General features: G+C 44.4%; 4 protein-coding genes and 1 non-coding gene across 17 annotated transcripts; 2 read left to right on the top strand and 3 right to left on the bottom strand.

Annotated features, from left to right (window-relative positions):
- The first annotated feature begins 12,328 nt into the window (after nt 1–12,328).
- On the top strand, nt 12,329–17,082 carry bbip1 (BBSome interacting protein 1). Its single transcript, XM_078223218.1, has 3 exons — nt 12,329–12,375; nt 13,514–13,601; nt 16,786–17,082. Exons 2-3 carry the CDS (start codon nt 13,544–13,546, stop codon nt 16,938–16,940), a joined length of 213 nt encoding a protein of 70 aa, XP_078079344.1. The 5' UTR covers nt 12,329–12,375; nt 13,514–13,543; the 3' UTR covers nt 16,941–17,082.
- Nucleotides 13,416–70,100, bottom strand: pdcd4b (programmed cell death 4b). 9 transcript variants are annotated; one of them, XR_013498972.1, is made up of 13 exons: nt 69,593–70,099; nt 62,911–63,207; nt 51,599–51,693; nt 49,303–49,416; nt 45,076–45,297; nt 34,180–34,277; nt 33,825–33,939; nt 30,919–31,026; nt 24,967–25,077; nt 23,790–23,929; nt 22,561–22,623; nt 16,997–17,109; nt 13,482–13,788 (listed from the first exon to the last, which is right to left on the bottom strand). XR_013498972.1 is itself a non-coding variant. In XM_078223211.1 (12 exons), the coding sequence occupies exons 1-11, from the start codon at nt 69,633–69,635 to the stop codon at nt 22,575–22,577; spliced, it is 1,392 nt and encodes a 463-aa protein (XP_078079337.1). In that variant the 5' UTR covers nt 69,636–70,099; the 3' UTR covers nt 13,416–13,788; nt 22,561–22,574. The 9 variants fall into 9 exon arrangements, 7 of the variants coding, with proteins under 7 accessions (XP_078079337.1, XP_078079341.1, XP_078079342.1 ...); XR_013498973.1 differs by having other exon boundaries at nt 13,483–13,788; nt 16,988–17,109; XM_078223211.1 differs by lacking the exon at nt 16,997–17,109 and having other exon boundaries at nt 13,416–13,788.
- Nucleotides 70,101–104,522: 34,422 nt separating this feature from the next.
- On the bottom strand, nt 104,523–363,668 carry rbm20 (RNA binding motif protein 20). Of its 5 annotated transcripts, none has more exons than XM_078223201.1 (14): nt 363,079–363,668; nt 183,983–185,243; nt 179,635–179,696; nt 175,686–175,771; nt 173,098–173,183; nt 166,692–166,838; nt 164,945–165,076; nt 159,900–159,982; nt 156,361–157,039; nt 151,091–151,192; nt 147,469–148,114; nt 138,982–139,101; nt 134,643–134,764; nt 104,523–105,110 (listed from the first exon to the last, which is right to left on the bottom strand). In XM_078223201.1, the coding sequence occupies exons 1-14, from the start codon at nt 363,210–363,212 to the stop codon at nt 104,988–104,990; spliced, it is 3,783 nt and encodes a 1,260-aa protein (XP_078079327.1). In that variant the 5' UTR covers nt 363,213–363,668; the 3' UTR covers nt 104,523–104,987. The 5 variants fall into 5 exon arrangements, with proteins under 5 accessions (XP_078079327.1, XP_078079330.1, XP_078079328.1 ...); XM_078223202.1 differs by having other exon boundaries at nt 104,529–105,110; nt 147,475–148,114; XM_078223203.1 differs by lacking the exon at nt 104,523–105,110 and adding an exon at nt 120,581–120,895.
- A 60,855-nt stretch (nt 363,669–424,523) lies between these two features.
- On the top strand, nt 424,524–424,596 carry trnak-cuu (transfer RNA lysine (anticodon CUU)). The gene has a single exon. It is a non-coding gene; the product is annotated as a tRNA-Lys (tRNA).
- Nucleotides 424,597–440,137: 15,541 nt separating this feature from the next.
- smc3 (structural maintenance of chromosomes 3) lies at nt 440,138–534,583 on the bottom strand. The gene is made up of 29 exons (XM_078223190.1): nt 534,366–534,583; nt 518,943–519,018; nt 517,997–518,035; nt 516,946–517,013; nt 512,137–512,208; nt 507,603–507,682; nt 506,464–506,542; nt 501,228–501,345; nt 497,099–497,274; nt 493,971–494,051; nt 493,270–493,434; nt 491,398–491,519; nt 485,241–485,454; nt 480,258–480,361; nt 477,213–477,312; nt 475,562–475,722; nt 474,596–474,737; nt 472,832–472,982; nt 463,108–463,260; nt 460,112–460,263; nt 458,493–458,651; nt 457,750–457,857; nt 455,415–455,523; nt 453,268–453,515; nt 448,505–448,717; nt 446,794–446,964; nt 445,900–446,077; nt 443,049–443,155; nt 440,138–440,689 (listed from the first exon to the last, which is right to left on the bottom strand). The coding sequence occupies exons 1-29, from the start codon at nt 534,378–534,380 to the stop codon at nt 440,618–440,620; spliced, it is 3,633 nt and encodes a 1,210-aa protein (XP_078079316.1). The 5' UTR covers nt 534,381–534,583; the 3' UTR covers nt 440,138–440,617.
- Between the last annotated feature and the right edge of the window lie 42,133 nt (nt 534,584–576,716).

Genomic DNA, 576,716 nt, shown 5'->3' with positions numbered 1-576,716 from the left:
GCAGGCCATTTGACCCATCTTAATTCAGCCATTAAGTTGCACATTAAGTAAAACAGAAATAATCATAAAAACGTAAGTTTAATGGTGTAACTATTTTCTGCACAGAAAAAAAATACTTGTGATGCTCTGAGGGGCTCTGTTTATTTTTTGTAATGTCACAGACTGCCTCGGAAGAAAAGAAACGTTGAGAAACTCTAGACTACAGGACAGAGTGTGAGATAAAATTGAGTGGCAGGAGGGAATGGCAACAGTCGAGAGTCATTCAGTTCACCTCTCTATGGCATAGGAGCCCCAGTCTTAGCACAGCAACTGGGATAAAAGCAAAATACTGCCGATGCTGGAATCTGAAACAAAAACAGAAAATGTTGGAAAATCTCAGCAGGTCTGACAGCATCTGTGGAGAGAGAATAAAGCCAATGTTTCAAGTCTGACAAAGCATCAGCTCTATTCTCTCTCCACAGACAGTAACTGGGATGATAGTGTTCGAATTTTATATACTAAAATATTTGCTGAAATATTTCTGAACTGCTCTAAATTACAATCCCAGCTCTTAACGACCAATTATAGACAATCCCATTGGCAATACTCAGCAGGTCTTGTAGCGTCTATAGCAAGAGAAGCAGCACTAATGTTTCAAATTGGTGACCTTTTGTTGGATAAGTAGAATTGGAGATAAGTTTATTTATTAGTGTCACAAGTAGGCTTACATTAACACTGCAATGAAGTTACGTGAAAATCCCCTAGTTGCCACACTCAGGCACCAGTTCAGGTACGTGAGGGAGAATTTAGCATGGCTAATGCACCTAACCAACATGTCTTTCGGGCTGTGGGAGGAAACCAGAGTACCCGGAGGAAATCCACACAGGGAGAACATGCAGACGCCACGCAGACAGTGACTCAAGCCAGGAATCGAACCTGGGTCCCTGGTGCTGTGAGGCAGCAGTGCTGACCACTGCGCCACCAATTTACCTGATTTTAAGCAAGTAGAGAGGCTGGAAAAGGGGAAGGGGAGGACCGAACAAAAGAAAGGTCTCGGATAAAATGGAAGGCGGAAGGGATTAAATGACAAAAGGTGCAAGGAGAAAGGGATTGGGATGAGCAGAGGTAGAAAAGTTCAGTGTTGAGGAACAGCAGAAGGATTATCAGCAAGGAAAATGAGAGCAGGAGTTATGGTCCTTTAAGGTCCATTCTTCAAAATTATCAAATACTGCAATCGAAGATTGTGAGTTTCTTTTATGATTTCTATTTATTTCCTCAAAGAAAGAAATTCCCAGCAAATAGCATCAGTGCGTGGGCCTCAGAGAGTTTTGTGAGAGCAATTAATTGGGAAATTTTCAGATTGAACAGAGCTCAGGAACTCCCCCTGTAGGATTGATACTTTCTTCACAATGTTTCTTTGTAGCATTGTGCTGCAAGAGGAAAGACTTTAATCACAGAATTGTTACAGCACAGAAAGAGGCCATTCAGTTCCTCGTGTCTGTGCCGGCTCTCCGAATGAGCAATTCACTGAGTGCCATTCTCTCATCTTCACCCCGTAACTCCCCACGTTCTTCCTTTTCAGATAACAGTCTAATTCTGTTTTGAACCTGCCTCCACCACATTCCTCTCAGACAGTGCATTCCAGATATGGCAAAAGCTGAGTTTCAATTCAGGTACTGTATTTTCCCTTCTCCAAAAAATGTCAACACATGGTGTCACAGTGGTTAGCATTACTGCCTCACAGCACCAGGGACCCGGGTTCAGTTCCGGCCTTGGGTCACTGTCTGAGTGGAGTTTGCACTTTATCCCCGTGTCTGCGTGGGTTTCCTCCAGGTGCTCCGGTTTCCCCCCACAGTCCCAAGATATGCAGGTTAGGTGGAGTGACCATGCTAAATTGCCCCTTGGTGTCCAAAGATGTATAGGTTAGATGGACGAGCTGTGGTGATTGTGTGGGCTTACGGGGATAGGACAGGGGAGAGGGCCTGGGTAAGAGTCTGTGTCAGACAGTTGATGCAGACTCGATGGGCCGAATGGCCTCCTTGCGCACTGTAGACATTCTATGATTCTATGAAGTTTCGTTCAATATTTTATAAATGAATTACCACTGTTACAATCCGAGTTGATGATATAACTGGTGGAGGATCCCAAAATGGAACCCTGGCTCAAATGAACTGTTACATTTAAAAAAATAAAATATGGAGTAACAGAGTCACAGGACTGGTAACAGCAAGAAAAAAAAATGAACATGAAAAAAATGGATTGTTATTATTATACAGTACTCATTTACTCCTCCCCAAGTTTAACAAATACACAATGATTTTAAGATTAACACGGATTACAAAATACATCTTAAGCTACAGTGGTCTCATTAACACAAAGTCCCTTTTAAGCACACAGATAGGTGGTGGTCTGCGGATTTCTCTTCAGAATCCCCCCAGATGATCTTTACATGAGAGTTCCCAAACTCCCCACTCCCAGAAACACACTTTAAGATGCACTGCAGCAATTCACCAAAGATCCTTAGACAGCACTTTCCAAACCCACGACCACTTCCATCTAGAAGGACAAGGGCAGCAGATACATGGGAACACCACCACCTACAAGTTCCCCTCCAAGTCACTCACCATCCTGACTTGGAAATATGTCGCCGTTCCTTCGCAGTCGCTGGGTCAAAATCCTGGAATTCCCTCCCTAACGGCATTGTGGGTCAACCCACAGCACATGGACTGCAGCGATTCAAGAAGGCAGCTCACCACCACCTTCTCAAGGGCAACTAGGGATGGGCAATAAATGCTGGCCAGCCAGCCACGCCCATGTCCCACAAATGAATAAAAAAATTCTTCTCTCACAATAGTGCTCTCACAATAGCGTTTGTATTCCAAATTCCAGTCCAGAATTCAAATGACACTTTTAAATAAAGCTTCCTCTCCACTTTTAACAGTAAACCAAGTCCAGGATTTTGAACTCCCCTTTAGGATTTCCTTGTCTTGACTGCTATACAAACTGTTCACAGTTCTTTAACTCTCGATTCCAACTCTCTTATGAAAATAGCACCAAACGTTTAATTTACTTCTGAAGTCTGCTTTCCCACTTCAAATCTGGTTATTGCAATTGTCTCTTTAACTCAGATCACTTTGTTTACTCTTCCTTGAATTCTTCTGAACAATACGTTGGTCTCGGTTCACTTAACTTCAGTCATAGAACCAAAAAACCATAGCACTAAAGATTCCCTACAAGGTAGATGAACTTGGGGCGTGGATTGGTACTTGGGACTACGATGTTGTGGCCATTACGGAGACGTGGGTAGAACAAGGACAGGAATGGTTGTTGGACGTTCCGGGGTACAGATGTTTCAGTAAGTGTAGGGAAGCTGGTAAAAGAGGTGGAGGAGTGGCATTGTTAATCAAGGATAGTTTAACGGCTGCGGAAAGGCACTTCGAGGGGGATCTGCACACTGAAGTAATATGGGCTGAGGTTAGAAATAGGAAAGGAGTGGTCATGTTGTTAGGAGTTTACTATAGGCCCCCAAATAGTAATAGAGATGTGGAGGAAGAAATTGCTAAGCAGATTATGGATATGTGTGGGGGTCACAGGGTAGTTGTCATGGGGGACTTTAACTTTCCAAATATTGATTGGAGCCTTTGTAGGTCAAATAGTTCGGATGGGGCAGTTTTTGTGCAGTGTGTGCAGGAGGGTTTCCTGACACAATATGTGGATAGGCCGACAAGAGGTGAGGCCACATTGGATTTGGTACTGGGAAATGAACCGGGCCAAGTGTTAGATTTGGTTGTGGGAGAGCACTTTGAAGATAGTGACTACAATTCGGTATCTTTTGTTATTGCAATGGAGAGGGATAGGGCCGTACGGCAGGGCAAGGTTTACAATTGGGGGAGAGGTAATTATGATGCGATTAGGCAAGAATTAGGGGGCATAAGTTGGGAGCAGAAACTGTCAGGGAAAGGAACTAATGAAAAGTGGAACTTTTTCAAGGAACAAATACTGGGTGTCCTTGATAGGTATGTCCCTGTCAGGCAGGGAGGAAATGGCCGAGTGAGGGAACCATGGTTCACGAAAGAGGTGAAATGTCTTGTGAAAAGGAAGAGGGAAGCTTATGTAGGGATGAGGAAACAAGGTTCAGATGGCTCGATTGAAGGTTACAAGTTAGCAAGGAATGAGCTGAAAAAGGGGCTTAGGAGAGCTAGGAGGGGACATGAGAAGTCCTTGGCGGGTCGGATCAAGGAAAACCCCAAGGCTTTTTATTCTTATGTGAGGAATAAAAGAATGACCAGGGTGAGGTTAGGGCCGGTCAAGGACAGTAGTGGGAACTTGTGTATGGAGTCAGTAGAGATAGGCGAGGTGATGAATGAATACTTTTCTTCAGTGTTCACCAAGGAGAGGGGCCATGTTTTTGAGGAAGAGAAAGTGTTACAGGCTAATAGGCTGGAGGAAATAGATGTTCGGAGGGAGGATGTCCTGGCAGTTTTGAATAAACTGAAGGTCGATAAGTCCCCTGGGCCTGATGAAATGTATCCTAGGATTCTTTGGGAGGCAAGCGATGAGATTGCAGAGCCTTTGGCTTTGATCTTTGGGTCCTCGCTGTCCACGGGGATAGTGCCAGAGGACTGGAGAATGGCGAATGTCGTTCCTCTGTTTAAGAAAGGGAATAGAAATGACCCTGGTAATTATAGACCGGTTAGTCTTACTTCGGTGGTTGGTAAATTGATGGAAAAGGTCCTTAGGGATGGGATTTACGACCATTTAGAAAGATGCGGATTAATCCGCGATAGTCAGCACGGATTCGTGAAGGGAAAGTCGTGCCTCACAAATTTGATTGAATTTTTTGAGGAGGTAACTAAGTGTATTGATGAAGGTAGGGCAGTTGATGTCATATACATGGATTTTAGTAAGGCGTTTGATAAGGTCCCCCATGGTCATCTTATGTTGAAAGTGAGGAGGTGTGGGATAGAGGGAAAGTTGGCTGATTGGATAGGTAACTGGCTGTCTGATCGAAGACAGAGGGTGGTGGTCGATGGAAAATTTTCGGATTGGAGGCAGGTTGCTAGCGGAGTGCCACAGGGATCAGTGCTTGGTCCTCTGCTCTTTGTGATTTTTATTAATGACTTAGAGGAGGGGGCTGAAGGGTGGATCAGTAAATTTGCTGATGACACCAAGATTGGTGGAGTAGTGGATGAGGTGGAGGGCTGTTGTAGGCTGCAAAGAGACATAGATAGGATGCAAAGCTGGGCTGAAAAATGGCAAATGGAGTTTAACCCTGATAAATGTGAGGTGATTCATTTTGGTAGGACTAATTTAAATGTGGATTACAGGGTCAAAGGTAGGGTTCTGAAGACTGTGGAGGAACAGAGAGATCTTGGGGTCCATATCCACAGATCTCTAAAGGTTGCCACTCAAGTGGATAGAGCTGTGAAGAAGGCCTATAGTGTGTTAGCTTTTATTAACAGGGGGTTGGAGTTTAAGAGCCGTGGGGTTATGCTGCAACTGTACAGGACCTTGGTGAGACCACATTTGGAATATTGTGTGCAGTTCTGGTCACCTCACTATAAGAAGGATGTGGAAGCGCTGGAAAGAGTGCAGAGGAGATTTACCAGGATGCTGCCTGGTTTGGAGGGTAGGTCTTATGAGGAAAGGTTGAGGGAGCTAGGGCTGTTCTCTCTGGAGCGGAGGAGGCTGAGGGGAGACTTAATAGAGGTTTATAAAATGATGAAGGGGATAGATAGAGTGAATGTTCAAAGACTATTTCCTCGGGTGGATGGAGATATTACAAGGGGGCATAACTATAGGGTTCGTGGTGGGAGATATAGGAAGGATATCAGTGGTAGGTTCTTTACGCAGAGAGTGGTTGGGGTGTGGAATGGACTGCCTGCAGTGATAGTGGAGTCAGACACTTTAGGAACATTTAAGCGGTTATTGGATAGGCACATGGAGCACACCAGGATGATAGGGAGTGGGATAGCTTGATCTTGGTTTCAGATAAAGCTCGGCACAACATCGTGGGCTGAAGGGCCTGTTCTGTGCTGTACTGTTCTATGTTCTATGTACAGGGCAGAAGGAGGCAATTTGGCCCATCGTGTCTGCACTGACTCTCTGAAAGAGCATCTTACTCAGGCGCACAACCCACCCCCCCCCCCCCCCCCCCGCCCCCACCGGTCCTATCCGTGTTACTCCGTACGATGATCATGGCTAATTCACCTAACCTATATATCTTTGGATACTAAAGGGCAAATTATTATGGCCAACCCACCTAACCTGCACATCTTTGGACTGTGGAAGGAAACTGGAGCACCTGCAGGAAACTCACACAAACATGAATGAATGTGCAAACTTTACAGACAGTCACGCAAGGCCAGAATCAAATCCTGGTTCCTGGCGCTGTGAGGCAGCAGTGCTAACCACTGTGCTGCCATACTGTCCTGAATGCCCATCTTAAAAATTCTTTCTGTCCCAATTCCCTGGTTATCTGGATTGTATCTTCTTTCTTAGGAAGCTTGCATCTTTGCAACCCCCTTGTCCTGTCAAGCTTCTCCTGCCTGAGTTGAGAAAGCTTCACTCCCCAGAGTCCTGTCTCCAACTGCAATATATCCAGCTAAATTTAAAACTTAAAAAGCTTTTTGCTCTTACAAGGGCCTTCAGTTGCTAAGCAACATCCACATACCTCTACTGGCCTAGTTATTCTTCCATAGCCTCTCTAAGCACTAGAGAAAACACAGTTGGAACTTAATCAACCCTCACACATACAAGCACCTTTATCTAGCATGAATCTGACTGTAGGTTTTACCCTTCCAGGCATAAAAACATTAAATTAAACCCACTTAAAACTGTACCTTATTTCTAATGTTTACCAATACAAATATAAATCTCTAAAAGCTATCTTTATTTTTCTAACATCACAGAGAAAAATTTGACATCTGGATAAAGTCAAACAGCATTTGATAATCTATCTGTATGCCATTTTAAAACTAAGTATCTTCACTGCAGCCAAGTGCTAATTAGTTTGTAGGTTAAGATAAGCAATGAAAAAGCCATGAGTCAGCAGCAGCCTTCATGTTTATAATATCTATAACATGATAAAACGTCTCAAGAAGGAACTTGCAATTATATGTCCTTGAGACACTTCAAAACACTTCACGGCCTATAAAACGCTGCTGGAGTACAATCACTGTTGTGTTGGCAAACAAGTTGTATACCGCAAGGTCCCGCAGATAGCAATGAAATAGCAGTCCAGATAAACTGTCCTTTTGTTGGCGTACGCTGAGGAATCAATATTGAGCAGGGCACTGGGAAAATTCTTCTGCTCCTACTCGCATATTGCCATGGGATGTTGTTACAACGACCCCAGCAAGCAGATGGGAATTTCTTTTTAATAATTTAGCTGAGCAAGGGCACTTTTGACAATGTAAAACTCCCCCAATACCGCATTGAAACATTCGCTTAAAGTAAGCACTCAAGGTCTAAATGTGTAGGTCTTGGGTGTCTAAAAGCTCTGGTATCAGATGGACGGGGAGACATGAGGAATTAAATTGACATGGTAGTAATCAGAGACGGTCTTATTGATTCTGGAGGTGATGAGGCACGATGTGATAGCAAAGTCCAATGGGTCACCAATTTATCTTCAACACCAATTGAAAAACTATACAAAAGCAAAGGTCTCTGAAAGGGGAAAGTAAGGATTAATAAAAACAGAAGTGAAATTGTATTATAAGGACTCAAGATGTTGCTGCAAGACCATGTAGGAACTGAGCAGGGTGAGAGTTTTACAAAGAACAAAGAACAGTATAGCCCACATGAACAGGCCCTTTGGCCCACCAAGCCTGCGCTGACAGATGCAGCCTTTCTAAACTCAAGACCTTTTGCCTCTACGCAGTCCATATCCCTCTACCCCCTGCCTATTCATGTATCTGTCAACCTCCTTATGAATTTCAAGAATTTATTCAATTTCTTCATTAATTACAAATTAAACATGCCACGGAAAGTTAGGGCTCGTACTTAAGAGTATAAGGACACTTTAATGACAAGATGGATAATCCTTTAATGCCATTCAATATCATCTTCAGGCCAGAATGGGAACAATAAAACTGTGAAATCTCATTTAGGTAATGAGTAAATTGTTCTTCAAGAGTTCAAAAAGTTAAATTATAGTTTTTGTTAAATTTTACTTACTTTTCATTCCTGTCTCTTTTCTCTCTTATTATCCAATCTTTCTTTTTCTCTCTTCATTACTCTTTTTGTACCCGATTTGACTCCTTGGGATTTATCCCTTTCTTCCTTTTCGAATCTTTAAATTTCACAGGTCGCGGACTGTTCATTCTTTTACTCACCAAGATCCTAGATACCCTGACTGGCCTTGTTGCTTCGTTATTTAACTTGTGCTTTCAGCCATTTGCAGGGTACATTTTTTCCAGTTGGAAGAATGAGGGAAAAAGGGGCTTGCTAGGAAATTCCCATCCAGCAACAGCTAGTTCCTCTGTTTCAATATTTCTCCAGTTAGAGTGAAGGCTATGTTCTTATTCATCTGATATATTTGCATCTTCCTGTCGTGTACATTGTAACAATCATTAAACTAAATTAATTATATTTCTTGTTCGCTTACACCTGCATTGCAGTTTATCTCTTTGTGTTACAGACTGAGTTCATATAATGCAACCTTTATTACGCTTCACTGTGGGACACACATAATTTTTAGACTTTTAACAGTTAATTTATATTAAGCCATTGAGGGTTTAATAGAATTAATGCACAAAATTTTTCCATTTTAAGTTAGAAAGTTCATTATTTTTAAAGGAAGTGCAAATTAGACACTTGAAGATCCAGAATTGTACAATTTTACCACCTTGCTATTTGATACTTCATTTACAAATCCACACATTCTTGTGTACCCTACTCTGAGATGTAACATCAATGCTTATTTGTAATGTGAGTGTTCTATCTACAGAAAGTCCAAGCCAAGCATATTAAGCTAAATGTGTATGAAAATTGATTGTAGTTTTTTCTTGCAAATTCTGCCTTTTGGTTGATTGACAGATGAAGCTTTATTACTTTCCTCTCTTCAAGTGATTTAGACATTTCTTGAAATTGCTTCCAGGATATGTTAGGTACCTTCCACTCATGTAACTGTATTTTAGAGTTTGTAATCAGCAAGGTAAGCAGCCATCTGCTGCAGCTGAATAAAGGATTTATATGCTGAACCTTAATGTAAATGTAATGGCTCAGGAAATCCGACTGGAAAGGAACATAGTTTATTGTAGAAAGCAAAGTAAAACCACTACCCTGATGTGCACACATTAGTCCCTGCTTGGAGCTACAGTTCAGCAGGCCCAGGCCTGGGCCTGCCTCATAAAAAGCTCAGGTCCTGTGTCCCAACTGGGCAGGCCATTGCCTGTTACCAGGGGAACTCACACTCAACGAGCCCCAGAGGGCGATCCATCAGTGATTCCGCATGGACCTTGTGGAGGTTATCATAGTAAGAAAAGTTGAAAGTTGCCTCTACCATGTTTTAAGGCCTCAAATCACCACAGATCTGTTTGGTTATGTTGGAAATAAATTATTAGCATGTTATCAGGAACTTATTTATTCCTTCCGAGTTCCTGGATTGTGGCATCATTCAAAGGAAGGGCAAAGATTCAAAATTAATAGATGATACAACTTTTTGGGAAAATGTGACAGAATGAGGACATATTCCTAACATTACACATGTAACAAAATATGAAACCTGAAAACAAAAGCAAAATTCCAATGGATGATCATCTTGATCTGGAAGTTTAGCTTTGTTTCTCTCCACAGACGCTGCCTGACTGGCTGAGAATTCCCAATATTTTTGTTTTTATTTCATGAAATTTGAAAAGGCTTCTTGGCTCATATTTCACGTACCAGGTGCAAATAGTTTGCCACACTACGCCTGCTTAATCTCTTGGAGAAAATGTTGTCTTCCCAAAAACTTGAATGGAAACCTCCAGTTATGAGAACTGAATAAAGCTTACAGTCAACAGGATAAATCCCAAAGGCTAACTGAGGCCACCACAAAACCTTCCTCTCACCCAAAGTAGCTGATGGTATTAATGCAAAAGTGAAACAGGAATGCAGTTGATATGTATAACAAAAATAGATTACATTTATTTTATAAAATAGCGCTATTCCAAGTTCTTTATTGTTTTCCCTCAGTAAGGGCTTGATTGGTTGTAATGTTGCCAATCTGCATCAGAACAAGACTAAAATAAAACAAGACTAACAAGGAGGAAAAAAAAGCTCTAGTTCTGACATATTCATCACATGACCTTCTGCCTCTAATCACCCCATGCCAACACTCCTGCCAGATTTAATCATTTTAAACCAGAGATTGGTAGATTTTTGCTAGACAAGGGCACCAAGGCAGTAAATGGTTGAGGTGTGGATCAGCCATGATCTTACTGAATGGTGGGAATATGTTCAAGGAACTGAATGGCCCACTAATGTTTCTATGTTCATTAATTGACCATACTTGTAGCACCCTGCCTTCCCACACCAATTGGAAAATGAATAGATTGTTCATTACCAGACTGAATGGTTCTTGACTGTTACAAGCAGCCTCATTCCCCATTGCAATTAGTAATCAATTTGATTTTGATTTGATTCATTATTGTCACATGTATTAACATAAAGTGAAAAGTATTGTTCCTTGCGCGCTGTACAGGCAAAATATACCATTCATAGAGAAGGAAACGAGAGAGTGCCGAATGTAGTGTTACAGTCATAGATAGGGTGTAGAGAAAGATCAACTTAATGCAGGATAAATCCATTCAAAAGTCTGTAGAGCAGGGAAGAAGCTGTTCTTGAGTCGGTTGGTGCGTGACCTCAGACTTTTGTATCTTTTTCCCGAAGGAAGAAGGTGGAAGAGAGAATGTCTGGGGTGTGTGGGGTCCTTAATTATGCTGGCTGCTTTGTTGAGGCAGTGGGAAGTGTAGACAGAGTCAATGGATGGGAGGCTGGATTGCATGATGGTTTGGGCTACATTCACGACCTTTTCTTGTGGTCTTGGGCAGAGCAGGAGCCATACCAAGCTGTGATACAACCAGAAAGAATGCTTTCTATGGTCCATCTGTAAAAGTTGGTGAGAGTCGTAGCTGACGTGCCAAATTTCCTTAGTCTTCTGAGAAAGTAGAGGCATTGGTGGGCTTTCTTAACTATAGTGTCGGCATGGGTGGATCAGGACAGGTTGTTGGTGATCTGGAGACCTAAAAACCTGAAGCTCTCGACTTTTTGCATTTCGTCCCCATCTATGTAAACAGGAGCATGTTCTCCTTTACGCTTCCTGAAGTCGATGACAATCTCCTTCATTTTGTTGACATTGAAGGAGAGATTATTCTTGCCACACCAGTTCACCAGATTCTCTATCTCATTCCTGTACTCTGTCTCAGCAAGTGTTTAGAATATTAAAAAAAAGACACAACACTTGACATCCTGATGATTTCCCCCCCTGGATAGCTTGCAACAAGGGTCCTTGAGATTTAATCTTAAATTCCTGGAGGTTCACTCCTGGAGAGTTGGCAACCCTGGATAAAGAAGTGAAGATGGTCCATCAAATCAATTTAATTTAATGATTTAAGGATGGCACAGTGGTTAGCACTGCTGCCTCACAGAGCCAGGGATGTGGGTTTGATTCCTGGCTTGAGTCACTGTTTGTGCGGAGTCTGCACATTCTCGCCGTGCCTGCGTGGGTTTCCTTCAGGTGCTCCGGTTTCCTCCCACAGTCCAAAAGACTTGTTGGTTAGGTTCGATGGCCATGCTAAATTCTCTCTCAGTGTACCCAAACAGGTAATGTTAACGTAAGCCTACTTGCGACACTAATAAAAGAAAACTTCCCACACCAATTGGAAAATGAATACATTGGTCATTGGCGAACTGAATGGTGCTGACTGCTACATGCAGCTTTATTCCCCATTGCAACGAGTAATCAAGTGTTTAGAACATTAAAAAAGACTCAATTCTTCATAATCCTGATGATTATTCTCCCCTTGGTAGCTGGCAGCAGGGTCCTGGAGATTTAATCTTAAATTCTTGGAGATTCACTCATAGAGAGTTGGCAACCCAGGATAAAGTGAAGGCAGGATAACAATAAAGCTTGGGAATGCACAGCACATTGAGTTTTTGAAAGGGAAAGGTAGACTGGGGTCAGCACGAGCAAACCTTTCATTTGCAATGCTGATCAGGGCCCTGGCTGCATCCTCCTAGGACGCAGTTGCAGCCACAGAGTAATGGATTACCAACAGCTCCCCCAGGGGCGGGGCTTGTGCTCAGCGGATGACGTTAGCGGACGCATGACGACAGCAGCGCGATGAGGTCACTGTTTACGCAGGTGCGTGCGTCTGCTGCGAATGAGGCCGCGGACTGACGGCAGACTGTCCGGTTAGTCTGTGCCGCTGAGTGTTACCCTGCGGGGCGGACGGAAGGAGGGAGGGAGGTACCGGGGTTGCGAACACCCAGCGCTGCTTTCGGCTCAGGGGCGGCTGGAGTTTGCGTTGCTGTTATGGGAACGGATTGCTGTCAATCACAGCACCAGACCCCGCCTACTTCCGAGGGACCAATCAGCTCCAACCAGCGTGACCCCGCCCCCTTTCTAGGGACCAATCAGCGTCTCTTAGGGTGGCCCCGCCCCCTTCTCAGGGACTAGTGTCCTGCTGTAACACACAGATAGAGGTACATCACCCCCTCCATCCCCAGGGACTAGTGTCCTGCTGTAACACACAGATAGAGGTACATCACCCCCTCCATCCCCAGGGACTAGTGTCCTGCTGTAACACACAGATAGAGGTACATCACCCCCTCCATCCCCAGGGACTAGTCTCACCTCCTGCAACATAGAGCTAGTGTTAGCATTCATTACATGTATTTGACTCATAATAGGTTTGTTTTGGAAAAGTAAAGATAAAAGCCTAAAACTTTCACTGTTAGTTTGTTTTCTAGTGCACCACTGAGAGTCCTGCAATGTTGAAGGTGCCATCTTCTGGATTGGAAGATTAAACCCGGCTGCCTCAATGTGCTAATAACTGGATAGCTCCTCTGTAGAAACTGGATATTTTGTGATGTTGATTGAGGGATAAATATTGCCCAAGACACTGCAGAGGATTCTGCTGGTCTTTAAAATGATACCAGGGGATTTTTACACCCACTTGAGGGGGCATATGAGGCCTTTTATTTACAGTCTCATTCAAAATACAATGGAACAGCCCCCTTGGTACTCTGTTCACCTCCTCTGGGCCTCATGAATGCACTCTGCCTCCCTCCCCACCTTAGCAAATATCTTTTGAAGAAGTGTCCTTTAAATCTACTTCTTTGGCCAGTACCTCTATACTTTTGCGTAACTGTTTTTGATCTCTTTACGAACCTGAGTGATTTCATTGCAATATGAGTGACTGCACTGGTTACAACATTTTAACATTTGTAATGAAATTGTAAAGCATTACCAAATTTATTTGTTCAGGTTAAGTCAATAAATGACTTAACAAAAATCCACAATAATAACAATTACTTGTTTTATTTGCAGGATACTCAATACATTGCAGGTACAATTTGAATGAGATTAAAAATGCCGGAGGTAAAGTCCATGTTTCGTGAGGTCCTTCCTAAACAAGGTGTGTTTTTGTTTAATTCAGTGTTTAGCTGTTCCGATTTGATGCCATTTGCCACAATCTGAATATATTCTGCTTTGTTGACGCCTTGTGTCATCTTCCCAAGATCAAGAACTCTGAAAGGCATTTTTTAAGCAAGTCAGATGAGCCTATCTTAATAGAGAAGTAAGATATTCTGGAGGATGGAAATCTGAAATAAAAACAGATAATGTTGAAAACACATCTCCACAAATGCTGCATGAACTGAGTTAATATTTCAGATCAATGATCTTGCATCAGAATCGACCTGAAATATTAAGTATTGATTCTCTGTCCATAGATGTCGAGTGTTTCCAGGATGTTTTGTCTGAATACAAACTGTACTTGAGAAAACTTTTTAGTTTCTACAGAGGAGCTATTTACTCATATACATAATATACATAATAGCATTGCCTGGTCAGATATGGGATCATGGAATATGTTGAATCCACTCCTAGGAAACCAAATCATATTTACCGAGGGCTGGGTGGTTACCTGGCACCAGTGTCAGAAATAACAACATTTCTGGCAGTTTACACCAACTGTACTGAAAACATGAGACAGCAACTGCCCAAAGGATTTTCAGAAACTCTTGGATGGTGTCCAGAAACATTCAAAAAGTCAGGACCTTTTAACAAATGTGTTTTTGTCATTTGTGTTGCTGTGACATCTGTTTTATATAATTTGAAACGATTATATGATATTCCATTCCTGATATTTACATGTATTTAGAATTTAGATGATGCACTGGGTGGCCCAATCAATTGGCACAGTTCTTTCAGTGGTAGTATAAAAATCTTTTGCTTATCTGTTGGTTCCAAAGGTCTTGTGTAAAATAAGCTGGTGCACTGTTGACCCAGCTTTTACCCATAAAAGTGCAGACAAATGAATGTTGAATTACAGAGAGTTTATCAGTGTCAGTCAGAGGACATCATAATTGTGCAGGTGGTGGAGGAATTCGCAAAGGTAGACAATGTTCTGATGTAGGTCTCAAGAGAGCTGGAGTAAAGGAAGCTAATAGCTAACTTAGGTTAACACAGTGGAAATACAAACGTTATCTGGCCCTGGTGAATAAGTGAAGCACTGTACATATATTACTTATTCAGTGTGTATCTCTGCATAAATAGCTCTGCCTCTTACCAGTGTTGTTTCTGGTAATCGCTGAAAACTCCACAATGTTCTCAAAAGGGATGAAAGAGACACGCAGATGGTGAAAACGAGATGGAGAACAGTTTGATTTGGCTGTTGACCCCAATATTTGATGGGAACTGTCCAATCCCCCCTGTGCAGGTCTAAGTTTAATTTCTGACATATACTAAGATAATATGTTTAGTACCACATATATGTAAAACACAACTACCAGGGAATTGCTGATACAACATAAACAGTTGTAGAAAGGAACAGCTGAAATTTAATTAACTTGTTTTTTTAAATACAGTATGTTAGAACCAAGTAAAGGAGTAAATTAATGATTTTATAGGTTTGTTCTGAAAGCTTTTTATTTTTTGCACCTGAACAAAGCGATAGGTGTAACATAAATTGAAATTTAAAGACAAAAAGAAACTCGAGACAATAAGCACTGGCACAAGGAGTTCAGCAACAAATATTGTGGTTTATAGTTTTAAGGTGTGGCACAGTGGTTAGCACTACTGCCTCACAGTGCCAGGGACCCGGGTACAATTCCTGCCTCAGGTTACTGTGTGTGTGTGTGTGTGTGTGTGTGGGGGGGGGGGGGGGGGGGGGGGGAGTTAGCATGTTCTCCCCATGTCTGTGTGGGTTTTCTCCCACAGTCCAAAGATATGCGGGTTAGATTGATTGGCTCTGCTAAATTGCCCCTTGGTGTCCAGGTAAATACGTGGACTTACTGGGATAGGCCCAGAGTGGGATTGTTGTTGGTGCACGCTCGGTGGACTGAATGGCCTCCTCCGACAATGTAGGGGATTCTAAGTACAGCTATTCAGAGATCTGCACATTCTACAACTAGGACTGAGCATTTGTGATCTGGATTTAGAATACTACTGTGGCTTCTGCAAGGACTTGTACTGGCAGGTATCACAGAGATCAATAAAATGTGTGCATTTATAATCATTGGTCTTTTTAAACTCACAGGCCAGTAAATCAGACACTTCAGTAAAGTGGATGTCAAATTAATCAAGCATAAAATTTAAACATTACTTTTGGAACAATAGTCTGTTTTCCTTAATGTGCACAAGAGGCTGCATGTACTACTAGAATTAATGGATCTTTGAAAAACAATAAATATAAAGAACATGATCAGAACATTTCCTGGATCTAAGTAATGCAAATGAGCTCAAGTCCTGGAGGAGGAACCTCCCCCTTCTCCAATCAGCTTGGCTCATGTAGATCAGGCCCAGGACAGGGTGATTTTAGTCACTCGCCCTGTCTTGTCAGCCTGGATCTGAAATGTCTCAACTTGTTGAGACTCTGAATTGGATTTGATTTGATTGAATTGGAAAAGTATAAAATAAAATTTAAAAATTTCCTGGATCTAAGTAGCCTTTATTATTAATAGCAGTGTTTCGACCTGGTACTTCAGGAAGCAAGTGCAATACCTGGCGTGCATACAGACTAGGGAAGTTCCTAATTTGTGGTGTTAGTTGAATCCCAGCCAAATCAGAAGTAGGTATGCTACACTCCTGGGCCTGGGAAGACAAAACAACCAGGAGTCATGCAATCGATCAAGATCCAACAATGAGCATTAATGCTCTGAAATAATCATTTTCAAAAGAGAAAAAGGGGAGGGGAGAGAGAAACAAAGATCATAGAATCATAGAGACTCTAGGAGGCCATTTGGCCCATCGAGTCTGAACCGACAACCATCCCACCCAGACCCCATCCCCGTAACCCCACATATTTGCCCCGCTAATCCCTATAATGTATACATCCCAGGACACTAAGAGGCAATTTAGCATGGCCAATCCACGTAACCTGCACATCTGTGGACTGTGGGAGGAAACTGGAGCACCCGGAGGAAACCCACGCAGACACAGGGAGAATGTGCAAACTCCACACAGTGACAGGAATCGAACCTGGATCCCTGGAGCTGTGAGGCAACAGTGCCGGCCACCATGTCATAGAGAAGCAAATTCCTGATTATTATGCAGTTAATATTGCGAGTTTATTTTAATCCAGTATTCATATACACTAGGTCAACTTTCCTTCGAGGATGTTCCTGCTATGGTGCTTTGCAAACCAAAACTCCTGCCGCTTAAATCAGTAACACTGGAGAAGATGGAGAAAATGCAGAGGGAAGCACAAGAGACTGTTCGGCAACAGGAATTAGCACAGAAAGAACAAAACTAAGATAATTTCCCTAATCGCGCTGGATTGGTTGTATCCACAAAACTTGCCACAATTACATTCCAAGTTGTAATGGGACTGTTCCATCAACAATATCAGTTTTGCGAACTTCAAGCTGACGTTTTGTAACGCTCGTTTTAACTTCCATTTTGGGTTCAGTTGTATTCTTAATCTAAAATAGAAATGTATTGTCTAGTTTGTCATTCACACCAATTTTGAAGAAAGCAGTCCTGCAAGCTCACATACCACTTATACCATGTACATAAGTCAGCAAATTAATTTTAAGGGGACTTTTATATCACACATGGCATTAGTTAAATGGTCAACATTATGTTTTTTTTGGGTGGGGCATGGAAATACACACAAATTCAAACCTCACTGTCACAATGCAGTTGGTCATATCTGTTCCTCTCAGACCTCACTAGGAAGACATTAATATTGGCATAGTGGAAGCAGCACCTGCCGTGTAACGTCATTCAAGCAACATCAGAATTGAGGGAAGTGTTATGAAGTTTGCTTTCAAATTAAAGTTGAATTATTCATTGTACTGTTGTTTGCTATCATCTGTTAAAGAATGACGCAATAGAATTCAAGTTCCACAGCTTTCACAGATTCCAAATGGTATAGCTCTGTTGCTTCAGTGGGTCAGTAGGTTATGGGATTCACACTTCTTTAGGACTGCAGCATACAAGCCAAACTGATTGGAGTGTTGCAATGGCAGATATGCTGCCATATGCACAAGATACCACTGCCTGTTGTGATGGTTTAGATGAACATTGTATTGTCAAAGAAAACCAAGGAGTTCTCCAAGTAATATAACCAACAACACAACAGATTAACAACACATTTATCCAAATGATAGCGGTGGGATCTTGTTATGCACCAATTGCCGACACAACCCTGTGGTGATATAAACAGGGCCTAGTTTTAAGGCTGATAAAATTGGATATCCTAAATTAAAGAATTGGGCACATTGAAATCAAACACAGTCACACCTCAGGCAGGCCAATTGTACAATACACAAACGTGTCTGGGCCTGACCCATCAACCACCCATCAAAGGTCGTTACACTCTACTTGAGACTCAGCAGGAGATCATGGCACCTCACTGAAATGCTTCGGCCTATTGTTAGAAGCGCAGATCGAGCCAGACTTTCTGTCACTGAGAGTTCCTGTAGATACCTTATCTGATAACAAGTTCAACAACATGGAGATGGACACCTGGGGGGCGGACCCTGGTGTCCTGTCAGGCAGACATCAAGAAACCCACTGGGTATTGGAACCCCCTTCCTGGGACCTCATTGGCCAGAAGCCAGAGAAGTTTCTGGAAAGGCAAGCAGGCTGGGGGATAAAGGGACACACTTCGAGTCACACAGGAGCAAAGACTCGACGGGAGACAGCCGTGACCATTCAGAAGACTGACCAGAGAAGGAAGGAAGGAAGAAGCGGCCATCGAGACTCACCTTCGTGACGACGGACCAGAGGGACTCAGAGAATCGGACCTGCAGTTCAACCAAGCCATCTTTACGGGTAGTATACTTGAATCTGCTGGGGTATTCTCTTGTTTATGTGGGTAATTTAAGGGTTAATAGTGTTATTAATAAACTTGTTGAACGTTTACTTGTGTTTGTCCTTTGTCCATCTTGCAAATAAGGGCACCGGGGTAAAACCTTGGAGTAAGTAAACTGGTTGAAAGTATGAGAATTAACAGGTACAACAACCCCATAACGTAATGTGTTGAACGTGAAGCAGAGATGCAATGATTATATACACAAGTTCTTGGCTTTAAATTTAATTTGAAGTTAGAGTCAAGAGAATTTTGTTGGAGACCTGGGAACTTGGGTGGGTTGTTTCAAAAAAAAGTTCTACATTTGGGAAGAAATATCTCCAAAACCACCTTTTCTCCTCTTAAAATCAAGTTGGAAATAGAAGTGTTTTAACTCTGAATATTGTTTCTCTTATCAACACCTTCCCCACCATTTTCATGCATGCTTGGAAGCCTGTATCATACCCCTATGTGCTTGTAGAAGAGATCAAACTATGCATCACATCACAGAAGTGTAGGGTGGCACAGTGGTTAGCACTGCTGCTCGATTCTCAGCTTGGTTCGCTGTGTGGAGTCTGCACTTTCTCCGTGTCTGCGCGGGTTTCCTCTGGGTGCTCTGTTTCCTCCCACAGTATGAAAGACGTGCTGGTTAAGTGCATTGGCTATGCTAAATTCTCCTTCAGTGTACCTGAAGTGGAGTGTGGCAACTAAGGGATTTTCACAGTGACTTCATTGCAGTGTTAATGTTAGCCTACTTGTGACACTAATAAAACTTAAACCTTAAACTTAATCCAGAGACTCAGCAGAAGGCCATCCACACAACACAGCAGGACCGGAAGAAACTGGCTTAGGGATTTCACTTTCACTAAATAAATAAAAATCATAAGCCAATCCACTCCTTTATGCTTTAGAAACTTAATATCAGGCAAAATAAGTAGCTTCCTTGTGGGAATATTTAGTCCTTTTGGTATAACATGCCAATTGCTTTAGTTTCTTTAAACAGTAAAATCTCCAATATCCAAGGAACTCAGAGCCCAATAGATGGAAATCTAAATAATTTCTGGGAGACTTTATGGGGTGTTGGAACTGTTTATCTTGCATCTTAAAATTTGTTGAACCTATTGCGGTACTCCAAGGATGCCTTGCATGTATGCTAGTTTTCTTGCACTGTAACACTAATTACGACTAGTCATAAATAATCTTTCTAGGTCAACAGTTATAGCCTTCAACTTCATCTTATCAAAAGTCTAACCAAGTTCAGTATCCTGTCATTTTCATTATTTAAATGTCCACTCTTTTTATAAAGCTGTATTTTTTAATGTACTGTTCCATTTTAGGAGTTGAACAGTATATGAATCAATGTGCCCCAATGATCTTAAAAATTATGCTTAAAGGTGGACTTCAGAATATTAAGACGCCCTGTTTTCAGCTTCTGGCATGCATATGCGCTAATCAGTCCATCAAATATTCAGGGGATACAATTTTTCTTCATGGAGTTTTTAAAGATACAATTTAATAAAATGTATTGAGCCATGTTTTATATACCAATCATTCATCAAGTTTTAAAGCTAGTAAAGTAACAATGCTTACCAAAGGCAGTCAAAAGTCACAAACCCAATGGTCTGTTCAAATGACTCCAAGCATGTCCCCATTTCAGTTTTTGGTTAAATGTTTGCTTAGAAATGTAGAAACTAAAAGTGGGAGTAGGCCATTTGGCCCTTCAAGCCTGCCCCGCCATTCATTTTGATTTGATTCAATATCCTGATTCCTCCTTCCCCCATATCCTTTGGTCCTTTTAGCCCCAAGAGCTATATCTATTTTTTTCTTGAAATCAGACGTTTTGGCCTCAACTATTTTCTGTGGTAGTGAATCCCACACATTCACCACCCTCTAGGTGAAGAAATTGCTCCTCACCTCAGTTTTAAAAGGTTTACCTCATCCTCAAAACTATGATCCCTAGTTCTGGATACCCCCACCATTGGGAACATTTTTTCTGATTCTACCCTAATTCTGTTAGAATGTTACAAGTTTCTGTGGGATCCCCTCTCACTCTTCTAAACTCCAGTGAATATAATCCCAATCGACTTAGTCTCTCCTCATGACAGACCTGCCATCCCAGGAATCAGCTTGGTAAACCTTCACTGTACTTCCTCTATAGCAAGGACATCCTTCCTCAGATAAAGACACCAAAACTGCACACAATATTCCAGGTGTGGCCTCACCAACACCCTATACAATTGCAGCAAAACATCCCTATTCCTATACTCAAATCCTCTCGCTATGAAGGCCAACATACCATTTGCCTTCTTTACTGCCTGCTGTACCTGCACACTTACTTTCAGTGACTGATGCACGAGGACACCAAGGTGTCATCGAGTATCCACCTCTCTCTTTACATCCATTCAAATAACAGTCAGTCTTCCTATTATTGCTACCAAAGTGGATAACCTCACATTTAACTGCATCTGGCATGCATATGCGCACATACACAGCCTGTCCAAATCACGCTGAAACATCTCTGCATCCTCCTCACAGCTCACCCAACTTTGTATCATCTGCAGATTTGGAGATAATACATTTAGTTCCCTCTTCCAAATCATTAATATATATATATGTTTAATAGTTGGGGTCCTTGCATAGATCCCTGTGGAACTTCACTAGTCACTGACTGCCAATCAGAAAAAGACCCAGTATGCCAACTCTATGCTCCCTATTGGCTAACCAGCTTTCTATCCATCCCAAGACATTACTTGCAATCCCATTTGCTTTAATTTTACATAGTAGTTTATGTGAGACCTTGTTGAAGCCTTCTGAAAGCCTTCTAATTGATCCACATCTGCTGGTTCTCCTCGGTCAACTCTACTAGTTACATCCTCAAAGTTTTCCAATAGATTCATCAAGCATGATTCCTCCTTTGTAAATCCCTGCTGACTTTGTCTGATTATACCACTGCCTTTCAAATGCTGATGAAATCCTTGGTAATGGACTCTAGCAACTTCCCAGTACCGATGTTAGGCTCACTGGTCTTGTTTGTTTTAAAACAGACAGAAAGGATTGGGGATAATGCAAGCTGCCATCCAACAGCAAAGATATGCTTATTTTTCCCCCACATTCTAACTATCATTTCTATAAACCAATTACAACTAAACTTACCCTCAAACCTTCCCCTTTTCTATTCAGAAATCTCAAAAAGAGGATTTTATTTTCTTCCATTAATAAATCATGAATGTTTTCCTTGATTAAACAATTCTGGTCTCATTAACATGTTTTCCTGGCTTAAGCAAGGTAGCTAGTGCATTGTTAACTAAGATATTGGTTTTGGACCAAGGGAGATGGAGTGCATACCGTGTTCTGGTATTTTCCCATGTCTGTAACTGAATAATTTGCAAAATAGTGGTGGGTGGGGGGGGAAAAACACAAAAAAAACTGTCACTTTAAAAACCAACTTTATTTTGATTTTCATACTCTGTAAGGAAAGAAAGTACATCCACTGTCATATTCCATCTTCAAAATCAATGTTTAATGCCTGAAGTTATTTGTACCATAAATCAATTGGACAGTTTATACATTCTGCTGGAAACTGTACAGAAATAAAAAGGTAGAGTCCAGCTTTTTTTTTTAAACTGCTTGAAGCATTGCATTTTTAGCATTAGCAGCCAAGAGGAGATCCATTACACACAGCATGTGTAACCCATTCAGAGATTTCAGTATTTAAGCCAGTCCTTTTTGAAGACCATAGTATTCAGAAAGGCTTGGCAGTAAAGCTTGTACAAGACTATGGAATGATCAGATTACCTACATATATCCTTAAGTAGCTTACTTTCATTGACCACAAGCGCGTGGCACTGCTGTTAATTCTTCACCCTTGGAAAAAGAGAAAATCTATACCCCACATATCAAGTGCTTTTTGGTTCTATTTTCGTAGCAAATGCACTCGAAAATATTTCATGAGGTTTAACCCATGCCCAGTGCTCACATGTAATGAGAGCTATGTGGACTGAAAAGCTATAATCAAAAAGTTGACTGCACAAAAACAAAAAAAAAACAAAAATAATTGCAGGAACTTGTGCTTTATCACCTCTGACAACTTTCTCATTTGAAGCGTCCGCCATCTCCTTCACTCACAAAGCGTTTGCGTCCCCTTAAAGACGAAGGCAAACAAAATAAATTAGCACTGCTATTAATACAGGTACAGATAATTCTTAAATCAATAGCAATTGTGGTAGGTACTTCCCCACAAGGCACCAACTTCTGGTTGTTAAAAATTCTTCTGATTGTGCACAAGCTTGAACTGAACTGGTTAATGCTGTGTTTTGTTCCCCGTGTACAAACAGGGGAAAATTAAGTTTATCTAAATAAATTCACTTCACACGTTTAGCTCCTAAAAATACATGGTTTAAGCAGAGATAACCTATATGGACTATCTATATTTATCGCTATTTATTTTATTGCTATTTATTTTAAACTGTTCTCAGGGCACAAGTGCTGGCCAGCATTTATTGTGTGGAGATGCCGGCGTTGGACTGGGGTAAACACAGTAAGAAGTTTAACAACACCAGGTTAAAGTCCAACAGGTTTATTTGGTAGCAAAAGCCACACTTTGCTACCAAATAAACCTGTTGGACTTTAACCTGGTGTTGTTAAACTTCTTACAGTATTTATTGCCCAATCCTTTGTGTCCTTGAGAACACAGTGACGGACCTTCTTCCTGAACTGTAGCAATCTAAGTGGTGAAGATACTCCCACAATGGCTGCCTTTGTCCTTCAAGGCACAGGCCCCAGGTTTGGAAAGTGCTGCTCAGCAAGTTGCAATACTGCACCCTGTAGATAGGAAAGTACTGTGGCTGCAGTGTGCCCTGACAATTGAGTGAGAACACCGTCAGAACATGATGGATGAATGGGAAGCGAGACAAAATAAATACTATGTTTTGAAAAAATATAAACAAGTTCTTTAAACAAATACACTTACAATTTCACAATAAATAGAAAAGAGCTGAAACCTTCCTGGCCCCAACCATGAACCTCTGAATACTGAAAGAAACATTGCAATATATATTACTCTGGTGGTTAGATGTTTGACTGTAAAAGGGCTGTAAAAATGCAGATCAAAATTTTTTAAACAGGGAAGAATAGTATAAGAGTGCAACCAAATACCCTTTTGAACTAACTCCTATTTAGTTACCCGAGTCTATCCTTGAACTCATTAAACCAGTTTCATTCACAACAGGGAATATATGAAACATAAGTTTTGATTGAGTTTAAAATAGCAAACCAATTGGTTGAGTGATCAAGCACAATGTTACTCACCTGGAGGGACAAAGATCCCTCAGCTGTTTCACTATGATCCCCATTTGGTGGCACTGTTCCACAAATTGTTCCATCACCGTGTAAGCCTGTGGCACATCTAAATGAATATCAGGAATTTCCTTGTACACCCTCTCAAAACCCTGCAATATAAAAGTTGGAATCTTTAGAGTAAGAACTTGAAATCACAAACAGCCCATTTTGATTTTTGGAAGCAGCAGTGTGTGTTTTTGCTGTACTATTTCCTCGGGTGGATGGAGCTATTACAAGGGGGCATAACTATAGGGTTCGTGGTGGGAGATATAGGAAGGATATCAGAGGTAGGTTCTTTACGCAGAGAGTGGTTGGGGTGTGGAATGGACAGCCTGCAGTGATAGTGGAGTCAGACACTTTAGGAACATTTAAGCGGTTATTGGATAGGCACATGGAGCACACCAGGATGATAGGGAGTGGGATAGCTTGATCTTGGTTTCAGATAAAGCTCGGCACAACATCGTGGGCCGAAGGGCCTGTTCTGTGCTGTACTGTTCTATGTTCTATTTAAAAAATAAATTTTATCAGACAAGTTTGGCCATCTCAGTATGGAAACTAGGGGGACATTTGACATACGGCAGAAAACAATTTGAAAAGATAATCCAAAGATCATCTGCCAATAAACTCTGAATAACTGAGTGTGATCAGTCACTTTATCTCTACCCATTCTGTCCACTCCGTCCCCCATTCTCCCAAGCATATTCTTCCTACTTGGCTCACCATACGTTTATAACAAAGTTTCATAACAAAGAAACAGCAGGCAGCTTGTGTAACTAGACAGTTCAATCCTACTTTTACAGAAAGGGATAGTGTTTCACTCCAGCAGAGGGTGAAAGTCAGCTGCTTTGATACGTCAGCTAAGTACCAGCATTTTTCAATACCAAGTGTTAGTGTGCACAGACATAGTTGCCTTCACACACATTCATTTTTGCGAACAAAAAAGGCACCAATGTTAGAGACTTAAATATCATTAGTAAATATTGCAAAGTGGGGTATAGAGCTTTTAAAGAGATTCCCACAACCAGATCAATCCTCTGAGGCCCAAAGCACAAATAGTTAACCCTATTAAGGCTGGAGTGGTGGGTCACAAGTATTTTAAATTCTTTAAATGCATGCGACACTGTTGCTCAGCAGATGGCATACTTACTCTGTTCATTTGGTCCACAGTAATGATTGAGGATTCCCACAAGGATTTAAGTAGCTTCAGTATCATTTTGAAGGTAGCTTCCCCAGTTGCTTCCAGAACCATCACGATAGCCTAAACATAAAAATTTTGAAAACCACTATCAAAAATAACACCCTACTACATTTTAACTTCAAAAACTGTACTTGCTGTTGTTAGACATTCCTAAACAAGCTCTAAAACTATGCTATTGTAATTAAATATTGTAATGTATTACCTCATAGTTAGTTTCAAATTCAAAAGGCCTCCCCAAACCAAAGAAAAAGCAGTTGTGCATCTCTGAAAACACCCAAAAATGTTCTGAGAATACTGCGAACATGCATATGCCCTTGTAAAGCAAAGAGGTCTAATTTTCCATGATAAATGCCTGGATTCTGCAGTCAGAGAGGGGATAGGGCCTGCAGCAGACTTCAAGGAAAGCGACCCATAACATTCAGAGATCGCTGGAGCATGGATTTCACCTTTTATTGAGATAAATGATAATTCCATGCTGGCCTCAGCTATTGGAGATCTCCAGCAACTAGCAGCATCATCATCAAGCAGGCCAACCTTACACAGCAAAGCAGAAATTAAAAGCACTGACTATCCTTCACACAGAAGAGCAAAAATAAAGAATGTGACATACGCATGGGAATCAAGGTAGATGCCACAATATAAAAGACTTTAATAAAAAAGTTACAAATTTATCTTCTGTCATAATGCGGAAATTTGACATTATACAAAATGATTTTTCAGGGCCAGAGGCTGTCTAGCAGTAACCATGCCTTAAGTAGGGCATTAAAAAACCAGTTTACTTTATTCAACAAGATCTTTGAAATAATGGGATCTTTTACGTCCACCAAGAGGGTGGATGGTACCTCGCCATAACCCTTTCATGGTTTTTACAGCAAAGCTAACAATACAAGTGGAAGTTCCTGCCAAATCAAGTGGTTTAAGATTTCCAAGGGTTTGAACAGTATACCTGTGGAAAATCAGGGAATCTGTGCCTGCAGTTTTTGGATTTCTCCATTCACCCGGTGCATGTGTGGACACCAGAAGTTGCTGTCAGTTCCACAGAATGATGACACGAATGCAGAGTTTCACTCTTACTAAAAATCACAAAACCCAGGGCGGCACAGTGGTTAGCACTGCTGCCTCATAGTTCTAGAGACCCAGGTTTGATTCCAGCCTTGGGGCAACTGTGTGGAGTTTGCACGTTCTCCCCGAGTCTGCGCAAGTTTTCTCCGGGTGCTCCAGTTTTCCCTCCCACAATCCAAAGCAGTGCAGGTTAGGTGGATTGACCATAGTAAATTGTCCCGTAGGTTCGGGGGATTAGCAGGGTAAATATTTGGGGTTATGGGGATAGGGCATGATGGGCACTCATTCTTGATCTTTTCAGCAGCCTTTTGGAGATGGTGATAGTTACGTTTGGCATTCGTCAAAAGGTCACTCCAAGATAAGTGGGAATTGGATCATGCTGCACTTTTTCTCTACATAAAGATTCTGGCATTGGTCTCATCATCAATGTGAACACAGCATGAGTGTGCGCTGCCTAGGTAGGTGAACTTGTCCACAGCGGTCAGCTTCTGGTCCTTTACTCTTACAGTCGGCTCTTAATAGAGCTTTCCTGGAACAGGTTGAAACTTGACTTCTGCTTTTTGGAGCGATGGTGAGACCAAAGTTATAATAGGATGTGAAGAACAAATCCATAATGTGCTGCATGTCTATCTCACTTGCAGAATTTAGTGCCCAATCATCAGAAAATTCAAAGTCTCACAGTCTAACAATGAGGACCTTGATATTGGCCTGGAGGCATGACAAGTTGAACAGCTTGCCGTCTATTTGGCAATTGCTGTCTATGCCTGAGTCTTCATCCTGGAAGGCAGTCAGTCAGCATGGCTAAGAACATGATGCTGAAGAGGGCTGGTGCCAGTACACAGTCCTGTTTCACTCCATTGGTAACAGTTTTAACAACACCAGGTTAAAGTCCAACAGGTTTATTTGGTAGCATCTCCACATCATCACTCCATTGGTGACAGGGAAGGGGGCCAAAGTCTTGTCAACAAGCAAACGGGCTTAAATGCCACCATTGAATTGTCCAACTAGTTGAATGAGTGTGTCTGGACACCCAAACCTGCTCAATCTTCAAGAGTCATTCACGACTGACAGTGCCGAAGGCTTTGGTTAAGTTGACAAAGGTGGTGTATCGGTCAGCATTTTGTTTTTGGCACTTCGAGCATTGACTTTGAGTAATGCTTTCAGAAGAAGCTGTGCAAACATCACGTTGATGGTTCCCCTACGTTTTATGAAATCACACTAGCTCTCCGGAAGTAGACCTTGCTCAAGATCCAAATGAACCAACTGAGTTGGATTCTGGCAAGGATCTTTCCAGCAATAGACAGGAGATATATTCCTCTGTGATTGTCACAGGACTGGAAGTTGTCTTTGCAGAAGTGAACAATGAAGGTGTCTTTAAAGTCTTATGGGAGGACCCCTTTATTCACATGGACTGGAAGAGCTGGGTGAGCTTTCGAAGCCACCATATTTATAGATCACCATTTGAATTTGATCGGCTCCAGGGGCTTTGCCATTTAATAATTACTCTACAGCTTTCTCTCGTTTGCAACTGTGTGGGCAGAGTCTCTAGAGCGAAATTGGTGTTGACTTGGGGCTTATTTATAGCTTCATCACTGATCTGGGATGGTCCGTTGAGGATGTTATTGAAATGCTCAGCCCATCTTTCCAGGATCTGAGATTTCCATCAGGTCCCATCAGCACTCAGTAGCTGAGAGGAGCTGGCTGGTTGAGGACCATAGACCATCCTGACAGATTCGTAGAAATGGTTCATGTCAGTTTTTTCAGCATAGGCTTGTATTTCATCTGTCTTTTGACTCGACCACTTGTCCACTCACCTGGTCTGCCTTGGACTGTGCTGCGGATGTTATTTTAAGCCGTTTTTTTGGTTAATTTATTTTGGTATTCTCTGTGCAACTAGTATTTTTCATCAAGGTGGTACATTCTGTGCTCCTCCCCTCTCGATTTCGCTGTCATACTCATCAAACCAGTCCTGTTGCTTGTGCTTGGTGGGACCAAGTATCTCGTAAGTTGTGTTGTATACATTATCCTGCAAGGATGTTGTCTGACGGGGCTGAAGGGCATTTAACCGCTTCTCTACATCAGTGAGCTGCTGTTGGATGTCGTCGCTCTTCAGTCTGGAGACGTTCGGGCACTTGGGGATCTTCTTCCCTTGAGGCATCGCTTTGGCTAAATGTTCAGACACATTTTGAAGATGACAAAGTCTATGGTCAATCTGGCAGTCAGTGTCTCTTACGGTCTTAGTCACCCTTACATCCTGTCCACCATTCTTCCTGACAATGACATAGTCAATGAGATGCCAGTGCCCGGAGCGAGGGTGCTTCCAGGACGTCTTATTTCAGTTTGGAAGCTGCAAGACTGCTTGGAGAGAAGCAGCTCATGCTCAGCACAGAATTGAAGGCCACTGCTGTTTCCCTTCCCAATGCCATTTTTGCCGATAACAGGTTTGGTGATCAGTGCTGACCCTGACATTAAAGTCATCAAATATGATCGGCTTGTCTGACTTTGTCACTGTAGTCAGGGAAGGAATGGAGGTCTCCTTAGAATTTCTCCTCAGTGATTTCAGGATTGGTTATTGTGGTGCATATGTGCTGCTGATGATGGGAGCTTGCTTCTTGCCTGCCTATGGGATCTTGAGTGACATGAGGCGATCATTTAGACCCTTTGGAAGATTGGTCAACTTATTCCCCATTTATTTTATTATACTGAATACATAGCAGCACATAGAAAATGGAGCTTCCAAACATTACACTGGACCTGAAAGATGACAAGCTTGCAGTTGGCGTGTTAATCTGTAGCAGGTTGAGTGCAATTACTCACCTGCTAAACAATAGGGACTTCGAATGGTCATTGCTTGTAATGGACATAAATAGATTGTTGTAGCACTCAAACTAAAATTGCCAAAACCATTTTTATAAATTCACTTTTCTTTATCAACTGCACTGAGCAATTTGGTGTTCAAGTCCCTATTGTTTAGCAGGTGAGTAATAGTTTTCTGTGCTGACAGGTACTTTAAACGCAAGAGCTGTAAATTGCACAGCTTCTTCTGAAAGCATTACTCAAAGTCAATGCTCTTATCAGTTTTCTTTTCTTTCCATCAAATCAGTGTCAGATCAGTATTTCGATTGAAATACTGCTGGGCACAGATCACCAAAACTGAATGATTTTCATTTAAATGTAGTAGAAATGGCTCAAAGCCATGCTGCAAAGCAGGCAGTAAGAGGTGGGGAAAAGGAAAGGGTACCTCAAACATGCGCTGGGGTACCCCCTCTCGGACATTCACAGGTACAGTTTGCATGGCAATTACCCAACTGCAAGCTTTCCTAGGGCAAATGTCCTGCTCTGGGAACCATCTGAAAATGCAATTTAAACTGCAAACTTTGGAGGGTTCCAATTGGGTTGCACCAATAGTTAACAAGGAAATGTTAGAAGAATTAAAACCACATCTAACTTCTGGGTAATTATTGTACAAACCCAGACCAAATCTTCAGGGGACTCCCCAACATTCCCAAATACCTGACTACCCCCTCCCCATCGCCGCACCAACCTCATCATCGGGGCCCCCACTCCCCAGGGGATTCCGCTGCCCCATGGACACTCCCATCCCCACAACTGCTTCAGCAATGCGACTCCATCACATCCCAATACCTCATGAGACTCCGCCCCCCCCCGATTACACCAACGGGACCTCCAAGGACTTTTCCCCACCTCGCTACACCACGCATAGGTCTAACCCCACACTCCCGACATCTCCAATTACCCCCATATGGGTTTCTTCCCTCTCACGATCCAGAGACTCGACCATCATCCCCCACTTCTCTCCCCCCACCACTCCTCATCCTGACCTAAGGCTCACAAGATATCACCCAGACCCCTTTGGAAATCCATGTCAATTATTCATTATATTTTTGTTTTCTAGATGTTTCTCCTTTAGTGGGGATTTCAAATCTTAATACTGGTCCATAGGACATGTTCGATCTGCTTTCTTACAGGCACAGCGTTTGCTATCTGCCAGTCTTCTGGCACTGCACCTACTTCTAATAAGTAGATGTAACAGTGCCTCCGCTATCTCATCCCGAGATTCTTTTAAATCGCATGGATACATTTCACTAGAACCCGGTGCTTTATCCTGAGTTTTACCAGCTTGCTTTTTTTTTTTTAAACTGTGGTTATTCCATTTGTAATCTTATATTCTAATGTCATGTACAACTGATCAGTCTACCTGGGGAATACTGAATCAAAATAATTTTAATATTTCTGCAATTTCACTATTCTCGCCTGTAATTTTATCTTGACTACCCCTCAATGGATCTATTCACATCAGACTTGCCTTTTCTTTTTATAATGTGCCTGTAGAACATTTTTACTCTTTTGTTTGGTGATCCTTGATATATCATTTCATGGTTCATCTTTGCCGTCCCAATTTCTCTGAAGTTTCTCTTAGTCTTTGTATTCTCTTTGATCATGTCCTGCCCTGCTCTCCATGAACTTGGCATCTCTTTAACCCTCAATTTTCCCATGTCTTTATTAATCCATGAAGTTTCACAAACATTGTGTCTGAATATATTTTTCCTGGACTCTGCTGAACACTGCTCTCTATAAATATTGTCCTTTTTATTTGACTATATTCTCTGCCGGTCAAAATCAGCTTTTCTTCAAACTATACATCATTTCCATCCTTCTCATTATCCTAAACTGTATAATATAATGATCACTGCTGCTTAGATACTCATCTACTTTTACTTCCATTACCTTGGATATTGTGATTATTTCAATATTGAGCACAACCTATTGTTTTAAACATATATATGCTGTACTTGGAGGTCTTCATCTTTTTTTTACCTTATACACAAGTTCATGGTGAAAGTGTGGCACTTCAAGTTCCCGCAGGCAATGCTCAGCTTCTGCCACATCTCCAGACACTTGGTATTCCTTCAGCAACATGTCAATCTACCAGGGTAATTATTGGGGTGGTGAGGGGAAAGAAAATACAGTCAATGCTCTGCATCAAATACATTTAGCCATTCACTATGCGACTAGCTCTTAAAACCTGCCCATTGGTTACCACTTAAGGTTACACAGATTGCTTGTTGCAGATTTCCAGTCAAGGTGGCTAAAGGTTGGGAGATGGCAGCATAGTGGTAATATCACTGCACTGGACTAATGCTCTGGGGACGTGGGTTCAAATCCCACCAAGGCAGCTGGGAGAATTTAAATTCAATTAATAAATCTGAAAGACAAAGCTAATCTCAATAACGGTTACCATGACAACTAATGACATCAACTGTAGTAAAAACCCATGTTGTTATCTAATGTTCTTTAGGGAAGGAAATCTGCCATCCTCATCTGATCTGGATCAAAAGACTCCCAAGTCCACAGTTGTTGAGTCTTTCCTCTGAAATGGCCTAGCAAGCGACGCAGTTCAAGGACAATTAGGGATGGGCAATAAATGCTTGGCAGCAACACCCATACCCCATGAAAAAATGCATTTTTTAAAAAGGTTGCAAAAAGTTAACACGAATTTCTAGACACTCAAATTATTTTGATGAGACCACTGCAATATATAATCAGTAAGAAGTTTAACAACACCAGGTTAAAGTCCAACAGGTTTATTTGGTAGCAAAAGCCACACAAGCTTTCGGAGCTCTAAGCCCCTTCTTCAGGTGAGTGGGAATTCTGTTCACAAACAGAGCTTATAAAGACACAGACTCAATTTACATGAATAATGGTTGGAATGCGAATACTTACAACTAATCAAGTCTTTAAGAAACAAAACAATGTGAGTGGAGAGAGCATCAAGACAGGCTAAAAAGATGTGTATTGTCTCCAGACAAGACAGCCAGTGAAACTCTGCAGGCCCACGCAACTGTGGGAGTTACAAATAGTGTGACATGAACCCAATATCCCGGTTGAGGCCGTCCTCGTGTGTGCGGAACTTGGCTATCAGTTTCTGCTCAGCGACTCTGCGCTGTCGTGTGTCGCGAAGGCCGCCTTGGAGAACGCTTACCCGAATATCAGAGGCCGAATGCCCGTGACCACTGAAGTGCTCCCCAACAGGAAGAGAACAGTCTTGCCTGGTGATTGTCGAGCGGTGTTCATTCATCCGTTGTCGCAGCGTCTGCATAGTTTCCCCAATGTACCACGCTGCAAGAAAGGATGTCCCGAGGCATGGTACATTGGGGAAACTATGCAGACGCTGCGACAACGGATGAATGAACACCGCTCGACAATCACCAGGCAAGACTGTTCTCTTCCTGTTGGGGAGCACTTCAGTGGTCACGGGCATTCGGCCTCTGATATTCGGGTAAGCGTTCTCCAAGGCGGCCTTGGCGACACACGACAGCGCAGAGTCGCTGAGCAGAAACTGATAGCCAAGTTCCGCACACACGAGGACGGCCTCAACCGGGATATTGGGTTCATGTCACACTATTTGTAACCCCCACAGAGTTTCACTGGCTGTCTTGTCTGGAGACAATACACATCTTTTTAGCCTGTCTCGATGCTCTCTCCACTCACATTGTTTTGTTTCTTAAAGACTTGATTAGTTGTAAGTATTCGCATTCCAACCATTATTCATGTAAATTGAGTCTGTGTCTTTATAAGCTCTGTTTGTGAACAGAATTCCCACTCACCTGAAGAAGGGGCTTAGAGCTCCGAAAGCTTGTGTGGCTTTTGCTACCAAATAAACCTGTTGGACTTTAACCTGGTGTTGTTAAACTTCTTACTGTGTTTACCCCAGTCCAACGCCGGCATCTCCACATCATATATAATCAGAGCAGTACAGCACAGGCGGCCTGCTTTTTTTGAAGGGAAAAAAGTTACTCACACTTCCTGTTCTTCTCCATATCTGCAATTGTCCCCTTCCAACATTTATCAAATTCCCTTTTGAAAACTACTATCAATCCACCATCCACCACCCCATCAAGCCAAATCCTACCACTCACTGCATTAAAAACAGCTTTCAGTGTCACCTCTAATTGGTTTGCCAATCATCTTAAATCAATGCCCTCTGGTTATTGACTCCTCAACCATTTAAACATTTTCTCCAATTTACTCTATCCAAACCCCTTCTTGATTTTATATACCTCTATCCAATCTCCTCTTGGCCTTCACTGCTCTTGAGAGCAACCCCAGTCTAAACTGTAACTCCTCATCCCTGGAAACATTCAAGCAAACCTCTCTATCCTCTCCAAGGTTGAGATATTTTTGCTGAGTGTGATGCCCAGAATTGGACACAATACTCCAGTTAGCTTAGAACAACTTACTGGCTTTTGTACTTTATGTCTCTATTTACCATGCTCAGGATCCGATCAACATTGACTATGACCACTTGATCCAGAATCAAATCTGTAGCTGATGGAATAACTTGTCTGCAAGAATCATGACTTGTGGATCTTTTTATGTTGGTGAACAATTCTCAAGGGACCTCCTATATTTATTATACAAACTACATTAGCCCTTCTTAAATATCCAGCTTCAAGACATTGTGTAGATAATGGTCCAAACTGCATACAATTTCCACTCCATAAAATACCATCTCTTCTCAATTCCCAGGGTAGTTATATTGAAAGAAATTGAGAATTAGAGATCCTTCTTTTAAAGAGTTTATTTTATTATTTGAAATTACAAAAAATATTATAGGCTACAAAATCCAACTCTACTTTTAGGAATATGAAGATAAAGACTATTACATTTTCAACCAAGCTACACATAGTGTACAAAATGTGTACACTACAAAAATAACATACCTCTTGGACAAGTTGTTCAACTGGCCTTTGTCCACCTCCTGTTCCCCACACATTGTCCAGGCGCAAACCTCCCCTCTTCATACTTAGCAACACAGTTGCTCTACCCAAGGCAGCTCTAGATAGATGGTGGTGGGAAGAAAAAGTAACAAACTCAACCACGTTTTTTCAAGTGATCAGTTCAAGCTACTTTCACATTTCTAGAGACTGAATAAGTCTTACTAAATTTAATGGTTTTTGATAATGAGTATTAAAATGCAAATGTGCAGTTTCTCAATTGCAAGAACTTAGTAAAAGTATCCTGTGAATGGACTTCTCCAGTTTCCTAAAGCACAAGGCAAAACTTTAAAACATATACCTGGCATTCTCACAATCCACCTTCCCTTTGTAACTTTCAATGTAACTTTTTGACAGGATTTCATCTGCTACAGCTCTTGCAATAAACTGGCCTACAAGCTGGAAAGAAACAAACAAACAATTGTATTAAGCATTAGCTTCCAAGTCAACTGTTACTCAATCACAAAAAAAGCATGCAAATCAATGAATTAAAGAACTTTGTCGCATCTCACTAGGAAGGAACACTTAAACGGCAATGACACAAATTCCTGCAGTCTATTTTGGTTTAAAATCTAGGAATGGCCTGAAGAAAATACAAATGTTTTAATAAAGCTTGCCTTTTTGAAGTTTAGACATGAGTTGGAATAAAATTGAAGCGCAAAACCACTTCTAAACTGACAAACTATCCTTCACCCATCATAAAGGATAATTTGAGGTCAACCAATTGAACCCTGTTGAAACCAAGCATTTGACCCATTAAACCGGAGAAACAATTCAGTACTGTCAACATATCACAGAATTCTTGTGTTTGTTTTCCATTTAACTCCTACCATTGAAAAGTGACGACAGGTGAGAATTGCAGTCTGCAAGGCACCACCATCTATCCACAATAGCATTTAGTTATTCACTTTATAAAATGCACCTAGATTGTCTCTGGAGCACTCAATGATAGACAGCGGAGATGGGAAGAGATAGGTAGTGATAGACAGCAGGGATGAGAAGAGGCAAGAGAAAAGTCATTTCACAAAATGAATTGTTGCAGCAGGGAATACTTTGGCAATCAGATAGGATACAAAAGTTTCAAAGAAAGCCAGTGTGCAAAATGGTTTCAGCACATACAGGTATCTACCAACTCATGTTAGAAGATTCAATACAATAAAGAGGTGAAGAGAGATAATTTATGGTACTGTTATTCCCTCCCTCCCCAAAAGCTACCATCACAAACAATATTTTCATAAAGCATTGGAGACAAATCCACATCAAGTTTCTCAGTCTTCCTTTTCAATTCAGTCACCAAATTCAAGTGAAGTACTTACCTGCAGAAAATAAAAACACTGAAAAATATTGGCTTCGGGTTTATTTTAACTGGGCCCTTTAAACTTGTTATATGAAAACCTGGTTAGCCCTGGGTCCTAATGAGTCTGCTGAATGTCACAAAGAGCCATCTAAAACATTGAATATCACCTAATCAAATAAGCATGCCTTTTGATACGATTTCTCTCACTTCAAATATGGAAGTAAACTATACTGGCTGTAGACCGAGTGGTCAAATGAGGGCGTGATGACAGATAAAAGAAGTCACGTGGCGGGAGTGCGGGTAGAGCACAAGTGTTGTACACAGCTGTTGAACTCAGGAATAAGCCACCTTTGTTGGAAGTCCTTCTTGTCGGTGATTTCGGGAACCCACAACATTGTACATGGTGTCAGGAGTTGGCAGCATGGCACAAGGACTTTGCCACATCAACCCACTCGTCTTTGATGAATATATTGCAGATAGTTGGGAAATGTTCCAGAAGGAGTGGCCTATTTACTGCAGTGCTGCACTCTACAAGTCGTAAAAGGTACAGACTTTGTATCCTATTACACCTTGCAGGCCCCAAGGCTGTCCAGCAATTTGAGCTGAGGCATTCGTCTTCCAGACAGAAGAAAAAGTAGACCTGAAGATAACCCTGAAGCAACGCAAGAACATCTGCCTCCTGATAAAAAACATAATCGTTGATAGACATGCATTCAATTCAATGAACCAAAGAGCAGATGAGTCAATACAATCTTACACAATTATCCTAAATTATTGGCAAAGAAATATGCATTTGGAACTCTCACTAAAGATCTAATCAGGATTGAATAGTCTGTGGAATATTTCGGGATTAAGTCCGCAAGGAGTTGCTACGAGAGAAAAACTTAGCATTCCGAGCAGCCATCAACATCTGTATGATGAACAAACACTCAGAAACAAAGCAGAGATTTTAGGTGGGAAACCAAGGTATTCGCATTACTTGGGCCTTCACATTGACAGGCACCCATCAAATAGAGCAGCTTGATTTACATAGATTAAAAGATGCAAGTGCAGGAAATGGAACCACTTTGCCAAGAGCTGCAGATCCAAACCACAGCAACTCCTCTGCCATCAGCAACATAGCAGCAGTTTGACTCCAGGTGTAGCAGAGTTAATAAGGTGAATGAATTCCAGTTCAACCGAAGCAGCCAAGTTACAGACCCTCCAACAACACTCTACTGCGATAATGTTGACAACGCCACAGGAAAGAATGAGATCTCCACCACCCTCAACATAATTGGTAGTAACGCAAGACTTAAAGTCAAGACTGACACTAGAGCGAAGGATAATGTACTATCCAGCCAAAGGTTACTGGAAATAGACCCGTACGCAGCATCAGATCTCAGTGTCCAGATGCACCTTGTGGCAAACAGATAATCCACACTGAAAGTGTGCCAACCCTCCACTGCACACAGGGACATTTCAAGTCACATATAGTTGACCAGAACGGTAAGCCACTAGGGCTTTGGGACAGCATTGCACTGGGGCTCATTCAACGTGGAACAGAAATGCACGTTCAATAACTCCAAGCCTCAGAAATAACAGCATACTTAGAGACTTCTTCATTGTGACATCATTGATAAGCTACTAGTTGCACACCACGCGACTAGATTATTCGGTACCATCAACAGTCTGTGCTCCAAGAAGAGTACCAGTAACCTTGAAGCAGAAAGTTGAGCTCCATCGGGACCTTCCCCATGTGCTCCGCATATTCTTCGCTATCAGTGATGAACTGACAGCACAGAGTGAGCTAATACAGCGTGGCCAGCGATACATCATCCCTACTACCCTCTAGACAATACACACACCACCAAGAACACCCCAGATTGTAAAGTAGTAGATAAAGGGCCAAAGAATCACCGTACTGGCCCTCCATGTATGCAGACATGGAAAGTGAAATTTCCAGATGCACACCACGCAATGCACCCGAGCCAAGGAGCCACTGCACCTACACAAGGTCCCAGTCCTCCCGTGGTCATTCGCAGCAGCTGACATCTTTGAATGGAATGGTAATCAGAGACTCACGACAGACAATGCTCGCCAATTCGTCTTTGCTGAATTTTGCAACTTTACACGCACATGGGACTTTGAGCACATCACATGCAACCTCCTACATCCATAGTCAGATGGTTTGGCAGAACAAGCTGTTCACTCAGGTCAAGTATCTTCTAGGGAAATGTGCAAGGGTTCGCACAGACTACTATGCTGCACTCAAGCCAGCCCTCATCGGTACAATTGCTTTTTTTCAGACGCACCAGAACCATGATTCCTACTGAAGCTCTGCTGCAACCTAAACTTGGAACCAACGTGAATGAGGCTCTCCTGCAATGCAGATTGAGAAACACAGTGCTCTACGATTGAGATGCCCACAGACTTGGCTCTCTAACATCAGGTCAAATGGTGGTGGTCAAGATTCAGGTCACACGTGGCCATGACCAGTTTGCAGTGGTACACAGTCATGCCCACAACCAGTTTGCAGTGGTACACAGTAATGCCCACAACTGAACAGTTGTGTAGTAGCCTCAGATGATGCCCACTATATATGTAAGCATTGTCACTTTCTGCAAGTAGAAGAATCAATACCAACAGATAACACAGCACTTCAATCATCTGGCATATGGCACTGAACGTACAGACTCCTGGAGGCTAACACAGCAAGTCCTGCACTTGACAAACAAATGGAACAGCTCATGTTGCTAACTGCGAGGACATTGGCCACAGAAAGACTACAACACCATCGACCGATTTAATCACACACTCAGATCACCTGAGCAGGCCAGGGACAAGACTCCATGACTTTATTATGTCTGACTTCTGAATTTCAGTATTTCTTTCTGGGGGTGCAGTAGAAGGTGACATGGTGGGCTATGTACTGGTTATGACAGCTTAATCCATGCCTCTTGCGTATATATCTGTAAATATATATGCAGTCATTTTGTTTAACTGTATGTCACACAATGGTTTGTATATAGTTTCTATTGGGCACAGTTACAGCTCTTGCCACCAGGTGTGTCAACTAAACAGGGAAGAGATAGACTGAATGGATTGTGATGACGTGGCTTCAAAATAGGCCACGTGATGGGAACAAGGGAGTTATCCCTGGGAGCGTGGACTAAGCACAAAGTACAAGTGTTGCATATAGATGTTGAGCCCAAAAATAAACTACCTTGGATGGAAGTCTTTGGTGTCAGTGATTTAGGAACCCACAACATTCTATACAAGCACTGGAGTCATAATACTACATTCTTTTGTAACCTTATTTCTAGGTTAGATTAGATTTTATTTTTAAAAGGGAATAGAGCGCTTTGTAGCAATCTCCATGTTGTTTCACAATTTAATCTTCACTGATTTTAATATAATGAAGTTTTAAACAGAAAACAAGCCTCAGGAGAGTAATAAAGGAAAATAATCCTTTAACTGAATCAGGCAAATCTGTCAATGGCGATTAAATGTTTGTAATATCTAAGATTTAAGATAAAAGTCAGGGTCTACTCTTAATCATTCTTTGCACTAAAAAAAATTTGAATAATCCATAATTCACATAAGATAAAAAGTGGGAATTTAATGCTAAAAATTAAATCAGGTAAGCCAAATTGAATTAAGATGATTTTCTTCCCTATCCTTTACCTAATTACTGTACCAGCATACTGGAAAGCAAAAAAAATGGAGCCAGACTAAACATTTGCTAGCAAGAGCCTCATTGTTAATCACTGTCCTTAAAGCTGCCTCGGCTTCAGTATGTAACAGCACAATTACAGATATAGTGCTCAACCTGCTATGCTGCTCTGGCACTTCCATTTTTTGTTTCAGATTTCCAGCACCTGCACTCTTTGTTTAGTGAAATAAGCGGCTAAAGACACAGCCATTCTTCCTCTTGTAATGATTAAGCATTTACTGTCTTTATCCAAAGTGCAGAGAAGGAAACTTGCATGACGATGAGATGCAATTTATGCATGCAATGCAGAATAGAGATTTGGTTCATATGAAGGATATACATACAACAAGTTGTTTCCAGCTACTCGACAACTAATAGAGAAGTGTCAGCCGTATGATTTGTTTCATCTTAGTAAAATTGGATGAATAATGGCAAGAAGTGTAAACACACAAAACGTCCAAAGTTGGACAAACTGTGTCAATCTCCAGAATAGATGAATGGAATGGATTTAGGAAATACAGAACAAAATCTACCAAAAGATCAATCCATGACTGGATTCACTGATGTTCCAACTGACTACATGGTAAATTGAGTCCACTTTGAGAAACCACCCTCATCATCCCCATCCCAGTTAACCATAGTGTGTTAAAGATTTTTGATTAATTAAGATCTACTTTTCAAACACAGTTTTTGAAGATTCACATTTATTAAACTACAGCTACCCACAGGAAAGGTGCATTAAATGATGATGCATATGCAGAGTGAGTGAAAGCATTCACCTGTAAGCAATGGAAGCTTTAAATGATATAAATCATCCAAGTCAACTGTGACCTACATAAAATAAGTTACAAACAGAATCCCACACCAATGTTCTCCTTGGTGAAAGAAGGAGATAAGGTGATGAGCACTGGACCCACTCAATGCAACAGCTTTCTGCAGCACAAGCTATTATAAACTTACAAAACCAACTGCTGGCAAAAACACAGTTGGTCCGTCAAGTCTGTGCCTGTCCCTTATTAGTAAAATTGCTTCCCCCATTTAGGGAAAAGAATTTGGAATACCACAAGGATCAGTGCTGGGGCCTCTGCAACATTAAATGATGGGACAAAGTGTGACGTATCCAAGTCATTACAGGTTTAGCTGGAAAAGTAACAGGCGGGGGTAGATTTTATGGAAACCACAAAAGCAGGAAATGTGGCATGCATGACGAGAAATTTCAATTTCCAGATGGTGGGGTGAAATGGGTTCATACATGTTTATACATGCCACGCCATGAATGTTCATTAACATAAACTTTGTAAAATGACAAAGATAAACAAAGAACAATACAGCACAGGAACAGGCCCTTCGGCCCTCCAAGCCCGCGCCGCTCCCTGGTCCAAACTAGACCATTCTTTTGTATCCCTCCATTCCCACTCCGTTCATATGGCTGTCTAGATAAGTCTTAAACGTTCCCAGTGTGTCCGCCTCCACCACCTTGCCCGACAGCGCATTCCAGGCCCCCACCACCCTCTGTGTAAAATACATCCTTCTGATATCTGTGTTAAACCTCCCCCCCTCACCTTGAACCTATGACCCCTCGTGAACATCACCACCGACCTGGAAAAAAGCTTCCCACCGTTCACCCTATCTATGCTTTTCATAATTTTATACACCTCTATTAGGTCACCCCTCATCCTCCGTATTTCCAGGGAGAACAACCCCAGTTTACCCAATCTCTCCTCATAACCAAGCCCCTCCATACCAGGCAACATCCTGGTAAACCTCCTCTGCACTCTCTCTAAAGCCTCCATGTCCTTCTGGTAGTGTGGCGGCCAGAACTGGGTGCAGTATTCCAAATGCAGCCGAACCAACGTTCTATACAACTGCAACATCAGACCCCAACTTTTATACTCTATGCCCCGTCCTATAAAGGCAAGCATGCCATATGCCTTATTCACTACCTTCTCCACCTGTGACGTCAGTGATGCACAAGAATCTTGTGGCACACAGTTCACATTTGTTTAAAAATGGTGTACACCAGTTGGCTTTGGGCAGTTGTGTGCAAGGCCAGCTGATTTCCTTGGTTAACACTATGACTCAAGAACTGCTTCTTCCCTGCTCCCATCAGAGTTTTGAATGGACCTACCTCGTATTAAGTTGATCTTTCTCTACATCCTAGCTACGACTCTCTCCTTCTCTATGAATGGTATGTTTTGTCTGTATAGCGCACAAGAAACAATACCTATCACTGTATACTAATACATGTGACAATAATAAATCAAATCAAATGGCACAAAGGAGGGGAGCAGGAGAATGGCAACTTGCATGGAGGTTCGGGACTGGCAAGAGAGTTAGCGCTGGTGAGTTGGAGGCAAAAGTCAGTGAAAGTCAGAAAACGAGGGCTTAAAAGGCAGTGTTAATATTGTCTAAATGTGGGTCCATCTCAGGGTGTTAGCTGACAAAGTTCTTACAGGGATCAGAGTTCACCTACATTTCAATTACCCCTGCTGAAAGTGATCTCAGACGATGTCCTTTACAATGCATAGAAGCCTAGCTGAGCCTGCAAGTTCAGTCATGTCCCACAAGGTGGCGAGTACAACACTGGACACCAACATGAATATTTAATTGAGCGAATGAAAAAGCACAACACTGTTTCTTCCTCAAAGGAAATATACCTCGCTCCCCTGTAACCATCAATGCTTGCCAACCCTTAAGGCATACCACTACATTTGCCTGAGCTAGTCTCAACAAGTAACAATGATGCACATGTGAATAAAGTAAAAACCAACGTAATGTGAAACATTTACATGTGAACGTTAATTTTGAAAAATGCCTCGCCACCTTTATGCCCTCAGTAAGTTTTATGTTCATGGCAATGCAATTGGGCAGGGATGTTTTGGCCATGATACTGGTCTCCCTGTTTGACCAGGAGGTTCATTTATAGCCCACCCATAGCTGCAGCATTATCAGCTGACGGGAAGTATCAGCCCTGTAGAGCATCCCCACACCATGTGATCACAGAACAAAATGAAATTGGAGATGTCCCACTAGCTATTACAGCAATGGACTAGATCAACTTAAAGTACATTAAACTTAATATATCCCAATAGTGCCCCAAGGCCAGGTTTACCCAGTATGAGCACAAATTTGCTGGTATCCAGATCAGTTTCTCTTACTCTGTCAAGTTGTAAATTCCAGCCACCTGCTTGTACAAGGAAACAAAACTGATTAATCTGCTAACACGATAGTAACCAGGTTTCATATCAATAGCAAAAGGTTCAAGAAAAGGAAGTAAAAATGGTTTGGTCCAAAATTGGCTGGGGGGGGGGGGTGAAAGAAGTAGAATTTCACCACATCCAGACCTTTCAGAATGTTACGATCTTCATAGCGACTTGCAACTATTTAAAAAAGATTCAAACTTCCAACTTCTGGCAGAATAACGTGGCTAGATTTCACATTTTAAAAACTTTGACTGACTTCAAACTGACTAAAAATACCATTGACAAAACACTACTTTCTTTTTTCCACTCTCAACACTGATATTTATCACATATCGCACTCTTCACAGAATTACAATCCTTATAGGTCTATAGTTGCTTCCAAAGGGTTCCCGTATTCCCATCGCTGCCGCCAGGCACGTCCCTCAGTTTTAGGAGTTTGGTAAGTTTACCATCAGCAGTAATGCCTAATATGATTCTTCTCCTGCCTGGCCTGACCAGAACAAATCTCCCAGAATCCTTAGATGGCTGCAATACACTGCTCTTCCACTAGAGACCATCTCCCTCCTGCATCATGGTGTGGTAGCTGACAAAGCGAAGCAGCCTCTTCACTGACCACACAAAACTGCTGGCTATCGGAGATATTCCTTAATTTCTATGAAAGTCTGTAACTTGATCTCAAAATGGCTTCCTCTGTCTTCTTTCCTGTGGCAACATGAATTACATTAACCTTGCATTAAGATAGAAAGGCTGATTAGTTATTTTTGATTACAACACCCTTTCATTTTAGAAATAAACGGACAGTTATCGAACAACTGTTTATAACCCAACACATATTTATGGAACTTTGGGACACTCAGGATCTACTCATTGTAAACTCAGACTGCTGCCATTGTCTCCAAGAGTGTCTTGTGTCGTCTTCTCAGTAAAACAATAAGCCTTCCTTTGATCTCTAACAATCAAACACTCAGGCTTAGTGTCAGCAGACTGCAGAACAGAGTTCCAAAGAGTCATATTGAACTCGAAACTTTAACTATTCATCTCTCCACAGATGCTGCCAGAACTACTGAGGTTTTTCAGCACTTTCCATTATTCAGATCTCCAGCATCCACAGTATTTGATTTTTAACATGACTTGCTTTGTCTCCCTCCTTGCAGTTTTCCAATCCGCCAGGGAATTTCCAAAATCTAGGGAATTATTAACCAATGCATCCACCAATACTAGTCATTTCTTTTATGACCCGAAGATGCAGACCATCAGGTCCAGGGTACTTGTCAGCCTCTAGTTCCATTAGTTTGCCTGGAACTTTTTGTTCCTTCCTTTTGCTCTTAATTTTCTACTATTATTGGTATTCTGTTAGTGACTCCTACCATGAAGGTAGATGCAAGTGCAAAACACTTGATCAAAATCTCTGCAAATTTCTTGTTTTCCATTAATTTCCCCAGTCTCATTCCTTTTTAGCTCCTCTCTTCTTTGTGCATACTACTGCCTAATTTCATATTTCTTGCTAGCTCACTCTCATTCAAATGTACCCTCATTATCTTTTCAGTCATCCTTTATTGGTTGCTAAATTTTTCCCAACATGATGGACCAGAAATGATACGCACACATGCACACAATTCACCAATTCTGAAGCATTTAATCCACCCGGAAATGGCAGTGCTTGGTAGGAATACACCTGAATGTGTCAAAGACTGCAGTAAAATCAAACACTTGTGAAGACTTCAGAAACATTCCCCAAATTTAAAAAATTGCAAACATAACAAAACGTTCAAATATACCACATAGAAGGACCATTCCAGTGGAATATAAAATACAATCTTTTAAATTAAAATAGACGCAGTCTGAGGAACATAGGGGTCAATTTTACAGCCCTACTACTAGTGCACTTGAAGGTTGCAAAGGGATGGGTGGGTGTGTGAGAGAGAGAGCATGCGGAACCAGCCTAGCACCTTCCCGGCCATCCCCAAGCTGCTCCCGATATGAGAGAGCAGATAAAGCAACAGAATACCTGCCTACCAACCCTGCAGCCTATTAAGTCCCTTAAGTTGCCACTTAAGGATGTCATTCCACCCGTCGTAATAATTTGTCAGGTAAGGAAGATCACCAGTCTACAACTTTCACAGTTCAGGCAAGAAGGAAAGGGTGGACTTATCTTCTTGTGTGTTTGGGGGGGGGGGGGGGGGGGGGGGTCACCTGTGCCCATCAATGGCACACCCCCTACCAAGATGGTGCCCTCGCTTGATGCCACCCCCAGCCTCTAAAGCTGACATTTTCACCCTCTCCCCAGCACCCCTGATCCCCCCTGAACAAAATCCCCGTACTTACTTTTAAGTCTGCGGAAACATCTTAGGCTTGCCTGTAGTGGTCACTACTTGCTTCTGGTGCTGCAGGAACTACAAGAGCTACTAGATTTGCCAGCAGTTCTCAAGGGCTTGTGCTTGAAGGACAGACATTCCACTCTTACCTCATGAAGGCTGCCCCCAGAATATTATCCCTGCAGGGCAGCCAGATTTAAAGTTGGCAAGTTGCTGACAGTCTTTGCCACCAGAGTGCAAGGAATATGTCTTCCTCGTAAAATGTAAAATTCACCCTATAGTTGCTTACAGGATCAGATACTGATCTTTCATCACCAGGATTTGGATTTAAATGTATGGCAAGGGTTTTCTGTGAAACTGCTCGAGGGGCTCTCAAACCTGATGGGGGCAATTTTGTGTACGTCAACAACTAATGTGAAATTGGATTGTAAGTGACAAACAGGCTCAAGGATTACTGCTAAAGGAAGTAGAAAAATGCTATCCTGGTGCAGTAGGGTGTGCCCTCAGGGTTAGAGCGGAGGCTTTTTTTTTAAACAGAAAAGGCAGCTTTAGTCTTTATCCAGCTGGGAGTGTTTGATGCTGATATGAAGTGGCTGGAATTGAAAGCATTCCATTCCTCGGGGCAAACATTCCTTATCCTGTCGAAACCAAAATAAAACAGGTCTCACCCAATATTTCACGCACTCACCTGTGGTGCTCCTGGAGTGTCCAAGGCTAGTTCTGGCAAATCCTTCAGCAGCATATCAAATGATTTTTCCACATCATTTGTAGTGAGCACTTTCCCACATAGATCAGACAGAAGTCTGGAGGTGAGCTCACGGTGGCTGGCTTTTCCCTCTAAAGCCAGCGATACTGCTAACACTGGCACAGTACATTTCATTTCTCCAAGATTCAAGTTATTCAGCAGCTCCTGTATAACAGTAAGCACAATATAAAGTATTAACAAAACAACCTGTAACAGTTATGATTGAGAAATGGGAAAATTGAGTATTTCAAAAATAAGAGAACTGTTCAGATAAATAATCTGAGATGATGGGCGAAATGAACTGATAGTGGCGATATCTCGCATATACATGACAGGTTTCACAGAAAAGGCACTAAACAGCCCATTTTGCAAAGCTCTGTAACCAAATGGATCTATAAAAATCTACTGTTGGCACTGTGATCAGAAGCTATAAGCTGATGTGCATTCCTGACTGTGCCTCCAGAACCTGCAAGCATTTTGGATAAAGACCATGGAAACAGCGGGGCAGGTGGGAAGAGAAAATCATGAACAACATTATAGTTCCAAAAGTGTTTAGTCCCTTTTACTACTGCTAACAATTTTGAGTTTTGGTAATGATAGCAATGGGTATATTGTATAACAAGTAGCATACTGGGCACAAGGCCACAGCATTTAATTCAAGTTAGCTTGCTCAGCTATATAAAGGGCAGTATCTGCTGAAACAGGTCCAACAACTTACATTAAAGCATGACTGCAAATAAATGTGGAATTGCTGTGCTGAATTCGTTTTTGTCCCAAAAACGTGTCTTTGGTTTTAACCAACTCTGATCTTGGATTATATTCAAATTTTGTCATATTATTGTTTTGTACTTCTCTCTGGTCCCCCCAAGAATCAGGAAGAGGCCAGCGAATTTACACCATATAGGGATAATCTCACTTAATTGCCGCTTGAAGAAAAGTATTATGAAAGTGGGTGGCACAGTGATTAGCACTGCTGCCTCAGGGCACCAGGGACCAGAGTTCAATTCTGGCTTGGGTGACTATCTGTGTGGAGTTTGCACATTCTCCCTGTGCCTGCGTGGGTTTCCTCCGGGTGCTCCCACAGTCCAAAGGTGTGTAGGTTAGGATGATTAGTTATGGTCAATGTGTGGATAGGCCTGTGCAAGATGCTCCACGGAGAGTCGGTACAGACTCGATGGGCCAAATGGCTCTCTTCTGCACGGCAGGGATTATTCTATGATTCTAATGCCATAACCTGGAATATATGGAAGGGAGCACATACACAAGAACATTTGAATGCTAAGTTCCAAATTAATCCTACTGAATGTAGTCCAAAGGCTGGAATGACATAATTCTGCATTTCAGGGATCACAACTATCTCAACAGCCAACAATAAAACAGGCATATATAACTTTCTTCACAACTCAGTCCTACTCCCAGAAAAGCAAGGAGTTGTGTGTCTGGACATCATTTAACTTTCAATCAATCATCACCACCAAAAGAGATTAACTGGTCATTTATCTCACTGTTACCAATGGAGTATTGCTTAGTGCAAATTGGCTGGTATGTATTTAGAGATTATATGAGATGTGAAAAATGCCACTGCAAGTACAGATACATTCTTTACTCCCAATAAACAACAGCAACTTGCATTTGCAAACCACCTTCAATGTAATCAAGTGTCCCATGGAGCTTCACAGCAGTGTTAATAAAATCTGACACTGAGCCAAGTGAGGTATAAGGAGGACAAGTGGCCAAAAGCTTAGTCGAAAAGATAAGACTTTAAGAAGCATCTAAAAAAGAGATAGATAAGCAGAGAGGGTTAGGGAGGTAAATCCAGACTTAGAGTCTTGGCATGGTCACCAATGATGAGGTGATGAAAATCCGGAAAGCACAGAAGAGCAGAGCTAGAGAAGTACAGAGATGTGGGGGTGTGGGGTTGCTGGGAAAGAGATGCAAAACCCACGACTGGAGGAGAAAGGGTTAAGACCATGAGTGAATGCTCGGATTAAATATTTTAAATTTGAGGTGTTGCTGGACTGGGTGTTGAGATGAGTCAGTGAATACAGAAATGGATAAACAAGATTTGATGCGAATTTTGATTCAGCGCTACAGGAATGGCAACATAGTTCTAAAAGATGGTGTGAGACTCGGAGGGTAGCTGACAGGTGTTCCCAAGCATCCCTTGTTCTTTGTGGTGGTAAAGGTTGTGGGTTTGGAAGTTGCTGTCAAAGAAGCCTTGGCGAATTCCTGCATTGTACCTAGTAGATGGTACACGCTGCTGCCACTGCATGTGCCGAAGGAAGTGAACATTTAAGGTGGTGGATGGGGTGCCAATAAAGTGGGTGGCTTTATCTGGATTGCGTCAAGCTTCTGGAGTAGCCACACTCACCCAGGCAAGCGAAGAGTGCTCCAACACACTCCTGACTTGTGTCTTGCAGATGATGGACAGACTTTGGGAAGTCAGAAGTGGGTTACATGCTGCAAACTTCCCAGCCTCTGATTTGCTATTGTAATCAGAGTATTCGCATATAGTATTATATGTCTTGTTCAGTTAAATTTCCAGTCAATGATAACCACCAGGATGCTGGTGGGGGAATTCAGCAATGGTAACGCTGTTGAACATCAAGGGAGAGGGTCATATTCACATCCCTGGCACTTGTGTGGTGCAAGTGTGACTTGTCACTTCTTAAGTCCAAGTCTTATGTTGTCCAGATCTTGCTACATGCAGGCACAGATTTTTCTAGTATCTGAGGATTTGCAAATACTGAATATTACACAATTGTCAACACATCAGATGTTGGAGGGAGGATTACTGATGAAGCAGCTGAAAGTGGTTGGGCCCAGGGTATTGCTCTGGGGAACTGGCAACAATGTCCCGAGGCGGAGATGATTGGCCAGCACCAATCACAATCATCTTCCTTTTACCCAGATAGATAAGAGACTGGAACACGCTGCTACAAAATCTACTATTTATTAAGAAGTAAAGAGAATCAAAATAGCTTTGAGCATCAATATATAAATTAATGTTGTGTGTGTAAATATGGAGCTCAGACCTTAAGAATTCTAAGATGGCCACTCAGCTCCACTGTGTATAGCTACCAGAAAATGTGATTTTTTTTTTACTTCCACACAGTAAACAGTGCCAAGCAGCCAGAAAGACTTTGTTTTGACCAATGACCACCCATGGATAATTTAATTTGGAAATGGGACATTGAGTAACCATCAAGCATTAATATGCATTCCAGACATTTCAAAGACTAAATGGTACATTAAACTGTAACAAGAGCTCGAGAGGGAACAAGTAGCAAAAGCATAAATGCGTGGGAACCAGAGTAGTCCCAAGAAAAATAGAACCAAATCAAGTGATGGACCGTTGGTAAAGAGACTACACTCACTACCATCTTGCCATTGTATACTGTAACAATAACATAAATCTTGCTTATAAAACCATATTTTTGTTGCTAGCACTTGCCACACTTGGGGATGCCAGTCTAGTTGTGTGATCCATGTGTGCGGGGATGAATGTTCTGGCTTGTGCTCTCGAATGACCTCAGTCATGATGCTGCATATCAGTGACTTGCATTTTAGAGCAGCCCACAGATCATATGTTGGACCACATTTTGAGAGCCACTGGACCAGACAAGCAAACATGTAGGCAGTGGAATGAGTCAACACATTCTCTTTCGGGGATTAAATCCAGTACTTACCTCAGAGGCCCATGCCTTAAACCTGCAGTTATTACCTCCTGTGGCTCAGTGGTGATACAATCATTATTTGCAAAATTTTGAAACTCATCTATGAATGAAGAATTTAATGAATAACGCATGTGCTAATATAACCTATTAAAAATACTGAATTAAGTGTTATCTACCTATCAACAAGCTTCACAAAATATAGACATTTTTAGTGTTCAAAGGCAAATATGAGCAGAGATAACGCGATTCAAAGTAGCAAATATAGTGAAAAATATCTTGCCCTAAGCAAATTAAATAAGCACAATGTTAAATCTCTCATGCTTCCACCCAATAATTCTTTAACATTACTTCCTTTCCGTAAGGATCAAACATCTATAAAATTATAGACTACTCTGCTTTGAAAATCACTCTGTAGGGAAAAGCTACAAAGAACCTGAACCATTCCAAACAGCTCCACTCATTTTCACATTAAGTTAAATATCTGAATACATACCAGAACCTCATTGGTGTCCCCATGTTCAAAGTATTCTTGTACAATTGGAGTCACGGTTTTCTGAAAAACCCCTTCATCTAAGGGTAGCACCACTGTTTCATATACGCAATTCTCCTGTTGAGATGTACAATAAAACTAAAATCTTGTCATCCAGTGGTAGTGTAAACTGAAAAAAATGTCCTAATTGAGAATATTTGGCACCCTGCTGATGCTAGATAGAGACGCATGGTGGTCTGCTCATTAAAGAGGAGACACTGCATGAACTGACATCAGCCACAGAACAGAAAACAGATTGCTTTAAACTTATGATGGTTCTGTGGATCCTTGTTTTTTTCTCACCTCCTCAAGGCTTGAACAGCATTTCCATGAATGTCTTCAACTTTCAAACTTTTTACTTGTCTAGTGTCATTAATTTTGTGGAAGGGAAGACAATAGTGCCCATCCTTAGGACCAGATAGTAAACCTGGACCAGATAGTAAACCCAGCCCTGACTGGTCTTTCGAGGTGGATATCAAGATTTCACTGCACTGTTCAAAAAGTAGAAGTTCTCCCCATTTCCTGGTCAAAATTTGCCTCAACGAACACTTCCAAAAACAGGTTAACTGGATGTGCATCTCACAGCACTTTGTGGCACCCAGCGTCTATAAAACAATTAATACACAGAAATTGTGACTACAATATAAAGCGATTCACTGGAAACATCTTGGGATACCGAGAAAGACACATCTTGGGACATTGTGAAAGGCATAATAAGAAGAATTTTTTCTGCAAAATTCAGTATTCCAGCCAATGTTCAGTTTGGGGGGCACTGAGCAGACCAGAAAACTGCACATCTCAGTAACAATTGCAGTGCAATTATCCACAGTGTGTTTCTGGGAAATTGAGATATGTACAGGTAGAAAGCTAGATTAATCAGAGTGATCACATTCAGTATGCTAAATGAATAACTAGGTTCAATTCTAAGCTCCACCTGTTTTTGGAGAGTCACCACTGCATTGCTATGGGGAAACAAATTAACAAACTTCGAGTGAACATCGAGTTAATGGTAGGGCGTTGGGGAGAGTTACAGAACAAAGAGATCTAGGGATACATGTTCATAGCTCCTTGAAAGTGGAGTCACAGGTGGACAGAGTGGTGAAGAAGGCTTTTGGCATGCTTGGTTTCATCGGTCAGATCATTGAATACAGGAGTTGGAATGTCTTGTTGAAGACATTGGTAAGGCCACACTTGGAATACTGTGTGCAATTCTGGTCACTCTATTATAGAAAGGATCTTATTAAATAAGAAAGAATGCAGAAAAGATTTACTAGGATGCTACCAGGACTTGATGGATTGAGTTATAAGGAGGGGCTGGATAGACTGTGACTTTTTTCTCTGGAGTGTAGGAAGCTGAGGGGTGATCTTATAGAAGTCTATAAAATAATAAGGGACACAGATCAGCTAGATAGTCAATATCATTTCCCAAAGGTAGGGGAGTCTAAAACTAGAGGGCATAGGATTAAGGTGAGAGGGGAGAGATACAGAAGTGTCCAGAGGGGCAATTCTTTCACACAAAGGGTGGTGAGTGTCTGGAACAAGCTGCCAGAGGTAGTCGTAGAGGCGGTACAATTTTGTCTTTTAAAAAGCATTTAGATAGTTACGTGGGTAAGATGGGTATAGAGGGATATGGGCCAAATGCGGACAATTGGGATTAGCTTAGGGGTTTTTAAAAAAGGGCGGCATGGACAAGTTGGGCCGAAGAGCCTGTTTCCATGCTGTAAACCTCTGACTATGACTCTATGACCTTCACCCAGAACAAAGGAGGAAGGTGTACTTAGGGAGATGGGAGATGTTTCAACCTGACCAACTAAGCAAAGTATTTATTTTTTCCGGCAAAATAAAGTTAAAGTTTATTTATTAGTCACAAGTAAGCCTTACATTAACACTGCAATGAAGTTACTGTGAAGTTCCCCTAGTCACCACAGTCCAACACCTATTCGGGTCAATGCATCTAACCAGCACGTCTTTCAGAATGTGGGAGGAAACCGGATCACCCGGAAGAAACCCACGCAGACATGGGGAGAACGTGCAAACTCCACAGACAGTGACCCAATCCAGGAATCGAACCCGGGTCCCTGGCGCTGTGAGGCAGCAGTGCTAATCATTGTGCCAGAATTAATACTTAATTCCTTTCTTGGCCATTAAAGTACGTTTGAAAAATAAGAGGAACCCATACGTATACAACTAACCATAGATTATTTGATGAACCTTGACCAAGAAAGCTCCAAAAAGAATCTGTTGCTTAATATTCACTTACCTGATCTTCATCATAATTGGGATCTCGAACATCCACTTCCTCCAAATCATACACCTCACCAGGTGTTCCCCAGACACCTTTACCTCCTGCTCCACCTACCAAAAGGACATGAATGTTGAATAAGTTAAAATAAGAGAACAAATATGTGTTTACCATTTTTAAAGCCCAAATTGATACTTTTACAGATCTGAAATCTGGAATATTGTTAAAAAATATATTAGAAATTGTTCTATTCCAGACACTATGGAGAATACAGATTGAAGTGACATCTGATGTCAAACAAATTGCAGCAACTGCTAACCAATATGAACATTCGCTCCTATCCAAGTTGCATTTTGTTAGGTATAACTGCTAACTAATATGAACATTCACACTCCTGTTCTAGTTGCATTTGGTTAGGTACAACCAGCTCTATAATTTTACATCATCACTGGAAAATAATGTGCAATTTTTGTCCAAGAAACAAGCAAGCTCTGGATTTTTATTTTCATGCCATACATTTACATTCAGGTTAACTGTAATCCAAAAAAATTAACTAGATTTCCAATGATCTCCACTTCCCTACAATCATGATTACTTGATTCGTATTATGTCTTGTGCGGGGTCAGTACATGAGCCATTTTAATATGGTTCCTGCAAAAATAATTACTATAGTAAATGTACTTGTGTGTGGTTTTGACATCATAGGAATCTTTTACATGGTTTACACCAGATATTTTGTTTAAAAAATCATGGTGCTTACAAGCATCTGTTGGTAATCCTTTTACATAAGAACATAAGAAGTAGGAGCAGGAGTAGGCCATCTAGCCCCTCGAGCCTGCCCCACCATTCAATAAGATCATGGCTGATCTGACGTGGATCAGTACCACTTACCCGCCTGATCCCCATAACCCTTAATTCCCTCACCGATCAGGAATCCATCCATCCGCGCTTTAAACATATTCAGCGAGGTAGCCTCCACCACCTCAGTGGGCAGAGAATTCCAGAGATTCACCACCCTCTGGGAGAAGTTGTTCCTCCTCAACTCTGTCTTAAACCGACCCCCCTTTATTTTGAGGCTGTGTCCTCTAGTTTTAACTTCCTTACTAAGTGGAAAGAATCTCTCCGCCTCCTTTTGAACCGTGGGTACATCGCAGGTGGTGTTATCTTTCCTCACTGGCTGGTGCAGTTGATAAATCACTTTTCAAATTTGAGAGACTCTCTTGGTTACATTTATATACTGCCATAAACGCTGCATTTTCAACTAACAAAGGACATGTAGAAATGTATTGTATGAACAATTCTCCACCCAACTATCCATTTTTTAGATGCTGCTCCTAATTATTAAAGCCACAGTCCACAAACTGTGAGACTATAAATTTTAGAATGTACCTATCACTAACTCCCCAGTCAACAGGAGAACAAACTGGACTAATGCATCTATTTCACTCCCAAGCATCTGGCAAATTATCAATTCGCTACTTAAGAAATTACAGATGCAACACTACATCGAATCATTTACGTAGAGCAACTTAAAAATCTCCACATACTTTTCCCTCCCCTGCTAACCTCCTCCACAGTCATTGCACTCAGATAATTAATAGTTACAATCTCAACAATATATATAGCCATTTCAACAAAATTCCACGCAAGTCCACAACCAATCAATCTATAATCATGTGAAGTGCATGGATGACCGATGGGGTAGAAATGTCTCAGATGGCATTCTAGGGTTGCAACCAAGACTCCAGTTCAAGGTTCAGTTAAAAATAGATAGTAATAAGCTTGCACTTAACTCGTGCTGCAATTGATGTGGATAATAGGGGCAAAAATGTTCCATTCCCCCTGATTAAGTGTGAAGTCGAGTCAGAGATTCAGTTTGAAAATAAATATTAACTGTGAGCACCTTGGCAACCAAACATACATTGTGACTGCAGATAGTAGACATACTCCTCATGGGACAATCATTCCTTTCAGATAGGTGACCAAAATGGAAAATAGATATCTTTAATATAAACTTTATCAACATCTGTGAGTATAAAATTACACTGTAGCTAACAATCTATTTAGATTATAGCCCTGAGGCAAATACTTTCAGACGCAAGGAACAGCACATGTAACAAAGTGCTTCCTGGACCAAAATAAATTCTGTTGCGCCGACAGGGATTACATCCATTAGTTGAAGAGCTGGGGTTGGGGGGGGGGGGGGGGGGGGGGGGGGGGAGGAGAGAGGAGAAGACCGAAGGGAATCAAGTGCCTTGGCCTTGCCTGCAATTGAGGACCCCTGCACTGTATATCTCACCTGTGGAGAGCTGCAGACAATGAAAGGCCAATGCCAGCAGGAGTAGTGACAGCTGGTGGTAATGCATCCACAAGAGACCCAGGGTCATTTTGAAATCCCGACTAGGGAGAAGGTTATTTTGGATTTACTGTTGTGTAATGAGATGGCATAAATTAATGATCTTGTAGTAAAGGATCCTCTAGGATCATTGCATGCTTGAATTTCAAATTCTGTTCCAGAGTAATAAACTTCACTTCCACACAAGTGTGTGTGTTAAATCAAAGTATCTACGACATAAGGACAGATTTGGTCCTAGTGGACTGAGCAGAAAGACTAAAAAGGTAGGACAATTGATGAGCAGGGCAGATATTTAAGGAGATATTCAATTCCTCCCAATTAAAATATATTTCAGAAAGGAAGATTGTAAAAGGAGGAAAATGCATATGCATCCATGGTTAAGCAAGTGGGTTAAAGATAACAAAGGCAAAAGCTAAGGCATACCATAATGCAAAGATCAGTGGCAGGCTGGAGGCCTGGGAAAATATTAAAGAGCAACAAATGGGTTACTAAGAAAAGTAATAAAAAGATAATGCTAAATTATGAAAGAAGTTGAGATAGCAAAAGATTCTATAAGTACATAAAAAAGGGGAGCTGAAGTCAATGTTGATACCTCAAGAGGATGAGACTGGGGAGTTAATAATGGGAGCGCAGAAATGACTGAGATACTAAATCAATATTTTGCCTCAGTTTTCACAGTGGAGGACATGAGAAGCATCCATATAGTAACAGGTAAGGTAGAGGTTGTTGAAAAGGAGCAGCGTAAAACACTAGAGAAAAAGTACTGAGCAAACGATTGGAATTAAAGGCAGACAGATCCCCAGGGCCTGATGGTCTACATCCTAGGATCCGAAAGGAAGTGGCAGCAGAGATAGTGGAAGCATTGGTTTTAATATTCCAAAATTCCCTGGATTCTGGAAAGGTTCCAGTGGACTGGGAAAAGGCTAATATAACACCCTGTTCAAAATGGGAGGCAGGCAGAAAGTCATTGGGAAATTGTTGGAATCCATTATTAAGGAAGCAATAACACAGTGGTTCCCAAACTTTTTTCACTGGGCTGCATTTTCGCAATAAAAATTTGCTCGTGCCACACCAAATTTTTTATTGATAAGAAATACATTCAAAAACAAAAAAAAACTCCTAGCAGTGCTTGATTCACAACATAGAACACAACTACTTTATAATATGATCATGGGACATCCAGAAAGTATAAAACAATGCTTGTTTAAACCATATTTAAATGTTTCTTTGATTGGCCTTGAATCTTCCTGCCACACTTGCCATCCTCTCTCGCACCAGTGTGGTGCGCCGCACCCTTTGGGAACCACTGCAATAACAGGACATTTGGAAAGTCAAAATGAAAGTCAGCATTGTTTTTTTAAAATTCATTAATGGGATGTGGACTTGCTGGCTAGGCCAGCATTTATTGCCCATTTCTAGTTTGCCTCGAGAAAGTGGTGATGAGCTGCCTCTTTGAACCGGTGCAGTCCCTAAGGTGTAGATACACGCACAGTGTTAAGGAGGGAATTCCAGAATTTTGACCCAACCAGTGAAGGAATGGTGATACATTCCCAACTCAGGATGGTGAATGACTTAGAATAGATAGAACAGTACAGCACAGAACAGGCCCTTCGGCCCACGATGTTGTGCCGAGCTTTATCTGAAACCAAGATCAAGCTATCCCACTCCCTATCATCCTGGTGTGCTCCATGTGCCTATCCAATAACCGCTTAAATGTTTCTAAAGTGTCTGACTCCACTATCACTGCAGGCAGTCCATTCCACACCCCAACCACTCTCTGCGTAAAGAACCTACCTCTGATATCCGTCCTGTATCTCCCACCACGAACCCTATAGTTATGCCCCCTTGTAATAGCTCCATCCACCCGAGGAAATAGTCTTTGAACGTTCACTCTATCTATCCCCTTCATCATTTTATACACCTCTATTAAGTCTCCCCTCAGCCTCCTCCGCTCCAGAGAGAACAGCCCTAGCTCCCTCAACCTTTCCTCATATGACCTACCCTCCAAACCAGGCAGCATCCTGGTAAATCTCCTCTACACTCTTTCCAGCGCTTCCACATCCTTCTTATAGTGAGGTGACCAGAACTGCACACAATATTCCAAATGTGGTCTCACCAAGGTCCTGTACAGTTGCAGCATAACCCCACGGCTCTTAAACTCCAACCCCCTGTTAATAAAAGCTAACACACTATAGGCCTTCTTCACAGCTCTATCCACTTGACTGGCAACCTTTAGAGATCTGTGGATATGGACCCCAAGATCTCTCTGTTCCTCCACAGTCTTCAGAACCCTACCTTTGACCCTGTAATCCACATTTAAATTTGTCCTACCAAAATGAATCACCTCACATTTATCAGGGTTAAACTCCATTTGCCATTTTTCAGCCCAGCTTTGCATCCTATCTATGTCTCTTTGCAGCCTACAACAGCCCTCCACCTCATCCACTACTCCACCAATCTTGGTGTCATCAGCAAATTTACTGATCCACCCTTCAGCCCCCTCCTCTAAGTCATTAATAAAAATCACAAAGAGCAGAGGACCAAGCACTGATCCCTGCGGCACACCGCTAGCAACCTGCCTCCAATCCGAAAATTTTCCATCCACCACCACCCTCTGTCTTCGGTCAGACAGCCAGTTACCTATCCAATCGGCCAACTTTCCCTCTATCCCACACCTCCTCACTTTCATCATAAGCCGACCATGGGGGACCTTATCAAACGCCTTACTAAAATCCATGTATATGACATCAACTGCCCTACCTTCATCAACACACTTAGTTACCTCCTCAAAAAATTCTATCAAATTTGTGAGGCACGACTTGCCCTTCACGAATCCGTGCTGACTATCTCGGATTAATCCGCATCTTTCTAAATGGTCGTAAATCCCATCCCTAAGGACCCTTTCCATCAATTTACCAACCACCGAAGTAAGACTAATCGGTCTATAATTACCAGGGTCATTTCTATTCCCTTTCTTAAACAGAGGAACAACATTCGCCATTCTCCAGTCCTCTGGCACCATCCCCGTGGACAGCGAGGACCCAAAGATCAACGCCAAAGGCTCTGCAATCTCATCCCTTGCCTCCCACAGAATCCTAGGATACATTTCATCAGGCCCAGGGGACTTATCGACCTTCAGTTTATTCAAAACTGCCAAGACATCCTCCCTCCGAACATCTATTTCCTCCAGCCTATTAGCCTGTAACACCTTCTCTTCCTCAAAAACATGGCCCCTCTCCTTGGTGAACACTGAAGAAAAGTATTCATTCATCACCTCGCCTATCTCTACTGACTCCATACACAAGTTCCCACTACTGTCCTTGACCGACCCTAACCTCACCCTGGTCATTCTTTTATTCCTCACATAAGAGTAAAAAGCCTTGGGGTTTTCCTTGATCCGACCCGCCAAGGACTTCTCATGTCCCCTCCTAGCTCTCCTAAGCCCCTTTTTCAGCTCATTCCTTGCTAACTTGTAACCCTCAATCGAGCCATCTGAACCTTGTTTCCTCATCCCTACATAAGCTTCCCTCTTCCTTTTCACAAGACATTCCACCTCTTTTGTGAACCATGGTTCCCTCACTCGGCCATTTCCTCCCTGCCTGACAGGAACATACCTATCAAGGACATCCAGTATTTGTTCCTTGAAAAAGTTCCACTTTTCATTAGTTCCTTTCTCTGACAGTTTCTGTTCCCAACTTATGCCCCCTAATTCTTGCCTAATCGCATCATAATTACCCCTCCCCCAATTGTAAACCTTGCCCTGCCGTATGGCCCTATCCCTCTCCATTGCAATAACAAAAGACACCGAATTGTGGTCACTATCTCCAAATTGCTCTCCCACAACCAAATCTAACACTTGGCCCGGTTCATTTCCCAGTACCAAATCCAATGTGGCCTCACCTCTAGTCGGCCCATCCACATATTGTGTCAGGAAACCCTCCCGCACACACTGCACAAAAACTGCCCCATCCAAACTATTTGACCTACAAAGGTTCCAATCAATATTTGGAAAGTTAAAGTCCCCCATGACAACTACCCTGTGACCCCCACACATATCCATAATCTGCTTAGCAATTTCTTCCTCCACATCTCTATTACTATTTGGGGGCCTATAGTAAACTCCTAGCAACGTGACCGCTCCTTTCCTATTTCTAACTTCAGCCCATATTACCTCAGTGTGCAGATCCCCCACGAAGTGCCTTTCCGCAGCCGTTAAACTATCCTTGATTAACAATGCCACTCCTCCACCTCTTTTACCAGCTTCCCTACACTTAGTGAAACATCTATACCCCGGAACGTCCAACAACCATTCCTGTCCTTGTTCTACCCACGTCTCCGTAATGGCCACAACATCGTAGTCCCAAGTACAAATCCACGCCCCAAGTTCATCTACCTTGTTCCGGATGCTCCTTGCATTGAAGTAGACACACTTCAACCCACCTTCCTGTCTACCAGTACCCACCCTTGACCCTGATACCTTCCCCAATACCTCACCACCCTCTCTGACTTCTGGACTACAACTCCTTTTCCCACTCCCCTGACAAATTAGTTTAAACCCCCCTGAAGAGCCGTAACAAATTTCCCTCCGAGGATATTGGTGCCCCTCTGGTTCAGGTGCACCCCGTCCTGTTTGTACAGGTCCCACCTTCCCCAGAACGTGTTCCAATTATCCACGTATCTGAAACCCTCCCTCCTACACCATCCCTGCAACCACATATTTAACTGCACTCTCTCCCTGTTCCTCAACTCGCTATCACGTGGTACCGGCAACGTACCAGAGATGACCACATGTTTTGTCTTGGCTCTCAGCTTCCAGCCCAGCTCCAGAAATTCCTGCTTTAAATCCCCGTCCCTTCTCTTACCTATGTCATTGGTACCAATGTGCACCACGACTTGTGACTGTTTCCCCTCCCCCTTCAGAATCTGGAAAACACGGTCTGAGACATCACGGACCTTGGCATCCGGTAGGCAACATACCATCCGTGAGTCTCTTTTGCTGCCACAGAACCTCCTATCTATCCCTCTAACTAACGAGTCCCCAATAACTATCGCCCTCCCGCTCTCCCCCTTTCCCTCCCAAGCCACAGAGACGGACACAGTGCTGGAGATCCTCTCACTGCGGCTCCCCACTGGTATGTCATCCCCCTCAACCGTATCCAAAGCGGAATACTTGTTGCTAAGGGGAACGACCACCGGGGAACCTCCGGTGGTGGTGTTTCCAGGTATTTGCTGCTCTTGTCCTTCCAGATGGTAGCAGTTGTGGTTTGAAAGGTGCTGCCTAAGGCACCTTGGTGAGTTCCTGCAGTACATCTTGTACATGGTACAAACTGCTGCTACTGTTCATTGGTGGTGGAGAGGTTGAATGTTTGTGAAAGGAGTAGCAAACAAGCAGACGCCTTTGTTCTGGATGGTGTCAAGCTTCTAGAGTGCAGTTGAAACTGGACTCATCTAGACAAGAGAAGTGTGTTCCATTACACTCCTGACTTGTGCCTTGTAGATGATGTCCAGACTTTGGGGAGTCAGGTGATTATTTATTTGCCACAGGATTCCTAGCCTTTGATCTGCTCCAGTAGCCATAGTATTTATATGGCTAGTCCAGCTCAGTTTCTGCTCGATGATAACCCCCAGGATGTTGATAGTGGGGGATTCAGCAATGGTAATGCCACTGAATGTCAAGGGGTGAAGTGTAAATCGTGTTTGACTAATTTGCTCGAGTTCTTTGAAGATGTTACAGGCTAAGTGGACAATGGGGATCCTGCAGATGTAGTGAGTACATTCTGTACTTCCAGAGGCATTTGATAAGGTGCCGCACACAAGGTAAGGGGTTGGGGTAATATATTAGCTTGGGTGGAAGATTGGCTAACCAACTGAAAACAGAGTGGGGATAAATAGGTCTTTATCTGGTTGGTAAGCTTTAACTAGTGGTGTGCAACAGGGTTTGGTCAAGATGCAGGGATAGAACGTACTACAGCCAAATTTGCAGACGGTTCTTAAATATGTGGAAAAGCAAGTTGCAATGAGGAAATAAGAAATTTACCAATTGGTAGGTTAAAATTTAGCAGATGGAATTTAATGTGGATAAGTGTGAGGTTATCCAATTTGGTCAGAGGAATAGGGCAACTAATTAATTAAATGGAGAGAAACTTCAAAATGCTTTGGTACAGAGAGATCCGAGTGCCCTTGTGTGTGAATCGCAGAAAGTTAGTACGCAAGTGCAGCAGGCAATAAGGAAGGCAAATGGAATTTTGGCATTCATGGCTAAGGATTAGAGTATAAAAGTAGGGAAGTGCTGTTGCAACTGTATAGGGTATTGGCAAGACCACATCTGGAGTACTGTGCACAGCTTTGGGGAAGGATGTGAATGCATTAGAAGTGGTTCAGAGAAGGTTCACTAATTTGATTCCAGCAACGAAGGACTTGTTCTATGAAGAGCAATTGAGCAGTTTAGGTCAAAAATCGGTGGAGTTTAGAAGAATGAGAGGAGATCTAATTGAAGTATAAAAGATGCTAAAGTGGATTGACAGGGTAGATGTAGAGAGGATGTTTCCCCTTGTTGGACATTCTAGAACAAGAGGCAATAGTTTTAGGCTAAGGGGTGACAGATTTAAAAAAGGAGGAATTACTTCACTCGAAGGGTCGTGAATCTGTGAAATTCTCTACCCCAGAATGCAGAGCATGCCGGAACACTAAACAAATGAGGATATTGATAGGTTTTTTATATTAGGAATGAGATGAGGGGTTATGAGAAGCAGGCAAGACGGTGGAAATGAGACCAAGATTAGATCAGCCATAATTTGTACTGAATGACAAAGCCATGCTGCCTCCATTTAACCCCTGAGCCAACATTAAATTGCGGCAACCTCAGAGATAATGGGTGTCAATTGGCTCATGAGTCTGACATTCTGCGAGCAGCAGCCGCCAGGACTTAATCGGGGAGGTTTTGCTGCTGCCGAGGAAATGATGCATGGTCTCTCCCAAGTGAAGTGGGTTTGGTCACCATGTTCCCCACTGTGACGGGCTGCTTTACATCCAGCCCCTGGGTATCACTTGACATTGGCTTAAATCACTATATTTTGGCCACAAGCAGGTTGCCTATACTAATCAGCAATAAATCTCCAACACTGGGAAGATCGACAACCAGGATAAAAACAGCAAATCTGCCAAATATACTATAAATGGGGCAGCGCAATTGGCCAAATTTCATTTCAGTTACAGAAGAAAATCAGGCTGAATGCATAGGCCCAACTTCAGGCATTTGCTCCCTAAAACCTTGAATCTAATTAAACTGGGGTACAATTTTAGAATCAGAATCCTTTGTCTAACTCCTACAATGCACTTGAATTTTATTGGGAATTAAAAACGACAGCATGAAATGATGCTAACCGAGGCTATTTACAAAGCAAACTGCAGTTTCCTATGGTCGACAAACGAATCACAAAATACCACAATTTCCTGTAAATACAATTTCTGCCAAGACCTAGCAATTACATCAGTTCTCACCAGCCATTTTATGGCTGACATCACAGCAGGCATTCATTATACAATCACCCAGCAGTTCATCCAAAGTGCTGAATAAAGAACCCAAGGTATTTAATTCATCTTTCAGACATTGTCCATAGATTACACCGCTCAAGTCATTGACCCATGAGTATCACATCCTCTAATGCTCTCTTTACCAGGCTCCCAAGATCTGTCACTGCAGTCCACATCTTAAACCATCTCCCTCATCATTCAAAGTACCTCCAAATTCCACTACCTCTCTACTCCCTAAAGCATTGATTTAAAGTACCTCTGCTCATCTAAATATCCTCTGATGGCTGTGCCTGTTCCTATATAGACACAAGCACAATTAAGTAGTGGGAAGTCATGGAATAGGAGTAAAGGTAATACACCACATAGCTATTTAAAAGCAGGAGCCATAAATTGGAAAGTCTGTCGAAAAAGAAAAGTGTTACAGAAAATGTGCCATATACATAAATGACGAGAACCTTACACCTGCATCTGTACCAAACCCTACTTCTACACTTAATTGTTCTTTTTATACTCACAAATTAAGGTATCTTTAAGTCCCTGACAGAATTCAATTTTTTATAAGATTCACAATGCTTTAAAATAACCATTTAAATGTTTGTTTTTTAAAAACTAGCAGAAACATGTTATTTTAATCAAGTAGTCTGGCTCCTTCCCCTCTCAACAAACTGAGTAGGGGCCAAACAAGTAATTGCTGCAACATTGTACGTCAAGCTGGGGCATCATTTCTGTGAATGAAGCTGAATTTTAACTCGTCGCATATCAAGGCAGGATTAAAAGAAGCCATCCTCCATGCTTTCAAGAAAATCACTGTCGTCATAACTATCATTCCATTACTGGGCTAAAGTACAATAGTAAATAGCAGACGGATAAACAACAAATCTAGAATTTGCATTGCCAATATAGATGATGCTGAATCAGATCCCATCTAATATGTTAAACATGGGAAATATACCGTTGCTCTCAAGAGGCTTTTAAAAGAAGGTGATTCCAGGCATCAGTCATTCCTCAGGTACAAGGAGAAATCAATGGAGTTAGGGTCTCTTTGGAAATGCTGAAGACCATGACATTATCAAACTACTGAAAGGAACCAATAAAGGTGATCCACACAGGTTATTCACCATAAAGAGGATCTCAAATACCAAAGGAACACAAATTAAAAGAGTAAAGGAAGGCATGCAAAACTAGGATAACTGAATTCTGAAACATGTTACCAAGAAAGGCACTGAAGCAAATAATAATAGTAGCATGCAGACTGCAAGAGACATCAGTATCAAAGGATACCACCGAGTTTAATGGCCTGTTGCTTTCCTGAACACTTATGTCTAAAAAATGTTGCAAGACTTTACCTCAACGCAGCCCGCATCTTCCTCCTCAAAGTGTTCTGTATAGAAAGTGCATCCTTGAATGTTAGTCAGTTCCAAAATAAACCTCAAGTACTTGCCTTTCTTGGGCAGTCCTCTTCCTTTCCCCATCCGTGATTTCCTGTCCAACATTTTCCCCTTCGGACTAGTGGGGACATTATTCCGACTACTCTCCCCATTATCACTGAGAGAATCTCCTCGTCCAGAATCCCGAGAAGAGTTCTTCCTCAAACGTCTCTTGGCTTTGGCCTTCAGCCGAGCTTCATGAATGGACGTCTCTCGTGATGTCCAGTTCCCATTGATTTCATTTGGCAGTATAATGGCTTCAGTTTGATCTTCATCTCCAGACAACATGTTACTAGTACTGTTGTCAAGTTCTGAAACAGCAAGTTGAGCCATTAAGTCAACAATGGTGTTCAACATTTAGTAAAAGTACAATATAAAGTGTACTTTTTAAGGCGGAGACTAGCACAGAAAAACAATTTATACCAGTAGCAGTTGACACTTGCACCCGCAAGATCTGTGACAATGGCAAATCTCAACACAGCAAATGAAACACCCTACTTCGACTGGCCTGTAGCATGCACACCTCCTGTGAGTTACATCAAACACAGATACTAACTGCAAACTAGCGTGCCAACTATTCACCTGGTCTTCTGTCTAAAAGAGAAATCAAAATACCTACAAAAAAAAAACCAAAATGCGCATAGACTGGAAGGGTGATTTGTTCTTACTAAAAATATCAAACTCTTAGGATTTGGGTTAGATGTAAATGGTACTTAGGACAACTCAAGTTTGAGTACATGTTTGCCCTCTGCGATGTCCCACATCTCTCATCCTACTAAGGAATGAAAGTGCACCACAAACTTTGCGAGCCTTTCAAACGCTCTTCATTTCAGACACTTACCTATTTCACCAATCATTTAGTCACTCGTCCTCGGATCACAATATTGTGGAGCACCATGGGATATTTCCTATGTTGAAGGAACTATACAAGTCAAGTTGTTGTTAATACATACCTTCCCTAAGAGTATGATTATTTGATAGTTTAATACTGCAGCAAAGTACACAAATCTTGTCAGAAGCCCTCTTGGTATCATATTGTTTTTACACAAGGCAGCTCAACTGGCAATGAATTACATATAAAGATGCACATTTAATAAAGTCTAGACAAGCAAACAGGTGACCAAAAACAGCACGTCATTTGATAGGCAGCCCTCTTTCACTTGCAGCCTCTTCATCAGAGTTTATATCCACTTTCTTCATCATAATGGCACTTTGCTTGTGATCTTTTTCTCTCATTCTTCCTAAGCTCAATTACGTCATCCTTTTTCCGCCACCATTCACAATCATAGCACTGAAATCAAAACTCAATCCTCTACTCATTCCTCAACAAACTTCAAAAGTGAAATTTATCAGTCCTCTTCCTCCCAAGATTTTAAAATCCAAGCATCATCAAATGGGCAGCTCTTGCTCGATTCAATCTACAGAGCATTCTGAACCAATAAGCTTTTGCCTTTCACATTCCTTTCTCAGGTAATTAACACGCATTCAATAGACAATGCAGGATGCAAATATGACAATTACAATACTGCAAACTCAACGCAGATTTATCTGCTCAAGTTATATATCAATTAAACCATAGGATGAACATATTTAATAGTGGTGTATTCAGAGCTTCATTTTTACTGCTTACTTTCATCATTCAAAGCAATGATTAAATTATTCAGACTCGTGGGAATTGGCCTTAATAACTGTGTGTGCTATGGATCCATGGTGGTGGTGAGGTAGGTGAAGAATGCTGGTGAAGATAAAATGCAATGTCCAATAGGATCTGTTGGCAGGTCTTTTGAGAGAGTAGGAAAATAGGTTTGTCTGTCATGCCCACATTATTGAACAGTTTGTTGATGCGTCCTGCCTAGATACCTGTGAAGAATAATGGATGTAGAACAGTACCGCTAATTCAGCAGTTTCAGAGATGAAGTCAGAAAGGGAGTGCTGGAAGATGCGGGAGGGAGGTGATAAAGCATTCTGGGGAAAGAGCGGAGGATATGGCAGACTTTCTTCCAAGTGTGTAACCTAAAAATTATTTTTCAGTGATGTTGAGGCCCATATCCCAAAAAAAGCAAATCTCTTTATAAACTCAAGGAATAGGAATAGCGTTTATTTAAACAGTTCATTAAAAAGCCGAGGTTTTAAAAAAACCATGAGTTTTCCTGGCCAACTTTACAGTAGAATCAGAATATTAGCCAGTTGAGAGTCAAGTCGAGTTCTTATTTGGACAGTTCAGAATAGTGATTTGAAGTAAAACAGTTTGAGCAACGGCCAATCAGGATACATAAACGTGGCCTCTGACCGACAAAAATGGGATAATTCTGCATGCTAACACCACCACATAAATTCTGAGTTAATAAAAGGCTGCTAAAGATTTGAAACCAAATGAAGATAGCAAATCATCCCCATTTGGGAATCTTCCAACACAACTTTCTAACCACAAGAATGGCTTAAGTAGAAGCACATTTCATTTGCTGCAGTAGCAGCCTGAACATGCCTCCAATTGCAATGCCAGCCACAGATACATTTTGTAAGTTACTTGACAGTTCTTCCAGCGCAGGCATATAAACTTAAATGAAATCCCTAGTCATTATAGAGACCAGTCCACTAACAATCCTTTGAAGAGCTGTCAAAACAGCCATTTCCCTGGCTAAAGAATACAAGAAAGCAGTTAACTTAAAGTGCTGCAACATGTCGAGATACTTGCGCAACTTAAATGGCATGAATCATGCACTCTGCTGAGAAAAGGCAGTGCTTCATTGACAGAAGTTGGAAAGTTGAAGGGAAGGGGAGAGAGATACTAAACAAGTAAGAGACAATGGACTGCACGATAATATGCTTGGTTGACTTTTGGAGGCGCCAATAGAAATCCACATCCTCAGGCGGATTTCAGGATCCACAAGGAGACAAGAAAATGTTCAAGGCAAAAATAAAACTGAGCACTGAAAAGTGAATGACCGCATCACTGCAGCCCATAAAAATTCTAATATTTATTTTAATCTTTTCTGATGTTATGGTGTTTGAACAGTATATATTGCTGGGGTCAACTAGCATGGAAATCACTAAGGCCAACAATATCTGACTGTATCTCTGCTGAAGCTAATGAGAAATTGATCAAAGTTGTGATAGTTGTTAACCTGGTGATATTGATCAATTAATTTTAGGGGACAACTTTAGCAGTCAGAAGCGAAATAAATCAGGAACATAACTCTTTAACAGAGCCATGGATCTATCTTTACTGCATAGGTAGAGACCAAACCTTTGGTAAAAAGAGAAATTTATGGAGAAATTTCAAATTGCCCTCAAATGAGGCAGCCTGCATTTATATAGAAACATAGAAAAGTAGGAAGGAGCAGGCGGAGGAGGCTATGTCTAACTGCTTCTTGAAAACATACAATGTTTTGGCCTCAACTACTTTGTGATAGCGAATTCCATAGACTGACCACTGTGAAGAAATTTCTCCTCATCCCTGTCCCAAATGGTCTACCTTGTATCCTCAGACTGGGACCCCTGGTTTTGGATAGCCCCACCATTGGGAACATCCTTCTTCCAGCTACCGTGTCTAGTCCTGTGAGCATTTTATAGGTTTCTGTAAGACCCCACCCCCCTCCATTCTTCTGAACTCCTGCCCTCTTTTTAGGTCAAACCAAATAAACAAACTCAGATTAAGTCAGGAGAATACATTCCTAACTGACTCAATCTCTCCTCATACATCAGTCCTGCCATTCCAGGAATCAGCCTGGTAAACCTTCTTTGCACTTCCTCTGCAACAAGAACATTCTTTCTCAGATAAGGAGACCAAAACTGCACACAATATTCCAGGTGTCGCCTCACCAAGGCCCTGTATAATTGCAGCAAGACGTCCCTGCTCCTGCACTCAAATTCCTCTCGCTATGAAGGCCGTGCCATTTGCCTTCTTTACTCCCTGCTGTAACTGCATGCTTACCTTAGTGACTGGTGTATGAGGACACCCATTGCACGCTCCCCTCTCCTAATTTATGGCCAGATAGTTATCTGCCTTCCCGTTTTTGCTACCAAAGTGGATAGCCTCGTTTATCCAAATTTTACTGTATCTGTCATTAATTTGTCCACTCACAACTTTTCCAAAGCACACTGAAGGATCTCTACATCCTTCTCACAGCTCACCCTCTCACCCAACTTTGCGTCATCTGCAAATTTGGAGATATACGCTTGGTTCCTTCATCCAAATGTTAATATATTGTAAACAACTATAACATTTAAAAAAGTCCCAAGGTGTTGCACAGAACCCTAAACAGACACAAATGGATAGACAAATGAGTCAACATTAGGAGCATAAAGAAAAAGTTTGTTTAAAGAACAGATGAGCTTTAAAGGATGGGATGAAGGCAGAGGGAGAAACATTTAGAAAGGAGAACCTAGGACTTGGGGGTGAACAGCCAAAACCTCAGTTATCAAGGATATATTCTTGAATATATCGGGCGGCATGGTAGCACAGTGGTTAGCACTGCTGCTTCACAGCGCCAGGGACCTGGGTTCAATTCCCGGCTTGGGTCACTGTCTGTGTGGAGTTTGCACTTTCTCCTTGCGTCTGCGTGGGTTTCCTCCGGGTGCTCCGGTTTCCTCCCACAGTCCAAAGATGTGCGGGTTAGGTTGATTGGCCATGCTAAAATTGCCCCTTAGTGTCCTGAGATGCATAGGTTAGAGGGATTAGTAGGTAAATATGTAAGGATATGGGGTTAGGGCCTGGGTGGGATTGTGGTCGGTGCAGAACCCATGGGCCAAATGGCCTCTTTCTGCACTGTAGGGTTTCTATGATTTCTATGATTCAAGAAGACTGCAGTGAAGGGTTGTAAAGCTAGATTAGGTTAGAGAGATATGGAAGGACAAAACGACAAAGGAATTTAAATAAGGGCGAGAATGTTAACCCCATTCTCTCACGACCATGGGACAGTGTCATCAGTGAACATGGTTTTGGAAGGGGGAAAGAGAAAAAAAATGGGTGAATGGAACTTGGCGCAAAGCATTGGGATATTTGAGTCGGGAGGTGCCAAAATATGGCTTTTTTGGGGGTCGGGAACAGAAGATTACAGTTTATGTTTCCAATGTTTAACTAGAGAAAACTGGCTTAGATGTCAGAGAAATAGCTAGCAATGCATAGAAAAGGTAAAGAGAATTACCACAAAACATTACGCTGTCACAGAATAAGAACAAAATTAACTTTAAAAGACCCACCACTGTCCCACATTTTAACAATGTTTACACGATCCATCACTCACCCCACTAGTGATAGACTTCAACACTGTTAATGTCACACACACACACCTGCTGGGAAATAAGAACTGCAGGTTCACAACACCACCGACGTGGTCTGGTACACCCAATCCAAAAATGGTACAACAACATGTATTTTAAACATTTTTCCCAGTAAGATTTATCTAATGGTAGAATCTCAATCGTGTCACTTATAAAAGTGGCAGCCTGGTTAGGATAATCGTAGACTCACCCCTAACGTCAGGAACTGGAATTGAGGTAGAGCTGCATGAATGGAGGTGAGTCCAGTTTACCTATTCCAGTGGTTCAGGTCGAGACCAAAGGCTACACACAGCATTATTCAATGAGAGAGCAACATTCTGGAGAACTCCTTCAGTCAATGACACACAATAAAGTCCTTTATTACCATCTGTAAAACAACGATTGCATTCACCCACCCATCAGGAACTACACTTCAAAATAACAAGGGGTAAAGGTCTTCGATACGCAGAGATGCGTGCAAAAAACACAAGACTGCTGTCACGCCCACAGGTGCCAAATAAACAAACTTCCGAGTTTCATGTAAAGACGCTGGATCGCCTGGGGAGCGGAGCAAAGATCATTTTAAATATTGAAAGAAAAGGCAACTTAAAATAAATGAAAGCCAACTTAGTGTGGAAGGAAGTGTGTCATAGTTTAAAACCCATTATGGATCAAAACAGAATTATATAGCATGTGCAATAGCGCAACCGACTGGAGTGCAAAAACAAACCAGTTTCCTCCGAAACAAAGTGATGAGTACGTTTGCAAGTTGGCAAAACTCCTCAAGTTGTACTTTACACAGGGAGGGAGGGAGGGGAGGGGAGGGGGGGGGGGGGGAGAGAGAGAGAGAAAAGAGAGAGAGAGAAAGGAGGGGGGGAAATAAACCAAGAGAATACCAATGGCTCCACCACAGCACGTGCTCATGCAAAGTCTTTCCCTGAAACTTTACACCAGTCATTGGAAGTCTCTTACCATTGGAAAAAATATAGCAAGGCACACAAAATAATAAATGCATGCAGCCAAGAAGATTTCACCTTACAGCATGGATGCAATTAGGGTTTGGTAACAAGAGAAAATAATAACTTAAATATCCAAATCCAGGCTTGCACACCCTGAATATCTCGCTACATACAGTAAGAAGTCTCATAACACCAGGTTAAAGTCCAATAGGTTTATATTTGGTTGGCGTTTGCTACCAAATAAACCTGTTCGACTTAAACCTGGTGTTGTGAGACTTCTTACTGTGTCTACCCCAGTCCAACGCCGGCATCTCCACATCATATCTCTCTATATACATACATATATATACATAAAATAGTCTATATTTGTATGAATATATATATGTATAGAGAGAGAGAGAGAGAGAGAATTGCTGCATGCAAAGCTCTGAAGTCCGGCCCCAGTGACCCACAAGCTCACACACACTCACAGTACCTGCCGGAGGGTTGCTGAATTTCGTCTCTGCCTCTGTGGCCATGTTGGGGTAAGGCGGCGAGCCGGAGGAGGGTCGGCCTTTGGGAGCTGTGCGGCTGAGAGGGATGTCTCACCGGGGCGGCTGAGAGGGATGTCTCTCCTGGGTGACTGGCTGCCCCCGCACACCCACCCCCTCGGCCTGCTCGGCTCTCTCTCTCTCTCCCCCCCACCCGCCCCGGCAGCGGCTCGAACTTGAAACGAAAACAAATCCGTTGTTTGTTTTGAACCGAAGCTCCTTTGTGGGGGGATGGGGAGGAGAAAATATAAAAATAAAATCAGAGCGCCGGGGCCTTCTTTTTTCCCCCCCCCCCCGTCCCCTTTCTGATGTATGGATTATATAGAGATTTGTTTCTTGTTAGTATATGATTTAACAGTAGGGGTGGCCCGGCTGTCAGGGGGGTTTTGATTTGACCACACGGCGCTCCACCTTCCAGCCGCTTCTGTTTGTTTTTTTTTCCTCGCCGCCGCCGCGCGTCACGTGGGTAGCAACGTGACGTCACCTTCGCCGCGCCACCCGGCCAATCGCAGCAAGGCCCAGCGGCCAATCAGCGCCCGCCAGTGTCCCAGAGAGCGGAGACATCTTTTAGTTTGCCCCCGCGCTCGCCCCCGCGCCGGATACCGCTCCATTGCCTCAGTGCTGCCACACCAGGCTGGATGACTTACACTGCAAGTGTATTCCACGTTGGACTGGGGGGGGTATGTGGGCACACAGTTAACAAGTCTCACAACACCAGGTTATTCCCACGCCAAGGTGGCTGGCTGGCTGGACACCATGTTTTTCTTTTCAAAAATGTACTTTATTCATAAATACTCTGAAATAAAGCATTACAGAAACGGTGTTTCCAATCATTACAAAACAGTGCAAAAAAACAGTCATATTTCCTTAACTTCAATAATTTACAGTGCTCAGTTCCAAGACATTACATACATTACAGTTCAGTTCTTCAACAAACGCCGCACATTTGGACGGCAGGGTAGCACAGTGGTTAACACTGCTGCTTCACAGCTCCAGGATCCCGGGTTCGATTCCCGGCTCGGGTCACTGTCTGTGTGGAGTTTGCACATTCTCCTCGTGTCTGCGTGGGTTTCCTCCGGGTGCTCCGGTTTCCTCCCACAGTCCAAAGATGTGCTGGTTAGGTTGATTGGCCAGGTTAAAAAGTTGCCCCTTAGAGTCCTGGGATGTGTAGGTTGGAGGGATTAGTGGGTAAAATGTGTGGGGGTAGGGCTTGGGTGGGATTGTGATCGGTGCAGACTCGATGGGCCGAATGGCCTCCTTCTGCACTGTAGGGTTTCTATGATTTCTATGATTCTATGATTCATCACATTTCACTGTGTGCTGCTGCACAGTTACACAGTCCGAGGTTTTTTTTTACAGTTGGTCTGCCTTGGTTGAAAGGCTTTAAACGATGGCCTTTCCCCATTGTGGCTGGCTGGACATCTTGAGAAAGCTATAATTGCCGAACACGATTAACACTTCTTTGGTCCATGACATCTTTGTCAATCTTGTATTAGCCCCGACCTATCCCTGGCCTTCTATTCTGTAAGAAGTTTAACAACACCAGGTGAAAGTCCAACAGGTTTATTTGGTAGCAAAAGCCACACAAGCTTTCGGAGCTCCAAACCCCTTCTTCAGGTGAGTGGGAATTCTGTTCACAAACAGGGCATATAAAGACAGAGACTTAATTTACATGAATAATGGTTGGAATGCAAATACTTACAGCTAATCAAGTCTTTAAGAAACAAAACAACGTGAGTGGAGAGAGCATCAAGACAGGCTAAAAAGATGTGTATTGTCTCCAGACAAGACAGCCAATGAAACTCTGCGGGTCCAGGCAACTTCTATTCTGCTGAACCTCCTCCAACTATATAATCCATTACATTTCCCCTCCTCTTTTGTTCCGAAGAAGCCATACGGACTGGAAATGTTCATTCTGTTTCTCTCTCTGCAGATGCTGCCGGATCTGCTGAGCTTATCCAGCATTTTCTGTTGTCACTGAGCTCCAAGAAAAATAGGGTGGTAATAGTCAGAGATTTTAATTTTCCCAACATTGACTGGGACAGCCATAGTATTAGAGGGTTGGGTGGAGAGAAATTTGTTGAGCGTATCCAGGAGGAATTTCTCATTCAGTATGTGGATGGCCCGACGAGAGAGGGGGCAAAACTTGACCTCCTCTTGGGAAATAAGGAAGGGCAGGTGACAGAAGTGTTAGTGAGGGATCACTTTGGGATCATAATTCTATTAGTTTTAATATATCTATGGAGAATGATAGGTCTGTCCCAAAAGTTAAAATTCTAAATTGGGACAATGCCAATTTTGATGGTATCAGGCAGGAACTTTCAAAAGTTAATTGGGGGAGTCTGTGGGAAGGCAAAGGGACGTCTGGTAAGTGGCATGCTTTCAAAAGTGTGTTAACCAGTGTTCTGGGTAAACACATCCCTCTTAGAGTGAAGGGCAAGGCTGGCAGAAGTCGGGAACGCTGGATGACTCGTGATATTGAGGCCCTGGTCAAGAAGAAGAAAGAGGCACATGACATGCATAGGCAGCTGGGATCAAGTGAATCTCTTGAAGAACATAGGGGGTGTAGGAGTAGAGTTAAGAGAGAAATCAGGAGGGCAATAAGGGGACACGAAATTGTTTTGGCAGATAAGGCAAAGGAGAATCCAAAGAGCTTCTACAAATACATAAAGGGCAAAAGAGTAACAAGGGAGAGAGTAGGGCCTCTTAAAGATTAACAAGGTCATCTATGTGTGGATCCACAAGAGATGGGTGAGATCTTAAATGAATATTTCTCATCAGTATTTACTGTTGAGAAAAGCATGGATGTTAGGGAACTTGGGGAAATAAGTAGTGATGTCTCGAGGAGTGTACATATTACAGAGAAGGAAGTGCTGGAAGTCTTAAAGCGCATCAAGGTAGATAAATCCCCGGGACCTGATGAAATATATCCCAGGACGTTGTGGGAGGCTAGGGAGGAAATTGCGTGTCCCCGAGCCGAGATATTTGAATCATCGATAGCCACGGGTGAGGTGCCTGAAGATTGGAGAGTGGCAAATGTTGTGCCTTTGTTTAAAAAGGGCTGCAGGAAAAAGCCTGGGAACTACAGGCCAGTGAGCCTCACATCTGTGGTGGGTAAATTGTTGGAAGGTATTTTGAGAGACAGGATCCACAGGCATTTTGAAATGCAAGGACTGATTAGGGACAGTCAGCATGGCTTTGTGAGTAGAAAATCATGTCTCACAAATTTAATTGAGTTTTTTGAAGGGGTAACCAAGAAGGTAGATGAGGGCAATGCAGTTGATGTTGTCTACATGGACTTTAGCAAGGCCTTTGACAAGGTACCACATGGTAGGTTGTTGCATAAAGTTAAATCTCACGGGATCCAGGGTGAGGTATCTAAATTGATACAAAATTGGCTTCTTGACAGAAGCCAGAGGGTAGTTGTCGAGAGTTGTTTTTCAAACTGGAGGCCTGTGACCAGCAGTGTGCCTCAGGGATCAATGCTGGGTCCACTGTTATTTGTCATTTATATTAATGATTTGGATGAGAATATAGGGGGCATGGTTAGTAAGTTTGCAGATGACACCAAGATTGGTGGCATAGTGGACAGTGAAGAAAGTTATCTCCAATTGCAACGGGATCTTGATCAATTGGGCCAGTGGGCTGACGAATGGCAGATGGAGTTTAATTTAGACAAATGCGAGGTGATGCATTTTGGTAGATTGAACCAGGGCAGGACTTACTCAGTTAATGGTAGGGCGTTGGGGAGAGTTACAGAAGAAAGAGATCTAGGGGTACATGTTCATAGCTCCTTGAAAGTGGAGTCACAGATGGACAGAGTGGTGAAGAAGGCATTCGGCATGCTTGGTTTCATCGGTCAGAATATTGAATACAGGAGTTGGGATGTCTTGTTGAAGTTGTACAAGACATTGGTAAGACCACACCTGGAATACTGTGTGCAATTCTGGTCACCCTATTATAGAAAGGATATAATTAAACTAGAAAGAGTGCAGAAAAGATTTACTAGGATGCTACCAGAACTTGATAGATTGAGTTATAAGGAGAGGCTGAAGAGACTGGGACTTTTTTCTCTGGAGCGTAGGAGGCTGACCTTATAAAGGTCTATGAAATAATGAGGGGCATAGACAAGGTAGATAGTCAATATATTTTCCCAAAGGGGATTCTAAAACTAGAGGGCATAGGTTTAAGGTGAGAGGGGTGAGATACAAAAGTGTCCAGAGGGGCAATTTTTTCCCACAGAGGGTGGTGAGTGTCTGGAACAAACTGCCAGAGGTAGTAGTAGAGGCGGGTACAATTTTTGGCTTTTAAAAAGCATTTAGATAGTTACATGGGTACGATCGGTATAGAGGGATATGGGCCAAATGCGGGCAATTGGGAGTAGCTTAGGGTTTTTTTAAAAAAAAGGCGGCATGGACAAGTTGGGCCGAAGGGCCTGTTTCCATGCTGTAAACCTCTATGACTCCATGACTCTAATCATCGCAGTTGAGAAGTAATAGTTGGAGGATCTCAGGTTTTGTACAATAGAGGAGGGAAGAAAGGGAGCTACTTTATAAAACACTGGTTTGGCCTCAGCTGCAGTATTGATTTCAATTCTGGGCACTACAATTCGGGAAGATTGTCACAGCATTGGAGAGGACGCAGAGAAGATTTGTTAGAATGGTAGCTGGGATGAGTGACTTCAGTTTTGTGGCAAGACGAGAGATAAGACCATAAGACCATAAGACATAGGAGCGGAAGTAAGGCCATTCGGCCCATCGAGTCCACTCCACCATTCAATCATGGTTGATTTCAACTCCATTTACCCGCTCTCTCCCCATAGCCCTTAATTCCTCGAGAAATCAAGAATTTATCAATTTCTGTCTTGAAGACGCTCAACGTCTCGGCCTCCACAGCCCTCTGTGGCAATGAATTCCACAGACCCACCACTCTCTGGCTGAAGAAATTTCTCCTCATCTCTGTTCTAAAGTGACTCCCTTTTATTCTAAGGCTGTGCCCCCGCGTCCTAGTCTCCCCTGTTAATGGAAACAACTTCCCTACGTCCATCCTATCTAAGCCGTTCATTATCTTGTAAGTTTCTATCAGATCTCCCCTCAACCTCCTAAACTCCAATGAATATAATCCCACGATCCTCAGACGTTCATCGTATGTCAGGCCTACCATTCCTGGGATCATCCGTGTGAATCTCCGCTGGACCCGCTCCAGTGCCAGTATGTCCTTCCTGAGGTGTGGGGCCCAAAATTGCTCACAGTACTCCAAATGGGGCCTAACCAGTGCTTTATAAAGCCTCAGAAGTACATCCCTGCTTTTGTATTCCAAGCCTCTTGAGATAAATGACAACATTACATTTGCTTTCTTAATTACGGACTCAACCTGCAAGTTTACCTTTAGAGAATCCTGGACTAGGACTCCCAAGTCCCTTTGCACTTTAGCATTATGAATTTTGTCACCGTTTAGAAAATAGTCCATGCCTCTATTCTTTTTTCCAAAGTGTACGACCTCGCACTTGCCCACGTTGAATTTCATCAGCCACTTCTTGGACCACTCTCCTAAACTGTCTAAATCTTTCTGCAGCCTCCCCACCTCCTCAATACTACCTGCCCCTCCACCTATCTTTGTATCATCGGCAAACTTGGCCAGAATGCTCCCAGTCCCGTCATCTAGATCGTTAATATATAAAGAGAACAGCTGTGGCCCCAACACTGAACCCTGCGGGACACCACTTGTCACCGGTTGCCATTCTGAGAAAGAACCTTTTATCCCAACTCTCTGCCTTCTGTCTGACAGCCAATCGTCAATCCATGTTAGTACCTTGCCTCGAATACCATGGGCCCTTATTTTACTCAGCAGTCTCCCGTGAGGCACCTTGTCAAAGGCCTTTTGGAAGTCAAGATAGATAACATCCATTGGCTCTCCTTGGTCTAACCTATTTGTTATCTCTTCAAAGAACTCTAACAGGTTTGTCAGGCACGACCTCCCCTTACTAAATCCATGCTGACTTGTCTTAATCCGACCCTGCACTTCCAAGAATTTAGAAATCTCATCCTTAACGATGGATTCTAGAATTTTGCCAACAACTGAGGTTAGGCTAATTGGCCTATAATTTTCCATCTTTTTTCTTGTTCCCTTCTTGAACAGTGGGGTTACAACAGCGATTTTCCAATCCTCTGGGACTTTCCCTGACTCCAGTGACTTTTGAAAGATCATAACTAACGCCTCCACTATTTCTTCAGCTATCTCCTTTAGAACTCTAGGATGTAGCCCATCTGGGCCCGGAGATTTATCAATTTTCAGACCTTTTAGTTTCTCTAGCACTTTCTCCTTTGTGATGGCAACCATATTCAACTCTGCCCCCTGACTTTCCTGAATTGTTGGGATATTACTCATGTCTTCTACTGTGAAGACTGACGCAAAGTACTTATTAAGTTCCTCAGCTATTTCCTTGTCTCCCATCACTAGATTACCAGCGTCATTTTGGAGCGGCCCAATGTCTACTTTTGCCTCCCGTTTGTTTTTAATGTATTTAAAGAAACTTTTACTATCATTCCTAATGTTACTGGCTAGCCTACCTTCATATTTGATCCTCTCCTTCCTTATTTCTCTCTTTGTTATCCTCTGTTTGTTTTTATAGCCTTCCCAATCTTCTGACTTCCCACTACTCTTTGCCACATTATAGGCTCTCTCTTTTGCCTTGATGCATTCCCTGACTTCCTTTGTCAGCCATGGCTGCCTAATCCCCCCTCTGATAACCTTTCTTTTGTTTGGGATGAACCTCTGCACTGTGTCCTCAATTACTCCCAGAAACTCCTGCCATTGCTGTTCTACTGTCTTTCCCACTAGGCTCTGCTTCCAGTCGATTTTTGTCAGTTCCTCCCTCATGCGCCTGTAATTACCTTTATTTAACTGTAGAACCTTCACATCTGATTCTGCCTTCCTTCTTTCAAATTGCAGACTGAATTCTACCATATTATGATCACTGCTTCCTAAGTGTTCCCTTACTTTAAGATCTTTAAGATGCTGGAAATATTCAGCAGGTCAGGCAGTTTCTGTGGAGAAAACGCTTCGCACAATTTCTGATTTTCTTTAAAATTTCTGTAACCTGCAATATTTTGTCATTGATTTAATGCAGAATTAGATCCCTGGCGAGGTTGTAAATCTTTGGTGGCTACTATTGGTTCTTTCTCACAGGAGAATGCACTTCAATGTCAAGTTGTTTTGAATTTAGGTCAGTTTTATATTGCAAACTCATACCCACCAGGAATTTCTCTGTACTTATACCTGTACGATTCCTACAGCTAACAAAAAAAAAAAAACCTTTCGCCCTATCAGTTTAATCTCAATTTGAATTTAAGGTCCAATGAGAAAAGACCCTGCTAACTGAGAACACTTTCCAGATCATTAAAAAGTAGTTTTGATATAAAATCAAATTATTGCTATGGACCAAGTACTGGAAAATGGGATTAGAATACAAAGAACAAAGAACAATACAGCACAGGAACAGGCCCTTCGGCCCTACATGCCCGCGCCGCTCCCTGGTCCAAACTAGACCATTCTTTTGTATCCCTCCATTCCCACTCTGTTCATATGGCTGTCTAGATAAGTCTTAAACGTTCCCAGTGTGTCCGCCTCCACCACCTTGCCTGGCAGCGCATTCCAGGCCCCCACGACCCTCTGTGTAAAATATGTCCTTCTGATATCTGTGTTAAACCTCCCCCCCTTCACCATGAACCTATGACCCTGCATGAACGTCACCACCGACCTGGGGAAAAGCTTCCCACCGTTCACCCTATCTATGCCTTTCATAATTTTATACATCTCTATTAAGTCTCCCCTCATCCTCCGTCTTTCCAGGGAGAACAACCCCAGTTTACCCAATCTCTCCTCGTAACTAAGCCCCTCCATACCAGGCAACATCCTGGTAAACCTCCTCTGTACTCTCTCCAAAGCCTCCACGTCCTTCTGGTAGTGTGGCGACCAGAACTGGAGGCAGTATTCCAAATGCGGCCAAACCAACGTTCTATACATCTGCAACATCAAACCCCAACTTTTATACTCTATGCCCCGTCCTATAAAGGCAAGCATGCCATATGCCTTCTTCACCACCTTCTCCACCTGTGACGTCACCTTCAAGGATCTGTGGACTTGCACACCTAGGTCCCTCTGCGTCTCTACACCCTTTATGGTTCTGCCATTTATCGTATAGCTCCTCCCTACATTATTTCTACCAAAATCACTTCGTATTTATCAGGATTGAACTCCATCTGCCATTTCCTTGCCCAAATTTCCAGCCTATCTATATCCTTCTGTAGCTTCTGACAATGCTCCTCACTATCTGCAAGTCCTGCCAATTTTGTGTCGTCCGCAAACTTACTGATCACCCCAGTTACACCTTCTTCCAGATCATTTATATAAATCACAAACAGCAGAGGTCCCAATACAGGGCCCTGCGGAACACCACTAGTCACAGGCCTCCAGCCGGAAAAAGACCCTTCCACTACCACCCTCTGTCTTCTGTGACCAAGCCAGTTCTCCACCCATCTAGCCACCTCCCCCTTTATCCCATGAGATCCAACCTTTTTCACCAGCCTACCATGAGGGACTTTGTCAAACGCTTTACTAAAGTCCATATAGACGACATCCACGGCCCTTCCCTCGTCAACCATTCTGGTCACTTCTTCAAAAAACTCCGCCAGGTTAGTGAGGCATGACCTCCCTCTCACAAAACCATGCTGACTATCGTTAATGAGTTTATTCCTTTCTAAATGCGTATACATCCTATCTCCAAGAATCTTCTCCAACAACTTCCCCACCATGGACGTCAAGCTCACCGACCTATAATTACCCGGGTTATCCTTCCTACCCTTCTTAAATAACGGGACCACATTAACTATCCTCCAATCCTCTGGGACCTCACCTGCGTCCAGTGACGAGACAAAGATTTGCGTCAGAGGCCCAGCGATTTCATCTCTCGTCTCCTGAGCAGCCTTGGATAGATTCCATCAGGCCCTGGGGATTTGTCAGTCTTTATATTCTCTAACAAACCTAACACTTCCTCCTTTGTAATGGAGATTTTCTCCAACGGTTCAACACTCCCCTCCGAGACACTCCCAGTCAACACATCCCTCTCCTTTGTGAATACCGACGCAAAGTATTCATTTAGGATCTCCCCTACTTCTTTGGGCTCCAAGCATAATTCCCCACTTTTGTCCCTGAGAGGTCCGATTTTTTCCCTGACAACCCTTTTGTTCCTAACGTATGAATAAAATGCCTTGGGATTCTCCTTAATCCTGTCTGCCAAGAACATTTCGTGACCCCTTTTTGCTCTTCTAATTCCCCGTTTGAGTTCTTTCCTACTTTCTTTGTACTCCTCCAGAGCTCCCTCCGTTTTTAGCTGCCTGGACCTAACATACACCTCTCTTTTCTTTTTGACCAGTCCCTCAATTTCCCTGGTTATCCACGGTTCTCGAATCCTACCCTTCCTATCCTTCTTTTTTACAGGCACATGCCTGTCCTGTAGCCCTAACAACTGTTCCTTAAAAGACTCCCACATGCCAGATGTGGATTTACCCTCAAACAGCCTATCCCAATCAAGAGCTGTCAATTTCTGCCTAATCCCACTAAAGTTAGCCTTCCCCCAATCCAACACCTTACCCTTGGGACACCACTCATCCTTTTCCATCACTATCCTAAAGCTAACAGAATTGTGGTCACTATTTGCCACATGTTCCCCTACCGAAACTTTGAAGACCTGACCGGGCTCATTCCCCAGTACGAGGTCCAGTATAGCCCCCTCTCTAGTCGAGCTCTCTACATATTGTTCCAAAGAACCCTCCTGTACACATTTTACAAATTCCTCCCCATTCAGAGTCCCAGCTCTCAGCGATTTCCAGTCTATACCAGGGAAATTGAAGTCTCCCACTACAACAACCCTATTTTTCCTGCACCTATCCAGTATCTCCTGACATATCCGTTCTTCCACTTCCCTTGGGCTGTTGGGGGGCCTGTAGTACACCCCCAACATAGTGACTGCGCACTTCCTGTTTCTAAGCTCCACCCAGAGTGACTCCTTACACGACCCCTCTGAATTGTCCTCCCTCTGCACTGCTGTAATATGCTCCCCAACTAATACTGCTACTGCTACTCCCCTCCTCTGTCTCGCCTAAAACACTTGTACCCCGGAATATTCAGCTGCCAGTCCTGTCCCTCTTTCAACCAAGTCTCTGTCACCGCAACCACATCCAAATTCCTTGTGAGCATTAAGGCCCTAAGTTCGTCTGTCTTACCTGCTACGCTCCTTGCATTGAAGTATAAGCACTCCAGACCTCCAGGCCCAGTGAGGTCATCCTCCCCCAGAGTGCTCTTCTTCTTTGCCAGCCTTGTCCCAGCCCCAAGCTCGTCCCCAGCCTCTACACTTGTAGACCTAATATTTTGATCCCCACCCCCCTGCCATACTAGTTTAAACCCCCCCGAACTGCACTAGCAAAACTCCCAGCCAGGATATTCGTGCCCTTCCAACTTAGTTGTGACCCGTCCTTCTTGTACACAACCTGTACAACCTGACCTGTACATCTTTGGAACATCAAGGGGCAATTTAGCTTGGCCAATCAACCTAACCCACACATCTTTGAACTGTGGGAGGAAACCAGAGCACCCGGAGGAAACCCACATGCATGGACTCTGCACACTCAGTGAACCAAGCCGGGAACTGAACCCCTGGAGCTGTGAGGCAATAGTGCTGACCACTGTGCCACCATGTCACCCAATAGATAGATGCTTGATGGCTGGTGCAGATACAATGGACTGAAGTGCCTTTTTCTGTGCTGTAAAGCTCTATGACGATGAATCCTGCCACAGCAGGTGGTGGAATTTGAATTCAAAAAATAAAATCTGGAATTAAGAATCTAATGATGACCATGAAACCGTTGTTGATTGTTGAAAAAACCCATCTGGTTCACTAATGTCCTTTAGGGAAGGAAATCTGCGGTCCTTACCCGGTCTGGCTTACATGTGATTCTAGATCCACAGCAATATGATTGACTCTCAACTGCCCTCTGAAATGGCCTAGCAAGCTATTCAGTTCAAGGGCAAATAGGGATGGGCAATGAATGTTTGCCCAGCTACCGACGCCCAAGTCCCACAGATGAATAAAAAAACTCAAAAGAAGGACTGCCCAGATTCCAAGTGCCAACAAGTAGTGCTTGAAAACTCTAAGAATAGGCCCCACCCAAAATAATATCCTTAACAGGATTGCTGGAGACACTCAAAAAAGGTGCAAACACTCACAATATTTCAATGAAAGAAAAATAGTGTTGATGCTGGAAAATGAAACAAGAACAGAAAGTGCTGGAAAAGCTCAGCAGGTCTGGCAGCGTTGGAGGAGAGAGAAAAATAAAGTTATCATAGAATCCCTACAGTGCAGAAACAGGCCATTTGGCCCATCGAGTCTGCACCGACCACAATCCCACCCAGGCCCTACCCCCATATCGCTACACATTTACCCGCTAATCACTCTAACCTACACATCTCAGGACACTAAGGGGCAATTTTAGCATGGCCAATCAACCTAATCCGCACTTCTTTGGACTGTGGGAGGAAACCGGAGCACCCAGAGGAAACCCACGCAGACACGAGGAGAATGTGCAAACTCCACACAGACAGTGACCCAAGCCGGGAATCGAACCCAGATGCCTGGAGCTGTGAAGCAGCAGTGCTAACCACTGTGCTACCGTGTCGCCCATTGTTAACTCACAATATTACGTGGAATCCAAAAGGAGGCATGCTTCGCCTGGCTCCACTGCAGGTCACTGCTGACCCACCCCTGCGCCTCAATCACCCCACCCCTTGTCTTAGTTTCACCCTTCATCCCACCCTCACCCCTCTTTCCCACCATACCTCAGATTTATATTTGGGTCTCAATATGGGCTGAAGTTTGTAGTGATAGGCATCGCATCGGGATAACTCATTGGTACTCACCACTCACTGGATTTATTCTGTAGGTGCCCCGAGTTAAATTATTTCCATTCTCATGCCTTTCCTGCTCAGGCATTCTGCTGCTGACTGCTGCTAGAAGCATGCTTGGTTTGGGCCACATTGGGATTTAATTCCCACATGTATCCATTATAACAAATAATAAGAAGCTCATTCTTTCAAATTAGAAATACTTCCTGAAGTGTTTTGGGTGAGACCTGTCCATCGGTCTGTATTATTGTTTCTCATCATGCTTTCTTTATGTAAAGTCCGCTTAATGGCCTTAGATTCATAGAATCATAGAATCCCTACAGTGCAGAAGGAGGCCATTTGGCCTATCGAGACTGCGCTGACAACAATCCCACCTGGGCCCCATCCCCATAATCCTCGCATTTACCCTGCTAATCCCACTGACACTAAGGGTCAATTTATCATGGTCAATCAACCTGACCTGTACATCTTTGGAACACCAAGGGGCAATTTAGCATGGCCAATCAACCTAACCCACACATCTTTGAACTGTGGGAGGAAACCAGAGCACCCGGAGGAAACCCACATGCATGGACTCTGCACACTCAGTGAACCAAGCCGGGAACCGAACCCCAGGAGCTGTGAGGCAATAGTGCCGACCACTGTGCCACCATGTCACCCAATGGTGGTCCAATAGGTTCCTTGCATCATTATTCTTTAAATTTATCGGGGATTGAAAGTGGAAACTGTAAATGTGACCATTTGAAACAAAGCTTAAATTACTAGAAATGCACAACAGGCACTTGCGAGTATTTTGGGAAGAGAAAAGATATTTAATAGATGAAGCTTTTTTCCTGTTTCATGTGCATTTAGTTCAGTTAATAAGTATGCTTATTTCCCCAGTTTCAATTATGATTTCTTTAGATAGGCAGAAAATCATGCACCCGAATTTCCATTATATACTTCCAACCTGCCAGTAATAGACAGAAAAAGCAGGCACTACCATCTATATTAAATCTTTGGAATGGCCTAAAGAGACCTTAAATTCTTTCTGTCCTGTGCGTCATGGCTCAGTTACAGCACTCTCATAAGTGAGCTGGAAGGTCATTAGGTTTAAGTCCCAATTAAGGATCATGAGCTTATAATCTAGGCTGACAGGGTTAGATGGATTGCCCATGCTAAATTCTCCCTCAGTGTCAGGGGGACTAGCTGGGGTAAATACATGGGGGGGATAGGGCCTGGGTGGGATTGTGGTCACTGCAGAATCAATGGGCCGAATGGCCTCCTTCTGTACTGTAGGATTCTATGACACTTCCGTTCAGCACTGAGGGAGCACTACACCTTGGACTTTGGCAAAGACATTAAATTGATGCCCTGTATGCCCTCTCAGGTGGATCTAAAATATCCCGTGGCAATATTTCAAAGTGGGAAGTTTTGCTCGGTGTCCTGGCCTCTTCCAGAACCAACATCAAGGGCAGCACAGTGGCATAGTGGTTAGCACTGCTGCCTCACATCTCCAGGGAGCCGGGTTCAATTCCCAGCTTGGGTCACTGTCTGTGTGGAATTTGCACGTCCTCCCCTTGTCTGCGTGGGTTTCCTCCGGGTGCTCCAGTTTCCTCCCACAGTCCGAAAGATGTGCAGGTTAGGTTGATTGGCCATAATAAATTGCCCCTTAGTGTCCTGGGATGCGTCAGTTAGAGGGATTAGCGGGGCAAATACGTTGGTTTACGGGGATAGGGTCTGGGTGGGGTTGCTGTCGGTACAGACTCGGTGGGCCGAATGGCCTCCTTCTGCGCTGTAGGGAGTCTATGAAATCACTAAATAGTTGATCTCCTGTATTGCTATTTGTGGAGCCTTGCTGTGCACAAATTGGCTGCCACACTTCTTACATTATAACAATGGCTACACTTTCAAAAAATTATTTGTTGACTGTAATGTGGTTTGGGACGTCCTGATGCCATAGTGAGAGGTGATATATAAATGTGAGCTTTTTGTTTCTTTGGTCTTCTGCAAATGTCACTGGAAGATGTGCGGGTTAGGTTGATTGACCATGCTAAATTAACCCTAGTGTCAGGGGGATTAGCAGGGTAAATATATGGGGTTACGGGAATAGGGCCCTGGTTGGGATTCTTATCTGGTCAGGCCTACATGTAACTCCAGATTCACAGTAATGTGATTAACTCTTAACTATCCTCTGTAATGGCTCAGCAAGCCATTCAATTCAAGGGCAATTAGGGATGGGCAATGGATGCTGACCCAGCCAGTGACAGCCACATCGCATGAATGATTTAAAAATAAATGACCATTGGTACCATTAGGGAATTTCCTAATAGACATTAAGGGCTGGACTGTATCTGCCCAATGGGATAATATGCTGGTGAGTTAATTTCCTGTTTGTCTACAACAGAATGAGATCCAGCTGATTTTAATACCAACGCCCAATTTAAATCCCATCGATTTTATTTTTATTAATTAAAAAGTGTCAAAATCACTTTGAAGATTTTTCAACATCCTGTTTTGAAACCTAAGCTGAAATATTGGCATACAGGCATCTCATAAATTCCTCACAAATTACTTCATTGCCTATTGTTATTTCACAACTCAGGATTGTACCAGGACCCTGCATGTAGGTTTCGTAAATGAACTACCACACCAATAGAATACAGATCCTCCATAATTAACTCAACATTTCACAATAGTTTTTGTCACCTGTTTTCCAAACTGTACTTGTTCGGGAATTATAATCAAACATGTTCAGACAAGTTTTGGTCTTGTTGCAGTCAGTTGGTGTCAATATAAACAGCGTAAGTCAGAAGGTAGTGGAATCCAAACTATTACTACCTTATCTCAAATACTGTAATGGAAATAATTGGAGAAAATATGACACTTTATTATTCATCAACAGCGGCAGCTGCTGTCCCTCTATTCAAGGATGACGTCTACTCAAGGTCTGTCATATGTCTTCATGTGACTAAACAGACCGACTCGCAACCCACACGGGGCAGGATGTCCCATGAGGTAGGACCCAGAGTGCAGGATTTGCTACCTCTTCTTTCCTTCTCTGCTACTGTTCTGCCTCATCATTAAGACATCCTGATTCAAAGCATGATGCAGTCTGATAGCCAAGTTGTCTCCATTTTGAACAATTGGTAGTAAGCTCCTCTTATTCAAGCTACTGCACCTCAGGGCAAGCTTCAGAGTGTCTTTGAAGTGTTTTCTTTATCCTTCCCTGGAGCATTGGCCATTTGAAATGTGAGAAAACAGGACCTGGTGGGGGAAATGCTTTTCAGTCATCCGGATAGTGTCCTGCCAATAAATTTGATATTGCAGGAGTTTTGCCTGTGGAGGTGACTTCAAGAAGGACACTAGCATTTGTTGGATGGTCCTTCCATCAAATTCGGAAGACGTGACAGAGGCATTGCCGATGGAATTTTTCTAGAAATTTCCTTTATTATTATCACAAGACGGCCAGTAGAAGATAAGAAACCAATAGGACATAAGAAATGTGGAATACTTAAAACTGGCTTGTATAGTTGCCATGTTCTATACAGCATTCAAGCAACATGCTTTAAAACAACATAAATTGAAATATCAGCAAATGTTTTATAGTTTATTTAGAAGCTCAAGGCATATGAACATTATTCATATTGAAAATCATTCCTTCACTTCTAGACTGTGACAACATTTCAATTTCTTCCCAAATCACAAAACAAGTATCCAGAACACTTTTCATAAAGACAGAATCCCTTTAATGATCATATTCTTTCGAGCCATTGAGAACCCTGACTGGCCAGTGCACAACAACAACTTGTATTTATACAGCATCTTTAACATCCTCTTCCCTACTCTGAGCTTGGTCATGACAGGACACTCCCAGGAGGACAGCAGAAACGCTATAGGTATGTCCTCAAAACATCCATTCAAAGAAGCCCCTGAATCATTAGAGACCCGGACTTGTGACTGACCAAAATGGTGAAGAATCATCGAGAAGGCACCAAATATTCAAGAGACTTCATCGAGAATGTGCAGAGGTGAAGTGAAGATGTCCGAGGGACAAACCTCCAAGCAGCCCATCTACCCAACACTTCAAACATCACCTAGAGTCATAGAGTTTACAGCATGGAAACAGGCTCTTTGGCCCAACTTGTCCATGCCATCCAGTTTTTATCACTAAGCTAGTCCCAATTGCCTACATTTGGCCCATATCCCTCTATATCCATCTTACCCATGTAACTGTCTAAATACTTTTTAAAAGTCAAAATTGTATCCACCTCTACTACTGCCTATATGTGGCAGAGACTGTAGATTGTGCATTGGAGTTATCTCAGGACTCATCAAACCAGATTGGAATCAAGTCATCCTCAAACCCGAAGACTGACTAAAAAGTAGGAACATACTAAAGTGTTCCAAGGCACCTAACAGGGGTGTTGTCAAATGAAATTTGACACCAAGCCACATAAGGAGCTACTAAGGCGCTAATAAAAAGCTTGAGGTTCACTTGCCCTTCACTACAGTTCCAAACTTCAAGTTCCTCCTGTAAGGAGTAATTTTCTAAATTCATGCTATTTTGCCAGCTGTACATATGGTAATATGCACGTGCACTGTCTCTGATAATCTGACTGTTTAGCTTTTGGAGAAATTGTTTATGAGTGAAATTTTGACAGATAATTCTGACAGGTTAGGCTCCCACTGGAAGCAAGAAGATGACCCCCTCATTATCACACTTCTCACAGCCAGTGGTATGTGGAGGAAGTCATTTGCAAGGCCAAGAAACTCATTATTAAGCCGAAAAGTTAAATTATGAAGAGAGAAATTGTTGCCTCTGCCCAAATGTTTGGCGGACATTTCAAACATTATGGAAATGGATCCACAGCAGCAACCTGTCCTGCAACTGGTTGCTTCAGTTATGCAGTTGGATGAATATACATTCTTAGAAGTTCTTAGCAGCCTGATAACAACTTGTCATCTGAGCAAATGTTGGTCCTGAGTGATAAGGAATGAAATAAGGTTTCCTGATTGCTCACTGTGAGTGTACCGCTGAATAATTGTACTTAGTCGTGAAAGATGGAAGCAGTGCACTTTACTTGACATGTTGAGGGTGGTTTGAATCATTTAATGTATAACTTGCAACCTGATGTATTGCTTGAGTTTCTGGCTCCTTTCCCTGAGTGAAAGAGAAAGTAAAGCAAAGTATATTTAGAAGTCACGAGTAGGCTTACATTCACACTGCCATGAAGTTACTGTGAAAATCGCCTAGTCACCACAATCCGGCACCTGTTCGGGTACACTGAGGGAGAATTTAGCATGGCCAATGCACCTAACCAGCACGTCTTTGGAGTGTAGAAAGAAACCGGAGCACCCTGAGGAAACCCACACAGACACGGGGAGAATGTGCAAACTCCATACAGACAGTCACCCAAGCCAAGAACTGAACCCGGGTCCCTGGCGCTGTGAGGCAGCAGTGCTAACCACTGTGCCACCAGGTCTGGCAGATGGAGTACAGTGTTGGCAAATGTGAGGTCGACCATTTTGGTAGGAATAACAGCAAAATGGACTATTATTTAAATGGTAAAAAATTGCAGCATGCTGCTGTGCAGCGGGACCTGGGTGTCCTTGTGCAGGAATCTCAAGGAGTTGGTTTGCAGGTGCAGCAGGTAATTAAGAAGGCAAATGGAATTTTGTCCTTTATTGCTAGAGGGATGGAGTTTAAAAACAGCGAGGTTATGTTGCAGCTGTATAAGGTGCTGGTGAGGCCACACCCTGGAGTACTGTGTACAGTTTTTGTCTCCTTACTTGAGAAAGGATATACTGACACTGGAGGGGGTGCAGAGGAGATTCACTAGGTTGATTCCGGAGTTGAGAGGGTTGGCTTATGAGGAGAGACTGAGTAGACTGGGGCTATACTCATTGGAATTCAGAAGAATGAGGGGAGATCTTATAGAAACATATAAGATTATGAAGGGAATAGATAAGATAGAAGCAGGGAAGTTGTTTCCATTAGCGGGTGAAACTAGAACTATGGGGCATAGCCTCAAAATAAGGGGAAGCAGATTTAGGACTGAGTTGAGAAGGAACTGCTTCACACAAAGAGTTGTGAATCTGTGGAATTCCCTGCCCAGTGAAGCAGTTGAGGCTACCTCATTGAATGTTTTTAAGGCAAGGATAGATAAATCTTTGAGCAGTAAGGGAGTTAAGGGTTATGGTGAGCGGGTGGGTAAGTGGAGCTGAGTCCACAAAAAGATCAGCCATGATCTTATTGAATGGTGGAGCAGGCTCGAGGGGCCAGATGGCCTACTCCTGCTCCTAGTTCTTATGTTTTTATGTCCTTATGTGCCGCCGTGGTGCTGATTGCTTTTTGGAGACATATCTATTCAACACGGAGGCTGCTAAAAGCATCAAGCAGGACCGCCAAGGAAAGCAGAGGAATCCTACAGTGAAGCGCATATCTGCACCCTCTCAAAATTGAACAGCAATTAGAAAGCTGAAAGAATGACTTGATTGGGGCACGCTGTTCCCAATGTTACTTCCAGCTTTGTGGTGTTCTTTAGTGTCCTCTGCAATTATGCTCTCCAGAAAGGCCAAGAGTTAAAGATTCCTGAGACCAGGACTGAATCTGAAACTAAACTCCTGAGATATAGGCATCTGGGTATGAGGAAGACACAGGAGAGCCACAGGAATCTGTTGGGAAGGAACTGCAAGGCAACATCTTCAGAAAGACTTTGACTAATGTATGATAAAATTATCATTAGCTAACATCTATAAGCACCAGTATGCTCCACCTAATTTATGTGTGCAACCCTTCAGAACATTCCATTCATGATTAAAAGCAGAAGTTCCAAAGGATCCCAAGTCCACAAATCCTTTTCTTTCCCCCTTTCATGTTTTCAACAGGAAAAATGAATTAAAATCGCAAGAGTCACCAAAATCTTGCTGCTGTTCACGCCAGTGGATCCTACAATCCTGCCGACGACACACGCCCACCATGGGTTTCTGGGTGGCGAGGGGTGCGTTCAACTGGAAACCCCGTTGACAATGGTGGGACCATAAGATCCCACCGCCAGCGAATGGTGCACCATCTCTCGCTGCCACCAAACACACCCCGGAGACAGGACGGGATTTTCCTCCCCCTCCAACTGTGTGTTTCATGGCGGTGGGAGGCAGTGCGCCACTTGCTGGTGGCGGGATCTTATGGTCCTGCCATTGTCAATGGGATTTCCCGTTGAATGCACCCTTGGCCACCCAGAAAACCCGTGGTGGGGCTGTGCCACTGGCAGGACTGTAAGAACCTCCTGGTGTAAACGGCAGCAAGGTTTCTGTGATTGTTTCCAACAGTCCTTTAAAAGTTTTGGAACTTTATAACTGAGAAGTCATTAAGAGGATGAAGGAATGTCTAATTGAATTTCTGCTGCCTGCCCATGCTGTTAACGGCCCTGCCATTCATTGCTTTCTTTCTCTGTTTCTTCTTCCCTGATTCCAACTGATGGGGGAAGGAAAAGGCAAAGAAATGTGATAGGTTTCCTGCAGTCCACTACTTCCTTATTGCTCTATTCATAAGGTTCTCCTCAAAGTACAAATGTCAAATAAACAAAATCTTTTTAGGATCTTTGAACTTGTTTGGATCTCAGACGTTTTCCAGGGCAAACATGTCTGTAGTAAGTGTCTGCATCTTGAGCACGTTTGGCTCAATGTTATTGAGCTGGAGGCCGAGCTGCAGACATTGTGATGCTTCGGGGAGGGGAAGAATTACCTCATCTTGTCCCAGAGAGCAGTTACACCCTTAAGATAGGATCTTCTGATTTACTCAGGGTCGGGGGGGGGGGGGGGGGGGGGGGCGGTAGGGGGTGGTGATGGCGCATGATGCAAGCATGACGAGCTCAAAGGTAGAAGTGGAAGAGCCTCAGTCTTTGCAATTGTCCAACAGATTCAAAGTTCTTGCAACCTGTAAAGATGGAAATGACGACCACACAGTACATGAACAAACTGACCATGGCACTGTGGTACAGGAAGCCATTCAGTGGGGGGAGTTCATAGGAATGTACTGGGAGAAAGTACAGTCGGGGGATAGACACCGTTCTCTGCAGCCGAGAGTGAGAGTCAAGATGGCTGTGTTGCCTGCCCAGAGTTTGGGACGTCCCACCTTAGTGAGAGGGGAGAATCCAATGGTAATGGTCCACATAGCTACATAGGTATAACTGGGGAAGAGGTTCTGCTGAGGGAATATGAGCAACTAGGGTCTGAATTAAAAAGCAGAACCTCAAAGGTAATAATCTCTGGATTACTACCTGAGCCATGAGCAAATTGGCATAGGTCATAGAGTAAATTAGATTAGAGAGTTAAATGCATGCCTCACACATTGATGTGGGAGAAATAGATTTCGATTTGTGGGACACTATCGCTAGTACTGGGAAAAGTGGGAGCTGTACCGTCCTCACCTGGACCATGCTGGCACCAGTGTTCTGCAGCTAATTAGTATTCTGTAACTTGATTTCTGTGTCTCTGTGCATTGTTTGAGAGTACATTTCCACTCCATCTGATGAAGGAGCAGCGCTCCGAAAGCTTATGGTATTTGCTACCAAATAAACCTGTTGGACTTAAACCTGGTGTTGTGAGACTTCTTACTGTGTTCACCCCAGTCCAACGCCGGCATCTCCACATCATGGCTACCATCGACACCGCAAACTGCCGGCTCCAAGTGGAGAGGGTCTCCAAGAAGATCGCGCATATCGACACAGACATCAAGTTTCTACAAACATGCAACAAAGCTAATTAGTATTCTGTAACTTGATTTCTGTGTCTCTGTGCACTGTTTGAGAGTACATTTCCACTCCATCTGATGAAGGAGCAGCGCCCTGAAAGCTTATAGTATTTGCTACCAAATAAACCTGTTGGACTTTAACCTGGTGTTGTGAGACTTCTTACTGTGTCTACCCCAGTCCAACGCCGGCATCTCCACATCACCAGTGTTCTGGCCAGTCATATAACTAGGCCATAGAAAGGGTGAGGGTTCTAGTTTGGGAAGTTGTGACAAATTAAATAGAGAAGACAAGTCAAGAGAGCAAGGTAGGAATAAGGGACAGAAACAGAAAATGCTGGAAAACCTCAGCAGGTCTGAAAGCATCTTTGGAGAGAGAACAGAGTTTACGTTTCGAGTCTGGATAATCCTTCATCAGAATAGCAATAAGGGAAATGATTTCCAAAGTGTGGCAGCATGTAACAAAGTGAACAAATCTAACAGTGCACTAGCAGATAAGGCTGGAGGTTACAAAAATAGTAAAATGATAGAATTAAAGACCCTATATCTGAATATAGGTGGTGTTTGTAACAAAACAGGGATATGACAGTGCAAGTAGAAATAAATATGTATGATTTGACAGCCATTACAGAGAGTTGGCAACAGGATGACAAAGACTGGGACCTGAATATTCAACAGTACATGATAATTAGGAAGGATAGGAAACTATGAAAAGGTAGAGGGATAGCTCTGTTAATTAAGAATGCCATTGGCACAATAGAAAGAGATTACTTTTATTCTGGAGATCAAGATGTAGAATCAGTATGGGTTGAGATGAGAAAGTAGAAGTAAGTAGTAGAGATAAGAACTCACTCTCAGAGTGGTTTATAGACTCCTGAACAGAAGCAACACTGTAGGATGGGATACACAGGAAGAGATAACGGGGTTTATTGTGAGATAGATATGGAAATAATCATGGGTGATTTTCATCTACATGCAAATTGGACAAATAAGATTAGCAAAGGTTGCCTCAATAATTAGTTAATTGAATGCTTTTGGGGCAAATTCATCTTCCAGCACCTGGGAGCAGGCTATACTAGATCTGGCAATGTGCAATGAGACGAGATTAACTAATAACTTCATGGTGAAGGCACCCCTCAGTAGCCATGATCACAATTTGATTCAATTTTACCTTCAGTTTGAGGGAGAAAGGAGTGGATCTAAGACTAGTGTTTAAAACTTAAATAAGGGCAGTTATGAAAGCATAAAGAAAGAGCTGGCTGAAATGAACTGAAGAATTAGGTTAAGGGGTCGATCAGTGTGGAAAGATGCAGTAGCAGACACTTTAGGAGATATTTCAGAATGCTCAGAAAGGATCCATTCCAATGAGAAAGAAGGACTCTAAAGGAACGACACACCATCCGTGTCTAACTAAGTAAGTTAATTATAGTAAAAAATTGAAAGAAAAAGCATAACATTCCATATGTATGAGTAGCAGGTGAGAAGATTGGATAGTACAATATAAAGAATAGCAAAGGATGACTGAAAGATTAATAAGGAGGGAGAAAGAGTATGAGAGAGAACTACCTTGAAGTACAAAGCAGATACTAAGAGCTTTTAAAAAAGAAAATAAGTCAAGTGAACACTGGTGCTCCGGAAAGTGAGTGTGGGGAATTAATACTGGGAAATAAGGAAATGGCAGATAAATTGAACAAATATTTTGTGTTTGTCTTCACTGTGGAGGATACAAATAACATCCCAGAAATAATTGAGAATCAGGAAGTGAAAGGGAGGAAGGAATTTAAAACAATTACAATCACCAGGGAAAGGGTACTGAGAAAATTAGAAGATTGACAAGTTCCCAGGTCCTGATAGACCTCACCTAGAATCTTAAAAGAGGTGGCTGCTGAGGTAGATAATGCATTAATTTTAATTTTTCAACATCCCCTAACATCTGGATAGACCCAATCAGATTGGAAAATAGTGAATGTGACTCCCCTATTCAAGAAAGGTGGGAGACAGAAAGCAGGAAACTACAGGCCAGTTAGCTTAACATCTATCAAAGGGAAATTTCTGCAATCAGTTATTAAGGTGGTTATAGTGGGGTACTTAGAAAATCTCAATGCAACCAGGCAGAGTCAATATGATTTTGTGCAAGGGAAATCGTGTATGGCTAATTTATTGGAGTTCTTTGACTAAGTAACAGACAATGTTACTTACAATGTTAAAAGAGAACCTGTGGATATGGTGTACTTAGATTTCCAGATGGTATTTGACAAAGCGCCACATCAAAGGTTACTAAGCAAAGTAAGAGCTCGTGGTGTAGGGAGTAGCATATTGGTTAGCTAACAGCAAACAGAAAGTAGCAATAATGGATCATTTTTGGGTTGGCAAGATGTAATGAGTGAAATGCCAAGGAGATCATTGCTGGGGCTTGAACTATTTACAATTTATATCAATGACTTGGATGAAGGGATCAATGTCCCAGTAACTTGGATGAAGGGATCAATGTATGATTGTTAAATTTGCTGATGACTCAAAGATAGATGGAAAGTAAGTTCTGAAGAGGACATCATTATCTGCAAAAGGACATAGCTAGGTTAAGTGACTGGGTGAAAATATGGCAGATGGAAAAATGGAAAAATGTGAACTTGTCCATTTTGGCAGGAAGAGTAGAAAAGCAGCATATTATTTAAACTGCGAGAGATTGCGGAAATCTTGAGGCACAGAGGGATCTGGGTGGCCTGCCACATGAATCACAAAGTTACTATGCAGATATAGCAAGTGATTAGGAAGACGAATGGGATGTTGTTGATTATTGCAATGGGAATGGAATATAAAATTATGGATATTTTGCTACAGTTGTATATTGCACTGGTTTTGGTCTAATTATTTAATTAAAAATATAAATGTGTTAGAAGCAGTTCAGAGAAGATACATTTGACTGATTCCTTGAATGCGGGGCTGGAGGCGGGTGTGGGGTAAAGGTGGTGCTGTGGTTAATATCTGAGGAATGGTTAACAAGCTGGGCCTGTATCTGCTGGAGTTCAGAAGAATGAGCGATAACTTTATTAAAGTGGACTTGACGGGGCAGATACTGAAAGGACATTTCCCCATGTGGGACACACTAGAACTAGGGAATAATAAAATAAGGGGTCCCCCATTCATAGAATCAAAGAATCTACAGTGCAGAAGGAGGCCATTTGGACCATCGAGCCTGCACTGAGAACAATCCCACCCAGGTCCTATCCTCACATATTTACCCTCATGGTCCCCCTAACACTAAGGGACAAGTTAGCATGGCCAATCAACCAACCCACACATCTTTGGAGTGTGGGAGGAAACCGCAGTACCCGGAGGAAACGCTGACATGGAGAGAACTTACAAACTGCACACAGACAGTGACCCGAGGCCGGGATCGAACCTGGGTCCCTGGCGGTATGAGGCAGCAGTGCTGACCACTATGCCACCGTGCCGCCCCATTTGAGGAGTGAAGACATTTTTTCTTCTCCCAGAGTGTCATCAGTCTTTGGAATTCTTTTCCTTGGAGAGCAGTGGAGGCAGGGTCATCGGATATTTTTAAGGCAGCGGTAGATAGATTCTTGACTAACAAGGGAGTCAAAGGTTATTGGGAGTAGATGAAATATGGAGTTGCGACCACAATTAAATCAGCCATGATCTTATTGAATGGTGACACAGGCTCAGGGGCCCAATGGCCTATTCCTGCTCCTAATTTATATATTTGTATGTTCGTGTTTTCTTTCTCAATCACCTGAGCTGAGTGGGATCTGCATAGAGCTGCCAACTGTAATTAAATGTATTCCAGAAATTTCACCACAGGACTTGCCCCTACATTCCAGTCAGCCGATATATCCGTCCTTGTGACGCTCTACCTTCCAATGCCAATTGGAAAGCAAAAAGACTCATTACCCAATTGGATGATGATTGGACTGTCAGCCTTTTTCCAACTTTCAATATTTTTATATCTGGTAAAAAGAAATGTTCGAAGAAAATGACAAAGAAAATCTTCTTAATGTCCCGGTGATATTTTTCCAGGGTTACAAAGAACAGTGTCCTGGAGATTGATTGATTCCTGGAGACTCCAAGCCAATCCTGGAGGTTTGACAACCCTGGATCTGTATCTAGTGGTTTCTTCCTCATAGAAACATAGAATAGCTTGTGGCACAGCAGAAGAGCATTGGGCCAAAGTATCTGTGCTGGTGTTAACTGGATAAATGGATAAATGACTGTTGTTTCTCCTCCTGTGGTTGTCACGATGATGTGGAGATGCCGGCGTTGGACTGGGGTGAACACAGTAAGAGTTTTAATAACACCAGGTTAAAGTCCAACAGGTTTATTTGGTAGCAAATACCATTAGCTTTCGGAGTGCTGCTCCTTCGTCAGATGGAGTGGAAATGTCATCTGACAAAGGAGCAGTGCTCCGAAAGCTAATGGTATTTGCTACCAAATAAGCCTGTTGGACTTTAACCTGGTGTTGTTAAAACTCTTACTATTGTCATGATGCGCAGTTGTCTTCTGCACATTGTTAGTTGGTTGTTACTTCCGGTCACTGTCCAACTTATTTATATGGAATTACATAGAATTCACATTACAGGAACAACTGAGAATGCTGGAAAACAAAAGAACAAAGAACAAAGAACAATACAGCACAGGAACAGGCCCTTCGGCCCTCCAAGCCCACGCCGCTCCCCGGTCCAGGATTGAATCCTGAATCCAGGATCCCCGCCCATTTTTCCAGCCTATCTACATACCAATATCCTATCCACCGAGCTGTCCCTCACAGCTACGATGCTTTGTTCATTACAACCTATTAACTTACCCCCACCCCCCCATTCCAGACCATGTGATCTCCAGGGAGAGGCGAAAACCCAGAGTGAAAAACCCCAGGGCCAATATGGGGAAAAAAAAGATCTGGGAAATTCCTCTCCGACCCCCTGAGGCGATCGAAACGAGTCCAGGAGATCACAATGGCCCCGATCGGAAAATGCTTCCCAACCCTAGTCATTTCCACTTCCACGAACACCATATGAATTCCCTGCCCCCGAGACAGGTTCCCAACTATCCGCAGTCTCGCTCTGTACTGGCACCAGCAAGATGATCATAGAATGAAGCCTTGAAACGAGAAACAAGGAACAATTAGCCCGCGCCGCTCCCTGGTCCAAACTAGACCACTCTTTTGTATCCCTCCATTCCCACTCCGTTCATATAGCTGTCTAGATAAGTCTTAAACGTTCCCAGTGTGTCCGCCTCCACCACCTTGCCCGGCAACACATTCCAGGCCCCCACGACCCTCTGTGTGAAATATGTCCTTCTGATATCTGTGTTAAACCTCCCCCCCTTCACCATGAACCTATGACCCCTCGTGAACGTCACCACCGACCCGGGGAAAAGCTTCCCACCGTTCACCCTATCTATGCCTTTCATAATTTTATACACCTCTATTAAGTCTCCCCTCATCCTCCGTCTTTCCAAGGAGAACAACCCCAGTTTCCCCAATCTCTCCTCATAACCAAGCCCCTCCATACCAGGCAACATCCTGGTAAACCTCCTCTGTACTCTCTCCAAAGCCTCCACGTCCTTCTGGTAGTGTGGCGACCAGAACTGGACGCAGTATTCCAAATGCGGCCGAACCAACGTTCTATACATCTGCAACATCAGACCCCAACTCTTATACTCTATGCCCCGTCCTATAAAGGCAAGCATGCCATATGCCTTCTTCACCACCTTCTCCACCTGTGACGTCACCTTCAAAGATCTGTGGACTTGCACACCCAGGTCCCGCTGCGTCTCTACACCCTTTATGGTTCTTCCATTTATCGTGTAGCTCCTCCCTACATTATTCCCACCAAAATGCATCACTTCGCATTTATCAGGATTAAACTCCATCTGCCATTTCCTTGCCCAAATTTCCAGCCTATCTATATCCTTCTGTAGCCTCTGACAATGTTCCTCACTATCTGCAAGTCCTGCCAGTTTTGTGTCATCCGCAAACTTACTGATCACCCCAGTTACTCCTTCTTCCAGATCATTTATATAAATCACAAACAGCAGAGGTCCCAATACAGAGCCCTGCGGTACACCACTAGTCACAGGCCTCCAGCCGGAAAAAGACCCTTCCACTACCACCCTCTGTCTTCTATGACCAAGCCAGTTCTCCACCCATCTAGCCACCTCCCCCTTTATCCCATGGGATCCAACCTTTTTCACGAGCCTACCATGAGGGACTTTGTCAAATGCTTTACTAAAGTCCATATAGACAACATCCACGGCCCTTCCTTCGTCAACCATTTTGGTCACTTCCTCTAAAAACACCACCAGGTTAGTGAGGCATGACCTCCCTCTCACAAAACCATGTTGACTATCGTTAATGAGTTTATTCCTTTCTAAATGCACATACATCCTATCTCTAAGAATCTTCTCCAACAACTTCCCCACCACGGACGTCAAGCTCACCGGCCTATAATTACCCGGGTTATCCTTCCTACCCTTCTTAAATAACGGGACCACATTGGCTATCCTCCAATCCTCTGGGACCTCACCTGTGTCCAGTGACGAGACAAAGATTTGCGTCAGAGGCCCAACGATTTCACCTCTCGTCTCCCTGAGCAGCCTTGGATAGATTCCATCAGGCCCTGGGGATTTGTCAGTCTTTATATTCTCTAACAAACCTAACACTTCCTCCTTTGTAATGGAGATTTTCTCCAACGGTTCAACACTCCCCTCCGAGACACTCCCAGTCAACACATCCCTCTCCTTTGTGAATACCGACGCAAAGTATTCATTTAGGATCTCCCCTACTTCTTTGGGCTCCAAGCATAAGTCCCCACTTTTGTCCCTGAGAGGTCCGATTTTTTCCCTAACAACCCTTTTGTTCCTAACGTATGAATAAAATGCCTTGGGATTCTCCTTAATCCTGTCTGCCAAGAACATTTCGTGATCTGTGGAGAGAAAATAGATCCAGACTCGAAACGTTGGCTCTATTCTCTCTCCACAGATGCTGTCAGACCTGCTGAGGTTTTGCAGCATTTTCTGTTTTTGTTTCAGATTCTAGCGTTTCGCAGTATTTTGCCTTTGACAGGAACAACTGATCCATGGCGGTGTTTATGCCGCATACGAGCTTCCTCTCAGCTCAATTCATTTAACCCTATCTGCATATCTTTTTATTCCTTTCATTTTTATTTCCTTTCTATGCTATCCACCTGAACAAATCCACAGGTGGCACCTCTTCTCCATGATGGCACGGTAGCACAGTGGTTAGCACTGCTGTCTCACAGTGCCAGGGACCCGGGTTTGATTCCCAGCTTGAGTCACTGTCTGTGTGGAGTTTGCACATTCTCCCCGTGTCTGCGTGAGTTTCCTCCGGGTGCTCCGGTTTCCTTCCACAGTCCAAAGATGTGTGGTTTAGGTGGATTGGCCATGCTAAATTGACTCTTAGTGTCAGGGGGACTCACTTGGGTAAATGCATGGGGTTATGGGGATACGTCCTGGGTGGGATTGTGGCTGCTGCAGACTCGATGGGCCGAATGGCCTCCTTCTGCACTGTAGGATTCTATGACTACCTTATCAAACCACTAATCTTAAACACTTAGCTGACCAACTCTCAACCTTCTTATGTGCGAAATAAAAGAACGACCAGGGTGAGGTTAGGGCCGGTCAAGGACAGTAGTGGGAACTTGTGCATGGAGTCAGAAGAGATAGGAAAGGCGATGAATGAATACTTTTCTTCAGTGTTCACCAAGGAGAGGGGCCATGTTTTTGAGGATGAGAGTGTGATACAGGCTGATAGGCTGGAGCAGGTAGATGTTCTGAGGGAAGATGTATTAGCAATTTTGAAAAACCTGAGGGTTGATAAGTCCCCTGGGCCAGATGAGATATATCCTAGGATTCTTTGGGAGGCAAGATATGAGATTCCAGAGCCTTTGGCTTTGATCTTTGGGTCCTCACTGTCCACGGGGATAGTGCCAGAGGACTGGAGAGTGGCGAATGTTGTTCCTCTGTTCAAGAAAGGAAATAGGAATGACCCTGGTAATTATAGGCCAGTTAGTCTTACTTCGGTGGTCGGTAAGTTAATGGAAAGGTCCTGAGGGATAGGATTTACGACCATTTAGAAAGATGCAGCTTAATCCGGGATAGTCAACATGGATTCGTGAAGGGTAAGTCTTGCCTCACAAATTTGATTGAAATTTTTGAGGAGGTAACTAAGTGTGTAGATGAAGGTAGAACAGTTGATGTCATATAGATGGATTTTAATAAGGCGTTTGATAAGGTCCCCCATGGTCGGTTCATGAAGAAAGTAAGGAGGTGTGGGATAGAGGGAAGTTTGGCCGATTGGATAGGTAACTAGGGGGCATAACTATAAGGTTCATGGAGGGAGATATAGGAGGGATGTCCAAGGTAGGTTCTTTACTCAGAGAGTTGTTGGGGTGTGGAATGGACTGCCTGCTGTGATAGTGGAGTCGGACACTTTAGGAACTTTCAAGCGGTTATTGGATAGGCACATGGAGCACACCAGAATGATAGGGAGTGGGATAGCTTGATCTTGGTTTCGGACAAAGCTCGGCACAACATCGAGGGCCAAAGGGCCTGTACTGTGCTGTACTGTTCTATATTCTATATTCTATATTCTCTTTTCTAAAGAGCCCCAGCCTGTATTTGGCAAATATTAGGGAATTTGTATTACTTCACTTACGGAGTTTCCATTTGAAAAATTATTGCTCAAAAGGCAGTAATGCATTGCAGGAATCTCCAGTGATATAGAGGTCTGGACAATTTACATTTAAGTTTGTTGTTGAACGTTTAAAGTTAATACTGGTCTGTGCTCTATATATCTTCAAATATAGATTAACAGCAGGTTGTTGTCATCACATTTATCTTTATTGAACTTTTGATGATAACAGAGGTAAGTTGTGGAGTTAGGGAGTTACCATTCACTGCCTGGGTTATCTCCTTCCATATGGTTCTGTATTGGGAGGTCTCTTGTCACCCATGACCATTATAACTAACTTCAGTTAGTAACGCCCTTAGAGAAGCAAATGAAAGGCGGGTAAAGAAAAACAGCCGGTCCATCATGCTAGTCCCACCTCTGCACATCATGACCCCAAAGGAATAAAGAATTCCAGGCCAATTTTGGGGGTGGGCGAGGGAAGGGAGGTGGGGGTGCGGGGGAAACAACCTTACAGTGATTAGTACTACTGCCTCACCGTGCCAAGAACCTGGGTTCCATTCCAGCCTTATGTGACTATGTGTTGTTTGTATGTTCTCCCTGTGTTTGCATGGGTTTCCTCTGGGAGCTCCCATTTCCTCCCACAGTCCAAAGATCTGCAGGTTAGGGGGATTAGAGGGGTAAATATGTGGAGTTACGGAGATAGGACAGAAGGGTGGTCCCTGGGTAAGATGCTCTGTCGGTGTGTCGGTGCAGACTCGATGGGCCAAATGACCTCCTTCTGCACGAAAGGAATTTTATGAATCTGGGAAATTCTCTCTAACCCCAAAGGCAATTGAACCAGTTCCCGGAAATTACAGTGAATGGGACTCATTCAGTGATGGCCCATTTTATGTAATGAAATGGGCCACAGTCGGAAATTCATCCAGGTCTCCCTTGAATGTTTGCAGCTAATCCCCACAATTTGTAAACCAGCAGCTTATATATGAGATCAGCAGCTCTCTGTGAAAAGAAGTATTCATGAAAATCCAACCTAGTTCTGTGCTAGCATCATATATATTCATGCCCTCTGGTCTTCCCTGACCTATCAAACACAAAAACCTATCCCTATGGAACAAATCTAATCCTTTCAGTATTCCAACAGCCTCAGTCTGATCTCCTTGAAGGCTTTTATTTTTCTAGAGTACAAAGCATCGATCTATAAGAATAATTAAGGACCATTAAGCTAGTTGGAAGATTAGAGTAATTCCTGAAGGAGTTGAGTTCATTGCTGTCCTGTTGGAACTTTGGCTTCAGTCTGCAGTATGGCTTTAAATGCTGTTGCTGCTCCCTTGCAAGTACTTCCCCCTTTCCCATTCATCTGCCATGCTTCTTGGCTGATGAGTCTATCCTTCCAAACAGGGATCAATAATTTTCATAGTGTTGCCGTTTTTTTCCCACCCTTTCCTTTGAAAAACGCCTGGCCTCGAATCTACCCACAGGAACTACAATTGAGTCAGCAGCGTGCTGTGGGAAATTGCAAATGCAGACCATTGTCCTTCAGTGTCAGAGAGTGCTGACTTTCAGTTTTTTCTGTGTTAGAGACCACAGATTCACTCCTGTTTCATTCCCTACCTCCAACAAAGGCAAACTTACACAAAGAAAATAGTGCGAGCTTTGCAGATGGACGGATACCTGGCCACGTAGGCTTTTACAGATCTACTTTATAGACACTTTGGAGTTCATAAATACACAAGAACATAAGAACTAGGAGCAGGAGTAGGGCATCTGGCCCCTCGAGCCTGCTCCGCCATTCAATAAGATCATGGCTGATCTTTTCGTGAACTCAGCTCCACTTACCCACCCGCTCACCATAACCCTTAATTCCTTTACTGTTCAAAAATTTATCTATCCTTGCCTCAAAAACATTCAATGAAGTAGCCTCAACTACATCACAGGGCAGGGAATTCCACAGACTCACAACCCTTTGTGTGAAGAAGTTCCTCCTCAACTCAGTCCTAAATCTGCTCCCCCTCATTTTGAGGCCGTGCCTCTGAGCTCTAGTTTCACTTGTGGAAACTGGAACTAGGGGGCATTCTAGAACTAGAACTAGGGGAGTAGGCCATTCAGCCTTTTAAGCCTGGTATGTCATTCAAGTACATCGGTGACACAGTGGTTAGTACCGCTGCCTCACAGCGCCAGGGACTGAGATTCGATTCCGGCCTTGGGTCACTGTGTGTGTGGAGTTTGCACGTTCTCCCCATGTCTGCGTTGGTTTCCTCCCACAGTCCAAAGAAGTGTGGATTTCGTGGGATTGGCCGTGCTAAATTGCCCCTTAAGTGTCAGGGGGATTAGTGGGGTTACATGGATTGGGCCTGGGTAGGATTGTTGTCAGTGCAGGCTGAATGGCTTCTTTCTGCACTATTGGGATTCTATGATACCTGCTTTTGTTCCATATTTGTATCCTAACTCCATCTACCTACCTTGGTTCTGTAACCATTAATAACCTTACCTGACAAAAACATATCAATCCCACTATCAAAAATTTTGATTGACCCCATTCTACACAACTTTTTGAGGAGGAGTTCCAGAGTTCCAATACCCCCATGTTCTTCCTGACAAGACACCACGACTGGATGATCTAGGTTTAATTTTAAAGTTACATCCCCTTGTTCAGGACACCCTGACCAGGAGGGAATAAATTATCTCCACCTACCCGATTAATTGCTTTTAGGATGTTGGTCTTACACTGAGAATAGCCCTCAATTATGAATGAGACTTCATTAAAAAGTTAACAATATTGTTATAAAAAATTCAACATACAGAAAATTAACAATAACCTGGGTGATAGGCACCTCGTCACAGCAGCACAACTAAGACCAGGAAGGACCATTTGATATCTGGCCACTCCTTGGCATCGTTGCAGACTTTTGAGGCTCCAAAACACTGCACCACAACTTTGGCACTGTTTAAGCATGGGAGTTTCTTTGTTAAAGTACTGTTTGATAAAGAAAAAAATCAGTAACGTGCAGAAGACCAAAATATCAAATGAGGCGGTTTGTGGTTTGACCTTTTGTGCTTGATCCTATTTCCTATCTATGCTGCAATGCAACTGTCAAGACCCTTTTTTTATCTTAGTTATTCTGCTGCAGTATTGGTTGAGCGTTATAAAATGGAATCAATCATTGCTGGCTTAAAATGCTCTAATTTAATTACATTCTACTATGAATATGATTCACAATACTTCTGCTTTTTTAAAAGTTTATTTGTTAGTGTCACAAGTCGCACATTAACACTGCAATGAAGTTGCTGTGAAAATCCCCTAGCCGCCACACTCCGGTGGTTGTTCAGGTACACTGAGGGAGAATTTAGCACGGCTAATGCACCTAACCAGCACGTCTTTCGGACTGAGGGAGGAAACCCACGCAGAGGACGTGCAAACTCCACACAGACAGTGACCTGAGCCAGGAATTGAACCTGGGTCCCTGGCGCTGTGAGGCAGCAGTGCTAACTGCTGTGCCACCGTGGTTTCTGCTATTGTCTTGTACCCATTTGAAGATAGCTTATGAAATCTACAAAATTCATGTGGGTCCTGACGAAAGGTCATCCTGACTCGAAACGTTGGCTCTATTCTCACACCACAGATGCTGAGAGACCTGCTAAGTTTCTCCAGCATTTTCTGTTTTTTGTTTCAGATTCCAGCATCCACAGTATTTTGCCTTTATATTGAAGTTCATGGGGCATAGGTCTGAGGCCTGGCTAAGTAGAAATTCTTTATTCCATTGGGTTTCGCTGGATGCCAACCCATGTTGCAGAGGCGAAAATATAACATGCTAATAGCCACCTAACCAGCATGTCTTTCAGACTGTGGGAGGAAACCCATGCAGACACGGGGAGAAAGTGCAGACTCCGCACAGACAGTGACGCAAGCCGGGTCCCTGGCGCAGTGAGGCAGCAATGCTAACCGCTGTGCCACCGGAATAACCAAAGGCAACCGAGACATGGGCTGGGATTTCCCATTTCAGGCCTAACTCCCATGGCGGGGGCAGGAACCGGGAGTGTTTCCCATCTCAGAGCCTGGTGGGAATTCGCAGCAAATGGCACAATGCTGGTCTGGTTAAATATGCAGTCAGGGTGGGCTGGATGATACGTGCCCCGCCGTCCTAACCAGGCGCAATGTTTAAAAGGCACCCGGACATCAAGTTCCATATTGGGACCCCACAATAAGAGGAGGTGGTGGCCCGGTGATCCCAGAGAGCTCTGGTCCCCAGATTCAGCCATGCTTCCCCCGATCCGCTCGCTGCTCAATGCAATGGAGGCCAGGCGGGATGTCACATTCCCGAGGATGGAAGGAGGAGGCTGAACCATCTGATCAATCCTGCCTGGGAGAAAGTCAGTAAGAAGTTTAACAACGCCAGGTTAAAGTCCAACAGGTTTATTTGGTAGCAAAAGCCACGCAAGCTTTCGGAGCTCCAAGCCCCTTCTTCAGGTGAGTGGGAATTAAGAAGGGGCTTGGAGCTCCGAAAGCTTGCGTGGCTTTTGCTACCAAATAAACCTGTTGGACTTTAACCTGGTGTTGTTAAACTTCTTACTGTGTTTACCCCAGTCCAACGCCGGCATCTCCACATCATGACTACCATCGGGAGAAAGTCACCAGAGTGGTCAATGCCCATGGCCTCCACCAGAGGACTGCCCTGCAGTACCAGAAATGGATGCCTGGGTAAGTGAACCTTCAACTATTTACGCTTACTTCACTGAAATGGAGGGGGGGGGGGAACGTGGGCCTCAGTGATAAGGACACTGTCCATGTAGCCCATGCATTGAAGAGCTATTCAATATGATAAGGTCATGTCTCATAGCCCCAGTCCACTTTGTCTGCAGGTAGAGAAATCACTGGAGGATTGTTGGCCTTTCCATACAGAGCTCAAATGCTGTTTGGATGCAAGATGTTGAGGCTTTGAGGGTACCAGCAAGCAGCACACTGGCACAGTGGTTAGCATTGCTGCCTCACAGCGCCAGGGACCTGGGTTCAATTTTGGCCTCGGGTCACAGTGTGTGGAGTTTGCACATTCTCCCTGTGTCTGCGTGGGTTTCCTCTGGGTGCTCCGGTTTCCTCCCACTGTCCAAAAATGTGCAGGGTGAGCTGATTGGCCATGCTAAATTGCCCCTTAGTGTCCCCACCCTATCCCCGCATCCCCACACATTTCCCATGGCTAATCCATCTAACCTAGACATCTTGGGGCAATTTAACATGGCCAATCAGCCTAACCCGCACATCTGTGGACTGTGGGAAGAAACTGGAGCACCCGGAGGAAACCCACGCAGCCATGGGGAGAACGTGCAAACTCCACACAGACAGCCACCCAAGTCTGGAATTGAACCCAAGTCCCTGCTGCTGTGAGACAGCAGTGCTAACCACTGTGCCACCATACCACTCAAGCCTGGTTTCTGTTGCGTGGAACGTAATCCAGCACCAACCAATGCCTTCAGGCAAGGTTGGAGAAGAAAATGATCCCGAGAGTCTCAGCAATAAAACAATCAATGTAAATCTTTCAATTAATTTTTTATTAAATTCATATCTGTTTTCCAGATATAACTTTCTAAATAATCACATTTTCTAATTAGTGCTTCTAATAAATAATACAGAATTGGAAAAAAAACTCATTTTAATTATCTGCTCTCGAATCAAACAATTGAGACATAAATTAATTACCCATATGAAATGGTCCAAGTAAAATTCTTTCATCAAACCAATGCATTTGATCATGATTGCAGTGACAATTTAAAACAAGAAATTCCCTGAATATAATCTCCCTGGTCAATAAAAATAAAGATATAGATGTCTTTCTAAAGTACCGCATCAATTGAAAGGTTCCTCTCTCTCTCTCACTCTCTTTTCCTGTCAGCCTTTCCTTGGCCTGGTACTGATGCTTCACATTCTGGAACATAATCCTTAACTAGGCTTTGGTTCCATTGGTTCTTTGATATTGGAGACTCTGAACCGGCTGCTTCAGGACGGATTCGACTTTTTACTTTCAAACTGTGGTATGATCCCAACTTCCTCCTCCGTTCCAGGACTTCGGACTTTTTCGCCTTCCTTCAGACTTTCTTCAGCTAACTGTGACAGGTATTTCTGCAGCCAAAAGAAATGCCCTTCGTAAATAAGTAAAGAGTTGCAAAAGGACACAAGATTAAACTTCTGCAAATGTGGTGCAAATTACAAAACTGATCATTACTAGGTCACACGATTTACTGGCTAAATCGTTTTAAGTTAATCCCCTTGTCATATGATGAGTTCTTTGTGTTGGTGTCGAGATAACTCATTGATGAGATTTAGAGACTTGTGTGCTTAAATATAAAGACCTTTATTGGTAGACTTTAACTATTTACAGTTGTAAGGCATGGTCAGGCATGATGGTGCCCATTTAGCCCATGCAGGCTTACAGATTTTATTTATTATTTGTCAGAAGTAGGCTTATATTAACGCTGCAATGAAGTTACTGTGAAAATCCTCTAGTCGTCACATTCTGGCACCTGTTCGGGTACACGGAGGGAGAATTTATCATGGCCAATGCACATAATCAGTACATCTTTCAGACTGTGGGAGGAAACCGGAGGAAACCCACGCAGACACGGGGAGAATGTGCAGACTCCACAGAGACAGTGACCCAAGCTGGGAATTGAACCCAGGTCCCTGCACTGTGAGGCAGCAGTGCTAACCTCCGTGCCACCCCTAGTGCCTCCCCCTACTGTTACTCCTAGACTGCTCTCTGAAATTCTCTTACCATGTGACGGCATATATCACACTGTGGGCGGTGCGGCCTGCCAGTCCCAAGTTAACCCTTGTTCTGCTGAGCACCTTTACATTATAATACATGCAGGCACATATCACACCTCAGACAGTTGACATTCTGATTGGCAAGAGAAGATAATATTCGAACATTTTAAAAATAGATTTAGAATATTTGTGACATTTATATCTTCTCTCTCGTGAGATGAGCATTACTCATGCCTACTCTCTGAACTTGTCAAATCATCCAGTGAAAGATTATGGAGGGGATTTTCCAGCCGCACTCGCCCCGAAACCTGAAAATCCCGCCCAAGGTCAACGGATCTTTCCATGGTCCGCCCCTCGCCCTCTACGATTTCCATGGCGGGCGGAACGGGAAAATTCCCCCCTATATGTAGAACAAAGTACAGCATCCTAATTTTGGAAATTAAATTTAAAGTATACCTTTTTTAAGTTTAAGTTTATTTATTAGTGTCACAAGTAAGCTTACATTAACACTGCAATGAAGTTACTGTGAAAATCCTCTACTCACCACACTCTGGTATGAGTGCACTGAGGGAGAATTTAGTGTGGCCAATGCACCTAATCAGCACGTCTTTGGACGGTGGGAGGAAACCGGAGCACCCGAAGGAAACCCACGCAGACACAGGGAGAACATGCAGACTCCACACAGACAGTGACCCAAGCTGGGAATCAAACCCGGGTCCCCGGCGATGTGAGGCAGCAGTGCTAACTACTGTGATTTGAAAAAGATGGAAGAACTTCCATTTATATAGCACCTTTTACAAGCTCAGGATATCTTGAAGCACTTTATAGCCATCATTTGCTTTTGAAGGATAGTCACTGATGTAATGTGGGAAATTTTCAGCTGACCACTCTAAAAAGTGGGCTGGTTGCTCCAGCTTGTAGTCCAGTACTATTAGACTGATTTTAAAACAGTATAGATTGCCATAGATTTCCTCAGTTCAGCAGTACTGTTGGCAATCCTACACTAGGAAGTAGAGTATTGTTTCACAGATCCCTGACATGGGGCAAATCTTTTACACAGATCTTCTGGGGAGGTCTTCTTCTTCCTTCAATGCTTGTCACATGATATCGGGTCACCACAGCATTGGCTGATCATCTTGATGTCAACCATCGTTTTTTGGATTTGGTTGCTGGTTTTGCAGCCCTTCTGTTCCAGGAAGGTCATAGAATCGTAGAATCCCTGCAGTGTAGAAAGAGGCCCTTTGGCCCATTGCATTTGCACCGTCTCTCTAAGGAGGATATCTTACCCAGGCCCTACCCCATAACCCCACACATTTACCATAGCTAATCCATCTAACCTACACATCTTGGGACACTAAGGGAGATTTTTTTTAAAAACTGTAGTCAATCCACTTAACTTGCACATTTTTGGACTGTGGGAGGAAACTGGAGCAACCGGAGGAAACCCACACAGACACAGGAAGAACATGCAAACTCCACACAGACAGTAACCCAAAGCCAGAATTGAACCCGGGTCTCTGGTGCTGTGAGGCAGCAGTGCTAACCACTGTGCCACCCCTAGTGGTCACCTCTGCTATATTGATACAGCATCCTAAAATACCTCTGTCTGTATTGTACAGGACTTGCACAGATCTCCTCTACCCAGACAGTACAATATTCCAGAAACTAGTCTTCCTAATAAAATAGGAAACAAAAGAATAACCCCAAATAGAGTAAATCAACAATGAGAATAACATATTCAAAAAACCTACACTTTTAAACTCAGTGGGTGGAATTTTACAGCCCCCTTGGGGTAGTGGGTAGGACTGCATGAGCCATTCAAAAGCCCATTGACTCCGGCGGGACTGGAAAACCTGCCAGCAGTACGGGCAGTAAAATTCCGCCAAATATTATTAACTTAGATTGTGGATCCACTGTAATGGTGCCTCAGTGTATGGAAGTGAGAAAATTGTGAGGTGAAGTGGAGATGAGATTTCCGTTGATGCGCTATCCATGGATTAGCTGCGAGTTCACTGAACGTTCACTCTCAGATTTGATGCCTTCAATCTGTGGGCCATAAGGATTCTGCCGCTTCAATCAGGCTGGTTAAAATCTCATCCGGGGGTCTTCCCACTCCCACCTCTCTCAATTTTAATATATTAATGGCTGCATGTCGGATGCCTGCTCCAGACAAGTTGGATCCTACTTAAAGTTGCACTCCACAACCTATCCCACACTATTACACTTAAATTCCAAGCCGTGGATACCCCAGCCAGTCTCCGATTTGCCAGTGGGATTGGTGTTTGACAGCTGCTGAAGGGTGGCCACTCACTGGATCTTTTGAGGTCTGCTTTTCCAGCAGAGTTTCCAACACTCAGATTGCTACTTCTACACTTTTACTGCTCAGCAACTATTCGGTAAATTTTCTCGACTTACTAAAGGAGACTTTCTTGCTTCTTTCTGAATGCAGAAAGACTGGGAGGAGGAGTGTTAGCCTCAGAAACCACAATCACCAGCCTAGGCTTCTCAGATGGGAGTGGGGGGGGGGGGAGGCGCGGGGGGGGGGGGGGGGGGCGGGGGGCGGGCGGAGGTGATGGTGTACATGACTAAGGTCATATCCAATGCACAGGGTCAACAGGACGTATGGAAAGAGCAGTGCCCGTGGAGAACATGCTTCTCCAGGCAACTTACTGCAAACAACTTACTGCAAACACTCCTGCTCTAGGGCCTACTGCCTTGACAGTCCGAAATACTTATACCACTAGATCCTCTCGGTCTGCGAAAGGGATTATCAGCCTTGTCTCTCAAGCTGCTGTTCACAGCTACATTAAGTAAGTGGCCAAGACCCACTTTGCCAGGGCTGAGCACTACATTAACTTCAATCAACAGGACTAAGCTTTGTCTAAGGAGCTGACTTCCTTCACATCCTGTATTCGATTGAGCTCGCCTACAAGGCTTTGCTTTACAGAAGGTTTTTTTAAAACTCTACTATTCGTACAAGGAGCTCCCCTCGTGGCCTAAGCAGAGCTGGTGAAAGTCTGCTGTACCCTGAGGTGGGCCCCTGCACTACTGGTGGCCAGTGATGTCTGCGTGCTCGAGCCTGTGAGGGACCATGCCACAGAAGGCTGCCCGGACAGTCTGGCCCAACTGAAACGATGGCATGTACTTGTTGTGGGACTGGTCCCAAGAATTCTTAATGCTGGATGTTGTCCTCCAGGCTGAAGGCCCAGGTAGGAGGTCTGCTTCCCCAGGGACGGGGGGAGGAGAAGGGCCCTGCTTAACCCAGCAAGACTGGATGGAGATCGCAGAAAAGGTCAGCAAAATTGGGGTCACTGTCCATCCCCCCAAGCCTGGATACAATGCTGCAAATGCATCAGTGACCATATTCAGTTTGCCAAAATAACTACTCCATAACTTTTGAACTTTGCACGTGCTAATATGAGTGTGATATTTGGAGAGGGAGTGAACACCCAGTTTCATAAATAGTGAAAGGGTGGTAGAAGGATGAGCAGGGCCTATGGGGAACCAAAAGGGTCATTTCTGCAGGGTGGCTAGGGGTATGGCTGAGGTACCAAATGAACATTTTGGATCTGTTTTTGCCAAGGAAGAAAATGCTTCCAAAATCATAGTGATAGAGAATGTACTTAAGACACTGGATGGACAAAATAATTGGCAAAGAGGAGACATTGGAAAGATTGAGAGTTGATAAGTCAGAGGAACAGAATCAGATGCATCCGGGTTACTGTGGAAAATAAGGATGGAAATTGTGGAGATATTTACCATAATCTTCCAATCCTCCTTAAATTCCTGTAGTGATATCAGAGAACTGGCGTATTTACAAATGCCACACCTGTATTCAAAATAATGGGAAAGGATAAGCTCAGCAAATACAGGCCAAACAGTTTAATCTCAGCGGTGGGAAAACCTTTAGAAACAGTAGGCTGGAAGAAAATTGGCAGTCATTTGGACAAATATAGATTAATTAAGGTAAATACAGTAAGAAGTTTAACAACACCAGGTTAAAGTCCAACAGGTTTATATGGTAGCAAAAGCCACACAAGCTTTCGGAGCCTTAAACCCCTTCTTCAGGACTCAGCTGAAGAAGGGGCATAGGGCTCCGAAAGCTTGTGTGGCTTTTGCTACCAAATAAACCTGTTGAACTTTAACCTGGTGTTGTTAAACTTCTTACTGTGTTTACCCCAGTTCAACGCCGGCATCTCCACATCTTAATTAAGGTAAGCCAGCATGAATGTGTTGTGGGCTATGGTGTTTAATGAACTCAGTTGAGTTGTTAAACAAGATAACAGAGGCTTGATGAGATTAACGCAGTTGATGGGCTGTTCATGGACTTCCAACGGGCGTTTGGCAAAATGCTACAGAACAGGCTCGTCAGCAGAGTTAAAGCCAATGAAATAAAAGGGAAAGTGGCAGTGTGGATATGAAATTGGCTGAGAGACAGGAAACCAAGAGTAGTAATAAGTGGTTGCTATCAAACTGGAGGATGGTATATAGAGGGGGTCCTCCTGGGGTCAGTATTAGGACCACTGATTTTCATTGTCTATTTTAATGGCCAAGATGTGGGTGGGCACAGTAAGAAGTCTCACAATACCAGGTTAAAGTCCAACAGGTTTATTTGGAATCATGGGCTTTTGGAGCACTGCTCCTTCATCAGTTGAGTGCAAATGAGGAAGGAGCAACATTGGCAACTCCACAAGATGTAGGTGAACAGGGCACAATGTCAAAGTTTGCTGATGACTTGGTGGTGTTGTGAACCATGAAGAGGATAATGATAAACTTCAAGAGGACATAGATAGGCTGGGCGGAGATGCGGCAGATGAAATTTAATGCGGGGAGTCATGTGAAGTGATACATTTTGATAGGAAGGAGGAGAGGCAATAGAAAAAAAACAGGTTGGAATTCTGAATGGGATGTGAAAGAAGAAGGGAGTGGGGCTGCATGTACACAAATTGTTCAAGGTGGGCAGGGCAGATTGACAAAGTTTTAAAAAAGCCCATGGACCCAAGGCTAGAGACAATGGGTGTGATCTTACCGGCCGTTCACACCACGCTCCTGCTGTAGAAGTCAGAGAATTTGGCGCTCAGACTAATATCCGTTCACTGCAGCGGGATGGGAAAATCCCATCGGTGTGAACGGCTATAACATTCCAGCCAAAGTGTACAAAAGCAAGGGCAGGCGATGGCCTCGTGGTATTATCGCTAGACTATTAATCCAGAAACTCAGCTAATGTTCTGGGACCCGGGTTCGAATCCCACCACGGCAGGTGGTGGAATTTGAATTCAATTTTAAAAATCCGGAATTAAGAATCTACTGATGACCATAAAACCATCGTCGATTGTCGGGAAAACCCATCTGGTTCATTAATATCCTTTAGGAAAGGAAATCTGCCATCCTTACCTGGTCTGGTCTACATGCGACTCCAGAGCCACAGCAATGTGGCTGATTCTCAACTGCCCTTGGGCAACTAGGGATGGGCAATAAATGCTGGCCAGCCAGTGATCCCCATGTCCCACAAATGAATAAAAAAAAAGTTACCATAAAAGTATCATGAAATACTGGTTTGGCCTCAACTGGAGCACTGCGATCAATTCTGCAAACCGAACTTTAGGGAGAATGGGGAGGTATTGGAACGGGTTCAGAAAAGATTCACAAGTATAATTCTGGGATGAAGGAGTTCAGTTCTGTGGATGGAGTGGAGAAGCTAGGGCTGTTCTCCTTGGAGAAGAGGAGATTGAGAAGGGATTTGATTGAGGTTTTCAAAACAATGAGGGAGCAGAGAGGGGGAAACTGTCCCCATTGGTGGAAGGATTGAGAACCAGAGGACATTGACTTAAGGTGAATGGCACAAGATCAAAGGCAACTTTTTAAAAAAACACAAGCAGTGGTGAGGATCTGGAATGCATAGATTGAGGGTGTGTCAGATTCAAATGAAGCATTGGATAAAGGGAATTGGATAAATATCTGAATGGAAAGAAATGCTGCGGAGAAAAGGCTGAGAGCCCGCACTAGCTGAATTGCTCTTGTAGAGAGCCGGCATGGACACAATGGGCCGAATGGCCTCTTTCTGTGTTGTAATCAACCTATGGTCCAATGGTAAAGTCAAGTTTATTGGATCACAGATGATCTGTAGAAATAATGGACATTGGTGTCCCCCACCCTGTGGCCTTATATAATTCATCAGAAAATGTCTCTTCCTTCAGCATGACTTATTTGGATAAAGTGTTACATTCAGTTGCACACTGCTGACTTATAAAACCTAACTAGGTGAAGTTAGTAAGCACTGAGAGCGGCACCTGTTGTTCTTTGATTAGGGGTCAAGTGAGTCAATGTCCTAAGCCTGCGGATTGTCTTTATCAGAGGACTTTCAACAATCTATTTATACTTCAACATGCACCATGTGGCCAACTGTCTCTCAGTAGTTATGAAAGTAGAGGGCATGATAAAGTCAGCAATCTTCCATCTCCAACAGCGCTATTTCTGCTCCCTGTGGATATACTCCATTCGATTCAAGCCCTTCATTTGACCTTTTGTTAATGCTATTATAACACCCTCGAGGGCTAACTAGTGAGGTATTCAATATTAGTGCACCAACTGGTTCTATGCTTCCTGTACTGGACCGTCCCCAAGAACCTGTCATCTAGTTATCCTCTGTTTGGATTTGAGGCAGTTACTTTTTGCTCCGACCACAGAACTAGCACATTCCAAATTTAATGAGCAACCCTATATCTTGTCAATTATTTCAGACGGTGGTGTTGTTTCATTTGAAGCTTGGATGTACTAACCCGTCAGGGATTTCCAGAACTGCTGAAGAGCCAGCAGCATTACAGAACCAGCTGAAAGATCCTGATCTTTTTAAAGCACAGTGGTTCACAACCTGCTGCAAGAACGAGGGGAGGCGATATTAAATAAGGGATGCAATTCTAAAAGGGCTATGGAAGCAGAGGAAGCTGGTGCTATTATATGTGCACAAATTGCAGTCACAAATAGCAGCACTTAAATAAGAGACACGGCATTATTCTAACAACAGTCCATTAGGACCAAAAGAAAACAAGATGTTGGATTCAGACACTCCTGCATCTTTACATTTGGTGCATTGTATTATTTATTTTAATTGCATATGTTTGCTATTGTCACCAACAATGAGGTTTAAAAGAAAAGGATTTCTTTGAAATGCATGTGTTATGTCTTCTGGTTGCTATAAATTAGAAATAATCACATTATTTTGAGTTTTATCGGGTGTACTTTTTGCTTCTTCCCATGGGCTGGTAAAAGTAATAGACTAATACAACCCGCAACTTGCTGTCTCCTCAGCATCTGATTTGGGAGGTATCCCCCTCCCCCCTCCCCCACCCTCCCCCCCCCGCCCCGATGTTCTCTCTGATATCCGACAACACCCTCCATTGATGAAAGACTCCGCCCACCAAATGCCTGACTCCGCCACCATGTGAATGCTCCTCTCCAATGTCCGACTCCCCCTTACCTCCTATGCCCAACTCTCCCCCGATATCTGATTCTCTCTCTCTCTCTCTCCGCCCCCCCCAACCAATGATGAGACTGAGTACAGGAATCAGATAGAGAATCTGGTGAACTGGTGTGGCAACAATAATCTCTCCCTCAGTCAACAAAACAAAGGAGATTGTCATCGACTTCAGGAAGCGCAAACGAGAACATGCCCCTGTCTACACTGTCTGTAACCCCCATGACTTGCCTGGACTTGCAAAATCTCACTAACTGTCCCGGCTGGAGACAATACACATCACTCTAACCTGTGCTTAACCCTCTCTCCACTCACATTGTCTGTACCTTTAAGACTTGATTACCTGTAAAGACTCGCATTCAACCATTGTTTTGTAAATTGAGTTTGTGTCTTTATATGCCCTGCTTGTGAACAGAACTCCCACTTACCTGATGAAGGAGCAGTTCTCCGAAAGCTAGTGGCTTTTATTACCAAATAAACCTGTTGGACTTTAACCTGGTGTTGTGAGACTTCTTACCCTATCTACATCAACAGGGATGAAGTACAAAGGTTTGAGAGCTTCAAGCTTTTAGGTGTCCAGATCACCAACAACCTGTCCTGGTCCCCCATGCCGACACTATAGTTAAGAAAGTCCACCAACGCCTCTATTTTCTCAGAAGACTAAGGAAATTTGTCATGCCAGCTACGACTCTCACCAACTTTTACAGATGCACTATAGAAAGCACTCTTTCTGGTTGTATCACACCTTGGTATGGCTCCTGCTCTGTCCAAGATTGCGAGAAACTACAAAAGGTCGTGAATGTAGCCTAAACCCACGCAAACCAGCCTCCCACTCATTGACTCTGTCTATACTTCCCGCTGCCTCGGCAAAGCAGCCAGCATAATTAAGGACCCCACACACCCCGGACATTCTCTCTTCCACCTTCTTTCGTCGGGAAAAAGATACAAATGTCTGAGGTCACGTTCCAACCGACTCAAGAACAGCTTCTTCCCTGCTGCCATCAGACTTTTGAATGGACCTACCTCACATTAAGTTGATCTTTCTCTACACCCTAGCTATGATGGTAACACTACATTCTGCATTCTCTCGTTTCCTTCTCTATGAATGGTATGCTCTGTCTGTATAGCACGCAAGAAACAATACTTTTCATTGCATGTTAATAATTGTGACAATAATAAATCAAATCAAATGTCTGACTTCCCCGGATAACTGACTCTCCGACCTCCACATCCCATTTGTTTACTTTAGATACTTACCTTCTCCCTGGCCTGTTGTTATTTTCAATGTTACATTTAAACTCACCTGCTTCATGGCAGCTAGTGGCATAAAAAAAGGAGGCGTGTCCTCCTTTGTCCTGCTCCTTTTACACTTCTTTGGAGCCAGGAACGCACTTCAGCATTTTAGCACGGGGAAGTCACTACAGAATGACAATTCACCGCTGATTGCCACTCCGAGGAAGTTATGACCCCTTGTTGCTCGCTACATGACTGCAGTGCAGCAGTGAATGTGTGTGTCACATCTCAGGCTGAAAGGACAGCACTCAGTCACAGATATAACTGCAGAACATTATTTAATCCGCCACACTGGCCAACTCCCTAACCTGCGCTATGGGATCTCCAACCCTCAAGGTTCAGGTGACCCCATTTGTAGAATAGAGTGTGCCTTACAGTATCTTACTGGAGAACCGGATTATTTCTAATACTCAGGTCCACACACAATCAGCTATCACCATGACATCCCTCCCTTATTAGACCAGAACCATGATGTTTCCGCTTGCCCTATTTTGCAAACAAACTTTACAAATCATTATTGTCCTAACTCACTGAGTAAATTAATTTCTCCTATTACGAACGTCAGTTAAGCCCAGTGTATCACAGTCCAATATAGTTTCAGTCTTTTGTTCAGTATCTCACTTTTTGGAACTGTTGGGCCCGATTCTCCCATTGCGATGCGCTAATTTTCTGGTGCGTCGGGCTGGGAGACGCGCATGTCGGCCATTTTGCGGGATTCACGCATGCATTCCCGATGCATGTGCATCTCCCACCGCTGGGGAGCAGGCGCGGTTGAGACCACGCTGGAAACCAGCGGGAATACCAGGTAAGTGATTTTAATCTATTTTTCATGTAATTTAAATGTGATTATCAGATCGGGGACTGAATTCTCTGGGCCCGATAGCATCTCCCACCCCGTCAGGAGTATTTCACTCCGGCAGGGTTTAGAATAGCTCCTCACGTTCGGGGAACTAGCGGGAGACCCTGCTGGAGTGAAGGGGGGCAATCGGGGCCCCCCAGGGGGTCGGGCGGCGGGGGGGTGGGGGGGGGTTGGTGCCCCCTGGGCATGAGCACCCTGGCAGTGCCAGCCTGTGCCCCCTGGCAGTGGCCAAGGTGCGAAGTACCCATGTTCAGGGGGCAGCTTGGCACTGCCCATTTCCCAGGCATCAGGCAGTGCCAAGGGGGCAGGGCATCCCGCTGCCACTCTGCACGGGGATCGATAGGGGCTGGAGGGAGGCCAGCGGTTGGAATGGGGGGTGGGGGGGAAGGAAGAGGTCGAGGTAGCACTGCCGGGGTCCCGAGCTGGCCAGCAAATGGGAGTCTGACAGATCGGGGCCACTGCGCATGCGCAGAGTTCCGGAACCGTCAGACTCCGGCGTGAATAGGCCCCACTTCCCGAGCTTTTCATGATATTCACGATTGCGGCATGGTAGCACAGTGGTTGGCACTGCTGCTTCACAGCTCCAGGGTCCTGGGTTTGATTCCCGGCTCGGGTCACTGTCTGTGTGGAGTTTGCACATTCTCCTCGTGTCTGCGTGGGTTTCCTCCGGGTGCTCCGGTTTCCTCCCACAGTCCAAAGATGTGCGGGTTAGGTTGATTGGCCAGGTTACAAATTGTCCCTGAGATGCGTAGTTAGAGGGATTAGCGGGTAAATATGTGGGGGTGGGGCCTGGGTGGGATTGTGGTCGGTGCAGACTCGATGGGTCGAATGGCCTCCTTCTGCACTGTAGGGTTTCTATGGTTTCTATGGATTGTGACCTCTGCATTGCACAGAGTGTGGGAGATTTGAGTCTGAACTCCCACTGAAAAAATAACTGTGATTTACATCAGTTTTCACACCAACTGAGCACTTAGAATTTATTTGGGAGAATCGGGCCCATTTCTCTTTCACTGTTTAATTGTGATAAATATCAGTATGTAATTCAATGCTCCTCTATGTCTCTATCACTAAATTCCACAAAATTTTCATATTGCTTTGGTTGTTTCCTTCCATTCCAGGTCCGCCTGCTGTCTCAGGGACTTTGGTCTTCGCATCAGGATTAGGAAGTTTTGTCACTGGTGTTTTTCCCTCTGTATTGCAAGCTGTCTCTCTGCCATCTACACACTGACTCGGACTGCTGGATCTATGCTTGTCTCAGCTCCTACACCTGGTTCATTTGCTGCAGGGTCCATGTCACTGTGACACCTTTCGATGCACAAAGAATTTCTGTCATACAGTACTCTATCTGGTGATTGCACTGTCACACAGTTTCCCTTCTTGACAGTGTTTAAAGTTTGTTTATTAGTCACAAGTAAGGCTTACATTGACACTGCAATGAAGTTACGGTGAAATTCCCCTAGTCACCATACTGCAGTGCCTGTTCGGGTCAATGCACCTAACCAGCACATCTATCAGACTGTGGGAGGAAACCGGAGCACCCGGAGGAACCCACGCAGACACGTGGAGAACGTGCAAACTCCACACAGGCAGTGATCCAAGCCGGTAATCGAACCCGGGTCCCTGGCGCTGTGAGGCGGCAGTGCTAACCACTGTGCCACCATGCTGCCCTGTGACAATATGACCTGGGGTAAAATGCTATATCCCTGGACCCTTCTATATCAGTGGTGTTTTATTACCTGGCAGCAAGCACATCATGCTGTCCAGGTCTGCATCAAACTTTGCAGCAGCCTTTTCTGCATCATGATGGGCGGCACGGTAGCACAGTGGTTAGCACAGCTGCTTCACAGCTCCAGGGACCTGGGTTCGATTCCCGGCTTGGGTCACTGTCTGTGTGGAGTTTGCACATTCTCCTCGTGTCTGCGTGGGTTTCCTCCGGGTGCTCCGGTTTCCTCCCACAGTCTGAAAGATGTGCTGGTTAGGTTGATTGGCCATGCTAAAATTGCCCCTTAGTGTCCTAGGATGCGTAGATTAGAGGGATTAGCGGGTAAAATATGTAGGGATATGGGGGTAGGGCCTGGGTGGGATTGTGGTCGGTGCAGATTTGATGGGCCGAATGGCCTCTTTCTGTACTGTAGGGTTTCTATGGTTTCTATGATCTTCAACATGCTGATCAATGCTGATGTCCATCTCCTCTGGCACTTCACTGTGTACTTTGGGTGAAATCTTACCAACAAATGGCAGAGTTTTGGGTGGCATGAAATACCGAGTGTTTCGCGTCGATGGAGCCGGTGTATTTTCCGGTCGATTTTTAATATTAATTTCTATTCAAGAGTTTCATGCTGCTCCAGTGGCACGTTCCCCCTGATTCACCCACCGCGTAACAACTTAACTGCCCCAAAGCACTAGGGAGCTCCATATAAATGGCTCCCCAGCTCCTGCTCCACAACAGGAGATGGCAACCGAGAAGCCGGCACCATGCTTCACAGAGGGGGGAGCTGACCAGATGCTTGATGGAGTGACGCAGAGGCAGAAAACCCTGTACCCACCCTCCAGGGGCCAGCCTTCCAGCAGGGTGACCACCCCCTGGGATGCAGTGGCAGCCCTGGTCATTGCAAGTGCACTTCAGAAGAGGATGGGGCAGTAGTGTCGGAAGAAGATGAATGATCTTCGCTCAGCCAGGGGAAGTGAACCACCCCCAGTGATTCTAGATGAGTGATGTGAGCTCATGAGGGTCTTTTGGTAGTGGTTGGTACAAAGTCAAACTTATCAATCACAGTATGATGGCCAGGGATGGAGAAGACTGAGGAACAGTTTGTCAAACCATGTCATGGATGTCAACTTGTTAGTAGACCTAATCCACAGCACACTTATCATCTAGACCAGGGGTCTCCAAACTACGGCCCACGGGCCACATCCGGTCCGCAGCGGGCCGCATCCGGATCGGAGTTTGGAGACCGCTGATCTAGACCATGGGAGGATGTAGCTGTATATTTCTTGGGCCCTCCTCCATCAGAAGAGACCCTACTAGTGGTGATGACTATACAACTGTTACTATGAGTATATTGTGATGAAGTCTACAACAGCATGGAAAACATTGTCTGCAGTGACTGAAATATTTGAGGCACGGTCTGCGATTCACTCTGTATTCAGAAAATGGGCCACAATTCATTTCACAACCGTTTACAGATTACATGCAAGGCATTCACCATCATAGAGTAACCCCCAGCAATGTTCACAGACAAATAGGGAAGTGGAATAACAAAACCATTCTTAGAAAAATGAGTGAGGATAGCTGGGAGCAAAGATTGGAAGGACTGCTGTCAGATTTGGCTATGTATAGAGCAACTCCACAGTATGATGGGAAAGTGCCCAGCTGAACTCTTATTTGGACACAAAGCGGGTGATTTTGATCCTGCACTGTCCAGCAGCGGGAATGATGACACGTGCTCAAAATCAGAGAGCGCGCTTCGCGCCGGCGAGTTTCCAAGTTCTGATTTTACCAGACCCTTCGCTGATGGAGTGGTGTGAAACATGCCACAGGACCGCAGAAAGATCATTCTAAAACAGTAGCATGTCATTAGCGAGCACTCAGAATCCCTGCAGTGCAGGAGGCCGCCATTTGGCCCATCGAGTCTGCACCGACAACAATCCAGGCCCTATCCCCGTAACCCCATGCAGAAGGAGGCCATTCAGCCCATCGAGTCTGCACTGACCACAATTCCACCCAGGCCCTATTCCCATAATCCCACATATTTACCCTGCTAATCCCCTGATACTAGGGTCAATTTAGGAAAGCCAATCAACCTAACCCGCACAGCTTTGGACTATGGGAGGAAACCCACGCAAGCACTGGGAGAATGATCTAGTTATTCAGATCCGTTGCAAGATAATTGCATGTACCCATCTGACACCTGCCTCAAATGGGTCATAAACTCGGCTTCTGTTTGCCCTGTCTTTCTGTCTCATCTGGCAGAAAATTTATCTTTGGCGTCACCACATAAAGCTATCACTGCATATTCCCAATGTGCCTTTTCTGCCATGCCAGGCAAGGTCCCTGAAATTCTTCCTCACTGAAGCAGCCGCATTGACCAACAATTAGGTCCGGCACTGTGCTTTCTGCGTCACCATCGTCCCATCCAAAACCAACTTCAAACTCCTCCAGCCACGCTTGCCATTTCATGCCGACTGTACTGGCATCGCTTGTCGGATCAAACAGCTCAATTCTCTGGACTGCAGACATATCAGTTCCAGCAAATGCCATGACACAATCCTAAATATCTCGGTATTAATCCTCGCTGCCAATGTCACATTTCAGTCTGAAAGAACAACACTTGACGTCACAGATTTAACTGCAAAAGGATATTATTTAATCTACCATGCTGCCTAACTCCCTAACCTGCAGTATGTGACCTTCAACCCTCCAGGTCAGGTCACCCCATATGCAGTACAGAGTGTACCTTACAGTATCTTACCCGAGCACCCTATTGTACCTAATATTCAAGTCCACGCACACAATCTGCTATCACCATGACAGTGGCTCCGAGATAAAAATCCACATAACAAGGAGCTCCAATTAGTTGATTGCTTCGAACACAAGAAAAAATGGTTTAGTGTTTAGTCATCAGAACTTGGTTCTACTGTTAGTTATCCTACTTGATGTGATCCAAACAGATTTTTCTTCAAATTTGAACAAGATAAATCTGCATACATTCAGCAAGTGCCCTGCCTGTCTCTGGACTGTAAGAAGTCTCACAACACCAGGTTAAAGTCCAACAGGTTTGGCAGCACAAGCTTTCGGAGTGTCGCGCTCCTTCAGATGAAGAAGGAGCTTGAGACTCCGAAAGCTTGTGCTGCCAAATAAACTTGCTGGACTTGAACCTGGTGTTGTGAGACTTCTTACTGTGCTTACCCCAGTCCAACGCCGGCATCTCCACATCATGTCTCTGGACTGCCATGAGGCCTGGAACAGGAGCAGAAGCAGGAGTGGGATGGGCTACTCTGGCATTATAAATTTGGATTGTGAAGGCATGGCGTTATTGTAGCTGCATGTTACAGACAATTTTAGTTTGATCATTTTCTGGGGACTAGAGTGGTGATATAAGGAGGTACATGCACTAAAATCCCACTGCAAAATAATCTACACGCTTTCAGTGCTCATGGCCCCTTTAGTAATTACTAAAATCATCACTGCTACAAACTAGGTTTCCGTGAATTTTAATGTTTCTCCCCTTCAATAAAAGTGATCCACTCTACAAAGGGTTGTGAACGAAGCCCGGTCCATCACACAAACCAGTCTCCCGTCCATTAACTGTCTACAGTTCCCACTGCCACGGAAAAGCAGCCAGCATAATCAAGGAACCCACGCACCCCGGAGATAGGGTAGGATTTTACGGTCTTGTTCTTCCTGAAACCCACCCGAGGTCAACGGACTTCCCATGTTCTGCCCCTCGCCCACTCAGATTCCCGTGGCAGGCGGGTCGGTAAAATTCTGGCCATACTCTCTTCCACCTTCTTCTGTTGGGAAAAAGATACAAAAGTCTGAGGATGCGTACCAACCAAACAACTTCTTCCCTGCTGCAATCAGACTTTTGAATGGACACACTTCATTAAGTTGATCTTTCTCTGCACCCTAGCTATGACTGTAGCGCTACATTCCGCACCCTCTCCTTGCCTTCACTATATATGATATGCTTTGTCTGTATAGCGCGCAAGAAATAATACTTTTCACTGTATATTAATACATGTGACAATAATAAATCAAATTAAATCTTGGGATTACTTGCAGTTGCAATTACTTGCAATCTCAAACCTATATCCCACTGCACTTTCAGTCTAATTCTTATTTTTCACATATCATAAGGCCTATTTCCAGGACTCCAGCTCTTGTCTATTTAAGCACAGCAGCAGCCTTTTCAAAGCATTTGGTTAGCTATTGCTGGGCTGGCACGTACATCTTTGATGTATGAATAAGCAGAACAGAAATAAATCATTTCAGACTACCAGATTCTTGATGCAAGTATCAACTGAAAGGTACAAGAAATTGACTATATGATGGGTGGCACGGTAGCACAGTGGTTAGCACTGCTGCCTCAGTTCCAGAGACCTGGGTTCGATTCCTAGCTCTGTGTGGAGTTTGCATGTACTCCCAGTGTCTGCGTGGGTTTCCTCCCATGGTTCCAAAAGATGTGCGGGTTAGTTGCATTGGCTATGCTAAATTGCCCCTTAAGTGACCCGGGATAAGTAGGTTAGAGGGATTAGTGGGGTAAATATGTGGGGTGCAGACTCGATGGGCTGAATGGCCTCCTTCTCCACTGTTGGGTTTCTATGATTCTATGATATATTTTGAACATTGGCACAAAGCCGATGGACTTCAGAGGCCTTTCTTTGGTGTAACTAATGTCTTTGTTCTCAGATTGAAGCCTATTCTATCAAGTCAACCGAAAAGCGACAAAAACATGTTTACAAGTTAGCTTGTACTTTTTCCTCTCTCTCCCCCACATTTAGCTGCTTTGTATACAGCCCAAGAACACCTCAGAAGCCAATCGCACAAGTACTCATGCTGATGTTTAACATTCTCATATTTTACTTTAGTTTTCATTATTATTCATTTGCCCATCTAGTCCCTTTCAATTTCAGTAGGTTTCCAACCTCTTTATTTGTCCTCAGAGCTCTAAAACTACCAGGAGATTTCTTCTTTTCTAATGGAATATATTTATTTTAAACCACTGCAGTCTAATTAAAACAAAAGTCACACTGTTACTCTCCGGTCATGTATGACAGTTTTAAAAAAAAAAATTCATTCATAGGATGTGGTGTTGCCTATCCCTAGTTACCCTTGAGAAGGTGGTGGTGAGCTGCCTTCTTGAACCACTGCAGTCTATGTGGTGTTGGTACACCCACAGTGCTGTTAGGAATGAGTTCCACGACTTTGGTGTGCGAATTGGAGAGGAGCTTGAAGGTGATAGTGTTCCCATGCATCACCTTGTCCTTCAGCGTGGTAGAGATCGCGAGTTTGGAATGTGCTATCGTAGGAGCCTTTGTAATTCATCGCAGCACATCTTACAGATGGTGCACACTGCTGCCACTGTGCGTTGGTCACAGAGGGAGTGAATGTTGAAGGTGGTGGATGAGGTGCCAGTTTTGTCTTGGATGGTGTCAAACTTCCCGAGTGTTGTTGGAGCTGCACTCATCCAAGCAAGTAGAGAATATTCTGTCAAACTCATGACTTGTACCTTGTAGATGGTGGACAGGTTTGCAGTACCTGGAGGTAAGTTGCTCGCTGCAGAATTCCCAGCCTCTGGCTTGCTCTTATAGCCACAGTATTTATCTAGCTGGTCTAATTCAGTTTTTGGTTAATGGTAAACCCCAGGATGTTGATAGTGGGAGATTCAGTGATGGTAATGCCAAAGGAATGTCAAAGGAAAAAGGTTAGATTCTCCCTTTCTGGAGATGCTCATTGCCTGGCATATGTGAGGCCTAAACATTTCCTCCACTTTCCTTCTCACTTTTCTATAATCTGCCCTAACTGAATCTGGTGTTCCAGTTTTTAATGTTGACTTTTTCCTCTCACTTAGTCAACTTTTCAATCTTATCATATTATACTTACTACTTTCATGATGCTCCCCCACATTTAGCTCACCAACCTACGCAATATTAATTTGGTTTTAAACTCTAAGCTTGTGAAAGGGAAAAAAAAATCACTTCCGACTACATGGCCAACAAGCCAAACATGTATTCTGCAAGAAATGACAGGTTCTTAACTAAACTTTTATTCACCATTTATCCTCACATGGATTTTGTTTTGGGTCTAAAGTATAGAACTGTCAGATCAAAGTGTCCAGATGGAAGTAGAAACTATTTACACTTACGGTGGAATTTCACCACCCCGCCCGCCATGGGAATCGGAGCGGGCGAGGGGTGGACAATGGGAAGGTCCATTAACCTCGGGCAGGATTTTACAGTTTCGGGACGAGCGAGGATGTAAAATCCCACCCTCAGTGTCCATTTTCTTTGAAATATGTCTTTATAAGTGCAGAAAGTTCTAAAGACTGCGTGGCAGCATATGTTTTTTGTTTAACTTGATTACTGAAGTTTTGATATAAAGCTCTCCATTAATCTGGTCTAAGGCTTCTTTGATCTTTGGTTCTATCTTCACAGTGTTGTTAATCCAAGAGAATGTTATTCCACAAGAGTTTCCTTTTTTTAAAAATTGCATTGGGCATCTGTCTGTAATGCAAATGATTATTAGGTAGGATTCTCCACATGAAAAACATTTGCAAGGTTGGGGGCAGCTAAATGGGATATTTGAGCATGGGGGCTTTTGTTGGGTGCTGGAAGCGGAGAGAGTATCAAGGATCATACTAAAGTCATTATATTGTGCCTTTAATCTTCTGTACTTTGATTCAAATCTCTGGGGACCTATTTTGGGGGGTGCTGGGGGAGGAGACACTGTTGAGGATTTAAATGAATTCAAAGGAATGGCCAATTTTATGGTGCCTTCAACAAATTCAATTTAATTTTTAAAAATGTAACTGAAAGCCTAAATGAAAAGCATCTGAAAATATACAGTTCAATGAGCGAAACTGCGGCATAGGAACCACTACAGCTGTGGTTTGTGTTATTTCCTTGCAAGAATACAGAGATACCATGTAATGCACTATGTTGTCTCCTTCAGCTATTGCTTTGCAGGGCTGACCAAATATCATCCATTAGCTTTAATAGATGTCAAAGTCATAAGAGGCCCATGCCCGAATTTGCGCTTCTGGAGGGCAGCGAATGGGAAAATTTACCTCAAAGCAAGAACGATGATCATGAACTGCAGGCTGCACTAGCAACAGTGAGTGTTTTATATGGAGGGGAGGGGAAAGTCATCAAAGTCCAAAGAGTAGAGCAAGTATGGGAGATCCACATGGAATCACAGATCAAGCGAGTCTGGAAGGACATATGATGGCATATGGTAAGAAATCAGATTGAACATAATTGATTACTGCCTGACTGATGACAAAGTAAATCCCAAATGTCAGTTGAGTTTTGCTTGAGAGCCCTTGATATAGTTAACCCTAATTGATCCAACATGTGGTGCAGGGGGAGAACCGGATGGATCCAACATGTAAAGAAAACATACACATTAGTAATAGGATGGCTGAGAATTTACACTACAGGATACAAAAAAATGAAGCCTAAAATCATGTAATGACTATCACTGAGGGCTGGCTGTAATTACTTACTCTTAAAATTGAAAATTATAATGCACTTTTCAAACATTCTAAACAAGATGTCTGGGGATGAGCCAAGAGATGCGCGGTCCATAAAACTATGCTCCTACTTAAATTAAATTGCAAAGACCTCACTGACTGTTTCAAATCATATTTGCATTATTCTTATTGAAAAGGGCCACCTTTAAGCAAAGACAGAGCACGTATGATGAACTCTGTCCTCCATTTTTAATTTTTTTCCCTCCAAGTGCTCTCAAGTTTTTGCTTTGAGTGTAATGATCCTTATTGTGCTATTAACACATCCTGCTGCTTTTCTTTCAGCACTGTCCTTTATTCCACTATTAGCACATTCTGCTATTTTGCTTTCAGACAGTGTTGACCTTTATTCTGCTATTCACACCCACTCTGGATTAATCCTTTGTTTCTTTGTACATATTCATATTTCCTTTCCTATTGTTTTCATGACACCTTTGTCATCTGACCGATCTCTGGCCTTCTCTTTTGTTCCATCTGCCCCTCTACCACTCTTTCAACCAATCTCACTGCTGCCCTCCAGTTCTGAAGAAGAGTCACGCTGTATGCAAAACTCTTTTTCTCTGTCCACAGATGCTGCCAGAGCTACTGGGTTTTTCCAGCATTTTCTGTTTTTATTACTATCAGAGATTATCGGTTGAGAAGCTGTATATGACATTGATGTTCTGCAAGCTGAATGAGAGGAATACATTCCAGGTTTGAGTAATTGTATACAACAAATCAGATTGCATTTATAAAGCACCTTTGATGTAATAGAATATTCAAGGCACTTGACTATGGGTGGCACAGAGCAATCATAGAATCCTACAGTGCAGACAGAGGCTATTTGGCCCATTGAATCTGCAGCGCCCACAATCCCACCCAGGCCCTATCCCCATAAACCCATGTATTTACCATGTATTTACCACTGCGCCACCAAGCATGGTGGCATGGTGGTTAGCACTGCTGCCTCATGGCGCCAGGGGTTCAATTCCTGGTTTGGGTCACTGTCTGTGTGGAATTTGCATGTTCTCCCCGTGTCTGCGTGGGTTTCCTCCGGGTGCTCTGGTTTCCTCCCACAGTCCAAAAGATGTAACGGTTAGGTGGATTGCCCACGCCAAATTCTCCCTCAGTGTACCCGAACAGGCGCCAGAGTGTAGCGACTAGGGGATTTTCACAGTAACGTCATTGCAGTGTTAATTTAAACAAAGCGAAACACTCAGTATAGTGTTCAATGTCATCACCACTTCAAGCATGCAACAAACTGATGCTAAACGTTCTGGAAGGTGTTAGCAATTGATCCTTCATCCAGCCTCGAAATGTTGGCTCTATTCTCTCACCACAGATGCTGCCAGACCTGCTGAGCATTTTCTGTTTTTGTTTCTTCTTTGACAATTCTGCAAGATGGTAAACAACACTGGACTAATATATAAGGCTAGCACTACTGTTTCATTCTATCAGTAAGATTATAACCAGAAGCAGAAACATACCATGGGAAATTAGTGACACAATAATGAGGCACACGATAGAAAACTATTCCACAAGATACTTAGAATCATAGAATCCCTACAGTACAGAAAGAGGCCATTCGGCCCATCGAGTCTGCACCGACCACAATCCCACCCAGGCCCTACCCCCATATCCCTACATATTTTACCCGCTAATCCCTCTAATCTACGCATCCCAAGACACTAAGGGGCAATTTTTAGCATGGCCAATCAACCTACCCCGCACATCTTTGGACTGTGGGAGGAAACCGGAGCACCCGGAGGAAACCCACGCAGACATGAGGAGAATGTGCAAACTCCACACAGACAGTGACCCAAGCCGGGAATCGAACCCAGGTCCCTGGAGCTGTGAAGCAGCAGTGCTAACCACTGTGCTACCGTGCCACCCCACTTTTCTGAAGTTTTTTCCTAAGCCTTTGTTGCAGGTCACATGCACCATAACCTATACAGAATCCATTTCGCTTGCTCACTTGGTACAGGTAAAATTGCTATTCCCAAACCGTTTGCTGACCCTTGAAGTCACGTTGGGCTGGATTTTTCTCAGCAATACTACCTGAAATCTGTACCCCTGCCTTCTGATAGATTTTGCTACCCTGCCCCAGCAGAGATGGCTGACAGTCACCTCGACACCAGCTCAACTCTGCAGGATTAACCTGGATCTACTGACGACCGAGTGTTGCAGACTGGCACATTCCAATGTCTAGGACTACGTGCTGAGGCACGCATTGAAGCTTAGGGTGGTTGCCAGAGGGGCTTAGTAGGGAAAGGCCACTGTCTAAGGCCCTCCTTCCATAGTACACGGACTGGAACCTGTACAAAACCCCTCGGACTTTATGTACCAGTGAATGTTTGACCTGAAATGTAAATGTGTATTGTAAATTTAAAGTATAATTGTAAGTGTAGTCAGGCATTTCAGATTGACACACACTGTCTTGAAAAGAAATTTAACTCTTTTGCACTTTATGTGATGTTAAATTAGAACTGTTGTGTTATGTACCTTTACAAAATTTATGAATAAAATATACTTTTTGGAAAAAAAAACTTGAGTCTCCAGGAATTAAAGTTATATCTCCTGAAAATCATTGCAGGGCCCCAGGGCGGCACGATGGCACAGCGGTTAGCACTGCTGCCTCACAGTTCCAGGGACCTGGGTTCGATTCCCAGCTTGGGCCACTGTCTGTGTGGAGTTTGCACATTCTCCCAGTGTCTGTGTGGGTTTTCTCCAGTTTCCTCTCAGTCCAAAGATATGCGGGTTAGGTGCATCGCCCATCTTAAATTGCCCCTTAGTGTCCTGGGATGTGTAGGTTAGTGGGGTAAATGTGTGGGGTTATGGGGATAGGGCCTAGGTGGGATTGTTGTCGGTGCAGGCTTGATGGGCCGAATGGCCTCCTTCTGCACTGTAGGGATTCTAAACATTAAAAATATGTTTTTTTCCCCTCTATTTTCTTTGATCACTTTGATTCAGTAATTCTAAACATAAGAGTTGAAAAAACTGGTTGTGGACTAGGGGGGGGACAGTTGGAGGTGAGAGGCCATATGTCAAAATCTCCGGCAATACATCCAACCAGTTATGACCCTGATGCCACTACATGTAATTTATATTATACATGTGGGGTTCCTGTCACTGCTGCTAAAACCAGGGGCCATTAAAGTGTACATACAAAGCTATTAAACTAATACCAAAATGGGCAGGTTGTCTTCTGAGGAAAGGTTAGGCAGGCTAGGCTTGTATTCGTTGGAGTTTAGAAGAGTAAGGGACGACTTGATTGAAACATAAATGATCCTGAGGGTCGATGGGGAGATGATGATGGGCAGAATCTTCCCATCCCTCCTGCCGCAGGAATCGTCGCGGGCGAGGCATAGAATTTGGCGGACCATTTAAAGGTCTGTTGATTTGGGCAGGAATTTCAGGTCTTGGGGGACGTGTGGGCAGAAATTCCCACCCGATATTTCTTGTGGGAAAATCTGGCGTCAGTGCCACTGTATAAAAATAAGGGGTCGTCCATTGAATACAGAGATAAGAAGAAATGTTTTCTCTGAGGGTTGAGTGTCTTTGGAACTCTCTACCTGGCAGTGGAAACAGAGTCTTTGAATATTTAAGGAAGAGGCTGACAGATTCTTAATAAGCAAGGAGGTGAAAGGTTATTGGAAGTAATGGGAATTGAGGTCAGCCATGATCTTATCCAATGGCAGAGCAAGTTCATGGAGCCTAGTGGCTAACTCCCAATTCGTATGTTTGTATGAGATGTGGCATTAGTCATTCTGCAGGGTAAGGAAATCCACATTGGCACAAGTGGTGTGAAATCCAGCCCATCTTGTCAATATCTTACATGCCTCTCAACTCAATTGACTGCATTTCCCCAGCCTGGGATAGTTGGCTAGGCAGCGGAGGTTGTGGGAGGTAGCGGGGGGAAGGGGAGGGGTGGGGGGGGGGGGGAGTTTAGAAAATAATGGGGAGCCACACTAGAACAGCTCCCCGACACATTCGTACTGCCATTGCCGAGTCTCCAAAGCTGCTGATCCTCTGCTTGGTCTGGCAGCATCGAAGGCCAACTTGCCATCCTTAACAGGACAGCCAGCTTGGAGGCAGCCAATTAGGTCACCACATTCAGGAATATCCTTGTGCCAGTCTCGCTCGCAACAAGTGTGGGCTTGGGGACCCAATTTGGCCCCAGTGTCAGGATACCAAAGTCCATGGGTAAATTCAGCCCAATGTTTTTAAGCTATGTACAGTACATTGAATTACTCTTCGAATGCAGCTACCTTCATGGTTCAATACTTATGATACATTTAGCCGCGGTTCATATATTTCAATATCCATTAACAGCTGAAATCATAATTAGCATGAATTGGATTTAATATGCAAACATACATTGTCCTTCAACTGTTTGATCAGTGCCTGGAACTAATTAATGTTATCTTGTATAATTTACAAATCAGATAGTGCGGGGAATTTTCCTGTCCCATTGTCACGGGAATCGTAGTAGGCAGAGGGGGGGGGGGGGGGGCGGCGGGGGAATGGACCATGCAAAGGTTTATTGGCCTCGGGTGGGATTTTCCAGTTTTGGGGCGAGCACGGCTGGAAAGTCCCACCAGGGTGTGCACCTCAGCCAGCCTAATTCCAGTTTCTATTTGAAATTCAGTAAGAAATGTTAAGATTGCATCCTAACTGAAAGGAAAAATGCTTTTGGATGCAGCAACAACTATCAATGCCTTTAATGCAAGTCTTTTCCTTCCTACTTTTTCTCTGCTGGAGAATACAGGGATTGTGTAAAGATAGGGCAGGATTTTCCATCTCCCCGCAGTGTGCGATGTTGGAAGTGACTTGCCACTAGCTGGCAGCAGGATCTTCCAGTCCTGCTGCTGTCAACAGGTTTTCCCATTTTTCACACCCACCACCGCTGGGGAACCCATGGCGGGGATTTGCCATCAGAGGCACTGGAAGATCCTCCTGGCGGGAACAGGCAGCAAATTTTGGCCATCATGTGTGAAGACATCAGGCAGAATGTTCGCCCCGTCCATCAATGGGCAGGAAAAGCCAGTAGAATCACAGGAGAGTTGAGAAATCAGGATCATGCCCAATTTTTTGGCGAGGTCAGCCTCTCGCCGAAAACGGGCAAGATGCTGAATAAATTATGTTAATTTACATGTCTTTAGCGAGTCCGATGCTCACTTGCCTTTATGGCCTCACCGGGAGAGGTTCTCTCCAACGAGAAAAACACCTGCTCCCCATGAACGGAGAACAGTCGTGTTGGCTTCACCGGTAGAACCAGAGGCCATTGAGGCCCCCACCAGGGAGGCCAAGGGAGTGCCCCTTGGGCAGTGCCAGCCTGGAAATGTCACCCTGGCACAATCAGGGAGGGAGGGGGGCCCGCTGCACACTCTGCCTGTGATCAGATGTGTAAGGGTGGGGGGAGTGGGGGGTGGAAGAGAGGGAGGATGCTGTGCACTTTGCCTTCGATTGGATTGTATTTGGGGGGAGGGGGCTGCTTTTCACACTGCCTGCGATTGGATCAGAGGGAGCGGGGTCTCATTGATGCTCTGCAGGTGATTGGTATGGGGAAGGAGGGGGTGATCTACATCATGATCGTTTGGGGGGGAGGGGCTGCATTTCAGGTGGTGTGGGGCTCATGAATGGCCACGGGACCTCATGATTGTGGGGGGTGGGCGTTTGTTGAGGCTGTCTACAGCAGCAGGGGCCTGACAGCTCTCTCTGTTTGTCAGATCTCTGCTGTGCAATTGGACATGTGCAGAATCCAAAGTTTTTATATAAACGATATGTGCAGAATCCAAAGATTTATATAAACGATCTGGAAGAAGGTGTAACTGGGGTGATCAGTAAGTTTGCGGACGACACAAAATTGGCAGGACTTGCAGATAGTGAGGAGCATTGTCAGAAGCTACAGAAGGATATAGATAGGCTGGAAATTTGGGCAAAGAAATGGCAGATGGAGTTCAATCCTGATGAATGCGAAGTGATGCATTTTGGTAGAAATAATGTAGGGAGGAGCTATACGATAAATGGCAGAACCATAAAGGGTGTAGATACGCAGAGGGACCTGGGTGTGCAAGTCCACAGATCCTTGAAGGTGACGTCACAGGTGGAGAAGGTGGTGAAGAAGGCATATGGCATGCTTGCCTTTATAGGACGGGGCATAGAGTATAAAAGTTGGGGTCTGATGTTACAGATGTATAGAACGTTGGTTCGGCCGCATTTGGAATACTGCGCCCAGTTCTGGTCGCCACACCACCAGAAGGACGTGGAGGCTTTGGAGAGAGTACAGAGGAGGTTTACCAGGATGTTGCCTGGTATGGAGGGGCTTAGTTACGAGGAGAGATTGGGTAAACTGGGGTTGTTCTCCCTGGAAAGACGGAGGATGAGGGGAGACTTAATAGAGGTGTATAAAATTATGAAAGGCATAGATAGGGTGAACGGTGGGAAGCTTTTCCCCAGGTCGGTGGTGACATTCACAAGGGGTCATAGGTTCAAGGTGAAGGGGGGGAGGTTTAACACAGATATCAGAAGGACATATTTTACACAGAGGGTGGTGGGGGCCTGGAATGCGCTGCCAGGCAAGGTGGTGGAGGCGGACACACTGGGAACGTTTAAGACTTATCCAGATAGCCATATGAACGGAGTGGGAATGGAGGGATACAAAATAATGGTCTAGTTTGGACCAGGGAGCGGCACAGGCTTGGAGGGCCGAAGGGCCTGTTCCTGTGCTGTATTGTTCTTTGTTCTTTATTACTGTAATATTTGCACGATTCAAAATTTTCATGCCACGTTGTCAAGAGCTATCCCGCTCTCATCTGCACATAATCATAAATTGCCAATAACCATTCCTCAGTTGTGTAAACCTAGACTCAGGACACATTAAAGGGCCCGTTCCTGTGCTGTATTGTTCTTTGTATGTGTAATAGCTCCCTTTGCAGTTGCTTTTGTGCATGTACAGACAGAGGTCTGCGCATACACACCAGGTCCCTCTGCAGGCTGGCTGGCGATTTAAGCCCAGCTCACTTCCTGCAGCTGCTAGGAGTAGTCTAGCCCATTTTCCATGCACTATGCCTCTCCCAAAAAAATGGATCAGCAACTCTCCCATTTTCACACTAGCTGGACACTTAGAATCATTCCCACAAAATCCACCCATCATGTATCAAGCAGCTAGCAAAGCTTCCAGGTATCAAGCCTCCAATTATCTGAATATGAGACTCTGGAGGACACTAGCTGGAAATTTTGAATTATAATTTACAGTGGTCACAAAATATTCGGATGCTCATTAATTAACAACCCTATTGTTTAACGTCAGCAGTGCTTGAATGGATGCAGTTGAAGATACCAGGCCTAGAAGTTGGTTGGCACCCTGACAATTGCTCACGAAAGTGCTCAGTGTGGAAGGCAGCGTGACACACACACATGCAAGAAAAGAAAATTAAACATTAATTAAAAATTTAAGGCCACAACAAGAGGCATAGAAGACTGATACAGGCATAAGGCCTTCTGCATGTTAAACACTGGCTTAATACCTTATTTAAAGCCTCCTTTGAAAAATGAGTTGGCCTTGTATGCAGCCAAGGCTGAGTCAGCTGTGTTCTGGAAAGCATGGTTTATCGGTGACCTAACCAGCAATCTTTGCTTAAAAATACATGCACTACTGTAATGCTGAAAACCTTGCTCATTCCCACTTTGCCCCTCCCTCTCCTGATTCAGCCCCCACCCCCCCCTTCTCAGTAGAATTTCTCCATTTTGATTATCCTTTTCCCCCCCGGATCACTTCAGCCTGCTGCAAGTTGCCCCCACTCATCCCAAACAACCCCCTTCCTCTCTACTGCCACCCCCCCCCACCTCACCCCCGAAAGAGCCTTCCCTTTGCCTGCTGCCAGTGTTGCAATGTCCCAACATCTATAGCCAACTCACCGGGGAGGGGGAAAATCCCACCCCGTCCTGCCTAAAGGATGGCCACTTGATCCATCGGTCTCTTTCACTGAAATCTGAAAGCCAATAGAGAATGTGCTTTGGATTCTGTTTTAGCCTCTCAGTTGCTGTGGAATGAGGAAGACATGATTTCTGCTTCTTCATTAAAATACCTTCATTTCTTTCATCCAACTTCATGCACAATTCTTCAGCAACAAACAGTGCCACCTGTGACCCTTTTATATATCATTGACTTTTACTGAATAATTGACATCAAATTAGGGCTTAATTGGAAGGTCTGTTAACCAATTTCTAACACATTCTGGTGGGAGGACAGATCCCTTTCCACTGTTGCTGTTTATATTCAGCTCTGAATGAAAAATGCTTGAACCTTGCCAAGTTTCCTACTATTATCTGGATGAAGTTTCCAGTAAAATCTCAGGAGATTTGCCTGTGGCTCCCGTGCTGTGGTTAGTTTTCTCATCCAGTAAAGTGGGATAGCTCTGTCACGAGCATGCCGGGGGACAAGGGCAATAATGAATCTTGGTGGCCCATATCGGCCTCAGACTTTTCCGGCTCTCCGTTGCTTCTCCTCCTCCTGCTTTAGCAAAGTGAGACTTGTTGCTACACCATTGAAGCTTTGCTGAATAATAAGTGGAACATAGGAGTAGGAATGGGCCAGTGGGAAAGTGTTAGGTTATGCACTTTGGTAGGAAGAATAGAGGCGTAAACTATTTTCTAAATGGAGAGAGAATTCAGAAATTGGGAGTGCAAAGGGAGGTCTAGTTCAGGATTCTCTTAAGGTTAACTTGTAGGTTGAGTTGGTAGTTAGGAAGGCAAATGCGATGTTAGCATTCATTGCAGAAGGACTAGAATACAAGAGCAGGGATTTATTGCTGAGGCTTTATAAGGCTCTGGTCAGACCCCATTTGGAGTATTGTGAGCAATTATGGGCCCCATATCTAAGAAAGGAAGTGCTGGCCCTGGAGAGGATCCAGAGGAGGTTCACGAGAATGATCCCTGGAATGAAGAGTTTGACATACGAGGAGCGTTTGAGGACTCTGGGCCTGTACACGATGGAGTTTAGAATGATGAGGGGGGATCTCATTGAAACTTACAGAATAATGAATAATAATAGAGTGGATGTGGGGAAGATGTTTCCATTAGTAGGAGACACTAGGATCCGAAGGCACAGTCTCAGAATGAAGGGAGGACCCTTTAGAACCGAAATGAGGAGGAATGTGGTGAATCTGTGGAATTCATTGCCACAGAAGGCTGTAGAGGCCAGGTCACTGAGTGTATTTAAGACTGAGCTAGATAGGTTCTTGATTGGTAAGGGGATCAAAGGTTACGGGGAAAAGACTGGGGTTGAGAAACTTATCAGCCATGATTGAGTGGTGGAGCAGACCCGATGGGCTGAATGGCCTAATTCTACTCCTATATCTTATGGTCTCATTCAAAACCTCAAACATGCTCAGGGATTCAATTAGATAATGGCTGGTGTAACGTCACTTTTCTATTTAGTGCTGAGGTGTCTAAGGTTGAACTGCAGCAATTCACCAAGGTTACTCAAGTGGGATCTTCCAGTCCTGTTATCCCACCACCCCTCCCCACTCTCCGATCCGTTAAGATAAAAGCAGCAACAACGATAGAATACCATCACTTCCAAGTTCTCCACTAAGTTACACACCATCATGACGTGGGATATGCACCATTGTCCCTTCATCATTACTGGGTCAAAACCCTGAAATCCTACCGACCATCCAGCACAGGAATACCATCTGCATTAGGCTCATCTTCACAGCGTAACGAGGGATGAACAATAAATGCAATCATAGAAATCATAGAAATCATAGAAACCCTACAGTGCAGAAGGAGGCCATTCGGCCCATCGAGTCTGCACCGACCACAATCCCACCCAGGCCCTACCCCCACATATTTACCCGCTAATCCCGCTAACCTACGCATCTCAGAACACTAAGGGGCAATTTTTAACCTGGCCAATCAACCTAACCCGCACATCTTTGGACGGTGGGAGGAAACCGGAGCACCCGGAGGAAACCCATGCAATGTACCTGCATTGTCCACAATCAGATAGTTCTTTTCTTACTTACCTGCAGATTCTTATAATGTACAGTACTCCGGCAGTGGCTGGTCTTTGCTGCCTCCTCGGTAATGTAAAAGAGGCCACAGAGTTTACAGTAAAATCCTGTCCTCGCTTCCACAAACTCAACACCTGAAAAATGAGAGCCCTCAGTTAGTCAAACAGCTGAAATTTGGCATGTCCACTCCGACTCTCACCAACTTTTACAGATTCACCACAGAAAGCATTCTTTCTGGTTGCATCACAGCTTGGTATGTCCAAGCTCTGTCCAAGACTGCAAGAAACTACAAAGGGTCATGTAGAAAGCCCGTTGCATCACTCAAACCAACCTCCCACCCATTGACTCTGTCTACACTTCCCGCTGCCTCAGAAAAGCAGCCAGCATAATTAAGGACCGCACACACCCCGGACATTCTCCTCTTCGACCTTCTTCGGTCGGGAACAAAGAACAAAGAAAATTACAGCACAGGAACAGGCCCTGCGGCCCTCCAAGCCTGCACCGACCATGTGCCCGACTTAACTAAAACCCCCTACCCTTCCGGGAACCATATCACTCTATTCCCATCTTATTCATGTACTTGTCAAGACGCCCCTTAAAAGTCACTACCCGTATCCGCTTCCACTACCTCCCCCGGCAACTAGTTCCAGGCACCCACCACTCTCTGTGTAAAATATCTGTCTCGTACATCTCCTTTAAACCTTGCCCCTCGCACCTTAAACCTATGCCCCCTAGTAATTGACTCTTCCACCCTGGGAATAAGCTTCTGACTATCCACTCTGTCCATGCCTCTCATAATCTTGTAGACTTCTATCAGGTCTCCCCTCAACCTCCGTCGCTCCAGTGAGAACAAACCAAGTTTCTCCAACCTCTCCTCATAGCTAATGCCCTCTATACCAGGCAACATCCTAGTAAATCTTTTCTGTACCCTCTCCAAAGCCTCCATATCCTTCTGGTAGTGTGGCAACCAGAATTGAACACTATATTCCAAGTGCAGCCTAACTAAGGTTCTATAAAGCTGCAACATGACTTGCCAATTTTTAAACTCAATACCCCGGCCGATGAAGGCAAGCATGCCGTATGCCTTCTTGACTACCTTCTCCATTTGCATTGCCACTTTCAGTGACCTGTGTACCTGTACACCCAGATTCCTTTGCCTATCAATACTCCTAAGGGTTTTGCCATTTACTGTATATTTCCTATCTGTATTAGACCTTCCAAAATGCATTACCTCACATGAAAAGGATACAAAAGTCTGAGGACATGTACCAACCGACCCAAGAACAGCTTCTTCCCTGCTGCCATCAAACTTTTGAATGGACCTACCTCACATTAAGTTGATCTTTCTCTACACCTTAGCTATGACTGTAACACTACATTCTGCACCCTTTCCTTTCCTTCTCTATGAATGCTATGCTCTGTCTGTATAGTGCGCAAGAAACACTACTTTTCACTGTACGCTAATACATGTGACAATAATAAATCAAATATTAACCAGCAGCTGCCAGGGCCTCTCTGAAATCATAGAATCCCTACAGTGCCGATGGAGGCCATTTGGCCCATCAAATCTGCACCAACCACAATCCCACCCAGGCCCCATTCCCGCAACCCCACACATTTACCCTGCTAATCCCCTGACACTAGGGTCAATTTAGCATGGCCAATCAACGTAACCCGCACATCTTTGGACTATGGGAGGAAACAGGAGCACCCGGAGGAAACCCACACAGACACAGGGAGAACATGCAAACTCCACACAGGCAGTGACCCGAGGCCGAAATTGAACCTGGGACCCTGGTGCTGTGAGGCAGCAGTGCTTGCCACTGTGCCACTGTGCCACGTGAAATACACAAGCACAAATACCAACATCTCAATCTTTTTCTCTTTGAACTTCTACAGATTGAAGCATTTCTTACTTCATTCGCTCTACTGTTTAGCTTTTCACGTCAATATGAAAAATATTTTGAACAGAGCTTTACTGATAGCCCCCTTGGTAAATGAGCCCCACAAGTCACAAAATACCTTGATTTATTTCTTGCTTAATGCAATTAGGTTGATCTGAGAGAGCTAGATGAGTTGGGCTGAATGCCCTGTTTCTGGGCTGTATATTCTATATAATTTAATACAAATTGGCACTAAGCTGTTGCACATGTTCAGTGACTCCAAAAGAATATAGGTGGTTTGGGAAAATGTTAAAAAGTATGCTGATACATGTCGGCATACACCATCCACACTATCCCTGACCCGCACAGATCTTCAAAACCCTTCAGTGGGCCAGACACTAAGTGAAATTCTTTCTTGTTGTACACAGTAAGGAGGGTCAGATTTGTACAGGAAGCGGAACACCATCATTTCACGTGCTGTCGCCATGGAAGAGGCAGCTATTGATGCAGTGGGGAGAGGGTGGATCTCAAATATTGCCAGTGGTGAGGCTAATTGTTTGGCTCATCTTCCCTTCCTTTCTCTTCTCACTGAGCTCGCCCACACACACTACATCTCCCACTGCAGTGCCTATTTCCCCTGAGGAAACACCGATTCTTGATTTGAATCTTTTCCCCCTGTAGTAACTTGGCTCCACCAGCTAGGAGCAAACTCCAGATGTTTATTAATGAATAACAGTTATTTACAGGGTGATGCAGATTCAATGTTTCCAGACATGACTCTAGAATCTCACTGCTGGAACAAGCCCAGGCAAGTTGGAGTGAAGCCCCAAATTCAGTTCCTGATTGGTCAGCCAGGCCATGTGACCCTTTCGGAGGCTTGCCCCTTAAAGTGGCCAGACACCACACCATACCTTCCCTGAAATGTGACATAGAAACATAGAAGATAGGAGGAGGAGGAAGCAGCGTGGTGGCACAGTGGTTAACACTGATGCCTCACAGTGCCAGGGACCCGGGTTCAATTCCAGTCTCAGGTCACTGTGTGGAGTTTTCACATTCTCCCTGAGTCTGCGTGGGTTTCCTCTGGGTGCTCCAGGTTGCTCCCACATTCCAAAGATGTGCGAGTTAGGTTGATTGGCCATACTAAATTGACCCTAGTGTCAGGAGATTATCACGGTAAATATATGGAGTTACAGGAATAGGGCCTGGGTGGGATTGTGGTCGGTGCAGACTCAATGGGCCAAATGGGCTCCTTTTGCACTATAGGGATTCTATGAGGCCATTTGGCCCTTCAAGCCTGCTCCGCCATTCATCTCGGTCATGGCTGATCGTCCAACTCAATAGCCTAATCCTGCTTTCTCCCAATAACCTTTGACCCCATTCACCCCAAGTGCTATATCCAGCCGCCTCTTGAATACATTCAATGTTTTGGAATCAACTATTTCCTGTGATAATGAATTCCACAGGCTCAACACTCTTAATGTGAAGAAATGTCTCCTCATCTCCGTCCTGAATCGTCAGAATGTGACCCTTGGTTCTGGACTCCCCCACCATCGGGAACATCCTCCCTGCATCTACCCTGTCTAGTCCAGTTAGAATTTTATAAGTCTCTATGAGATCCCCCCCATTCATCTGAACTCCAGCAAAAACAATCCTAACCTAGTCAATCTCTCCTAATACATCAGAGCTGCCATCCCTGGAATCAGCCTGGTAAACCTTTGGTGTGCTCTCTTGAGAGCAAGAACATCTTTCCTCAGAAAAGGAGACCAAAACTGCACACAATACACTAGGTGTGGCCTCACCAAGGCCCTGTATAATTGCAACAACACATCCCTGCTCCTGCAATCGAAACCTCTCGCAGTGAAGGCTAATATACCATTTGCCTTCTTTACTGCCTGCTGCACTTGCATGCTTATCTTCAGCGACTGGTGACCTTCTTTATTTAACTCCCCTTTCGATATTCTGCTTGGACTATGGGTCTCAAAGATGACATTAGGCAGGAGGACTGTAAGGAGGTTTTGTGGTGCAGTGGGTAGCATCACTACCTCTGAGCCAGAAGCTCCGGATCTGAGTCCAACCCCAGGACCTGATGGTCAAGGAAGGTACATTCATAACGTGGCCAGACAGGTTGAGTCTCAACCTGCAAAATCCTACCAACACGCCAGTGGTAAGAGTAGGAGAGACTCCTAGTCAGCCATAATTGATGCGGAGAGTTGCCCCTCAAGCTATAAGCCCCTGGCAACAGGATAGCGATCTGTTCAAGGAATAACTAGCTAGGGAAGCAGATGAAAGTCTGCCTAAGTGCACCACTAGGTGTGGGAACAGAAAGACTGTGAACTTGTAAATATTTAGTTTTCTGAAACAATGCTGACAGCTGCACTAAACTAAAGGTCAGAGTTGACAGCTCCTGCGGTGAACAACAGTCAAAAAATATTTACAATGCAACAAGACAGAGCAGCACCAGTACTTACCTAAGGGGATGCTAAGGTTGCAGAAGACATTGTTCTGCTCCCACGGTAACTGAGGTTGTTGTATATTCGGTAGCTGTTGATTGTTTCCAGCTAATTCTGGTAGTGACTGGCTCGAGTTTTCTGAATGGATTAAGAAAAAAGAAAGAATCAGGACAATATCCATTAGCTCAGGAGAACGGTGAAAAACGGCAGCAAATAAAAAGCTGCTTGCTGCAAGAGAACATGCAATTTAATTCACTTTTTCAAATGATCTGTGGCAAACGTCATGGTATGTTTATAATTGATGACCATTGTCAGGACAAAATTATTACAGTTAATAAGCACTGGTGGCACAGTTGTTGGTACTGCTCACAGTGCCAGGGACCTGGGTTCGATTCCCGGCTTGGATCACTGTCTGTATCTGTACGTTCTCCCCGTATCTACGTGGGTTTTCCCCGGTTTCCTCCCACAGTCCGAAAGACATGCAGGTTAGGTGCATTAACCACACTAAATTCTCCCTCAGTGTACGCGAACAGGCGCCGGAGTGTGGCGACTAGGGGGATTTTCACAGTAACTTCATTGCAGTGTTAATGTAAGCCTACTTGTGACACTAATTAATAAACTTAAACTTTACAGATCAAAATCATTTGAAAACAACTGGATTCTAATCAGATTCTTTGTGAGGTCTGATGGTCCAATTATCTGGGACATGTCATTCTTTGCTTTCACAGTGTCATATTTGATTGACTGAGTGTCAAGTCAAAGTGCTAATCTCCCTTGGCTAAAATCTTCACTGTTCATGCGTTTTGAACCATTATGTTACTTCCAGCAGGAAACATTTTAGAAGACTTTGGGCCCAACAGCACGTCAGCAGTAGTGTGAAAAACTTGCATTCCAGAATCATCCATCCCTCTCGCCAAGCCGTTCCATTGCAGCAACATCATTTGCATCTACCCGACAAGCTGGAAAATTGCCCGGGACCAATCTCCTCTCAATCTTTTGATTTGATTTAATCATTGTCACGTTTATTGGGATACAGCGAAAAGTATTGTTTCTTGAGCGCTACGGATAAAACATATCATTCATAGAGTACATAGGGGAGAAGGAAAGGAGAGGGTGAAGAATATAGTGTTACAGTGATAGCTAGGGTGTAGAGAAAGATTAACTTAATATATGATACGTGATTATGGGGAGGTGATGGCCTAGAGGTATTATCACTAGACTATTAACCCAGAAACTCAACTAATGTTCTGAGGACCGGGTTCACATCCCGTCACGGCAGCTGGTGGAATTCGAATTCAATAAAAAATATCTGAAATTAAGAATCTATTGATGACCATGAAACCATTGTCAATTGTCGGAAAAACCCATCTGGTTACTAATGCTTTTTAGGAAAGGAAATCTGCCATCCTTAGCTGGTCTGTCTACATGTGACTCCAGAGCTACAGCAATGTGGTTGACTCTCAACTGCCCTCTGAAATGGCTGAGTGAGACCCTCAGTTCAAGAGCAAGTAGGGATGGGTAATAAATGCTGGCCCAGCGACCCTCATGTCCCACAAATGAATTTTAAAAATTCAAAAGTCTGATGGCAGCAGGGAAGAGGTTGTTCTTGAGTTGGTTGATCTCAGACTTTTGTATCCACTCATCAGCAAACTGATGGGGAGGGACCATCAACAATGTTATCAAGCACCGCTTACTCAGCAATAATTTGTTCATGAATGCTCAGTTTGGGTTTCACCAGCAATGCTTAGGTCCAGACATCATTACAGCCTTGGTCCAAACAATGATGGAAGAGCTGAGTTCCAGGGTTGAGGGGAGAATGACTGCCGTTCACATCAAGGCTGAGTGTGGCTTCAAGGTGCCCCAGTAAAACTGAGAATCGGCGGGGGAAAGCTCTCCACTGGTTGGAGTTATACCTAGCTAAAGGGAAGATGGCTGTGGTTGCTGGAGGCCAGTAATCTCAGTCTCAGGGCATTGCCAAAGGAGTGCCTCAGGGCAGTGCCCTTGGTCCGTTCATCTTCAGTTACCTCATCAATAACCTTCCTTCCATCACGACGTCAGAAGTGGGGGTGATCACTGATGATAGCACAGCGTTCAGTTTCATTTGCATCTTCCTTGGATAATGAAGGGGCAAGCAACTCTCGCATTACACAAGTGCCAGGCAATGTCCAGATTGAATAAAAAGCAGACACCATTACTTTGTGATGTGTTCCCCAGCACAACTCACCTTCATGAGCAGAGCTTTGGAAAAGTCTGTGAAATCGGCTGCAGCAACACTATTCACAGGTACCAAGAAGAAGAAAGGTCAAAGGGGTATTCTAGAATGTCCACAAAATTCTTCAGTTTGAATTAGGATGCAGTTGACCTACATGATGTTTAAACATCATACAGAGCTATGGTTTCTTGTTTCAAGTGCATCTGAAGCAGACAAGCAAGCATAAAAATTCACCTAGCAATGGGAATGAAGGTCTACACAGGCTGAACACATCAGGATTAACAAAAGAAGAGCCAAAGGATCTCCAAATAATACATACTATATTGGAAGACCAGTTCAGAATCAGGTTAAACTTTTGTGTTCATCGACTTGATTTCATGTCATTTTAACAACAGCTTACAGAATCCATGGACCACTTTGTCAGCGGATACAGAGGAAAGAGTGCATACTGTGATTTTTCAAAGACAGAACTAGTGGACAGATATGTTGATTTGGCGATTGCATCCATTCATGGAATCAGATAGACTGAGACAAGTCCAAGATATATATCATCGGAGGATGGACGTATGTACAAAGCGATCCTTGCAAATCGAAAAAGCTTGCAGGTCCTAAGTACAACCCCAAATGTTGGTGCACTCACTAGAGCACCCAAACCTAACAAGAGATGTGGAAGGTGTGGGCTTCTACATGTGCCAAAAAAATGCCCAGCTTTACATCATTTCTGCAAAGATTGTGGCAGAAAGGGCCATTGACAGTGGCAGTGCCCCAGAGCAAAGGCTGATGAAGCTACAAAGAACCACACACAGATCCAAACAGACCATTCTCAATGGCTACCTTCAAGCAATAAAAATGTCCATCAGAAAAATATATATGAGGTGATTAAAAACGTGGCAAATGATGATGATGTGATGACGAGACAAAGAGCAGTGAATACATGTTCACACTGTCAATTTTGTGGAAAATATAGATGCCATCTTATCATCCAAAGTGTTTTCCGAGATTCAAATTATTTGTCCTAAACAAGTTGGTAGCTACTTGACACAGTGGCAAATGTCAACATAACCACTTCTGTGAATTCTAAAAGACAGGTATCCACAAAGCGGATATTCATGGTGGAGCTTACTACTATGAAACTTTCAGCGTACAAAGGGTCACTAAATCCATGTGCAGGATCCATGGTCCTGGGGTGCAAATACAATCAATCCTCTTGGGTGTCACAGATGTTTTACATCATGGAAACTAAAAGCTCAGCAATTGCACGTCGACATCAGGACCCCATATTAGTAACTATCCCTGGAATCAGTCAGACCTTACAAGACAGATCAACCTCAGAAGCTAGTCTGTGGGTGGCATGGTGGCGCAGTGGTTAGTACTGCTGCTTCACAGCACTAGGGAACCTGGTTTGATTCCCGGTAGGGTCATTGTCTGTGCGGAGTCCACATGTTCTCCCCGCGTCTGCATGGGTTTTCTCCGGGTGCTCCAGTTTCCTCCCACAGTCTGAAAGACGTGCAGGTTAGGTGCATTGGCCGTGCTAAATTCTCCCTCAGTGTACCCAACCAGGCACCAGAGTGTGACGACTCGGGGATTTTCACAGTAACTTCATTGCAGTGTTAATGTAACCCTACTTGTGACACTAATAAATAAACTTTATCACCTCACTTGATGATCTTACATCAAAATATTGAGGATATTTTGACAACATTGGCAGTTTCAAGGGAGTGGCAACATTACACTTGCAGGGGAATGCAAGTCCATCAATTGATCCACCACATAAATGCAGCATTCACATACAAGTCAAACTGAAGGTCAAATCAGACAAAATGGACAAAGACAGAATAATTAGAAGGGTACAAGAGCACACAGATTGGTGTGCAGCTCAATCACATATGTCATAAAAAAGGATGGACCATCCAAGATCTTATAGAAGGTACTTAGCAACCAATTGAGGTGAGAAGGATTTGTTCAGAACCAAGACCTGCAACGTCATTACACACAAAGCTGCAATGGTGGGGCATAATCAATGTAACAACTGGTCTTTGGACAAGGTTCTCCTAATTTATTACTGTCTACCTCCCTATGGGAATTATCTCAGCACGAGCCCGAATTCATTAAATCTGGTCAGGATAGCCTCAGTTGTTATGCCCCCGAGTGAGGAGGGAAGAACCGGCTCCCTTTCTTTATTCAACCCCCTGGGTTGCTCACAATGAGATTAATTTTAAAAGGATCCCATCCTTTGTGGATACCTTTTCCCAGTCCAAATGTATTTATGTTTTAAAAGAAGCCAATTTAACCATGCTTTCTTGAGTTAAAGAGTGAGTTTATTAGGTACTAAAATACCAGAAAAATATAATAAAATGCACACATACACATAGACACAGATTAGAAATGAGAAGTGAGTCCAAAAATAGGTTAAAGAAAGATATATGAATCTGACTTGGACTTGTCCATGAGGATTGGATGGTGAAACATGCGGCTGTTGAGATCCTTGATTTATTAGCGCTGACTTCAGCAGTTTAATAGTTGGTTTCACGATTCCTTGCTCTGCAGCTAATCTAAAATAAGGTGTCCTAGTTCCTTTTCCACTGTGGCTTTGCTGACTTGACCTGCTTCCCACAATCAGCGAGAGGGCAAGACTTTTTTTTACCTGCCAGAGCCAGAGGGATGACTTGGCTGTCTTTCCTTGTTTCTGTGTCACACACTCTGATCCAACACCAGTCCACACTGATCAGTTTTGCAGCTTTTTAAAATATCCCATTTCCCTGTGTATTCCTGGAAGGGAAAACCCTGCAAACAAGTCTGGGACATAACTTACAGGATGTGATTCCTGCTGATATGATAATCAGTTTCCATTATCTCCACAGGAGATGGCAGCTCAGTCTGTATTGCTTCTCCCTTTCATATGTTCCTATCTGAAAAAGGGTGTGACATTCCATTCTCTCCTTCGCTCAGGGCTGAGTATAAGCCACATAGGAACTTCTCAGACAGTCAGTTAATTTATGTTCTCAGCCATCTATGACTTATATGTCCATCTTTAAAAAACATATCTTATTTAAAAGTTTAGTATATCCATACATAATTTGGGGTTTTGATCCATTGTCATGACACTGAGGATGAACTAGATACATTACAGTTCCTCATCCACCATGCAGTCCTATTATATATGAGACAAGATCCCAAATGCCACCAGGAACAATTTTCAAGAATGACATTCCCACAGATTATTGTGAGCAATTAGAGAAATCGCTAGACAAAGTGCTGGATGTACCAGCAGATTAGCTTTACGCTTTAGAGACTCAAAGATTCATTAGCTCCATGCATATATGTAATGGTAACTAAACATGAACAAGTTTTGTCATTACTACACTTCTTTGAAGTGAAAAATTAATTTTAAAAAGAAAGGGGGAAGTCGTGATATGGCTTTAAGGCATGACGTCACGACCAGGAAAATGTGTCTTTTGCTCCAGTCTTAGTTTCACTTTTGTTTTGAACAGTGCATACACACAGAGCTTTGTTATGTCCAGGCAGTGGGCAGTCGAAGGGGTTGTCCATCCTGACTGTCTGCCCCACTTGCCAGGTGTCCCTAGAAAGGGAGCACGTGTTGTCCCCCAGCATATTGAGGCATTCTGCGCCCAGTGGGCACTGCGGGGACTTAGGGGTATCTTATCCACCCATTTAATCACATTTTTAAAACATGTTTTAAGTTTCCTTTGAGATTTTGTTTACATTGATACAGTATGCCTAAGAGGCTGACTTTTAATTTATGCCTGGTTTTGTTTATTTACCTTATTTGGTTAACCCAAAGGAAACACACATAGCTCTGTTGCCTTCAAGTTTAATACAATTATTTTTAAGTTTAATATAATTATTCTCATGTGCCTCGTCTTAATAAATGAACCCACAATGTGCTTACCCATGTACCCAATTCCTTTTCAGTGATTGGTGCCTTGTGTCCTATACGGTAAGTAAGCCCAAGATCATCATATCATTTATAATAACTTGACACCCGACAACCCCTGTGGCTGCCTCCAAACTTCTCTTGGGTTGGCTAGCCTGACTACAGCTCGCAACCACCCTCCTGAGCAATGAAAATCCCGCTTTTGCGGACACTTCCTCACAAGGTGGGTAGGCCTCGGAATTTTCCCGACTCCCACTACTCGCCACAAGGATGAAAATCCAGGCTAAAGTGAGGAAAAGCTTTTATTGCGACAATTATTGAGGATTTGGGATGCACTGACTGAGAGGCTAGTGGGCACAGATTTAATAGTAACCATCAAAAGGGAATTGAATAAACACCTGAAGGACAAAGGAAAAGCCGGGGTCTGAGGAAAAAGTGGAGGGGTGTGAAAGAACTTGCACAGACTCGATGGGCTGAATGTCCTCCTTCTGTGATGTAGAATGAGATGGTTTTATAACATTCAGTGGGGATCAAAAGCTTGAACAAAGAGATAGATAGGGTTTAAGACAGTTCGTAAAGAAATGAGAGAGCTGGAGGTGTGCGCAATGGAATTCCAAAGCACAGGGTGGCTCAAGTCACAGATATCAAATGGAAAGTGAAGGAAGTGAGGGGGCCTAAGGGACTGGATTCAGGGGAAATGAGAGTTTGTCAGGGGTTTGAAGCAGGGGAGGAGGTTCCAGAGACAAGAAAGGGAAAGGCCATGAAGTGGTTTAAACACAAGGAGGTGTTGGGTGAACCTGGGACCATCGTGGCTCAAGAATAGGACAGAGCAAGAGTTGCTGCAGAATAGGGTATGAGCTTCAAATTATTGGAAGAGCCTGAGTCTAAAGGAGGCTGGCCTGGAAAGTGTTCAAATAGCCAAGTCTGGATGTGATCAAGGCAGGGAAAAGGGTTTCAGTTGAAGGTATGAAGAATTTGGAAAGAAGTGAGCCAAGTCACAGAGATGGAAATAATCAGGTTTGATCCTACAGAGGATATGGGGCTGGAAGTTCACATCAGGGTCGAACGGTAGCACAGTAGTTAGCATTGCTGCCTCACAGCACCAGGGACCCAGGTTCGATTCCTGGCTTGGGTCACTATCTGTGTGGAGTTTGCATGTTCTTCCCATGTCTGCGTGGGTTTCCTTCAGGGTCTCTGGTTTTCTCCCACAGTCTGAAAGCCGTGCTGGTTAGGTGCATTGACCCAAACAGGCGCCGGAGTGTGAAGCCTAGGGGAATTTCACAGTAACTTCATTGTAGTATTAATGTAAGCCTTACTTGTGACTAATAAATAAACTTTAAAAAAAAGAATAGGGCATTGAGGTTGTGAACATTCTGGATCAGCCTTAGGCAGCCTGAAATCTCCCCAGAGTGCAATTAACTAAAAGTCAGCAGTTTGATGGGAACATGCCATTTAACAGCATTTAGTTTCATTGTAAGTCCTCTTGGAAAAATTCCATCTTGTTGAATGAGGTGTAACTGGATTTTTAACTGTGTACTAAGTTCATAATTACTGCTAACAGCTTCATTGGCCCTGAAAAAAACTAATTTTATATTTGTGGACTGTCACATTTCACCATTATGGTAAAAATGATCTATATTTAAAAAATATATTTCCAACTATTTTTATGTTATTTCAATTTCGACCGTAATCCTGTGAGTATGACCCAAGCATTTATGTCATTCTCCATAAAGTTACTTAGGAATGAAGGACAGCTAGTGCTTTTTAACTTCTTGGTTTGCGGTTTATGAGAATACTTAAATGTGATTGGCTGCTTACCTTGCTGGATGATATCACTGTTGCTGGGTGCCTGGAGATTCCCACTGTCTTGGTGCCAGATTAAAACTGATGTCGGAAATCTGTGCCACACAAATTTCTGGAACTTTATGGCAACTTATTTTGAGGTCAGGGGCTGATGCTTTCAGTTCAGGTCTGACTGCGAAACCTGGGCCTGTGGGGCTCACAAATGTAAGCCCCAAGCCTGGGAATCAAACATTCGTCCAAAGTCAAATAAGCTCGCATCATATTTACGGTGCTGGACCTATCAGCATTTAGGGTGCTCAATATTGAATACTATCCAAGATACTAATTTTTATAAGCCAGGACTATAGAAATGTAGAGCAGAATTCTCTGGCCGCATTGGTCTAAAAGCCGGAAATTCCTATCCGACCGTCAATGGCGTTTCACATTCCCTGCAACCCGCCCGCTAAAATTACAGGTGGCGGGATGGGAGAATTCCAGCCATAGAAAGAGCAAGGTTTTTTTTGCTAAATAAATGCAATATTTTTGAATGCAGCAAAAGAACTATAATCAAAAAGCAAGATACAAAATTTTGTTAAGGGAGGTAAAGATCAGGTACCTTTACCATCTGCTTCTGACGGCGGTTTCTTGACTTCATCTGTTTCTGAACTGCTACTGAAGTTCGGCAATGATTGGTCAGTTCTCTGGTTTTTTAGCATTTCCTCTGAGAAATGTTCTTCTTGGAACTTCTCATCAGCTTGGTAAGACACATGAGGTATGTTCTGGTTCTCTGTATCCAGATGCTCAGTGGATTCACTGTCACTCAATACTTTGTTCGTTTCACAATTTTCATAATTCACAGGGCTTCCAGCTCGGTTAACATTAGAAATCAGTTTCTGTTCCATCTCATTCATTGAAGTAGATGGCATTTGAGAATGGCTCGTAGATTCCACTCTGTCATTGCCTAGAGACAGAGTTGGACTCATTAGTCTTAGCTCCTCAAGTGGAGTGCTACAATGATTGTCACTGTGTTGTTCACGGTTAGGAATTGTCTCATTTGTTATCATGTCTTTATTGCTCGTTTCTATTTTCTTCTCCTGTTCAGTTTGGATGCAGTCAATCTCCTTGTTCTCAGGTGTTTCTCTTTGTATCTCCATCAAAAGCTCTTCCTCTTCTCCAACCTCATCCACAGTTACAAACTCTTCCATGTTGCCGGAATACCATGCCTCTCCTTCACCTTCGCTTCCACTTTCCCATGTTGCGCTCTATACAAGAGTGTGAATGTTGACAAAGATATCATTAAATGTAAAAGACAGGCCAAGTAGTCTACTGTGTTGGAGGACTAATACACTATCCGATGTTGGGATGAACTTATCGTTCCATGATTCTCCACACATTGGGCAGGATTTTCCAGCCGCGCTCGCCCCAAAACCGGAAAACCCTTCCAAGGTCAACAGACCTTTGCATGGTCCACTCCCCGTCTGCTACGATTCTCGTGACAGGCGAAATGGGAAAACTCCCCCTACTGAGTTCCTGATCTCAACCTCATCTAGCGCCCACTGAAGAGTAATCACACCCCAGCCCTACGTTGCATTCTCATGCCAGTGGAGGCCAATTTGAGTGGCCTTGGTGTATGTCTGACAGTAGGTGGCCAGGACATCCACTTAGCCAAGCACGACTTATGGCATAGGAAGACTAAGAATCATGGGGAAAAATAGTAAAATCAAACATCTTATAAGCAGGCTGTTTAGCCACGAGTGTTAGTCCCAGATATTTGAAAGAATTGGGCAATATTTCCACACCCCTGCTCTTCCCCAAGACCCTGTAAACTTCTCCTTTTGGGGAGGCCATGGTGTAATGGTATTGTAACAGGACTAGTAATCCAGAGAACCAGTTTCGAATCCCACCCAGGCAACCCGTGGAACTTGAATTAAAAAAAAATCTGGAATTAAAAGCATAATGGGTAACTATGAAAGAATTGTTGATTGTCATAAGAACCATTTCGTTCAGAAATGTCATTTAGGGAAGGAAATTTGCCATCCTTACTTGGTCTGGCTTACGTATTATTTCAGATCCACAGCAATGTGATCCATTCTTAAAACACCCTCTGAAATGGCCTATCAAGCCATTCAGTCTAAGGGCACTTAGAGATGGGTAATAAATGCTAGCCCAGTTAGTGACGCCCACATTCCATGAATGGATAAAAAGTATATATCTAATTCCAAAAGATGAGGGGGAAAAAAACTCAACATCAAAAATATCAAAAGAATTTCCATAGAAATATGTCTCTAGTGGCTTAATTATACAACTGGTAACATTAAATCCACAAATAATTAAGTTTTTTTTTGGTCATCATTGTTTCTTGAAAATGTAATCTTAGGAAATGCATATTTTCATGTTTCCCAACGTGTAACATCATGATCCAAATGTGATTAACATTAAAATTGTTGCGTGGTATAAATAAAGTCATATTGGCTACCTTCACAAAGGAATAACCCCTAAAACTGAATCCCTATCATAAGACCATAAGACATAGGAGCAGAATTAGGCCACTCAGCCCATCGAGTCTGCTCGGCCATTCAATCATGGCTGATATTTTTCTCATCCCCATTCTCCTGCCTTTTCCCCATAACCCCTGACCCCCTTATTAATCAAGAACCTATCTATCTCTGTCTTAAAGACACTCAATGACCTGGCCTCCACTGCCTTCTGCGGCAAAGAGTTCCACAGATTCACCACTCTCTGGCTGAAGAAATTCCTCCTCATCTCTGTTTTAAAGGATCGTCCCTTTAGCCTGAGGTTGTGCCGTCAGGTTCTAGTTTTGCCTACTAGTGGAAACATCCTCTCCACATCCACTCTATCCAGGCCTCGCAGTATCCTGTAAGTTTCAATAAGATCTCCCCTCATCCTTCTAAACTCTAACGAGTAAAGACCCAGAGTCCTCAACTGTTCCTCATACGACAAGCTCTTAACTCCAGTGATCATTCTTGTGAACCTCCTTTGGACCCTTTCCAAGGCCAGCACATCCTTCCTTAGATACGATCCTCAGAGGGATAGCATTATCAACAAATTACATATACGCTGCGTCGCAAACCAGATACAATTGTTAACTGCTAACCTATTACTATGAGTTTCAATCGAGCAATATTTCTCTGATAGACTTAAACACTTCTTTAAAATTAGTTATTTTTGTACTAAAAGTGTGGCCTGGAGCTATGAGTGCTCCCAGTCTTGAGATTGATCAACGGTTTACTCATACTTGTGTCTCTTAGTAGGATTTGACCATCTTCAATAATGCAATTAAAACTCTGGGCTGTTACTAATCAATTTTGTTTAGGAATATTTGAACTGTGCAGTTCCCTTTTTTTTTAGTCCTTCCTCATTTTATACTCTTTCCCCTGTGTGTTACTGGATCACATGTTTTTACTGAACCAGAAAGATAGGGAAACCACCAGCTGTCAGACATCTGCTCTTGGTCCCCACACAGGGGATGCACAGCACCAGCCTGGGTGGACTCCATCTCTAAGTTTTTCAACCCTTCTGTGTTCAATTCTGGTCACCACACTTCCAGAAAGATGTGGAGGCTTTGGAGAGGGTCCAGAAAAGATTTACCAGGATGTTGCCTGGTATGGAGGACATTAACTATGAGGAGAGGTTGGAGAAACTTGGTTTGTTCTCACTGGAACGACGGAGGATGAGGGGCAACCTGATAGAAGTCTACAAGATTATGAGGGGCATGGACAGAGTGGATAGTCAGAAACTTTTTCCCAGGGTGGAAGAGTCAATTACTAGGGGGCATAGGTTTAAAGGAGATGTACGAGGCAAGTCTTTTACACAGAGGATGGTGGGGCCTGGAACTCGCTGAAGGGAGAGGTAGTGGAAGCGGATACGGTAGTGACCTTTAAGAGGCATCTTGACAAATACATGAATAGGATGGGAATAGAGGGATATGGTCCCCGCAGTGGTAGGGGGTTTTAGTTCAGTTGGGCAGCATGGTTGGTGCAGGCTTGGAGGGCCGAAGGGTCCGTTCCTGTGCTGTAATTTTCTTTGTTCTTTGTTCTGCAAAGGGCCTGCCCCCTGGTCATCTCTTCCCAGCTGAGATCAGGAACTTGGGGAATCAATGGCCTGATCTCATGCCCTGCTGCTCAACAATATTGTGCACTAGAACACCAATATGCTGCCTCAGCATGCCCTCCCTTTGATTAGACTTGTCACAGGGCTAAACAGAAGGGCTAACCTACCTGTTCCTTTCTGTTTCTTTCTAGCTCTGGTTCTGGTGATCCTCTGCTGCTGTGGGGTGATGAGGATCGTTTCCTAGAACTCTGACCTTCCTCTTCATTAACCTGCCATCAGAATGAAAGTGGATTTTCAGGTATCATGCCTTGTACTGAGCAAGAATAAAATGTAGGGTAAGCGAGTTTCTTTTTCGGCTATCTGTAAGAGAGCTGCACCAAATCAGCTTGGAGAATCTCTATCCTGTTCCCAGTAGGCACACAATTAGCACTAAACAACTGGTATGGGGAATGGGAAAAAACACCAATTGTTCTGAAGGACATTACTGAGGAAGAGAAAGAAAAATTCTGTTTCGCGTCTAACTATGCTCTGTTTGATCCAGGAATTGTTAGGGTACCAGCCAGAAACCCCAAGGTATATTATGAAGTCAGACTAGACCCAACAATTTTCTATTTTGTCATGAATGTGAGGATAAGATATTTCACTCCAGGTGCGATTCCACTGACAAAATGGAAAGTCTTTATCAAAACAAACTTTATTTAACAACACAGTTTAAATATAACAAATGAATTAGCTTAACCTTTAACAATTGAACAATACTTAAACATGACCAGATATAATTGTTAACTGCTCACCTATTACTACGAGTTCTAATCAAGCAATATTTTTCTTCTATACTTAAACCCTTCTTTAATATTAGTTAGCAAAACACAGACATAGCATAGTTGCTTTGATTTAGGTTAACAGTCTTGGAGCTTTCGGAACCCCTCTGGAGAAAGAGAGACAGAGGGACACCTGTTTCTTCTAGCAGGTCCAGGCAGCAAATGCTTGTATTTTAAAATGAAAATGAAACTGTTCTTTTTCTACAAGCTTAGCCCCTCCCATTTGCCACATAAATCTGTCCCTGTCAATCAACCTACTCAAAACTCACACAACTCTACAGACCAAGTCTGAAATCCCAGAAGAACCAAAATGAACAAAAGGTCCATTAACTCTACAAAGTAACACAGTCCGAGCTAAAATCAGTTAGCAATCCTGCATTCTTAGTATCCGCTGAATGTTTCACAGACAAATCCACTCTTGTAACGAAACACCGCTTCTTAAAGTCTTAAAGACAAAATATAGCAAAATAGCACAGTAACATCACATAATGTGCATGGACACTGGGTGCCTGAAAGAACAAAAAAATAATTTTTTCCTCTTATCTTCCATAAACTGATTGGCACATAATTTTCAAAAAAAAAGTTTTATATGTGTATGAAGCTGAGAATATTGAAAGGATTTTGTAACGTTAATAAATATATTAATCTTGTGTCTATTGCACTTTTGTTAAGCACCAGATCAGCAGAAACGTGGGCAAAAACCTTAACTACAAAACAATGGGTGGGCCTTCAAAATCAGAATCCGGATCCAATCCCATCTCCAAAGCACCCATGCTTCTGCCTTCAACAGAGATGAGAAGATGGATGGGCGATCAGCCCACTCTCAGGCAGTATAAATATTATAATAAGGTTGTGATCTTCACTGTTATTTGGCTTTTTCAGTTTGACTTTGGACAGCTGATTCTCCTGAGTCTTGGGAAACAAGGCAGCTACACCAAAACAGGACTGTCACATGGAGGATGTAAGCACCTTTATATCTTCTTGCTGAAATCAGCAGGCCTGCTCCAGTGATTCAGCATTCAATAGATCAATCGCATCTTGATTTTAAAAGTGTCATCCTTGTTTTCAAGTCCCTCAGTGGCCTCACCCTTCCTTCTCTAGTCCCACCATCCCTCAAGTACTCCTCTCATTCTGGCCTCCTGAGCATCCCAGATTTTAACCACTCCGCCATTGGCGACCACACCTTCAGTTGCCTATGCTCCAAACTCGGGAAATCCCTCCTTAAACCTCGCTTCTCTACCTCACTTTCCTCCTTTAAGACACCCTTTAAGGACATAAGAACAAACATAAGAACTAGGAGCAAGAATAGGCGATCCAGTCCCTCGAACCTGCTCTGACATTCAATACGATCATGACTGATCTCATCTCGGCTTCAACTCCACTTTCCTGCCTGTTCTCCATAACCCTTCAACCCATGACTCATTCAAAACCTGTCTATCTCCTCCATCCACCGCACTCTGGAGTAGTGAATTCCATAGACTCATGACCCTTTGAGAGAAGTAATCTCTTCTCATTTCATTATTTTAAATCTGCAACCCCTTACCCTAAAACTATGACCTCTTTTTTGTTCTAGATTGCCCCACAAGAGGAAGCATCCGCTCTTTCGTCCACTTTGTCAATACCTTTTATCATCTGAAATATCCATTGACACTGTCGACACTTCCCGCTGCTTCGAAAAAGCAGCCAGCATAATCAAGGACCCTACGCACCCCGGACAAACTCTCTTCCACCTTCTTCCGTCGGGAAAAAGATACAAAAGTCTGAGACCATGTACCAACCGACTCAAGAACAGCTTCTTCCCTGCTGCTGTCAGACTTTTGAATGGGCCTATCTCGTATTAAGTTGATCTTCCTTTCCACTCTAGATATGACTGTAACACTACATTCTGCACTCTCCCCTTTCCTTTTTTGTGCGGTATTCTTTGTCTGTTTCGTGCGCAAGAAACAATACTTTTCACTGTATACTAATACATGAGACAATAATAAATCAAATCAGATCAAATCAAACCTCAATTGGATCTCCTCTCATTCTTCTAAACCCTTGAGAGTATCGGCCTAAATTGTTCAATCCCTATTCATATGACAAACCCCTCATTTCTGGAATCAATCTAATGAACCTTCTCTGAACTTCTTCTAATGCAATTACATCCTTCCTCAAATAAGGAGACCAAAACTGTACACAGTGCTCTAGGTGCGGCCTCACTAATGCCTTGTATAGTTACAACTACATTTTCCTACTTTTATATTCTATTCCTTTAGCTATAAATGTCAAAATTCCATTTGTTTCCCTTATTATCTTCTATACCTGCATACAAGGTTTCTGCAACTCATGCACTAGGACACCCAGATCCCTCTGCACCAAAGCATCCGAAAGTCTCTCCATTTAGATCATAATTTTAAAATCTGCCTCTTTGACCAATCTCACCTATCAGCTCCTTCTGTGACTTGGTGTCATACTTTATGTGATAATGCTCCTGTGGAGCACGTTGAGACATTTGAATATGTTAAAGGAGCTACATAAATATAAATTGTTATAGCTGTTGCATACCTCACCCCTGGCCTTCCTCATGAGGCTTTCGACTTTGGCCTCCGAGCCACTGAGGCCTCTGACTTCCTGTCATCACTGCCCTAGGCCTCCCAGTCTCCTGGCTCCTGGGATTTGGTTGCCCAGCAATCCCAGACCACTGACCTGCCCATCTCCAAGTCCTTGATCTGTTCCTTAGGCCTCTGACCCTTTTCCCTGGTCTCTGATTGCCTCCTCCCCAGTCCTCCGATCTCCAAACCCCCAGGCCTACAATCTCCCCTGACCTCTCCCCTGCACTCCAGGATCACCAGCCTCTCTGGGATCACTATGCACTCCCCCCCCCCCCTCCCCGCCACCACCCCCAAACACCTTCCCTGTGCTAATTGACTCACCTTGTTGCCTCACTGGGATTGAAACCCTTTGGCCCATGTCCAATTGACCCCCCCCCACCCCACCGCACCATCCATCCATCTACCCTCCCCATCAAACCTTTTCCCCATCCTTGATCAACACCCTTTCTCCCCTCTGAGATGGACTGTCCTTCCCTATCCCCACACCAGCTCTGCTTCCTCCACCCTTCACCCCAGGCCCCCACACCCTGCCACCTGATTGACCTCCCTCTGGGGCCAATGTATCTTGCCCTGCAATATTCATTGATCTGTTCCCCACACAACTGAACCTACTCAGAGGCTGGATAGACTGGGACTTTTTTCTCTAGAGCAAAGGAGGCTGAGGGGTGATCTTATTGAGATCTATAAAATAATGAGGAGCATAGATCAGCTAGATAGTCAATATCTTTTCCCAAAGATGGGGGAGTCTAAACTTAGAGGGTATAGGTTTAAGGCAAGGGGGGAGAGATATAAAAGGGTCCAGAAGGGCAATTTTTTCACACAAAGAGTGGTGACTGTCTGGAACAAGCTAGAAGTTTAACAACACCAGGTTAAAGTCCAACGGGTTTATTTGGTAGCAAAAGCCACACAAGCTTTCGGAGCTCCAAGCCCCTTCTTCAGGTGATTGGGAATTCTGTTCACAAACAGGGCATATAAAGACACAGACTCAATTTCCATGAATAATGGTTGGAATGCGAATACTTACAGTTAATCAAGTCTTTAAGATACAAATTTGTATCTTAAAGAGTTGATTAGCTGTAAGTATTCGCATTCCAACCATTATTCATGTAAATTGAGTCTGTGTCTTTATATGCCCTGTTTGTGAACAGAATTCCCAATCACCTGAAGAAGGGGCTTGGAGCTCCGAAAGCTTGTGTGGCTTTTGCTACCAAATAAACCTGTTGGACTTTAACCTGGTGTTGTTAAACTTCTTACTGTGTTTACCCCAGTCCAACGCCGGCATCTCCACATCATGGAACAAGCTGCCAGAGGTAGTAGTGGAGGCAGGTACAATTTTGTCTTTTAAAAAGCATTTAGACAGTTACATGGGTCAGATAGGTATAGAGGGATATGGGCCAAATGCGGGTAATCGGGACTAACTTAATGGTAAAAACTGGGCGGCATGGACAAGTTGGGCCGAAGGGCCCGTTTCCATGCAGTAAACCATTATGAGTCGTATTGCCAGAATTTTACCGGTATGCCCGCCCCAGAATCGGGGTGGGCGAGGCTCGCAGAATGGCATTCTCTGTTGGCCTTGGGCGGGATCTTATGGGACTCGTGTGGGTGAGGTGGTAAGATTCCGGCATATGACTCTATGAGATAGCTTTTGCAGTGAAATTTCTTGTAAATACTGTATCCAAAGATTTTTATTGTCCTTTCGGGAAGGAAATCCACCGTCCTTAATGGTCTGGCCTACATGTGACTCCAGATCCACAGCAATGTGATTAACTTTTAAAAGCCCTCAGGGATGGGCAACAAATGCTGGCCCAGCCAGCGACACTCACATTGCATGAACCAAAAAAAAGGGTGACAAGACATTAAAGGACTTAATAAAGTGTGAAAGGCATTGAATAAATAAAAGTTCTTACTTTAAACGCTCTGATACAAAATCTGCTCGAAATGGGACTGTACCTGAACAGTGGCCAGTGATAATGGTGGATATGATTGCTTACATTGGATTGAAGCATGGCCATGACATCTCACCTCACTATCTGATGTGTCATCTTTCTGCTCCGTCCTTTCATCCTGTTCAAGAGCTGCATGGATTGCGTCTGTCAGAATTGGAGATGTCAGACTGTTATGTTCACCCTTGTCCTCAGTCTGATCTTGGCTGCCTGAGGTTCTTCTCTTACCTGCTTGCTGATGGACCTCACTCTCTTTCCCTTTAGTCCGCATTGAGTGTTGACTCTTTATTGAATTAAGCTTTTGTTCTTTCTTATAACCCTCTTTCTTTCGGATCTTGTACTTGGACTGCGATGGATTCAGGCTTTGGCTAGATTTTCCATATTTATCTTTATGACCTTGGTGTCCATCTCCTCTGTCCTCCAGTGACTTTGGGCTAGATCGCCCACTTGGCTTAAAGTATTGTTTTCTGTCATAGCTCCACTTGTCAGATCCATCGCGATTCATCTCACAATAGTTCTTTAGTGTGGATTCTTTATCCTCCTCTCGTCTTTTATGAGACAAGTAGTCCTGAGATCCTTTTCTTTCCATTCCATTATTCCGCTCTCCCCTGCTGATGGCCATGGGGCTCAGGTTGCTCCTCCTGGGGCTAAGTGAGGAACGCTGGGAAGAACTACAGGAAGTCAAGCTTGGACTATGCGGTTCCATCCGGGGGCTGTGTGACCGAATGAGTGGGCTGCGGGACCTGGGCCTTTCCAATCTGTAACGAGAAATGGTCTAATTGGATAAAACAATACTCAGTGACAGAATGTCAGTACTTTCCCTTCTGCGTGGTATTCTGAGTGTCATTTCAAATGGGAATTGCTGGTACAGTATTGAATTAGTAGGGGACCTCTGTGAGTTGAATTTAGTCATTCTCAATCTAGTTTCTATTGTTTGCAGATCCATAATGGGAAATTTCCCAGGTTTTAGCCTGGGTTGATGCTGATTCAGTATTCTCATTCAGAGACATGAAGAATGATTCATCACGGGGGTATCGGTGTGATTCTGGATGCCGCACTGTCAGAGATGACATCTTTTAAATTAAAGTGAGAGCGGGGAAGTATTTTCTACACTCCGCCCCTTATGGCATATTATATGGCAGTGGAGTCATCCCACCATTGACCGGACATTCCTATCTCATCACCATCAACTGGTTTTCCTATTGTTCGCACCCTCCACTGCTGGGGAAGCCGCAGCAGGGGACCACAGCCATCAGTGGGACTGAAAGATCCTGCCGGTGGGAACAGCCAAAAATTGTTGGTCCCTATCTGTAGAACCATAGAAGATCCATAGAACCCCTCCCCTGCCCACTACCGCTCACCCCCATTGCCTAAGCGCTGCCACCCAGGCTGGATGACTTACACTACGATTGTATTCCACACACCAGGGTGGCTGGCTGGACATCATAGAATCTCTACAGAAGGAGGCCATTTGGCCCATCGAGCCTGCACTGACAGCTCGCCCACGCAGGCCCTATCCCCGTATTTACCCTGCTAGTCTCTTTGACACTGAGGAGCAATTTACCATTGCCAATTAACCTAACTAGCACATCTTTTGGACTGTGGGAGGAAACCGGAGCACCCGGAGGAAACCCATGCAGATATGGGGAGAATGTGCAAACTCCACACAGACAGTCACCCAAGGCTGGAATTGAACCCGGGTCTCTGGTGCTATGAAGCAGCAGTGCTAACCACTGTGCTACCATCTTCTCAAATAAACATTAAAAGTCCTGTAAAACTGTTTGAAGAAGATCAGGGGAGTTCCCCTAGTGTCCTGGCTGATGTTCGTTCTCCAACCATTACTACTGAAACCAATTAATCTCATCATTCATCTCATAGCTGTTTCTCGGTATTTGTTGTGCATAGATTGGCCATCACATCACAACTGTGACTACCTCATTGATGTGTGGCACATTGGGATGTCTTGAGGATGTGGAAAATGCAATGAAATGCAAGTTAATTCTTTCACCCCTGTCCACATTTACAATGAAAGTTGCCTGTGTAAATGTATTAGGTTATAAATATACAACCTCACCAGTGGGGATTCAGTTTCTCAGTTTTGCATCTCCTGGTCAAACCCTGCAGAGGAACTCTGATTGTTAACCAACCTTGTTTCCCCACTTTTCCACATTACTGTAAGTTTTCCTATTTAAGTATAAGTAATGATATAAAATCAAAGATATAAAGATGGGGACAGATAGACATCAAAATGTGAACTGAACAGTTCTGGTCCAAGCATCTCTCACCCTCTGATTTAACTTCACTGGAAGACTTGACCTCAGCGATACCATTAATCTTGACTCATATATAAAAAGCATATTCCCAAATGTTGAAAAATGTGCCAGATAATGTTTATAAAGAACATTAGGATTTTCCGGGGGGACAGGTCATGCTTTCAAACTACCTAAAAGAATTAATCCAGTTGTAAAGTACAATAAACCAGTGGCTAAATTTGACAACAGGTCCACTGGATGTTATGTAGCTTAGCTCATCACAGCTCTGTCCATTGGCACTCGGAGTTGAGTGACCTACCCAGAGGCCACACAGGAAACACAGCCAGAAGTGAGGACCGAAAAGAGAACAGAAACACTTCCATCTGTTTAGCGTCATCACGATCTCAGTATATCCCACACTTTACAGCTGGTGAAGCATTTGTAGCCACTGTTGTGATGTAAGAAAGCGGCAACCAATTTGTGCACAGCAAGATCCCACAAACAACACTGTGATAATGACCAGAACGTCTGTTATCTTGTGAAATACTCCATCCAGATCCCTCAAGAATATTGCCGCCTACAGGTGGTTCATTCATACTTTTGCCCCAAGATTGGCTCCCCCAGCTCCCCAGCCCCTCCTCAATCCTTTAAGCTGTCACTTTAAACCTTTAACCTTTAACCTTTAAACTTCAAGGTAGACTCTACCGAGATGCTACCAGATTTCCCTCCCCCATTCCAATCAGGGCTTTCACTCAGAGGTCACCAGTCAGATGGAAATGAGTCAACGGTACAATCTTCTCGCCAAGGAGATCAACAGTAACATAATCACATCATCAGCTACCTTCTCTATAACCACACAAATACACCCCTGTCTATTTTCATTCTGATATGAATATAACTTGCCAGCATGGTACCATTTTAAACAAATTATTTGAACTGGCAAAATGACTGCAGTTATTATTGCATTAGGATTGTATTAGGATTATTGTATTGGGGCGGCACAGTGGCACAGTGGTTGGCACTGCTGCCTCACAGCTCCAGGGACCTGGGTTCAATTCCCGGCTTGGGTCACTGTCTGTGTGGAGTTTGCACATTCTCCTCGTGTCTGCGTGGGTTTCCTCCGGGTGCTCCGGTTTCCTCCCACAGTCCAAAGATGTGCGGGTTAGGTTGATTGGCCATGACAAATTGCCCCTTAGTGTCCCGGGATGTGTAGGTTAGAGGGATCAGCGGGTAAATATGTGGGGTTATGGGGATAGAGCCTGGGTGGGATTGCTGTCACTGCAGACTCGATTTGCCAAATGGCCTCCTTCTGCACTGTCGGGATTTTATGATTCTTCTATGACGTTAATAAAATGCATAACTTTACCTGCTGTCCCAGTCTTTGTGCATCTCCCTCTCCTTTTGAGAATTAATATCATTGATGATCGAGTCAACGTTCTTTCCTGGTTTCTAAGGAGAATTCAAAGAATGCAAATTAAAACATATTATAGGTAAAGCTGATTTCTCCTGCCAGCCATAGCTGATTAAGTAGGTGATCAAGCTAGTTTTCTTCTTGGATTCTTTAGAACTAAAGTCCACTTCAAAAGAAGCTAAAGTAATAATTATTCCCCCTGTAAGGTGTGAAATGCTAAGCAATTAATTTTTAAAATCCATCATACAAATGGCCAGCAGACTGAAGGCTGTTGCTGTCAAGCATGTAACTATACTAGGGATGGTTTGGTACTAAACGCTAAGCAGCACCAGTGTAATAATCGCATGGTTTTAAAGTTAAAGTTTATTTCTTATGGTCACAAGTAGGCTTACATTAACACTGAAATGAAGTTACTGTGAAAATCCGCTAGTTGCCACTCTCCAGCACCTGTTCGGGTACACTGAGGGAGAATGTAGCACAGCCAATGCAACTAACCAGCATCTCTTTCGGACTGTGGGAGGAAATCGGAGCACCCGGAGGAAATCCATGCAGACATGGGGAGAATGTTCAGACTCCATACAGCCAGTGACCCAAGCTGGGAATCGAACCCAGGTCCCTGGATCTGTGAGGCAGCAGTGCTAACCACTGTGCTGCCCTCATGTGTTTCTGATGCACCCATACTAGCAGTGGGCAATGGGTTTATTGCAAGAAGATCACACCAGGAGCATGGGAAAAGGAATAGTCAATCCAGGTCTGTTTTGCTATTCAACGAAATCAATGCCGATTTGCACCTTAACTCCATTTACCTGCCTATGTTTCCATAATCCCTTCATATACTTGGTTAATTAAAAAAAGATTCACAGTTATGACATTTTTAATCTACAGTGAATAGGGGGCGAGAGTTTCCGATCTCTGCTGCTCAAAGGAATGTAAACCTAACCTCATCAACTGGTCTTCATATTTTAACCCTTTTACCACCGGTATTATGCTGGCGCATCTTCGTTTCACCTGCTCCAAGGTCAATATATCCTTCTGACGAAACAGTTTTACAGCAGATTGCCACCATAGAGTCATAGAATTTTATTGCATGGAAACAGGCCCATCGGCCCAACTAGTCCATGCCACCCTTTTTTTAAAACCACTAAGCTAGTCCCAGTTGCCAGCGTTTGGCGCATATCCCTCTATACCCATCTTACCCATGTAACAGTTTAAATGCTTTTTAAAAGACAAAATTGTACTTGCCTTTACTATGACTTCTGGCAGCTTGTTCCAGACACTCATCACCCTCTGTGTAAAAAAATTGCCCCTCTGGATTCTTTTGTATCTCTCCCCTCTCACCTTAAACCTATGCCGTCTAGTTTTAGACTCCCCTACCTTTGGGAAAAGATGTTGGCTATCTAGCTGATCTATGCCGCTCATTATTTTATAGACCTCTATAAGATCACCCCAAGTCTCCTACGCTCCAGGGAAAAAAGTCTCAGTCTATCCAGCCTCTCCTTATAACTCAAATCATCAAGTAGCATCCTAGTAAATCTTTTCTGCGCTTTTTCTAGTTTAATAATATCCTTTCTATAATAGGTGACCAGAATTGCACACAGTATTCCAAGTGTGGCCTTACCAGTGTCTCGTACAACTTCAACAAGACGTCCCAACTGCTGTACTCAACGTTCTGACCGATGAAACCAAGCATGCCGAATGCCTTCTTCACCACTCTGTCCACTTGTGACTCCACTTTCAAGGAGCTATGAACCTGCACCTTAGATCTCTTTGTTCTGTAACTCTCCCCAAAGCCCTACCATTAACTGAGTAAGTCCTGCCCTGGTTCAATCTACCAAAATGCATCACCTCGCATTTATCTAAATTAAACTCCATCTGCCATTCGTCAGCCCACTGGCCCAATTGATCCAGGTCCTTACACTGTGCAGTGTTGTGCACTTACACTGCACAAATGGAAACTGAGGAAGAAATCAATAAATTGCACTAATCTACGTTCACTGTGAAGCTGCTGTCTCTTATTTACAATCTCACCAGGTCAAAACTTTCAAAATCAAACCTATTATTAGTGCAGTACAAGACAATCGAATGTCATTTTCAACAGGAAGGATATGGCATCTACAGTATCTGGTATCTCAGAGTATAGCCTGAGTCTAATGTACTGACATATCCCCCACTCTACCATTGCCACTAAGCCAGGGGATTGGCTCTAGTTCAATGAAGAGTACAGGAAGGCAAGTCAGGAGCAAAACCAGGCTGACATAAAAATGAGGTGTCAACCTGCGGAAGCTTCAGCACAGGACTACTTGTGTACCAAACAGCAATACCAGAACCAACAGACCAGATCTAAGCTCTGCAGTCCTACCACATCCAGCCGTGAATGGTGGACAATTAAACAACTCACTGGAGATGGAGGCTCCACAGCTATCCCCATGTTCAATGATGGGGGAGTCCAGCACGTCAGTGCAAAAAATAAGGCTGAAGCATTTTGCTGCAGTGAGTGGAAGATCCACCTTAGCCTCCGCCAGCATCACAGATTAATTCACCCCACATGACATCAAAAGTGGCTGAATGCACTGGATACTGCAAAGGTTATGGCCCTGACAGTATTCCGGCAATAGTGCTGAAGTCTTTTAGCACCCTAGATTGTGCCTTCAGCTGTAGATTTATAAATAATGCTATGAGCCAATAGAGATCACAGTTAGCCTGCATATGACTACACATTCTTCAGATCTATCATAGTGTAATCAACATCCTACAACAGGTACCTCCTGTTGTCTACGCTCATCAGACGCACCCCCTAAGATTTTAATCCCCCCCATCTTCGTGCCTCCATCTTTCATCTCCGAAATCTGATACCCTCATCCCCCTCCCTGCCCCTGTTCCCAATTGCTCCAGGCCCAAAAAGCGCCCACTTGTCTTATCCTGACAAATATGGCACGTATTTCTGGGGACCCCCCTGTAGTCCCGGCAACGGCCACTACTTGCTTCTGCCACTGCTGGGACTATTCAGGTGGCGGGCCAATCAGATTAGATTCATGATCGACTTTTCTACTGGGGAGAGCGAGCAATGAGCCTCCCCCCCTCCGCCCCCGAACCCCTGTAAAAAACAGCCCAGGATTAACTTGAATGGTGGAACAGACCCGAGAGGCCGATTGCCCAAATGTAACATCACACCAACCTGCTTGCTCCAATATTATTGCACAGAGCAGTTCTGTCAAAACACTGATTCATAAAGCAGGACTTTAAAACTGATCGGCCACCAGGGAGAAGTTTTATAGCTTCGTAGCTATCATTGAGTTACCCTGCCCTTTATGCTACTCAAACTGCTTGGTCCACAGTTGAGCTAATAAAGTAATCACTTTGCACAGTAATATGACCGAAGGAAATCAACAGGATGCCTTTATTTATTCTGGTGATTGTGATGGAGGCGCGTGAATAGGAAGGGTGGCGCTGTAACTGGGTAAATCACATTGGAAAATGTGAGCTCAGCTGATTATTTTCTGATTTAAGAGGGTGAGTTTATAAAGAGAGTGACAGAGTGAACTCTGACTGATTTCCCTCCAGCCCAGATTAGACCCAAGTGCAGAATTTGATCCAGGCAGGGACTCCCATAGGAGATACTGCTACAGTTGTTTTTAATATTTAACAGGTGGCAGAGCAACACAAACGAAAAGGGCATTTCCTTCCTCTCCAGAAGGCAGAAAGTTCAAATTCCATTGAACTGATTTGTAGCAATGGAGGAGAAAGGTGGACCATCCTGATGAACTGTGGAAAGGGCTGACCTGCACCATCTAATTCAGAGACACCATTAGCAGCAGTCTTCCAACACTTGATATACACTTGTCCACAGTGAAGTCCCATTGAAGTACAAGTTTGTTACAGTACCAGAGGCAGTCCAAGCAGCCTCCATGCTGCCTATACAACAGGTTATTTAGCCTTTAGGCATGTGTATTCCATCACTCGATAAACAATTGTACAATCCCAACATGCAAAACAGCTTCCTCTACTGCCACTGAAACATTGGATGCCTGGCTCGAACAGGTATGAAACTACAGCCAGTTTCTGAAGTTGAGAGTCTTGAGAAATATATTGAAGGATGTATTTCTTTGATTTGCATTAATTTTCCACAATGTATTTTGCAGCATATTATCCACTGGCTTATCATTGACTGGCACATTGTCCACTGGCACATTGTCCACTAGTGTGTTGTCCACTGGCACGTTGTCCACTAGTGTGTTGTCCACTGATATTTTGTCTTCTGGCAGTCCTTGCAAGCAGAAATATAGGAGAGAGCAGCTATCATGGTATGAGCCTCACAACTCGGTGAGTGCACCGTGGAGCTTGTTTCCGAGCAATTCTCTTCTTCATTTTCACCAAAGAAATCCAACAAGGGCAGGCAGGAACTTCGAGCAACTCTATCACTTCCTATTCAAATCCATTCTTTACCAGGATTCAAAATTGTGGAATTCCTGACTTCCCTCCATCTTGTCTTCTTACTGTAATCCCCAGGCAGCTAAAAGGCAGCTCATCTTCATAGAATCATAAAATCCCTACATTGTAGAAGGAGGCCATTCAGCCCATCAAGTCTGCACCAACTCTCTGACAGAGCATCTAACCCCGGCCCACCCCCTTGTCCTATCCCCGTAAGTCTACATGTTCACCTCGCTAATCCCCCTGACCTTCATATCTTTGGACACTAAGGGGCAAATTTAGCATGGCCAATTCACCTAACCTGCACATCTTTGGAGTGGGGGAGGAAACCGGAGCACCCGGAGGAAACCCATGCAGACACGGGGAGAATGTGCAAACTCTACATATCCACCCAAGGCCGGAATGAAACCTGGGTCCATGATACTGTGAGACAGCAGTGCTAACCACTGTGCTGCCGTGCTGCCCTATCTTCACCTGGCCACTCATTGCTCATCAATTTCTTCTGCCCCAATTAACTGTTCATTTCTATTTGTTTTCTAATGGCCTTGCCACGTCTTTCGATATAACCTTACCTTCAATTTGAGTTCCTTGTACTGTTTGGACATGCGGACCAGTAGCTGCTGTTCATTAATGGCAGGAGGTTTCTGCTGATAGAACTGCACCATGGCCTGTGCTGCCTCAGGATATGCCATCTCCAAAAAGGCCTGCAAAAACAATCAAAGATATTGGTCTACACCCAGTGAAGGTGATGCTTTGAATTAGTATGCTGTCCTTTGATACGCTGACGCACTATGCCACGGAGAGATACAACATGGATTGCTGCTTGTAAATGCAGTGAATTCCCCATCTCAACCAGGCCACCGAGGAGAACTGCCAATATGGGCTTCAGATGCTCCTCGCGCAGTAACAGAAGGCAAACCCGCACTTCACACCTCCCGAGCACACTGGAGGGACTCAGTCATTAAAATAACATGGAATAGATTAGGAAATTCTTTGATCGATATTCAACTGGGTTTAAAAGGAAGCATAACACTTAAAGTTGCAAGAAAATGGAAAGTATTTCATAGAATCCCTACAGTGCAGAAGGGGGCCATTCGGCCCATCGAGTCTGCACCGGCCACAATCCCACCCTGGCCGCCCAGCATTTATTGCCCATCCCTAGTTACCCAAGAGCGGCTGAGAGTCAACCACACTGACAAAATAAGTGTTCAGAAACAACGCTCGCAGGAAATTGAGGCTTTGCAGCTGCTTAGCATCAAATATGTGCTCAAACAGGGTTATTTTATCCAGGAAAGAGAAGGCTGAGGGACAACTGAATATAAGATTATGGAAGGGGGTTTCATGGGGTAAATGTAGAGTAGATGTAGTGCAAATGGGCCATAAATATAAGATGGTCACTGATACATCTGATGGAGGTTGCAGGATCAGAGGCACGTGTTTATCCAGAGAATGAGTGGAATGTGGAACTTATCAAGCAAAGAGTCGTTGAAGTGTGCAGTATAGATGTAATGAAGGGAAAGATAGACTTGCTAAGGGAGAAAGGAATAGAAGGTTATGTTGACAGGAATCAATGAAATAGATTGGAAGGAGGTTCATGTGGAGTATTGATATTGCTACAGAACAATGAGAAGGTATTATAGAATCCCTACAGTGAAGAAGGAGGCCATTCGGCCCATCGAGTCTGCACTGACTCATTGACAGAGCATCATAACCAGGCCATATCCCCGTAATACCAAATATTTACCCCACCAATCCCCCTAACCTACACATCTTGGAACATTAAGGGGCAATTTATCATAGAATCATAGAATCATAGAAACCCGACAGTGCAGAAAGAGGCCATTTGGCCCATCGAGTCTGCACCGACCACAATCCCACCCAGGCCCTACCTCCATATCCCTACATATTTACCCGCTAATCCCTCTAACCTACGCATCTCAGGACACTAAGGGGCAATTTTTTTTTTTAGCACGGCCAATCAACCTAACCCGCACATCTTTGGACTGTGGGAGGAAACCGGAGCACCCGGAGGAAACCCACGCAGACACGGGCAGAATGTGCAAACTCTACGCAGCCTGGGTTTGAACCCGGGACCCTGGCGCTGTGAGGCAGCTGTGCTAACCACTGTGCCACCATGCCGCCCTTTTTGAATTGAACCAAGTGACCTGTCAATTCTATGCAGATTTATTTGCTTTACTTCTAAATGAATACCATGAGCTTTACGCTTAAACCTGGGCTTGGTTTTGTAGGAATGCTTGATAAGCACTATGTTACGAGAGATTATTTGTGATTAACAGTGGTCGAAATCAAGTTGCATACCTGGTTTGTGGCCCTCATGAGGATGTAGTTGGTGACTTTCCCAAATGGGAGGCCAAGATTAATGACATCACTCTCAGTGCAGCTTCCTTCAGGAAGATTACAGATGTGAACAACTCGGCTGGGTCCAGGCTTCCTCTGTGGAAACAGCTAGAAACAAAGAACATTAGCTTCACAGCACTGGGGAATGCTATTGTGTTAGAACAATCTGATGACAGACACAAAGACAAAAGCTGTAACAAGCATAACATACTCATTATTTCACTGGGCAACACCAGGACCGTATACACTCAGAATGTATGGTCTCGCTCGAACCCGAAACTGTAAAATCCCACCCGAGGCCAATGCACCTTCCTGTGGTATGCCCCTCGCCCACTCCGATTCCCGTGGCGGGTAGGGAGGTAAAATTCTGGCCATTGTTACTTTCTTTTTTTGGAGTTCAAAACATGAGGGGCCTCGGCAGAGCTGATAGGTTCCCAGTGGTGGAAGGATCGAGAACCAGAGGGTGCCAACTTATTTGAAGCAAAGAAACACAAGGAAAATCTATCTAACGCAGTGAGTGGTTGGTACTTGCGGTGCACTGGTTGAGGGTGTGATGGAGGTAGATTCAACTGAGGCCTTCAAAAACAGATTGGATAATTTTCTGAAGAGGATTTTTCAGGGCTATGAGGAAAGGGCAGAGGATTGGGACTGGGCGAGTTATTCTTTTATTAGTGTCACAAGTAGGCTTACATTAACACTGCAATGAAGCTACTGTGAAAATCCCCTAGTCAACATACTCCAGTGCCTGTTCAGGTACACTGAGGGGAAAATTTATCATGGCCAATCCACCTAACCTAAATATTCATCATGGAGTGCGGTTACAAGTGGTGTACCTCAGGGATCTGTTTTGGGGCCACTGCTGTTTGTAATATTTATTAATGATCTGGATGAGGGTATAGTTGGGTGGATTAGCAAATTTGCTGATGACACCAAAGTCGGTGGTGTGGTAGACAGTGAGGAAGGGTGTCGTAGTTTGCAGGAAGACTTAGACAGGTTGCAAAGTTGGGCCGAGAGGTGGCGGATGGAGTTTAATGCGGAGAAGTGTGAGGTAATTCACTTTGGTAGGAATAACAGATGTGTTGAGTATAGGGCTAACGGGAGGACTTTGAATAGTGTGGAGGAGCAGAGGGATCTAGGTGTATGTGTGCATAGATCCCTGAAAGTTGGGAATCAAGTAGATAAGGTTGTTAAGAAGGCATATGGTGTCTTGGCGTTTATTGGTAGGGGGATTGAATTTAGGAGTCGTAGCGTTATGTTGCAACTGTACACAACTCTGGTGCGGCCACACTTGGAGTACTGTGTGCAGTTCTGGTCCCCACATTACAGGAAGGATGTGGAGGCTTTGGAGAGGGTGCAGAGGAGGTTTACCAGGATGTTGCCTGGTATGGAGGGGAGATCCTATGAGGAGAGGCTGAGGGATTTGGGATTGTTTTCGCTGGAAAGGCGGCGGCTAAGAGGGGATCTTATTGAAACATATAAGATGATTAGAGGTTTAGATAGGGTGGATAGTGATAGCCTTTTTCCTCTGATGGAGAAATCCAGCACGAGGGGGCATGGCTTTAAATTGAGGGGGGGTAGTTATAGAACCGATGTCAGGGGTAGGTTCTTTACCCAGAGGGTGGTGAGGGATTGGAATGCCCTGCCAGCATCAGTAGTAAATGCGCCTAGTTTGGGGGCGTTTAAGAGATCCGTAGATAGGTTCATGGACGAAAAGAAATTGGTTTAGGTTGGAGGGTCACAGTTTTTTTTTTTAACTGGTCGGTGCAACATCGTGGGCCGAAGGGCCTGTTCTGCGCTGTAATGTTCTATGTTCTATAACCAGCTTATCTTTTGGAATGTGGGTGGAAACAGGAGCACTGGGAGGAAACCCACGCAGACACAGGGAGAACGTGCAAACTCCGCAAAGACAGTGACCCAAGCAGGGAATCGAACCTGGGTCCTTGGCGCTGTGAGGCAGCAGTGCTAACCATTGTACCACTGTGCTGCCCTCTTGCAGAGAGCCATCACGTTCATGACGGACTGAAGAGCCTCCCTTGGTTCTGTAACCATTCTACGATCCTATGATTATATAATTCATCTCTGTGATCTGTTAATCTTGGACAGAGCCTTCTCTGTTTCAGAAACTTTCAGGCATCTGGCCCATTTTATTAAAAGGGCAATTAGCCCTTAGATATTTGCATATTAGGGGAGGTACACAGACCCCGCTTTATGTCAGGAATCCGCCACAGGACTGGAGGTGGTGCCATGGTAGCAGATTAGAGGGATCTCAGAATCTGCTGCTCATGTCACTATAGCGGGCACAGACAAGGTCAAATGCATTCTTGTAGAGGGGCTTTCCCTTCCCACAATAAAGGCCAGAACAGCTTTGAGTCTTCATTTTTATTAATGAGCCTTTTGGCAGCAACTGTTAATTACCCACATTCATGTTTTTGAATTCACTACTTGCCGCAGGTGGCTGGGAATCTGCTGCCCACCTCTGGAAAAATCTTGCGGAGGCAGGGTCATGTCGGGAAGCAGGTCCCGTCACACCTGAGTCTGATCTCCCCTTCCAAAGTTGCCTCCACGAGGCCGGGGACATTCCACTTTCATAGAACGTGGCTCCATCCACATTCCCGCACTCACGAAATTCATAACTGTAGGGGCACCATTAGCTTGAGGGCAGTAGCAGGTCCCATTCAGAGAGCCATCTCTGACAGGATGGGTCGGATGGCCTCCATTTGCGCTGTAGCAAATCAGTGCTTTTTCGTAAAGGCCCACCACTAACTTCTCACAGTACTGGGACGAACAAGAAGCGCACTCACGTTAGTGTTCTCCACATCCTGAGTACAACTTTTCTTTCAATTAAAATCTATTTTGCAAGGGTCCGAATCGAAGAATCTTCATTGGGGATAGTGAATGTGATGTGAAATATTTGCAGTTCAGCTAAATAAAAGAAGGAAGAGGAAATGAAAATAAACCTGGTGAGTGCGGGGATGACAAACGATATAACTTTTCTTCGTTTTCAGAATTTGACTGTTGTTGGAAAAGCTGTGCCAAGAATCTTGGTGCATTTTACTACATTAGAGGCAATATAAGAGGTTTAGTTTTGCATTTATTTCCCATTTCTAGTTCCCCTGAGAAGATGGTGCTTCATAGTCTTTGCTAAGCCTCTTTGTCGGGGAGTGGGGGTGAAATTGGTCTATATTCCAGCAGGGCCAAGTTAGCTCATAGTGAATTGGAAGCCAGTTTATTAACCTGCTTATTCATCTTTCCACTGCAGTTCACAAAACAATAGCTCAAACTCTTTGGAGACTCATTTCCTCGTTTTCCTGTTGTTTATAATTGATTTGAAGTGAGAAATCTTGACATTATTTTCTAAGTGAATGGAAAATAAAATGTGATGCAGTGTTGCTGATTCACGAGTGGCCTGTTTCTCCCAAAAAGCTTGGGCTTGAGGTGCATGGTGACCTCACAGTGTCGGAGATCCAGGTTCGATTCCGGCCTCGAGGGACTGTCTGTGTGGAGTCTGCACATGCTCCCCGTGTCCGCTTGTGTTTCCTCCAGGTGCTTTTGTTTTCTTCCCACAGGCCAAAGGTGTGCGGGTTAGGCGGATTGGCCATGCTAACTTGCTCCTTAGTGTCTAAAGATGTGTTGGTAAGGTTGGATTCGCTGTGGTAAATGTGTGGAGTTACGGGGATAGGGTAGGGGATGGGCCTGGATAAGATGCTCTTTTGGAGTCAGTGAATGAAGCCCAGTCCATCATGCAAACCAGCCTCCCATCCATTGACTCTGTCTATACTTCCCGCTGCCTCAGAAAAGCTGCCAGCCTAATTAAGGACCCCACGCACCCCAGATATTCTCTCTTTCACCTTCTTCCATTGGGAAAAAGATACAAAAGTCTGAGGTCACGTACCAACCAACTCAAGAACAGCTTCTTCCCTGCTGCCATCATACTTTTGAACGGACCTACCTTGCACTAAGTTGATCTTTCTCTACACCCTAGCTGTGACTGTAACACTACGTTCTGTATTCTCCCTTTCCCTTCTTTATGAATGGTATGCATTGTCTGTCTAGCGCACAAGAAACAATACTTTTCACTGTGTACTAATACATGTGGCAATAATAAATCAAATCAAATCAAATCAGACTCGATGGGCCGAATGGCCTCCTTCTGCACTGTAGGGATTCTATGGTTCTATGATCAAGATGAGACTGGTAGAGATGACAAGTCCACAACTTGAAGGCAGTTTACAAGAGCACAGTAGCTTTCGTGGGGTGGAATATTCCGGTCCCGTTTGCCCCATGACCCAAAATTCCCACCCTAAGTCAACAGACATATTGTCCGTCGCGTTCTCCGAGCCACCTGCAATGTTTCCCACGGCAGCCGAGACCAGAAGATTTAGGCCTTAATCATTGCATTCCAGTGATAGCCCAGAAATGATCAGATTTATTGAATTCAACATCACAGCTTACCACAGTGGGACATCAAGATTGCCTCTGACCGATATATATACCATAACCACCATATAAATTTACATGAGAACTTCAAAGGAGTTATAGGATAGGAGCAAAGTTTATACATAGAGAGGTAAATAAAAGCAGTGGGACTAATCACTTGCGAAGTATAATGGTGCTCGAGGTGTTTTTACCCGGGGTGGCACAGTGGTTAGCACTGCTGCCTCACAGATCCAGGGATCCGGGTTTGATTCCCGGCTTGGGTCACTGTCTGTGTGGAGGTTGCACATTCTCCCCGTGTCTGTGTGGGTTTCCTCTGGGTGCTCCGGTTTCCTCCCACAGTCCAAAGATGTGTGGGTTAGGTGTATTGGCCATGCTAAATTCTCCCTCGGTGTACCTGCACAGGTGCTGGAGTGTGGCGACTAGGGGATTTTCACAGTAATTTCATTGCAGTGTTAATGTAAACCTGCTTGTGACTAACAAATAAACTTTAACTTTTACTTCATTTTGTCAAACGTTTTGGAATCTGTGATTCATTTTTGAATCTATTTAATGAATATATTATATATGACATTAATGAAGATTCCAGCAATAAGGTTTTAACAATTGCAGTGGACTTAATGTCTTCTCTGGTCAAAACAAAGAGTAAATGCTGCATAACAGCAAGGTTCTTTCATGATTATCTTTTTTTTACCAAAATCTATCTTTGGCATGTACACAGGATAATAAATAGCCTCCCAGAAAATGTTATTTTCTTGGATCATGGGCACCCAATCCTTGCCCAGTTTCACTCACAATCTGAGGAAACCTAACCTGTGCCAAAGAAGTATGAGTAACTTTATGTAGTGTGAGTGCGGCAGTGCTCCAAGTTTACTTCTGGTGCTGAGACCATGTGGGAACATATACCATCTTTAGAAAAAAAGACATGAGGCTGTCTGATTCTCACAGAACCTCGAGCACTTTGCTGATCAGCATTTGGTCTGGCGTTGACCAAATCTTTCCAACCACTAGTTCTGAGTTTGGCAACCTTTTTCTCCCTAAAGAGGCCTATATTTTTTTAATGCCATTGGGAGATGCAAGATGAATATTTGACATTTCTAAACCAAATACTTGGCCAATTACGAAGAGGCTCTGGCAGAATGTATCATTCTGGGTCACTCCGGCTTGGGTCACTGTCTATGTGGAGTTTGCACGTTCTCCCGGTGTCTGCGTGGGTTTCCTCCGGGTGCTCCGGTTTCCTCCCACAGTCTGAAAAAAGTGCTGGTTAGGTGCATTGATCCGAACAGATGGAGTGTGGCGACTAGGGGAATTTCGCACTAACTTTATTGCAGTGTTAATGTAAGCCTCACTTGTGACTAATAAATAAAAACTAAACTAATTCTGGGCGGCACGGTGGTTAGCACTGCTGCCTCACAGTGCTAGGGATCCAGGTTCGATTCCAGCCTTGGGTGCCTGTTGGTGTGGAGTTTGCACGTTCTCCCCGTGTCTGTGTGGGTTTCCCCCGTGTGCTCCAGTTTATTTTTCCTTGAGGAAAATTTACTGTACTGGGCCTCCCAGAGTAGCTGTAATGGTTCTGGTTCTTGTTCTGGGCCAGCGATTACCCAGAGATCACGAGTTCAAACCCTAACACAGTAAGTGGAATTCAATAATGTGAGCTAGTATCATAAGGGTAACTCGGAAAGCTGTCATATTGCCACAAACCCTCAACTGGTTCATTCATGCCCTTTGGTGAATAGGAGCTATCATTATGCATTCTAAGTGGTTGTATTTTAATACCCTCTGAAGTAGCCCAGCAAGCCACTCATTTGTGAAATATAAGTCCATCTTTTGTGGATGGGCAACAAAGACAATCCTGCCAGCTTTGATCAAACATGAGAATACTTTAAATAAATAAGCAAAAAGCAATGAGTTGTAATGTTGAGAATGCAACCACCTTTGACACTGAAACTGTTGAAGAGAATCCGTGGCTTGGTTGGGGAAATGTCCGGAGTTGAGATTGACTGCTATTTGATGGGAATTCTGAAAGATAATGGACAACATGAAGTAAAATTAGGGATACCAGGCAGACATACAATGCTAGTCTGGATCCAGAATATAGTGGTAAGCTTACAAACAATAAAATACCATTTATCATTGTATGAATGAACTGAAACAAGACCAACTGAAGTGGCACAGAGTAATGGGATGTGATTCCTGCCCAATAACCCCAAACCACTCGTCCCTTCCTCTCCCATCCTGTTCGGGAACAGAGCTCAGGAGAGACCAATCAGGGCGGGGAAGGAGTGAGGCACGGTGGCACATGAGGGCGGCACGGTGGCACAGTGGTTAGCACTGCTGCCTCACAGCGACAGGGACCCGGGGCAGCACGGTGGCACAGTGGTTGGCACTGCTGCCTCACAGCGACAGGGACCCGGGGCGGCACGGTGGCACAGTGGTTAGCACTGCTGCCTCACAGCGACAGGGACCCGGGGCAGCACGGTGGCACAGTGGTTAGCAATGCTGCCTCACAGCGACAGGGACCCGGGGCAGCACGGTGGCACAGTGGTTAGCACTGCTGCCTCACAGCGACAGGGACTCGGGTTCAATTCCAGCCTGGAGTCACTGTCTGTGTGGAGTTTGCACATTCTCCCCGTGTCTGCGTAGGTTTCCTCCGGGCGCTCCGGTTTCCTCCCACATTCAAAACATGTGTGAGTTAGGTGGATTTGCCATGCTAAATTGCCCCTTAGTTTTCCGAGATGTGTAGGTTAGGGTAATTAGCAGGGTAAATCCTTGGGTGTGCGGGGATAGGCCTTAGGTGAATTGCTCTATTGGAGAGTAGGTGTATATTCGATGGGCCAAATGGCCTCCTTCTCACTGTATGGATTCTATGACCTTCTGTGTGGGGTTTGCACATTCTCCCCGTGTCTTTGTGGGTTTCCTCCGGGTGCTCCGGTTTCTTCCCACAGTCCAAAGATGTGCGGTTTAGGTGGATTGGCCGTGCTAAATTGACCCTAGTGTCAGGGGGATTAGCAGGGTAAATATGTGGGCTTACGGGAATAGGGGCTGAGTGGGATTGTGGTCTTTGCAGACTCGATGGGCCGAATGGCCTCCTTCCACATTATAGGGATTCTATGATTCTGTGAAATGGAAGAATTGCTGGGAGCATCCACACTGACATGTTTAAATGGTTTAACGTGTGAATGGAGATCCATACAGCATCTTACTCAGCCAAGATAAATCTACCTGTACCAGCTGTTCCCTAACCCTGGATTTTATACTGCAAATGTAACACCCCTCACATCACAGTGGCACAGTGGTTAGCACTGCTTCCTCGCAGCTCCAGTGACCCGGGTTTAATTCCAGCCTTGGGTGACTGTCTGCGCATTCTCCCCGTTTCTGCGTGGGTTTCCTCCGGGTGCTCCGGTTTCCTCCCAGAGTCCAAAGATGTGCAGGTTCGGTGGGTTGACCAGGCTAAATTGCCCCTTAGTTTTCCAAGACGTGTAGGTCAGGGTAATTAGCAGGGTAAATCCTTGGGCGTGCGGGGATAGGCCCTAGGTGAATTGCTCCATTGGAGAGTTGCTGCATATTAGATGGGCCAAATGGCCCTCCTTCTCACTGTATGGATTCTATAACTCTCTGTGTGGAGTCTGCATGTTCTCCCCGTATCTGCGTGGGGTTCCTCTGGGTGCTCCAGTTTCCTCCCACAAACCAAAGATGTCGGGTGGATTGACCATGTTAAGTTGCTTCTTAATGCCCTGTAATGACTTTAATCAGGCAATTGAGGTGGGCCTGTTAGAATATGAACTTCCTTATTAAGGACCAAATGTTTTAAGTTTCCTTTCTGCTTTGTCTTTTGTTTTAGGGAGCTGCCCTTTTTGAGTTCTCCCTAAGTTAATTTTATTTCGTTTATTTGGTTGGACAGCAAAAGATGTCCCTGATTAAGGGCCAAATTGATGGGCCAATCAGGGAGCCTCTTGCATTGTAGGAGTGTCAGTTCCTCTGGGACTCCTAGTGCAGACTGCTGACTGAAAGCACTCTGTATGCTGTTGTCAGACTTGTAAATAAAGGGATTTTGATGAAAGGACATCTGCCTCTGAGGACTTTTTACGTGCCCAAAAGGTGGGAGGGCCTGGGTAAGATGATCTTTTGGAGAGTCAATGCAGACTCGATGGGTCGAATGGCCTCTTTCTGCACTGTAAGGATTCCATGGTTCTAAAAATCACCATTTAACTAGATAATTTGAACAGTGTAAAGCATGGGTTATTGATGGGTGACCTAATGGGGATTGCTTTGCTGCACTCATGTCTCATTCTTTCTACCCAATCCACTTACAATTAATAAAATGTTTTCCACATTGTTCTCCAGCATCAACGCTGCTATTGAGGTCTTGTTACTAAATTCAACACAAAACTATCATTAACACTAGCCAGTCAGGCACATTTAACATTGCATGAGCTGTAAACTGTGTTTAACTTTTACTGATGACACATCATTAATTTTTTTTCCCATACCAAAGGCGCATTATAGATTTAGATTGATTACCGGATGGATTCAAAACCATACTGGCTCCGCATGAGTTGCCGCCTTCATTTGTCGATCTTGTAAAATTAGTTGACCCAATGCCCGAGCTGGGATTAAAATCAGAATAAACAATAAGAGAACGGCACAGGCAACATGATGGAAAGACATAGATCCACTAAGATAACTTCTTCACCGGCCCAGTTACCTCAGAAGCTGTAAAGACTCGTTGCACTGAAAGTTCTGTACTCACTGGAGAAAAGCAAACTTTATTCCTGCATTCCGTAAGGAAGGCGCATACAGATAACATTTAGTTATTGCCTATAGCAACGGTATCTATGCTTCAATAGCAATCCAATTATAGTAAAGCACTTTGAATTCCAACAATGTAATAGGCATTATAGAAAGGCAGCTATTTTATTGCTGCTTATGATCAGAAATCGGTGTCATTTTTAGAACCAATTTTTTTCATTTAAAATCACTAAGTTTCTGCGTGAATCTAAATTCTAACATTTTTGGATAATTAATTAAGGACAATTTGCTAGTACAATATGTCTGACTGTCTATACCTCTTAGTTTATATCAGAGTTACATGGTGTTCATGTAGGGCGCGATCTTACGACCTTAACCCGCCCAACTCTCGGTGAAGTGGTAAGATCGGGCAGGAGGTGAAAAATCAGGTTTGTGCCCGGCACTATTTTGCCACGAAAGGTGTGAAATGGATTTAAATATTAATGACATGCTTTGCATATGAGTGGCATAAGATTGCATTTTCAAACTCGCCCAAAAAAACATAGAAACATAGAAGGTCGGAGCAGGAGGAGGCCATTCGGCCCTTCGGGCCTGCTCCACCATTCATCACAAGCCATGGCTGATCATCCAACTCAATAGCCTAATCTTGCTTTTTCCCCATTACCTTTGATCCTATTCGCCCCAAGTGCTATATCTAGCCACTTCTTGAATACGTTCAATATTTTGGCATCAACTACTTCCTGTGGTAATGAATTCCACAGGCTCACCACTCTTTGGGTGAAGAAATGTCTCCTCACTCCGTCCTAAATGGTCTACCCCGAATCCTCAGACCACAACCCATGGTTCTGGACTCCCCCACCATCGGGAACATCCTCCCTGCATCTACCCTGTCTAGTCCTGTTAGAATTTTATAAGTCTCTATGAGATCCCCCCTCATTCGTCTGAACTCCAGCGAAAACAATCCTAACCTAACCAATCTCTCCTCATACATCAGTCCCACCATCCCCGGAATCAGCCTGGTAAACCTTCGCTGCACTCCCTCGAAAGCAAGAACATCCTTCCTCAGAAAAGGAGACCAAAAAACTGCGCACAATATTCTTGGTGTGGCCTCACCAAGGCCCTGTATAATTGCAACAACACATCCCTGCTCCTGTACTCGAAACCTCTCGCAGTGAAGGCCAACATACCATTTGCCTTCTTTACCGCCTGCTGCACCTGCATGCTTACCTTCAGCGACTGCAAAATGAGTCTGAAACTCTCCTGTTTTCTTGCTTGTTCGGCAGTTAGAATTTTTTTCCTTAAAATTCTGCCCGTAGACTTTTCTAGAACAGCTTGGCACTGTGCTGATGGGCCTATTTATGTACGTCTCACCTCTTTCCTTATTGAATCTAAGGTCTTCTGGTAAAAACTTAACTCAGGTGTGGGCACAAGTGAGTGATGTGGTGCGGGGGGTTGCAAATCCATTCCTGTTTTGGGTGTGTAGTGAAGATTCAGAAATGTCAGAAATTCTCGACACAGTACGTTGCTAATTACGATATTATAGAAAGAGTAGAATGACAAAATATTCCTCTATACCTCAAAGAAGTTGCTGAATAGTTTTGAAGCTCTTCTCCAAGGAAAGGGAAGGAACTTGGAAGGCAAGTAACTAAAACACAGTTAGTAACGTCCCTCAGAGTGATGAGGGGGAATGGGTTTCCCAAACAAACTTACAAAAGCAATGGAAAAACAATAGAAATACCAGAAGGTGTCCATTTGGCCCATCGAGTCTATTGGACGGGATTGTCCTGCCCTGGTCATGGCGTGTTTTCCGGTGGCAGAGGTGGCTCATCATTAGCTACTGGTGGGATCTTCTGGTCCTGCCGATGCCTACGCCATTTTGAGTGGTTCGCCCATCCCGTTGCCAGGGAACCCGCTGTGGGGAGAAACATTCGGCAAGACCAAATGATCCCACTGGTGTGAAGGGCTGAAAAATCCTGCCCCATAGTGGCTCTCTGTAGAGCAATCCAATCAGTCCCATTCCCTAGTTTTATCCCCATAATCCTGTAAGTTTATTTCCCTCCAAGCGTCCATCCAATTTCCTTGTGAAATAATTCATTGTCTCTGCTCCCATTTGGGCCCACAGCTAATTTAAATTTTTACCAGAGGAGCTTTGATTCAACAAGGAAAGGGTTGAAGCTCTTCCTCACATCCCCTCCTCTGCAGTGCCTGCCCAAACCCTTACATCTAGTCCTTGTACCACCAGCTAACAGGAACTGCTTTTCCTTAACTAAAGCTGTCATAATCTTATACACCTCGCATCAAGTCTCTCCTCAATCTCCTTTTCTCCAAGGAGAACAAACCAGCTTTTCCAACCTAGTCTTGGACGTAAAACCCCGGAAACCATTCTGGTAACTTTCCTTTGCACCCTTTCCTTCCGAAAGTGTAGTAATCAGAACTGGATGTAATTCGCCATTTGGGGCCTAACCAGAGTTTTATAAAGATTCAGTTTAACTTCCCTGCTTTTGTACTCAATACTTCCATTTATGAAGCCAAGGTCCCATATATCTTGTTAACTACTCTCTCAGTATGTCCTGTCACTATCAAAGACATGTGTACGTGTACCTCCATTCCCTCTATCCCTGTAACTCTTTAGAACTGCTCCATATTTAGCCTATATTGCCTCTCCCTGCCTTTTTTGTCAAAATGCATCTCCTCACATTTCTCAGAATTAAATTGCCCGTTCTGCTAGCCTGTCTGTGTCTTCTTGCACACGATGGGTATCGATTGTCTGCCACCCTTCCAAGTTTGATATCATTGACAGAATTAAAAGTTTTCCTCTGACGAATAAATGAAGAGAAAAAAAGGTGTGGTTGCAGTCACACATGAACAAAGCCTCCTGGAACAGGACATTATACAACCAAACGTCTCAAGCGCAGTGTTGGAGGGATTACAGAGCCTTGTGTTCTGATAACCTATGGGCGGAATTTTACTGGCACGTCCGCCTGAGATTCGTACAATCCCACCCGAGGCCAACAGAGAATGCTGTTCTCCGAGCCTTGCCTGCCCCCGGAATCGGGGCGGGCGTGCCGGTAAGATTCCAGCCTATGTGTGTAGTCACGCAGAGAGACTAATATAAGCAGCATATCTAAGATGAGCACAAACCAAAAGCTCACCATGGCGAAGGGTAATCTAGAATTGGAACTCACGGAGATCTGTTCTTGAATCAGTATGGATCACAAGAAAGAACACCGAAAGAGAAAACGCTGGAAAATCTCAGCGGGTCTGGCAGCATCTGTAAGGAGAGAAAAGCGCTGACGTTTCGAGTCCAGGTGACCCTTTGTCAAAGCTCTGGACTCGAAACGCCAGCTCTTTTCTCTCCTTATAGAGACTGATGTGGAGATGCCGGCGTTGGACTGGGGTAAACACAGTAAGAAGTTTAACAACACCAGGTTAAAGTCCAACAGGTTTATTTGGTAGCAAAAGCCACATCTAATCCACTCACCTGAAGAAGGGGCTTGGAGTTCTGAAAGCTTGTGTGGCTTTTGCTACCAAATAAACCTGTTGGACTTTAACCTGGCGTTGTTAAACTTCTTACTTATAGAGACTGCCAGACCTGCTGAGATTTTCCAGCATTTTCTCTTCTGGTTTCAGATTCCAGCATCCGCAGTAATTTGCTTTTATCACAAGAAAGAATAATGATTTGCCACCCAAAAAGGAAGCTAATATGGACAGAGGTACTTACTTTTCTGAGAAGAGAGTACAGTTTTGGATGTGATGCTTTCCTTTCACATGGTGTTCCCAATCCTGCCAATGTAAAGGAGAAGCAAAGTCATCAAACTGTTGATTATTAAGTACTATGCGGGACCGGGAATGCAGTGCCTGAGAGTGTGGAGGGGAGAAAGGTCCCATCAAAGCATTCAAGAGGGAACTGGTTTATTACCAGGACGACCCCTGACATACCCCCACCAGGACCACCATCGCGATTCACTCCTGCACACCACCCCCCCGTCAGACCTTCCCGCACAGCGCCCCCCCCCCCCCCCCCCCCCGCTATGGCCACCACTCAGACTCTACCACCTCAGTGATGTCTCTGGCACACTGGTGGCACACAACTGGCACTGCCAGGTTGTCCGGTGCCCACTGCCGGGCTGTTCAATGTGCCAGCTGAGTACTGGAGGATGGACATTGCCTGATGTGCACCGTCCAGCCATGGACGCGACCACCCAGGGGCTTCGGTGGCCTCCGAGCACCCCCCCAACCGGTGTAACCATTGTACCAGGTCTCCATTAGCGGAGACCAGTAGTGATTCTCGTCATTGTTGTGCCGCGCCAAGTGGATTCCTTGCACTGGGATTTGAAGGGGCTATGCACATTTAAATGCTACTTTAAATATGCTAATCTGTCTCGCATCCTTCCTGGGTGTGATTCCGATCATGCCTTTAGCAAGTTTAAGTTTAAATTTATTTATTAGTGTCAGAAGTAGGTTCACATTAACAATGCAATGAAGTTACTGTGAAAATCCCCTAGTCGCCACACTCCGGCGCCTGTTCAGGTACACTGAGGGAGAATTTAGCATGGCCAATGCACCTAACTAGCACATCCTTTGGACTATGGGAGGAAACCGGAGCACCTGGAGGAAACCCATGCAGACACAGGGAGAACGTGCAGACTCCGCACAGACAGTGACCCAAGCTGGGAATCAACCCCGGGTCCCTGACGCTGTGAGGTAGCATTGCTAACCACTGTGCCATCGTGCCACCAGGGGCCAGGAGACTCGCAAGCTTTTTGCCGCCGGATGTAAAATGGATTTTTAGGCCCACGTAGTATTCTCCGCACGGCAAGGTCAGAGAATCGCCTTGCAGATTATTTGTTTTAAATAAATTGAAGGTAAAATAACTTTACATCAATAAGGGTAATGCTATCTTTTCAATGCTTGTTCCAATTATAGCTATAGCATCCCCTTTTCTCAATCAAATCACAATCTTTACCCAATAGAAATATTATTGAGATATTCAGCAGCAATAAACACAGTGGCTACAAGAGCAGGTCAGAGACTAGGAATCCTGCAGCAAGTAACTCATCACCTGACTTCCCAAAACCTATCCGTCATCTACAAGGCACAAGACAGGAGTGTGATGGAATACTCCCCACTTTCCTGGATGAGTGCAGCTCCAACACTCATGAAGCAGCATCCACAACAAAGTAGCCCACTTGATTGGCACCCTATCCACCACCTTCAATATTTCGTTCCTCCACCACCAATGCACAGTAGCAGCGGTATGTACAATGTACAAGCTGCACTGCGGCAACTCACCAAGGCCCCTTCGACAGCATCTTTCAAACCAGCGACCCCTGCCAGCAAGAAGGACAAGGGCAGCAGATCATCTGAGAACACAACCACCCACCAATTCCCCCTCAAGGCACTCACCATCCTGGCTTGGAAATATATCAGCATTCTTTCACTTTCGCTGGATCAAAATCTTGTCACTCCTTCCCGAACAGCACTATGGGCGTACTTACAGCACAGGGACTGCAGTGGTTCAAGAAGGTGGCTCAACACCAATGTCTCAAGGGCTATTAGGGATTGGCAATAAAGGCTGGCCTAGCCAGCAATGTCCACATCCCATGGAACATTAAAAAAAATACATAGTGACCTTAAGGAGAAAAATCTTGGCATTGACAAATTTACTGACCATTTACCTTAATATATTGAGAAAGCATTTCATAGAATCCCTACAGTGCAGAAGGAAGCCATTCAGCCCATTCGAGTCAGCACCGACCACAATCACACCTAGGCCTTATTCCCATAACCCCACATATTTACCTTGCTAATCCACTGACTCTAGGGTCAATTTACCATGGCCAATCCACCTAACCCATACATCTTTGGACTGCGTGAAGAAACCGGAGCACTCAGAGGAAACCCACACAGACACAGGGAGAATGTGCAGACTCCACACAGACAGTGACCCGAGGCCGGAATTGAACCCAGGTTCCTGGCGCGGAAAGGCACCAGTGCTAACCACTGTGCCATCATGCCACCCAACTTTTGCTGTTGGAGGAGGGTGGATTAGATTACTATTTCAGACATAACAGTCAGAAATTAGCTGGAAAATTCTGGAAAGCCACAGTAGTTGATAAATTGGTTATTAACAATGTGGTTCACTTGCTTCAACCATGATGTTGTAAAATCATAGAATCAGTCATGAAGCAAATTGATAGATCACAGCCAAAGTGGGCATGTGCGTTTTTTGGTGAGGTGAGGAGATATATGGTGTGGAATTCTCCAAACTCATCCTCACCCGCCCCGCTGCCCGTGAGAATGGAGAATTTGGCGCTCAGCCGAAATTCCATTCACTGCAGCGGCACCGGAGAATCCCAGCCACGGGCGAGGCTGGAGGTTTCCGGTGATGGACTCAGTGATGGAGTGAGATTTCCAGATTCCTTCTGTTCTCATGTCAGCCATTTTGTTTCTATGGCTCTGTGCATCCAGCAGGCAACAAAATCTCCGCAGGTGGTCAATATGTGAACATTTATTGGCCAACCAGCTTTGTGACAAGATAAAGCTAGTCACTGACACAAGGCCGGGCTTCTTCAATTATTTGTAATTGAATTTAATCTGATCGCTGAAAAAAAGCAACATGGACAATTTAATGTAAGGTCTGCATACACAGCAAATTAATTCTTTCATTGTTTTCATGAACGATCTTGATGACAAAATATGTTTTATGCTGGAACATGAGACAAAGGCTAAACAAACAAGTATTTTAGAATGTAATGAATTTTGAGAAGCTGAAAAACACTTGATTACTCCCCCTCCCTCCTTTTGACCAATTCAATCCCACCTTTCCACTTTCTCACCCAATTCTGCTTCTCTCTGTTCAAAACACTTTTTACTTCAATTTACTTCAGCGATTTAGTTCAACAATCTCAGGTTCTACCTCCTTTCTTTTCTCACTCTTAACCCTGCTGTTTTAACTTGTGATGAGAAAATGAAAATCGCCAGAGTCGCGTAGACTCCCCCTTTTTGAGAGAGAGAGTTCATTGACTCGGGCGGCATGGTGGCACAGTGGTGCCTCACAGCGCCAGGGACCCGGGTTCAATTCCTGGCTTGGGTCACTGTCTGTGTGGAGTTTACACGTTCTCCCCGTGTCTGCGTGGGTTTCCTTCGAGTGCTCCAGTTTCCTCCCACAGTCCAAAGATGTGTGGGTTAGGTGGACTGGCCATGCTAAATTGCCTCTTAATGTCAGGGGGACTGGCTAGGGTAAATGCATGGGGTCATGAGGATAGGGCTTGGGTGGGATTGTGGTTAGTGCAGATGCAATGGGCTGAATGATCTCCTTCTGCACTGTGGCATTCTATGACTGGTGGTGATTTTAACTTGAGGGCCACCACGCCTCAGGCAAGGGACAAGTTGAGCGAGCAGGACCTTCACAAATAACCTCAGCCGTTGCGGCAATTGAACCTGCACTGTTGCTTCACATCACAAACCAGCCAACTGAGCCAAATTAACTCCACGAGCAATTGATTTGATTCACTTCGCTCACTCCTTTCCTAACCCGATTTTATCATAAAACTGTCCACTGTCACCAGTAAGTGGATTCAGAGGTAAATTCATTACAGTTTTAGTGAACACAGATCCACAGATCTTTCTCACTACCTCAGAAACTCTTGTCTATTATTTAAAAGTAACTGTCCCTCCTGATGCAATGGAAATTTAAAACCTTAGTTGTCCCTGTGCTGCCGGGGAAGAGAGAGAAGTTTACCCAAAGGACAACATTAGTGTTTAGTTAAGAGTGTTCAAATGTTTTGGATTGTGCTCGATAACCTTTGTACATTAGGGAATATTTACACAGAATCTTTGCAGGTTAAAGATGCTAACCATAGCCCGGTTAATTAATTGTACATAATGTAGACTCATCTGAAGTAAAATGCACCCGAGTGGCGTACACTCTATCTAAGTGAGTTCAGAATACTAAGAGGGTACCCATGGGAATGAGGTACGCTGTAATAAAAGCCACACATTCTGTGCACCGGGCCCATCTCCATCAGGTCTAACAAGATTTGCGACAGTCATGCTCCAAAACCCACCTTCAGGTTAAAGACTTTCTTGTCACATATTGAGCAGATGTGCGGCAGCTGTGACGGCACCAAGCCGTGGAAGTCGTTAAGTTCATGAGGCTGGATCTGTCTTTCTGGTAGATGGGGATGAAACGCGCCCTGGAGCTGCTTGTCGCTTTGATTGAATTGGGGGCCTGTGAAGTTCGGGTTGCTGTTGTTGAACCTGTTGAAAGAAGGCGGGCCTCCGATGCTGACCTTGCCCTCAGGTGTTGGCTCCTCCGGGTTGTAGAGCTCATTTCTCATCTGCAGCTGCTGATTCTTCGACGGCCACATGCCCTGGGACTGGGCTGCAAAGTCAGGCCTGTTGGGTTGCAAGAACTGCGGGGGGCCTTGCCACTGATCAGGTGCCCAGGTTCCCTGATTATTCGGCCCACCTCCGGTCGGATTGACGTGCTGAAGGCCCTCGGGTTGCTGCGGGAAGCCACAAGCGATCATTTCTCCCGAAAACCGCGGCGCCTGCATCCCACACATTGCTGAAGAGTTCTGGAAATCTTGCTGAAAACCCGCTTGCGGCTGGTTCAAAATATGCCCTCCTTTAACTGGATTCCCCGAAGCAAGGTTAGCAGAAAGCATGTTGGACATCTCCCCACCGAAACCAAACTGCTGATAGCCCTGGGTGGAGAGCACCTCATCATGCATGTATGTGTGGTTGTTAGGAACATTGGTCTTGTTGGAAAAGTCTCCGGGATATTCTGAAAATCCACCAGGAGGATGTGACGAGACAGCCTTGCTTAGATTCAAAACCGCTGCTGAATGTGTGGATGGCTGTGATACTATCCCCGCGAAAGGATTCAATCCGATTGGGCCTGTGTTTTGAGGCTGTAAGTTTCCACCTTGGCTGATGCCTCCTGCTACCAAAGGAGGCAACCCCGGGGTTTGCGAAGGATAAGGTAGTCCGCTGGGTGGCATGCCAGGGCCTGAAATACTAGGCCCGAGCTGCGTAGCTCCTGATTGTCCATGAGTGGCGTTGATCAGCGCGGGAGCCCTTAATGTGTTAAACAGAGGCTGAGACATGGCAACTTTGCTGAGGACCTGGCTCAGGACGGTCGCAGCAGCTGTGTTACTGTTCACGGCGACGGCCGACTGAGCAAACTTCAGCCGCTGCAGAGTGAGCTGAGCTTGGAGCTGTGCGAGCTGGATGCTAGCAGCAGATGGCAGAATAGGGTTTGGAGTCCCTCCACTGAACTGGGTGCTGATGGAAAAAGGATTCTTATCCAAGGCCTTCGCAGAACTGCAATCAAAAGGCAATTCAGTTAGCAACATTCAAAGAAAAAGACTACCAAGTCTAGATTGGAGCAATATTTCTGGCCAACCTGAATCCCAAAGTCATTACCACATGCAGTCCAAGGCCACAAAGTACCACATAAATCAAAGGCCTTGTAAAACTCGACGCTTTGAAGGAAAACACTGTCAAACTAGTTTATTACAGCAGATGAAACTGACACCTGGGCAGCTCACTCAGGCAGCTGAAGTGTCAGCCATTATGTAATGTTCTATAATCAAACTAACAATCTAATTTATGATATACATCAGATATTAATCACTTTGGATTGATCTTGGTAGGCAAGGGCCACCGCACACATACGGAGATAGTCCTGACCTCAAGCTGCAGCGGGGTCAAGAAATTTCAAAGAGATTTGATTCGACAACAACTTCAAGAAAATTTTCCATTAGAATCATAGAACCCTGCAATGCAGAAGGAGGCCATTCGGCCCATCGAGTCTGCACCGACCACAATCGCACCCAGGCCCTATCCCCATAACCCCATGTAATTACCCTAGCTAGTCCCCTTGGCACTAAGGGGCAATTTAGCCTGGCCAATTGACCTAACCTGCATATCTTTGGACTGTGGGAGGAAACTGGAACACCCGGAGGAAATCCACACAGACACGGGGAGAACATGCAGACTCCGTACAGACAGTTTCCCAAGCTGGGAATCGAACTCAGGTCCCTGGCACTGTGAGGCAGCAGTGCTAACCACTGTGCCACCATGCCACCCAATTAGTAGACTTTACCAAGTGTTTTAAAAAATATATAATTCTCATGGTCGTTTTTGAATTCGGAGCTGCAAAGAGAGGCTGTAGTTACACAGAATATTTTTATTCATTCATGGGACAAGGGCGTCACTGGCTGCCCCTAGTTGCCCCTTGAACTAAGTGACTTTGCTCGAACATTTCAGAGGGCAGTTGAGTGTCAACCACATTGCTGTGGTTCTGGAGTCACATGTAGACCAGACCAGGTAAGGAAGGACAGCAGATTTCCTTCCCTAAAGGACATTAGGGAAAGGTTCTTCCGACATTCAACAATGGTTTCATGGTCATCAGTAGATTCTGAATTCCAGATATTTTTTATCGTATTCAAATTCCACCACCTGCCGCGAAGGGAATTGAACCTGGGTCCCCACAACATTAGCTGATTTCTGGATTATTAGTTTAGCGATAATACCACTAGGCCAACGCCTCCCCCTTTGTACAGGCCTTTCGGCCTTTCGGCCCCGCTGGTCCATTAACGCTTTTAGGCTTCTCATAAGCCTGCTCCCTCTCTCCATCTCACCCTGTATCTGGGGTCACCATTGCAGATGTTAGAGCAGCTTTCTCGAAGGTCAACCCACGGAAAGCAACTGGCCCGGATGGGGTACCCAGACAAGCACTCAGATCCTGTGCGGATCAGCTGGCTGGGCTACTCCCAGACATCTTCAACCTCTCTTTACAACAATCTGAGGTCCCTTTCTGCTTCAAGAAGTGATCATCATCCCAGTACACAAGAAAAGCCAAGCAGCGTGCCTTAATGACTATCGTCCGGTGGCTCTGACCTCCATCATTATGAAATGCTTCGAAAAGTTAGTCATGGCACGAATCAATTCCAGCCTTCTGGACTGCGTGGATCCGCTCCACTTTGCCTACCACCGCAACAGGTCCACAGCAGACGCTATCTCCCTGGCCCTGCACTCAACCTTGGAACACCTGGATAACAAGGGCACCAATGTAAGATTCCTATTTATTGACTACAGCTCAGCCTTCAATACCATTATTCCTGCGAAACTCATCTCCAAACTCCGTGGCCTGGGCCTTGGCTCCTCCCTCTGTGACTGGATCCTGAACTTCCTAACTCACAGACCACAATCAGTAAGGATAGGCAACAACACCTCCTCCACGATCATCCTCAACACCGGTGCCCCACAAGGCTGCGTTCTCAGCCCCCTATTATACTCCTTATACACCTGTGACTGTGTGGCCAAATTCCCCTCCAATTTGATTTTCAAGTTTGCTGACGACACCACCGTAGTGGGTCGGATCTCGAACAATGATGAGACAGAGTACAGGAATGATAGAGAATCTGGCGAACTGGTGCGGCAGCAATAATCTCTCTCTCAATGTCAACAAAACAAAGGAGATTGTCATCGACTTCAGGTAGCGTTAAGGAGAACATACCCCAGTCTACATCAACGGGGATGAAGCAGAAAGGGTCGAGAGCTTCAAGTTTTTGGGTGTCCAGATCACCAACAACCTGTCCTGGTCTCCCCATGCCGACACTATAGTTACGAAAGCCCACCAACGCCTCTATTTTCTCAGAAGACTAAGGAAATTTGGCATGTCAGCTATGACTCTCACCAACTTTTACAGATGCACTATAGAAAGCATTCTTTCTGGTTGTATCACAGCTTGGTATGGCTCCTGCTCTGCCCAAGATCGCAAGTAAGTACAAAAGGTCGTGAATGTAGCCCAATCCATCACACAAACCAGCCTCCCATTCATTGACTCTGTCTACACTTCCCGCTGCCGTGGCAAAGCAGCCAGCATAATTATGGACCCCACACACCCCGGACATTCTCTCTTCCAACTTCTTCCGTCGGGAAAAAGATACAAAAGTCTGAGGTCACGTACCAACTGACACAAGAACAGCTTCTTCGCTGCTGCCATCAGACTTTTGAATGGGTTTACTTTGCATTAAGTTGATCTTTCTCTACACCCTAGCTATGACTGTAAAACTACATTTTGCACTCTCTCGTTTTCTTCTCTATGACCGGTATGCTCTGTCTGTATAGCATCCAAGAAACAATACTTTTCACTGTATGCTAATACATGTGACAATAATAAATCAAATCAAATCAAAATCAAACCTATCACCATCGCCATTTATTCCTTTTTCCCTTTTATATTATCTAGCTTCTCCTATCGTTATTGAAAGCAGTGGCAGGATCAGACAGAGTCAGCATGGATTTGTGAAGAGGAAATCATGCTTGACAAATCTATTGGAATTCTTTGAAGATGTAACTAATAGAGTTGATAAGAGGGAGCCAGTCGATGTAGTATAGTATAGGCTTAGAAAGTGTTTGACAAACTCCCGCATAAGAGATTATCATGCAAGATTAAAGTGCATGGGATTGGGGGAAGTGTATTGAGATGGATAGAAAACTGGTTGGCAGAGAAGAAACAAAGAGTAGGAATTAGTGGGTGTTTTTCAAATTGACAGGCAGTAACTAATGGAGTGCCACAGGGATCGGTGCTGGGACCCCAGCTATTCACATTATATATTAATGATTTGGATGAGGGAATAAAATGTAACATCTCAAAGTTTGCAGATGATACCAAGTTGGGTGGGAGGGTGAACTGTGACGAGGATGCAGAGATCCTTCAGAATGATCTGGACAGGTTGGGTGAGTGGGCAAATCAATGGCAGATGCAGTATAATTTGGATAAATGTGATGTTATTCACTTTGGAAACAAAAACAAGGAGGCAGATTATTACCTGAATGGCTGTAAATTGTTTAGCGGGACCTGGGTGTCCTTGTGCACCAGTCGTTGAAGGTAAGCATGCAGGTGCAGCAGGTGGTAAAGAAGGCAAATGGTATGTTGGCCTTCATTGCGAGAGATTTCGAGTGTAGGAGCAGGAATGTGTTGTTGCAATTATACAGGGCCTTGGTGAGGCCACACCAAGAGTATTGTGTGCAGTTTTGGTCTCCTTTTCTGAGGAAGGATGTTCGTGCTCTCGAGCGAGTGCAGCAAAGGTTTACCAGGCTGATTCCAGGGATGGCGGGACTGATGTATGAGGAGAGATTGACTAGGTTAGGATTGTTTTTGCTGGAGTTCAGACAAATTCGGGGGGATCTTATAAAATTCTAACAGGACTCGACAAAATAGATGCAGAGAGGATATTCCTGATGGTGGAGAGTTCAGAACCAGTGGTCATAGTCTGAGGATTTGAGGTTGGCCATTTAGGACAGGGGTGAGGAGACATTTCTTCACCCAAAGAGTGGTGAGCCTGTGGAATTCATTACCACAGGAAGTAGTTGATGCCAAAACATTGAATGTATTCAAGAGGTGGCTGGATATAGCACTTGGGGTAAATGGGATCAAAGGTTATGGGGAAAAAGAAGAATTAGGCTATTGAGTTGGATGATCAGCCCTGATGGTAATGAATGGTGGAGTAGGCTGGAAGGGCCAAATGGCCTCCTCCTGCTCCTATCTTCTATATTTCTATGTAAATGTATCAATCCATGTGGTTACAGTTTCCACATTCTAACCACTCTCTGGATGAAGTATTCCTTGAATTCACTATTGGATTTAGTAGTAATTATTGGATGGTTCCTAGTTCTGATCTCCCCTTTCCCCCACCCCCACAAGTGGAAACATCTTCTCCAGGTAAACCTTATCAAACTCTTTCTTCATCAGCCACTTTTCAGTCACTCTTCAGACTTCTCTTTCTCAGAGGAAAGAACACCGACCTGTTCAATCTTTCCTGATGGCTACAACCTCTCAGTTCCGGTGCCATCCATGTAGATCAGCTTTGCAGTGGGGGGTCGTGGACCTGCCTTGCTCCCCCTGTTCAAAGGGAGGGAAATTGTGGCTAGTTCCAGCAGCTATTAAACTGCTGAAGCTAAACTGGCCTGAGGCACAGCAGATAGTGGAGAAGTCGGGGGCTAGTGTTGGGGAGGGAGAGCGACACAGCAAGACAAATTTGCAAAGGGAAAAACAGGGGGACCTCCTCAAGATCCAAGATCCCTAAATGTCTGGGAAATGCATTGTAGGTGATGCTGGCAGAGACAAGGGCAAGAAAGAAAGGGAACCATTATCCAATGGTGAACTAGATACCACTGTTCTTTTATCAGTCACCTCATCCCATTACTATGACTGAGCAAGGCAGATATGGATTGTCTGAGAATAGGTCAATTGCAGCAGGTCACTGGATAACATGCACTGACCTGCAGAATGAGGCACTTAGAATCATTCTGGGAATTAAACCTCTACTGATCCTGAAGCGGGTGAGACTTTCAGTTGGAGTCTTTCCAGCCACATGATTTGCATAAATAGTATCATGCACAGGTGGGAATCCAACCCTCTGAAGGAGCTGATGGCTTTCTCTCTCGGTTTTGCTATGTTCATAGAATCATAGAATCCCTACAGTGCAGAAGGAGGCCATTCAGCCCACCGAGCCTGCACCGACAACAATCCCACCCAGGCCCTGTCCCCGTAACCGCATGTTTTTAATTTACCCTGCTAATACCCCTGATACTAAGGGTCAATTTAACATGGCCCACCTGACCTGCACATCCACCTAACCTGGCCACAGTCAAATCAAGATAGGACTTTCATGGTTAATGGTAGGACCTTAGGGAGTATTGTGGAACAGAGGAATCGTGGAGTTCAGATGCACAGTTCTCTAAAGGTGGAGTCACAGGTAGATAGGGCAGTGAAGAAAACTTTTGGCATGCTGGCCTTCATCAGTCAGGGCATTGAGTATAGAAGTTGGGAAGTTATATTGCAGCTGTACAGGACGTCGGTGAGGCCACACCTCGAGTATTGTGTGTTCAGTTTTGATTGCTTTGCTATAGGGAAGATGTTATTAACCTGGAGAGAGTGCAGAAGAGATTCATAAGGATGTTGCCAGGACTCAAGGGATTGAGTCATAAGGAGAGATTGGTCAGGCTAGGATTTCTTTTCTTTGGATCATAGGAGACTAAAGGGTGATTTTATAGAAGCGCATAAGATCATGAGAGGCACGGATAGGGTGAATGCACTCAGTCTTTTTCCCAGGGTTGGGGAATCAAGAACTAAAGGGCATAAGTTTAAGTTAAGAGGGAAAAGAATTAATGGGAACCGGAGGAGCAACTTTTTTACACAGAGGTGGTACATGTGTGGAATGAGCTGCCGGAGGAAGTGGTTGAGGCAGGGACATCGACAACATTTAAAAGGCATTTGGACAGATACATGGATAGGAAAGGGTTAGAAGGATATGGGCCAAATGTAGGTAAATGGGGTTAGCTTAGATGGGAATTTTGGTCGGCATGGACCAGTTTGGGCCGAAGTGCCTGTTTCCGTGACGCAGATTCTATGATTCTATGGACTATGGGGAGGAAACCGGTGCACCCGGAGGGAATTCACACAGATACGGGGAGAAGGTGCAAACTCCACACAGACATTCTCCCAAGGCTGGAAGTGAACCCGGGTCCTTGGCACTGTGAGGCAGCAGTGGTAACCACTGTGCCACCGTGCCACCCACAATGCGGAATGGAATAAATGCATAGGCCTAGTTTAGCCTGTTCAATGCTGTGAGGAAGCACTGACTGAATGTTGTGATTAATGCCACCAGAGCTGCCTGCGAGTATCAGAACGCATAAAGGTTAAATATTCTCCTGTTCAGAACCAGAATCTAGATACCCAGGCTGATGCTCTTGGGACATGGGTTCAAATCCCACCGTGGCAACTGGTGGGATAATGACGTCTGGAAGTGAAAGCTAGTCGCAGGAATGGTGATAATGAAATGATTGTAGAATGTTGTAAAAGTCCTTCAATAATGTCCTTCATGGAAGGATATCTGCCACCCTTACCTGGTCTGGTCCATGTGTAGTTAACTCAAGTGGCTGAGTACACAGTTTAGAGGCAATTTGGGCTAGGTAACAGAAAGCCTTCACTGCCAGCGATGCCTATATATCTCATCAAAGAATAATAAAAAAAATATGGCTATGGCCTTGGAGGTTATAAAGTCTTCTTATGAGTTGTGCGCTGGTATAACTCAGTAACAGCGTTAGGAGGGCAATGCAGCATTCTGTAGTGTGGATAGAGATCACAGTGACCCCACTGTGGTCTTCCCCTGTTCCACATGGCATTGAAAAAGGAAGTAAATGCTGTGCCACTTGTGGAAATCTCTGTCGCCGTCTCCAGCGGCAACTTTCAGACCAACTGTCTTGAGGAAAGATCGGGCTAGAAGCTCCAGAGACATTATGACTTGGATACCTACGGAATGAGGTGCCTTCATATATTCTCCTCTCTTTCATTCTTTCTTCCTGCATCTCTTCATCAAAAGACAGGAAAATTGGAAGCTCTAGAGGAACATCCATTATTTGGCTGTGCAATTTGTATCACAAACTATCCTTTATTGTTCGGTGTCCGGGAATTGGAAGTGATGTCCAGCCCAGAATATGTTGCAGAATCACACTGCCCAGTGACCTTTATCCTTCCGGTAGTGATTCACAATGACGATAAGTGGGCAAGGAATAAACGGCGGTGTTGGGGGAGGGGTGGGGGGGGAGGGGGGGGGGGGGGGGGGAGGGGGCAGGGACTCCGAGCAGCCCCTTCTTTTTACAATGCGATGTGGTGGAACAGACTCAAGACCACAGTGGGGTCACGGGCAGCTTCGCTGTGACCTCTGTCCACACTTCAGAATGCTGCATTCCCCTCCTAACACAGTTACTGAGTTGTGCCCAGCGCACAGCTCATAAGAAGACTTTATAAGATCCAAGGCTACAGCCAAATTGTTTTTTATTATTCTTTGATGGGACACTGGCAGCGAAAGCTTTTTGTTGCCTATCCCAAATTGTCCTTGAATTGTGTGGGATACACGGCCACTTAAGAGTTAACCACACACAGACCAGATCAGGTAAGCGTAGCAGATATCCTCCCCTAAAGGACACTAGTGAACGGCTTTTACAACGTTTGATGATCATTTCATTATCACCATTTCTGCGACTAGTTTTCGATTCCAGACTTTATTATTCCTCAGTTACCACAGTGGGATTTGAACCCATGTCCCAAGAGCGTCAGCCTGGGTATCTGGATTACCAGTCCAGTGATATGACTGCTATGCCAACATCTCCCCCTGCCCCAATGGGCCCATGTTGGCAACAAACTTAGCTCAGCTGCAAATTGACATCTGAATTTGTCAGACTGATATTTGGAGATCATTCTCTGTCCTTACGTACAATCAATCCTCACCAGTATTTAAACATGTTAAAACTAAAGCCGCCATAGTCCCAGATGATCACATGCTGATCTCCCCTTTGAGGGAAAGAGCTGACTGGTGTTGATTTAACCTGAAGGTCATCACACCTCAGGGGAGATGCAAGGTTGAGAGGGGAATTGAACCTGTGCTGTTGGCATCGCTCTACATCACGAACCAGCTGTCGCACGGGTTCAATTCCTGTACCAGCTAAGGTTATTCATAAAGACCCCACCTTCTCAACCCTGCCCCTCGCCTGAGGTGTGGTTAAATCACCACCAGTCAGCTCTCTCTCTCAAAGGGTAGAGGAGCCTATGGTCATCTGGGACTATGGCGACTTTAGTCTAAACCTGTATCAGTGACAAAAACACCTCAAACCCTGAGGAAGAACCAGATTCACCTATTTTAGTAAGTCACATCATTACAAAATGGCTGCCTTGATCCTTGGCCTCCTTCCCTTATTCCACCCCATCCAGACCAGAGGCAGGTTTTCTACAATAACCGGGGTCGACCAAGAACGTGAAGGTGCATGAGGAAGAATTAGGATAGTTTGAAATGGTATAATGATAATTTGAGAATATCTGAATCCATCATGAGGAGAATCCAGCCCAATATCTCTACGTTTCACATTCCACCAGCAGCCCAATTAGGAAGGTTAATTAATTTTCAACAGTGGAAAGGGAAAGAACAAACATTGTTATGACTGTGAAGGTAGCTTGGTCCTCAGATAATTCAACAACACCCCATTAACGGTGTAGAATGCTTTCAAGTTGACCTCTTGGTACTTTGCAATTGTATATATTTCTTTTCTTCACAGAACATATGGCAGGTGGGACCGTCAATCACTAGGCAGATCACGAAGTGCTAATTCGGCAATGGTGCTATAGTCACAAGTCCTGTCATCACATAGGCCTTTGCCAATATTCTGCAGAACCCACAGCTGTTGCTACTCTAGTGCCAGAGGGTATCTGATCCCATGATCAACCCCTGCAACCAACTCTACCCCCCTATCCAGATTTACTCTCATTCAGGTAGAATGCAATCCCAGAAGTGTATTTTACTTAGGTATATTAATAGGGGCCATCATAATCAAAGCTCAGCAGTGTTGCCTGGTGTGAGAGTAACACAGACTGGATGCTCTGATATCCTTCCACAGTCCAAAGATATGCAGGTTAGGTGGATTGGCCATGCTAAATTGCCCCTTAGTGTCTAAAGATGTGTAGATTAGAGGGATTAGCAGGATATATGTATGGGGTTATGGCGATAGGGCAGGGGGTGGGCCTGGGTAAGATGCTTTGTCAGAGAGTCGGTGCAGACTTGAAGGGCCAAATGGCCTCCTTCTGCACTGTAGGGATTCTATCTTCAACCAATATCAGATGCACTGTACATAACAGGATGCTCCTCACAACCAGCAGTTTCTATGTCCATTGGGTTATCTTCTGAGTAATGCCCACAGTGAACACAACCCACCTAACAGAGTGTAAAATTACCCTTGTATCCAGCTTTGTTAGTCATTTGCATGCCGCAAATTCATTATTATTACTGCAAACCACATCATTCAGAAAGTATAGCCTACATGCTCTTGATATTAAGAGAGTTTTACAAGGCCGAGTAGGAGGTATTGTGTGGGTCGTGGGTAGTGTTCCTATCTCTGAGCCAGAAGCTCCAAGTTCGAGCCCCAACCCAGGACTTGATGGACAATGAAGGATCAATAATAATATAGACAAACAGGTTACAGTATCAATCTGCAAATCCTTCCAACACACCCAGGTGGCAGGTGGAAAGAGTGGGAGAAATTCCTGGTCAGCCAGGTGATGGGAATAAAGTTGGACTCGCTGGGTGAACTACAACGCACCATACAGACTGTCTGGAATATGTGACTTCACATCCAATTTTCAGTTCGAATGGTGTGCCATTTATACAATAGAATTTAGGCCATTTTGTCAGAGATGGGCTGGGAATGGCTAATTAGTTAATTTTTTGAAATGCCACCCCGTGAATTTTGAAAAGCGGAATGTGGCAGATGCAGGAAATCTGAAATAAAACCAGAAAATGCTGGAAAAACTCATCAGTCTTAAGGGCAGCAACTGTGGAGAGAAACACACCTTTCAGGCCTCTGGCCACAGACTGAAAATTTATCCTTTCTCTCCCCAGTTGCTGCCGTTAGCCGGTGAGGTTTTCCAGCATTTTCTGTTTTCATCTCATGAATTTTGAAGGTTGGTTTTACTCCGGTTTGCACTGTCCTTCGTTTTGCCTTGGTCCTTTTCGAGTGGGCAGTTAGTTGTTGGATTGTGGAATCTAATACAAGTCTGTGGAACAATTGAACTTGAAAACAGTTGAGCAAAAGCAGATGAACTGTTGCACTGAGGCGTAAGACTGGAAGGTAGACTTTAGCGTTTAGATGGGGTGTAATTAAATGGATTCTTGATTTCAAAAATACACAAGCTGTACCATCATGCAAACTTTAATGATCTGTAAATCTGTGCTGGCAACCTTTTGCAGTTTGCTTCCAGACCTATCGCTATACTTTTACAACCATTCAATGTTTATTTGTCCTCAAAGCATTGCTATGGAATTGGTAGAATTCTGTTCACCTATGTAATGAATATGATTATCATAGAAATCATAGAAACCCTACAGTACAGAAAGAGGCCATTCAGCCCATCGAGTCTGCACCGACCACAATCCCACCCAGGCCCCCATATCCCTACATATTTTACCCGCTAATCCCTCTATCTACGCATCCCAGGACACTAAGGGGCAATTTTTAGCATAGCCAATCAACCTAACCCGCACATCTTTGGACTGTGGGAGGAAACCGGAGCACCCGGAGGAAACCCACGCAGACACGAGGAGAATGTGCAAACTCCACACAGACAGTGACCCAAGCCGGGAATCGAACCCAGGTCCCTGGAGCTGTGAAGCAGCAGTGCTAACCACTGTGCTACCGTGCCGCCCTTAGTTATGGTGATGGAAATGCTATGTAAGTTCATTGATATGGGGGCATTTTGGTACAGTGATTAGCACTGCTGCCTCACAGTGCCAGGGTTCAATTCCACCCTTGGTTGATTCTGTGGAGTTTGCACATTCTCCCCTTGTGTGTGTGGGTTTCCTCTGGCAGCCTCCCACAATCCAAAGATGTGCGGGTTAGCTTGATTGGCCATGCTAAATTGACCCTAGTGTCAGGGGCATTAGCAAGGTAAATGTGTGGTGTTCTGGGGATAGGGCCTGGCTGAGATTGTTGTCAGTACAGACTCGATGGGCTGAATGGCCTCCTTCTGTACTTTAGGGTTCTATGATTCCATGATTCTATGGTCAGGTTAGGTGGATTGGCCATGCTAACTTGCCCCAAAGATATGTAGGTTAGGGGGATAGGCCATGGTAAATGTGTGGGATTATAGGGATAAGGCCGGGGGGGGGAGAGGGCCTGAGTAAGATACTCTGTTAGAGAGTCGGTGCAGACTTAATGGGCCGAATGCCCTCCTTCTGCACTGTAGGGATTCTATGATTCTATATATCGATGCGTTCATCGCTGGGAGTACAAATGGAAGGAATGGGCTCAGTTGAGTTTCAGGAAGGTTTGGATGACGTCTTATTAGTTTCCACCTTCTGAGTAGCATTCCCAGCATGGTTCCCACTGACTGGTTTACTCTGAATCCACTGCCCTCCTGTCTTCACTAACTGCCTCCATTAAACTCTCCTGTCCATGTTCACAGCCACATCCTCCACAAGGATATCAGCTCCTAGTCTCCTCACCACTGACAAAGCCCCGAGTCCTGGCCAATATTCATCCTGAAAACAACACCTAAAACATATTACCTGGTCAGGTCTCACACCACTGTTTGTGGGAGCCTGTGGTCCACAAACATGCTGCATGTTTCTTACATCATGATACTAACTCCACTTCAAAAGTAATCGATTGCCTGTAAGGCACTTGCAAAAGACGCTATATGATGCGTGATTAATCCACTCGGGAGGCTAGATCGTACCCGGGAATAAAGGCTTTTATTCGCAACAAGAATAGAGCATACTGCTTAACAATACAATCCCAGACTAAAGGGTCACTAGGAAGTGCAGTGACCTTTATACTCCTATAGGAAGGCGGAGCCAAACGGAGTGTACCACAGAACAATGCTAACAGGTGGAACACCCCAACACTAACCCCAACAGTAACAAGAGTAACATATGTACAAGTACCCATAGTGATAACCATCTATGGTTCACCACACTATATCAATGCAAGTTCTGTCTTTACTTATTGCATCACCCAAGTACCCTAACCTTATAACAATGGAATCTATGGCACTGGAAGATTACCTGACCATTTCCAAGTCCTAAAACACTTGATTTTAATAGCACAATCAACTTAGGCTTCTCGATGGAAAATAATCCAAATAGGTAATAAAGTTATGTTCCTGGGGTGGATATTGTCATGCTTCAGTATACAATGGCGTTTCAGTCAATATTTTATAATTTTTAAAAAACACCCATGGCTCAAGAGGAAACCAAAGGAACTTTCCAGACTGATGGTGACCCAATGCCTTTTCCTGAAACTAATTCAAAACTTTAATTTCAAAGTGAACTTGCCATTCAGATGCAAAGACATTAGTTGTCTTAAGTTCTCAAGATGTAAAAGTCATCATGCAGGCTGTATTAGCGACCTGGTCACCTATGTTGTTTGTAAAAGGACTTTGGACTTGTAGCGGTCACATGGTGAGACAGTCAGGTTTTTGCCTTATTTTAAAACAGCTTGAAGCTGTCCTGCTGACAGAGAAATCTATCAAAAGACCATCGCAAGACATCCAAGCAGCCAATGTAATAGACAGCAATATCTTGGCATGGTGGCACAGTGGTTAGCCCTGCTGCCTCACAGCGCCAGGGATCCGGGTTCAATTCCTGGCTTGGGTCACTGTCTGTGTGGAGTTTGCACATTCTCCCCATATCTGCGTGTGTTTCCTCCGGGTGCTCTGGTTTCCTCCCACAGTCTGAAAGACGTGCAGGTTAGGTACGTTGACCTGAACAGGCGCCGGAATGTGGCAACTAGATGAATTTCACAGTAACTTCATTGCAGTGTTAATGTAAGCCTTACTTGTGACTAATAAATAAACTTTAACTTTAACTTGAAAGTGGGAGAAAAACTCTCCCCAACCTGTTCCAATTTCATGTTAAACTGAGAACCAACCTCCTAAAACATGGACTACAAGAGGTTTTACAGCTTACTGAGAATCCTCTGCTTTACAAAACCTTCATTTCAACCAAAGCATCAACTCATCTAAGAAACTATGGGCCTGCAGCAAAGAGACAGGGACAATCATGAATTGTAATTATATTGGGTGGGATTTTCCAGTTGCGTTTGCCCCAATACCGGAAAATCCCACCTGAGGTCAACGGCCCTTTCCATGGTCTGCCCCTCGTGCGCTATGATACCCGTGGCGGGTGGAACGGGGACATTCGCCCCATTGTCTTTTTCCCCCCTCCCTCGTCCGTATCTAATCTTTGTGGGAGCGATAATGTGGGTGAGTTGAGTGAGTGAAATGTTAACGTGAAAGTGTGTGATAATGAATAACTTTCCTTATTTTGATATTCACATAATGTTTGCTGCTGAGTGTATTTAAATTTTCACAACCACTCTGAGGGTATGAAAACACCCTCTCCTCACATACAAAACACACTGATCATGGGCAGTAAGAAAATACATAAATTCTGTCCATGACAGGAGTTAATATCAATTTAATTTCACTTCTGAGGGAACTTCTAACAGGGTGGAGAAGGTAACTTGGGTGGAGAAGGTAACTTGGGAACACTGCTTGTGTGGGTGATAAATCCAACAGTCTTGGCGGAATGAATGGCCTGTTCGGTGTTGTAATTTATATGTAAATTCTATGTAATTTGATCTCTGTTCACAGTCCAAAGCCCTCGCATTGCATCGCACATGAACAGTTGTCTGTGAGCAGTGCCACTGCTCCTTTATTTAACCATTGACATTTATCAAGCACATAAGCTTTGAAACTTGAACTTGTATACTTTTCATAAGAGCTCACTAAGTTGGCAGCACTGGTGAAGTTATGTCACAACCATCATAAGTATCCATTTGAAAACAATGGCTGCATAAGAGGTCTGAATTTGCAACACTCATCTGCTTTTACCGCCTCATTTTCACAGTTCTAAGAAATCTGTGACATTTACACTTGCACTTTAAGAAATATATTTTACCCGTGGCTCATTCCGTGATCTAAACATAACAGACAGAATCATTTTGTAGCGAGTTCAAGTCAGAAATAATATCTGTCTGAAGGATGTGCCATTGGGTGGTACAAGTCAGTGTGTCTATCATTTTGTCCAAGGCCTGTTTCAAGTCGGCTCATTTCAGCCAGAATAACAGTTGGTGTCTCAATTCAACGTCCATAGAGGAGGGGAATTAAATTAGCCAGAGGTCTGATTGTTGATAGCTATGTAGTGACTCCTGGTGCAAATATACATTGGGTAAAGACACAAACTGGCTCACTTGTGAAGCATGGAAATAGCCCAGCGACACTCACCATTTACACTGATACATAGAATCCCTACAGTGCAGGAGGCCATTCGGCCCGAGTCAGCACTAACCCTCTGAGTATCTTACCCAGGCCCTCAACCCCGCCCCTATCCTCTTAACCCCCTACATTTACCATGGCTAATCCCCCTAACCTACACATCTTTGGACACTAAGCGGCAATTTAGCATGGCCAATCCAACTAACCTGCATATCTTTGTTGGAGGAAACCGGAGCACCCGGAGGAAGCCCACGCAGACATGGGGAGAACATACATACTCCATACAGACAGTCACCCAAGGCCGGAATTGAACCAGGATCCCTGGCGCTGTGAGGCAGCAGTGCTGACCACTGTGCTACCGTGCACAGAGAAGCTGCCAAAAGTCTGACAGCACCTGCAGGCCTGACTCATATTTAGGAAAGAATGAGAGAAAATTGCAACAAGGATTAATGTTTTTTTTTATTCATTCTTGGGATGTGAACATCGTTGACAAGGCCAGCATTTATTGCCCATCCCTAATTGCCCTTGAAATGAGTGGCTTGATAGGCTGTTTCGGAAAGGCTGTTAAGAGTCAATGGATCTGGAGTCACATGGAGGCCAGGCCTGGTCAGGAGGGTAAATTTCCTCCCCTGAAAGTCATCAGTGAACCAGACGGTTTCATGATTACTATTAACGAGACCAGCACTTTATTCCAGATTTATTGATTAATAGAATTTCAAACTTTACGAGCTGCCATAGTGGGACTCGAACTCATTTCTCCCAAGCTTTGGTCCAGCGTTCTGGGTTACTAGTCCAGGAACATTGCCAATGTATGGCCATCTCCACCACATCACACCTCATTAGAAATGGAGAAAAATATACAGACAAAATGGAAGATCATTTGTGTGCTCTGCACAAAGTAAATCAGGGACTCACATGTTTCTGAGGGACAGGAGCCATTACACTTAGTAACACAAAATGTATTGCTCCAACAGGTGGCTTATGTGGCTTTCACCTTTAAGAATACAAGGCTCACTCTCTCTAAATAGGCTGAAGTTTCTCTGCGGATTATCAATCGCTTAAAAAAAGTTAAAATATCCCAATAGCTTTTTTTTTCGAAGTGGGACACTGACATTTGTGATGCAAATGTTTGATACCTGCAGTTTAGCACCTTAAGTGTGATGGATGTCTCAGCAGAAAGTCTAGCTGGTAACCTGGGATTGAAAGGTTATGAACTCTGTCTACACTTCCTGCTGCCTCGGCAAAGCAGCCAGTATAGTTAAGGATCCCATGCACCTCAGACATTCTCTCTTCTACCTTCTTCCGTCGGGAAAAAGATACAAAAGTCTGAGGTCACATGCCAACTGACTCAAGAACAGCTTCTTCCCTGCTGCCATCAGACTTTTAAATGGACCTACCTTGCATTAAGTTGATCTTTCTCTGCACCCTAGCTCTGACTGTAACACTACATTCTACACTCTCTCCTTTCCTTCTCTATGAACGGTATGCTTTGTCTGATTAGCGCGCAAGAAACAATACTTTTCACTGTGTAGACTAATAGATGTGACAATAATAAATCAAATCAAATCAAATATCCTTGGGCTGGAATAGTTTAGTCTCGTGAAAATCTAGTCCCATCTGCAATTCATAAGGAGAGGTGATGGCCGAGTAGTATTATCGCTAGATTATTAATCCAGAAACTCAGCTAATGTTCTGGGGACTCGGCTTCGAATCCCGCCACGGCAGATGGTGGAATTTGAATTCAATAAAAAATATCTGGGATTAAGAATCTACTAATGACCATGAAACCATTGTCAATTGTTGGAACAATCTGGTTCACTAATGTCCTTTAGGGAAGGAAATCTACTGTCCTTACCTGGTCTGGCCTACATGTGACCCCAGAGCCACAGCAATGTGGTTGACTCTCAAATACCCTCCAAGGGCAATTAGGGATGTGCAATAAATGCTGGCCAGCCAGCGATGCCCATGTGCCATGAGTGAATTTAAAAAAAATTCATATTCAATGCTGATATTACCGAGGGACTTCTGTATCGATTGATATTCCCTGATAAATGTTCCAAGGTTTAAATTGTTCCCAATTCATTTTCACTGACCCTCAACAGAAAATGAATAAACTTGCCCATGCAAAAGATTTCCAAATTGTTTTAGTTGAATTAAAATGTATTTAGATAAAAATACTTTTTAAACAGTACACTAAACTGATATAAATCTGAAAGAGTTTATACTGAGTTCTTGATAGAACAAGTCCCACCACCCTGACAACAAAAATCTCTTTCCCCGCCGTTGTCGGATTTTACCCTGTGTTTAACTTCCTTGGACAAAAGCAAAAAATAAAGATGAGAATAAAAAATGCTTGTTTGATCTTGTGGTTCCCAGGGATTCAAAATAATCAATTTTCTGCTGCAGACACTGGAGCTTATAGTGTGTGTGTGAGAGAGAGAGAGAGAGAATGATACAGGGCTGCTTTGGTACTCAGACTATGGTGCAGTAGCAAATGACATTCAGGTGTAGTTGTACATGGCAATATAGTTCCTAAGTCATTTTTGAAGAATATAACAATAATATTCATTAACAAGGGCAGTGTTGGGTGAATGGAGTGGTTGAAAGAAAATGTTCTCACTTTACCGCTTAATCATAGAATCCCTACAGTACAGAAGGAGGCCATTTGGCCCATCAAGCCTGCACTGACAACAATTCCACTCAGGCCCTATCCCCGTAACACCAAATATTTACCCTGCTAATCCTCCTGACATTAAGGGTGAATTTAACATGCACATTCAACCTAACCCGCACATCTTTGGACTGTGGGAGAAAACAGGAGCACCCGGAGGAAACCCACGCAGACACGAGGAGAATGTGCAAACTCCACACAGAGAGTCACCCGAGGCCGGAATTGAACCCGGGTCCCTGGCACTGTCACGATAACACTGAAAATGTTGGTTTAATGGGGACCAGGGCCTGCGGATCTCCCAACTGAACTGTGAATTCCATTTAAATTCCCATTAACAGCTTCTTCCCTCCTGTTCCACATTTTACACCAGGACGCACATTAGGGTAGTTTAGCTGACAGAGTTAGAGGGGCTGGAACTTGGGACAGAAAAGAAACAAAACACTGAATAAACACGATGATCAAGCACTTAAAATCAACACAAAATATTGGGCGGGATTTTCCGGCCAAGCGCGCCCCAAGACCGGAAATTTCCACCAAGGTCAACGGACCTTTAAATGGGCCGTTGAATTTTCTGTCCTGCCCGCTACGATTCCCGCGGTGGGCGGGATGGGAAAATCCTGCTCATCGTAACTCCGAAGGAGCATATTTTGTCATGACCTTTCTTAAGGCATACCAAGTTTTTGATCTTAAAACTTCTTGTGCACATGACTGCTGTCGGCAATGCTGCTCGGGTACTACCCGCAGAGATATACTCTGTGGGTACGTACCCGCGGGTACTTACCCGCAGAGTACTATATTGTGGTTCCTAACCAGTGTGTCGTGAAGACCCCCCTCCCACACGTGTGCTGCAAAAAAGATTCCGGGTAACTCAAAGTTCACATAATTAAACAAAAACTAACCTTTGTCTGCAACTCTGTGATTGGCATCCCCAAAACCCGACAAATCTTGGGTCTCCCGCACTTGCGCAGACTGGGAAAGAGCTGCACATGTGCGGTTTAGATTTTTATGTTGGTCGGGCCCTTGCACGTGACCAACGGGACTTGGAGCTGAAGACAAAGACCACATGCACCCGCACAAAAAAGCGAAAACTCAATAAAAGGTGCAAAAGCCCTAGGAGGAGTGAGAGGACGGGGAGAAGCTAAAAATGAAGATCCCAGTAAGGGAAGAAGACAGAGAAAATAGGAGATGTGCTTCAAAATGTTATTATAGTATAGAGGTGTGCCGTGACATGTAAAAGGTAGGAAACCGCTGCACTAGATATCAGTGTTCAGAACACGAGGACTTCAGCTTAGATGCCTAGATGTTATCCTGTTGATCGAGTAAATGGACGTACTGCTGAAGGATGTGGTCAAACTGTAACCAGTCATGTGAGGTATTTGTGCTTGCGCTCTGGTGATGAGTTAGTAGATGTCAGCCCTGAGGTGATGATAGAGTTGCTAAGCCTGGTCAGACATAATCTTGGAGTGCTGATCGATCATGTGACATTTGATCACATGTCAGCCGGTCACGTGACATTTACGCACAGTTTGAAAATGTTCTTTCACACAGAGGAGTAGTTGCACCTTTGATTCAGCATAACAGGGTCTAAAGGATACCCATTTCATACCCCTTGCTGCCTCTATCACCTTCCCTCCACACCCGCTTCCATTTCATAGTGCTCTTCCCATAGTTAGTGAACCAATGCCCTAGGAATAGGGTTGCCAACCCTCCAGGATTAGCCTGGAGTCTCCAGGATTTGGAAATCCATCTCCAGGACTGCTGTTTGCAATCCTGGGAAAAGAATCAGTGGGGAATTATAAAATCGTGTGATTTTTAAATTTTCTTTGAACATTTCTCTTTACCCGATTCTAAAATATTGAAAATGGGGAAAAATGGCTGTCTGGCTGACAGTCAAAAATCGTGCAATTGGGTAATGAGTCTTTGTGCTTTCGAGTTGTATTTTTTATTCATTCAAGGGATGTGCCACTGGCTAGGCCCTTCCTTAATTACCCTTAATTGGTGCTTTATCGTCCATCCCTAATGACCCTTCAGATGGTGGTGGTGGGCTGCCTTCTTGAACTACTGCAGACCATGTGGTGTAGGTACACCCACAGTGCAGTTAGGGAAGGAGTTCCTGGATTTTAACCCAGCGACAATAAAAAATAGTGGAAAATTCCAACCCATGTGTTAGTACAAATAAAAAGAGCTTCACTTCATGGATAGGATGACCCTCTATCTAATTTTAAAGCAAGGGAACTAAACCTTCAAACCACTCTCTTGCCCCAGCTGCGCCTCTGCTCGTAAATGTAGCTCTTTTAAGGTACCAACGTAATAAACTAACTCAAATTAACTCAGGGACAAAGTAAAAGGGGCAGCTCCCCAAAAGGAAGGGGGGGAACAGCACGAACCAAAATCAAAGTCGAAAGGAAACTTAAAACGTCAAACCAAAAGGTGATTATCGGGGTCGATAATACACCCCAGCCCCTGCGGCGCCCAGCGGTCGCGGAAGGCGTCAACCGCGCCCGTGGACACCGCATGCTCCCTCTCCAGAGACACCTGGCCGCGAATGTGGCCGCGGTAGAGGGGCAGACAATCGGGATGGACGGCCCCGTCGATCGCCCGCTGCCTGGACCTATTGATGGCGCGTCTCGCCAGGCCCAGGAGCAGGTTCACGAGGAGGTCGGCATCCCTCTGCTCGTAAATGTAAAGCATCTGCAGCTGAGTAGGAATAAAGGACCAATTACAAAACGAATATACTTGTCACCCTCTCTTTCATTCACACCCACACCAGAAAATGAGTAGCCTTTAACTACTTTAGTAATTTTTTCCCGAAAAATGCACCAGAAAATAGAGAACAAACTTAAAGAGGTAAATGCAACAAAAGTTGCAAATGTTGCAAAAGTGCGCCATGGTCATATGATCAAATGTCACATGACCGAATGTCATGTGATCAGACATCCAGGAACACGATCAATCCTGTATTAGCGAACCTTGTCCTGTTACTGTCTCCCAGCTGACATCAGTTATCTCAGTGCCAGGGATCAAGTACACATAATCGACATTCCAAGTCAATCTTCCAACACATCTCTCAGCCTGGGTCTGAAGCAACTGCTAATTGCTCTGTAATGAATCTCGGTATCAAGTGGCTAAGCTTGTCTTCATGAATCTGTGACTAACTTTAAACAGTAGCTCTTAATTCAGCACGGATCACCATGCTAAAGTAATCAGTAAGTGATCCCATGCCTAGAAAAGGAACTGATTATATACACCAAATATGGTGCCACAAGGTTCACCAGGCCTCTGTGAGAATGAGCGGCTTTAGAGAAACTACATCATTGTTCTCGTACACCAGCGGTTCCTCTTGAGGTATGCATCCTTCCCTCACTTCTATCATTTCCATCAGAGTTTTGTAATGAAGGCGTACTTGGCCAGGTTCCAGAGAAAAAGACTGCCCAAGCAGAATTGGGTGGCGCGGTGGCACAGTCATTAGCACTGCTGCCTCACAGCGCCAGCGACCCACGTTCAATTCCCGGCTTGGGTCACTGCCTGTGTGGAGTTTGCACGTTCTCCCCGTGTCTGCGTAGGTTTCCTCCGGGTGCTCCGGTTTCCTCCCACAGTCCAAAGACTGTGGGTTAGGTTGATTGGCCATGCTAAATTGCTCCTTCATGTCAGGGGGACTAGCTAGGGTAAATGCATGGGGTTATGGGGATAGGGCTTGGATTGTTGTCAGTGCAGGCTCGATGGGCTGAATGGCCTCCTTCTACACTGTAGAAATTCTACGAAAATTGAAAGCAATCTTTCACCTGACACTTTCACCTCTACTTTTCCAACCTTTTGGAAAACTGAAACATTTTGGAATGACAAAGCCGATTGAGGTTGTGCAAGGTGCATCAAGTAACTATAGCATTGACTATCTTTGCCAGGCTATCTGCCGTTACCTCTAATCCTGCCTTTCCTCCTTTAGAAACTATAGAAACCCTACAGTACAGCAGGAGGCCATTCGGCCCATTGAGCCTGCACCGTCAACAATTCCACCTAGGCCCTCTCCCTGTAACCCCACATATTTAACCCATTAGTCCCTCTAACCTACGCACCCGGAGACACTAAGGAGCAATTTAGCATGGCCAATGCACCTAACCCGCACATCTTTGGACTGTGGGAGGAAACTGGAGCACCCGGAGGAAACCCACGCAGACACGGGGAGAATGTGTAAACTCCACACAGACAGTGACTCAAGCCAGGAATTGAACCCAGTCTCTGGAGCTGTGAGGCAGCAGTGCTAACCACTGTGCTACCGTGCCGCCCTCAGATGAAGCACCAGATGAAGAAAGACCCTCAGGTCCTAGTTGGGCAGATGCTTATTTTCAGTTGCTCTTTGCCCATCTCCATAATCCCTAATACCCTCCATGCCAACCTATGCCCCTTCGCCCAGCCCCATGGCCTCTCATGCCATCCATGCCAACCTGTGTTTCTCCACTCTCCTGTCATAGCCCTTTACAGCCCTATGCCAAGTCAGTGCCAACTCATTCCAATCCATGCCCTCCAATCCGACCACCCTTTGCCCTTGCAGCTGATCTGCCAACTCCCTCAGCATCCACCAAGGCCAGACCTCAGGACCCATGCAAAGATGAGATAAAATAAAGTCCTGTAAAATAAATTTCTAAATGTCGATTTCATACTTCATTATATTTTTTAAAATCACTCATTCATAAAAACCTAATGACTACATTTACATCCCTTCCAGTACATAAAGCCTTATAACAATAAACATTTCTTTCAAGAGCACAATCCCTTATAGCAAGGAACGTTGGAATTCATAGTCCCACTTCAAAAAGTCTATAACCTCATGGATCTGTCAATCAAACTGCAAAATGGAAGACACCATACTGTGATAATGGAGAGTTATGAAATCAGTCATGCAACAGTAATCCAGTAACTAAAGCCTTCAGTCTTATGTCAACATATAGAGTGAAATAGCAAACGTTGATTATTTTTAATACTCCTGACATTTCTTCAAAGATCTAAAGAAATGTCTTGAAAACCTGACAGCTCCTTTTAACAGGTGCTTCTGACAGTTTTGACAGTTGATTTTGACAGGTCTGTGGACAGTTCCAATGAGCTTCACAGTTAATGAGTTTATGCACTTTTTACGCAGATCCATGCATACTATTAACAATTCCAAAGGGTGCCTTTTCTCCTAAAAGGGCACCTTAACTCTCCAAAGGGTACCTGACCTCCCCAAAAGTGTCTGGGACCAGATCCAAAGGGGTACCATACCTCTCCAATGGGGATCCTGGCTATGCAAAGATATTCACAAAGTTCAGACCTGTTCTTACTGGGTCCACTCTGTCTATTTAGTATTTCACACTTACAGGGTACAAAAATCCAACTTCAGTGGAGGCAGCTGATGATTTAAATGGCCAGATGCCTCCATGAACTGCACAGGTGCAAAACATGAACCACCCACATTCCTGCCCGCCAACATGGGAAGTATTAGATTCAGGGGTGGGACTTGAGATTTTCAGGCACTTACGCCATTGCCACTATGACGGAGAGGTTCTCCGTCATGGTAAAATTCCTTCATTGCTAAAATAATATGCTTAGTAGATGAATGAAGTAACCACAGCGTGATGCAGCAATACGGGCGTGGGGCGGACACTAGACATTTACGGCATTGTTCAAGCGCTAAGGCTGAACTGTGGAACAAATTCCTCCTTGCTATCTTTTCCAAATGAGGTTACTGCCCCACTGTGTTGCCATACTGTACTTCACCATTCTATAAGATCATGGAAGATCCAACCGCAAACTCCCACCTACCCTGGGTAACATTTCATCCCCTTGCTAATGAGGAATCTATCTCCCTCTGCCTTGGAATATTCCAAGACTCTGCCTCCACTGTCTTTTGAAGAAGGGAGTTCCAAAGACTCACTCCCCTCTGAGAGAAAAAAAGTCTCTTCATCTCTATCTTCAATAGGTGGCACCTTATTTTTAAACAGTGACCTTTAGCTCTAGATTCTTCCACAGGAGGAAACACCCACTCCGCATCGATCCTGTCAAGACCTCTCAGGATGTTAAACTTTTCACTCAAGTCACCTCTTACTCTTCTAAATTTCAGTGGATACAAGCCCAGCCTGTAAAAAAACTTTCCTCATAAGACAATCCACCCATCCTCTGAACTGCTTCTAATGCATTTACATATTTCCTTAAATAAGGAGACCAATACTGTACCCAGTACTCCAGATGTATCAGTGTCAAGTAGAACTGACGCATAACCTCCCTACTTTTATATTCAATTCCCTTTGCAATAAATGACTACATTCTATTAACTTTCCTAAATATTTGCTGTACCTGCAAACTAGCCTTTTGCGATTTATGCACTAGGACACCCAGATCCCTCTGAACCTCCAAGCTCTGCAATCTCTCACTATTTAGCTAAAACGCTTCTTCTTTTATACTTCTTGCAAAAAATGGGCAATTTCCCATTCGCCCACATTCACTCTATTTGCCAGATCTTTGCCCACTCGCTTAACCTATCTATAACATTTTGTTGCCTCCTTATGTTCTCTTTGCAACTTACTTTTCTCCCTACTGTTGTGCCAGGAGCAAACTTAGCAAAGATACTTTCGATCCATTCATCCAAGTCATTTGTATGAATTGTAAAAGGTTGAGGGCCCAGCACTGATTCCTGTGTCACACCATTCATTACATCCGGCCAACTTGAAAAAGGCCCATTTATACCTCTACTTAACAACCTTTAATCCATGCCACCCCCCTACACCAGGAGCTTTTATTTTCCGTAATAACCTTTGATGTGGCACCTTATCAAATGCCTTCTGGAAATCTAAGTACAGTACATCCACCGGTCCCCTTTACCCACAACACATGCGACTCCTTCAAAGAACACCAACAAATTGGTTAAATATGATTTTCCCTTCACAACCCCGGTACTGGGCGGTTTCCTCACCCATTAAATCATTGGAGGATCTGAGCCTGAATGGCTTTTCAGACACTTTGTTAACAGTAAATGAAAAACATTCCAGAAGAGGCAGCATGGAAACAGGCTATTCGGAACAACCAGTTTGCTTCTGCATTTACCAGTACCCTCATGAAAAAGTAGTTATAAACTGAGTACTGTCCAGATTCTGAGGGGCATGGACAGGGTGGATAGGGAGCAGCTGTTCCCCTTAGTTGAAGGGTCAGTTACGAGGGGACACAAGTTAGAAAGTGAGGGGTGGGAGGTTTAGGGGGGATTTGAGGAAAAACCTTTTTACCCAGAGGGTGGTGACGGTCTGGGATGCGCTGCCTGGGAGGGTGGTGGAGGCGGGATGCCTCACATCCTTTAAAAGGTACATGGATGAGTACTTGGCACCCATAACATTCAATGCTGTGGGCCAAGTTCTGGGAGTAGGTAGGCAGGTCAGGGCCTTTCGTGCGTCGGGGTGCAGACTTATCATAGAATCCCATAGTGCAGAAGGAAGCCATTTGGCCCATCGAGTCTGTACCAGCCACAATCCCACCCAGGCCCTATCCCCATAACCCCATGCATTTACCCTAGCGAGTCCCTCTGGCATTAAGGGGCAATTTATCATGGCCAATCCACCTAACCCACACATCTTTGGACTGAGGGAGGAAACTGGATCACCCGGAGGAAACCCACACTGACACGGGGAGAATGTGCAAACTCCTCACAGATGGTGACCCAAGCCGGGAATCAAACCCGGGTCCCTGGCACTGTAAGGCAGCAGTGCTAACCACTGTGACACTGTGCCGCCCCAACTTGATGGACCGAAGGGCATCTTCTGCACTGTAGTATTCTGTGATTCTGTGAAATATATTTACTCAACCTGTTCGCAAATCTTTTCAACCCTTATTCTCTCCACAAACCGTGTACTGGGTAGTGTCCTTACCCATTAAAGGAGTCACATCACCATTCTATCCAGTCTAATCTTCAATGTTGACATGGTTTCTGCCTCAGTCACTAACCATGGAAGCCTCACAATCCCCTGAGGTAATCTGTAGATTGTGGGGGGTGCAGACCTATCCTTGTCCTTTCCTCTTTTGTTTTTCCATTGGTCCATTTTTGTTTTCTATGCTTTGACGGCAAGCTCTTGGTGATGAAATATGACTCATCTGCTCAGGGGTTCCAGCGTCAAGAAAAACTGGCGCTTAATCTCACTTCCACTCACAGTGCTGACACACAGGAAGGAGTACACCTGTCACTCAGGCCCAGCGGGGTGACACTTGGATAAACTGGGAGATTTAAGAGCCTCCACATCCAAAAGCTACTGACAGCTTAAGCCAGTGGGTTCACACAGAAGGTGTGAACTTTGGAATTGACAGTAAAATGCAAGGGCAACTGTGTGCTCCTGCCTTGTTATTTTTCAATCTACTTCTCGCGTCCACCTGCACTCATACGAATCTCCTGCTTTTTCCTTGCCTGGAGGGGATATAAATATAGAAGGGCTATTCAAACGATTGTTTCTGACTGTCCAAGTACAATTTGTGCCCACATAGAATTATCCCAATCCACTGAAAGAGCCAAGTATGAATAATATCAGGATGTTAATCTGCGAGTAGAAGCAGAATTATTTAAGCCTGATGGATTTCCGTTCACACATTTCTAAGGCCCTATTGTAATAAATCTTTCGAGGCAGAAGTCCTTTCACCAAAATCCCTTTATTTACAATTCCAGCAGCAGTACACAGAGTGCTATCAGTCAGCAGTCTACCTCCGGGGGTGCCAGAGGAACTGACACTCCCAGTTAAATACAAGGAAAAGACTCCCTGATTGGCCCATCAATTGACTCCTTAATCAGGGAATTCATATTCCAATAGGCCGACGTCAGTGGCCTGATTGAAGTCATTACACATATAAAATCCGATTGTTTCGAACACATACCACAGAGAACATAAGAACTAGGAGCAGGAGTAGGCCATTTGGCCCCTCAAGCCTGCCCCGCCATTCAATAAGATCCTGGCTGATCTTTTCAGTGGACCCAGCTCCACTTACCCACCCGCTCACCATAACCCTTAATTTCGTTACTGTTCAAAAATTTATCTATCTTTGCGTTAAATACATTCAATGAGGTAGCCTCAACTTCTTCACTGGGCAGGGAATTCCACAGATTCACAACCCTTTATGTGAAGAAGTTCCTCCTCAACTCAGTCCTAAACCTGCGTCTCCTTATTTTAAGGCCCTGCCCCCTAGTTCTGGTTTTACCCGCCAGTTTCACCTCCCTGCTTCTATCTTATTTATTCCCTTCATAATTTTACATGTTTCTATAAGATCCTCCATTCATTCTTCTGAATTCCAATGAGTATCGCCCCAGTTTACTCAGTCTCTCCTCATAAGCCAACCCTCTCAACTCCGGAATCAACTTAGTGAATCTCCTCTGCACCCCCTCCAGTGCCAGTATATCCTTTCTCAAGTAAGGAGACCAAAACTATACACAGTACTCCAGGTGTGGCCTCACCAGCACCTTATACAACTGCAACATAACCTCGCTGTTTTTAAGCTCCATCCCTCTAGCAATAAAGGACAAAATTCCATTTGCCTTCTTAATTACTTGCTGCACCTGCAAACCAACATGCACAAGGACACCCAGGTCCCTCTGCACAGCAGCATGCTGCAATTTTTTACCATTTAAATAGTTGTCCATTTTGCTCTTATTCCTACCAAAATGGATGACCTCGCATTTACCAACATTGTACTCCATCTGCCAGACCCTTGCTCACCCACTTAAACTATCTATACCCCTTTGCAGACTTTCAGCATCCTCTGCACACTTTGCTCTACCACTCATCTTAGTGTAATCTGCGAACTTTGACACACAACACTTGGTCCCCAACTCTATATCATCTGTGTAAATTGTAAACATAGGCATGGTGCAATCCAACACTTGGCATCATTTTGTATTATTCTTGTCAATTTGTCAATCAAATGTTTGATATTGGGTGGCACAATGGTTAACACTGCTGCCTCACAGTGCCAGGGACCCAGTTCGATTCTGGCCTCTGGTCACTGTCTGTGCCGAGTCTGCACGTTCTCTCCGTGTCTCCGTGGGTTTCCTCCGGGTGCTCCGGTTTCCTCCCACAGTCCAAAGATGTGCAGGTTAGGTTGATTGGCAATTTAATATGGCCAATGGGGGTTATTATCAGGGGGATTAGCAGAGTAAGTATGTGGGGTTATGGGGATAGGGTCTGGGTGGGATTGTGGTCGGTGCAAACTCGATGGGCCGACTGGCCTCCTTCTGTACTGTAAAGATTCTGTGATTGCCAGAGGAGCTACAGAGATAGGTCTGATCCCGACAAGGAATTCTGATACTGGACGGGGTTCAAATGCTCCATCTGCCCCTCGCACCCCCCCACCCTAATGCCACCATACGAGGCACAACTGGCAGGACGGTGCGCCCAGCCTGAAATCGCACCAGCTCTGCCGGATGTATAGTAATGTCGGCATGACACAAGTCATACCCGCTGTGCAAGACATGTGAATAGGATCCTTAACACTGCACCACAACAGCAAACAATCCCTTCGAGATTAGTGCCAGCTGTGGTTCAGTGGCAGCTGCCTCACCTCTGGGGGCTCAAATCCCACTCCAGAGACATGAGCAAAAGATTCACACTGCACCCCAGTGCAGTACTGAGGGAGCGTGGCATTGTGGGAGGCCAGTGAAATATTTTTAAATCATAGCAATTGTTATAACACAGGAAACAGAGGGGCAATTTTCACACTGCAAGCTCTCCAAAACAATGATACGATGATGACTCCATAATGGGTTGTTTTAATGATCCAATCATAAAAGTAGCAAGGGTTGTGGGAACAATTTTTCCTCAAACTAATCCAACTGCCAGACCCTTGCCCACTCACTTAAACTATCTATATCCCTTTGCAGATGTTCAGTGTCCTCTGCACTCTTGCTTTACCACTCCTTTTAGTGTCATCTGCGAACTTTGACACACAACACTCGGTCCCCAACTCCAAATCATCTATGTAAATTGTAAACATAGGCACGGTGCAATCCGTGGGTCTTTTATATTTGTGTTCTTGTTTTGATTTTATTTATTATTGTCATATGTATTAACATACAGTGAAAAGTATTGTTTCTTGCGCGCTAAACAGACAAAGCACCGTTCATAGAGAAAGAAACGAGAGAATGCAGAATGTAATGTTATAGTCATAGCTAGGGTGCAGAGAAAGATCAACTTAATATCAGGTAGGTCCATTCAAACGTCTGACAGCAGCAGGGAAGAAGCTGTTCTTGAGTCAGTTGGTACGTGATCTCAGACTTTTGGATCCTTTTCCCGACGGAAGAAGGTGGAAGAGAGAATGTTGGATTATCTCAGGAGACGGTGATTTTCTTACTCTGGAACAGATCTTGCTGGAGGCAATGGTCTTTCCTTCAAAACTTTTTATTCACTTAACTGCAGACAAGCTGACAGTTAACCAGGAGACAGATACAGTCCCTCACTCGCCTTCTCAGTCAGTGACCTCACAAAGACATAGCTCCTTATGCACATGATCAGTAGCTATTATTACCCAACAACATTACAGTTTCCAGCTCTGATTGTTGGAGTATTCCTGGAACATTCATCACATGACTTGCCCCCATGCTCCAGCCATTCATCAGCCATTACACCCATCCTTGTGACACACCGCCTTCCCACGACAAGCAAAAGATTCATTGCCCACTTGAATGATGCTAGACTGTCAGCCAAACAACCATTTCCTTCCCATTTTCAATATTTTTCAAAATTCATTTACAGGATGTGTGCATCACTGACTAGGCCAGCATTTATTGCCCATTCCTAGTTGCCCTTCAGGAGGTGTTGGTGAGCTGCCTTCTTGAACTGCTGTAGTCCCTGAGTTATAGGTGCACCCAAAAGTGTTGTGAAGGAGGGTGCTCCAGGATTTTGACCCAGTGACAATGAAGGAACAATGATATATTTGCAAGTCAGAATGGTGAGTGACTTGGAGGGGAACCTCCAGGTGATGGTGTTCCCATGTGTTTGCTGCCTTCGTCCTTTTAGGTGGTGGTGTCATAGAGGTTTACAGCTTGGAAACAGGCCCTTTGGCCCAACTTGTCCACGCCGACCTCTTTTTTAAAACCCCTAAGCTAATCCCAATTGCCCGCTTTTGGCCCAGATCCCTCCATACCCATCGTACCCATGTAACTATCTAAATGCTTTTTAAAAGATAAAATTGTACCCGCCTCTACTACTACCTCTGGCAGCTTGTTCCAGACACTCACCACCCTCTGTGTGAAAAAATTGCTCCTCTGGACACTTTTGTGTCTCTCCCCTCTCACCTTGAACCTCTGCCCTCTAGTTTTAGACTCCCCTACCTTTGGGAAAAGATATTGACTATCTACCTTGTCTATGCCCCTCATTATTTCATAGACCTCTATCAGGTCACCCCTCAGCCTCCTACACTCCAGAGAAATAAGTCCCAGTCTATTCAGCCTCTCCTTATAACTCAATCCATCAAGTCCCGGTAGCATCCTTGTAAATCTTTTCTGCACTCTTTCTAGTTTAATAATATCCTTTCTATAATAGGGTGACCGGAATTGCACACAGTATTCCAAGTGTGGCCAAAAGTGGTGATCGAGGGTTCGGAAGATGCTGTCGAAGGAACCTTGGTGAGTTCCTGCAGTCCATCTTGTAGATGGTACACACGACTGCCATGGTTCATTGGTGGTGGAGGGATTGGATGTTTATGGAAGGGGTAGCAATCAAATGAGCTGCTTTGTCCTGGATAGTGGTGAGCTTCTTGAGTGTTGCTGGAGCTGCACCATCCAGGTAAACAGAGAGAATTCCATCACACTGCTGACATGTGCCTTGTAAATGGTGAACAGGATTTTGGGGGGGGGGGGGGCAGGGGGCGGTCAGAAGGTGAGTTACTCACTGAAGTATTCTAGCCTCTGACCTGCTCTGGTAGCCACAGTATTAATATGGCTAGTCCCGTTCAGTTTCTGGTCAATGGTGAACCTCTGGATGTTTATAGTGGGAGCTTCAGTGATGGTAATGCCATTGAATGAGAAGGGGCAATGGTTAGATCCGCTCTCGTTAGAGATGGTCACTGCCTGGCACTTGTGTGGCGTGAATGTTATTTGCCACTTGCCAGCCCCAGCTTGGATATTCTCCAGGCCTTGCCGCATTTGGACATGGACTGTTTCAGTATCTGAGGCGGCACGGTAGCACAGTGGTTAGCACTGCTGCTTCACAGCTCCAGGGTCCCGGGTTCGATTCCCGGCTCGGGTCACTGTCTGTGTGGAGTTTGCACATTCTCCTCGTGTCTGCGTGGGTTTACTCCGGGTGCTCCGGTTTCCTCCCACAGTCCAAAGATGTGCGGGATAGGTTGATTGGCCAGGTTAAAAATTGCCCCTTAGAGTCCTGGGATGCGTAGGTTAGAGGGATTAGCGGGTAAAATATGTGGGGGTGAGGCCTGGGTGGGATTGTGGTCGGTGCAGACTCGATGGGCCGAGTGGCCTCCTTCTGCACTGTAGGGTTTCTATGGAGTTGCGAATGGTGATGAATATTGTGCAGTCATCTGCAAACATCCCCACTTCTGACCTTATGATGGAATGGAGATCATTGAAGAAGCAGCTGTAGATGGCTGATCATGGGACACTACCCTGAGGAACTCCTGCAGTGATACCCTGGAGGATGATTGACCTCCAACCACCATAACCATCTTCCTTTGTGCCAGGTATGACTCCAACCAGCAGAAAGATTTCCCCCTGATTCCCATTGATTCCAAGTTTGGACTATGATGCCATATCCGGTCAAATGTGGCCTTGATGTCAAGGGCAGTCACTCTCACCTTAGATATTTTAATATCCGGTAACGAGAAATGTCCAAAGAAATTTTTTAAAAAGCAATCTTTTTTTAATGGCCTGAGGATTTTTCATCAAGGTTGGACACAAAAATGACCTGGCGACTCCAGGCTAATCCTGGAGGGTTGACATTCACCTGAGAGAATATACAGCTGATTTTCTTTATTTGTTCATGGGATGTTGGCATCGCTGGCTGGACCAGCATTTAATACCCATCCCTGAGGACATTTAAAAGTTAACCACATTGCTGTGAATCTGGAGTCACATGGAGGCCAAAGGGTAGATTTCCTTCCCTAAAAGACATCAGTGAGCCAGATAGGTTTTTACAACAATCAACAATGGTTTCATGGTATTATTAACCTCAGATTTTTATTGAATTCAAATTTCATCACCTGCTGTGGTGGGATTCAAAACCCGGTTCCCCAGAGCATAACTCTGGGTCTCTGGATTACCAGTCCAGTGACAATACCACTACGCCACTGCCTCCCCTTGACACCTCTGACAGTGGACAGCATTTCCTCACTATTGTATTGAAATGTCAGGCTAGATTTTTGTACACAATTCTCCACAGTAGCACTTGAACCCGAAACCTGCTGACTCAAAGGTGCGAGTGCTAGCCGCTGAACCATAACACCAGAAATGTGTTAACATTTGTAGTTGCCAAGTTTAGATTTCCGCAGGCTGACATCCCGATTGATGCCAGCTCTCAATGTGTAGACCTGATTCTGGGGAACGAAGCCGGACAGGTGTTTGAGGTGGTGGTGGGGGAGCATTTTAGTGATAGCGATCACAACATAGTACAATTTAAGCTTGTTGTAGACAGGGCAATAGACATGCTGCAAAAAAAAAAAGTTTTGGATTGGGGGAAGAGCAGATTTTAGTAAAATGAGACAGGATCTGGCCAAGGTAGACTGGGAACAACTACTCATGGGAAAATCTACAAAAGAGCAGTGGGGGCATTCAAAAAGAAAATGGGGAGGGTGCAAGCCCAGCATGATCCCTCTAGGGTGATAGGTAGTAATAACAAGCCCAGAGAACCATGGATGACCAGAGATATTCAGGATACAATGAGAAGGAAAAGAAAGGCTATTAAAAAATACAAGGGGAGCAAATCAGTGAAGGCATTAGTGAGGTATAAAAAGTGCAGGGTGGAGGTTAAAAAAATAATTAGGAATGCAAAAAGGGGATATGAGAAAGCTCTGGCTGGTAATGTAGGGAAAATCCCAAGTTATTCTATAAGTATATCAATGGGAAGAGGATAACCAGAGAAAGAGTAGGGCCCATTAGCGACGAAGGGGGCAATCTGTGGGTGGAGCCAGAGGACATTGGTAGAGTGTTGAATTAGTATTTCACATCTGCCTTCACCCAAGAAAATGAGGATGATGGTATGGAATCCAGGCAGAGAAACTGTGAGGTTCTTGAGCAAATTGACAAAGGGAAGGACAAGATATTGGAGGTGTAGGCAGCCTTTAAAGTGGATAAATCTCCAGGTCCAGATGAATTGTGCCCTCGGCTGCTGTGAGAGGCAAGGGAGGAGATTGCGGGGATTCTGACCCAAATTTTCAATTCCTCTCTGGCCACGAGAGAGGTGCCTGACAACTGGAGAACAGCTAATGTGGTTCCACTATTTAAGAAGGGTTGTAGAGGTAAACCAGGGAACTACAGACCAGTGAGTTTCATGTCAGTGGTAGGGAAACTATTAGAGAAACTTCTGAAGGAGAGCATCCATTTCCACTTTGTGAGGCCAAGCTTGATCAGGGATAGTCAGCATGGCTTCGTCAGAGCGAGATCATGCCTAACAAATTTGAGTGAATGTTTTGAGGAGCTGAACAGGTGTGTAGACGAGGATAGTGCAGTCAATGTTGTTTATATGGATTTCAGTAAAACCTTTGACAAGGTCCCACGTGGGAGACTTGTAAAGAAGGTAAACTCACATGGGTTACAGGATAATTTGATAAAGTAGATTCAAAATTGGCTCAGTTGTAGGAGACAGAGGGTGATGACAGAAGGCTGCTTTAGTGATTGGAAGCCAGTGTCCAGTGGCGTATCACAGGGATCCATGTTGGGCCCTCTATTATTCGTCATTTATATAAATGACATAGATGACTATGTAAGGGGTAGGATTAGTAAGTTTGTGGATGGCACAAAGATTGGATGGGTGTTTAACAGTGAGGCGGAGTGCCTTGTGCTACAAGAAGATATAGATGGAATGATCAAACGGGCAGAGAAGTTGTAGATGGAATTTAACCCTGAAAAGTGTGAGGTGATACACTTTGGAAGGAGTAACTTGACAAGAAAGTATTCAATGAATGGTCGGACACTAGGAAGCTCTGTGGAACAAAGGGACCTTGGCGTGTTTGTCCACAGATCTCTGAAGGTAGAAGGACATGTTAGTAGGATGGTGGAAAAGGCATATGGGACACTTGCCTTTGTCAATCGAGGCATAGATTACAAAAGCAGGGAATTCATTTTGGAGTTGTTTAGAACTTTGGTGAGGCCACAGCTAGTGTACTGCGTGGAGTATTGGTCGGAAGGATGTGATTGCACTGGAGAGGGTGCAGAGGAGGTTCGCCACGATGCTGCCTGGGATGGAACATTTAAGTTTGAAGGAAGGCTTGGGTTGTTTTCGTTGGAGTAGAGAATACTGAGGGGCGACCTGATTGAGGTGTTCAAGATTATGAGGGACATGGGCAGAGTAGATAGGGAGCAACTATTCCTCTTAGGTGAAGGGTCAGTCACAAGGAGGCCTAAGTTCAAGGTGAGGGGCAGGAGTTTTAGGGGGGATGTGAGGAAAAACGTTTTTACCCAGAGAGTGGTGACGGTCTGGAATGCGCTGCCTGGGAGGGTGGTAGAGACATCGTTTAAAAAGCATCTGAATGAGCATTTGGCACGTCATAACATTCAGGGCTATGAGCCAAGTGCTGGCAGATGGGAGTAGGTGAGAGTTTAGGTGTTTCTAATGTGTTGGTGCAGACTCAAAGGGTCGAATGACCTCTTCTGCACTGTATGATTCTATGATTCTATGAAAGCTGATTCTGTATCCCAGTGTCAGAATTGTACTCTGGATCCACGATAAGAATGCTGGATATAGCAATGGAGATGTGGGAAGTGGTCTCATCGATCCCAGCTTTCTAGAGTTCACATTAAGCAGCTGGAAGTGTGAAATTCCTGGAAATGGGGGAATTGAAGTATGTTTCAAGCAACACCAAAAATGAGATGTCAAATGGATGAAATGCAACCTGTTTGCTATTCGCAGAGGAAGCTACAAAACACATCAGCATTGAAAACCCACTAGGCTGACATCCCACAGCAAGTGCTGGGATCTGGTGTGCACGCTGCTGTAATTTTCAGGGTCAGAGGGCATTTGCATGGTCTGGTTGACATATGTGCCACTCTGGAGGTACTTGCCTGTCCCTCCAATATTTGAAAATACAGCAGAAGTGAGCCATTCTATTGGACAGAGGAGGGTGGGCTAGGTTGAGGTGGGGTGGAGAGGGTGCTGCATATTGGGGACCCATCAGAAAAAAGAATGAGTCCCATCCTATTGACCTTATGGGATGAAAATAGGTGGCACAGTGGCACAATGGTTAGCACTGCTGCTTCACAGCGCCAGGGACCCGGGTTCGATTCCCAGCTTGGGTCACTGTCTGTGCGGAGTCTGCACGTTCACCCCTTGTCTGTGTGGGTTCTCTCTGGTTTCCTCCCACAGTCCAAAGGACGTGCTGGTTAGGAGCATTGGCCATTCTAAATTCTCCCGCAGTGTACCTAAACAGGCACTGGAGTGTGGTGACTAGGGGATTTTCACAGTAACTTCATTGCAATGTTAACGCAAGTCTACTTGTGACCCTAATAATTAAACTTTAATATGGCCCCGAAAATCGTCCACTTCAGGGAACAAGCTATAATCTCAAGCAATGCTCCCTCTAAACTGTGCAGAAACCAAAAGGTCCTGTGCAGACCGTGTACGAGTCGGCACCTTTAAGTTACCACAAAAAATCTTTAAAGGAGCCATTCGCTCCAAAAGAAATCAGAGGTGTCACTGATCCCAACCGGGACTGCCAGGTGACACCCAAAACTTCTATTGGTTACCTGAAAGCCAAGGAAAAAAATATAGTAAAGGATTGACTTTCTCTCTCTCCTGGGGTGATGCGACAGTTCAGGACTCCGAGTGGGGATGGTCACATACAGGGAGAACCTCTTGGGAAATCACAGGGACAAAGTTATGAAACTCTCACTTCTTACTATCTATGCTTGGGCTTGCAATATGTTTTCTGAGCTTGGAGAGGAGAAACGGCAATGTGTTCTGCATGGCAAAGTTTCTTCTTATTTGAGTGTTTGTAAATTTAGCTCGCGTGTCAAGCCCTCAGGTATATACTGACTGTAAATACTTTCCATATTAAATGTTTGTAATGAATCCAAGTTCTATTTGCAAACAATGATTTGTCAAGTTGTCAGTAATGTACATTCACAAACTTACTATTGTGAACTGTAAATTAACACCGCCTCCCTGTTGATATTTTAAGGTTGGTTATAAAAGCAGACGGGGATAAATTTCCACTTTCACCTTCAGAGGTAAAGCTGGTGTTCGTGGATTGTTCGCCTGTTATACACCGCACCCTAAGTCACCTTAGAATCATAGAGGAAAAGAGGTAATTTGGTCAGACAATAATCCCACCCAGGCCCTATCCCACATATTAATAGTCCAAAGATGTGCGGGTTAGGTTGGTTGGCCATGCTGAATCGACCCTAGTGTCAGGGGGATTTGCACGGTAAATATGTGGGGTTATGGGAATAGGGCCTGGGTGGGATTGTGGTCGGTGCAGACTCGATGGGCCGAATGGCCTCCTTCTGCACTGTAGGGATTCTATGATTCTATGATAATCCCCCTGACACTAAGGGGCAATTTATCATGGCCAATCAATCTAACCCGCACATCTTTGGATTATGGGGGGGAAACCGGAGCACCCGGAGGAAACCCATGCAGACACAGGGAGAATGTGCAAACTCCGCACAGTCACCCAAGGTCAGAATTGAACTCAAGTCCTGGCGCTGTGAGGCAGCGGTGCTAACCACTGTGCCACCGTGAGTGGCATGATGACACAGTGGTGAGCACTGCTGCCTCTCAGTGCCAGGAATCGGCGTTCAATTCCTGGCTTGAGTCAGTGTCTGTGTGGAGTTTGCACATTCTTCCCGTGTCTGCGTGGGTTTCCTCCGGGTTCCTCCACAGTCCACGATGTGTAGGTTAGGTGGATTGGCCATGATAAATTGCCCCTTAGTGTCAGCGGGACTAGCTAGGGTAAATACATGGGGTTATGGGAATAGGGCCTGGGTTGGATTCTGGTTGGTTCAGATTCGATGGGCTCCTTCTGCACTGTAGGATTCTCTGATTCTATTCCATTACTTTCTGACCAGGACCAGGAGTGATAATGCAACCCAATTTCCATTTACTTGTTGAAAATCATGCGAGTCCTGGTGTTTCCACTCTATCTCCTTTACACTAGCATTGGAGAGAGATAGGATCAGCCGAGCTAGGAAAGTGTTTATCTGGAGTAAGGGCAACTATGATGCTATTAGGCAGGAAATTAGAGGCATAAATTGGAAGGAGGTTTTCTCAGGGAAATGTACGGAAGAAATTTGGCAAATTTCCAAGGAAAATTTGTCTGGAGCTCTGCATGGCAATGTTCCAGTGCGACAGGGGAGTTATGGTAGGTTACAGGAACTGTGGTGCACGAAAGCTGTAACGGACTTAGTCAGGAAGAAAAGAAAAGCCTACAAAAGGTTCAGGGAGCTAGGTAATGTTAGAAATCTAGAAGAGTATACGACTAGTTGGAAGGAACTAAAGAGGGAAATTAGAAGAGCCAGGAGGGGTCATGAGAAGGTCTTGGAAGACAGGATAAAGGAAAACCCCAAGGCATTCTACAAGTATGTGAAGAGCAAGAGGATAAGATGTGAAGGAGTAGGACCTATCAAATGTGACGGTGGGAAAGTCTGTATTGTACCGGTTGAAATAGCAGAGGTACTCAATGAATACTTTGCTTCAGTATTCACAGTGGGAAAGGATCTTGGTAGTTGCAGTGCAGACTTGCAGTGGACTGAGAAGATTGAGCATGTGGGCATTAGGAAAGAGGATGTGTTGGAGCTGTTGAAAAGCATCAAGTTAGATAAATCGCCAGGACCGAATGGGATGTACCCCAGGTTACTGTGGGAGGCGAGGGAAATGATTGCTGATCCTCTGGCGATGATCTCTGCGTCGTCAATGGAGACGGGAGAGGTTCCGGAGGATTGGAGGATGGCGGGTGTGGTTCCGTTATTCAAGAAAGGGAGACGAGATAGCCCAGGAAATTATAGACCGGTGAGTCTAACCTCAGTGGTAGGTAAGTTGATGGAGAAGATCCTGAGAGGCAGGATTTATGAACATTTGGAAAGGAATAGTATGATCAGAAGTAGCCAGCACAGCTTTGTCCGAGGCAGATCATGCCTTACGAGTCTGATTGAGTTTTTTGAAGATGTGACTAGACACTTAGATGGGGGAAGAATGGTAGATGTGGTTTATATGGATTTCAGTAAGGCGTTTGTTAAGGTGCTCCATGCAAGGCTTATGGAGAAAGTGAAGGGGCATGGGATACAAGGGGACGTTGCTTTGTGGATTCAGAACTGGCTTGCCCACAGAAGGCAAAGAGTGGTTGTAGATGGGTCTTTTTCAGAGTGGAGGTGGGTCACCAGTGGGGTGCCCCAGGGATCTGTTCTGGGACCCTTGCTCTTTGTGATTTTTATAAATGACCTGGATGAGGAAGTGGAAGGATGGGTTGGCAAGATTGCTGATGACACAAAGGTTGGAGGTGTTGTGGATAGTGTAGAGGGATGTCAGCTGTTGCAACGAGACATAGATAAGATGCAAGTCTGGGCCGAGAAGTGGCAGATGGACTTCAACCCAGATAAGTGTGTGGTGGTTCATTTTGGCAGGTCGAAAAGGATGGAAGAATATAATATTATATTAAGGGTAAGACGCTTGGCAGTGTGGAAGAACAGAGGGATCTTGGGGTCCGGGTTCATAGGACGCGCAAAGCGACATTGCAGGTAGAGGCTGTGGTTATGAAGGCGTATGGAATACTGGCCTTCATCAATAGAGGAATTGAGTTTAGAAATCGGGAGATAGTGCTGCAGCTGTATAGGACCCTGGTCAGACCCCACCTGGAGTACTGTGCCCAGTTCTGGTCACCTCTTTACAGAAAGGATGTGGAAGCCATAGAAGGGGTGCAGAGGAGTTTTACGAGGATGGTGCCGGGATTAAGTGGTGTGCCGTATGAGGATAGGTTGAGAGAGCTCGGTCTATTCTCCTTGGAGAGGCGAAGGATGAGAGGTGACCTGATAGAGGTGTATAAGATGTTGAGAGATATTGATAGAGTGGATTCTCAGAGGCTTTTACCCAGGGCTGAAATGGTTGTCACGAGAGGCCACAGGTTTAGGGTGTTGGGGAGTAGGTATAGAGGAGATGTTAGGGGTAAGTTTTTCACTCAGAGGGTGGTGGGTGCGTGGAATCGGCTGCCGGTAGTGGTGGTGGAAGCGGATTCGATTGAGTCTTTTAAGAGGCTTTTGGGTAGGTTCATGGAGGTTAGTAAGATAGAGGGTTATAGATGAGCCTAGAAGGTAAGGAAATTGTTCGGCGCAACTTGTGGGCCGAAGGGCCTGTTTGTGCTGTAGCTTTTCTATGTTCTATGTTCTATGTTATACCTTTAGATTTTTAATCCATTATACGTTTCCTACAAGATTATATTTCAAAAGTACTTTCTTGGCAATGAAGCACTTTAATGGTCAGACGAGTCTTATTTTTTAGTTATTAATTTTTAATCTGTTTCCAGCCACCAACCAGCCTGGCCAGGAGGGAATAACCATGGCAGGAAGTCCCAGCCCCTGGGGGCAAATGAGACAGGAGAAAGTAGGGAGGGCGGGAGGAAGGAGGAGAAGAGACAGCAGGGCTGGAGGTGGGAAGTTGGCAATTGGGAGGGGGCAGAGAAGGGACCATGACTGACAGAGAGGAGGCTGAAGGCCTCACTGAGGGAACTCTGCTCCTCCTCCTAACTCACAAGGAGTACTGTCAAAAGAATTTATCCACTGGAGCCAGAAACTCTCACTTTGTTTTCAGTATCAGGTTCTCTGAATCCTGGGAAACCTACGCAGCAGCAGCGAATTTAAAATTGAATGTCTAACATCACTAATGTGGAGATGCCGGCGTTGGACTGGGGTAAACACAGTAAGAAGTTTAACAACACCAGGTTAAAGTCCAACAGGTTTATTTGGTAGCAAAAGCCACACAAGCTTTCGAGGCTCTGAGCCCCTTCTTCAGGTGAGTGGGAATTCTGTTCACAAACAGAACTTATAAGACACAGACTCAATTTACATGAATAATGGTTGGAATGCGAATACTTACAACTAATCCAGTCTTTAAGAAACAAAACAATGGGAGTGGAGAGAGCATCAAGACAGGCTAAAAAGATGTGTATTGTCTCCAATACACATCTTTTTAGCCTGTCTTGATGCTCTCTCCACTCCCATTGTTTTGTTTCTTAAAGACTGGATTAGTTGTAAGTATTCGCATTCCAACCATTATTCATGTAAATTGAGTCTGTGTCTTATAAGTTCTGTTTGTGAACAGAATTCCCACTCACCTGAAGAAGGGGCTCAGAGCCTCGAAAGCTTGTGTGGCTTTTGCTACCAAATAAACCTGTTGGACTTTAACCTGGTGTTGTTAAACTTCTTAACATCACTAAACCAGCATCATGAAAATGAGCGCATGTTAGGGTTCCGTTTGGTGCTCTTGATGTTTTAGCTGCTGCTCCCACATCCAGTCCTCTTCCAACCATCGACTAGTGAGGGGGTTAATATGGAAGTTTCAGTGTCTCGGCATATACCTGAAAAATAGTCACTTTAGTGAGCTGCCTCGTTCCTCCAGAGGTATATTGAGGGGCGTGGAGATCCCCTAGAGGGAGAGAAGATTTTACACACATGTGGAATGATTAAGAAATTTTTGGAGACACGGGAGGCGGTTTTGGTCCCACGTTAGTCGTCAGTGAGAATGGCACCGCACCGGGTGCAAACTCTTGCGAGAACCAGAGAACAGAATTCTTGCTGGTGAGATTGCATTTCCAGATTTTCCCCATTCCTCTTTGCTGACATATTGAGGGCAGGAACCATATTTAAATACATCTTAATACATTGACATCTGTTTAAAGGGCCTCCTTCCACATTATCCCCAATACAGAATATTGAAACTTTGCCGATGTGACATCACGGCAGCAAGGTTCACAACAGGCTTGTGAAGACGGGAAACAGTCAAGGGCATCCCCTCAGGTGTGCCAAGATAAGCATAGCCGCTGGTGGGAGAGGGTCATGCCCTCACAGTGCCCTGGCACTGCCCCAAGTGTTAGTTGGCACTGCTAGGTTGGCACTGCTCCTGACATCCTGGCACTGCCAACCTGGCAGTGCTGCCCTGGCAGTGCCAACCTGTGCCAGGGGGCAATATCGGACGGATGAGCCCTCTGGGCAGCCCCAAGGGAGGAGTTTGCCTTAAGTGTATTGACAAAGTTGATGCCTGTGAGGGGTTAGAATGCCCCCGAGACTGATGTTGTGGGGGGAGAGGGGGAGATGGGGGAGAGTGCCCTCAAGAATACGGTGGTGGAGGGGAGGGGGAGATTGGGGAGAGGGTGGAGAGTATCCCTGAGACTGCATTGTTGGAGGATGAGAGAGCCCCCAGTGCCAACATTGTGTAGGGAGAGGGGTGTCCCAATATGGCACTGTGATGGGTGAGGGGGTGGAGGGGGAAGGTCCCGTTGCTTGTGAGAGGGGTCCTCCGTGTCCATGTGGGGGGGTGTTTACTTTCTGTGTTGATTGGGATGCCCTTTAAAGATAGCGCTGCGATCTCTGTGGAGTCGGCCTTGCCATCTCTGTCAGGTCCCAGGGTGACGGCGTAAACCCCACTCACTCAATTTATTTTCAGAGTGCCAGAAAATCTGATCTAAAAACTCAGCCACGCAGCTGGACAGCAACCGGCTTTCAGTCAGAGCCTGACTCTCTGAAAAAATGTGGGGAAATTCCGTGAGAGGGTTGGGATCTCAAAGTTACCAAAGTATCCTTTGAATGACAGAGTGAAAGAAATGGCGGTTAACAAAATGATGGTGATGATGTGGAGAGCTTGAAGGGTTGGAGCAGATGAGAACCATTGAAGTTGGGGTTGAGTAAGAGCCCCAGGGAGTGGGAATCCCAGAGACAGATAACCGTGGAGATAGGGAGAGCACAGAGTGATCCCAGAGATATGGAGCATCGGGCCCTGGAGCCAAGTAAGATAGGAGCAGAGAAACATGCAGATCCACAGTGTGCTGTGGTGGTGGAGGAGGAACTCTCAGAGAAATGAAACCAGACAGAGAGGGAGAGAATGTGGGATCTTCAAAACATGACAATAACCAGGAAAGTTTGGAGACAGGAGGACGGTGCACTAATGGTGAGTAGCGAGTGTACGGGAATGTCAGAGCTGAACAACCAAATACAGCCATCAGGTGAACTGTCTATTAACACAGAGTCTGATATTTATCATTAGAGATGTACAAGAAGTGACTTTCAGTGCAGCTTTCAATGGGACAGAAATCTACACCTGAAAGCTTAATGTAAAGTTTTCCTTTTAGAGTCAGCCATTTCAGAAGCAGCAATCAGGAAAATATCAGGGACAAGGTGTGTCGATGAAAGGGTTAAACTGACCAAAATCAGAGAGTCAGGTAAAATGCCCTTTGTTTCAGCAACTTTTTTTTAAGTTTACATTTACTTATTACTGTCATAAGTAGGCTTACATTAACACTGCAATGAAGTTACTGAGAAAATCATCACACTCCAGCGCCTGTTCGGGTACACTGAGGGAGGATTTAGCATGGCCAATTCACCTAACCAGCATGTCTTTCGGACTGTGGGAGGAAACCAGAGCACCCGGAGGCAACCTACGCAGACACGGGGAGAACGTGCAGACTCTGCACAGACAGTGACCCAAGCCGGGAATCAAACCCGGGTTCCTGGCGCTGTGAGGCAGCAGTGCTAACCACTGTGCCACCGTGCCCGCCCAGTGGGTCTATGTTATGAAAGAAAACATACCAACAATCTAAAGTGACTCGGTTAACACCCTAGGCATTTACTTCTAGTGAACCATTCGAATTTCCATGGGTGGCAAATGAGCAAATAAACAGTGCTATTCACACCACTATCTTTAGCCAATGGTTTGGCATCTTGCCTACCAATAACATGTCATATCTACGTGGCATTCTGACAGAGAGATGTATAATTTGAAAGTTCCTCTTGAACTGCACTTATTGTTTTATTTTAGTTTTGAACGTTCACCGGGTCTGATTGGGTATTCGTGCATAATGCAGGTGGTCTTTACCAGGTCAACAGTGTTTACATTGCAGAGATTTTTCACACATTCTGTCATGTACCAAGCAACTGAAAGCTCATATTTAAATACACTGCAAATAGCCCATTTGTCATTCAAACTCATTCTTTTCTATTTGAAGGACTGCTTCGCTTCTCAGTGATGAACACCAGCAAGTGTCCTGCAGCCAGAAGGCTGCCCACCAGCAGACCGCAGGACACAACATGATGGGAGGTTTGAACAGTAAGCAAAATACTGCAGCCGCTGGAAGACTGAAACAAGAAAATGTTGGAAACAGTCAACAGGCCGGGAAACATCTGCTGAGAGAGAAACAGATGTGGGATGGGGGCAATTCTCCCATCACACTGGCAATTGGGACTAGCTTCGGAGTTTTAAAAAAAAGGGCGGCATGGACAAGTTGGGCCGAAGGGTCCGTTTTCATGCTGTAAACCGCTATGACTCTATCCTGCTGCGCTAACTTTCTAGTGCAGTGGGCCAGGAGATTTCAGCAGGGTCGGATTAGCGTGGTCCACACTGGCCGTTCGTCCCCGAGCGCGTCTCCCAGCGCCAGATTCCCGGCGCCGTCAGTTCCATGCTGTAAATAGGCACGGAGCTGTATTACATAGAAACATAGAAAACTACAGCACAAAAACAGGCCCTTCGGCCCCACAAGTTGTGCCAAACATATCCCTACCTTTTAGGCCTACCTATAACCCTCCATCCTATTAAGTCCCATGTACTCATCCAGGAGTCTCTTAAAATACCCTATTGAGTTTGTCTCCACCACCACTGATGGCAGCCGATTCCACTCGCCCACCACCCTCTGAGTGAAAAACTTCCCCCTAACATTTCCCCTGTACCTACCCCCCAGCACCTTAAACCTGTGTCCTCTCGTAGCAGACATTTCCACCCTGGGAAAAAGCCTCTGAGAGTCCATCCGATCTATGCCTCTCAACATCCTATATACCTCTATTAGGTCTCCTCTCATCCTACATCTCTCCAAGGAGAAAAGACCGAGCTCCCTCAGCCTATCCTCATAAGGCATGCCACTCAATCCAGGCAACATCCTTGTAAATCTCCTCTGCACCCTTTCTATCTTTTCCACATCCTTCCTGTAATGAGGCAACCATTACGTATGCAAGAGGACATTTCAGTATAATTTAAACACAATTATGGGGTTCAGGACTGAAATATCCGGGCCCGCTCGCCTCTCCGCTCCCGCCAGAAGTGGCTCACTCCAGTCGAGCTTACTATATCTCCCCACTTGAGGGAGCTGGCGGCCCGACTGCGGTGAAGTGAAGGGGGGGGTCAATCGGGGGCTCCCCCAGAGGGGCAGGCAGTGGGGGGATTGGTGCATCTTCTCAGTGCCAGCCTGGGTCTCCCGGCACTGCCCGAGGGGCAAAGTGCCAATGCCCAGGGGGCACCTTGGCACTGCTCATCGGGCATAGGGCAGTGCTAATGGCTTGGGGCCTAATGGGGACGGGGCCTGGGGGGGAGGGGTGATCAGTTGGGGTGGGGGCGTCCCGTTGCCACTCTGCAGTCCAGATCGGTGGGTGAGGGAGGGAGGCCAGTGATTGGGGCTAGCTATCCGGGTGGGGGGGGGGTCAACCTACTGTGGGGGGTGGGGATTGGCACTGCAGGGGGGTTGGCATTCCAGGGGGGATGGGACTACCAGTGGAGGAGGGGAAGGGAATGGGGGGGATCGCGGGGTTGGCCAGCGATTGAGTTGGCCAGCAATCGGGAGGCTGGCAGTGCGGGGCCACTGCACATGCGTCGACCTCGGTGCTGACAGATCAGCGCATGCGCAGTGGCCCACTTGGCGCTCTGCTGCCGGCCTCTCCAGCGGGAATAGGCCCCACCACAGATTTCTAATGTGATTCACGCTGGTACACTCTGCAGTGCACAGAGTGGGAGATTCTTCTCTGAACTCCACTGAAAAAACCAGCGTGAATTACTCCAGTTTTCACACGAGTTCGACACTTTGAATTTTTTGGGGAGAATCTTAGCCAACATTTTCAGCGCGCAAACCGTCCTCAGAATCTCTGCTCTGAGGGAAGACTGAATGTTTCCAATACTTTTTGCTTTCCTATTAGAATTACAACAGTGACTGCACATCAAAATTATTTAATTGGCTGAAAAAACACTGAGGAAATTCCTGAAGTTGTGAACAGCACAGAATTGCAAATTCTTTCCTTTTAATGGTCATAGTTTTGTTAACACAAAGCAGACTAAAGCGCCTTGTAGAAAGATTTATCAAGAGCTTTACCAGCTGAGTGAAGTTGATTTGTGCATTTTTGTCACACGTGAAATTCACACAAAGCAGAACTCTTTAAAAAAATTTTAGTAACAGAATGTTAATATTTGTTCTGTTTGCCTCTCCCGGTTGTTAATTTATATTACGGATATGCTCCTCTTAAAAGCAATTGTCTGAGCTCTCCAGTAATGGGAGTTGAGAAAAGCACCGTGCTTTTAGGACCAAAAGTTCCTTTTTGACGGGGCTTTAAAGACCTTGCCAGGATTTAACTGTTGCAGTTCCTGCATTCAAGTTCCGACTAATTCAGCCCCTGCCTTTCAGCCGGTAAGTGCGAAGAGCAAAAAAATGAAACAGGAAGAAACACTAAAAAATGAGTCAAGTTTTGAAGCCAGCATATTCTTTTCCCACGCTGCTAAAGCGGGTGGTTTACGTGAAACAGGAACCAGGTTTTTCGTTGATTTAAAGACGTTCTTACCACTCTGTCACGGAGACATTAGCGGGCTCGATTTCACCTCACTGGCGCAATTCAAAGTTTAGATCCATTCCAATTTTTGCAGTTCGCTCAAATCCAATCCCCAAATTCCCAGCAGCCTCAATGAGTTTCAAATTAATGGCTTTGAATCCGGGGGCAGAATGCTGGAGGTCCACAATGTGCTTTTGCATTCACAAATGCTAAACACTCTGGTGACAGGACAGAGAACGGGAGTGGAAGGTGGAGGGGCGGGGAGGGGGGGACGGGGAGGGGGGGGGACGTAGGAGGTGGAGGTGGGTGGTGATGTGTGGGGGGGGGCTGGTGTGGGGGTGGTGAGTGGGTGCGATTTGAAAATGATCACATGTCTTCAGGAATCTGCAGCAATGCTTGAAGCATTACACAGCTCGTACTCAAATGTCAGCAAGTGCCAGTGGATGCTTTCGCCATCTGCTTTCAGCATTCTCCATGGCTGTGTGAGGCCAGCGCCACAATGCTAATAATCCCACCTCCTAAACTCATTCCCCATTAGATTTATCCCCCATCGCTTCCCAGGGGAGAACTGAATGTACAACTGCAAATGGAATTCTCCCCAACTATTCGACCATGAAACCTGCAGGTATCGCTCAGGGGGGAGGTGATGACGCAATGGTGTTGTCACTAGACTACTAATCCTGCACTAGTGACCTCGGTTTAAATCCTACCATGGCACATTTAAAGGGCGGCGTGGTGGCACAGTGGTTAGCACTGCTGCCTCTCAGCGCCAGGGACCCGGGTTCGATTCCAACCTTGGGTCACTGTGTGTGTGGAGTTTGCACATTCTCCCCGTGGCTGCGTGAGTTTCCTCCGGGTGCTCCGTTTTCCTCCCACACTCCAAAGATGTGCAGGTTTGGTTGATTGGCCGTGCTAAATTGCCCCTTCGTGTCAGGGGGATTAGCAGGGTAAATATGTGGGGTTACAAGATTAGGGACTGTGCGGGATTGCTGTCGATGCAGGCTCAATGGGCTGAATGGCCTCCTTCTCCACTCTATGGATCCTATGGGTGGAATTTTCATGTCCTGCCCGCCACGGGTGGGACACGGACCATGCAAAGGTCCGTTGACCTCAGACGGGATTTTCCGGTCTTGGGGGCGAGAGTGGCTGGAAAATCCTGCCCTATGATTCCAGGGGGCCGGGGAGAGCTGAAAACAAGATTTTGATGTGACTGTGGGGGATGGGGGAGAGATAAGAGTTGAGATGCTGGGCACGATCTGATTGGATACCACAGGCAGAATTGAAGGACTGAATGGCCAACACTTGTTCCTGGTGTTCTTCCTATAACTGAAGAGCATCTTCCTCCCAGCCTGGTTGGCACCTGAGTTGTGATGTGAGAAGCCATCATCAAGCCGATTCCTCAAATACAAGAATACCAGTCACTGACGGCCAACATGTATGGCCAAGTACAAATGCCAGGATGTTGACATAGTGAGTTTCAGTTGCTGTCGATATTTGGACAAAGACAGGAAAACTGGTGCCTCTAGTAGCCCGTGAAGAAATGGAACGACACCTATGTTTATCCACAACGCTAATTCCCCATAGCATACATGGACTGCCCTATATGAGCCAGGAGGAGAGTGGGGATGGCAAATATTCAGGGAGCCAAAAGCTTATTATTGGAACAAGGTATCTCATAAGTGCCTTGTTTTGTTTTTAAAAAAAATAAGTTGAAGTCTTAATTTGTACAAAAGATACTCCTCCCCTTGCCTTTGTTTCATTTAATTTCCCCTCATTGCCGATCTATTTTCTCTGGAACAAAGAAGAATATGTCTGTGTGCATAGTTATTAGACTGAATGTGCTATTACTGTCTTTTACATCAAAACTATTGTGAGGAAAACAGAGGGACAGAAATGAACGGTTACGCCATTCTGCTTGCTTCTCATCATCAAGAACCGTTTAAAACCATTGTTCATTCAGACAGTCAAAAATCAATGGAAGCCTTTTTCAGCCACACAACTGGAACTCTTGCCGCGACGAGCCTTCATTGCTGATAAAGGGTGGCACGGTGGCACAGTTGTTGGCACTGCTGCCTCACAGTGTCAGGGACCCGGGTGCGATTCCCGGCTTGGGTCACTGTCTGTGTGGAGTTTGCACATTCTCCCCGTGCCTGCGTGGGTTTCCTCCAGGTGCTCCTGTGCAAAGGATGTGCGGATTAGATTGATTGGCCACGGTAAATTGACCCTAGTGTCAGGGGGATTAGCAGGGTGAGTGTGTAGGGTTACATGAATAGGGCCTGGGTGGGATTGCGGTCGGTGCAGACTCGATGGGCTGAATGGTCTCCTTCTGCACTGTAGGGATGCTATGATTCTACGATAATGATGGGCCCTCATTCAGAGTGTGGCAGTCACAGCTCAATTGGTAGCAGTCACACCTTTAAATCACAAGGTTAGGGATTCAAGTCCCACTCCAGGCATTGTGTACAAACACCAAGGCTGATACTCCAGTGCAGTATTGACAGGGTGCTGCAATGTCGGAAGTGCTGACTTTCACTTACAATGTTGAACTGAGAGCCTATCTGCCTCCTCTACAGGAGTAGATCCCATGGCGCTATTTTGCAGGAGCGCCTTGGACAATATTTATCCCTCAATCAACATCATAAAAAATTGACGATCTGGCCAATACCATGGGCGAGATTCTCCGGCCTCCCAGCCACGTGTTTGCCAACAGCGAGAGGTGGTGTGTTGTATGCAAGTGGCGGGATTCCCTGGTCCCGCCGCTGTCAATGGGAATTCCCATTGATGTCACCCCACGCCAGCGGGAAACCCATGGGTGGGGGTGCGCTGCCGGCGGGACTGGAGAATCCCGGCCCACATTGCTGTTTTGTGAGAATTTACTGCCAGCAAAATTAGCTGCCGCGTTTCCGAATTTGCAATAGTGACTACACTTCAAAAGTATTGTAAAGAGCTTTGAGCTGTCTAGGGGTTTTGAAAAGTGGGACAAAAATGCGTGTCTTTCTTTGTTTCTCTATCTTGTCCTTTCCTACACTCTATTTCTGCCATACATGAAGGGTTTGAACAGAAAGTCCCTCTCTGGTTTTAGCACCACCTTTCTGGTTTTATTTAGAAGTTCTAACGACAGTACTACACTCACAGCAGGAGTGTGCAGCAGGAAGATTTACTACTATCCATCTGTTAGTGGTCATGGGCACAGAACATCATTACCTTGCATTGAAGTCTCGCCTTATTTAGTCAATGAATCTGATATAGAGCCAGCAGTCAGACTGCACATCATGGGACCTGTTTGTTTTTAATGGGATCTGAATTATAACAAAGCATTCAAACAAATGTCCTTCCATAAATCTTAAAATGACATTCCACATTTGCTCCACCATTTGCTTCTCACTAGAAGACTAGCTTTGCTATGTTTCCGTGAGAATTGAGCAGCTAACCCAGGCTGGCATTCTCAAGGCGGTATTGCAAGAGTGCTGCATTGTTGGAAGTGCCACCTTTCAGATGACCAAAGCACCATCTGCCATCTCAGGTAAAATAATTGCATGGTGCAGTGTTGAAGGAGAGTAGGACGGCTCTCCCTGGTGACTTGCGCCAACCAACATTGCCATCAAGCTCAGGGATCAACTTTCCTTCACTGTAGAGCGTAGCAGGGCAAGCCAGGAACAGCACCAGGCATGCCTAACACACCAGGCATTCCTTAGAATGAAGTGTCAACCAGGTAAAGCTTCAACAGAGGGCTACTAGCATACCAATCAGCACTAAGCAATACTGCAACCAATGGGTCATATCTCTCAGCTCTGCAGCCACATCGGTTGTGAATGCAGGTGGACATTAACCAACTAAAGAAGGAAAACAGCTCCACAAATATCTTCATCCTCAATGATGGGGGAATTCAGCACATCAGCGCAAAAGACAAGCATTTTCTACCATTCTCAGCTGGAAGTATGTGGTGGATGCTCCATCTCGGCCTCCTCCTGAGCTCCTCCAGCATTACAAATGCCAATATTCAGCCAATTCACGTTATACCAAGGTATGGCTGAATGCCCTGATAACCACCCAGTAATAGTACTGAAGACTTGTGTTCCAAAACTAGCCATGCCCCTAGCCAAGCTGTTCCAGTAGAACTACATTTACCTAGTAATGTGGAAAATTGCCCGGCTATGTCTTGTCCACAATTAGCAAGACAAGTTCAATCCAACAATTACTTCTCCATCGGTCTACTCCTCATCATCAGCTAAGTGGTAGAAGATATCGTCATCAACAGTGCCATCAAGCAGCATTTACTCAGCAATCCTTTTCAAATGGACAGGCAGTATCTAGTGGAGTGCCACAGGGACCGGTGCTGGGACCCCAGCTATTCACAATATATATTAATGATTTGGATGAGGGAACAAAATGTAACATCTCAAAGTTTGCAGATGATACCAAGTTGGGTGGGAGGGTGAACTGTGACGAGGATGCAGAGATCCTGCAGAATGATCTGGACAGGTTGGGTGAGTGGGCAAATCAATGGCAGATGCAGTATAATTTGGATAAATGTGAGGTTATTCGCTTTGGAAGCAAAAACAAGAAGGCAGATTACTACCTGAATGGCTGTAAATTGGGAGTGAGGAGTGTGCAGTGGGACCTGGATGTCCTTCTGCACCCATCATAAGAACATAAGAAATAGGAGCAGGAGGTAGGCCATCTAGCCCCTCGAGCCTGCCCCACCATTCAATAAGATCATGGCTGATCTGAAGTGGATCAGTTCCACTTACCCGCCTGATCCCTATAACCCCTAATTCCCTTACCGATCAGGAATCCATCTATCAGTGATTTAAACATATTCAACGAGGTAGCCTCCACCACTTCAGTGGGCAGAGAATTCCAGACATTCACCACCCTCTGAGAGAAGAAGTTCCTCCTCAACTCTGTCCTAAACTGACCCCCCTTTATTTTGAGGCTGTGCCCTCTAGTTCTAGTTTCCTTTCTAAGTGGAAAGAATCTCTCCACCTCTACCTTATCCAGCCCCTTCATTGTCTTATTGGTCTCTATAAGATCCCCCCTCAGCCTTCTAAATTCCAACAAGTACAAACCCAATCTAATCACTGAAGGTAAGCATGCAGGTGCAGAGGCGGTAAAGAAGGCAAATGGTATCTTGGCCTTCATAGAGTCATAGAGGTTTACAGCATGGAAACAGGCCCTTCCGCCCAACTTGTTCATGCCGCCTTTTTTTAAATGACTAAGCTAGTCCCAATAGCCCGCATTTGGCCCATATTCCTCAATAGTAATCTTACCCATGTAACTGTCCAAACGCTTTTTAAAAGACAAAATTGTACCCGCCTCTACTACTACCTCTGGCAGCCTGTTCCAGACACTCACCACCCTCTGTGTGAAAAAATTGCCCCTCTCGACCCTTTTGTATCCCTCCCCTCTCACCTTAAACCTTTGCCCTCTAGTTATAGACTCTCCTACCTTTGGGAAAAGATATTGACTATCCAGCTGATCTGTGCCCTTCAGTATTTTATAGACTTCTATATGATCTCCCCAAGCCACCTACGCTCCAGAGAAAAAAGTCCCAGTCTATCCAGTCTCTGCTTATAACTCAAACAATCACGTCCCAGTAGCATCCTAGTAAATCTTTTCTGTACTCTTTGTAGTTTAATAATATCCTTTCTATAATAGGATGACCAGAACTGTACACAGTATTCCAAGTGTGGCCTTACCAATGTCTTGTACAACTTCAACAAGATGTCCCAACTCCTGTATTCAATGTTCTGACCAAGAAACCAAGCATGCCGAATGCTTTCTTCACCACTCTGTCCATCTGTGATTCCTGTACCCCTAGATCTCTTTGTTCTGTAACTCTCCCCAATGCCCTACCATTAACTGAGTAAGTTCTGCCCTGGTTTGCTCAACCAAAATGCATCACCTTGCATTTATCTAAATTAAACTCCATCTGCCATTCGTCAGCCCACTGGCCCAATTAATCAAGATCTAGATAACCTTCTTTACTGTCTACTGTGCCACCAATCTTGGTGTCATCTGAAAACTTACTAATCATGCCCCCTAAATTCTCATCCAAATCATTAATATAAATTACAAATAACAGCGGACCCAGCACCGATCCCTGAGGCACACCGCTGGTCACAGACCTCCAATTTGAAAAACACCCCAGTACAACCACCCTCTGTCTTCGCTCATCAAGACAATTTTATATCCAATTGATTACCTCACCCTGGATCCCATGAGATTTAACCTTATGCAACAACCTACCATGCGGTACCTTGTCAAAGGCCTTGCTAAAGTCCATGTAGACAACCTCAACTGCATTGCCCTCATCTACCTTCTTGGTTACTCCTTCAAAAAACTCAATCAAATTTGTGAGACATGATTTTCCACTCACAAAGCCATGCTGACTGTTCCTAATCAGTCCTTGCCTCTCTAAATACCTGTAGATCCTGTCTCTCAGAATACCTTCTAACATCTTACCCACGACAGATGTGAGGCTCACCAGCCTGTAGTTTCCAGGCTTTTCCCTGCAGCCCTTCTTAAACAAAGGCACAACATTTGCCTCCCTCCAATCTTCAGGTACCTCACCTGTGGTTGTCAATGATTCAAATATCTCTGCTAGGGGACCAGCAATTTCATCCCGAGCCTCCCACATGTCCTGAGATACACTTCACCAAGTCCCAGGGATTTATCTACCTTGATGCGCTTTAAGACTTCCAGCACCTCCTTTTCTGTAATATCACTATTTATTTCCCCAAGTTCTCGAACATCCATGCCTTTCTCAACAGTAAATACTGATGAGAAATATTCATTTAGAATCTCACCCATCTCTTGTGGATCTGCACATAAATGATCATGTTGATCCTTAAGAGGCCCTACTCTCTCCCTCGTTACTCTTTTGCCCTTTATGTATTTGTAGAATCTCTTTGGATTCTCCTTTGCCTTATCTGCCAAAGCAATCTCATGTCCCCTTTTTGCCCTCCTGATTTCTCTCTTAACTGTACTCCTACATAGTGAGAGGTTTCGAGTACAGGAGCAGGGATGTGTTGTTGCAATTATGCAGGGCCTTGGTGAGGCCACACCTTGAATATTGTGAGCAGTTGTGATCTTCTCTAAGGAAGGATGTTCTTGCTCTCAAGTGAGTGCAGCGAAGGTTTACAATCTGATTCCGGGGATGGCGGCACTGATGTATGAGGAGAGATCGACTAGGTTCGGATTGTTTTTGCTGGAGTTCAGACGAGGCGGTGGGGGGGTGGATCTCATAGAAACTTATAAAATTCTAACAGGACTAGACAGGACAGATGCAAGAAGGATGTTCTTGATGGTGGGGGAGTCCAGAACCAGGGGTCACAGTCTGAGGATTCGGAGATGAGGAGACATTTCTTCGACCAAAGAGTGTTGAGCCTGTGGAATTCATTACCACAGGAAGTAGTTGATGCCAAAACATTGAATGTATTCAAGAGGCGGCTAGGTATAGCACTTGGGGTGAATGGGATCAAAGGTTATGGGGAGAAAGTAGGATTAGCTATTGAGTTCGACGATCAGCCATGATCATGATGAATGGCGGAGCAGGCTTGAAGGGCCAAATGGCCTCTTCCTGCTCCTATCTTCAATGTTTCTATGTTAACCTGATCACATGCTCAGTTTGGGTTCCATCAAGATCACTCAGTTCCTGACCTCAGGACCTTACAACCTTAGTACAAACAAGGGCAAAAAAGCTGAACTCAGTAGGTGATGTGGCAGTGACCTGCCATCAAAGCAGCATATCACTGAATGTGGCATCAAGGATCCCTAGCAAACCTGAAGCCAGTGGGAATCTCCATTGGTTGGAGCCAAAGCAAGCACAAAGGAAGTTGTTGTGGAGGTTGGAGGTCAATCATCTCAGTTCTAGGACACCACTGCAGGAGTCCCTTAGGGTAGTGCCCTCGGCGCAGTCATCTTCAGCTGCTTCATCGATGACCTTTCTTCCATCAAAAGGTCAGAAGTGGGGTGCTCACTGATGATTCCACAATGTTCAACAACATTTGCGATTCCTTAGATACTGAAGCAATCCATGTCCAAATGCAGCAAGACCAGCACAACATTCAGGCTTGGGCTGATAAGTGACAAGTAACTTCCACCCGCACAAGTGCCAGGCAATGAGCATCTCCAAAAAGAGAGAATCTAACCATCTCCCCTTGACATTCAATGACATTATCATTGCTGAATCCCCACTATCAATGTCCTGGCAGTTACCATCGACCAGAAACTGAAGTGGACTAGCCATATAAATACTGTGGCTACCAGAGCAGATCAGACAGCAACTCGCCTCCTGACTCCCCAAAGCCTGTTCACCATCTGCAAGGCCCAAATAAGGAATGTGATGGAACACTTTTCACTTGCCTGGATGAATCTAATCATCTCAAGAAGCTTGACACCATCCATCTGAAAGCAGTCCACTTGATCATCCAATGTAAACATTCAGTCCATCCACCACTGATGCACAGTGGCAGCCGTGTGCACCATCTTCAAGATGCACTGCAGCAAGTCACCAAGATTCTTCTGACAACATCTTCCAAAACTGCAACCTCTACCGCATGGAAGGGGAAGGGCAGCAGATGTTGGGAACACAACCATTTGCAAATTCCCCTCCAAGACACACACCATCCTGACTTGGAAATATTCACTATTCCTTCACTATCGCTGAGGCAAATTCCTGGAACTTTCTCCCTAACTGTGGGCATACATGGACTGCAGTAGCTGAAGATGGTGACTCACTAACAGCTTTTGAAGGGCAATTAGGGATGGGGAAAAGACAGTGCCCTTGCCAATGATGGCCACGTCCTGTGAAAGAATGTTTAAACATTACTATAATGATAGCAGATTTGGATGGAGTTTCCGGTTTGGGTACAATTAGAAGCCTGGCTGCCAAATGAGCTGAAAATTGCATTAATTTTCTCAAACTGGATTTTTAAAAATCAAATGTTCACTCAATGTGCGCATATATCACAAACCTAAAGGCCGTTCATGCCAGCGGGATTCTCTGGTCCTGCCGGCAGTGCACCCCCTGCCACAGGTTTCCCAGTGCCACGGGGTGGCTTTGATGGGAATTCCCATTGAGCAATGGCTGGACCAGAGGATCTTGTCACCAGTGAACAGTGGCCGCCTCCCACCACGAAGAAAAACGCTGAGGGGTGGCCAGAGAATCTGATCCAAAATATCCCGTGAACCAGAGCAAGCAGGAGCAATTATACCAAGCCACTGAAAATAGGTTTACCGTAAAGAAATAAGCATTCTCAATCAGGGATTTGACAATACATGGTCTCAGTAACTCTTCCAATCTTCAGCGCTAGATATTAATGCAAGAACTGGACCGTAATGATTACACGCTCCGGTAGAAACTAATACAGATGGATAAGACTACTGCTGTAAGGGGAATGATTTGTCATGGGAATTATTCACGGTTTCAGGAGCAAGTATTTTAGAATTATGGCCATTCAAATAAGATGTTAAACCACTGCTAAAGAGCCCCTGACTGCAGCTGTCACTTGATATCCCATTAACACCACTGAGCCTAAACAAATTCCTAACCAAAATACTCGCAGTGACATGAAAAAAACAGTTCACTAGTCTTTTAGCTGATCTCTCATGTAGATATATATGGTTTCATACTGGTAACTATAGATCTGTGCCCTTCAGAGGCTCCACAAATCTTGAAGCAAATAAAGATCGCCCACTTTGAGCAATTTGATTAAGATTATGTCAACTTCAGCACAACATCTTCTGGCAGAACTAGGAAAAGTTTGAAATCAGCAGGTTTTAAGGAAGTTCAGAAGTGGGACAAACGGGAAGAACGGAATGGGTACTCCATGGTAGGCTGGAGGGTGGGAGAAATTCAAGAACAAAAAGGATGATTGCTCGAGGAAAAGTGGGTGTTACTGGGACAAGAAAGAGAGGGGCTGGATTTGTAAAAGGTTTAGGGTCTGGATGAGAGACAGGCATGCAATGTGCCGCTGCCCGCTTCTGTGCTGGCCTGGTGCCAGGATCCTGAGCCACTCTGAAAGAGGGTGCCCAGTGTCGGACAGCTGGCATGTGGCAGACAACCAACTGAGGCCAATTATAGTTAATGAGAGGGCCTAACGAGGCCCCATTCCCACACCAACTGGACTTTCCCATCAGCATTGCGGGTGACCCATGGATCATGCCCAGACCAAAGGGGTTCGCTCAGAACCTATGGGGACACCCCCCCCCCCCCTCCAAAGACAGACCCATACCAGGCACGAGACCACAGTTGTAGCCACTGACCATCTCCTGGAGGGGCTGCCCGTCCAGGATCATTGCCAGGCAGCTACTCTTACTGAACAATTAAAATAAACTTACCTTCATTTCCCCCTCGCTGTCGCTATGTTCACTTCGCCAGCCCCCGCCTTGGCTGGTGAGGCTGCCAATCACTGATGCTGACTCCTCCAGCTCCGGAAGCCCACCCACCATCCCTGATTTCTGTTTTCCTTTTAGATTTCATGCGGCTGTAGTACTTTGCTTTTACATCAGCAAATACTAGCTCTTTGGAACAACTGGTTATGTGGCTAGACTGGAGAAACTGGGGTTAGAACAAAGAACAATACAGCACAGGAACAGGCCCTTCGGCCCTCCAAGCCCGTGCCGCTCCCTGGTCCAAACTAGACCATTCTTTTGTATCCCTCCATTCCCACTCCATTCATATGGCTATCTAGATAAGTCTTAAACGTTCCCAATGTGTCCGCCTCCACCACCTTGCCTGGCAGCGTATTCCAGGCCCCCACCACCCTCTGTGTAAAATATGTCCTTCTGATATCTGTGTTAAACTTTCCCCCCTTCACCTTGAACCTATGACCCCTCATGAACGTCACCACCGACCTGGGGAAAAGCTTCCCACCGTTCACCCTATCTATGCCTTTCATAATTTTATACACCTCTATTAAGTCTCCCCTCATCCTCCATCTTTCCAGGGAGAACAACCTCAGTTTACCCAATCTCTCCTCATAACTAAGCCCCTGTTGCCAGGCAACATCCTGGTAAACCTCTCTGTTCTTTCTCTTTAGAGAAGAGAAGGGTGGCACGGTGGCACAGTGGTTAGCACTGCTGGCTCACAGAGCCAGGGACCCGGGTTCGATTCGTGGCTCGGGTCACTGTCTGTATGGAGTCAGCGCATTGTCTGCGTGTGTTTCCTCCCGGGTGCTCCGGTTTCCTCCCACAGTCCAAAGATGTGCGGGTTAGGTGGATTGGCCATGCTAAAATTGTCCCTTAGTGTCAGGGAGACTAGCTAGGGTAAATGCATGGGGTTATGAGGATAGGCATTGGTTAGGATTGTACTTGGTGCAGACTCGATGGTCTGAATGGCCTCTTTCTGCATTATAGGATTCTAAGAGAAAGTTGAGAAGAATTTTGACAGCGTGTTCAAAATCGCAAGGGTTCCAGACAAGTTTATTTACTAGTGTCACAAGTAGGCTTACATTAACAGTGCAATAAAGTTACTGTTAAAATCCCCTAGTGAAGTAGATAGGGAGAAACTGTTCCCACTGACAGAAGAGTAGCAAAACAGTGGACACCGATTTAAGGTGATTGACAAAAGAACCAAAAGCGATATGAGGATAAACTCCTTTTACACAGCGAGTAGTAGGATCTGGAATGCACTGCCCGAGGCTGTGGTGAAGGAAAATACAATCAGGGCTTTCAAAGGGGCATTAGATGAAGAGAAAGATTTGCAAGTCCATCGGGAGAGGGTGTGTAATGTTCTAATTATATTAGGGATTGTGGGTTTTAAACAAAAAGACAAGATGTGGTTTGCACACGTAAATTCAAACTAACAACAAGGTTTATTCTAAGAACTCTGGTCTCTACAGAGTACAAGCCGAAAGTAGGGTGAAGCAACACCCTAATGATATCATCATCAAATCATATGGTCAGCTTTTAAAGCAATCTGCAACCACTTAAATATGTAGCAGTGTGGAAAAGTGGAACCAGCAGAGTTGCTCGTTCGATTGGCAGTTGGCAAATGTTACATCATTTTTCTGCAAAGGAAAGCGAGAGAAAACAATGAACTACAGGCCAATTGGCCGAACATCACTTGTTGGGAAAATCCTGGAATCTATTATTAAGGAAGTCTTGACAATACACTTAAAAATGCATTGTTTGATTAGAACAAGTCAACCTATTTTTACTCAAGGGAAAGCCTGTGCGACAAACATATCAGAGTTTTTTGAGGATGTTACTAGTAGGGTGAATAAAGGGGAAAGTATACCTGGATTTCCAAAAGATAAGGTGCCACACAAAAGAGTAATAGCTAAGATAATGGTTCATAGAATTGGGGGAAATATTTAAGCATGGATAGAAGACTGAGTTAACGGATAGAGTACAGTAAGAAAGTCTCACGACACCAGGTTAAAGTCCAACAGCTTTATTTGGAATCACGAGCCTTCGGAGCACTGCTCCATTCACGGATAGAAACAGAGGAGTGGGCATAAATGGGGCTTTTTTAAGCTGGCCAGCAGTGAATAATGGAGTGGCGCAAGGATTAGTGCTGGGGGCTAAGTAATTTACAATCTACACTAATGATTGAAATGAAGAGACAGGAAGTAACGTATTGAAGATTGTTGATGGTGGAAAGGTAAGCTGTGAGGAGGATATAGAGAGGCTGAAAAGAGATATAGTCAGGTAAAGTGAGTGGGCAACAAAATGGCAGATGGAGTATAATAAAGGGAAGTGTGAAGTTATCCACTTTGGTCACAAGAATATAAAAGCAGAATATTGTTTAAAAGGTGTGAAAGTTGTAAGTGTTGATGTTCAAAGACACTTGGTCGTGCTTGTACAAGGATGCTGAAAGTTAGCTTGCAGCTGCAGTAAGGCAGAAAGGCAAATGGCATGTTGGCCTTTTTTGCAGGAGGATTGGAATAGGAGAATAAAGAAGTGTTTCTACGTTTCTACAGGGTTTTGGTGAGACCACACCAAAAAAGCCTGCTCCATCATTCAAAAAGATCATGGCTGATCTAAATGTAACCTCAACCCCACATTCCTGCCTCCACCCATAACCTTTCACCCCCTCGTTAATCAAAAATCTATCTAGCTCTGCCTTAAAAATATTCCAAAACTCTTTTTCCACCGCCTTTTGAGGAAGAGAGATCCAGACCTTCACAATCCTCTGAAAGAAAACATTGTTCCTCATTTCTGTCTTAAATGAGTGACCCTTTATTTTTAATCAGTACCTAGTCCTAGATTTTTCCACAAGAGAAAACATCCCCTCCACATCCTGTCAATACACCTTAGGATTTAAAGGTTTTGATCAAGTCGCCCCTCACTCTTCTAAACTCTTGTGGATACAAACCTAACCTCCAACCTTTCCTCATAAGACAACCACTCATTCCTGGTATTGGTCTAGTAAACCTTCTCTGAACTGCTTCAAACGCATTTACACCTTTCCTTAAAAAAGGAGACCAATAATGTACACAGTACTCCAGATGTGGTCTCACCGATGTCCCACACAACTGAAGCATGACCTCCCTACTTTTGTATTCAATTTCCCTCACAAAAAAATCAAAAATATTTTATTAGCCTTCCTAATTACTTGCTGTACCCTATTTACTAACCTTTTGTGTTTCAAGCACTAGGACACCCAGATCCCTCTGCATCTCAGAGCTCTGCAATCTCTCACCATATGGATAATAAGCTTCCCTTTTCATTCTTCCTGCCAAAATTGACTGTTTCACATTTGCCCACATTATGCTCCATTTGCCAGAGTTTTTCCCACTCACAACCTATGTCCCTTTATAGTCTCCTTATGTCCCCTTTCGAATGAGCTTTCCTACCTTTGTATCATCAGCAAATTTAGCAACTTCCAGTCATAGAATCATAGAATCCTACAGTGTTGAAGGAGGCCATTCGGTGCATCGAGTCTGCACCGGCCACAATCCCACCCAGGCCCCATCCCCATAACCCCATGCATTTACCCTAGCTTGTATCCCTGACACTAAGGGGCAATTTAGCATGGCCAATCCACCTAACCTGCACATCTTTGGACTGTGGGAGGAAACCAGAGCACCCGGAGGAAACCAACGTAGACACGGGGAGAATGTGCAAACTCCACACGACAGTGACCCAAGCCGGGAATTGAACCCTGGTCCCTGGAGTTGTGAGGCAGCAATGCTAATCACTGTGCCACCGTGCCGCCCCTTCATCCAAGTCATTTACATAAATTGTAAAATGGTGATGCCCAAGCACTACTCCCTGTGGCACACCCACTTGTCACACCCTGCCAACCAGGAAAAAACTCATTTACACCAACTCTCTAGTTTCCTATTAGCTAGCCAATCTTCAATCCATGCCAATGTGTTACCCCCAACACCATGAACTTTTATTTTACACAATAACCTTTGATGTGGCACTTTATCAAATGCCTTCTGAAAATCGATGTACAGTACATCCACTGGTTCCCCTTTATCCACATCACGTGACTCCTTCAAAGAATTTCAATAAATTGGTTGAACATGATTTCCCTTTCACAAAATCATGTTGAATCGACCTGATTGGTTTAAATGTTTCCAAGTGCCCAGCTAGAACATCTTTAATAATGGCTTGTAACATTTTCCTTACGACAGATGTTAGACTAACTGGCCTATAGTTTCCTGCATTTTGTCTCCCTTTTTTGAATAAGGGAGTCAGTGCTGAGTTACATTTGCTATCTTCCAATCGAATGGAACCTTCTCCAAATCGAGAGAATTTTGGAAAAAAACATGTATCAACTATCTCATTAGTCACTTCTTTGAAAACCTTCGAATGAAATCCATCCAGACCAAGGAATTTGCCAGGCCCAGGCCCAACACTTTGCTTCATACCACTTCCCTGGTGATTGTCATTTTCCCGAGTTCCTCCCTGGAACAACTTTAATCAGGCAATTGAGGTGGGCCTGTTAGAATATGAACTCCCCAAATTGATGGGCCAATCGGTGAGCCTCTTGCTTTGTACTGAACCAGGCGTGTCAGTTCCTCTGGCACTCCGAGTGTAGGCTGCTAACTGAAAGCACTCTGTATGCTGTTGTCAGACTTGTAAATAAAGGGATTTTGATGAAGGGACTTCTGTCTGTGAGGACGTTTTATACTCCCTCCCTGCCATTTCTTGATTTAAAGCTAATTGTGCTATGTTAGTGTCCTCCATAGTGAAGACAGAAGCAAAGTACCTGTTTAACTCATCGATCATAATCCTACTTTAAGACTATTAATATTCCCCAACACACTTTCTATCGGGCATTTCACTCCCGTTTCTGTCATTTTATTCATTTTTCATATACGTCCTGTATCCAATCGTGCACAGCTTACTAAAACTGTCAACAGCTTTCGAATAAAGGTGTAATGTTCTGTTTTGACACCCCTCGGCACACGGATGAACCATGCAGCAAGGAATGGAGATACTCAGATCATAACTTTTCATCAATTAACTTGAGTGGACAGAAGGCTATGGACTGGGGATCTGGACTCCTCAGATACTGGAAGAGTTATATCCCAGTGCAGCAAAACCAGGACAATAATCAGGCCCGGGCTGACAAGTGGCAAGTAACATTCGTGCCACACAAGTGCCAGGCAATGACCTTTTCCAACAAGAGAGAATCTAACCATCACCCCTCGACATTAAATGGCATTACCATCACTGACTCCCCCCCCCCCACTATCAACAATCTGGGGGGGGCTACCATTGAGCAGAAAGTGGACTGGGCTAGCCATATAAATACTGTGGCCGCCAGAACAGGTCAAAGGGTAGGAATCTTCCAACAAGTAACTCATCTCCTGACTCCCCAAAGCCTGTCCACTATCTACAAGGCACAATTCAGGAGTATAATGAAATACTTTCCACTTGCCTGGATGAGTGCTGCTCCAACAACACTGAAGAAGCTCAACACTATCCAGGACAAAGCAGCCCGCATGATTGCTACTCTTTCCACAACCATTCAATCCCTCCATCACTGACGGACAGTGGCAGCCGTGTGTACCATCTCCAAGATGCACTGCAGGAACTCATCAAGGTTCCTGAGGCAGCACCTTCCAAACCCAAGACCACTACCATTCAGAAGGACAAGAGCAGCAGACACTTGGGAACACCACCACCTGGAGGTTCCCCTCCAAATCACGCACCATCCTGACTTGGAAATATATCACCATTCCTTCAGTGTCACTGGGTCACAATCTTGGAGTTCCCTCCCTAACAGCACTGTGGATGTACCTACACCACATGGGCTGCAGTGGTTCGAGAAGGCCACTCACCATCACCTTCTGAAGCACAACTAGGGATGGGCAATAAATGCTGGCCTAGCCAGCGATGCCCACATCCCATAAAATTATTATTTTTTAAATTCCAAGGAACATGCTCCATACATGTAGCAAAGGGCGGCACAGTGGTCAGCACTGCTGCCTCACAGCATCAGGGACTCGGGTTCGATTCCCGTCTTGGGTCACTGTCTGTACAGAGTCTGTGCATTTTCCTCATGTCTGCGTGGGTTTCCTCTGGGTGCTCCGGTTTCCTCCCACGGTCCGAAATACATGCCAGTTACAATCGCCATGGCGTGGGCAGAGTTTTTCCACTCTGTGCACAGAGGCTGAGGTGGGAAAACCGATGTGTAGCTCTCCAGTTGCACAGCTGGGTTTTCTCTCCAGATAATCCAGCACTCTGTACAGGAAAAATCCAGAGACGCAGCCAATGCTACTGCGCTTGTGGGACAAGGACTGATAGAGCCAGAAACACCGGCAGTTCAGAAATAGGTATGCCCTTTCAAAAGGGTGCCCCGATCTGTGCTATAAAAATACAACCCCACCCCCCTGGATACTGGCAACAAGAACCCCCTCCACCTCCCTGGCCAGGCACGAGAACAACCCTGCCCCACATATAAGGGGGCAACCCTCCCCTCCAACGGATTTCCCCAGAGGGCCCGCTTGGCTTTGTCTCCTGGCACTGCATTAACCTGGGGAGGTGCCGGGGGAAATGCCTGGGGCAGTGCCAGGAAGCACTGCCAGGGTACTGCCCAGGCATTGCCATCTCCCCCCAGGGGCTATACTAACCTGTGCACTCCCAGCGGATTCCCTTCACCAGGTTCACGTTTTTCAGGAACAATTTTAAACCCCTCACCGATGTGACATCAAGCTGACGAGGGGGAATTTCTATAGCGGGGGCGTCGGATGGCAGGAAAGTCCTTTGTTTATATTATAATTTATGGAAATGAGTTTCCCGACCTTTCTGGGTGGGAGCATTGCCACGTCAGCAGTGAGGGTCTCGTGAGATTTTTGCACCCACGTCACCATTTGCGCTTATGGCTAACCCGAGCACCAAGTCAACCCTGGTGTTTATGCCAGAACTTGCTTATCCAGGTTGGACTGGTAATTGTCTTCCTTCCTCATCAGTGACATGTCTTTCCTTTGTCCCTTTGACTACAGGTTGTAATGTTAACTGAGTGCAACAAGAAATGAGAGGGAAGCTTAGGATTTGATGAGAGCAGGAATTTGGTGCAAGTGGGTGCAGGAAGTAATGTTGCCTTTAACACCTGTGGCGGTTCCTGTAGAATTGAGAGTGCATTCAGTTAGATGGTTAGAGTGGGATGTAGAATGATGCCAACAAGGTTGGTTCAATTCCTGTACTGGCTGTTGTAGTTTAAGGAGACCTTTCTCCTCATCTTGTCCCATGCTTACTGAGTGGTGCCCTACAAACTATATGTAACCAATTGTCTTGACGGATGCCCATATGGTTCTTTGCAGACTATGGTTAATTACACACAGTCGTATTTAAAATCTTATTCAGTACTTTCGTGCAAGTTAGTGTGTTTAAAAAATGCACACACAAAAAACCTTAAAACAGACACCTCTATAGATGCGATTAGGTAAGGGCCAAAGATAAGGAACTAAACCAGGTTTCAAAAGTGTGAGATTTTCCAATGGAGTCAATTTCGATGTGGTAAATCAGCCTGAAGAGGCTATGAGGAGAAGGAGAATGTCAGTTCGAAACGGCGTGCGAGAGCCACTAAAAGCAGACCATGTTGGCACAGTGGTTAGCACTACTGCCTCGCAGCACCAGGGACCCGGGTTCGATTCCCGGCTTGGGTCACTGCTTGTGTGGAGTCTGCATGTCCTCCCCGTGTCTGCGTGGGTTTCCTCCAGGTGCTCCGGTTTCCTCCCACAGTCTGAAAGACGTGCTGGTTAGGCAGATTGGCCATGCTAAATTCTCCCTCAGTGTACCCGATCTCACTGGACTGTGGTGACTAGGGGGTTTTCATAGTACCTTCATTGCAGTGTTAACGTAAGCCGACCTGTGACACCAATAAATAAATAAACTTTCAGAAACAGAGGGAAACATTAAAAAATAATGTCACAGTCAATGGAATTTGTAATGGTGTGGATAAGTTGAAGAAAAGCTTTAAATTTATTTGACAATTTTAGTGGTTTACTGTTTATGTTTTGGTGTTAGCTAAACATTTAATTAGTCTTGAAGCTGAAAAGAATCCATAAATAAATTTAATATCTAAATATAGGCTAAGATATGGCAGGACAGTTGGGTGTCTGGGACGCAGTACATAAAAGTTTGTGAGTGACTCTGTCCTGAGCAAAGCTGTCTGCAGTCAATGTCTCCGGCTTGAATTACTCTGGCTCAGAATCATTGAGCTGGAGTGTGAGTTGGAAAGAATCTGTCACATCAGGGAGGGGGAGATGTTTCTGGGCAGTTTGTTCCTGATTTAGGTCACACCTCGCAGAGAGGTGCAGGTTTGTAACGGGGTTAGTGTGATTTTATCATAGTGTACCCAGTAGGCAGAACCCAGGTGAGATGGAGAACAAAAGTCTGAACTGATGCTATCCAACAGACCATGAAACTTGATGCACATATGAGGCCTATATTACTACTGTTAGCTGTGTATGAGTTTTAATGCACATTCAGGAATTAAATATAGTGTACTTTGTGTGTATATATGAAATGTTGATAATAAATCTGGAGTGCATTACCTAAAATAATAACAGGCATTTTTATTCACTCACAGGATGTGGGCATTGCTAACAAGGCTAACGTCTATTGTCCATTTGTAATTGCCCTTGAGAAGGTGCCTGTGAGCCACATTCAATGGATTGCTAAACGATTTCAGAGGGCAGGTAAAAGTTGCTGTGGGTCTGGAGTTATATATATGCCAAACTGGATAAAGACAACAGATTACCTTCCCTAACAAGTGAACCAGAAGTTTCTTTTACAACAATCTGGTAGCTTCATGGTCACCACTAGTGGCACAGTGGTAACGTCACTGGTCTAGTAATCCAGAAACCCAGGCTAATGCTCTGGGGACAAGGATTCAAATCCTACCTTGGCAGCTGGTGGAATCTGAGGACAGTTAATATATCTGGAATATAAAGCTAGTGTCAATAATGGTGACCATGACAACTATCATTGAGTGTTGTAAATATCCATCTGGTTCGCTCGTGTCCTTTCAGGAAGGAAATCTGCCATCTTTGTCAGGTCTGGCCTAAATGTGACTCCAGACCAGGTCCCCAGGGCATTACCCTGGGTCTCTGGATTACCAGTCCACTATGCCACCACCTCCCACTGATTGAGTTTTTGAGAGATAGAAAGGTTCCTTACTGCCCTCTTCAGCAATTTTTCCAGATGATGACTTCTCTCTATCTGGCTTGGCAAAACTAGTTCTTAAGAACCTCCTACCTGTGTATTCCCAAAAAGGAATTCAATAAAGATGTCATAGAATCATACATGGCAGAGGAGGCCCTTTGGCCCATTGAGTTTGTACCGACACATGAGAAACACCTGACCTCCCACCTAATCACATTTACCAGCACTTGGCCCATAGCCCTGAACATTACGATATGCCAAGTGCTCATCCAAAAGACAATAAGACATAGGAACAGAATCAGGCCATTTGGCCCATCGAGTCTGGTCCCCAGGATGTGAGGCAACCTGCCTCTCCCACCCTCCCAGGAAACGCATTCCAGACCATCAACACCCTCTGGGTAAAAAGATTTTTCCTCACATCCTCCCGAAACCTCAGTCATTGTAGAATAAGTATTCACTTATTGATCTTTCACCTCAGAAACCTTTGACACATTTCAAGAAATCACAAGACAATGAGATTATTTTGTCCTCCCCCGGGGAGGGGTGAGTGTATCTGGCTGGTTAGCAATCCCCATTGTCTTTGCTGCTGATTGTAATTCAGCACTTTGCATTTTTAATCTCTTCCTTAATCAGAGTGTTGGCTTTTGATGTCTGTAGATTTCTGTAAATCTTCTGTTCCTATGTTTTATGATCATCAAAATTAGCGTAAGCAAAGTAATGGAGAAAATGATAACCCTAAAGAGGGACAAATCCCCTGGTCCAGATAGTTTCCATTACTGGGTTTGAAAGGAAGCAGGCAAGAATGCTGCAGATCCCTAACTACGATGTTCCAAACTCCCAACTCAGGAACCATTATGGATTGGAAAATTGCGCAGTTCACTCTTCCACTTAAGAAAACTGCAAGAGGGAAACCAGAGAATTATAGACTCTTTAACCTAAAATCTGTTGTTGGGAATTTACTAGAGTCATTCTTGAATGATATAGTGACTGAGCATCCTGGAAATGTTCACCAGATCAGAGATCCAGTGTGGATTTATAATGGGTGGATCATGCTCGACAAACCTGCTTGAATTTTTTGAAGAGGTGACTAAAGTACTGGAAAGGGGAATATCTATAGATGTTATTCATATAGACTTCTGGAAGTCCCTCCTAAGAGACTGTTAGCTAATTAACAGTAAACTCTGACCTGGTGAGGCAATTAGCTGAGTGACAGGATAGGAACATAAGAACCTCAGAATTAGGAACAGAAGTCGGCGAATTCAGCCCTTCGAGGCTGCTCCGCCATTCAATTAGATCGTGGCTGATCTCTCCCTGGTCGCAAATCCACCTCACCACCTGTTCCCCATATCCTTTGAACACTTTTTAAAAAAATCATAAAGTAATCCATCTCCTTCTTGAAACCATTTAATAATTCAGACTCCACTGCGCTATGGGGCCGCAAGTTCCACAAATTCATCACCCTCTGCGAGAAGTAGTTCCTCCTCATTTTTAATTTTAGTTTTAAATCTATCACCTCTCAACCTACTCCTGTGATCTCTTGTTCTAGATTGCCCCGCAAGGGGAAACATTTGGTGTACATTTACTTTATGAATCCTGTTTAGTATTTTATATACCTCGATCAGATCCCCTCTCATCCTTCTAAACTCCAGCGAGTATAAACCCAAACTGTTTAATCTCTCCTCATAAATCAACCCTTTCATCCCCGGAATCAATCTGGTGAACTTCCTCTGAACTGCCTCCAATGCCACCACATCCTTCCTCAAATAAGGAGACCAGAACTGGACACAATACTCCAGGATAGAGAGTGTGGAGTTAATGGGCATGCACTCTAACTGGCAGGTGTGATTAGCGTTGCCCTGTATTGGGGCTACAACTGTGTTTATTAATCATTTAGATGACAGGATAGAGAGTCATAATTCCAAGTTTTCCAGTGATGTAAAGGAAGGGTGAATAGTGTAAATGGAAACATGATGCTACAAGGAGATAAGTTGATTAAATGAATGGGCAAAACTGTGGTAAGTGGATTCCAATATGGGAGCAGGGATGTTTTGCTGAAAATATATAGTTTGTTTTATTTATTAGTGTCACAAGTAGGCTTACATTAACATTGCAATGAAGTTACTGCGAAAATTCCCTAGTCGCCACACTCCGGCGCCTGTTCGGGTACACTGAGGGAGAATTTAGCATGGCCAATGCACCTAACTAGCACGTCTTTCAGAGTGTGGGAGGAAACCAGAGTACCTGGAGGAAACCCATGCAGACACAGGGGGAACGTGCAGACTCCGCGTAGGCAGTGACCCAAGCCGGGAATATTGAACCCAAGTCCCTGGCGCTGTGAGGCAACAGTAATAACCACTGTGGCACTGTGCCGCCCTAAGTTTAAAGTTTATTTACTAGTGTCACAAGTAGACTTACATTAACACTGCAATGAAGTTACTGTGAAAATCCGCTCGATGCCACGCTCCAGCATTTGTTCGGGTACACTGAGGCAGAATTTAGCATGGCCAATGCACCTAAAAAGCACGTCTTTCGGACTGTGGGAGGAAACTGGAGCACCCGGAGGAAACCCACAGAGACACGGGGGACGACGTGCAGACTCCACACAGACAGTGACCCAAGCTGGGAATTGAACCCGGGTTGCTGGCCCTGTCAGGCAGCAGTGCTAACCACTGTGCCACTGTGCCACCCTATAGGTCCCACGAATGAATAAAATAAATATACACAATAAAGATATATATAAATGCATATAAGTTTTGGCATTGAATGTGTGCACTTTATGTTCTGTACATACATATCAATTTATATTAGTTGACTGGCTCAATTTCATATTTGCAAAAATAGCAATAAATTACAAGATATGGAACATACTAATCAGGAAGTGTTAAGCAGAAATCAAACCCACCAATCTTGAAATTCACAGCACATTTGCCAAGAAGGGAAGACTCCTCTTGGCCAGCAATACATCCAGGACCCAGGTTCAATTCCAGCCTCGGGTGATATCTGTTTGGAGTTTTCATGTTCTCCCTGTGTCTGTGTGGGTTTCCTCCGGGTGCTCCGGCTTCCTCCCACAGTCCAAAGAGGTGCGGGTAGGTTGATTGGCCACACTAAATTGCCCCTTAGTGTCAGGGGGATTAGTAGGGTAAATGTGTGGGGTTACGGGGATAGGGCCTGGTTGGGATTGTGGTCGGTGCAGACTCGATGGGCCGAATGGTCTCCTCCTGCACTGTAGAATTCTATGATTCTAATGCATCTCTGCACTGACTGGATTTGATGGGCTTGGATTGGATGTCTGCATTGTCCCAAAGATCTCATTGATTCAGATTTTAAGTAGATCATTCCTTCACTCAAATTAAGTTTGGAACAATGAGCATCTTTACATGAGGCACAGCAAAGCTGGATACACTATTGTGGCAGGAAATAAAATCAAGATTTTAAACAGCAGCGTTTTTGTTTGAAGATGTACCATGGAGGCCAGTAATTCACTGCCACTCCCTTGGCTGTGACTAGCTCCCCACAAGGGGTTGCTCAAAGAACCTTCCAGCTCTGCACAGCTCAATACCAGACAATTGACATCATGAGTCTTTGAAATAGCCCTTAAATTATTTCTTCCCCAATTTGTGCCGAGGTACCGCTGCAACGGAGTGATCAAGTGACATTGCTGTTTGTGCGCAACTCCCGTTAGCCTGTCAAAGAATGGCAGAATCCTGAGAGGAAAAGAATCATAGACTCCTACAGTGCAGAAGGAGGCCAATTGGCCCATCGAGTCTGCACCAACCACAATCCCACTCAGGCCCTATCCCCATAACCCCATGCATTTACCGTAGCTCATCCCCCTGACACTAAGGGGCAATTCAGTATGGCCAATCCACCTAACTTGCACATCTTTGGACTGTGGGAGGAAACCAGAGCACCCGGAGGAAACCCATGCAGACACGGGGAGAACGTACAAACTCTACGCAGACAGTGACCCAAGCCAGGAATCGAACCCAGGTCCCTGGTGCTGTGAGGCAGCGGTGATAACCACTGTGCCACTGTGCCGCCCACTAGGAAAGAGCGAGGAAGTAAAAGGGAGGAAGAAAGGAAAGTGTTGTTATTAGCAGTGTAAATTCTCACAGATGTTGTATAGGGCACAATTCTAACTCTGTGGATGGGTTAAATCTTGCCCTGTGATACTACGATCAGGGTTGGTCTGACCTTGAATAGCACTCCAGCTCTATCAGTGACTACCACAAGATGGCCCTCACGTAACTTGTTTACCTCAATTGAAGACCTGGTAGCAGTTACATTGTTGGGGGAGTCTGAAATAATAAGACTGCATTCAACTAACTCTGATCAATGACTGTACTAATTGCTGACCTGATTACATTCTGCGAAGGTGCCGAGACTGCATCGATAGGAAGATCCCATTTACTGATCTCTCTCCAACAACTTTTCACTCAGCTGAGAGCACTGTCTGAGAAACAGCACTGTTGCCCTCTGCTGTCATGACATCTTACTGCACTACAACTAACTCGTCCAAATGAAGGGCTTCAAGGATGCAAGTCGTGCTGAGACCCTTATTACTCAGACCTGTCTAAAGTCCTAAAGTTGTGGATAACTGAAATGGGGAACAAATTCCAAAATCAGGGAATCTCTTGAATACACATTGAGATGATCTGCTGATACCTGCCAGATCCAACTCCAAATACAGAAAAGACTCGAATGTAACTGAGTGCTTCTGTTCACCCGCTATAAATAGATAACCCAATTCTGCAATATACTCTTGGTGAAAGCTGCAGAATTCACAACCAGCTGATTAGCAAATACAGCACTTCAGAAAAGCAAAGGGTGACTTAAAGCAGCTCCACCCCATCACCAGGCAAACGTAACAAAGCAGAAAGGAAGAAACCGCCCCAGCATTCCTGTATCAACATTGACCACTGCTGACAGTGCTTGACATTTTAAATATGTATGAATTGTATTTATGGAAACATTGATGTATAAGCGAGCTGAATGGTTTGAGTGTGATCCTGAATAAAATGCAACAGAGTATAAACCTGTGGCACAGTGGTTAGCACTGCTGCCTCATAGCGACAGGGATCTGGGTTCATCTTCCAGCCTGGGGTCACTGGCATTATGAGGCAGCAGTGCCAACCACTGTGCCACTGATTTATACTCTGTCTATGTGGAGTTTGCACGTTCGCCCTGTGTCTGCGGGTGCTCGAGTTTCTGTGGCCATGCTCAATTGCCCCTTAGTGTCAGTGGGATTAGCAGGGTAAATATGTGGGGTTACGGGAATAGGACCTGGGTGGGATTGTTGTCAGTGCAGGCTCAATGGACTGAATGGCCTCCTTCTGCACTGTAGGGATTCCATGAAATGCACATTGTGTCAAAGCACATTGTGTATATGAATTGTTAGTTTATTTGTCTTTTGCTGTATCACAACCATTAATAAATATAACCATACTTGAATGGTTTGGCACAGTGGTTAGCACTGCTGTCTCACAGCGCCAGGGACCTAGGTTCGATTCCTGGCTTGGGTCACTGTCTGTGTGGAGTCTGCACATCCTGCCTGTGTCTGTGTGGGTTTCCTCCCACATTCTGAAAGACGTGCTGGTTAGGTGGTTTGGCCGTGCTAAATTCTCCCTCAGTCTACCCGAATATTAATATTAATTTTCATTCAAAAAAGCTGGCCAGTTCCTGAAGTGGGTGGCTAACCTGCCTGTTTCATGAACTGTGCCGGTAGGCTGTCCATCTCATGGGATGGGCAGTTTCACAAAGTGGCTGTAACAGGCACAACATCTAAACTGACACTGTAGCAAGTTGCTGCTGTGTCCCACATCACGCATCAAAAACACACCACACTCGAAAAATCAAATGATGACTTTCGGATCATATTGTTGTGATTCACATTGTTGTCTTTTGTGAAGCAATGTCACGGTGTCTCTGCTACCCAAAGCATTTGTGTGAAACGATCCCAGCTCTCCAGAGGTCCCACTGAAAATGCCAACCCCAGGCTGGTGCGTATAGCTCTGATCACTGGGGCACACATGGGTTTGCTAATCTCCCAGAGGCAGTGCCTCAGAGAACAGTGAGGCCGACATCAGGACAGACGGACAGACACACTGTGTGGGGCAACTTGATAAGAAAAATGTGTAAGATGCAGCATTATACAAGCATAAAGGGTCAGAGAAAGTAAAACCAGAACTACTCTCTGTTGTACCAGAGCAGTGAGAATGAAAGGGGGCTGGTTCAGAGAGCGAAGAACAAACTTAAAACTAACGACAGGAAACACTGATATTGATCAAGAGTTGGAATGGTTGGCAGGCACAATGATTGATCTCAGGATGCTAGAGTCATTGAAAAAACAATGAGATGCCGAATGATTGGCATCCTGGATTGATCAGATAAAATGGCAGTCTTCATCCAAACCTACTTTGGGATCTTGTGCTGAAACCATCAGCAAACTGCAATTGCGGAGGAGGTTCCTGCGTGGTGTGATTAACCATCATTGGATCCTGGCCACATGGCGGCATGGTGGCACAGTGGTTAGCACTGCTGCCTCACAATGCCAGGGGCCCAGGTTCGATTCCCGGCTTGGGTCACTGTCTGTGCGGAGTCTGCATGTTCTCCCCATGTCTGCGTGGGTTCCCTCCGGGTGCTCTGGTTTCCTCCCACGGTCCAAAAGACGTGCTGGTTAAGTGCATTGGCCATGCTAAATTCTCCCTCAGTGTACCCGAACAGGCGCCGGAATGTGGCGACTAGGGGCTTTTCACAGTAACTTCATTGCAGTGTTAATGTGAGTCTACTTGTGACACTAATAAATAAACTTATGTTGGCAGGAAGTCACTCTCTGCCTATCCTCCCACTCCACACATACTCCACCACATGTTCTGAGATAATCGGCTTGTGCCAGAGTGAGTGCAAATTGCACGAGAAGACACTTAGGCGAATTACTCATAGTTACTGCTAATTAGTGGTACAGGGTGACCCATTACTCTATCTTCCTTTCCCTCTTCATCTCATTAATGACCCAGCAGTGAAGGAACAAACCTCGCCATTTGCCATGATGTCAGCTGTCTACAGAGTTCATGAGGGGGTTTTGTGTGGAAATGTTATTGGCCCAGTTTTGACTCCAAGTGAATGGGTTTTGAGTGAGTTCAGATCTCTCCCTCACCATCAACTGATTGGGTTCTGCACCCCCTGCAGGGAATCTGTAGCAGGACAAGCAACATGAGGCTTCTCAACAGATCTGAATGTGCAAACATACAAATTATGCACAGAAAGAGGCTATTCAGCCCTTCAAACCTGCTCCGTGAATTGCTATGATCATGGCTGATCTGATTGTGGTCTCAACTCCACTTTCTTGTCTACCCCTGAAACCCTTTGATTTCCTTATCAATCAAAAATCTATTTAACTCAAATCTTAAATTATTAAATGACGCTGAGTCATTGCTGCCAATTGTTTGTGAAAGTTAGGGACACAGTTTGTATCAGCAATTTCAATAACACAGATTACAAATAACATACATTGTGCATTTCAGTGTGTGTTTTCAGTTCAATGTTCAGTCTTATTTCTGAGTTCAGTGAGTATTCAAGATTAGTACAGGGGGCTGGAAGTGAAAAAGCCAGTTTCTCCAAGTTAATTTTTCTCTTTCTTTCTTGTTTCTGTATTATCAATTTTAAATTTAATTCAATAAAGAAAATCATTTTTAAAAATCGTACCAAGTGCTGCTTACATCTATTCTGAGGAATGAATGGACCCCACAATACCGCATCTACAGGTTCCCCTTTATCGACATTACTTGTTATTTCCTCAAAGAATTATTATAAATGAGTCAAATGTGATTTCCCTTTCACAAAACCATGTTCACTCTGCCTTAATATATTAAGATTCTGTATAGCCAGAGAGTGAGGAATTCTCACTGAGCCATACAGAGTCTGAATTAAGAAGTAAAAATTATATATAAAGCATGTACAGGAAGCAAAATAAAGATTGCAACGGAAAGATTGGATTTGAAATATAAAAGAAACAGTCAGAAAAAGTTCTTAAAATATTGCAGTTATTTAAAAATTCTCCTCACTAATTAAATTCTGAAAGGATGAGGCTCCACACTTGTAAAATTACATTTTTAGGGAAAGAGATCTTTTGGCAATGATTATGGCTGACCATATCTTTAAAAAACCACAATACCTCGATGCACCAGCCTGAAACTTTTCCGACAAAATTAGTCGGCAACTGGTGGAAAAGTACCACAGCTTCATTCCCTGATATTACTGAGTCTATCGGCAAGGAGAATGATAGCACAGGGGAAGTCTTGGGTAAAACAGGGTTACTCGGGCCAAAGCTTCTGATTTCCAAGTTTAACTGCACATGGCAGACTCTAGAATTTGTTGCCTGATCATTTTCTATGAGAACAGCGAGCATCAACAACCTTGCTGTTATTCTCATTGTAAAATCTGGGCCTTGGCGTTCATTCTACTAAATTTTGTCTTTCTCCCCACATGCATTTTCCTCCGTGAAGTAATCATAAGACCATAAGACATAGGAGCAGAATTAGGCCACTCAGCCCATCGAGTCTGCTCCACCATTCAATCATGGCTGATATTTTTCTCATCCCCATTCTCTTGCCTTTTCCCCATAACCCGTGATCCCCTTATTAATCAAGAACCTAGCTATCTCTCTCTTAAAGACACTCAATGACCTGGCCGCCATAGCCTTCTGCGGCAAAGAGTTCCACAGATTCACCACTCTCTGGGTGAAGAAATTCCTCCTCAACTCGGTTTTAAAGGATCGTCCCTTTACCCTGAGATTGTGCTCTCTGATTCTAGTTTTTCCTACTAGTGGAAACATCCTCTCCACGTCCACTCTATCCAGGCTGCACAGTATCCTGCAAGTTTCAATAAGATCCCCCCTCATTCTTCTAAACTCCAATGGGTACAGACCCAGAGTCCTCAACCGTTCCTCATACGACAAGCTCTTCATTCCAGGGATCATTCTTGTGAACCTCCTTTGGACCCTTTCTAAGGCCAGCACATCCTTCCTTAGATATGGGGTCCAAAACTGCTCACAATATTCCAAATGGGGTCTGACCAGAGCCTCATACAACCTCAGAAATATATCCCTGCTCTTGAATTCTAGCCCTCCTGACATGAATGCTAACATTATATTTGCCTTCCTAACTGCCGACTGAACCTGCATGTTAGCCTTAAGAGAATCTTGAACAATGACTCCCAAGTCCCTTTTGTTTCTGATTTCCTAAGCATTTCCCCATTTAGAAAATAGTCTATGCCTCCATTCCTCCTCCCAAAGTGCATAACCTCACACTTTTCCACATTGTATTCCATCTGCCACTTCTTTGCCCACTCTCCTAACCTGTCCAAGTCCTTCTGCAGCCCCCCTGCTTCCTCAATACTACCTGTCCCTCCACATATCTTTGTATCATCTATAAACTTAGCAACAGTGCCTTCATTTCCTTCTTCCAAATCGTTAATGTATATTGTGAAAAGTTGTGGTCCCAGCACTGACCCCCGAGGCACACCACTAGTCACCAGCTGCCATCCTGAGAAAGACCCCTTTATCCCCACTCTCTGCCTTCTGCCAGTCAGCCAATCCTCTAACCATGCCAGGATCTTACTCTTAACACCATGGGCACTTAACTTATTTAACTGTCTCCTATGCGGCACCTTGTCAAAGGCCTTCTGGAAATCTAAAAAAATCACGTCCACTGGTTCTCCTTTATCTAACTTCCTTGTTACCTCCTCAAAGAACTCTAACAGATTTGTCAGACATGACCTCCCCTTGATGAAGCCGTGCTGACTCAGTCCTACTTTATCAAGCACTTCCAAGTACTCTGTGATCTCATCTTTAATAATGGACTCTAAAATCTTGCCAATGACCGAAGTCAGGCTAACTGGCCTGTAATTTCCAGTCTGCTGCCTCCCTCCCTTCTTAAACAGCGGTGTTACATTAGCTACTTTTCAATCCTCTGGTACCCTCCCTGTCTCCAGTGATTCCTGAAAGATCACCACCAATGCCACCACAATTTCCTCAGCTATCTCTTTTAGAACCCTGGGGTGTAGTCCATCCGGTCCAGGTGATTTATCCAGCTTTAGACCTTTCAGTTTCCCCAAAACCTTCTCCTTAATGACGGCCACTACACTCACCTATGCTCCCTGACTCTGCTGGAGCTCTGGCATCCCACTGGTGTCTTCCACCATGAAGACTGAAGCAAAGTAACAATTCAGTTCCTCTGCCATTGCTTTGTTTCCTATCATTACTTCTCCAGCCTCATTTTACAGTGGTCATAGAGTCATAGAACAGGCCCTTCGGCCCAACTTGTCCATGCCGTCCTTATGTTTTTTTAAAAACCCCTAAGCTAATTCCAATTGCCCGCATTTGGCCCATATCCCTCTGTACCCATCGTACCCCTGTAACTATCTAAATGCTTTTTAAAAGATAAAATTGTACCCGCCTCTACTACTACCTCTGGCAGCTTGTTCCAGACACTCACCACCCTCTGTGTGAAAAAAATTTCCCCTCTGGACACTTTTGTATCTCTCCCCTCTCACCTCTCACCTGTGACCTCTAGTTTTAGACTCCCCTACCTTTGGGAAAAGATATTGAATATCTACCTTGTCTATGCCCCTCATTATTTTATAGAACTCTATAAGGTCACCCCTCAGCCTCCTACGCTCCAGAGAAAAAAGTCCCAGTCTATTCAGCCTCTCCTTATAACTCAATCCATCAAGTCCCGGTAGCATCCTAGTAAATCTTTTCTGCACTCTTTCTAGTTTAATAATATCCTTTCTATAATAGGGTGACCAGAATTGCACACAGTATTCCAAGTGTGGCCTTACCAATGTCTTGTACAACTTCAACAAGACGTCCCAACTCCTGTATGCAATGTTCTGACCAATGAAACCAAGCATGCTGAATGCCTTCTTCACCACTCTGTCCACCTGTGACTCCACTTTCAAGGAGCTATGAACATGTACCCCTTGATCTCTTTGTTCTGTAACTCTCCCCAACGCCCTACCATTAACTGAGTAAGTCCTGCCCTGGTTCAATCTACCAAAATGCATTACCTCGCATTTGTCTAAATTAAACTCCATCTGCCATTCGTCAGCCCACTGGCCCAATTGATCAAGGTCCCGCTGCAATTGGAGATAACCTTCCTCACTGTCCACCATGCCACCAATCTTGGTGTCATCTGCAAACTTACTGACCATGCCCCCTATATTCTCATCCAAAGCATTAATATAAATGACAAATAACAGTGGGCCCAGCACTGATCCCTGAGGCACACCACTGGTCACAGGCCTCCAGTTTGAAAAACAACTCTCTACATCCACCCTCTGGCTTCTGTCAAGAAGCCAGTTTTGTATCCAATTAGATACCTCACCCTCATCCAATGGCTATTTTTGCCTCTCTCTTATCTTTTATATATTGAAAAAAACTCTTCCTATCTTCTTTTATATTACTAGCTAGCTGACACTCATATTTCATCTTCTTCCCGCTTATTGCTTTTTTAGATGTACTCTGCTCGCTTTTAAAGGCTTCCCAATCCTCTGGCTTCCCACTAATCCTTGTCACTTTGTCTGCTTTTTCTTTTGCTTTTATGCTGTCCTTGATTTCCCTCGTCAGCCATGGATGCCTTGCCCTCCCCTTAGCGTGTTTCCTCCTCCTTGGGATGAATTTCTGTTGTGCTTCCTGAATAACTCTCAAAAACTCCTGCCATTGCTGTTCCACTGTCTTCCCTGCGAGGCTCCCTTTCCAATCAACTCTGGCCAGCTCCTCCCTCATGTCTTTGTAGTTACCTTTATTTAATTGTAATACCGTTACATCTGATTCCAGCTTCTCCCTCTCAAACTGCAGGGTAAATTCTATCATATTGTGGTCACTGCTCTCTCAGGGTTCCTTCATCTTAAGTTCCCTAATCAAGTCTGCCTCATTACACATCACCAAATCCAGAATTGCCTGTTCCCGAGTAGACTCTGTCACAAGCTGCTCCAAAAAACCCATCTCTTAGACATTCCACAAATTCCTTTTCTTGGGATCCACTACCTACCTGATTTTCCCAGTCCACCTGTATATTGAAGTCCCCCATGATTATTGTAATATTGCCTTTTTTATATGCCTTTTCTATCTCCTGATATATTTTCTGCCCCACATTCTGATTAGTCTAGAGGGTCTGTACATAACTCCCATCAGGGTCTTTTTATCTTTGCGATTCCTCAACTCTACCCACAGAGATTCTATGCCTTCTGATCCTATATCACTTCTTGCTATCGATTTAACTTCATTTCTTACAAACAATGCAACCCCGCCCCCTTTGTCCATCTACTTGTCCTTCCGATAGAACACATATTCTTGGATATTTGGATCCCAGCCCTGATCCCCTTGCAGCCACGTCTCTGTGATGCCCACAACATCGTACCGGCCAATTTCAATGGGAGCAACAAGCTCATTTATCTTGTTCCGTATACTGTGCGCATTTAGGTACAACACACTCAGTTCTGCACTGACCACCTGATGCGTGATATAACTCACGAGGCTAGAGATGCTCGAGGAAATAAAGGCTTTTATTTACTATTACAATGGAGCTACCATATATAATACACGATCCCAGACTGAGGGGTCCCAGACAGAGCAGTGACCTTTATACCTCTCCCAGGAGGCGGAGCCCGACTGGGATGTACCATAATAACTATAATACAGGTAGAACAGCCCAACCCTAACCCCAACAGTAACAAGCAGAACAACCCAACCCTAACCCCAACAGCAACATATATACAGACTCATAGTACTGACCAGACCCTGGCTCAGTACTACCTGGTGGGAACCAATGATGGTTCACCACACCACCTCCCTTCTCATACTGGTCACCTTTTTTGCTCTGCCTGAGGTTAGATTCCTGCCATCTTCTATCAGTATTTCTTGATTGCTCTGAAGGCATCCCAATGCCTTATGCTGTGAAATACTATACTGTAGCAGTGCATGAAAGAGTGGTTGTCTGTGATCTTATCATGCAAGGAAACTGCAGCGAGGGATTCATTCAATGCCCACATGTTTCAGAATTAGCCTCTGACGAGCTTAATGGTGCTGAGGTCAAATGCTGACCTTGGCATCATGTTCTGTCACAACAAACACTTGAGCAAAGCCCGACTAAGTGGAGTGGGAGTTGGAAAATTTGTAATATTCCCATCTGTTTGTTGATTTAAGAAATAAGACATGTTAATTTGCATATTATTCTGACATTATCCTTGTAAATGACACCCCACTGCTGGGAAATGAACAGAATCTATTGCTATATTATTTTTGGCTAAACTTGCACAATAATTACTTACTGCTGGATGAGGTTACATTGGAGCTTTTATGATGCTGGGCTATAAAAAGCACCAACAACAAGCATCAACATTTCCTCCCACATATTAATTGCTGACTGCAATAGAAATCTCTCCTTCCTTTGTCCTATTTGCTTTTAGGTGCCCAGAGACTACAATGGTTAATGGAAACAATGGCCTGAATTTTCTGATATGCAAAGCGGTGAATAACTCAACTTCAGTCGCTCAGGTGTCTCAGGACCCTGAGGAGGTCCTGAAGAATTTACATGCACTGTACATCAGTGGGAAGTTTAAACTTCCAATTGGCTTACCCATCCAGTCTGCTACACAATCCTTCTGATTGTGGGAGCAGATGCTCAGCACCACAGAGACTTGGGCTGTTTGACTTGTACTTACCTTGTCTTTCTTTCACGCAGGTTTACTTGGCACAGTGATTAGCACTGCTGCCTCACAGCACCAGGGACCCGGGTTCAATTCCAGCCTCGGGTCTGCATGTTCTCCCTGTGTTCTCCTCCGGGTGCTCCAGTTTCCTCCCACAGTCCAAAGATGTGCGGGTTAGGCTGATTGGCCATGCTAAATTGCCCCTTGGTATCAGAGCGACTAGCAGGGTAAATAAACGGGGTTACGGGGATAGGGCCTGGGAGGGATTGTTGTCGGTGCAAGCTTGATGGGCCAAATGGCCTCGTTCTGCACTGTAGGGATTCTATGTTTCTATGAAATCAGCTGGAATGTCAAAGTATTTTAACACCTACAGCAACCCCAACAATGTTCATCCCCCCATCCCGACAATGTCCCCCCCAATTCTGACAATGTTCACCCCCCCCCACTCTGACAATGTTCACTCCCCCACTCTGACAATGTTCACCCCCCCCCCCACTCTGACAATGTTCACCCCCCCCCCACTCTGACAATGTTCACCCCCCCCACTCTGACAATGTTCACCCTCCCCCACTCTGACAATGTTCACCCTCCCCCCACTCTGACAATGTTCACCCCCCCCACTCTGACAATGTTCACCCCCCCCAACCCCGACAATGTTCACCCCCCCAACCCTGACAATGTTCACCCCCCCCACTCTGACAATGTTCACTCCCCCAACCCTGACAATGTTCACCCCTCTACCCTGACAATGTTCACCCCCCCAACCCCGACAATGTTCACCCCCCCAACCCTGACAATGTTCACCCCCCCTCTACTCTGACAATGTTCACCCCTCTACCCTGACAATGTTCACCCCCCCAACCCTGACAGTGTTCACCCCTCTACCCTGACAATGTTCACCCCCCCCAACCCTGACAGTGTTCACCCCTCTACTCTGACAATGTTCACCCCTCTACCCTGACAGTGTTCACCCCTCTACCCTGACAATGTTCACCCCTCTACCCTGACAATGTTCACCCCTCTACCCTGACAGTGTTCACCCCTCTACCCTGACAGTGTTCAGCTCCCCCCCCCCATGGCGATACTCATGTTTGCAGCTGGTTCTAAAGTGCCTCTGCCTTGGAGAACTCTTCCCCAAGGGTGATTCCCCACTCTGAATCCTGATTGGCCACCCTGGTCAAGTGACCCTTATCCTGCTGTGTTGCCTTTAAAGGGACAACCACCACACAAGTCTTCAGCTCATGAAGGAAAAAGGAGGCCTGGCTTCGCTGGAATTACATTCACCCCACGACCTCCAAACTCTGCTCATTGCTGGATCCCTGCTGGAGCCAAGGCCGGAAGGTAAAAAGGTAAAATGGTGAATGGGCAGCTTAAATCACAGTCAGTGGTGGGCACACACAATCTGCCGCTGGCTGGGAGATCAAGGCGGAATTGTTATTTTCCCATAAAAAGCACATTTGCTGCTCTGTCTGCTGTCCATTTATTTCCAAATTCTTTCAGCAGAGATGTGCATCTCTCCGACACTTCCAGACCCTACCACCTGTGGAATCATTGCTTCACCACCAGTGATGCCTCAGGATATCTGCTCGGAGTTTGTACTCCACGGGTCACTGCACAGGTTGCACAGGAGTGCGATGAGTGTGATCTTCATGGTGTAACACTGGCCTGCAATTCCATAACTGACTTGCGCACACGATTGAGAAGTAAAGATTCATGGTCCATGTTTTTGAATTTCTCCGCTGTGTTATCTTCATTAATAATGCTGTGAAAATGATATCTGTCAATTCTGGGATATTACTGTAACATATATCACATTGATGTTGGCAGCTACACCACTTAAACCACTGTAGAATCAACCTCAGCACCTCATTTCCTCCTGGGGTATCTTTTTGCACGCTAGTCTTTACCTGTAGATTCAAACCTGGTTATCTCTCTAATTACCGTGCTTTCTTTCTCTTTGAATAAAAGATAGGAAGAAAAAAAGAAAATGCCTTTATCTGGAGCCTTGTTAGATTATGCAACCATCTCTACTGCTGTTGATGGAACTATAGAGAATCTGGTGAACTGGTGGGATGACAATAATCTCTCTCTCAATGTCAACAAAATGAAAGATATTGTCATCGACTCCAGGAAGCATATTGGCGAACATGCCCCTGTCCACATCAATGGGGACGAAGTAGAAATGGTCGAGAGCTTCAAGTTTTTAGGTGTCCAGATCACCAACAACCTGTCCTGGTCCCCCCATGCCGACACTATAGTTAAGAAAGCCCATCTACGTCTCTACTTTCTCAAAGACTAAGGAAATTTGGCATATCCGCTATGACTTTCACCAACAGATGCACCATAGAAAGCATTCTTTCTGGTTCTTTCACAGCTTGGTATGGCTCCTGCTCTGCCCATGGCTGCAAAGAACTGCAAAGGGTCGTGAATAAAGCCCAGTCCATCAGGCAAACCAGCCTCCCATCCATTGACTCTGTCTACACTTCCTGTTGCCTCAGAAAAGCAGCCAGCATAATTAAGGGCCCCATGCACCCCGGACATTCTCTCTTCCACCTTCTTCCGTCAGGAAAAAGATACAAGGTCTGAGGTCACGTACCAACCGACTCAAGAACAGCTTCTTCCCTGCGGCTGTCAGACTTTTGAATGGACCTACCTCGCATTAAGTTGATCTTTCTCTGCACCCTAGCTATGACTGCAACACTACATTCTACACTCTCTCCTTTCTTTCCCTATGTAGGGTATGCTTTGCCTGTATAGCGCGCAAGAAACAATACTTTTCAATGTATACCAATACATGTGACAATAATAAATCAAATCAAAATCAAATTAAATCAAATACGTGTGCAGTGTGCTACAGGCCTGAAGTGGAATAGACCATGCTGCTGATATTCAGCTGGTCTGGCAACATCTGTGGAGAGGGGAACACAAGAGTTTCAAGTCAAATGTGACTTCTTCTGAACTGAAGGTTGGATGTAACCCATCTACCTTCCTCAATTCTGAAGAAGACTCATATTTGACTTGAAATTTAACTCTGTTTTTCTGAGTCTTCTTCAGAATTGAGGAAGGTAGATGGGTTACATCCAACCTTCAGTTCAGAAGAAGTCACATTTGACTTGAAACTCTTGTGATGCTCTCTCCACAGATGACGCCAGACCAGCTGGGACCTCCGTAGTGGGCTGGTTGGGGTGCCCTTTAAAGATGGCAACCCTGTCGCTGAGCAGGCGGGTTTTGCTGGCATGTTGAGGCCCCGTGACCCCCCCCCCCCCGGATGACAGCGTGAAACACGCCTCCTTGATTTTTTTGGCAGTGTCATAAGATCCGGCGAGAAAACTGACCCTTTTTAGAACCATAGAACCATAGAAAATTACAGCTCAGAAACAGGCCTTTTGGCCCTTCTTGTCTGTGCCGAACCATTTTATGCCTAGTCCCACTGACCTGCACTTGGACCATATCCCTCCACACCCCTCTCATCCATGAACCCGTCCAAGTTTTTCTTAAATGTTAAAAGTGACCCCGCATTTACCACTTTATCCGGCAGCTCATTCCACACTCCCACCACTCTCTGCGTGAAGAAGCCCCCCCTAATATTCCCTTTAAACTGTTCTCCTTTCACGCTTAACCCATGCCCTCTGGTTTTTTTCTCCCCTCGCCTCAGCGGAAAAAGCCTGCTTGCATTCACTCTATCTATACCCATCAAAATCTTATACACCTCTATCAAATCTCCCCTCAATCTTCTACGCTCCAGGGAATAAAGTCCCAACCTATTCAATCTCTCTCTGTAACTCAGCTTCTCAAGTCCCGGCAACATCCTTGTGAACCTTCTCTGCACTCTTTCAATCTTATTTACATCCTTCCTGTAACTAGGTGACCAAAACTGTACACAATACTCCAAATTCGGCCTCACCAATGCCTTATATAACCTTACCATAACACTCCAACTTTTATACTCGATACTCCGATTTATAAAGGCCAATGTACCAAAGGCACTCTTTACAACCCTATCCACCTGTGACGTCACTTTTAGGGAATTCTGTACCTGTATTCCCAGATCCCTCTGTTCAACTGCACTCTTCAGAGTCCTACCATTTACCCTGTACGTTCTTCTTTGGTTTGTCCTTCCAAAGTGCAATATCTCACACTTGTCTGCGTTAAATTCCATTTGCCAATTTTCAGCCCATTTTTCTAGTTGGTCCAAATCCCTCTGCAAGCTTTGAAAACCTTCGTCACTGTCCACTACACCTCCAATCTTTGTATCATCAGCAAACTTGCTGATCCAATTTACCACATTATCATCCAGATCATTGATGTTGGTAAGATTTTGCCCCCTGGATGCACTTGTGTGAAATTTCCCTCACCACTACCAATTCCTGGCATTAAGCCTCACAATGATTAGATGCTGGATGATGGGAGGTGTCCATGATGGGAGTTGTGTCACATTTGGTCAGAGTGATATTTACAGCAAATCACTCTCTCTCATTCTTCTGCTCTTTTCACCCTCGCTTACAACCGTTTCAAATTCCTTGGGCGGTATTTTACAATCCCTCCCATTGGCAGGACAGTGGACTCTTGAATGGTTTGCCGCATTTTACCGCCCTGCCCCCACTGTGACGGCACTGTAAAACTCCACCCCTTGAGTGAGAAAGGACGAGCCAAGTACCCACTGCGATTTGGGTTGTCAACTCCAATCAGACCTTTTGGTTGCAGCATGCGCACACTCCTGCCTCCCCAAGACTGCATGAAACTACAAAAGGTCGTGAATGTAGCCCAATCCGTCACACAAACCAGCCTCCCATCCATTGACTCTGTCTACACTTCCCACTGCCTCAGAAAAGCAGTCAGCATAATCAAGGACCCCACGCACCCCAGACATACTCTCTTCCACCTTCCTCCGTCGGGAAAAAGATACAAAAATCTGAGGTCACGTACTAACCAAGTCAAGAACAGGTTCTTCCCTGCTGCCATCAGACTTTTGAATGGACCTACCTTGCATTAAGTTGATCTTTCTCTACACCCGAGCTATGACTGTAACACTACATTCTGCACTCTCCCGTTTCCTTCTCTATGAATGGTATGCTTTGTCTGTAAAGTGCGCAAGAAACAATACTCTTCAGTGTATGTTAATACATGTGACAATAATAAATCAAATCAAAATTACAACCAGTCAGCCTTCTCCCATCTTGCTGATATATTTATAACTCATTCATTAATGTGTTAAAAAATATTTTTTTAAATGTTTTTCTTGATGATCAGTTCACAACAGAATCATTAATCTGTAATTACTGGAGACACCAGGACAATCCAGGAGGATTGGCAAGCCTACGTGTAACATTTCCCTCGTCAGTTTTCCCTTTCCTTTCCTTTCACCCCTCCCCCCCCCCCCCCCCCCCGCCCATGGACAATCGCAATCTCAGTTCTGTCCCATCACTGCGGCAACCAGCATTTTAGGAAATGAAGTGTGCGGAATTACGCTGATGGCCTCCAAAGCAGCGAGGGTGAGTCTGCTCCATGTTAACAAATATCATCAAACACAAACTCCAAACAAAATGAGCTCCACAAGTCTGTGGAGCCGGGAATACCCCGGAGCACGCTCCCACTCCACCACCGTCACCTCACCAGAAGCGCAGTGAATATGAACCAACAATGGAGTAGTTGCGAAGGCAACATAATGAGAGCAGCTCTGAGGAAATTCCCGATTAGTGCCTAAACTAAGTTCAGAAACACCATGGACATCAATTCGAAGGTACTGAGCCAGTCAGACCAGACGATTCCAAGTTTTGATCCTGGCTGGAATTCTCCAGTCTCGCACACCCCGCTACCGCTGCCAACGGGAATGGAGCATCTGACGCTCAGTCAGATCGCCGCCGTTCATTGTCCGGACAATCCCAGCTGCGGGTGAGGTCACAGAGTCCTGGGCCCTGTGTGGTGGTGCCGGGATTCAGCTCACCTCAGTCAAATAGAAGGTGGGATACTGCACTTGGTCCTAAAGTAGTCCCAGGATCACCACCCCATTCAGGTCATCAAGTGAGGATTGACATCTTGCAGTGAACAACTTGCTGACTATCGCCGTCCAGGGCTATGTGTTCTTTTTATTCATTTGTGGGACATGGGCATCCCTGGCTGGCCAGCATTTATTGTCCATCCCTAGTTGCCCTTGGTGGGCAGTTGAGAGTCAAACACATTGTTGTGGCTCTGGAGTCACATGTAGGCCAGACCAGGTAAGGACGGCAGATTTCCTTCCCTAAAGGACATTAGTGAACCAGATGGGGTTTTTCCAACAATCGACAATGGTTTCATGGTCATCAGTAGATTCTTAATTCAAGATACGTTTTCTTGAATTCAAATTCTACCATCTGCCGTGGCGGCATTCGAACCCGGGTCCCCAGAACATTAGCTGAGTTTCTGGATTAATAGTCTAGCGATAACACCACTGGGCCATCGCCTCCCCAAGAATGAAGAACGTGTGGAGAATGGTGTCTTTGACACGTGCCCTTTGAGCAAGCTTGATCGAGTGGCCACCTTCAGAACAGTATGGAGAAAACCTGCAGGAAATAATTAAAGCAAAGCAACCTCGAAAATATGGCAGGAGGCCAGAATAACGGCTTTGCGTGACACCTCTCTGAAAGTTGTTTTGCCAGTGAAGGTTGGCTGCCTTATTGCCTGTCACATGCCACGTGTGACTGACTGCCACCGCAGCAGAATGCCATCTGTCATCAGCAGCATGCTGTGGCTGTCACTCAGTAGGCCTGCCATGGTGCCTTGCTGTTGATAGTGAAATCTGGCTGCCTCGCACAAGCCAGCAACTATGCTGAGCTTTCCTTATCGAAAGCAATCGGATTCTAACAACTGGGTGAGCCTATAGACTGGCTGGTTTGAATTGACATTCTTGAACTCCCGTTGACCTTGTGGTTTGAAACAGTCGGTCATACAGGGTGGAATATTTTGGTTCGAAGTGAGAGAGAGGTCTCATTTATATAAAAACATAGAAGACAGGAGCAGGAGGAGGTCACTTGGCCCTTCGAGCCTCCTCCACCATTCACTACGATCATGGCTGATCATTCAACTCAATTCCCTAATCCTGCTTTTTCCCCACATCCTGCCCAAAGAGACAAAAAGTCCTTCACAGCCTGAGAGAATGATTTTTTTTTTCAACCTAGACAAGAATCTTGGGGATATTTAAAAGGGCATTGACTACAAATTTTTGATGAAACAGCGCCAGTGTTTTAGTTTGGTTCCAAAATGGTACCCGGTTCTAGCGCTGGTCGTGTTAGGCCCCAATTAGGAAGGCTTCAGCCCAGGCACCAGAACTATGCTGAGTTGGCCCATGCAGGGTGGCATTCTCCGGCCCCCACAGTGCGCCGTCCCTCTTGTGGTGAGAGGTGGCACGCTGTTAGCTGGTGGCCGCATCTTCTGGCCCCAGAGCTGTCAATGGGATTTCCCATCAACTCCACCCTATGCTGCCAGGAAACCCGTGGCGGGGTGCGCTGTCAGTGGGACCAGATGATCCTGCCGTCGTGAACAGCCGGGAAGTTCTGGGCCCCAGTGTGTAATGCTGCTTGGACTCAGGCAGTGCCATCTTTGACTTCGACACTCTGGCTGATGCCCTGTCCTCAGCCTCACACAGCTGAACATGCATTCAACAGTCACCCCACAACACCTCCCCACGCCCGCATCCCCTAACCTACCAGTGCAATTTAAAGGCACCAGAAGGTACCTTTAAAGGTATCTTTCAGCTTATTGGTTAATTGATTTCTGACGGCTATTAGTCAAACCTAAAGATGGTGAGGCCTACAGAAAGTGGCGCGGCAGCTTGTGAAGACCATAGACTCCATTCAAGGGCTCTGCTGCCAATAATCATGGGTGCTGTAATTTCCACCCGCTATGGGCTTCAGCATGAGAAGGAAATTGAGGAGAGGAGGCACAGAGGAGGACAAGTTCCTCACAGAGGGAGACTGGTGGGGAGGGGGGGAGCTCTCAACAGAAGTCTAAGCCATCCAGGGTCTTCATATCTCTATCTCAGTGAGGAATAACATGGCAATAAAGAGCTGTTCACTGAAACCTGCCACCTGTAGCCAGCAGCCTTGCAGCTTCAGAGCAGAGCTGGGTTGGCATTGCCAGTTCCCTACACCTTCTTCATGTCTGGCTTCTTTCAGGCTGAAGCAGGCAACAGCTCACAGGAGACTTCCACTGCTGTACGCGGGGGGCACTGATAGTCTGCACGCACAGTAAAGGGTAAACATTGCACTCTCTTTCCAGTAATAGCAGGTGAAGTGAGCAAGAGGCTCCATCAGGATAGCAGGTCGCAGGGTGCCGTTGAGCGCATGCATGTCACTCCACGGGCACTACAAGTAAATTCAAAGATTTATGGCAACCAGCAAAGGTTCCACTCCCTCAATGTGCAGTGTCCCTATCAAAGCAAAACAAGGAATGATCTTGGACTTGTCGCTTCCTGTCCGAAATAAAATCACAAAAAAAGTTTTTAGAATACATTGGTGTTTGGTGGCTGGCACAGGTGCGATGGGCTGAAGGGCCCCTTTCTGTGCTGGAAAACTCAATATGACTCTGTTTTGTGAACTGATGAAGGTTTGGATCTTCTGTTAGAGTTCTTGAATTAAATTTACATGAAAAATGAACGATTAAATACCTAAAAAGCACCATTATACCTTGATAGATTTTGGAAAACAGATTCAAGGAAAAGTACATCATGGACTGTACGCTCTCTAACCTTTATCGACAGAGTTCAAGGTGCAAGGGTGAATGAGTAGATTTAGTAAAAGGGCGAATAGATATAACACCACTGCATTAGAGTAAATCACACGCTGGTCAAATGATTGACCTCAAGGTCCTAATATCAGCAGAATCAGCCAGAAGGTTGCTTACTTGTTAAAAGAACAGGCAGTTTTCTAGTTAGAAGATTACGGGCAAGCCTTTGGGGTGAAGGTTTAATAATAAACTTATGTAGACAAGAGTTGACTAAATTGCAAACGTGTCACATTTGGGCAGGCTGTTGGTTATAACTGGTGTTTGGCTCTTTGAGAGAGACTCCCGGATGGATCTGATGTCAGCTGCCTTGAAAAAGGTTCCTGGGAAGAGAGTTACTTTCTGCAGCCTTGGTGGAACAAATGGGGCATTCCGCAGGGAGACAAAGAATAGAGGACACAGTAATTGCTGGATTTTGAAATGGCCCAGATACCATTGAATGATACAGACCAGGCGGAATGAGGATGAAAGCATCTTTGACAGATTGAGAAATCGCGGCAGAAGACAGAACTGAAACAGCAATAATAGGCGAGTGCATGCCAGGAATGTCCAAATTACAGTTAAGAGGCGCTTCACGTATGATTGACAGTATCATTAAGTGATGAACTGTCCGAGGCAGAGAGGCAGGCTCAGTTTGGTCCTGTTATCAGCCCTCAGGCAAGTAGAAAGTAGAAGGGGTTGAGAGCTTCATGTTTTTAGGTGTCCAGGTCACCAACAACCTGTCCTGGTCCCCCCATGCCGACACTACAGTTAAGAAAGCCCATCAACGCCTCTACTTTCTCAGAAGACTAAGAAATTTGGCATGTCAGCTATGACTCTCACCAACCTTTACAGATGCACTATAGAAAGCATTCTGGTTGTATCACAGCTTGGTATGGCTCCTGATCTGCCCAAGACCATAAGAAATTACTAAAGGTCGTGAATGTAGCCCAATCCATCACGCAAACCAGCCTCCTATTCATTGACTCTGTCTACGCCTCCTGCTGCCTCGGCAAAGCAACCAGCATAATTAAGGACCCCACGCACCCGGGATATACTCTCTTCCACCTTCTTCCATTGGGAAGAAGATTCAAAAGTCTGAGGGTCAAGTACCACCCAACTCAAGAACAGCTTCTTTCCCGCTGCTGTCAGGCTTTTGAATGGACCTACCTTGCATTAAGCTGATCTTTCTCTACACCCCAGCTATGACTGTAACACTAGATTCTACACTCTCTCGTTTCCTTCTCTATGAACGGTATGCTTTGTCTGCATAGCGCGCAAGAAGCAATACTTTTCACTGTATGTTAATACACGTGACAACAATAAATCAAATCAAAAATCTTCTGTGGCTGGAGAGTGCGAACATAGGGCAGCAACGATATGTACTCTGGGGGATGGTAGAAGGAAGGGGAGGTTTCCCCACAGCAATTTTATTTTGTTGGGCCTCATCCAGTCCTGGCAGCAGATTTGGGCTGGCAGGAAAACCATTCTTACTTCCCCTTGTAAGGATAAGCCATCAGGGTGAGAAGCGGGAGATTAGAGTCCAAGATTTCAACCCTCACATTTCGCAACTATTCTCTGTAACTACGTTCCGTTTGAGAAAACCAATTGGTGAAGGTTATTGGAGCCAATCTTTACGCTATCTAACCTTTATCTACAGAGTTCAGAGTGGCTGTACGGGTGAATGAACAGATTTAGTGGGGGAATAGATAACCCGCATTAGAATAAAATCACACTCTAGACAAATGATCGACTTCAAGGTCCTAATATCAGCAGAACCGGCCAGAAGGTTGTTTACTTATTAGAAGAACAGGCAGTTTTCTAGCTAGAAGATTACGGGCCTTTGGGGTGAATGTTTAATAATAAACTTATGGGGGCGATTTTACCATCGCCATGCATCCATTTTCGGGTGCCACGCAGTGGTAAAGTGGGGCGTAAAGCGCTTAGCACGATTGGCGCCTGTTTTTGCGACCAGCGCCATTTTATGAGTGCCGGATTTCCAGCCTCTTGCCGGGAATGTATGAGAGGCAGGTTAATGTATTTAAATTTATTTTAATGCAGTTTAACATTTGCTTAGTGAGCCGGCGCTCAATCGTCCAGGCTCGCCCCACTTTATGACCTCGTTGGGAAAGATTCACGCTGGCGAGAAATAGCCATGCTCCCCATGAACTGGGAGCAGCAGACTTGGCCTCACCGGTGGAACCAGAGGCCACTGAGGCCCCCCGGAGAGACCAAGGGCAAGGGGGGGTTGCCCCTTGGGCAGTGCCAGACTGGCAATGTCACCCTGGCACCTGGGCAATGCCCACCAGGCAGAGCCAGGGGGTGGGGCGAATGGGGGGTGGGGTTATGGGGGAGGAGCTAATGAGGGAGGGGCTAATGGGGCCCGCTGCCACTCTGTAGCGATCGGTGGGGGGAGGGCGGTGGGTCCGTGTTTGCTGGGGGAGATGGGTCCGCAATAGGTCTGGGTGGCGGTGGGGGCTGTATCTCAGGTCACAGGCTCCCAAGATTGCAGGGGAGGAGCTGCTTCAGGCGGTCTGCATGAGCAGGGGCCTGACAGCTCTCTCTTTTCTGTCAGACCCCTGCTACTGCTAATGCGCATGTGCAGCATCAGAGGCTTACACATGCGCACTACCTCCCTCTGCAGGCTTTTGGGTACATTAAGCCCCATCCACTGGCTTCTGCAGTGAGCAATAGGCTCGCTGATATTTTTGCAGGCAGGGTGCATATGGGAGGAGGGGGCATGAAAACATGCCCAAAAGACGGATCTGAAACTCTCCCAGTTTCAAGTCCCACCAGCACAAAATAGTAAAATTGCCCCCATGTAGACAAAATCGGAATTTTAAAACGATGTTCTATTACTAACAGTCTGTAGCTGTTTTAGAGCAGCGAGCTGTATTAGAATGTTTTCGCTGTGAGAGCTGTGTTAGTGCTGAGATTGCTACTCCAGAGGTTTCCCTGGGGTAGTTCCCTCCATGTTTGAATCATGAATAAACTATTGTAACCGGTTCCTGCTTCTCCTGTGGTTAGCTGGAAGAAGTCCACCGCAACATAATGTTTAATTCTCCATCACTAACGTGTGGGTGATTTTTGTGACAAGCCTATAATGCAACAGGCTAATTGTGATGTATGAAAAGTTTCCTTACAATTATTTGCATTTTTAAAAAGTTTATTAGACACAAGTAAGCTTACATTAACACTGCAATGAAGTTACTGTGAAAATCCCCTAGTCACCACACTCCGGCGCCTGTTCGGGTACTGATGCGCTATTCAGACACGAGGCTTGAAGCTCAGTAAATGAAAGGCTTTTATTTACTGTTAACGAAGCTACCAGAACTTATATACACTATCCCAGACTGAAGGGGTCCCGGCCAGAGCAGGGACTCTTATACCTCTCCCAGGAGGCGGAGCCCGACTGAGATGTGCCACAACACTACAGTACAAAGGTGTAACAATCCCACCCTAACCCCAACAGCAACAATAGCACAACCCAACAGTAACATATGTACATCCTTGTAGTACTGGCCAGCCCCTGGCTCAGCACTATCCAGTGGGAACCAACGATGGTTCACCACAGGTACACTGAGGGAGAATTTGGCATGGCCAATGCACCTAATCAGCACGTCTTTCGGACGGTGGGAGGAAACCGGAGCACTCGGAGGAAACCCACGCAGACACGGAAAGAACATGCAGACTCTGCACCCAAGCCGGGAATCGAACCCAGGTCCCTGGCGCTGTGAGGCAGCAGTGCTAACCACTGTGCCACCTCCTGACAGCAGTCCTGAGGGAAATACAGCAGTCCTCTGGAAATCAGGCTCCAGGTAACATAAAATGGATGTAAGAGACCAAAGATGGTTAACTGGGGATTTCTGCAGCTCAGTGGAAATGTAGTGAAGAAGGGAAGTGGAGGGAAATGTATTAATGCAGCGAGTTGTTGTGATCTGGAATGCACTGTCTGTAGGGGTGGAAGCGGATTAATAGTAACTTTCAAAAGCGAATTGGATAGATACACGAAGAGGGAACATTTAAATCATAGAATCATAGAATCCCTACAGTGCAGAAGGAGGCCATTCAGCCCATCAAGCCTGCACCAACAACCATCCTACCGAGGCTCTATCTCCGTAACCCCACATATTTACCCTGCTAATCCCTCTAGCCTACGCATCCCAGGACACTATGGGGCAATTTAACGTGGGCAATTCACCTAATCCGCACATGTTTGGGGATTTGAACATTTGCATGTTAATGATTGCAAAACAATCAAGATAATGCGGCAATGTTTATTTACAGATCAAGCATGATATTGAATTTAACTCACTCAGATAAATCAACCCAAAGCACTTGTGCCAGACTGGCAAAGCATAAACTCATTCTTATTTGTGGGGGAAGTGGTTACTGCTGACACGCCCAACCTCCCTATCTCTTTCTATCTGTCAACAAATTATTTGGCATTTAAATCTACCAGCTTCTGGATTGTGTTGTGAACCCTCCAGTACTATTCCATAAGATATCCCTGCTCCTAATCAACTCTGTTAACGTAACATTCTTAAATGTCAACCGAATAATTTTTAATTTGGAGAGTGGCATCATAATTGACTCCTGCATGACAGCATCGCTTCCGGAGGTAAGCCAAGCTCATTGTAACATCTACAAAGATGGAACTCACTCATGTGTCTGGGAAGAGTGTCATAAAGTATTAGTCTTGAACGTTTGAGCGATTTTCTGCTGTTATGGTGTTCATAGAGTCATAGAATCCCTACAGTGCAGGAGGAGGCCATTTGGCCCATTGAGTCTGCACCAACAACAATCCCACCCAGACCCTATCCCCATAACCCCATATATTTACCCACCTAATCCTCCTGACACTGAGGGACAATTTAGCATGGCCAATCAACCTAACCCGCATACCTTTGGACTGTGGGAAGAAATCGGAGCACCCGGAAGAAACCCACGCAGACACAGAGAGAACATGCAAACTCCACACAGACAGTCACCCGAGGCCAGAATTGAATCTGGGTCCCTGGCGCTGTGAGAGACAGTCGTGCCAACCACTGTGCCGCCCCCATATGTGCTGTGATGACCACGAAGGCCACAGGGAATCATCAATAGATTTTCCCTTGTGGAGTACGAGCTTCCTTATTCTTGAGAGGAGGTTCACCCAATGAGAAATGGTCAGCGAGAGTTTTTCAACCTGCTTCTTAACCCGGAACGGTGTGGTTGGTCCCGATATGAAGACTGTCTCTCCGTAAGCCATGGACGCGGGGGAACATCTCTTTGGTGCACAGTAAAGGGTGTTTGGTGACAGGCCTTTGGCTGAATTACGACTTTAAGCCAGCTGGTAAATTCAACTCTGTAAACCGAGCAATAAAATCATTCACAGAACAATACTACTGAGAGCCAAGTCCTTTGGAATTTGTGCTATCACAGTTAGTATTTCTTCCTGTGGGAGATTGGTTTAATGTTTGTAATTTAGGTGAAACCTTGCTGACAGGTGGGTCTGATCTGAGGTGTGGGGAGCAGGCGGAAAAGTGGAGTTGAAGTCAAAGACCAGCCATGATCATAGAATCATAGAATATGACAGTGCAGAAAAGGCCCTTTGGCCCATCGAGTCTGCACCGACGCACGAGAGGTCCTGACCTGCCCATCTAATCCCACTTGCCAGCACTTGGCCCATAGCCTTGAATGTTACGCCATACAGGTACTTTCAGATACTTTCTAATGAATGATGAAGCAGCCTCACTGACCGGAAGATCTACTCCTGCACCTATTGGTATGTTCACTCGTTAAACAAAGACTGTGCCACTGTGTAAATCAACAATTTTACAGGTTATTGTCACTTCGTATTCTTTAAATTATTCACCAATCTCCCTCAAAATAATATTTTCACTCAAAACCAGCCCTATATAGAATTGTCTATCTCTGAGTTTCTGAAACATAGCACACACACACAAAAGAAGTTCATTCCTTTTCCCCACGTATTCTCTGTTTCACAGTGCAAACATATTGATGTTCTCACAGTTTTAACGATGGAAAAAGAAAATCTTTGAATCCAGGTTATGATCCCATCTATGCTCCACGACACGTACTTCTTGGATTTAACAGAGAAAAGACCTTGCATTGATTAGAACATTTCTCTGGAGAAGCGAAAACACTTCACAAGGTCCTGTCAAAGGCAATAAGAGATCAGATAATTGTGTTTTAGCAACACTGATGGAGGGATAAATATTGGCCACGGGAGCAGGAGAGCTCCTGTATCCTTCTTCAGATAGATACGTTGGATCTTTCATATCTCCCTGAGAAGGCACACTAGGAGTGATTAGCATCCCATCCAAGAAGGCACCTCTGACCATGCAGCACATTCTCAGTCCTGTACTTAAGTGTCAGCCTAACTTATCTGCTTCAAGGCTTTGGAGATGACTGCAATTTTTGGTTGAGGGCTTCACCCCATCACCTCCTAACTCAGGTGGGAGTGCCAAAGTTCACAGAATCGCAAAATTATTACAGTGCCGAAGGAGACCACTCAGCCCATCGTGTCTGCATCAGCTCTCCGAATGATCAATTCACCTTGTGCCATTCTTCTGCCTTCTCCCCGTAACCCTGCAGCTTGTTTCTTTTCACATAATTATCTAATTCCCTCTTCAATGTTTTGCTTGAAGCTGCCTCCACCTCAATCTCAGCCAGTAACCTTGACCACTTGATGTGTGGAGCGATTTTTCTCATATCGCTCTTGCTTCTTTTGCCGAGTGTTTGAAATCTGTACCTTTTTGTTCGCGATCCTTTCACGAGTGGGAACAGTTACCTCATGATTTTGGATACCTCCAACAAATCTCCTCTCAACCATATTTTCTCCAAGATAAAGAGTCCCAACTTTTCCAAGCTTACTTCATAACTGAAGTTCCTCAATCCTGGAACCATTCCATATTCTCGCCAATGTCTTCGCATTCTTCCTGAAAAGTGGCACCCAGTATGCAATCCTGCAGCTGAGGTCCAACTAGTGTTTTATAGAAACTCAACAGAAACTCTTTGTTCTTGTACTCTATTCCCTAATAATAAAGGTCAAAATACTTTATTAACTGCTCTCTCAACCTGTCCTGCCACCTTTGATAACTTATGTACATATATGGGGTGGCACGATGGCACAGGGGGCGACATGGTGGCACAGTGGCTAGCACTGCTGCCTCATAGCGCCAGGGACCAGGGTTCGATTCCCGGCTTGGGTCACTGTCTGTGTGGAGTTTGCACATTCTCCCCGGGTCTGCGTGGGTTTCCTCCGGGTGCTCCGGTTTCCTCCCACAGTCCAAAGATATGCGGGTCAGGTGGTTTGGCCATGTTGAATTGCCCCTTAGTGTCAGGGGGACTAGCTGGGGTAAATGTATAGGGTTATGGGGATAGGACTTGGGTAGAATTGTGGTCGGTGCAGACTCAGTGGGCCGAATGGCATCATTCTGCACTGTGTGGTTCTATGATATACATCCATTTGCTACTGTACACCCTTTAGAGTTGCTATATTGCACCCTTTGCTACTGTACACCCTTTATTTTTATACTCTCTCCCTTTGGTTCTTCCTACCAAAATGTTTCACCTCATATTTCTCCACATTGAACTTCACCTGCACCTTTTAAGCACTCCACCTCCTTGTCTATGTCCTTCTGAAGTTCGACACTGTCCACTTCACTGTTACAATGTTTCCACTTTTGACACCTAAGGCGCCAACTCTAGGTAAGCAAGGGCAACCAGATACCTGTCTCCCACCCTATCCAGAGTTGATATTTGCGGTATGGAAAAGGTAAGTAGGTGATACTTTCTACGATTACCCCACCCTCCAGATGGTGCTAATCCTCATGTTGGTGGCTCTCTGACTGCAGCCCATTCTTGCTCAGCAGCTTTAACACATTCTAATGCCACAACCTTGAGGTTAGAGAGAGCGATGTCGCCATTCACTGACACGATGAAGAACAGGATGAACCGATGCACTAATGCCACCCAAAGCCAAATGGCTGCTGATGGAGAAATGGCCATTCCAGTAACATAGCATAAATACTGGGGAAAGCAGCCAGCTAAAGTCAGTGTCATCAGAAGGGGAGTAGGCAAATGATTAAAGCAAGGTTGGTTCAGGAGGAGTTGCTAACTTGCACATTTGAAAACTGACAAGCAATGAATCTGCAGAATAGTAAACTGGTGGTGAGAGTGGGGATAGATCCACCAATTTAACAGTAAACCAGACAGTGATATTGAGGAGAGATTTACAGGTTTATTAGTAAACCAGGCAGTGAGACTGGGGAGAGATTTACAGGTTTAATAGTAAACTATAAAAGGATGTGGAGGCTTGGAGAGTGTACAGAAAAGATTTACCAGGATGTTGCCTGGTATGGAGGGCATTAACTATGAAGAAAGATTGGAGAAACTTGATTTGTTCTCACTGGAGCGACGGAGGTTGAGGGGAGACCTGATAGAAGTCTACAAGATTATGAGAGGCATGGACAGAGTGGATAGTCAGAAGCTTTCTCCCAGGGTGGAAGAGTCAATTACCAGGGGGCATAGGTTTAAGGTGTGAGGGGCAAGTTTTAAAGAAGATGTACGAGATAAATTTTTTACACAGAGAGTAGTGGGTGCCTGGAACACGTTGCCGGGGGAGGTAGTGGAAGCGGATACGGTAGTGACTTTTAAGGGGCGTTTTGACAAGTACATGAATAGGATGGGAATAGAGGGATATGGTCCCCGGAAGGGGAGAGGGTTTTAGTTCAGTGGGGCAGCATGGTCGGTGCAGGCTTGGAGGGCCGAAGGGCCTGTTCCTGTGCTGTAATTTTCTTTGTTCTTTGACACTGGGGAGAGATTTACAGGTTTAATAGTAAACAAGGCAGTGAGACTGAGGAGAGATTTACAGGTTTAACAGAAACCAGGCACAGAGATTGGGGAGAGATTTGCAGGTTTAACAGAAACCAGGCACAGAGATTGGGGAGAGATTTGCAGGTTTAATAATAAATCAGAGAGTGAAATTGGGGAGAGATTTACAGGTTTAACAGTAAACCAGACGGTGAGATTGGGGAGAGATTTACAGGTTTAATAGTAAACCGGGTACTGAGATTGGGAACAGATTTAAAGGCGTAACAGTGAACCAGTCAGTGAGATTGTGGGACGATTTGCAGGTGTAGCAGCAAACCAGGCAGTGAGATTGGGGAGAGATTTACAGATTAACAGTAAACCCAGCAGTGAGATTACGGAGAGATTTACCAGTTTAACAGTAAACTAAACGGTGAGATTGGGGAGAGATTTACAGGTTTAATAGTAAACTAGACAATGGGATTGGGGAGAGATTTACAGGTTTAACAATGAACCAGACAGTGAGATTGGGGGAGATTTACAGGTTTAACAGTGAGGCACTATCAATCGAGCAAAGACTAGTTTGTATGCAAGAACAAACAGGCTTTTATTAGCAAAAGACTTGGAGCACACCCATAAAGAGAACAAAGAACAAAGAACAGTACAGCACAGGAAACAGGCCCTTTGGCCCTCCAAGCCTGTGCCGCTCCTTGGTCCAACTAGACCAATCGTTTGTATCCCTCCAATCCCAGGCTGCTCATGTGACTATCCAGGTAAGTCTTAAACGATGTCAGCGTGCCTGCCTCCACCACCCTACTTGGCAGCGCATTCCAGGCCCCCACCACCCTCTGTGTAAAAAACATCCCTCTGATATCTGAGTTATACTTCGCCCCTCTCAGCTTGAGCCCGTGACCCCTCGTGATCGTCACCTCCGACCTGAGAAAAAGCTTCCCACTGTTCACCCTATCTATCCCCTTCATAATCTTGTACACCTCTATTAGATCTCCCCTCATTCTCCATCTTTCCAGGGAGAACAACCCCAGTTTACCCAATCTCTCCTCATAGCTAAGACCCTCCATACCAGGCAACATCCTGGTAAACCTTCTCTGCACTCTCTCTAACGCCTCCACGTCCTTCTGGTAGTGCGGCGACCAGAACTGGACGCAGTACTCCAAATGTGGCCTAACCAGCGTTCTATACAGCTGCATCATCAGACTCCAGCTTTTATACTCTATACCCCGTCCCATAAAGGCAAGCATACCATATGCCTTCTTCACCACCTTCTCCACCTGTGTTGCCACCTTCAAGGATTTGTGGACTTGCACACCTAGGTCCCTCTGTGTTTCTATACTCCTGATGACTCTGCCATTTATTGTATAACTCCTCCCTACATTATTTCTTCCAAAATGCATCACTTCGCATTTATCCGGATTAAACTCCATCTGCCACCTCTCCGCCCAATTTTCCAGCCTATCTATATCCTGCTGTATTGCCCGACAATGCTCTTCGCTATCCGCAAGTCCAGCCATCTTCGTGTCATCCGCAAACTTGCTGATTACACCAGTTACACCTTCTTCCAAATCATTTATATATATCACAAACAGCAGAGGCCCCATGCCGATGAACTGGTCCAGAGACTGAGGCAGGGGGTGGGGAGCAGTTGCCTTTATACCTGGACCAGAGGGGGAGGAGTCCCAGGCAGGGCCGGCAGGGACGTGTCCAGGCATATCACACACACACAGGCAATAAGCTAACAGTGGTTTACCACATTCACCCCCTGCTTTTAAAAAAGAGTCCGGCGGGGGTGAGGTGGGTGGAACGATATTTACAGAATTACAAATTTACAAATTCAGTTTCTCTGGGGGCTTGATCTGCCGCAGCGACCGCCGTAGTGCCGGTTGTGGTGTCGGTTCCGGTGGCCGCGGTGTTGGTTCAGGCGCCAGGCCGTAGTCGCTCGAGTCGTCTGTAGTCCCTTCCGATTGTCGGGTGCGTGGTGGCGGCTCCTGGGGCTCAGGCGTGCTGTTTACCGGGGTCGGGGGTGTGGGGCTGTGGGTCATAGTGGTCCCTGGGGCACCTGCGGGTGCCAGGTCTCGAATAGAGACCGTGTCCTCCCGCCCGTCGGGGTACGCCACATAGGCGTATTGGGGGTTGGCGTGGAGGAGTTGGACCCTTTCGACCAGGGGGTCCAACTTATGGGTCCTCACGTGCTTCCGGAGCAGGACAGGGCCTGGGGACATCAGCCACGACGGTAGTGAGGTCCCCGAGGCGGACTTTCTGGGGAAAACAAACATTCTTTCGTGATGGGTAGTATTGGTAGCTGTGCAAAGGAGTGATCTAATCGAGTGTAGTGCATCAGGGAGGACCTCTTGCCAGCGGGTGACAGGAAGACCTTTAGACCTCAGAGCTAGTAAAACGGCCTTCCAGACTGTCGCGTTCTCCCTCTCTACCAATCTGTTCCTCCTGGGGTTGTAGCTGGTGGTCCTACTCGAGGCTATGCCTTTGGAGAGCAGGTACAGTCGCAGCTCATCACTCATAAAGGAGGATCCCCGGTCGCTATGGATATAGCTAGGGAAACCGAACAGGGTGAAGAGGCTGTGCAGGGCCCTGACGACCATGGCCAAGGTCATATCCGGGCAGGGAATAGCAAAGGGGAAACGTGAATATCCGTCAATGATGTTGAGGAAGTATATGTTGCGGTCAGAAGAGGGGAGGGGGCCTTTGAAGTCGACGCTTAGGCGTTCGAAAGGGCGGGTGGCCTTTATGAGGTGTGCTCTGTCTGGCCGATAGAAGTGCGGCTTGCACTCTGCGCAGACCTGGCAGTGTCTGGTTATAGACCTGACTTCTTCAATGGAGTAGGGCAGGTTACGGGCTTTAATGAAGTGAAAAAACCTGGTGACCCCCGGGTGGCAGAGGTCGTTGTGGAGAGTCTGCAATTGGTCTATTTGTGCGCTGGCACATATTCCCCAGGACAGGGCGTCTGGGGGCTCGACAGGGCGTCTGGGGGCTCATTGAGCTTCCCGGGCCGGTATAAGATGTCGTAATTGTAGGTGGAAAGCTCAATTCTCCACCTCAATATTTTATCATTTTTGATCTTGCCCCGCTGCGTGTTATTAAACATGAATGCAGCTGACCGTTGGTCCGTGAGTAGGGTGAATCATTTACCAGCTAAATAGTGGCGCCAGTGCCATACAGCTTCCACTACGGCTTGGGCCTCCTTTTCAACAGAGGAGTGTCGCATTTCAGGGCCTTGGAGGGTTCGTGAGAAGAAGGCCACGGGTCTGCCCGCCTGGTTAAGGGTGGCGGCTAGGGCGAAGTCAGACGCATCGCTCTCCACCTGGAACAGGATGGATTCTTCTACAGCGTGCATCGTGGCCTTTGCGATGTCTGCTTTGATGCGGTCGAAGGCCAGGCGGGCCTCTGCCGTCAGGGGAAAAGAGGTGGATTTGATGAGCGGACGGGCTTTATCCGCATAATTGGGGACCCACTGGGCGTAATACGAGAAGAAGCCCAGGCATCTCCTCAGTGCTTTGAGGCTGGTGGGGAGGGGGAGTTCCAGGAGGGGATGCATGCGGTCGGGATTGGGACCGATGACCCCGTTTTCCACAACACAACCAAAGATGGCGAGGCGGCGTGTGTGGAATACGCACTTCTCCTTATTATAGGTCAGATTTAGGAGTGTGGCGGTGTGGAGGAATTTGTGGAGGTTGGCGTCATGGTCCTGCTGATCATGGCCGCAGATGGTGACATTATCCAGGTACGGGAAGGTGGCCCGCAGCCCGTTCTGGTCTACCATTCGGTCCATCTCACACTGGAAAACCGAGACCCCGTTGGTGACGCCGAAGGGGACCCTAAGGAAGTGATAAAGGTGGCCATCCGCCTCGAAGGCAGTATATTGGCGGTCTTCCGGGTGGATAAGGAGCTGGTGGTATGCAGATTTTAAGTCGATGGTGGAGAACACCCGATATTGCGCAATCTGATTAACCATGTTAGATATGCGGGAAAGAGGGTACGCGTCCAGCTGCGTGTAGCGGTTAATGGTCTGACTGTAGTCAATGACCATGCGATGTTTCTCCCCAGTCTTAACAACTATTACTTGGGCTCTCCAGGGGCTGGTACTGGCCTCGATGATCCCCTCCCCTAGGAGCCGTTGTACTTCGGACCTGATAAAAGCTCTGTCTCCAGCACTGTACCGTCTGCTCTTGGTGGCGATGGGCTTGCAATCGGGGGTGAGATTTTCAAACAGTGAGGGAGAGGCGACTTTAAAGGTCGAGAGGCTGCAGGTGGTGCGCGGTGGGTGATCTAAGAACTGCTGATTGCAAACGGAGAGCGGGGGAAAAGACCCATTATACTCCATGGTGACGCTCTTAAGGTGACTCAGGAAATCTAGCCCTAGGAGTACGGCAGTGCAAAGTTGTGGCAGCACGAGGAGCCTGAAATATTCGTACACTGTGCCCTGTACAGTCAGGGTCGCCACGCAGTACCCAAGGGCATCCACCGAGTGGGACTTTGAAGCCATGGAGTTCGTTTGCTTCACTGGCAGTACTGAAAGGGTGTAGCGACTCACTGTGTTAGGGTGAGTAAAGCTCTCCGTACTCCCACAGTCAAATAAACAGTTTGTAGTGCGACCGTTTACCTCGATGTCCATCATGGACCTGGCGAGTTGGTGAGGCCTGGATTGGTCCAGCGTAATCGAAGCCACCGTTGGATTTTGCGACGCGGCTGACGGCGTCCAAGATGGCGGCCCCGCATGGTTCACACGCGGCTGATGGCGTCCAAGATGGCGGCCCGCACGGTTCACACGTGGCTGATGGCGTCCAAGATGGCGGCCCGCATGGCTCACACGCGGCTGAAGATGTCCAAGATGGCGGCCCCCGCGGGTCGCACGCAGCGCTACTGGGTTTGGAGATCGATTTCGTCCTGCATACCTTCACGTAATGGCCCTTCTTTCCACACCCGGAGCAGATCGCATCCTGCGCCAGGCAGCGTTGTCGGGGGTGCTTCCCCAGGCCGCAGAAGTAGCACTTCGGGCCTCCGGAGACTGCCGCAGCGGTCGGGTCACTGGTGGGACGTGGCGTGGCGTAGGCCTGCGGCCCTCCTGAGTACAGAGGTGGCATCCATGATGCACCCCCGTGGTCGGGGGTGTAGGCCTCGAGATTACGGAAGGCCACCTCTAACGAGTCGGCAAGCGCCACAGTCTTTTGTAGGTCCAGCCCACTCTATTCCAGCAGTCGTTGTCAGATATAGTTTGACCTGATACCCGTGACACAGGCATCTCTGATTAAGTCTTCAGTGTTTTGGGCGGCTGTTACGGCCTTGCAGTTGCAGGCCCTGCCAAGTGCTCGCAACGCACGCAGGAATTGATCGCCCGATTCTCCTGGTTGTTGTCTGCGAGTAGCCAGAAGATGTCTGGCGTAGATTTCATTAGACTGTTTGTTGTACTGGCCTTTTAAAAGTTCGATCGCATCCTTGTAAGTTTCAGCGTCTCTAATCATCGAGAATATTTGACCGCTTACCCGGGCGTGGAGCACGTGTAGCTTGTCGGTTTCGGTCTGGACGACGGAGGCGGAGAGGAAAGTTTTGAAACAGCGCAGCCAGTGATCGAAGCTGTTAGAGGCTCCTACAGCTTGAGGATCCAATTCTAGTCTATCGGGTTTTAGTATCTGCTCCATCCCAAAACCTTTGCTAATAATATTGATGCACTATCAATCAAGCAAAGACTAGTTTGTATGCAAGAACAAATAGGCTTTTATTGGCAAAAGACTTGGAGCACACCCATGCCGATGAACTGGTCCAGAGACTGAGGCAGGGGGTGGGGAGCAGTCACCTTTATACCTGGACCAGGGGGGGGAGGAGTCCCAGGCAGGGTCGGCAGGGGCATGTCCAGGCATGTCACACACACAGGCAATAAGCTAACAGTGGTTTACCACAAACAGTAAACCAGACAGTGAGATTGGGGACAGATTTCCAGGTTTAACAATAAACCAGACAGTGAGATTGGAGAGAAATTTAGAGGTTTAATAGTAAACCAGGCAGTGAGATTGGGAGAGATTTACAGCTTTAATAGTAAACTCGACAATGGGATTGGGGAGAGATTTACAGGTTTGACAGAAATCCAGGCAGTGAGATTGGGAAGAGAGAAACAGGTTCATTAGTAAAGCAACAATGGAATTTGGGAGAGATTGACAGGTTTAACAGTAAACCAGACAGTGAGATTGGAGAGAGATTTACAGGTTTAACAATAAACCAGGCAGTGAGATTGGGGAGAGATTTTACTGTTAAACAGTGAACCAGACAGTGAGATTGGGGAGAGATTTACATATTTAACAATGAACCAGGCAGTGAGATTGTGGAGAGATTTACAGGTTCAATGGTAAACTAGACAATGGGATTGGGGAGAGATTTACATATTTAACAATGAACCAGACAATGAGATTGGGGAGAGATTTACTGGTTTAACATTAAACCAGGCAGTGAGATTGTGGAGAGATTTACAGGTTCAATGGTAAACTAGACAGTGAGATTGGGGAGAGATTTACTGGTTTAACAGTAAACCAGGCAGTGAGATTCGAGAGGGATTTACAAGTTAAATAATAAACCAGGAGGTGAAATTGGGCAGAGATTTACAGGTTTAACAGTAAACCAAGCAGTGAGATTGGGGAGGGATTTACAAGTTTATTAATAAACCAGCAGGTGAAATTGGGGAGAGATTTAAAGGTTTAACAGCAAACCAGGCGGTGAGATTGGGGAGGGATTTACAGGTATAACAGGAAACCAGGCAGTGAGATTGGGGAGGGATTTACAGGTTTAACAGGAAACCAGGCAGTGAGATTGGGGAGGGATTTACAGGTTTAACACTTAACCAGGCAATAAGACTAAGGAGAGATTTCCAAGTTTAGCAGGAAACCAGGCAGTGAGATTGGGGAGAGATTTACAGGTTTAACAGTAAACCAGGAAGTGAGATTGGAGAGAGATTTGCAGGTTTAACTATCAACCAGACAGTGAGATTGGGGCGAGTTTTACTGGCTTAACACTACACCAGGCAGTGAAAGTGGAGAGAGCTTTACAGGTTTAATAGTGAAACAGGCAGTGAGATTGCGGAGGGATTTACACGTTTAATAGTAAACCAGGCAGTGAGATTGGGGAGAGATTTACAGGTTTGACAATAAACCAGTCGGTGAGTTTGGGGAGAGATTTACAGGTTAACAATAAACCAGGCAGTGAGATTAGGAAGAAATTTACAGGTTTAATAGTAAATAAGGCAGTGAGATTGGGAACCGATTTACAGGATTGATAGTAAAGCAGACAGTGAGATTGGGAAGAGATTTATGGGTTTAATAGTAAACCAGTCAGTCGGATTGGGGAGAGATTTACATGTTTAATAGTAAAATAGACAGTGGGACTGGGGAGAGATTTACACGTTTATCAGTAAACCAGGCAGTGAGATTGGGGAGAGATTGACAGGTTTATCAGTAAACCAGGCAGTGAGATTGGGGAGAGATTGACAGGTTTTACAATAAAACAGGCAGTGACGTTGGGGAGAATTTTACAGGTTTAATAATAGAACAGGCAGTGAGATTGGGGAGAGATTTACAGGTTGAATCGTAAACCAGGAAGTGAGATTTGATAGAGATTTGCTGGTTCAACTATTAACCAGACAGTGAGATTGGGGTGAGCTTTACTGGTTTAACAGTACACCAGGCAGTGAAAGTGGAGAGAGCTTTACAGGTTTAATAGTGAATCAGGCAGTGAGATTGTGGAGAGATTTACAGGTTTAACAGTAAACTAGACAGTGAGACTGGGGAGAGACGCAGAGGGACCTGGGTGTGCAAGTCCACAGATCTTTGAAGGTGACGTCACAGGTGGAGAAGGTGGTGAAGAAGGCATATGGCATGCTTGCATTTATAGGATGGGGCATAGAGTATAAAAGTTGGGGTCTGATGTTGCAGATGTATAGAACGTTGGTTCGGCCGCATTTGGAATACTGCGTCCAGTTCTGGTCGCCACACTACCAGAAGGACGTGGAGGCTTTGGAGAGAGTACAGAGGAGGTTTACCAGGATGTTGCCTGGTATGGAGGGGCTTGGTTATGAGGAGAGATTGGGGAAACTGGGGTTGTTCTCCTTGGAAAGACGGAGGATGAGGGGAGACTTAATAGAGGTGTATAAAATTATGAAAGGCATAGATAGGATGAACGGTGGGAAGCTTTTCCCCGGGTCGGTGGTGACGTTCACGAGGGGTCATAGGTTCAAGGTGAAGGGGGGGAGGTTTAACACAGATATCAGAAGGACATATTTTACACAGAGGGTCGTGGGGGCCTGGAATGGGTTGCCGGGCAAGGTGGTGGAGGCGGACACACTGGGAACGTTTAAGACTTATCTAGACAGCTATATGAACGGAGTGGGAATGGAGGGATACAAAAGAGTGGTCTAGTTTGGACCAGGGAGCGGCGCGGGCTAATTGTTCTTTGTTTCTCGTTTCAAGGCTTCATTCTATGATCATCTTGCTGGTGCCAGTACAGAGCGAGACTGCGGATAGTTGGGAACCTGTCTCGGGGGCAGGGAATTCATATGGTGTTCGTGGAAGTGGAAATGAATAGGGTTGGGAAGCATTTTCCGATCAGGGCCAGTGTGATCTCCTGGACTCGTTTCGATCGCCTCAGGGGGTCGGAGAGGAATTTCCCAGATTTTTTTTCCCCATATTGGCCCTGGGGTTTTCACTCTGGGTTTTCGCCTCTCCCTGGAGATCACATGGTCTGGAATGAGGGGGTGGGGGTGAGTTAATAGGTTGTGATGAACAAAGCATCGTAGCTGTGAGGGACAGCTCGGTGGATAGGATATTAGTATGTAGATAGGCTGGAAAATTGGGCGGGGATCCTGGATTCAGGATTCAATCCTGGACCGGGGAGCGGCACGGGCTTGGAGGGCCGAAGGGCCTGTTCCTGTGCTGTATTGTTCTTTGTTCTTTGTTCTATGTTTAATAGTAAACCAGGCAGGGAGATTGAGTAGAGATTTACATGATTAATATTAAACCAGACAGTGGGATTGGGGAGAGATTTACAGGTTTAACAGTAAACCAGGCAGTGAGATTGAGGAGAGATTTACATGATTAATATTAAACCAGGCAGTGAGATTGGGGAGAGAATTATATGTTTAATAATAAAGCAAGCAGTGAGATTCGGAAGAAATTTACAGGTTAACAGTAAATCAGACAGTGAGATTGGGGAAAGATTTACAGGGTTAATTGTAAACTAGACAATTGGATTGGGGAGAGATTTACACGTTTAACAGTAAATCGGACAGGGAGATTAGGGAGAGATTTACAGGTTTGAAAGTAAACCAGGCAGTGAGATTGGGGAGAGATTTACAGGATTAATAGGAAACTAGACAGTGAGATTGGGGAGAGAGAAACAGGTTTAATAGGAAACTAGACAGTGAGATTGGGGAGAGATTTACAGGATTAATAGTAAACGAGACAATGGGATCGGGGATAGATTTACAGGTTTAACAGTAAACCAGACAGTGAGATTTGGGAGAGATTGACAGGTTTAACAGTAAACCAGGTGGTGAGATTGAGGAGAGATTTACAGGTTAACAGTGAACCAATCACTGAGATTCGGGATAGATTTACAGGTTTAACAGTTAACCAGACAGTGAGATTGGGGAGAGATTTACTTGTTTAACAGTTAACCAGACAGTGAGTCTAATAAACAATTTCAATGACACTTTGGAGAACTCTTACCAAAAAATGGCAGAGTGTTTTTTCCAACAAAAAAATCAGCACAGAGAAAGATGTTGGTTTATCTCTCTGTATTTTACAATACTCTGCCAAAAAGAATCAAGGTGTACTGTCAGGCTCTGTAATCCTTGGAATTTAGAAGAGTGAAGGGTGACTATATTCAAACATTTCAGGTGCTGAGGGGTGAGATGCTGAGATGTTTTCACATCTGGGAGAGTCTCGAACAAGGAGTATTATAAAATACAGAGAGAAAAACCAACATCTTTCTCTGTGCTGATTTTTTTGTTGGAAAAAACACTCTGCCATTTTTTGGTAAGAGTTCTCCAGAGTGTCATTGAAATTGTTTATTAGACTCACTGTCTGGTTAACTGTTAAACCGGTAAATCTCTCCCCAATCTCACTTTATATCTCGCTACGATATAAAGATGCCGTCATTTAAAACTGAGGTGTAGATATCTCGCAGAGGTTGGTGAGTCTCTGGAATTCTCTGCCCCGAAGCGTGGTGGAGGCTGGATCATTCGAGGTATTCAAAGTGGAGGTGGATAAATATTTGATAGATCGAGGAATAGAGGGCTGTGGGGAAATGGCGCAGAAAGGGAGCTGAGGTCAGCACAGATCAGCCACGATCGTATTGAATAGCGGGGCAGGCTTGATGGACCTGGTGGCCGACTCCTACTCCTGCTTCTAGTTCTTGTGTTCCTGTGTTTCACACCGGCACGCAGGATCATGGGGCTTTGATATGCCAGTGAAACCCAGCTGCACTGAGATCAGGGTGCTATCTTTAAAGGGCAGTCCAATCAGAACATGTATAAATGTCACCCCCAGCCCACCACGAGAATGCCCGGGGCTCCCCTCCCCACCCTGACCAGAGCCGGCACTTCTTTGAACCCCCCTCCCCCCCCAGATCATCGGCCTCCTCCCCAGCCCCCTCCCCCCTGATCACCAACCTATGCCCTCCCCACACACTCAGAGCCAACAACAACCTCCCAACTCCTCCTCCAATACTCACCTCCCCCAACGACCATCGCCAGCAGCCCCTGTTCCTCCATCCACTCCTTATCACCACCCCATACAAATGAATTCCCACCCCCCCCATGAGGCTCCACTGGGCATGATGGACATGAACCTGATGATTTCACTGGGCGAGGGTGGGGAAGATTTGCAGTCGCGATCTCGTCGACGAGAACTTCCGGATCTAGAGCCCCCGCTGGCATTTGCACGGACTGCGAGCGTGGCCTCAAAGTCTCCCCCTCTGTCGCAGAGCAAGCAGCCAGAGCCAGGGTGGCATGGAGTGACACGGTGGCACAGTGGTTAGCACTGCTACCTCACAGCGGCAGGGACTGGGTTCAATTCTGGCCTCGGGTCACTGTCCTTGTGGAGTTTGCACATGTCTGCATGGGTTTCCTCCGGATGCTCCAGTTTCCTCCCACAGCCCAAAGATGTGCGGGTTAGGTTGATTGGCCGTGATGAATTGACCCTTAGTGTTAGGGGGATTAGGGAGGGTAAATATGTGGGGTTACGGTGATAGGACCTGAGTGGGATTGTTGTTGGTGCAGGCTCGATGGGCCAAATGGCCTCCTTCTGCACTGTAAATTCTATGACTCTATGAATTGGTTCAATTAGAATGAAACTCCCTTTATATTGAGATACATCCCAATTACTTACATTCATTCTGGCAATTCCTATTAACTCAAAGTCCTAAATTACATATCAGCAAATTGTAATGAAATATTGTGGTTGTAATGTAATATTGGGCATATGAATTTCGCAGAATTCGTTTTTTTCAATGTGTACGTTCTTTAAAGCTCCAAAACACATTTTTTCTTCGCAAAACTTCAACAACAACAATTTACATTTATATAGCTTCTTTAATGTAATGGAACATCCTAAGGTGCTTAATGCCCATGAGATTTGTAAGTTAGGTACAACGCTGAGCCACAAAGGTTAGATAACCAAAATCCTGTTTAAAGAGGGAGGGTTATAAAGATCATTTCATTGGAGGAAACCTAGAGAGACAGAGCGGTGTAGCAAGGGTATTCCACAGCTTGGGGCCCCCCTTGTCAACTGAATGCATGGCCGCCAGTGGTAGAACAATTAGAATCAGGAATTTACAAGAGGCCAGAGTTAGAGAAGCATTGATATCTTGGAGGGTTGTAGGAGATTGCAGAGATAGGGAGAGGCAAGGCCATGATGAACTTTGAAAACAAGGATGAGAATTTTAAAATCAACTCGGTGCTTAACCAGGAGTCAGCAGTGAGCCCAGGAATGATAGGAGAATGGGATTTGGTGCAAGTTAAAACATGGGCAGCAGTGTTTTGGATGACCTCAGGTTTACTGAGGGTCGAATGTGTGGGAGACCAGCTGAGAGTGCATTGGAATGGCCAAGTCGAGACATAAGCGGCACGGTAGCACAGTGGTTAGCACTGCTGCTTCACAGCTCCAGGGTCCCGGGTTCGATTCCCGGCTCGGGTCACTGTCTGTGTGGAGTTTGCACTTTCTCCTCGTGTCTGCGTGGGTTTCCTCCGGGTGCTCCGGTTTCCTCCCACAGTCCAAAGATGTGCGGGTTAGGTTGATTGGCCAGGTTAAAAAAATGCCTCTTAGAGTCCTGGGATGTGTAGGTTAGAGGGATTAGCGGATAAAATATGTGGGGGTAGGGCCTGGGTGGGATTGTGGTCGGTGCAGACTCGATGGGCTGAATGGCCTCCTTCTGCACTGTAGGGTTTCTATGATTCTATGATAACGAAGGCATGAATGAGGGTTTCAACAGCAGATAAGCTGGGACAGGGGTTAAGTTGTTGGAAGCCCAGAATCAAATATCACATCAAGGTTGTGAACAGACTGGCTTAATCTCAGGCTGTTGCCAGGGAGGTGGGATGGAGTCAGTAATTAGGGAAGAGTGTTTGGAGCGGGGAATGAAAACAATGGCTTCAGTCTTCCCAATGCGGAGGAAATTTCTGCTCATCTCATAGTTGAGGTTGGACGAGCAATCTTCAACTAAAAATCTGCTCACGGCCACTGTCGCCTGCGTTAGTCACAGAGGTTTAACTGATGTAGGTTGATATATTCAGTGTGTTCCTCAGATTACAAGTAAACTTCAATATAATTCTGATTTAACCTCAGATAATTCATTGCGAGATCAAGGTTCCATCCATCTTTACTAATTTTATCTAAAAGTGAGAACGCTGACCCCATTCTAGACTTTCCTGTCATTGATGTCCATAGAGAATTATGTATTCAAGTTTTGGAGATTAATAATCTTAGTACGAGTGCTGCAGATTGGCACATTGCTAGGTACAGTACGACGTGGATGCACTAAAGCTTGGGACAGGTGCCACAGGGGCGCAATGGGAACGTCGTTGTCTATGTCCTTTCCGGCATAGTACACAGAGGAGCAGGAAAATTTGTAGAGCCGCACCCCACTCTCCCTATACCCGGGCTGTGTGCCTGACACTAAGGGCAGGATTTTATGGCCTCACTCGAGCGAGACCGGGAATTCCCACCCGAGATCAATGGACATTTCCGTTGTCTGCCCCGCTCCCGCTCCGATTCCGTGACGGGCAGGGTGGTAGAATTCCGGCGTGTATGTATTTTGTAAATATCAAGAGTGTTGAAATTGTATTGAGGTATTGTATTGTATTGGGGTCGCACGGTGGCACAGTGGTTAGCACTGCTGTCTCACAGCGTCAGGGACCCGGTTTCAATTCCCGGCTTGGGTCACTGCCGGTGCGGAGCCTGCACGTTCTCCCCGTGTCTGCGTGGGTTTCCTCCGGGTGCTCCGGTTTCCTCCCACAGTCCGAAAGACATGCTGGTTAGGTGCATTGGCTATGCTAAATTCTCTCTCAGTGTACCCAAACTGGCGCCGGACTGTGGCGACTAGGGGATTTCCATAGTAACTTCATTGCAGTGTTAATGTAAGCCTACTGGTAACTAATAAATAAACTTTACTTTAGATAGCTCAGAGAGGAACACAGCGAATGAAGGAAAGATTAAGGCCGGAATTCTTCAGCCGTTTACATCCCACCGCCACTGCCAGTGAGGATGGACAATTTGGCGCTCAGCCAAATCTCCATTCATCGCAGCGGGACTGGAGAATCCCGCTGGCGTGAACGACCAGAGAAATCCACTCTAATTCTATTGCACTTTCTGCAAGTTTTCGAATTGAAACGTTTTACCCTCAGTCTGAATGCCTGACATGGAATGTATAATGTGATTATCAAGAGTATTACAGCGACTCCAGGAGTGGAACATACTGTATGGAGACAAGTTGAATTTGATTGCACTTCCTGTAATTTTTACCTCAGAATGTTTTGCAATGTACTTTTACAAATTTTATTAAAGAAGTATATGCTTTGAATAAAACATCTTAGGTGTGTTTGCTGTTACAATAAATCAGCCACTATTTAGATTGAGGAGAATCCTCCTTTGGCTTAGATCGTATTATTATTTACTAATGTCTCCCACAGAGGGCACTGTCTGCTGTTGAATATTCATCCTTCGTCACGGCTGGAATCTGCAAGTTGCTTTATAAATTTTTACCATCAGGGAATTAGCGAAGTCTTGTTCTGCTTGTAGCTCAAAGCGTGAAGTGTGGAGCTAAACTGTACGGGCCAGTAAGACCACAATTCCTGATGTCTGCTAGAAACATAGGCATTGAGTAGGTCATTTAACCCCTGAAACCAATGCCACATTCAATAAGATCATGACCAGCATCTAAACTCCATCTCCCCACATTAGCTCCATATCCTTTCATACTCCCACCCAACACCATCCATGGGCAGAATTCTAGGTTCCCAGGCAGGTGGGTCTGTAGGCAGAGAGCCCTGTCAAATGCCCTGGATGCCTTTAATGTGCCTTTGTTAAGAGCAGCAAGGGAGAGGTCGGGCAGCCCACTTGTCCTCGTGTCAATTGAGGCTCTGAAATGGGTTATTTCCTGCCTCCATCGCTATTTCACCGGTAGTGGGGCTGAGGGGAGCAACTGATCAGAAACCCCTGCTGGAACCAAAGAGCTGCCAACTGACCAGTGGCACTCAGAGATGGGGCACCCTTCCTGGATGGGGGTGAATGTCCAACCTGAAGGTAATTAACGTCCAATAGATATTAAATGTGGGTTCACCGGACTGGGCAGGAGCAGACATTACGTCTGTTTCCATAGCCATCCACAGACCCCGCACAATGATCATTAATCAAGCCTTATGTACCTTACTCTGTAATGATTCAATTGTCCTAGAATCCCAAACCATATAGAACATAGAACATTGAAAAAATACAGCACAAACAGGCCCTTCAGCCCACAAGTTGCGCCAGTCATGTCCCTACCTACCTAGGCTTATATATAGGCTTACCTATAACCCTCAATCCTATTACGTCCCATGTACTCATCCAGAAGTCTCTTAAAAGACCCTATCCATATGGAGGGCAGAATTACAGATTTTGAGTCATAGAGTTATTAAGGTATGCAGCACAGAAAAAGGCCATTCGGCCCATCATGTCTGTACCAGTCAAAGACAAACCACCTAACTATACTAATCCCATTTTCCAGCACTTGGTCCATAGCCTTGTGTGCCTTGGCATCGCAAGTGCACATCTAAATACTGCTTAAATGTTATGCAGGTCTCTGCCTCCACCATCCTTTCAGGCAGTGAGTTTGAGACTCCCACCACCTTTTGGATGAAAAGGGTTTTCCTCACATCCCCTTTAAACCGCCTGTCCCTTACCTTAAATCTATGCACCCGAGTCATTAATCCCTCCAGCAAGGGGAAATGTTTCTTCCTGTCTATTCTATCTATGCCCCTCATACTTTTATATATCTCAATCATGTCCCCCTCAGTCTCCTCTGCTCCAAGGAAAACAACCCCAATCTATCCAATCTCTCTTCATAACTAAAACTTTCCAGCCCAGGCAACGTCCTGGTGAATCTCCTCTGCACCCTTTCCAGTGCTACCACATCCCTCCTATAATGTGGATTCCAGATCTGCACACAATAATTTAGCTGTGGCTTAAACAATTATTTACAAAGTTCCAGCATAACCTTCCTGCTCTTAAACTCTATGCCTTGACTAACAAAGGCCATATACCACATACTGCTCAGTAGCAGCAGTGTGCACTGCAGCAATTCACCAAAGGTCCTTAGACAGCACCTTCCAAACCCACGACCACTTCCATCTAGAAGGACAAGGGCAGCAGATACATGGGAACATCACCATTTGCAAGTTCCCTTCCAAGCCACTCGTCATCCTGATTTGGAAATATATCGCCGTTCCTTCGCAGTCGCTGGGTCAAAATCCTGGAATTCCCTCCCTAACGGCATTGTGGGTCAACCCACAGCACATGGACTGCAGCGATTCAAGAAGGCAGCTCACCATCACCTTCTCAAGGGCAACTAGGGATGGGCAATAAATGCTGGCCAGCCAGCGACGCCCATGTCCCACAAATGAATAATAAAAAAAGAAAATGCTTTTTTAATCACTTTATCCACCTGTCCTGTTATCTTAAGGGATCAGTGTACATGCACATCAAGGTCCCTCTCATTCTCGGTGCTGCCCAAGGGCCTGACATTCATCATATATTCCCTTGCCTTGTTTGTCCTGCCCAAGTGCATCATTTCACAGTTATCCAAATTTAATTCCATTTGCCACTGATCAGCCCGTCTATATCACCCTGTAATCTAAGGCTATCCTCCTCACTATCCGCCAAGATATTGGTCCCAGCTCTGTTCAGGTGAAGATCTTTCCAATGATACAGTTCCTTCTTTCCCCAGCACTGGCGCAAGTGCCCCATGAATCAAACCTGATTTCTCCCACGCCAATCTATGAGCGGCACAAACATTTTATTTATCCTATGCCAATTTGTTGGTGGCTCAAGTAGCAATCCAGAGATTATCCCCTCAGACTAATGAATGATGTATATGAAGTGCTCAACAAACACAGTTTGTGTGCAACTAAATGTCACACTAACTAAAGTTAATAACCTTGGCATACAAGCATTGGCCCATTTTTTAAAAATTCATTCATGGGACATGGGCGTCGCTGGCTGGCCAGCATTTATTGCCCATCCCTAGTTGCCCAAGGGTAGTTAAGAGCCACATTGCTGTGGCACTGGAGTCAAATGTAGGCCAGACCAGGTAAGGACAACAGATTTTCTTCCCTAAAGGACATTAGTGAACCAGATAGGTTTTTCCAACAATGGCCATCAGTAGGTACTTAATTCCAGATATTTTTTATTGAATTCAAATTCCACTATCTGCCTTGGCAGGATTCGAACCCAGGTCCCCATAACATCAACTGAGTTTCTGGATTAATAGTCTAGCGATAATACCACTAGGCTATCGCCTCCCCCTTGAACTGAATGGGAACATTGTTGAGTTGTGTGCCATATATATGGCTTATGCTATTATTATTAACTTTGAAATGTTAGGAGATCTTTCTCTTATGCAGCTAGGACATGGAGATCCCTACCAGAAACTTTGGAGGAAGCAGAATTCGTAAATGCTTTTTAAAGGGAAGTTGGGGGGAAAAATAAAGGATAAGGCCGGGGAAATGGGAGTGAGTAGATGGATGTTCCGAAATCCAGCAGTGTCATGGTAGGCAGGTATAACAATGCCTCCTGTGCTGTAAAATATTATGCAGATAATTTTAACCAAACAAATACAGTAGGAAACTGACAGGATCAGGTCAGATGGGGAATTTACACTCGGTTCGATTTCACGTCGCATTTTCTTTTGAAGCGTATCTTCATACTCTTCCCTTGCAGAATAGCAGGAGGTGTTGGAAGGATTCATGGGCTGATTAATAGACTGACAGATCACACCACCAACATTCCTTCCGTGACTGCCTTTGCACCAACCAGTTAGTCCTACATAGTAGGAAACAATTTTCTGACTGGATGTTTGGCAGGAATTCAAAGTGGGAGCACTCGCCTTCTCTCTCCAGAACTGTCATGAGGTGGGATTTGAACCAGACCATCTGAAGTAGTTTTCAAACACTGCAACACACAGGCAGGAATGCTAACCATTAAACCAAAGTCTCAGTCCTACTGCCTGGTGGTATTAATGATAAGTATAATTGGACAGAGTGGACATCAAGCATCAGTCCAATCCCGTCACTTACCTGCCAGGTGGGTTGGGTTAAAATTTTATTTAATGATTAGCATTCCCGCCTAAGTGCCGAAAAGTGCAGTGTTTGAACCCTACTTCAGACAGGCTTGAGATCTGTTCCGTTCACACTTTCAAGCTCTATCGCAATGCCACTTGAATAATCCGCTTGTATTAATGCTGTCCATTCATCTTCATGCTCGGATCACTGTTATGATTTCAATCAGATCCCAGCTCCTAAACATGAGCCGAGGTGCTGGTATAAACTTGCCTGCTAAAAGACGTGACTAATCCTCAGCAAAGCTTCCATTACAAAATGTAATGAAGGCCAAAATTATTGTCCGCTTCCAAGAACATAACACTTGGGAAGACCAGCGAGGGAAGCATTGATATCATTGTCCACATATGAACAAGTGAATGCAAGGTGCTTCTCAAGGGAGAAGACTGGCTTGTTTACAATAGCTGAATTCTGTTTAATTCCTCACCACTCACAATGTACTGTAATTAGATATAGACTCGTAAAGCAGCTTTAACTCAAGTGGATGGTTAATAAAGTTACCAATAATAATCTTCTAAGTTTGGATGCATGACGATGACAAATGAAGGATGACCTATCCAACTTGGCTGAAAAAGTTCTACTGCTGACTGTGAAAGGACTTAGCTTCATCATAAAACAGGCTGGTTAGAAATGTTTGCAACTGCCCCACTACAGGAAGATGTTAGTAGGGGGGGGGGGGGGGGGGAGGGGGGGGGGTGGTCTAGTGGTGTTATCACTGGAGTATTACTCCAGAAACTCAGCTAATGTTCTGGGGACCCAGGTTTGAATCTTGCTGTGGCAGATGGTGGAATTTGAATTCAATTTTTAAAAATCTGGAATTAAGAATCTACTGATGACCATGAAACCATTGTCGATTGTTGGAAAAACCCATCTGGTTCACCAATGTCCTTTAGGGAAGGAAATCTGCCATCCTTACCTGGTCTGGCCTACATGTGACTCCAGAGCCACAGCAATGTGGTTCACTCTCAACTGCCCTCTGAACAAGGGCAACGAGGGATGGGCAATAAATGCTGGCCAGCCAGCGACACCCATGTCCCACGAATGAATTTTTAAAAAATCAGTCAAATAGCAATCCTGAGCCCCAGGCTGAAGCTCTGGAAACTATGGGCTCAAATCCTTGGGTGACTGTCTTTGTGGAGTTTGCACGTTCTCCCCGTGTCTGTGTGGGTTTCCTCCGGGTGCTCCGGTTTCCTCCTACAGTCCAAAGATGTGCGGGCTAGGTGGATTGGTCATGCTTAATTGCCCCTTAGTTTCAGATGGATTAGCTAGGGTAAATGCTTGGGGTTATGGGGATAGGGCCTGGGTGGGCTGAATGGCCTCCTTCTGCACTATGGGATTCTATGATTCTATGATTCATTGCAGCTGGTAGGAATTTAAATTCATTTAATTAATAAATTTGGAATTGAAAGCAAGTCATCAGTGATGGTGACCATGAAACTATTACCTTTTGTCATAAAAACCCAGCTGGTTCATGAATATCCTTCTGAACTATATCCAAATGAAGGAAATCTCCCACCATTACCCAGTCTGGCCTATATTTGACTCCAAATACATAGGGATATGTCTGAATCTTAACTATCTTCTGAAATGGCCTAGCAAACCACTCAGATCAAGGAAAAGTAAAAATGGGAAACAAGTTTAGGATTTGCCAGCAATTCCCACATGCCAAGAATTAAAAAAAAGACATTTTTAATATTAAACCCAAATTGACATATTTCAGGACATGGAGAGTGGCTCCTCAAAATTTACATTCACTACACATGGAGATTTTGTGACTGTTTAACCCTGGAACTTGCACTTTGCTGCAATTTTTAAAAAATGTATTTATTAGTCACAAGTAAGCTTATATTAACACTGCAATGAAGTTACTGTGAAAAGCCCCTAATCCCCCTGACAATATGGGGCAATTTAGCATGGCCAATCAACCTAACCCACATATCTTTGGAGTGTGGGAGGAAACCTGAGGAAACCCACACAGACACGGGGAGAACGTACATACTCCACACAGATGATGACCTGAGGCCGGAATTGAACCCGGGTCCCTGATGCTGTGAGGCAGCAGTGCTAATACTGTGCCATCATGTCACCCCATATTTGATTTGATGAACAGAGCTTCTGGCAAATTCCTCCACGAGAACGTGTCAGGGACACAGTCCTTCATTTTCCTGGGACATGAACAAGGAACAGCGGGATAATCAGATTTTGAACAGAGGACTGTGTGATCTAACTCAGGACTAGAAGCTAAACATACTGGCGTGCTAAAACAACGCTGACAAGTTTATTATTATTTTCCCATTCCTCCACAGAAAGAAGTAAGATTGAGTTGACTAAGTGGAACTTGCTTTGACTGGGACTCTGGATGTTTGCTTGCTGTGTAATAAAAGCAGCTTAACTATTTGTACTGTTTGTGTCTTACCAAGTAACACTAAAGCTTAAACAATGGAGTCCTAATAGGTAAGTCACACAGCTGGAGGCAGAAGATGGTAGATGTGTTCTTACAGACATTTCAATGAGGTTCTATACATCTGGCTTGTTGTGGGAGACTGCATCATGAACATATGAATGTCGGGAATGGTAAGGGCCATTCAGCCAATCATATCCTATCCTCCCATTGGACCATGAACATTCTGCACTGCTGCTGTCTCTTTGTAAGGATGAATGAATAGATTTAGGAAGAGGAGGGTAATGCTAACACTCCTGCATCAGAGTAAAGAGCACTTGTTAGTCAAATGCTCTACCTCAAGGACCCAAGATCAGCAAAACTCGTCAGCAAGTTGTTTACATCTTAGAAGAACAGGTCGTCTCTCACTAGGAACTAACAGTCCTTCTTTTGGGTGAATGTTTAATAATGAACCTATGTCGACAAGATCAGAAGTTGAAACAATGTTCTGTGTACTGACTAACTGTATAAGCAGTCTGTATCTTTGACTTGGTGGAGAGAACTGTATGAGAGCTGAGAACTGTATCAGAGGAGAGTGCTGCTTCAGAGGTTTCTCTGAGGTAGTTCCCTCCATGCCTGAATCATGAATAAACAATTGTAACCTGCCCTTGGGTCTCCTGGAAGAAATCCACCTAAACACCCATCCTATTTTGTTTCATTCTCTGACAAATGTGAATAGGGTAAGAAGTCTCACAACACCAGGTTAAAGTCCAACAGGTTTATTTGGTAGCAAATACCATAAGCTTTCGGAGCACTGCTCCTTTGTCAGATGGAGTGGAAATGTGCTCTCAAACAGTGCAAACAGACAAAATCAATTTACAAAATACTGATTAGAATGCGAATCCTACAGCCAGCCAGGTCTTAAAGGTACAGACAATGTGGGTGGAGGGAACATTAAACACAGGTTAAAGAGATGTGTATTGTCTCCGGACAGAACAGCTAGTGAGATTCTGCAAGCCCAGGAGGCAAGCTGTGGGGGTTACTGATAACGTGACATAAACCCAACATCCCAGTTTAGGTGATCCTCATGTGTGCGGAACTTGGCTATCAGTTTCTGCTCAGCGACTCTGCGCTGTCGTGTGTCGTGAAGGCCGCCTTGGAGAACGCTTACCTGAAGATCCAAGGCTGAATGCCCGTGACTGAATAGGAGCAGGTGCAATGGCAAAGGAAGAAAAGGCTTGTAATCGGCCTCCTTTTAACCCCCAAATTTAGGCTGCAGGATATCTGTGAGATATCAGACTTTGTGGGCTGGATTTTGTAGAGTCTGTTGGAGTGGACAGGGTTGTGGGTGGGCACGGAGAGTTGCATGCGAGGCTGTGCATCAAACACCTAGCCACAGGAAAACTGTAAATGATTATGTCAGCAGCAGGAAGCTCATTGATATGCATGTTTGCCCACTTGTTTATAATTTATATGCATTTTCATACGATTTAACCTTACCTCCCTGTCGTGAGGTACACATGTGCCTCTCATGCCTTCAGTGACACCCCAGTGAAAACTGGTTTCCTTTGACTCAGTGTGAGTCCTTCGGACTTCCAGGATAGTAGTTCACAGGGCCCTGGATTGATATAAGACCATAAGATATAGGAGCAGAATTAGGCCATTCGGCCCATCAAGTCTGTTCCGTCATTCAATCATGGCTGATATGTTTCTCAATCCCATTCTCCCACCTTTTTCCTGTAACCTTTGATCCCCTTACCAATCAAGAACATATCTATCCCTGCCTTAAATACACCCAATGACCTGGCCTCCACAGCCTTCTGTGGCAATGAATTCTACTGATTCACCGCTCTCTGGCTGAAGAAATTCCTCCTCATCTCGGTTTTAAAGGCTTGTCCCTTAACTCTGAGGCTGTGCCCACAGATCCTAATCTGTCCTACTAATGAATCTTGGAGACACTAGATTTTCAGAATGATACGGGAACCCTTTAAAAATTGGAAGCCATGACCAAATTCCGGGATTCCCAGGCCCATTCCCGTGATTTTTTTTGAGTGGTGTAATCAGCCACAGGCGCCACGAGATTCTTGGCAACGTCGGAGCCAGTTGGAAAGTGCCACGATCGTAATGGTAAATGCAGCCCAATGTGTCAGCCGTGGCCCAGGGGAAAGCATTTTCATCTTCTGATCAGCAGGTTTTGGATTATAATTTAACCCAGGTCCTGCGCTCAAAAATCTTGGCTATGTTGGCACCACATCCCCCTCTTAACACCATCATCCACACCCAACCTTCACAATCTGGAATATTCATAGAATGAGACAGCACTGAAGGCAGCCATTTGGTTCATCTTGTCCTCAGTAATTACCTGTTGGCCTGGGTGTCATTAATAACCCCACTCATGGTATTATTCAATAGTTCGGATGTATAGAATCCTAAATACTTGCAGGGGTCATTTGAAGATGTCAATAAAATTATCCACATCCAGTGCTTCATTTGGTTGAAATTTTGTTGAAAAATGTGCAAAGGTGCGAACATGTTACTTAAAGTTTATTTATTAGTCACAAAGAACAAAGAACAAAGAACAAAGAACAGTACAGCACAGGAAACAGGCCCTTCGGCCCTCCAAGCCTGTGCCGCTCCTTGGTCCAACTAGACCAATCGTTTGTATCCCTCCATTCCCAGGCTGCTCATGTGACTATCCAGCTAAGTCTTAAACGATGTCAGCGTGCCTGCCTCCACCACCCTACTTGGCAGCGCATTCCAGGCCCCCACAACCCTCTGTGTAAAAAACGTCCCTCTGATGTCTGAGTTATACTTCGCCCCTCTCAGCTTGAGCCCGTGACCCCTCGTGATCGTCACCTCCGACCTGGGAAAAAGCTTCCCACTGTTCACCCTATCTATACCCTTCATAATCTTGTACACCTCTATTAGATCTCCCCTCATTCTCCGTCTTTCCAAGGAGAACAACCCCAGTCTACCCAATCTCTCCTCATAGCTAAGACCCTCCATACCAGGCAACATCCTGGTAAACCTTCTCTGCACTCTCTCCAATGCCTCCACGTCCTTCTGGTAGTGCGGCGACCAGAACTGGACGCAGTACTCCAAATGTGGCCTAACCAGCGTTCTATACAGCTGCATCATCAGACTCCAGCTTTTATACTCTATACCCCGTCCTATAAAGGCAAGCATACCATATGCCTTCTTCACCACCTTCTCCACCTGTGTTGCCACCTTCAAGGATTTGTGGACTTGCACACCTAGGTCCCTCTGTGTTTCTTTACTCCTGATGACTCTGCCATTTATTGTATAACTCCTCCCTACATTATTTCTTCCAAAATGCATCACTTCGCATTTATCCGGATTAAACTCCATCTGCCACCTCTCCGCCCAATTTTCCAGCCTATCTATATCTTGCTGTATTGCCCGACAATGCTCTTCGCTATCCGCAATTCCAGCCATCTTCGTGTCATCCGCAAACTTGCTGACTACACCAGTTACACCTTCTTCCAAATCATTTATATATATCACAAATAGCAGAGGTCCCAAGTAAGGCTTACGTTAACACTGGAATGAAGTTACTGTGAAACTCCCTTAGTCGCCACACTCCGGCACCTGTTCGGGTCAATGCACCTAACCAGCACATCTTTCAGAATGTGGGAGGAAACCGGAGCACCCGGAGGAAACCCACGCAGACACGGGGAGAACGTGCAAACTCCACACAGACAGTGACCCAAGCTGGGAATTGAACCTGGGTCCCTGGTGCTGTGAGGCGGCAGTGCTAACCCCTGTGCCACCATGTTACTTGTGGCTGCAAAGCACTGAGAGCATTCAGGGGACAGTAATTCCCTGATTTATTCCTCTGGGTAGCGTCTTGACCAATCAGAGTCAATCGGCCCAGTTTGAATTAGAACAAAGCCGGGCACCAATCAGAGTCAACTTGCCAACCAATCAGCACTCTCACCTCATGCAGTATAAATTGTTGTTCCCCCGATGACTCTTCTTGCAAGCTATCCTGATGAGTGCAAGACAAAAAACTTTGACAGTATTTCTCTTTCATCAGCAAAACTCAATTTCTCTACTACCAAATGACTATTCATATTAATGTTCAATGTTGAAAGGTCTGAGTCATTTTCAATGCCAGATTGTGATTTAACAGGACAATGGTGGAGAGAGGAGGGTGTGGGTTTCAGAATTTATTTCAGAAAATGTTAATAATTTGCATCTCTCAACCTCTAAGGACAGTGCTTAAGGCACTACGCAAGGTGAGTGAACGGGCTTTTTGCTTTCTGTAATAGAATGCCGTGCTTGCAATAGCTATGGGCTAATCTGTGTTTTGCCATATGGGAGTGGACTTCAGAAAACTCTTTCCTACAGTTAGGACTTAATGAGTTGAAGTGTTAAATAAGACTCAAAATTATTGTTCTGTTGGTAGCGATTAATATGATAGGGTGTCCCTCAGTACACTGTTTTAACATCAGCTCACAAATATCGGCAGGCACAATTTCTAGCTTATAATATCACCATCGCAGAAATGTGCCAATGGCAGCAAATTGTGATCATGCGATAGGAATGCTCTTCAAGTAACTGGCAAAAATGCAGGATTGAATATCAGCTTGGGATTCTGGTCATTCAAATATACTTTGCGCTTTTAAAAAGAAAGATTAAAAAATGTACCGTGAAGTGAAGACACTTGTAGAGTAGCAGCTTGGGGAAATCTGAGTACCCCCCATTAAGAGCTATAGTTACACTCAAACGTTAAACCTAATGCTGAACTGTCTGTAATCATTAGATGGGAAGCTGACAAGCTCAGATTAGAATGTCTAAATTGGGTATCCCCCTCACTTTGCCAAAAACAGTATGTATAGATTCAGCCAGCAGAAGGGCTTAGTTGTAGGATGGGCAGAGTGATGGCGGAGAGGCAAAATGCAGATTTATGGCTGGCTTTTCATATCACTGTGATGACAAGTTCATATCTGGACCCCTGCGCAGCAGCTATTGCCATTACCCATGATTTAATTCTGTATAAACATCGGAGTGGCCCGTAAACTTATGGATGGTAGACAAACATTTGTTTTACTTTAAGCTGTTGGGGAGGAAGCAAAATATTTTAACGAAATAGTATCACTTGCTTTGGATGAGTTGGCGACTGAGAGATATCCTCAACATTTAACATTATAAACATTACTGTGCATGGACTAGGCTGCACACCTTCCCCCTGAAATCCATGTTTGAATCAGCTCACCATTTTAATTTTTGTTCATTCATGGGATGTGGGCGTCGCTGGCCAGGCCAGCATTCATTGCCCATCCCTAATTGCCCTTGGGAAGGTGGCAGTGATCTGCCTTCTTGAACTGCTAGTCATGTGGTGCGGGTACGCCCATAGTGCTGTTAGGGTGGGAGCTCCAAGACTTTGACTCAGCGAAAGTGAAGGAATAGAGATATATTTCCAAGTCAGGATGGTGAAAGGCTTGGAGGAGGAACTTCCAGGTGTGTTCCCACGTATCTGCTGCTCTTGTCCTTCTGGATGGGAGTGGTTGTGGGTTTTGAAGGTTTTGCCTAAGGAGCATTGATGAGTTCCTGATGTGCATCTTGTCGATGGTACACACTGCTGCACTGTGCGTCGGACGTGTAGGGAGTGAATGTGGATGTGGTACCAATCAAGTGGGCTACTTTGTCCTGAATAGTGTCAAACTTCGGCACTCATCCAGGCAAGGAGACAGTATTACATCACACTCCTGATTTGTGCTTTGTAGATTGTGGAGAGGCTTTGGGGAGTCAGGAGATGAGTTCCTTGCCACAGACCACGAGTCTCTTTCATCTGTCTACGAGGTCCTACATGAAAAAGATGGAGCACTCTTAACCAAGTCACTGTGAGTGAACTCACAGCAAAAACTGCCCATAACCAGACATTAAATTGATAAAAGCAAAAAAACAGCAGATGCTGGAAATCTGAAAGAAAAACAGAAAACACTGGGAAAACTCAGCAGGTCTGGCAGCATCTGTGGAGAGAGGCTGAGAGAGAAATGGCTGGAATTGTATCGTCCCGCCCACCACGGGAATCGGAGCGACGAGAGGGCGGACCATGGAAAGGCCCGTTGACCTCGGGCAGGATTGACAGGACGAGAGAGGCCGTAAATTCCCGCCCAGTGTTTTGAGTCTGTATCACCCTTCTTCAGTGGTGATGAGCAGTAGAAATGTCTACTGCTAGACATTTGTCACTAATGTCACTAAGGCCACAGGGTGATTATTTGTGAGTTCAGAACAATCTAATAGGAAGTAATAGAATAGAATAGAATACAATACAATACAATAATTTAATAGTGACTTGTTGATAATGGACAATTAAAAATACTTAGTCAAGACAAATCAACATATATATTTTGCCTGTTTGATCTATTTCAAACCCATCTTGTGCATCTTATCACAAATAGAAACACATAGCTTATCCTCTTAAACATTAGCTCTGGATGTTCAAAACATTTCATTGATAATGCTGAATAGTGCATGAGAAGGACTATGTTGTCAAGGTGACAATTTCATCCACAGTTAACAGACGCCTCCTCTCTATTCAACGCGAATGAAATAATAATTTCAAATAACTCAAACACTCCTGTTCAGAGCCAGGAGATTCCATTCCCTATACAATTAAACTGATGATATAGCACCTTTAAATGTTTTACTGACATTTTGTACACTGTCATTTTTGAGTATGCAGTGAAGGGTATAGTGCAGCTTAGAGATAACCACACCACTGTAATATAACTCCAACTTTAGATGATCTAGACTCTGATTAGAAGTGAATAATGAGGTGTTAAATACACGATGGGGTTAGATGGGGTTAAATGAACACTGAATGGATGGCATTAGTAAAAATGGAAACAGGGCTATTCATCTTCTAGTTAACTTGCTCACATGTCAGACCTTGCCTTGCATAGATCACAAATAAAGCACCACACTCCACGATGTTGAAAGTCCACAGCTATAATCCCAGTGCTATCTGTCAGTAAAGGGAAAAAATGGACTATGAGAAATGACTGCGTCAGTGATTTCAGAGGAACAGTTCTGTTTATGTCCTGGGAACCACACATTCCTATTTCTATGACGGGATCCAGAAAGAAGGAATGAAAATGTGGCTGCGAATTATTGCTTCCTTCTTTCACTCGTGTGAAATGATGCTTTTGGGTGTGGAATTATCATTGATGGCTGTGTATTTGGAACAGATTTGTTAGCAAAGTTGAGGCCTATGGACAGTGCCACTGGGGTGAATGGTATTTCAGACTGGAGGAAAGTATGCAATGGTGTTCATAAGGGACCAAAAGAGAAAATGCTGGAAAACCTCAGCAGGTCAGGCAGCGCCAGTAAAGAGAGAAAAGAGCTGACGTTTCAAGTCCAGATGACCCTTTATCAAAGCTTTTATCCAATGTTCATAAGGGGGTCAGTATTAGGACCACTGCTCTTTATGATATATTTTAAAAACCTGGGCCAGAATATTATGGTCGTTCACGCCAGCGGGATTTTCCCATCCCACTGCAGTGAATGGAGATTTGGCTGGGCGCCAAATTCTCCTACTTCACTACAGTGGGAGCGTCGCATGAATGGCCAGTAAGATCACACCCCTAATGTGGGATTTAATGCCCAACCCACGTGCATTTCTCAGCGGTCAGCGTGGCCCATCATTGGCTGGTGGCGGGATATACTGGCCCCGTTGTTGTCAACGGGGTATCCCGTCGAATGGACCTCTCGCCACCGTGAAACCCGTGGCAGGAACTGGAAGATTCGGCCAAAAATTTCCTGCCCTCTGACTTGACTATAATCAAAATTGGCAGATGGCATGAGACTTTCTTTTATTCTTTCATGGGATGTGGGCGTCACGGCCGAGGGCTAGTATTTATTGCCCATCCCTAATTCCTCTTGAGAAGGTGGTGGTGAGCTGCTGCAGTTTATGTGGTGTTAGGGAGGGAGTTCCAGGATTTTGAGCCAGCGACAGCGAAGGAATGACGATATCGTTCCAAGTCAGGATGATGTGTCACATAGAAATGTAATAAACTTTTAAGAGGATTGTAAAAGACTTCAAGGGGATATAGACCGGTGAACCAGGCAAACACATGCCAGATGAAATTTAATGCAAAGAGGTGTGAAGTGATTCATTTCAGTCAGAAGGACGAAGCGAAGCAATATAAAGTAAATATTATATTTAACAGTGAGGACATGAACTGAAATTGGGTGGAGTAGGTACATAAATCTTTGAAGGTGGCAGGGCATGTTGGTCAGTTGTTCAGGAGGTAGGTACCCAGGATTCCCGGCTTTATATGTAAACACATAAAGTACAAACTCAGGGAAGTCATGTTAAAGTTTTATAGTAAGAAGTTTAACAACACCAGGTTAAAGTCCAACAGGTTTATTTGGTAGCAAAAGCCACACAAGCTTTCGGAGCTGCAAGCCCCTTCTTCAGGTGAGTGGGAATTCCCACTCACCTGAAGAAGGGGCTTGCAGCTCCGAAAGCTTGTGTGGCTTTTGCTACCAAATAAACCTGTTGGACTTTAACCTGGTGTTGTTAAACTTCTTACTGTGTTTACCCCAGTCCAATGCCGGCAACTCCACATCAAAGCTTTATAGAACATTGGTAAGGGCTCAGTTGGAGTAATGTGGCCAGTTCTGGCACCACACTCCAGGAAGGATATCAAAGCCTTGGAGAGAGTGCAGAGGAGATGTAACAGCTTGGTACCAGGGAGGAAAAACTGAAGATTTGTTCAGGAATAGAGAAACTAGGATTGTTCTTTTTAGAGCAGTAAAAATTATGGGCTGATTTGACAGAGGTGTACAAAAGCATGAGCAATAGAGTAAATAAAGAGAAACTGTTTCCGGTCATGGAAAGGTTGGTATCCAGAGAACATTAAGGTAATTGACAATAAAATGAAAATAAATCATACGGGGGGGTGCTATGCTCTGGAATGCACCTTCTGAGAATGTGGTGGAAGCAAATTCAATAATAATTTCAAAGGAGAATTAAGTAAATATTTGAAGGGAAAACTGTTGCAGGATTCTGGGCAAAGGGGTCTCGGACTAATCAGGCAGCTCATTTAAAGAGCAGACACAGGATGAACCAAATGGTTTCTGTTGTAGCGCAAGGTATCACGGCAAGGAAGCCTTGAAACACAAGAGTGATTTATTGAAGGAAAGATAAACTATACACAAACAAGCTCAATGCAGGTACAGGTTCAGTTACTCCAACTCCCTGCCTCACACTGAAGGTTTCCACCTATCAGGGCCCATGCCCAAACACTCAATAGGTGCCGGTTCGCACGCTTCTTCCTAATAGACCACATTTGGGTCCCGTAACCCACGAACACCCTTAAATGGGGCCAAGTTACCACAGTTTCCTTTTATGGATTAACACCTGTGATTCCATGAAGCGCTGTGGTTCATTTTTTTAATGAAGCAGCTACACGTACAAGGCAGTGGTCTCATTCAGAGCTGTGAACGTAACAAGTTATATCATGAACTAAATCCCTTTAATAAGGTCACTATCTTGTAATCATGAATGACTGCATGCCAACAACCTGTTAAATACTTATTACAAGGACCTGTACAATGTTCAACTGTACAATGAAATCCTGATTTCAAAAGAAACGTTGAAAATGGATCCAGCTGCACATTTTGCAACTTTCTTTAAGATAAGCCTGACGTCGTCCCCAACTGCTATGTCGTTCTAGAATTTCCAAGAGTCTGGGATACTTGCACAAGACATCCGACACCGCTGATACATGGCTTTTTAAAGACTTATGATGAGTTCATCATATTGCACCATTCTGGGGACACTCGTATAAGTGACAGCAAGTTGATCCGACTTGTCAACAACGTAAGACATTTTGTCTGCACCTCTTGCTAAAACCAGTGGCTGCAAAAGACCATGAGCAGTAATGTTTCGGAAGCAACCATCTGAACTTTTTTTTTAAACAGGCAGCTACTGATATCAGAACTGATAGCGAGTTAATCGGAATGAGAAAGGTAACTTAATAAAATGGCATTTAGTGCCATCAGGGACATGGGAGAGGACGGCGTTCCAGGGAACCATGGAGATCTGATTTTTCAGCGAAGATTATTCGGCCCATTACAGCTTTGCAGGCCCTTTAATGGAGTTATTTAAAACTCTGCATACACATTATAGCCCTATATCTATGCACATTTTAAAATATTTATTTACTCTTTCTTAGACGATGTAAAAGCCTCTGTTAATTGTGTAGTAATTGTGCATTTAATTGTATTCAGGTAGTGGGTATTAACTCGGGATCCACCTGAGCTCCTACATACAGTAGCAGAGTGAACCTGTAGCTGTTGCTTTAAGTGGTGCTTGTTTGCAATGTGTCTCCCTGTAAATAAAAGACTTTGTAAGTATGTAAAGATCAGGCTCCAGTTCTGTCTTTCACTGCCCGGCAATCTGGAATACAACAGTCTCTGCCTCCATTATCACACAATGGCAAAGCATTATTCCATACTCCAATAATTACCTGCATAAGTAACTTTTTGGCCGATCCTTTCTTGATTTTTCTGAGCAACAAGTTTAAAGGGAAGAGCCCACATCACTGACTCAACCAAATAAATAGTCTTTCCCCTTTCATCATTTTAAAATCACCTCTGAAATCTCCACCTGGCCCTCGTATTTTGAATGGACATGGTCCCAGTGTATTAATCTTCTCATGATATTGATATCACCGTCTTAAAGTACATTGTTTACTACTTGTGTCATTAGTATTCATTCAAAAATGCACACATAACTATTGTTCTGTGCTGTTCTGCTCTTGATTTTGTATCTAACACTGAAAGTATTTTTAGCTTTCTATGGCCTTATCCACGTGCGCTCGGAGAATTATTAATTTACACCCTTTCAGTTCTTCCATGGTCTTCAAAGTCCTTCCATTGAATGTGTCCTCACATTGGCCTGAATCATCTGAGGAATGGCAAGCACAGTCAGAGAGCCACTCCGCTCTTATTTTATTACTTTGCTCCAGAGCTCCACGTTTCACACCGGGACCTTTGAACCATGCCTCTGTGAAGGAAATATGGAGTGTGCCTGCTCTCGGAGTCCTTCCTGGTAGAGCAAGATTGTCAGGGGAATGTGAGTCGCATCCCCTTCTTACGGCATTAGTTGCCGGATTATGGTACGGTTTCATTAACTCAAACAGTGAAAAGCTTTGGGATTTAAGTAGCTTTCCACCATGTTAGCAAGTGAATGTGAGTGAAGCGTGGCAAGGATGTCAGGGTGGCAGATGGCAGGGTAGGTAGGGAGGCAGAGTGGTAGGTGTCAGGGTGTATAGGGTGGCAAGGTGGCGGGTGAGTGGAAGGATGGTAGATAGCAAGGTGGTAGGTGGCAGGGTTGGTAGAGTGGTAGGGTGGCTAGGGCAGCAGGATGGTAGGTGACAGGGTGGGTAAGGAGGTAGGGTGGTGGGTGGCAGATGGTTAATGTGCCAGCTGGATAGGGTGACATGGTGGTTGGGTCGGTAAGGCAGTCAGGTCAGGTCAGAGGGGTGGGGGGAGGTGGGCGGTGGAGTTGGAAAGTCAGGGGATTCAGAGGATCAGGAGGGAAATTGGAGGGTCAGGGGACAAGTCAGAGGGTCGGGGGAATCAGACAGTCAGCAGGGGGTTGGTCAGAGCGTTGGGGGGCAGTCCAGGTAGTCAAGTGTAGTCATGGAGAGTCGCAGAGGTTAGCTGTATAGTCATTCAGAAATGACACATGGTTTATCTCTGTCTAACATTTCCTGGTTAACTATCCAGATAAGTATGTTGGACCCTAGAAAGCAGGGGAATTGCCCATCAGAAAGTTAAAATTTCCCAGGCAATTCCTGCAGGGTTCTTGTGTCGGGACTTTCAAGAGGCATCTTCTAGGGTACCTCTAGGCATAACCATTCAGGAACTGAAAGATCAGGGCCAATACGTCACTGTTCTCCACATTAAATCTGCCACCTGCCTGCCCATTCTGTTAACCAGCTTATATTCTCTGGAATTCATGTATACGCCTTCTGACAGTTTGCAAAGCCCCAAATTTCCCACCAGCAAATTTAAGTCTTGTATTCCCTCAGTCAAAAATAAGGAGTACACATATATATGGTTATATATCCAATGATATATGAAACTAAAGGTCATAAGATAATCACTAATAAACTCAAGAGGGAATGTCAGAGAAATCTCTTTATTCAAAGAGTTGCTAGATTGTGGAACGCACCATTAGAACCACTGGAACTCAACAATTAGGAGCAGGAGTAGGCAATTCAGCCCCTCGAACCTACTCCACCACTCAATATAATCATGGCTGATCTCATCTCAGCCTCAACTCCACTTTCCTGTCCATTCTCCATAGCCCTTCAAACCCATTACTGATTAAAAATCTGTCCACCTCTTCCTTAAATTTACTCAAAGTCTTGGCATCCACCACACTCTGGGGTAATGAGTTCCACAGACTCATGACCCTTTGAGAAAAGTATTTTCTCCTCATCTTTGTTTTAAATCTGCTCCCCTTATCCTAAAGCTATGAATCCTTGTTCTAGATTGTCCTACAAGAGGAAACATCCTCTTCACGTCTACTTTGTCAATCCCCCGTATCATCTTGTACACCTCAATTAGATCTCCTCTCATTCTTCTAAACTCCAGGGACGATTGGCTTAAACTGCTCAAAGTCGCTTCGTAAGACAAACCCCTCAACCCCGGAATCAATCTAGTGAACCTCCTCTGAACTGCCCCCAATGCAATTACATCCCTCCTCAAGTCAGGGGACCAAAACTGTACACAATATTCTAAGTGCGGTCTCGCTAATATTTTGTACAGTAGCAGCAACGCTTCACTGCTTTTATATTTTATTCCTTTAGCAATAAATGCCAATATTCCATTTGCCTTCCCTATTACCTGCTGTACCTGCATACTAGTTTTCTGTGATTCATGTACAAGGACACCCAAATCCCTCTGCACAAAAGCACTCCGAAGTTTCTCTCCATTACATAGAGTAGTTGGACAAAATAGTATAAAGCATTACAGTGAAGCTCGAACAATGCATTGTCAATAAAGCTTGAGGAACTGCATTTCATCGTTCAATTAACCATTTTATAAGTTTCTGGACTAAACACGGAGTTCAATAATTTCAAATCACAATCACTGCTCCTATTTTTCCAGATGTTGGTGGTGTTGTTCCAACTTACGTCTCCGCTGAAATACATTTTTTCTTCTTTATTTGTTCTTTTGCATCTCCTTTTAACCTTACAGTTTATACCATCAGACCTTTTTTTTTCATTTAAAGCCCCCTGTCTGTCACCCAATCACAGAACTTCCCTTTTTGTTCTTACCTCTCCCTCTTGCCCTGTTTCTGCATTTGCTTAAAACCTAAAACCAACCACATCTCAAATTTTAACACATCTGCCAAAATGTCACCAACCTGAAGCGTTAACTCTGCTTTTCTCTCTTTGCAAACACTTGACTGGCTGAGAATTTCCAACATTTTCTGTTCTTGTCTGAAACATCCAGCATCCACTGTATTTTGCTTTTATGGCTTTCTTTGGTCAATTCATCATCCATCATTGTTTTGACTAAGTTCCTCACTTTTATATCGAAATGGTTCAACAAACCTTTCTGCTACTCTGCCGATGGCAATAAGAAGTCTCACAACACTAGGTTAAAGTCCAACAGGTTTATTTGGTAGCAAATACCATAAGCTTTCGGAGCGCTGCTCCTTCGTCAGATGGAGTGGAAATGGACCAGACTATCCATTGGCTATTATTATAAAACAGTGGAAGAAACCTTTGAACTGGAACATGTACAGAAATATTTCTACTCGATGACAGCATTCATTTCTGGCAGCTCAGAGACATTTTCTTCAGAGGTGCAATGATTATCATATTTCACAATGTGTGCGCATTGCCATAGATCTGTAACCATCCTGATGTTTGATTTATTAGTTCCTTGTGAGATCGGACAATGAATAGCAGGTGCTGTTGGTACCCTGTGTCACCCTAAGGCTTTTCATGATATTTTACAGTAACTGAAACACTTCAAGTCCCTTCTCAAGGGGAGGTGATGGTTTAGTGGCATTATCACTAGACTATTAATCCAGAAACTCAGCTAATGTTCTGGGGATGCAGATTCAAATCCTGCCACGGCAGATGGTGGAATTTGTATTCCATAAAATATATTTGGCATTAAGAACCTACTGATGGCCATGAAACCATTGTCGATTGTTGGAAAAAAACATCTGGTTCACTAATGTCCTTTAGGGAAGGAAATCTGCCATCCTTACCTGGTTTGGCCTATATGTGACTCCAGAGCCACAGCAATGTGGTTGACTTTAAACTGCCCTTATAGAGCAACTAGGGAAGGGCAATAAATGCTGGCCAGCCTGCAATGCCCATGTCTCACGAATGAATAAAACATCTCTACAAGAGATGGCAGAATGATATGTTACAACAATGATCACACCGTTCACAAGTGAGCTCCATAATTTTCCATCTCTTGTGGAACAAGTGTCACATTCTAAGGGGCAGCTTATAGTGGAAGAATATACATTCTGATCCAGATGGTGAGTATCCAACTTCAAGTATGACAAGAAGAAAGCCTTGAGTTGCTATAAATGCAGTTCTTTGGCCCCCACAACCAAATGAAACCAAAAGGAGTTAAACTTCTCTCAAAAATGTTCCAGGTGAGATATCGACTATCCAAGTTAAAGCTGGCAAATTCGTAAAATTAGATCAAATTTTAGAGCCATTCATTTGACCCCACACATCTTTCCATCCGTCTCACTTTACCATGGCCTATCGTCTCAACCAGTCCATGTAGCGAATCCCCAACTATCTGAGTAAAAATGTTTCTCCTGAATTCTTTATCTGATTTAATAATGATCATTTAAAAGTTAAAGTTTATTTATTATTGTCACAAGTAGACTTACATTATTACTTCAATGAAGTCACTGAAAATCCTCTAGTCGCCACACTCCAGCGTCTGTTTGGGTACACTGAGGGAGAATTTAGCACGGCCAATGCACCTATCTAGCACGTCTTTCGGACTGTGGGAGGAAACCAGAGCACCTGAGGGAAAATCACACAGACACAGAGAGAATGTGCAAACTCCACACCGACAGTGACCCAAGCCAGGAATTGAACATTGGGTCCCTGGAGCTGTGAGGCAGCAATGCCAACCACTGTGACACCAGGCCTAGTGGTATTGTCACTAGATGATTAATCTAGAAACTCAGCTAATGTTCTGGGAAGTTGGGTTCGAATCCCACCATGGCAGGTGGTGGAATTTGAATTCAATAAAAAATATCTGGAATTAAGAATCTACCAACCATTGTCAATTGTCGGAAAAACCCATCTGGTTCACTAATGTCCTTTAAGGAAGGAAATCTTTTAAACTTTATTTATTAGTCACATTAACAATGAATGAAGTTACTGTAAAATCCCCCGAGTCGTCACACTCTAGCACCTGTTCGGGTCAATGCACCTAACCAGCACGTCTTTCGGACTGTGGGAGGAAACTGGGGCACCCGGAGGAAACCCCCACAGACATAGGGAGAACGTGCAAACTCCACACAGACGGTGACCTGGGTCCCTGGCACTGTGAGGCAGCAGTGCTAACCACTGTGCCACCGTACCTGGTCTAGCGTACATGTGACTACAGAGCCACAGCAGTGTGGTTGACTCTCAACTGCCCTCGAGCAACTAGGGATGGGCAATAAATGCTGGCCAGCCAGCGATGCCTATGTCCCATGAGTGAAGTTAAAAAAAATATTTATGACACCTAGTTATGACCTGCACCCCAAATGGAAACATCCTTTCTACATCATATTCTATACTATTCCACCACATCAGAATTTTAAAGGTTGCCTTTTTGTCTTCACTTTTCTAAAGGAATAAATCCCAGCCTCTTCAGGAACCTTCCTTGTATATGTTTTTCAAACTTTCTCTGGGGTTTTTGTGTCCTTTCTGTAGCATGGAGACTGGAACTCTGCGCAATGTTTCAAATGTGGTGTTAAATAAGTTTAATATAATGTCTGTGCTTTTGAATTCTATTTCGCTAATTCCATTCACTACAGATGTTGGAAACCCATTCTATTTCAGCTAAACTACACTTAATGTTCGGAACAAAGAACAAAGAACGAAGAAAATTACAGCACAAGAACAAGCCCTTTGGTCCTCCAAGCCTGCACCGACTATGCTGCCCGTCTAAACTAAAACCCCCTACCCTTCCAGGTACTATATCCCTCTATTCCCATCCTATTCATGTATTTGTCCAGGCACCCCTCAAAAGTCACTATCATATCTGCTTCCACTACCTCTCCCGGCAGCGAGTTCCAGGCACCCACCACCCTGTGTTTAAAAGATTTGCCTCGTACATCTTCTTTAAACCTTGCCTCTCGCACCTTAAACTTATACCCTCTCTGTTCTGATGCTACAGCATTGCCTGTCACATCCATGGAAAAGCTGCAGTTTGAAGTGAAGTATGGAATAGCCTCAAATTCTGCTGACCTGGGAAAGAAACACTTTAAATAGATATCCTGATATCACTTCAGCTTTGCACTGGTTATGGTATGTTGAATCCCCCGCCCCCACCGGGGAAAATTTTGGATATTATTTATTAGCTCCGTAATGCTGACAGGCACCCTGTATGCTCACCGTCAACATTGAAAGTTTATCCATCTCTCCTTTCACACTTGAAATCCCGGAGGATCCCTGGGCCGGCAGAACAATGGACATACATTAATTTACCTTGTTAATAACCACATTGTTACATGGTTTCCCTGGGACATACAGCTGTAAAATCAGAACGGAACATAACACTTTACCCTCATTTTATGTACAATGGCACTCAGGCGTTCTATTTGGCCTGCCCACAAAAATGAACCCTGCATCACATTGCCAGGCAGTCATGTTGGCATGACACAGTTTCTAAAAAAATCATTAACAAATTTTCTATTTACAGACTGGAGTCATAAATTCCAGATCTGTTCTATAGTGTACTCCGTAGGCAACATTAGATATGAGAGGCCCAAGTATTTGGGTCCCCATTTACAGAGGAATCTCGTGATGAGAAAGCTGGTTGTTTTGCTTACGGCCTACAATGGGCTACTGCAGCCTGGTTTATGTTAGTCTGTCAGCTCTGATAATTAATCACAGAACACAGCAGCTAGCCCAGCACTCAATCCTCTCCAGATATCTCCGGTCTATTGTTTCCACATAACTCAATTCCTGATAAGCAGATATTTCTAGTAAGTGGTTAGAAACTCAAAATAAAAACCCCACTTCAATTGCACCTCTCACTGTTGAGCTATTAATAACTGTTACTTGTTGGCTGATTTGAAATGGAGATTACACATTGAAACATTTTGACCTTTAGGTGAAGGACCTCTGAGGCCAAGTAAGTACGGATCTGAAGTGTAACGTTGAGAGCTTCTTGTCTCAGGGTCTGGTTAGATGAAGTGACCCTTACAGACACATAACCTCCTCTCCAACCTGCACGCCACTAATAAGGGTCCACTCTACCTCACGATATTACCACCATTTAAGAACCAAAAATGCTGGAATTTCAAAATAAAAGCCGAAATGTTGGGAATGACCAGGTATGTCTGTCAGCGTCTGTGACAGAAATGTTGAGCAAATGTTATAAGGCCTTTGGCTAAAATGTCATCTTTTTCCTCCATATACTGACAAACAGGTTGCGCACTTTGCTAGGCGGTGGTTCAGTGGTATTATCATTAGACTATTAATCCAAAAACTCAGCTCATGTTTTGGGGATCCGGGTTTGAATCCCGCCAAGGCAGGTGGTGGAATTTCAATTCAATAAAAAATATCTGGAATTAGGAATCTACTGATGACCATGAAACCATTGTCGATTGTCGGAAAAGCCATCTGGTTCACTAATGCCCTTTAGGGAAGGAAATCTGCCGTCCTTACCCGGTCTGGCCAACATGTGACTCCAGAGCCACAGCAATGTGGTTGACCCTCAACTGCCCTTTGAAATGGCCTAGCAAGTCACTCAGTTCAAGGGAACTAGAATCAATTAAAAAGTTATTAATTGGATATCTCTGAAATTAAATTGATGAAAAAATCATTGAGGTGTGGAGCTCCTGGGAGCTATTGCGTTCCTGGATGATTTCAGCACATCCTCGGTCTCTTTCAGAGGCTCTGCATTTTTCTGAATGATCACCTCCTTGTGAAGGTCCTTGCACAGAGCAGGACTGTCTGCCCAGCCAGTGACACCAATGTCCCACGAATGAATTTTTAAAAGCTTGCACTATTTCCTATCTTTCTTTCATTTGGAATAACAATGTGTAAAAAAACAATTTGTAAAAGAATAAAATTCAGAAAAGAGATCAAAACCCGGTGGAATATTGCTACAACCAATGGCCCAGCTAGAGATGCAGTGGAAATAGACCAATGATTAACATATAATTTGAGTGTATGGAACTTGTGGAATATACCCCCCCAACTCCTTTAAAAACTCTGCTTAAAGCTTTTGGGCCAAGTGTAAGATCCCCTGTCCTAACCTCTCCTTTTTTTTAGCTTCATGTCAATTTTACTGCTTGATTACAATCCTCAGGAGTATTTTTACATTGTTAAGGCTGTTATATTTAAATGTGAGTTGCTGTTACTGTTCAGTATCAGGTAGACAGACTAAAGACCAAAGCAAGTGAAACAAACCACATAAGAGTAAGCCTGTAGAAGTAAATATCAAAAAAATGCTTCAGACTGGCACCTGGAAGACTAAAGATAAGAATTTGGGGCTGAACTTACCAAAATAATTCTAAGTACCGAATGAGCGTGAAAACTGGAGAGTTTCAGATCCTTTTTCTCTGAGGCTACAAATGAAATCTTATGCCACTTAGTACAAAAGTTGATGCACAATCTGCTTTCTGCCAACAGGGGAGGGGGTGGGGCCTAAAAACGCCGGAAAGCTGGCTGCTCACAGTAGAAGACGCAATCACGCATGCACAGATCTCTCTGTTCTGTTGCTGAAGATGGTGAGTGACTGACAGATCTCTCTGTTCTGTTGCAATAAAAGCTGGCCCAGCTAGCGACGTCCATGTCTCATGAATTAATTTAAAATAGAATACAGAATAATCCAGAACAGGAAGATCTGTCAGTCACCCACCCCTCCAGGATATTGCCTGCCTCCCCGATCAGCCTCTCAGTCCCCTGGATATTGCCCCCACCACCCCCAGTCAATCACACAATCCTGGCCCAGTTGATCACTGCCCCGGCAGATCGCTGGTTGCAGAGTTCACAGCCCCCCCCCCCCACCCACCTCCCCTTAGGCACTGCCCCTATCCCTCCCGTTGAGCCCTTCCCCCCCAATTCTCACCTCCTTGGCAGTGCCTGGAGCCCAGTGGGCAGTGGCAGGGTGCCTGGTGGGCAGTGCCAGGCTGGCAGTGTTAGACTGGCTTTACCCAAGAGGTACAGCAACCCTGGCCCTGATCACCCAGGGTCCTCAAGGCCTCTGGTCCTATCAACAAGGCCATCACGTTAAGTTCCCATTGATGGGGACCATGCGTGATCTTCGGTGAGGATCTTCACCGATGAGGCCGCCAAGGCCAGAGAGACCAGACAATTGTGTCCCGGGCTCACTAATAATCTTTAAATCACTATTTAAATATTATAATCAGCCTCGCGCCCTTCCCGGGTACAAGGCTGATCTCACCGGAAATATGGCCCCGGTAAGATCGCGAGAGGTGAGAAACCAGGCAGGCGCAAACATGATCTTTCGCCTCTCGCGTGATCTTAGAGAAGGTAAGATCGCCCTGTTTGTCTCAGATGCTGGTCTGAGTTCCCAGCATTCATTTAAATTTCTAGCTTTTTTTGGATAAATGATCAGTAACCAATACTGTATAGTCAATAAAGTTCAAAATGCACATATTCAGCAGCTTTTTAAGGGTATTCTGAATGAAACCAGTTGTCAGGCTTAGCAGGGCTTATAGGCTAATAGAACTACAAATACATCATAGAACCTCAGGGGTTGTATCCTATCTTTGTAGTCCTATATATATATATATGCAGTCCTATATATTTGTAGTTTTATATCATGTTACATTTATGCTAAGAAATTTCAGGATTTTAAAGCTGCGCTCCAATTTACAATGGGTCAAATTAATTCTGATCAGATTAGATGGTCAGCCAGAAGTATGTACATGGTTCCTTATTGAAAGTGTGGTGGGGCTAAGTGTTAGTTGCATATCAATTGTATTCAACTGTTTGCAGGTGGGCATTAATTGGGGTTCCACTTGAGCACATATAAAGAGACACTTACTGAAACTGTGGTATGTTTTTAATTAGGAGGTGCATGCCTGTAATATTTCACTCTGTCAATAAATGTTTATTGACTCCACTATCATCTTTCATCAACCGGGCTTTCTGGAACAGAAAAATAAGCATGTTATATCCTCAGCTCTGACAGCCAGGTTTCAATCAAGTACAAACTGGCAGGGTGGAAGTCCTTTCTCTGTGCCGGCTACAAGCTTCCTTTGTGAAATTAATTTGGAGAGATTCAAGCCGACGGAATTGATTTGCTCATTGAAAAGCCTAAGTGAAAGGTCAAGACTTGTGGACAGACAGCACAAAGGACAAACAGTAGAATAAATCAGAAATTAATGGTTACCGACAAATAGTCATTTGTTAGCACAGGACTTGGGTATTGTTGATACATTTTTGTCTTACATTCATCAGGACAATTGGCAAGAATATCAAATGAAAGGGGAACAACAATTTATACTTTATGAGAAGAGAGTACTGATTGATTAGCAAGTCGGTTTTGATTGGTATAGGTATTTACATGAAGAATGCACCAGTTGATGGTGACTGACAGTTAACAGCCAATTGTTTGAAATTCACATCAGGGAGCTTGACTCTGATTGGTCAAGGCATTTTCCTGAGGAATGAAATAGCTTATTTTTCTGTTCCAGAAAGCCCGGTTGATGAAAGATGATAGTGGAGTCAATTTTTTTGTTTAGCTGAAAAAGGTGCAATGTGTATATATGTTCTTTCTGCAAAGAATAGGGCTCAGTGTATTGATATATGGGCTGGAGTTTTACCGCCCCACCCACCACAGGAATTGGAGTGGGCGAGGGTGGGCTTGGGAAGGTCCATTGACCTTGGGTGGGGTTTTACAGTTTCGGGACGAGCGAGACCATAAAATCCCACCCATGGAGTTTCCCGTACATGCCAGTGAGCCTGATCTCGGCTGGATCCTGCCCATCATTGAGCATCCCAATCTTAGCCACCTCACTAGGAGGCAGCGCCAATCAGAGATTGGAGTTTATTTAGTGATTGAGGGGGGTTTCCAACATTTTAAGATTGGCCTGGATTCTCCAGGAAGCTATGATTAACCTCCTAATTGCTGCAGCAAGCAATCCAGGGAGAAGACTCACAAGGGACATTATAAGTAATTGAGTTTTCTTCAACTTTTTTCTTTATCAGTCACAAAAATGTTGGCAATGCAAAAAAAGGCTGTTTAACTTACAGTCAAGAACCAACCAATGGGGAAACAAGGAGTTGGATTGTACCAGCCCCTTGGAGACAGACTAGGAGATGGGAGAGGCGTTAAAATGGCACTGGGAGGACTTCCCTAACTGTTCCCATTGCCAGGGGACATTCCTAGTGGCAGGAATGACAGCAGCTCTGCTGTCAATCAAGGGGAGGCTGGTGGTCAACTAATCCGATCAAATGACCTCTTGATGATCATTTTACCACAATACAGGGATCTAACTGACATCGGTCTGGGCCTCCACCACATGGGGAGACCACCAGCTATGTCAGGGTGGCCTCCCAACAGTTTCCCAGTGGTTGTTGGGGGGGCTTTCTGAAGGCTTTATGCCCCACAGTCCCCCAGCAGTAATAGTTACCTCTTACAACGCTGCTGTTGGAGGGTAAAAGCCCCCCAATCATTGGTGTTGACCTGGCCTGGCACATCAGAAAATGTCACACTGGCAGGCACCCTCCTTCTTGCAGCCTCTGTAGCTGCCAATTCTATTGGTGGCAGTGCTGAGTTGGCCTCTGACTGCGCTGGCTGCTCAGAGAGTCAGGCTGCCCTGCTTCATGCGGTGTTGGCAGCAGCTGCTTAATGGGTCACTGCCGGTAGAATTGCCAACAGCATCCCATCATTCACCAGAGCAGACCCGGGACCCACATTTAGGCCCAACGTCACAACTCTCAGTGTGCCAGTAAGACTCCCGCCAAGGAGCCTTGTCTGCTTTCCAACTGGCATGGGAAGGCGGATGGACATGTCAGGCCAGCAATTGCAGGCATTATGTGCTTATCAATCACTTAGAATGTCTCTTATGATTCTTCTTCTGGTGAGGAGGTTGATCAGAAATCCCTGGAGATTCCAGGCCAATCCTAGAGGATTGGAAACCCCCTCGATCACTAAATAAACTCCAATCTCATGTTGGGGTCATGTGAAACCTGGAAATGACTCAAACAGAGGTGGGAACTGGAGGGGTGAATGGGAATTAGTACAGTGGCAATACGATTACTAGCAACGCTGTTTGAGTTTCTCCTTCAAGAGAGTAATCTCTGAAGGTTCTGCACCGCTGCACTTGTGTAGATCTGGAAGAGGTTCACACAATTCCCCACACAGCTAGAGATAAAAACAGAAAGTGCTGGAAATATTCAGCAGGTCCGGCAGCACATGAGGAGAGAGACACTGAGTTAACAATATGTCACTGCTTCAGGATACTCGGACAGGGCCTGCGGTGTGGCTCCAAACCAGCCCCAAGACATGAGACAGAAAATAACCAGGAATTAACACTTCAATGGAACGCAAAACTATCTTTTCCAACCATCTTTTCTTTTGAAGTATTTCGGAAGGAATTTCAAAGTGGGAGTTCACTGCAGAAACCATCTACAGTCACAATTGCCTTCTTCAGTACAGACGTTGCAATGTTTAATCTGCTTTCCGGAAGCTTCCAGGAAATCATAGAAATCATAGAAACCCTACAGTACAGAAAGAGGCCATTCGGCCCATCGAGTCTGCACCGACCACAATCCCACCCAGGCCCTACCCCCATATCCCTACATATTTTACCCACTAATCTACGCATCCCAGGACACTAAGGGGCAATTTTAGCATGGCCAATCAACCTAACCCGCACATCTTTAGACTGTGGGAGGAAACCGGAGCACCCGGAGGAAACCCACGCAGACACGAGGAGAATGTGCAAACTCCACACAGACAGTGACCCAAGCCGGGAATCGAACCCAGGTCCCTGGAGCTGTGAAGCAGCAGTGCTAACCACTGTGTCAGTGCGTTCAAACACAAAGGTGGGAATTTTAACTCCCGTGGTGGGTGTGGGGTTAAAGTAACCTGGCAGGTGGCTGCATGGCCTGCTTGTGAGTAGCAATGGGAGGCCTAGCCAACTTAAACATCCAGGCCATTAACTTTAGAAACTGGAGGGGAGTTGGCAGGATCTGTAGCCAGAAGCTGAGCTGCCTGTAGATTTCCTGCTGGCTCCAAGACAAATACAGGGAGGGGGGGGGGATCCAGGCCACTCAGCACATCATAAACCCAGAAGGTGGGTGGGCCGGCGGGGGGGTGGGGACGGTGTCTTGGGCAGGGGATACTTACACTTTCCTTATGGAGCCTCGGGACACACTTGAGGAATACTGATTATTCAGCGTTTAAGATAGTATGTATTCTGCTAACAAGGGTGAGATTATAAATGCATGAAATACATCTGAGGAATGGACAGATTAGATGCTGAGAAACTATTCCCCCTCACAAAAAGGATGGAGAACGAGAGGGCACAGATTTAAAATGATTTAAGGTGAGAGAGGAGAGATACAAAAGGATGCAGAGGGGCAATTTTTTCACACAGAGGGTGGTGAGTGTCTGGAACAAGCTGCCAGAGGTAGTAGTAGAGGGGGTACAATTTTGTCTTTTAAAAAGCGTTTAGACAGTTACATGGGTGAGATGGGTATAGAGGGATATGGGCCAAATGCAGTCAATTGGGATTAGCTTAGGGGTTTAAAAAAGAGGGTGGCATGGACAAGCTGGGCCGAAGGGCCTGTTTCCATATGATCCAACCTCTATGACTCTATAATTTGCAAACAGAAGCAACTGTGACGTGAGAAAGAACTTTTCCACACAGTGAGTGATTGGAGTCTGGGATTCACTGCGTGGATGTGTGGTGGAGGCTTGTTCAACCGAGACATTCAAGAGGGCATTAGATAATTACTTGAATAGAAACAATGTGCATGGGGTACGGGGAAAAGGCAGGGGAATGGCACTAAGTCATGATGCTCATTTGGAGAGCTGGTACAGACATGATGGGCCGAAAGGCCTCCTTCCACACCGTAACAATTCTGTGACTGTATATATTGATCATAGCTGGTTTTCGATCTCACAGCCAATGGGATACTGACAGCGGATGCCTGACCTAGGAGGGCCAGGGCTTAATGTCAGCTCTAGGCACTATTTGATTGTGTTAGGCGAGGTGTTAGAAACCATATGAGGAACACGAAATCCAGAGTAGAGATTTATTTCAAATTCAGCCTCCCCTGCAGGACAAGGAAACCTTGATAGAAACTGGTAAAAGGCAAACTCGTAAAGCTCGGGAAAGCCTCTCACCCGAGTATTTGCTGAGCTAATTGTGCCAGCTCCACATTAGCCTGGTCAAAGCTGGTGAAGGTCGCATGGTGGCACAGTGGTTAGCAGTGCTGCCTCACAGCACCAGGGACCCGGCTTGGGTCACTGTTTGTGTGGAGTCTGCACGGGTTTCCTCCAGGTACCCCGGTTTCCTCCCACAGTCCAAAAGACGCGCTGGTTAGGTGCATTGGCCATGCTAAATTCTCCCTCAGTGTACCCGAACAGGCGCTGGAGTGTGGCCACTAGGGGATTTTCACAGTAGCTTCATTGCAGTGTTAATGTAAGCTTTGACAAAGGGTCGTCTGGACTCGAAACGTCAGCTCTTTTCTTTCCTCACAGATGCTGCCAGACCTGCTGAGATTTTCCAGCATTTTTTCTTTTGGTTTTAGATTCCAGCATCGCTTTTATTAATGTAAGCCTACTTGTGATACTAATACTTAAACTTTGAAAATTTATGATTCCCTCTCATTGTAGTTAGCAGAGAGAATGCGATTGTTAAATTCACAATATTATTACAAACTAATCTCACTGCAGTTGTTTAGGACTGGGAGTCACCACACTGAACATGAGTTTACATTGTTGCAAGCGAGCTGGCCACATCTGGATCCAGAACAGCCACGTTTTCACAAACACCAAGGATATCCAGCAGCACAGGGAAAGGTGCAGTAAAAACAAACTGAGTGTGCCTGCCAGCGCTAAAAACTCTGGTGGATCTAGCTTGCTGTGGCCACCGACTGCATGAGACCCGCACATCTGTCTTGTGGCATGAAGAGCAATACAAAAGCAACTGAAGGTGACTTAACACCTGGAATTGCATTTGCCAGAAGCCATATTGGGCAAAACTCTGCAATCATACCAAAAAAATGGCTGCACAGTGAACTAAATTAGCCAAATAGCCACTCTCATCCCGACTTATTGCTGTGATTTGAGCTGATGTGGTAACTTTAAACACAAAAGTCAGGAGGATTTGTTTTGGGTGAGAAGTTAAAATGTTTAAAAATCTGAAAAGGAACCCAACCCACTCCTGGACACCAACTAAAAAAATCGAGGATGACATTCCCAGTGCAATACCGGTGGGATGCTGCACTGTCAGAGGTGCTGTCTTGCAGATGAGGCCTTAAATGGAGGCCCTGTCTCAGGCTGGATTCGGAGTCTGACGACTAGGGGATTTTCACGGAAACTCCATTGCAGTGTTAATGTAAGCCTACTTGTGACACTAATAAATAAAACTAAAAAAAAAACTAAAACTAAGGTCCCATGGTACTGTTTTGAAGAAGAACAGGGCATTCTCCCTGGTGTCTTGACCGATATTCATCCCTCAATCCACAAAAAAAATCAGATAAAATCTGGTCATTTTCACACAGCTGTTTGTGGGAGCTTGCTGTTCACAAATTGGCTGCCGTGTTTCTTACATTACAATAGTGACTACACTTCACAAAATGGGTGGAAAGTGCTTTGAGACATTGGACGATCATGAAAGACACCACGTCAACATCACTCTTTCCTTGTTTATCGTTTCTTCAGTTCCCTTGGGGTGGCACAGTGGTTACCACTGCTGTCTCACAGCGCCAGGGACCTGGGTTCAATTCCCGGCTTGGGCGGAGTCTGCACGTTCTCCCCGTGTCTGTGTGGGTTTCCTCCGGGTGTTCTGGTTTCCTCCCACAGTCCAAAGATGTGCAGGTTAGGTGGATTGGCCATGCTAAGTTGCCCCTTAGTGTCAGGGGGACTGGCTAGGGTAAATGCATGGGGTTGTGGGGATGGGGCCTGGGTGGGATTGTGGTTGGTGAAGACTCGATGGGCCAAATGACCTCCTTCTGCACTGTAGGATTCTATGATTCTGTACTTTGGTAAGATTCAATGTTTCAATTCACCAAACAGCTGGGAGCACTCTGCTCCTGTCACTGAGACCATAGTTCAAATTCAGTGGTAACGTTGGAATGACTGGCTGCTCCTTCACAGTGTTGCTGTAAATAACTAGAAAAAGCTTGTATTTATATAGCGCCCTTCACAACGCGAGGATGTATAAGCCGTGTTTTTGAAGTGTGATGACTGTTGTAGCGTGGGGAAAGGCAATTTTGTTTGTAGAGTTAGACCTGGTCACCAATCTTGGAGTAACTCAGAGACAAATTGGAAATAAGTACAGAATTGGACTTTTGCAATAGAGGGATGGGAAAGGAGGAGACGGGGGGGGGGGGGGGGGGGGGGGAGAGACAGAATAATCGTCTTGTTTGTTGACATCTTTCCAGTGGGTGAAACAGTTGTGCAGAAAGGAAAGGGTGTCGGTGGAGCAACACATAGCCCTCGTCACTGAGTGATCATCTCCGCTGCCCAAAAAGATCAGGCCTTGTTCCAGTCAAGCCCTAGATGGGGTGCCGTGCCTTATCTTGTCAGCTTGTATCTTGTTTGTCTCCCATGGGAGAGCTGATGGCCTAGAGGTATTATCGCCAGGCTATTAATCCAGAAACTCAGCTAATGTTCTGGGGACCCGGGTTCAAATCCCCCCACAGCGGATGGTGGAATTTGAATTCAATAAAAAAAATCTGGAATTAAGAATCTACTGATGCCCATGAAGCCATTGTCGGAAAAACCCATCTGGTTCACTAATGTCCTTTAGGGAAGGGAATCTGGCGTCCTTACCTGGTCTGACCGACATGTGACTCCAGAGCCACAGCAATGTGGTTGACTCTCAACTGCCCTCAGACAACGAGGGATGGGCAATAAATGCTGGGCAGCCAGCGACGCCCATGTCCCATGAATGAATATTTTAAAAATGTGGAGGACAATGAAATGGATTCAACTGGAATTGTTTTTTTTATTGGGAGCAAGTAAAGGTTCAGCCCACTCTGAGCATTGGAATTTGTAACTTTAAGAATGGAGTAAAAAAGAATTATAAAGGGAGTGGGGAAGGGGTTGGGGCGGGGGCGGGGGGGGGGGGGGGGGGGGGCGGTTGTGGGGAGGGAAGGTGCTGTTGCTTAAATTTCCACTTCCCAGCCGGGGGGAGGGGGCTGGCTCTGCTACAAGTTTCAGAGGTAAAACAAAAATGCTGCCCCAACAGGACTGGCTCACATTCAGCCTGTGCCTGCTTGCTTGCGTGCTCTTGCTGTTGCTGCGATTGCGTTTCAGTTCCATTCCCCAAGGCGCTGCAACATTCCTCAGCAGCACTGACTCCTCCAACACGCGGGGGCTCAGCACTCTGCACGTCGCTTCAGCAATTGCCAAAACCCTGCCCGAGACTGCGACGGTCTCAGGGTCAGATAAAGCACGATCCCATATGTCCCTCCACAACCCCCCAGCCCCTCCACCCCACCCCACGGGAAAAGGCCCTTCGTCAAAACATTTGCTTGGTGGTTGTGTACAGAAACTATTCCGTAGGGATTGTATGGAAATAAGTGATCACCCCCCCCCACCCTCTCCCCACTGTGTAACAGCCCCACACACACTGATCACAAGGATGGTCTCAGGGAGAGCTGGTGGAATCACTATAAGTGTGAAGCACTCCAGGATAATATGCGTAATTACTAAATTCGGAAGCGAGTTGTGATCTTGGATCGGGGGATGGGGGGGGGGGGGGGGGTTGAACATTGATGTTGCCTCAGTGCTGACCCGCTGTATCATATTCTCATTGTACGGCACTTCCGAGATTATAACCCAAATCTCATTTTTTAAAAATATCTGTGGGAGGTTTTAAGACACGTCGAGATATATAAATTATCTCCACAATTACACGGTGTCAGGCGGGGGAAGATTTATATTCAAACTGCAAAACCTGTTTCGCCTTTAACACTCACTGCTGGGAAATACATGTTTTGCAGCTTGAAGGGTAAAAGGCATTTGAAACAAAAGTTTTCTATCCAGATCTCTGCGTTCACAGGCGTCTGAGATGTTTGTTTACATGTAGATCTTGTAGAAACATATAAGATTATGAAGGGAATAGATAAAATAGAAGCAGGGAAGTTGTTTCCACTGGCGGGTGAAACTAGAACTAGGGGGCATAGCCTCAAAATAAGGGGGAGCAGATTTAGGACTGAGTTGAGGAGGAACTTTTTCACCCAAAGGATTATGAATCTGTGGAATTCCCTGTCCCAGTGAAGCAGTTGAGGCTATAGATATAGAGGGATGTCAGCCAAATGTGGGCAATTGGGATTAGCTTAGGGGTTTAAAAAAAAGGGCAGCATGGACAAGTTGGGCCGAAGGGCCTGTTTCCATGCTGTACACCTCTTCGACTCTATGACTCTATGACCCAATTGAATGTTTTTAAGGCAAGGATAGATACATTTTTGAAGAGTAAAGGAATTAAGGGTTATGGTGAGCAGGCGGGTAAGTGGAGCTGAGTCCACAAAAAGATCAGCCATGATCTTGTTGAATGGCGGAGCAGGCTCGAGGGGCCAGATGGCCTACTCCTGCTCCTAGTTCTTATGTTATGTTCTTATGTAGCAGTATCCACCTCACGGCAATGGTAGCATCAGTCTGATTCCACTGTAGCACTTTTCATCAGTAAATATTTAGTTTATATCCCACTTCCGCATGTCAATCTCGGCTGACACTTCAGTCCAGGAATGCGTGGCCGGAATTGTCTGACCTCGCCCGGGGCTGGGATTCAAATTCTCCGTTCTCGCTGGCAGCAGTAATGGGGCGTGCGAGACTGGAGAATGTCTTTCACGCCAGGCATTCAGTTGAAATCTCCAGTTGTGCTGGGCAAGATCCCGTGGAACTATTCTGATCCAAGGAGGTGAGTTCCTCCCAGTGTTGTGTCCCTCGACCTTCGAGACTTAAACTTCTACCACATTGGTGTTGGTCAGACCTTACTGGGTGCAAAATGGCTGCCAGTTACATACATTTCAACTCTTCAAAAATGGTTCATTAGCTGTGCGAAACTCTCCAGAGGCATAAAGGCTGCTATATAATTGCACACAGTAAAGTCCCCCTATATATATATCTGGTCAGACCCCATTTGGAGTATTGTGAGCGGTTTTGGGCCCCGTATCTAAGGAAGGATGTGCTGGCCTTGGAAAGGGTCCAGAGGAGGTTCACAAGAATGATCCCTGGAATGAAGAGCTTGTCATATGAGGAATGGTTGAGGACTCTGGATCTGTACTCGTTGGAGTTTAGAAGGATGAGGGGGGATCTTATTGAAACTTACAGGATACTGCGAGGCCTGGATAGAGTGGACATGGAGATGAAGTTTCCACTAGTAGGAAAAACTAGAACCAGAGGGCACAACCTCAGGCTAAAGGGACGATCCTTTAAAACAGAGAGGAGGAGGAATTTCTTCAGCCAGAGAGTGGTGAATCTGTGGAACTCTTTGCCGCAGAAGGCTGTGGAGGCCAGGTCATTGAGTGTCTTTAAGACAGAGATAGGTAGGTTCTTGATTAATAAGGGGGTCGGGGTTATGGGGAAAAGGCAGGAGAATGGGGATGAGAAAAAATCAGCCACGATTGAATAGTGGAGCAGACTCGATGGGCCAAGTGGCCTAATTCTGCTCCTATGTCTTATGGTCTTATTAACACTGATGTTTGCTGCTGTAATTATTGATGTGAACCATTCAATTGTAATTCGAATACAGGTAGTTTTTTTTTATCCTTTCATGGGATGTGGGCATCACTGGCAAGGCCAGCATTTGTTGCTCACCCCTAACTGTCCTTGAAGCAAGTGGCTAAGAGGCAGGTAAGAATCACTCACATTGCTGAGGATCTGGAGTCACATTGTAGACACAGTGAGAAGTCTCACAACACCAGGTTAAAGTCCAACAGGTTTATTTGGTAGCAAAACCTGTTGGACTTTAACCTGGTGTTGTGAGACTTCTTACTGTGTTTACCCCAGTCCAACACCGGCATCTCCACATCGTCACCATTGTAGGCCAGACCAGGTCAGCACAGCAGGCTTCCCGAAGGAAATTAGTGAGTGAACTGGATGGGTTTTTAAACAATAATTTCTCGGTGACTATTACTGATTGCAGTCTCTAATTCAAGACTCTGTTAACTGAATTTCAATTCTGCCAGCTACAGTGGTGGGATTTGAACCTAGAGCATGTCCCCAGAGTATGGTCTCTGGATTACTAGTCCAATGACAGTGCCATTATGCCACTGTTTTCTTCTGTGTAAGCATGAACAAACAATTACCATTGTCCTTCATTTGTTTTTCCTCAGAAATTCCAAGAAACAACAAGTGAGCGTTCCCAAGCCACAATGTTTGCCACGTATTCCACCAAATATCAGGTGTGCTTTGCCCGAAGTAGGTCTTTGGCTCTCTCCCAACTAATGCTTCATCCGAGCTGCTTTCTTGGCAGTTTTGTTTTTCAGTCGTGGTTTGCTATTGGCTTCTCCCAGGAGTTGGGCAATGAGGCAGATCTCAAGTCTGCCTTAGCTGGAATGGGAATCAAACCCATTCTCTGAATCACGCGCTCGCCACCTAGCTAACTGAGCTAATATTCCACACAGCAAGATTGGAAACAAATATAAGATTGTGACAAACAACACAATGACTTGAATCAACAAGTTGGCACTATGAAAAAATCTTTTTAATCATAGAATCCCTACAGTGCAGAAGGAGGCCATTCAGCCCATCGAGTCTGCACCAACAACAATCCCACCCCAAGACCTATCCCCACACAGTTAGCCCACTAAGCCCTCTAACCTACACATCCCGGGACATTAAGGGGCAATTTAGTATGGCCAATCAACCTAACCCACACATCTTTGGACTGTGGGAGGAAACCGGGGCACACAGAGGAAACTCATGCAGACATGGGGGGAATGTGCAAACTCCACGCAGACAGTGACCCAAGCCAGGATTCGAACACAAGTCCCTGGCGCTGTGAGGCAACAGTGCTAACCACTGTACCATCATGCCGCCCCTAATGTTTATTTTTTGAATTCCTGCATCATAACAAGACTTGCAAAAGCATAATAGCAAAAATGGTTCATTAATATAGGCTAAAGGACATGGTAATTGTGACAATACTGTGCCTTTAATAAATGTATCCGTCATGTTTTTTGTTCAGGATCTGTTGTATCAGTTTGCTTTTTTATTATTCAAGCTATTCTGTCTGTATATAGCAGCACTGTATTGTTACTGCTGCAGCATAATTGATCTAAAGTGCTACAATGTTTGTTTTAATCTGAACTAATTAATTTTGTGTTTTCCGCAGGGATATTGCAGTGTAGGGCTTGGTTAGGTTGATTGACAAGTAGGGTCAGATGACCGAGTACAACTAGGCTTTCACAAAGAACTCAAGGCAGTCTGCTTTTTGGGATATTTAGAAAGAGGTTGCTTTCTCTGTATCTCTTTCTCTGCTGGAATCTGCCAAGAAATAAGCCTTTCCTCTGAGATTCTGCTGTTTGGGAATGGAGCTTTCTCTGGAAGTTGCCATATGAGAATTAAAAGCCAAATATCTGTCTGAATCACTCTCCAGAGGTGTTTAAAGTCCAGAAATTGAGTAGCCATGTAAGATATTTGTTTTTCTGCGCTAACTGGTTCTAAAGAAAGGATTTATGTCTATGGGGGATACTGCTAAATTGAAATAAAAGGGATAGCTAGTTGTTAAGAATTATATTTTGTCATGTTTAAATATTTTAAATTGGTAAAAGTTATGCTAATTCTTTTTGGTATATTTTAACTGTGTTCTTAAATAAAATTTGTTTTGATAAAAGCTTCCTAGAGGGTCATTTGATTCATACCTGGAGTGAAACACCTTATGCTCACCCTAATGCCAGAATCAAATGTAAAAGTTGGAGTCTAGGCTAACTTCATAATATACCTTGGAGTTTCTGATCTGGTCCTTAACATAATGAAGAAAGACTTCAAAACATCAGAGCTTTAAGAATAGAAATGGCTTGAGACCTGGAAAAAAAAACCCTGCGCCTTGTTTACAGATTTAAACTCCTCTTATCCAGATTCCCATTGTATCCATCAGCCTGTTTCTTCATCAGAATGGATGTAGGCTGAATCCACTTCAATTATCCATTAAATCCATTGTAATGAATTAGGTCAAGCAAAGCTGAATAAACTGGAGTCAAATGTTGGCAGGAGAACAATGGAATATCTTCAAACGAGAGATGGTTCGGGCACAGTCAAGGTATATTCCCTCGAAAGGGAAAGGGGGGGGGACAAATCCAGAGCTCCCTGGATGACAATAGAGATAGAAATTAAGTTGAGGAAGAAAAAGTATGCTTATGACAGGTGTCAGGTAGAAAATACAATTGAGAACCAGGCTCTGAACTGAAAGTTCAGAGGGGAGATGAAAAAGCAAATGAGTGAGGCAAAGATGAAGCATGAGAAGAGACTGGCAGCCAAAATAAAAGGGAACCCCAAAGTATTTTATTGGCACATAAACAGTAAGAGTGATAAACGGAGTAGGGTCAATTAAGGACCAAAAGGGGGTTTACTCATTGAGGCAGAGGATATAGCTGAGTATTAAATGAATACTTCGCATCGGTTTATAGCGAGGAAGGAGATGTGTGCAGGTCCTGTTGAAAGAGGAGGTAATTCAGACACCCGAAGGGTTGATATTTGATAAAGAGGAGATGTTGGATAGGCTATCAGTACTTAAATTTCTTAAGGCAATAGGACCGGATGAGATGCATCCAAAGATATTGAGGGAAGTGAGAATGGAAATTGCAGAGGCATGGCCAGATTTTTCAGTCTTCCTTAGACTCAGGGGTGGTGCCAATGGGCTGGGGAAATCGCAGACATTAAACCTTTGTTCGAAAATAGGTATAAACAAAAGCCCAGCAACGACAGGCCAGTTAGTTCAACTAAGTTGTTGAGAAAACCTCTAGAAACAATAATTAGGAACAAAATTGACAGTCACTTGGACAAATGCAGGTTAATTAAAGAAAGACGGCATGGATTTGTTAAGAAAAAAATAATGTTTAACTAACTTGCTTGTGTTTTTTGAAGCAATAACAGAAAGGGTTGATGGACCTCCAGAAGGCATTTGATACAATTTCACACAATAGGTGAGAAACTTATACCACATGGATTAAAAGGGAAAGTAGCAACAAGGATACAAAATTCACTGAGTGACAGGGAACAAAGGGCAATGGTTTTTCAGACTGGAGAAAGGTTTCGGGCAAAGTTACCCAGGGATCAGTTTCAGAATCCTTGCTTTCCTTGATATATATTAATGACCTACAACTTGGTATATCGGGCACTATTTCAAAATTTATAGATGATACGAAACTTGGAAGCATTGTGGACTGTGAGGGGGTAGTGTAGAACTTCCAAAAGACATAGACAAGTGGGTGGAGTGGGCGGACAGGTGGCAGATGAAGTTCAACATGGAGAAATGTGAAGTGATTAATTTTGGCAGGAAGATCATGGAGACAAAATTTAAAATAAAGGAGAAGATTCTATTGGGGATGCGGGAGCAGAGGGGTCTGGATGAATTTGTGAAGAATTCATTGAAGGTGGCAGGGCAGGTTGAGAAAGTGGTTAATAAAGCTTCCATATCCTAGGCTTTAGTAATAGGGGCATAGAGTACAAAAGAAAGGAAGTTATGTCGAATTTATGTAAGACACTGGTTCAGCCTCAGCTGGAGTCCCGTTCTGGGCACTGTACTTTAGAAAAGATGTGAAGACATTGATGAGAGTGCAGAAAAGATTCACAAGAATGGTTCCAGTGATGAGGAGCTTCAGTTATGAAGATAGATTTGATTTGACTTATTATTGTCACATGTATCGGGATGCAGTAAAAAGTATTGTTTCTTGCGCGCTATACGGACAAAACATACCATTCATAGAGTACATAGGGGAGAAAGAAAGGAGAGGCTGAAAGGAGTTAGAGTTAATATTTAAGAGCATAGAATGAGAGTAAAAGATAGAATTAGAGGGTATGCTGGGGACAGCTTACAAGAAGTCGCCATGCTCCACCCCTGATTGGAGAAGTTAAGACTGTTTTCCTTGGAGAAAAGAAGGCTGAGAGGATATTTGACAGGGATATTCAAAGTCGAAGAGGTTTGGACAGAGTGGATGGAGAGAAACTGTGCCCACCTGTGAACAAGAGGACACAAGTTAAAGCAATTTGCAAAAGAAGCAAAAGGGATATGAAAAGAAAATGTTTCACGCAGCAAGCTGTTAATGTCTGGAATGCACTGCCTGAGATTGTGGTGAAGACAGGTTTCATCAAGGCATTCAAAAGGGAATTAGACTGTTATCTGAAAAGGGACAATGCACTGGGTAATGGGCAGAAGGTGGGAGAGTGACTCAAATTGTATTGTTCATTTGGAAAGCCAGTGCAGACTCGATGGGCTCCTTCTGCACTGTAAAAAAGCTGTGATTCAGAGAACAAAGTCTCCCCAGAGCAAGAATGAAGGACACAAAATAACCACAAAAAAATCCAGCCCAAACCAAACATTATCCCTCAATTGATAAGAGAAGCTTCCTGGTTTTCTCCAACAGTTTTTTAAAAAAAGCATCTTATCTGAATCTGGAATTGAAATTCAGTTCTAATGTTTGGAGAATTATATCACAATGAGGTAACTAATGCAGGTTAGTCTGCATTCACTGTGATGGTTTGTATTTCACCTCAACTCAATGATCCAGAACTGGTTCCTAGACTGCAAATGTCATTAATCATAAAAGCTAGTCTCTCATATGAAATCCATCAGCCGAACTGGATCAACATACTGGGCTCTTTTTCCTGATTAATGTTCTCTTTTAATCCTCAAAATATTTTCTGATTTATTAGTTTGTTTCCATGGTTTTCACTTTAAGGCAGTTTTATCCAATTTTATAAAAACATCTAAAAACTAACATTCAGCTAAATGGATAAAATATCCTCATTGGTGTCTGACTTTAAATCTTGTCAGAATGAATGTTGCAAACATTGATAAGTTTTTTTCTTTTGTGTTTTTGTTTCTGGCTTTCCCTGTCTTGCCCTGAATGTATCTTGGAGTGCAGATTCCAGTGGTCTCAGCAGCCCTCAATTATCTCAACCAAACACGGTGGCACAGTGGTTAGCACTGCTGCCTCACAATGCCAGGGACCCGGGTTCGATTCCAGCCTCATGTCACTGTCTGTATGGAGTTTTACGTTCTCCCCGAGTCTGTGTGGGTTTCCTCCGGGTCTCTCCCGCAATCCAAAAATGTGCGGGTTAGGTTGATTGGCTATGCTCAACTGCCCTTTAGTGTCAACACGATTAGCAGGGTAAATGTGGTGAACCATCGTTGGTTACCACTGTGGGGTTATTCCAATGTTACTGTTGGGTTAGGGTGTTGCCACTGTGGGGGTTGTTATAATGTTGTTGGGTTAGGGTGTTTACCTGTGGTAGATGTTGTTATGGCACATCCCGGTCGGGCCCCGCCTCCTGGGGAGAGGTATAAGACCCTCTGCTCAGGCGGGACCCCTCCAGTCTGAATTGGTGTACTCGTGTTAGTTAGTTCCATTGTTTGCTAATAAAAGCCTTCAATAGCTGAAGCCTTGTACCTCGTGCTTGATTGTCGCGCATCAATTTTATTAGCAAACATAAAACTCTCGACAGTAAAGGGAGTATGGAACAGATACTAAAACCAGAGCGTCTGACGTTGGACCCACGTGCGGTCGGTGCCTCTAACACCTTTGACCACTGGTGGAAGTGTTTCGAGGACTACCTGGCAACCTCTGCAGCTGTTACTACGGACGACGACAAACTCCAGGTCCTCCACGCGAGGGTAAGCGACACGGTCTATCTTGCGATTCGTGCGGCCACCACTTACCCGAGGGCCATCGAGCTCTTGAAGAAACGATACACGAGACCACCCAACGAGATCCACGCTCGTTACCTCCTCGCTACACGACGTCGGCAGTCGGGCGAAACCATGGAGGACTATGCCAATGAGCTCTTGCAGCTTGCCAGGGGCTGCGACTGCAAAGATGTGTCGGCTGAGCAATATATGTACGACCTCGCCCGAGATGCGTTCGTAGCAGGGGTAGGGTCCTCGTACATCCGGCTTAAGCTATTAGAGAAAGGGAACCTCAACTTGACCCAAGCGATGGAGATGGCTGAGATGCTGGAGGCAGCGTCGAAAAGCTTGGCTCTGTACCCCGAAGACCACGCAGAGACAACGTGGCAGGAGCAAGCACAAATCCCTCCTCGCCCCACGGGCTCGCGCTCCCATATCGATCCAACGACGGCGGCAGCTCCAGGCGGCCAGCGATGCTATTTTTGCGGCGGAGCCAAGCATCCACGGCAACAGTGTCCTGCAAAAACGGTGATCTGCAGTCAGTGCGGTAAAAAGGGGCACTATGCTAAAGTTTGCAGGTCGAAGCCCAAGAACGGCAGTGCAGCCTGTGACCCTCCAGAGCGGAGACAATCTCCTTCGACGTCGCAGTACCCGCGAGGCCCGACCACGTGCGAATCCAGGACGGCGCCATCGTGGCTGACGGAGGAGGAGGAAGACCACCAGGAGTCGCTACGCTTGGCGCCCTCACCCACGTGCGATTCATGGGGGCGGCCATCATGGTCGACGACGACCAGGAGCGACCAGCAGGGGTCCTCAGTATCAACCTCGGCTGCATGCAGTGACGCCCAGGGGCCAACGGTGGCATCGATCTCTCTGGACCAGACGAAGCATCACAGACTTGACTGTTCCATGATGAACATCAAGGTAAATGGTCGTACTGTGTATTGTCTGTTTGACAGTGGGAGCACCGAGAGTTTTATTCACCCTGACACTGCAAAAAGGTGTGGACTCCGGGTTCTACCTGCCAAACAGACAATTTCTATGGCATCACGGTCCCGGTCTGTACCGATCCAAGGACGTTGTATGGTAACCCTAGAGATGCAGGGCACAATTTACGAGCGATACAGGCTCCTTGTGTTACCACACCTTTGTGCGCCAATTCTCCTCGGACTGAACTTTATGGTCCACATGAAGAGTGTGATCCTACAGTACGGTGGGCCACTCCCTTCACTGGCAGTAGGGAATCAGCCGCAGCCTCCAAATTGCCCAAAGCGCCCCGCATGCAATCTTTCCACACTAAAGATCACCACACCTTCTTTATTTAAGAATCTGGTACCAGGCTGCAAGCCCATCGCTACTAAGAGTAGGTGTTACAGCGCTGAAGACCGGATCTTTATCAGATCTGAGGTTCAGCGGCTCCTCAAAGAAGGGATCATACAGGCCAGTGCTAGTCCGTGGAGAGCGCAGGTCGTGGTGGTTAAAAGCGGGAACAAACCTCGGATGGTCATCGACTACAGTCAGACCATTAACCGTTATACGCAGCTGGATGCGTATCCTCTCCCGCGCATATCTGATATGGTCAATCAGATTGCGCAGTACCGGGTGTTCTCCACCATAGACCTTAAGTCCGCCTACCATCAACTCCCCATCCGCCCAGAGGACCGACAATACACGGCTTTTGAGGCGGATGGTCGTCTATACCAGTTTCTTAGGGTTCCATTTGGTGTCACCAATGGGGTCTCGGTCTTCCAGCGTGCTATGGACCGAATGGTGGACCAGAACGGGTTGCGGGCTACCTTCCCGTACCTGGATAACGTCACCATCTGCGGCCATGACCAGCAGGACCATGACATGAATCTCCAACACTTTCTGCGCACTGCATCTCGCCTGAATCTGACCTATAACAGGGAGAAGTGCGTATTCCGTACGCGCAGGTTAGCTATTCTTGGATACGTGGTGGAAAACGGGGTCATCGGCCCTGATCCAGACCGTATGCGCCCCCTTACCGAACTTCCCTTGCCCGCTAGCACAAAAGCACTGAGGAGATGCCTCGGCTTCTTTTCTTATTATGCGCAGTGGGTCCCCAACTACGCGGACAAAGCCCGTCCGCTCATCAAGTCCACGACCTTCCCACTCACGCCGGAGGCCCAATTGGCCTTCAAGGCTTTGAAAAGCGACATTGCGAAAGCCACAATGCACACGGTGGATGAATCCATCCCTTTTCAGGTGGAAAGTGATGCATCGGATTTCGCCCTGGCCGCCACACTAAACCAGGCAGGCAGGCCCGTCGCGTTTTTTTCCCGCACCCTTCAAAGTCCCGAAATTCGGCACTCAGCGGTGGAGAAGGAAGCTCAGGCTATTGTGGAGGCCATCAGACACTGGCGTCATTACCTGGCGGGGAAGCGGTTCACCCTGATCACGGATCAACGATCCGTGGCGTTTATGTTCAGTAACACGCAGAGGGGCAAGATCAAAAACGATAAGATCTTGCGGTGGAGAATTGAGCTCTCCACCTATAATTACGATATTATGTATCGTCCAGGGAAGCTCAATGAGCCCTCGGATGCCCTCTCGCGCGGAACATGCGCTATCATGCAGGAGGACCGCTTGAAGGCCCTCCACAATGACCTGTGCCATCCTGGAGTCACTCGGCTCTACCACTTCGTAAAAGCCCGCAACCTGCCCTACTCGGTGGAGGATGTCAGGTCAGTAACAAGAAGCTGTCGGATTTGCGCAGAATGCAAACCGCACTTTTATCGACCGGACCGGGCACAATTGGTCAAGGCCACTCGCCCCTTCGAGAGGCTGAGTGTGGATTTTAAGGGCCCCCTTCCCTCAACAGACCGGAATGTCTATTTTCTCAATATAATAGATGAATACTCCCGGTTCCCGTTTGTTGTCCCCTGTGCGGACACGTCGACTGGCACAGTGATTAAGGCATTCAGTGATCTTTTTACCCTGTTCGGGTACCCCTGCTACATACATAGCGACAGGGGCTCGTCGTTCATGAGTAACGACTTGAGGCAATTCCTGCTCTCATACGGGATTGCCTCTAGTGGAACCACGAGCTACAACCCTAGGGGTAACGGACAGGTGGAGAGGGAGAATGCTACAGTCTGGAAGGCTGTCCTACTGGCGCTGAAATCCAGGGGCCTTCCAGTCTCCCGTTGGCAGGAGGTCCTTCCAAATGCGCTTCATTCCATTCGCTCCCTCCTGTGTACGGCAACCAATGCTACTCCCCACGAGAGGATGTTCTCATTCCCTCGGAAGTCGTCCTCGGGGATCTCCTTACCAGCCTGGTTGACGTACCCAGGACCCGTCCTTCTGCGGCGACATGTGAGGGCCCGCAAGTCCGACCCCTTGGTCGAACCGGTCCAACTCCTCCACGCCAACCCTCAGTATGCCTATGTGACATATCCTGACGGGCGAGAGGACACAGTCTCGATTCGAGACCTGGCGCCCGCAGGGGACGTAGCAACTCCTGTCGCTCCTATACCCCCCGTCACGAACCCCCTTTCACTTCTTTCTTCCCCAGACGTGGCGCGGTCAGCACCGGGACCAGTGCATAACAGTTATACTCCCATGTACAGCTTGCCTGAGACTCGGAGATCGGCGCCACCACAGAAGGTTCCAGGATCCCCTGCACCATCGCCTCACCAGGGTCAACCGGCCCGGGAGTCCTCGAGGGGACAGCCGGACGCTGTTTTGGAGAGAACGCCACCGCAAGCACCTGCTCCGATGTCGCAACCGGTGTTGAGGAGATCACAGCGACGGTGCGGTCCTCCAGACCGTCTGGACTTGTGAATTTTGTATATATGTGACCTGTTTTCGCACCCCGCCGGCCTTTGTTTTTAAAGGAGGGGTGAATGTGGTGAACCATCGTTGGTTACCACTGTGGGGTTATTCCAATGTTACTGTTGGGTTAGGGTGTTGCCACTGTGGGGGTTGTTATAATGTTGTTGGGTTAGGGTGTTTACCTGTGGTAGATGTTGTTATGGCACATCCCGGTCGGGCCCCGCCTCCTGGGGAGAGGTATAAGACCCTCTGCTCAGGCGGGACCCCTCCAGTCTGAATTGGTGTACTCGTGTTAGTTAGTTCCATTGTTTGCTAATAAAAGCCTTCAATAGCTGAAGCCTTGTTCCACGTGCTTGATTGTCGCGCATCAGTAAAGATGTGGGGTAAAAAAGCAGAAAATGCTGGGGAAACTCAGCAGATCCGACAGCATCTGTAGAGAGAGAATAGAGCCAATGTTGCAAGCCTGGATGACCCTTTGTCAGAGCGCAGATGCTGTCAGGCCTGCTGAGTTTCTCCAGCATTTTCTGTTTTTGTTTCAGATTCCAGCATCCGCAGTATTTTGCCTAAATGTGTGGGGTTATGGGGGATAGGGCCTGGGTGGGATTGTTGTCGGTGCACGCTTGATGAGTGTTCTTATATATACTGTCCTCATAAGAACAGGATATGGCACTCAACTCATCGATCAACAGTTCCAATGCGCCACAGTGAAAAACCACACCGACCTCCTCAGAAGACAAACACAGGACACGGTGAACAGAGTACCCTTCGTCGTCCAGTACTTCCCAGGAGCGGAGAAGCTACGGCATCTCTTCCGGAGCCTTCAACATGTCATTGATGAAGGCGAACATCTCGCCGAGGCCATCCCCACACCCCCACTTCTTGCCTTCAAACAACCGCACAACCTCAAACAGACCATTGTCCGTAGCAAACTACCCAGCCTTCGGGAGAACAGTGACCACGACACCACACAACCCTGCCACAGCAACCTCTGCAAGACGTGCCGGATCATCGACACGGATGCCATCATCTCACGTGAGAACACCATCTGCCAGGTACACGGTACATACTCTTGCAACTCGGCCAATGTTGTCTACCTGTTACGCTGCAGGAAAGGATGTCCCGAGGCATGGTACATTGGGGAAACCATGCAGATGCTACGACAACAGATGAATGAACACCGCTCGACAATCACCAGGCAAGACTGTTCTCTTCCTGTTCGGGAGCACTTCAGCGGTCACGGGCATTCAGCCTCTGATCTTCAGCTAAGCGTTCTCCAAAGCGGCCTTCATGACACACGACAGCGCAGAGTCGCTGAGCAGAAACTGATAGCCAAATTCCACACAAATGAGGACGGCCTAAACCGGGATGTTGGGTTTATGTCACACTATCAGTAACCCCCACAGCTTGCCTCTTGGACTTGCAGAATCTCACTGGCTGTCCTGTCTGGAGACAATACACATTTCTTTAACCTGTGCTTGATGCTCTCTCCACTCACATTGTCTTTGTCTTTAAGACCTGGTTGGCTGTAGAGATTCACATTCTAATCAGTATTCTGTAACTTGATTTTGTGTCTCTGTATGCCCTGTTTGAGAGCAGATTTCCACTCCATCTGACGAAGGAGCAGCGCTCCGAAAGCGAATGGCATTTGCTACCAAATAAACCTGTTGGACTTTAACCTTGTGTTGTTAAAACTCTTACTTTTGAAATAGTGTCAGACCTTTGACATCAACCAGCGAGGAGAGGTGGGGGGGAATGGGGTTTTATTTTAATGACTCATCTTTGGGTGAAGAAACTTTTCCTCACCTCGGCTCTAAAAGATTTACCCCTCATCCTCAAACTGTGACCCCTAGTTCTGTCTCTGTCTTGAGAGTTCCATGAAGTGGGCATTCACTTTGATCAGGGCCGAGACAGTGATCTCAGATACCGGCCTTCAATTCTTATTAACTACCTCGGCCAATACAATCAGCAGGATTCGGAAGCCTCTGCAACATATTTTAAACTGCTGTAAAGTAAAAGTGATATTTATTAATCACAAGTAAGGTTTACATTAACACTGTAATGAAGTTACTGTGAAATTCCCCTAGTTGCCACAGTCCAGCGCCTGTTCTGGTCAATGCACCTAACCAGCATAGCTTTCAGAATGTGGGAGGAAACTGGAGCACCCGGAGGAAACCCATGCAGACACGAGCAGAATGTGCAGACTCCACACAGACAATGAGCCAATTCAGGAATCGCTGGTCCCTGGTGCTGTGAGGCAGCAGTACTAACCACTGTGCCACCGTGCTGCCCATACTGCGTTTATGTAGCCATGTTATATCGTGCAACCACCAATTTATGTTCATGCCTCCTGGAGCTTCTGATTTAAGGACTTATTGCATTCAGGTTTTAGTCATTACCATCACACGGACTGACGTGGAGCAGTGAAATATCAGACTGGAAAACATGCAAAATATGACTTGAGCACCAAATACCAAAAAATCTGCAACAAAAAGAAAACATTTTTTTTAAGCTAGTTATGGATTTGTTAACTCCCTCTGGTCAATTTAGAGATTTGTTTGCCTGTGTAAATTTCCACTGGCATTAATGCTCTTTTATTCATAGGCTTGCTAAGCCCTCCCACTTCTACATGCAACTTCCCATAGAGATGAGATCGGTTTGGACAAAGATTCCCAAAACTACATGTGAATCTCTGACAGTACCACACAAACCCTTGAGTGGTTAAAAATAAAATCCACCTGCCCCATGGCAGCACGATGGCACAGTGGTTAGCACTGCTGCTTCACAGCTCCAGGGGCCTGAGTTCGATTCCAGCCTTGGGCCATTGTCTGTGTGGAGTTTGCACCTTCTCCCCGTGTCTGCGTGGGTTTCTTCTGGGTGCTCTGGTTTCCTCCCACAGTCCAAAGATGTGCGGATTAGGTTCATTGGCCATGCTAAAAATTGACCCTTTTCCAAGATGTGTCGGTTAGATGGATTAACCATGGGAAAGTCGGGGGTTACAGGGATAGGGTGGGGGGGGAAAGAGGACCTGGGTAGAATACTCTGTCAGAGAGTCAGTGCAGACTCGATGGGCCGAATGGTCTCTTCTGCACTGGAGGGATTCTCTGATTCTGTGTCCTGGTCCATCTGGGTCAGTTACTGCAGGCCATTTAACAGACCCATCCATTATACATGGAGCTGATGTTAAGTTCTGTATCAAAATTAACTGGAGACTGTCTGTTAATATGCATTACAGCTCTGGGTAACTTTAAGGAGAAGAGGTGGGAATATTAATTCTGATGTCTGGTGTACATTGTTGCACAATCAGGTGCTGAAACTGTGATTTGAGAGTGGATTTCTGAAGCTTGTCATGTGAAGTCATGTTGTCACTAAAATAATGGCATGAAATAAATAGTAATTACTGCAGAGTTCCACTTTGAATTTGGGCACTGGCTGGAGCTGAGAAAGGCTGGGAGTGAGGGAGAAAGGAATAACTAGGATCAAGAGAGATACTAAGATAAAAGCTAAAATACTGTGGATGCTGGAATCTGAAACAAAAACAGAAAATGCTGGAAAATCTCAGCATCTGTGGGGAGAGAATAGAACTCTGACGAAGGGTCATCCAGACTCGAAATGTTGGCTCCATTCTCTCTCCACAGATGTTGTCAGACCTGCTGAGATTTCCCAGCATTTTTTGTTTCTGTGTCAAGAGAGATACTGATAATGTGGAGATGTCGACGTTGGTCTGGGGTGGGCACCGTAAGGAGTCTCAAACACCAGGTTGAAGTCCAACAGGTTTATTTGGAATCATGAGCTTTCGGAGTGCTGCTCCTTCATCAGGTGAGTGGCCAAACCAGCTCAAAGCGGAGAGGATCTCCAAGAAGGTCGCGCGTATCGACACAGACATGAAGTTTCTACAAAGATGCAAGAAAGCAGACAAGACCCCGAAAGGACTACAGATCACAAACCCACCCAAGTCGACCTATAACACAGACTACGCTGAGAGACTTTGCCGCTGCACCTCTCTCACACTCCTCAACCACCTTTTACACCAGCTCTACGGCAGACTCCGCGTCCTGGAAACCAAGATAGAGTCCAGATTCTCAACTTGCGCTCAGGACACAGATCAGCTGCGAGACACTGCCAAGCAGATGAGACAACAGAACGACATGCACAGGGAACAGGGAAAGAAAAGCCACTCACCTGATGAAGGAGCAGCGCTCCGCAAGAAAGATACTAATAGCAAGGATTGCCTGAGAATGAGGGAGACCAGAGTCACTGGGATTGAGAGAAACAGGAGCTCTTTGTTTTATTCAGTGGATGAGGGCATCGCTGGGAATTGCTACACCGTTTCAGAGTTAACCACATCATTCCGGATCTGGAGACACATGTAAGTGTCCAGACCAGGTAAGGACGGCAGATGACCCTGGTCTCTGGATTACTAGTCCAGTGAAAATGCCACCACGCCATCACCTCCCCTCTGAATCCCTCACTATCTTCAAATAAAATTTAAAACAAAATCTCACCTCCTATCTCTGAAAATTTAGTGATAAATTCTTAGTTAAATAATTAATTTAAAGGATCTTTTTTGTTTTAATTATCTTTATGTTAATCCCTAATCCACTATAAATTGTTATCAAATTCAGAGAAAGTGAACCAGGTGGGTTTTGACAACAATCGCTTAAATCCAGATTTTTATTGAATTCAAGGCAGGATTCGAACCCAGGTCACCAAAGCATTATCCTGGTCTCTGGTTGCTAGTCCAGTGAAAATACCACTACGCCACCACCTCCCCTCTGAATCCCTTCTCATCTTAAAATGAAATTTAAAACAAAAATTTGTTTAAAGTCACTACTTCGATAACGATCCATAGTGGATTAAGGATTAACATAACGATAAGGACGGCACGGTGGCACAGCGGTTAGCACTGCTGCCTCACAGCGCCAGGGACCCAAGTTCATCTCCGGCCTCGGGTTACTGTCTGTGTGGAGTTTGCACATTCCCCCCCGTGTCTGCGTGGGTTTCCTCCCACAGTCTGAAAGATGTGTGAGTTAGGTGGATTGACCATGCTAAATTGCCCCTTAGTGTCAGGGGGATTAGCTACGGTAAACGTATGGAGTTATGAGGATAGGGCCTGGGTGGGATTGTAGTCAGTGCAGACTCGATGGGCTGAATGGCCTCCTTCTGCACTGTAAGATTCTATGACAATTAAAACAAAAAAGATCCTTTAAAATTAAATAAAAGCAAATTACTGTAGATGCTTGGGCGGCACGGTAGCACAGTGGTTAGCACTGCTGCTTCACAGCTCCAGGGACCTGGGTTCGATTCCCGGCTTGGGTCACTGTCTGTGTGGAGTTTGCACATTCTCCTCGTGTCTGCCTGGGTTTCCTCCGGGTGCTCCGGTTTCCTCCCACAGTCCAAAGATGTGCGGGTTAGGTTGACTGGCCAAGCTGAAAAAATTGCCTTTAGTGTCCTGGGATGCGTAGGTTAGAGGGATTAGTGGGTAAATATGTAGGAATATGGGGGTAGGGCCTGGGTGGGATTGTGGTCGGTGCAGACTCGATGGGCCAAATGGCCTCTTTCTGTGCTGTAGGGATTCTAAGATTCCAAGACGCTGGAATCTGAAACCAAAAGAGAAAATGCTGGAAAATCTCAGCAGGTCTGGCAACATCTGTAAGGAGAAAAAAGAGCTGACGTTTCGAGTCCAGACGACCCTTTGTCAAAGCTCTTGGTTTTCCAGCATTTTCTTTTTTGGTTTCCCTTAAATTAATCATTTAGCTAAGAATTTATCACTATATTTTCAGACACAGAAGATTAAATTGAAGGTTCCTTTAAATATCTGGAAGTCCGTAGATTACCATTTGAAATTGATAATTGGTATTTGAAGCCTGAAGAAACTATTATTGGGCGTTACTGACCTACCAAACTTAGAAGTATTAAAATATCCAGCCTGCCTGGTCAGCGCTTTCAAAATCCAGCTGTCCCAGGGTGTTTCACATAATCCCGCAGAAATTCATTTCAAAAAAGTACAATCTTGGTTTGTCTTTACTTATAGCAGCTGAGGTAAACAGTCGTCCAAAACTGTCATTTCATCTGCTCACATGTGTTAATGGTCTCATTTATACAATTTTTAGGAAGCAGGAACAACGGCCCAGTATTTCCTCCCAACGAGCACAGAATGAAACCGGCACAGCATCCGTGGCGGTTTTAATAGATATGGTCGAGGGTGGCGCGCCGTCCTCTTCTCAAATATAGGCAACAGCTGACCGATTGAGAGAGACATTTTCTTTGTGAAATTCAAATTAAGCCTCAAAGTATTAAATTGCGTGCAGTGACGGCACATTGTGACAAAAGATTGACCTGATCTCTGATATGTCTAATCCTTGGTTAATATGATCTAATTCAGTCTTTCTGAAATAGTTCCCCCGCCTACATCCATTTCAAAGTCATCAGTCAGATACAACTCCATGAATCCAGGGGCATTTCAGCAGAATCCTTGTCGTCATTCAGAAGTGAAAACATTTAATTTCTCTCCATTATCGGCATCACAAAATAAAAACTGTTGATCAGGTAACTGACCCTCATTGTGGAATATTAGTGTGTGCAAAATGGCTGCCTTGTTCACTTAGACAGGGACATGGCATCAGGAATAGGCCGTACAGCCCCTTGAGCCTGTTCCACCATTGAATGAGCTTAGCAGCTTTTGGCAGGAAAATGTTCCAGATTTCCGCTACCCTTTGTGTGAACAAGTGATCCCTGATATCACCCCTTAATGGCCTAGCTCTGATTGTAAGTTTATGCCTCCTTGGTTCTTGTGGTGACTGTCCCTTTAAAGGGCAACACAGCAGAGTAAGGGCCACCTGGCCTCGGTGACCAATTGGGACTCAGAGTGAGAAATCACCCCAGGGAGAGGAGTTCTCCGAGGCAGAGACATTCCAGAACTTGCTGCAGACATGCTGCTGTTCTTGTAGATCTTTGTGAATAAATTCTTTGTTATTCGCTAATGAGGTCCCTGAAAGTGCATCGTTACAGTTTTGGGCTCACGCACCAAGGCAAATAGTTTCTTATAAGAATGGATGCTGCACAAAATAGGTCGTTATGCACAAAGAGCTTTAAACAGATTTTTAAAGGCAAAAAACACCCAAATCTTTTCTAAAACGATTCATTTTTAAAAGAAAAACTGCTGACATATTTAGGGCGGCACGGTAGCACAGTGGTTAGCACTGCTGCTTCACAGCTCCAGGGTCCTGGGTTCGATTCCCGGCTCGGGTCGCTGTCTGTGTGGAGTTTGCACATTCTCCTCGTGTCTGCGTGGGTTTCCTCCGGGTGCTCCGGTTTCCTCCCACAGTCCAAAGATGTGCGGGTTAGGTTGATTGGCCAGGTTAAAAATTGCCCTTAGTGTCCTGAGATGCGTAGGTTAGAGGGATTAGCGGGTAAATATGTAGGGGTAGGGCCTGGGTGGGATTGTGGTCGGTGCAGACTCGATGGGCCGAATGGCCTCCTTCTGCACTGTAGGGTTTCTATGATTTCTATGTGAATTGGTTTAACACAGAAAAGGTCTTTGTGAGATGTGAGAAAGAAATGTCCCTGTCAACTCATTAGAATCATAAAATCCCTATAGTACAAAAGGAGGCCATTCGGCCTATTGAGTCTGCACCGACCACAATCCCACCCAGGCCCTATTCCTGTAATCCCACACATTTACCCTGCTAATCCCCCTGACACTAAGGGGCAATTTAGCATGGCCAATCAACCTAACCCGCATATCTTTGGAGTGTGGGAGAAAACCGGAGCACTTGGAGGAAACCCACACAGACACGGGGAGAACATACAAACTCCAACACAGACAGTGACCAAGGCCGGAATTGAACCGAGCTCCCTAGCTCTATGAAGCAGCAGTGCTAACCACTGTGCCACCGGCTGGGGTTTTCCGGCCTCATCGTGACAGGACCTGCCGCGGGGAATTCGGCGGCCCAGCTAAAAACCCATTGAGATTTTGGCGGGATTGGACAATCCTGGCAGCAGGCGTGGCTGGAAAATCTCACCCGTTGTCTCAACGGGAAGTGAAGAAAAGAACAGATTTTTAAGGAATTATTTTTCACCAAAAAAAACCCTAAGGTGACCAAGTACAAAGAACAAAAGCCGGATCATTCTCTGATAATGATCAGGATTATATATTTAGTAGAGTTTAAACATGGGATGCCATTCCAAAACAAAAATCACTGCCCTGACTTTCTACTGACAAGTGAAGCTCATGTCAGCAGCCAATGGATAGGTGATTTATTTTCAATTGTCAGCTGTCAGCCTCTCACATTCTCCAGCCAAAAGCAGGTAGGCAGTTGTCGAAAATTTCCTCCAAATTACTTCCTCTCGGAGACAATTGCAGTGGGCAACACTCACTCCTCTGCATCAGATGGTTGTGGGTCTATGTCTCACTGTCAGAAGCGTGAGTATATAATCCTGGCTGGCAGCGCATGGTGGCACAGTGGTTAGCACTGCTGCCTCACAGCACCAGGGACCTGGGTTCGATTCCCGGCTTGGGTCACTGTGTGGAGTCTGCACATCCTCCCCATGTCTGCATGGGTTTCCTCCGGTTTCCTCCCACAGTCTGAAAGACATGCTGGGTTAGGTGAATTGGCCATGCTAAATTCTCCCTCAGTGTGCCCGAACAGGCGCCGGAGTGTGGTGACTGGGGATTTTCCACAGTAACTTCATTGCAGTGGTAATGTAAGCCTACCTGTGACGAATAAATAAACGTTACTTTTTACTGAGGGACCGCTGCACTGTCAGAGAAGTCAGGAGAGAGGGGGAGAGTTCAAGGGAGATGTGCGGGGGAGGTTCTTCACGCAAGTTTTTCATGTACCCTTTGCCTTCGGGGTGAGCCACTAAACCAGGGCCTTGCCTGTCCTTTCAGGTGAATCTAACCAGGAGGTCTTGTGGTGTAGTGGCTAGAATTCCCCACCTCTGAACCAGAAGCCTCGGGTTCACGTCCCTCTCCCAGTACTTGATGGCCATACGGTGTGTTTGCGGCATGGCCAAGCAGGTCGATTGTCAAGGTGAGTATTTCTATGACAGGGGATAAGAGTGGAAGAGTTTTGTGGTGAGCCGGAACCATGTGGTAGCTACCGCACAACAACCTGTCCATGTTAACAGACTCCACAAGCTCTTGGATGGTTTTTGTGGCAACTGTTTTGAGGGACTGCTAAAGAGGGAGATGAATATAAAAGTACCCTTGCCTCTATTTTGAAGCATGGGGGTACCCCTAATATTTTGGCTAATATCTATCCCCACAACCCCCACCAAAACTGATTATCTGGTCATTCCTTAATTGAAGTTTATGGGAGTTGACTGTGTGCAAATTGGCTGCTACATTTCCCTCCATTAAAGAATAAAGAACATAGAAAAGTACAGCACAGGAACAGACCCTTTGGCCCTCCAAGCCTGTGCCAATCATGATGACCTAACTGAACTAAAAAACCTTTTGCCCTTACTCAGTCCATATCCCTCTATTCCTTCCCTATTCATGTACCCATTCAAATGCCTCCTAAATGTTGCTAACGTGCCTGTTTCCACCACCTCCTCTGGCAGCGCATCCCAGGCACCCACCACTCTCTGCGTGAAAAATGTCCCCTGCACATCTCCCTTAAATTCCCCCCCTCTCACCTTGAAGCCGTGCCCCTTTACAACAGTGACTTCAAAAGTATTTCGGTGGCTGGACGCTTTGGGACATCTTGAGGTGTAGAAGGTGCTACATAAATGCAAGTTACTTATTTTTTAAAATTGAAACCACCTAGGTTTCTAATGTGGTAAGACCAATAATAACCCATTCAACTTATTACAGTCCATTTAACAACCAGCCATTTTCATAGCCTATCAGTAGAATCTCCACCTATTCACGTTTGTTGGGTCCAGAGTCATTTGATGACTGTACAGTCTGTAACTATTAAGCATTTACTCAAATGTTGAATCAAAATTATGGCACCAATTTGACAAAATCCAGAAACTCCATGGGGACCAATTATACACAAAAAAAGGAATTCTACAATAAAACTGCTCATTGCAAACAAATCAAACAATCTGACTTTGATCAGGTATCAGGCTATTTAGTTGAGACACTAAAGAGGGTGGCACAGTGGTTAGCATTGCTGCCTCACAGCGCCAGGGACCCGGGTTCGATTCCTAGCTTGGCTCACTGTCTGTGTGGAGTTTGCACATTCTCCCCATGTCTGTGTGGGTTTCCTCCGGGTGCTCCGGTTTCTTCCCACAGTCCGAAAGACGTGCTGGTTAGGTGCATTGGCCATGCTAAATTCTCCCTCAGTGTTACCCGAACAGGCGCCGGAGTGTGGGGACTAGGGGATTTTCACAGTAGCTTCATTGCAGTGTGAACGTATGCCTACTTGTGACACTAATAAATCAATTTTAAAGAGAGAGCTGGAAGAGGAAAATGGCAGCACTGAAATCATGTTTGTTCAGTCAGTCAAGTATCTGGCACACCCGAAAGCATATCATGGGGTCCAGGCCAAATCTATAAAGGAAACCATTCCCTTTACTTTATAAGGAGTGCGTACCGTCCTCCCATAGTGAAATCAAGAAGCAATCCATCAAAGAGAAGAGTGGGGGTTGGTGGAGTTGTTGTTGTGTGTGGGGGAGGAGGGTGGGGGAAGTGGGGAAGATTAACCCAATGCTGAGCATTCACTGCAAAGACCGCAGTCGCCGCGTTTCCTTTGCAACATGTCTCCTGAGCAGTTAACCAGGCACCATCCCCAAGATCCCTCACAGATCCTGCAAGAAATACTGACTCCATAAAGCGTGCAATTTCAAACAACCTCGCTAAAGTATCTGTAGAAGAGCCTGCCCACCATGCAGCCTAAAGAAAATTGCCTCTCAGATTATTTTCACTTTATCCAGAAATAATGAATTTGCAGGGCAGCGAGACGTACGTACATGTGGTTCGTATTTGTTAGGAAATTGCAAGTTAAAAAAAACGTATAAGCCCAAACTAATCAGTAAGATGAGGAAGGATCAAGGAGTACAGGGTTCTTGCAATTCACTGGGAAAGTGGGATAGCCTGTTTAACTTTAACAATTTAATGACAGGCGTAACCACAAATATATTTTGTCAGGATGGTTTCAATCTTGTTTCTGTCTCCTGTGCAGAGAAAGCATGATTCACTGCTCATAACCAAAAATAGTGCCTCCCAACACACGTGTGTGCTCACCATTAGACAAAAAAGGTCACAACATGTACTTACGCAGTGCGCATGCACAGAAAATAACGCACACGCATTGGTGAATATCTATACGTTCGACTAAATGAGCACGCATGCAAAGATACACAGAAGTGTACTCATGCGTACCTATATTCTGACAGATGATTGGATTTGATCAGAAAACGCTCAGAGTTCCCAACCAAGTTCCGATTCTCCACCATCACAGCAGCATGCCAGAGAAATGACTAGACTTGTACATTTTTGCACGTCATCACAGGTCACAATAAATTAACTGCAAAAAGCCGTAGTTAATCGGTGGAAAGAAACACGCTAATTTGAATTTGCCTGCTATCGATAGCGGCGGTCAGTTCTGAGGATTATTTTCCACTCTAACTCTCCCCATATCACTGAGTATATTCTATCAGATTCCCGACAATAAGCCATCACCGTTTTTTTGAGTGAAATAGTCTTTCATTTTATTACATCTTGCGTTCCTAAAATGTAATTAAGAGTCTTGGCAAATCCGAGTATGTTTAATGTGAGAATCTCTGTTCCGCTTATTATCCAAATTAAGATTCCATTCTATGAAGAAAAAGTTTTCTTTCTCTTTTCTATCAGAAATCAGATAATTTCTGAAAATAAAAACACTGGATTATGTTTCTGATCTCCTACAGCAAGTCCTTTTATGAAGGGCTTCTGTTTTATTCTCAATGGAACTTTCATGTTTAAAAATGTTTAATTTTAATTAATTATAATAATCAGACCCAATGTAAAGCTGGAACAATTTTATTTCGAATAAAGGAGACTTTCAAATAATGCATTCACTGGAAGGTATCTCATTACAATTAGCGTGTTAATTTATTAATGCGAATTTGATGGATTTTTTAAAAAGTGTACCTTTACGGTTTTCTGTTAAGCCGTAATTTCCACAGAGACATTTTGTTTGACAGAATGAACACTTTTGGACTGATATGATTTTGAAAATTCACAGCGGATTAGTTTCGGGCACTGCTGTAATAACTATCCTGCCAGAGAATCCAAGGAAAGGTTTATTCCTAAAATGAATATGGACCACCCGGATATGTTGCGCCAGACCCTCAATGATTATTGCAAGGATGAACATAAGGATGGGCAAGTTTTCCATGTTTGGGTATTTGTGCTGGGTGGCTTTAGGGGTGAAGAGGGACAGGAAGGGCGGTGAAAGACAAAATATTGCTGACTAACGACTTTCCGGGTAGCAATAAATCTGTCTCCGAAGACGCGCTGCATATTGAATGTGAAGTCTCAGATCTGCAAACTCTGCACTTACTTCACTGAGTTGCAACAAGTTAAAAACCCACAGGCTCTATAATAAATGCACTGCTTGCTGAAGCATAGAGGTAGACACACATATATACATAAGCACGCACATATAACTATATATTATATTGTATATATGCACAGTGCAGTTTGTATGCACATGTTCGTGCAAATTTAAAAACACATTTTTTAGATATTGTGCACACGCTTGTATCTAAAGTCAAGACAGCAAACTTCTCATCACCAGAAAGGCATATTTCATCAGCTTGTAGAAAATCACCACTATTGCACCTATGTTTTTTTTTAAAAAACCCTAAGCTAATCCATGCTGCAAATCTGAGCTAAACTCCAACTCAAGATTCACTGACGCCAGAACAACATTTTGTACCATTTCCAAATGTGATAGCATTTTAAATGTAGAAAACCACAAAACAAAATTTGGATTATCAGTGTGTATGGCACTCACAGAGTTAAAAGCCAAAATGATCAAGGACACGTTATGCCAAGCATTTGGTTACTTATAGGTTTCTAACACTTTTTTTCAGTGTGGGAGAGAATAGAATTTATTGAACAGGTTCCTTAATTTGTAAGGAGGTGTGTCTGAGGCACTCAGAATCACAAACACACATCTTCACACACACTATCACCTACACAATCACGCACACACACATTCACGCACACACACATTCACGCACACACACATTCACGCACACACTATCACCTACACATTCACGCACACACACATTCACGCACACACACATTCACGCACACACACATTCACGCACACACACATTCACGCACACACTATCACCTACACAATCACACACACACATTCGTGTACACACTATCACCTACACATTCACGCACACACTTTCACTGATACAGTCATGCACACACACATTCACGCATACACTATCACTGATACAGTCATGCACACATACATTCACGCACACATTATCACCGGTACAATCACACACACATCCATGCACACACTATCACCTACACAATCACGCACACACTGCCACACACACAGTCACACAAACAAACATCTATTCACACAAATACAACCTCACGCGCACACATACAGACCACACCTTCACAAATAGTCACAAACATCTGTTCAATCACACAAATATCAACAAAGGTTGCCATTCTGCTCATTTTTTGCTCCAATGTTTCCTCATCAGAGACACCAACTCAAAATTGAATTTAATATACAACAATGTGAATGTGTTGCTTGCTCAAGCATAGAGGTAGACATACACATATATATGCACAAGCATGATATTGTATATATGCACAGTGCAATTTGTATAGACATGTTCATGCAAATTTATATACACATTTTATAAATATTATGCACACGCTTGTATCTACCTTACTGTTTTAAACCAAAAGATTTACATGAGTCTGTTTTTCCATAGCAATCTTCCTGAAGTGAGCCATAAATAAAGAGCTAGAATTGACATCCAGTAATTTATGTTATAGTCAAAGTTATTTTTATTACTTTTCTCATTTTTAAGCTCTCCTTTTTTTTCACATCTGGAGTGCAATATCAATCTTGCTAAGACAGATTACATCATAATTTGCTGCGCAATCTCCATGTGTGAGATTGAAAATAAATATCCATTACACATCGATCAAAAATTGTGGCAATATCTCAAGGTGGATTGTAACAATTTGAATGCAGTGTAGACTTCCCGGAATAATATTCAGAAGAAATTCAGTTTCCGAAAAATCCATAAACTTGTAATGTAGGAAATATTTTAGGAAGTAAAGATACCATGCTAAAATATAAAATTAAACTTTGAAAACATAGCTTACTGTCTGTTTTTCCCTCTTTTTTTAAATCTCTTTGATAGATCGAATAAAGTGAATGAGAGACAACATGAAGTAGGTTGGTGATATGTATTATCATCACTCACTCTTTCAGTTAAAAACCAAAATCTATATATATATAATATACGTATGAACTGTTGGAGTATGTGCTAGGCATGCAGTTTATCAATATGCTTGCCACACAAGTTTCTTGATAAATCTGCAGCTGTGACACCCTGACTTAGAGCTGTAGGCCGTTCATGGCCCACTGCCGCTGCCAGCAAGGACAGAGAAGTTGACGCTCAGCCAAATCACCGTTCACTGCAGCGGGACCAGAGAATCCCGCCGGCATGAACAGCTGGAAAATTCCGGACATAGACTCGTAGGGTTTTACAGCCCAGAAAGAGGATCTTCAGCTCATTGTGTCTGCAGTAGCCACCGAGCACCTATCCTCATCCCATTTTACAGCGCAGGCCTGTAGCCTTTAATAATAAATAACGGAATGAGTTATTAGCGAACGGCAGCAATATTTGTAATTATACAACCACTATTACTGATAGGCAAATACCAGTATCAGTAACAGTCTGAGCAGTTTTATTGATAAAACTGCAGTTTGAAGGTGTGACTTGAAAACCTAATGGAAAGTGGGATGAAAGTAGCCCTAATCCAGTTTGTTGTGTAATGTTATGTGAAAAGTCCTGTTATTTTGGAGTGGGAGAGGAAGCATAAAGGTGTTTTTTCTCTACATTTCATGGTTGGCAATTAAGTTTAAGTTTATTTATTAGTGCCACAAGTAGGCTTACATTAACACTGCAATGAAATTACTGTGAACATCCCCTAGTCACCACATCCCAGCGCCTGTGCGGGTACACTGAAGAAGAATTTAGCATGGCCAATGCAACTAACCAGCATATCTTTCGGACTGTGGGAGGAAACCGGAGCACCCGGCGGCAACCCATGTAGACACGGGGAGAACGTGCAGACTCCACACAGACAGCGAACCCAAGCCGGGAATTGAACCCGTGTCCCTGATGCTATGAGGCAGTAGTGCTAACCACTAGAGCAGAATGTACGAGCTCAGATGGTCAGTATATCATTGACCAGCTTGTTAGGGAAGCCCTCATTGCTTGCAACTCCATCACTTAACAACCCGACAGCTGCAATTAGTAATAATTCAATATTTACTCTAAAAACTTACCTTGAATCCAAATTCTTCACACGTTGCATTTAACTGTGCTGGCTACTGCATCGAATGTCTCAAACTACATCAACACAAACCTTTCATTGATATAATTCTGAGCGGGACACAGTTGTGCAGCCCAGCATTTTAAAGAATTGTTTATCTCATTTGGGTCACTTGTCATATCTTGAGCTATCTATTCTCATAAAAACGTTATTCGAAGTGTGACGACTAAAGGATGAATCTAAACAGCCAGAAGTAAATAACATGATGTGATACAAGGTAAAATTCCTTTTATAAAATCAACTGACATTCCAAAGAAATTGGGTGCGAGCTTCCTCACTCTATTTCACTGTCCTTATTACAAAAACACAACCTTTTGAAATGGAAACACATTCAAATACCGACTCCTCCAACTTTAATTAATGACCCATGGGCAATATTAGTTGATTGAATGAGAATTATCGCCAGATTCGTGAATTTTCAGTTCAGTAACAGAAATATTAAAAGACAACATTAAAGTTTAAATTTTATTTATTAGTGTCACAAGTAGGCTTACATTAACACTGCAATGAAGTTACTGTGAAAATCCCCTAGTCGCCACACTCCGGCGCCTGTTCGGGTACACTGAGGGAGAATTTAGCATGACCAATGCACCTAACCAGCACATCTTTCAGACTAACTATTGATATTAATTACACTGAAGGATCTTTCAGCCAAATCAAATCTACAAAGCAGCAATGACCATATCTGCTGAAGGTATTTGATAATAAGACCATGAGATCATAAAACATAGGAGCAGATCATCGAGGCCCATCTAGTCCGCTCCACCTTTCAATCATGGTTGATATTTTTCTCATCCCCATTCTTCTGCCTTTTCCCCATAACCTCTGATCCCCTTATTAATCAAGAACCTATCTATCTCTCTCTTAAAGAGACACAATGACCTGGCCTCCACAGCCTTCTGCGGCAGAGTTCCACAGATTCACCACTCTCTGGCTGAAGAAATTCCTCCTCATCTCTGTTTCAAAGGATCGTCCCTTTAGTCTGAGATTGTGACCTCTGGTTCTACTTTTTCCTACTAGTGGAAACATCCTCTCCGCTTCCCCTCTACCCAGGTCTCGCAGTATCCTGTAAGTTTCAATAAGATGCCCCCATCCTTCTAAACGCCAACAAGTACAGACCCAGAGTCCTCAACCATTCCTTAGACGACAAGCTCTTCTTTCCAGGGATCATTCTTATGAACCTCCTCTGGACCCTTTCCAAGGCCAGCACATCCTTCCTTAAATACGGGGCCCAACATTGCTCACAATACTCAAAATGAGGTCTGACCAGAGCCTTCGACAGCCTCAGAAGTGCATCCCTGCTCTTGTATTCTAGCCCTCTTGACATGAATGCTAACATTACATTTGCCTTCCTAACTGCCGATTAAAGCTGCACGTTAACCTTAAGAGAACCTTGAACAAGGATTCCCAAGTCCCTTTGTATTTCTGATTTCCTAAGCATTTTCCCATTTAGAAAATAGACTATGCCTCCATTCCTCCTTCCAAAGTGCATAACCTCACACTTCTCCACATTGTATTCCATCTGCCACTTCTTTGCCCACTCTCCTAACCTGTCCAAGTCCTTCTGCAGCCCCCCTGCTTCCTCAATACTACCTGTCCCTCTGGTGCTCCTTGCTGGAGTTATTGTACACCATAGAACAGACCTTATCATCAGCAGAACTGCTATATTTTTCAATAGCTTGCTTTAATTAGCTTCTAATACATTAAAGATTTTAGAAGAGTCCAATGATTTCTTCAGGTTCAGGCACCTTTAAAGACTTTTTGCACATACACCAATAGCAGAAGATTGTGGAATGGCTTTGGGCTTGCCATAGGGTGAATGGTGTATACCAGTTAGACATCTCAAAGGAAGGAGATGGAATTCACCAACAAAACAAACATTTCTTTACAGAAATAATAGCACTTATATCGGACCCTATGACTCTTAGAAGCATCTCAAAGTGACAAATTATCCTAAAATTTCAAATAATTGGCATTTCTAGATTAATAATAACTACATTTCAATGTGGTACAAACTTTGCAAATGTAACAAAACTATCCATCTAAACTGAAATGAACATTGTTTCATTTAAAGACAGTACATGCATGGTGCACAGGTTATAACTTTGATTTGACGGTTTACCTTTTTAAAAATGATTCTCCCATTTCAGTAAATGTGGCTCTGCCTGTAAGTCACAACACATTGAAGTGGGAGGGTGTCGCACATTCTCACGGCAATTCACCGCACTGATTCTTTATTCACATGCCGTTATCCGGGTTTCAATCCAAAGTGAGACTATTTACCTGGTGTTCCAATGACACGTCCGCTTTCTGAATCAGTTTATTTAGCAAGCACAGAGAAAGCAGCAAGTACTGTCTCATTGTGATATAGGGCTGTTGTAGCTGGACTGGGGCTCTCAAATAGACTCACGTAACGACAACCACATGCCAGAGCTGATTTGCATTAACTGGAAAATACTTGTGTGAAGTCCGCCCAGTTTGTAAATGCTTTGTCCATTCTTTCCTGGCCATACGCATGTCTGTATTAGAGACTCTATGTACAGGAGTGTAAGCACATACGGAAGGACAGCTCTGCATTTAACTTACACAATTTGTTACTTTTAGTAATGAAAGTAGCATTTCCAAGCATTATTCCATTATGCTGTACATTTCACATCAAACAGGTCCACAAATCTTATGACCAGCTACTAGCAATATCAACGAAATTGGTAAATCGTGTTCTTTCAAGGAACTATTGTGTAAAATGAACTATCTATATCTTTAAGATGTATTTTGGAGCTAAGTATGGGCATAGCAGATAGAATCCATCTCTGCCTCATATTTGCATGAATTTAAGCTTGCAGCAACACTTTGTATTTCTACACAACCCCTCACAGAGAGAAATATCCAACAGCGATTTACAGAACAAGAGAACACATGGAAAAAGCACAAATGAAGAGACAGGCTTTGGATAAAAATTATGAAGAGCTCTGTTAAAAGGATCGTTCTTTTGAAAGAATTTGAGAAGTATGTGTTTTATAATACTAACACCACATATCAGCTGCAACTCAGCTTTGAAACTAATTAAAACTCCCAACACTAACTAACCACCCCTCCCCAACCACCTAAAACACAGCAGAACACACGCACCCACTACCCTCTCCCCCAGGGGCCCTGGCCTTTCCCCCATTTTTTTCCCCTTTTTCTCCCACATGTACACCAAACTCCCCCCACGTACCTGACAAATAAAAGAATCCCTCTTTTCTTTCCCCCGACACAAATACACCCCCCCCCCCCAACCACCCCGCATAAGGAATGACTGGCATGAATATTTTAAAAAAGGGAAAAGCTCCAGGGGACAAGAAGACAACAAGCCACAATACCAGGGCAAGGCATCACAAGGGGCAACAAGGGTTGGACGTGAACTGAAAAGTGGCAGAGCAAGAAGAAAAGGGGACGTGTCCTCTCTCTGTCTGACCCCAAATACCCAAGCTATAATTACAAGTCTTCCATTTTTTTGCAAAGCGATTCCATTCCATCAGTAAGAACTGTCAGTTTTATGTGGTACTAAGTTCCCATTATAATGTGACATGAATGATATATAGTTTATACAAATACATTGAACTATACCTTAATTCACAACAAACATAAACACATCAAGAGCTGAAACAAATATCTGCACAATATGTGAAATAAACCTTTGCAATAATTACACGTCTGACTACAACATGATAAGAAAACACAAAAAATATTGCTGGCAACTCAAACCCAATAAAGCAAAATTCAAATTCAATTTTTATCCCAGAAATTGTACACTTCTGCCCATGTTGATTAGTTTAAAATTTTAAAGTTTATTATTAATATTAAGTGTAAATTGTCATATTATATACAATATTGTATTATTCAAGTCTTTCCTTTCTCAAAAAAAGGATTGCAACTGTATATATTCCATCTTAATCATCGTTTGCCAAAAACACAATCAGACTTCAATCAATCTTCTCAATTTCACAATGAAATTTAGTTGGACAAATTGCATAGAATTGCATTTAGAACTTCAGTCATTTTTTGGCTTATTTTAATAAAACATTGACCTGCAATTATATTTTGTTTTAGATTAAACCCTGGGAAAGGTTACTAGTTTTAAATGTCTGAATAAGTCAAATTGCATTGCCTGGAATTTATGCTGGTGTCTTGACTTTCTGCAAGTCATGTCCATTTTCCTATTTTGTTGAAAGACCACAAACGAACGGCCTTGACAGGGGAACACGTTTTAAGAGTTTAAAGAGCAAGAAGACTTCTGTCTTCAGTAGGAGTGTAGGTAAAGCTTTTACACTGATCAGCCATCGTGAATCTCGCTTTCCCCTGAATTTATTATACACGTACTTCCCTTCTCAGATTGTGTGCTTTCCTTTACTTCAGCCTTGTTCACAAACCTCTATCAAGACCTCCGTGTTTAGCTGAGTGAAAGGAGGTGACTGTCTGGGTAACTGGTTCTGCAATTTTCCTTTCCTCAGTGCATGGGAACACCTGCGCCGTGTTCAGTGCCTGTTCAAGATCAGAAACTAAAAGTCCAGGTAATTCCAGGAACAACCCGCCATCCTACTGCCCATGCGCTAGAGCTCCAACATGCTGCTCCGTTAATACTATCCAGAAGACCTTGTAACATTTCTCATTTCCTGAATTCACTTATTCAAAGCCCACCAGTCAAAATGTAGCCTTTACCCTTGGAGTCAACAGCAACACATGGATAACACAAATAAACAACTTGTAAGATTATTGTTTCACTTTTCAGAGGTTGATTAAATCTCTGTCAGGAACTGAGTAATTAAAAAAGCCTTCATTTTTTACGCAATGTCCAGCACTGCTCAACAGTCAAAACTGTAACTTTAAAAGTCTGATTCCTGTTGTGAAGTAAGAAAGTGTTTTTCCTTCTGCTTGTTGCGCCCAAACCCAAATTTGTTTTTCAAAAGATGTCCATTCTCTGCTTTTACTTACAGCATCAACTTTGCCAAAGGAAATGTATTTGCCTTGCCCGTGGGTTAATGCTTGTTTGAAAAGCTGCAATGGATGTTCAGGATTCAAAGAGGTCGGGTGGTACTGTGTGCATTATTGTTGAAAGAACATTTCACCCACTTCCCCGCAGTGTATAGGTATCTTACAATCTGTAACCTATCCAGTTTAATGGGCCTGGAATTATCCTTTGTTTTTCCTCAAAATATGAGAGAACTGTCTCATAAATCTTATCACGGTCACTGAAACAAGAATGTACCAAAATGTATACAGCAATGAAACCTGATTAGGTGTAACAGGAAAGACAGTACTTTTTAAAAATTGAACCAATACAAGAGATTATACTAACTGGGGAAAGGATAGACAGATTATTTATATTTTTAGGATTTGCTTTCTCTTTGTTTATCTGTATGTAGGTGAACTTTGTTGAATAGTTCTCAGTAATTGAGCTGTTCCGTGGTAAAGAATGTTATAATCTCAGTGTGAATGAGTTGCAGTGTTCCAACGTTCGCCCTGTATTCTTAACGAAACCACTTGGACAACTGCGCACCAATAAACTGGTGCAGTGCTCTACCTCTCTCTGTTCTCGTGCAGAACATCGTAAAAATGCCTCCGACAGAAGATTTCATTGGGTTCTTGTATAAATATATATCGCTTAAAATCGCAGCTGCACAAATTGGTTCAACTTGTAAAAATTGACAGCCTTTAGGCCCTCCAGATGGGCTGCGTATGACACTGACCTCACCTCGCTGTGCTTTCTAACCTTGCTGACTGAAACCTTTAGAGGTGATTTCTATTCTGTTTGTGGAGGAGCCACGACATATTTCCCACCCCTCACCCCCCACAGCCCACCGCGCATTATTTGTGACACCGGGTGCCATCAAACAGACTTTGCCCGACAGATACAGCCCTTTCATTCTCAGCTTTAACCAAATCAAAAAGCTAAGGATTATATTTTTCCTTGCACTTCATTACGTTGTGAAAATACATCCGTGTAAATAGTCCTGTTCAGATTACCTTGCAACAGTCTGCGAACTGGGTGCCTCCCCTCCTGATCTCAAAGGGCTAGAGACTGACGTGTGGGTAGCCATGTCACCAGCTCTTTTATCGGCAAGCTTGTTAGCGCCGCAGTCACCGCTCTGCTTCTTCATGTCTGCGATCAGCTGCTATTTATCCCCCTTTCTTTGAAGTGACAACCGTCCAGTTCTCCCCCGCCCCCCGCTCGCTCAGCAGCACCGGCCGACCGTCCGGCCGAAACCCCTTGTGCCTTTCGCTTTAAGGAAGGCTCTGCACGGTCTCGGGCGAGATCAAAGGCCGCGTAACCAAGCCCGGCTCCCAGTTCTCCAACGTCCCTGCCAGGCTCCTCCGGCAACTCTAGTCACTCATCTGTCCGAGCGTCTCCAAAGAAATAGGTGGGAGACGGATGGCTCACAGGAGATTGTGCTGGAAACCAGCTGAAGAGGGTTTGAATCCAGCGGGGTCACTTAGATCCTGCGGGAAGGCCAAGCCGTCGCTCTGTGAGTGCAGTTGATAGAGTCCAGACCGAGGACATATACATACAGACTACAGACTGATGCGTCTGGAATGCTATTAGTCACTGAGTAGGTACAGGATCAGCCTGCGAGCAGCTGCTATTCTGATACCTCATGCAGCAGCTGGATCTGATTCCAATGTTGCCAGAGTCAAACTCTCCTGACCATTACAGTCACAGCGGCCCACAAATTCCCCGCACGGTTTGCCGCACTGGAATTCTGCATCGTAAATCATATAATAAAAAAGGAGGAAAATCATCGATTAAAAATAAGCCAGGCTTCACGAAACCTCACTTCAAAGGCACACAACTAAATAAGGGAGAGCGGCTAATAATGCGAACAGCAAATGTGTGAACGGCAGGTAATGTTTACTGAGTCTCGATGCCATGTATTGATCAATTGCTTTCCATATGAATAACTGAATCTCTCATCTCTTATTAAGACCAATGATAAAGTGGTTAAACTCTCCGTCCCCTCTGTATCTGAGTAGGTATTATTGCATTGCGGATACAGCTTCCTAGCCAGTTTCTGTTTGATTATTGTGCGTTACACTGCCAGCTCCACATTGCTATTTCCTCAAGCATATGAAATTTGGCACATGCATCAACACATCTAAAAACATTCATTGGCGTCCAAAAGGCAATCAAAAATTTTTAATTTTTGGCCAGGAGAATCTTCTAAGATTTTAAAATGTGGGCTGTAAACTGGTCTTCACTGGGCAGGTGTGGTATTTGCTACCAAATAAACCTGTTGGACTTTAACCTGGTGTTGTGAGACTTCTTACTTAGGTATGGTACAGCCAGGGTAACACTAACCCTGAATACCCCTCCACAAGACCGTCAATTCAGTGCCACAAAAAAGCAACATCTTCTTGGGCCATCGTGATGACTTTAATCAGGCAATTGAGGTTGGCCTGCTTGAGTATGAACTCCCTCTAATTGATCGCCCATCTACAGGTCCAGGCAGTGGGTGATCGAGGGGGTCGTCCAACCCGACTGTCTGCCCCTCTACCACGGCTATATTCGCGGCCGGGTGTCCCTGGAAAGGGAGCATGCGGTGTCCGAGGACACAGTTGATGCCTTCCTGGGCACCCCAGGGACTGGAGTGTATTATTGACCCCTTTAATCACATTTTAATTTGATGTTTTAAGTTTCCTTTCAGCTTTGTTTTATGTTTCGGGCGGTTCCCCACCTTTTAGGGAGCTGCCCCTTTTTGAGTTGTCCCTCAGTTAAATTGATTCTGTTTTATTTGGTTCAACACAAAAAGATGTGATGGCCCAATCGGGGAGCCCCATGTCCTGTATTTAAACAGGAGTGTCAGTCCCTCTGCACTCCTGATGCAGATGGCACACTGTGAACACTCTGTACGGTTCGGGATCTTGTAAATAAAGGAACTTTGCTGACGGGACTTTCACCTCCGTGGACTTATTACAGTCATAAAATCAACGTCGTTCGTTTCTCTGATCAGCACAAAAGTCACAAGGAATTGAGTTTGAAATGCAGTGTGTGGGAGTCATTGATTCCAGAGAATATTTTCTCTTTCTTTGCCCTTCTTCTCCATGTGCTCAGTAAACCTGCCGAATCTTTTTGAAGGAGCAGGGCACGGGAGCTATCGCTGCACAGTCCCGACGACGGGGCTGCATTGGAGGGACCATTTACAGTGGCTGCCTACTTCTATCTTGAGGAAAAGGGGGCAGCCGATAGTGGGGAAAATTGGTGAGGGCTCCCGAGGAAATAATACAGCATTTCCTGCAAATGGATGAGTAACAGCCCAAGTGTGCAGACTGCGTAAGCTGCATAAATCGGCAAACCAGAATTTTCCATCATTTTAGGATTCCAATTCCAATTTTGATGTGCAGATGGGCAAGATCTTTCACTGTGTGTGTTTACTGGGCACTGGATCCCACTGTGCAGGTTTACTGGGCACTGGATTCCACTGTGAGGGTGTATTGGACACTGGATCCCACTTGCAGGTTCACAGGGTACTGGATCCCACTGTGTGTGTTTACTGGGCACGGGATCCCACTGTGCAGGTTCACAGAGCACTGGATCCCACTGTGCTGGTTTATTGGGCACTGGATCCCACTGTGCTGGTTTACTGTGCACTGGATCCCACTGCGCCGGTTTACTATGCACTGGATCCCATTGTGCCAGCTCACTGGGCACTGGATCCCACTGCTCAGGTTTACTGGACACTGGATCCCACCGTGCAGGTTCACAGAAACCTCTGAAGGGGAGAGAAAGAAAAATAACAGATTTGTATTTGTGCAATTTCATTGTGCAATAGCAGTGTCAGATTGCCTGAAGACTGCACGAGATTCTGCAACTCTCTCCCTAACAGCACTGTGGGTGTACCTACACCACATGGACTGCAGCGATTTAAGAAGGCAGCTCACCACCACCTTCTCAAGGGCAATTAGAGATGGGCAATAAACGCTGGCCCAGCCAGCGCCGCCCACATCCCATGAATGAATCAAAAACAACGTACCTCTCCAAAGAATTAATGACTGGCCTCTAAGTGGACGTTTCCATTTTGTAAAAACAAATCTCAGTGTAAGTTTATGTTTGAAATTTGATCCTCACAATCTGTGCGCTTTTAAACAGGTCGGTGCTGATTGGTCACGCTCATTGTAGACTTTCCTCAACTCTCTCTACCTGACATCCGCCAACCCCATCACCTGTCATTTCAGGGATGGATTCACTCCTAACCTGCCATATTTTTGATAACAAATAATACTCTCTCCATTATGTCTGGCCATAAAAAGAGGATGATATCAGTGTGCATGTATATTGACCAGTATACGCTTCCCTAATAACATCCACCCCGCTCAGTTGCCTTTTCGTCACTTGTCCTGGTGAGTGCTTACTCCTTGGTACAACCTGAGTGTCAGTATCGCCAGAGACTGTTGACTGTTCACATTCTACAAAAGATTGATGGGATTGAGGTGCTCCTCCTGTTAGGGACCAGATCAGAAACTCCAAGGTATATTATAAAGTTAACATAGACCCCCCCCCCCCCACCCCCGACCCCCATTTTGGCATTAGGGTGAACATAAGGTGTTTCCCTTCAGTTGTGGTTCTATTGACTCACTAGGGAGCTTTTATTAAAATGAACTTTATTTACGAACACAGTTAAAATCTAACAAAAAGAATAAGCATAACTTTTACCAATTAAAATATCTAAACATGATAAAGTATAATTCTTAACAGACATCTATCTCTGTCGTTCCAATTTAAGCAATACCCCCACAGACATACAGCCTTCTTCAGCATCAGTTAGCATAAAATATATAATGTGGGCACTGGATTTCCCAAACTTTTAACCCTCCTGGACAGATACAGAAAGTCACCTGTCTCCAGAGACAGTTTCCAGAGAAAGATCTACTTTCAAGCAGCAGAACTTCAGAGACAGAGAACTACTTCTTTCTACAGCTCCCAAGTAGCAACTGAGCTTGTTTTCTCTCTGTGAGTCTAGCCCCATCCAGTCACATGACTTTTCCTGTTACTCAACGTAATTAAGGCCTACTCTGAAAAATTCCAGGGGAAAACACTAAAATAGCAGAACAGCGTTAGCCCAGATTAAAACAAACATTTTAACAATTAAGATCAATTATGCCGCTGCAGTAACAACATGTAGGCTGCCGGTTACAGTTGGGCTGGGAGGATGTTGTTAGGGAAGAGTATATTCGTCAATATAGGATCCATCTCCTCTCAAGGAAGGCAGTGACATCCATCTGTGAAAAGATTGGACTGAGATCACATCCAGCTGTGTTGATGGGCACCCCACGCCTGTGACTCTCACCATCAATTTTTATGCTTCAGGATCATTCCTTGGTGGTGTTGTGTCACTATCCACAGCACACAGCTTCTCACTGCACACTCTTTAGGAGGATGATGACATTCACACATTTTACAACAGGTAGCCAGGAAGAGCGTGCAAGCAGATTTGCAGCTGCTGCAGGTTCCCCAAAGCTTCAGAGTGCCATCGATTGCACCCATGTGGTGATCAAAGCATCTACTGGAGAGCCTTTATGAATCGCGAAGGTTTTCACTCACTCAACATCCAGCTCCTGTGCGATCATCAACAGCAGATCCTCCAGGTTTGTGCGGGGCATCCTGAGAGTAGACATGGCTCTCCTATTCTCTGACACTCCCAGGTTCGAAGGCTCCCTCCTCACCCTCACCCAGCACAACTGGAAGGCTGGATGGTGGGGGGGTGGGGTGGGTGGGGTGGGTGGGGGTGAAGGATACCCTCTGACATAATGGCTGGTGACACCGAAAGGCATCCTCGAATCCCCACTGAGGAGAGGTACAAAAAGAGACAGGCCTCCATGAAGACTATCGTCAAGAGGACAATTGATCTGTTCAAAATGAGGTTCCATTGCCCGAACTGGCCTGGGGAATCTCTTCAATATGCACCATTTCACATGTCACTCAGTCGGCACAATCGGCCTCGTTCTTGGAGAAATCAGATGGAGGAGGGAGACTTTGTGCAACTGCAAATGTTCGAGGACGAATCCAACACAGGCTCTGAGGATGAACCTGCACAGCCCCGGGGCCATGTTGAGGAGGCAGCAGGACAGTAGCCTCTGGCAGTCGGGAGATGAGGGAAGATTTCTTTCAAAGCAGCTTCCAAGAGGATTCCAAAACCCTCCTTCGATATCCTTGAAGAGCTGAAGTTACATGATCACTCAAAGCTCATGACCCTGTCTTGATCCCCTCTTTGGCCTGCAGCTCCTACAGGAAAGGGCAATCATTCTCAATTACTTTTTGGGATTGGGTTACGGGCCTCCGATCTTCATGCTACTCATAGCATAAGAGGAACATGTGATATGAAATAATTTAATGAAGCGATGTGGAACCTCACTACATAAGTCAGACAATGAATGCTTTCACCGTGATTGCCCTTCTGTGTTTGCTGTGATTTCTTAAACCATTCCGAGAGCTTTGTCTTGGTGCTCCCCCCTTGCTGGCAGCTGAACTGAAGTGAGGTTGCTGACTGGTTGACCTGGATTACCTTGGCTGTTGTCCACAGGTAGCTGAAAGTTGTGAGGTCCCTGAATGTGTTTGTAGATTCCTGTGCAGATGTCATGGTTTCTTCAGACAATACTTATAGAACCTTAGTTAGGCCACACTTGGAATATAGTGTTCAATTCTGGTTGCCACACTACCAGAAAGATGTGGAGGCTTTGGAGAGGGTACAGAAAAGATTTACCAGGTATGGAGGGCATTAGCTATGAGGAAAGGTTGGAGAAACTTGGTTTGTTCTCACTGGAATGACGGAGCTTGAGGGGTGACCTGATAGAAGTCTACAAGATTATGAGGGGCAAGGACAGAGTGGATAGTCAGAAGCTTTTTCCCAGGGTGGAAGATTCAATTACTAGGGGGCATAGGTTTAAGGTGTGAGGGGCAAGGTTTATAGGAGATGTACGAGGCAGATTTTTTACACAGAGGGTGGTGGATGCCTGGAACTCGCTGCCAGGGGAGGTAGTGGAAGCAGATACGATAGTGAGTTTTAAGGGGCATCTTGACAAATACATGAATAGGATGGGAATGGAGAGATATGGTCCCCGGAAGAGTAAGGGGCTTTAGTGCAGTAGGGCAGCATGATCGGTGCAGGCTTGGAGGGCCAAAGGGCCTGTTCCTGTGCTGTAATTTTCTTTGTTCTTTGTAATACTGTCGCTGACAGAGGGGCAGAGGAGCAGCTGCCACCATCAGGAGTGCACAGAGAGGAGCCCCCTACAGAGAGCTGTCGCTTATCCATCAACACGAGGTTTGCTTGGATCTCCCTGCTCACTATAGATGGACATCATACAGTCCACCAACAGTCCGAGGCTCTGGGAATGTTCAGTCTCTCACAGTTCCTCAAGCAAGCATGAATTGCTTCCCCCCCCCCCCCACCCCGACCCCTCACAGTTACCATCTGTACCAACGCACTCAACCCCACAGAGGTGCCAGTATCCGAGGTGGTGCAAAGCGTGGAGTGAGGACATCATGCAGTAACAGCCAAGGATCCCTCCTCTTCCACTGTTGATGGTGGTCCGTCTGAATCATGGATTACTCTGGGGAATGATCCAGCTGATGAAAGGAAAACAGCAGTGAGAATACCTGAAGCAGAGTCCATATCTGTTGCTGCATTCTACACATGGGACAGTGCAATTTAAACATATACTGATTCAAGAACACAGAGGAACAGTAAGCATTTCCTTCCACTTCTCATCCCTGAGCCTTCCATTCCTGAAGACGCCCAACTCACCATCAAAAGTGTATTCATCTCATTACCATTCTCCTCAAAAATCAGCACTGCCAGACTTTTATTTATTTAAGTTTATTTATTTATCAGTCACAAGTAGGCTTACATTAACACTGCAATGAAGTCACTGTGAAGATCCCCTAGTCGTCACACTCTGGCACCTGTTCAGACACCTAAGGGAGAATTTAGCATGGCAATATACCTAACCAGTCTTTTCGGACTGTGGGAGGAAACCGGAGCACCTGGAGGAAACCCACGCAGACACGGGGAGAACGTGCAGACTCCGCACAGACAGTGACCCAATCCAGGAATCGAACCTGGGTCACTGGCTCTGTGAGGCCACCGTACCACCCCCTGTCTGGCTGTGTTCCAGCACATTGTACTTATTCCTCTCCTGTGAAGATATTAGCATGTTCATGAGTCCCTTTTCTGGATGGCAAAGATTTACATGCTCCTCCCCAACATCACTAGGCCATGGGACGGCACGGTGACACAGTGGTTAGCACTGCTGCCTCACAGCGCCAGGGACCCGGGTTTGATTCCGGCCTTCGGTGACTGTGTGGAGTTTGCACATTCTCTCCGTGTCTGCGTGGGTTTCCTCAGGGTGCTCTGGTTTCCTCCCACAGTCCAAAGATGTGCATGTTTGATGGATTGGCCATGCTAAATTGCCCCTTAGTGTCCCAAGATGTGTAGGCTAGATGGATTAGCCATGTGTGGAGTTACGGGGATACAGCAAGGGAAAGGGCCAGGGTAAGATACTCTGAGTCGGTGCAGAGCCAAAGGGCTGAATTACTACTCCTGCACTGTAGGGATTCTATGTGCCCAACACACTGCAGGACTTCTCCCTTCTTAGAATCTTAGAAAGAATCTTAGAAACCCTACAGCACAGAAAGAGGCCATTCGGCCCATCGAGTCTGCACCGACCACAATCCCACCCAAGCCCTACTCCCATATCCTCAGATATTTACCCACTAATCCCTCTAACCTACGCATCCCAGGACACTAAGGGCAATTTTTTAGCATGGCCAATTAACCTAACCCGCACATCTTTGGACTGTGGGAGGAAACCGGAGCACCCGGAGGAAACCCATGCAGACACGAGGAGAATGTGCAAACTCCACACAGACAGCGACCCAAGCCGGGAATCGAACCCAGGTCCCTGGAGCTGTGAAGCAGCAGTGCTAAACATGTCTACCAGCCTGCCTTGCTGGGCACATGCCTCCTTTGTGACTAGAACTGACTGTGTAACATTTTCCAGCTCCGTCAAATAGACGCTCACACATATAAATTCCTTCAAGATGCAAATTGGCTTTCTCCTCACCCTTGCACAGCGGAGAAGGCCAATCACCAGCTCCCGAACCTGTACCCAGGTCCTGTTCATGAGCCAATGGCTTCACTGTCACCTCCACCTCTGTCCAGGTGTTTTTGGTTAGATATAGAGAGGGCCATCGTCTGGCAGCAACATCCCCATCGATCACTAACTGCTCGCAGGAAGGTCCATGAGCAGCCTGAAAAAATAAGGCGCGGTTGGCAAGCGGACCTTTCCATGCCCACCAGCCTGGCTTTGCCTTCCAGCCACCAGACCTCAGATCCCTTCGCAAGTTTCTCCTGCCTCTGCACCAAGTCCCAGATTTGTTCCCTTGTCCTTATTTTAAACCCCATGATGGCAGCTGGCTTCATGGAAGTCCCCGGCCCTGTTCCCCACCCCTACCCCACCGACAGCACTGGCCCTCTCATCGAGCGACTTTCCCACTAGACAGCCAGTGCGAGATTGGTATTGGCTGCCAGTGCTGGGGTAGCAGCGGACTTTGCAACTGCTGCCAGGTCTGGTTCAGCACCCAAAACAAAGAAAAATTCAGGCCATGGATGGGGATTCAAAATGGAGGCATTGCCAGCAAGATCATCAAGCAGAGAGCTGATGGGTGAACGGGTCTTGGTGCTAGTCAGGATAGAGGCAGTAGAGTAATGGATGAACTCAGGTTTTTGGAGGCTAGATGACAGGAGGCTGGCCACGGAAGCCTTTTCTATTCTCCTAGCTTAATTTGCAGCCATAAATACCACAGCGCATATTTTATAAAAGGCATTGCGAGTGCAGTATGAAACTTTCATTTGGGATGGTGCACAGTTATGTAAAAAATGTTGGCTTTGAGCATAGAGATTTTTTGACCAGTTCCTAATAAGTTTGAACCCACAATATAAAATTGCCTCTAAGCCCCAATTGACATCACAATCAGAGAGGATGGTTTGTGTGAGAAATGTCACGTGCTGTCGATTGGGAAATATATATTGAGTAGCACAGTGGTTAGCACTGCTGCCTCACCGCGCCAGCGACCCGGATTCAATTCCAGCCTTGGGTCACCGTCTGTGTGGAGTTTGCACGTCCTCCCCGTGTATGCGTGGGTTTCCTGCAGGTGCTCCGATTTCCTCCCAAAGTCCAAAGCCTTTTTTTGATTTGATTTATTATTGTCACATGTATTAGTATACAGTGAAAAGTATTGTTACTTGTGGGCTATACAGACAAAGCATACCATTCATGGAGAAGGAAATGAGAGAGTGCAGAATGTAGTGTTACAGTCATAGCTAGGGTACAGAGAAAGATCAACTTAATGCAAGGTAAGCCCATTCAAAATTCTAATGGCAGCAGGGAAGAAGCTGTTCTTGAGTCGGTTGGTACGTGACCTCAGACTTTTGTATCTTTTTCCCGATGGAAGAAGATGGAAGAGAGAATGTCCGGGGTGCGTGGGGTCCTTGATTATGCTGGCTGCTTTTCCGAGGCAGTTGGAAGTGTCGACAGAATCAATGGATGGGAGGCTGGTCTGCATGATGGACTGGGCTTTGTTCACGACCCTTTGTAGTTTCTGCATTCTTGGGCAGAGCAGGAGCCATACCAACCAGAAAGAATGTTTTCTATGGTGCATCTGTAAAAGTTGGTAAGAGTCATAGTGGACATGACAAATTTCCTTAGTCGCCTGAGGAAGTAGAGACGTTAGTGGGCTTTCGTAATTATAGCATCGGTGTGGAGGGACCAGGACAGGTTGTTGGTGATCTGGACACCTAAAAACTTGAAGCTCTCGACCATTTCCACTTCATCCCCATTGATGTAGACAGGGGCATGGACTCCACTACGCTTCCTAAAGCTGAACACAATCTCCTTCGTCTTGCTAACATTGAGGGAGAGATTATTGTCGTCGCACCAGTTCATCAGATTCTTTATCTCTTTCCTGTACTCCGTCTTATCATTGTTTGAGATCCGGCCCACTACGGTGGTGTCGTCAGCAAACTTGAAAATCAAGTTGGAGGGGAATTTGGCCACACAGTCATGTATGTATAAGGAGTATAGTAAGGGGCTGAGAACACAGCCTTGTGGGGCATCAGTGTTGAGGATGATCGTGGAGGAGGTGTTGTTGCCTATCCTTACTGATTGTGGTCTGTGCGTTAGGAAGTTCAGGATCCAGTCGCAGACGGAGGAGCCGAGACACAGGCCACGGTGTTTGGAGATGAGATTTGTTGGAGTAATGGTGTTGAAGGCTCAGCTGTAGTCAATAAATAGGAGTCTGACAAAGGTGACCTTGTTATCTAGGTGTTCCAGGGTTGAGTGCAGGGCCAGGGAGATGGCGTCTGCTGTGGACCTGTTGCAGCGATAGGTGAACTGTAGTGGGTCCAGGCAGTCTGGGAGGCTGGAATTGATTTGTGCCATGACTAACCTTTCAAAGTACTTCATAATGATGGATGTCAGAGCCACCTGACGATACTCAAGAAAGCACTGTCTGGCATTTCTTTAGTACAGGAATGATGGTCGTTTTTTTGAAGAAATAGGACCTCAGATTGCTGTAAAGAGAAGTTAAAGATATCTGCAAATGCCCTTGCCAGCTGGTCTGCGCAGGGTTTGAGTGCTCATCTGGGTACCCCATCTGGGCCAGTCGCTTCCCGTGGGTTGACTTTCAAGAAGGCTGATCAGATGTCTGCGATGGTGACCTCGGATACGGGTTCGGTTGAGGCTTCTGGGATGGAAGGCATGCTCTCACTGACCTCTTTGCTCAAAACGGGAATAGAAAACATTGAAATCATCGGAGAGGGGTGCATTGGTGCCAACGACTCTTCATGCCTTCATCTTGTAGCCAGTTATTTCTTCCAGACCTTGCCATAGTCGGTGGGAGCCCGTGTGACTATCCTGCTTGGCCCAGTACTGTCTTTTAGCATCTTTGATGGATCTCGGTAAGTCGTATCTGGATGTGCAGGTTAGGTGGATTGGCTATGATAAATTGTCCTAAGATGTGGAGGTTAGATGGATTAGAGGAATAAATACATGGGGCTACGGTGATAAGGTGGAGGAAAGGACCTGGTGAAGATACTCTGTCAGAGAGTCAGTGCAGACTCGATGGACTGAATGGCCTCCTTCTGCACTGTAGGGATTCTATGGTAAGATTGAGAAAGAAAAAGAAGATTTGCATTTATATATAATGCCTTTTACGACCTCAGAGCAGCCAATGAAACACCTGTAAAGTGCAGTAATGGTTGTCATGCAGGAAATTCAACAGCATATTTGTACAAAGATAAACCCCATAGTTTTGCGATAGTGTGTTTTAATACTATTGTTTAGGGAATATTGACTAGGACCCACACTCTACTTCAAATGCCATCTTTTACACCAACCCGGGAGGGCAGACACAGCCTCAGTTTAACATTTCATGTGAAGGAAGGTTCCTCTGACCATGCAGCACTCCCTCAGTACTGCACTGGCGTGTCAGCCTGGACTTTGTGCTCAGGTTTCTGGAGTGAGGCTTCAATACCGAAAGGTTTTAATTATTTTTTCACAGGACACGTGCATCGCTGGCTAGGCTAACAGTTATTTCCAATCACTAATTGTCCTTGAGAATGAGGCACCTTCTTCAGCCGCTGCAGTCCCATGTGGTGTAGGTACACCCAAGGTGCTGTTAGGGAGGGAGTTCCAGGATTGTGACCCGGCGACATTGAAGGAACGGTGATATATTTCCAAATCCGAGTGGTATGTGTCTTTGGGGGGGGGGGGTGCAGGATCTTGCAAGTTGTGGTGTTCCCATGCTGTCCTTGTCCTTCCAGGCTGTAGAGATTGTGGGTTTGGAAGGTGCTGTTGAAGATGGCTTGGTGAGTTGTTGCCAATTGAGCAAAGGCTCACACCTTGTAGCCTGAGGGACATTGCTGAGTTATAGTAAACGATACTTACAGCATTCCTCTGACCTATAGCAGCCTAATGATGATATTGGATACCTAAAACAGAATGTCAAAGCCATGACCCAGCACAATAAACATGCACTTTCGCCAGTACAGAAGTGACACATAAAATGTCAAGAATGTCAGTGAATTGAGCCCTTGAAAAATCAGAAAGATGTCAGGTTCACAACTTCATCAGCATGTTTTGTTCAGTGGAAAGCTTATAAAACCAGATTAGTCTGTCATTGTTCTTTGTTCCAGATGATTGGTTGAGTGTTTGCAAATGAGGAATGGATATGGGCAAAGGGCAGGGAAATGGGGTGAGAATTCAGGTTTTTCAAGTTTCACGTTTATTTATTAGTGTCACGAGCAGGCTTACATTAACACTGCAATGAAGTTACTGTGTAAATCCCCGCGTCGCCACACTCCGGCACCTGTTCTGGTACACTGAGGGAGAATTTAGCATGGCCAATGCACCTAACCAGCTCATCTTTCGGACTGTGGGAGGAAACCGGAGCACCCGGAGGAAACCCACGCAGACGCGGGGAGAACGTGGAAACTCCACACAGACAGTGACCCAAGCCGGGAATTGAACCTGGGTCCCTGCTGCTGTGAGGCAGCAGTGCTAACCACTGTGCCACCGTTAGGGCCGGTTGGAGAGTTAGCACCAGCAAAGTTACAGGAGGGGCCAAAATGTTTTCTGTGCTATTCTATGATTGATTGCTGAATTCATAGCCAAGCACTGAAGGGGTTGGTAAACATTGGGTTAGGGAAGGATCTCTCACTCATCTGGTGCCACGAAATCAATGCCAATTCTTCAGGGTTTCCTTCCAGGTAAAGAGACCACCCAACAACCCCCCTCACCCCAAGGATTCAAGTCCTGGATGTAGGAAAGTTCACTTTTTAAAACCAGAAGTAATTGAGAATTCTAACAGTGCAGAATTGTGCCAGTTTTCAGTGCAATTTGTAAAAGTAGGGACACAACTCTAGCGGAAGAATCTGGAAAGATATTTGTCAAAGATTGCTTCAAACAAAAACAAGTGAACGAGTAACATAAAAAACAGAGGTGGAGAATGAATAGAAAGCCCTGTAAATGATCTTCAATGTAGGATATAGGACAGTGGTGGGCAACCTGCAGCCCAGAGGTCACGTGCGGCCCATTAGGGTTCTGAGTGTAGTCATCGAGGCATTTTGTTGACTGTTGCCTATGCACAGGGTTGTCAGACTGTTTCTGTCCAGGTAGTTTTTTTTCTTACTGGTACGACTGAAGTGATAACCGCGTAAAGTAAGGGTAAGTGAAGTGAGGTGCATTCTGATTGCTCACGACATTGACTGCGAGAGACATGCGTTCCCTCTACATCCACTCAAAGTGCTGCACGCAAGCAGACATTTTCTGCTATGATACACATCAAATGCAAGAAGCACAACAGACTAACAGACAGAAACCCCAGTGTGGAATTGTGAAGCATTGATGCTAATCTGAGAGAGCTTGTGGAGGACAGATCCAACCAGAAGCCACACTGAGTATGATGTAAGTAAGTGATGTAAGGAAGGTAGGCATAAATATTTGTTTTGATCTTACTATTTGAAGTTGATGTGGAGAAGCTGGTGTTGGGCTGGGGTGGATGAGAGGTCGCACATCACCAGGTTATAGTCCAACAGCCTTATCTGAAATCACAAATTTTCGGAGCACTGCTCCTTCGTCAGGTGAAGATTGTGATTTCAAATAAACCTGTTGGACTATAACATTTAAAGTTGATGACAGTTCTATTAATGCACAAATGATTAAGCATTATCTATAACTCATTAAGCAACATTTGCATGTATTTAATCTTATTCATGGGGTCACGGTTAGTGAACAAGCCTGATTTCAATCTTGTGGACCACTGAGATGAAGGAGGGCCACTCATGCGGCCCAATCACTAGCCTAGGTTGTCCATTACTGATACAGGCCTCTGGTTTCAGACAGGCTTCCCAATGAAAACATTACATAACACATCCAGACATTGAAAAATACTTCAGTTTTTAGCACATTATTCCAAAGTTTTGATATGGTTTACCAGTTGAAAACATACAATTAGCAGAGCGAATGGTAAAGAAACTTGAACGATCAAACTGGTAAAGTTTCCATGCATGGTAGAATCTTGAGAGCCTCCATAGTTCATGGAATCATAGAATCCCTACAATGCAGAAAACGGACATTTGAGTCTGCACCAACTCTCCAACAGAGCATCTTACCTGGGTCCACCCTCCCGCCCTATCCCTGTAACCACGCATATTTACCCCACAAACCCTCCTAACTTCCTAACACATTTTGAGGGGGGAATTTAGCATGGCCCATCCATCTAATCTGCACATCTTTGGACTGTGGGAGGAAACTGGATCACCTGGAGGAAACGCACGCAGACACGGGGAGAATGTGCAAACTCCGCACAGACAGTGACCCAAGCCAGGAATCGAACCCGGGTCCCTGGCGCTGTGAGGCAGCAGCGATAACCACTGTGCCACCGTGCCCGCCCATTATGGGTGAATGTAGATGGCTAATGAGTTGTGATTTGCCATTTTCATTTCATTCAATCAGAGAGTGCAACACCGGAGCAATAAACAATAAATGTGATGCAGAATTGGGGACACCAGTGTTACAGAGAGGAACCATACACCATTGTTCAGGTATCAATCAATAGGAACAGATGAGTGAGCGGTGTCTGAATCGCGCAGAATGCAGAAGACTCGGGTAGTTTTATACAGAGCAGAGACACACCAGTGGTCAGATGGCCAAGAGACTGTTCAGCTTGGAACTGCCTTTCTGGACAAATATTTTCAAATTAGCCAGCTGACTTCAAGGAAATACAGCAACATTTATCAGCTTTCAAGGAGATTAAATTTTCAAGCATTTTTCAGCCACCAAACCCCAATTAATCCTCTGCAGCTGGTACAGTGGTTTCTGTCAGCCATTTGTCCCAGCTAGTTAGAAAACAAATGACAACGAACGTTCTCATTCTCCTCAATTCACCGACCACTCCGCCAGCCAAATATTATCGCAGCAGGACTGCTTCCTGAAGCTGTGTGAAAAAGTCAAGAGAGAGGATTGAAGCACCCTGCAGGCTTGGGCATTGTACTGGGTAGATTCATCGAATCCTACAGTGGACAAGGAGGCCATTCAGCCCGTCGGGTCTGCACCGATCATTGGTGAAACCCCATGAAACGCAATATAATTACCTGGTGGAGAAAGGGATAGAGTGAAATCCTGTCTTGTATTTATCCCACTGGCAAAATACTCCGGGTACCTGACTATGGTTATGGGTTGTGATGACTTCAGCCGGGCTAATGAGGTTGGCTTGCTGGACTATGAACTGCCTGATGAGTCCTAATTGATGGTTAAATCAGGGAGCCTCATGCTCCCTATTTAAAGCAGGTGTGTCAGACTCCCAGCCTGCATTCAACAGGGAGCAACTGGAGAGCTGGCTGTGTACCGATGTATGGTGTAAATAAAGTAATTTGGAGACAGGACTTTTGCCTCCATGGAGCTATTACATGGGTTAAGCGGGGAAACCAATGAAATTTCACACAGCTCCCCCATCCTCTGGATGGTCCCACCCAGAGGTACCCTGGACAATGCACCAGGGTGGGGGTGGGGTGGTGACATCTTTGACAACACCACACACTGACTATACAGGATTTGCCCAGGAAGTTCCAACCTCTATGAACAATTATCCTTTGTCCAAACAATTACCCTATGTCCGGAACCCTCCTGAAACTCCGATTCAAAGTCAAAGACTCCAGATAGTTCTGACTCGCATAGCAGAATGGGAAAGATTAGGAGAATTAAAGCCACTTCCAACTCCTGACTCTCCACTGGGATCTGGATTGCACATCCCTCCCCCATCCCTGCTATCTAACATCCTGACTAACCCCCAAACCTCTGACTATCCCTCCCGCCAAACCCCCATCTGCCTCCTTATCCACCAATTAGCCTCCCAGCTACCCAATTACTCCCCAGTTCTGACCCCCTGACTCCCCTGCCAACATCCCCAACCAACCAACCAGTGGGAATGGAGGGATACAAAAGAGTGGTCTAGTTTGGACCAGGGAGCGGCGCGGGCTAATTGTTCTTTGTTTCTCGTTTCAAGGCTTCATTCTATGATCATCTTGCTGGTGCCAGTACAGAGCGAGACTGCGGATAGTTGGGAACCTGTCTCGGGGGCAGGGAATTCAGATGGTGTTCGTAAAGCAGAAGTGGAAATGAATAGGGTTGGGAAGCATTTTCTGATCAGGGCCAGTGTGATCTCCTGGACTCGTTTCGATCGCCTCAGGGGGTCGGAGAGGAATTTCCCAGATTTTTTTTTCCCCATATTGGCCCTGGGGTTTTCACTCTGGGTTTTCGCCTCTCCCTGGAGATCACATGGTCTGGAATGGGGGGGTGGGGGTGAGTTAATAGGTTGTGATGAACAAAGCATCGTAGCTGTGAGGGACAGCTCGATGGATAGGATATTAGGATGTAGAGAGGCTGGAAAATTGGGCGGGGATCCTGGATTCAGGATTCAATCCTGGACCGGGGAGCGACGCGGGCTTGGAGGGCCGAAGGGCCTGTTCCTGTGCTGTATTGTTCTTTGTTCTTGGTGTTCTAACCCCATGAACATCCCACTGCATCTCAGCCCACAGCTATCTCCCAACTCTGGTCAACCTACTACCACCCGACGACTCCCTGACTACTCCCACCGACCACCTGCATGTCCCTGACAACCCGAATACCCCTTGACTACCCCCCTACCTCTGACTGCACCCTTACCCTTCTGACCATCCGTCTAACCCCTCCACTAGGCAACTGTGCCATCCCCCCAACCACTGACTAGCCGTCATGCCCAACCAGCTGAGAAACGGCCCCCACCCACAACCCCCAGGACTACCCATCACCTCCTGGCCCCATTGACCACCTGGCCACCCCCAACTACCCCTCCAACCCCTGCACCCCCCCATCCTCCTCTCCTAACTACCCATGCCCCATCCCAACCATCCAACTCACTCCTTGATGCTCCTGCCATAAAAAGAGTTATGCCTTGGTTTTTGAAACCAAAGGAGAAAATGCTGGTCTTGTGGTTTCAGATTTCAGCATCCGCAGTAATTTGCCTTTATCCATAACTTGGTTTTTCCTGACACTCCAACACTATGAAGGCAGAACTCAGGAGCAGGTCCGCTCCACATTGCTCAGGAGGCCCAGTTCGGAAATCTGGATCTCCAGTCAGAAAATTTGGACCTCCAGTGCAAGGTCAGGGGTGGGGCAATCGGATGGAAAGTAGGTGGAAAAACAGTAATCTTTTTAATTCTGCCACTGAGGAGAATCAAATCGTTTCAGGTGACCATGTAGGGGAACTGAATTTCTATGGATTGGATTTTTGTTTGGAGATTGGGATCTCGATGTCAGGATCATGTCCGTGCCCTAATCCCCGCATGGTGTGGGTTTGACGTGCCCAATGCAGGTTTTATTGGATGTGGGGAGGCCAATGGACAGAAGGTGCACTCTGACAGCAGGTGGACCCCTGACACTGAAGGCCAATAGGAGGCCACGCAATAGCAAGAGAGCTGTGGCCTGCCAATCCAGTGAAGGTGCTTCAAGATGGCAGCGCCCCCTGCTTAATTTCATCGCTTTGAGAATAACAATGGCCGCCGCTGTCAGATCCGTCGTGGAGAGAAATCCCATGCAGCTGCAGCTTTGACTATTTTCCCATATCAGCAGCTGGATGAATCATAGAATCATAGAATCCCTACAGTGCAAAAGGAGGCCATTCGGCCCATCGAGTCGGCGCTGACAACAATCCCACTCAGCCCCTATCCCAGTAACCCCACATATTTACCCTGCTAATTTGCATGCCGGGTCACTAAAGGGCAATTTAGCATGGCCAATGCACCTAACCCGCACATCTTTGGACTGAGGTCGAGGGCGGGGCATGGGGGAATCAATTCTGAATTTCCTCATATTGCCTCAACCACAAAGAACAAAGAACAATACAGCACAGGAACAGGCCCTTCGGCCCTCCAAGTCCGCGACGCTCCCCGGTCCAGGATTGAATCCTGAATCCAGGATCCCCGCCCAATTTTCCAGCCTATCTACATACCAATATCCTATCCACCGAGCTGTCCCTCACAGCTACGATGCTTTGTTCATTACAACCTATTAACTTACCCCCACCCCCCCATTCCAGACCATGTGATCTCCAGGGAGAGGCGAAAACCCAGAGTGAAAAACCCCAGGGCCAATATGGGGAAAAAAATCTGGGAAATTCCTCTCCGACCCCCTGAGGCGATCGAAACGAGTCCAGGAGATCACAATGGCCCCGATCGGAAAATGCTTCCCAACCCTAGTCATTTCCACTTCCACGAACACCATATGAATTCCCTGCCCCCGAGACAGGTTCCCAACTATCCGCAGTCTCACTCTGTACTGGCACCAGCAAGATGATCATAGAATGAAGCCTTGAAACGAGAAACCAGGAACAATTAGCCCGCGCCGCTCCCTGGTCCAAACTAGACCACTCTTTTGTATCCCTCCATTCCCACTCCGTTCATATAGCTGTCTAGATAAGTCTTAAACGTTCCCAGTGTGTCCGCCTCCACCACCTTGCCCGGCAACACATTCCAGGCCCCCACGACCCTCTGTGTGAAATATATCCTTCTGATATCTGTGTTAAACCTCCCCCCCTTCACCTTGAACCCATGACCCCTCGTGAACGTCACCACCGACCCGGGGAAAAGCTTCCCACCGTTCACCCTATCTATGCCTTTCATAATTTTATACACCTCTATTAAGTCTCCCCTCATCCTCCGTCTTTCCAAGGAGAACAACCCCAGTTTCCCCAATCTCTCCTCATAACCAAGCCCCTCCATACCAGGCAACATCCTGGTAAACCTCCTCTGTTCTCTCTCCAAAGCCTCCACGTCCTTCTGGTAGTGTGGCGACCAGAACTGGACGCAGTATTCCAAATGCGGCCGAACCAACGTTCTATACATCTGCAACATCAGACCCCAACTTTTATACTCTATGCCCCGTCCTATAAAGGCAAGCATGCCATATGCCTTCTTCACCACCTTCTCCACCTGTGACGTCACCTTCAAAGATCTGTGGACTTGCACACCCAGGTCCCTCTGCGTCTCTACACCCTTTATGGTTCTTCCATTTATCGTGTAGCTCCTCCCTACATTATTCCCACCAAAATGCATCACTTCACATTTATCAGGATTGAACTCCATCTGTCATTTCCTTGCCCAAATTTCCAGCCTATCTATATCCTTCTGTAGCCTCTGACAATGTTCCTCACTATCTGCAAGTCCTGCCAGTTTTGTGTCGTCCGCAAACTTACTGATCACCCCAGTTACTCCTTCTTCCAGATCATTTATATAAATCACAAACAGCAGAGGTCCCAATACAGAGCCCTGCGGTACACCACTAGTCACAGGCCTCCAGCCGGAAAAAGACCCTTCCACTACCACCCTCTGTCTTCTATGACCAAGCCAGTTCTCCACCCATCTAGCCACCTCCCCCTTTATCCCATGGGATCAAACCTTTTTCACGAGCCTACCATGAGGGACTTTGTCAAATGCTTTACTAAAGTCCATATAGACAACATCCACGGCCCTTCCTTCGTCAACCATTTTGGTCACTTCTTCAAAAAACACCACCAGGTTCGTGAGGCATGACCTCCCTCTCACAAAACCATGTTGACTATCGTTAATGAGTTTATTCCTTTCTAAATGCGCATACATCCCACCTCCTTTCATTGACCGCATTTCAGTCACCACTGGTTAAGAATGAGTTAACAGACCTTCCAATTAAGTCCTAATTTGATGTCAATTATTCAATGGAAGTCACTGATATATAACGGGGCTACAGGTGGCACTGGGTGTTGAATTGTGTGCGGAGTCGGATCAAAGAACTAAAGGTAGTTTATGAAGAAGCAGGACTCGTGTCTGCTTTACTGAACTGCAACCGAGAGACTCAAACAGTGGGGCCCACCTACCAACTGCAAAGTTTCAGTCAGTGTGTGAGAGGGGCCCTCAGATACCCCTTCATGGATTCAATTAGCTGCCCACCTCTTGAGAGCAGTTAGCCACTTGGTCCATCACCAAACCTCATTAAAAATGGCCCAGTGATGGGATTGTACAAACAAACCAGCATCCTGGCTGGCAGCAGGAAATTCTGGACCTATCCACCTCCATTCCACATACTAAAATTTTGCCTTATACATCACCAATGCAGAGAGTTATTGCATTTACTTTTATCGTTTAAAAAAAATTCTGGCACAATTTGCCCACTTATTATAAGTATGTCCTATCTAAAATTTTACTTCTAATCATGCTTTTTTGCCAAATATTTTCTTGGAAGCTCATTTTATCCAGAGTAATAGATTCCCTGAAACCCAATACCTATAACCAAAACTGAGCTACAATGTGAGGAACATTCCAGATTCATGCCAGAACATGCCAGATTCTCTCAAACAAAAAGAAATGCCCTTATAACACAGAGGACAAAGCTGGAGAATGGCTTGGAAGCCCCATAAAAGGAGCTATAATATTCTGACGGCACGGTGGCACAGTGGTTAGCACTGCTGCCTCACAGCGCCAGGGGCGCAGTTTTGATTCCAGCCTCGGGTGACTGACTGTGTGGAGTTTGTACATTCTCCCCATGTCTGCGTGGGTTTCCCCTGGGTGCTCCGGTTTCCTCCCACAGTAAAAGATGTGCAGGTTGGGTGGATTGGCCGTGCTAAATTGTCCCTTAGTGTCCAAAGATGTGTAGGTTAGTGAGATTAGTGGGGTAAATGCATGGAGTTACATGGATAGGGTGGGGGGGGGGGGGAGTGGATGGGCCTGGGTAAGATGCTCTGACAGAGTCGGTGCAGACTCGATGGGCCGAATGACCTCTGTAGGGATTCTGTATTGAAAAGGGAATTAGGTCAGTGGTTCCCAACCTTTTATATGTCATGGCGCACCTCTAAACTATAAAAAGATTGAGGCACATCGCTTATTTTCTCTGTCTTCTTCCCTTACTGGGACTTTGTTTTTAACTTCTCCTTGTCTCTCTCGCTCATCCCCAGGGCTTTTGCATCCTTAAGTTTTTGCCTTTTGTGTAGGCACATGGAACCTTTGTCTTCCGCTCCAAGTCCCATTGGTCACGTGCAAGGGCCTGACTAACATAAAAAATCTAAACTGCTCATGCGTGGCTCTTTCCCAGTCAGCTCATACGTGGGAGGCCCAAGATTCGTCAGAGATGCCAACCACACAGCTGAAGACCAAGGTTAGTTTTAGTTTAATTACATGAACTGTGAATCATTCTGAGTTTTTTTTTCGCGGCACACTTGGGAGGTCTTCACGGCACACCAGTGTGCTATGGCATGTTGGTTGGGAACCGTTGAGTTAGACTGTTGTCTGAAAAGATAGAATGTGCGGGGTTACAGGGAGAAGGTGAGGGAATGGCACTAGGTGAATTGTCTCTTCAGAGAGCCAGTGCAGGCACGATGGGCCAAATGGCTTCCTTCTACGTTGTAACAGTTCTGTGATTCAAGTCCCACTGCAGAGACCTGAGCACTGACATCAAGACTGACCCTCCATTGCAATAATGCGGGAGTGCTGCATTGCTGGAGGTGCCGTCTTTCGGATGAGACATCTTCCCTCTCAGGTAAATGTTAAGGATCCCAAGCCATGATTTCAAAGAACAGTGGGTGGAGTTACCCCTAGTGTCCTGGCCAATATTCATCCCTCTATCAATATCACAAAACCAAACTATCCGGTCATTGTCACACTGCTGTTTGTTGGAACTTGCTGTGTGCTTTTCTTACAGTGCAACAGTGAGTATACTTCAAAAGTACTTCATTGACTGTATAGCGCTTTAAACATCCTCTGGTGCTATATAAATGCAAGTCTTTCTTTTTTTAAAGTCAAAATGTGATGCAGAGATTGTGATTTTGGTGTAACAGCCAGGAACCAATCCTATTTCTTTGTGTATTAGTGGATACAGATGGATAAACAAGTGATCTCTGCCCAATGCACAATGCAGGAAGGTCTGGTAGTTGTACACAGACGGAACTTCGCTGATGTTTCAGCTGGTAAAGCCTCTGGACAAGCATTTGCAAATTAAATAGAATTGAAAAGTCGGGATGTTATACTAAACCCGCATTAAACACTGGCACATCGGAGAGGCAATAATCTAGTGGTGTTGTCACTAGACTATTAATCCCGATGTTCTGGGGGACCCGGGTTCGAATCCCACCACAGCAGATGGTGGAATTTGATTTCAATTTTTAAAAAATCAGGAATTAAGAATCTACTGATGACCATGAAACCATTGTCAATTGTTGGAAAAACCCATCTGATTCACTAATGTCCTTTAGAGAAGGAAATCTGCCGTCCTTACCTGGTCAGGCCCACATGTGACTCCAGACCCACAGCACAGCTACATGGTTGACACTCCACTGCCCTCTGAGCAAGGGTAACTAGGGATGGGCAATAAATGTTGGCCAGCCAGCGACACCCATGTCCCATGAATGAATAAAAAAAAAGACAACACTTAGAGGACTGCATCCGATCTTTAAAATTATGAAAAGTTTTTAATGAAGTGGATATGAGGAGGATGTCCCTACTAGTGGTGAAGAGCTTAGCAGGGGAGGCAATGGCGTAGTGGTATCGTCATCAGGCTAGTAATCCAGAGACCCAGGTTAATGTCCTGGGGATTTGGGTTTGAATCCCATCACAGCGAGTGGTGAAATTTGTATTTAATGACAACCTCGAATTAAAAATTATTGAGAATTAAAAGATGACCATGGAACAATTGTCATAAAATACATTTTAGAGAAGGAAATCTGCCATCCTTACCTGGTCTGGCCTATACGTAACTCCAGACCCACAGCACGCCATTCAGTTCAAGGTAAATTAGGAATAGGCAATGAATGCTGGCCCAGCGAGTGCATCCACATCCCATGTAAGAATTTTTAAAAATTAGAGCTCATCAAGAAATCCAATCGGTAGTTCAGAGAAATGGCCATATTCAAGGCTGAAGCAAATCGTGTAGATGCAGTTAAGGGGAAGTTGGACAAGATGATCATAGAATCCTACAATGCACAAGGAGGCCGTTCAGCCCATCAAGTCTGCACTGACCACAATCCCACCAAGGCCCTATTCCCGTAACACCATACATTTATCCTAGCTAGTCCTCTATGGGGAAATTTATCCTGGCCAATCCACCTAACCCGCACATCTTTGGACTGTGGGAGGAAACTGGAGCACCCAAAGGAAACCCACGCAGGCATGGGGAGAATGTGCAAACTCCAAACAGACAGTGACCCAAGCCAGGAATCAAACCCAGGTCCCTGTCGCTGTGAAGCAGCAGTGCTAACCACTGAGCCACCATGCCACCCATATGAAAGAAAATGGACTAGTCGAGGGTTACAACAGTAGATTTAGATGTGGAAACATGAGGAGATTTGAGTGGAGCATAATCACCGGCATGGGCAGGTTGTGCCAAATGGGCTCTTTCTGTGCCATTTTTCCTACGTTCCTTTAAACACCAGCAGCTGACTTCCAGGAAGTACAGCGAAATTGATTAGATTTCAAGGAGATTACATTTTCAAGCATTTTTCAGCCCCCAATCCATAATTAATCCTCTGCAGCTGCAGCAAGCAGATTCTGCCGACCATTCCCTCTGCTAGTTTGAAAACAAGCCACAACAAGGTTTCTAATTCCATTCACTTCCCACCCGACCGGGCAAATATTACTGCAGCAGATTTCCTTTAAGGAACAATGTGAAATAGACAAGGGAAAGGCTTGAAGCTCCATTCACACGCTAACATCATGCAGTGCCGACTCAAAGGGGAGGATTTAAGCTTCACTCACACACCAACATCATAAAATGCAATTTTAAAAGTTGAACAGAATATCTGCGCTCACACACTCGCATCATAAAATGCAATTTCTCAAGAGGAACAGTATATCTCCAATCACACACTAAACATCATAAAACACAACTTCATGGAAATATGAAATCTAATTCACCATTATATTTCTCCCAAAGTAATACTGGGTACCTGACTACAGCTGTGGAATAAATCAATGCGAGACGCAATGACATTTCACCCTGTTTTGCCCATATCTTCTTCCTGCTTGTTTCACTCGGTTTGAAGAATGCAAAGGAGGTGGAAAATATGTTGGGGCGGCACAGTGGTTTGCACGGATGCTTCACACCGCCAGGGACTTGGATTCGATTCCCAGCTTCGGGTCACTGTCTGTGTGGAGTTTGCACATTCTCCCCGTGTCTGCGTGGGTTTCCTCTGGGTGCTCCGGTTTCCTCCCACAAGTCCAAAGATGTGCGGGTTAGGTGGATTGGCCATGCTAAATTGCCTCTTAGTGTCAGGGGGACTAGCTAGGGTAAATGCATGGGGTTATGGAGACAGGGCTTGGGTGGGATTGTGGTTAGTGCAGACTCGATGGGCCGAATGACCTCCTTCTGCACTGTAGGGATTCTATGTTGGTCTTAATTACGGTGATTAAGATGTGGGGGGAAATGGAGTCACTTCATACCATTATGTGGGTAATTATGGTTTATCATGGAGGAGGTTGCTAATATTACGTTTACCTTTGAATTCAGAATGCATTTACTATGGTGAAAAATTAACTCTGGCACAGTTTTCAAGATTAAATACTCGCTGCCAATTTATTATAAAAATGTCCTTTTTAGAATCCACTTCTAATCATTTTTTCTTCACCAAATATTTTCTTGGAAGCTACCTTATTCATCAGCTTAAGAGTTACAGCCTCCATGAAGTAAGTCTGTGGCCCAACCATAACTGAGCTATGATGTGTGCCGACCTTGTGAAATGTTGCCTGGTGTTACCCATTCATGGGTTCCTGAGGTGTTATATCCCCCTGTGGGAGTTAGTCTGTGCCGCTGACAGTCACATAACAACATCAGAGCTAGGAGCAGGAGTAGGCAATTCAGCCCCTCGAGCCTGTTCGGCCATTCCATACGATCATAGCTGACATTGTCTCAGCCTCAGCTCCACATTCTTGCCTGTTCTCCATAATCCATGATTGGTTAGACGCATTGGCCATGCTAAATTCTCCCTCAGTGTACCCAAACAGACGCCAGAGTGTGGCGACTAGGGGATTTTCACAATAACTTCATTGCAGTGTGCCAATTCATGACACTAATAAATAAACTTTAATCTTTAACCCTTCAACCCATTACTCATTCTCCTCCTGAAATTTACTCCTAGTCCCAGCATCCACTGCACTCTGGGTTAGCGAATTCCACAGATTCACCACCCTTTGAAAGACATAATTTCTCCTCGTCTCTGTTTTAAATCTGCTCCCCTTACCCTAAAACTATGACCTCTTGTTCTAGATTGTTCCACAAGAGGAAGCGTCCGCTCCACATCTACTTTGTCAATCTCCTTTATCATCTTATACACCTCAATTAGATCTCCCCTCATTCTTCTAAACTCCAGGGAGTATGGGCCTAAACTGCCCAATCTCTCTTCATAAGACAAGCACCGCATCTCTGGAGTCAATCTAGTGAACCTCCTCTGAACCGCCTCCAATGCAACTACATCCTTCCTCAAGTAAGGGGACCAAGACTGTGCACAATACTCAAGGAGCTGTCTCACCAATGGCTGCAGCAACACTTCACTATTTTTATATTCTATTCCTTTCGCAATAAATGCCAAGATTCCATTTGCTTTCCTTATTACCTGCATACTAGTTTTCTGCAACTCATGCATGAGGATGCCCAGATCCCTCTGTACCGAAGCACCCCAAAGTCTTTCCTCATTTAGATAATAAGTTGTCTTTTTATTCCTCCGATCAAAATGGATAGCCTCACACTTATCCGTGTTAAAGTCCATCGATCAAACTTTGGCCCACTCACCTAACCAATCCATGTCCATTTGTAAATAGCTTATTTTTTTAATTGTAACTTACTACTCAATGGGCCAAGTGGCCTCCTTCTGCACTGTAGGGATTCTATGATGATTACACTGCTGTCTCGGTGCAGGTCAATCCAGTTTGCCCCCTTCCACACTCTATCCCAGCAGCCTTGCAAGTTTAATTCCATCAACCACCCATCCAATTAAGGAGTGGCAAAATATCAGTTAGGCTGCCAGCTCTCGATAAGAAATAGAAGCAGGAGAACATCATGGCAAATCTGGTGGCACAGTGGTTAGCACTGCTGCCTCACAGCGCCAGGGACCCGGGTTCAATTCCCGGCTTGGGTCACTGTCTGTGCAGAGTTTGTATGTTCTCCCCGTGTCTGCGTGGGTTTCCTCCGGGTGTGGGTTAGGTTGATGTGTAGGTTAGGTTGATTGGCCATGCAAAATTGACCCTAGTGTCAGGCGGATTAACAGGGTAAAATGTGTGGAACCTATTATCCCTGCATCTCAGTCATTAATATAGAATGCAAATACATGCAATGCAGATAGCACTCTGATAGGGGTTTATATTTCTTAGTTTTAAAATTAATCAGTGCCAGAAATTTTGGGATGTGGTTCCTGGGTTGCAACATCCACAGTTTCCTTGTCTTAGAGGTCATTCCTTTCATATGTGACTCTCTCGATCACTGTCAGCACTTTACTAGAACTCACGGGCCTTAATTCTGAGACTGATAATGTCCTCACCGCAGGGTTCACACTCTGCTTCTCCCAGCAGGAACTGCTAGACAAGAATCAAAGGGTGGAACTCCTGTTAGTCTCCCCTTCCTAACCCAGGGCACTGATGCTGATTGAAGTATCCAACCCTAGATGGGCCGTTGTCGTGAACGCTGAACTTTACAACACGGTATGATTTTAAAATGTAGCCTTAGCCCAAAGCAAAACGGAGGATTCCAGAGAAACATCTTGGAGACATGCCCTTGTGATCAGGTTGCTAGGGGGCGTGAATCTCAAACAGAAATCTATTGAAATGGGGTGGCACCCTTTCAGAATATCTCAGAGGAAGGGGATGGTTGCTGGCGGAGAGACAGACCAAAGGAGCTGCTGCTGTGGGAAAGCAGGAGGAACGATTTGTGTTCGTCACCAAGTGGGACGCTTATGTGAGTTTGGTTTCTGTTCAAAAAAAATGGAACAGAAGAGAGAGGGCTCTTGAAGGATAAGTGAATGGAGAGTTGACACTCTATCATTCCAATTCAACCTCCCTTCATTTCTAAGGAACTTGAACATATCTTCTCAGCTAAATTGCTATCTCGCTTGGATCTGTCTCTAAATCTTTCTCATCTGATATTTACCCATTACCAAAACAGGCCTAGTCAGTCATGAATGGCATTCTTTGTGATCCTAGCTGTGATGTGTTATCTCAAACTGTTCTTACCAACACTCTATAGTGTTTGATGTGATTGGTCCTCCTTCAGTACCGCTCCTCTGCTGTCCAGTTCCATGGGACAGCTCTTGGGTAGTTCCATTTATCCTATTCAGATGTGGGGGCACATCTCCAGCATTGGCATCACTTCTTTTACTGCACGGAGAGCTCCAAAGTATTCCAAGGATCTCCCTTTGATCGTGTCTTAGTCTTCAATAGCGAAACTAACGAAGTGTGGCAGCACAGTGGCACAGTGGTTAGCACTGCTGCCTCACAGTGCCAGGGACCCAGGTTCGATTCCTGACCTCGGGTCACTGTCTGTGTGGAGTCTGCATGTTCTCCCCGTGTCTGCGTGGGTTTCCTCCGGGTGCTCCGGTTTCCTCCCACAGTCCAAAGATGTGCAGGTTAGGTTGATTGGCCATGCTAGATTGCCCCTCAGTGTCAGAGTGACTAGCAGGGTAAATATGTGGGGTTTAGGGCCTGGGTGGGACTATTGTCGGTGCAGGCTCGATGGGCCGAATAGCCTCCTTCTGCACTGCAGGCATTCTATGAATACACACCGAATCAGCCACCATCCTGGCAATATCCATCTCTAACTCTCCACCAATCGCTTTAAACTCATTGTCAGATAGACTGTCGAAAATCAAATCCTGCATTTGTTACAACCTCCCTCAGGTGATCATTCGGAACTCCAAACACCATCACTTTTGGAGGTCATCTCTAACTTTGTTCCTGCCCCTGATTCCACCCCTGTTCCACCCACTTACCTGTCCCCTCATTCTGCTGAACTAAACTGTGTGCAGCCCTGGCATCATGGTCTAATCTTAACCCAGCTTCAAACTCCACATTCTCCCCTTCATTGGGGCCACTTACTTCCAGCTTTGTAACACTGATCTTCTCTGGTTCTATCTCAGCCATGTCCTAATTCAAATCGTTCTCCATTCTTTCCATCACCTGCAGATTCAATTACATAAGTGCTATCTATGCTGGGAGATTTTCATACAATCTGTACAGTGCAGAAGGAGGCCATTCGGCCCATTGAGTCCACACCAACTCTCAGACAGAGTAGCTTACCCAGGCCTTATCCCCACCCTATCCCTGTAACCCCACACATTTACCATGGTGAATCCACCTAGCCTGCACGTTGTAGGACACTAAAGGGTAACTTAGCATGGACAATCCACCTAACCTGTACATCTTTGGACTGTGAGAGGAAACCGGAACACTCAGAGGAAACCCACATAGACACGGGGAGAATGTGCCAACTCCATCCAGACAGTCCCCAAGGCTGAAATTGAACCCAGGTCCCTAGTGATTGGGGCTTTGGGAGGGGATACATGTGATTGGGGCTTTCGGAGGGGATACATGTGAGGGGGGCTTTGGGAGGTCATTCATGTCAGGGAAGCTAAACTGTGTCATCGACCTGATAAGAAGGGTTGGAGGTTCCCTGATCCTCCGGAAAGGTCACAAAGGGTTCTGTGCTTGGAAATGTTTGAAAAACCTGCACTAATTGGCTAAGGCGGAGCCCAAATGAAAGTTGAAGTGTGTTTGGGGCCCAGATTGTCAACACTTGTGCACAAAACCCATTTCATTTTTAAAACAACACTCAACAACCTCTCATCCTGGTAATCATCAGCAGGAATTTCTTACCCCTTCAGTGGGAGAACCACATAAATGCTTCACAATCCTCCAAAGACGCACTCCCCTAGGCTCATGGGCCCATGAACCTCTGGCATGTGGCAGAGCTCAGCAGCAGCCTCAGGCCCACCAGTGGAGGAGAGGCAGCCAAGATGGAATTTCGAGGCCATTGAGAGGGATGGCGGACAGCTTCACCCTGCATCCAACCACGCTACATCCAGCATTGAATGAAAAATAATGACAAACAGTTCATTCCCCAGCTCAGGGAGTCCAAAAATGCACCTAAAAATAAGACCTTCAAACACACCTAAGATATAGGCCGAAATTCTCCTGTCTTGCACGTCACAGGAATCACAGTAAGCGAGACAGAAAATTAGCCAGACCATTCAAAAGTCCATTGGACTCAGGTGGGAATTTCCAGTCTTGGCTAGCGCACAGCTGGAGAATCCCACCCTCAGTAAATACATTCTGCAAAGACTTTAATCAGGCAATTGAGATGGGCCTGTTAGAATATCAACTCCCTGATTAAGGGCCAAATTGATGGGCCAATCAGGGAGCCTCTTGCTTTGTGTTTAACCAGGCGTGTCAGTTCCTCTGGCACTCCTAGTGTAGACTGCTAACTGAAAACACTCTGTATGCTGTTGTCAGACTTGTAAATAAAGGGATTTTGGTGAAGGGACTTCTGCCTCCAAGGACTTATTACACATTCAAAAACACCAGGACTGGGATATAACGATTAAGAATGTTGACAGAATAGGATCACAGCCAAAATAATTGATAGAAAGCATTCTTTCTGGTTGTATCACAGCTTGGTATGGCTCCTGCTCTGCCCAAGACCGCAAGGAACTACAAAAGGTCATGAATGTAGCCCAATCCATCATGCAAACCAGCCTCCCATCCATTGACTCTGCCTACACTTCCCGCTGCCTCGGCAATGCAGCCAGCATAATTAAGGACCCCCACGCACCCCGGACATTCTCCCTTCCACCTTCTTCCGTGGGGAAAAAGATACAAAAGTCTGATGTCAAGTACCAACCAGCTCAAGAACAGCTTCTTCCCTGCTGCTGTCAGACTTTTGAATGGACTTACCTGGCATTGAGTTGATCTTTCTCTACGCCCTAGCTATGACTGTAACACTATATTCTGCACTCTCTCGTTTCCTTCTCTATGAACGGTATTCTTTTTCTGTATAGCGCGCAAGAAACAATACTTTTCACTGTATGCTAATACATGTGACAATAATAAATCAAATCAAATCAAAAATGGTATTCAGTGAACCAAATAATGGGTGGACAATCGAAGTACTTAACAAATTTAGCCCCCAAGGTTCTTCAACTTGGTCAACAAAATTGCCTTCCTGGGGAACATTGTGGACTTGTGACTTGCAACGGGTCGAACGTTAATCAGAAAGCGCCAGGCTACAGCAACAGGTGTTACAGACACCACTGTAAAATCTTAGATCAACGCCAAGGTCAAACCACAAAGTCACAGTTTAGGACAAAATTGTAACTTGATTCGAAGGGTCAGCTCATTCAGGCTTTTCTCAGGGCATGGGTCAGCCTTGTCACACTATAGATTTAGTTACCGCAAGCAGCTATTGCTTCTTGTTTGCACAGATAAAATTACTCAGCTCGACTGAGTCTGGTTTTAATGAATTGCAGCCCAGGGGACTGTTTGTTGAGCTTGACAATGTCCTTTGTAGGGGAGGAAACCTGCCGTCCTTACCCAGTCTGGGCTATATCGATATCCAGACCCACAACAACACAGCTCACTCTAACCTGCCCCCTGAAACGGCTGAGCAAACCACTCCACTGTGTAAAATGCCACAAAAATGTCAAATTATTATAAAACCAGCTGGATCACCCAGGAGCTTGCTAGGCACTGAGTCAGCCACTGCACACGATATTGAAACAAGCTGATCTTCCAGTGCCGGGTGAAGAAATATTTGCGCTTGTGTACAAAGTGTCTAAAAGGCAACAGTCTCAACAGAGCAGTTCGGTGTCCCCAAGACCCCAATCGGTCTTGGGCGGAATTTTCCCCAATATTAGTAAAGGCCGAAACTGCCTGACACTGCCCTGACACTGTCCCTGATACTGTCTGGTACTGCCCTGACACTGCCCCCTGACCCACCTTCCTGCTCACCCCAATCTCCCTGTGCCAAAGACTATTGTGATTGTCATTGTGAACAATTTTGTGCCAATGAAATGCCAGATGAGAATACCTCCATCTGAGCGGCACAGTGGCTCAGTGGTTAGCACTGCTGCCTCACAGCGCCAGGGCCCCAGGTTCAATTCCAGCCTTGGATCACTGTCTGTGTGGACTTTGCACTTTCTTTCCGTGCCTGCGGGGGGTTTCCTCCAGTTGCTCTGGTTTCCACCCACACTCCAAAGATGTACAAATTAGATGGATTGGCCATGCTAAATTACACCTTAGTGTCCCAAGATGTGTAGGTTAGGTGGATTAGCCATGAGAAATGAATGGGGATAGTGGGGGGAGAGGGCATGGGTAAAATACTCTAGATGTGGAGATGCCGGCGTTGGACTGGGGTAAACACAGTAAGAAGTCTCACAACACCAGGTTAAAGGTTTATTTGGTAGCAAAAGCCACTAGCTTTCGGAGCGCTGCTCCTTCGCCAGGTAAGTGGGAGTTCTGTTCACAAACAGGGCACATAAAGACACAAACTTAATTTACAAAATAATGACTCGCATTTCAACCATTATTTTGTAAATTGAGCTTGTGTCTTTATATGCCCTGTTTGTGAACAGAACTCCCACTTACCTCACGAAGGGGCAGCGCTCCAAAAGCTAGTGGCTTTTGCTACCAAGTAAAATACTCTAACCAGTCAGAGTCAGTACAGACTCAATGGGCTGAATGGCCTCCTTCTGCACTGTAGGGATTCTAAGAGTGAATGGAAGGAAGTTGCAGAGAGTGCTTTGGGGGATTAGGAAGCAGTCCATCAAATTTTCATATCTCTTCAGCTGGCGATTAATATCCAGGAAGTAAAAAAAAATCTACTCCAATGTCCAACATGTACAAAAATATTGATACCAAAATAAATGGTTGGGCACATATATAAAACCATATAACTCTGCTGCTGTGGCGTTGAAGACCCAGGAACAATAGCACAACAAGAAATCAAAAGATGCCATTCTTCGTAACAATACATCCTGTTGCGTTTTCAGTTATTGTTCAGTAATTAAAAGAATCATCAATGTGTAACATGCATTTGTATCGAGCGCTTCCATATAACAAAACATTGGGAAAGCAGAGGACACTAAACAATAGGTAGGAGACAAATTGTCTGAAAGTGTGATCAGACGATCACGGTCTGAGGTAGTAGCAATGTCCAGATGGTTGTGATGGAGCAGGCGAGACACGCAGCCCCATGTTAACAGATATTCTTAACAGTTCCCTCTGTCCTTGCAATCTGCCATCATCATTGGTCACGTCAAACACAGGCCAAAGGTCCTGTTCACCTATCACCCTCTGCTCGCTGGCCTGCACTGGCTCACAGCAAAGCAACACCTTGGATGGAATGTCCCTGGCCCGCCCGCCACGGGAATCGTAGCGGGCAGGACACAGACCATGCAAATGTCTGTTGACCTCGGGCAGGATTTTCCGGTCTTGGGGCGAGCACGGCCGGATAAACCCGCCCCCCTTGATTTTAAAATTCTCGCCCTTGTTTTCAAATCTCTCCGGGCCCCTTTTTTCCTCCTAATCTCTGTAAACTCCTGGAACGTCGCAACCCCCTGAGATATCTGCTCTCCTCTGAGCCTCTCGAACAAACATTCTCCATTTTAATTCCTCCACCATTGGTGGCTGTACCTTTTGTTAACTCGGTCCTAAACTCAGAAATTCCCTCATTGTACCTCTCTGCAAGCCACTACTTTCCACATTTAAAACTTACCTCTTTGACCGAGGTTTGCTCATCTGTCTCAATATCTCTTTCTGTGACTCATTTTGTTTTGTTATATACATGTGAAGCACCTTGAAATGTTTATTATGTCACAGACGCTTCCTGAATAAAAATTGATGTTGCAGTCTGAACAATAACTGAAAATGCAACAGGATGTATTGTTACAAAGAATGGCATCTTTTGATTTCTTGTTATGCTCTTGTTCCTGGGTCTTCAACACCACAGCAGCAGAGTTATATGGTTTTATATATGTGCCCAACCATTTATTTTGCTATCAATATTTTTGTACATGTTGGACATTGGGGTAGATTTTTTTTTACTGCCCGGATATTAATTGCCAGCTGAAGAGCTATGAAAATTTGATGGACTGCTTCCTAATCCCCCAAAGCACTCTCTGCAACTTCCTTCCATTCATTCTTAGAATCCCTACAGTGCAGAAGGAGGCCATTCAGCCCACTGAGACTGTACTGACTCTGACTGGTTAGAGTATTTTACCCATGCCCTCTCCCCCCACTATCCCCATAACCCCATACATTTCTCATGGCTAATCCATCTAATCTGCACATCTTGGGACACTAAGGGGCAATTTAGCATGGCCAATCCATCTACTCTGCACATCTTTGCAGTGTGGGTGGAAACCAGAGCAACCGGAGGAAACCCACACAGACACGAAAATAAAGTGCAAACTCTACACAGACAGTGAGCTGAGGCCAGAATTGAACCTGGGTCCCTGGCACTGTGAGGCAGCAGTGCTAAGCACTGTACCACCGCGCTGCCCAGATGGAGATATTCTCACCTGGCATTTCATTGGCACAAAATTGTTCACAATGACAATCACAATGGTCTTTGCCACAGGGAGATTGGGGTGAGCAGGAAGGTGGGTCAGTGTTGACTGGCACTCAGTGAGAACAGGAATTGGGCACTGTGCAGTTTCCAAGGGTGCCAATCTGTTTTGTTATATCCTCAAAACATTTATAGCATTTGGGTTTGTATTTATATAGCACCTTTTACAATCTCAGGAGCTCCCCCTCCCCCAAAGCCCTTTATAGCCAATGGAGTATTCTTGAAGTTGTAACATAGGAATTGTGACAGCCAATTTGCACATAGTAAGCTCTCTCAAACTGCAGTGAGATCATGGCCAGATAACTTGTTTCCATGATGTTGGTTGAGGAATAAGTCTTGGGTAAGACACTTGGGTGAACTCCCTTGCTCTTCTTCAAAATAGTGTAAAGGAATCTTTTACATCCACCTTAGGTGGTTTAAGAACTCATCTAAAACATACAAACATGTGAAGTAGGATCAGGAGTAGGCCACCAGCTTGCTCTGTGATTCAATAAGCTCCTGATTGATCTGACCGTGGCCACTCCACATTCCTCTTACTCCCGATAACCTTTGACCCCCTTGTTAGTCACAATCTTTCTACCTCTGCCTTAAAAACATTCATTCACTCCGCCTCCACCGTTCTCCGGGAAGAGAGTTCCAAAGATTCATGACTCTTTAAGAGAAAAAAAGTTCTTCTCATCTCTATAAAGGAGACCCTTTATTTTTAAACTGCGTCCCCCTAGTGCTAGTCTCTCCCACGAGGGGAAACACACCCTCTTCGCATTCATACTGCCAATTTCTCTCATCATCTTAATTATTTCAATAAAATCGCCACTCATTCTTTCAAACTGCAATGGATGGAGGCCCATGCAGCCTGTCCGAACTTTATTTAAAATATTTACTCCAGTCTTAAAATTACAAAGCCAACACTCAGAGTGGGCCAGACTAACCAAAATTCACTCCTTGCTTTTGCTCCAAAAACCATTCAAATTGAATCCAATTCAAGGTCTCCATAAGAGAGACTAACAGGATCCAAGCTGACAAGATAAGACATTGCACCCCATCTTGGGCTGGATCTGATGCTTGATCTTAGCCAGAAGGCCAAGATGCAACCTGTCCAAACTTTCCTCACAACGTAACAAACAACCCACCCCACCCGCATCCCAGGTATCCCCACACCACCGGCAGTGCAACACTTCCTCAGTACCGCACTGGAACGTCCTTAGAGTGGCACCCACAACTCGCTGATCCCTGGGCAAGTGAGCTGCCCACATTGAGTCAGGGATTGAGTGAAAATGTCCCAGGTTTTGTTCCATTCCTATAGAACCTGAAGATCCATGGGAATGGGCAAATGCTGGCAAACAAACTATTGATCATTTCCACAGAATAAGTGCTAAAATAACTATTTGTAACCAAACCAAGAAAAATCAAGCTGAGTACAAGAGTTGGGAAATCATGTTGCAGCTATATGAAACCTTGGTTAGGATGCATTTGGAATATTGCGTTCGGTTCTGGTCGCCACATTATCAGAAGGATGCGGAAGCTTCGGAGAGAGTGCAAAGAAGGTTCACCAGGATGTTGCCTGGTCTTGAGGGTGTTGGCTATGAGGAGAGGTTGAATAAACTAGGATTGTTTTCACTGGAAAGACGGAGGCTGAGGGGAGACCTGATAGAGGTCTACAAAATTATGAGAGGCATAGATAGAGTGGATAGTCAGAGGCTTTTTCCCCAGGGTGGAAGTGTCAATTACAAGGGGGCACAGGTTCAAGGTGAGAGGGGGAAAGTTTAAGGGAGATGTGCAGGGGATGTTTTTCATGCAGAGAGTGGTGGGTGTCTGGAACGCACTGCCAGAGGAGTGGTGGAAGCAGGCACATTAGCAGCATTGCAAAGGGACCTGGATAGGTACTTGAATAGGGAGTGAATAGAGGGATACGAACTGAGTAAAGGCAGAAGTTTTTGTTTAGTTAGGTTAGGGCATCATGATCAGCACAGGCTTGGAGGGCCGAAGGGCCTGTTCCTGTGCTGTACTTTTCTTGGTTCTTTGTTCTTTGGAACTCACGGCTGGAATCAAAAGTAAATGAACATTTGATAGGTTTGTGTAACATTCCTTTGTCCCATTTTAACTGAGGGATTAACCTGTTTATTTCAGCTAACTATTCCTAATGCAAGTTAATGCTTTTCTATCTATCCCATGGGTCTGTGTCTAATGCAGTGACCTTTTCTAATGGGAGGTTGTTTTTACACACTATTCAAACGGCATTTGTTTCTTAAAGGAATGTTAGCAGAAAATATAAAGAATCAGTGTAGCACAGCCAGAAGCTGCTCACAACAACTGTCACGACAGTTTGCCAATTAACATAGCGATAATTGATGTTTAGATCCTACTGGTCATTTGGCAAAATATTTTGGACTGATGGTAGCACACAGCTGGAATTAATCACTGTTACCAGACTCTGTATAATCCCAGTAAAGTAACATGGTCTAGACCAGACAATGTTAAAGCTGCGTGTTTGATGTCACATTGAAGATTAGATGTCACAATTTTGAGTTTAAAGTTATTTTTTTTACGATACCCAAAGAGCAATGGGTACTTTACATTAGAGCGGAGGCATTATCCACCACGTAAAATTCGATTTTTAACATATATGGACTGCCCTGTAAAACTATACAAAGACATAATGGGATACGGTGGCACAGTGGTTAGCACTGCTGCCTCACAGCTCCAGGGACCCGGGTTCGATTCCCGGCTTGGGTGACAGAGTGGCGTTTTTACATTCTCCCCGTTTCTGTGTGGGCTTCTTCCAGGTGATCCGGTTTCCTCCCACAGTCCAAAGATGTACAGGTTAGGCGGATTGGCCATGCTAAATTGCCCCTTAGTGTCCCAAGATCATAGAATCCCGACAGTACAGAAGGAGGCCTTTTGGCCCATCGAGTCTGCTCCAACCACAATCGCACCCAGGCCCCATCCCCACAACCGCATGCATTTACCCTACTAATCTCCCTGACACTAAGGGGCAATTTAGCATGGCCAATCCACCCATCCCACGCATCTTTGGACTGTGGGAGGAAACCGGAGCACCCAGAGGAAACCCACGCAGACACGGGGAGAACGTGCAAACTCCACACAGATAGTGACCCAAGGCCCTTGGCGCTGTGAGGCAGCAGCGCTAACCACTGTGCCACCCATGCCACCCATTGTGTACGTTAGATGGATTAGCCATGGGAAATGTATGGAGTTACGGGGATAAGGCAGGGAGAGGGCCTAGGTAAGATACTCTGTCAGAAAGTCGGTACAGACTCAATGGGCCAAATGGCCTCTTCTGCACTGTAGGGATTCTATGATTCTACGGTGTTTCTGTTAGTTTGCGCTGGTACTATCAGAGCAAGATAAGGGTACTAGGCTGAACCAACACAAAAGATCAAGGAATTTTAAATGCAAGTTCTGACAAGCGTAAAGGTGTTTGTGTAACCTTTAAAAATCGGTCTAAACATAGTTTCTCCCAAAGCTGGTGAAGAGGAGTGCTGCATTGTTGTGGGTGCCGTCTTTCAGATGTGCCATGAAACCATGTCTGCTCTCGTGAGGAAAATCAAAGATCCCATAGCACCAATTTGAAGAAGACTGGACGAGTTATTGCTGGGGTCTTAACCAATATTTATCCCTCAATCAACATTGAACTCTATGGAAGGATTCAGGAGAGTTAGAGTCTAGAACCAGAAGTGCCCAAGTTTGATCAGAGTGCAATTTTAACTTAAGAAGCTTGATGAGGACAAAACTTGGCAAACCTCCAGATCAAAATAACATGTGTGTGTTTGAGGAGATTTTTCAAAATGAACTGGCTTTATCAGGCATGCAAGCACTGGCAGGCATGTTTTAAAATGTTTTATGAATATTTAATTTATTAAGAAAGTGGCTGGTGAAGAGTAAAAAGCTCGCAAATGGTTCAGTATTTTTTCTGAAGTGACTTTCAGTAAAATCAGGTTACTAACTGGTGGAGTCCGGGACACTTACTTATATAATAAATACATTTATTAATGAGAAAAATGCACCAAATCACTGCTCGTTAATATATAAATTTTGATTTGATTTGATTTGATTTATTATTGTCACATGTATTAACATACAGTGAAAAGTATTGTTTCTTGCGCGCTATACAGACAAAGTATACCGTTCGTAGAGAAGGAAACGAGAGAGTGCAGAATGTTGTGTTACAGTCATAGCTAGGGTGTAGAGAAAGATCAACTTAATGCGAGGTAGGTCCATTCAAAAGTCTGACAGCAGCAGGGAAGAAGCTGTTCTTGAGTCGGTTGGTACGTGACCTCAGATTTTTGTAACTTTTTCCCGAAGGAAGAAGGTGGAAGAGAAAATGTCCAGGGTGCGTGGGGTCCTTAATTATGCCGGCTGCTTTGCCAAAGCAGCGGGAATGAATATGCTTTAATGGAAAGAAGAACAGTAAATGATTGCACTGCACAATTGCTGGAAGATTCCATTTTTGTGATTATGGAAAAGTGAATGTGGCCGGAAATGTAAAGTCCACTTTGGAAAGACAGAATTTTCAAGTGCAGCTTGTACACAGTTTCCAACTGCGCTCAAAGAGGAAACTGTACCCCAGCGCTTTTGTTCTTTGCATTTAGGGAGGTAGTGACATAGTGGTATTGTCACTGGATTAGTAATCTAGAGGCTCAGGGTGGCACGGTGGCACAGTGGTTAGCACTGCTGCCTCACACCACCAGAGACCCGGGTTCGATTCCCGGCTTGGGTCACTGCCTGTGTGGAGTCTGCACATTCTCCCCGTGTCTGCATGGGTTTCCTCCGGGTGCTCCAGTTTTCTCCCACACTCCCAAGATGTGCGAGTTAGGTGGATTGACCATGATAAATTGCCCCTTAATGTCAGGGGGATTAGCAGGGTAAATATGTGGGGTTGCGAGGATAGGGTCTGGGTGGGATGGTGGCCGGTGCAGACTCGATGGGCTGAACGGTCTCCTTCTGCGCTGTAGGGATTCTATGATGTTATGAAGCTTTCCAACTCATTCTTGTATTCAGTTACCATCCCCCTGAGTCCAGTACTCCGTGTGCTCTGCTCTCCACTGAACCCTGCTTCTCGGTGTACGCTTCATAAAGCCAAGTGGGCACTAATGTATGCAGGATAAACCAAAAAGGATAATGCATCCAGTTCCGTAACAAATGACAACCAGTTGGGAACAACTTTGCTCAAAGATATACCTGCACCTAGAAAATGATTTGTTTCTGATTTTGAACACAGCAACAAGTTCTGTTTGTGGCAAAAAAAAATTCCTGGCAGCCACAACCTGGGATAAGTACAGGAGTGAATCCGCCAGGGATATCCCACAGTTGACTCAGGTGTATCTACCTGTCTCTGGGGAGGTTTCCTCAGTTACATTCTGACTGTGGTCACCCAGCCACCTGCTTTCACCCATGGGTTGAAAAATTGGATCATGGCTGCTGTATTCGGGGTGGGGAGATGCAGGGGTGAGTCATAGAAACCCTACAGTGCAGAAGGAAGCCATTCGGCCCATCGGATCCGCACTGACTCTTGGAAAGAGCATTCCACACTGGCCCTCCCCTCCATCCTATCACCATAACCCCGTGCATTTACCCTGGCCAATCCCCTTAACCTACATATCTTTAGACACTAAGGGGCAAATTTAGCATGGCCAATCCACCTAATCCACACATCTTTAGACACTAAGAGGCAATTTTAACATGACCAATCCCCCTAACATATACATCTTTTGATACTAAGGGACAATTTAGCACGGCCAATCCACCTAACCCACACATCTTTGGACAGTGGGAGGAAACCAGAGCACCCAGAGGAAACCCACACAGACACGGGGAGAATGTGCAGACCTCACCCAAGCTAGGAATCGAACCCGGGTCCCTGGCACTGTGAGGCAGCGGTGCTATTCACTGTGCCACTGTGCTGCCCACATTGACCGACCAAACCCTGCAAAAAAAAGCAGCACTTCAAGGAATACTTTGTCAGTCTTACAAGCTCAAAAGAAAAGTCATTTTGGAATAGTACTTCTATGTCACCAACTGCTTACTGTAAGTAAATAGAATAAATGAGACCACAAACCTCCAGCCATGTATTACAGTGCACCATTGCGATAAGAGAGAGGGGTGGGAAATCCTTATTATAGCGTAAGCTAATATTACCCAACTTATTTATTCCAGGGTTTAAGTTATTAGTATTGCAGTGTTATCCAAGTTAATTATTTGCTAACACGATGTATGTAAAAGCTACTATTTAATCTAATTCATGTGTTTGGTGTAAAAGTGGGCAAGCTAGACTGTAGAGAGACTATAAACTTCAGGGTCAGAACTTGCCCTTGGAAAACACTAAGATAGTGATGGCAGTGAGTGACTGGAATAGGCAGTTGGTCATAGTTGTCATAAATCAGGAACAAAATGACTGATATGCCCACAGAAATACTCAACAATGATTGTAAAACGCTGCAGCCATGGTGGCCTGCCAACAGCAAGCTGGATATTGCCTGAAATAAAGTGCAAGGTCACGTTTAAAATTATAAGGATAAAACTGAGGCCAGGTGTTGTATTTGGAAGGTCGGTGCTTTACCTAAATTAAAGTTTAATAAGAGTAAGGTTATCTACTGTAGTTGCAAGATAGAGTGGCACGGTGGCACAGTGGTTAGCACCATTGCCTCACAGTGCCAGGGACCCAGGTTCAATTCCTGGTCTCGGGTAACTGTCTGTGTGGAGTTTGCACATTCTCCCCATGTCTGCGTGGGTTTCCTCCGGGTGCTCCGGTTTCCTCCCACACTCCAAAGGTGTGCAGGTTAGGTGGATTGGCCGTGCTAAATTGCCCCTTAGTGTCAGAGGGATTAGCTAGGGTAAATACATGGGGTAATGGGGATAGGGGATGAGTGGGATTGTGGTCGGTGAAGGCTTGATGGCCTCAAATAGCCTCCTTCTGTAGAGATTCTATGATTTCTCAGATGCAGAGTCCAGATGCCCTCAGTAACCAGTTCCATTTCTGAGGCTATCTGTTCACTTTTGGTCAATGGTCCCCATCTTTTTAAGATCTCTGCTCCAGAACATTCCATGCTTGAACATTTACTTCCAACCTCTAAATGCTCTGGCCTCGTCAACGAACTTTGATAGCTTCATTTTTTTCTCATTTCATTGATACAAACTGTGACTAGCAAAGGTATCCACACTTATCCTCGGGCCACACGACTATATACCACTCCAGTACAACTCCTTGCATATGGTCTCTCTTCATTTTCTTTGATGAAACTAATTGTCAATCTGTTTCTCCAATTCCATGGACTGATTTATTCTTTTATTCGTTCATGGGATGTGGGCGTCGCTGGCTGGGCCAGCATTTATTGCCCATCCCTGAGGGCATTTAAGAGTCAACAACATTGCTGAGGATCTGGAGTCACATGTAGGCCAGACCAGGCAGATTTCCTTCCCTAAAGGACATTAGTGAACCAGATGGGTTTTTCCGACTATCGACAATGGTCATCAGTAGACTCTTAATTCCAGATTTTTATTGAATTCAAATTGCACCATCTGTCATGGTGGGATTTGAACCCAGGTCCCCAGAGCATTACCCTGAGTCTCTGGATTACCAGTCCAGTGACAATACCACTATACCACCACCTCCCCTTACGTTGACTACATAACGCTGTCAAATAAACAAGGTCCGACAGATTCTTTATGATCTACAACATATGACACCTCCTCAAAGAACTCTAACTGGTTTATGAAGTGTGATCTTTCCTCTACAGAGGACCTGCCCTCGTACCTTCATATTCTTTAAGTGTTTTATGACATTCTTCTTCCCATTGGCCTCTGACAGTTTACACACAAAATGATGTCAAGACTTGTTTCTTTAAATATAGTGTTAACATTTTCTTCTTCACCATCTTTGGTACAATTCCCGATTTGACTGATTCGCAAATGATCCTCACCAATCCTGACCTGATTTGGACAGCCATTTCCTGAGGCAACTTTGAACGCATGTCATCCATCCTAGAGCCTTATCCTCTTTTATTGCTTTCAATGGTTCCATCACTTCCCTCTCAGTTATTACTGACACCCTTTTGAAAAAATCTTTCATGAGATGTGGGCATTGGTGGCAGGACCAGCATTTGTTGCCCATTCTTAATTGCCCTTGAACTCAGCGGCTTGCTAAGCTATTTCTGAGGGCAGTTAAGTGTCAACCATATTTTGCAGGTCTGAGCCGAAATTTTACCTCCTCACCCGCCTGAGGCTCCTAAGATCCTTCCCGAGGCCAATGGTGAACACAGTTCTGCAAGCCTCGCCCCCCCCGATTCTGGGGCAGGTGTGCTGTAAAATTCCAGCACTGGAGTCACATGTAGGCCAGACCAGGTAAGGATGGCAGATTTCCTTCCCTAAAGGGAACCAGATGGGTTTTTACAACAATCGATGATGGTTGTCATGGTCTATAATACCGAGACTAACTTTATGTTCCAGGTTTAATTTTTAACTTTTTTACTTTAATATTTAAAGCAAAATTGAATTTAAGAGATCATCATTTACTTATTCATTTATCAAAATAAAAAAAAACAGCTACAAATATTCAGTGCAGTTTATAATTCCAGGAATTGCAAAAATGGATTACTAGGATTAGGTTTTTTTATTCATTTCTGGGACATGGGCGTCGCTGGCTGCCAATCCCTAGTTGCCCGAGGGCAGTTCAGAGTCAACCACATTGCTGTGGCTCTGGAGTCACATGTAGGCCAGACCAGGTAAGGACGGCAGATTTCCTTCCCTAAAGGACATTAGTGAACCATCTTAATTTACATCTTATTATCCACATAAACCACGACAGATCATCATATAATCTTTCCATGTCTGTAACCTCCTCCAGCTCTACAACTGCCTGAGGTCTCTGCATTCCTCCAGTTCCGGTCTCTTGCACGTCCCTCAATTAAGTTCAGCCCTGTGTTGGTGGCTGGATCATCAGCCATCTAGGCCTTAAGCTTTGAAACCCCCTCCCTAAACCCCTCCAAACCTCCCTTTTTCCGTTGCTTTAGAGCACCCTTTAAAAACTACCTCTTTGGCCAACAAAAACATTTAGAAATAGGAGCAGGAGAAGGCAACACAACCCTTAAAGCCTGTTCCACCATTCAATAGGATCCTGGCTGATCTGATTGTGTCTTAGAATCATGGAATCCCTAGAGTGCAGAAGGAAGCCATTCAGCCTATTGCACCTGCAGCAACTACAACCCCACCCAGGCCCTATTCCCATAACCCCATGCATTTACCCTAGCTAGTTCCCCTGACACTAAGGAGCAATTTAACATGGCCAATCCACCTAACCCGCACATCTTTGGACTGTGGGAGGAAACTGGAGCACCCGGAGGAAACCCACACAGACACGAGGAGAATGTGCAAACTCCACACAGACAGTGACCCGAGCCAAGAATCGAACCCAGTTCCCTGGCGCTGTGAGGCAGCAGTGCTAGCCACTGCGCCACCGTGCCGCCCCTTAACCCCACCTTCCTGCTTGCTGCTCTTTTAGGTTAAAGGTCTGTCTAACGCAGCCTTGAATATATTCAGTGACCCAGCCTCCACTGCTTGCTGAGAAAGAGAATTCCAAAAACAAACATCATGCTGAGAGAAGCAACCATTGCCACCTCCATCTTAAATGGGAAACACCTCATTTTGAAACTGTGTTTATGGCAACAAACTTTTAGCTACATTTCCTAATATCTCCCTGTGAGACTCAATGTTAAATTTTGCCTTGTAATGTTCCTGTGAAAAACCTTTAGAATGTTTAACGACAGTAAATGCAAGTTGTTGTTGTAGTTGTTGCTGATAAAATCACATTCGCAGAATTGACCAAGGCTACAGATGAAATCAGTCCTCTCAAGTCTGAAAAGTTTGAACCAGAATTTCTTAGGAAAGCCATTAAAGGGCAAAGAGCCTCCTCCAGTTGGGCGGCACGGTGGCACAGTGGTTAGCACTGCTGCCTCAAAGCGCCAGGGACCCGGGTTCAATTCTGGCCTCAGGTGACTGACTGTCTGTGTGGAGTTTGCACATTCTCCCCATGTCTGCATGGGTTTCCCCCGGGTGTTCCGGTTTCCTCGCACACTCCAAAGATGTGCAGATTAGGTGGATTTGCCATGCTAAATTGCCTCTTAATGCCCAAAGATGTGTAGGCTAGGGAGATTGGCCAAGGTAAATGTGTAGGGATAGGGCAGAGGGGGTGGCCTGGGTGTGATGCTCTGTTGGTGTCGGTGCAGACCCGATGGGTTAAGTGGCCTCCTTCTGCACTGTAGCGATTCTATGGTAAGAGAGGCATTTCCTTTCTTGTTAATCTTGCTGTTGAAAGGACACGTCACAATATTGTGGGGTATTATTATGCGTCTTTCAAATTCATACCATAAAAATTCATTACCTCTCTTTTCTATGTAAAATATTGAAGGAGGAAGCAGTGCATTACTTATGCTAATAAACCAGTGGTTCCCAAAGGGTGCGGCGCGCCACACTGGTGCGGCGAGAGAGGATGGCAAGTGTGGCGGGAAGATTCAAGGACAATCAAAGAAACATTTAAACATGGATAGATATTTTTCCAAAGTGAGAGCAAGAGCATCAAGTGATGCTGAGGACAATGTCCCATGATCATATTATAAAGTAGTTGTGTTCTATGTTGTGAATCAAGCACTGCTCGGAGTTGTTTTTTTTTGTTTTTGAATGCATTTCTTATCAATAAAAAATTCGGTGTGGCGCCAGCAAATTTTTATTCCGAAAGTGCGGCCCAGTGAAAAAAGTTTGGGAACCACTGTAATAAACTGAAGTCTCAGCCCGCTTGCTGGTGGCTGGGATAACTCTAGTATAAGGGTCTGGTACATACAGGGTTAATGTGGGACTGGGTACAGTACCACCCACACAGTGATGTAAGAAGGTACATAACCTGGACCTAGTGTCAGTGTGGTGCTGGCCAGAGACATGTCAAGACCTAAAATGGAGATGGCTCGAGGCCTGTACCCTTCACTGTATATTTGTATATAGTTATGTGCAGTTAAGACATACAGGAGACTATGAAGACCTCTTTCGCAGACACGTCTCACAGTCATCACAACAGTAATGGCTCAGTTTCTTAACTACAGCGCATAAACCAGATAGGAATAATCCGTTAGGCGCTTGTTGTAAATATTGCCATGGTTCCAGCAGCTACTACTTCATCAGCTGACAAATGGGATTTATGATCGCCTATTTTCCAGAGCTGTCAATGGATTTGAATGGATGACTGTTTGGGAGTAGGATGAGAGTCTCAATGAAGAAACTTACTTCATTAAGGCAGTGTGTCCCTGGTCACTCAATAGGCAGAACGCCCACTACAGGCTACACAAATGTGCCTGAGGAAATGATGTAAGTTTTGTAACACAGTATTCAAACCTCCTGCATGTGACCATCAGTGTAATTCATATTGAAATTCTTCTAGATTAATGTTCAGCTGGCTAGGTTTTATCTGTCAACGGGACAATTGCAAATACAAACTTTACATTCACCTCTTGTGTCACAACTGGCAGTTTCCCCTGTGCCATTTATCATGATAGATCAGAGGAACTGCTGTTAGGGAAGAGCTTTATACACAATTCTGCTTTTAAAGTGAAACTGTATTTTTTGGCCTGTCCCAGTATGTCCCACAAATTTTTATAAGTTCATAAGATATAGGAGCAGTATTAGGCCATTCGGTCCATCGAGTCCATTCCGTCATTCGATCATGGCTGATATGTTCCTCATTCCCATTTTCCTGCCTTCTCCCCATAACCCATTACCAATTTAAAATCTATCTAACTCCTCCTTAAATTTACTCACTGTCCCAACATCCACCACACTTTGGGGTAGCAAATTTCACATATTCACAACCCTTTGGGAGAAGTAGTTTCTCCTCAACTCGGTTTTAAATTTGCTACCCCTTACCCCTTACCCCAAGAATGCCCCACATGAGGAAGCATCCACTCCACGTCTACTTTATCCATATCTATTATCATCTTATATACCTCAATTTGATCACCGCCCCCCACCCCCACCCCCCCCATTCTTCTAAATTCCAGAGAGTATAGGCCTAAACTGTTCAATTTCTCTTCATCTAGAATCAATCCAGTGAACCTCCTCTGAACTGCCTCCAATGCCACCACATCTTTCCTCAAATAAGGGGACTAAAACTGTGCACAATACTCCAGGTGCGGCCTCACCAATGCCTTGTAAAGTTGCAACAATACTTCCTTACCTTTATATTCTATTCCTTTAGCTATAAATGCCAACATTCTATTCGCTTTCTTTATTATCTGCTGTACCTGCATGCTAGTTTTCTGTACTGCTGTAAATAGGCACATGAGGAGAATAGTTCAAGATGCTGTTGGGTGACAGGTGTGGTCAACAAAACAATATTGTATAATATTTGTCTTCAAATATGCTCCAGCCTACAGTGAAGGTACAGTGGAACCCCGATTTAACGCGCCCCGATTTAGCACGAATTCGGATATAACGCGATGGTGTCATTGGACCCTATTTTTCCCGCTAATAATTGGCAAATTTAGCATGACCCCGATTTAGCGCGACCCCGCTTTTTTCGCGAGCCCGCTTTTATGGACCCCAACCATCACGTTATAACGGGGGCGCACTGTATATAAGTATATGTACATGCGCTGTGATTCCATAAATGCAATTCAAGATGGTGGCAGTACCAATAGTTACTCCAAAACTTGTCTGACATTTTGGGGGGAATTTTCCCGTTCCCACGGGAATCGTAGCAGGCGGGGGTGGGGGTGGCAGACCATGCAAAGGTCCGTTGACCTCAGGCAGGATTTTCCGGTTTTGAGGCCAGTGCAGCCGGAAAGTCCCACCCTCTCTGTGTGTCTGTCACGCTCCAGACATTACACTACAGACATTATATGTTTTGTTGCACTTTGTGCCCACCTCCAAAACTCAACCCTATCCTCTCCTCCCTAAGGTTCTGATCCCTCCCTGCCCAAAAAGCCCAATTTACCATAGTCCACCATCCATGACACTTCTGCCTGGGTACCCTTTGCTGTGCCAGCAGCGACCATTACTTGCTGCAGGGTCTACTCACCTGCAAGCCAATCGGATTGGCTAGCAGCTCTCGGGGGCAGGACTTCCTTTCCTTGAGGGGCAGAAGTCCCCACTCGTTGTTAAGGCCGTTCCCAGCGTATTATTGCAGTGGGGCAGCAGCACGCCAGTAAAACATAAACTTGCAGCTATCTTAAGCGCAAATATGGCCTTTTCTTTTCAACAAAATGTTCTTTTCCAAGCACTAGCCACAATTTGCAACAATTTGCATGAGGCATCAAAATAAAGGAAAGAAAGACAAATGGAATGCACAAGCACAATGTTTCCTCCAAAGATGTGTAGGTAAGGTGGATTGGCCATGCCAACAGCAAAATGGACTACTATTTAAATGGTAAAAAATTGCAGCATGCTGCTGTGCAGAGGGACCTGGATGTCCTTGTGCAGGAATCTCAAGGAGTTGGTTTGCAGGTCGAGCAGGTAATTAAGGCAAATGGAATTTTGTCCTTCATTGCTAGAGGGATGGAGTTTATAAACAGTGAGGTTATGTTGCAGCTGTATAAGGTGCTGGTGAGGCCACACCTGGAGTAGTGTGTACAGTTTTGGTCTCCTTACTTGAGAAAGGATATACTGGCACTGGAGGGGGTGCAGAGGAGATTCACTAGGTTGATTCTGGAGTTGAGAAGGTTGGCTTATGAGGAGAGACTGAGTAGACTGGGGCTATACTCATTGGAATTCAGAAGAATGAGGGGAGATCTTATAGAAACATATAAGATTATGAAGGGAATAGATAAGATAGAAGCAGGGAAGTTGTTTCCACTGGTGGGAGAAACTAAAACTAGGGGCATAGCCTTAAAATAAGGAGAAGCAGATTTAGGACTGAGTTGAGGATCACACAAAGGGTTGTGAATTTGTGGAATTCCCTGCCCAGTGAAGCAGTTGAGGCTATCTCATTGAATGTTTTTAAGGCAAAGATAGATAAATTTTTGAACAGGAAAGAAATTAAGGGTTATGGTGAGCGGGCGGGTAAGTGGAGCTGAGTCCATGAAAATATAAGCCATGATCTTATTGAATGGTGGAGCAGGCTCGAGGGGCCAGATGGCCTACTCCTGCTCTGAGTTCTTATGTTCTTAAATTGCCCCTTAGTGTCCCGCGGTGTGTAGGTTAGGGGGATTGGCCATGCTAAATCGCCCCTTAGTGTCACAAGGTGTATAGGTTAGGGGGATTGGTCATGCTAAATTGCCCCTTAGTGTCCCGCGGTGTGTAGGTTAGGGGGATTGGCCATGCTAAATCGCCCCTTAGTGTCACAAGGTGTATAGGTTAGGGGGATTGGTCATGCTAAATTGCCCCTTAGTGTCCCGCAGTGTGTAGGTTAGGGGGATTGACCATGCTAAATTGCCCCTTAGTGTCCCGAGATTTGTAGGTTAGTGGGGTAAATACGTGGGGTTACAGGAAATGGCCCAGGTGGGATCCTCTGTCAGAGAGTTGGTACAGACTCGATGGACCGAATAGCCTGCTTCTGCATTGTGGAGATCCTATGGGATTCTATGGGAATTGACTATTATGGACATAAATCTCAGGCTGAGTTATATTTTGTGAGGAGAGAAATATGACAAAATGGTAGACAGGCAAGGTCCAAGAAAGGAGAGACAGAAAAACGACAAGTTTTTTGGGGGCAGATGTAGAAAGTAAAAACTGCACTTTGTACTTGAGCACATAAAGAGCAATTTGTTCATTTGCCAAAAATCTGAAGTTTAGGCCGTGCTTTCCTCAAATGTTAATGAGGCCGTCATCCGTAGTTTCTTCAGCAAAACAACAGGTGTCTGTGCCCCAACACTGCGTTGAGTGAGTAGATGTTTTCCCATTCTTTGGCTGGGATTTTGTGTTATTTCCTGGGAAGTAAGTTGTCTCCTCTACTTACAGTATTCGGTCAGTGTCTCAGGGTGAAGTTTTAAGTTTAGAAGTTTCCAACCTGCTCCGAAACAAGAGTAAAATACTTACCGGCTGCAAGCCTTTGGATTTGATTGAAACATGTGGAACTATTTTATTTTATATGAACTCTCCATGAACTCTATAAAGCCCAACTCTGTTCAAAACTTTCTGGGGAGGCATCTTACCACCTCTCTTATTTTGAGAGAGGACACAGGGAATCCCCTCTCATTAGGAAGGTGGTGTTTCACCTATCCTTTTCTCTATTCTACAACATATTGCTGTATTTTTCTATTTGATCAACGTCCTTCCAGAACTTTCTTCCAAAACTCCAAATAGAACAGTACAGCACAGAACAGGCCCTTCGGCCCAAATATGCCTCCTTCCTGCCTCCTGTGATCTGGCTGCAGTTAAGTCAAGACTCACGATTATACTTCTTTTCTCAGTTTCTCCTGTATAATCTCAAACTTGTCCTTTCGCCTTGATTCCACGCATTGTAACTTCATCATATTTGAATGGGACTTTAGCACCACATGTAGTTATAATTTTTTTTTGCATCCCTCCTATCCTTACTTTCCTGAGTTCAATATTTCTTTCTCAGCAGTTTTGATCAATGATAACTACACTGTGTTCCTGATTTCCTATTTATTGGAACTTCTCAATCTTTTTTAGATCACTTGGTGTTTTGGAACCAAGAAGTCTAAGGGAATGTTATCCTTTGTTACGAGAGGAATTGAACATAAAAGTAAGAATGTTCTGCCTCAGGTATACAGGCATTGATGAGACCACATCTTGAATACTATGTGCTGTTTGGGTTTCCTTTTGTAAATTCATTGGAGGTGGTTCAGAGGAGGTTTACTAGACTGATACCAGGAATTAGCGGGTTGTCTTATGAGGAAATGTTGGACAGATTGGGATTGTTTCCACTGGAGATTAGAAGAGTGAGAGGTGACCTGATTGAAGTATTTCAGATTCTGAATGGTATCGTTAAGATGGATGTGGAAAGGCAGCACAGTGGCACAGTGGTTAGCACTGCTGCCTCACAGCACCAGGGAGCTGGGTTCAATTCCGGCCTCGGGTCGCTGTTGGTGTGAGTTTGCACATTCTCCTCGTGTCTGAAATCATAGAAATCATAGACACCCTACAGTACAGAAAGAGGCCATTCGGCCCATCGAGTCTGCACCGACCCACAATCCCACCCAGGCCCTACCCCCATATCCCTACACATCTACCCACCAATCCCTCTAACCTACACATCTCAGGACACTAAGGGAAATTTTTTTTTTAAGCATGGCCAATCAACCTAACCCGCACATCTTTGGACTGTGGGAGGAAACCGGAGCACCCGGAGGAAACCCACGCAGACACGAGGAGAATGTGCAAACTCCACACAGACAGTGACCCAAGCCGGGAATCGAACCCAGGTCCCTGGAGCTGTGAAGCAGCAGTGCTAACCACTGTGCTACCGTGTCGCCCAGTGTCTGCTTGGGTTTCCTCCGGGTGCTCTGGTTTCCTCCCAAAGATGTGCAGGTTAGATTGATTGGCCATGCTGAATTGTCCCTTAGTGTCAGGGGAAGGAGCAGTGTGGATGTGTAGGGTTATGGGAATAGGGCCTGGGTGAGATTGTAGTTGCTACAGACTCGATGAGCTGAATGGCCTCCTTCTGCAGTGTAGGGATTTTATGATGTTTCCTCCTGTGAGCGAGTCCAGAGCTAGGGGGCAATGCATTAAAATTTGGGGATCGCGCTTTTGGGACAAAGATGAGGAAATCATTTTCTTTCAGAGTGTTGTACGACTTTGGAACTCGCTGCCTCAGAAGGGAGTGGGGACGGGAACATTGAATATTTTCAAGGTAGAGGTAGATAGATTCTTGTTTGGCAAGGGAATCAGTCACAGGTTATCGGGGGTAATGAGATTGTGGAATTTGAAGCACTATCAGAGCAGCCATGATCTAATATTGAATGACAGAGCAGACTCAAGGGACCGAATCTTGCTCCTATTTTGTATGTTTGTATCTTTCCTATTTACCGTGTCTTGCAAAAGGCTCAACTTTCGGCTAATCTTACCAAGTTGTACTGCCTTGCTGTTTACCCTCCGGCAGCAAAGACAAAACACCTGGCATTTATACAGCGCACTTCATGACCTCCGGGTGTTCCTCAGCACCTTGCAGCCAAATACATTTGACAGGTAGGGTGGGTTTTTATGGCCTCGCTCGGGCGAGACCGGAGATTCCCGCCTGAGATCAATGGAGACTTCCATTGTCGGACCCTCGCTCGCTCCGATTCTGTGACGGGCGAGGTGGTAAAGTTCAGGCGATAGTCACTGCTGTGTCATATAGGAAATGCAATGCACTCCCTTCAGTGTCTGAAACAGGCGGGGGTGAACATTAAAGGATGTTAAAGCCCGGAGCTGTGGTTCTAACTGAGCTAAGACACAAGTAATGAACATTAGAGACATTTTCAGATGGAGATAGAGCCTGACTGCCTGTCATTCAACACAAAATATCCTTTCACCTGCCTCCACTCCGTCCCTTTTGATCTTTAACAACAACTTGCATTTATATATCTCCATTAAGGCAGTGCAGGTACAGTCTCAAAATTGGCTGTCCAAAAGCCACAACTGCCCGAAATGCAGACACTTTTTTACAATGCATCAGGCATCAATTTTAATTGTGCAAAATTTAACAAAAAGTATACCTGGACAATTCGGCTCGCTGTTGTGTGACTCCAGACTATTTATTGGCTTTGCCGCTTCACACTTTGGTCAACTCCCGCATTCCAAATGACCCTTGACCCCATTTGACCCAAACCGCTCATGGCCCAAGCCGAAGTCCGGCAAGATCCAAAACCCGGCTTGGCGTCAGTCCCAATCTTGAGACACCGCACTTGTAAAACATCCTGAGGTGCGTCACACGCATGTTATCAGACAAGATTTGACAGTGAGCCACACATAAGGATCTTTCTCTGCACCCTAGCTATGACTGTGACACTACATTCTGCACTCTCTCCTTTCCTTCTCTATGAACAGTATGCCTATGTGACAATAATAAATCAAATTAAATATGAGGGCACCTGACCAAAAGAAAAAAGATGAGTCATACAGAATCCTAATTAATTCATTCATCCAAGTCCAAAAATAATTAAAGCAACAGTGTGATTGTGTGTGTTGTCAATCAATTGCATTGTAAGACAAAAATTATACCACCTCGTTTAACAAGGAATGGTTTACATTACATATATAGGTGGCACATCATAATTAATGCTTCCGCCAGATATAATCCGCTGAACATCTCAGAATACATTTTCCCATCCTGGTTCATCCACAGATCAAAATACCTACCTGCTCTTTCGGACAGCTGAGAATCATAGAAATCACAGAATCCTACAGTGCAAAAGGAGGCCATTTGGTCCATCGAGTCTGCACCGACAACAATCCCACCCAGGCCCTATCCCCGAAACTCCACATATTTACCCTGCTAATCCCTCTAACATACACATCCCGGGACACTGAGGGAGAATTTAGCATGGCCAATCGACCTAACCCGCACAGCTTTGGACTGTGGGAGGAAACCGGAGCATCCGGAGGAAACCCACGCGGACAACGTGCAAACTCCACACAGACAGTGACCCAAGCCAGGAATCGAACCCGGGTCCCTGGAGCTGTGAGGCAGCAGTGCTAACCACTGTGCTACTGTTAGAGAAGATTTGAGCTCAGCAAGTAAAGGGAACGATTAGGGTCCAGTGTGTACACATTTTGCATTGCTAATGTCTTGCCTTAACCTGATGGTCCCAGCAATGGAGTGTCTGGGAGAATATATTCACAAACAGGGACGTTCATTCAGCCTATGAGGTGCATCATGCCACATGAGGGACAGTTGTTATATGAACATTCATGGATAAGTTTATTCAATTATTTCTACACAATCTACTATCTTAAATTTATAACATCATAAATAAATTAATTTTTAGAAATGTATAATGGAACTGGTAAGAAATTCTCCTAACAGTCACATGATACCAAAAAAGTTTTTTTTCATTTATTTACAGGATGTTGGCCTTGCTGGCTAGGCCAGCATTTATTATCCATCCCTAATTGTCCTTGATAAGTTGGTGGTGAGCTGCTTTTTTGAACTGCTCCAGTCACTGTGGGTACACCCACAGTGCTGTTAAGGAGGGAGTTCCAAGGTTTTGATGCAGCGAAAATGAAGGGAGGTCAATATGTTTCCGAGTCAAGATGGTGTGTGACTTGGGTATTTCTAGGTGGTGGTTCCCATGTGTCTGCTGTCCTTGCCCTTCTAATTGGTAGTGGTTTTGTGTTTGAAAGGTGCTGCCTAAGGAACCTTTGTGAGTTCCTGCAGTGCATCATGTACACACTGGTGCTGTTCGTCGGTGGTGGATGGAGTTAATGTTTGTGGAAGGGGTGTGAAACAAGCGGGCTGCTTAATCCTGGATGGTTTTGAGTTTCCTGAGTGTTTCTGAAGCTGCACTCATCCAGGCAAGTGGAGAGTATTCCATTACACTCCTGACTTGTGCACTGTAGATGGTGGACAGGCTTTGGGGAGTCAGGAGGTGCAGATTTCCCAGCCTTTGACCAGCTCATGTAGCCACAGTATTTACATGACTATTCAGTCCTGGTCAATGGTAGCCCGACAGGATGTTGATACTGGGGGTTCAGCAATGGTAATGCCAATGAACGCCAAGAGCGATGGTTAGATTCTCTCTTGCTGGAGAGAATTTTGACGGAATCTATGCACAGAAAAGGAACCATACGTTTAAAGGACTGATAGAAATGACAGCAGAATTTACCTGTGGGATCCAATTGTTCGATGTCATACTGCAACCCTTTGCTGCTACATTCCGATAATACTTTATATAGAAAGATGTGGATTATTCAATGTATTCTATTGAATTTATTCATTTAAAACCTTTGATTAATTAGCATTGAGAGGTTTTAATCTGTGAATCTAAATACAGAGTTCTGAAAATAACTGCAGTCAATTCCACAAAACTATTGCTGAAAAAAAAATTCCTTTGCTTTTGAGAGAACAGGAACATGTGGTAATAAATTTCCATTTTGTTCTAGTGCTGCGACGTTTTGGCATCCAACAGCGGGAATCAACAATTCAACCAATGGAGAGTCACATCAGCTTACAACCAGAACGATCACTAACATCTATGCAACGCTATAAATCAAAGCATTTCAAATTAATTTATTGATGACCAAGCATAAAAGCTCACTGCCCGTCAGCATCTGAGCACCGGCCCAATTTGCATTTGGTAATGTTCCCTGTAGCCACAGAGTTCCTTCCTCAGGATATGATTATTGTCATGTTACGTCTGGCAGTAAATTTATTTTTGAATATCTGACTGGGAGTGAAGGCGACTGGTGGAGGTGGGGGTTTGGGGGGGGGGGGTGGAGGGAGACAGCCAGTAACGTGGTTTCTTACAACTTTACGGTCGCTTTAAAGTAATTGGAGCGCTGCCAGACTGGTGATTTACGAGGCTATGAGTTATGAATATATGAAAATTAAATCTGGACATGTTTCTCCAGGATTCGTGGCATGGCGACTTGCGTTAAGATGTGGGGCGGCTTACCCTGCACAGCGCATATTTCCCCACAGGAGCTGCACAATCGCTTTATCCACCATCGACGGACTAACGATCTTTTGGTTTTCAACCAAACCAGAGGCAGGGTCAGAACGGGGAGAAGATTCGCAAAAAAATGTTGGTTCTCTCCAAGACTCCGAGTCGCATTGCACGCGTCGAATCACGCCGACTGGACATGCCATTTTCAACCAGAGTGCGGCAGACCCTGGGTGCGACACAGTTTCTAAATAGCGTACTGTGTTTAAAGTTACAGCTAACACCTGTTGGAACACAAATTATCAAAAGGTCAATCAAATTGTTGTATAAGCACATATCAGCCATCAAATAAAGTAGATGTGCCCTAAACCTGAAACGTTTCATTCGGACTATCACCACTATTATAAATAATGATTGCTACTGGCAGATTCATTGACGGTGCTGATATTTTATTCCAGTACACTGAGTCAAACAAAAACGTAACCCTTTAATCCACCTCCACTCCATGCTAATTATTTTATCTTAGTCACAGTGGCCTGAACAAAGAGCACCCGCACAGTATGATACAGCAGATGCTTTAGAAACGCACCTAAAACATTGCAGCTGTAACGGACAGATTAATATTGCTGGACTCACGCCGTGTTGGACTTCCAGTCCAGTCCCAAGAAAGGTGCAGGCTTTGGAGACAGGTTAATGTCAAGATTTATTGAACGTATTGGTGGAGGGGTCAGTCACGAGGGGTCACAGTTTTAGGGTGAGCGGCGGGAGATTCAGAGGAGATTTGAGAAAATACTTCTACACTCAGAGGGTGGTGGGAATCTGGAATGCGCTGCCTGGGAAAGTAGTGGAGGCCAGAAACTTTACAACTTTTAAAAAGTATTTGGATGAGCACTTGAAATATCATAACATTCAAGGATATGGGACAAGTGCAGGAAAATGGGATGAGCGTGCCTTTAGTGGTAGATATTGTTGGAGCAGACTCGATGGATTGAAGGACCTTTTTTGGCACTGTGTGACTCTATGGCTAAAATGTCCTTGATTACAAGGAAGCAAATATGTCTATGTCAAAAGGAAAGTGTCTGCAAATCATTTATTCCATACTTATTATACTCACTCATAGGATATCCATTGGGTTAAGAGGGTCACCAAAGCAGGTGGTTTATGATCAGAATCATCCTGCATTTATATTTTTATTGGATCTGGTAAAACTTTAGCTTCATATATTGTCCATCTATCAGAAACAAGCCCCAGTTCTATTTGTATAGTTTCTGTCTCCTGTATATCTTACTTGTCTGTTCTATTGTACCACCTCCAGCCAGCTTGACTATTTTGATTTATACATTATTGAAGTCGTGCAACATAAGTTTTATAAGAACAAATGAACTAGGAGCAGGAATCAACCATCTGGCCCCTCGAGCCTGCTCCGCCACTCAGTAAGATCTTGGCTGCTCTTTTCATGGACTCAGCTCCACTTACCTGCCCACTCATCATAACCCTTAATTCCTTTACTGTTCAAAAGTTTATCTATCCTTGCCTTAAAAACATTCAATGAGGGAGCCTCAACTGCTTCACTGGGCAGGGAATTCCAGATTCACAACTCTTTGTGTGAAGAAGTTCCTCCTCAACTCAGTCCTAAATCTGCTTTCCCCTTATTTTGAGGCCATGCCTCCTTGTTCTAGTTTCACCCACCAGTGGAAACAACTTCGCTGCTTCTATCTTATCTATTGCCTTTATAATCTTATATGTATCTATAAGATCTCCCCTCATTCTTCTGAATTCCAATGAGAATAGTCCCAGTCTATTCAGTCTCTCCTCATAAGCCAACCCTCTCAACTCCGGAATCAACTTTATCTAAGATTTTCTTCTAGAAAACCTGGTCCATCGGAAAACAGTTCATTATATCTACGCTGGCTGCATTTGATTCTGCTTATCTTGCTCGAGTTGGTTGTTTTGCTTGGAAATGTCTCAGACACAAAGGTCAATCTCAATCTCCTTGAGAAGGTAAGTGCTGAATTGTGTACACTTTCTCTTTCTATATGTGTTCACGGTGACCCCATATACCAATTTACTCATCAGTTTCTTTATCCACGCCAAACTGTTTACTGACAATAATACACACTGTCATACACATATCACCAGGAGAATGCTCTGAATTAACACAGTCAGCTGAGCACTCTGACTTAATGACTGGGGTTTCTATTGATGTTAATTCAATTTCCTCACATTATCAGGTCTCATAAATCCGCTGAGCTGATTTTTGTGATGATGTCATCAGTATTCATTCTTTACAATTCATCGAACCCCTACAGTGCAGAAGGAGACCATTCGGCCCATCAAATCTGCACTAACTCTCTCTGGTAGTCATGATGTGGAGATGCCGGCGTTGGACTGGGGTAAACACAGTAAGAAGTCTTACAACACCAGGTTAAAGTCCAACAGGTTTATTTGGTAGGAACTGCCACTAGCTTTCGGAGCGCTGCCCCTTCGTCAGGTGGAGTGGGAGATGTGCTCACAAACAGGGCATACAGAGACACAAACTCAATTTACAGAATAATGATTGGAATGCTAATCAGGCTAATCAATGCGAATACAGCTAATCAAGTCTTAAAGGTACAGACAATGTGAGCATTCTCCAAGGCGGCCTTCACGACACACGACACCGAAGGGTTGCTGAGCAGAAACTGGTAGCCAAGTTCTGCACACATGAGGGCGGCCTCAACCGGGATCTTGGGTTCATGTCACACTGTAACCGCCACAACTTGCCTGGATTTGCAAAATCTCACTAGCTGTCCTGTCTCTTTAACCTGTGCTTAATGCTCTCTCCACTCACATTGTCTGTACCTTTAAGACTTGATTAGCTGTATTAGCATTGATTAGCTTGATTAGCATTCCAATCATTATTCTGTAAATTGAGTTTGTGTCTCTGTATTCCCTGTTTGTGAGCACATCTCCCACTCCACCTGACGAAGGGGCAGCGCTCCGAAAGCTAGTGGTATTTGCTACCAAATAAACCTGTTGGACTTTAACCTAGTGTTGTTAGACTTCTTACTGACTCTCTCTGACAGAGTACCTTACCCAGGCCCTTTCCCCCACCTTATCCCTGTAACCCCGCATATTTACCATGGCTAATCCATCTAACCTACACATCTTGGGACACTAAACGGAAATTTAGCATGGCCAATCCACCTGCACATCTTTGGTTTTCTATCCCAGTGATCTGTGGGTTAAAGGTTACTTCTCATTATAGCTCTAAACCTTACGGACAACCACAATGATCCCAAACTCTAACCTGGTCTGTGCTGAGCTATTGAACAGCAATTAGGGTTTTTTAATTGGCCTCAGTATATTTAGGCTAGAGAAGGGAACAGAATCTACGACAATTTCACTCTTTATTATTGACAGAATTGCCTGACTGATGCTGATCCATGACTGAGACACCAAGTTTTACAACAGGATATCAAGAACACTGAAGCCATCTTTTTCAGCTCCCATTTACATGTTGTACTCTTATCTCAATGTCAATCCTGTCCTTGGTCACTTAGTGAGATTAATTAATATGGTTTGCATCCTCTGTGTCCTGATTAATCTTGAAGTCAGTTTCAAGTCCTGTGTCCTGATCATCACAAAAATTGCACCTCCCCAACATCACCCATCTCTATCCCAAACTCCGGGCCCAGTGCAATCTCATCGCGTCAGAACAAACATGGGCAAGGAAACCTCCTGCTGATCACAACATCCCCCAACGCCCCCCCCCCCCCCCCCCGCTCCCCCGCCCCCCTGCTCAGCAGTGCTCCATGTTGAATGCAAAGAAACACTGTGTGCAGGAAGGGCACAGAATGTGCTTTTGGCGGGGTGCTTCAACGTCCATCACAAGAAAAGCTTGGCAGCACCAATACTGCCTGAGCTGACTGAGTTCTGAAAGACACGGCTGACAGACCAGACGTGTAGCCGGCGATGAGAGAAACAAGAGGGAAAATCCTACTTGCTCTCCTCCTCCTCAATCTACATTTCACAGATGCATTTGTCCCTGACAGTTTTGGTACAAGTTACCACCAAACGGTCCGTGTGGAGACTAAGCCCCATCTCCACTCTGACACTGTCCACTCTATTGTGTAGCATGGTCACCATGTTAAATGAATTGGTTTGACTTTCTGTGCCCTGATTGTCCGTGAAGTGAGTTTAATCATCATAAATGCCATAGATTTCATTTCCTCAACATCCTCCATTTCTGCCCCTCAATCTGGACCCAGTGATTCAGAATAATCGGGCATCAGTGAGGCAGAGCTGGCCATCGGGGTCACAACAGGACACCACAATCAGCAACCTCACAGTCCAGCACATCCCTCACTCCACCATCATCACCCAACCAGGCAGCCAAATTGGTCATCGTCTGAAGTAGATGACCTCACCGACCTCCTGGATTGATTTGGTTTATTATTGTCACATGTATTAGTATACAGTGAAAAGTATTGTTTCTTGCGCGCTGTACAGACAAAGCATACCATTCATAGAGAAGGAAACGAGAGAGTGCAGAATGTAATGTTACAGTCATAGCTAGGGTGTAGAGAAAGATCAAGTTAATGTGAGGTTGGTCCATTCAAATGTCTGACAGCAGCAGGGAAGAAGCTGTTTTTGAGTCAGTGGGTACATGACCTCAGACTTTTTTATCTTTTTCCCGACAGAAGAAGGTGGAAGAGAGAATGTCCAGGATGCCTGGTGTCCTTAATTATGCTGGCTGCTTTGCCGAGGCAGCGGGAAGTGTAGACAGAGTCAATGGATGGGAGGCTGGTTTGCATGATGGACTGGGCTTCATTCACAACCCTTTGTAGTTTCTTGCGATCTTGGGCAGAGCAGGAGCCAAAGCAAGCTGTGATACAACCAGGAAGAAAGCTATCTATGGTGCATCTGTCAAAATTGGCGAGAGTCGTAGCTGACATGCCAAATTTCCTTAGTCTCCTGAGAAAGTAGAGGGGTTGGTGGGCTTTCTTAACTATAATGTTGGCATGGGGGGACCAGGACAGGTTGTTGGTGATCTGGACACCTAAAAACTTGAAGCTCTCGACCATTTCTACTTCGTCCCCATTGATGAAGACAGGAGCAGCATACGGGGATACATCTCACACATCCCTGTGTACGGCCTAGGCACTTGAAATTTAAGGTGATGATAATTTTGACATGCGCTGACAGGTGCCTCCTTCCTCCAGTGTGATGTTCCTGGTTGGGTTGCAGGGGGAGACACAGTTCAGTGACTGCCGCTGTGTTGAATCTTACTCACCTCAGGCATTGTTCCTGGGTCAGCTGTAGATAGGAGAAGTCTTCCTTGTTCATATTTCCCCTCTCTGCAACCTCTGCTCCATCTCATGGTCATGCTACAGACCACGAGGCGCTGCAACCTCAGTCTCCAAACCTTGGGCAGCGTTCCCTCCGTCTCTCCTGATTGGAAGCACCAGCTCTCAAAGAACAGCTTCAAGGGCAGAACGAAGCATTTCCACAAACTCAACCTGGGCAAGAGATATGTCAAAATAAGAAATAAGTCAAGTTGATGCCTGTAAATTTGAGCAGCAATGAATCATCGCCCATCTTGCATGTTCTTTGATGAAGTACGAATGAGTATGTTGAATGGGCCTGTGTGCCCCAAGTTTGCAAATACGGCATCAAATCGGTCAGAGTGATGAATTTTTGCTCACCTCATTCCCACAACAAAGTCACATAGGGCCCAAAAATTCCAGTGCCAGATAACAGTGGTTAGCAATGCTGCCTCACAGCGCCAGGGACTTGGGTTCGAATCCTGGCTTGGGTGACTGATTGGATGTTTGCACGTTCTCCCCATGTCTGCGTGGGTTTCCTCCGGGTGCTCCGGTTTCCTCTCACACTCCAAAGATGTGCTGGTTAAGCGGATTGGCCACGCTAAATTAATTACACCTTAGTACCAGGATGATTAGCAGGGTAAATACATGGGGTTAAGGTGATAGGGCCTGGGTGGGATTGTGGTCGGTCCAGAATCCTATGGAAAAGCTCACAAAAGTCTGAAAGACGAGCTAGTTAGATGCAATGGCCATGCTAAATTCTTACTCAGTGTACCCGAACAGGTGCTGGAGTGTGGCGACCAGGGGATTTTCACAGTTACTTCATTGCAGTGTTAATGTAAGCCTACTTGTGACACAAATAAATAAACTTAAACTTAAATGTTTCAATTTTAAGCACCGATCCTGGTGTCAGCAATAACAACAAGGACAAGGGGAGTTGGGTCACGAGTCCCTCTCCTCCTCATTTAGGTCCATTAACATTGCTGAAAAGCTCAACAGCTTGTCAGGACTTCAAGGACAATTTCTTTTAGGGTCAGACACTTTACCCACACCTTCAGAAACAATGTAGATTCACAATGGGAAACCAGTCACGGCTGCTCCAGGGCACCATGGCCTCAGGAAAAAGGAGGACTTGCTGCTACAAAGGTGGCAGAGAGAGCGGGCACGCAGCACCCAGGCACTGAACATGGTCAGCATGCTCTGAGCATTGCAGGGAAAGAACAGCAAGGAGAAAGGCTGCCTAGAGCAATTTAAATATCCACCTGCCCTGACGTAAGGCTCCGGTTAGCAATGGGGACACAAATGTCAGATTCTAGGCTGTGTGGATTCGAAGGACAGCTCCCTCCGCAGGTAGGGAAGAACCCCAGGCAATCGGAGGGCAGAGGAGAGGAAAGACGGGCAGGAGCGCAGTGAGGACAAACTATCAACATTGGAGCGAGCAGCAAAGACACCTGGAGATGATCAAGAACCAGTGCTGGAGGAGACGGTGACACTCCAGCAAGTTGGTCACAGACAGCTGTGCCTTTGTTGCTGAAGGGCCATGCAACTTGCAATGTTGCTCTGCCAGTGGCTGTCAACGTCACTTAAGGCCTCGACCTTCTTGACTTCCGGCTCCTTCCAAGGATCAGCTGTGGACCTCAGCGGCACCTCAAATACATGAGTGCACCTCACTGGTCGCTGATTCCCTCTTTTCCAGAGCTGGACAGGCACATTCGTTTAACGGCCGACGCAGCCTCACTGGGGCAGAGGACACTGGCATTCATCACCTACGCTGGATTTGCCCAGGGGCAGGGCATCAACAAGTGGACCCATGTGACCATCATGGCAAACGCACAGGGTGAAAATATGAACTCCAAGGATATGCGGGTGAGGTGGATTGGCCATGCTGCATTGCCCCTGAGTGTCAGGGGGCTGGCTAGCCCAGCTAGCTCAGTTGGTAGAGCATGAGGCTCTTAGTCTCTGGGTCGTGGGTTCGAGCCCCACGTTGGGAGTTGTTATTTTGTGATTTTTAAGGGGCGTCTTGGCAAATACATGAATAGGATGGGAATAGAGGGATATGGTCCCCAGAAGGGTAGAGGGTTTTAGTTCAGTCAGGCAGCATGGTCGGTGCAGGCTTGGAGGGCTGAAGGGCCTGTTCCTGTGCTGTAAGTTTCTTTGTTCTTGAGCTATTGTAAATGCATGGGGTTATGGGGATAGGGCTTGGATGGGATTGTGGTAGGTGCAGATTCGATGGGCCAAATGGCCTCCTTCTGCACTGTAGGGTTTCTATGATTTCTATGCATACTTAGACGGTATGACGTACCGTTGGGAAGAGGTGGAGAAAGGGGCACAACTTCAGCTGTAGGGAGATGCAGGCCAGGCACCTCCCCACCAGAAAAGTTAAGTCAGAAAGATGGAGAGAGAAAGTTGTTCTTAATCTCAGCTCAGAAGAGGCACTCGACTGCCGAGTCTGCCTTTGCTTCACCTTTCAGCCTGTTCCAGTTCCTTCCTTTTACACAAAGCCCCAAGAAAGTTGTCCATTCACTTTTTGCCACAGTGCAAATTATCCATTTAGAATGGAGCAATCTGACAATCCATTCACCCTGTTCCTTATCACGCGGTGCCTATTTATACTCCACAGCAATTGTACAGTTCAAAATGCCCTCCACAGGCAACCAAGACACATCAGCGCCCTCTGCAGTTACTGTCTGCAAACTGCAAAACATGCATTCCTGCTTTTCATAAATGTTGGGAGGTTTTGTTGTGCCAATAACTATTTCCTGGTAAATATACAACTAATTATTCAGGAAACAAACTGTTGTTTTTCTGTTACTAAACACAAGTGACAGGACCAGGGGTGGGGGGGTGGCACAGTGGTTAGCACTGCTGCCTCACAACACCAGGATCCTAGGTTCAATTCCGGCCTCGGGTCACTGTCTGCGTGGAGTTTGCACAGTCTCCCCGTGTCTGCGTGGGTTTCCTCCGGGTGCTCCGGTTTCCTCCCACACTCCAGAAATGTGCGGGTTAGGTTGATTGGCCATGCTAAATTAGCCCTAGTGTTAGGAGGACAAGCAGGATAAATATGTGGGATTAGGGCCTGGGTGGGATTGTGGTCAGTGCAGACTCGATGGGCCAAATGGCCTCCTTATGCACAGTAGGGATTCTATGATTCAATGTGTCATTAGACAGAGAATATTTCCTCTCAATAGTGTCACGAGGCTGCATGGCTCTTTATTGGTGAAAATATGACTTTTTCAACTTTCAACCGACTGAAAATTTACAATCTGAACTGAGACAGAGCAAACTCCGCCCCGCCGGCCACGGAATTGGAGCGTGTGAGGGGTGGACAACAGAAATGTCCGTTGACCTCGGGCAGGAATTTCCGGTCTCACTCAAGCAAGGCCGTAAAATACCGCCCAAGGCCACATTTCAAGATGAAAGTGAGAATCAAACAAATCACCCTCAGGGCAATGTGAAAAGAGAGATATTTCCTATAATCCAGACACCCCTCAAAACTTGGAACTGTCTAAAGAATCACACAATTGTAATGGTGCAGAAGGAGGCCATTTGGACCATCATGACGATACCAGCCCACCAACATCATGACTTAGTGCCATTCCCCTACTTTATCCCCAAACTCCTGCACACTGTTTCTAGAAAGACATTAAAAGAAGAGACATTAAAAATTCAAAGTACTGGAGATTGAAACAATGGCTGCAACAGACAGGCCCACCCAAAATCTTTTGGAAATACACAATGGGGAAAGAATTTCAAGGCAAGGCTGCCCAGCACTTTAGAGAGATTGCAAATGACATAAGAGATGTCAAGAAAGTTTTCAGCAGAGCAAACAGTCCGAATACCATTCTCTTTCCCTTTGGAATAAGCGTAGCTCCCAGTTCAAGTGTGTGGTGTGTGTGTGAGTGTGAGTGTATGAGCGTGTGTGTGTGTGAGTGTGTGTGTGTGAGTGTGAGTGTGTGAGTGTGAGAGTGTGGTGGGTGTGTGAGTGTGTGTGTATGAGTGTGAGTGTATGAGTGTGTGTGTATGATTGTGTGTGTGAGTGTGTGAGTATGTGGTGTGTGTGTGAGTGTGTGTGCGTTTTTGTGTGAGTGTGTGTGTGTGAGTGTATGTGTGTGTGTATGTGAGTTTGTGTGTGAGTGTGTGAGTGTGCATGTGTGTGGGTGTCGGTGTTGTGTGTGTGTATGAGTGAGTGTGTGCGTGTGTGTGAGTGTGTGTGTGTGTTAGTGTTGTGTGAGTGTGTGTGTGAGTGTGTGTGTGTGAGTGTGCATGTGTGTGTGTGTTAGTGTTGTGTGTGTGTATGAGTGTGAGTGTATGCAAATGTGTGTGTGATCATGTGTGTATGTGAGTGTGTGTAAGTGTGCAAGTATATGTGTATGTGAGTGTGTGAGTGTGTGCTTCTGTGTGAATGTGAGCATGAGTGAGTGTGAGTGTGTGTGTGAGTGTGTATGTGTGTGTATATGTGTGTGTGTGTATGAATGTGAGCGCGTGTGTGTATGTCTGTGTGAGTGTGTGTATGTGTGAGTGTATGTGAGTGTGTGTGTGTATGTGAGTGTGTGAGTGTGTATGTGTGTGTGAGTTTGTATGTGTGTCTATGTTACTGTGAGTGTGTATGTGTATGCGTGTGTGTGTGTAAGTATATGCGAGTGTGTGCATGAGTGTGTGAGTGTGTGTTATGACTTTAATCAGGCCATTGAAGTTGGCCTATTGGAATACAAACTCCCTGATTAAGGGGAACCTGCTCCTGGGCCTGGCGAGATGCGCCATCAATAGGTCCAGGCAGCGGGCGATCGACGGGGCCGTCCATCCTGACTGTCTGCCCCTCTACCGCGGCTACATTCGCGGCCAGGTGTCTCTGGAGAGGGAACATGCGGTGTCCACAGGCGCGGTTGACGCCTTCCGCGACCGCTGGGCACCGCAGGGGCTGGGGTGTATTATCGACCCTGATAATCACCTTTTGGTTTGCTGTTTTAAGTTTCCTTTCGACTTTGTTTTTGGTTCGGGCTGTTACCCCTTTCCTTTTGGGGAGCTGTCCCTTTTAATTTGTCCCTAAGTTAATTTGAGTTAGTTTATTATGTTGGCACTTTAAAAGAGACCCCTGATTAAGGGGCCAACTGATGGGCCAATCAGGGAGATTTGACTTTGTATATAACTGGGAATGTCAGTTCCTCTGGCGCTCCCGAAGGTAGACTGCTGACTGACAGCATTCTATGTAATGCTGTTGGAATTGTAAATAAAGGGAGTCTGGTGAAGTGATTTCTGCCTCCGTGAACTTATGATGTGGAGATGCTGGTGTTGGACTGGGGTAAACACAGTAAGAAGTCTTGCATTCCAATCATTATTTTGTAAATTGAGTTTGTGTCTTTATATGCCCTGTTTGTGAACAGAACTCCCACTCACCTGACGAAGGGGCAGTGCTCCGAAAGCTAGTGGTTTTTGCTGCCAAATAAACCTGTTGGACTTTAACCTGGTGTTGTGAGACTTCTTTCCGTGAACTTATTACAGAGTGTGTGTGTGTGCGTGGTCATCAGTCACTTTGCTTTTTCTTTCATTCAAGAAAACCTTGTCTGATTGGCTCATAATTGTTCACAGCTTAGCTAGGTAAACACAATCTGATTTGGAAAATGTGTATTCTCTTGAAAAAGAAACTTCAACCTTTGTTGTGACCTCCTGAGGAAGTGAAATGGAGGGAACCAGTTCACTGCTCCCTACCTGGTCATACTGATGAATGTGTGTCAGCAAATGAATTGAGGGATTTTCATAATGTAACCAATTGTGAAAGCTATTTCAAATAGTTGATTTTGCTCATCAGATGTTAACATTAAATTATAGTTTTAAATTCATTTACAAGCCTCTAGAAATACTGATGTTTTTCAGATTATAGTGTGGTTATCCTCAACAAATAGCAGCTATTTATTGAAAGCTGAAAGCAGCTACTTTAAGTGATGTTATCATTAGAAAAAAAACATGATACCTTATTATGTCTCATTAAAAAACCCTGAAGTGCTTTAAAATTAGTCATGTTTTATGCTTTTTCACTTTTAGGTGTCACTTAAAAGCTTGTATGAGGAACAGTTGAGGACTCTGGGTCTGTACTCGTTGGAGTTTAGAAGGATGAGGGAGGATCTTATTGAAACTTACAGGATACTGCGAGGCCTGGATAGAGTGGACGTGGAGAGGATGTTTCACTAGTAGGAAAAACTAGAACCAGAGGGCACAACCTCAGGCTAAAGGGATGATCCTTTAAAACAAAGGTGAGGAGGAATTTCTTCAGCCAGGGAGTGATGAATCTGTGGAACTCTTTGCTGCAGAAGGCTGTGGAGGCCAGGTCATTGAGTGTCTTTAAGACAGAGATAGATAGGTTCTTGATTAAGAAGGGGATCAGGGATTATGGGGAAAAGGCAGGAGAATGGGGATGAGAAAAAAAATCAGCCATGATTGAATGGCGGAGCAGACTCGATGGGCTGAGTGGCCTAATTCTGCTCCTATGCCTGATGGTCTAAGTAAACAGAGCACAAGAACACAAGAAATAGGAGCGGGAGTTGACCACACAGCCCATCAAACCTGCTCCACCATCCAATATGATGATGGTTATTTTTGGGCTTCAACTCCACTTTCCTGCCTGATGCCCATATCCCTGGATTCCCTGAGATACTAAAAATCAGTCTATCCCAGCCTCAAATGTATTCAGCGATGGAGAATCCACAACCCTCTGGGGTAGAGACTTGCAAAGGTATACAACCTTTTGAGTGAAGTAATTTCTCCCCATCTCAACCCTTACCGGGGTGGCGATTGACTTGTGGTATTATTTTGTTTCAGATTTCAGCATCTGCAGTATTTTGCCTTTATCACAAGAAGTATTCCTGCCAATAATAAGAAAGTCTAATAAATGAACTCATTCCATCTTGTGGCATAAGTTGAAAACAGTAAATAGCTTGGGCATGGTTTTTAAAGCCAAATTAGCACCCAATCAAAATCAGCAGCAAGTACCTGTTACCAGAACCTGAATTGATCCCAATCACTGCACCTTGAAACCGAGCAGGAGAGATGGAATCGTCAATTTAAGCAGGCTGGTGAATCAAGCCGTGATTCATTTCCCGATTATACGCAAGGAACATGATGCATTTGCAACTTATTAAACATCATTTGAAATCCATAAAATTGTCTTGTGTCGAACTGTACAAATGCACGTAGGCTAGAGGCTGAATCATGGAGTGAGCTCTGTCATATCCACCATAGCATAACCTCTGATTCCCAATTTCAAAGCATGTAACTGTCCCAATGGCACAGTGGAATTGCTGGTGGCTGTAATTCATTGAGACCTGTACTTGGGCCTAAGAATTACACCCCATCCAGAAGGCCTGATGTGGATTTGAGTATAGGGATAGGGATGTTTTGCTACGGTTATATAGGGTGTTGGTGAGGCCACACCTGGAGTGTGGTATGCAGTTTTGATGTCCTTATCTGAGGAAGGATGTCCTTGCTATAGAGGGAGTACCGTGAAGGTTTACCAGGCTGATTCCTGGGATGGCAGGTCTGTCATATGAGGAGAGACTAAGTCGGTTAGGATTATCTTCACTGGAGTTTAGAAGAGTGAGAGGGGATCTCATAGAAACTTATATATCCTAACAGGGTTAAACAGGGTAGATTCAGAAAGCGTGTTCCCAATTGTGGGGAGGTCCAGAACTGGGGTTCATATTTGAGGATAAGGGGTAAACCTTTTAGAACTGAAGAGAAGAAATTTCTTCACTCAATGTGTGGAATTCACTACCACAGAATGTAGTTGAAGCCAAAACGTTGTCTGTTTTCAAGAAGAAATTAGATATAGCTCTTGGGGCCCGAGGGATCTGGGGGAAAGGAGGAGATCAGGATATTGAATTCGATGATCAGCCATGATCAAGATGAATGGCAGAGCAAGCCCGAAGGGTCAAATGGCCTACTCCTGCTTCTGGTTTCTATGTTTCTAACACGAGATTGGGCCTGTCTGTTTGGGCCTTCTTATAGTGGGCTAGCTGTCAACAATATGGGTGCTACCATAATGGGTTGACCATTATAAAATAATACATTTTTCAGCAAATTGCAGAATGGGGTGACTATCAGAAATACCACAAAGCCAGGAGAGAACTCCTACCGCTCCTGTCTCCTCCATAATGATTTACAAATGTTAAAAATAAATATCTGTTACAATACTGAGTAATTCCAAACTGGGCAGACCCAGATAAAGATAAAATACTGCGGATGCTGGAATCTGAAACGAAAACAGAAAATGCTGCAAAATCTTAGCAGGTCTGACAGCATCAGTGGAAAGAGAATAGAGCCAACGTTTGGGGATCATCCTGACTTGAAACGTTGGCTCTATTCTCTCTCCACAGATGCTGTCAGACCTGCTGAGTTTTTTCAGCATTTTCTGATTTTGTAGGCAGGCCCAGTTCTAGCTCCAGTCATTTCTACACAATTTCCCAGGAAAAGAGCTTAAAACCAGGGTCAGAGCCCTCATTTACAAGTAGAAAGGGCAGCCATGAGGGGCACCCTATGAAATGAGCTGACTTAAAATCAGGTCCAACATTGCTTGGATGTTCTTTGGGTCGGAGTCATAGCCCCCAAAATTCGTTCCTTGCTGAGGCCTGGTGTTTGTTCATTTCAGCTAGAGCAGAGTTGGGTGCGAAGCGGTAATGCTAAACCTTGACAAGTCATCTGTTAGCCCACCGTGAGTAGATTGTGTCTAACTTTGGGAACTCTACTTTAGAAAGAATATCAAAGCCTTGGAGAAGGTACATGAGGCAATTAAATAAGGCAATACCGACCTGGAGAGGCTTTAATTATGATGAAAGACTGGACTCTTTTATTCATTCCAAGTGGTTTCTGAATACAGATAAATCTTCTAGCTCAGTTGAAATTATAGCTGCATAAGACTCAAGGTTTCAATTTTATGATATTTAAGTTTTATTTACAATGGTTTTAAATTATAAGTTGTGCTTATATTATGCACAAATTAAATATGAGAATGCCAATTAGGAGATTTACTCCTAAAAGATGTGTATGCCTTTGTGAATTTCCTGAACAATTGGATTGTACTACACTCATCCACAGCAACTTATGAAATTCTCAGAAGGTGAAACCATCATTTCAACCAGTAGCAAAATGGTCCTGTTTATCGATGCTCTAACAATGGAGGAATGCATGTTTGAGTTAATTGAACCCTTGGTGCCTATACTGGGACTTTGAAAGAGCTATACCATTCTTCGGTGTGGGCGGCATGGTGGCACAGTATGTGCCCTGCTGCCTCACAGCGCCAGGGACCCGGGTTTGATTCCCGGCATGGGTCACTGTCTGTGTGGAGTTTGCACATTCTCCCCGTGTCTGCATGGGTTTCCTTTGGGTGCTCTGGTTTCCTCCCACAGTCCAAAGATGTGCGAGTTAGGTGGATTGGTTGTGGTAAATCGCCCCTTAGTGTCAGGAGGACTAGCTTGGGTAAATGAATGGGGTTATGAGGATAGGGCCTGGGTGGGATTGTGGTCGGTGCAGACTTGATGGGCTGAATGGTCTCCTTCTGCACTGTAGGGATTCTATGATTCCCACTCCCCTGCTCTTTCCCCAGATCCCAGCAATGTTTTCTCCTTCAATCCAATTTCCTTTTTAAATGATTACACCTGCTTCCTGCCCATCCTTTCAGGTAGTGCATTCCAATTTGCAGCTAGTCGTGTAAAAAACAATTCTCATTTGCACCAAAATCAGCCTCCACTTGACTGGCTAAATTTCCCCAGAGTGTGGGTGATGTTATAATTCAGGTCAGAAACTCCAGAAGTGTTTTAATGAAGTCTGCCTGGATCATAAGTTTTGCAATTTGAACTTGGCTAGGGTGAGTACGAGATGTTTCACTTCAGGTATGATTCAAATGATCCACTAGGAAGCTTTTATCAAACAAAGTTTATTTAAGAATACAGTTAACATTTAGCGATAACTTTTGCCAATTACAAACAAGGAAAAAAACAACCATAATATTGTATAACCCTTGACAAATATGTGAAATGTTTCAACCAGACAAACCTCCTTAAACAAAACCCTTGCCACAAGTTTAGCACAGAAAATAGGAATGTTCACGTGATGCTGGAACTTAGTCTCCTATTTGGAGAATTGAAACTCTGACTTCCCAGCGTTGTAACTTCTAGCAACCCTCTTGATACACACTCAGACCAGCTTGAAGTCAAAACCACTTCCCAAAGAATCAGGGAGAGAGAGAGTTTAGTTACTAGCAAGAAAATCACCAACAGCACAATTTTCATTCCAGGAAGGCAAGGAGAGCTGCTTCCAACTAGCCAGCAGAATTTACATTACCAGAGAGAAAAACAGAAACACTGCTTTTCAGTCTGATGTCTTCTAAAATAAGTTAGAAGTCTCAGAAAACCAGGTTAAAGTCCAACAGGTTTATTTGGTATCACAAGCTTTCAGAGCACTGCTCTTTCATCATGTGAGTGGAGAGTTGGGTTTACAAACATGGCATATATAGACAGAGACTCAATTGCAAGATAATGGCTGGAATGCGAGTCTTAACAGGTAGTCAATTCTTTACAGGTACAGACAATGCAAATGGGGAGAGGGATAATCACAGGTTAAAGACTTGTGAATTATCTCAAGCCAGGACAGTTAGTAGGATTTTGCAAGTCCAGGCCAAATGGTAAGGGTTACAAGTAGTGTGACATGAACCTAAGATCCCGATTGAGGCCGTCCTCATGCGTGCGGAACTTGGCTATCAGTTTCTGCTCAGCGATTCTGCGTTGTCGTGTGTCTTGAAGGCCGCCTTGGAGAACGCTTAACCAAAGATCAGAGGCTGAATGCCCTTGAATGCTGAAGTGTTCCCCGACAGGAAGGGAGAACTCCCGCCTGGTGATTGTCGTGCGGTGTCCATTCATCTGTTCATCTTCTAAACTAAGACAGCAGCCAGCAAACCAAAACTGAAAATGAAAGAACTGCTGTTGCCTGACCTATCAATCATTCTTTCTCCAATAATTCAGGGTCATAAAAAATCTCAAGTATCTGAGGCCCAGGGTAAAAATAAACAAAACCCCATTTAAACCATTGAAGAACAATAAAAGGACTTCTAACCAGACAGCCCAGCAACAATGAAAAAAAACCTGCTCACAAACTGCAGAGAACATGATTTCAGAAAAAAATAGATTTCTTAAAGGTACACTAGCGTCACAGTGACCCTGAACCTTTCCAATGGACACCGTGGTTGGTATTTTAAACCCCGCTGTTCATGTCCCCAACTATGACATGTGGTGTGTGGTCATCTTTAGAGTAGATGAAAAATTAATTAGAAGTGGTCAAGATGATTTTATTTTTAATCGCTACTGAGCCTGACACTTTTAACAATGAGATGATGTAATCTTATTCAGAGCAAACCCATTGAATCTTTGTATACATTTTCATATGATTTCAATTCCTATGTTTAAGTTTAAGTAGGTGCAGAAATTTGTGAAGTATATACTCAATGTGGTATGCCATTTAGGACTCAGATGAGAAGAAATGCATTCACTCAGAGAATGGTGAACCTGTGGCATTCTCTACCACAGAAGCCAGACCAAATCACATAATATATTTAAGAAGGAAATAGATAGATTTCTAGACTCCATGGGTGTCGAGGGGTATGGGGAGAGCGCTGTAGTATGGCATGGATATAGAGGATCAGCTACATTGAATGGCAGTACAGACTCAAAGGGCCGAATGGCCTACTCCTGTTCCTATGAGCCAGATTCTCCACTCCCGTTGCGGTGAAGGAGGTTTGGCTGAGTGCCAAATTCTCCATTCTTGCTGACAGTGGCAGCAGGGGATGAACGGTTGGAGAATTTTGGCCTATGTTTCTATAGGAGAAGGAGTAGGTCATTCAGTCCATCAAATTTGTTCTGTTGTTCACTAAAACTGTGGCTGAGATCGTACCTTAATTTAATCCACTCACTTCGCTCTGTATCCTTTTATCATTGTCCAGCAAGAATCTGTCAATCTCAGATTTAAAATGATGGGTCATTCCACATGTCTACTGCCCTTTACATGAAGATGTGTTTTTATACTTCTCTAAGATACAAATAATATTTCTGAATGAAATTATTTTCTTCAAAGAAGAGCTTAAACGTGTTGAGAGTAATGGCATCATTGATATGAACAATCGAGCAAACTCCCCTTAGCCGCTAGTTAAACGTATTGCTGTGCAGAGCACCAGGTCTTACAGATGCAGAAGGATCTTAAGTTTAGCTGAGCTAGCTTATCCCTTCCAGGCCACCAATTGGCCTCAGCACCCAAACTTTCCAGCAGCACTCACTATATAGTCTACAAGAGAAGACGTGCTGCCTCATCTTTCTCCATCTTGAGGCAGCACTGCTGCTCTTGGTAGCTATCCAGTGACTGCTGGAAAGTACACGCGAGTCCAAGCTGAGGATTGAACCAGGAATTTTCACCACCATAAATGAAATGTGCAGCTGAGGCATTTCTCCTTTCGTCGGTCGGCATCAATGAATCTACAAGATGGGTTAAATTGGACAATAAGAGGCATTGAGTATAAAAGCATGGATGTCATGGTCAACATTTATGAAATCACTGAATGGGCTACAGCGAGGGTATTGCGTTCAGTTCTGGGCACCAAATCTTAAGAAATTTGTCAAGACCTTGGAGACAGGGGCAGGGCAGGGGTTTATCAGAATGTTTCCAGGAATGAGGGACTTCAGTTATGTGGAGAGAATGGAGAAGCTGTGATTATTTTCTTTAGAGACAAATAAGGGGATATATAATAAGTGCTCAAAATTCCAGAGGGTTTTAATAGGGAGAAATTGTTGCCACAAACTGGAGGGCTGATAACCGGAACATAGATTTAATGTCATTGATTAAAAATCTAGGTGGGGGAGGGAAAGGAGTGAAATGAGATTTTCTTTAAACATAGCAAGTTGTTACTGCCTCAAAGGGTGGTTGGTGGCTGCAGATGCCATAGTAACTTCTGTGAGGGAATAGCACATATACTTAGAACATAGAACAGTACAGCACAGAACAGGCCCTTCGGCCCACGATGTTGTGCCGAGCTTTATCTGAAACCAAGATCAAGCTATCCCACTCCCTATCATCCTGCTGTGCTCCATGTGCCTATCCAATAACCGCTTAAATGTTCCTAAAGTGTCTGACTCCACTATCACTGCAGGCAGTCCATTCCACACCCCAACCACTCTCTGCGTAAAGAACCTACCTCTGATATCCTTCCTGTATCTCCCACCACGAACCCTATAGTTATGCCCCCTTGTAATAGCTCCATCCACCCGAGGAACGGGTCTTTGAACGTTCACTCTATCTATCCCCTTCATCATTTTATAAACCTCTATTAAGTCTCCCCTCAGCCTCCTCCGCTCCAGAGAGAACAGCCCTAGCTCCCTCAACCTTTCCTCATAAGACCTACCCTCCAAACCAGGCAGCATCCTGGTAAATCTCCTCTGCACTCTTTCCAGCGCTTCCACATCCTTCTTATAGTGAGGTGACCAGAACTGCACACAATATTCCAAATGTGGTCTCACCAAGGTCCTGTACAGTTGCAGCATACAAGGTCCTGTACAGTTGCAGCATACTTGAAAGACATTTGTAGAGCTATAGGGAAAGGGCAGGAGTGTGAGGCTAATGGAATAGCCCTTTCAAAGCATTGGCACATACCATGACTCAAATGGCCTCATGCTGTGTCGCGCAGGATTTCACACCTGAAGACCCCTGGTGGTAATCCAAATTTAATGTGTACAGGCACAGCAGGCAGAAAGATTAACTGGCTGTGCCTATAAGGCATGAAGAAAATCTTGGCAATTTTTCATTAGTTCCAGGCAGCTTCTTTCTAGGCATGGTGGGTCACATACAATAATTTGTTTTTTTAACAATACACAAACACTTGGCACAATTGGGCAAATGAAAATCTGGTTTGTACAATTCCTATTTTTTATTACTACTTTTTATTAATCTGAATTACCGGGGGCAATATGCAGATTAAAAACGTGGATTTAGGAACCTACCCTGACCAAGAGGGCAAATGAACTAATACCATTTGCACCTCCTGGCAACTTGACTCATCAGAAAACATAGGAATTGTGTATGTTAGTTCATGGAAACTTTGGAGAAAATGCAAATATCATAGTACTTTACTTATATAATAATTGGCAATGTTTTGTAATATCTTACATGAATAAAGTATATATTTGCAAAAAAACTTAACGTATTCAGTCAAGAGTGAAGATGTGTCCATTCAGGGAACTAGGTTACTACCAAAATAAAGCTGATAAACAAGGATTTTGTAATAGTAGTTGTAAGGGGTGTGTTACTGACAGGAGGGGTGTTGATTTTGTGACGATACTGTGTTTTTAAGAAGTGTATTTGAGCTATGTGCAGGATTGTTTTAACAGTCTGTTTGTTCTAACTGCTGCCACTGGGTCTATAACCGGCATCCTCTATTATTACTGCAGCAGTATAATTGTTAGAACGTTTGTTTTAATCTGAACTAATGCTGTTCTGATGATTTAATGATTTCCCCTGGGGATTTGCAGCATAGGACTTGATTAGGTTGATTGACATGTTACGTCATATAACTCCGTGGAGCAAAGATTATACAGAAAATTCAAATCAGATGCTGCTTGGAACTGTTAGAGACCCTCTCTGAAGTTGGAATCTGCCAAGAGATAAGTCTCTTTCTCGGAGATTCTGCTGCATGAGAGTCAGGTATCTGTCTGGATCTCTGTCCAGAGGTTTTAAAAGGCTGGAAATCTAGCATCCACGTGAGCATATTGGTTTTTTGGTGTTAACTGGTTTTGAAGCAGGGATTTATGTCTATGGGGGATACAGCTAAATTGGAAGAGATTGAGAACAATTAAGAATTATACTTTGTCATGTTCAAGTACTTTAATTGGTAAAAGTTATGCTACTTCTTTATTATATTTGTGTTCTTAGTTCGTTTTGATAAAAGCTTCCTAGTGGGTCAATTGAATCATACCTTATGCTCACCCTAATGCCAAAATCAAACGGAAAAGTTTGGGTCTAGGCTAACTTCATAATATACCCTGGAGTTTCTGATCTGTCCCTACAGCAGAGACTGGTAGCCAAGTTCCGCACACATGAGGACGGCCTCCACCAGGATCTTGGGTTCATGTCACACTATCTGTAACCCCCCTGACTTGCTTAGGCTTGCAAAATCTCACTAACTGTCCTGTCTGGAGACAATACACATCTCTTTAACCTGTGCTTAACCCTCTCTCCACTCACATTGTCTGTACCTTTGAGACTTGATTACCTGTAAAGACTCTCATTCCAACCATTATTTTGTAAATTGCGTTTGTGTCTTTATATGCCCTGTTTGTGAACAGAACTCCCACTCACCTGACGAAGGGGCAGCGCTCCGAAAGCTTGTGGCTTTTGCTACCAAATAAACCTGTTGGACTTTAACCTGGTGTTGTGACACTTTTTACTGTGCCTAACAATTTATACAGCACTAATTTCTCCTCCTACAACCCTTCTGTAAACAGAAAGGTGTTTTTGATTTGTTCCCCCCTCCCCCCCGATAAACAATGGCAAACTTCCCCATCCCTCGGTTTTGGTGTGATCCAATTTTTATTAGTAACCCCATAACAAACTTGAGTTAGGATGAACTCAGAAAAGGTTAATTTATTTGTGCGCACACACACACACAAAGAACAGCAAGGTGGCAACATTGCTCTCTTTGCATTCATACAGTAAGAGGGATAGAGAAAATAAAAATTTGTAGAGCAAGGCTACAAGGAAAATAATTATCGTTTAGGTGAGTTCCAGAGTCCAGAAGTTCAACGGGTACCCCTTCATGGAGGTCAGTGGGTTGAAAACCAATGCTGTGTAATTCACTTTTCAGGTTATTAATCTTGGGCTTCTATCAGTGTGGGTGTTGAATAATTTCTAGTTTAGATGATATTTTTACCTTGAAGGCTTTCTTCTTTCTCCAAATTATGCCACTAGAGTATAACCTAGCTTGATAAGCTCGCCTAGAGCGAAATAATTGAACACACACAAGGTTGCAATAAGATAGGGTGGAATGTTCTAATTCAGTGAAGGCTTAAAAAAGCTCCAGTAGATTGGCAGTTCATTATACATCCTGCCTGATTGAGCGAAATGTACAACATGTAACCGATCCACACAACTGCCGGTTTTATTCCCCTGTCAAAGTTGAAAGTTCCATCTATGGTTCCCACACAATGTGCTGAATGACCCTACGATCTGCACCAAAGGGTAAATTGAAGAAACAGAAAAAATGGCTTTGCCCATTCGAGTGGAAGCAAATCTTTAAACAGCACAAGTCTTAATTGCTGTCAAACCTCTTTAGGACTGAAAATTAACTTTTACCAAGTGTGGAATCTCAATCCGGCAGCTTTTAATTGTAGCTGGAGGTTTCGGAAAATAAAGATCTTGCATGATTTTCCTTCTGAATCCTATATTCACTTTCTGTGCCTGATGTCACTGTATTAAATATTCCAACTGATACATCCTGATTTACATTCTGCATTCCTTAATTCTTCAGACTGGTTAGTTGAGATACACAGTTCTTTGTCCTGTTCGTACAGATCCCACACACCACACTAAAGCTCCATGGAGGTGTGTGTGCAACTGTGACAAAGGCTCGGCACGGTTTGTGTCATTGACCGCAAAATCAAAAAATGTGTTTGTCCATAGATCTCTGAAGGCGGAAAGGCAGGTGGATAGGGTGGTGAAAAGGGCATATGGCGCACTCGTCATTTTCAATCAGGGTATAGATTACAAAAGCAGAGAGGTCATGATGGAGTTGTATAGAACTTTGGTGAGGCCACAGCTGGAGTACTGTGTGCAGTTCTGGTCGTCACATTATAGGAAGAATGTGAACGCACTGGAGGGGGTGTAGAGGGGATTTACCAGGCTGCTACCTTGGATGTAACATTTAAGTTATGAAACAAGGTTGAGTAGGCTTGGGTTGTTTTCTCTGGAGCAGAGAAGACTGAGGGGCAACCTTATTGAGGTGTTGAAGATTATGAGGGGCATGGACAGGATGGATAGGGAGCAGCTGTTTCCCTTAGTTGAAGGGTAAGTTATGAGGGGACACAAGTTAAAAGTGAGGAGTGGGAGATTTTGGGGGGGGGGGGGGGGGGATTTGAGGAAAAACCTTTTTACCCAGAGGGTGGTGACGGTCTGGAATGCACTGCCTGGGAGGGTGGTGGAGGCGGGTTGCCTCACATCCTTTAAAATTTACCTGGATGAGTACTTGGCACGCCATAACATTCAAGGCTATGGACCAAGTGCTGGAAAGTGGGATTAGGTGGGCAGTTCAGGCCTTTCATGCGTCAGTGCAGATTCGATGGGCTGAAGAGCCTCTTCTGCACTGTAGTATTCCGTGATTCTGTCCCATTGTTTTGTGTTGCAGTTAAGCCGAGACATTCGTAGAAGTGTGAAAATTGTCTCATAATGCCACCTCATAGATGCTAGGAACAAGACTGCAGTACAACTGGGACACTCCAAACAAAAACGTATAAACACTTAAAATTCTAACATTTTATTGCAACTCTTTAAAACAATGAAATGCAACAGAGGGGAAATGATAAAATTACATAAAGAAAAGCTATTTATTGCAACAGCAAGTACAAAGAGCATAAAAACAGCAACTAGAAACTTTACAAAACCATGAGCATAGTTCAGCAGTGTGTGTGTGAAAGATACCTGAAGCAGATTTCATTTTAAAAAAACACATAGTAACGAAGATATAATAGAAGCGCAATTTACTGGGAGGAATAGATCTACAATGGCCACTTCCTAAATGCCATGGATTGTGTAACTAAATTTATCTCAGCTTAAACTCAGAGGCAGGATAAAGAATAGCTCCAAAAGTTGACCAAATGAAATGCAGTCACCACCTAGAGTTTAGTATGATGAATATATGCACTACCTGCATAATTCACATCTGTAGATAAGAAGTGTACAACTTAAGGTCAATCGACTAGAAATCAAGTTCACGCATTTTTATCCATGTGTAGTATCATCTTCCACAAAATCTTTAGCTTGTTCAGCCGTGATCACGTCAATGTGACTGACCTGTAAAACAGATCATTTTCCTTTTAAAGTAAGCAAACTACATAAAGTACAAGATGTATACGAATCTGAACAGAACGATTGTACAAATAGCACAGTAACCGAAAGAAAGCATTAAGGCGGCAGACAAAATAATATCATGAAGGGTGTGCAAGTGAAAATATAGAAATGTTCGACCCTTTAAATATTGTAGCGGTGAAGTTAATGTGCTGTAGTGCTTTTCATTTGCATTCCAAATTTCTTTCGAAACAAGATTTTTTGACACTGCAAATGGAGGCACAGCACTTTATCATTCACATTGTGCACCAACTGAAAGTTCCTGTGGTGGTACCTTATTGATTCCAAATCTGGCCAGTTACTTAGGGATCTAATTGTTATACAAATTTAATTATCTTTAACTTATTAATGTTACGAATCAGGGAAAGATGGGAATGAATTGTGCAAATCTGGTGAAAACCTAGTTAACTGATGGCAATCCATTATCTCTGGAAACGCAGGCCACATGGATGTTCAGAGTTTTCTTTTTACAGAACCAACCCAGTCAATAATGGATCATGGAGATAACTTAAAATATGGCAAAGCAAGTTTAATATTGTCAAGGTAGCCTTTCTAGGGGCTTGATAAAACTCAGCTTAGCCGTTCATCACTGGGTCTCCAGTTTTAGAACATGTCAGTGACAGAACTAGTTGTCCTGTGGCAACAAGTCCGACACCTTTAATAAAATACCAACATTTAGTAGATCGCATTCCTCAATAACCTCCAACATCCAGCTAGACCATGAACTGACACTAGTGTAGCAGTTACACAAGAATGCAGTGGGATAAAGAGGGATTGATATGGCGACAAAAGATGAAAACAAAGTTAACTTTGAATAACCGTTTCAAGGCTGCTGATCAGAATAGTCTTCTAAAAAAATGGGACTTGGATACGTCATTATAATTCTCCTTTACTCCAAAAAAAGGGGAAACAATTATCCACCAACACTCAATTTAAAAGGCTTTTCAAACAAACAGCAATGCCAAGCTTCCAAAATAATAATTGGATAATTTATAGCAAGATCCTTTAATCCAAAATCTTCTAAATGAATATATTTAATACAATTAAAACTGAGTGGCATAAATTCAACAAGCACTTTTTTATTTTCAGAAGACAAAAATCAAATTCTAAATGCATTCTTATCCAAAATAATCAGCAGGTCAATTAAAGGATGTATTCTACTTTCCATGCTACAATTATTCTTTGCAATATTCCAGCAAAGAAAAATCATCATTTCCTTTTTGCTACATACATGAAACTAATTAACACAAGGCTCTTTGTGTTTGCAAATCTGATTAGCTCGGCATTAGGAACATTCAAATCAGAATGGCAGTGAGAGTGGCTGAAGGGGTGGTGAAGAAGCACAGGTAGGTGCATCCAATGATATGCCATCCTATCCCAACTCACGGGCTGAGCTTCTTGCTTCTTTTCTTAAAGTAGTTCTTACATTGGATTAGGTGCGGGAGAAGGAACGTTAAGTGCTCCTTGAAGTGTAGTGCTTTAAGCTCCAATGCACTGTATTAGTCAGCAACAGGATTGAGCCATGCAATTACTATGTGTCATAGAGTAAACCCCTGTTCAAAACTATCCTTCCATTCAATTGAGACCAAAGTTTGCTGCTCTAGACCAAATAAAAAGGTAATGCAAAACCATCTTCTTGACTAAAATATATACTCAATGCGGAAGGACCACAACAGAAAATGGTTTCATATTCTTAAAGTCTAGCTGTTCAAGATCATGGATAACACCCAGTTCATATGGGGCCTGGCCGACATCAATCTATTACAAAGCCACGCTGTCAGCAAACTTTAGCTAATTGTTAGCCGGCAAACACAATCTGGTTTAACCGGTTCTTGAATGCTGGTTCCTTTCAGGAAGTGGAGATGTCTCCCCACCCCCGGTGTTGGACTGGGCTGGACAAGATGAGAGGTCACATGGCACCAAGTTATATTCCAACAGGTTTATTTGAAACCAAAAGCTTTCGGAACGCTGCTTCTTCGTCACTTCACCTGACAAGGAGCAGTGCTCCGAAAGCTTGTGATTTCAAATAAATCTGTGGGACTATAACCTGGTGTTGTGTGACCTCTTATCCTTTCCGGAAGGTGGTTGACTTCTAAGGACCTCTTCATACACCCCCCCTCAAAGACACAATTTTGTGTCCTATCACTTTCTGGTGCATCTTATGAGTATAATCCAAAACGTACAAACATATTCCTGCTTCCCACTTTAAAAAATATTTTTTAAACTGACCGAATAGCTTTCCCAATAAATCCTGAATGTAAAAATGAATAGATTACGGCGTCCAGTTTACATGGTGTAAAGTTACCTTGTTCCTGAATTTCACTCCATAAAACTTGTCTGCTGATTCAAGCAATTCTGGCCTGAATGTAGTGGTAATGAACTGGGCATGTGCAGAGAGTTCAGAAATCATATCTATTGTGTAAAACATGAAAAAAAAAATTAATAGCGAGGAAAAATGAGCATGATTTCACTGTATAAAAGCATGAAGTAACAAGTAAGACTACTACACATTATAAAGGAAACTAGCTCTTTTATAAAGTGGACCCGACACACTGAATCAGAGGGACCACTTTCCAGCTGGTACACTCAGTACTTATTATGTCCAACACATGGGCACAGCCACCGAAACACCATAACAGCAGCACATGTGCCAGATCGATTAAAATAAATCTGAGGTCACAGGTTTATGAAGTTTTGCTGTCAAGTACTTGAAAAGCAAGACAACTTATTTGTCTATTTTATCTTGCTTCCAACAGAATGTGAGGCTACACGTGTACATGCAGGGTCAGGCTCTTTGCCAGTGGACCCGTGATAACCAAAAATCATCCACCATGGAGGGCTTCATCAAGTTATTTATTTCAATTCTCTCTCAAACTACCCCAGCAAACATATTGGCTCTTACCATGGAATCTTAACTCCAGTCATGGCAACACCTCAGACACTTGAAGAGGTGCCAAGGCAGCCATTTTCACGTGCAAAACGTGGAGTGAGTATCGGCAGCCTAATGAACTAAAGGGCATGTCGAATCGAGCTAAATCCTATCCTCACTAATTATCTAAATGTGCACCTTTCAAACTGGGGGTTGGGGGTGGATATGAATAAATAAGGTCAATGAATAGAATTCTGAAGAGTCCTTGCTGAAATGTCCTCCCTGACACAGTTTACCAAGGCTCTGTATCACCCTAATTTCCATTATAGTATGAAGTATGTTACTTCATTGAAGGAAGCCACTCCACCCCGTTGTACCGAGCTAGCTCTTTTGAAATAGATATCCCCTACTCTTTTCCCAGAGCCTTGAAGGTTTAAGTTTATTTATTTGTCCAAGTAAGGCTTACATTAACACTGCAATGAAGTTACTGTGAAATTCCCCTAGTCGCCACAGTCCGGCGCCTGTTCGGGTCAATGTACCTAATCAGCACGTCTTTCAGAATGTGGGAGGAAACCAGAGCAAACCCACGCAGACAAGGGGAGAATGTGCAAACTCCACACAGACAGTGACCCAAGCCGGGAATCGATCCCGGGTCCCTGACGCTGTGAAGCAGCAGTGCTAACCACTGTGCCACCCCATGATGCCATCAGGATGAGGTAAAGTTTGTGAAGAAATGGGTATATGATGTCACCTATAACATTAAGTCACTCTTCGCAGATGGCAGCTTTATGTGACAGTGAATGCTATGGTTTAACATGACAATGAGGGCGATTTTCCATTTCACGATGCCTCTTTGGAAGGGAGCCCCACCTGGTGGTAGAGCAGATCAGAAATGAGGACGTTTGATTCCAGTAAGCTTACTGACTGTTTGTTTAAATGGTCAGAAACTCATGTACAACACATCCATGTCTCAGTCCTAATGGTCACAGTTCACGATTAGGATCGGGGAATTGAGAAACTACCCATCATTAATTACCCAACTATAAGTGTGTTCTCTATCTGTCTCAGGGCTTTAATTTTGGTCGAGGCATTTAAACTGTAACAAGTTTTTCACATACATGAAACTTGTCTCTGCAGAGTTAGTAACAAATTATTTTTTATTATGCTTTCCCATTCCAAATTTAATTATATTTTCTTTCTTCAGAGTTGCAATCAAGAACAGTTCGGGGACTCTTAACAACTCACTTCACTGGTGGCGTTACAACTGTAACAACTTGCATCCATACTACACTCCCACATGTAATATGAAATCATACACCTGTCTTGATAAAAATTTGATTTGTAAAACACATTTTAGACATTTAGAATGGTTAGTTCAAGTTTGATCTGATCAGGTCTTAGATTACACGGATCAAACCATTGGCATAACTGCTCAGTACCAGAAAAGGATCAGCACAAGTCAACTTTTCAGCAACCTGGGTAAAAGATTTCATGAAACATTACCAGCAAAGTTCAGGAGGATAAATTATTTCTCTCCCACACAAACCTTCTAACACAAAGCAATGTTTACTGTAATGCAAACCTGACCTTGAGCATGCAACAGCATGGTGAATATAAAAAGTAGACTCTTCTACAGTTTGCACATGATGTGGCAGCTATAGTATCACAGGTAGGCTTACATTAACACTGCAATGAAGTTACTGTGAAAATCTCCTAGTCGGCACAGTCTGGCGCCTGTTTGGGTCAATGCACCTAACCAGCACGTCTTTCAGAATGTGGGAGGAAGCCGGAGCACCTGGAAGAAACCCACGTCGACACGGGGAGAACACAGACAGTGACCCAAGCCGGGAATCGAACCCGGGTCCCTGGCGCTGTGAAGCAGCAGTGCTAACCATTGTGCCACCGTGCCGCCCCAACAATTTTAAGTCCGAGATTGACCGATTTTTGCTGGACAGGCACATAAACAAAGATGGAGCAAAGGCATGTGGACAGAGTTACTCGACAAGATGACATTGGATGGCTCGAGGGCCTGAATATACCACAAAGTAGCATCTTGTCACACGTATGCCATTCCTTTCAGTAGCCTCACCAAGACTTACCTCGGCACTGAGCAACAGTAATGGGCAGCTCCACAACAGGCCAACTTACAAACTCTCAGTTGGGTTTTAATATTTCTATCATTCCAGCTGCTGGATCAATAGTCATACACAAACTACACAACACACATGAAGCGCGCACACCCTAAAAAAAAGAAAATCACAAAGCAAGCTTCTTTGGAAACATTTACCTGAAACAGCTTTTCGGTGCTGAGCATCCAGTGCCTGGTCAATCTCATCAAAGAGGTAAAAGGGAGCTGGGTCACATTTCTGAATTGCAAAGATTAAAGCAAGTGCCACTAGAGATTTTTGACCCCCAGAAAGCTGCTGCATTTCTCTCATCTCTCCCTGCTTCCCCGTAAAAGACACCTGACAACAAAGGAAAGAAAATTAAGATACAGAACAGCAAAACTCTGGTCAGAGGATTGAAAAATCTGTCAAGCAACAGAGATATACAACATACTCACTAACGGTATATTTTGGGCAGCTCAATCTCACACTCTGTGGTTAAGTTAAATGACATGAATGAATCAGAGGATGCAATGATTTAAGTGTTGAACTAAAAGGTCTCACATAGCAAAGCACAATGTTGAAGGAGTTGACCAGTTTAGAGACAACCCCAGAGCTCATCCTGATTAGAAAAGAATCTAGAAAGATTAACCAGATATCAGATGCTCAGAAATTAGAAAACAAATGTCATGTCTTGTAGATATTGAGAAATCATGCAAGTTTTGAGGTTCGAGCTTTCCAGAGGTGATGCATTCTTATAAAACCTTGAATCTAACTTTGGACAATCACCATCCCCTCTCCCCAGGTCTAAGGTTAATCTAATCTTAGATTTACAGTAAATTGATCATCCGATTTCTAGCACAGTTTTGTGAATATCTCCAATATGGTTCATTCCAAATTTATAAAACTGAATTACCAGTTCACCAGAGTAAAGAGAGAGGAGCAATTGACAGAGCGACCTAACCACAATAGATTAATCGATTCTGAAAACTGTGAAGGATCTCACAACAAAAAATAAATGATGGCAAGCTTAGAAAAGGATTAAACTGCAGAGTGCAACCAAGTTCATTACTTACCCGAATTCCAACTCCTGTGAATTGGTCAACAGACGGAACACTGCTCTGAGATGCGCTCCCTTCACCCTCATCCTGTGACTGGCTTCCTTCCACATCACCTTTCTTCATGACCAGTGATGCTTTACCACCTGGCACTAACTTTGTGAATACCTCACTGAAATTCTTAGACACCTGGTCACAGAAACATCATGATTCAGTAGGCAAGCACATGTTATTGGAGGGAAAAAATGTGATGCCAATCATTCATTCTTCTTTTTCAAACTTATGGACACACAAAGAAGAACATTAAGAATTAACATTAATTAACATTAACACACACATTAAGAACATACGGCATCATTAAGTTCCTTCTAGAGACTGGTACAGTGGAAAAAACTTGGGGAGATGAGATTAACTGGTTTACTAAGCACAATTAAATTTGGGAAGCATTTCAGCCTTAAGATCTAAAAGCTTTGCACCATCAACAAGCGATTACGGCACAGAACATCCTCAGCTGGAACCAAAAGCAGCACAGATCAATAGAAACAGTTTAGAGTCTAGTTAATGCACTTGCGTATTCTCCCAGGAGATAAACATTAGGCCAGAGAGTTTGGATAGTAAGTGCTTGCATAAGCACAAGTATCTACATCACATGGGTTGCAGCAGTTCATGTTTATTTTTAAACAAAGGGCAGTAAAAGTAAGTGTACAGCTGGCTATAAAGATTTAAACTTGCATGATTTACATCATTCAAATACATGTTTTGGGATGTGGGCTTTGCTGGCGAGGTAGTGATGGGATGCCTTCTTGAACCACTGCAATCCCTGAGGGAAAAGGTAAACCCACAATGCTGTTAGGAAGGGGGTTCCAGGATTTGACCCAGTGACAATGAAGGAACAGAAATATATTTCCAAGTCAGGATGGTGGGTGACTCTCAAATTTATAACTCATTTTGTCATTCAGTCATACTGAAAGTTTGCAGCTTTTTTAAACTTAATGGGGCATTCAAGCTTACAACCACAGACTACTTTATAAAGATTTTGGCCATCTTCAGAGCAAGTGGAAAGCACTCAAAACAAAATAATAAACCTAGTGATTAAAAAAAAACACACATTCCAACTCCCATCCCCCGGGGGAAGTGGAATCTTTCAGGTAGATTCTTTAGAAATAAGGCAGTCATTGGCCTCTTGCCTATGTGGCAATTATGCATGTTTGAGCTTTGACAGTCAGAGTGGGTAGGTTATTCAAGCATGGGCAAATACAGCTGAGTTCAATCTTGTCTCATTTCTTTTATCCATTCTCACCATGTGGACATCACTGCCAAGGACTGCATTGGTTGTCTATCCTTAGACGTTGGAGGCGTGTTTTCTTTGAGATTATTTATAGCAGTTTGACACCACTTCAGAATGCAGTTAAAGAGGCAGCCACCTCGGTGTGGGTCCAGAGTTACAGACCTTACCCGGTTTTATCTATATGTATTGGTAGTGACATCAGTGAACCAACTGCATATTTACAAATCTTCATACTTTTAAATGATCAGAAGGGGTGGCTGAGTTTTTACCCATTTCCACAAACCAGTTAATTTCACACCAGACCTGAAGCGCTAACTCTTGTTTCTTTCCACAGATGATGTCCGAGCTGCTAAGATCTTCCAGCCTATTTTTGTTTTTATGTCAGATTTCTAGGCATCCCCAGTATTTTGCTTTTCAGTTCATTTTACACTCGTGTTTTACCTGTTTGAAGGTAAGCTGAATGGCTTCATACTTTCTCAACTCCAGTACGTTCATAAGTTCCATGATGGATTTGTGACCCCGGTCAAGCTCCTCCTGGCGTTTCATAAGTTTCTCCTTCTGTTCAGAGAAATTCACAAACTGGTCCAAGGCTTTCTTGTTGACGTGGCTGTACTTTTTCAACTCCTGATTACACTGCTCCAGCTTGCGGAACAGCTGCAAATGACAGGGAGCAAACAGAAAACACAAAGAAATATGCTTAGAAAAGGCAAAGCAGTAAAAGTAGTATTGGTTCAACCGCAACTATGGATTACAAATTGTTGTCAAACAAAAAGCCAGCAATCTCAGTCACGTTCACATGACAGGCATAACAAACTCTACACATTATTATTTTTCACTGAAAGAAAATTAGAATGGATTTAGTAATTTTCAATAGCTTTCCAGAATTACAGGTAAAGCTGCTGCACTACGCCTTTAGATAGTATGAGCCATTCAACAGAATGAGCTCTGTCAAGCATTACCTGACTACTAACTCCAAAAGAAATTGGGGGCGATTCTCCCACCCAAAAAAAAAAATTAAGAGCCCAAACGGGCAGGAAAACGGAAGATTTTCCCACCTGTTGTTCGGGTGAACTTATTCAATTGAATTGGCACTGCCTAGGGTGCCAGGCTGGCATTCCCCCCCCCCCCCGCTGCCCCAGTTCTGTTACTTTTAATAGGATGACTAAACAATTCAGATTACAGCTATCACAAGATGTGCCTTCAAGCAATTTTCTTTAGCCTATGTCGTCATCTCAATGTGTCAGCTTCAATGTTCAATTAACACATTGGATGATTTATAACGCATGGTGGATCCCCAAAAAGCTAATATTTGCAAAAGTTAAACATTTTTTAAAAATATTGAAATACAAGAACCTTGCGTAAAACCTTTTACCCCTTGATGTACACCCTTTCTTTCCTCTACTGGTTGATTACTTTGACCATTTCTGTTCAAGCGTGCAGTGCTGATAGCATCATCAGGAAAACCAGCCAAGCAAGTGTGCAAGGGAGCTAAATTAGCATCAGCAGAGATGCAGTCATTTCTTCAGCAATAAGGCTATTTCAATTAGGCATTATCTCAATTCCCTCACTGCTGTCTAGCTCAGCAACTCCCAACACTTGTTCCTCTCAATGAAGTCATCAGTCCACACGGCAAAAATAAATTGAAATAGTACAGAAAAAATAAGATGTAATCTACATGCGTCAGTTTGATTCAAAGCTATACACTGTGAAGTACTCTGGGATGTTTGAGAACGCAGTGCGTCACTTTGCATAAGCAAGTCTTCTAGTCAGGTTAAATTACAAGTCCTTGCAATGATTTTTATTTACATTGAAAAAAATATAGAGAGGTGGCTTGAAATTTCCAGAAGCTTTTTCAATCGGTGCGAGTGCATAGCTTTTAGTGTATGAAAAGCATTTATTACTGCAGTTAAAAAATTGCATTGTTTAGCCAGGAGCATATCGTAGCAACGCAAGCACAGCTGCATTATGGCATGTCTTGCCTTGAAGCTCAGGGAAAGTAGAACAGACAGGACTGCTGGCCAGTGGCATCATGCTACCACCCACCTGTTTGTCTCACGTCAGCATGGACAAGGAGCACCCCCTCCACACTAGAATTGATACTTGCAAAGTGTGGATGGGGAGACACAATAGGGCGGCACGGTAGCACAGTGGTTAGCACTGCTGCTTTACAGCTCCAGGGTCCCGGGTTCGATTCCCGGCTCGGGTCACTGTCTGTGTGGAGTTTGCACATTCTCCTCGTGTCTGCGTGGGTTTCCTCCGGGTGCTCCGATTTCCTCCCACAGTCCAAAGATGTGCGGGTTAGGTTGATTGGCCAGGTTAAAAATTGCCCCTTAGAGTCCTGGGATGTGTAGGTTAGAGGGATTAGCGGGTAAATATGTGGGGGTAGGGCCTGGGTGGGATTGTGGTCGGTGCAGACTCGATGGGCCGAATGGCCTCCTTCTGCACTGTAGGGTTTCTATGATTTCTATGACAATGGAACAAAGTCCTGCCCTAAACCAGAGGTTCTCAACCCCCAACCCTGGCTACCAACGCAGCAACCTTCCAACAATGTCCGGGTCAGTAAAATTCTGTCTTTGACTGATCCAGAACAGCACAATTGCCATATGATATTTCATGTTGCAATATTTTACTAGAAAGTACAGAGAATGATAAAAACAAATCATACTCATCCTACTGTAAAGCCACTATTAAGAAACTACAAATTTACAAATAGAACACAGTCTGGTATAGTAGTAAAAGGATATAGACACACGATAGAAGGTGCAAAGAAAGACTTGCTCGGTTGATGCCTGAACAGAGGGGTAATGCTGATTGGGAAAGATTGAACAATCTGGGGTTCTTTTTTCTAGAAAAGAGAAGACTGATGGAGATCTTTAAGAATAAGAAAGGGTAGGCGCAGAGAAGATGCCTCCACTTGTAGGAGCAACCAGAACTTGATGTAATAAGTAAAAGATGGTCACTTGTAAAAGCAAAGAAGAGTTGAGGAGAACTTCACTACCAAAAGAGGAATTAATAGTTGAGTGTAACAGCATAGACCATAGAATGATCACAGAAATTGGCCGGTACGATGTCATGGGCATCACAGAGACATGGCTGCAAAGGGGATCAGGGCTGGGATCCAAATATCCAAGGATATGTGTCCTATCGGAAGGACAGGCAGTTGGGCAAAGGGGGCAGGGTTGCATTGTTAGTAAGGGATGAAGTTAAATCGATAGGAAGAGGTGATACAGGATCAGAAGGCATAGAATCTCTGTGGGTAGAGTTGAAGAATCGCAAAGTTAAAAAGACCCTGATGGGAGTTATGTACAGGCCCCGTCGCAGTAGTCAGGAGGTGGGGCAGAAAATAAAATCAGGAGATAGAAAAGGCAATATTACAATAATCATGGGTGACTTCAATATGCAGGTGGACTGGGAAAATCAGGTAGGTAGTGGATCCCAAGAAGAGGAATTTGTGGAACGTCTAAGAGGTTAGAGGATTGGCTGACTGGCAGAAGGCAGGGAGTGGGGATAAAGGGGTCTTTTTCAGAATGGCAGCCCGGTGACTAGTGGTGTGCCTCAGGGGTCAGTGCTGGGACCACAACTTTTCACAATACACATTAACGATTTGGAGGAAGGAATTGGAGGCGCTGTTACTAAGTTTGCAGATGATACAAAGATATGTAGAGGGACGGGTAGTATTGAGGAAGCAAGGGGTCTGCAGAAGCACTTGGACAGGTTAGGAGAGTGGGCAAAGAAGTGGCAGTTGGAATACAATGTGGAAAAGTGTGAGGTTATGCACTTTGGAAGGAGGAATGGAGGCATAGTCTATTTTCTAAATGGAAAAATGCTTAGGAAATCAGAAACACAAAAGGGACTTGGGAGTCATTGTTCAAGATTCTCCTACGGTTAACGTGCAGGTTCAGTCGGCAGTTAGAAAGGCAAATGCAATGTTAGCATTCATGTCGAGAGGGCTAGAATACAAGAGCAGGGATGTACTTCTGAGGCTATATAAGGCTCTGGTCAGGCCCCATTTGGTGTATTGCGAGCAGTTTTGGGCCCCATATCTAAGGAAGGACGTCCTGGCCTTGGAAAGGGTCCAGAGGAGGTTCACAAGAATGATCCCTGGAATGAAGAGCTTGTCGTATGAGGAATGGTTGAAGAATCTGGGTCACTACTCATTGGAGTTAAGAAGAATGTGGGGGGGATCTTATTGAAACTTACAGGATACTGCGAGGCCTGGATAGAGTGGATGTGGAGAGGATGTTTCCACTCGTAGGAAAAGCTAGAACCAGAGGGCACAACCTCAGGCAAAAGGAACGATCCTTTAAAACGGAGATGAGGAGTTTCTTCAGCCAGAGAATGGTGAATCTGTGGAACTCTTTGCCGCAGAAGGCTATGGAGGCAAGGTCATTGAGTGTCTTTAAGACATAAATAGATAGGTTCTTGATTAATAAGGGGGTCAGGGGTTATGGGGAAAAGGCAGGAGAATGGGGATGAGAAAAATATCAGCAAAGATTGAATGGCGGAGCAGATTCGATGAGCTGAATGGCCTAATTCTGCTCCTATGTCTTATGGTCTTAGCACACTGTGTCCTTGCCAGACCTCTGCAAATATAATTTAACCAGTCCCACTCCCCACCTTTTCCCGTAACTCTTCTTTCAGATGCTTATCCAATTCAAGGATGCATTCAAGGGGAAGCTAGGCAAGCATGAGGAAGAAAGAAATAGGATTCCTGTTGAGGTTAAATGAAGGTTGGGAGAAGGTGCATGTGCAGCACAAATACCAAAAGATCTGTTCGGCTGAATGGCTGGCTTCCATGTTGTAAATATGGAATTACGTAACACAAATATTCCACAGGTCTCAGTCAAACTGTACAGGATGCTCACTACTTTCCACCTGGCTTCAAGCGAATAGAATTTTGAAGAAAGAGATCCAACTTATAAAATTTGGTGAATCGGTTACCTCAAGACTCCTATAGTTAGTGTGTCACAGTTATAACTCAAATGCAAAATCCATTCTCTAGACTCTTAACCATTCAGCAACCCAGTGGCCTTCCATTATATCAAATTATCACAGCAGGTTGAGCAAAACACAGCTCACCCCCATGTCTACAATACTTCATAAGCCTGTTGACCACTTATGTTCCAAAGATAAGGAATTAGGGATCCACTTTTAACAAATTCTGCAACTTCTCTAATTCCACAGCAATTATCCATGTACATTACCTGTTTGAGACTCAGTGTTTGGTATTTTTCAAAGGCCTCTTGCGGCAATGAGCCCAATTCTCTGATTTTCTTCATGCATTCTTCTTTTTTCTTAAGCAGCATACCCTGTCGGTTTGTCATCTTCTCCAGCTCCTTGGTGTCATGATTGATGGCTTCCATATGATCTTTCTCCATGTTTTTCCAGCGGTCCATGCTTTTCTGACGATCTTTGGTTTCTCCTTCTATTTTATCTATCAAACTGTCCAGTTCTGCAACATACAAGTTATGTTATCAAGGAAGATTTTTTTTGGAAGATGGAGAGAAAAAAAAAAAGGAAAACAACCAGACACTGCTCATCTTACATGAATCCTCAAAATGTTCAATCATTCTAATCCAATATCTGTGCGAATATTAATCCAACAACTAATCTTATATTTAGGTAATTAAATATCATAGACTGTACCTCAGAGTACCAACACCAGCTACTACAGTTACCTATTGGTGCACTCAAGTTCATTCAATTGCAATAAAAAAAAATTAATCACCGATTTGTGTCATAGAATCATACAGTGCAGGAGGCTGTCATTCGGCCCATTGAGTCTGCACCGACCACAATCCCAGCCAGGCCCTATCCCCATAACCCCATGCATTTACTCTAGCTAGTCCCCCTGACACTAAGGGGAAATTTAGCATGGCCAATCCATCTAATCAGCACATCTTATGACTGTGGGAGGAAACCGGAGTACCCGGAGGAAACCCACGCAGACACAATGTGCAAACTCCACACAGTGACCCGAGCCGGGAATTGAACCCAGGTACCTGGTGCTGAGAGGCAGCAGTGCTAACCACTGTGCCACCATGCTGCCCGTGTCTTGGATGATCTCAGAGAGCTGGCACAAACAAGGGAGCTGCAATTCCTCTGAGCCACCTGAAATACTATTCTTACATCAGAACATTAGAAATAGGATCATTTGACCCCTCAAGCCCACTCCATCATTCAATAAGACCATGGTTGATCTTCAAACCCAACTGATCCCTATGTCTCACTGGTGAGGCCGCAACTGGAGTACTGTGTGCAGTTTTGATCCCCTTATTTGCGAAAGGATATATTGGCCTTGGAGGGAGTGCAGAGAAGGTTCACCAGGTTGATACCGGAGATGAGGGGTGTGTGTAGCTTATGAGGAGAGATTAAACAGATTGGGTCTGTACTCGTTGGAGTTTAGAAGGATGAGGGGTGATCTTATAGAGACATATAAGATAATGAAGGGGCTGGATAGGGTAGAGGTGGAGAGATTCTTTCCACTTAGAAGAGAAACCAGAAGTAGAGGGCACAGCCTTAAAATAAGGGGGGGCCGGTTCAGAACAGAGTTGAGGGGGAACTTCTTCTCTCAGAGGGTAGTGAATCTCTGGAATTCTCTGCCCATTGAAGTGGTGAAGGCTTCCTCGTTGAATATGTTTAAATCACGGGTAGATAGTTTTCTGATCGATAAGGGAATTAGGGGTTATGGGGAGCAGGCGGGTAAGTGGAACTGATTCGCTTCAGATCAGCCATGATCTTGTTGAATGGCGGGGCAGGCTTGAAGGGCCAGATGGCCTACTCCTGCTCCTATTTCTTATGTTCTTATGTCTCTCAATTCCTTAATAGCCCAGAATCCATTGATCTCAGTCTTGAGTATCTACAGATCCCTGGATTAGAGAATTCCCAAGATTCACATATTCCTCCGAATGAAGGAATTCAACTCAGTCCAAAATGATCCCTTATATGCAAAGAGCATGTCTCCCTAGCTTTATACTCAGTGGACAGGGATTTTGTCACACCCTGGAGGTTATAAAAGGTGGCACATAAACACAAGTTGTTGCTTTCCTTAAAATCCATCCTTTTTTCCATGCTTTTGCTCACCCCTCTTTCTTTTTAGTGTTATTTGAACGTAACCATTAATTACTAATTCCACCTACACACATCCTCACAAAATCACTCAATACTATGTTTATCCCAGAACTTTTGCATATCATTTGAATCCCTACATCTGATCTATTGTCCCATTCAATCTCACTTTAGAGGATTCCTCCTCAATTAAAGCAATCAGATCCTGCTAGACACAAAGGCTGCAATTTAAGCCTTGTATTAAAACAAATCAAAAAACTTAGGAAATTCCAATATTTCACACCTTCTGCACGTGCTGTGGTCTCTCTCACACGCTTATTAATGTTCTCTAGTTCGGAGGTTGTGGCGTTTAGAACGGTGTTGCCCTCAGTTTCTCTCAGGTCATTTAACTCCTAAGTAAAGGAAGCACAGAACCAATTTCATTGAAGTGCAAAGCCCTTTCTGTTTAATTTGTATTGGAAAAAAGCACGGCAAACTGTAAGAAGATACAGCTGCCCATAATACTAGAAAACATCCCTGGGAGGTATTCACAGGGTAAAGCTATTCACTCACATCCAAAAATAACCGGTCACTTTAAGTTGCACTGGTGAAAATTTTTCAGATCCTCTGAAACATGATTGCTAATTAGCAGCGAATTATGAGACATAGGGCCCGATTTTACCATTTTCATTCTAAGTGCCGAATCTGGGCGTAGTACAGATCAGACTTAGAAATCCGCTTTCAGGCACCCCCATACGCTCTCAGCCATCTCCAGTCCGATTCGCGCTGTGGGCGGGGCTTAGCACTGCCAGAACGATCGGAGCTCTGAACTGCGCATGCGCGGTTAGAAATAAATTGGAAAAAGCGCGTCCGTGTCGGATCGCTCCCGAGCCGCAGAAAGCAGAGAAAGTGGCCCGGGAGTGACAAGCGGGAGCGAGGGTGTATCTCGGGGTGGGGGGGTGCAGATGGATCTCTGGCGGGGGTGGGGGAGGCAGATGGATCTCTGGTGGGGGTGCGCAGGGGGGCCCGATGCCACTCTGCGGGTGATCGGTCTGGGTAGCAGGGGGTGGTGGATAAGGGGGACAGTGATGTGTGTGTGTGTCCCTTATTCATCCCCCCCACTACCCAGACCGATCGCCACCCCGGCCCCCCTCCCCCCCAATCGATCGCCCGCAGAGTGGCAGCGGACCCCCAGCACCCCCCCCCCCCCAAAGACACATCTTACCCGTCTCCCTCCTCCCCCTGCCCCCCAAGATAACGATCTGGCCTCACTCCCCCACCGAGAATGGTCTGGCCTCACTCTCCCCCACTCTGACAACGATCTGGCTCACTACCCCCCCCCCCCCCCCCCCCTTCAAGGCGACGATCTAGCCTCACTGTTTCCCCCCCTCCCAGACAACGATCCGGCCTCACTCCCCCTCCCCTCCAGAGGAACATCTGACCCGCCTTTCCCCCCCCCCCACCACCAGACAACGATCAGCCCTCCCCCCACCTCCAGACAACGATCAGCCCCCCCCTCACCCCACCAGACAATGATCGGCCCTCCCCCCACCCCCTGCCAGAGATACATCTGACTCACCTCCTCCTCCCTCCCCAACCAGACAACGATCTGACCTCACTCCCCTCCCCCACACCCCCCCCCCCTCCAACCAGAGAATAATCTGACCCACCTCCCTCCTCCTCCCCACCACTGATCTGAGTCAGAGAGCTGTTGGAAGCTCTGAATGTGCTCTTCAGAGGCTGGAGCACCCAACTCAGACTTTTATTTAGCAGGTCCCTAAAAGCGTGGTTCCGGATCGGCAAACGCGGTGGTAAAGGGGGAAATACTGATAGAGTTCAATAATTCAATTTAAGTGCATGCAAATGCATTTAAATCGTCGTTGTGCCCGATTTGGGCGCGGAACGGATCCCCGCCATTCGCGGGTCTCGGTAAAGTGGTGATCTGCGCGGACGCAGGTGCAGATCGCAATAAAGGCCTCACACGTGACTTTACCGCGATTTCGCGCCCAAAAACGGGCGCAAATTGTTGGTAAAATCGGGCCCATAGTTTCCTTAATGGGTAATACAGTTAAAATAATTTCACTTAGACCTCTTCCAACCATTGGTGAGAAGAGAATTTTATCACATCAATCTAAATTGCATTCAAACTATATACAGCACCAAAAACAATCATTCTTTAATTCACTGTTTAACCAATTCAGTTTGATACATGTTACTTATGTTCAGCGTTTTGACCTTTATTCTGTATTAGTCATAACCAAAGCTCAGCCAGATTAACATGCAGTGACATGTACTAACATTTACTCTATATATGACTTAATACAAAAGCAAAAGACTTGTAACAGGCTGTGGATTATGTCTGATCAGAAAGTCAAAGAATCATTATTTCCAAATGTCAAATAGGACTTAAACCCATGAAACACTCGCATTTGACATGCTGAAGATAGAGATCGGATCAACTAATTGGTGCACAGTACTTGGAGATTTGTCAAGTTGATTAAAAACTACAAAAAAAATGTTAGTTAGATCCTTGGTCTAATCCTTTTCCACATGATGTAAATTAATACCATGTAATTTTAAAGTTTGTTACTGTACAAATCTCTAGTATGCATTGTAACCAACCAAAACAGTTGTTTTACCTGCTCAACCTGGTCCAAGCGCTTTCTTAAATTTTCACTGAGGTAAGTCTCTAGTCTGGTCATTATACCTTCCAACTTAATTCGCTCATTTAATAGCTGCCGGTTATCCTAAAGGAAGAAACAATTTTTTTTAAAAACCATCATTCTGGCCAAGATAAAATTAATGAATAACAGTGACTCCAAACCCTTTCTTTTCAACTTGCATTAACAGAGCTCTTTCAAACTATTGTCCTTGGGTAGAAGATGAATGAAACTACCAGGCAGGATATTTTTTACTTATTCCTTTTTTTAAGTTTATTTATTAGTGTCACAAGTCGGCTTACATTAACACTGCAATGAAGTTACTGTGAAAATCCCCTAGTCACTACACTCCGGTGCCTTTTCAGGTACACTGAGGGAGAATTCAGCATGGCCAGTGCACCTAACCAGCACATCTTTCTGACTGTGGGAGGAAACCAGAGCACCCGGAGGAAACCCACGCAGACATGGGGAGAACGTGCAAACTCCACACAGTCACCCAAGGCCGGAATTGAACCTGGATCCCCGGCGATGAGGGGCAGCTAACCACTGTGTCATCCTAAATGATCCCTTAAAAGTAATTATGTTAATACGGATGAACCCAAAGTAATTAACTCTCTCTTTTAAACAAGACAGAAAATTTCCCTCAACTCCAATATAAAGCAAAATTAAAACCTGATGAAATTGGGGTAAAAGGTGACTTTTCACATTTCCAAGCATCATACCTGTTGGAGCTGTCGGATCTCATCATTGAGTGCATCAACTCTTTTTTGATCATCCAGGCTGAGCTGTGAAAGCAGGTCTGTACCAAGCTCAGCTTTTAAGGATTCCCGTGTTGACTCCATAGCATGCAAACTGGCCTCCAAACTTTGCAAACTCCGTTGCTTTATAAATAAAACAAAAAATTGACATTACACATATTAACTCATCATGTCTGTAACTTTTTGGTTCTGAAAAACAGTTATGACTTGCAACAGGAGGAACATGTAAGCAAAAGCAGCTACTGAAAATGACAGGCGGTTTTCCACATTGCTGGGTAGGTGCCAATGGTGTAGCTATACTGGAACCGCTTGGCGTGAGGCACGATTGGAGCACAAAGGCTTCAGTATCATTGCCAGAATATTGTCAAGAAACTCCAGAATACTTCTCAAAATTCTTTCACAGGATGTAGGCATCGCTGGCTAGGTAGGTCAGCATTCATTGCCAGAGAAGGTGGTGATGAGCACCTTCTTGAAGTGTTACAGTCCACATGGTGTAAGTACACCAAAAGTGCTGTGAGTTCCAGAATTTTCACTCAGCGACATTGCAGGAACAGTGATATAGTTCTAAGTCAGGATTGTGTGGGACTTGGAGGGGAACTTGCAGGTGGTGATGTTCCCATGCATATCCTGCCCTTGTACTCCCAGGTGGTAGAGGTTGCCAGATGCTGTCGAAGCAGCCTTGGTGAATTGTGCAGTGCATCTTGCAGATGGTACACACAGCTGTCACTGTACCCAGGTGCTGGAGAAAGTGCGTGCCGAAGATGGTGGACGGGATGCCAATCAAGCTGGTTGCTTTGTGCTGGACGGTGTTAAGCTTCTTGCATGATAATGTTGGAGCTGTACTCACCCAGGCAACTGGACAGTATTCCATCCTACCCTTGACTTGTACCTTGTAGGTAGTTGACGGGATGTGGATAGTCAGAAAATGAGTTACTCTCTGCTGAATTCCCAGTCTCTGACTTGCTCTTGCAGCCAAAGTATTTATATGGCTGGTCCAGTTTAGTTTCTGGTCAATGGGAATCCCAAGGATGTTGACAGTGGGGGGAATCTTCTATGGTAATGCAATTGCATGATATGGGGAGATGGTTGGATTCTCTCTTGTTGGAGATGGTCATTGCCCGGCCCTTATCAGTGCGAGTCCAGAGGCAAAGGGGGAGTTTAGTCACTCTAATTGTTTTTATTATAACTGCAAAAATGACATTTGAATATGTGCAGTTTAGCTATGAAATCATATTTAATATAAAGTACACTTTTAACATGAAATAATGTTATATCTGTATATTGTGTAATTAAAACATTAGGGTTCCTAAACGTATTGTGCAGAAATTATGCTGGTCACATCAACTCCCAATGCATGGGTCTCGTGTAATCAACTACAAGCCAAAAGTAAACATACTGGAATTTTTTCAGGCTGGTAGCTGAAGCCCAATAAAGATAGGGTTTACCAGCTGGCAACCTTACTGAATCCCAGTAAATTTACTTTCTGGCTATAGCCAGGTGCACGGGATTTGCACATGGGAGATCTCAGCCCAATTTAAAAGCAATGTTGACCCCGATCTCACCAGTATTTACTGAATTGTTACCTTGGGCATGAAGGTTTTCTCAGACTGCTGCCTCTTCTCTTTCAACATCTTCATTTCCGACAGAATGCTGTCTCGTGATGCCTTAAACTTTCTCTGCTGTGTTTCAATTTGCTGCATTTGGTTCATCAATTGATCAATCTCATTATTAATCTGTATACTGTGCTAAGGAACAGAATCTTCACAAGCGTCAAAAGAACATGACAGACAGACAGACAGAGACAATCAGCTGTCTTTTAGCTATAGAATAATGCAACTGGATTTTGATCTGTGAAATAAATTTATTTGTCTTGTCTGAACAAGAAAGCACTGGTACCTCTATCTCGACAGTGACAACACAGTCACTTAAAAAAATACTGAAGATTTAAAGTTATGAAAGAACAATTGAACTTCTAAAATATTATATGCAAAGAACAAGAAAACAGTTCAACTGCCTCCATTATATTTTTTGGTCTTCGTCCCCTTTCACGTCAATGGACTTTTATCTTTTGTTTGTCTGAACATTTGCCACTGCAGGGGGAGGCCAAAGCATCACATTTTCGACAGATCAAAAGTCACCAATAGCATCAAGACCCAGATGGGCGGGGAGAAGGACAACTGGGGCTCAAACGGAAAGTTCGAAGCAGAGAATCAGATCTTTTCTGCCAAGGACAGGAGAAGCCTGTGAAGAAACAGTTTAGTGTGACAGACATCAACTTCAGGCTCAAGAGGACCTAAAAAAGCATTATCCTCCATTTTGCTTTTTGAGAAAAGCATTTAGACCCCAAAATAAGTAACTCCAACAATAAATGGTTATCTGACCAAGGATGGATAATCCTTTTAAAAAACATATGCACACACACTGGCAACCCAAACTAGGGGAACACAGTTTAATAATTAGGGATCTCCCATTATAAGACCGAAAGGAGGAGAAATGTTTTTCTCGCAAAGGGTCATTGGTCTGTGGAATTGTCTTCAGAGAGCAATGGAGGCAGGGTCATTGAATATGTTCAAAGTTGAGTTAGGCAGATTTTTGATCAACAGCAGAGTCAAGGGTAAAGGGGGCAAACAGGAAAGTTGAGTTGAGGCCACAATAAGATCTTGCTGAACAGTAAAGCAGGCTTGCGGGGCCAAATGGTTTACTTGTGTTCTTATAATGCATCATGGTGCAACCTGCTATTATGATTTAATGCTGTGTAAGTATAACTCTGTATAGGTAACCTTGATCTAAATTAAAATAATCAATTATTTTACATGCTTGAAGTGAACCGTACATCTCATTAGCTCAAACATCTACAAAGTCAATTACTGTTATTTTCAGAAACTACACATTTCTTTGAAGAGTATTGTGTCATATCTTCATTCTGTTTGTCCTAAGTTGAAGGCATTAATTTAGGATGAATCATGCAGAATTCAAGTCTTATATACAGCTGCTTACTCATTATCAGCAGCAGAAAGGCAAAGGCCATAATAACTTATCACACTGATTCACTGCTATTAGGGGAGTCCAGTTTTAACGAACTGATTTTTAAAAAAAATCATTTTTTCAAACAGCATATTTCCAAGAACACCAGCAGTGAAATGTCACTGAAAGCCAGGGTGAATGTTTTCTTTCTGTTTTACTTCCCGCCCTCAACTCTGCCAAAAAGACCACTCTGTAATGAAGAAATCAGGGAGGATTTGTATGGGTCACACACCTGACACAGAAACATGTGATTGTTTCTCAATCAACATAAGGATTAAAAAAAAACGCCACATATACATCTAGTTACAACACTAATATTCAAAAATGTAATTAAAGAAATTCTTTGAAAAAACATCCATGTAAAACAAATTAATTTCACGGAATCTTTTGATGTCTTTCAGGATAAGAAAATGATAGAACAGTAGTAATATCATAAATACTTAATTACTTGAATGATGGACATCTTAGAAACATTGGGCCCGATTTTACCAAAACTTCGCACCCGTTTTAGCATGCAATTAAATCGACTTAATGAACCGCGCGCCCAACCCTACCGTCAAATCCCACTTTACCGTCTTCTGGCCCGTTCCGAATCCACTCTTTCAGCGACCTGCAGAATAAAAGTCCGAAGCGGATTTCTATTCTGCAGGGGAACCTCCGAAGCCCTCTCTGCCCTTGTGAAGTCACCATCCTCCTGATGGTTCAGTAGATGCTGAACGCAGTATTGTAACTGACTTGGTGAGCCAGATGGACCCGTCACACCCCCTCTCCTCCTCCCACCCCCCCCCAATCCCCCAAAGAGGGTGATCTGGGTCCTGCCCCCTCTCCTCCCCTCCCCCCCCCCCCCCCCCAGATGATCTGGGTCAGAGAGCCACTCTCTCTGCTTTTTTCTCCCCGCTCAGGCGCGCTGCTTCGGATTTTTTTTCGAACTGCGCATGCGCAGTTCAGAGCTCCGATCATTCCGGCAGTGCTAAGCCCCGCCCACAGCACGAATCGGACCGGAGCCGGCAGAAAGCGTATGGGCGCGCTGGAAAGAGGATTCCAGGCTCGGATCCATTTGACACCCAGATTCGGCACTTCGACTCAAAATGGCAAAATCAGGCCCATTGGGTTGGAATGTGTATTTGTAGACTGCAAAAACTAAAAGTGAAGCTTCACAGAGCTAAATCTACATACGCAATAACTCTACATGCTTGGTTAAGTTAGTAACAAAAATAGATTTGACCTTCATTTAAGCATTGAAATCAGAAATGTATACTTAGTGCTTAAAAGAGTACAGAGGCCATTCGGCCCATTAGGCCTAAGCCAGCTCTTTGGTAGATCTTTCCAACTAGTCCCACTTCCCAGTTCTTTCCTCATGGTCTTGCAAATATTTTGCTTTCAAGTACTTAACCAATTTCCTTTTGAATGTTAGTACTGTATCTATTTCTACCACCATAAATGGCAAACCATTCTGTAAAATAGCACAGAATATGGCCAGATGATTGTTTTTTTTATAGCCAGCACTTTCCTTAGACATTTAAGAATAATCAAGTATAGACTATTTGAAGGATATTCTCAATGTTTCGACGGAGATTTTCATTCAACTTTGCTTCCAGTTCAGTCAATTCTTCTTCTGCTTTTCGTGCATCCTTCTGAAGTTCAAGTCTTGATTTGCGAGTATCGTAGTAGCCACCAGTCAATGCACCTCGATGACTAACCTGGTCACCTAGGAGGAATCGAACAACATTTGAAATATCAATGGTAAATCACAGTTCTTACAGCACAATGTAGATATTTTAGGTCAGGATCTGCAACAGTCTTTAAAAACCTGGAAAAGAGGACAGAATTTTACATACCCTGCCAGCCTGCCTCAGGGAGAGGGAGGGGAATGTAAAATTAGGCACGCCATGGGTTCTATTCCCAACATCTATCCATCTTCCCTTGACTCCACAGAAATTTTACATGGTGGGAGAGGCACCAGGAGGACCATGCATATTGGGTCATTGAGGCCCTCAAATGGCCAATTAATGGCTACTGAAGGGCCTGTTCCCACTCCCGCCACCATTTTTGCCAGGACAGGCGAAAGCTGGCATCAAGATTGAAACTCGCCAGGTCTCGCTCCACAGGGTATTGGTGGGAAAGGATACGTCCTTTATGCACCCCCCGCCCTCTAATCAGAGGCCCCCCCTTCCATGTTTCCCCATCTTTCCCCCTGCCCTACCTTACCATCCGACTCCAACAAAGCTCTCCATCGGGGACTGGATGCTGTCCCTGCAGTGGCCACTAGTGCCAGTGGCAGAGAGCTGCCAATCACGATTGGATGGCAGCTCTCGGGGTTATAACTGCATCCCCAGATGAGGGTGGAAATATCGCCCTGAACCAACTGATGCCCTGCTGAGCATTCAATGCACTAAATCGAGCTACAAATGTGTTTTATCAAAAGTTGTACAAAGGATTTATATTCAAGTGAGTTGACGTGATAATTCCATAGTGAAGGACTGCAGTCACCACTGCAAGCAATAAATAAATAATATTGAATAGATCTTCAAATCGACTGTGAAATACATCTCTTTATGAGTTGGTTACTGCTGTGTTGAAGGTGGTGCACGGGAAAATTAAGGTTCTTCAAGAGTTGGGTTTACAAGATTTATGACTGAACCTCATTGTCAAGTTAATATAACAGGAAATAAATGAGCAGGAAAATGAAATAAAATGGTTGGACCTGGAAACATCATGATTCTGAAAAAGCATTTAGTTGGCTGGCTTCTCAAGGAATGATTTTCTGAAAACATGTTCCCAGCACACAGCTTCTTCGTTGGGAGCACAGATCAGAAAACTGCAAAAGCACGGCTCACAATTTTTAACCCTGCAACTTCAAATAAGACACCACTAGTTTAAAGTGTGCAATTAGTTGCTGGAGGTGTAAAAAGTCTAAATTAGCTGAACTGTGACACTATCAGGATATAGATGGCTGTTCAGGATAATGCTGGACTTCACTTTACTGCTAGTCAGATTGGTAGAAAAGCAGCAGAGCCAATGGTGGTGCAGAAAACTGGAGTCAACAAGAATGCTAATTTCAAGGAATACTGTGTACAGTTCTGGTCACCCTATTATAGAAAGGATATTATTAAACTAGAAAGAGTGCAGAAAAGATTTACTAGGATGCTACTGGGACTTGATGGTTTGGGTTATAAGGAGAGGCTGGATAGACTGGGATTTTTTTCTCTGGTGCGTAGGAGGCTGAGGGGTGACCTTATAGAGGTCTATAAAATAATGAGGGGCACAGATCAGCGAGATAGTCAATATCTTCTCCCAAAGGTAGGGGAGTCTAAAACTAGAGGGCATAGGTTTAAGGTGAGAGGGGAGAGATACAACAATGTCCAGAGGGGCAATTTTTCCACACAGAGGGTGGTGAGTATTTGGAACAAGCTGCCAGTGGTAGTAGTAGAGGCGGGTACAATGTTTTCTTTTAAAAAGCATTTAGATAGTTACATGGGTAAGATGGGTATAGAGGGATATGGGCCAAATGTGGGCAAATTGGGATTAGCTTAGGGGTTAAAAAAAAAAAAGGGCGGCATGGACAAATTGGGCTGAAGGGCTTGTTTCCATGCTGTAAACCTCTATGACTCTATGGCACAAGAAGCGATTCCAATCTAACTTGATAGACTATTCAAGAGCAATACCAACAGAAAGGTGAGCTGATCGAGGCATATAAAATTTTAAAAGGGATTGATAAAGTAAATGTAGACCAAATGTTTCCTCTTATGGGGCAATCTAGAACAAGGAGGTCACAGATATAGGTTGCAAGGTGGTAGATTTAAAACGGAGATGACTAGCAGAGGGTGTGAACTTGTGGAACTCGCTTCCCCATAGCGCAGTGGAGTCTGAATCACTGAATGGTTTCAAGAGGGAGATAGATACATTTTTCATTTTAAAAAAGGGTTAAAGGGATATGGGGAACAGGTGAGGAAATGGATTTGAGACCAGGGAGAGATCAGCCATGACCTGATTGAATGGCGGAGCAAGCTGGAGGGGCTGAATTTGCCGACTTCTGCTCTTAATTCCTATGTTCCTATCTTCAATCAAAGATGATCCGTGAAATTATGTGAAGGAGCCATGCTGAGCAACAGCATAAGCAGAAACACATGTACCACCTTTGGGTCAGAAATTCAATAGAAATTAGAAGATGAAAAATACAAAGAGATATAAATTTGGATTTTAATACAAAAAATATGAGAACGGGATTACTAGGATTAAAGAGATCAGAAATTTGAGATACCACCATGAATGCTGCCATACAATATATTTTCAGATGTTGTTGCACAACTCAGTGGCAAACTGTTTAAAAGTGACATTTTCACATTACACATGACATTGATGGAGATTAAAAAAAATGACTTGGAGGCAATCAATGCCGAAATACCAAAGGGGTATCTCAGATCACTCACAGCATGGTAGCAAGTATGGCAAGCAATGGTAGCCAAATTATATTCCCACTCTACAGATACCCATCCAGTAACAAGTCTACAACACAGCTGTGCCAGGATTTTCATTTGCTGAAAACAGTTTAGGTAGAGATGAAAAATGGTAAAGGCGAGAAGTCACTTGTGGGAGTTGTGTAGGGTGGAGCACAAAGAAAAAAAATAATGGGAGCTTATCAGAAAGGCATGGCGATAATCATGGGCGATTCTAATTAACATATTGACTGGAAAAGTCAGATGGGCATAGGTAGCCTAGATGAGGAGTTCATAGAATGTTTTTGGGATGGTTTCTTAGAACAACCTGTTCTGCAACCAACCAGGAGTACGCTGTACTAGGTCTGGTAATGGCATTAATTAATGATCTCAGTGAAGGCATCTCAAGGTAGCAACGACCACATGATTGAATTTTACATTCAGTTTGAGGGAGGAGTGAGTCCGAGACTATGGGCCTGATTTTACCAAAACTTTGCGCCCATTTTCGGGCGCGAAATTGCAGTAAAGTTGGGCGTCGGGCCTATACTGCGATCTGAAACCCGATTCAGGGCAGATCGCGGCTTTACCGACATCCGATTTGGGCGTGGGTCCGACCCGCGCCCAAATCGGGCGGCCTGACGATTTAAATGCATTTGCATGCATTTAAATCGACTTAATGAACCGCGCGCCCAACTCTACCGCCAAATACCACTTTACCGTCTTCTGGCCCGATCCGTGTCCGCGCTGTTACCAACCTGCAAAATAAAAGTCTGAAGTCGCCGCTGCAGCCTCCGAAGAGTGGGGTCAGAGACTGCAACGGCTCTCTGACCCAGGTCATCCTCTGGTCGGGGCGGGAGGAGAAGGGGTGTGACGTCTCATCCCGGGGGTGTGTATGTGTGTGGGGGGGGGGGGGGTGGTGTTCCGCTGCCTGTCTGCCGCCGATCCCTCCTGGCACCATCACTGGTACACTACCAGCCACAGATTACTCTTCCCTGCAGGTGCGAGAGCGGGAGATGGCTGTGGCTGGTAGTGTACCAGTGATGGTGCCAGGAGGGATCAGCCGCAGACAGGCAGCGGACCCCCCCCCCGGCGACCAGAGGATGAATGTCAGAGAGCCGTTCTCTCCGCTTTCTGCGTTTTTTTTTTTCGCGCCCGGGCACGCTGTCAGATTTTTTTCAGAGAGGAAATCAAAGAATCAAATAGATTTGAAATAAAATTGTAAGCAGTATCAGGAATGCAAGCTCAAAACTGAGTCTACACACAGCATCATCCTGTAATTTCAGATGAACACTGGGTAAAAGGCAAACAAATTTTGGGAAAAAAAAATGACAACTCTACACTATTTTATACTTATGCCAAAGTTAAAAGTCAAAAAGACTACGGCGCTTTGACAACGATAAAAGGATCAAATCTGAAAACATCAATTTGATCTGGAAGAATAGTGTCATCAGAGCGGAGGAGAAAACACATATCAAAGCTCATCATCTCGACTGTGGATGAGTCAGCCTGCTTCTTCCTCCCACTGAGCAACCGAGCTCTTACTTCAGGTACAGGGGCAAAATGTTACATTCACATCTACAGTCAAGGGAATTGCACATCCAGGTATTCCCATAAGAATGGTGTCATCACACTTTATGTTGTACAATAATTGAAATTGCAAAAATCCAGTGCGCGCACGCCACGCACTAAAAAACTTCACAGAATATTGATCTCACTTCAGCTTTCCAAGCCCACGCTTTTACACATCACCTGTGAGTCAGAACTGACCCATACACCACCAGAGCTGTCAACGAGTGTAATCATCTAATAGAAACAGCACTATTGGTTTCAAAGTTGACTATTCTCCACAGAGAATGCAAAATTGTTCTCGAACTATTGTTTCAGTATTTATATCCAAAATCAAGTATTTGAAATAAGCATTAAAATCACTAAAATAACATGAACCAATGTAATACAGAATCCATCCCTTTAATCCATCAGTCATTTTTAAAGTAGGTTGATGAGTTTGAATTCTAGTACTAAATTAGTTGAACAAATTAATTTGAAAAATAAATGTGTCATACCTTGCAAGTATAAAGTTTCAATTAATAGAAATCAAATGCATTAATATTCTGTACTTTGTATTGCTCAATACAATGCAAAATTACATCTAAACCTTGAAAGGTCAAGGCAGCAGAGAATGAAACAAGCATGTACAAGGGTGTGGGATGCTGCCTTTTGTTAAAAAGGCCAAACGTCAAAATATCATGAAGAGGCCACAATTAGTGTGGTGCACAGATTATTCCATTACATGTGGCACCAGATTAAATAAACTAATCTGTTACAGTGCTGCTCAATGAGCCAGAGGTGTCTCTTTCTCTCATCTGTCCATCACCTTTGTGCAGTTTTGCTGCTCCTTCCCATTACCTAGACAGGCAATTCAGTGCAATACTGAGTGTTACATTGTCAGAGGTGCCATCTTCCCAATGAGATTTTAAAACCAAGGCTATGACTGCCTTTTTGTGTGCACAGTTCAAAGAGTTGAGAGTTCAGCTCAACAAACCCAACACCAATAAAGGGACCTCTCAACTGATCATTCATTTCACCTCTAGGTTTCTTTGACATGGCATATAAGCTTACTTCATCATTTCTCACATAACAATAATGACACTTCAAAAAGGAATGTGTTTATGGAGCATTTTGTAACATCCCAAGAGAGCGACTTCTTTATCACCTTCGCCTCTCCTACCTTTCAGCACGGTGGCACAGTGGTTAGCACTGCTGCCTCACAGCGCCAGGGACCCGGGTTCGATTCCCGGCTTGGGTCACTGTCTGTGTGGAGTTTGCACGTTCTCCCCGTGTCTGCGTGGGTTGCCTCCGGGTGCTCCAGCGTCCTCCCAGTCTGAAAGACGTGCTGGTTAGGTGCATTGACCCGAACAGGCGCCGGAGTGTGGCGACTAGGGGAATTCCTCAGCAACTTCATTGCCGTGTTAATGTAAGCCTTACTTGTGACTAATAAATAAACTTTCTGTTTCATCCCCTTTTCTCTCTCTCTCATCCTATGTTTCTACTGCACTCCTTCTGCTTGCCTTTCTATCTTTGTTATCATAGTTCCTAATTTTTTTAAAATTTGGGTCATAGATGGAAGTTGCCAGTGGAGGGTGGGATGCAGCCAGCACCCAAGGTCAATGAGATATGACAGGGTATTCTGAAGGAGACTACAGGTTTGGATATGGTGATGCATCCAGCCAAGCCTTTGGCAGTGACATGGTGCATTGTGCCAGCCAGCTCTTGGATAACTGGATTTTAATAGTATGTATGCTTTGACAACTTAAATACCAGCACCCAAGCACAATGCAAATCGTTAACAGACAAATCATGACATAGGACAGTAACAATGACACAAACAGGAAGTCTGCAAACTTTAAAAGATATTAGCAAATCTCTAGTGGCACAGCTACAAACACTATGCATCATCCTTTTCACAAGTGCATCTGCGTCCTTTAAAGGGTAAAATGTAAACAATGCATTAAGTCACACAGGGATCAATTAAGATGTTATGGGCATTTTTGGTTCCAAATTTTGTGAAGTTGGAGAACTGCTTTATCCTTTTCCTTTAAATGCTTAAATTGGACAGATAAAAAAACCTGCACTGGGGTGCCATATTTTCTAGTGTTATTGGGTGATCTAATGTGGCATTGTACACAAACTGTCAGGAAATACCGTCTCTTTCATGCTATTGTGTCGCTGTTTCTCTCATTCACCTCTTCTGCTATACCACCCAACTCTTTTTCCTTCTCTCTCTAGTCTTGTTCTCCTATCTAATGTGAGTAATACGACTCCAAACTGCATCTGTGATCTCAGGAAAAATCTATTGCCACTTTTTGCAACCCTCCCCAACCAATCATTCATGCTTCTCACAGCCGCCTCAACCACAAGTTAAATGGAATACAAAGAGAACCGCAAGCAAATTAAAGACTGGATTTCAGTGATAATAAAAATGGACTTCAGTTTACTAACTCTTCTGCAAATAAATGTAGCAGTTAGAAATATAAACAGGTTTTGCTTTTCATTTTTTCCAATTGTCATAAACAATGTGGGGTTGCAGAGCTAGGGCCTAGGTAGGATTGTGGTTGGTGCAGGCTCAATGGGCTGAATGGCCTCCTTCTGCACTGTAGGGTTTCTAAGTGATCCTGAACTTGGCATGAATATATTTTCCATTGCCTTGGAAAATAGTGAAAATTTTTAATTTTAAACCAAGCAAAAGCAACTGAGTCTAGGAACTGAGACCCCAAAGAGTCCGACCCATCACTCCGCGTACTTCAGCAGAAAAAAGTTAGGATGCGTCGAAAATCTGGCTACTAATTTGCTACACATATTACACTCTTGGCATTGAACAATTTTATCTGGTGCCTTTTCAAATGAATCATTAGAACACAATTAGACATCATGTGTAATGGAACATTATTTTCATTAAAACTGGAAAAACCTATACTACTGAATTTTTACCTAATTTTTGCTTTGTCCGAGAAAATCAGCAAGAATCTACAAACAATTTTAAAATGTAAGCTCATCAGTCCTGTTATGGCACGGATTTTGAAAATTAACTTTTTCTCAAAAGTTGCACTGGATTCCTGGCATAATGGTTAAGCGTGAATTCTAGGTGATTAGTCCATCACGAACAGTTAACGGACCTGGCGGTTAAGTGGAAGAAATTGAAACGGTAACCTATCAGGCTGATAACTAAATTACAACTCGTGAAATCAAAGGACATTCGAAAAATTCCAGCAGCAAAGTAATTTAGAAAACATTTACAAGAGTTAAACAGAATGCAGACTTAAGTAGAAATTTTACATATCCATGAAGGCCTCAGTTACACGGAGTTCTACTGATTTGACTTCCAAATGATTTGGAAGAAGGTGTAACTGGTGTCATCAGCAAGTTTGCGGATGACACGAAGATGGCTGGACTTGCGGATAGCGATGAACATTGTCGGACAATACTGCAGGATATAGATAGGCTGGAACATTGGGCGGAGAAATGGCAGATGGAATTTAATCCAGATAAATGCGAAGTGATGCATTTTGGAAGAACTAATGTAGGGGGGAGTTATACAATAAATGGCAGAGCCATCAAGAGTATAGAAACACAGAGGGACCTAGGTGTGCAAGTCCACAAATCCTTGAAGGTGGCAGCACAGGTGGAGAAGGTGGTGAAGAAGGCATATGGTATGCTTGCCTTTATAGGATGGGGTATAGAGTATAAAAGCTGGAGTCTGATGTTGCAGCTGTATAGAACGCTGGTTAGGCCACATTTGGAGTACTGCGTCCAGTTCTGGTTGCCGCACTACCAGAAGGACGTGGAGGCTTTAGAGAGAGTGCAGAGAAGGTTTACCAGGATGATGTTGCCTGGTCTTAGCTATGAGGAGAGATTGGGTAAACTGGGCTTGTTCTCCCTAGAAAGATGGAGAACGAGGGGAGACGTAATAGAGGTGTACAAAATTATGAAGGGTATAGATAGGGTGAACAGTGGGAAGCCTTTTCCCAGGTCAGAGGTGACGATCACGAGGGGTCACAGGCTCAAGGTGAGAGGGGCGAGGTATAACTCAGATATCAGAGGGACGTTTTTTTACACAGAGAGTGGTGGGGGCCTGGAATGCGCTGCCAAGTAGGGTGGTGGAGGCAGACACGCTGGCATCGTTTAAGACTTACCTGGATAGTCACATGAGCAGTCTGGGAATGGAGGGATACAAACGAATGGTCTAGTTGGACCAATGAGCGGCACAGGCTTGGAGGGCCGAAGGGCCTGTTTCCTGTGCTGTACTGTTCTTTGTTCTTTGATCTGAATAATAATCAGCTCTTATGCGACAATCATTTAACAGTGTCAGGTTCTTGTTTTATATTCTTAATTTCCTAGACAATAAGGCTATCAAACAATAATGATCACATAATTAATACGTTCATAAGATATAGGAGCAGAATTAGGCCATTCAGCCCATTGAGTCCATTCTGCCATTCGATCATGGCTGATATGGTCCTCGCCCCCATTTTCCTGCCTTCTCCCCATAACCCTTCAACCCATTACCAACTAAAAATCTGTCTGACTCCTCTTTAAATTTACTCATTATTCAGCATCCACCGCACTTTGGGTTAGCAAATTCCAGATTCACAACCCTTTGGGAGAAGTAGTTTCTCCTCAATAAGTTCATAATAGTAACGCAGTTTCCAATATTCAAATTATAATATCATGAAGATCTTCTGCAGCACTGGTAAGGTAAAGTATCTGTTGTTTTCACATTTTATTGCCTATTCACTTTTGCAAATACACGAATACCCACGAAAGACATGCTCGGTTTGACATCAATCTATGAACACCTCAGAATCAATACCCGAGATACACACAGTTGTTAGCAATGACAAAATGTCACCAAGATGAAGACAAACTATTCCCTGTGAGACGTGTTCACACCAATTCTGCTTAAATGGGCCACTTAGGATGTACAAGTCAGAATTTCAACCAATTAAACCTTATGTGATTACAGTCAATATTTACCCCCGCTCCCCCACCCCACTGACATGACTATTAATTTCACCCTGTACTACAGGAAGCTGTTTTGAACATCATTACAACACAATTTTAAGAATTCTGGTTCAAAGTCGGATTCTCCTGTGCAATAACCACTGGAGGTTACACAAATTAAGTTACAAATAAGAACAGGCAAAATGTTGCAACAGAAAAGCTTCAAAAAACACATTTACCATTTATTTTACACAGTGTTTGATAGCATTATTTGAACATACATAAACACTGAAACTATCTTGCACAAAAAAGCAGATCCCATTATGAGACTTAATTTGCACATACCTTCCAAAGTTATGCAATCCATATTAAATGCTCTGGCTAGCTGAGTGGACACCTCCATGCTACGACAAATCAGTGTTTTTCCAAACACGTGTTTATAAGCTTTATCAAACCTCTGTATGTATCTAAGTTTACTTATCATGGGAATAGCATCCTGCAAAGTGAAAATTAAAAGGTTAGAAATACTGTTAAAGAAAATAAAATATTAAACACTCTGTTGGGTCCATTATTTATTTGAATAGATGAGGGGACAGCACTAATACGAGTTTTAAAATGGTTTCCTTTATTTGAAGGAATTATTAACGTGACAGAAGCGAAAAGAAAAAGTGAACTTGGAGACTGGCTTTTAGTGTCAGCCCCTGTACTGAACTTAAGACTCTGAACAGATCTCGAACACAAACTGAAAATACACACTAAAATCCAAACTACGGGGGCGATTCTCCCACCACGACCTGCAAATTTTCTGGCGGGTCGGGTCGGGAGATACGTGTGTCGGCCATTTTGCGAGACTCGAGCAAGCGTACCAGATGCATGCCACCTCCCAGAGCCAGAGAACAGGCGTAGTCGGGACCGCGCTGGAAACCAGCAGGGAGAGGCGCAAGTGATTTTAGTTTGTTTTAAATGTATTTTTAATCTATTTTAATGTCATTAGTGACATTTAATGTCAATAGCATCTCTCACCCCACCAGGAGTATTTCACTCCGCCGGGGTTTAGAGTAGCTCCCCACGTTCGGGGAACTAGTGGGAGACCCCACTGGAGTGAAGGGAAGGGGGGCAATCGGGGGCCCCCCAGGGAGTCGGGCAGCGGGGGGTGGTGCCCCCTGGGCATGGGCACACTGGCAGTGCCAGCCTGGGCCCCCAGCACTGCCCAAAGGGCAAAGTGCCCATGCCCAGGGGGCATCTGGGCACTCCCATTGGGAATGGGGGGCCTGCTGCCACTCTGCATTGAGGTCGGTCTGGGTTGCTGGAGGGAAGCCAACAATCGGGGGGGGGTGCTCTTCACGATTGGGACCTCTGCATTGCACAGAGTGGGGAGATTCGGGTCTGAAGTTGCACTGAAAAAGCAGTCGTGAGCTAGACCAGTTTTCTCGCCAATTCAGCACTTTTCGGAGAATCGCCCCCCCCCCCCCCTATATTTCAATTCTTATCTCGTTATTGGAAATGTTTTCCGCAGGCTGTCTCAGTCTAGAAAAGCATTCCTTGCACCTGCTGTTATGAAAAACTTGATTGCCTGTATTGTGTATCCTTCAGGAATGCAGTAATTTTTAGCTAACCTTTAGCCTTTCGATTCTACATGCTGTCAAGTTAGCTGCATAGAGTTAGTTGCATAGGCAGGAATATCTTAAAATGAAGTCGTCGCAAAGACTGAAGCAAACAGGGCTACGCATACACAGGATCTCTCACACTCAAAGCTGCTTTACCAAATGCAAAGATTGCATTCATCAAATAAACATTTTGGCGCACAACTCAGGTTAAATGGACACATTAAAATTTTGGATCAATTACCAGTTAAGTGTAGGTAGTTCTTACTCAACATTATACATTGTTAAATATTTATTTTAGGAAATCAGCCATGATCTTATTGAATGGTGGAGCAGGATCAAGATGCCGAATAGTCTATTCCTGCTCCTCTTCCTTCTATTCTCATATTCACAACTGAGATTTAATGTTAATATTGAATGCTGCAACAACAGCTAGACTTTAAAACATTTGCTTATAGGTATTTCTGTAAAAAGAGAGCAAGAGGGGAAACAGAAGTTTACTTACATTGGTTTCAGGATAAGCGGTGTCTCGTACGTCCAGCTTGTTGAGCGGAAGGAAAGTGACTTCGCCAGGAAAGTTTTGTTTATTAAATTCCATCAAAATCTTTGTGCTAACTTCATCAGATTCCACAATGTGATAAAACAGTCTAAAAATATAAAAAGTAATTATTAGTTATCTCCCCAACAATGTAGTGTGGCAATCTATTTTCTCGAAATACTCAAGCAAAGTTGAAGCAAGGTACAGAATTGTTTGGTTGAAGAAGCGACTAAGGGTATACAGAGCAATACCATACAATATTTTCAGACTTTAGCACCTGCCAGTTAAGGGTTTATTCTTAGAATCATAGAAACCCTACAGTGCAGAAGGAGGCCATTCGGCCCATCGAGTCTGCACCGACCACAATCCCACCCAGGCCCTACCCCCACATATTTTACCCACTAATCCCTCTAACCTACGCATCTCAGGACTCTAAGGGACAATTTTTAACCTGGCCAATCAACCTAACCTGCACATCTTTGGACTGTGGGAGGAAACCGGAGCACCCGGAGGAAACCCACGCAGACACGAGGAGAACGTGCAAACTCCACACAGACAGTGACCCGAGCTGGGAATCGAACCCGGGACCCTGGAGCTGTGAAGCAGCAGTGCTAACCACTGTGCCGCCCCAATGTTATATATTCCTACCTTCCACAGGACCATCAAACAAGTTTAACTTGTGATTGTTGATCGCCATGGGGGATAGAACACAACATCATTGCTGTCTATATTAAAACAGCACTTGTTATGCAGATATAAGAAATGGATGACGAAGTTACAATACCATTTCAAAGCCAAAGAATCATTAAACTGTTACATGTTTGTAAGCATCGACTCATAGTGCATTATATCTTTTTAATAAGCTCCAATCAATACTTCATTCTTCAATAAAAACAAACACAATTTAATCCTTATTACACAGAAGCTGCTTACCGGTTTCCAGCAGTGACTTCCACACAGGTGTAAAAAGCTGGATCACATTCAAAGTTATTCATTACAATTCCATGATATCCATTTATGACATGCATGTTGATGCCCTTACGACCGAAGTGCTCCAAGACTTTGTTAATACTATCGATGCCATTCAAAATAGCCTGCGAGGGGGGCAATCAAATAGCAAAGTAGACATTAGAAAATATAACAGTGCAGCACGAGTTTAATATTTAAAACTCAAGTGAACTTTTGAAAATTATCCCTGAGGAAATGCAACAAGTAGGGCTTTCACCTACATGCAGAGTTCTGAACCCCCATGCCTCCTCCCCCTCCACCAGAGATCCATCCGCCCCCCCCCACCAGTGAGCGATTGGGCCTCCCCCCTACCACCAGACAACGATCAGCCCTCTCGCCTCCCCCCCCCCCCCCACCCGAGATACATCTGACCTACCTCCTCCTCTCCCCCCTCCCCCGCTAAAGAGATACATTTGACTGCAAGACCCCAGACTGATTAGAGCTCCGGGTTCAGTGAATTGCACTAGACAGGACAGCAACCAAATTATTAACTCTGCTTGAAAATACTCTCCACTGCCCAGGATTAGCATGAATTTTTTGATATAGATCGATAAGCAATCTCCTCTCTATGAGAAATGCCTGCAAGATTCATTTGTCTGATCAAAGGTTTATATCAGTGACCTGAGACAGCTAGCTATTGTTTTCTGCCTTCTTTACAGCAGAACCTCTCTAAAACTCCCAGGCTCTCTTTCACCTAATCGTGGAAGTCATCACAGGGTTACAAGATTCCATCTTCCTGCAACTACCAGAATAAAATTAGCACAGGAGCGACTTCCAGTGCAAGGCACGTCAATGACCCGCATCACTGACCCGCCTCCTCCTCCCCCCGCCCCCTCCCCCCCCAGAGATACATCTGACCTGCCTCCCCCCAGAGGATGATTTGTGTCAGAGAGCCGCTCTCTCCGCTTTCTGCTTTTTTTTTCTTTCCCGACCCGGGCGCGCTTTTTCAAATTTTTTTCGAACTGCGCATGCGCAGTTCAGAGCTCTGATTGTTCCGGCAGCACTAAGCCCCGCCCACAGCGCAGATCGGACTGGAGCTGGCTGAAAGCATATGGACGCATCTGAAAGTGGATTTCAAGGTCGGATCTGTACTACTCCCAGATTCGGCACTTAGAATCAAAATGGTAAAATCGGGCCCAATGTGTAGCCTGGGGTCAGTGGAAGAGAGGAGGCTTGGAAATGTACCACAGATATTTCTACCAATTTTCACATTTCCATTCTTGAAGCTTATGCAAAATTAAGCAGAATTCTGAATAATAGGTAAAAAGGTGCACTCATAACTACAAACTGAGTGCGCTGTAATGCACTGTTCACATGCCATAAAGTTAGTGACTCAGGCACTGTTGTCTTTGGTTATCACTCGTACCTTGTGAGGCAAACGGACATTCAATAAAAATGATTTGCAGCATTATACAAATACAATTCACTATGTGCTTTCAACAAGAGGAGAAATATGGTCCAAAATAAAAGATCGTAAATTACAAATTATGATCCCCCATTCTGCTCCTCTGGCAACATGCTGCCTTTTCTCGTTCCTGCATAATGTGTTTTATTTCAGATTAGTAATGAGACTTGCCTTTCCTGTCGCACCTCGAAGAAGCTGTTGTTTCTTTTCCAACTCTTCTCGTTTTGCTGCCAATGCTTGTTGCTCAGCATTTTCTTCCCGCCACAGGTAACTAAGGAATAAAAAGTCAAGGTTTTAAAAAAAAGCTTAGGAATAGGAGGATAGAGCAGATGAATGCTTGGCTGAAGAGATGCGACAAGAGGGAAGGCTTTAGTTTCCTGGATAACTGGGTCCGTTTCTGGGGAAGGTGGGACCTGTACAAATTGGACGGGTTGCGCCTGAACTAGAATGGGACCAACATCCCATTAGGGAATGAAACCAGGCAGGTTTGCTAGTGCTGTTGGGAGAAGTTTAGACTAATTTGGCAGATCGATGATTTATGGAGTAGAGGTGGAGTAGGGACGTTGCACAGCCAAATATAAAAGAAAAACCAGTTCAGTCTGGCAGGCGGAGCAAAATTAAGCATGTTAAGACACAAGGGAATATGGCATGGCTGGATGGCATTTATTTTAATGCAAGAAGTCCTACAGGTAAGGACAGATGAACTGAAGGCGTTGACTAACACATGGGAGTATGATATTATTGCTATCGCAGAGACACTGTTGAAGGAGGGGAGGAACTGGCAGCTCAATATTTCAGGGTAAAGAATAGAATCTACAAGCGAGATGGCAGGGGAGGGTGTGTAAAAGAGGAGCTGGTGTTGCAATATTGATCAAGTAGTCAATTACTGCAGTGAGGAGGGATGCTATCTTAGCAAACCCCTCAATTGATGTCGTGAATAGAACTTGAAAAAAAAAGGGGGGGACAATCAGATTGCTGGGAGTGTACTCGAGGCCCCAAACAGTCAGAGAGAGATAGAAGAGCATATATGTAGGCAAATCTCAGTATAATGTTAAGTTAATAAATAAGGTAATAGTAGGAGGGAATTTCAACTTCCCTATTATTAATTAGGATAGGCAAAGTGTGAAATGTTTAGAGGGGGTGGAATTCTCAAAATGCATCCAGCAGGTAGAAAGTCCTACAAGAGAGGGGGCAGTACTGGACCTAATTTTAGGGAATGATGCCATGCAAGTGGCAGTAGTGTCAGTGGGGGAGCATTTTGGTGATAATAACTATAACTCGATAAGATATAAAATAGTCATGGAAAAGGTCAAAGATAGACCGGAAATAAAGTTTAAGGAGCAGTGGGAGTCATTCAAAAGGGAAATAGAATACAGGGCCAACATCTTCCTGTAAAGGATAAGACCAAAAAGTTCAGAGAACCCTGGATATCAAGGGATTGGGCAAGGAAAGAAAGGGAGGCTTATGGCAGATACAGGGCCTCAAAACAGCGGATGCCCTAGAGGAGCACACATAGAGCGGAGGGAATGGAGGAGAGCACTTTAAAAAATTAGGAGAGCGAAGAGGGGACATGAAAAAAAACTGGCAGGCAAAATAAAGGAAAATCCCAAGGTGTTTTATAAGTATTTCAAGTGCAAGAGAATAGGGTCCATTAGGGACCAAACTGGCAGTCTTTGTGTGGAGGCGAGAGATGTAGGTGAGGTATTAAAAACATATTTTGCATCTGTGTTCACTATGGAGGAGGACGATGTAGGTATTGAAGGAGGGAGGACTGTGATATAATTGGACAGATTGGCATTGAGGGGGAGGAGTTGTTAGCAGTTTAAAAGTGGATAAATCTCCAGGCCCAGATGAGATATACCCAAGGCTACTCTGTGAGGCAAGGGAGGAGACTGCAGGCACTCTGATGCTAATTTTCAAATCCTCTCTGACCACAGGAGAGGTCATGATGTGGAGATGCCGGCGTTGGACAGGGGTAAACACAGTAAGAAGTTTAACAACACCAGGTTAAAGTCCAACAGGTTTATTTGGTAGCAAAAGCCACACAAGCTTTCGGAGCTCCAAGCCCCTTCTTCAGGTGAGTGGGAATTCTGTTCACAAACAGGGCATATAAAGACAGAGACTCAATTTACATGAATAATGGTTGGAATGTTCTGGTCACCACAATATAGGAAGGATGTAATCGCACTAGGTAGGGTGCAGAGGAGATTCACCAGGATGTTGCGTAGGCTGGAGCATTTCAACTACTAAGAGAGGCTGGTCAGGCCGGGGTTGTTTCTCTTAATGCAGAGACGACTTGAGGGTGGGACCTGTTTTAGGTGTACCAAATTATGAGGGACATAGATAGGATAGATAGGAAGAAATGTCTCCCCTTAGTAGAGGGGTCAATAACCTGGGGGCATAGATATAAAGTAAGGGGCAAGAGATTGGGGGGATTTGAGGAATAACTTCTTCACCCAAAAGGTGGTGGGAATCTGTAACTCACTGCCTGAAAAGGTGGTAGAGGCGGGAATCCCTCAATATTTAAAAAGCATTTTGATGAGAATTTGACACTCTGTAGCATACAAGGCTACAGACCAAGTACTGGAAACTGAGATTAGAATGGATAGATGCTTCATGGTTGACGCAGATACAATGGGCACCCTTCTGTGCTGTGAAACACTATCGCCAAAAACTTGCTGCCATTCATGCCAGTGGGATCTTACGGCCCCGCCAATGGTGCACCCCTGTCACTGGTTTCCCAGTGGTGAGGAGTGCGTTCAATAGGAAACCCCGTTGACAACAGCAGGACCATAAGATCCTGCCGCCGGCAAGCCGCACGCCGCTTGCCACCATGAAACACACCACAGAGGGGGAAAAAATTCCCACCCTATGACTTAGTTACAGCACTATTTCATCTGATATGAAACAAATCCAGCATAGGAAGTTCATCCTAATTCTGTGCTTGGCAGTATGACCATAATGTGCCAGTGGCAGTATGGTTTAAGAGGTTTTGCCAATTACTGAAATCACTTGTTGAGTTGTATTTATAGTCAGACCACACTGAAGAAGATACTTCTTCAATATTACTTGGTCTATGATAACACACAATGTTACATTTAAACATTAAAAATAAATGTTATTGAATTAACACAAATAATATGACACTTTCATCGTTCAAATAACATTATAGTATGTGAACATTACAATGCATTATAACTGTCTGTTTGAACCTACTTCCTTTCACTTTGCAGCTCATCCTTCCTGTTTTTCACTTCATAGTATTTCTTGTCAAGATCCTCTACTCGTGCTTTTACTTCAGCCAGATCCTGATCCAGTTTCTAATGAACAAGAAATAGGTTCATTGCATCATGAGAAGTTACAAAACAAAGACTCCTACCATTCCCCCTCTAAGCCACACCATCCTGACTTGGAACTATATCATTGCTGCTGGATCAAAATCCTGGAACCCCCTTCCCAACAGCACTATGGGTGTACATACACCACATGAACTGCAGTGGTTCAAGGCAGCAGCCCACCACCGCCTTCTCAAGGGTAATTAGGGATGGCTCTAACCAGTGATGGCCATATTGCATGAAAGAATTTCTTTATAAAAACCCATCGAGGAACAATGAGCAAGACGCAACAGAATCTTAAGATCCATGGTGATTTGCTACATCTGTACAACATTGGGTTGATCAGGGCCACGTCTGCCACCAGATATTATGGCGGGCAATCGAAGAGAAGGAACTCGAGGAGCAGGTTGTACATGAAAAATGCATCTCAATGTCATACCAGTAGCAACAAACCCAATTCCCCATACCTAACAATGCTACACCTTGCCTTACTCTGTCACTTACCATCAAGCATCCATATGGCCACAATGCAAAAATACAAGTTGCTACAAGATCAACGTTCCAAATTGGATTAGTAAATGAAAATCCTATTTCATACCATGAAATGCAAAAAAAAATACAAAAGTCAATTAGTTGTCCTTGAACATTCTCTTGCTACCATTCTTCCACATTGCCTTTGCTTGCCTGAAGTGCTTCTATGTGGTACAACCTCAGTCAGTGCAGCAGGTTGCCTATTTTCTGTGAAGGTGACTGCAGGTGGCCTTAGAGGATGAACTTGAGCAGGTGTTGGCCTAGAAAGCCAACCTATGGATTGTTCCATCTCTACGTGGGCAGCAGTCTGGGCTGGTTGACTAACGGGCAATGGGAAGGGAACAGGTGAAGTCGCAGGGATAGGTGGACAAATGCTGTCTTCCGGAGAGAGGACAACATGAGCAGGTGTCTTGTGCCATCATTGTAGCCAGGCTGGGTCCAAATCCAGGAACATTCCTCTCAGAAGCACATGAATGGCTGTGGTTCAAGAAAGTGGCTCACTGCCAACTTCTCAAGGACAATTAAGGTTGGGTAATAAATGCTGGTCTTGCAACTGATGCCCAAACTAAAACAGATGACAAAAAAGTCAATTTGTGCCCAGTGTCTCAGCACATGCAGATCCAAGCTAATCTATCCTCAGAGATATGCGCAATGTCAGTATGAGCTGGTGGCTGCAGGTGAGAAATCAAGTCTGTCTTCATCTTCACTCACTCCTTGGTGCTCCTCCAATGCCTGACAAGGATGCCTTGTGTGCAGTGTCAGCACCCTTACCACTGAACCAGAAGCTCCGGGTTCAAGTCCAATGCAGAAATTATTGGCTACAGGAGTGTTCAACGCGATTCAACAGGCTGATAATCAGCTTGGAAATCCTTCCACTACTTCCCCGCATATTCCTCGAAAGGTTAAACTATGGGTGTGGAGATACACAAAGGAGAGAGACTGCCTGACAAGGTTAGAAATCTTGGGTGCCTAAAAGGAAAGAGGCACAACTGTTTTGTGCCAAAAGGAAGAAAGTAAGAGGTGGCAGCTTACATGACCTGTAGCTTGTAAACCAATTGCAGACGAAGTGAGACATGAGCAGGAGGATATTTGTGATGATACCATCACCTTCAAAAGTTTCAGCCCTGTTGCAAGCCATAGTCTCAACAATGGACATCGCAATACTAGACAGTACTATATCCTCTGTGAGGGGGTTAGGTCATGCGGTTGAGTGCATATCCCTTCACCCGCCAGCTCCTGCCACCACCAGTTGTGCGTCATATTGTCCTGTCAGTGAGTGCTGTGTAATCTGCTTGGTTGATGTGGGTTGATGTTGACGTGGAATCAGCTAGCAGGGTGCAACCTCTGTGATGCAGATGTGAGGCCTCCTGCATGTGCACCTGCATTTATTGAGACAAACAATTTTAGGAATTAAGCCAAATTAATTCAAATTATTGATAGGCAAATGAGGTGGCTCATGCATCTGGTACGTTATGGAATTTGAAGGTACATTCACGGACCTTGATCACCTATGTATGGTCATGGAACCTCTTGCAGTACTGCATACAGGTCCTGGGGGTTTGACTCCTGCTGTTCACCCCCAGTTACCTGCTCCCAGAGCCTTTTGAACATGTGCCTGGGGGGGTTCCTTCTGCCCTCCTTGCAGGTACAAGGCAGACCTCCTCCTTTCCACCTCCATCACCAAGATTTGCAGCGCAGCATCAAAAGTCCTGGAGCCTGCTTTCTCCCTATCGTGCCATTCCTCATTCTTTTCCAAGTCAGATTCTCTTCAAATACAATGGGCAGGACAGTGACACAGTGGTTAACACTGCTGCCTCACAGCGCCAGGGACCCGGGTTCGATTCCCGACTTGGGTCACTGTCTGTGTGGAGTTTGCACGTTCTCCCCGTGTCTGCGTGGGTTTCCTCCGGGTGCTCCGGATTCCTCCCACAGTCCAAAGATGTGCAGGTCAGGTGGATTGGCCATGCTAAATTGCCCCTTAGTGTCAGGGGGACTAGCTACGGTAAATGCCATGAGGTTGTGGGGATAGGACCTGGGTGGGATTGTGGTCAGTGTAGTCTCCATGGGCCAAATGGCCTCCTTCTGCACTGCATGATTCTATGATCTATGAACTCCCAGAACCTGCTCCAGTCACAACATACCTCCCCTTTAAGGAGTATAAGTGAGCTTTTCAATTGGTGCTGGCCACTCAACATACTGGCCCCTTGCTCAAGTGTCCAGTCATTTTTAAAAAATTGTTCGTCCTGGCTAAACACAGAGATCATGGTAATGTTCAGGCAGCACAACGTTGTTGTGCTAGATGCATTGTGATCAATGAGCTGGGGTTAATCATTCATCAAGATCCAAACAGCCACCGGAGTGTGGCGACTAGGAGATCTTCACAGTAACTCCATTGCAATGTTAATGTAAGCCTACTTGTGACACTAATAAACAAACTTTTTTTTTAATTGCCCATTTTGGGGGTTATCCAATTAAGCCCCACAATATCTGCTCAATGGTACATTGCTTATTGCCTGAAGAGGGTCAGGCTCTCACTTGACTGCTGGAGATTCAGATGCCTGAGAAGAGAAGGTGGACAGTTGGTAGGGAAGGCAATAGCATGTTAATTCCAGCCACCAAACTGGAGCCACCTTAATACTGGGAATTCTATTTCATCAACTTGGTTATGAGTATAAATTCTGTGCAAAATTCTCAACAGAATGGTAAAGAAGTGCTGTGAAGCCAAATAGTAACTAATGCTCAGTGGCATAGAGTGAGAAAATGCAGGCTGAAATTTCGAGCACCGAGAGATCAAGCCTCTATCGAGGGTAGTTCCAGCAGGTATCTTGCAGCTGAGAAATAAAATACAGATGGACAAACGCCTTGACAATAAATTTTAAGAGTAAGTTTCACATTTCTCACTGCGAAGCAAGGATTTTTGCCTACAAGATGTGGATGTCAGCATTCAGGTTGCCAAATGAGTGGCATGGTTTCCCAACCATTTAAATTATCAAAAAGCTGCGACAGCCTGTATCAGAAAAAAACATTCACTGCCGTTGGTAAGGCTGCTTACGTGAAGTCAGATGTTACCTACATGCCTTTACTACAGATGTCAAACTAAGCAAAGATACACAATAAAAGGAAGGTAAACTTATCCAAAAATAACCAGAAAAGGCATGGAATCCAGTAAAGCGTGTAAAAGTCAGAGAAAGTTGAATCATTATAATGAGAACATTTAACATTGTGCATGCAGGAAGAACATAACCATTTAGTAATTTGTTCAAAAACATTTACATAATTTCCAAAGCATAATTCTACATTTCAGAGATCTGCAGTGTTCAGAAAGTTAAAATCTTTCCAAGTTTAAACGTCTTAATATTTCACTCCTCACATCCAGGAAGAACCTGGAAGAACAGTTTCTTCTCTGCTGCTGTTAGACTTTTGAATGGACTTACCTTGCATTAAGATGATCTTTCTCTACACCCTAGCTATGACTGTAACACTACATTCTGCACTCTCTTGTTTCCTTCTCTATGGATGGTATGCTTTGTCTGTATAGCACGCAAGAAACAATACTTTTCACTGTATGCTAATACATGTGACAATAATAAATCAAATCAAATCAAAAACTTGACAACTTTGTTAACTCAATACACAAACTAACTCATTGGCTTTATAACAAAGCAATAGGCTTGCATTTATATACATGTATACTCTTTTAAGATGTCTTAAAGCACTTTGATGTGACTTTTGCATTGTTGCTCTAATGCAAGAAATATCAAAGCCAATTTGAGTACAAGCAACTCCCAAGCGAGCAATTAAATAAACAACCGTTGGTTTTAGTAATTTTTGTTAGGGGTTAAAAGTTGTCCAAGTCACTGGAGAACTCCTATACTCTTCTTCAAATTGTACCATGAGGTCTTTTACACCCAGCTGAGGGGGCAGACAGAGCCTCAGTCTTACTTTTTAACTGAAAGATGGTACCTCCAACTATGCAAAAATTCCCTTAGCACTGTACTGGTAGATAAGCCTAGATAATGCATTCCAATTTTCTGCAGTGGGACATGGGAAATACTAAACCTGGACTCAGAGGGTGATACTCCAGCGTGATATGAGCATTTTTCTGATCTAATGAATCAGAGTACTTTTGTGACCTGTTTAAGCTCATCATAGCAATGCAAATTCCTTTTTCGATTATTTGCTTTATTTCAAATTCCCATCAACATTTTTGGAAGAGAAAAAATGATTTGAACAAGTATTTCTTTTGAACAAAATTCTCACCAAGAAACACCATGCAACACGCAGAAGATAGATGAACATCTCAAATGATCCATTGGTGGTACTAATTACTTACACTGTACTGCTCCAAATTTCTCTCTTTATTGGCTTCTGTATCCTCCAGGTCCTTGGTAATTGCAGCAATTTGTCGTTTTTTATCGTTGATAGCTTGATCGAGTGATTTCAGCTCTTTCTTGATCCATTTATCCCTCTCCTCTTTTGACGTAAACTGACTGCCTCGACCCTGCTTAGCGTACAAATCTGTTCTTTCCTGGGTAGCCTGTGCCAACCTAAGCAGGACAAAAGAAAGAGACTGAGTATAAACCAAAAGATTGCCAGTACTACAACCAGTTCCTTCTCAGTATTTCACTTCAGGCCATTAAGACAAAGCGCATTAAGTTAACAACTGTGTTTTTGAAGTCTCTATTCCACAAAAACATAATTTTAAATAAACTGCCGCAAAAACAAAGACCAATTCCCAGCAGTAAAGTCAGATTTATTTTTATTCGTTGCGATTGGGAGCCTTGACAATATTGGATTGATCAATTTATACTGTGCAAATGGTTTTGCATCTGTCAGTTCTGCATTCTGAAGTCTTCCACCTTTACATTATGGGGTGGATTTCACAGCAATGACAACAGTACAAAACTAAATGCTCATCACGAGTCTAGTGGTGCAAGATCTCTTCAACTGCACAGGCAGAAAATGTACTGAGGTCCCAATGGACAAGTTGCACATTAACTCTACATTTCACCCGCAGCACACAAAAGACAAGTTTTTTAAAATTCTTTCATGGGATGTGGGCGTTACTGGCATTTATTGCCCACCAATAATTGCCCTTGAACTGGAGTGGCTTGCTAGGCCATTCCAGGGGGCAGTTAATAGTCAACCATATTACTGTGGATCTGGAGTCAGAGTCACATGTAGGCCAGACTAGGTATGGACAGCAGATTTCCTTCCCTGAAGGATATTGGTGAACCAGATGAGTTTTTGCGACAATCAATGATGATTTCAGTGTCACCATTACTGAGACTGGCTTTCAATTCTGGATTTTATGGATTGATTTTAAATTCCACCATGGAATACGAAAACTATATTTCGCGAGCACTCGTCTGGGTCTCTGGATTACTGGATCAGGGACAAAACCACTACCCAATCTCCCCTCTAACTCCACAACATTCTAAAAACGCTCATGTTCCTTCAACTATGGCTTCGTCATTGAACAATCTGTCACAGAAGAAAAATGCACAACAGAATAATATTTAAACATATGAGTTACTTCCTTAACTTGATGATAAATTATGTTACCTTTGACAATAGAGTTCGATCTAACCGCAGTAATATAGAAATATAAAGTTGACTAAACAAATGGAGATAGTGTCTGTCGGGAAATATTTGCATAAGGTGATTAGCATATCACAAGTTTTAGAGTAGTAATGCAGAAGAGCAAGGAACAATCCAAAGTAGAATATCTGAATTGGAAGAGGGTTAGTTTCATTGGGATGAGAAGGGATCTAGCCAGACCAAAATGGGACCAAAGACTGACAGGAAAATCTGTTTTGGAACAATGGGTGATTTTTGAGGAGATGCTTCAGGTACAGGGTACGTGCATTCAGTGAAAGGTCGTGGACCAAAACCAGGGTTCCTTGGATGATGAGAGAGATAGAGATTATGAAACAAGCAAAAAGGATGAACGATGAATGTCATGGGAATTATTCAAACAAGAAATAGGTGAAGTAAACTGATTGAGAGAAGTGAAGAGGAAAATAAGACAGAGGCGGAATGAGAATGGAATGGCAATCAACATAAAAAAGGAATGCAAAAAATCTTTCACTGAACGCCAAGTGGCTAGCAAGAGGTGGTGCAGTCTTATTAGGGATAAAAAGTGATAGTCTGCTTAAAGGTGTAGGGCAAGGCTAGAACGTGTATTCAAGGAGTTTATGAAGATCGAGAAAGCTGACAAAATATCGGTAGAAGTGGCGATGGTAGAGGTAATAAATGCGGTGAATATTGAGGGGCAGGAGGTACTAGAAAAGCTGGCAATGCTTAGAGTGGCTAAGTTGCCTAGTCCGGATGGCTTGCATTCCAGGGTGCTATAGGAAGTGGGAATAGATCGCAGAAGGGCTTGCCATAAACTTCCAATCTTCCCAGAGATTTGGAGTGACAAATGTGACAACCTTATTCAAGGGTGCAAGGACAGTCCCAGTAACTACAGGCCTGTCAGTTTCATAGTGATGAATTCAAGTTGTAAAAATATATCAGGGGAAAAAAAAAACAGGTACATGGAGTGGTTTGAGTTAATAGCCAACATGGATTTGTAAAAGGCAGATAGATGCGCTTGACTAATCTAATCAAATTTTTTGGTAAATTAAGAGGAGGTTGATGAAGGAAATACGATAAACGTCATCTATATAGATTTGAAGAAAGCATTTGACAAGATAGCACTTAAAAGTGTGATCAACAAAACTGTGGCTCATGGAATAAGGCGGCCAGTGACAGCTTGGATTAAATAAAACTGGCTTAAAGACAAAAAATAGCAAGTTGTAATGTTTATTTTTCCAGACTGGAAAAGGAACATAGTTCCCCGAGGGTTAATGCTATTACCACTGCGTTTTCAATACATATAAATGACTGGAATTCAGAGTAAGTTTGCTCAAAAACCTATATTTAGAGGAGCGGTAATTACGGAGGATGATGCAAAACAACTGCAACAGGACATAGATAGGCTAGCTGCATGGACGGACAAGTGGCAGATAGAATTAAATAGAGAAGTGTGAGATGATGCAGTTTGGCAGAAGAGATAGGAATAGGCATTATAGATTTAATGACACAGCTCTAAAGAATTTTCAGGGACAGAAGGAGCTTGAGGATGCATGTGCATAGACCTTTAAAGATAGCAGGACATACTGAGAGAGCAGTTAGGACCTTAGGATTCATAAATAGAAGTGCTGAAGACAAAAACAAATAAGTTATGCTGAACCGTTATTGAGCTCTGGTTCTGCCCCAACCAGATGACTGCATCCAGTTCTAATCATCACGCGTTAGGAAGGATGTGAGGCTCTTTAAAGGGCGTAGAGGAAATTTACCTGAATGGTTCCTAGGATGGGTAATTTTGGCTACAAGATTAGGTTGGAAAAGGTTGGGTTGTTCTCCTTGAAACAAAGGAGATTGAAGGAAGATTTGATAAAGATTGACAGGTCTATATAAGGTAGAAAAGGAAAAACTATTCCCATTACAGGGTTTTTAAAAAATGAAAGGGGTTGAAAAGACTGCTGCATGGTTCTCCAGTTAGGACCCTTGCTACCATGACTTCTGGTGTGTAAATTCAATGTAAATTTGATATTGTGCAATGAGAAGGGGTTAATTAATTATCTTGTTGTGTGGGATCCTTTAGGGAAGAGTGACCATAACACAAGGGAAATCTTCACTGTTTAGATTTAGAATTCGAGTCTCAAAGGAAAATACAAAGGTACAAGGGGTGAATTGTCTGCAATAAATTGGGTAACATCATTGAAAGGCATGACAGCACTCAGCCAATGGATAATATTTAAGGAACAAATGCATACATTGCAACAATTATACATTCCTTTCTGGCCCAAAAACAATAGGCCAAGTAGCCCAGCCATGGCTTGCAAAAGAAATTAAGGATAACATTAGAAGCAAAGAGGAAATTAGTATTAGTTAAAAAATGTGTTGGTGAAATTAATGGGACTGAAAGCTGATAAATGCCCAGGGCCTGATAATCTACATCCTCGGGTATTAAAGGAGGTGGCCATGGAAATAGTGGTTGTCATCTTCAAATATTCTGTAGATTCTGGAACAGTCCCAGCAGACAGAGTGGCAAATATAACCCCATTATTTAAAAAATGCTGGTAGAGACAAAGCAGAGAATTGCAGAGCAATTTAGCCTAACCTCAGCAGTAGGGAAAATGCTAGAATATATTATAAAGAATGTGATAACAAGTCACTTAGAAAAGATCAATGGGATTAGACAAAATCAACATGGATTTATGAAAGGCCAATCATGCTTGACAAACCTATGGAGTTTTTCCAAGGACGCAAATTGTAGAATAGATAAGTGAGAACCATTGGATATGGTGTTTTTGGATTTTCAGTAACACCCCACATAAGAAACGAAAGCGCATGAGATTGGGGGGAATATAATGGCACAGGGGGTCACGGTCCCAGAATAAGGGGTAGGCTAGTTAGCTCTGAGATGAGGAGAAATTTCTTCACACAGAGGATGGTGAATCTGCACATAAGGGTGTGGAAGCCAAATCACTAAATATATTTAAGAAATAAATATATCAAATTCTAGACTCTGAAGACTTCAAGGGGCGGGTGGCACAATGGCACAGTGATTAGCACTGCTGCCTCACAGCGCCAGGGACCCGGGTTCAATTCCAGCCTTGGATGACTGTGTGGAGTTTGCACGTTCTCCCCATGTCTGCGTGGGTTTCCTCCGGGTGCTCCAATTTCCTTCCACAGTCCAAAGATGTGCAAGTTAGATGGATTGTCCATGCTAAATCGCACCTTAGTATCCAAATATATGTGGGTTAGGTGGATTAGCCATGGTAAATGTAAGGGGTTACAGGGATAACACGGCGTATTGGATCTAGGCAAGATCTCTTTCGGAGATTCGATGCAGACTCAATGGGCCAAATGGCCTTTTTCTGCAACGTCGGGATTCTACGGTTCAATGGCCTGGGGAGAGCGCGGGAATATGGTGTTGAGAGGACCAACCATGATCATCTTGAATGGCGGAGCAGGTCGGATATGCCAAATGGCTTACTTCTGGCTCCTACTTTCTATGTTTCAAGGAACTTTGCACTTTGTTCTGGAAGTTTCTGTATTCCTGGCAGGTCAGTTCAAAGGTCAAACTGCTAACTGAAGTAGTACTCCAATATATTGACTTCATGATGTTATGGTTCAGGTCAGAAACTCCACAATGTTTTATGAAGTCCGCCTGGATCATAAATTCTGCATCTTGAATTTGGCTAGAATAAGCATGATATGGTTCACCTCAGGTATGATTCAAATAACCCACTAAGGAGTTTTTATCAAAAAAAGTGTATTTAAGAATATAGTCAACATGTATGGAAAGAAAATTAGCAATAACTTTCATCAATTACAAACAAAAACAAAATCACCACAATAATGTATAACCCTTAACAAATGTATGTATGGTGGTCCAATCAAAACCAAGCTTCCTTTAGACAAAACCCTTTAAACAGGTTCAACACAGCAAAGTCATGCCATACTGGAATTGAATCCTTTGGATGAATTCTGCAGTTCTCTTAATAGGCTCAGGACAGCTCCCCAGACCAGGGAGACACTCTAGTCAAGCCACCAACAGCAGATTTTCTACTGCAGGAAGGCAAGGAACATTACTTTCAGCTAATCAGCAGACCTTCCAAAACCCAGGGAGGGAGAGAGAGAGAGACTGCTTTCAGTCTGATGTCCATTCCCTTCTCAACTAAACACTGCTGCCAGCCAAAAACAGAAAATGGAACCTTGAATTCCCTAGGAAGAAAAAAAAACTGACCAGAACCCTGGACCTTCCTAACAATGCAGGGCCATAGAACCAATCCTAGAGTAAATTAAACAACCCCCATTTAAACCACTCATGGAGTAATAAGAGGACTCATTGTAGTCTGCTCAGCAACAATGACATCAGCTATGACTGTGAGCTGCTGAGAGCCGGATTTTTTTTAAAAAATCTCTTAAAGGTACACTAATGTCACAATGAAGTATCTTAAAACAAATTAAATGCTAAGAATTATTTATATGCCACTGGTATCAAGAAATACTACAATTTATATTATGTAAACCAACAGTCAATTAAACCATTTGGTAACAGATGCAGTTTGCTTCCAAATACCTTGTGTGTTATAAGCACCTAAATCAGCCAAGGTTCCCACTCCTACTTGTCGTGCAGTGACCCCCCTGTTGGAAAGTGTACAATGACAGTATAGAACAGCAGGTTATGCTGTGGTGTCTGCCACAGTCAAACAAACTGTCTACATCTACTGTCTTTGACTTGCACTTCAAAAAGGGCAACATCCAAAGATAGCAAAAGACTAGCTAGCACCAGCAAACTACATCCCAGCATGATTCTACTGCTTGGAAAGAACGGAGGAGAGATGGGCACAAAAAATGTATTCAATGAAACATTCCCTTGTACAAGCGGTTTCATTTTATCCTGTAATTGTTCCAAACCAATTGTTACTGACCTTGCTATCCCATTTTCTTCTTTTTCTTTGACAGCACTGAATTTTGGTTCTGTTTCTGCAAGTTCTTTTTGCTTCTCTTCTATCTTTTCTAATAGCTTCTGCCTTTCCTTCAAGAGACGTTTCTACAGAAGAAATAAAGTGAAAAGCATCAAGTATAAACATAAAATAAGCAAAAGTTTTGCTTCATTATTACAATCCATATCTCTTCTAGGTCAACACAGATAATCTGTTTCATAATATGGAATGGAGACTGCTATTTACACATTTAGATATACAGAATGAAACTAGCTATGGAGTCTGAAAATCCAGCTACAGCATGGTTTCCCAGCATCAGCGGTTCTGCTACAGCACTCAGGCTAGTGTGTTTCCACAGGGATCTGTGGGACACTCCAGGCTTTGGTATCACTAGTGTGGCCTGCTAAGGAAAGAGGCTTAGTTCAAACGTCTCTATGCATGCAAGACAAATAGATAATTTTACAAAAACCTCAAAATAAATTTGCATTATATGTAGCGCATTGAACAAAAAAAAAAACACTTGAGTCTTTACTTCCCTTTAATATGCAGTTTTACATTTTTGATGTCCTCCAGTATAAAATGCTGCTCTTCAATAAGTAGGTACATCCGAATGAATCTCACTGGGAGTAGACTGTACGTGCACCAGTGAAGTTAATTTAATTAATGTAATGTTAAAAAATAATGGATAATTAAAATTTTCTAATATCAATATTTTAAATCCATGATCATGTCATGAATGAGTCAGCTGGTACGAGCCTATCACACAGTGGTCATATTTCATCTGGCTGCTCAGATCTTGCCTGAGGATGACTGCTGGTCTTATGATAAGAGGATAGACAAAGAAGCATTTTTGGTCTTAGCAGGGTGATCAACACATGCATCAACTATAACGTAGAACAGCACAATTCTAAACAAACCACTGCTTGTTCAGCATGATGTCACTACATAATTGAAGACACTGAAAAGGAAACAATTTTTGTTACAGCAATTTGATGCGTCAGAACATTCAACTGAACCTCTTCAGCTACTGATATTTAATTGCTATAATACTTGGATTTATACTGCATCTCATCATCTCAAAGCGCTTCATACATTAAATTACCTTTAAAATGTAATGATTTACGTAGACAAATTATTTTGTATAATATCCTACATAAGAAGAATAGAAAAGACAAATGCTGGGGGAAATCAGTCAGCATAAAGACACGGTAGATTTCCACGAACAAGCGGAGGTAGTCTAATAAATGAAGTGCCAGTAATAGGAGCCTTTTGTTTATACCTTTCAAGTTTTAAATATATTCACAAGGCAAAAAGACATTAGGAAGACTGCCCCCTAATTGGATTTTCACCAATAACCAACCTTTTTTATACCAATTAGGGCAGCACAGTAGCACTGTACAGCGCCAGGGACCTGGGTTCAATTCCCAGCTTGGGTCACTGTGCAAAGTCTGCACATTCTCCGTGTCTGCGTGGGTTTCCTCCGGGTGCTCCAGTTTCCTCCCACAGTTTGAAAGATGCGCTGGTTAGGTGCATTGCTAAATTCTCCCTCAGTGTACCCAAAAGGGTGCCGGAGTGTAATGACCAGGGGATTTTCAAAGTAACTTCATTGCAGTGTTAATGTAAGCTTACTTGTGACACTAACAAGTAAACTTTAAACCACTTTTCAATCCAACAGCCCCATACTTAAAAATCTACGGTGGAGCAGCCAAAGTAGAAAGAGGAGCTGGATCTTTGCAGGCAGGATAGACCGAATTTAGGGGCTAGACCCAGATCACAAGCCATCATTTGGAAACTCCTATTCTATTTTCTCTCCTGACTCATTCGAAATCCCAAGTCTGATCAATCCCATTTCCTTACTCTTTGCTCACTGTTTCCAGCCATTTCATCCTGTAAATCCTTTGCTTTTAATTCAAGTTTAGTCCTCTGTTTAATCTGCTCTTGTCGTTCAGCACTTAGCTGTTCTTTCTCTTCCTTCATGGATAAGATTTTTGCTTTCAGTTCACGTGCCAGTCGCTCTATATCCTTGTTTTTGAAAAAGAGAGAACCAATATTTGAATTAGTTACAAATACAAGACAAGAAATACAAGGCAAGACAAGAAATGCCACATTCTACTTAACACATTTGATTGCACATCCAATTACAGCTACAAAAAAACGAAACAGGAAACTCAATTTTGTAATCCTGATAAATCTTTTGATTTTTTATATTATAGTTTACCGTACAAGTACTGTATAAACTAGCACCGCAAGCTGCTGTGTGATACGCCATTTATTCTCAAGTTACCCTACATTAGGTGCAGAAACGTAATCAAATACACAAAGCAATAAACAAAATATTTTTATAGCTAATAAGCACGGAGGTGCCAGCTATTTAAAAAATACATTATCGTGAAGGTGTATTACAGCTCAATACAACGTTCATAGATACCAGTTCAAAAATATTAAAATGTCTTATCTTCACAAAAAAAAATTTCAATCCAAATGCATCCGCTAACAATTAATCTTGGAACATGGATTGAAATTAAAACCCAGCAACTCATTTATGAGAAAACTTTTACCTCCATTTTATCTCTGGCTTCCTGCTGTGCATCACGCAGTTGCCTCGACTTCTCTCCACTGGTCTCCCGTTTTGCAGAAAGCTGCCAACAGAAAGATGCATTCCAATGGACAGGAACGTTAGACGGATGAATTATCAATGGAATTAAAAAGGTAGAATTTCACCTCCTCAACCAAATTATTTGCACTTGCGCCAAAAAAATTCAATGTTCATAATGAAATTATGAAATAATTTACCCAGGTCATGGTACAAAAGGAGGTAATTTAGATTCTGGAAGGGTTTTAAATTAATATAGGTAATGGATAGGCTATCAGTCCTTAAAAGTTGAAAAGGCACCAGGACCAGATGAGATGCTTCCAAGGATAGAGCGAAGTGAGAATGAAAATTGCAGAGGAACTGGTCATAATTTTTCCGTCTTCCTTAGACTCAGGAGTGGTGGTGCCAGGGGGCTCGAGAATCACAAACATCATGCCCTTGTTCAAAAAAGGATATAAACAAAAGCTCAGCAATGACAGGCCAGTCAGTGTAACTTCGGTGTTGGGGAAACTTCTAGAACCAATAATTACGGACACAATTAACAGTAAAATGGAGAAATGTCAGCTAACTAAAGGAAAAGCTGCATGGATTTCTGAAGGAAAATCATGTTTAACTAATTTGTTTGAGTTATTTTGAAGAGGGGACAGAGAGGATTGATGTAGCACGCAATGGACTTCCAGCAAGCATTTGATACAGTGCCACACAATAGACTTGCAAGCAAAGTTATAGCTCAAGGACTAAAAGGGAAAGTTGCCACATGCTTACAAAATTCGCCAAGTGACAGCAAGTAATGGTTAATCAGACTGGAGGAGTGTTTGTAGTAAAATTCCCCAGGGATCAGTTTCAAGACCCTAGCTTTCTTTGATATATATAATATATATATAAAATATATATATATATGAGTGATCTACACCTTGGTGTACAGGGTACAATTCCAAAAATTCAGAAGCATTGTACATTGTGAGGAGGATAATGCAGCATTTCAAAAGGACAAAGACAAGTTGATAGAATAGACAGACAAGTGGCAAATGAAATTCAATACAAAGAAATGTGAAGTGATTCATTTTGGTAGGAGGAACATGGAAAAACAATATAAAATAAAGGGTACAACTCTAATAGGGGTGCAGGAGCAGATGGATCTGGATGTATATATGCATAAATCATTGAATATGACTACAGGTTGAGGGCGGTTAATAAAGCACACAGTATTTATTAACAGTGCACAGAGTACAAGAGTACAAAGTCTGAGCTTTATTAACAGTGCACAGAGTACAAGAGCAAGAAAGTTATGTTGAAAATGTGTAGGACACTAGTTCGGCGTTAACTGGAATACTGTGTCCTGTTGTGGTGCCACACTTTCGGAAAAAAGACGTGAAGACATTGGAGAGAGCGTAGAAAAGATTCATGAGAATTATTCCATGTTTGAAGAACTTCAGTTATGAAAATAGATTGGAGAAATCTGGATTGTCTTCCTTGGAGAAAAGTTGGCTGAGATATTTGATAGAAGTATTCAAAATCATGAGGGGTCTGGACAAAGAGGACAGGGAGCAACTGTTCCCACTCATGAAAAGATCGAGAACAAAAAGGTGGGAGAATGGCATTAGTAAATTGCTCAGAGAGTCACCGCAGACTTGATGGGCCAAATGACTTCCTCCTGTGCTGTAACAATTCTGAGAATTTATGCCTAAACATAGAACTTTTCTTCGCATCACAGTTGCAATATTGGAAATTGATAAAGAAGCTATAGTAAGGAAAACTCTGGGCAGCCACCAATGGATTAAGGCAACAACTATTTAGTTACAAGCAGGAAAACTATTTATAGGTAACTATTTACAAGACAAGGCAATCCATTACCAATCCATTACATACCATTCTATTCTTGACAGTAACTGCGTGTTTAAAGCCTGTGTTCTCCTTTAAACGACACCCTCCCATTCTATTGGATGAGAAGTCACGCAGCCTCTGAGATTCACTGAAACTTTGGACAAGAAAGTCGCATGGTCTCCAAGGTTCACCACGACATCCTGCCCCTTCATGTCCCCTATTGCCTAAAGGTATTGATATCAATATCCCAATCTATCAGGGGATTTCCATTTACTTTGAGAGCAACAAAGTATCACTGGTTGTGATTTCTCCTTGGGGTTGTCTCGCTCGGGCCAGCCCCTCCATTTACTTCTCCTGGTACAAGAACATCCTTGGCCACTGTTTCTCCAGACCTGCAGCAATGGGCTCTGGGTTTACATTGGCCTGTCAGGTCCAACCACTACTTCGAGCAATACTGTTGTCGGGCATGTTTGGGGTTGATGACACTAGTGATTTATGTGGAGGCATTTTTTTTTCCACTGGTCTAAATGTTTTCTCAGGATCTTATCCTGGGTTCTTACCTCGTATGATACTGGCCCTGTCTTTGCTACAACGATTCCAAAGACCCAGCTAAGACAGCTTCCAAAGTTCCTTACGAAAACTGGGTCATTCACCCTTCTCTCAACCTTTGACAAGTAGTGATTTCTTTTTTTAATATCTTGCCTAGACTCCATTCTCCCCACCAAATTTGGTAATATGAGGTTCAGTCTGGTGTGCAAACAAAGCTATGCCTGTTGTTGAGTGTGGTTCTTTCTATTTGCTAATTAAAATTGCGCCACTTTGGTATCTATGGATGCTGGCAATTGTTTCTTCATCCTGGATTTGGAAGTTTGTACAGCCCGTTCCGCCAGTTTCGACGATGGGTGGTATGCTTTGATGTGCTTAATGCCATTGAAGGTCACAAAATTCTGAAACCACGTGCTGGTAAAAGCAGTACCGTTATCTGAAACCAGGACTTCTAGTACTCCATGTTTGCAAAACACTGACCCAATGTTTCAACCATTGCATAAGAGGTAGTGGACTTCATCTGGCACCCATCCATCCATTTAGTGTGTATCCACTAATAAAAGAAACAGTCCCATGGGTGACCTCTTTAGTATCTCCTCCAGATTGGCTAAGTGTTCGTCTCCCATGGAACAGGTAATTAGTACACATGCAAATCATAACACAATAAAATTCAGCATAACTTTGAAAGTGCTGCAATACAAAACCCCCTCATCTCACTCTCACCTCATCAAGTTTGGCACGAGTCTCATTCAGTTCCTGATTGTAGATAGTATATTCAAGTGCTCTTCTCATCTTATCCCATTTCTGATACTGTGCCAACTCTTCTTTCTCATCTTCCAGTGTATGCAAACGTTCCTCAATATATTTCAACAATTCATTAATCTTTTCTCTCTTCCCCTCTGCAAAGTAAACAGAAGATGATGTTCGATCAACAAGATGTTTGTAAAGCACAAAGCACTGGATCTAAAATTCATTCTCCAGGTCAGGATAATCAATACAGGTACAGTAAATCAAACCCAGCACCTTCAGGACCAAGTCCATGCTGGATTTTGAATTTTGTCGGATTTCAGGTTGGGCAGTTCGGGTCAAGCCAAGTTGGGTGGGGTTAAGGGTAGCTTAGAGTTTAGGAAAGAGCAACCTGAAAGTGGCAAAGCCAGTAACTGGACTGGAGCCAGTCCATGCCAATGCAGGTCCAAGGCGAATTGCCCTGTTAAGTTCTTTCTAAAAATTATATTCAATGGAACATTATAAAATGTCTGGTTTTCCGACACCCTCATCTTTCATGCAACTGATTTTAAGATAATCCACCTGTATTAGGAAATAGAAAATTTGTGTCTTTTAGGTTCAGTGTCAGCATTAGCCACAGCCACATCAGGCTGCCAAAAGTAGAATAAAGCTGGTTGGTGCTGCTCCTACAATATTCTTTAGACTCCAACTCAGGAAGTTAAACATCACCCAAGAGAAAATGCCAAATCAAAAGCGATTTTACTGTGAACCCAAGACCAACGAGAACTAGACTGATTCTCTCACAACACATTTCATACTGAATCCCTGCAGTTAAAATGATAGAGCAATGGCTTGCATCATCCACACTCAGCTGCACTGAAACTTAAATCCCATGAAGTAAAATCTAATGCATTACTCATTGCCCTCCTATGACCTTCTTAAACCAAACGGCAACTTATTTTCTGAATATTTAACATTTTCAATATCAGCATAGAATCAGTAGCATTTTCCTTTAAAACCCAGCAATTATTCAATCTGGACTTCACTTTATTTCACTAATACGGGACTGCATGTTGGCACAGTGGTTAGCACGGCTGCCTCACAGCGCCAATACCCGGGCTCGATTCCTGGCTTGGGTCACTGTCTGTGCGAAGTCTGCACGTTCTCCCAGTGTCTGCATGGGTTTCCTTCGGGTGCTCCTGTTTCCTCCTGCAGTCCAAAAGACGTGCTGGTTCAGTGCATTGGCCATGCCAAATTCTCCCTCAGTGTACCCGAACAGGTACTGGACACCTGAACAGGTACTAGAGAGTGGCAACTAGGGGATTTTCACAGTAATTTCATTGCAGTGTTAATGTAAGTCTACTTGTGACACTAATTAAAATTTAAACATTAAAGTTTATCTATGTGAAATAGTAAATTGTGAGGAGAACAGTGTAGAACTTCAAAAGGACATAGACAAGTTGGTGCAGTGGGCAGATAGGTGGCAGTTCAGTGTGAGATGAAGTGCAAGGTAATGCATTTTGGTCAGAAGAACATTGACAGACAATATAAATTAAGGGGTACGACTTTAAAGGGGGTGCAGAAGCACCCTGCATATGTGCATAGATCATTAAAGGTTGCAGGAAAGGCAGGGAGCAATTAATAAAGCATGCAGCATCCTGAGCTTTATTAATACGGTGCATGCTGAACTTATACAAGACAATAATTAGACCTCAGCTCCACTATTGTGTACAGTTCCAAGCGCCACACTAGTAGGAAGGATGTGAATAAATTAGAGTGAGTGCAGAAGATGTTTACAAGAATGGTTCCAGGGCTGAAAACCTTTGGTTACAAGGATAGATTGGAAAAGTTGAATCTGTACTTCTTCGAGAGAAGGAGGCCAAGAGGAGATTTGATAGAGATGCTCAAAATCACGAGAGGGCTGGACAGAGTTGATACGGAAAAACCGTTCCCACTCAAAAGGATTAAGAGCAAAGGGCACAGATTTAAAGTGATTTGCAAAAGAAGCAAATGTGATGAGAGAATTTTTTTTTCACATAGCAAGTGGTTCAGGCCTGGAATGGACTGGGATACCCAGGCCTCGTTGAACATTCCCCTCTCCTGGAATGCACTGCCTGGAAGCGTGGCAGATTCAGTGAGGCATTCAAGACGGCATTAGATTATAATGTCAAGGATATGGAAAAAGGCAGCAGAATGGCACTAAATCATAATGCTCATTTGGAGAACTGATGCAGACACGATGGGTTGAACGGCCTCCTTCATAGAAACAGAGAATATGAGCAGGAGCCCTTTGAACCTGCTCCAACATTCATTGTGATCATGGCTGATCATCTAACTCTATAGCCTGCTCCTGCCTTTGATCCCCCTTTATCCCAAGTGCTACATCTAACTGCTCCTTGAGAACAAACAAAGTTTTGGCCTCAACTACTTTCTGTGGTAGCGAATTCCACAGGCTGACCACTCTCTGGGTGAATAAACTTCTCATCTCTGTCCTAAATGGTCTACCCTGTATCCTCAGACTGTGTGCCCTGGTTCTGGACGCCCCCATCATTAGAAACATCTTTCTAATGAGGGGGGTGTCCAGTTAGAATTTTATAGATTTGTACAATCTCTGCAATCCCGCTAGAGCAAGAGCATCCTTCCTCAGATAAGGAGACCAAAACCGCGCACAACATTCCAGGTGTGGCCTCATCAAGCTCTGTATAATTGCAGCAAGACATGCTTGCCCCTGCACGCGAATCCTCTCGCTATGAAAGCCAACATAGTATTTGCCTTTTTTACTGCCTGCTACTCTGTCTGAGAGAGGCACCGATCACAGCTGCAGGGTTTTGGGTGCATTAAGCCCCGCCCACAGGCTTCTGCAGCACGATTCGGAATCGCTGATATATTTGCAGGCAGAGTGCGTATGGGGGCGCCTGAAATGGATCTAAAAGTCGGATCTGAAACACTCCCAGTTTCAAGTCCGCCCAGCACTTAGAATCAAAATGGTAAAATAGGGCCCAAGGTTGCCACTGTACCTCAATGGTGGATACAGTGAATGTTGAAAGCAGGCTGCTATGTCCAGGATGGTGTTAAGCTTCTTGAATGTTGTTGGAGCTGCACTCACCTCCCAAGCAAGTGAAGAATACTCCATTACACTCCTGACTTCTGCCTTGTTAGTTGTGGATAGACTTTGGGGAGTCAGAAGGCGAGTTACTGTCTGTAGAATTTTCAGCCTCTTACCTGTTCTTGTAGCCAAAGTATTTATATTGCGAGTCCCGTTCAGTTTCTGTTCAATGATAGTCCCCAATATATTGCTGGTGCAGTTTCAGTAATGGTAATGCCATTGAATGTCATGGGGAGATGATTAAATTATCAGTTGCTGGAAATGATTATTGCCTGGCACTTGCGTAGCACAAATATTCATTACCACTTATTAGGCCACGGCTAAATGTTGTCCAGGCTTTGCTGTGTACGGACACGGATTGCTTATGCATTTGAGGAGTCACGATTGGTGCTGCCCATTGTGCAATCATCAGCAAACATCCCCACTTCTGATCTTAAGATGGAAGAGAGCTCATTGAATAAACAATTGAAGATGGTTGTGTCTAGGAAAACTATGCTGACGAACTCCTGCAGCAATGACACTGGACTAAGATGATTGATCTCCATCAACCACAACCATGTTCACTGTGAGTGAAACGAGTGCAGTTTCCCTCCTCATTCCTATCCACTTCCGTTTTGCTAAGACTCCTTTGTACCATATGCAGTCAAATGTTGTCTTGATGTCAAAAGCAGTCACTCTCACCTCACCTATCGAGTTCAGTTCTTTTGTCCACGTTTATACTAAACTTTAACGAGGTTAGGGGCTGAGGCGCCTTGGCTTTTTGTGTTTTAGTTTTCCTTTTCAAATCCATGCCTGCCATTTACAGAAAAAAAAAGAGTGCAACTAATTGGAATACTCTTCAAAGAGCCACCACAGGGACAACAGACCAAACGATCTTCTTCTTTACTGCCTGATTACATAACATTAAGAATAATGCACAGCCCAGGCTAGCATCAAAAAACAGCAAATAACTCTGCTGACAGGCAAACATTTGGAACTTTTGTCACAAAATGAGGCAAAAAGCAGACTCAGCATTCTTACCAGTTTCCTTCATGAGATTGATACTCTCCTCTTTACGTTCATCATATACTCTGGTACCAGCAACTTCACGTAAAAGTTTCAGTCGCTGAGAATCTGGAGCTGTTGCCATTTGATTAATCTAATCCAAACACAATTTAAAAAGCAAATAAGCGACTTAGATGTTGCATTAATTCAAAGACAGTCCAAAAACAAAAATAAATATTTGCATAATTGGTACAAATTATATAAAATCACAATCCCTTGAATAAATATTTACTGAAGTCAAACCTTCAAAATCCATTTTTAAATGAATATTTGAAAAACAATTAGAAAAAGTAAAAGTAAAAAAGTAAAGTTTATTTATTAGTCACAAGGCTTACATTAACACTGCAATGAAGTTACTGCGAAATTCCCCTAGTCGCCACACTCTGGCACCTGTTCGGGTCAATGCACCTAACCAGCACGTCTTTCGGACTGTAGGAGGAAACCGGAGCACCTGGAGGAAACCCACGCAGACACGGGGAGCATGTGCAAACACCACACAGACAGTGACCCAAGCCAGGAATCGAACCCAGGTCCCTGTCACTGTGAAGCAGCAGTGCTAACCACTGTGCTACCGTGCCGTCCATAACTGTTCTAGAAATTCAGAAATTCTAACTGCAAGAATTTTAGAAGTTCACATAACTGGATCCTATTTTGCAGACGATTAATGCCGAACATAGTATGGCAATTTATCCCACCCAGTAAATTAGCTTTTAAGTGACACAGCAGAGCATTGAAAAACAAGCTCACCAGATGAAGATATTTCATCTCAAACTGGAGAAATGTAAAGATTGGGGGCGGATGCGCCAGATCAAGAAGGATGCAAAATGGGCAATTGACATGGAAGGGACATAAAAACCCTACAGTGCAGAAAGAGGCCACTGGGCCCATCGAGTCTGCACCGACCACAATCCCACCCAGGCCCTACCCCCACATCCGTACATATTTACCCACTAATCCCTCTAACCTACGCATCTCAGGACACTAAGGGGCAATTTTTTAACATGGCCAATCGACCTAACCCGCACATCTTTGGACTATTTATCGAAGCCTATTTTTCAAATTAATGAAAGCTTTGCCAAGTGCTTTTTCATGACATTATTCCTTCAAACATAATCGTATCATATGATCGACAAGTATATCTTCTTTAAAGCTAAATTAAATAACCTATAAATGGACACATTCATTATATTATGTTTGTATTTTTTAATTAGGCTTTGCAAATACACACATTGTACTTTCCTCATGAAGATACTGCAATAATGCACATGGAAATAAAGTGATGCAGTTTTTAGCCCTAAAGGGAGTGATTCATATTGAATGAATCATAGTGAACAAGACAAAGTAAATATGATTCATACAGTGGCAATGTCAGCACAAGTAGCACCTTAACAAGGCAAGAGGAATAAGTAATTGATGTGCAATGTACACTGAAGCTGGTACAGATAGCTATCCTAGAATTACAGACAAACAAAATTAATTTCTTCCCCACCCCCCACCTACAGTTTACTACATTAGCAATGTGCAAAAATCTTTTACATAACATTTCCCTCAAAATAGTTAATACTACATCTGTTGGTGGATGTTCACGAGTTGGAAAGGGTATAGCAGTTGGCGGAGCAACAAATACAGTCTCACTGAGCTACTGAACAGCTAATGTAGAGCTTTGCAACCCACATGCCGCACCTAGCCCCAATAACTATCTAATATAGATAATTGCAAGGTAAAGTACTCAATCTTTATTTTAATGGTTCACTCTATCCCTCCCCTTACACATGTACAATATAGAAGAGCACAGCACAGGGACAGGCCCTTCGGCCCACAACATTGTGCCGAACATGATATTAAGTTAAACTAACCCTTTCTGCCTGCCCTTGGTCCATGTCCCTCTATTCGTTGCATATTTATGTGCTTATCTAAAAGCCCCTTAACCACCCCTATCGTATCTGCCTGCACGACCACCCCTTACAGCACAGTCCAGACACCTACCACTCTCTGTGTAATAAACTTGCCCCTCACATCTCAGAATACAGTGCAGAAGAGACCCTTCGGTCCACTGAGTCTGCACCGACGGATGGTAGGCCCAGACCAGTCCCCTAATCCCACTTGCCAGCACTTGGCCCATAGCCTTGAATGTTATGGCATGCAAAGTACCCATCTAAGTACTTTTTAAAAGGATGTGAGGCATCCCGCCTCCACCACCCTCCCAGGCAGTGCATCCCAGACCGTCACCACCCTCCGGGTAACAAGGTTTTTCCTCAAATCCCCCTAAACCTCCCACCCTTCACTTTTAACTTGTGTCCCCTCGTAACTGACCCTTCAACTAAGGGGAACAGCTGCTCCCTATCCACGCCCCTCATAATCTTGAGCACCTCAATCAGGTTGCCCCTCAGTGTTCTCTGCTCCAGAGAAAACAACCCAAACCTTTCCAACCTCTCTTTATAACTTAAATGCTCCATCCCAGGCAATATCCTGGTGAATCTCCTCTGCATCCCTTCCAGTGCAATCACATCCTTCCTATAATCTGGCGACCAGAACTGCACACAGTACTCCAACTGTGGTCTCACCAAAGTTCTATACAACTCCATCATGACCTCTCTGCTTCTATAATCTAAACCCACTTTGATAAAGGCGATTGATAAATCTCTTTTGAACTTTCCCTCTCTGACCTTAAGTGCACGTGCTGGGAAAAGGATTCTGACCGTCAACCCTATCTGTGCCTCTTATAATTTTATAGACTTCTATCAGGTCTCCCCGCCGCCTTTGCCGCTCCAGAGAAAACAACCCTAGTTTGCCCAGCCTCTCCTTATAGCTCATATCCTCTAATCCAGGCAGCTTCCTGGTAAACCTAGTCATGTGGACTCGAACAGTCAACACTGTTTCTCTCTCCACAGATGCTGCCAGATCTGCCAAGCCTTCCCAGCACTTGCTGCCTTTATTTCAAATTTCCAGCATCCACAGTATTTTGCTTTTATTTTTACTAGATTTGTTTGCAAATGTTGCAAGAGAAGTATATGGATCTTCAGCGTGTGGTCCCGCATTTGGTGGAAGATCGCCTGATCTTTCTTTTGAATCGATGAACTCTGTGCTGCCAGACAATGTCTTATCATGAGCTGTTACTATTTTAATACATTGTGATGACAGTATAATAAAGTTTAAGATAAATTCCTCACTCAATGAGGGGCATTTAAGGGAAAACTAGGCGAAGTACATGAGGGAGATAGGAACAAGGATATGTTAATAGGGTTAAAGTTAGGAGAGCGTTCATGTGAGATCTACACACCGTGAACTGTTGAGCTGAATGGCCTGTTTATGCAATACTGGAAGGTTTCTACTGTGCTATACACACCTTTTAATGGTATAAAAATGCAACCCAATTACAATATATAACCACTTTTGATAACTGTTCTGAAATTAATAATTTTAGGTTTAAAGGTCTGATTTAGAATGCCTCGTAAACACTGGAAAATGCACCAAAATCCAAACTTTCCCACAACCAGGCAGTACCCCCCAGTACACGGCCTTGCGCACTTTCATCCCTAGTCACAACGTTTTTCAAAACAGCCACCATTGTACATTTACGTTCTCAGCATAACCATTTGTTTTCACATCATTACAAACAGAATCCCAACTGTGAAATGACATCAACACGCTGGTGAAAATCCCATTACTTTTTAGGTTGGCATTCATAAGTTGATAGTCTCATATTTTGTTTTAGTTGGAAATTATATGGAACAACCTAGCAGATGAAATGGTAAAAGTTAAAACACTGGAATTATTCACAAGAACTAGAAGCAGGAGTAGGAGTCGGCCACCCAGGCCCTTCAAGCCTGCCCTGCCATTCATTATGATCATGGCTGATCTATGTCAGCCTCAACTCCTTTTCTGTGCCACTTCCCCATAGCCCTCTATTCCTCGATCTATCAAATATTTATTCACCTCCACTTTGAATACTTCTAATGATCCAGCCTCCACCATCCTTCAGGGCAGAGAATTCCAGAGATTCATCACCCTCAGCGAGAAGAGATCTCTACGCACCTCAGGTTTAAATGACCAGCCTTTTACCTTCTTGCTATCTTGTTCGAGACTTTCCCACTAGTGAAAACATCTCACCATCTACCCTGTCAAGCCCCCTCAGGATCTTAGATGTTTGAATAAGACCACCACTCATTGTTCTAAACTTAAAGGAATACAGACCAAGACTATTTAGTCTCCCTTGATAGAACAACCCTCTCAACTCAGGAATTAGCCTGGTGAATCTTGTTTGGAATGCCTCCAATGTTACTATATCCTTTTTCAAGTGAGAACAAAACTCTACTCAGATTTACAGGTTCCCCTCTATCTACTCTCCCTGTTACATTCTCAAAGAATTCAAACAAATTTGTCAAACATGGTTTAACTTTCTTAAAATCACGTTGACTTGGTTTGATTGTGTTCAGCTTTCCTAAATGATTAGCTATTCCCGCTTTGATTAAGGACTCAAGCGTCTTGCCAATAGTAGATGTTAAACTAACTGGCTTATAGTTCCCTGCCTTCTGCCTTTCTCCCTTGTTGAACTAAATACAACAACATGCCAAAATGAGATAGTTAATGTACCAAGCAGTGACTCTCAAACATTAATGCAAAACCCGCTATGAGGCACAAAATCTGCCTGTGTGTTTGTGGTGGTATGCAGATAACCAAGGTTTGATAACCACTGCATGAGAAAGTTGAGCTTCAATGAGTGCTACGGCCTTTGTTCATCAATTAGCTCACCAATTTGGTCCACTAGTACTTACATTTTATAGCGCCAGTACAAGAATTATCGACAGCACAGGCACAACAGGTTAAATGGCCTCTTTCCGGCCTGTAACCAATCTATGGTTCCGTTACGAGTTGTCACAAGCTTCTGCTACCTGAATCATAGCTGACATTAATTTCTCAACTTTATCTAATGACAGCAAGCCACACAATGCTCACAGATAGTTCAAACAGTTCACAATGGAGTCGGGGTGTGAGTGTGAGTTGAGTCATCAAAACAAGCTAGAAAACATGTTTGCTTAGTTGCCACCGTGATGCAGTGAAAGAATATTAAAAATCAACACCCCCAAATATCTTTCAACATCACCACTGCTATGTGAATAGTAATTTGAATTAAGAGCAGACTTTAAAACCATGTTTCACCATAGAACTAAAAATCCAGTCAAATACCAGTTGCATTTCTGGATTCAATTACCTTTCCTTGCTTGACAATGTAGTAAGGATTGCTTCTGGAAAACCCGGCACTTTCCAAAAGATTCATGACATCATTTTTCCTATTGAACAAAAACAGGATTGCAGTGTGACATAAATTATTTGAGCACCCACAGAGGCAAGGTATACAAGAATACTCCTGTTTACCACTCAAAAGACACTGACTGCAATTCTCACATTTGCACTTACCACACACACGAGATACATTTTTATTTAGCAATTTAATAAATCTTTACAATTGCAACACAAGGATATTTGGCTCTCATTTCAACAGCTTTCAGTCTTTTTAAAAATTGCCTTTTGTGGGCCTCCCATGAATGCTACATTTCAGTCCTAGGATCAGAGGGGAAGAAGGCAGGTAACACAGTACTGCACAAAGCACTCATTATGACCACTGGTGGCTTCCCTCTTATTTCCTCCTTCTGAAAATATCTATCCATCACACTTTGCACTCCTGTTGCCAGCTACACATTAATATAAAATCATATCCCCCAGGTATAACTTGTTAGGACATAATTGATTGTAATTGATTGATTGTAATAACATGTACAATAAATGTACCATTAACAACACCCAACATCCAGAGCTTTTGTGTGATTAGGCTACCAACGGTCTACCATATTTGGATTTGTACCCAAATTTCCATTCAGCTGTGGGCATGATTTGCAAGGTCAACGTTTACTGCCCATCTCTAGTCTCCCTGAAAGTGGGTTGCCTTCTTGATCCACTGAAAGCTAGGTTATTTGAGAGAGAAGTTAAGAGTCAACCACATTGGTGTGGAACTGCAGTTACATATAGGGCAGGACAGATGACGACAGAAGATTTTCTTCCTTAAAGGACTTAATCAACTAGTCAGCTTTCCCCCCACAAAACAATCCAACAGCTTCGCAGTCATTTTAACTGATACCCATTTATTTTAAACTGAAATCAAATTATGACCAACCACAGTGGGACCAAACCCAGATTCTCTGGACGTATTCTAAACCTCTGAATTACCAATCCAGAATCACAACCCTTACTCTACCATACCTTGTATCTATTGTGCACACAAAAGTAGAAGTTTGTGAAACGCGGTAAAAACTAATGAAGCGTTTGACAGTCCAAGTAAATCAAGAAACTTACGTCACCATTTTCTTGTCTAAAAAATATTGATCCTTCTTTGCTCCAATGACACGACGGAGAGAAACCTCTTCTTTATCAATCTACAGAACGAAAAGGAATCATATAGCATAACAGCTGTAAATCAGAACATTCAAGCACATTGTTGTACATCCCAAATACACAAAGTTGATAGAATGCAACTCAATTGAGCCAATGATTAGAATTTTCTTTTTTTTTTATTCATCCATGACATGCGAGCATCACCATCGTACAGTATTTGCTGTCCATCCTTAACTGCTCTGATGCCCTTATCAAACTATTGCAGTTCATAGCTGTAGATGTTAGGAAAAGAATTTAACTTTTGACCTAGCAGGTGTTCATCCTCCTTTGCATTTGCTTCTATTCTCCTCGTAGGTGGTATATCGTGTAGAAATGCTGCCACTGTGCATCAGTAGTGGAGGAAGTTAATAATATTTAAGGTCATGGATAGGGTGCCAATGAGGCAAACTGCTTTACCCTGGATGGTGTCGACCTTCTTGAGTGTTGTTGGAACTGCACTAATCCAGGCAAGTAGAGAGAGTATTCCATCAGACACCTAATTTGTGCCTTATGGAGAGGCTTCAAGTCAGGAGTGAAATTACTTGCCGCAGAATTCCCAGTCTCCGACCTGCTCTTGTAGCCACAGTATGCATATGGCTGGTTCAGTGAATTTCTGGTCACTAGAAACGTTGCAGAATGTTGATGGTAGGGTCATCAGTGAAGGTAATGCCACTGAATGTCAAGAGAAGATGGGTAGATGACGTGTTTTTGGCGATGGTCCATGAGATGCTCTCCTGTCCTCCTCATTGGCCTGACAATTGTATGGCAAAAATGTTACTTGCCATTTATCAGTCCATGCCTGAATATTGTCCGGGTCTTTCTGCATGCAGACATAGATGACTTCAATATGATCACGAATGGCACTGAACATTGTGCAAATATCAGCAAACACACCCATTTCTGACCATATGATGGAGGGACAGTCACTGAAGAGGCAGTTAAAGATAGTTGTGACGAGGAAACAACCCCCAACGAGTGCCTGCGACAATAATCTAGGGCTCAGATGACTAGCTTCCAACAACCACGCCATGTGTTCGCTATAACTAACCAGGAGAATTCTTCCAGCTTCCCACCAACTTCAATCTCGCCAGGCCTCCTTGATGCAACAGTAGGTGGAATTGGTGTCAAGGGCAGTCAATCGCACCACAGTTCTCTTATCCATGTTTGGTCCAAGGATACAATGAGGTCCGGAGCCAAATGGCCCTGGCAGAACCTAAATGGAGTGTCAGTGAGCAGGTCATTGTCGAGTAAGTGTCACTATACGGCCAACACCTTCCATCCCTTGGCTGATGAGAAAAGACTGATGGGGAGATAATTGTCCAGACTGGATATGGCCTGCTTTTTTGTGGGAAGCACATACCTGGGCCATTTTCCACATTAATTGGGTAGAAGTCAGTGCTTTAGTTGGACTGGTAAACTTGGCTTGGGGCACATCTTTTTCTGGAGTACAAGTTTTAAGTACTACAGCTGAGATGTATGGTTCAATAACCGTTGATCTATCCAGTGAATTCAGATGTTTCTTGACAGCACCGTGGAGCGAATTGAATTGGCTGAAGACTGGAAACATCAGGGGAAGATCAAGATGGATGATCAATTCAATGGTTTTGGCTGAAGATGGTTGCAAATATTTTAGCCTTGTCTTTTGAACTGACATACTGGACTCCCCTCTCATTGAGGAAGGGCATGTATGTGGAATTTATTGCTCCTCCTTGTCCACCATTCATGAATAGTTGTGGCAGGACTGCAAAGCTTTGATCTGACCCATTGGTTGTGGGATCACTATTGCTCCGTCTATTGCATACTGCTTTTACTTTTTAAGCATGCATACAACTTCTGCATTCTAGCTCCACCAGGTTTACATTTTAAGGTGCACCTGAGGTTGCTCCTGGCATGCTCACCTGTAACTCCTCATTGAGAGTATTAACAACACCAGGTTAAAGTCCAACAGGTTTATTTGGTAGCAAATACCATTAGCTTTCGGAGCGCTGCTCCTTCGTCAGATGGAGTGGAAATGTGCTCTCAAACAGGGCACAGAGACACAGAAATCAAGTTACAGAATACTGATTAGAATGCGAATCCTAATCAGTATTCTGTAACTTGATTTCTGTGTCTCTGTGCCCTGTTTGAGAGCACATTTCCACTCCATCTGACGAAGGAGCAGCGCTCCAAAAACTAATGGTGTTTGCTACCAAATAAACCTGTTGGGACTTTAACCTGGTGTTGTTAAAACTCTTACTGTGTTCACCCCAGTTCAACGCCGGCATGTCCACATCATGACTCCGCATTGAACCAGCTTTGATCCAGGGCAGCACGGTGGCACAGTGGTTAGCACTGCTGTCTCACAGCACCAGGGACGTGGGTTCAATTCCAGCCTCGGATCACACTCTGTGTGGAGTTTGCACATTCTCCCTGTGTCTGTGCGGGTTTCCTCCCACAGTCCAAAGATGTGCAGGTTAGGTTGATTGGCCATGCTAAATTGACCACAGTGTCAGGGGATTAGCCAGGTAAATGTGTGGGGCTATGGGAATAGGGCCTGGGTGGGATTATGGTTAGTGGAGACTGATGGGCCGAATGGCCTCCTTCTGCACTGTAGGGATTCTATGATTCCATGATCCCATGGCAATGGCAGAGGGAACAATGGGCCAGGCCATGAGGTTACAGATTCCAGGTTACAATGGAATACAATTCTGCTGTTGCTGATGGCCCTCATGGATGTCTCATTTTCAGTTACGCCATCTGTTTTGAATCTAATCCATTTAGCACAATGGTGGTACTGAGGTGTTAAGGGGTTGAAATCTTGGGCATCTCACATTGCAAGAGCTTGTAGGGTGCAGCTAACAGCACCTTCTTCCATTTTAAGCTAATTTGACATTCAGCTTGGGCCTCCTTGCCCTTCTAAAATGGCTAACTTAGTGCTTGCGCTGTGGTCACTGGGAAATAATACGTGACTGGCTGCACTTAGTTTGTGGTTAGCCAGTGTATGTAGAAAACCCAAAAAAACCCCCAAGAAGGAAAAAATAGCCAATTTTGTGGTCTGCTTAGTTTCAAAAAGAGGAACTGAAACAATGAAGTAATGGGCTTAGTTTGTGAAGGAATGTGATTACAAGTTAATTGTAACTAAGTGTTGCTAGGAGACTTGATTGGCTAGTGACAGCAGTGCTAATCACGCCCTGAATGACGTATTAATGTAGAATGTTGTAAGCACGCGAATGGTATAAAAGGGGACCGTCCCCTGGATCTGGGGACTTTTTGCTAACCGACTCCCAGCACTGAATGGAAGTTACGTAGCAAAAGTTGCCAGCTTACATGCAAGACCAATAAAATACTTGTGTTTCAGACAACAGTCGGTGTCTTGCATTTGCTTCAAGAATGTAAGTCTCTTATAAACGAACATAACAGTATGACACAATAAAATGGAATGTACCTTCAGTGTGAAGACCAATTTGGCCTCGATGAACGTGCAGTGGTTGCTAACAGTACTATCATGGGCAGATGCTTCTGCAACAGGTAGATTGACGAAGGGGGATGGGGGGGGGGGGGGGAGGGCTATGTAGGTTTCTCCCTCCTATTCTCACACCACTGGCCAGTCTGGCAGAAATGTCCTTTAAGATTCAACCTGTAGTGGTGCTATGGAGTCATTCTTGGCAATTGACACCAAGTCCCCGACCAGAGTACATTCTGTGCCTCTACTACCCTCATTTTCTCCAAGCAATGTTCAACATGCAATGATTCATCAGCTGAGGGAGGGCTGTAGTGGCAATCAGCAGAAGGTCTCCTTGTGCATATTTGATTTGATGCCATGAGACTTCATGGGATGCAGTCATGTTAAGCATTCTCAAGGTTACTCCCTCCCAACTGTATGCCACTGTGCCAATACCTCTGGGTGGGTCTACCCAGGGATGAAGATGGAGAAGTCTGCACTAAGTATGACTATGTCAGGATGCTGTTTTATTTGTCTATGGGACAGCTCTCTCAATTTTTAACAAGTTCCCAAATGTTGGTGAAGACAACTTTATTGGGTCAACTGGGTAAGGAGTGCCTTTGTCATTTCTGCTATCTAGGTCAATGCAGGATGGTCCAACCAGATTTTGTGTTATTTGATTTTTCTGGCTTGCTAGGTGATTTTTAAGAGGACAGTTAAGCCACATTGTTGTGGGTCTGGAAGCCCAAACAAAGGCCAAACAAGGAGGACAGCAAATTGCCTTTCTTTAAGGATAACAGATGGGCTTTTACAACAATCCACTAATTTCAGGTCACCATTACAGGTCTATTCCAGATCTATTAATTAACTGAACAGCTACTGAGGGGAGAGCCCCAATGCTCTTTTGGAGAGTCATGCAAACTGTGACCGAATGGCCTCTTTTTGCACTATAGGGATTCTATTATCAGGTAATTTACACCCCAAAGTTAATGTAAAATATATATATTTTCAACTCAATGAATGTTAAATACTTACAGGTAACCTATTGTCTGAATTGTCAAATATGATTTCAACGAATGCAGAAATAACACGAGGTCCAGTTCCTTCCTGCAAACAGCAATCAAAATTCAAAGTTAACATTTGGAAATTAAGGTTAAATGCTGTGAACTCAACTGTTTCAAAATTACATGTCAAACCACATAGGGTTTAATGTTACACACAGCTTGTATTTATGTGGCACCTCTAATATAATAAATGTGCTTCATAGGGCCATAATAAAACACAATATTACACTGAGCCATATATAGAGATATTAAGGGATGACTAAAAGCTTGGTTAAAGAGGTAGGTTTTAAGGAGCATGTAAAGGAAGAAAGCAAGGTGAAGCAGAGGGAGGGAATTGAAGTGCTTAGGGCCCAGGCAGCTGCAGCCACCAATGATGGAGTAAACTAAAATCGGGGATATTCAAGAGCCAGATTTAGAGCAGTGTAGATATAAAACCATAAGATATAGGAATAGAATTAGGCCATTCAGCCCATCAAATCTCCGTCATGGCTGATATGTTTCTCAACTACATTCTCCTGCCCTTTTCCCCATACCCTTTGATCCCCTTACCAATCAAGAATATATTTATCTCTGTCTTAAATACACCCAATGATTTGGCCTCCACAGCCTTGTGGCAATTCCAGATTCACCACTCTCTGGCTGAAAAAATTCCTTCTCATCTCGGTTCTAAAGGGTCATCCCTTTATTCTGAGGCCGTGCCCTCAGATCCTATTCTCTCGTACTAATGGAAACATCCTTGCCACGTCCATTCTATCCAGGCATTTCAGTATTCTAAGTTTCAATGAGATCCTCCCCTCATCCTTCTAAACTCCATCAAGTACAGATCCAGAGTCCTCAAATGTTCCTCATACATCAAGCCTTTCATTCCCAGGATCATTCTGATGAGCCTCTTTTGGATTCTCTCCAAGGTCAGCACATCCTTCCTTGGATACAGGGCCCAAAATTGCTCACAACATTCCAAATGTGGTCTGACCAGAGGCTTATAAAGCCTCAGCAGTACATCCCTGCTTTTGTATTCTATTCCTCTCGAAATGAATGCTATCATTGCATTTGCCTTCCTAACTACCAACTCAACCTGCAAGTTAATCTTGAGAGATTCCTAAACGAGGATGCCCAAGTCCCTGTGCACTCCCGATTTCTGAATCGTCTCCCCATTTAGAAAATAGTTTATACCTCTGTTCTTCCTACCAAAGTGCATAACCTCACACTTCAGCGTGTTGTAGTTCATCTGCCACTCCTTTGCCCTCTCCTAACCCGTTCAAGTCTCTCTGTAGCCTCCCAGCCTCCTCAATAATACCTGTCCCTTACCTATCCTTGTATCATCTGCAAACTTAGCCACAATGCCCTCAGTTCCTTCATCTGGATCACTGATGTATAAAGTGAAAAGTTGTGGTCCCAACACTGACCCCTGCAGAACTCCACTAGTTACCAGCTGCCATCCTGAAAAGGACCCCTTTATCCCCACTTTCTGCCAGTCAGCCAATCTTCTTTCCATGCTAGTATCTTGCCCCTAACACCAAGGGCTCTTATCTTATTCAGCAGCTACCTTGTCAAAGGTCTTCTGGAAATCCAAGTCATAGAGGTTTACAGCATGGAAACAGGCCCTTCGGCCCAACTTGTCCATGCCGCCCTTTTTTTTTTAAAACCCCTAAGCTAATCCCAATTGCCCACATTTGGCCCATATCCCTCTATACCCAAGTAGATAACGTCCACTGGCTCTTTGTCTAACCTGCTCGTTACCTCCTCAAAGAATTCCAGCATGACCTCTCCTTGACGAAACCATGCTGACTTCACCCTATTTTACCACGCACTTCCAAGTACTCCAAAATCTCATCTTTAATAATGGACTCCAAAATCTTACCAACAACCAAAGTCAGGCTAGCCAGCCTGTACTTTCCCATCTTTTGCCTCCCTGTTCAACCTTATGAAGAAATTTTGAACAGGTTGAGCTTATATCTATTGGAGTTTAGCAAACTGGGGGGATGATCTGTTGAAACATGTAAATTCCTAAGGGGAAATGATAAGGTGGATACCAGGAGCATGTTTCATCTTGTTGGAGCAGGTAGAACTAGGGCACACAGTTCAAGAATAAGAGATAACCCTTTTAACAAGGAAATTAGGAGAATTTTTTCTCTCAAAGAATCATTAGTCTGGAATTCTCTTCCCCAGAAAGCAATAGAGGCTGGGCCACTGAATTTACTCAAGCCTGAGTTAAATAAACTGCTAATGGACAAGGGAGTCAAAGATTATGGGGATGGGGCATTCAGGAAAATGGAGTTGAGTCCACAATCAGATCAGTCATGATCTGATCAAATGGCAGGAACAGGCTCGAAGGACCAAATAGCCTACTCCTTCTCCTATATCCCTATGGTTTTGTAGGATCCCTTGGCTCAGTTCAGGCCCAGCGTTTAAGAGGCTAAAAGCCTAATGTCTGAGGCTGCCTTTAGATCACTTCTTCCCTTTAAAGACCTCTTGTCACTTCTTCTGAATCAGCAGTGAAACCTCCACTTTAGCAATACTAAGACTTCACACCTTTTATTGTGGGCTACCTCTTAGCGGCAGGAATGCCACGATACCTCACAAAATGGCCGAGGGAAATAGCAGATACTGATAATTTGGAAAGGAAGCTAAAATCTTAAGTTTATGAAACTTTGACAAAAAGAGGAGAAACCCAGCTGAGAAATAAAATGGTTACCTTTGTTTTCAGGTAAGGTAAAGTACATAGCAGCCATCAGGGGAATGGACAAATAGTAACGTGAACTTAGTGATCGAATCTAACTAATTAGTACTATTTAAATAGAAAGATAAAATATCCTGTCATTTTTATTGTTTTCTTAAGTTTTGTTTTATAGAAAAGTATATATTACATTAGGACCTGGCTGAGAGAAATACCCACAAAAACAGAGGAAAGTAAACTACAAACATCCCATCCATGCACTGCCTCAGCAAGCAAGATATTTAATCTAGACAAACTAAAGGTGGTAGAAAAAAAATTAAAGTCAAATATTTTTTAATTCATTCAAGGAGTGCATTTATTGCCCATGAGAAGGTGGTGGTGAGCTACGTTCTTGAACTACTGCAGTCCATGTGATGTAGGTACATCCATTGTGCTATTAGGGAGGGAGTTCCAAGATTTTGACCAAGTGGCAGTGAAGGAACGGTAACGTTGTTCCAAGTCAGAATGGGGAGCGGCTTGGAGCATTACTTTCAGGTGGTGATGTTCCCATGTATCTGCTGCCTTGCCCATCTAGATGGTAGTGGTCATTAGTTTAGAAGGTGCTGCCTAAGGAGCCTTAATGAGGTCCTACAGTGCATCTCGTAGATGGTACAACTGCTACTCCTGTGCGTCAGTGGAGGAGGTTTGTGGATGGGGTACCAAATAAGTGGGTTGCTGTGTCCTGAATGGTGTCAAGCTTTTTGAGTGTTGTTGGAGCTACACTCATCTAGGCAAGGGACAAGTATCCAATAACAATCCTGACTTAGAATCCATACAATGTGGAAGGAGACCATTCGGCCCATTGAGCCTGCACAGGCAACAATCCCACCCAGGCCCTTTCCCCCTCACCCCCAAGTATTTACCCTGCTAATCCACCATGACACTAAGGGACAATTTAACATGGCCAATCAACCTAACCCGGGCATCTTTGGAGTGTGGGAGGAAACTGGAGCATCTGGAGGAAAACCACAGGGAGAACATGCAAACTCCACACAGACAGTTGCCCGAGGCTGGAATTGAACCTGGGACCCTGGTGCTATGAGGCAGCAGTGCTAACCATTGTGCCATCCACAACTTGTGCCTTATAGATCATGGACAGGCTCTGGGGAGTCAGGAGGTCAGTTACACGCCACAGGATTCTTAGCCTCTGACTTGCTCTTGTAGCCATAGTACTTAAATGGCTTGTCCAGTTGAGTTTTTGTTCAATGGTAACCCTCAGAATATTGATAGTGGGGGATTCAGCAGTCATAATGTCATTGAATGTCAAGGAGCGATGGTTAGATTATCTGTTGTTGGAGACGGTCATTGTTTTTCACTTGTATGGTGAAAACGTTACTTACATAATTTATACGTAAGGAAGCAACATTAGTTGAATTTTTTTTTAAAGGCATATTATATCATTTACCCTTCTTGATTTTTTTGTTTTGAAAAGTTTTGCAACCATGTTGAACAAAATACAAGGTATCTTTAATTAAATTAGCAACTGAACTCAGATCTCAACTTTTTTTCATTATTACATTTTGTTTCCCTATATCTTATGTAGGTTTGTGGATTTTACAATCATTTTAAATCTCTTACGATGTTCATCAGGCACATGAAATTAGAGCCATTTCTGTGCTTTTTTACGGTTGCTCCTCATTGCAGTAACGAATGTCACAAGGTACTCTCTTTCCACCCATAAGTTTTCCAAACTTTTAAAGGGTCATCCTGACTTGAAATGTTAGTTCTATTCTCTCTCCACAGATGCTGTCAGACTTGCTGAGGTTTTCCAGCATTTTCTATTTTGGTTTCAGATTCCAGCATCCGCAGTATTTTGCCTTTATCAACAAATTCACATATGTACTTCCACCTTCCACGGTAATAAGAATGAACTCTTGTACGACTGGTGTCGTCAGTTAACTGTGCACCTCAAATTGCTCCAGGACATTTCAATGTTGATATTGTTTGGAAATTGTGTAAAGAGAAATTTCCTCAAGGTAATGCAACTCCAGTTGTGTAATACAAGACATTGCATTCAATTGATAAATGTAATCCAAAATCAACCATTCTGGTTCTAGTACTTACATGCAGAAGAGCAAGTCTCTGCTCAGGGCGAAGGTGGCTGAACTCATCACTAAGCACAAACTGAATTGCTGCAAGAATGAAGAAAGATGACAGAGAGAAAACATTAGAACAAATAAATATACTTCTATTCAACACAGGTCGTTCAGTTATGACAGCACAATATATCTTCGGCTAGTTTACTGGCCACAGCATCTTATGTACAAGAATGGCTAAGGATTGAACAGTTTAATTGAAATTAAGCCCTATTCTGTAGCCATTTGCTTCTTTCAAGATAGTGAATGCTGAAAGTCTATGATCCTAACTGTGTGATTTCATCATTGTCGTGTAAAATTAACTCTTAAATTGCTACACATTGTATTGTGAACCACGACATAAACTGAGAAGTTTGATCATAATTCTGAAAAATGGTGCACCCAGCAAAAACTTTTAGCACAAACAAGACCTGCTGTTTTTAAGGTCTTCCATATGGCAATTTATAATATCTTGCTTGTAACATTTACATCTGAAAGACTTTAAAGCCTGAAAAACAGAAAGCATCTTGTTTATCGCTTATATTATTTGATTCACTTTTCCTCCTCTCCAGGAATCTCACCAGCTGATACAAGAAAGTATGTGTCTTGCTTGCACACCACAAATAACATTCTTTTGCCTTCATACAAGCGTATGAGAAGCAGCAACCAAGGAAACTACCCTTGATTTTCCCTCCCTTCCCAAATTTGCTCTGAAATTGAGAACGTCTAAAGCAGCACAAAGGAAGTCACATATTCAATTATGGCCATAAGTAAATGCCCTATCACGCCACATTCAGTTCATGAGAAATCCATCATTATTTAATTGCAAACTGCTCCCTACAAATGTTACTGCCAATAATAAAGACTAGAGTTTAAATACAGTATTTTGCACAAATACTTATTTATATTACTATCCCTCCATATTGCTGGAGAATTAGTATTGAGAGTTTACAACATGTCAGTCCACTTGATATCTTAAACATATTAATAGTTTCCAAATATAAAAACCTATCTCAAAATTAAGAAACGGTAGATCTTACCATAGAAAAAATTACTTTTCCCAGATCCATTTCGGCCAACTGAAGAGAAAGAAATATAATTACAGATGTTATTTAAAGTACTATAACTTTTCATTATTTTAACAACTGTGCAAAGTTATCATTCCAATAGCTTCGAAACAGGAAAAAATTTGAACAAAAATGTATATGCAACGCAAAATAATGAATTCTAAATCGAAAGGAGGATATGGAGTTAGCAGGGTGTTGGTGAGACCATATCTGGAGTATTGTGTCATACATCTCCTTGTACAAAGCTTTGTTTCAGTACTGCGCAAGTTTCAGCCTTGATTACACATCCAAGTACAATGAGAATGTTACCAATGGAGTCAAACTGACCTGGGGCGGCATGGTGACACAGTGGCTGGCACTGCTGCCTCACAGGGACCCGGGTTCGATTCCCAGCTTGGGTCACTGCCTGTGTGGAGTTTGCACGTTCTCCCCATGCCTGCGTGGGTTTCCTCAGGGTGCTCCAGTTTCCTCCCACAGTCTGAAAGACGTGCTGGTTAGGTGCATTGACCCAAACAGGCGCCGGACTGCGGCGACTAGGGGAATTTCACAGTAACTTCATTGCAGTGTTAATGTAAGCCTTACTTGTGACTAATAAATAAACTTTATTTTATTCTTGTTAACAGCTCTAAAGAGACTCTACTCTCAGTATCCAATAGGGATCTTATCGAAACATTTTAAAAAGCTTAAAATCATAACCTATTAAGAATTAGAATTTCAATTACACGATTCAGAATAAATTAATGTTCACAAGTAATTTCAAAAATATCACCCCAGTAAAGAAGTTGAAAACTAGTTCAGCTTGCATTGAGGTTTACTGTAGAGATGCATTAATCAATTAAAAGTTAATTAGAACATTTCTTACAAAGTAAATAGACATTCTGGACAAATCTTTTTTGAACTAGCATTGTTAGAAACTTACCTATGACATTATGTTTGGAGCTGAAAGGATCAACAATTGTTTGATCCCTGTAGCTGCGAAAACCCTGGATAATCACCTGGAAGAAAAAAATAGTACAATTAACTTGAGTTTGCAGTGCTATAAAACCAAAGTCAACTCTTAGGGAACTCAAATCCTAAGATCCATACGCTTCACCTTACAATAGAAAGAAGATTGGTAGACTGGAAATACTATCCAGAGCAATAATGGGAGGGAGGTTACAAAAAATTGCATTTAATTATTAATCGGGCATTATATTTTATGCATACCTCGAATCTAACTACTTTTAAAATTTAAACCGAGGTTGTGGATTCAAGTCCCATTCAGATCATGAACAGAAACAAATACAATGCTGAGGGAGTGCTGCACTATCAAAGGCATCATGTTTCAGATGAAATGCTAAACTGAAGCCCCACTTGCCCGTTTAGGTAGACATGAAAGATCCCGTGGCACTATCTTGAAGAGTATGGGATTATCCCAGTGTGTTCTGGACAATATCAATCTCTTAATTAACATCCCCAAAAAAGATTAAGAGGTATGCTGTGCACAATCTGGCTGTCGTGTTTCCTTTATTGCAACAGTGCCTACACTTCAAAAGTACTCCATTGATTATAAAGAACTTCAGAAAGCCCTGTGGTCGTGAAAAATGCTATATAAATCTCTAAGATTTTTCCAGGTCAGGCACGAGGACTACTGGCACCAGTTACCAGCATGGTAACAAATTGCCAAGAGAGCTTAGCCTACGGTACACCTGGGAGCAAGAGAGAAAATCTGACAAGACTGCACCCTCTTCAATGATTACAGCTTGCCACTAAAAGGGGGACGCTGCAACTGTGGAAAAATAATGCACTAATAGTTCACAATGGAGACAACTTCACGACAGTGAGAACATGCAACATCGCAAAAGATAAGATACTAAGACATTCACCAAAGGATGATCCTTTGGAGAGGAAAACCACTCTCCAGTAAAAGCATTCAGGAAGGTTATCAATCAAGTTGTTGAAGTCACCTCACTCCTACATACTTGGCTCCTAATAAGCAAGAAATTTGCTCAGTGTAGTACTGGGGATTAGAACAAAGAACAAAGAACAATACAGCACAGGAACAGGCCCTTCGGCCCTCCAAGCCCGTGCCGCTCCCCGGTCCAGGATTGAATCCTGAATCCAGGATCCCAGCCCAATTTTCCAGCCTATCTACATCCTATCCACCGAGCTGTCCCTCACAGCTACGATGCTTTGTTCATCACAACCTATTAACTCACCCCCACCCCCCCATTCCAGACCATGTGATCTCCAGGGAGAGGCGAAAACCCAGAGTGAAAACCCCAGGGCCAATATGGGGGGAAGAAATCTGGGAAATTCCTCTCCGACCCCCTGAGGCGATCGAAACGAGTCCAGGAGATCACACTGGCCCTGATCAGAAAATGCTTCCCAACCCTATTCATTTCCACTTCTGCTTTACGAACACCATCTGAATTCCCTGCCCCCGAGACAGGTTCCCAACTATCCGCAGTCTCGCTCTGTACTGGCACCAGCAAGATGATCATAGAATGAAGCCTTGAAACGAGAAACAAAGAACAATTAGCCCGCGCCGCTCCCTGGTCCAAACTAGACCACTCTTTTGTATCCCTCCATTCCCACTCCGTTCATATAGCTGTCTAGATAAGTCTTAAACGTTCCCAGTGTGTCCACCTCCACCACCTTGCCCGGCAACACATTCCAGGCCCCCACGACCCTGTGTGTGAAATATGTCCTTCTGATATCTGTGTTAAACCTCCCCCCCTTCACCTTGAACCCATGACCCCTCGTGAACGTCACCACCGACCCGGGGAAAAGCTTCCCACCGTTCACCCTATCTATGCCTTTCATAATTTTATACACCTCTATTAAGTCTCCCCTCATCCTCCGTCTTTCCAAGGAGAACAACCCCAGTTTCCCCAATCTCTCCTCATAACCAAGCCCCTCCATACCAGGCAACATCCTGGTAAACCTCCTCTGTACTCTCTCCAAAGCCTCCACGTCCTTCTGGTAGTGTGGCGACCAGAACTGGATGCAGTACTCCAAATGCGGCCGAACCAACGTTCTATACATCTGCAACATCAGACCCCAACTTTTATACTCTATGCCCCGTCCTATAAAGGCAAGCATGCCATATGCCTTCTTCACCACCTTCTCGACCTGTGACGTCACCTTCAAAGATCTGTGGACTTGCACACCCAGGTCCCTCTACGTCTCTACACCCTTTATGGTTCTTCCATTTATCGTGTAGCTCCTCCCTACATTTTTGCTGCACTTTCGGAGGTTCCTTTTTTTTGGAGGGAACATTAACTATGTTAATATCTCTCCTTTGATTAATGACAAAATAAAAGCAAAATACTGTAGTTGCTGGAAGTCTGAAATAAAAACAGAAAATATTGGCAAGAATTTTGGCAGAAGGGTAATATGGACTTGAAACATTAACCGTTTCTCCAGTTTCTCCCAGATGTGCTGAGTTTATGAAGCATTTTCTGTTTATATTAGATTATTTGATCATTGTCACTTTGCTGTTACATTAAAACAGTGACTGTACCTTGAAAGTACTTCACTGGCTGTAATGTGCTTGAGGCTGTGTGCTATGCAAAACAGCTTTCACTGTGTCTTCTCGAGTGCAAGGTATTAACACGTTTGTCAGTTGTGGCTCGTTATATCAAACCATGAATTTTGGGCTTAGTTTCTGCTCACAAGAAAATGCAATTGTGCTTCTCACGGTAGCACGGTGGTTAGCACTGCTGCTTCACAGCTCCAGGGATCTGGGTTCGATTCCCGGCTTGGGTCAATGTCTGTGTGGAGTTTGCACATTCTCCTCGTGTCTGTGTGGGTTTCCTCCGGGTGCTCCGGTTTCCTCCCACAATCCAAAGATGTGCGGGTTAGGTTGATTGGTCATGCAAAAAAAAAAATTGCCCTTAGTGTCCCGAGATGCGTAGGTTAGAGGGATTAGTGGGTAAATCGGTAGGGATATGGGGATAGGGCCTGGGTGGGATTGTAGTCGGTGCAGACTCGATGGGCCGAATGGCCTCTTTCTGTACTGTAGGGATTCTATGATTTTATTTTCTACATATTTCTTTGGTGGCCCATTAGACACAACTATTACTCCAGGAATACAATGTGGGAAAGTGTGAGGTTATGCACTTTGCTAGCTAGGAAGAAGAGGCGTAGACTATTTTCTAAGAAAGATATAGGAGCAGAATTAGGCCATTCGGCCCATCGAATCTGCTTCGCCATTCGATCATGGCTGATATGCTCCTCATCCCTATTTTCCTGCTTTCTCCCCATAGCCCTTCAACCCATTACCAATTTAAAATCTGTCTAACTCCTCCTTAAATTTACTCACTGTCCCAGCATCCACCACATTTTGGGGTAGCGAATTCCACAGATTCACAACCCTTTGGGAGAAGTAGTTTCTCCTCATCTCTGTTTTAAATTTGCTACCCCTTATCCTAAGACTATGGTTTCTCATCCTAGAATGCCCACAAGAGGAAGCATCCACTCCATGTCTACCTTACCCATACCTGTTATCATCTTACCTACCTCAATTTGATCTCTCCTCATTCTTCTAAATTCCAAAGCATAGGCCTAAACTGTTCAATCTCTCTTCAAATGGGGAAAGGCTTCAGAAATCTGAAGCACAGAGGGACTTGGGAGTCCTGGTTCAGGACTCTCTTAAGGTTAACATGCAGGTTCACTTGGCAGTTAGGAAGGCAAATTCAATGTTAGCATTCATTTCTAGAGGGCTAGAATACAAGGTGTACTGCTGAGGCTGTATATGGCTCTGGTCACACCCCATTTGGAATATTGTGAGCAGTTTTGGGTCCCACCTAAGGAAGGATGTGCTGGCCTTGGAGAGGGTCCAGAGGAAGTTCACAACTGTGATCCCAGGAATGAAGAGTTTGTCATATGAGGAGAGGTTAAGGAGTCTGGGTTTATACTCGATGGAGTTTAGAAGGATGAGGGGGGATCTAATTGAAACTTATAGAATACTGAGAGGCCTAGATAGAGTGGACATGGAGGACGTTTCCACTAGTGGAAGAGACTAGAACTCGAGGGCACAACCTCAGAGGGAAGGGACACTCCTTTAAAACTGAGATGAGAAGGAATTTCTTCAGCCAGAGGGTGGTGAATCTGTGGAACTCATTGCACAGAGGGCTGTGGAGGCCAGGTCATTGAGTGTCCTTAAGACAGAGATAGATAGGTTCTTGATCAATAAAGGAGATTGAGGGTTACGGGAAGGCGGCAACTAACGTAGGGGGGAGCTATACGATAAATGGCAGAAACATAAAGGGTGTAGATACGCAGAGGGACCTGGGTGTGCAAGTCCACAGATCCTTGAAGGTGACGTCACAGGTGGAGAAGGTAGTGAAGAAGGCATATGGCATGCTTGCCTTTATAGGACGGGACATAGAGTATAAAAGTTGGGGTCTGATGTTGCGGTTGTGTAGAACGTTGGTTCGGCCGCATTTGGAATACTGCGCCCAGTTCTGGTCGCCACACTACCAGAAGGACGTAGAGGCTTTAGAGAGAGTGCAGAGGAGGTTTACCAGGATGTTGCCTGGTATGGAAGGGCTTAGTTATGAGGAGGGTAAACTGGGGATGTTCTCACTGGAAAGACGGAGGATGAGGGGTGACCTAATAGAGGTGTATAAAATTATGAAAGGCATAGATAGGGTGAACGGTGAGAAGCTTTTCCCAGGTCGGTGGTGACGTTCAGTGGAGAGAGAGAGAGAGAGAGGAGAGGTTTAACACGGATATCAGAAGGACATATTTTACACAGAGGGTGGTGGGGGCCTGGAATGCACTGCCGGGCAGGGTGGTGGAGGCGGACACACTGGGAACGTTTAAGACTTATCTAGATAGCCACATGAACGGAGTAGGAATGGAGGGATACAAAAGAATGGTCTAGTTTGGACCAGGGAGCGGCGCAGGCTTGGAGGGCTGAAGGGCCTGTTCCTGTGCTGTATTGTTCTTTGAGAATCAATGGCAGAGCAGATTCAATGGGCCGAATGGCCTAATTCTGCCCCTATATCTTATGGTCTTATATACACATCGTAAAAGTGTCAAAGCCACACAGCACTCTTTCTTTGAAGGTAGCTGTGTGGGGTAACAAGCTAAGGTACCCAAATCAAACCATTAGGTGTTCTCAGTGGAGTTCGCAGCCATAAATCCAGTCCTGCACTTCAAGAAAACCCAGTCCTTTCAAATAACTCGGGCACCACAAGTTGCCACACACTAAAGGCATCATGTCAAATTGGATAATGGTGAAGAATGATGATTTTGTGGTCAAGAAACACAAAAACAAGGATAAGGAGAAAAGGCAGGGAAATGGCACTAAGTCATGGTGCTCATATGGAGAGCCAGTGAAGACATGATGGGCCAAATGGCTTCCCTCCGCGCCACAACAATTACTGCTCAGTAACTAAGCACGAAAGTCATGGTTTGATATAATGAGCCACAACTAACAAACATAGAATCCCTACAGCCCATAGAGCCTGCACCAACAACAATCCCATCCGGGCCCTATCTCTTTAACCCCACGTATTTACCCTGTTAATCCCACTGACAGTAAGGGACAATTGATCATGGCCAATTAACCTATCCCACACATCTTTGGACTGTGGGAGGAAACTGGAGCACCCGGAGGAAACCCACTCAGACATGGGGAGAAACTCCACACAGACAGTCACCCAAGGCCAGAATTCCTGGCACTGTACCAGTGTCACCATGCTTGCCATGTTAAACATGTTAATACCTCGCACTCGAGAGAACACAGTGAAAGCTGTTTTGCATAGCACACAGCCTAAAGCACTCTACAGCCAGTGAAGTACTTTCAAGGTACAGTCACTGTTTTAATGTAACAGCAAAGTGACATTGATCAGATAATCTGTAATAAAAATAGAAAATTCTGGATAAACTCAGCAGGGCTGGCAGAACCTGCGGAGAGAGAAACAGAGTTAAAATCTTGAGTCCATATTACCTTTCTACCAAAGTTCTATCCAGTATTTTCCATTTTTATTCCAGCAAGCATAGTATTTTGCTTTTATTACCAGATAATCTGTCATTGACTGAGGGAGAAATATCAGTATCATTGTCTCCTCCGAAAGAAAGCACCTCCAAAAAGTGCAATGATCCCTCAGTACTACACCTGAATGTTAGCCTAGAATTTTTGTTCTCAAGTCCCCAAGTGGGAAGAGGCAAGACTGCTACCCACTGAGCCACAGCTGACATGGGTAGTACCCCATACTAAGATTGCATTTGTCACACAATTGAAGGAAGCACACACTACATATGGCAGAAGCCCCCTGAAGTGGTTTGGATAATCCATTATCATGAAACTTAATGTTAGGGTAAAACCTTCCATTTTAAATGAGCAGCCAAGTCCGAATGAGATGCTCTATGTACGTCATTTTGCAGCAAATAATACAACTTTAGGGCAGTCCGTCTTAAAAAAAAGCTATGGTATTGGTTACATCCCTTTGGCATGTCCTGAGAGACCTGTGTGTAGGGTGTAGCAAAGTCTCGGAAGTACATGTCAGAAGTAGATAGCTAGTGTAGATTTGAGACTGTTTATTGAAGAGTTCTGTGAAAAGATTGATAGAGTTCAATTAAATTAAAATAGTAGAGGCTCAGAAAAAATGTTTATCCTTGATAAAGTGTTCTATAAACCTTCACCTGACTCTTGTTCCCTTTGTCTATCTCACCACGTAACGCGCCCAGGTTAAAAAGGGTTACTGAAAACTGGTCAAGGTTAGTCAGGATACATTTATCTACATTTCACTTTATAACACCACAATCCATTATTAACATTGTGAGCCTGTTGGTGGAAAGAATATGATTACAAATCAACATTCGTGGCCCTAAAATCTTCCAATTCTGACGTACTATCATTTCTTTCAATAAATAGTTGTTCAATTGTTCCCAGCCTGGCCTGTCACAAACAGTAGTTATGATTCTTAAGTTTTACCCTTAAGAGAGTGTCCATAACCATTCATTGCAACAACCACACAGTGAACTTTATGTGGATCATGTTCCACATTTCTAATCGCCTCTAAATAACAGATAGTAAAATCTGTTATTTAACAGATAGTCTACATCAAGGGTAATGAAGTGGAAACGGTCAAGAGCGTCAAGTTCCTAGGTATCCAGATCACAAACAACCTGCCCCAGTCCCTTGAAGCTGACTAAAATTTTCAGTAACCTTTTTTAATCTGGGCACGTTACGTGGTGAGAGAGACAAAGGGAACAAGAGTCCGGTGAAGGTTTATAGGACACTTTATCAAGGATAAACATTTTTTCTGAGCCTCTTCTATTTTAATTTTAGTTAAGAAAGCCCACCAATAGCTCTCCTTTCTCAGCAGGCTAAAGAAATTCGGTATGTCCACTATGACTCTCAACGACTTTTACAGATGCACCAAAGAAAGCATCCTTTTCAGATATATCACAGATTGGTATAGCTCCTGCTCTGACCAAGACCGCAAGAAACTATAAAGGGCTGTGAACTTAGACCAGTCCATCGACTCAGTCTACACTGAGCAAAGCAGCCCGCATAATTAAGGACCCCACGCACCCCAGACATTCTCTCTTCCACCTTCTTCCATCGGGAAAAAGATACGAAAGTCTGAGGTCATGTAACAATCGATTCAAGAACAGCTTCTTCCCTGCTGCCATCAGACTTTTGAGTTGATCTTTCTCTACGCCCTTGCTATGACTGTAACACTATATTCTGCACCCTTTCCTTTCTTTCTCCCCTATGTAATCTATGAACAGTAGGTTTTATCTGTATAGCGCACAAGAAACAATACTTTTCACTGTGACAATAATAAATCAAATAAAGCTGCAAGATCAACTCCAGTTTTTAATTCTAAACTCAGCACAATGAAGTATTGGAAATTAGGCCACCATATAGAAACATGACAACACTGAAAATTAGAAAAGTTTGCATTTTCATGATAAACTGAATAATGGTACAAATCTTGGAACAAAAATATATCTTTCTCAAATTAAGCAACAAAGTCAAAATATTTTACCTTTAATAACACTACATGGGTAAATTTGATAAGCAACCGCTATTTCCAAAGGATTTTTGCGATGCTGATAGACTTTGATTTGATTTATTATTGTCACATGTATTAACATACAGTGAAAAGTATTGTTTCTTGCACACTATACAAAGCATACCGTTCCTAGAGAAGGAAATGAGAGAGTGCAGAATGTAGTATTACAGTCATAGCTAGGGTGCAGAGAAAGGTCAACTTAGTGCAAGGTAAGTCCATTCAAAACTCTGATGGCAGCAGGGAAGAAGCTGTTCTCGAGTCGGTTGATACGTGACCTCAGACTTTTTAAATCTTTTTCCTGACGGAAGGTGGTGGAAGAGAGAATGTCCGGGATGGGTAGGGTCCTTAATTATGCTGGTTGCTTTGCCGAGGCAGCGGGGAGTGTAGACAGAGTCACTGGATGGGAGGCTGGTTTTCTGGGGTTAGTACTGCTGCCTCACAGCACCAGGGACCCAGGTTCAATTCCAGCATTGGGTGACTGTGGAGTTTGCACATTCTCCCCATGTCTGCGTGGGTTTCCTCCCACACTCCAAAGGGCCTGGGTGAGATTGTTGCTAGCCCAGGCTCAATGGGCCAAATGGCCTCCTTCTGCACTATAGGATTCTATGACATTATCTAAAATTATGTAGCAACCGGTAAACATTCTTAGATTATATAGTCTACAAATTGATATTAATTTATCAGAAATGAAAACTGTAAAAGTCAAAGTTTAATCACTACATATCTAATTGCTCAATAACTACCCCGTTTCTACCCACAGCTGTACAGAGAGCATTGTAGCTTTCACAAATCAATTTCACACCCACTTATCCACAATTGTGTCAGAATACACTTAAATTGTTTAGCTTAGGTCTTTTTAAACACAAAAAGACATAATACCAGGAAAAACAACATGCAGTGCATCATATAGAATTTACGGGATAGAAAGAGGCATTTCAGCCTTTGGTGTCAATGTTTATAGGCCATAGCAACCACCCACAGGACTTACTTTACCCTCATCAACATGTACTCCTTAAAGGAGATCACTAAGGTTTCAGTAAACTGCAAACATGAAATTTTCATAGTGTGTCTTTAGAAGAGTGAAAAACATCCAGCAGCAAAATTACAGGTCTTGTCTGGGGCAAGTACATTGAGCTCTAACACTCAATGAAAGTAGTGCTGAGTGCACATCTGTTGCTAATGGAACCTATCTGAGGTGATAAATTGAGAGGATCATGCAACATTAAGTGTATTGACTCAAGTGCGATTTTCTACAATTTACTGGAATCAGGTGAGCACATATTTATACAAAGATTTGTGGAAACATGAGGCTCTGTCCTCAATAAGTTGTTTAGAGAGAAGTGTATCTTTCATAAATCAATTGCAAAACCCAATGACCCAAGACTGAGATTGACAGATCTTTGCTTGGAATTAAGGGTTATGGAACCAAGGCAGGTAGGTGGGAGTCAAAATATAGATCAGCCACAATCTGAATGATGAAGCAAGACTAATCCTATGCTTCTCAGAGGCCTAATGATACTACTATAATTGTTTGTTTTCTCTTCCTGCGCTTGGTGGTGCCCAAGGCAGACTTTCACCTATTCTCATGGCACTCTTTTTTTTTAACCTGAAACAGGTCGCTAACATGTTGCTAGAGGCTTATAGTTTGAGGTGCAGCACTCTGCATCAAGCATGACTGAGTAGGAATCTCTCCCACTTTTCTTGCCTGCCATTGGCACTTGGTGCAATGATTTTACAGGTTGCTACTCAGCCTGTTGGCCACGTTGGCCTGACCGCACCTACCTGGGCCATCACGTCCTGGGGCGCGACTCAAACCTGGAGCTTCTGGCTCAGAAACAGGGATGGTACCCACTACACCACAAGAATCCCCCCACACACCTCTGTAGTACACTAACAAAAATCAATTCTGACACATTGTCTAGAAAGCTTTAATATTCTAATTCAGTCTACATATCCTAAATGTAGAGCTATATTTAATCCAGGAATGTTTTACATTCTGGTTTGTTTCAAGCATTTTGAAATATCTTTGAAATTTGAGAATGTTCAAATCTGGTATATATCCAGTCCAATTATTTTAATTTAAGTGATGACCACATCTACACAAAATACTGGTCAAACAGGATGAGCTACAAATCAAGGAGCTCAGACAATTTCAGCCACAGCATCAAAGCAATTTGCTGTTGGGTCCTGACACTCGATTACTGTTTTGCAATTTATTCCTGCAGCCAGTATTTTATTTTGTATTGTTTTCAAAAACTGCTTACTCTCGCATGCTAGTGATGTGAGGATTGTACAGGATGGCAATGTGCAGTCACGACTAAATGAACCAGCAGTTGATCAAAAATCTGGGCATTCAAACTGATCATGTGTTTGTCTACAGCAGTAATAGTATCAACCGTACTGTGTGCAAACCAGAAATAAATAAAGGCATTTAAACCAAAGTCTAGTGTCTGAGATCGCAGAATCACACAGCAGATATGCTGATTTTATGCATTATGCAATTTAATTAGCTCTCAGATACTACAAAGGATGTTCATCGTGTGTCGAAGGATACAGCAGCAATTTCCATAGAATAAATTTCACTTTGTGTTCACAACTCTCATCAACTTTTACAGATGCACCATAGAAAGTATTCTTTCCATTTGTATCACAGCTTGGTATGGCTTCTGTTCTGTCCAAGACTGTAAGAAACTACAATGGGTTGTGAAGGAAGCGCAGTCCATCACTCAAACCAACCTCCCATCTATTGACACTGTCTACACTTCCCTCTGCCTTGGAAAAGGAGCCAACATAATCAAGAACTTACTCTCTTCCGCCTTTTTCCATTGCGAAAAAGATACAAAAGTCTGAGAGCACGTACCAACCAACTCAAAAACAGCTTCTCCCCTACTGCCATCAGACTTTTGAATGGACGTCACATTAAGTTGATCTTTCTCTACATCGTAGCTATGACTGTAACACCACATTCTGCACTCACTTTCCTTCCCTATGTATTTTGCCTCGGTTTTCACAGAGGAGAAGGACCTGGGTGGATGTACTGCGGGCTTGCAGTGGACTGAAAAGATTGAGTATGTGGACTTTAACAAAGAGGTTGTGCTGGAATCTTTGAATGGTATCAAGATAGATAAGTCGCCGTGTCCGGATGGGATGTACCCCAGGTTACTATGGGAGGCGAGGGAAGAGATTGCAGAGCCTCTGGCGATGATCTTTGCGTCGTCGATGGGGACGGGAGAGGTGCCGGAAGATTGGAGGATTGCGGATGTGGTTCCTATTTTCAAGAAGGGGAATAGGGATAGCCCAGGAAATTACCGACCGGTGAGTCTAACCTCAGTGGTTGGTAAGCTGATGGAGAAGATCCTGAGGGACAGGATTTATGACCATTTAGAGTGGTTTAGTATGCTCAAGAATACTCAGCATGGCTTTGTCAAAGGCAGATCGTGCCTTACGAGCCTGGTGGAGTTCTTCGAAAATGTGACTAAACACATTGACGAAGGGAAAGCGGTAGATGTGGTTTATATGGATTTTAACAAGGCGTTCGATAAGGTCCCCCATGCAAGGCTTCTAGAAAAAGTGACAGGGCATGGGATCCAAGGGGCTGCTGCCCTGTGGATCCAGAACTGGCTTGCCCAAAGGAGGCAGAGAGTGGGTATAGATGGGTCTTTGTCCAAATGGAGGTTGGTCACCAGTGGTGTGCCCCAGGGATCTGTTCTGGGACCCTTGCTGTTTGTAATTTTCATAAATGACCTGGATGAGGAAGTGGAGGGATGGGTTGGTAAGTTTGCCGACGACACGAAGGTTGGTGGGGTTATGGATAGTCTGGAGGGATGTCAGAAGTTACAGAGGGACATAGATAGGATGCAAGACTGGGCGGAGAAGTGGCAGATGGACTTCAACCCAGATAAATGCGTAGTGGTCCATTTTGGCAGGTCAAATGGGATGAAGGAGTACAATATAAAGGGAAAGACTCTTAGTACTGTAGAGGATCGGAAGGACCTTGGGGTCCGGGTCCATAGGACTCTGAAATCGGCCCTGCAGGTGGAGGAGGTGGTTAAGAAGGCGTATGGTGTGCTGGCCTTTATCAATCGAGGGATTGAGTTTAGGAGTCTGGGGATAATGATGCAACTATATAAGACCCTCGTCAGATCCCACTTGGAGTACTGTGCTCAGTTCTGGTCGCCTCATTACAGGAAGGACGTGGAAAAGATTGAAAGGGTGCAGAGGAGATTTACAAGGATGTTGCCTGGATTGAGTGGCATGCCTTATGAGGATAGGCTGAGGGAGCTCGGTCTTTTCTCCTTGGAGAGACGTAGGATGAGAGGAGACCTAATAGAGGTATACAAGATGTTGAGAGGCATAGATCGGGTGGACACTCAGAGGCTTTTTCCCAGGGTGGAAATGGCTGCTACGAGAGGACACAGGTTTAAGGTGCTGGGGGGTAGGTACAAGGGAAATGTTAGGGGGAAGTTTTTCACACAGAGGGTGGTGGGCGAGTGGAATCGGCTGCCGTCAGTGGTGGTGGAAGCAAACTCAATAGAATCTTTTAAAAGACTCCTGGATGAGTACATGGACTTAATAAGATGGAGGGTTATAGGTAGGCCTAAAAGGTAGGGATATGTTCGGCACAACCTGTGGGGCCGAAGGGCCTGTTTTGTGCTGTAGTTTTTCTATGTTTCTATGTGTTGTATGCTTTGTCTGTATACCGCACAAGAAACAATACTTTTCACTGTATACTAATACATGTGACAGTAATAAATCAAATCAAATTAAATCAAAAAGTAAATAGCCACTCCAAGGCCTCTTCCATGGCAGCACCCAGAAGTTAAGGGCTTGCTAAATATAGATTAAACATTTCTTAGATGGGAAGGTAGATGGTTAAAGGGCATTAACTCCAATGCACTCTTCATTTTCTGTTCAACAGCAGTATTGAGAGGTTTTTAAGCTCACAGGCTGCCCACAGATGGAGTGATTTCATGCAAAGTAGAAAATTATACATCTGACTATGAAAAAGTGCTAGGATTATATTTTAGGATAACAAACATTAAGAGAAAGAAACATTTAAAAGATGACTCCGTTTTCCACCTGAAAGCACTTTGAAGAAACACTAGCCATATTATATGGTATTTTTTTCCAGGCATAATCTTCACCAATTCATCTTTCACAATTTTGCCTAAAACGTTACAAACAAAAAAATCTCTATGCACGTTTCAAGTGCTAGTAGTATATGTCACCTTTTGTTTACAAGTGTTAGAATACATAATTGTAGAATAGAAACAATGCAAGAGCAGTGCATATATCCAGACAACAGAAAAGAAGAATCCTTAACAAAAGTCATCTGCTTTTAAGACGGAGCTGAGCTTCTTTCTCCAACTAAACATTGAAAAGACTGAAACTATTGTTGCAGTGACTGAAGACAAACTGTTTCCGAGCTCCAGGTCCATCCCTTTGGCCAGCAACTGTAAGGTTGGACCAGACTGCTTGGAACCTTAGTTCACAATTTACCCAAAAACGAGCTTCCAACCACAAATGCGCCAAAGACCAGCTATTTCCACCACCGTAGCACTGCCCGAATCCATCCCAGACCCAGTTCATCCGCTGCTAAGACACTCACCCATCCTTTTGTTATCTCTTGACTTGGCAACTCTCGACAGCTGCCCACATTCAACCCTCTGGAAACTTCAGGTCATTCAAAAGACTGCTGCCCATGTCCTAACTCACACCAAATCCCATTCACACAGCCCCCATGCTCACTGTCCTGCACTGGTTGCTGGTTAAGCAACACCTCAAAGTTAAAATTCTCAAGTCTTATTTTCAAATTGCTTTGTGGCCTCTCCAGATTTTTGATAGAAAATGCAAGCTTACCACTTTTTCCAAGTACTCACCCCTCTTCATTTTCAGGAAATGTAGTGGAGAACATGTCCCTGTCTACATCAATGGAGATGAAGTAGAAATGGTTGAGAGCTTCAAGTTTTTAGGTGTTCAGATCACCAACAACCTGTCCTGGTTCCCCCGCACCGCCCCCCGCCCCCCACGCTGACACTATAGTTAACAAAGCCCACCAACTCCTCTACTTTCTCATAACACTAAGCAAATTTGGCATGTCAGCTACGACTCTCACCAACTTTTACAACGCACCATAGGAAGCATTCTTTCTGGTTGTATCAGATTGGTATGGCTCCTGCTCTGCCCAAGATCACAAGAAACTACAAAAGGTCATGAATGTAGCCCAATCCATCACACAAACCAGCCTCCCGTCCATTGACTCTGTCTACACTTCCCACTGCCTCGGCAAAGCAGCCAGCATAATTAAGGACCCCACGCACCCCGGGCATTCTTTCTTCCACCTTCTTCCGTCAGGTAAAAGATACAAAAGTCTGAGTTCACGTATCAACCGACTCAAGAATAGCTTCTTCCCGGCTACCATCAGACTTTTGAATGGACCTACCTCGCACTAAGTTAATCTTTCTTTACACCCTAGTTATGACTATAACACTACATTCTGCACTTTCCTTTCCTTCTCTAAGAACGGCTTAGCGCAAGAAATACATTTCACTGTATATTAATGCATGTGACAATAATAAATCAAGTTTTTTTACAGCTGAACAAGCCACTCCAAAATCCCCATTCCTCCAGTTGTGCCAACCTAACCCCTTGCCCCCTACTATTGTCAACGCATGCTTCCTTAGCTCACATTTTGAAATTCTCTCTCCTTCCAGACTCCTTCATTCTGTCTCCATTTCAGCCGCGGCGTTTCTGTACTTTAAAGGCATTTTGTGACCGAAAGCTGCCCTCTTTACAATGGTGACATATGATTGACAATCATAACAGGTCAGATCGCACATCAGCAAGCTGCAGCCTCCTGGACAGTATTCAAAGCAAGATGACAACGGCGGCTCCTCTGAATGCCGCCTGTACACCTGAAATGGGACTTATCTTGTGCTGGCGCCAATCCCCCAGCAAGCAGCCTGGGATGGAACTGACTGCGTGTACTTTCCACTTCCATGAATAAAGCGTGAGAAGCGGGGGTAATGCGTGGACTTTCCACTTCTGTTAGTAAATGGAAGGGGGGGTTAAATAGATCCTCCGTCCTCATAAATAACATGGGAAGAGGATCAGAAACAGGGGGGAGGAATTGAAGTTTGGCCGGGGCCTGGCACTCGGGCTTCCCCTTTTGAAAAGTAACCGGGGGGACTAAAGCGGATTTAATTCCAGTGTTTATCCCCTCTCGTCCTCCTGCGGCCACCTCGCCTGCAGCAGCCCCCCATCCCCATCCCAATGAGCGGCGCAGGGCCCGCGGCTCAGGCTCAGGCCCCGGGCCTCCTTACCTGTTTAATGTACATCTCTCCGCTTCGGCCTCAGCGGGGCCGGCACCAACTTCCAGCAGCCACTCTCCTTCCCCCTCTCCGCCGGGGTATTATTTATTTGTTTATTTATCCTCAGGAAACTCCGCCGCTGGAAATCCGTCCGAAAAAAAAAACAAAAAATAAACTCAAAAGCGGCAAAAACTCGGAGAAAATGGCGGCTTCCCCTCCTGTACCAACTCAGAGACTGAGGGGGGGGGTGACAGAAATATAACAAGAGAACTTCACAGGATTATCGCCTCCTGTAGAAGGAAATATCCATCAATTAATGATTCTTTTATTTTGTCTTCATCTTCCAATTTCTTTATTTAACCATAAAATAGAAGAACGCTTTGATTTCCGACATTGTTTCTGTTCCCCCCACCCTCTTTGATATTGGTTTGATCCCAATAAGGTCAAAGGTTTGGCGCCAAATGGAAGTTCTGGCGCCTGGAGCTGAAGTTGCTGTTAAAGGGGCATGTCACTGTGTCCCTTTAAAAGCCTTTATGTCGGCGGTCGTTTATTTCAGGGTGAGACTGAGGGGGGATAATGTAAATCTCATGTAATTTGGTTATTATTATAGGGTGTGTTTTATTAATTCAAGGTCTTGGGACATACTCTACTCCACCTTCTTCCGTTGGGTAAAAGATACAAAAACCAAAAGAGAAAATGCTGGAAAATCTCAGCAGGTCTGGCAGCATCTGCAAGGAGAGAAAAGAGCTGACATTCAAGTCCAGATGACCCTTTGGTTTCAGATTCCAGCAACCACAGTAATTTGCTTTTATATAAAAGATACAAAAGTCTGAGAACACGTACCAACCAACTCAAGAATAGAAACATAGAAACCCTACAGTACAGAAAGAGGCCATTCGGCCCATTGAGTCTGCACCGACCACAATCCCACTCAGGCCCTACCCCCATATCCTTACATATTTACCCACTAATCCCTCTAACCTACGCATTTCAGGACACTAAGGGCAACTTTTAGCACGGCCAATCAACCTAACCCGCACATCTTTGGACTGTGGGAGGAAACGGGAGCACCCAGAGGAAACCCACGCAAACACGAGGAGAATGTGCAAACTCCACACAGACAGTGACCCAAGCCGGGAATCAAACCCAGGTCCCTGGAGCTGTGAAGCAGCAGTGCTAACCACTGTGCTACCATGCCGCCCCTGTTGCTATCAAAGTTTTGAGTGGTCCTATCACATATTAAGTTGATCTTTCTCTACACCTTATCTGTAACTGCGACACTATTCTGCACCCTCTCTCTTCCTTCTCCTCTAGGTACCCTATGAACAATATGTTTTGTCTGTATAATGCGCAATAAACAATACTTTTCACTGTATTCTAATACATGTGGCAATAATAAATCAAATCAAATTTATTTTTGCAAAAATCCTACTGCAAACATCGACTATCTTTCTCAAACAAAAACAGAAAATGCTAGATAAACTGCAGTTCTGAGAAGGGTCATATTGAACTTGAAGCATTAACTCTGATTCTCTCTGCTGAGTTTATCCAGCATTTTCTGTTTTTGTTTCAGATTTCCAGCATTCATTTTGCTTTTATCCAAAAATGTTCTCACTTTTTTTGGTAGCATGACCACTTTTTAATTTAAGCCTTTTATACATTGCGCACAATTATCAAACACCCTAGTTCAGATTTCAAACCCCTGGAAAACTTACAACAGCACTTAAGCTGCATCCGTTACCCGACATGAAGTGAGCTGTAGTTTCTCTTCCAATACCAGCTGGCTCCTGACAATGGTTTTATGTATATTCCAAGTTAAACAGGCACATCAAAGCGTGGTTGAGGTTAAATCCAATTCCAGGAACCCAAGCCATCATGGTAAATGCATGTTTAGGCTGGGTTTTCGCAACTTATTTCATCATATTAAACTCTCAAATGTAACTTCCCTATGGTAGCCAACATTCTCAATGAAATTAAACGCCCCCACCCTGCTATTTATCATCGGTTCCAAATTGTTATGATCCAGGCCAGAAACTTCAAGATCTTTTATGAAGTCAGCCTAAGCCATAGGTTTTGCATTTTCAATTTGGCAGAGGTGAGCATAAGGTGTTTCACTCCAGGTATGATTCAAGTGACCCACGAGGGAGCTTTTATCAAACAAAGTTTATTTAAGATAATATCTTATATTTATTAACATTTAATATGAAAAATTAGCATAACTTTTATTTTTGATTTTATTTGATTTATTATTGTCACATGTATTAACATAGTGAAAAGTATTGTTTCCTGCGCACTATACAGCCAAAACATAATGCAGAATGTAGAGTTACAGTCATAGCTAAGGTATAGAGAAAAATCAACTTAATGCAAGGTAAGTCCATTCAAAAGTCCTGACAGCAGCAAGGAAGAAGCTGTTCTTGAGTCGGTTGCTACGTGACCTCAGACTTTTGTATCTTATTCCCGAAGGTGGAAGAGAGAATGTCCGGGGTGCGTAGGGTCCTCAATTATGCTGGCTGCTTTGCCAAGGCAGCGGGAAGTGTAGACAGTGTCAATGGATGGGAGGCTGGTTTGCGTGATGGATTGGGCTACGTTCACGACCTTTTGTAGTTCCTTGCAGTCTTGGGCAGAGCAGGAGCCATACCACGCTGTGATACAACCAGAAATAATGCTTTCTATGGTGCATCTGTAAAGTTGGTGAGAGTCGTAGCTGACATGCCAAATTTTCTTAATCTTCTGAGAAAGTAGAGGCGTTGGTGGGCTTTCTTAACTAGTGTCGGCATGGGGGGGGACCAGGACAGGTTGTTGGTGATCTGGACATCTAAAAACTTGAAGCTCTCGACCCTTTCTACTTCGTCCCCATTGACATAGACAGGGGCATGTTCTCCTTTACGCTTCCTGAAGTCGATGACAATCTCTGATGCACCATCAATTTACGAGGACTCCAGCGAGTGAGTGAAAACAACAGGCTTTTAATCGCAAAGAACTGGAACACACCCTTGTAGCTAGCCTGGCCCAGACTGAGGCAGAGGGGAGGAACCGTTACCTTTATACCTCGATCAGGTGGAAAGGGAGGAGTCTCGGGTCAGGCGCAGCAGGGGTGTGTCCAGGCATACAACATGTAATTACAGTGGGTCACCACATTCACCCCCTCTTTAAAAAAAGAGGGGTGAGATGGGTGGAACAATATATACAGAGGCACGAAAATATATACAAGAGTCACGGCTGAAGTAAAACGTCGATCCCTCACAGGTTCAGCCTGTCGGGCGGTTTGATCCGTCGCTGTGACCACCATAGTACCGGTTGAGATGTTGTTTCAGATGGCAGGGTGAAACCGCTCGAGTCCGCCATCGTCCCTTCTGGTCGGGTACTGCGTGGTGACTCCGGGGGCTCAGGCGGGCTGCATACAGGGGACAAAGAAGTAAGCAGACCTGGTGCTACCTGAACAACAGAGGGGTCTAAGGATGTGGGATGGGAGGTCATAGTGGGCTCCGGGGCACCCGCAGGCGCCAGGTCCCGGATAGAGACTGTGTCCTCCCGCCCATCGGGGTACACCACATAGGCATATTGGGGGTTGGGGTGGAGGAGCTGGACCCTTTCGACCAGGGGGTCCGACTTATGGGGCTGCACATGCCTCCAGAGCAGAACGGGGCCTGGGTACGTCAGCCACGACGGTAGTGAGATCCCCGAGGAGGACTTCCTAGGTAAAGCAAACATCCGCTCATGGGGGGTGGCATTGGTAGCCGTACACAGGAGTGACCTAATTGAGTGCAGTGCATCAGGGAGGACCTCTTGCCAGCGGGTGACTGGAAGGCCTTTAGACCGTAGCGCTAGTAAAACGGCCTTCCAAACTGTCGCATTCTCCCTCTCCACCTGTCCGTTTCCCCTGGGGTTGTAGCTGGTAGTCCTACTCAAGGCTATGCCTTAAGAGAGCAGGTACTGACGCAGCTCATCACTCATGGAGGATCCCCGGTCGCTATGGATGTAGCTAGGGAAACCGAACAGGGTGAAGAGGCCGTGCAGGGCCCTGACAACCGTGGCTGAAGTCATATCCGGGCAGGGAATGGCGAAAGGGAATCGGGAGTACTCATCTATAACGTTGAGGAAATAGACGTTGCGGTCAGAAAAAGGAAGGGGCCCTTTGAAATCAATGCTGAGGCGTTCAAAGGGGCGGGCGGCTTTTATGAGGTGTGCCCGGTCCGGCTGATAGAAGTGCGGCTTACACTCCGCGCAGACCGGGCAGTGTCTGGTTATAGACCGGACGTCATCAACAGAATAGGGAAGGTTATGGGCCTTAATAAAATGGTAGAGCCTGGTGACTCCCGGGTGACAGAGGACATTGTGGAGAGTCTGTAGCTGGTTCACTTGTGCGCTGGCACATGTTCCGCAAGACATTGAGCTCATTGAGCTTCCCGGGCCGGTATAAGATATCATAATTGTAGGTGGAGAGCTCAATCCTCCACCTCAGTATCTTATCGTTCTTAATCTTGCCCCTCTGCGCGTTGTTGAACATAAAAGCCACCGAATGTTGGTCCGTGAGCAAAGTGAACCGTCGGCCAGCTAAGTAGTGGCGCCAGTGTCGCACCACTTCGACGATGGCCTGAGCCTCCTTCTCCACAGAGGAGTGTCAAATTTCCGAGCCTTGGAGGGTTCGTGAGAAGGCGGCCACGGGTCTGCCCACCTGGTTAAGGGTGGAGGCCAGGGCAAAGTCAGACGCATCGCTCTCCACCTGGAAGGGGATTGACTCATCCACAGCGTGCATCGTGGCCTTCGCGATGTCCGCTTTGATGCGGTTGAAGGCTGAGCGGGCCTCTCCTGACAGGGTAAAAAGGGTGGATTTGATAAGCGGACAGGCCTTATCCACATAATTAGGGACCCACTGGACGTAGTATGAGAAGAAGCCCAGGCATCTCCTCAGTGCTTTGAGATTGGTGGGAAGGGGAAGTTCCAGGAGGGGACGCATGCGGTCAGGATCGGGGCCGATGACCCTGTTCTCCACTACATACCCCAGGATGGCGAGGCGGTGAGTGCGGAAGACACACTTCTCCTTATTGTAGGTCAGGTTAAGGAGAGTGGCCGTGTGAAGGAATTTATTGAGGTTTGCGTCGTGGTCCTGCTGATCATGGCCGCAGATGGTGACGTTATCCAGGTACGGGAAGGTGGCCCGCAGCCCGTCCTGGTCCACCATTCGGTCCATCTCACGCTGGAAAACCAAGACCCCATTGGTGACGCCAAAGGGGACCCTAAGGAAGTGATAGAGGCAGCCATCCACCTCGAAAGCAGTATATTTGCGGTCCTCCGGGCGGATGGGGAGATGGTGGTAAGCCGATTTAAGGTCAATAGTGGAGAACACCCGGCATTGCGCAATCTGATTGACCATATCAGATATGCGCGGAAGGGGATACGCGTCCAGCTGCGTGTACCGATTGATGGTCTGACTATAATCGATGACCATACGGTGTTTCTCCCCAGTTTTGACCACCACCACTTGTGCTCTCCAGGGGCTAGTACTAGCCTCAATGATCCCTTCCTTCAGGAGCCGCTGGACCTCGGACCTAATGAAGGTCCTGTCCCCCGCACTGTACCGTCTGCTCTTGGTGGCAATAGGCTTACATTCGGGGGTGAGGTGTTTGAATAGTGAGGGAGGGGTGACTTGAAGGGTCGAGAGGCTGCAAGTGGTGCGCGGTGAGCAGTCTAAGAACTGTGGGTTGCAGACGGAGAGCGGGGGGGGAAGAGGCCCGTTGTACTGCAACGTGACACTCCTGAGATGGGTCAGGAAATCGAGCCCCAGGAGTACAGGAGCGCAGAGGTGTGGCAGCACCAGGAACTTGAAATTTTCGTACTCGGTCCCCCGAACCATAAGGGTCACCACACAGTACCCGAGGACATCCACCGAGCGGGACTTTGAGGCCAAGGAAATGGTTTGTTTAACTGGCCGCACAGAAAGGGCGTAGCGGCTCACCGTATCGGGGTGGATGAAACTCTCCGTACTCTCGCAGTCGAACAAACAATTTCCCACGTGGCCATTTACCTGGATGTCCATCATGGACCTGGCGAGTTGATGCGGACGGGATTGATCCAGCTGGGCAGCTGCCACCATGGATCCCGGAGGGTGGTCGACCGCAGTTGCCGGCATCCAAAATGGCGGCTCCCTTGTCTCACACGCAGCCGATGGCGTCCAAAATGGCGGCTCCCTTGACTCACACGTGGCCAATGGCATCCGAAATGGTGGCTCCCTCGGGTCGCACGCGGCACTGTTTGGCTTTGAGGACGACTTTGCCCTGCAGACTTTAGCATAGTGGCCCTTCTTCCCGCTCCCGGAGCAGAACACCTCCCTAGCCGGGCAGCGTTGTCAGGGGTGCTTCCCCAGTCCGCAAAAATAACACTTCGGACCTGCAACAGCCGCAGCAGTCGAGTCGTTGGTGGGGTGAGGTGTGCCGTAAGTCTGCGGCCCTCCTAGATACTGGGGTGGCAGCGGCCATGGTGCCCACGATGCAACCGCGTGTCGGGTGCGTAAGCCTCGAGGTTACGGGAGGCCACCTCTAAAGATTCAGCGAGCACCACTGATTTTGGTAGGTCCATCCCACCTTGCTCCAGCAGTAGCTGCCGAATGTAGTTGGACGCGATGCCCGTAACATAGGCATCGCGGATTAAGTCCTCCGTGTATTGCACGGCGGATACAGCCTTGCAATTACAGGCCCTGCCGAGTACCCGTAGTTCGCGGAGAAACTGTGCACTCGATTCTCCCGACCGTTGTCTTCGAGTAGCCAGAAGGTGTCTGACGTAGACTCCGTTCGTCCGTTTACTATACTGGCTCTTTAGGAGCTCTAGCGTGTCCCTGTACGTCTCAGCGTCACGGATGGTGGAATATACCACGTCGCTTACCCGGGCGTGGAGCACGTGCAGCTTGTCTGTTTCGGACTGGACGACAGCGAAGGCTTCGAGGAAGGCTTCAAAGCACTTCAGCCAGTGATCGAAGCTGTTGGCAGCTCCCACAGCTTGAGGATCCAGGTCTAACTTATCGGGCTTCAAAATTTGCTCCATCCTATGAGGTTTTTTTTTCTCTTTGCGATTAAAATTGATGCACCATCAATTTACGAGGACTTCAGCGAGTGAGTGAAAACAACAGGCTTTTAGTCGCAAAGAACTGGAACACACCCTTGTAGCTAGCCTGGCCCAGACTGAGGCAGAGGGGAGGAACCGTTACCTTTATACCTCGATCAGGTGGAAAGGGAGGAGTCTCGGGTCAGGCACAGCAGGGGTGTGTCCAGGCATATAACATGTAATTACAGTGGGTCACCACAATCTCCTTCGTTTTGTTGACATTGAGGGAGAGATTATTGTTGCCGCGCCAGTTCACCAGATTCTCTATCTCATTCCTGTACTCTGTCTTGTCATTGTTTGAGATCTGACCCACTACGGTGGTGTCGTCAGCAAACTTGAAAATTGAATTGGAGGGGAATTTGGCTGCACTATTACAATTACAAGAAACAACCGTGATACAGTATACACCGTGATACAGTATACACCGTGATACAGTATACACCGTGATACAGTATACACCGTGATACAGTATACACCGTGATACAGTATAAACCGTGATACAGTATAAACCGTGATACAGTATAAACCGTGATAACAGTATACACCGTGATACAGTATAAACCGTGATACAGTATAAACCGTGATACAGTATAAACCGTGATACAGTATACACCGTGATACAGTATAAACCGTGATACAGTATACACCGTGATACAGTATAAACCGTGATACAGTATACACCGTGATACAGTATAAACCGTGATACAGTATAAACCGTGATACAGTATACACCGTGATACAGTATACACCGTGATACAGTATAAACCGTGATACAGTATACACCGTGATACAGTATACACCATGATACAGTATAAACCATGATACAGTATAAACCGTGATACAGTATACACCGTGATACAGTATACACCATGATACAGTATACACCATGATACAGTATAAACCATGATACAGTATAAACCATGATACAGTATACACCGTGATACAGTATACACCATGATACAGTATAAACCATGATACAGTATACACCGTGATACAGTATACACCGTGATACAGTATAAACCGTGATACAGTATACACCGTGATACAGTATACACCGTGATACAGTATAAACCGTGATACAGTATAAACCGTGATACAGTATACACCGTGATACAGTATACACCGTGATACAGTATAAACCGTGATAACAGTATACACCGTGATACAGTATACACCGTGATACAGTATAAACCGTGATACAGTATACACCGTGATACAGTATAAACCGTGATACAGTATAAACCGTGATACAGTATAAACCGTGATACAGTATAAACCGTGATACAGTATACACCGTGATACAGTATAAACCATGATACAGTATAAACCATGATACAGTATACACCATGATAACAGTATACACCATGATACAGTATACACCATGATACAGTATAAACCATGATACAGTATAAACCATGATACAGTATAAACCATGATACAGTATAAACCATGATACAGTATAAACCATGATACAGTATAAACCATGATACAGTATAAACCATGATAACAGTATAAACCTTAACAGCTAACTATAACGTTCCAAGCCAAACAACATCCTATAAACATACACCCCCTTCTAGGCTTGGCACAAAAATAAACAAGTATGCTCACGTGATGCTGGATTTTGCAGCTTTGTAACACTTGCTGTGAATTGGTCCTTTGAAATGTTGGATTACAACTGAGGCTTCCCCGTCCTGGAACTTTCAGCACACCTTGAAAGAGAGATAGAGACACTGCTTCCCACTAGCTTCTAGCTAGCAACCACAGACAGCAGGATTTCCAACGTCAGGGGTGGCACGATGGCACATTGATTAGCACTGCTGCTTCACAGCGCCAGGGACCCGGGTTCAATTCTAGGCATGGCTCACTCCCTCTGTGGAGTTTGCACGTTCTCCCTGTGTCTTCGTGGGTTTCCTCCCACAATCCAAAGATGTGCAGGTTAGGTGCGTTGGGCATGCAAAATTCTCCCTCAGTGTACCCGAACAGGCGCCAGGGTGTGGCGACTAGGGGATTTTCACAGTAACTTCATTACAGTGTGAATGTAAGCCTACTTGTGACTAATAAATAAACTTTAACTTTAGAAACAAGAAATAATGTGTTCTGCCTCAAGTCCAAACAGCTTCTGACAAAGATGAAACTAAAACCCTGGAATTTGCTGTGCAAAGAAACTGTCTTTGCAGGCATCAACTCACCTGTCAATCATTCACCACCAACAATTCTACAGGGTCATAAAAGCCCTAGGACACTGCATTAGGCCCAGATGAAAAATAAGCATTGCTTCAATTATCCTGCTTAAGCAGCAATAAAATATACCAGTACAGACAGCACAATGGCAAAATAAACTACCAGGGCCCGTTTAAAAAACCTGCAGAGAAACATGATTAAAATACATTTCTTAAAGACACAGTATTGCCACAGAATATTTATGAGATTTGAACCCTTCATAGTTTATCATACAGTCAACAAGTGAGGCAAAGATTTTGCCCATAATTCCTCCAATCAGTTTTATGTTTTAACGAATTCCATTTCCTTGTTCTGTTCCCAAAGAGATCACATCTGTTAAGGACATTGGAAAATGATGCGCTTTTTCTGGTTATGTATGGAAATTTTATTACTTTGTTCACATTAAATTTCACAGAATTGCAGCAATTTCACTTAAACATTGATCAATAAAGCAAGCTGAAGGTGAAGGATGGATGATACAACAATAGCATTTATATATTCTCACAGTTTGAAGCCTAAGGAACAAGGGAGGATATCCTGAGGAAGAAGAGGCTATGGCCTCAATTTAATAGCCACACGCCTCAGGGCTTTAAAGACTTAAATTTGAGGAAGATGTCCCACACACATATCCGCTATATCAGGGCATCAAGCCGATTAACGTTTAATTGACATATTTAAATTGGGCTCTCATAATGAAATTGGGATCTAATTTGAAATTCACTTCTCCTGTGCCAGTTTTCCAGTGGAAAATCCAGCAATGAAAGGGAAATAGATCTACAGAGTACATAAAGTTTTGCATAAAGTTAAATCTCACAGGATCCAGGGTGAGGTATCTAAATGGATACAAAATTGGCTTCTTGACAGAAGCCAGAGGGTGGTTGTAGAGGGTTGTTTTTCAAACTGGAGACCTGTGACCAGCGGTGTGCCTCAGGGATCAGTGCTGGGCCCACTGTTATTTGTCATTTATATTAATGATTTGGATGAGAATACAGGGGGCATGGCTAGTAAGTTTGCAGATGACGCCAAGATTGGTGGCATGGTGGACAGTATGGAAGGTTATCTCCAATTGCAGTGGGATTTTGATCAATTGGGCCAGTGGGCTGACGAATGGCAGATGGAGTTTAATTTAGACAAATGTGAGATAATGCATTTTGGTAGGTTGAACCAAGGCAGAACTTACTCAGTTAATAGTAGGGCGTTGGAGAGAGTTACAGAACAAAGAGATCTAGGGGTACATGTTCGTAGTTCCTTGAAAGTGGAGTCACAGGTGGACAGAGTGGTGAAGGAGGCATTCGGCATGCTTGGTTTCATCGGTCAGAACATTGAATACAGGAGTTGGGACGTCTTGTTAAAGTTGTACAAGACATTGGAAAGGGCACACTTGGAATACTGTGTGCAATTCTGGTCACCCTATTATAGAAAGGATATTATTAAACTAGAAAAAGTGCAGAAAAGATTTACTAGGATGCTACCGAGACTTGATGGAGTTATAAGGAGAGGCTGAATAGACTGGGACTTCTTTCTCTGGAGCGTAGGAGGCGGAGGGGTGACCTTATAGAGGTCTATAAAATAATGAGGAGCATAGACAAGGTAGATAGTCAATATCTTTTCCCAAAGGTAGGGGAGTCTAAAACTAGAGGGCAAAAGTTTAAGGTGAGAGGGGAGAGATACAAAAGTGTCCAGAGGGGCAATTTTTTCACACAGAGGGTGGTGAGTGTCTGGAACAAGCTGCCAGAGGTAGTAATAGAGGCGGATACAATTTTATCTTTTAAAAAGCATTTAGGTAGTTACATGAGTACGATGGGTATAGAGGGATATGGGCCAAATGCGGGCAATTGGGATTAGTTTAGGGGTTTAAAAAAAAGGGCGGCATGGACAAGTTGGGCCGAAGGGCCTGTTTCCATGCTGTAAACCTCTATGACTCTGTGACTCTACAGTTTCAGAAGGAGAAGGAGTGCTTCCCCTGACGTTTAAGGAAGTATTTTTTACCTTCAATTTCAACAATTGTCTTTCCCTGCTACCCAGCTTGCTGACCACCTCTCACCACCATCCTAGCCCAGTCTCCGCCTCTCTCTCCCGCTCCACATTTGCCAATCACCGCTTCTACCACATTGCACGCCCCCCTGGCCCAGTCACTGACCTTCTCCCCCCCATACTGCTGGGACTGCCTTCAAGGGTGTTTTCCCTTCCAGGCCAGGCTGTCAATTTGGTTAGCTGCCAGCTGGCGATGAACAGAACAAAAATCTTATTATGAGGTCCTTAATTATTAAGAGAACTTTTCAGCAGTCTCCCAGGCAACCTCTCCGTTAATATTGGAGCCTAGATGTTTTTCCATGGGCAAGAAAGGAAGGAATATTGGTTGGATAGTTGGTGCCATGCATATATTTTTTTAGTAGGAAGTCTCACAACACCAGGTTAAAGTCCAACAGGTTTATTTGGTAGCAAATACCATAAGCTTTCGGAGCGCTGCTCCTTCGTCAAATGGAGTGGAAATGTGCTCTCAAACAGTGCACAGAGACACAAAATCAAGTGACAGAATACTGATTAGAATGCGAATCCCTAAAGCCAGCCAGGTCTTAAAGGTACAGACAATGTGGGTGGAGGGAGCATTAAACACAGGTTAAAGAGATGTGTATTGTCTCCAGACAGAACAGCTAGTGAGATTCTGCAAGCCCAGGAGTCAAGCTGTGGGGGTTACTGATAATGTGACATAAATCCAACATCCCGGTTTAGACCGTCCTCATGTGTGCGGAACTTGGCTATCGGTTTCTGCTCAGCGACTGCGCTGTCGTGTGTCGTGAAGGCTGCCTTGGAGAACGCTTACCTGAAGATCCAAGGCTGAATGCCCGTGACTGCTGAAGTGCTCCCTCACAGGAAGAGAACAGTCTTGCCTGGTGATTGTCGAGCGGTGTTCATTCATCCGTTGTCGTAGCGTCTGCATGGTTTCCCCAATGTACCATGCCTCGGGACATCCTTTCCTGCAGCGTATCAGGTAGACAATGTTGGCCGAGTTGCAAGAGTAGGTACCATGTACCTGGTAGATGGTGTTCTCACGTGAGATGATGGCATCCGTGTCGATGATCCGGCACGTCTTGCAGAGGTTGCTGTGGCAGGGTTGTGTGGTGTCGTGGTCACTGTTCTCCTGAAGGCTGGGTAGTTTGCTGCGGACAATGGTCTGTTTGAGGTTGCGTGGTTGTTTGAAGGCAAGAAGTGGGGGTGTGGGGATGGCCTTGGCGAGATGTTCGTCTTCATCAATGACATGTTGAAAGCTCCGGAGGAGATGCCGTAGCTTCTCCACTCCGGGGAAGTACTGGACGACGAAGGGTACTCTGTCCACCGTGTCCCGTGTTTGTCTTCTGAGGAGGTCGGTGCGGCTTTTCGCTGTGGCGCGTCGGAACTGTTGATCGATGAGTCGAGCGCCATATCCTGTTCTTATGAGGGCATCTTTCAGCGTCTGGAGGTATCTGTTGCGATCCTCCTCATCCGAGCAGATCCTGTGTATTCGGATTCTATTTTTTTTAGTTATAGAGCAGCAATGATTGAAGCTTTAGGACAGCAACAATACATCTTTTCAGCCAAACAAGTGCACGTGATAAAGATAAGAAGAAAAATGGGAACTTGGGCCAAAATTGGGAGAGTTGTCTCACAGTCATACTCATGGAATGATACCTTACAGACAATGAGGACGATTCTCCCAAAAAAATTCTAAGTGCCGAATTCACGTAAAAGCGAGAGTAAATCCTGCTGGGTTTTTTTTGGCTGGATTTTCAAAATGAAACTCCCACACTGAGCACTGCAGACTGCCTCAGACAGATTCATGCTGAAAATCGAGGGGCAGGGCCTATTCCCGCTGGAGAGGCTGGCAGCATAGCGTTGAGCGGGTCCTTGCACATGCGCCAACCTGTCAAAGCGAAGATTGGCTCCTGCACAGTAGCTCTCACTGCCGACCTCCCGATCAGTGGTTAGCCACGCAATCCCCCCCATTGCTGGCCTACCAACCCCACCCAACCCCCAGATTGATGCCCTCCTGAACCTCTCCAGGCTACCACCGATATTCCTCCCCAGGCCCACCCCAATCTCCCCGACCCACCCTCCCCCCAGCGCCCAATGCCCTGCAGTCCCGGCCCTCCCCCCCCACACTGCAGTCCCGACCCCCAATCCCCTGGCAGTCCCATTCCCCCCCTGGCAGTCCCAATAGCCCCAACCCCCTCAACATTCCCCCCGACCCAGGTGGCCAGCCCGTGCGCCATCCTCCCTCCCTCTGCCACCGATCCCTATGCAGAGTGGCAGAGGGAACCGCACCCCCACCGATCTGCCCTATACGCCCCACCCCTCCCAATAGGCTTCGCCTCCCTCTGCCACCGCCCCCCCCCCCCCCGCCCCCCCCCCCCCCCCGACCTTGACATTGCCTGATGCCTGGTGGGCAGTGCTAAAGTGCCCCTTGGGCATTGCCAGTTTGCTCCCTGGGCAGTGCTAGGGGCCCAGGTTGGCAATGCCCGGGGGCACCCCCCTCCTTATCCCCAACCTCCTGGGGCCTCCATGGCCTCTCTCCCTGCCACCAAGGTTGGCCACCCGTGTTATTGAGGAGCAGGAGTAAACCCCACTGGAGTGAACCACTCCGGTCGGGGGTGGGGGGGGGGGGGGGGGAGAGACACGAACAGGCATGGAGACTTCAGTCCTGGGTCTGCTAATGGGATGGAAACTGGAATTTAAATATGGAAATTAGCTCTGTGGAGCCGATTACGTGAAAAATCCTGGCCCTGGAAACACGCAGAAGCCGTGGCGCCCAGGGGAGAGCCCACTAAATGGCTTCTGGTCTCCCGGCCCATTGCACTGCTGGAGCAGCACAACGGGCTGGGAGAATCGCCCCCAATACATCTTCACAAGCAGAGGTGATGGCACGGTAGTATACAGTCAGGGAGACATTGTCCTGGGAATCCTCACATCAACTTTGGACCCCATGAAGTCTCATGACATCAGGCCACACAATGGCAAGGAAACTTCCTGCTAATTATGACATGCTGCCCCCTCCTCAGCTGATGACTCAGTACTCCTTCATGTTGAACACCACTTGGAGGAAGCACTGAGGTGGCAAAGGCACAGAGTGTACTCTAGGTGGGGGACTTCAATGTCCATCACCAAGAGTGGTTCAGTGTACCATCACAGACTGAGCTGGCCAAGTCCTAAAGGACATAGCTGCTAGACTGGGTGAGGAAACCAACAAGAGGGAAAAACAATCATCCTCACCAAATTGCCTGCCGCAGGTCCAACTGTCCAAGACAGTATCGATAGGAGTGACCACTATACAGTCCTAGTGGAGACTAAGTCCAATCTTTACATTGAGGATATCTTCCATCAGGCTGTGTGGCACTACCATCATGCTAAATAACTTCAAACAGATCTAGCAACTCAAGACTAGGCCTCCGTGAGGCGCTGTGGGCCAACACCAGCAGCAGAATTGTACTCAACCACACTCTGTCACCTCATGGTCTGGTTACAGACTCACAAGACGGCACTGGATACTGCAGAGACCATAGATCCTGACAATATTCCAGCAATAGTACTGAAGACTTGTGTTCCAGAATTTGCCACGCTTCCAGTCAAAATGTTCCCATACAGCTACATCAGTAGTATCTACCCAGCAATGTGGAAAATTGACCAGATATGTGTGACCTGTACACAAAAAGCAAAACAAATCCAACCCAGCCAATTATCACCCCATCAATCTACTCTCGATCATCAACACGGTTGATGGAAAGGGTCATCAACAGTGTTGTCTCATGGCACTTATTCAGCAAAAACCTCCTCACCGACACTTAGTTTGGGTTTCGCCAGGGTCATTCAGCTCCTGACCTCATTAGAGCCTTGGTTCAAACATGGACAAAAGATCTGAACTCCAAGATGAGGTGAGAGTAACTGCCCTTGATATTAAGGCTGTATTTGGCATCAAGTACCCCAACAAAACTGGAGTCAATGTGAATCAGGGGGAGAACTCTCTGCCTGTTGGAGTCGGAATATGTTATGACCTGCCCCAGGTGAGATTCCCCAAAAGTTGTTGATCCAGGTGAGACCCCTCTATTTGTCACTGTCTTAAAATAAAGTTTATTTATTAGTCACAAGGCTTACAATAGCACTGCAGTGAAGTTACTGTGAAATTCCCCTAGTCACCACACTCCGGCACCTGTTTGGGTCAATGCACCTAACCAGCACATCTTTCAGACTGTGGGAGGAAACCAGAGCACCCAGAGGAAAGCCACGCAGAGAATGTGCAAACTCCATACAGACAGTGACCCAAGCCGGGAATCAAACGCGGGTCCCTGGCACTGTGAGGCAGCAGTGCTAACCACTGTGCTACCATGCTGCCCTGGCTGGGATACCCCCAAATTGTACAAACCCAGGTGAAGTGGGATGACTGGCTCCATGGCTTTATTCAACCTACCCTCTGCTGGTAGCACCAAAGGCTTAACCAAACAAGGTTCCCTTTCCCTTGGATACCTTTTCCAGACCCATATCCCTACATATTTTACCCACTAACCCACGCATCTCAGGACACTAAGGGGCAATTTTAGCATGGCCAATCAACCTAACCCGCACATCTTTGGACTGTGGGAGGAAACCGGAGCACCCGGAGGAAACCCACGCAGACACGAGGAGAATGCGCAAACTCCACACAGACAGTGACCCAAGCCGGGAATCGAACCCAGGTCCCTGGAGCTGTGAAGCAGCAGTGCTAACCACTGTGCTACCGTGCTGGCCTGGAGCTGCACTCATCCAGGCAAGGGGAGAATAATCAATCATGCTCTTGACTTGTACCTAGTAGATTGTAGAGAGGCTTTGGTGAGTCAGGAGGTGAGTTACTCAACACAGGCTTCTGACCTGCTCTTTAAGCCACAGTATTTGTATGGCTAGTCCAGTTCAGTTTCTGATCAATGGTAACCTCCAGGATGTTGCCTTATCAATTACCTTCCTTCCATCATAAGGTCAGAAGTGAGAACGTTCACTGATTACACAATGTCCAGCAGCATTCGTGACTCCTCAGATACTGAAGCGGTCTGTGTCCAAATGCAGCAAGACCTGGACGATATCCAGGCTTGGGCTGACAAGTGGCATGTAACATTCATGCCACACAAGTACCAGGCAATGACCATCTCCACCAAGAGAGAATCCAACCCCCGCCCCATGACAGTCAATGGCATTACCATTGCTGAATCCTCCTCTTACACCATTGATCAGAAACTAAACTGAACTAGCCATATAAATACTGTGGCCTAAAGAGCAGGTCAGAGGCTAGGAATCCTGTGGTGAGTAACTCACCTCCTGACTCACCAAAGCTTGTCTACAATCTACTAGGCACAAGCCAAGAGCATGATGGATTATTCTCCCCTTGCCTGGATGAGTGCAGCTCCAACAAGATTCAAGCAACTCAACACCATCCCAGGATAAAGCAGCCCGCTTAATTGGCACCCTTTCCTCCAACATTCACTCCCTCCACTATGGATGCACAATAATAGCAGTATGTACCATCTATAAAATGCACTGCAGGAACTCACCAAAGCTCCAATGAATGGCACCTTCCAAACCCACAACCACTAGCATCTATGATGTGGAGTTGCCAGCTTTGGACTGGGGTAGGCACAGTAAGTAGCCTCACAACACCAGGTTAAAGTCCAACAGGTTTATTTGGTAGCACAAGCTTTTGGAGCATCGCTCCTTCACCTGATGAACGAGCGGCACTCCGAAAGTTCGTGCTACCAAATAAACCTGTTGGACACTAGCATCTAGAAAGACAAGGGCAGCAGACATGTGGGAACACCACTACCTGGAACTTCCTTCCAAATCACTCACCGTCCTGACTTGGAAATATATTGCCGCTCCTTCACTGTCATTGGGGCATTATCCTAGAACTCCCTTCCTAACAACACTGTGGGTGTACCTACACCACATGGACTGCAACAGTTCAAAAAAGTAGCTCACCACCACCTTCTTAAGGATAATTAGGAATGGGCAATGAATGCTGGCCTAACCAGCGATGCCCACATCCCTTGAATGAATAAAAAAACCTCAAAGGACTGACCAAAGATCCTGCATAATGCATGCATGGAAAATTTACATGTTGGGAAAAGCCTGAAGTTCTGTAAAGCTTGACATAGATTTGAGTTTAGTAGAAAATTTGTCAATTGAACTATGCACTGTATTAGAATCAAATTCCACTGGGATTACCACTTAATTGTAACACAAGTAGAAAGTGATTAATTGTAGTAAGCATATGATCATAGAGGTTAATCATACACTTGTATAAATAAAATAATTGCAAGAATATGGGGCAAGAGGAGGGTGTGGGACAAACCAAATTATTCTTTGAAAGAGCTGGCACAGGATGAAGGGCTGAAATGTATCTTTTTGTGCTACACCAGTCTATGTTTCTATAATAGTTAAGTCCTGCTACAAACACAATGGGCTGAATGCCTCAATACTATGTTTAAGTTCCCAGTAAAGGTTGATTGGAATTTGATAGATCAAGAAGCACCTGCTCCATAGTATCAGCAAAAACTAATTATGTTTCACCACCCCCCCCCCCCCCCGCCCGACCCTCCCCTCCCGTTGGGTCCATTCATTCCTTTGAATAAGTGAGGACATCATTGGTACGATTTTAAAATGGTTTTCTTTTATTGAACAGAACTTAAAATTACCATTACAGAAATGAAAAGAAAAAGGAAAGTTGGAGAGACTGTTTTTTACTGCAAGCCCCTGTACTGAGACACACTGAACTCGAAAACAAACTGCAAATTGAACACACAGTTCCAAACAATATATTAATTCTTATCTCGTTATTGTGTATCCTTCGCAGTCTGTCGCTGTCTTGAGAAAACAGGTTTTGCAGCCTTTGTTATCAAAACTTGTTTTGCTTGCTGTGTACTTTTCAGGAATGCGGTCAATTTCTAGCTAACCCAGCATGCCTTCTGAGTTTTAAAATGTAGTCAAGGTGTTAGTTGACCCCCTACTATCTAGTATTTAAATGTAATTGCATAGGCAGAAATATCTTAACATGAAGTCATTGCATAAATGAATCCTTTGCATAGACTGAAGCGAACAGGACGAAGCATACATAGGATCCCTCACCCCTTCTGCTGCTTATTGAAAATAAAGTGCAGGAAGGCAATGCTGGAATGGAATTTTCAGAACCTGTGACATAGTGTCCCATGGAGTTCAGGAATGAATTGTAAACATTGCTAAATGCCAAAGGAGGACCAGAACCGCATGTTGTCAGGATAACACTTGATTTAAAACTTTTAGCGGTAAATAATCTGGTCTAGTGACTAATTTATTGTTAATGGCAAGAGGAAATAATCATAATTTAGAGTACCTCAATAAGTGTCTGAATTATTTCTCATAATTACTCATCCTGATAATTGCAGTAGTATTGAGACCATATTTGAGCTGACTGATCTACATCTAAGCTTCCTCCAGTCATGCTCTTAATGATAATCCCAGGACACCATCAAAGTATAAAAAAGAAAAACTTGAATTTGCATGACATTATGATCAAAGCATTTTAGACCCTATGAAGCATCTTTGAAGTGTAGTCACAGTGGCATAGTGGTTAGCACTGCTGCCTCACAGGGACCTGGGTTCGATTCCTGGCTTGGTCTGCGTGGAGTTTGCACATTCTCCCTGTGTCTGTCTGGGTTTCCTCTGGATGCTCCAGTTTCCTCCCACAGTCTGAAAGATATGTTGGTTAGACGCATTGGCCATGCTAAATTCTCCCTCAGTGTACCCGAATGTGCGCCGGGGTGTGGCGACTAGGGGATTTTCACAGTAACTTCATCGCGGTGTTAATGTAAGCCTACTTGTGATACTAATAAATAAACTTTTTTTTTTAACTTTCAAGTGAAATGAAACTTAACTGGGCCAACCTCATCAATATTGCATGTCGAAGAAACAATGCTGGGAATTCTGTGGCAAGCGACTCACTTGCTGACTCCAAAAGCCTTTCCACCATTTAAAAGTTACAAGTCAGGAGAGTGATAGAGTTTTCTGATTTGCCGAGCTGAGTGCAACTCCAACAAAACTCAAGAAGCTCAACACCACCCAGGATAAAGCAATCTGCTTGATCAACATCCCATTCACTACCTGAAACATTCACTCCCTCCACCACCAATGCGCAGTGGCAGCAGTGTGTACTATCTACGAGATGCTGCAATTCACCAAGGGTCCTTTGACAGCACCTTCCAAACCCGCAGCCTTGACTGCCGAGAAGGACAAGGACAGCAGGTGCATGGGAACACCACCATCTGCAAGCACCCCTTCAAATCATCCTGATTTGGAAATATATCACCATCCCTTCATCGTTGAATTTCATACAAAGCAGTAATGTGAGAGTACCTTCACCACGTAGACTACAGTTCAAGAAGGTGGCTCACCACAATCTTCTCAAGGACAAACAGGGATGGCCAATAAATTTCGCTCTTGCCAGCGATACTCTGATCTCATGAATGAATACATGAAAAAAAAAAATGAGAGTAAACGCAACAGCCAATTTTGCACAGCAAGACCCCACATTAACAATGAGCTAAATGATCAGATAATATGGTTTTACAGTGTTCATTGAGGGATAGAAGTTGGCCACATCACCAAAGAGAGCGCCTCTGCTCGAGCGTACAGTATCTTTTATGTCCACCTGAGAGGGTAAATGGGTTCTTTTAAATATTTCAACTTGACGATGGCACTTCTGACAAAGTTGCACTGAAATTTGAGTCTGAATCTCTGAAATGGAGCTTGAAGTCACCACCTTCTAACTCAAGTGAGAGGGCTACCGCTGCACCACAGCTACTGAACAGGAGAGGAAACTGGATAAATTAAGAGTTAATAATGCAATGCAAAAAGAAATTGTGAGAAGGAAGGAAAGATTGGGAAACTTAAGCAGAATCAGAAAATGGTGCAATGAGCCTTTCACAGTGAGAATGCAGAGAATAGAATGACTGTGCAGTGGGTCTGGAATCAGGAGGACAAAAAGCATAAAGTTCAGAGATGTGGTGACAATGGTTGTATAACAGAGAAAAACAAGAAATGTTGAGATAAAAGATCATCAATCTGACAAAAAAGCCTTTGCTCGGACTTGTATAAAGGAAATGTACAAAATTAACTTTCAGCGACTGCACCTCCCTTCCTATTGGGAAAGTGTCTAAATTCCTCTCAGCACTTCCTGTAGCCACATAACTAACTTTAAATACTGAATTCTTGAGTGCAGAAACCACCTATTCAGCAAAGTGTTATTTGAAGTTCAAATAATCGGGCAGCACGGTGGCACAGTGGTTAGCACTACTGCCCTACAGTGCCAGGGACCTAGGTTCAATTCTTGGCTTGGATCACTGTCCATGCGGAGTCTGCACATTATCCCTGGGTCTGCGTGGGTTTCCTCTGGGTGCTCTGGTTTCCTCCCACAGTCCGAAAGACGTGCTGGTTAGGTGCACTGGCCATGCTAAATTCTCCCTCGGTGTACCCGAACAGGCGCCAGAGTGTGGTGATTAGGGGATTTTCACAGTAACTTAATTGCAGTGATAATGTAAGCCTACTTGTGACACTAATAAATAAACTTAAAAGAAAACTTTAAACTTTAATAAAAGGATTTGTAACTATCTGTCTCTTTCCAACAGTAATAAACAAATAGAGATTGAATTAGGTGAGGGATATTCTTTTAAAATATCATCTATTTTAGCAGCCCAGCTACTTGCTAGAAGAGTTTTTGTCTTGGAGAAATCCTAGAGGAGTGTAGAAATTGCAAGAGTGAAATTAGAAAGGAAGCAAAGAGTAGGGATGAAAATATATTTATACCTTGTATCTGTGAGTGAAAGGCTGGTTCTAGTGGGATTCTGCAAGGCTCAGTATTGGGTCCCCTGATTTTCTTGGTGAATGATGTAAACTTACATGTAGGCGACATGATTGAGAAACTTGCAGATGATTAAAATTGATCATGTAGTGGAGAGTGAGAAAGAAAATGTGGACTGTGAGAAGATATCAATAGATTGATCAGGTGGGTGGGTAGATAAACGGCAAATGGAATTCAATCCAGAAAATTGTGAGGTAATACATTTGGGGAGAGAAATGAAGCTAAGACAATGCACAATAAGTGGTAGAATATTGAAAGGTGTCGTTGAACAGTGGGATCTTGGAATGCATGCCCCAAGATTCCTCAGGGTAGGAGGACAGGAAGATAAGGTGGCTAAGATGGCATATGGGGTACTTTGCGTTCCTACCTTTCTTCAGTTCTGAAGAAGAGTCATTTGGACCCAAGACACCTGCAGGAATTCTATCGCCCCGTCTGCCACAGAATCGGAGTGGGCAAAGGGCGGACAACGGAAACGTCCATTGATCTCGGGTGGGATTTTCCAGTCTCGCGTCAAGCGAGGCCATAAAATCCCACCCATTATCCGTTTCTTTATCCACAGCTGCTGTCAAACCTGCTCAATCTTTCCAGCCCTTTCTCTTTTTATTTCAGATCTTCAGCATCCACGTCATTTTGCTTTTATTATATAGGATATATTTCCTTTATTCACCGTAGAGTAGAATTTAAGAATGGGGAGGTTAAGCAGAACTATATAAAACACTAATTGTGCCACAGCTGGAGTACTGCATACAGTTCTAGTCACTGCATTCGGGGAATGGAGAATGTTAGCTATGAGGAAAGATTGGATAGACCAGAGTTGTTGGCCGGAATTCTGCCGAAAAAAATCTAAGTGTCAAATTCACGTGAAAACTGGGGTAAATCACGCTGGTTTCTCCAATGTGTTTCCCGAAGTGAATCTCCCACACTCTACACACTGCAGAGCACTCTACACCAGCATGATCATCAATAAAAACCAGGGGGCAGGGCCTATACCTGCTGAAGAGCCTGAAATCGGCGCGATGAGCGGGACTCCACACATGCGCACATCTCTGGAAGATCACGAAAAAGACTTCCTAGCATTGAGATCGCTGTCCCCAACACCCCACAGACATCACTATCCTTTCAACCCCAACCCCCCCCCCCCCCACCCCCGCCACAATGGACAACGCTGGCCTCTCAGCCCCCCATCCCCCAAGGATATCGCTGGACTCCCCATCCCCCAATCACCCACTGGTCTGTCTGGCATGGATTGGACTGCAATCATCCCACACGTAGTCATTTTTTGGGAGAGTGGCGAATGTCGCGCCAGTTCTGGGAAGACCTAAATACACCAGTGAGCCAGGCTGCAAGGTGATTTTGCACCATTTTGAAAGGGCACCCCACTGTCACAATACACTGGAAGACCTCTGCCCCTCACTCATGGATATTACTAATGGAGACCTGCAGTGATTCTCACTGCGCCCGAGGGTCGGATGATCCCAGGAGCTGGGAGAATCCAGCGTTGAATGGTCGAAGCATATTAATATACTACTTTAAATATGTTAATTTGTTTTTTGGGCACAATCTGGTTTGCACCAGTAGAAAGGGACCAGGACATTTGCAAAGCATTTGGCGCCAGACACAAAGCCTGTTTTTGGGCCCACATGCAACTTTCCCAGATTAGCACAATCTGTGCCAGGCGCGGTGAAGCCGGGAAGTCGCCCTAATGATCTATGATCAATCTATGGCTCTGTGTTACAGAAATTTTTGGCTTTGATCTTTGGGTCCTCGGTGTCCACGGGGATGGTGCCAGAAGACTGGAGAATGGCGAATGTTGTTCCTCTGTTTAAGAAAGGGAATAGAAATGACCCTGGTAATTATAGACCGGTTAGTCTTACTTCGGTGGTTGGTAAATTGATGGAAAAGGTCCTTAGAGATGGGATTTACGACCATTTAGAAAGATACGGATTAATCCGGGCTAGTCAGCACGGATTCGTGAAGGGCAAGTCGTGCCTCACAAATTTGATAGAATTTTTTGAGGAGGTAACTAAGTGTGTTGATGAAGGTAGGGCAGTTGATGTCATATACATGGATTTTAGTAAGGCGTTTGATAAGGTCCGCCATGGTCGGCTTATGATGAAAGTGAGGAGGTGTGGGATAGAGGGAAAGTTGGCCGATTGGATAGGTAACTGGCTGTCTGATCGAAGACAGAGGGTGGTGGTCGATGGAAATTTTTCGGATTGGAGGCAGGTTGCTAGCGGAGTGCCGCAGGGATCAGTGCTTGGTCCTCTGCTCTTTGTGATTTTTATTAATGACTTAGAGGAGGGGGCTGAAGGGTGGATCAGTAAATTTGCTGATGACACCAAGATTGGTGGAGTAGTGGATGAGGTGGAGGGCTGTTGTAGGCTGCAAAGAGACACAGATAGGATGCAAAGCTGGGCTGAAAAATGGCAAATGGAGTTTAACCCTGATAAATGTGAGGTGATTCATTTTGGTAGGACTAATTTAAATGTGGATTACAGGGTCAAAGGTAGGGTTCTGAAGACTGTGGAGGAACAGAGAGATCATGGGGTTCATATCCACAGATCTCTAAAGGTTGCCACTCAAGGGATAGAGCTGTGAAGAAAGCCTATAGTGTGTTAGTTTTTATTAACAGGGGGTTGGAGTTTAAGAGCCGTGGGGTTATGCTGCAACTGTACAGGACCTTGGTGAGACCACATTTGGAATATTGTGTGCAGTTCTGGTCACCTCACTATAAGAAGGATGTGGAAGCACTGGAAAGAGTGCAGAGGAGATTTACCAGGATGCTGCCTGGTTTGGAGGGTAGGTCTTATGAGGAAAGGTTGAGGGAGCTAGGGCTGTTCTCTCTGGAGCGGAGGAGGCTGAGGGGAGACTTAATAGAGGTTTATAAAATGGTGAAGGGGATAGATAGAGTGAACATTCAAAGACTATTTCCTCGGGTGGATGGAGCTATTACAAGGGGGCATAACTATAGGGTTTGTGGTGGGAGATACAGGAAGGGTATCAGAGGTAGGTTCTTTACGCAGAGAGTGGTTGGGGTGTGGAATGGACTGCCTGCAGTGATAGTGGAGTCAGACACTTTAGGAACATTTAAGCGGTTATTGGATAGGCACATGGAGCACACCAGGATGATAGGGAGTGGGATAGCTTGATCTTGGTTTCAGATAAAGCTCGGCACAACATCGTGGGCCGAAGGGCCTGTTCTGTGCTGTACTGTTCTATGTTCTATGTTAAATGCTGCATTTAGCAATTGAGCTCAATGACCTCAGATTAGGAATCATTTCTATTGACTTTCTTCCAATCTTTTTCATAACTTTTGGAAATACATTGACCAGAGCTTGACATGGTACCCTACAAAAGGTTGCAATAAATGTTATCCTTCATACAGTCCAAAGACGTGCAGGTTAGGTGGTTTGGCCAAATTGCCCCTCAGTGTCTAAAGATGTTAGGGCAATTAGGGCAAAGCCTCCACGTCTTTCTGGTAGTGTGGCGACCAGAACTGGACGCAGTATTCCAAATGCGGCCGAGAGATTGTCATCAACTTCTGGAAGTGTAGTGGAGAACATGCCTCTGTCTACATCAATGTGGACGAAGTAGAAATGGTTGAGAGCTTCAAGTTTTTAGGAGTCCAGATCACCAACAACCTCTCCTGACTCCCCATCCCACACCATAGTTAGGAAAGCCCACCAATGCCTCTACTTTCTCAGAAGACTCAGAAAATTTGGCATGTCAGCTATGACTCTCACCAACCTTTACAGATGCACCATAGAAAGCATTCTTTCTGGTTGTATCACAGCTTGGTATGGCTCCTGCTCTGCCCAAGAACGTAAGAAACTTTAAAAGGTTGTGAGTGTAGCCCAATCCATCACTCAAACCAGCCTCCCATCCATTGACTCTGTCTACACTTCCTGCTGCCTCAGAAAAGCAGCCAGCATAATTAAGGACCACACACACCATGAACATACTCTCTTTCACCTTCTTCCACCAGGAAAAAGATACAAAAGTCTGAGATCATGTACCAACCGCGTCAAGAACAGATTCTTCCATGCTCCCATCAGACTTTTGAATGGACCTACTTTGCACTAAATTGAGGGGGGGCTCTCTCTCTCTCTGTGTGAGGCAGTGGAGATTACTCTCAGTGAGGGGGGGCTCTCTCTCTGTGTGAGGCAGTGGGGATTACTCTCTCAGTGAGGGGGGGCTCTCTCTCGCTCTCTCTGTGAGGCAGTGAGGATTACTCCCTCAGTGAGGGGGGCTCTCTCTCTCTCTCTCTACACCCTATCTATGACTGTAACACTACATTCTGCACTCACTCCTTTCCTTCTCTACGAACGGTATGCTTTGTCTGTATAGCGTGTAAGAAACAATACTTTTTACTGTATACTAATACAAAGAACAAAGAACAAGACAGCACAGGAACAGGTCCTAAGGCCCTCCAAGCCCGTGCCGCTCCCTGGTCCAAACTAGACCATTCTTTTGTATCCCTCCATTCCCACTCCGTTCATATGGCTGTCTAGATAAGTCTTAAACGTTCCCAGTGTGTCCGCCTCCACCACCTTGCCTGGCAGCGCATTCCAGGCCCCCATCACCCTCTGTGTAAAATATGTCCTTCTGATATCTGTGTTAAACCGCCCCCTCTTTACCTTGAACCTATGACCCCTCGTGAACGTCATCACCGACCTGGGGAAAAGCTTCCCATCGTTCACCCTATCTATGCCTTTCATAATTTTATACACCTCTATTAAGTCTCCCCTCATCCTCCGTCTTTCCAGGGAGAACAACCCCAGTTTACCCAATCTCTCCTCATAACTAAGCCCCTCCATACCAGGCAACATCCTGGTAAACCTCCTCTGTACTCTCTCCAAAGCCTCCACGTCTTTCTGGTAGTGTGGCGACCAGAACTGGACGCAGTGTTCCAAATGTGGCCGAACCAACGTTCTATACATAGAAATCATAGAAACCCTACAGTGCAGAAGGAGGCCATTCGGCCCATCGAGTCTGCACCGACCACAATCCCACCCAGGCCCTACCCCCACATATTTACCCGCTAATCCCTCTAACTACGCATCTCAGGGACAATTTTTAACTTGGCCAATCAACCTAACCCGCACATCTTTGCACATCCGCAAACTTACATCTGCAACATCAGACCCCAACTTTTATACTCTATGCCCCCTCCTATAAAGGCAAGCATGCCATATGCCTTCTTCACCACCTTCTCCACCTGTGACGTCACCTTCAAGGATCTGTGGACTTGCACACCCAGGTCCCTCTGCGTCTCTACACCCTTTATGGTTCTGCCATTTATCGTATAGCTTCTCCCTACATTATTCCTACCAAAATGTATCACTTCGCATTTATCAGGATTGAACTCCATCTGCCATTTCTTTGCCCAAATTTCCAGTCTATCTATATCCTTCTGTAGCCTCTGACAATGCTCCTCACTAACTGCAAGTCCTGCCAATTTTGTGTCATCCGCAAACTTACTGATCACCCCAGTTACACCTTCTTCCAGATCGTTTATATAAATCACAAACAGCAGAGGTCCCAATACAGAGCCCTGGGGAACACCACTAGTCGCAGGCCTCCAGCCGGAAAAAGACCCTTCCACTACCACCCTCTGTCTTCTGTGACCAAGCCAGTTCTCCACCCATCTAGCCATCTCCCCCTTTATCCCATGAGATCCAACCTTTTTCACCAGCCTACCATGAGGGACTTTGTCAAACGCTTTACTAAAGTCCATATAGACGACATCCACGGCCCTTCCCTCGTCAACCATTCTAGTCATTTCTTCAAAAAACTCCACCAGGTTAGTGAGGCATGACCTCCCTCTCACAAAACCATGCTGACTATCGTTAATGAGTTTATTCCTTTCTAAATGCGCATACATCCTATCTCTAAGAATCTTCTCCAACAACTTCCCCACCACGAACGTCAAGCTCACCGGCCTATAATTACCCAGGTTATCCTTCCTACCCTTCTTAAATAACGGGACCACATTAGCTATCCTCCAATCTTCTGGGACCTCACCTGTGTCCAGTGACGAGACAAAGATTTGCGTCAGAGGCCCAGCGATTTCATCTTTCGTCTCCCTGAGCAGCCTTGGATAGATTCCATCAGGCCCTGGGGATTTGTCAGTCTTTATATTCTCTAACAAACCTAATACTTCCTCCCTTGTAATGGAGATTTTCTCCAACGGTTCAACACTCTCCTCCGAGACACTCCCAGTCAACACATCCCTCTCCTTTGTGAATACCAACAAAAAGAATTCATTTAGGATCTCCCCTACTTCTTTGGGCTCCAAGCATAATTCCCCACTTTTGTCCCTGAGAGGTCCGATTTTTTCCCTGACAACCCTTTTGTTCCTAACGTATGAATAAAATGCCTTGGTATTCTCCTTAATCCTGTCTGCCAAGGACATTTCGTGACCCCTTTTTGCCCTTCTAATTCCCCGTTTGAGTTCTTTCCTACTTTCTTTGTACTCCTCCAGAGCTCCCTCCGTTTTTAGCTGCCTGGACCTACCGTACGCCTCTCTTTTCTTTTTGACCAGTCCCTCAATTTCCCTGGTTATTCACGGTTCTCGAATCCTACCCTTCCTATCCTTCTTTTTTACAGGCACATGCCTGTCCTGTAGCCCTAACAACTGTTCCTTAAAAAACTCCCACATGCCAGATGTGGATTTACCCTCAAACAGCCTCTCCCAATCAACAGCTGCCAATTTCTGCCTAATCCCACTAAAGTTAGCCTTCCCCCAATCCAACACTTTACCCTTGGGACACCACTCATCCTTTTCCATCACTATCCTAAAGCTAACAGAATTGTGGTCACTATTTGCCACATGTTCCCCTACCGAAACTTTGAAGACCTGACCGGGCTCATTCCCCAGTACTAGGTCCAGTATAGCCCCCTCTCTAGTCGGGCTACCTACATATTGTTCCAAAGAACCCTCCTGTACGCATTTTACAAATTGCTCCCCATTCAGAGTCCCAGCTCTCAGCGATTTCCAGTCTATACCAGGGAAATACCACTCCAACAACCCAATTTTTCCTGCACCTATCCAGTATCTCCTGACATATCCGTTCTTCCACTTCCCTTGGGCTGTTGGGGGGCCTGTAGTATACCCCCAACATAGTGACTGCGCCCTTCCTGTTTCTAAGCTCCACCCAGAGTGACTCGTTACACGACCCCTCTGAATTGTCCTCCCTCTGCACCGCTGTAATATGCTCTCCAACTAATACTGCTACTCCCCACCTCTTTTGGCCCCTCCTCTGTCTCGCCTAAAACACTTGTACCCCGGAATATTCAGCTGCCAGTCCTGTCCCTCTTTCAACCAAGTCTCTGTCACCGCAACCACATCCAAATTCCTCATGAGCATTAAGGCCCTAAGTTCGTCTGTCTTACCTGCTACGCTCCTTGCATTGAAGTATAAGCACTCCAGACCTCCAGGCCCAGTGAGGTCATCCTCCCCCAGAGTGCTCTTCTTCTTTGCCAGCCTTGTCCCAGCCCAAAGCTTGTCCCCAGCCTCTACACTTGTAGACCTAATATTTTGATCCCCACCCCCCTGCCATACTAGTTTAAACCCCCCCGAACTGCACTAGCAAAACTCCCAGCCAGGATATTCGTGCCCTTCCAACTTAGTTGTGACCCGTCCTTCTTGTACAGGTGCCATCCTCTCCTGAAAACTTCCCATTGATCTAGGAAAATGAAGCCCTCCCTCCTGGACCAGTACTTTAGCCAAGCATTCAATTGTACTAACTCCCTATTCTTAGTCTCACTGGCACGAGGCATTGGGAGCAGCCCAGAGATGGCCACCCTGGAGGCCCTACTTTTTAGTCTATTTCCCAACTCCCTGAATTGCTCTCGTAGGATCCCCCTGCTCTTCCTATCTACGTCATTTGCACCAATGTGTACAATGACATCCGTTTCTTTATCTTCCCCTTTTAATATGCCTCCTAGCCGCTCGGAGACATCCATTACCCTAACACCAGGTAGGCAGACTACCATCCTGGAGTCCCGTTCGCACCCACAGAATCGCCTTTCCGTGCCTCTAACCGACGCTTCCCCACCACTATTGCTCTCCTAACCCCTCTCTTTCCTTTCCGGGCCACAGAGCCTGACTCTGTGCCAGTGACCTGGTCACTGTGGCTTACCCCTGGAGAGTCATCCTCCTCCACACTATCCAAAACAATATACTTGTTTTGGAGTGGGACAACCACAGGTGACCCCTCCACTAATTGCTCACTCCCCTCCCCTCTCACACCTGTCACCGAGCCCTTCCTATTATGAGAGACAGCCACCGGAGTACTCTCTGGTACAATACCCTTCTGACCTTTACCCCTCCTAACTGTGACCCCCGTGTCTTCCTCCCGATGCCCCGGTGTAACTAGTTCCCTATAACTCATGTCAATTATTCTCTCATTCTCCCTGACTAGACCAAGATCAGCAATCTGCAGCTCCAGTTCTGTGACGTGGTCCCTCAGGAGCTGCAGTTCCACACACCTGGCGCAAACGTGAACCTCCGGGAGGCTAGGTGTTTCCAGGAACTCACACATCCCACACCGGAAGCACCAAACTGGCCTATCATTCATAGTTACCCTTAGCCTATATAGGTTTGGATAAAAATAACTTACCCTGCCTCGCCCTTTCCCCCGAAGCCCTGTGAGCCAAAGCCCTGACAACTTTCACTCAGCTTCCCACTCACTCAAGCCCTGTGAGCCAAAGCCCTGACAACTTTCACTCAGCTTCCCACTCACTCCACAGCCCACTCCCGACGCTGCCCGCTGTATAGGGTGACTTTTATACTGAAAAACATAATCTCCCAGAATCCCCTGCAGCCTACTCCCACTTCCTCAGAGTTTAAACCCTTGAAAAAAGCCCGCGAAAAAACGGATTAAATAAATAATTCACAGCACTTTACTCACCCTCAGTACTCCTGCTGAGAATCTCTCCCTCTGTCCTGCACCACTTCGAACAAATGAGGCCAGACCCCCCAGGTAACTGACTTTTATACTAAAAGAAACCACAATCTCCCAGAATCCCCTGCAGCCTACTCCCACTTCCTCAGAGTTTAAACCCATGTTTAAATACATGTGACAATAATAAATCAAATTAAATTAAATCAAATGTGTGGGGTTATGGGGTGGGGGATAGGCCTGAGTTAGATGCTCTATCAAGAGTCAGTGCACTTGATGGGCCAAGTGGCTTCCTTCTGCATCGTAGGGATTCCATGATATCTATGATACATAGTCAAAATTACATTGTTGTTATGGAGATCTGCTTATACATTCAAAATCCTGTATGCGTTGACAATCACTGGTATTCAATTTAAGAACAACTCATCATTTGGGCAATTGTCATATTTTCCCTGTCCCATCTTATGTCATACAGTAACCTTTATTGTTGAATCATATTTGCTATTTTTACTAGCAATGCGATTCACTTCGCATTGCTCAATTTTAAATGTCATGTACAGTCCATCCATTCAATTGCTATGTCTGTACATCCTCAAACTATATCCCTTTCCTCAGAGAATCTTGGACTCCCACGCTTCTGGAATAATTCACAGCTTTAGATATCCCACTTACAACCCCCTCAAAGAGGTAATTCATAAATATTAGGGAGTGGAAGTGTCCCATGTTTTTCTTGAGTAAAGACATACCAGAGGAATTATTTAATCCTTTAAAGGATAATCTGAGCCTAAGCTTTGACTTTGTAGCAAAGATTTCATATCAAGCCATGACTCTGAAGTTGATATCACTGAGACATTAAGAAAGGCTTTAAGAATTTAAGTACTTTTTATTCTGGTTGCAATTTTGCAATTTTGGAGGAAACTGACAAACTGGATTCAAGAAATTTCTTTATGGGATTCTCCAATGGCTACATTCATCAAGATAGTCTATATCTGAATCCTAGTGACTCGAAAGTACCAGATTTCATTTTAGGTCTTGCCGTGTTGCAGCTACAGCTATTACAATTCCAACAACAATAACATACATTGAGATGACAACTTTAATGCAGAATAATGCTCCACAGAGGTGTAAACAAAACAATTGGATCCAGGCAAAAGAAGAAGATACAAGGTGAGGTGGCCAAAAACTTAGTCAAAAAAGTAGGTTTTAAAGTGGGTTCTGTGGAGGGAAGCATGGCGGAGAAGCAGATTTCCAGAGCATGAAGACTAGGTGGCTGAAGACATTCCGTCGCCAATGGTGGGAAAAGGAGAGGTGGGAGGAGTCAGAGGAGTGTAGAGCTTGTGGGAGTTGCAGAGCTTGAGGAGGTTACAGAGGTAAGGAGGGCATGACAATGAAGGTAGTTAAATGGTCCCAACCAGGGTGATAATTAATCCCAGTACCCTTTGGCTGGTAACAGGAAACATTGGGTAGGAACGTGCTCCTGATTGCTGTCCAGTGATTTCTTTTGGACTAAAATATGCTTCCATGGGCAGAATCTGACTTTGATGTTAAGCATAGAATCAAATAATTGTCTGTCATTCACTTCTAGGTTCATAAACAATGAGTGACAATTATAGAGCCACAGAGGTTTACAGCATGGAAACAGGCCCTTCAGCCCAACATGTCCATGCCACCCTTTTTGTTAACCACTAAGCTAGTCCCAATTGCCTGTGTTTGGTCCATATCCCTCCATACCCATGTAAAATGCTTTTTAAAAGACAAAATTCTACCCATCTCTACTACTACCTCTGGAAGCTCGTTCCAGACACTGTGATTATGATAAATACCAGACAGTGATTGATGCATGTGACTGATTACACCTCTGCAGAGCGTTTGGGACATTTTTCTATGTCAAAGCTGTGATAAAATGGCAGAAGTCAACCCCTCCCCGCCCTTGAAGAAAGATCAGGAAGAAAACTGGCATAAAGGTTTCTCCATTTAATTCTCAACGGATCCATGAAATGCATAGGGACAATGTTCCTGATCCTTACCCCACAACAAATGCAAAATTCCTGGGGTGCACAATCTGGTCTTTGCCCCTTATACTCCACCCCAGGCTTTCTGGGCCTTTACTAGAGGGTTGGAGATGGGTCTGAAGCTGTAGTAAGGTGCTAGTGCACTCAAGGAACACAGTGTTATGAGCTGTCCTGGGTCTTTGGCAGGCCAAAGTTTTTAAGGTAGAGAAATGTTAGTAATTCTGACAGCTCTAGAATGTTGAAGTCTTTTTAGTAACCTCTGGCTGCTGATAGAGACTAGCATGCGGTTGTAATAAGTCTATGGAGGCAGAAGTCCCTTCACCAAAATCCCTTTATTTACAACTCTAACAACAGAACACAGAGAGTTAGCAGTCTACCTCCAAGTGTGTCAGAGGAACTGACACTCCCGGTTAAATACAAAGCAAAGACTCCCTGATTGGCCCATCAATTGGATCCTTAATCAGGGAGTTCATACTCCAATAGGCCTGACTGAAGTCATTACAGTGGCAAGCCGAGATTTTTGAGTCTCAGCCAGCAACTGAAGAGTTGTAAGGGTTTGAATACTGTTCGGTGGGTCTTAATTAAATCTTTTTGGTCTTAAGTAGGCTAACGATGTATTGATTAACTACAAAAACCATGTACACAAATACAGTAAAGGGTTCAAGCTAGGAGCTGTCTCTGTTCTGGTATGTGCACATGGCTCTATCCAACTCTAAACTGACCCCAGGTTTGAGTCTTGTGTTCTCACACATCACTTTTTGGGTGGCACTGCATTCAGTCCCACATTGACTCTCTATTTGCCAGACCCTTATACTATCCCCCACCCACCCATTCCTAGTCTGTGGCAGAAATGGCCTTTCCTTGTTATGAGGATGTGATTGTTTTTTTTAGTAAGCTCACTTTGAGTTTGGCAATGTGGTGTGCTCTCAGCAATAGACGGCTGCTACTTGGTTCGAGCATCATCTGCGGCACTATCGTGCTAGCTAGGAGTTGCAGTGGTCGCAGTGCTGACCTCATCAACAGTTGTTGGCGCCAGAGGTTGAGGCTCTTCCTGTTGTTGGTTGCTCACTTGCCCATCTTCCACTGGAGACATAGAATCATAGAATCCCTACAGTGCAGAAGGAGGCCATTCAGCGGATCAATCCTGCACTGAAAACAATCCCACCCAGGCCCTATCCCCATAACCACACGTATTTACCCTGCTGGTCGTGGAGTTACGGGGATGGGGCCTGGGTGGGATTGTTATCGATGCACTGTTGATGGGCCGAATCATGGTAACCTTCTGAGAGGTTGGCTGGTTTGACCAATGAGGGTTTTCTGGCACCTGTAATGAAAATGGACAAATCTGCTCTGCAAAGAGAAAAGACAGTTCAGAGCTGAAGACCCAGTCAGGGTATGCTTTCATGTTTGAGCTCTCGGGAACTTGCAGTTCCGTATCATTTACAATATTGCTTGTCTTGACATCCTCTGCCATTTTGAGGAGATCCAGGACCACAAATGCATCTCCGCTCAGGAGAGAAAAGACTGGTTATGGATGACATACATTAGCTTGAAGATTTGTTTGCTGCCATACCTTAATGATGCCAGAATCATGCCAATAACCAGGTGTCGGATACCTCCGGGCCCATAGAATGGTGTGTCTGTTGTTCAAAGCCAGAGGTCTCTCAGCTATGGTTCTTTGTCCAGTAGGACCCTACCACTGACTCCAGTGTCCAATTTAAAGTTTTTGAGATGGCCATTAACTGAAATGTCCACATTCCGATGCAAAAACTCAGGCTCTTTGACCTCACCCAAGAAGCATGGCTGTGTGTCCTCTTGGTGTGTAGTCTTGACCACATAAATCACATTTGGGTCTTCTGTGTGTGGTGGACTACAGTTGCGCCTTTGTCCTGTCTGGACCACCGTTGTTGTGTTTGTCATGCCTGGACACGTCCTCTGCCGGCTCCTCCCCTTGTCACCTAGTATAAAGGTGGCTGTTTCCTCCCCCTTGTTCAGTTCGGGTCGGTCATCTGTTAGGCTATGCTCCTAAGTTCTGTAATGAATAAAAGCCTACAGTTGTATTGGCACACAAGTAGTCTTTTGCCAATTGATAGCGCTTCACTATGCAGACGTTTTGGCCTTGTACAGTTTGTCAACATGTTTAATTCTGTTGCATTGAAAGCATTGGGCTGAAATTGCAGGACATTGATGTCACCTGTGGGGGATTTGTTTTTTAATTCATCCGTGGGACATGGGCGTTGCTGAGTGGGCCAGTATTTATTGTCCATCCTTAGTTGCCCTAGGAGGGCAGTTGAGAGCACTTTGCTCCGCAATACTGGCATGACTGCTCTACTAGGTATTGGTTAAGGTATTGCTTCCATTGGCCTGGAGTATATCGGTTTCTGTGCTGTTTAACTGGTTTCCTTTGCACCACAGTTTGCTTTCTCTTATTTTAGCCCGGAATTCAGGCTGCCTAACAATCGGATAGCTTTCTTGAGGGTTAGATCTTCCTTCGCTTGCAGTTCATCTGAGAATGCATCATCTGCTTCTTCTACAATTATTCTATCCCTGATAAGTTCAGATTTCTGGTCTCTATATTCGCAGCATTCAGCCATCCTGTACAAACCATTGATGAATGAGTTGACAGGTTCTCTTGGCTGCTGGACCTGTATATTTAAGATGGCCCTTTTGAGGACTTTGTTACTTTTTAGGTTCAAGTAAACATTGAATGATTTTAGTATTTCTTCACATTTAGCAAATGATTTGTTGATTCCTTGTCTATCACCAATATCATCTGCTACTGAGCCCACTGAGTAAATAAAACATTGTGTTAACTTATTGAGCTTCTGTGTTCTTATCCAAACCAAAAGCAATCCTGTCTCAAATGAATCTCTTTTTCTTCAATGTCCCCAATTATGAGATTGATCTGTGTCTTGGAAAGTCCAAATTGATCTGCAAGATTGGGTTTCAGATCCATGGTTAAAATATGTTAAAGTGTATGTTCAGCTTTAAGAAGTTGCTGAAATTTAAGATGGTGCCATAATTCATTTGCCAGTTTACATTTACACCTTTGCCAGTTTTGTCAGACCCTCGCGGCAATGGCACCCGCCCTCAGCCTTGAAAGGATTTTAAACAATAGCTTTTGGATTGACCGATTCATTAATTAACATTTTTGTCTTTTGGACCGAGCTCGGATGCCACGAGTTCAGGTGTCTGTTTTTCTCTGACTGGGTTTTTAAGTAGCAGTTTCTGACCACTGAACTATTCAGAGGTTTCTCAGTACTTGCTTTAACCTGGAATATAATAGCTTTGGCTCACCCCTGCTGAGCCTGCTGACTGTGGGAATTGAAGTTGGACCTCCAAGAAATCGCATGACATCTTCTGCTGCAGTGAGGAGTTTTAAATTTCTGCCATCAGCTTCCAAGCCTTTCTTTAGAGCTTTTCCCTGAAGATTTTCCCCTGCGCATCTGCTTCTCATGCTTTTCCTTATGTCAAAATGCTTCTTTGAGTTTATCTTTAGTCTTGCCGGATTTTGTTTTTTCTCCCCAGTTTTTGTGGGGCTTTGGGTTTTTCCATTTGCTACCACCATGTTGTTGGGTGTTGGATACTATTCAATATGTTTTAATGACATCTTCATAGCCTTAAGTAGATTAATTGTGTGCATTTATTAACTACAAGAACTATGTACAGTATATATACAGTAAAGGGTTCATGCTAGGATTCTTGTTGGTGCACACAGCTCTGTCCAACACTAGACTGACCCCTAGGTATGGGTCATGTGGTCTCTTACATCACTGTGTGGGCAGTACTTAACTCAATTCTACATTAACCCTGTGTGTGCCAGAGCCATGTATTACATGCAGGACTTCTGTTGCCTCTATATCCCATCCTGGGGCCAACCATCAATGGGCTGTGTCCCAAGCTATGGAATAACCAATGTTCCATGTTAGGTGGAACATTGGAGCCAGGAAAAAGGTGCAATATCAACTCAATAGGAAGATATAAGAAAGGATATAGCTGCAGTGAGAGTCTTTAAAAAACTAGGGTTGTATTAACTGGAGCAGAAAAGGCTGAGGGAGGTGTAATACAAATGTTCAAATTATGAAAGGATTTGAAAGGGTAAATAATGAAAGATTATTTCCATTGTTTGGTAGATTGATAAATGAGGGCACTTAGATTTAGGATTTACATTTTTAATATAGAAAATTCTTAACTCAGATTGCCTGCAAATTCAATTTTAACTACATTCTCATATTGAAATATTAATTATGTTGTTTAATTCAAATCACTGGAAAATTTAACACAAAATTTGTGCAAGGTCGCCTTTGGGTCATCAGGATTGGATTATAGAGCAGGAAACTGGAGGATAGGTGTTTTTCACATAAATGATGATAAGATGGAATACAATATCACAAGTGGCTATTGAAGACAATTGAATCACAACATTTAAGAGGGAATTGGATAAGCACCCGAAGAAGGGAAATGTTAAGGAGTGCGGGGAACAGGAAGGTAAATGCGACTAGAGCACATAGATCCAATGTTGAGGTCTTAGTAGTTACTGATATGACAGACTGAAATATTCTTTGATTCTGTTTAAAATTCCATGGCTTTTGAGCTAGGAGAATTAACTCCTCAGGGAACTTCAAGGTAAACGTGTATTTTGATGAGTTGCTCATTTTGATGTTCAGAATTTCTGTCGGAATAATATCACCAGAAAATGCAATGGAAGCAACTTTGGTTGAATCATTTGAAAAGGAAGTGGGCGATTTCCTGACTGAATGGGGAGTGGAGGGATATGGGTTTGGCTCTTGGGTGGAGTGGTGTTAAAAAAAGGCTGTTTATACAAAAAGACCCAGAGCTGGCGTCCTCACACGGGGGAAAAAGCTGAGTTATTATCATTGCTAACTTTCTCATATTCTGACAGCATGAAGTAATTTATTAAATTTAGAACCTTGCGTAAAACGGCTAAGGCCCATAGTGCAGAACACCAGCGAGGCTGAAAAGATGATGGTGTGAATTACAAAGCAAACATTAGACAATACCTCATTTTTTGTTTTACAAGGAGGGCACTGGGTAAAAGTGTAGGTTGTGTCTAACAGAGTTTAGAGCTGCCCATTCTAACATCTCACATCAAAAAAGGTCTGTGAGAGGTACAGAGGTATGAAAAAGTTTTTATATTAATCAGTGCTATAAAATTTTGGAAACTGGTGCTGTGTATATTTAATCCTTTGAGCCACAGAATTCAGCTCCTTCACACTGTAAGGGCCATTCCAGTACAATAAGTTTAAGTTTTTAAAAATTCATTCATGGGACATAAGAGTCACTGGCTGGCCAGCATTTATTGCCCATCCCTAGTTGCCCAAGGGCAGTTGAGAGTCATCCACATTGCTGTGGCTCTGGAGTCACACGAAGGCCAGATCAGGTAAGCATGGCAAATTTCCTTTCCTAAAGGATATTAATGAACCAGATGGGTTTTTCTGACAATCGACAATGTTCATCAGTAGATTCTTAATTCCAGATTTTTAAAATTGAATTCAAATTCCACCATCTGCCGTGGCAAGATTCAAACCCAGGTTCCTGGAACATTAGCTGAGTTTCTGGATTAATAGTCCAGTGATAATACCACTAGGCCATAGCCTCCTCTCTATTCTATAAACAGAGAAATGCTGGTGGACTCATATCCACCCTGAAATGTTAGCTCCACAGATGCTGCCAGACCTGCTGTGTATTTCCAGCATTTTTTGTTTTTGTGAATTGGCATGTGCTCTTGCCTCACAGAATAGCAGGTTTCCCCAGGGTGCAGGGTACTAATGTCTTCTCACACGTGGATGTTCAAGTATCGCATCTCGAAGCTGAGATGTGCCACACCGCAAAGGTTACCACTCACTGAGTGTACAGTTGGTGTGCAAACACACTCAGTGCATGTTGCTGAATGCCTATTATCCTGGCAGCTGTCATGACGGGTTCATTTTGTGCCAGTCTGCATTGCCATCAATGCTTCAGCTGCCAGTTCAAACCAGAGGGTAGCTGTTGAATGACAGAGCTGTTTGTTCTCCACCTGGCTCCTGACGTGCCTCTGAAACGTAACCACACATGGCGAGCAAAAGTACCAGGAGAGCGATCCTGCCACAAAAAACAGCACGATTGAGGGGCTGAATCAACAGCTCCACTCTCTCGGCTACTCTGCAGGAATGTTCGGTACTCACTGGAGCGGGTGTCCTGATTTGTGGTGGTTAACTGCACCCTCCACAACCTGGGGCATCATGAGGGCACAGCCCTTATTATCGGGGATTCAATGACCATCTGAGAAGGAGGGGGAAGACAAGGAGGAGGAGGAGCGGAGGAGGCAGAGGCACCTCCACATTCCAGGCAGGTTGTCTGTCGGCACAACATTTGTCTCTGGTTCTCATGACTATATCCCAATTTCCCATTGTACAACAGTGGCACACCTTACCATCCCCTCAGTTATGGACCACCGCAGTATCCTCTTGGCCACGATCCTGAAATAAAACTACCACAAAACATCCGTTCCAATACCAATGTTATCTAACAACACATCCAATATTCCATATGAAATTCAATTAATAAATCTTGCACATTCTCTTAGTATCTGTCGCTGCCTTTCCTGACCTCGCGGCCAGTGGCTGACAGAAAGCTGCTGACTTATAGTTGAGGGAAAAAGGAACAGAAGGATATGTTGGTAGGTTTAGATGAAGTAAGTTGGGTGGAGACTCCTGTGGAACAGAGGTTCAGCATAGACAGGATTCCAAGTGCTCATTAAACCATATCTCAGAGCCCAAGTCTTGAGAAAAGAACTGAGTGAAGAAATAATGGATTGTCTGATACAGTTGAAAGAGTGAAAATCATGTTATTTTACAAAACGTCCCACTCCAGGGACTTGAGCCCATAATCTAGGCTGCCATTTCAGTGCTATAGAGATCCCCTGTTTTGGATGAGACATTAAACCAAGGCTCGGTCTGTCCCCTCAGATGGATGTTAAGGATGTCAGGACACTATTCAAAGTCAGGATGAATACTCCCAGTGCCTAGGCCAACATAACCAACATTGTTAAAACAGATGATCTGGTCATTTATTACATCTTGTAGGACTTTGCAGTGTGCAAATTGGCTGCCACATGTCCTACATTATAACAATGACTTAGACTTAGTTCCTCAGGTCCCATGTGGGACAATGGGCAGCAAGACTCTGCCACCGGCCCTGCTCTATCACAATCTCTTTTGCCTGGGTGGTGTCCCGCTCTTGGATGTTCTCCTTAACTGTACTTCACCAAGTTTTCCACTTCTTCTTCTGTTTTGTGACGACAACTTTACTGTCACTCCGGCAAGATGTAAGTCCGGGAGGAAAATGACATGGCCTGCTGGCATCAGTCACCTTGCTATCATGATATCCTGTAGGCACCTCTTGACCAGTTCTCTGAAGCATTTTCTCATTGGTGATGCTGCCTCTCAATGTGATGCCCAGGATCTTACAAAGGCAGCAACTTGTGTGGCACCTTCCTTGTCTATTCTCTTCCATCTGTGTAGAGTTGCACTGAGGTGTAATAATGCTCATACTAATAATTATGGAAGAGAAAGTAACCATATCACATTAAGTGACTAGAAGCCTGGGGAAAGACCATTAAGGCAGATGTTAGGATGATTTGTGTTTATGACAGTCCTTCCAGATAAGAAGAGGGGAAGGATAAAGAAGTCTTAACCTGGGGAAGAGCCATTAAGGCAGACTTTGGGTTGATTTCTGTTCTAACATTCAGACACAGCTGGGATGTTTAAAGATATTTGAGACAATACCCGGTTGATGCATTTAAAAACCTCACGCCGATTGGATATTATAATTAAACAAGTGAAAGGTGATTGTGATTGGTTTTAATATCCAAATGATGTAACCTTAATCAATAACTGTGAGTGGATAGAGATAACTCCTACACCATGATTGGTATATGCTAACTACTTGTAATCAAATTTGAAACTATAACTTCTTGTGTTGTCCTGAATTCAGGACTCTGGCTAGTTACAGACTGTGACCTGTGACTTTCCAGGGTCCGAACTATGTAGTGTGATTAAAACAGTTGTTTAAGAGGACTCAGTGACTTGGTCTGGTTACTTGAGGGGTAAAGTTGTGATCAATTAAAAGGCTGACATCAAAGCCCGCAACATACATATTCTTCCCGTGTCTGCGTGGGATTCCCCTCCCCCGGGTGCTCCGGTTTCCTCCCACATTCCAAAGATGTGCAGGTTAGGTGGATTGGCTGTGCTAAATTGCCCCTTACTGTCAGGGGGAATAGTAGGGTAAAATATGTGGGGTCATGAGGATAGGGCCTGGGTGAGATTGTTGTTGCTACGGGCTTGATTGGATGAGTGGCCTCCCTGTGCACTGTAGGGATTTTACTCTATGATTCTACATCTCAATGTTATGGATTGTGGCTGGATATGTAAAGTTGCAGCTTTGTAGCCATGTTGATGGTGTTAGCCGCCCACACTGCATGGAGTTGCTGGAATACGATACTGCTTTGCCGATTCTTGTGTAGACATTGATCTCTGCATCACCCTCTCGGGAGATGTTGCTTCCCTGAAAGGGGGAATGGTTGATGTCCTTGGTGTTCTGTTGCCTGATGGTGAGGTGGCCTTATTGCCATCCAGTCGTCATTGTCTTGGTCTTCCTGGAGGTGATATGTAGACCAACTTTGGCGCCGCTACTCTGGTGGTCATGTCATAACAACAATGACTCCATTTCAAAAAAAGTACTTAACTGGCCATAAAGCATGCCTTGAGGTCGTGACAAGCACTGGATAGATGCAAGGCATTTTTTCCCCTATTTTATTCAAAACACCTTCCAAAACAGCAATGTTCGGTGTTAAATCAGGACTATTGACCATTTCTGTACACACTAATATATGTTAATCACTAGTAACATTTTTACATTAATTTTTTTGACGAGTTTCTAACACTACACAAGCCATCAAGGTTTCATCTATATACAGTAATCTAAATGGAAGTGAGTATTTCTGTGTTATTATGGATGTACTCTTTTGAGTGCATTTTGTGTTCATTTAACTGCTATTGTTGCGTACTGCATTACCTTCTTCTACGTTCATATGTCAATGGTATTTAAATTAAGATAGATATCAGTCAAATGTAGGTATTAAAAAATACAGATCATTTAATGGTTTTTGGGTGGAGGTTAAGTGCTCCTCGGTTACAGAGATGGCCAATGATTGCCTTTACTACAATACTTTGTTAGCATTCCATCACTTATAGCTTTCATTTCCAGTTTCCATGCCAGCTGATATAAAAGGCAGATTCTCAAACCTGTCAAGATACCCGAGTCCAGTGAACACAAAAGCTGGTGGGACCTGGCAAATGGAGGATGTACCACAATAAACTATCCTGTTTAAAATACTCTTCAGAAATGAAGTCTCGTTATATAATTTATTTTCAATTGACACTTGTGACATTGCACTCCTTCAAAAAAAAAAGAGCTTGAGCTCTTATAAGACTATAAGACCGTAAGGCATAGGAGCAGAATTAGGCCACTCGGCCCATCGAGTCTGCTCTGCCATTCAATCATGGCTGATATTTTTCTCATCCCCATTCTCCTGCCTTTTCCCCATAACCCCTGATCCTCTTATTAATCAAGAAACTATCTATCTCTGTCTTAAAGAGACACAACAGATCAAGGTCAAAACGTTGTTTATAGGAAGATTTGGTAAGAGGAGAATGTTCTTTAAATCACTATAATTAATGATGGTGTAGTGGTAATCATAGAATCTCTACAGTGCAGAAGGAGGCCATTCAGCACATCGATTCTGCACCGACTTGATAACAGAGCATCTTACCCGTAACCTTACACATTTACCCCATTAATCCCCCCCAACCTACACACACCTTGGACACCGAAGGGCAATTTAGCATGGCCAATCCACCTAACCTGCACATCTTCAGCTTGAGAGATGAAACCGGAGCAGCCAGAGGAAACCCATGCAGACACGGGGAGAACGAATGAACTCCACACACAGACCCAAGGCTGAAATCGAACCCAGGTCCCTAGCACTGTGAGGCAGCAGTGCAAACCACTGTGCCACCCTAATATCAGTGGGCTAGTAATCCAGTGACACAAGTTAATGCTTTAGGGGTACAGGTTCAAATCCCACAGCCCCAGCCAGTAAAATCTAATGAAATTCTGGACTTGAAAAGAGTGATGGTGACCATTGTGAAAACCCATTGGGTTTTCCCTGCCC

Source organism: Mustelus asterias, chromosome 11 (genome assembly GCF_964213995.1).
Source record: "Mustelus asterias chromosome 11, sMusAst1.hap1.1, whole genome shotgun sequence".
NCBI classification, from domain to species: domain Eukaryota; kingdom Metazoa; phylum Chordata; class Chondrichthyes; order Carcharhiniformes; family Triakidae; genus Mustelus; species Mustelus asterias.
Note: the sequence above shows the minus strand (reverse complement) of the source record. Positions and strands in the feature narration are given on the sequence as shown.

Coding starts and splice junctions, on each gene's coding strand:
- bbip1 (XM_078223218.1), top strand. CDS start 13,544: ATGAGATTAAAAATGCCGGAGGTAAAGTCCATGTTTCGTGAGGTCCTT. Junction 13,602..16,785: donor TGAGGTCCTTCCTAAACAAG/GTGTGTTTTTGT, acceptor CATATACACTAG/GTCAACTTTCCTTCGAGGAT.
- pdcd4b (XM_078223210.1), bottom strand. CDS start 69,635: ATGGCCACAGAGGCAGAGACGAAATTCAGCAACCCTCCGGCAG. Junction 45,298..49,302: donor GGGACACCAATGAGGTTCTG/GTATGTATTCAG, acceptor ACTGTTATACAG/GAGCTGCTGAATAACTTGAA. Junction 23,930..24,966: donor CTGTGGACCAAATGAACAGA/GTAAGTATGCCA, acceptor TTTATATTGCAG/GGTTTTGAGAGGGTGTACAA.
- rbm20 (XM_078223201.1), bottom strand. CDS start 363,212: ATGAAGAAGCAGAGCGGTGACTGCGGCGCTAACAAGCTTGCCGATAAA. Junction 166,839..173,097: donor CAACAGTTTCAGTGTCAAAG/GTGGTTGCATTC, acceptor CTTTGTTTCTAG/CTGTTTCCACAGAGGAAGCC. Junction 151,193..156,360: donor ATGACACATCAGATAGTGAG/GTGAGATGTCAT, acceptor TTCTGATGGCAG/GTTAATGAAGAGGAAGGTCA.
- smc3 (XM_078223190.1), bottom strand. Junction 497,275..501,227: donor CAATCTCATGAAGGAAACTG/GTAAGAATGCTG, acceptor TTTACTTTGCAG/AGGGGAAGAGAGAAAAGATT. Junction 440,690..443,048: donor GAGTGAAATTCAGGAACAAG/GTAACTTTACAC, acceptor TCTGTTTTACAG/GTCAGTCACATTGACGTGAT.